Source organism: Nelusetta ayraudi, unplaced genomic scaffold, assembly GCF_046127955.1.
Source record: "Nelusetta ayraudi isolate G7.1 ecotype Tasmania unplaced genomic scaffold, CSIRO-AGI_Nayr_v1 ptg000017l, whole genome shotgun sequence".
Lineage (NCBI taxonomy): Eukaryota > Metazoa > Chordata > Actinopteri > Tetraodontiformes > Monacanthidae > Nelusetta > Nelusetta ayraudi.
The window spans coordinates 752,840-1,230,461 of record NW_027466067.1 but is presented as its reverse complement, the minus strand read 5'-3'; the positions used below and the strand labels follow the sequence as shown (position 1 = coordinate 1,230,461).

Genomic DNA, 477,622 nt, shown 5'->3' with positions numbered 1-477,622 from the left:
TGATTTAGCTTGAAAGGCTTATTTGGACACAGAGGGCATGTTCAGTTTTGAAGGGGGTCACGCCCGTCTTGCTCCATCTTAAATTATTTCTTCCAGGCGATTGACATTTCAGAGTTAAATGGGAGCACTGACGCATTTATAGGAACAAACTCCTGCTAAAAATTCTTCAGTACGAGACTGACTGACTGACTGACTGACTGACTGACTGACTGTTGACACCAGGTAAAATGTTAGGTGATCTCTTTTCTGGTCATGCAGTTGGTGAAATGAAATGTAATTGAATATATGATCACAGAAAATGTGACTTTGTAAAAAAACAAACAAAAAAAACAACAACATTTCAGTCCACTTTCAATATGATAAGATTTATTCATTTACACAGCCTGCCATCAGAACAATTAGCCAGCAAGAAACAAAAAACAGAAACAAAACGTGATTTCTGTGCAAGTTGATTTTTTTTATTAGGTGGTCTTATGGCGAACAAACATTTAGATGAAGCCACTCTTCAGCCCTCTGAAGACCCCCCCCACCCCCCAACCCCCCTTCTTCTTTCACTCTCTGACAGGCCAATCTCAGGCATTTCGATCGCACATAATTTCCTCGTGAGCTACATTAACATAATTTCTGTCGCGTGTTCGAGGCGTTTGTGTTCCTGGGATACAAAAAAAACAAAACAAAAACAAGTAAAAAAAAACAAGTGAAAAATAAAAATAAAAGCACTGACCATTGGCTGCTCTAACCCTGAGGTGTCACTCGGGTAACAAACGGACACCGTTTCTGCTTCTCCCTGTCAGAATAGAAATAACAACAGCAGGGTTCCAAAGGAGGAGACCGACAGCGTGAGTTCCTTCAGTCTTCCGCTGACCGGGCTGATGCAGGAAACTCAAAAACGCTGCTCCCTGTGCAGGGGAGTCGTGCTGCTTAGATTATGAACCGACGTGATGACGCTCCACTGATCCTTCAGGTCGCTCTTCTGCTTTTCAGAACGTCCCATTTTTTGGCCTTCCCTTCCCTTGTCTTGTCTTTTTTTTTTTTTTTTTTTTGAAGCGGGGTTAACGAGTCAATCCATGGAATGACACTGAAATCCTACATGGTCAAGCCAGGTCTAAACTTGAACAGTTACCTTGCTGCATGTTTCACCGCAATGTTTCAGCTTTTAGAGTTCTGAGTCAATATCTCTTCATCCTGGAAATAGGGATCTTCTAAGGCATTTAGGGCGGATATTCGCTTGGCGGGGTCAAAGGCTAACATTTTCTGTGGAGGGAGAGAAAAAAAAGACAAAGAGAGAGAGCAGAGCAACGTCATTCTCTTAAAATAGGCACAATCAAGGGAAAAAAAAAAAAACGTGTTACCATTCTTGGAGCGAGAGGAGGATTAAATTAAACAAGACGATGGACTATTTTTAGTTTTACGAGCACGGTGGCTATTAAAAAAAAATGTCACGCGATAAACTCTTCTGTGGTCGGACCTCCCGTCTGTGCAGCCTGCTAAGACAAACATCGGGTGATATGATTCACATACATTTATCTATAGGACGGAGACCCATCTGCCCCTTTATCTGGGACACCTGAGCACTCGGTCACTCTCTTCTTTTGCCTTCACAAAAGCCTTGACTTTTTTTTTTTTTCTTCTGTAGCATGGTTTCTACAAGGTGCTGGACATATTTCACAAAGGTGTGGGATTCGTACGACAACCAAACAGTAGGGGGAACTCGCTGAGGTGTTGCAGACACCAGTGATGAGGTGTTATAGCTTGGTCTTGGTGACAGGCTGCCATCAAAAGAAAAATATACACCGCAGTCCCAAAGGGATGGACGAGGTCAGTGACAATACGAAGGTAGTTCTGTGATGTCTAAATGATGCTCAGTTGGTTACTGAAAGGCCCGAAAGTGGGCCAAGAAAATATCACTGACAGCGCTGCAGCCTGAACAGTTGATATGAGGCAGGGACAGACTCACGTTTTCCATGCAAATCTGAGACGCAGTCACTCTGCTTCCCCGTGCTGATGCCGGCTATACGCTTAAAAACAGCAAGTTTACTGCAAAAAACTGTATTAATGTGCCATTAAACAGTTGTGCCAGATAAAGTGTCCCATGAGGGTATTGCACATGTCCATTTTGGGGGAAACAGCTGATGGACAATAGGCCAGGACCACAAGAAATGGAACGCGGCCGCAAACAGTATCCACAGAGGCTTTGGTCCTGATGACATGCTGGCACAAAAACACTCACAAGCTTTGGTACCAGAGTCACCGGTGCAAATTGTGATCAGAGGCTGATTGGTCTGGTCACACTTCAGGCAGGTGAAAGTGATTTAAAAGAGCCAAGATTTTACAGCAGAGCGACCAGGCCTTCTAATGCCTGCGGGCTCGGTCAGTTTTTCAGGTAGTTATTTCAATTCAGTTTATTCACATTTCAAACAAAGAGTCAATTCTGGTCGCAGCAGACGCAGTAGTTTGGTTTTCAACAACGCTAAAGTCAGAGCTCAGATCTTTGTGAGTGATAGTGAGAGTGATACGAGTCGCACATACTGGAACTGCCAGCCACTATTTGCTGCGTGCCGAGGTTCCAACAGAGGCACAGCATTGATAAAAAGCTTTGAACCTGAAAACCAAACAAAGACCTACCAGCAATAACTGAGCCCCCTTCTCATTTATTTCTGGAACAAAGTCAGTGATTGGACAAGGCGAGAGGGAGGGGAAGCTACTTCTCGAGAGCGTGACTTCGGTCGGCCATTCCTCTTCTGAAGGCAAGCCAGTAACTCTGAAATGAAAGATGGTTGATTTTTTTTATTTTTTTTTCAAGACAGGCACATGAATTAGAAGAACTATCAACAACTCCTATCTTCATAAAAGGGATTAAAAGGTACTGACTGGAGAATTTTTCCAAGTTGGTCCACTTCTGAGTCTCCACAGAACAAAGGTCTGACATACAAACAAGAGGTGGTCAAGTTCTTAGTGAATTGAAATACATTTATAAATGAGAGACAGTTTATACACGCTGCAGGAGTAACATGTTTGTCACAAATAGATTTTTTTTAAAGGGCAGTTTTACATTATGCTTTATTTAGCAATGTGTCACTTTTACAACTAGAGGGAGCTGCTGTGTAGGTGACGGAGCAGATTGTGGGGGAAACTTGACAAAATCATGACAGCAAGAAAGCATGTCGGTGGCTTTCAGAGTGCATTTTTTCCATGAAGCGTCACATGGAGAATGAGCCTTTCCCACAAGAACAGAAAGACTACGCAATGTTTCTGTCAATGTTTAACCAGAGCAATATTTCCCCATAACCTGATGCTTCAGTGTCCTTGTACCGAACGTGGCTGTGTGGTTTAAATGAGAAACTTGCCAACCAATGTGAGCTTCAAACAACAATTTAGAAAACAGCCGATTGCTCTGAAACAACATTTTGATGAATGAAGGCCCGGTCAGCATGTGAGTGCATGCAGGTGCACATCTGAATCCACTTCATCTGAAAATAGCCTGATGATGAGTAGCATTAAAAATAGAACTCACTTCACAATTATAAGGCTTCCACCTGTACTCAGTACGGTTACTGCGGCTGGATGATTAGCATTGAATTCATAGAGGCACATACTCCGCCTACTTAAATTAACAGACATATATATGTATATATACATATATATATACACATATATATGTATATATATATATACACATATATATATGTATATACATACATACATATACACGCATACATATATATATGTATATATACATAACACATACATACATAACATATATTACATACATACGTTACATTTACTCATTTCATTTTTTGTGACTCACTTGCGTCTGAACATTTCAGCAAAGATGCATCCAGTGCTCCATATGTCCACAGGTGTCGCATAACTGGAATGGAGCAGAACCTCAGGAGGTCTGTACCACAATGTCACCACCTGATTCAAAAGTGAAGAAGAAAAAGAAAGTCTGGTGAAGAGGCTAGCTTTTTTTTTCTTTAAAAAAAAAACCCAACAACATTATGGCAAAATGCATGACTGGATGTTTGATTTGATTGTTTGATCTATTTTTGTGTAAAGCTAATTGGCAAACATTGCACTGTAAAAACATGAAAGTTAAAAGGCAGCGGTGAAATCTGCAGCAGTGACACTGATTGGAATGGTGAGGACGCTGGAGTGGACACGCACAGAGCAGAGGATCAACTGCCGTCTGAATGAGCCCCTTGCTGGAAAATCTGACACATCAGCCCACTCACCACGGGCTCCCGGGGCAGATTTAATTAGGCAGCCTGCTGCTTTTTTAAAATGACTTTACCCATGTCATACCACGGCGAACGGCGGACGGACGCAGTGCAGCTACCTCCAGTTCGTTAGCCAGCTCAGCTTTACTGGAAGGATCCGAGTGCAATTTAATTGAAGCCTTGGGGTTATTAGGAAGGACGACATTAGGAAGGAAGATGGTGCGGGGACGCTTGACTTGCCTGCCTGGGCATCTGGAAATATATCAGGTACTTCAATTTGAATGCAAATACCTCCTAATTAAAAAAAAAAAAAAGAAGCTGATTAGAAATTCACTGAGATGCTATGCTAATGTCTCGTAAAAACACAGAGACGGAGTTGCTGGGAATCAGGACATTGATTCCAACCGAGCTTAAACACAGATGAGAATCTGGCCCAAAGACTTGACAGGGTATGTCTGTTTTTCTCCTGCACTCGGGGTCACAGAGGGCTGCTGGGAAAAAAATCTACAGTTGCAGATTGTACAAAAAAAAAATCTACAGTTGCCATTTCGCCTCATGTGCACGTCTTTGGACTGAGGAAGATGATGGAGAAGCTCATGCAGACGCAGGGACACCATGCAAACGCCACACCGGAAGGCCCTGCTGGGAATCTAACCTGCAGCCACTGTGCATCGTATCATCAGACATTCTCATGTAGTTTTCTAGGTGTAGGGGGAGTCCTATCAGGTTTAGGGGGCGGAGCTTACGACAGGAGTGAGGGTCATGTGACAGCTGAAGATGCGGGCCAGTCCGAAGTCGGCCAGCTTCACTTGGCCCTGACTGGTCACCAGAATGTTCTCGGGTTTCAGGTCGCGGTGCATCACACGATTGGAGTGAAGGAATGCAAGACCACACAGCAACTGCCTCATTAAGTCCTGCACAAAATATATATATATATTTATAAATACAAAAAAAAATGACAAGTCTATATTTTAGCAGAACATTTTCTTAATGAGCTCTGGCCACAACCGCAGATTACAGAGTCGGGATCAAAGCACTGCGAGTGAGTTCTTACTTTTACGCGTGCGGGGGATAATCCTGCAGCCGGGGCGTTCTCTAGGTAGGTCTTCAGGTCTTGGTCCACATGTTCAAACACCAGCGTGACTTTGGTCTCCTGCTCCGACCTCTGGGTGGCGCACACGTCCATCAGCCTGCCATGAAACAACAAAAGTTCGGCCTCGAAATCACAAGTCAAAGCATCTTTGTGCGTCTCCGCCGTGGTGGAAAATGTGTCTGGGACGGAGGGCATTTCACTCACAACCACACATTTCGCTACACAAAATGACACAATAAATAGAAATACTAAACGTGCATGAACAACTACATCATAAATAAGAATACTAAAACATTCAATGGTGCAGTTCAGCTGTGCAAATTCAGCATCATTTCCATCCATCTTGTACAATCTGCTCATTAGTGAGTCAGACCAAGAGTGCTTGTAGCTATTGTGCTTGCACAGGAGGGACCCTAGACCAGTGTTTCTCAACTGGTGGGTCGTGACCCTCGGCTTCGTGGGCAGTTTCCCTTTTTTTTTGAAGGGGATGTAAATGAAATAATTTCAATAATTTATTGTGTAGACATGATAGGAGGTAGGAGTGGGGGGGGGGGATGATTCTTAGATTAATCACGATTATGACATTGCCAATTAAGAATCGATTCACAAATTTAAAAAAAAATATATATATATATTTTTTTTTTAATGAGCGTGGAACTCATGTGCGACTGCACTGCAGCATCGTACCAAACCGTTTAAGGTGACGCACACTTGTCAAAGATGACTGAAGAACAAATTGGACCAGCTAGTTCGGGATTTAAAGCCACCCAGTGGCAGCATTTCGGGTTTTTTACGAGGTTGATGGGTAAAAGAAACTCGACAAGAGTCACATTGTTTGTAAATTGTGTCACGCTACAAACAAATATTGTGGCAAAACGACGAACATGAGGAACCATTTCGCCCGCTGGCACCCGCAGTTGGAAGAAAAGACAGAAACTCCTCCAGTTTCTCCAAACTAGACAACCATTCCCAACACCAGAACAAAGCTGCCAATACAGTCGCAAAGGGCGAGGCCAATTACGAAATCTATTGGGACTTTTCATTTCCGTGGTATGTTGCATGCTTTGGCGATTCTCGATTAATCGCGATTAATTGCATCGTAGCCCTCCGAATCGGAATCGAATCGTCAGGTACCTAGCGATTCCCACCCCTAACAGGAAGCGGGCTAGCATTTTTTTTATTTTGTGGGATAAATTTGCGTGCTGTGGAATAAACTTGGGTCGCAACTTCATGCGAAGGAAAAAAAAAAAAGAGGGTCCTGAGACTCCACCACCAGTTTAGAACCACTGATCTAGACCTCCTTCCTGGGTTCAGTGGGACTTGTTCGGAGAGTAGTAGGTGAGATATCACTGGGGAGTTTGGGGTGCTGCAGATTTTACCAGCAGGAAACCCCCCCTGACCCCAGAGATGAGTCGCGAACAACGCAGACAGTCTTACCGGACCACGTTGGGATGGTCAAATTGCTCCAGCCGCCTCAGCAGCGCCACCTCTCGGACCGTGGACACTGGGAGGCCGTTCTGGTCCGTCTGGACCCGCACACTCTTCAGGGCCACAAACCTCCCGCTCACTTTGTCCCGGGCCTTGTAGACGGTCCCATAGGCCCCGCCTCCAATTTCAGCCAGTTTCTCGTAGGGGATGCTGGTGCCCTGGGCCATGGCCACGACCAAACAGGCTGCAAGACAAGCAAGTGGTGGAAGGAGCGACTCGGTGAATGACTCAAATCACTTTAGGCCATGGCGAGAAAATCGGATCTTCCCGGGAAATAAAACGTACAAAGGAACACAACATGGGCCCAGAACAAATGCTGTAATGGACCTTATCATCACGTATAAGGTGTCAAACAACGAGTTGGTTGATACCAGCAGGAATATCAAAACCACACTTTAAGACAAATTACAATAGAAGGCACCGTTCCCAATAAACAGACGCCATGTCTTCCCCTCAACCTTTGTTCATAAGTTCATTCTAAGTTCAGCCAAAGTAACTGCGGAGAAGAATGGGCATCCAATACAAACGTGTGACAGCAAAACACTGCAGCAGGCAGCAACGGTCACGTATCACAATAGACTCATAAATTAACATCATTCCTATTGTTCCACATTAAATGGAGGACTTTACCCGTCTTTTCTTCTTCTACTACAACTACAACTACTAATAATGATAACAATAATAATAATAATATGTGTGTTGGTTTTGTACTTTATCTTTGTTTTCAAGATGAAGAAGCTTTTATCATATGCTTATCGTACTGCATTAACTACATATGATGTGTTCGCACATCAGCCTGGTTTTGGATGAGTCATAAGGGTTGTTGAAGCAGATAGCGAGAGAACTTTGAAGCTAGCGCTAGATAGCACAGACAAGACGTTGGCCAAGAAACGCAGCAAATCAGGACGTTGGAAGCTGTTTTATGTTGGATTTCACAACAATGGACTCTTGTGAATTTGTATAAACTGACGCCGCTGACGTCATTTCTCAGAACATTTCATATTTTAGGATGGCTACTTGTCCCCCATATGCTACATTCCTACTAAATAAGCTTCTTTTTTGATTCTCGCATTCTACATTGAATCAGAATGTAGCGCATTGTAACAAACACAACAGCTGGAGGACCACTTTGCGTTAAGGTCCCTAAATTTTCAACATGATTAATTGCTACTCGCATGATCGTATTATTACCGGCATTCATAGAAACGGTCGTTTGAAACGTTTTCCATCATAGGAAACCAAAATGGAAACGACATTCGCCTTATTCTACTTCACTTGCATTCAAATAATTACAAAAGACCAACGTCAGCACCAGAAAATGTGCAACCTGTGAATTTGTAGGGCGGAGCAGCTGAGAGACAAACAAGCCATAAGCGCTTGCAAACGGATATGCGAACGGAAACATATATATTCTTTTTTTTTTTTAAAAAAAGAGAGAGAAGGCCCAGCAAGTGAAGCGGCTGAGTCATCTGGCTCTCGGACAGCTTTCAGGCCTTGCAAGGCACCAAAACAACATCCTGTGTTTCAAATTAAACCATTTGTGAGCCAATCAGCGTGGCAGACCTGTTCAAAATGACTCGTCAGGCCTGGAGCGGGGAAAATGAACACACCCTACATCTAGTCAAGACAGGAAGCACTCAGGTTTTACATCCACTCTACATACATACATACATACATACATACATATATATATATTTATGTATATGCATATGCATATAGTATACAGATATATGCATATATATATATATAGATACATGTGTGTATGTATGTAAATACATACATATTATATACATACGTATTTCTCAGTGACATTACGATGGCAGGGTGCACAAGGGTGCGCAAACACACACACACACACACACACACACACACACACACACACACACACACACACACACACACACACACACACACTCCTGAAGCCATGTGGGCGGAGCGCAGACAGACAGACAGACAGACAGGCAGGCCGGCCAGCCCCGACAGAAAGCAGCTCTCAGTTCCGACACGTGGTGCTCCCTCCATTGCGACCCTTTGTTAATTCCGCTTCCTTCACAAGGGGGGTAAAAGGCTAAACTTCGCCAAACTTGTTCTCTGACGTGGCGTTGGGGTCGGGGTGAAGGGCGGATGGAGAGACAGCAAACACACACACACACACACACAAAAAAAGAATAGTAGCTGTGTAGCAGCGGAGGAGCAGAGAAAACACACCACCAACTTGCACGGACGTGTCACATTACGCAGATAAACAACAACAATAACAAACGAAGTGAATAGAATAAACCCAGGGCGAGGAGCGCACGGCAGCACATGAATCTCAGCCACCATTTCGCTCCCATTTACTTCTCGCACTCACCTCGTCCGCTCCGATGATAACTTGTGTAGCTCTATTGCGACGACATGCTCGTTCATGTGCCACGTAGAACCCGACAGAAACGGTTCACAGGTGGCAGCTCCGCTTCTGGGGCTCGTAGGAGGGGGGGTTTTCAACGGACGGACCGATCGAACTGTGTATTGTCCTCCTGCACTGTTATTCCTCTTCTTCGCCCTCTTCTTCTTCTTCTTCCTCTTCTTCTTCTTCTTCTTCTTCTTCTTCTTCCAGCGTGAACTCTTCTTTTTCGGGGCTGTCGCTTCCTGTTGCTCCTGGCTACTCTGACGGAGGCGGAGCTCGCGATGAAGGCCTATGAGATCTGAGGAAGGAGGCTTTGCCTGCAAGTAAAACCAAAATAAACCGAATAACAAGTCTTGTGTAAATTATTGGGGTGGCCAATCTATGAAAGGATGAAAACACACAGCATTTAAACAGTTTATTTCTGGCGTTTTAAAAGAACTACAAGCACAGCCATGCGTCTCAATTGACATACTTGAAGCGTTAAAGGTGTTCTATAAATTATTTTACATTGCTAAATGTGTTAGTGTACGTGTTAATAGTACGTGACTTGTTTTTTTGTTTGTTTTTTTGTTTGTTTTTCTTCTTTTAAGCTGTTCAAATTAATACAATTCATAAAAACAGTTTTGTTGTTAATCACGTCATCTTTTTCACTTACTATATATATTTTTTTTAAATGCAGTTGTGTTATTAACGACAGTCTGATGTCTTGGTATTGATGGAGCATGCAGCCTGTCTTGGCCAGTGGGGTATGCATCTTCGTCAAAATAAAAAGTAAACAATACTCCTTACAAGTGATATTGTGACCAAGTGCAAAAGCTAAATAAATGAGAAAAGAAAAGAAAAGAAAGCATTGGACAGGAGTTAGACCACTCACAGAGCATACAAAACTCACTGTCCAACCAGTTCCAGGTGTTGTTGGTCTCATTGGACAGGAATCCATGCGTCCAGGAGTCCAGGGGCCCCTGTGCTGCTGCCCTTCAGGGTGCTGGGACTTGTATTGGCTACGTGGTAGTCCAGTAGTATCACTATTGTCTCTGTCAGGAGTTGGATGTAAGGGAACCGAATGAAGCGGGTGGCAATGCTGTCACTGAAAACTAAGTGTAGTAAATAGTTTTATTGTTCACCTGGGGGCATACTTGGGCATTTTCACTAAAGCCTTATAGACCTTAATATTGAAACTGAGACTTGTCTTATTTGGCCTTTTTTTGTTGTTGTTGTTTTTAAGACTACAGGCTGTCTTGAAATGTGTCTGGAAAACCAGATATGCTGTTGTTGTTTGACCATTTTAGCAGATTGAGCACACACCCAGTACAGCGGTTTTATAAAGGCAGAGTTTGCTGCCTAAATGGACTGCAGACAGAACGGTGCTGAAAGGCTCCATTGTGCTGCACACTGCTGATTTACACCTCAGCTCACCTTCCCTGTTGGGAAAAGGAGTTATCTGACTTGATCAAACAAACAAAAGTGATTCACAGATGAATGTCTCTACCATCTCTTTCAGCAAGTGCACTTTTACTTTGGGGGATAGAATGTCAGTCAATTAATTTATAACAATGAAACCCGAGAGATCAGTGCCACTGCCAACACTCATTTCAAACTGTGTGATGCATTTCCTTTCCTTGATTCTCATCTGAAAAATAATAGACTGGATGCAATGTGGATGTGTTATTATCTATTTATTTATTGATTGATTTGTTTTCAGTTTAAAACACAGTCAAGGCAATTGGGTAACAAATGCAAAAAACAGTCACCAAACAACCAGAAATGCCTGTCTTGTGGTAAACTTTTGCTCGTCTATAAATAAATCCCTGGTTTTTCAGTTTGACTTTATGTGTGCTGCTCTCTTACACAACCAGCCCATTTGGGAACCAGCGCTCGTGCAATCTACTTCTCTCTGTGTGCTTGAGGCCCGAGTATTCTCAGACTTTGTGGGTAGTGACTTGTGGGAAGAAATGAGGATGTGGTGCAGCGACGCTGGCTTGCACAGGCCAAGGAATTCCTTTTCTAAAATTGCAAACATGGAAACTTTTGCTTTGAGATATTTACCTTGACAGACTAAATATCTCAAAGGCCAACAGAATTTATCATCGAATAGCCAACAAAGTCACATCAAAACAAGACAGGAGAAAAGGAGCAGAATGAACAATGAGAAGACCTGTTGTCCATCTGTTTGGCAGAGGACCAGCTAAACCAAAAGGATGTGGTGATGAAATTCTTGGTTACCATCCCCGACAACTAGTTGAGCTTCCCGAGGAGGTGCCACCAGGGGACAAACCTACTCAGGAAACTGAACTCTCTTCCTTCAGTCGAAACATTTGACAGACATTCGACTATACAGGTATAGAATGGTACACCTTCAGTATTGTGAAGGTCTGTTCCAAGGTTAACAGACTCACCAGGTCGCCCCTTGAGCACTGTGCCCTACCAACAGCTATTCAGCCTGCTCGGTTGTGTCCTCAACGACTTAGCTCACATCTTTGATGTTGGCATTTGTATTTCACATATGTAAACACAACTGCACCCTTACTACCTTTTCCCCCGCCTTGCTACTTTATTGTATCTGCTGACCCTTTGTATTTAGCACTTATGTACCTGCTCTTACCCCTCCTAAATACCCTCAGGAATCAATAAAGTTTTTCTGAATATGAGCTAAATAGTTGTGTTGTTAACCATTTCGTTAGAAGAATGAGGACAAACTGAGTGTAAAGGGGAAGAAAAACGTTCAAGCCTCAGATAAAAGCCCAATTAGACAATGTGTGCAGAATAGAAATCATTCTAGAAATCACAGAAATCATTCTGGACACATTTTTTGTTGTGTAAAAGTTTGAGGAGTTTGTTTTCATTCTCAGGACAATCCACTGATCTCAGCCTTTCTTCATTGCTGAAACTGATGCAAAGATATGCTTTCCAGACAAGGTGTTTTTCATTAAGAATTCACACTTCTTTCTAAAACATACAGATTTTTCAGCAACTAATGCACATTTATTCACCCTCATCTACATCATGGATGAGCATCGAAATGCCTGGACCTCCTCTTGTAACATTAGCCTCTTTTCAGTCAAACAGCTGTGCGCCTATGAAAGCATTGTGCGCGTGTGTGCGCGCGCATGGAATTGACGGCAATGTTTGTTTTTCTTTTGTCTTATATGAGCCGATGAATATCAGCACGTGGTTTCTACGTCACATGGATATCAGCACCTTGGACAGCAGCGTCTATCTGCGTTCAGCGGACGGATGGATGGATGGATGGGTGGCTGGCTGGATGGATGGAGTTCAGCTGTGTCCCACTCAGATGGATGGATTTTTCTATTCACTTGCCGCCGGTAAATAAACGGATGGAAGGACGTTTCGGGATTTCGGCGTGCTTGTGTCTCCACCAGCGGAGTCTTCGGGCGGCGCAGATCGCTAGTCTGCGTCCATCCGCTGCATCTGCCATGTGAAGGAGCGTCTCTTTGTCCCGGCTACACGCAGGCGGCCTTGATTGAATTCACCCGAGGTGTGATGGTGATGGTGATGGTGATGGTTTGCGGTTGTTTTTGACAAGCCGGAAGGACCGATTGTAGGAATTGCAACTGCAGTTTGTTGCAGGAATCCTGGTCTCCTCGTCCCGACGCTGCCAAATGTTTCGCAGAGATGGGTGGAAGAGGAAACACGGAACTCTCGTAAAATTGTGGACGTTTTTTTTTTTTCCCCCTTCATAATTATTGTTATCATTATTAATCAATCGTATGTTATTATTTGTCGCATGCACATTGCTTCACATAGCGTCGGTGCCGGGTCGGCACTGGGGAAATGGGTCGTTAAAGGGAGAGAAAAGTGCGCTCGATCGGCACAAACTGTGGCTGTATTTTTAATGTCACCGCCACAAAACAACGAAAAAGAGGCGCCCGATCCCTTCAGTTGTTTTTGCCAACCCGGTTTGGAAAATTAAATGCTGATCTGCCTTAAGTAAATTATTAAATTGATTAAATATCCCTCCCAACCCTGCGTGCAGGCGAACAGACGGTAGCGTTTTTATTGTCCTTATCATTACTATTTTATTTTATTATTTATTATTATTATTATTATTATTATTTTTGCAACGTCCCTGTTGGTTTTAAGGCGGCAGCATCCTTTAAGGACGTCGAGCTCTAACAACACAAAGGCAGACTGATAGAATCGTGGGCTGCAGCCGGAGAAGAACAGCCGCTCTTAGAGGTGCAGATTCTCCATCCGTGGCTCCCAGCCTCCATACAACCCCGAAAGAAGCCGCTTCCCTCCGTGGGAATGATCCCTCCCCATTGGCTGGATCGCAGTGCACATGCTATAACAACAGGATACACAAAGAACTATGGGCTGATCTAATAGCCTATCATGTTCCCTGTGTGCTTCTTTTGAGCAACGTCCCCATTCTATTGATTATTATGTGAACCGAATAATAATAATAATAATAACAATAATAATAATAATAATAATAATAATAATAATAATAATAATAATAATAATAATGGCATTCTAGTTGGTTCCACAAAGAAAGCAGTCTGGGGTGAAGCTGCTGAAGAATGTTCAAGTATCGGATCCGGACGTTTTTCAATGAACTCAAAGTGTTGCTTCTAATGCGCTCCGGATCAAACAGGAGGTCTGACTCAGGAACAGACCCTGACACCCAGACCAGGATGCGGGGGCTGGCCATAGGCGGCTGCGGTTGGCCAGCGTTCAACTGCTCCCAGAGGGATGACGAGGAGGAGTATTACGGCGCTGACCCCCGGCCTCGCAGCCTGGCTTTCGAGAGCAACGAGGACAGATCCAAAGACAAGGCGGGAGGCCTGGAGGCGGTTTCTCTCCCGAGTCTCTCGGAAAGCGGGATGCGTTCGCCGCAATGCCGAATCTGCTTCCAGGGGCCAGAGAAGGTACAGTCCATCGTATGTCGATGACCCTATTACTGCACTGGTCATTTGGACCCTGGTGGTCCCTTACACCAGACATGCATTTCACAAATTTAGTCACAGCACAAAAAAAACACATGCTTGCTGTTCTTCTGATTGTTACAAAATGAATGACCACAATATTATAGTGTTTTCTGAGGAGGGTCTTGGAGAAGTCTGGTTTTAGGATTTAAAAAATGGAACCATGGATGCTGTATTGAAACCTAATTGAGTCACTTTTAAATGCTACCCCACAATGGAAATACATTTGATTTTAAAATGAAATCCAACTATTGGGGTGATACACACAGCATCAGAAATATTCGATATTCTCTTAAATCTCTTCTGAAACTTGTAGCCAAAACAAAAATGCCAAGGAAACACCATTATGTGTTGTTACTATTGTTACTCCAGCTGGTTTTGTGTTTCAAACTTAACCCAAACCCTAAAAACACATTACAATATCAATATAATAATCCACTAAAGGTGGATTGCTTTAACCAAGTAGAAAATTAGAGTAGATAATTCATTCATGGTGATATATTCAGTTATTGAGGAAGCTACAGATCGACATCAAAGCAGTTTAACATATTTTTAAGGTGTCATCCCTTCTGGTGCCAAATTCTCAAGAAAGTCGCAGACGATGAAAAGGAATCAGTCGCTCAAAATCTTAAAATAGCTACGAGCCACTGAAGGGCACATATGAAGAAGTCAAAGAAAAATGCAATAATTTAATTTAATTTAAGTCAAATCCTTGTAATCGCATGTAGCACCTCATGAACAAAGGAGCATTTTTAAAAAGTCTTGCAGTCGATTTTGACCTGTTTTTTGTGTTGCACTAAGGTCACAAAAACACAACAGAACTCCAGATATCCAGCTAAATAAACACACAGCACATCACCAGGAATTAGACCAGAAACACTTCCCGGGGTATTGTCAATCCAACGCCATAGCAGCTCATCCAAATAGCCCCTGTGATTTATTTTTAGGCAACGGCAGAGTGAGATGAGTGAGCCACTATTGCATAAAAAAGGGAGCAAAACAAGGATACCGTCTGTGGTCATTAGATTTTGTCTTCTCTTATTTTGTTAAAGCTAATTTGGCATCCGCTTGTCTAGATCAATTTAATATCTTTCTGATAAAAAATATTACGTTTATTATCTAGATACCAATCTGTAACAAGATAACAAAGACATAACATGATGCCTGATGCTCCCAAGTGTTATTATTGCCTTCCATTCTTGATTGTCTCTCCAAAAATCCAATTCCCACTGCTCCCTTGAACTGAAGGGGCCAAGTGCAATCAGATGAAACTTCATGAAATGAGAGTGAAAACAGCCCCACCCACCCCCACCCCCGCACCCTACGCCCCAACCCCTCACCCCTAGGGCACAGCTGAAAGAGGGAGGAGATGCCGTGTGGGGGCACTTCAACACGGTGCTGTTTCTTGGAAGCGTTAGCAACAAAAACATTTTACTGCCCAAATATGTCTTTCAATTTGTGGAACACAGCAGGGCACAAGAAATGAGAGGACCGTTAAAGCGAGACAGACTCTTTTGAACATACTCTTCAAGAAATCTACCGCTCACATTCACAGATGGACAAACCGTTTGTATCAACTGAAATGGAATGAGTGTAAGTGTAGTGTTTAATATAGCACTGTTATATTAAAATGTTCCGGCAGATATAGAAATAGGTATCATATTGTGCTAAATTAATTTTTCTTTTCACTTTTTTTTTTTTCAAACAATAGCATGTCTGTCTAGCCTGTCCATCAATATTCATAAAATCTAAAAAGCCTCCATCCTATATTTGCTTGGCTTGCTCAAGTGGTACCGATACATCCTTCCCCTGCACCCTGACTGTGAATCCCTCCTTAGGCAGACATGTTTCTTCTTCATTCTGAGATCATAGGTAAAACTTTCATTGTTATTTACAGTTTATTATCACCTCAACATTAATCCTTATTATTACTGTTGTATTTACGTTTCGTTTCTCAGGACCGTTTGACAGCTATAGTGCGCAGGTTTGTTTATAGCCATGCACACAAATTCACACACTGGTGGCAGCTATTGCCTTGCTGGAAGTGAGCTTCAAACATGCACTCACACACTAAAGATCCAGAAAGTGGAGCGATTTGAGCTCTCAGCCTTGCTCAGCAGTTCAACACATGCAGCAGACAACTTAGATAGGTGTTTAAATGGCGGCATCAATAAAATGCAAATTCAATTATTACAGAGTTCTTTCAATGGTATCTGACTGAAACCTTTGTTGGGTCTTTGCTGTAACGTCTGTCTATGTTCTGCAGGGGGAGATGCTGAGCCCTTGTCGCTGTGCTGGCTCTGTGCGCTGTACACACCAGTCCTGCCTTATCCGCTGGATCAGTGAAAGAGGCTCATGGAGCTGTGAGATTTGCTACTTCAAGTACCAGGTCCTGGCCATCAGTACTAAAAACCCACTACAGGTACATCAGCGTAGGGGGTAAAGTGCTGTTTAAGCTAAATCTACTAGCATTAGACGAAAAAAGACAAGCAAAGGGTAGGAATGGATCAGTTATGATGCACAAATGACAAACTGTCAGAATTGAAATAAGTTCCCATGAGAGGAAAGTCAACACTTTCCTGTTAGTGTAAACAAATTAAAATCAAGTTGCCAGTCTCAGTTTCCACCAGAGCTATTTATATTGTCATCTACTAAAGAGGAAGAAAGCAAGGAGGCCTCACAGGAGGTTGCCAACAACTCATTTAAGAGATAGTGCACATTTGAAAGAGCTGCCATGTGAATAACTCAAAGTGTGGCATGGAAACAGTCATGGGAAAAAAGAATGGATCGCCAAACAGACGGAGCTGAACAGATGAAATGTTTCCCCCAGTTGTCCATTTCAAATTATCATCAATGGAATGTTTATAGCAAATTACTGAATTGATCTGTGAAACATGACGTGCGCTTGTCCGTAATTCCAGACGTGCTAAATTTGCTTGGAGAAAGTACTGTGATGCTTAGCAGAATGTGTCACTCATTAAGGAAAATCTAAAGACTGAAACAAGCATGTTTACAAGACTGAGTCTGTTCTGGATGAGCAAGAGATAACTTAATATTCGTAATTCTCTTTAAAAGGAACTGATTTAAATCACTAATTCCCTGTTAACACCGTTTGCGACACCAGAAATGAAAAGTGCTACTTAATTAACAACAAAAAAAACAAGTTGCTGACACAAGCCCTTCTTCCTTGCAGCATCTCAAGTAATCAAGGATCTCTGTGCAATTTGGTTTTGGTCTCTCAGTCCATTTCTGTCTCCATCTGTCTTCCCTGTAGTGGCAGGCCATCTCTCTCACTGTAATTGAGAGAGTGCAGATTGCAGCCATCATCCTGGGCTCTTTGTTTCTTGTCGCCAGTATCTCCTGGCTGGTGTGGTCGTCTCTCAGTCCCTCGGCAAAATGGCAGCGGCAGGACTTGCTCTTCCAGATATGCTACGGCATGTATGGCTTCATGGACATAGTTTGTATAGGTAAAATCTCACAGCCTTGCTGTGTTCTGTTTCCTCAAGAATCACACTGTTTGTCAGATTCACTCAGGAACACTTTGTTTTTCACCCCAATGTTATCTCCTGAAATAAAACTATTAGTTAATCAAGTATGACATTGGATATAGTATATGAATATGTACTTGTAGTATCCTGAGATTTCTGTTCCTCAAGAGGTCTCAGAATACTCTATTCTTATATCATATATGAATATATTTGATTTGATTTGATTTGATTTATTTCGAACATGTAAGAAAGGAAAGAGAATTAAAAAAGGATACAAAACCAAATACACACAAGAAAATTAAAAAGAATAATATATATATGTATATATATACATATATATGTATACATACATATATCATTTTAAAGATTGTTACATTTATTCAAACACATCATTATAAAACTAAAACAGATTATTAGAAAATAAATGGATTTTCAATTTAGACCAACTTAATTTGGCTACCACATTGTCCTGTTTATTAACTGGATTTAATTCTGCAACACTCTGTGAGAGTGGATATTACAGGCATAACAAAAACCAAATGCTAACCTCAGCATGGCTAGACCACAATAGCAAAATGCTGGTAAAAGGCAGCATTTTGTATATTGAAGACTATGTTCTGGCAGGACAGTTTTAGTAAACATGTGAAACATGCTGATAGAAATGTCACTAGTTTTGCACTAGTTTTGTCACTTGTTCTTGACCCCACAAGATTTTAATCAGCATGTTCATGTAAACACAGCGCAAACTGTCCAAAATCTCTCTTCAATTAAAGCACTTAAGAGCCTAAAGTTCTTATTAGCTCTGCACTTTTGTATACTTCCTGATTGAAAACACCTCGTTGTTTGTCCATATGTAATCACGCTTCTCTTTGCCCCTTATGCCCAGGCCTCATAATCCACGAAGGATCATCTGTTTACCGGATTTTTAAACGTTGGCAAGCTGTAAATCAGCAGTGGAAAGTGCTGAATTATGAGAAATTGAAGGACTTGGACGACCCTGTCAGCAGTAAATGTCGTGTCGAGAGGACCTCCACACACAATGGCACAGACAGTGGCCAGAGAGCGAGCCAGCATGTCAGGACTATCCTCAACCACCACTGTGGCTATACTATTTTGCACATCCTCAGCCAGTTAAGGCCCAACAACCTGCACCGAGTCAACCAAGAAGTGGTCATGAGAGTGACGACAGTATGAGGCTGGGAAACGCAGACAGGAACGTTATTCTGTGGAATCAGTGTGTGATTAGAATGAATAAAGGAAATCTTACTCTGCCACAGTTACACTGCCATTAACGTCTGGTTTATTAATTTTACAGATTTTCCAAGTAAATTTGAAAAGTGTATGCCAGGCGAAGAGCAAATACAACAGTCTGCAATCTTTAATTCTTATACAATTGAAAAAAAAAGGATTCTGTAAATGTACATTTTGCAAGCACAATGTTTGGATTCTAACACTTTTTTTATCGCTGTGACACATTATGCAAAAAGTCACTGGGCTGTTTTTGCTCTCTGAAAAAAAAAGTTCAATTATTGATAAGTAATAAAGTTTGATTTGAATTTGATGATTCTGTAATGAAAGATGTGTGGTGATAACAGTTGTACTTTCTATAATGAAGTGTTAGGATCTTGCAGGTTTTTACTCAAGAGACTGGACATGACAGACCTCTTGAAAACATACAATTGAAATACTACTCACATTTGTAATAAAGACTTGGATCATCTCAACATAAAGCTTTGTGTTTTGCTTAGTCATTACTGAAACCTTGATTGATTATTGGTTATGCCAACATATATAACATCCACATAGTAACACAATGTTTGTATATCTGGTAGATTCAAGAACATTTATTTTTCAAAGAATTATTTTTTCCCGTCAGCAATTTTAAGCCTAAATAATTTTTAATTTTACAGTTAGTGTTTCTTTTGTCCTTGAGTTAGTGATTTGCCATGAAGAGAGGAAGAAAGGAAGAATTATTTCAAATGGTTTAATAATGAACGCCACTATAAATATATGTTATACTGTTTCTGAAGATAAAACAAGCAAAAAAAAAAAAAAAACAACTTAGATGTAACACAGCAACGTGATCCTACAAATAATTCAATGCGCGCAGATGGAGACGAGGATGAGAGAGCGCAGCATTCCCAGTCCTAGCCAACTACTTTCCCAGAGGGCAGCCGCGCGGTCGCATGATGATGACGTCGCACCATCGCGACGCTCAAGCGTCTGTAAACTACGAACAAGCGTGACACACTGGGGAAGTCAGTAGTGGTGCTTTACTTACAAATAAGCGTGACTGTCGACTTACCTGTCCTTAAGAGCGTCATCATTCCGAAGCCAACATGAGTGTGTCGATGCCGCAGAAGCGTTACTACCGACAGCGAGCCCATTCTAACCCGATGGCTCACCACACGTTCGATTAGTGAGTCCATGTGACCTGTTTTGTTTTTTTTCCTTTACCGTGTTTGTTACTGTTTGTCACAACCTCTTTGTGTTAAAAAGGTTAAGTGCGTCTTTACTTGTTCGAGTGAACTTCCGTGTTTACATATTTTGTTTAAATAGGTTTTGTGAGCTCTGTCAGTGTCTCTACCAGGGGTGGGCAAACTTTTTGTGGTGGGCCACAATGGGTTCTAAAAATTTGTTAGACGGCCCTGAGCAGGACCAGATGGATGGAGTGTTCTCACTCATAGGAAAAAAAAATAAAGATTTATATGTATATATATAGATAGATAGATAGATATGAGGGATATGTAGGAAATGTTCTTTAGTGTCAGTTGAACAAAAGCTTTACAACAAATATCAGCCTCACAGTCTTTAGCTCTTTATTGAAATGACTCTTAAAACACTGAACAACTGGATGAAATGCAGCTATTTTATGACATACTTACTATTAATAGAAGTTGTTCAAATTCGGCGGGCCAGTTTCAAAAGCTTAATCGGCCACATATGGCCCCCGGGCCATAGTTTGCCAATGCCTGGTCTATACAGACTCAACTCTGAAAATGTTCCCTTCTGCCTTTAGCCCAGTTTGTCCCGAGGAGATGGACTGGTCAGAACTGTACCCGCACTTCTTTGCTGGTGACGCTGCCGAGAAAAACGGCTCCAGAGTTGAGTTTGCAGACATTGGATGTGGATACGGGGGGCTTCTAGGTACTTCACTGATTTCTCCGCACAGTCCTGCTCCTGAGCTCACACCACCTTCATTCATCTCCCCTGTCTGTTTATTTTGTCTTCACCCAGTGGAGTTGTCTCCACTTTTCCCAGATAAACTCGTGCTGGGCTTGGAGATCCGAGTCAAAGTGTCCGATTACGTCCGAGATCGCATCCAGTCACTGCGGGCCTCGGAACCAGGCAACTATCAGAACATTGCTTGCCTTCGCAGCAATGCCATGAAATACCTCCCCAACTTCTTTTCAAAAGGACAGGTGAACAATTGTATTTATTTCTTTGTATTTTCAGATCTTTATTTTCATTTTCCCAGGAGGGCGGGACATTACATTATTACATTATTTCCAGAACTGTGTTTTTGTGTCATACATTAATATCTGCAGGGGAAATAATCTTTCAGTTGAAGGACAATTTAACGAATGCACAAACCTCGTTGACTTCTTGTTTATGTTCTAAGTCTATTGTCTATTACGCTTTAAACAACCCGTATACCGCACGTTTGTTGAAAATGACGCGAGGCGCTTGTTAGCTAAGAGCAGTTAAACTCTATCAAAGGTTAAAAAATTGAGATAAGATAAAGTTTATAGCAAATATTGAATATAAACGCTAAAATAAATGTTTATCAGGAGAGCTCATGTGTATAATTCATGGTTACAAATTTAAAAAGCATGGCCGATCTTTTGTTGTGGTCCTTAACTAGAGCCAGAAATTGGTTAGCTTATGTTAGCATTAGCAGCAGTAGATATTTAGAGCGAGGGAAACAAGCAGCTTGTTTGTAGCCTGGTTTTTTGCTTCTGCTGTGTCTTCAGTGTGTGTAGGAGTATAAGAAAGTAAGAGGGAGGAACTGTGTTAAATGTCTTGACAAACACGAGTAATTACTGTTGTCATGAAAATAGACAATCTGATACCAGTCGATACCGAAGTTGGTATCAGCTTAGATTCATTTTATATCTATTCTGTTAAAGGTCCAATTGAAAGTATTTGTAAACGAGATTCCTCCTTCAAAACTACTGTTAACAAATGCATATTTTGAGATTCTAGTATTGTGGCGTATGTGTAAAAAATTCTACTAAATCCCAGTTAACTGAGAACATTCTTGTAGACCTTCTCATGGCTGGCACAAATGGAAGCTTGTTTTCCCTAAGTATGTAGACCAACCAAGCCGTAATTTATAACTCGTTTATTTGTGGCATTTATAGCTTCGTAATTGGGGCTCATAGTTGATACTGCAGCTGCAAGCTTCAAGAGACATGCAGCTGCAATATCTCATCTGAGTGGACCTGCCATGACATTAAACCAGGACTGACTGCTGGCTCCAGGCCAAAACTGTGCTGACTCGGATTAATTACATTCCCCACGTTCAACATATGGACTGTATTAATTTATATGGATCGCTCAATAAATCCAGGATTTGCCCACAATGGGGTGATTGACCGACACGCAAGGCATTTCACATCAGCTGATCAGGGACCAGCGCAACACACCATTTATCCGTTCCAATTAAGTGCACTAATCTGTGACTTGTTGAAACTGGCATTCATTTTTACAGTAGGTTTAGCGTACCAGGGTTAATTTAGGTAGCCGGGATTAAAAACTTCACCTCAAATGCCCAGAGCGAGTATAAACTGCTGAATGAACTCAGGAGAGCTGTTGCTGTAACACTGAGACATTCAGCCAAGTGAATTCTTTCCTTTGTGAAAAACCCACCCCATTGATATGTGTGTATGTATATACATATATATATTATGTGTATATGTACATATATATATATATATGATTGTTAATTTTCTATTTTAGGCTTCTTGGAATAGTAGGACTATTAGTAATAGTAGGACTAACCATGGACTAACGGCCTTGATTATACCTGCAGGCTTTTTGCAGCCTGTGGCCCTTTTTTGTGAGGCCATTTATTAGCCGCATCTATTGATTCACATCATTAAAATATGTTTTATGACCAAAAAAATAATTGACCGTGCAACAGTTTTCCGTCAGCGATGGACGTCACATCTCTTCACCCATTCGTGTTTTCTTTTTTCGCTTTCTCAGCAAGAAACGAAGCCTGCAGCCGTCTGACAGGCGCGGAAAGAAAAAGAAACTAAGGGAAATTCCACTTTTGCGTTCAGCGGCTCTTAAAAAAACAAAAAAAACACGACATGTCATGGGGAACACATTTTAGCCGGCCCACAAACCACGGCTCTGAAGCACGTAAAGTTCTTTAGTTTGAAGGTTATGATGGCAGTTTTAACTGTATAATGTCCCCCCCCCCCCCCCCCTTTCAGCTCAGTAAGATGTTCTTCCTATTCCCTGACCCTCATTTCAAGAAGACCAAGCACAAATGGAGGATTATCAGTCCCACGCTGCTGGCGGAGTACGCCTATACGTTGAGGCTGGAGGTATGTGTAAATCAATGAATTTCCTCAAAAAGCAGCGCACCTATTACAAGATGTCATTGTAAGCCTCTAATCAAATGAACGTTTCAGTGAGTTGATCTAATATAGTCGACATATTTATTATTTGCCTGTTTGTTTGCAACTTTTCTTCTCGTATCAGCAGATTAACACCACACTAGTTTGAGGACTTATCTGCTGCAGAAATGACAAGGATGTCGTGATTCAAAAAAAAAATTAAAAAAAATTGAACACATCGTTGCACCACAAACTGCCTTTGCCATTATATCACCACAAACTGCCTTTGCCATTATATCAACTGATTGCAGTGTGCAAAAAAAAAAAAAAAAATCAATGAATTCACTGAAATCCAATTGAGCAACCGCTGTGGCCTGCAGCTGTTTGACGTGTGCACGCACACACACTGCAGCGTGTCGTGTCGGGCCTGTTGCAGCTGCCAGAGGGAGAGAGACGAAACCCAGACGGAGCACGAAAGGCTGCCTCGGCGTTCGACACCTTTCGGTCCTTTCAATGCATTTTCCACTTTACAAAAAAAAAGAAGAAAAAAAACTTAAGCGATAACCGTCTCACTAGTTTTCTATTTACGTTTAAGGAATATACCAACATTTCTGATCCATTGAGCCAGTGGGGTCACTCTTATATTCCGTTACGCATTTTGAAACGATTACATGCGGACATTCGGGCTTATCAATTTAAATAAAGAGCAGAAAAAAAAGAATCCGTGTTTGCCCGCCAAATTTGCCAATTGCCCTTTTTCTAAGAAATCTTTGTTCTAGAAATGTTATCAGTCCATCCTCCCAAAGCAAACAGCAGGTGGTTAACCTCTATGCTGTCTGTCAGTTATTTTTGGTAATTTTAGGAACGAGCGTTGCTCTCCAGAGGTGGCGCCGCTTGACACTGGCTCTGGGCCGTCGGCTCCAACAGATACAGAAATGCTGTCGTTTCGTGATAACTTCTCGCCTCTCCCAGAACTGTTTTTTTGACCCCCTCCACTCCACCCTGTGTTTATCTGCTCACCTCAGGGGTTAGTGTATACCATGACAGACGTGGAGGAAGTGCACACTTGGATGGTCAAACACTTCACTGAACATCCACTGTTTGCACGTGTCACTGAGGAGGAACTGGTACGTTGACTTGCAGCATCTTGCCCCCGCACGGCAACATTTTTGCTCATGGGCACGTCGGAGGGGAACAGAGGTCAAACTCATGATCGACAAAATTCTTTCAAGGATTAGTTTTGAAAATTTGGAACACATCGTGAAAGTGTCTATTTTTTCTTCCTCTTCTTTCAGGTTATTCTCGCTCTCACCTACGTGAGGGGAAAATGTGATTTCGACGCAGCAGCAGCTCGTTAGCCGAGTTTATGCTACATTTACCCTAAATCCCTTACGAGGGAATAATAGGGAATTAATCCAAGTACCCTGACATGCATTGGAATTTTAACAAATCGTAACACATTTAACAACCTGTTACTTCTCTGAGAATATGAGTTTAATAGTAGTATGAAATGAAATACAAATACATAGCATCTACATTCCAAGTCTATTTCCCATGAACATATTAAAGGGTGAATCCAAACCAGCTGTGGTTGACAGACAGCAATGTAAAATATACACTTTAAAAGTATGAGAGGGAAAAAATTCCTGCCTGTTTAATTAATAAATTCACTCAAAGTAATAAAGGGAAAGTATTTTGCTAGTTAAAGATTTTGTCTGCATGCATGTTAAATTTTCTCTGTTTTTTTAAATCCTTATCGACATATGTATATATTGCATTTCCCTCCTCTGTATGTAGTGTAATGAATCATTGTTTATGATTGTTGTAGGATTTATTTGTACGTGCACTGAGTCATTGCCTTATGATTGGTGCATATATGCCTTTAGAGCAGAGTGTTGAGTGTAATGACTCAGCAATAAGAAGACTGAAGTGTTTTATTTTGTGCGTTATTTGGGTAGGTATGCTCCACTTCAGTCCACTGCTGCATGTAACCAGGCAGCGTTTTGATAATCTTTTAGCTTGCTTTACCTTTCACTGTTTGTCTGCAAACAAAACAGATGCCATGCTGATGCCAAGCGGATGTGACTGGGTGGCCTGCAAGGAAAATGTGTCACAAGGAAAAGCTTATGTAAGGTGGTTAATGTGTGTATGATCTTCTTTTGACAGGTGGATGATGTCATCGTAAGTCGTCTGGGCAGTTGCACAGAGGAAGGGAAGAAGGTGCAGAGAAATGGCGGCAAGAATTTCCTCGCAGTTTTCCGACGAATCGAGGATCCAAACAAGGACTGAGCTTTTTGGACGCGCGACGCCGCCGTGTTGCTTCCTTGCCAGGTTTTCTCCCAGAATAAGAGCTGACAAACAGGAATTTACATCCTGAACTGATGGATGGATTGGAATATTTTTTTTCTTCTTTCATTCCTCCACCTCTGCTCAGACTTAACCTGCAAGGTGTTTTTTGTATTTTTCGTTGTATTTTTATTTTTTATTTGATAGTTTTTACTATTTGCCAACAGTTGGTTTCTTTTAAAGACGTTAAATCAAAAGATGTTGGTCTCCAGTCTGTTTCATTATTGTTGTCCTGCTGTTTTGGGGGGGTGTTGTTATTATTTCAAATAATTCACTGTTTTGACTTTCTCCATTGATGGTCTCTTAGTTTCATTTGGTCTGGCTGTGGATTTCCCTCAGATGATATAACTGTTCTGGTTGCATAGGCATGAATTGAATAATCTGTGTCAGAATCTGGCAAAAGGATTAGCCTGAGATGTTTGGCAACAATCTGCATCCGGTGTGCAGGAAGTAATCGACCTAAAAATAAAACCCCTTGCAGTGGCACATCATAGAGTGATGACAGTCTTTGCTTCTTTGGTGAATTGTTCTCAGGAAGTTGGGGGGAGGGGGGGGGGATGAGTGTACTCTGGTAAGGATGTGCCAAACACATTATGGGATGCCTTGGCTCTCCAAATGTTTCATTTAATGGGATTTTAGAGAATGAATATCAAGTGTGAAATATTTGACCATCATTGCAGTAGTTGAACGCTTTAACATTGCTGGGGAAAAAATGACAATGAAAGAAAAGCAAACATTTCTAAAACAAAGGTTTGTATTAACGCATTATCTCAAACTCCTTTTAGCGGCACAAATTCTTTTTTAACGCGCGATTAACGCCCGGTTCACAGCGGAAGCGCCGCAGCACTCCTGTTCAGGCGGGGTTCACACCGGCCGCTCGAAACGGCACGCACTTCCGCGGCCGGCTCAAAGAAACACGAGAGAATCCGGTTAATACTCAAAATAAAATACCACGATTGACAAATGATCATGGCTTGAGAATACCTCGAGGTTTGAAGGTTTTTTTGTTTGGTTGGTTGTTTGTTTTTTGTTGTTTTTTTGTTGTTTTTTTGGAGAGTATCTGTACATTGTAAGTATACAGTATACAGCACAGTATACTGTAAGTATGTAATCGTTTTGGAATGTTCCAATGAAAATAGAACTGGGATATTTCCACAAAGGAATTATTATTATTCTCTCCAATTTTTCCTAGAGTATAAGAAACACAATAAACATCTTGTTAAGTTCACATATAGAGCAGGGTAAAAAGAAAACAAATCGCAAGTTAACTCACAACACTATGCGATTAATCGCGATTAAAAATGTTAATCGACTGACAGCCCTAGTATTGAATATTATGTATTTGTAGTGTATATATTATGTTTAGACACACTTAGTTGTGTTGTGAATAAACAAAGCAACATGGTTTATATTTCAGGCTCTTTAAAACAGCTGACTGTTGGTGTGTTCACACAGAATTTTGCACAGTTGGAATTATCTCAGTCACTTTTAATGAGACGTTGGAAATGGGTTTTCATTCAACACTAAAATGTTCCCAAACTTGTTGGGCCCATCTTCACTGATTTACGTACTCTTGTAATGATCACAGAGCATTCGAGATCATTATTTCATAAAACTGGTTATAATGGAGTTCAGTGTAGAAATGAGTCAGCAAGCCCAAAACATTTGAACAGGTGTGTGTGTGTGTGTGTGTGTGTGTGTGTGTGTGTGTGCGCGTGTGCGCGTGCGTGCGTGCGTGTGTAACCTAATGAAGTAGGATCAGTGAAAATCCATCCAGTTCAAGTTAGCTTGTGCACATCAGTCTTGCATGCCACCGAAGTCTTGAAAGTCACACTTAACCCTTGAGCAGCCAATCAGTGTCTTCAAAGTTGCGGCAAAGGTGAAGACCAGTGGTCAAAGGGTGGCCTTCCCATCAGAGCCGCACTGGATTTTCATGGTAAAAGAAAACATCAAAAATGGTACTGAAAGTGAAAATTCCCACAGCGGAAAAGAAGTTTTCTTTGTGTGAGACTTTGCCTGGAGTTTAGTATAAATTCTGTATTACGCAAGCACTGACCACTGGTCAGTGTTATCAGAAGCAGACATGGGGCTGATTCCAACTCACTCAGAGTGAAACATCTGATTGATCCCCATTGACTGATAAATGGATTGTCTTTCACTTCCTAAGATTTTTTTTTGTTTTATTTTTTTTCCGAAATGCCTCCCCTTTTTATGGGCTATTTCCAGATGGATGCATAAAATACCAAACTCGCACCTCATACCTAACAGCTTCTCACTAAATTATGACCACATGAAGAGTTAAGAAAGAGTGATCAGTATACTAATATTTTATACTATTACATAATGATCAGAGTCAGAATTTAAGGCATATCCCAAGGTACACCATATATATATATATATATATATATATATATATATATATATAAATACATGTACAATTTATATATAATATATACATACATATACACAACATTCAGGCCTCTTTTGTTCCATCAATCTAATTCTGCATTCGCTGCATTCAACTTGTGTGTATTGCATTCGTTATTAGGAGGGAGAAAAAAAGCTTCCCACACATCCAACACTCCCACTTTCTATTTAGCATGTTGCACTCAATGTCCATATTTACTATGTGCCTACAAGCTAAAGTCCATCTGTGAGCAAATGTGAGCAGGTAAAATACATGCCTGGTCTCTTGCGGCAGTATTTGCAGAGGCCTCTTACATTTTCTGTCCGAGCGCGACTGATTCCAGATTGCATGCAACGGTAGCATGCGGTAAAGAGTGTATTCACCATTTACTGAAAGCTGAAGATCACCACTCTCCCAGTCCCTGTCTCAAGGTCATCGCAAGGTCTACGAGCCGATCAGCCACATCTGCTGCGGGAGGCCATGTGACCGGGCTGAGGCGACCGCCCCGCGTTGAGCAACACTGCCTCAAATCTCAACATCCAGCGTCCACGCCAAAGCCACTTTGAAAGTCGCACTTTTTCACAGAACAGACAAAGTGGGAAAATAAATGTTTGAAACGAAGCAGTGTTTGGTCTGGTTTGTCTGGTGCCTTTGGATGTCAGCCAGCCGGGTCAAATGTTACCAGAGCCACTAAAGCCGTTTACTGAGGCAGCTGCCTGTAAATTGCAAGTCAGCCTTGAGCGGCTCAGTTGGAATATTCCCTCTGTTATTTGCACCCATGCACACTGTAGCAATGGTTGCAATATATTTTTTTTATATACCTCCATCAGCTCCAGCCATATTAAAACATGAGCTCATTGAATGTCATAGTGCAGAGGAACTTATTCTGACTTTAAACGGTGAGAGTGGATCATGGAATGTCAAAAGGAAAGATTTCATTTGAACTGAAACGGGTGATTGATAAATGAATTGATATTGAATTGTAGGGAATTGTACGTTTTTAAAAGTCAACTACAATGTCCTTCATACAATTCTATTAGGAAAGAAACAAACAGAAATGTTCTATATTTACTTCTATCTCTTATATCTTATATCTTATATCTCTTATATCTTCTCCAACAAGCGGTATAGATGGAAGGAGGCAGTAGATAAGCTGGCCCTGCCCTCGGGGCCCCTGGGCAGCTGCACTACTGCTCTTGTCTGTATTGTACGGCCCCTGATGCCAGACACAGAAACACTGCAGCTATTTTTATTGCGTCTTTGTCCCGGCCACCGCATAAATATTCAAAATTTGCTAAGCTTTGCACCACTGATGGCCGCCCAGTAATTATTCTAAAGAGGAAGAGCAGCTGCGGCTGTGTCAGACTCGGATTGTTCCCACCTGCTGCTCATAACATCACGACTGCTTCATTATTTACTGCGTCGGCCCGCGCAAGATGACCAAATGTGGCGTCAAGTGGTGGCCAGCCATGTCTAGACTGCTACAGATGGACCATAGGTTAGATTTACCCCTTTTGTTCTTGTGATAATGGGCAGAAATGAACCTGAAACAAGTCAGCCCATCTGTTGTTTTCTTTTTTTTTGTTCCTTTCAGCGCTAAACGCTACATGCTAAACGTGTTTTCACATTTAGCTGTGAGTTGCAGATTTTTTGCAGGTTCTCCGTTGAGGGTTTTGTGATATTTCCATAAGAATACGTCAGAATAATCAATAGCATATTCCCCCGCTCCTCGCTCCGCTGTTGCGCTCACGTATTACGTCATATATTTATATTCCATATTCTCCCGCCGGGTTGAAGCACAGCTAAGTGAAAAGGCTTTCGAATAACTGCGTTTGTGGTCAACCATCACTGATGCCAACCAGCTCTCAGAGACCATGTGATGATTGCATTTATAACAAGCAGAGGGAGGTACTCCTGTGGACTATTACACACACACAAACACACACACACACACACACACACACACACACACACATATGTACATATATATGTATATATATATATATATATATATATACATACATACATACACTCACACACATATATATATATATATATATATATATGTACAAACACATATATATACACACACACACACACACATTTGGGTTATTAAAGGTCATAACAGTCAGAGGGAGGTACTCCTATACATATATATATATATAATATATATATATATATTTACTACCAGTCAGAAGTTTGGACTTAACCTATAAATTTAATGTCTTTTCTTTCATTCTCATTACTATTGACATTGCAGTTTCTCACTGAAGGCATCAAAACTACGTATGAACACACATGGAATTATGTAGGAAACAATAAAAGTGTATATATACATATATATATATATATATATATATATACATACGTTTAGACAAAGCCTTCCTCGGTCTTCAGTAGTTATTTTATTTACCTTTATTTACTTTATTTCTAAAAGTTGAAATAGTTTCTATATCATTTTTAAAATAGTAACATATACGATTGAATAAATGAATGTCTATGTATAATCAGTGCATCAGTAAAATGTACACACAGGCGTACAGTCATTGTATCGTATAAATATCATAAATGGCACTGTGTTCTTACAAAACCTCACTGGTATCCAACTCGGGCAGTGGTATGTTCCCCAACACACATGTGCCTGTTCAGAACATTACACACACTACATGCGTATGAATTAAAGAGTCTTTCTCATGCAACAGAGAACATCTGGTGTCCATATGTGCCTTTAACTCATTAAGAGATGCACTTTACCACAATTTAAACAGCTTGGTTGTATTCACGGTACAGACTCGTTTTAAGTCGCTCTTTCTTAATGACAGTTTAAATCTGTTCTGCTTTATTTTATTTATTTATCTCTTACTTTTACTATTGCTGTAAAACAAATCATTTTGAAACTGACGTCTTCGACAAGGCAGGGGATGTTTGAATGACTGCTTATATGGTTTGTCGTAAAAAAAAACATTGTGTTTCTGAAGAACATGAAAGATGGAGATAAATACACAGTCGTCTGGAGCTTGTGGAGAAAAACAATGGGATACTCAACACATTCTAAAGCAGCCATGGGCAAACTACGGCCCAGGGGTCATATGCGGCCCGTTAAACTTTCTAATCCGGCCTGCTGAACTGGAAGAAATCATATTAATAGTAATTAACCTATGAATTAGCTGTATTTCAACCATTTTTCAGTGTTTTAAGAGTTATTTCAATAAAGAGCCAAATACCGTGGGGCTTCATTTCATTTTCAATTGACATTAAAGCACGTTTTGTACATATCCCATGTTGTATTTTTTCTCCTATGAGGTGGGTCACTAAAACAATCCATCTGCTCCCGCTCCGGCCCCTCTGTCACATTTCAGAACCCATTGTGGCCCACCAGTCAAAAAGTTTGCCCACCCCTGGTCTTGAGCACCACCCGGACCGGCAGCAGACAGTAGTGAACTTCCATCACACTGCACTGCGCTGCGCTGGACTGCGCTGGGCTGCGCTGGACTGGGCGTGCTGGGCCAGTGCAGTAAAAGGGAAATAACTGCGAGCTCTCATGCTATTCCCGCTGCGCTTCACGGAATGATCTGTGCCACATCAAGTTCACGCTCACATGACGGCACAAAGAAACCATTCTTTCACTGGGATTTCTTACATTTTTCATAGTCAATATTAATCCCCTGTTGCTGGGGCAAGGAGAGGAGAGATTAATTACAAATTTTTTCAGCTGGTTCAATTTACCGCCTTCTTGTGTGTTCTTGAGTTACTCGTTCGCTCAATGCGGGGGAAAGAGAGGGGATCACCATCTGAGTAACTCACTCACTGAGCTGGAATGAAAAAACAACAACTTTTTTTTTCTTTTTTTTTCTTATTATTTTTAAATGCAGCGACTTGAGGGGGAGTAAGAAAAGAGACATGAGACTTTGCTTAAAAGTGGTTTGTGTGACATGTGTGTATGATGTGTCGCCACGTTTGTCTTTAACCTCTGAAGAAACTTTCCACTGACGTTGTCTTGTGTTTGGGCCTTGTGTATAGATGTTTTCCGACGGACCCAGATCAATTTTTGCTCGCTCTTGCGTTCTTGTTCCTCACCCCATGGTGTATTTGATTTCTTCCTAAGCAGATGTGGGTCGAGCTTCGTCAATATTGAGGTCAGAATGTGTAACAAACAACAAAAAAAACATCTTTCAATATTGCCCTTTCAACAGCGTCTGACAGAGCAGCGCACTGTTGTCAAGTGGCCACATCAGTATTTTTTTCTTCAACTTGACTGTCAATAGTCGTTCAATATACTGTGCATGTGCAACACATATAAACATATTGTGGTGGGAAAAAAAGTTTTTGGACAAGTTTTTGTGCGTTTCAGATGTATTATACTGCGTTAAGTATCAGTCTTCAGTCTCCAAGTACAGTTTATTTCAGTGCAGTCAATAACATTTACCCACATGCTGCACGTGCAGCACTGATCCGTCCAGCTCACCACAGCAAGATGACGATGTCCCTTTGCAACACATCCAGAGTGCAAGAGTATGATAAAAAAAATAATAATCTTATTTTGTCTTATCAATGATGAATGATAAAAAAAAAAAATGTTTGTGTGCCTCTAATACAGTCAAACCTTTTGAAACACACACACAATCATCTGACAAATACTTAATGAGAATAATTGTGATTGATTAAAATTTTGAGGGTGTCGAAAAACATTTTTCAACTACAATATATATTTATTTGAAGCTAGACATCTTTATATTTTCTCTCCTTGTGTTCCTTTTACGCCTTTTTATTTTTACTTGTCCTTTAACTTGTTACTTTCAGTGTTACTACCACTGTCTTAGGTATGAAGTGCAAAACCTCTTCATATTTATCAGCAGGTCACATTACTCTAAGTACCTTTGTTTGTGTTTTAATTGTGTCTCTTGCTTTCTGACTTTCTTGCTGTCTCTTTATCTTTGCCTTCACATTGACACCATGTAAACCTTTGTCTTGTGCTTACAAATGTGACTTTGCTTCAGCGGCTCGTCCTGCTGCTTCAGCTTTTTTGGATCTGAGGTAGCTGTTATTGGGTGTGTCCAGGAAACAAATGCAATCATCTGGAGCACGGAAAAACGTGCAACCACGGTGTCCATAAAGCGGATCAAGTTCTCTCACAACCCGCAGAAATCGTCCCGCTACGTTGCACAATGGAGGGAGCAGGTCTGAGGAAGGGCAAGGGTGTGGCTCTACGTCACGGCAGGCGGTGGCCACGTGGGCTCAGTCCCGCAAACGCTGCTTGCAGCTTTAAGATGCCAGTTCCAGTGTGGAGGCCGTCTGAGATGTTGTGGGCCAGCGGATGAAGCGCTGGAGAGGCGTGGCCGCGTGAAGACGCTGCGAAGTTTTCCGAACACCAGGAGAAACACCAAAATGAGGATGGAACTGTGAGAAGTGTCCTTCAACCCAAACTGCAATTAAAGTTAAACCTTAGGATGCAGTGTAATGATGCATCCGAATAAATAAAAATAAATGACCCTTTTATAGCCATTTATGACATTAATCAAGTTGATGGTCATTAAAACTTGCTCATTAGTTCATATTCAGGGGGGAAAGTACTGTTACTGGTAACCATCCAGTTTATTGACTGAAGGTGTTCCGGCCTGTTGATATATGAATCACATAAAACGACATGCAATAAAACTCTCCTTTAATTACACTTAGTTTAACACTATACATTTTATACGTACTGGATATTTTTCACTTATGTCTTGACATAAATTCAAATCATTTTCACATTACTTATAGACACAACCGCTTGTGTCCATGTGGCTGTTCATTCTGGACCCGTGGACTACATTCGCCACACGCTTAAGGGGAAAACAACAAACACTTGTTCTGTAATCCATGTGAGTGAAGCTCTGATTCTTCAAGTGAACGACTGCCGAGAGGCTGCGTGGCAGTGGTGTGTCTCTCTCCAAGTTTGGCTGATCATTTCTAGGTATAAAGGAAATGTCAGAGCCGGTTCTGGGTATAGCCTCAGGGAGAGGGAGGTGTGTGAGTGTGTGTGTGTGAGTGTGTGTGTGTGTGTGTGTGTGTGTGTGTGTGTGTGTGTGTGTGTGTGTGTGTGTGCACGCACAGCAGGGCTTTGGACAAATTCCAGTTCAAATTCAGGTCACTCTCTCTCACCAGGAAAAAACCTACCGAGTCAGCAAAAGTGTTGATCATATCTGAGTAAATAAAGCACTGCTGAAATAGATACTGCTGCTACCTCCTCCTCCCCCCCCCCCCCCACACACACACACACAACACTGACTTCTATCTATCTGTCTGAGCTCCCGCAAAGATAATAGACGTACATTAAAGAAGCGTTTGATCATTAAAACTCAAAAAGCTTCTTTTTTATATATTTAAAGTTTCTGTGAGCGTTTTGTTTGTTTGTTTGTTTGTTTGTTTGTTTGTTTTGTTAATTGTAATTTCCGTGTAACGCTGCTCTGTGGGGAGAATTGATGAACCGGGGGGGGGGGGGGGGGGGGGGGTTGCGTCAGACCCGCACGTGTGCGGCATCTGGGATGGTTCTGAGCGCTGTCCTCCGATTGGACACACCTCTTCTCGCCTCGCTCTCCCCCGGGGATGGGATGCCGGGCCGGGGTAGGGGAGGGATAGGATGTGAGGGGGGTTGTTGGAGAGGGGTGAGTGGGGGGGGGCGGGGCCTGATTGGAATTTTTTTTCACCGGTGATTGGCCCGGGATGAGACATTTTTACAGCTTTAACGCCGCAGCTTTCCAAAGAGAGGGACCGGCGTTATAAATAGAGCCTCGAGGCGGGGACATGGAAATGAGCAGCAGGCAGCTGCCAGAGAGCCGCGTCCGGCCACCGCTTCATGCTCACGGTGAGGAGGATGCTGCAGCAGGCTCTCAGAGTGTCCGGCCGGAGCGCCTTCCCGCAAGCGCTCAAGTGGATGGAGAGGTGGACCGAGGGCGCGTCGGCGCGCGCCGAGGCGCCCCAGGGTGTCCGCGGCCTGGATGACATGCCCGGGCCGTCCGTCGCCAGCTTCGCCTGGGACCTGTTCGCCAAGCGCGGGCTGTCACGACTGCACGAGTTACAGGTGAGCATGCCTGCAGAGCGGATGCAAGAGAGACAGTTTAAACAGCACTGAGAACTACCAGGCCAGGCATAGGCAAACTACGACGAGGGGGCGCCATATGCGGCCAGTTAAACTTGCAATCCGGCCCGCAGAACTTGAAGAAATGATATCAATAGTAAGTTAGTCATGAAATAGCTGTATTTCCTCCATTTTTAGAGAGTCTGTCATGTTTTCTGTTCTGTTCATCTGTCAAATTCTAGAACCCATTGTGGTCCACCGGTCGAAAAGTTTGCCCACCCCTGGTCTAGACAGTGTTCAGCCTGCAGGCTTAAAACAGGACATTCCGACGCTTTGTTAGGTTTGAAACGGGTTTCTGGACATTTCTTAGTAATAATGCACCGTGCAGTATGTGTGCAGTGTGTGTGTGTGTGTGTGTGTGTGTGTGTGTGTGTGTGTGTGTGTGTGTGTGTGTGTGTGTGTAATGAAGTGGGTTATGGAATGAGTATGGAGGTAGGTAAGGAATGATGAAGGTGGTCTTGCTTATATGTTTCAATTCAAGCCAACTCTTCAAAATACGAAGTCATTTCTGAGGAACACAATCCAGCACCTCATTTAGTTTAGTCTATTCTCATTGGACACAGAGTGCAGACTGAAACGCTTTGCATTCTGGACTGTGATTGGTTTTCAAAAATAATTCAAGATTTGAAAAATAAAAAGAGGATTTTTTTTTTTCACTTCATATGGACAATATGCCTTTTTATCTGCCCATGCAGAGCATGTATGTCTAATACAGTGTTTGCTGTGTCTGCAATGAAAACAATGTCATTATTTATGAATTGAATTCTTGAAAATTTTCTTGAAAAAGTTGAAAATGCCAAATTTGGCCCACATCGTAGTTATATTTGGCCCACGAGGTATTATACAGCACATGTACTGCTAATACTACAAATCCCATAACGCTCTGCTGGTGTTTTGGCACTGCGATCAGGACAGGATGTTCATTGAAGGATATTATTAGTTCTTCATTGGTGTATTTTAGATTTTAGATTTTGGCCCATAGAAAAAAGGTTACTGTTGAAATTGAAATCAGAAGGCTGCAAATAAAAAAGAGGCATACGATTTTTATTTATATTTAATTTATTTTTGATGACTTGTTTAATTTGAAATTGGATTTTGCATGTGTACAATATTAAATTATCTATTGTATAGTAGTAAGCTTTTCTTGCTCCATATTCAGGTTGAAGCAAAACGTGTTTGGGTCCATATAAAAAGGTTCACTTTTCTATCTGAAAGAAGATTTTTCCAATAAACGTCAATGTTTTTTGGAAAAATAAACAGTGATATTGTTTATAGTGTAAAACTTTGTCCAAGTTTTATATTTTGGCCCCCGTATCTGAGTTTGACACGCCTGTTTTGTTGCCACTGTCAACATTGTCAGCAGCATTAACTGCAAAAATCTGTTTTACGGAGCGAGCGGCAACGCCAGCAGGCAACTACTCTGTCCACTGCAGGGTGGAGATTGTTCTGAAGGGTCAGTCTCTGTTGTGTCTTTCCTCCCGGTCGCAGGTGGAAGGCGTGCAGCGGTACGGGCCCATGTGGAAGGCCAGCTTCGGTCCCATCCTGACGGTTCACGTGGCCGACCCGGCGCTCATCGAGCAGGTGTTGAGACAGGAGGGCCAGCACCCCATGCGCTCAGACCTGTCGTCCTGGAAGGACTACAGGAAGCTGCGAGGGCACCACTATGGTCTGCTGACCTCGTGAGTGTTGAACCCGACTGCCTGTCTTCCGATTTGCAACATGGTGCAGACGACTAACTACAGACTGCACATGATCTTGAATAATCCCCAATGCCACGCTTGTGGTGTAGTTATTATTATGCAGGGTTATTTAAAAAAAACAAAAAACGAATTAACCGATTTCTTGACGCACTTTTTTAATAAGGAAAAGCAATAGAAACCTCCATCTGAGTCTCAAGTATTTTGCTTACAATCATCGTTTACTTGAATGTGTCCACCAGCACCTGCAGCACGGACAGCATCAGCAAATCACCATCCACTCAGTTGATCGCTGTTATTCCAAGTGTAAAGGTCCAGTGTGTGAAATTTTTAAGGAAGCCTGGTGTTTAAGCCCGCCTGACATTTAGAACACTGTCAGGTGGGCTCCCTTAGAACTGGGAGCGAGACCCTTATTGTTCTATGCACATTCTTATATATATTTGAGAACCATTCTAAGGGTAAGAAAACCAAATGACTTTTAATGTACTGCGATTATAAACTTTTATACATGTATTCATGGGCAGTATGTGAAGCTTCTACCAACATAAAAATCATAAATCAAGCCAAATTTTACACACTGGGCCTTTAAGGTCATGCAGGTCAGCTGGTAGCAGCGGAACATAACTGAGAAAACTCCTCTTTCAAACGCTCACTGACTCATTCCATGACGATGCTCGATAAACTGAAACAACGCATCCATGAAATCAGTTCATAGTTTTCAAATAATCCCGCATTTTCTATAAGACAACAGTGTTAAATTGCTGCCGCTCCACATCCACCTCCGGCTTGCACGTTGTTTCACTGGCACGTTGCTGCGTGTCCCCCAGGGAAGGCGAGGAGTGGCAGTCGGTGAGGAGTCTCCTGGGGAAGCACATGCTGCGACCCAAGGCCGTGGAGGCTTACGACGAGACCCTCAACGGCGTCGTCAGCGACCTCATCGCCAAGCTCCGCATCAGCAGAGGCCCCCGAGGCCTCGTCACTGACATCGCCAGCGAGTTCTACCGCTTCGGCCTCGAAGGTACAGCAGGGAGGGCCTGATGCCCGACCCAAGTCACTCAATCTAACTCTGGTCACCATGGGAATTCTCGCTGGCCACACAAAGCCTGATGTGGTTCTATGCTTTGCTGTGTGGGTCAGTTAACTGAAGGTCAATCAGTCAGTGCTTAGGTTCCCCTGCTCTTTCTCTAGTGATATAATTCAAGAAATTAGATGTAAAGACGCACTCTCAAATACAAATATGAATATTGAAGAGGTGAAATGAAAATACAGCCGACAAAACTCAATTGTCCATCTCGAAAATCTTTAATAGCACCACTGACAGGCATCTAAGTCCAATCCAAGTCTTCCTCAGTGATTCCTCACTCTTAATACTAACATGTAATATAATAAAAGCACAGGTCGTTCCTGTGTGATTCACACCCCCGGTCACAAGCTCTACCTGTGAGAATAATCACAACATTCAGAACCATTTCTGTTAGTCATGATGGGCCACACAGGACAAAGAAAAAAAATTTAATTACAAAAAAACTTTCAGCCAGTCAAGAGCAGCAGTGGTAAAACAGTGTGGACACATTTCGCTTTTACGTGCAGCTGTATGCACGTAAAGGCTCAGTCCCATTGGAGTGGGACACGAGATTCTCATCTGTTCTTTTACCTGGAAGAAGAAAGAGATGACGTTGCAACAGTGCTGTAGCAGTTTGCATTGCATTGCAAAGAAAAAAAACAAGACCTATGGAGACCAAGTAGCTTAAGACACACTTTTGGACGTACCAGGAATTGAATTGAATTGAATTGAATACATTTATTGTCATTGTTCATGAACAACGAAATTAAAAACAGTGCAATCCAAGCGGTACCTCCTCATTCACAATAAATAAATAAAATGCAATAAAAAGATGTTCGTAAAAGTATAACTACAAACATTTAATCATCGAGCAGCGTTAGGTGCTGTTCCTCAGCCTACTTGTTCGAGCCTTGATGCACCTGAACCTGACGGCAGCAGCTCGAACAGGCTGAAGTGTGAAACAACACTTCTGCTTCAACAGCCAAAGGAGCTTAACATTTTCCTTCATCTCTGCACTCTAGTTCAAAAAGAACACGGAGGCGGAGCCAAATGTACTTGGCCAGAAACTCTGCGTGTTTACACAGTCAAAAAAAAAACAAAGCCGCTTTCACCAAGATCTTACATTGTTTGCTTTCTTTCATTTCCTGCTAGGTATTTCCTCTGTGCTGTTCGAGTCCAGAATCGGTTGCCTGGATGAGGTCGTGCCCGAAGAAACCGAGTGTTTCATTCGCTGCATCAACACCATGTTTGTGATGACATTGCTCACCATGGCTATGCCCAAGTGGCTTCACCAGCTGTTTCCCAAACCCTGGAACATCTTCTGTCGGTGCTGGGACTCCATGTTTGACTTTGGTAAATTCAAACACGAGACTTTTGCCAAAACACAGTGCACTACACTGAACACGACCTATTTAACATAAATACACAGAAACAGGTCCAAAATATGACCACCGCAAGCTTCAAAGCAAAACCTTTTTGAGACTTTTTCGTTACTGTTATTTTTTCTACTCCTTTTACACACATTGACACCTCAGCGGTGGGTTAGCAGTTCATCACACTGCCACATTAGAAAGACAAACAAATAATACGTCTATTCTCTCTCACACACACACATACACACACACCTACGGACAATTGCTAACTACGGACAACGCACAAACTTCCACACAGAACTAACTCAGGGCCCGGTATCAAACCCACCACCTTCTTGCTGTGACCGTGCCGCCCCATTATCCCGATCTGAGATGTCAAAGAAATCTAACTTTAACTAAAGAACTTGAACCTCACGCACGACACGATCAACCGAGAGAAACATTTAGATTTGGGCACTGGTGGAAAATAATATGTTTGCTGCTTATAGTCAATCACTGCTTGCTTTAGGTCTGTTTTAAGGAAGCCTGCTGCTATTTTAACAAAAACATTTGTTATAATATGACATCATCATTCTGACGTTAAGCTGATAGCAGCCCTGCAACCTCTGTGCCTCCAGCAAAGGGTCACATTGACCAGCGAATGACAGCCGAGGCGGAGAAGATCTCTCGCGGAGAGAAGGTGCAGGGTCGCTACCTGACCTACTTCCTGTCCCAAACTGGCCTCCCCATGAAGACCGTCTACAGCAACGTCACCGAGCTGCTTCTTGCTGGAGTCGATACGGTAGGAACGGCTCCTTCGTCCCCCATCGCTCTTCACTGGGCACCGGCAAGTCAGTCAGATTTATTTGACCCCGAGCGCCTTTGTGTTTTCCCAGATCTCCAGCACCATGTCCTGGTCGCTGTACGAGCTGTCCCGTCACCCAGAGGTGCAAGCGTCGCTCCGAGCAGAGGTGCTGGGCGTGCTGGGTGGTGATAGGAGGGTACCGACGGCGGCGGATGTGTCCCGCATGCCTCTGCTGAAGGCCACGGTCAAGGAAGTGCTGAGGTATGAACTCAAAGCACCTGCTGAGAACCAACAAATCCCCAAAACTCTTCTTTCAAATGAATATACTGAATGATTTGGTTGACAAACTCAAAAGCATTCAAATTCATCCATTAAGTAAGATATCATCAGTTGCTGCATGGCATCCAGATAAGCAAAAATAAACACAATCTCAGGGGGATATGCATGTTCAACAAAATCAGCATGTAGGTACAAACACAGAATCACACTGCATATCAGTGAAAGGAGTCAATCTCAGGAGCAGCTGTAGGGAAAACATAAGAACATGAACTTCACTAGGAAGGTTCTAACAAATGTACACTGAAGAAGATTTTGGATGGATACAAGATGGATATTAACGGTAATTTGTCAAACCTGCCTTTTTCGGTGGTTGTGCTGTCTTTTCTTCTGTTTTTTTCCTTTTGCATGTTTTGATATATTGTTGGGCTTTTTTTTTTTTTTTTTTTTAAAAAAGGAAAAAAGGGTTGGGGCTTAGATAAGTTTTCATGAACTTCACCCTGCACCCTATGGAACATGGAGTGGTTACTTGCATTGTTATAGAGTTGTCCTTTCCCATTTGTTTTACTTTTTCACCTCAGCATGTTTACATATTGTATTTCTGTTAACCTGTTTGAATAAATAAAATAAATGAAAATGAACGAAAACATTTTTCCATTTACCCCCCCCCCCTCCCCCCTCCAGGTTGTACCCCGTTATTCCTGCCAACGCTCGGGTCATTACGGAGCAAGACATCCAGGTGGGAGGATACCTCATCCCCAAGAAGGTGAGTTTGTTGTTGTTTGTTTGCTGCGTTACGCTGCACATGCATGGACTTTGCAAAGCTTCATTGCAAATTGCTTGAACATGAGTCTCACATGTGATGGCAAAACTATTTCCATGCAGACACTGATTACCCTGTGCCACTACGCTACGTCACGGGATCCGGCAGTGTTTCCAAACCCAGATGAGTTTCAGCCCAGTCGGTGGTTTAACAAAGACCAGACCCACCATCCATACGCCTCGGTGCCCTTCGGGGTAGGGAAACGCAGCTGCATTGGACGGCGAATCGCTGAGCTGGAGCTCTACCTCGCTCTTTCCAGGGTAATTTTTTGTGCTTGATGTCATTGTTGTTTTATGATGTTTCTGGGATGATCTATGCTGCTCCATAAACATTGCAACATAAATCTGGCCTCAATCAATGTCTGACATAGATTGCAGTTAAAAAAAAAAAAAATGTACCGCAGCATGTCAAATTCAAGTGAACATATATTGTTAGAACTAGCATCAGTTCAAAGAAATACTTGTATGTAGGACTTCACATTGGCTTGTAATTGGGTCTCTAAATGAATTTAATTTCCTTTAGTTTACTGGACACTTTAACTCACATGATGATGATTTGTGACTTCCTGCCTTTCCTGCCATTCATCTAACTCTACATTGTTCGGTGTCACCAGATCCTCATGGAGTTTGACATTAAACCAGACCCTGAAGGGATTTCTGTGAAGCCCATGACGCGGACGCTCCTGGTCCCCGAGAGTGTCATTAACCTGCAGTTTGTTGAACGATGACCCACTCGCATCTTCTGTTTCATTGACTAGAACATGAGTCTCTTTGAAAGCTGAGTGTGCTGGTGGGCGGAGCCATCACAGAAGTCTGTACACGAGCACGCAGCGTATGGCGTTAGCGCCGGCCTTCAACCTTTAACATCCGACCAGCAGTCACTGTGTGGAAGGTGACGTGCGGAGAGGAACCCGTGATGAAGACCAGACAGTTTATCAATGCAATCGAGGCTCTCCAGTGTGGGCAGTGTAACTGTTTTCCTTTTCTTTTTTTTTCTTTTTTTTAAAAAAAAAAAAAGAAAGAAAAAAAAAGTAAAAACAAAGAACTCATTCTCACAGACGGTAGTAAAAGTCAGTGACCTTCACTTCTTCTGACAAAGAATCTTCCGACTGTTTGTAAAATACGTCAGACTGCGATTCTTATCATTTTTTTTGTGGTCCATTTTTCAACAATCCCCTGCATTTCAAGACGTCAGCAGTTCAGAGCACGTGTCTTTGGAGGGAATTATTGGCTTGAGGGTCGCTGTACGGTGCACCAATAAAATGAGTGGAAAATTACAGCCCTTGCCAAGACACACAGGCCTTAAATTTCAGAGTATCAGTGTGACCAATATGCTCAGCTCTTAATGAGAATTTCTTTTGGAAGATTCTCAAGGTGGAACTCTTTGAAACTGATACGTTTAATGAGAGAAGTGTTTTTTTCTGATTTTATCAGTGTATACAGTGCAGCACAGTGGAACAACCCCTCCCCCTCCCCACCGCCCCCAGTTTTGTACATTTAAAAGGTTTCAGTGTATGACTTTGTATTTATTCTAATTTAATACATTTTTAACATTTGTGACTGTAAATTGTATTAAAATGTCTCAAGTCTGACCTCTGTGTGGTCTTTATTTGGCAAAGCTCTGAGGGCTAATAGTATCAACCAGCTATTCATAAGGTGATACTTTTGACAAAATGTCCACAGTTCTTTAGAGTAGGGAGAAGCCTGCAGATTACCTCATTTAGTAATAGTTACTAATTGCTGCATTTTAAATGTTGTTGTTTTTTTTAAATGACAAGACATTTGTCACTTAAAATTGAATTGAGTGTAATTTGGAGAAACAGCAGTACTTGTATCTCTGCCTCTACCACAGTTTTCTACCAACTTTTTTTTTTCCTCCAATAGACTCTTGTGTACAGGGGATGAGTCCGATATGACAGCAAAACGTGTAAAAAACTAAGTAACGGAAGGCCTACTACATAGAAGGTCGGGAGGACACGTTCTAGCCAGAGGGGGGCAGTGTAATGTTTTAGCGTTATTACAACAGCAGGCGCATGCGCAGCCCACAAGAGAGTCTCGGGGCTTTAAGGAGAGAAACACGCCTTGTTGCGAATTTACCGCCTTTCTTGCTGCGTGTGTGTGTGTGTGTGTGTGTGTGTGTGTGTGTGTGTGTGTGTGTGTGTGTGTGTGTGTGTGTGTGTGTGTGTGTGTGTGATACATAGCCTCATCACATTGGAGCCTATTATATCTTTTTCTTTTCTTTTGTTATTTATTTTAATTTTAATTTTCTTTTCTAATAGTGAAATTCACGTGAAATTCATGTTTTGCTTGCCCACTGTTTTACCTGAATATATTGTTAATGTACAAGACCAGATATTTTTTGTAAATTTACAGTTTATTTATTTCAATAATGAATCTTTTTTTTAAACTTATTATTATTATTATTATTATTATTATTATTATTATTATTATTATTATTATTTCTAAAAATAAATAAATAAATAAAAATTAAGAAAGAAAAAAAAAGAAAGAAAGAAAGAAGAAAAAGAAGCTATAAATGCAATCATTTACCACCCAAACAGGGTGCAGTTGAAACTGACACCGTAATACAAAATCTCTTTTGGGTCACTTTTCTCGGTCCAAACCCAGAGAGGGCCAAATAGAAAGGTTGTAAATTAATTGCGACATTTAAAAAAGGAAAGGAAAGGAAAGGAAAAAACTGATACGATAACGATCATTAATTTGTTGTTATAAATATATATTGGTTGTTTTACCGCTTCGGCTTTTTTCACTTCTGTCTCTGGCGTCATTCGCGAATTTTACGACAGCCAATAGGTTCTTTTCTTACTCAGGCGTTGGCATCACGCACTGACGCGAGAGCGGCTAATGCTAACATGCGTAAACAATATCGTAAACTTGTAGCTAGTTAGCTATGCTGCTGACTAGCACCGACTCAACATAAAGTTAATAAAGGCCCTAAATATTCGAATTATTGAATCGTATCCCAGAAAGAAGCGCAAAGTGAGCTAAGGTGAGTAGAACGATTGCATAACTTTAGGTAAGTGTTAGCTAATGTTACTACCGACTAAGCTAATGCTAGTTTGCCGACGCACTACAAACGATGCTATTTAGTTAGAATTACGTGTAATAACCAAACATCAGTGTTTATGCAAGCTTGAATGACTTCATTACCCGTCACGAGAATCACCTTTCACGCCAAATGTTAACTATATTGAAATGTAAACTGTCACACAACCCTACACGCACAAGGGTTCATGTAAACAAAGGCCGAGCTAAATTAACTAGCCTGCTTATTAACACAAACACAACTAAATCCACTGTAGATAAACACATAAATAAACATAGGCTTGACGGTGGGTGTTAATACTTGCCATATTCTCCCATTGAGTAGATTATAACTGTCGGTTTTGCAGCACAAAATGCTGAAAACCGACGTTGCTAACTAGTGTTGGTCATCTCAAAGTTGTATTCCGTCACTGGTTTAATGGGATCCTCTATCAAAACAACAATCGAAATGCTTTAGAATGTTTGTCAACAATGAATGCAGTATCTCTGAAAGCGTCAGTAACCTTAAACTAAATACCTAGCTATTTATTCTTCATGCACTGGGGCAATATCACAACTGATGACTGTTTAGCATACGACATTTGACATTTTCTATGCCTTTCTTTATCCTTAAGAGAATATAACAGGCCCTGCTACCAAGTATGTTTCTGCATATTGTCAATACGGTGGAGTGCTTTGTTTAGAAAACTAAATCAGAAAAGTCATTTTCCATTTAGACGCTCTTAAATGAATATCTGGAGACACTGATCCACGTAAAATGTCTAATTGTGCCATATCTCGACTTCTTGTCCTTTTATCTGTGGTATTCTTAATTATTTCCTGTTCTGTTCTGTTCTTTTTTTTTTTTTTTTTTTTAATCATGTTGCTGCTGCATAGATGCAGGCTGGCGACTCTGTGGTTGGTGCACCGATGGGAGTAGCTGGTACCCAGAGTCGATCAGAGGACGAGGACACTCTTGTCATCAAAGATGTGAAAAGAACGGTTACGCAAGCTTTTGGCAGTGGGGTTCCCAAGCGCAGGAGTTCCAACAGGTCTGAGCTCAACTTTGGTTTTATGCTGTTCTTTCTTGTTCATACCAAAGTGATATGTTGACTGGAATAAAACTACAACATAGATTTCTTTTTTAAAAGGAACCCTCACTCCACATTGAAATTGCACCACATTTCTACTCAGCCTGATGTTGATGGAGCCTCTTGTGATATTTCTAATCCAAATGTTCTGGGGTGTAACAAAGGGAAAGATTCCACACAGTCTCAGTCTGCTGTGGCCAAGAACTGCACTGAAAAAACAAAACACTAGTTATCTCAGTACTGCTTGTGTGTCATCATTCAAGTGTCCTCGAGACTGGCAAGACCAGGCAGTCTAGAAATGTTAATACCTTGTTTTTAGTTGATAATGTCCACTGTATGCGTGTGGGTGATCTGTTGTGTACAGCTGATATTTTAACTAAGAACCTAGTGCTAACATGCAATAAGTGCTACGTTTTCTATTTTAACTGCAAGTACTGCATTGCTGTATTCACTACCTAGGTCAATTAAGAGGAAGAAATTTGACGATGAACTGGTGGAGAGTAGTCTCGTCAAGTCGTCCAGTAGAATGAAAGGCCCACCTGTCGTAGAGCCAGTCCGCTGTTCAGGGAGTGAACCCTCATCGAGTGAGAAAAAGAAGGTACTTGAAGACCACTGAAATCACACATCGTTGGATGGGTTCTTGGCAAATAACCAGAACTAACGGACTGTGTGCCTTTTAACGGCTTTGTGTGATTTATTGTTAGATGACGAAATCAGGGGCAGCTCTCACGCCGCCTCTCACCATGGTGATGAATCCTGCACCCATCGCAAAGAGAGTAAAGAAAAACAAACAGCCTCTGCATATGACAAAAGACCTGGGACGATGGAAACCCACTGATGACTTGCTGCTTATAAATGCTGTGCTACAGGTGAGCAAAGCGTCCTCAATTACTTTGTATGTCTTTGTCAGTGGCAACCTAACTGCTGTGTTTGTCTGCAGACCACAGACCTGACCTCCGTTCATTTGGGGGTCAAGTTCAGCTGTCGCTTCACCTTGCGAGAAATCAAGGAGCGGTGGTACGCTCTTCTGTACGACCCTGTCATTTCCAAGTAAGAGACATGGCCTGCAGCGACCTTTCTATTATTATTCATTATTCTAATTTAGTTTGATAGTTCACCAATTCGACAATAACTCAATCTGTTTTAATCTTTGTCCAGGCTTGCTTGGCAGGCCATGCGCCAGCTTCATCCAGAAGCCATCGCGGCAATCCAAAGCAAGGCCCTCTTCAGTCAGGCCGAGGAAGCGTTGCTCGCAAAGATCAGCTCAGTCAGTCAAACTCTCCTTTTGTCTAACACGGTTTTCTTATGATTCCGAGTGACTGCCGTCAAAGGAAAAATACTTTGCGTGTCTTCCTTGTGCTCGAGCAGACGAGTCAGCCCAAGCTGGACGTGTTCCAGGAGCTTCTGGGTAAATACCCTGGAGTCTTTCACCCAGCTCGCACACCCAAGAGCCTGCTGGTGCACTGGCAGCTGCTGAAGCAGTACTACCTGCTGGATGACCAGAGTGGTGGGTTCTGTTGACTTTTGGTTCGTTCTAACATCTTCAAAGTACGATTGCAGCACATGGTAAAATGGTTTGCACTAAATTTATATTACACCATGAAAGAAGAGCATGTAAGTAGAAGCACGCAGCGGTCATTTCCTCATCTCACCCGCAGGATGAAGAGGACTAAGTATTTATATACAAACACATTTCTTTTACATTTTGTCTAAGGGTATATTGACATATATTAATACACAGTCTTTCTATTTATTCATTTTACAGTTAATCACCTTGTGAGCGAGCGGTTTGTTTTCTAGTATGCACTGAAACATTGAACAACTGGACAAGTGTGTTTAAAAGCCTTGAGAAACTGAAGGAGGAAATGCTTGAATGTTGTCGAGGATGTTCAGCTGTCTCGATCACAGTATGTTGAAGGTTTTTCCAGATGGTTAATTTGTCTCTATTGTTGGTATCAATTGTTTTGCAGTCCAGCCTCTTCCCAAAGGTGACCAGGTCCTAAACTTCTCTGACGCTGAACAGATGGTTGACGACGTGAAGTTAAAGTAAGACTGCCTTCTGTTACAACCTTCTAGTGATGTGCAGAGCAGTACTACAACATTGATACTTCCGATACAAGATCTTTATGCTCTCCTTTTGATGCTTTTGTAGTTTGTGGTAATGTATAACCTTAATCGGAACATCATTAAAAGTATCTAAACTATCGAGATCTTGTCGAAATGACACACGGATGGGAACTACTTTCTCTTCCACCTGGGTAAATGTGTTAAGCGTAATAAGTGCTGCGGCATGCTGAGCACAGCTTGAGATGCTGCTGCTAGAGCAGTACAGATGTCTCTGGTGGAGTCCTTTGGTACTGCAGGCAGGAAAGAAAGAAAACGTGCCAACAACTCTTGCTGTTGGAGTGATTCAATTAAAAAAAATATATATTTTTTAAATAAAATGTATCCATTATTATTGACAATCTGTGTAATTATTATGGAATGTATTTATTTGATTAAATATTTTCTGGGTAATTTCAATTTGAGTCACCTCGTACTCTAAAAAAGCAAGTTATTGTGTCCCTTCATTGTAGGCTACAGTAAATAGAGAGACTATACATGGCTGAATCTAAATAAGATTAAGCATTCAGTGCCGAGTAGCCCCATCATATGTCTGTCCCTGTAATTTTATACACACACATACATAGGTATTTGCACAAAGTATTGGATAGACGTCGCCCATTACCAGCCCGAATTTTATCCAATATTCCAATGTTAGTTAAAAAAAAAAAAGTTGACTCATTTTAAAAATTCAAACCATTTTCTTGTCCATGTTTTTCCACACAGGGATGGTAAAGATGAGGTGTTGGAACACGGTAAGAGACTGCGTTCGTCACCATGTTGTAAAAATCCGGTTATTATCTTCATATCTGAACAAACACCCTCACCTCTGGTGCACCACCGTGTCGCCCTCTCAGAACTGATGATCTCCGATCGTCACCAGAAGAGGGAGATCAGACAGCTGGAGCAGGAGCTCCCCCGCTGGCAGGTCCTTGTTGACAACATCACAGGCACGTAAACACGCAGGTATACGTTGTATCTGACCATCCCGCCAGGAGATGATCTGTTTTGATGGAATTCTCTTCTGTGCGTGGGGTTCACCAGGAATGAGCATGCCCGACTTTGACAACCAGACTCTCGCAGCCTTAAGAGGACGGATGGTTCGATACCTCATGAGATCGCGAGAGGTAAATCTGTTTTTTCTTCAGCGTTGGATGGTTGAGTTACTTGTCATTGCGAATACATTCCCACCATGAGTTCTCCGTGCCCTGCAGATTACATTGGGAAGGGCAACGAAAGACAAACCCATAGACGTGGATCTCTCCCTGGAGGGACCTGCCTGGAAAATATCTAGAAAACAAGGTGAGTTCATGGTGTTTGGTTGGAGGATGATTAAGACGTCATCGTTGGTGCTTGACTGTTGCGCGAGCTGGTGCATAAAATGAAAAGCTTATTTTCGATCATCCAAGTAGGTTATGGAGTTTTACATGATTCCTTCAAACTGATTGGATGCACAAAAAACTGCATTCAAAAAAAGGATGATGGAAACCCGTCTTATATACACCTTCAGTTATGAATAACCAATCTGGTAGTTTGAGCAGAGACTGTACATAAAGCCTTTGTCTGAAACAGTGTTAGTGGCATTGCCGCATGGGCCCGCTCAGAAAAATGTTGACTGCCACATTTTCAAGAACCTTGTCAAATTTTTAAATTTTTGTATTTCTGTCAACAGGAATCATCAAATTGAAGAATAATGGAGACTTTTTCATTGCCAATGAGGGGAGACGACCCATCTACATCGATGGAAGACCAGTGCTGTCGGGAAACAAGTGGAAACTTAACAACAATTCCGTAGTGGAGGTCATCTCACGAGACCCAATTTCCTTTCATTCAAACTGAGCCGTTTCATTGCACTCTTGTACTGACGGACGGTATCTCTTTACAGATTGCTGGCCTCCGCTTCGTCTTTTTAATTAACCTGGAACTCATCTCACTAATAAAAGCTGAAGCAGCGAAGATGACGCAGCAGTGAATACAAACTGCCCAGACGAGCTTGAACTCACAGGACTTTACTGGAGCCGGGACAGATACAAGCCCTGCCACTGATCAGACTGCCATATTCTTATCAGAAATGTGAATCTACAACCGGTTGCAGCTACATGCTGACACAAGATAGAGACGGGACTAAGTTCTTGGATATTTGTCGTATTGTAGACACTCTGATGGTAGACATAATTTTTTTTCATATTTATATACTCTGTACTAATTTTGTTTTTTAAAAAAAACATTAAACGTGCATTGTGATCTGTAGGTCTGAGTCCAATCGTTCAACTTGTTACTCAGAGCTGCCATGAGAGACTCGCAGAAATTCTGGAATCTCTATCACTATAAGGAAGATTCTGAGTTGCTCTGTGGTCGTCTCTTCTCTTTATTCACTCAGAGCTTTTAGTAAACTGCCCAATCAAGCTCTCTTGTCTTTTGGTTTTGGTTCTGGAAGTTAATTGGAACAAGGCTCAGATGACATTGAAGTGAGGATATAGTTCTTGTCGATGACTGTCATATATTCAGGTTATGCTATATCCAAAAATGGGCATGGGTGGATCCTGTACGCCATGGAAACGGATGAAGCTCCTTGACACTAAATGGCAAATGTAATTAATGTTGATGACTGAAATACTGTTACTAAGTGGGTCTCAAACAGAAATGAAATAAGAGTTTAAAGGAAAAGTCCTTGTTGCTCGTTGACGCTACCTTAACTGCACAGCAGGTGGTGGAAGAGGCACCACCTGCAGTGGCACAAAAGTGCAGTCAAAGTTAAATGTCACTCCTGACTGCACACATGAAGTGTGATTTACCTGCAGTGGGGTTCCATCAGGGGTGGGCAAACTTTTTGACTGGTGGGGTCACTATGGTTTCTAAAATTTGACAGAGGGCCTGTAGCAGGAGCAGATGGAGGGTTTTGGTGACTCACCTCATAGGAGGAAAAAATACATTATGGGAAAAATTACTGTTACAGATTGCCAGGGTGCGGTTCCTTGTCTATTGTTTATACAGCAAACAGCAGGTCTTGGTCTGGTGACTCTTGCTGACTACGTCAGCGCAGGGAGGACATTACACAACCTTGTCACAAGAAAGACCACAATGAGCTGACATGGCCAGGCACTTCACATTCACATTCACTAAGGAATGTGTAAAACACACCAGTGGAGCCTGTGTGTGAAAACCCAGACACTGCTCAGTGCTAAATGTTGCCACAGTAACCAAGTGAGACAGAATCCTTGGCTTCCATTTGACTTGAATCATCAATGTAGCGTTGCTTTAAGCCTGGCCGACACCAAACAACACACCTTCATGTTTGACTTCTGGTGTGTGTGTGTGTGTGTGTGTGTGTTGTTTCAGGCCGCACATTTTTAAGTGCAGGTGCAGGTGCAGTAATCTTTTATCAATTTAGTTTATACTGGTGATCTCTGATATTTCATCTCTGAATTCACTCATTTTGAGGAAACTATGTTTTCAGGGGGGGAAATAAATAGAATTTGTTTTTATTGTAACAAAAAATCAATAAGAACAGTATGAATTAAGTCATTTGATCAATATCTAAATCTGACAAAAATCTATAGTAAGACAACAGTACATTTTGTCTGTAGAGGGTGCAATAGATTAACAAAGTAGGAACTGCAAGCTTTCTTATTCTTGTCTTTAGTCACTACGGGAGCAACTGCATTTATCTGTTCTGCTTTCTTACCCAGCAGATCGTGAAAAATATGTGGTTTCTCTTTTGGTTCGTTCAGCCAGTGTAACATAATTATTCAACATTTCTGACGACAACTTCAGGGACACTGTTTTACCTTTGCAGCTCTAACAAATGAAACATGCATAACAGTCCCACACGAAAACTCATTTTTGCTTCACTTCACTTTTACTCTGAACTCAGGTAGAACAAAGCCTGTCATAATTTGATCTATCCACAACATTGAAAGGCTACCAGGAGGGAATCCATTTAGCCCTCTGTTTCCAGCCTTCTGCAAAAGTGTTATTTGATTTGATGTTGGATTTCTGTTTGTCCGTTTTTCCAAGTTTTAACTTCTTTCAGATTTGGCTTTGTTAGTCGGACCTTTCACATTTAGTCCTGTTCAGACCCATATTGACCGTATACGGGAACATTATTTTCATCAAAACGATAATCAACATGCTAACAGCTCCTTTAAAAATAAATAAATAAATGAATAAACACATAGAAAGTGATTCTCAGATTACACTGCCCCTCTCCCTAGTCATTACGCTGCCTTTCGGTGCAGCATGCATGACCAACCTGCGTTTATCTCACCCGGCTGCGGCTCTGCCACATCACGGTGCCGGCCCCGCCGAGGTGACCCTGAACGCAACCCGCTTCGGCGTGTCGGTGTTCAGGAGCTCGAGTTTGCCACTGTCGGAAACCTGACGCCGTCAACCGGGACTGAGATTTGCAGTAAGTAGTTTGGTGATTGCATACAGACAAACAAGTAGCATGAGTGGTTTTTTGTTATATAGATTTTTATTTTTTTTAAACCCAGCCTAATCATGAGTGAAAAGCCCTCAATGAGGGGCTGTAGTCAGTGAACCGGCGGCTCGCTCGCTTGCTAACTTGCTAGCTCTGGAGGTGATGATGAGGAGGAGGATGATGTTGACTACTTCGATGCGACGTTGGCTAATTTAACTGTCTGGTCTCACCACGCGTTGAAACCATCGATTACAGTTTTAAGTTTGCCATCATTTGCCCTCGCGCTGATTCGCGTGATTCCGCGAGATCAATTTTGAAAATCATTTTACGTATGCATGGATGTGTTTGTGTATATGTCATCATCGTGCTTAAACGTCCCGTATTCCCAGGAAGTGTTCCTGTTTCTTCGTCCTCAGGTTTTTGATAAAGTGATTAAAAAAAACTAATAATAATGAGATTTCCCCCCTCCATACAGAGGAGATATACTTTAAACACTTTAAATAATACATTTTTTGAGTAAACTTCGAGTTCCGTTTGTGTATTTCAAGTGTCCAGGTTTTTGGTAATCGAAGTATTGGTCAATATACCTTTTTTTTTCCGTCGCATGCCTGTAATTGTCACATAACCGACGTCATCGCAAACATGCCATGAGACCGATAGTCTGTCGTTTGTTGTTAGTATAAATATTTTTGTCTGACTTTTTTTTTCTCTCTCCTCAAATGAAACTATTTTAGTTGAGCTTTATTCAAGGCAAAACAAACAAACAAACAAACAAACAAACAAAAAAAAACAGGATCCTGGTGTGTCTTCTGCTTTATTGGCTTCATAAAAAAACAACAACAACCAAAAAAAAAAAAAAAAAAAAAACAGCTGTAAAAAACAGCTGTCCTGATACACGGTGAGTTTCACTTATTTCTGTAGGTAAACTCTTGATAGCAGGGCTGCTGTGAGTAAAGGTCAGTATTGACATGTTGACACCGGGTCTGATGCGGCAGCTCAGTGCTAGCGGCTTTGCAGACTTTTTTTTTTTTCGAGCGAGGCTGGCAGTCATATGGACAATAGATAATCATTTCACCCTGTGACCCCTGAGGTTTTGCTGCCACTGACTTGGCTACTGGCGGCCGCTGTGATATCCAGCAGCCGATAACCCCTGGCTAATCTTAATGACGCCGGCTTCCAGTGATAAGGCTTCTCCCAAGTGTCTGTCGTTGTGTGAGATGAGCTCCTCCGGAACCCGCTGTCAGACGTTGCATGCCAGCTGCCTGGAAATGACAATGTTGAGGTGTACTTTGAACGAGCCCAGCTGTAAAATGATTTTATTTCACATAAAAATGTTGCTCTTGAGGTTGAGATGTGTGTGACCTTTACTCTTCCTCCCCCTGCTCCTCCTGTGGCAGTAAAAGGCTCAGTCCCACAGCCTCGCCTAAATGGTTGTCAAAGTGGATTTAATGTCTTCCTCCTGGAGAATCAGTCCTCATTTTTAAAATGCCAGACCCCCATTTGTGACTTCCCTTCCTTGTTTTCCCCTCTGTACACTCCCCCTGAGCTGGTTGGCTGCGTCCGCAGCCTTCTGTGGCTCCTGGTTGGTCAGTGCAGTGGAGTCGGAGAGTTTTGCCTGGTCACCTTTAAAACGGTGCTGGCTTGAAGAGGTACAGTCGTGGCTAGTGACTGGGACTCATTGACAGCTCGGAGATCCTTTTTTAGAAAAGCAGCGTTTGCACCGCCTGTTAGACGCTGTTTATTTAATACAAGCAAGGGCCGAACTTCAGCTTTAATGGTGTCTTGCGTCCTCGGTCAGATTTGTCCTGAAGTGTAACACATGGTTTGTTCTGTTTTGTTAAGGCTGATTTTGATTTACTAATCAGAAAAAGAGGATGAAGAATACTTTATTAATTCTGCACTGGGGAAATTTGCCTAATTCCAGCAGTATTTACAGTGCAGGAGAGGAAACAAGGATAATGGCAATAAAAGGGCATCACACAAAAAACAAATTTAACATTTCTGTAAATATGCGAGTCGAATAGAATATATTTGCAGAAGAGTAGAAAAAATATTGCACAAGAGGTATTGCCCAGTAGTGAACTGGTGGTTAAGTATTCACAGAGTGCAGTTGTACAGCCTTATGGCTGTAGGCAGAAATGACCTGCGGTCGTGCCTCTTCTTACACGGCTGTTTTATGTCCACCGCTGTTGTGAACTTGTTTGACGTGAAGAAATTGTGTTATACTTGTGTGTACTTGGATGCCCTGCTTTCATTATATTATATCACCGTTGCGTGAACATTTTCCAGATTGTGCTTTAATTTCACACAAAAGTTGAATATTCCCAACTCTTCTTTTTGTTTGTAACTCCAGCAGGCACAGCTAACCTTCATAGCACAATCTGGGTATACTGAGTAGTGCATACACAAGAGAGGATTGTTTGTGGTGTTTTTTCAGAAATGCATCCTTGTTTCCTATCATATCTCATTTAACTTTTACATCCCAGTCTGAAAGGACCGTCACACTTTGATAGGCGTGTCATCCCATTTACAAGTGTGTGATTCCACTTGCAAGCCTGCCATCACTCAAAGCCGTGCAAATGTACGTGCACAGTCTTTGTCTGTGATCAGATTTGAAAACATTAATGATGTGCAAGTGTTTTTTAGATTACTCAACATGCAGCATTATGAGCGATCCAACTAAAAGATTATATGAATGTCTTTCAGGAAGAATGTATTGTGTCGTCATGATCATATATATATATATATATATTTAGCCCTTTGTTTGCCACGTTTGGGGTTTCTAGGTTTTTAGATGTCGTTTAAAAAAACTTGTTGTTGCGACCGCTGATGTTTTCCCAGTACTTTTTTATCGTAAAATCCTACGGGATTTTGTTTCCTGTGATGTTTTCCTCAGTCTCTGCAAGTCGGTTAATTGCTAACGTACATTTGCAGTTTGTCATTCATCGATGTGTTAAAATCAGGGAGTGCTGTTCTAATGATGCCTGGTGGTAAGACGGCTGCACGGCCACACAACTGCAAGTAGTAAATCAGCAATTCACACTTGTGAATCAGGCCTGTCTGAGCTTAACAATGGTGCAGTCGGTCCACTTTAACCTGCATCTCTCTTTCTGTGCATCTGCCCTCCAGGACGCCAGTGAAATGCTGCTTGTCAGATGCTGCCTCGGCCTGACTCGACTCGGCCCTGTCCAAGCTCAGAGGTATGGCACGGGGGACAGAGCTGCGCCCCCAGTTGACTACATTGCTTTGCATTGCTGTGAATGCTACCAATGTGCTGACATTTAAGATGGAATAAAATAGAACAGAGTTTAATGCATACAGTACATCATGGTTTTTGTTGTCATGTATGTAACTGTTGACTGTTATTGTCTGCCGTTTTCACTGTCACTTTATTTCTCCTGTGTCTCTATTTTTATATAATATGACCCTTTTATTTTATTTTATTTTATTTTTTATATGGTGTTTAACATCAGGCCAGAGGACTGTGGTTGAAAATTAGCCTAATTGCCCTTTGTACAAGTTAAAAACAGGTTAAAACGGGTCCACTGGAATGTTTGTGCATGTCCCTGAGTCAGTAGTAACACAACTGACCAACAAACAGATAGACAGTGCATTCGAGACATAAGGAGCAAGGCGCATAAGAAAGACAAACTCACTTTATTGGTTAGCAATATACAGGCACTAATGAAACACACATAGGTAGTTAAGAGGTACTGCGGCCTATCGCACATAAATGAAAATGCCCAGCCGTCTATCTTCTGTGTACTGAAACCCATCAAGCTCACTAACATGTCTTAAGTCAATAGAGCTGAAACTAATACTGTATATTTCATAAACTAGAATGAGAAAAACATGTTTGTCTCCCCCCCCCCCCCCCCCCCCCCCCCCTCCAGGCATCGGGTGGCCCCGGCCCTGGCGTCGTGTGCAGTCCGACTGTGCAGCACCAGGGAGGAGCAGCGCTGGTCCCGGCGTGCCAGCTGGAAACATGCCCTGGCAGGGCTGCTGGCCGGGACGGGGGCTGTGCTGGTCTATGGCCTCCATCAGCACAAGGTGACAGGAGGCCACATTCGTTCATTGTCGCCTGTTGTGACAAAGACAGATTCAGTTAATTTATTTGATGTCGAAACAAACAAACAAACAAACAAACAACATATAGTGAGAAGATCCGAGTTAAAGATGAGAATCAACGTGCAACGGCGCTCTTTGGGGGCGGGACAAAAATATAACATCATAGATAAATCGCCACCGCAAAAACCTCCATCGGGTAATGCAGTGCATTTTCAGGACTCTAAAAATACGATGATGAAAACGATGATGTGGTGTTCTATTCTTCCGCTCTCTTTTATGTGGTGTTGTTTTACATTTCAGTAAAGGAAGTGACTGGTTGGCAGTCTTGGCACATTCTGCAATTTGAAATCCAGCTATTTCTGTATCTTCCTCACTCCAGAGAAAAAAAAGGAGGAAGTTGTCTGTTTTATTTTAGGTACCAGATTTTGTAATATCAACAATGACTGGAGTTTGGTGATGGACATATTCATTTGTGGAAAAACTATCTGAGCACCCCCCCACCCCCACCCCAAAACTCCCAACCCCGCCGGCCATGAAAACGTTTGAGTTTTTATAAAATGGTGAAGCTGAAAATGAAACAAAAAATCTCTGGCTTTGGCATTTATTAGAAATTAAAAGAGCAGTTCTCAGTCTAAATAGGAATTTGCTTGATCTGATGCCAGACAAAAACATGTTGGGGACTCAAAACGGTGATAATGGGTATAAATGGGTTTCCTTACTGACGTTAAGTGTTTTAGTGGATGTATGACATATTTAGTCTTGGCTGCAACCCAGTGCTGCAGCTTTAGTAGTTGGAGAGAAAAAAAAGTACAAATGTACACAATCTCAAATATTTAAAAAAAGAAATCTTTTTTTGTGTTTCGAAAGGTGTCGCTGCTTCAGAGAGACAAACAAATTATTTTTTTCGGTTTAGTGTTCACAAAAAAAAAATATCTATATTTAATTAAAAAAAAAAAAAGTGACAACTTGACAAGAGGGTTTTTTTTTTTTTATCATGTTGAAACATCCAGTTGGGACGAGGAAAGAACAGTGTGGGTTCGGAAGGCAGCGTGTGGCTGTGGGTGACTGGACTAAAATGTCTTGGAAACGAAGAAGAGTATCCATCTTCATCAGCACCTTCAACAGTCTTTAGATCAGTCTGTCCTGGAGTCCAGCTCTTTCTTCCTAAGAGCTCACTGGTCTGTTTTGTGTCTTTGTGTCCTGGTGCAGGCTGAGCAGGCCGAGCCCATCGCAGTACAGACCATCGGGAAGCCCCCAGCATTCCCAGTCTACACCCAGGACGAGGTCACCAGTCACCGCACGCTGGAGGACGGCGTCTGGGTCACCTACAAAGGTGGCGTCTATGACATCACAGAGTTTGTGGCCATGCATCCCGGTGGGGATAAGATCTTACTGGCTGCAGGCGGGGCCCTCGAACCCTTTTGGGCGCTCTACGCCGTGCACAACAGTGAGCACGTGCTGGAAATCCTCTCTGAGTACAAGGTGAGCTGAAGTCATGATTTGTACACGAATATCTGCGCTTTCTGCTGCTTACATTGGATAAAACACATTTTTAAAAACCTTTAAAGATAAAAAAAATAATGTCAAAATAGAAATTTGTTGTTGTTTGAAGTTGAGCCAATTGAACTCTGCTGTTGTGTAGTTCAATGTAAAAGTGGGTCATATTTTAGAGGGAGATGCAAAATTATCAATGAATGTATTGTTTCATTCAAAAAAATAGTTTTTACCTTTTGCTGAAGTCCATTTAGGAACTTGTACTTTCCAACTTTTACTTGAGTAAAGGAGTTGAATGAGTACTATTACTTTTACCAGAGTAGTTTTTAACACAAGTAATCATACTTTTACTGAAAGGTCAAGTGTGTAATATTTGGCATGATTTATGATTTTTATGTATCGGTAAAGGCTTAACATACTGCCCATATATACATGAAAAAAAGTGTATACTCACAGTACAATAAAAGCAATTTGGTTTTCCAACCCTTAGAACGGTTTTCATATACAAAAATATATATATAAAAAGATTGTTAAATCGTTAAATTCTTTCCCCTCCAGCTAGTGACACTTTGTCGCTTGCGATTCTTCTTTTGCTGCTACTGTAGTTCACTGGCAAGTTCGGGGGGGGGGATACGGAGTCCCTCTGAGGACAAAAGTGAAAGAGCGCTGCAATCTGAAATGCAACCACTTGATTTCACCGTTTCTTCTTCGAAATCTCCAACTATTTCACACTGGACCTTTAAGCACAGAATGTGAATACTTTTGCCTCCTCTGGTGTCACTGCGACTGACCGAGCCGCCTCTGCCTTGTGTGACTCCGTGTCAGGTGGGTGAGCTGAGCGCCGAGGACCTGAAGAAGCAGCAGCAGCAGTCGTCGCAGTCGTCGGACCCCTACGCCTCGGACCCCGAGCGTCACCCGGCGCTGCGCGTCAACAGCCTGAAGCCCTTCAACGCCGAGCCGCCGCCGGAGCTGCTGGCCGACAGCTACATCACGCCGTCCGCCATCTTCTTCAAGCGGAACCACCTGCCGGTGCCGCAGGTGGACGCCGCCTCCTACCGGCTGCAGGTGGACGGTCTCCCCGGCGGGACCCTCACGCTGTCGCTGGACGAGCTCAAGAGCCGCTTCCCCAAGCACACGGTGACGGCCACGCTGCAGTGCGCCGGCAACCGCCGCTCCGAGATGAACCGCGTCAAGCCGGTCAAGGGGCTCAACTGGAACGCTACCGCCATCAGCAACGCCACCTGGAGCGGCGCCCGCCTGCGGGACGTGCTGCTGGCCGCCGGCTACAGCCCCGACGCCGCCCGCTGGGCTCGCCACATCCAGTTCGAGGGCCTGGACCGGGACGCCAGCGGCACCACCTACGGCGCCTCCATCCCGCTGAGCAAGGCGGTGGCCGAGGACGGCGACGTGCTGCTGGCCTACGAGATGAACGGCGAGCCGCTGCCCGCCGACCACGGCTTCCCGCTGCGCGCCGTGGTGCCGGGGACGGTCGGCGCCCGCAACGTCAAGTGGCTGGGCCGCGTGGTGGTGAGCGGCCAGGAGAGCAGCAGCCACTGGCAGCAGAACGACTACAAGGGCTTCTCGCCCGCCACCGACTGGGACACGGTGGACTTCCGGTCGGCGCCGGCCATCCAGGAGCTGCCGGTGCAGTCGGCCGTCACCTGGCCACCGGAGGGCGCCGCGGTGGGCGACGACGGCCAGGTGACGGCCAGAGGCTACGCCTGGAGCGGCGGCGGCCGCGAGGTGGTGCGGGTGGACGTGTCGCTGGACGGCGGGCGCACGTGGCAGTTGGCCAGGCTGCGGGGGGGCGAGGAGGAGGTGGGAGAGGGGCGAGAGGCAGCGCCCCCGCCGGGCCGGGCCTGGGCCTGGAAGCTGTGGGAGGTGACGGCGCCGCTGCCGGCCGACGCCGGGGACGAACTGGAGATCGTGTGCAAGGCCGTGGACAGCAGCTACAACACGCAGCCCGACACGGTGGCGCCCATCTGGAACCTCAGGGGCGTCCTGAGCAACGCCTGGCACCGGGTTCGGGTGAAGGTCCAGCGGGACGAGGAGGAGGAGGAGGACCAGGACCGGGACGGTCAAGAGCAGTAGGCTTCAAGACGCGTTCGCCAGGCAGTAGGGCTGCACCATCCTGGGAAAAAAACATAAGAATCATTAAATTCATCAAATTATTTTTTTTGTTTGTTTAGAATTGAGATCAAATTAAAAAAAATAATAATAATTTATTACCCTTATTGCCCAAAACAAAAGAATAGCATAAAAATATATAATAGCGCTTCATGATTGGTACATCCACTCTGGTCATCAAAGGGAAGAGTCATAGCACAATAAACATCAGTGTCTTTGAACAAGATGATGAGACAATATATAACGTATAATGTATACAGTCAGCCAAAATAATGTGCACACACGTCAGGAAAATAAAAAAAAACTTGCATAAATGTTTCAATACCAAATGTATTCAGGCATCACGAGATTAATACAAGTGACCTTTGACCTCTGAAATGACCAGAGTTGTTCAAAACGGAGGCCATTGGCTTCCAGACATTGATGTGCATGGCAAACTACTGCTGAGGCAACGTTTGCTACCTCCACACATGTTGATGCTACATTCAGGATGGTAATAAGGCAACATGTTGGTGAAACATTGTACAACATTACATTGTGTTATTGTCATTTGATTAAAAAAAATCCATAGTTATCTTTATGTAGAGAAGTACTCACTGTTTGTGCAAAATGTTTTTTCCTGTACTGTAATCAGTGCAAGTGTGAATCAAGATCGCAATTTTTTTTTATTTTTCAATTTTTTCGTGCAGCCCTACCAGACAGACAACCAAGTTGTCTGAGGCCCGAGGGGGGTGGAGAGGTTTGCAAGTGGGAGTGTCGTTAATGCAGACACACAGCACAAGAGTTTAGAAGATAGCAAGAAACAGAGCTACGTTTCTATATATAGCCTTGAAGTTTTTCCTTTTTTCCTTTTTTTTTTTTGTGATGCCGGTGAGATTTGAGTGAGAATGATGCTCAAGGTTGAACGATGACCAAAATGTAGGAGGGTTAAGTTGAGGCAATTGGACTGGTTTTAGTTGTCTGGAAGACTTTTCACCTTCTGAAGAAGCCTTTTCGGATGAGAGGCTAAACATCTCTCCAGTGCAGTTGTCTCGACCCGGACGAATGAGAACCTTCGCAGACAAAATGACCAAAAACCAAAAGGCTCCAGTTCCACACTGTAAATAAATAAATGAATGAATAGTCACCGCCTACTTCAGGCTCGTGAAGATGAAGAAACCTATTTTTGTCATTGCGTAATCGCTGATGAGCTTAATGAAGAATATTTTTCTTAAAAAAAACAAAACATACTTAATATTACAAAAAGCTCATTTTATATTTTACCTGACAAAGTTATTACTATTCATCCAAAAAGATGACCCTGATTTTATTGGGATGTTTTTGCAGCTTTGTGTGTGTGTGTGTGTGTGCGTGCGTGCGTGTGGTCAGAGTCAGGGATGTTTATGCTCCAGCATATTTCTCAGTCTGGAGGTTTTTTGACTGGCTTTAAACATTTGGCCTCGCGCTGACGCCTCTGCACACGAGGATTGAAGAAAACATGTTTTTCCGTACAAGGAGAGAGACTGATACTGTGTGTCTTGGATCGTGTCATACTGGAGGGCTCGTGCAGCTTCCCCCAGCGGAGCCCCTCGTCAGTGTGAATTCTGCTCTGTGAGAAGAAGGGCAACGTCTTCTTATCAACGCTGTACTGTGATCACCAGTTTGCACACTGTGTTGTGTTGTTGTCTAATCATTGTTGTTAATGATGATAAAGAAAACATAAATAAAAATGTATTTTTAGTTGACACACCTGAGCTGATTTTATTACTGGGATTAAATATTAATAATGAATTTTGAAAGCCGTGGCAAGTGTATTTTTTTTATACTCAAGGTGGCGCCCACGAGCAAGGTGTCTGCACTTTAGAAGCACAAAGTGAGTCCGAGACCATAACTAGACATCTTCTCTTTTTTGTAACCTTTCGTTTTCCGATGATATCTTTATTTATTTTCAGTCATAGTAATACACAATATAAAACAAGAACTCGAAACTCTTGCCCCAAACCAAACCGAACTCACAACCAAGACATGGCTGCAAAAAGGACAAAATACCTCGTCTACCTTTTTCCTCGTTGGTTTATTTGAGGAGGCCAGCGTTCATCTTAAATACAAAACACTCTGTCAGGCGACCTGGATTGTCCACACCAGGCTTCCTTAGAAATATGGAGGTACAAGATGGCAGCTAACTGGGAGCAAGACCCTTGATCAATTGATTTTCTTATATATACGAGAACCATTCTAAGGGTAGGAAAACCAAATGAATTTTAGTTTACTGTGTGTGTACATGTTTATTCATATCTATACAGGCAGTATGTTAAGCTTTTACTAACATAAAAATCATTAATCAGGCCAACTATTACACACTGAACCATTAAAATGTTAGAAATAGAAAGTACGCTATGAAATGACTCAGACAAAATCCCGACATGCTGCAGCTGGCGAGGAAGTGGGGAGGTTTGTGAAGCATCATCCAGGTCGGGGTTAAGACAAACCTCAGTGCATCATCAAATAAGCATAGCGATAGATTGAACAAACAGTATTGAATGGCTTCCTCGGCTTTGGTACTCAGACGGCCTGCTTGTTGGGCAATCGTGTTTGTCAACTTTCTCAGAGTTCAAAGTGACTAAAACGCCTGTAAAACCGAATTGCGTCAAAGACGAAAAGTTGTTTGTGGTCCCTGAGTTTCTCCAGACCCTTGATGCTATGAGTCAGTGCACTACGGAGCCTCATAGCTCACGGGTAAGATGAGGAAAGACGACATTTCCCATCAAAACGTTTTATGTCCTTACAAAAAACATTTGTAAAAAAAACCAAAATGGAATTGCCAAATGACACACTGAGTAGAAAGGAAGTGGAAAGAGCTGAATTGTACTTTCTTTTTTTTACATTTATCATACAAACACTCATCACACAGTGGCAGGAAAAAGGCGATGCAGTCATCTCCTTGTTGAAGTCCCAGTATATAAACTTCAGTAGCATGTAATAGTTAATAAAAGAATGCAAAATTCATAATTTTTTTTATTGGTTGATTTTTTTGGGGGGATTTAAAAGACAAAAGAAACCCAAGATTTGGAACAAGTCATCCAGGATGACATAGACTAATGGTAAGCACTTGATTCCAACAAGGTCCTGGGTGTTTAAAACAAACGATAGATAATTAGTGATAATAAAAGAAAAACAAACCCTTTTCTCTATTGTTCCACTTGACTGCACACATTGTGGGCCTGGTGATCAAGTGCGCGAGCTGAAACATGCTCAGTTGAGTACAATTCACAGCAAATATGCAAGCAGGGACCTGACCTACATTATTAGGATGTCTAATTTGAAGATTAATAACGAAGTCTTGCTAAATATATAATAGAAACCTATTGGAACTAACATGCAGCCCATCGCGCTGTTGCCATCCAAAGACAAGGCTTCATTGCCAAAGCATTGTCGCAGCAGCTACATAGCAACGATGCCAATAATCCACCAGCACTCACATCTTGCTATGAGCTGTCTGGTCAGCTTCTTAAACATTCCCACTAGCGTGGATGAAGCCTGCAAGAGCGATTTCTTTAGTCTCAACAGTGAGGGCATTGCATGGTGCAGTATCATGTCTGTTTCCTCAATGCGGTCACTGGACGTAATCACACAGGAATTAGATTTAGCTGACATGACAAAGACAGGAATGACACAAAAAGTTTCTGGTAAAAATAAGATCATGCCGATTTCCATTTCTCCAGAAGCTCAAAGTCAAATATGTTTGAGTTGTATGAGACACACAAGTTTGGCCTCGCCAGCAATTTTTTAAAGTTCCTATTCTGCCCTGGACATCTTAATATCTTTTATTGTGATGTCATCACTCATTACAGTGTGTAAAATTTGGCCTGATTTATGGTTTTGAAAATGGCAAAAGCTTAACACACTGCCCATTAATACGTTAAGAGAAGTGTATAGACCCAGTGCAATGAAAGTCATTTGGTTCTCCTACCCTTAGAACGGTTCCCATATTTATAAGTAAGAATACTCATAGATCAAGAGTCTTGCTCCTAGTTAGCTGCCATCTTGCACTGCCATATTTCTAATGAAGCCTGGTGCAGACAGTACGGGTCGTCTGACAGCGTGTTTCATATTTAGCATGAACGCTGGCATCCACAAATAAACCAACAAAGAAGAAGGCGGATGAGGTATCCCAATTTGTGTGCACAGGCCAACGTAGTTCACTGGCAAGCTTGGGAGGGGGGGGGGGGTTAGCAAATGAGTGCTGCAATCTAAAATCTGGCCACTTGATGGCAGACTTTTACACACTTTACCCTCAAGAAAAAGTTCCAATGTAGTGCCTATATTCAGCCCTCTGTTCACGGGATCCTGTGAAAAACCAGGCAGAGTCAGAATGTGGGATGTTGCCACTATTTTGGGAGAGGTGCTACTGCTACAGGCTGAACACACTAGAAAGTGGAGCAAGCAAAAGACGTAAACAATGAATAGTTCATGTGAGGGTAAGATATGATCTTCAGAACAAGAATGCAAACAAAGAGTTTTTCTGGCTGTCCTCACACAAACGGTTACGTCACCGACAGTTTTACACAATTGTTCAAAAGTTTGGGGTCACTGACACATTTCTGCATTGAACATTGAACATCATTGCTGCAGCTTCATGAAATAATCTAGCAGAATGCTCTAAGAACATTACCAGCGCAGGAAAATCAGTCAGGATGTGCTGAGCACATAGTAGGTTGGCTTTGACAGCTGTTGCCTTGACTGTCTAATTACAGAATTAATATCAGTGTGCAATGTGTGGCCATCATTACAGAAGTTGGAAGCTTTAAAATTGCTAAAAGAAATTGTAAGCGTTTCTAAGACAAAGCTTTGTATTATAATCACACTTAGTTGTGTTGTGCTAAAACCATGAAAGAGTAAACAAAGTGTCTTGGTTCATATTTTCGGCTGTTTGAGTTGTGTACACTTGGAACTCTCTCAATTTACTTTTAATTAGACATTGGAAATGCTTTTCATTCAACACTGAAATGTTCCCAAACTTTTTAAGGATTCAAGATCATTATTTCAAAACAACTGGTTATAAATGAGTTCAATGCAGAAATGAGTCCGTGACCCCAAACCTTTGAGCATACCTACACTGTCTGGAAGGTCAGAGCGCCAAATGGCCAGTAGGTTTAATAGGCAGCTAATGCATTGTATGCCTTAATTGTAGGAAAAGCAAATGACCATTAAATCAAGTTGGGTATATTAGATTTGCACTTCTGTTCCGGATCACCTACAGCATTTCAAAGAGTTAAACAGTAGTTTGACCCTGAAACTCTAGTAATCGTTCTCTAGTAAGAAAAGACACCTCAGACTGTCCAGTTCATCTGTGAGCAGCTGTAACAGTTTAACAGCAGACGGGCTGGCCTGGTCTCAGCTGGCAACTCTTGCGTTGCTCATTCTTCGGGGATGGATCATCGCAGCCACAGGGCTGACTCATGCTCTGGGGCTGAGTTTAAAAGCGCGCGGAACCTGCACAGAGAACAAAAAGTCTGCTGTGGGATTCTGCTGAGGGCTCTGCCGCTCTTTGAGGACCAAATATATCCAGCGGCTGAAAGTGCTAAAGTGATTTGAATATGGATACCACTGGTCTGCTTCTGCGGCTGCTGCTGGCCCTCAGCGGAGCTCTTTGTGCGGTGGTGCCATGGCCAGAGTTGGATGAGGCTAAGGTGAGCTGAAGGCTACTTTTATTTTTTTGTTAGATTTTTTTTTTTTTTTGCTTTCATGAACCTTGTTTGTTTTACTTTTGTAAGGCTTTTAAAGTGTGTCTGAGGTCTTCATTGTACCTGTGTTTTCCAGGCATATTTGACCAGGTACGGCTACCTGACGGACCTCACTGACCCGCTGGACCCTCGCAACCTGGACGAGCTCATCCAGGCTCTCAAGTACGTACGCTCACTGCCCTTTCAAAGTAAAACCATGCATATGGCCAACAGGAGCATGTTTATACACCAGCCCATGGTGTATATAAGGGTCTGTTGACTGTTGGTGGGTAGGGAGCGGCCTGTGAACGTCACCGGATGAGTTTTGCAGGAGTCTGTTTTGTCTCCAGGTCTTTCCAGCAAGTGAACGATCTGCTGCCCAGCGGAGAACTGGACGAAGCCACTCTGGAGGCCATGAGAAGGCCTCGCTGTGGCCTGAAAGACCCCTTCAACAGCAAGCATCACAGATACAGAGTGATAGGTGAGTTCACAGAATGCCACCACGTGCACCATGTTCCTCACATGTCCACGCATCCAGGATGGTTCCTCTCAGCTCATCCAAATATTTGTGGACACGGAGGAGTAGCTATCACTGTTTTATACTGTATTGCATGTTAAGAAAACCAAAGCAAAATCAGCTTGGATGTTTCCAAGTAAAAACGACTCAAACACTTTCTATGGATTTCTCATAGAAAGGAGTTTCATCGGTCATTTTGGTAAATCCTTTCCCATCAGCTAGTGACACGTTGTCGCTTGCAATTGTTCTTTTGAAGGCTTGTGGAGGAAACGAAGTCTGACTTACCGCATCTACAACTACACCCCTGACATGAGGAAGGGGGACGTCACCAAGGCCATCCGCTCCGCCTTCCAGTACTGGAGCGATGTGGCCAATTTGTCTTTCCGAGAGATCTTCTACGGAAGGGCAGACATCAGAATGTCCTTTCACAGTCGCGGTGATGGCCAGTGCGCTTCACCTTTCGACGGCCGTGGTGAGTCTCACACACCTCACCACCGACAGCTGGAGAGTTAACCAGTGGGTTTTGGAAGACTGACTTCAATCAATCAATCAACTCCACTGTGGGAAGAAACCTAGAGCAGATCCAGACTCCTGAGGGCCGTCATCTGCTTATGACCAGTTGTATATAAATAGATGTTGTTGTGGTGTATATATACGCCAAATTATTAGATCCATGTTGAATGCGTTTGTCCGTGTTTGGGAGGGCAAGAGTACATGATGGCACATGATCCGCCGTTAAATCAAGTCCTTGGTCCTCTTGGTATTGAAGATGAAGTGATGGCTCGAGGCTCCCTGGACTGCGTTCTCCGGGTCCTGATGTCGCGGTCATTTCATTTCATTTCTTTTAGTTTTAATCACATACCTGATAAAAAAAAAAAAAAGCTTTTGAGCGGGGCCCATACCTGCCAAGGACACATAGAGACTGAGGCAGCATCGTGCATATAATGGGTAGTTCAGGTGGAGAGGAAAAATTGATAGAAGCTCCACCTGCACAGAGCGACAATCCCTTTAATGGGAGAAAAAGATCTTCCTCAGCGGTCTAGGCCTATAGCAGCTGAACTGACAGTAACTTGATTCTAATTGTAAGCTTGATGGAAGAGGAAGGTCTTAAGTCTACTCTCAAATAAACTGATGTCATGCTTTCTAATGATGTCACCAAGAGGAAACGTGAATGTTAAAGAGAAGTCGTCCAAGAACAGACCCTTGAGGGACTCTATGACTAACCCTCTTACGTTCTGATGAGTGATTATGAACATACACAAAGTGAAAGTGGTCAGAGAAACAAGATTGCAACAAATACAAGGGTTGTGCCACTAACATCCTGTAGTCTTCTCAGAAGAACGACGTGGTGGTGTATCAAATACAGCACTGAGATCTAGAAGAACTGAAAGAAGACCGCTGTCAGATGCCAGCAGGAGGTCATTACTCACCTCGAGCAGTGCAGTCTCAGTGCTGCGATTATTCCTAAAAACCTGACTGAAACACATCAAATAGATTGTTGTCATGGAAAAAGTCCTTGAGCTGCCTGGCAACTATTTTCTCTGAAATCGTGGACAGAAACGGAAGGTTTGAGATTGGCCTATAATTGGATAGGACACTTGTGTCCAGATTAGGTTTTTTTTTGATAAGGGGTTTAATTACAGCTACCTGAAGGATTGAGGGACAAATGCTGTGGTTAATGCCTGATGAATTATTGTAAGTATAAAACTATTATGTAATGGTGATACCTCCTTTATTTTGAGGAATATACTTGAGCTGTATATTCATCATGTACATTGTACTTCTATATGGATGGACACACACACATACATACAAATACGTCCGTGTGTGTGTGTATATATATATATATATATATATATATATATATATATATATATATATGTACATATACATATATAGTAAGTATATATGAAAATAATATATATACACATATTTACATGTAGATATATAGACAGATAGATAGATAGATAGATATATAGATACTTTATTGATCTCCAGGGCAGACGGTGTAATAAAAAAAACTAGCGTAATAAAAAATGTAATGCAATGTTCTAATCTATAGTATACATAGAGATAAAAGTACGGCATAAAATAAAAAATATAAATGAAAGAATAACATAAAATAATATGAAATGAAATCTGATGCTAGCTGGAAAAAAAAACATTCATTGCAGTTGTGTATAATGACTGTGTGTCATACTGTTGTGCAATGGGTTAGTTTGTACACACTTAAATCGAGAGGGAGAGATTGTTGTTGTTATATACATACATATATATATACTCCTGTATGTTCCTCCTACAGGTCACGTCCTTGCTCATGCCGAGGCACCAGATTCTGGCCTCGTCCATTTCGACGAGGATGAGTTCTGGACCGAGGGCTCCTATTATGGCACCAACCTGCGGATCGTGGCTGCACATGAGATCGGCCACGCCCTCGGCCTGGGCCACTCTCAGTACAGCAGCGCCCTGATGGCTCCAATCTACGGTGGCTACCGCGTCAACTTCAGGCTGCACTGGGACGACGTCCGAGGCGTTCAGGCGATGTACGGTGAGTCCACATTCGGGGAGTAGCGAGTTGCACGTAACGTTGTTACCTCATCTAATCACAAAACAGAGGGAATTCTAATGAGTTACATTTATGGACAAACATTTCTAATTAAAATATAGTAACTGTAATTTAATTACATCTGAGCAATTTTTTATTTTATTTTTTACAAATTTAGGCTGGGCTTTGTATTTAGTCATTTTATGTTTTTGTTGCTTTGCTTGGTTTTCTCCTGCACTGGCCTGGCACAAGCACAGTCAATTTCTGTTCCCTTCCACAGTCCAAAGTTTGACACGACACTGATGCTTCTGATTGGCTCTCCTGCCAAGTTCAGAATTGCAGCGCCCCCTGCCTCTCGTCTGTCAGTTGAATTGCCTCTCTCTGTTTTGAGTACTGCTGGAAGCTTAACACTGTCAGCTCTACACAGTTGAGAACATTTACTCAACATTTAGAAAAGTAACGGAAATGTAATCAAGTGGAAATAGTTGCGTTACTTTGATGAAGAGATTGGAATAGTTACGCTACGATTACATTTTCAATAGTAGGGTAACTTGTAATTGTAACCAATTATATTTGCAAAGTCATCTTCCCAACACAATAACAACAACAGCAACAGTCGTGTAAATCCTGTCTATTAGCAGCAACAGATGAAGTTGTTGGTTCACTTAATTATTAATTTGTCCCTGCCAGCACAACCTGCTTCTCAAAGGCATAACCACTGGCCGCGGCCATGTTGCAAAGCAGTTCGTAACAATGACTTACAGTCCATGTGGATATTGTGATCTCTGTATGGGTGTGTGTCTGTTTTGTTAAATTTGGTAGCATGTTTATCAACACAATGGGTATTTTACGGTGACATTATTTCATACTGAGAATCATTATCGGTTTTAAGTGGTATGAAACGCTTAAAACAGATTCTGTGTGACTATACGAGGGATGGCTTTTGAAACTTCTGATACTCGTGGCTGCAATTCATTGTTTTCATTACTGCACAGGTAAACGTGTCACCAGCACTTTAGCCAGTCCGACAGCCAACGACAACCCGGTTCCCACAGAGAGCGGCCACAGCACTGAGAGCATGCCTGACCCTTGCAACGCCACGCTGGACGCCATCATGTTGGGTGAGCCAGAGGTCAACTGTTTGGCAGCTGTGGTGGAGGTGGACACTGGAGGAAGACCTAACAACTACGGCCCATATGCGGCCCATTAAGTTTTTAATGATAATAGTAACACAAAATGAAGAATAAATTACTGTAAAACTTATTGAAATGAAATGTCAACAATGAGGTTTAAAACAGTCATACTTTAAAACCTGAAATTTGCATCACTGTGCATTGCAAATGATCATTGTGTGTTTGTTCAGGTCCCTGGAGGAAAACCTATGCTTTCAGCGGTGACTACGTGTGGACCATCTCTAATATGGGCTACAACACACCGATAAAGATCAGCCGGCTGTGGAGGGGACTCCCTGGAAACCTGAGCGCTGCCGTGCACTCTCCAAGAACCAATAAAACCTACTTCTTTAAAGGTAATTGCTCCAAAAACGCGTGTGTGTGTGTGTGTGTGTGTGTGTGTGTGTGTGTGTTTTGTTCCTCGTTCAAGGCTGGAAAAAAAATTTTTTTTTCCTGCTTCCTCTCATTTTGCCAGGCGGTAAAGTGTGGAGGTATTCCATGTTCTCGCTGAACTTTGGATACCCCAAGGAGGTCAAACGAATCCCCCACAACATCGACGCAGCGTTGTACCTGGAAAAGAACAAGAAGCTGATCTTCATCAAGGTATTGCAACTAAACACCTGAGCCAATGCGACAGGCAGCAGGCAGTGGTAGTGATTCCACTCTGTTGCTCTCTCTCTCTCTCTCTCTCTCTCTCTCTCTCTCTCTCTCTCCCTGTGCAGGGCTCAGACCACTGGCAGTGGGATGAACTGGCCTACACGGACCTCAGCCGCTACCCCAAACCGCTGTCTGAGCTCTTCACCGGGGTGCCGTCCAGCCCGGATGCCGCCCTCACGTGGACCAATGGCAAGATCTTCTTCTTCAACGGGGACGAATACTGGCGCGTGAACCAGCAGCTGACGACCGACGCTGGCTACCCCCTGAGCAAGAGGGAGCGCTGGATGCAGTGCTAGACAATGGCCAAAAGGGGGTGGCAGGCAAAAAAAAACAAAAAAACAAAGGTCTATAAAAGGCTCCGCCCAATGGAAGCGCACTGCTTCCTTACTAGGGAAAAAAAAACACGTCACGTTATAACGTGAAACTTTCACATTACCTTGGGATAGTTTCATGTCATAACATGAAAATGATCATGTTATTTCGTGATAAGTTTCATACTATAACGTCAAACTGTCACATTTCGTAAAACTTTCACGTTATAACCTGAAACTATCACGTTATTTCTTGAAACTATCACATTATTTTTGTAAAACTTTCATGTTATAACGTGACACCGTTGCGTCTTAACGTGAAACATTCACGTTTTAGTCATGAATTTGCCAGCGGGCTAAAGATATTAAAAGAGCCACTTTTTTAAATTCGCCATTACCCGTGGACACTGTGCATCAAAAGCCTGACAGTTACCATGAAATAACACGACAGTTTCATGTAAAACGTGAAACTTTCACAAAACGACATGATAGTTTTGCATTATAACGAGAAGGTTATCGCGTACAAACCTGATATTTCAACATTGTAACGTGATAGTTTATTGTTGTAACATGAAAGTTTTACGAAATAACGCGATAGTTTCACGTTTTAACATGAAAATGATCACGTAAAGTTTTACTTTATAACGTGATACTGACCTTTTATTTTCTAGTGTGGCAGCAATGTGCTTCTGTTCCACCCAAATGGGCATTAAGTCATAAGACAACCTCCACTGCAGGAACACGTTGGTTTTATTTCACTGGATTTTGAAAGCATGGCGCCAATCAATACATGCAGCGACTGTGAGCTTTTTGTTCGATCTCAGGGTTCCATGCGTCTAACATACTGTACGTGCTGGATTATGTGTCTTAAAATCTTCGAGATGATTATTGCATTTTTTTTTCTTTTTCTGCAAAAATGTTTATTTTCACCAGTCTTTTTTTTTTTTTTTTTTAACAATATGACCTGTGCTCAAATATCTTGTAAATCACTGCACTGGCCAATAAGGAATCAGACGACTCGGGGCTGCATTTGTATTATTTTTTTTAGTGGGGATGAGACACTTTGAGTAAATATCAGGGTCAGCAGTAAAAATCATTCTGCGCAAAGCTCAGAAACACTTTGATATTGTGTTTTATTTGAAATGCAAAAAAAAATATTTTTTTTTAAATGATGGGAAGTGATTTTCAGAGTCATTGTGCTGTCAACAAGAAAAATATGGGGCCTGATCATGGCAACTCCATGATTAAAGGTCTAAAACAAGCTTTCTGCCCAGTTTTTCAATGTTAGTCCTGAAGGAAAAGTTCAAAAGGAGCAATCACACAAAGTCCTTTACCTCTTTTCAATCCATGACTAATACAGCATTCCAACAGCCAAAAGCAGACAAATAGTGCAGTTTATTGACTCATTTGGGGGCAAAATAAACCTCTATATAAACCCTGCTTTTATACCCTAAATCTGCACGGCAACAAAGAAACTTTGTCTTGTAATCTTTAGTCATCCCATAAATTCAAGCCCACAACAGGGTCTGCTACTCGTCGTTTGTCGCTCACTGATCAACACAGAATACTGAAACTCTCCTCAGATAAAGATGAAGTGTGAAATCTTCGAGTCAACTGTGATTTCTTCCTCCTCACCATTTTGTGTGTAGCGGTTCCACGCCAAAAATCTCAGGCTACTATTCAGTGCATAGCTCCACACCAGGAATCACACACACTAAGCTGGTCTGTAGGTGTATAGAGCCCTCACTTCACTTCTCAAATACATTTTTATAGTAAATTTGATTTACTATAATGTGTTATGTTTACATATTCCATATAGTCAAAAACAAACGATTATTCCCTCATTGTCTTTGTTGTTTGGCGTTGTTTCTGAGGAGATTACTTAATATTAATGAAATCTGGCAATTCCCGCCACGTACAGTAGTCCTTATATTGCGGTTCTAGACGTTGGCCGCCAGGGGGAAGCAGACATCCTCTGTAGCAAGTGGAGGGCTCCACTATGTAAAACCATCTCTAAACTCCGAGGGACGGGGGAGTCCAGGGAGACTGCCTGTTTTCGTCTTAAAACATATGCGTTGGATTACGACGATGGGAGTGTGCACTTTCCCCTTCTGACATTCAAAGTCGCTTGTCCTGAAAAGTACGTTCTGTGCGCAGACATTCCCGCCATGTCATTAATGTATGTTATGAATCACACCAGCCCGTGTGAGAGTTGCATGTGAACAAATCATTTTCTTACACTGAAAGACAAAAAAAAAAGGCAGCAGTGAGCTGAACCGCAGGACGGATGGAAATATATAATTCCCTTGGTTTGTGTAATTCGTGGTCAAAAGCCATCCTGTTCTGGATTGTATTGCACAACAACAGACTGGGGGGAGAAAAATAAAAATAAAACTGCAAGCAGCATTCAAGGGAGTGCTGAGCCTTATGTGGCCCGCAGACACCCACCGACCCCTGCCGACGCCCACCGTCGATGCCATTGCTGTGTCACGAAACCCCTCAACATAAGCTTCCTGCGTCGTGACTCTACGTCGGAGACCCCGATAGCACAAACGAATGATTTATCTTTGCGTCGCTGGAAAACGGTCACACGTGATGTGTGTGACTGCTTTTGTTTTTTGTGGGCGGCGCTGCGGAGCCTCGCGTGTTTCGTTCCTCGTGTTTGTGAAATGTTTCTCCGATTTGTTTTGAAGCACATTCAGTGGGTGAAACATGTTCTGAAAGAGGTGTCGTTAATCACACGCGTAAGCAAATCATGGAAATTGTGCTCTTCCTGTTTGTTTTCAGTGAAGATTGTGTGTGAATTGAAGGTTCATGATGAGACAAAAGACATTTTGTGTTTTTTTTTTTGTTTTGTTTTTTTTTATGACTCAAGGACCTTTCAAATGGCAATGGGAGCCATTTATGTGAGTGTTTCAGGTAGGACCTGCAGCTGCTGGGCCATGTTTCCTCCCTGGATCAATAGCAGTTAGCTTAATTTTGAAACCTGGAAAACCAAAGCTTTAAACGGGACCTGGAATTTTGAAACATGGAAAACCAAAGCTTTAAAACGGGACCATTTCTAGGCCAAAATGAAACATGTTGTTGATAATGCTGTTTTTTTTGTTTTGTTTGTTTGTTTGTTTTTCAGGAAAGAAAAAATACTTCAACCAGCCCGAAACTCTCCAAAATGACCGTCCAATCATAGTTAAGCTTGAGACGGAGAGTGGTAGAATGCAAAATCTCAACATGTTTACTTTGAAAATTGAAAAAAAAACAACAACAACATACATATATATAGGATGTTGTTATTTTCATTTTGCCAACTCTTAATACACAGCGTTTGCCTATTCCCAACCTGTTTTTTGATGATGGTGGGAGGAAACCAGAGCACCAGGAGGAAAGCAATGCAAACACAGGGGCAAGAGTGGCCAAGTAGGTCAGTGCATAACACAAAAGAGCTTGGAATCTCAAGATTGGTGGTTCAAGACCTGTAACATCTGGAAGCATATTTTGATTTCAAAAGGTGCAACTCTGCTCATCCTAAGAGTTGAACCGTCTTCTTCAGTATTCGGAAACATTTTTCTTACATGTCAAGCTATGTGAAAACTCTTCTGCTTGATCTTTTTGGGCCATTGGGCTTTAAAGTGTAACTGCAACTGTTGTCGGACTCAAACCTCCATCCTCAGGATTCAAAGTCAGTACTGTTACATCCTGAGCTATCTGCCAACTCTTAGAGTACGCCTAATGGTACATTCATCTTTCATTTTTGGGCTGTTGAATTTCAAAATAAATAGCTACCGATCGTAAGAGTTGATCCACCAACCTTGGGGGTCAGTCAGCACTCACATGTTTTTTGTTTTTTTATCCATTTTTTTTTAGTAGGACAAAAAAAAAGGAAATCGTGAGGAAAATCATCATAATAAACATTACAAAATTTCAATTGGGTCTTTGGCCCTGGCGGGAGACCAGCTTTGTTCCAGAGCTGCTCTTACCGATTGGGATCAATCTTTTAAAAAAAAAAAGAAAAAAAAAAAAAGAAAAAACCCTCGGCAGCACCATGGCGACCATGACTGGTTCTCATATTAGGACTGTTCCTCATTACCTTTTATCCAAAGATCCAGCAAGAAATGTGATCTGTCCATGAAGGTCCTGGAAAGAACCCAGTATATTCATGCGGAAGTGAGCAAAACAGATGTTTTTTTATCAAACACATTTATTTATCCTTTTTTTCTATCAACAGTTATTTACAGATTCAAATTACAAGTGCATTTCCGCTCATACAAAATGGATAACTGCTTCAAAATCTACAAGCTAACAAAAACATGCAGGGTTTTTTTTTTGTCCATGTTGTCAGCACTATAGCGTGTACTCTTTGTATAAATTAAATTATAAAAGTTTACTCCCACAAAGGAGAGCCTAAAATTCCTTACTTATGGCTATGTTACACACGCACACACACACACACACATAACAAAAAAAAAAAAAAAAAAACAATTGTCACACGCCGAGAGCGACGTCACACTTGGCACATTCTACTCCAGGAAATCGACACGGTAATATAGATTCACAAAATCTAGCACCGCTCTCAGCAACGAGGATGAGCGGCTGTGACACAACACACAGCACTTCATGGCATCTATGGCCTTTTTAAGTACAGTACACGTCATGTCGGACAAAATGTTTTGCCGTGTTCATTACACAAAAACGGACAACACTTTACGTTACTTGAGGCTCAAACTTGCGTATGTATTTAATACATGGTTAGAGGAAATGAAGGACCTTAAGTTTGTTAGTGTTGCGTTCAAGCGTTTTCCGCTGAGAAGCTCAGTGAGCGCAGTGGTTATAGTTTGACTCCCATTGTTCTGCCAGAGGATTTGTGGGTTGAGAAGAAACCCTGAGCAGAGTTTAGCGACGGTGCTCTACATTAGGAAGGCACAGCTGAACAAAAAACAAAAAACAAACAGGAAGCCCAAATCAGTCCCTTGTATCTCATGCTTCCAATACATTTTGGGATTCCACACGTTCCAGACTTTTTTTTTTTTTTTTTCAGATCATATGACATCCGAGTCGACAAGATTTTGATTACTGTGACATTGCGGTAAACGCTGGTGGAGAAAAACACAAGAGCTTGACTTGCAGCATGTGACTCTGAGCTACCAGTGTGTCACATAAAGCAGGAGTGAAGCACCAGAGGCCTGGATGGTCCACTTGTCAGTCTCCCCAAACATGTTTTCTGCGTCCGACTCATTGAAAAAGAGATTTATTAAACAAAAAAACAACTTTTTTTATTATTATTATTTTTTTTAAATAAAATCTTTTCTATTTTAGAAAGCAGGACAGTTTTAACGGTTTGCAAACAAATATTTTCACATATTCCATTTGACAGTACTGGCTGACACGGTGGTGCAGTGGTCTCACGGTGAGGTTGTGGGTTCCATTCCGGGGGTCTCCTGGGGCCTTTGTGTGGATCTTGCATGTTCTCCCTGTGTGTGCGTGGGTTCCCTGTGGGTTGTTCAGCTTCGTCCCACACTCCAAAAACATGCATGTGAGCTGAATTGGAACTTGAATGAATGGTTTGTCTCTATGGGGCCCTGCAATGAAGTGGCGTCCAGGGTGTCACCCTGCCTTCACCCTATGACAGCTGGGAGAGGCTCCAGCAGACTCCCACAAGCCTGAGTGCAGGGCAAAGCGGGTATTAAAGATGGATGGATGGATGGATGGATTTCAATGCTTTTTCCCAGACGTCGCGACTTCTTTAAAAAAAAAAATCTAATTCAGCGCAACATTTCCGCTCTTTCTTCTGGGAATCCCTGCTCCTCTGACCGCGGTCAGACCCGGACGATGGGGGTCGTGGCTGTGAGGGGAGCGGTGGAGCCGGTGTCGAAGTCCAGGTCGATCATGGTGTGGTTGGCCGTGCCCAGGCTGCTAAGGGACGTGCCGGTGCCCATCTGTCTGTCCCGCAGACTTTGCAGGTAGCTCTGCGAACAACGACAAGAAAACACGGCGGGTGTGGAGTCAGTTGGGCTAAAACACAGGAGGTTTGCAACGGCACACTCCGGTGCGGGGGCGACACTGACCGGTGCCAGCAGATCCCCAGCGTAACGTTTGACTGGGGTGGCTTTACGGCGGTACGTGCCTTCCTGCCCACCTGCCTGCTGCCGCTTCTTGGCATCCTTCTCTCGAATTCTCATCAACTGGACTCGCTTCTGCCTCCGGCTGAGGACGACTGCAAGGGAGGAACAGATTGGAGATGTTTTTAATCGAAGGAACAGCAACATCAAGTGGTTACACTGTAGATTGCAGCCTTCTCTCACCCTCCCTCTCCCGAGTTTGCCAGCGAACTACGGCAGCCTGCGCACACAAACCTGGATACCTCGTACCAAAATGACTTTTATTGTACTACAATTACACACTGCTATTTAATATATTTATGGGCAGTATGTTAAGCCCAAAAATCAAGCCAAATTTTACACACTGGACCTTTATATGGAGTTATTTGTTCCCCAAATCCGTGTGCAGCAACTTCAATGAGATTTCAACATGGAGGCACTTGGGACAATGACTAGGTCGCAAAAATATGAATACAGCTTTTAAACTTAAAAAAAAACCAACCCAATCTGATAGTGATAAAAGGCAGCAGTTGGAAAAACTCAACATCTCTGCATGACTCAACTGTTCACTGGCACTGTGCCCTTTAAAATGGAACCATTGTCTTTCCAGTGGGGAGGGGAAAAAAAACTTTCCACTGACATCACCAAAAAAGAAGGATGTCATGTCAGAGGGGAGAGGTTCTAAAGTTATGAGTTAGGGTTTGTATTATTTTTGAACATGCATGTTGCTTGGTGACGTTTCCAACTTCCAACTTCACCTTTACAATTTCACAACCTACACATTCAAAAAGAAAAAACCAGGAAGAAGCAGAAGCTGAATCGGTTTCCCCTCCTCCCTTCCACAGCAGTTACTAATACATTTGTTCACTTCCTGTGTTTTTATTGTTCCACTGACTGATCACAGAAGCAACACACTCGAATGGGCTCATTCACTGTTTGTAGCTAAATCTCCGTGTAAGGTGTTTGCTCAAGTATATAAAAACCATGTTAAACTTATTAATAAAATAATATGCATAATAACATTAATAACATGATATGCAGCAAGACACAATGAACAGCTTATATGTAGGACATGTTCCATCACGCCTTGAGTAGAAGGCGTCATGCCTTGTTGTTATCAGTCACTATGCTTCAGAGTTGTTCTTCCTTACACTTTGCAAACTCTTAAAGCTTGTAGTGTTTCTTTAACTGACTCGCACTAGTACGGTGTCAAAGGTGTTTGTTCAATCCGTTCCGTAGTTTAGCTCCACACAGTGACACACTGAAGGCTGCAAGTGTTGTACGCAACATGCAAATGTTGGCAACACTTTACTTGAACGGGTGTGCATAGGGCTGTCATGACCTGTCACATCTCATGAATGCTTACGGCGGTTGGCATTAAGTGTCATCCGGTAAATCACCTCACTTCAAATGCATAGTTGACATTGTTTGGGATCATTTAGTGAATGACACTGTGACGGATGAACGCCTATGACAGTGTCATAGACGTTCACAAAGTGTCAAGACAGGTCAGTCTTGTTCACACCCATTCAAGTAATCTAAGTCACCCAAATGTTTTAAATTGAATGTATCCTCTTTTCTGAGAAGGAATGTTTGACATTCGGGTAGCAAGTTAGTATTAAAGTTAAAGGTTGCTGCTGCAGACGCGTGGAGCGGGACGCAAATCATCGTGTATGTCTGAGCTGGATGAATGGAACCAGGACAGTGAGGCAGTGAGGAACTAACACGTTATGTTCTGAGCTGCTGCAGAACTAATACATCAGCCACTTATTACTTTTTGTGCCTTTGTAACTTCACACATGCATTCATGGCATGGTTCTGATAAAACCCTGCATGAACCAATCTGTTCTTGTTGTTTTTTTATTTTTAATCTGCCTCCTTGTTTGATTATTGTAAAAGCCTTCATCCTGGTATTATTTAAAGAACAAATAATTGCTATGTGTGTGGAAGTTTGCATGTTCTCCCTGTGTCTGCGTGGCTTCTCTCTGGGTTCTCCAGCTTCCTCCCGAAACACATGCATGTGAGGTGAATTGGAACCTCTAAATTGACCGTAGGTGTGTATGTGAGTTTGAATGGTTGTTTGTCGCTATGTAGCCCTGCGCTGTCATAAACTGGCGACTTGTCCTGGGTGTCACCCTGCCTTCACCCTATGACAGCTGGGAGAGGCTCCAGCAAACCCCCATGACTCTGAGTGCAGCAGGAAGTATTGACCACTTATTCTAATATAAAAAACATGTTTCTTTGGCTTCTACAGCTGCAAAGGTGAAATAAAGGTGGAAAACGGTGGTTACCCTCGGTGTGCGAGAAGCTGCCGTCCGTCAGTTTCCACTGCACCAGCACCCCCACCAGGCTGAGCGAGGGCCAGATGCCCAGGATGACCCAGCTGTACCAGCAGAGCGGCGCCGGGGCCGGGGCCAGGCGCAGGCACTCGTAGACGTGCGTGGCCAGCGCCAGCATCTCCACAAAGTAGTCGGCGCACACCGTCATGATGGCGGCGCCGAACACGGCCGTGGACAGCACGGTGAAGAGGCGCTGCCACTGCAGCGTCAGCACGGCGAACAGCATGCCCGAGCCCAGCAGGGTGCCCAGCGGCACCCAGACGGTGGTGGGCGTGTAGAAGTGGTGGGCCAGCAGCAGGGCGGCCAGGGCCAGCAGCAGGCCCAGCAGCAAGCCCGTCATGAACAGGCCCACGCTGCGCACCAGCATGGTGACCAGGCCGCACAGCAGCCCGATGGCCAGGCCGATGCCGGCGCTGGCCTCCACGCTCAGCTGCGTGTCCATCACGTGCTCCTTGTGGCACAGCAGGAAGATGATGACGGAGCCGAACATCAGGCCCGACAGGAACATGACGGCCTTGAAGCAGCGGTAGCCTGGGAGAGACGGAACCAAGCAGCCACGCTTTAGGAATAATATGATCTACATATATACACTGTACACACACTATACACACACACACACACACACATATGAATACATAAAACATATATAATGTAATATACATATATGTGTATGTGTGTGTGTGTGTGTGTGTGTGTGTGTGTGTGTGTGTGTGTCTGTTTATATATATATACACATATATATATATATATATATATATATATACATATATATATATATATATATATATATATATATATATATATATATATATATATACATATATATATATATATATATATATATATACATATATATGTACATATAGGTAGTAGGTAGTGGGTAGTAGGGAATGGGTTAGGGTTAACAAAGCCATAGCTTTATTTTTCACTCTATTTTACAGTTCTCACTTATTGTTATTTTTTTTTTTATTATTCTGAGTGTTTTAATCCTGCATTTTACCTTATAAATCTTTTTTTAAACCTTTATACCGCTGTCTCTTCTGATATTGATCTGTCACCATTTCAACTAAACCCTTTCCTGATGATATATACAATGCACATTTTTCTTTGTACACTTTTTCTATGTATATGCGTCAATCAAAATGTGCCACTTTGAATGGCATTCATTCGTTTTGAAAGGTGCTACATAAAAACAATTTGACTGACTGATACAAATGGGCTATTTCACCTCATCACACTATAGACGTCTTAAGAACATCTCGCCTGATTTTCCAATGTGTGTGTGCCTTCACTGTGCTGTGCTGTGTGTGTGCCTTGTGTGCGTCGCTGTGCGGGCCTCCTCACCAAAGAAGCAGTAGATGATTCCAAACAGGCAACACATGGAGCAGATGACGGCAGGGATGACATCATATTTCCTCTCTATCTCCAGAGTGCAGGCATCGACCTCGGCCACGCCTGCCCCGGCAGCCCCGGCGCTCGGCCCCGTGGGATCTGCCATCCTGGATCAATGCTGGAGGCCCAACTTGAGGGTGTTCAGTGGCTTGCGGTGGCGGCGGCGGCGGAGTTACATTGAGTCCAACTCATCCGGCTCGTCCGGCTGCTTGGAGGAGATGAGCACACCGACACGTTCAGTTTAACATGTGGTATTAAGCATGTAGAGGGAGGAAGAAGGGTGGACGTCGAGCACGAGGGGTTTACACAGATTTTCCATTTATTGGCATTGGCAAATATGCTGGTTAATTGTATGTGAGTATGTGGGGGGGCGGGGGGGGAGAGACAGGTTATAGAGGAAATAAACAGATGATAAGAAGATCATTATGAGAAAAATTAAATAAGAAAATGCTTCTTCTCACTGCTTTTCAAACATATTAATCATTTTTCCATTGTTCCTGACTGATTTAAGTGTTTCCCTTTGTTGTTCTGTTTTTGTCATTTATTTATTTATATTTGTATTACTCACACGTTTGAAATAAAGTCTTCATTTCATTTCAAGCAAAAAACCTATCGTTATACACACACTGTCACAGATGAACACATTCCAATGAAACACATTTTTTTTCTTCAAAAACATATCAAGAAAAATCAATCATTTACGTTTTTGCCCCGCCTAAATGTTCCGTAACAGACGAGAAGCAGTGGCCCAGTTTGAGTTCCAGAGGCCCTGCTTTGACCTCCACCTACTGTGTGATATCTAGGAAGGCCGCTGGTAGCCCGGGAGCTTTACACAGTTAAGCTGGCAGACCTGTAGAGAGCCACAGAGGGCCTCCTGTATGATCTCACCACCGCCGAGATCCCATTACAGCTAACTCACGTTTTCTACTTCAGACAAACAGTCGGGACCAGAGGCCCCGGCCTGCTTCTCTCCCTCTGCTCTGTTTATCCTCCCTCCGCCTCTCCTTTCGCCCGGAGCGTTCCTCTAGTCAGGGCGGAGAGGAGCCGCTTCCATCTTTTATAAACACACGGGCGCAAAATTTTGTATGTGCAGAATGACCTGGCATGGACAAAAATCATTTGCTGTAAAGTTTTCTCTTTTTTGACACACTTGCATTTAGTGCCCTTGTCTCTCTTGTCACTCTAAATCACAGCTGCAACATGCCATGCAATACATTTAGCTTTTGTTTAATATAAAGGGGTAAGGCAGCATTTGGTGTACTGTGGCTTGTTGTTGTTTACTGTTTTCATACTGTTGTTTCGAAAGACGTCTTACGAAGGAAGGTAGGAGCAAAAGAAAGAGTGAAATGCCAGTAGGATCACATGTACAGTAAAGTGTACTCAACCGAATCTAACATTGTTACCAGAATTGACTGACAGATCACAAACACACTGTGAAAACATTAAACTGGAATCTCTCAACTTCAATCAACGTCTGGCGATGCAAAAAGTCCCTCTTGGCTCTGAGCAGTACAACGGCTCCTTGAGGGAATAAAGGCGTCACAGCCAGTTTCACTTCTAGGAACTGGCTGTGTGTGTTGGCGTGTTTGCCTTTGACTGGGTTGTTTCTGACGACCCAACTGGACCCCAGAACAGAGCAGGATCAGAGTTTAAAACATCAGTTGACAGAAACAGGAAGCTCATTGTTCCAGGGGCTGGGTTTTGTACTTTGATCTGCCTCTTCACTCACCGAGGGGTTTATGTTACTGGGTCTCGCAATACTGAGCTTCTCCAAGGTTAAAATCGATATTGCTTGAGGTCGGAGATAGGTAGTTAAAGTCGGCCTTTGTGATGGTACTCACTCAGGGTGAAGCTGTCTTTTCCATGTGGATAAAGCCCTGAGCGGTTATTCCAACATCTGAGCATGACTACCTTCACTTAAAAGAGTTCTTCTTCTTCCCAGAACTGACCAAAGCTCGGCTCCTCTCCTTCCCCCCCTCCCCCATCCCCCTTTAATGTGATGACAGTATTTTTTTCCATTATTCCTCCAGAAAATTACCCTAGAAATATTTAAGAGTTTTCCTACTTAGTTGAGGGCAGACCAGGACACACATATTGACAACACTGTCTCCAAACACAGGTGCATTTGTTGAGTTTTTGTTTCATTCAGTGCCATAGAGCCTTTTTGGGGAGCCACTAGTTGCCTGAATGGAGCAGAGACTTGGCTTGTACCATGAAAAACAGCCCGAGCGTAGCAGCCAAAATGGCTGATGTGGAAAATGTGTATTGTATCTAATCTTTTTACAGTTTTATCTTTGGAGGGGGGGGGAAACAAGGAGATTCTGTGTCTCTTGCGGAAACAAATCAAAGTCTGTGGCTGCCTGGGGAAAAAAATGAATAATCACACTACGCTAAACTGATTTTAGCACAGTCTATTCAGTCTTTCTACAACTTCTACATTGCCAGATGTTTATCGCCATTGCCCTTCCCACCACTCAACATGTCCGGATCCAGATCCTTTTTTCCATTCCGATTTCAAAAAAGCATTTTGCACTTTTTTGTCTGCGCCGACTTGCCTACACCAACAACAACTTAGAAGTAGGAATATGCAAACTCTCCGTATCCGTTCACGAGACTCATGTTACAACTTCTGTGAGTCACAATGGTGTCCAGTGTTTGTCAGGTTTGGAAGTCCTCGCTGCAGCGGGAGAATAGAGCCATTATGGGGCAAAACAAAGACTTGGGAGGCCCATGCTGTGACATCTAGTGGCACTTTGGAGGAAATCATGCGGACAAAAGAGCAGAGCGCATAAAGATGGCTGAAAGGCACCAAGGAAACTAGTGAAGCCTGTGTGCTCGCTCAGAGGTGGCTGCCAAGTATTCGACTTCATAGAACCAAGTGAGAGACGGGAGTGGCTCCAAGCTGAAATCAGCATAATTAATCTTAATGATCTTAATAAAGCAATGGACAATTACATCTTTGTATGTTACTGAGAGCTCGAACAAATCCATTAAAAATGCCATTCTAAGTTCTTGGAGACAACAACAACAACTGAACAGAACCGCGGCTCCTAAACAGAACCATGAACTATAAAGATTATGCTGGGTTCTTAAAGGTCCAGTATGTAAAATTTGGTTTGATTATGTTTTTTTTTATGTCGGTAAAAGCTCAACATACTGCCCATAAACACATTAACAAAAGTGTGTACTCGCAGTTCAATAAAAGTCATTTGGTCTTCCTTCCCTCAGAGCAGTTCTCATATCAATAAGATGTAAATAGCTCCTCCTGGTTAGCTGCCGTCTTGTGCCACCATTTTTTTAAGGAAGCCCACAAATACCAGGCTTCCTTAAAAATTGTACACACTGGACCATTAAAAAGTGTATTCTAGTTTGAGTTTGGAACGTTTTTAATCATTATCCTTCGTATTATTTTAGTGGTCACTTGGTGTGCGAGACGATGGTGCACACGAGTCTGTTTGCTGGAGGCAGATGATTGGCTGTGGTCAACCCACAAGGGAACACAGCCCAACAGAAAAGAACATGACGGTGGTGGCTGCAATTCTTTTTTTTTTGTAGGAGAGCGGCATTCAAGTTCTCACGATACAAAACAAGTAAAACAAACAAATAAATAAATAAACAGATAAACATCTGGTGTTGGATTTCACTCGTAAGCCAGTTTTGCTCCTGACGACCCCGGACTACAGAAGTTGCTTTGTGGTGTTTGCTTCATGAGCGGCCGTAATGGATTAGATTAAGCAGCATCTACATACTGCAGATAATTTGCTGAACGGGAGAGACGGTGTGAGGGCTGTTACGCCGCGGCACGCTCCGACATCCGACTACTCCCTCGGGAGCCGAGGATAACTCTTGAGTGTCGCTGTGTAATTTGTGCTCTAATCACAAGGCAAGAGAAGCCCAGAGTATCACTGCAGTTGGGCCGGGTGACATACGACACAGGCGATTAGCTTTGCTGGAATTAACACTAGCGGCAACATATTTCTCAGTTTTCACGTCTCCAATTTCCAGCTCCTGAAATATAAACGAGTGAAAGCAGTGTTATGTGCGCGGCGAGAGTGACGCAGAAAGTGAAAACAACAATTGGAACCTAGTGGCAACGTCATATTTCTAAAACTAATAGTCACCATCAACCTTTAGCTGCCTTTCACTGACATATTTCGGTAAAAAAAAATATCGGCCATACGTTAAAAACGACAAACCAAAACGCAGACAGGCTCAAGAAATACTAGCCTCCCATGCAAAGGAGCATACACCCTCAAAGTAAATACTGCTGGAGGGGGGTTGAGTTGTGCAAATTTGAATGTTCAGCTGCTGAGGAGCAGGCAGGGAGGGCTGCAAAGGGCCTACAAGTTCCCCACATAGCTAATTTGGGTGTGTTTAATGAAAGGATGGGTGGGTGGGTGGGGGTGTGGGTGGGGGTGAGCCCCGCCAAGGATACTACGGCGAGTGCTCCTCCGAACCTGATGGCCGGGGCCAGCTGAGAACATCGAGCTGAGACTGTCTGGCAACGTCACTGCGACTCCACTCCGGGAAGAATTTGAGGATTCACCAAGGTCTGCTTGTTCTGCAGCTGCCGCCATCAGACGCCGACACACTGAGCTCGACATCCAAACTATGTTGGAAGGTCACATCTGGTCAACAGAGACACGCGCGTGACAATAAACACTGGACGTTAGTAGAATCGTTAGCGTGGAAAAGAACGCAATATGGCGGAATTAACACTGATTTAGGAATAGTTTTCGTCGCAGCACCACGTGTTGCCAGCGTGGATCACATAGGGAGAGACAACCACAGTGCACGACGCTATTAAGCTTCCTGTCCTTCCCATGCAGGAAGCTCAGAGCCAGAGGAGGAAACAGAGCTTTTTTCTTTTGTCTTTTTTTTTTTTTTTTTTTTTTGCAGGAACTGACCCTTGTGTTTGTGACGGGGAGAAAAGACAGGAACTGAGCTCAATCGTAGAGCGAGAACATCGAGAACACCACAGCCGAGCCTTGATTTGAAAAGAGTCTGTGGCTAAATGGTACATGGAACGGCAGCGGCAGAATGACGCGACGTCACACTCTGATCGAAACAAGCTCGCTAGGTGTCGGACCTACAGCCACGTCTTTCACACTTTTGTCACCGTGTGGCAGCAACATGAAACAACAACACAATCCTCACTCAACTTTTCTTTGCTGTTGTTAACTTGCGTCGCTCCAGTTTTAAGTTTGTGTGGTAGTAAAAAAAGAAAAGAAAAAGAAGCAATATGCTAATCATTAAAAAGGTGCATCATTTATCTCAAGATTTACCTCAGCGTCTCTCTTGGCATTTAGACTGGTCGTTTGTGTGCTCTGACTGACAGGAATCCCAGAGGGCGTGAGCGATACTCTCATTAACTGTAAAGAGACTTAAAAGAAAAGGTTGTGCAACAAAACATTGCACAATGATCCCGCTACACAAACAAAAGCCAAGAGTGACAATTCCCAGCTACAACTGAAACATCAAAACGTTGTTACTTTTTCTTTTCGCCGTAATATCTAACTACTTTAATCCCCCCCCCCCCCCACCCCACCCATAATCCCTCAATCGCATGCCTGCCTGACTTTAATCTAAACAATAGAGTCCTTTCAACTCCAGACCATGGAAGGCCATTTACACAGGCCAGGAGGAGTGCTGAGGAAAAACAGTGAGGAGCATTTTGACACCAGTCACATGTCGACAGAACAAGCATGCATGCAATGTAGGTACATAGATAGATAGATAGATAGATAGATAGATAGATAGATAGATAGATAATAGATAATAGATCATAAAAAGCGCATAGAAAGTACGAGAAAAATTAACAGAATTAACTAAAAGTAAAAAAATAATCAAAAGAGTTTGAGGTAATAACTAGAAGAAGAAGAAGAAGAAGCAGAAGAAGAAGAAGAAGAAGAAGAAGATGATGACAGTGTGGTCTTTGAGATGGTGAATTGCACGGCAGTTACAAATAATCCAGCAAAGTGGCCGTGCTGCAGCGACAGTTGCTGTGCGCGGCCAGGAGGGGCCGGCCCACTGCTCCATAATAGCCGGGGTCTGTGGTGCGGAGCAGCATTTAGTGCGTGGCGCACCACAGAGTCTGATGCCCATATGTCGGCGAGGGCACGGCTAGTATGACATTACACAACATACAGTACGCCGCTGACTAAGAGCAGCTAAACAATGCAGCCTCCCGTCATGCAGATTGTGTGTCTCCCTGCAGTGTGAGACAGCGGCACCGACACTCCCTGTCCCCCCACTCCCAGGCTCTCATCCATTAAAACCGCGTTAGGGTTTGTCCAATTGGTATCCAAGAGACGGCTGGCAGAGGCTGACAGTGACTAACAACCAGCCGCGTGACACAATAGGGCAAATGACGACAACTGCGTTCATTTCGGGACTCGAAATTCGGGGTTCGTGGTTGTTGAACCAATAGCAGCGGGGGGGGGGCAGCTGGAGAAACAGCGGTTCAGACCACCATGGAGTTGGTTCCTATATATATGTCTGCGATGCCTCAGCTCATGCTCTATCATTTAGAGAGACGTTTCAGGGCCTCTTAGCCAAATTCCACTCGACAATAATTGCACCTCCTACAGCGATCGCCGCGCCGAAAATATCACGTGTCCTCCAGTTTCCAAGGCAAATCAAGCCCCAACTTTAACCAAAGACTAAACCTCTACATGTGGCCTACATGCCTGGATGTTTTTTTTTTTTATGGTCATTATTATTTTTAGAAAAGCCTAGTTCCTGCCACCGATGTCACGTTTTGTGGCGTCTGTGTGACAGCAAAAGTTCTTCTTGTGTCCAAGTGTTGCTCAATCTCTCCCTCTCTGAGTCTCCGTCCTGGAAAAGTGCCCATCCGTGTCAGTGTTTGTTTCATCTGAGCCTCTCTCGTATCGTCGTCCTAAGTGGTGATCAACTGATTGCAAAAGTGTAACACCCACACACGCGGGCGGGGGATTTAAAAATGAAATCATTGTGTTACATTTATCGCGTTGAAAAAACGAAAAAACAAAAAACAAAAACAAACAAGTGATGTGATTCACATCTGGAACAGTTTACATGTTCCTTTTTATTTCCAGAGAAACGACACTGTTCTACAATCAATAACATAAGAAAACGTCATCAAGGACTTTGTGGGTACAATCCCGTCTTCAGCCCGAGTGAATAGTTTACTGTCCATGTGCAGCACATATGGATGGACGGATGGACGGATGGATGAGGGCGCCTGGAACATTTGGGCTGACGTAGGTGGAACTCCGACCCAACAAACTAATAACTGCTATAGTAAAACTCATCTTGTGTACGTAGTTATTACTCAACGGTGCCATGACCAAACGCTGAGTTTGTCCAATACTCCAAAAGGATCCCGAGACATGTCATGACTAAGAAAAGAATGAGACCTGTTGGTTTGATGGTCATACATTTCACACTGTGACTGAAACAGTTCAAAACTACGCCACGTCGATCGTTTTACGGGCAAAGGCAAAGTTTACAGCCCTAAATTGCCTCCAGCTGATCAGTTTTAAGTTAGTGTGAGATTTACTCAGTGCTAAAGTTGCATAAATAATTGACTGATGACACAAAGACTTTAGAACTGCGGATAAATTGCAAATGTTAAGTCCACGTAACTCCTAATTAGAATCAATTACTTGGAACTGTGGCGCTGTTGTTTTAGGAGGAAAAAGAAGTGCCTGTGCTTGGAGAAGAAAGAGGATTGTTACGCAGTAATTACCCCAGCCTCAAATAATGCTTGTTCTGACAAAATGGAAATACTTTGCAGTGCTTTGCAGGTCAGCTGCTCTTACTGGAACATATTCTCTTCCCTAAATCTCCTTCTGGAAATCCCTTTAGTGGCAAAAAAAAAAAAAAAAAAAAAAAAACACAAACCAAAAACTACAGGCAGCCCCTCATCTTGTCTTTTCCCAAAGAGCAGGGACGGGACTTCCTCTCTGCTGTTCGAAACCACGGGCAAAACCATCTAGTGCAGGCTGAAAGAGTAGGTCAAGTCCATGAGGGGGGGGCTCACTGAGGGGGTACGACTTGCACACTGCTCTCCCCAATATGAAAAAGACCTGAGGGGCCAAGCCTGGATCAGTGAGGGGAGCAGCAGAGTGATGCTGTTTTACAAGCAACAACAGAGAGTCTTGTCACAGAGTGAGCAAAAAGTGGAAAAATACAAATAAAAACGCTGATATATATATATATACACACACACACACACACACAAAAAAAACAACAACAACCCCAAAACAATCTATTTCCCTGCAGTGCAACACAAAGTTGGGGTGGGAGTGTGTGCAGGGTGGGTTGGGGGGTCTGGATGCTCCGCTCAGCGCAATTAGAATTAAGGTCTGTTCGCAAACTCTTTCTGGGGGAACAAGTTGCTTATTGTTGGCTTATTAAGGGCTTTAGAAGAGGGGCGAGGGGGTGGCAGACAGAAATGGAAGCGGCCTGGTGTGCTACGTGTTCTTCCAAAGATTTCCAGCTGGAGACTTTGGCACAACCGAGTCCAGAGCTGGAACATTGGACTGGAACTCAACAGCCTGAGCCGCCGCCAGTGAGTGAGTTGAGTTGAGTTGAGTTGAGTTGAGTGAGTGAGCTCTCCGGTGACAGCGCCCCTGGCGGTGGAAAACTCCACGTTTGACACGAAGCGCAGAGAGCGAGAGAGGAGCTGGAGCTGCTTGTGGTTCATCTCCAAACACACCGACACACTCACACAACTTAGTCAGGTTGAAAGCAGGTTGTTAACTTACCAGGAAGTTTGCGCAGCGCCGTTGTAAGTCGTCGCAACTCGGTGGCTGTGGACCCTGTCAGACCGGAAAAACACGGCGGCGTTCAGTGGCACAAGGCGGGGGTAGGGTACCAGGGAGAAGCGATTTAGCTCCCAGCTCAGCTCTCCTCGGCCTCCTTAAAAAAAAAAAAAAAAAAAAACTCCTCGGTTCCGACTGAATAGATGACACAAACAGCGTCGTTTATTTCTCAAATTGTATCTCACGCACACGCTAAAGTTTAAAAAAAAAAAAAGAAAAGAAAAGAAAGAAAGAAGAAGAAGCTAAATAATAAAGCAGAGGCGACGCAGAGGAGGTTCAGCTCCCATTCTCCGCGAGCGCCTCGACTCCGTCACATTGAACTTCGAAAAATTCACCGTTCCGAGTTCCGTCGGCGAACTTTCAGCGAACTTCACCGCGGTCCATCTTCGGTCGTGGGGGAGATGAATCTTCAGGAACCCTGTAGCCTGTAGCTCCCGCCTCCCTTCTTGCCCTCCTCCGCCTCCGAAGTTGGGGCCGAAACAAAAGACGAGAGACGAGAGAAGTCCCCCCCTCCTCTCTCTCTCTCTCTCTCTCCCTCTCTCTCTCTCTCTCTCCCTCTCTCTCTCTCTCTCTCTCCGCCTCAGAGACGGTTCCTCCTCTGTGTCTCCATCCAGGGAACTCCGGTCCGTTGGCCCGCCGGCGGGCAAGGCGGGGGGGGGAGGGGGGGGGGGGGGGGGCAACAGATGAGTTTGGAGGAACTGCAGCTTGTTGCTTGTCAGTTCTACAAAGAGGTGGCAAAAGTATTCACATTGTAAAATAAATAAATAATAATACTCTGGTAAAAGTACCAATACTGATTCAATTCCTTTACTCAAGTAAAAGTAAGAGAGTACAAGTTCTAAAATGTAAAAAAAAAAAAAAAGTAAACAATTTTTTATTTATTTTTTTTTTTTTTTTACTATTTATGAGACAATCCATTCGTTGTTAAAAAAGTAAAAAGTTGTGAGAGAAAAATCTGGACTGAAGTGACCAGAGGTCTTTGCATAAGTATCTGGATCATTTTTTAACAGCTTTGGTACTCTATACTATATAATTTTTTTCTCTTTCAACTGCATCACAGCCAAACTGTGTTATATTTTTAAACACTTTCAAACGCAAAAGTAACAAGCATTTTATTCAAACGGAAGATGTAGAAAGTGCAGATATTTGTGTTCAAATGTAGGGCGTAAAAGTTGTCAGAAAAACAAATACTCAAGTAAAGTACAGATACCTGAAAATTATACTTCAAGTACAGTAACAAAGTATTTGCATTTTGTTACTTGCCATTAACGAGGATACAAATATCTACATCCACATCTAGCTTGTTCTCCACTTGTGTTGTGTCTGTTACAGTCACACCAAAGTTGTTTCGTGATCATCATTAGGCCTTTATTCTTTGTCTTAACCCTGTTTATGACCAAACTTGGTGTCCAGTTATGTTACTTTCCCATCTCGCCAGCAAGCCTTATGTGCAAAGTAGAATTTTCCAAAGGAAAAAAGAAAATCTCTACCGTGGCAAAAGCTCCTCAAAGCCAAGGCCAGGTGACGCCGTTGTCTTGCGCACATTGCTATTGTTTAGTGACAAGAGCATCAGCAAAAAGCAAGTTGCAAAATAGCAGGAGCATCGACCTGCTGGAATCAGTGCTGTTATAACATGTTTCAGTTGAAGATTGCAGATTTTGTAACGAGGCTAAAAAAAAAAATTAAAAAAAAGTGAGGTTGAATTTACTCTATTAGTCCCAGGTTCCTTTGAAATGTAAGATATTTCTAGTTATGTTGCAGCTATATATCTGCATGCCAAATCAAAGTTAGGCTTCTGTTTCTGGGAGCAGCCTCTTTGCAGATAGTGATTGTTTTGCGTCTTGTGCGCAGTACATTTTGATCATTCCTCCCATTTTTCCTATTTATAATTTATGCACACTACAGACAGAGAACCAGGAACGTGTGGTGTCACAAGAGTACCAACTGGTGACACAAGAGCCCGTGGACTGTGTTGGTACATGTAGAGGGAGTGAGCTACAGCTGTGAGTGCTCAGGCTGTGGGGAGCACTCCACTCTCACCAGAGGGTGTCCCAGAGGGTGGGGGTGGCTCTGTGAGAAGTGCCTTACATGCCCCTACCCTCCACCCAAATGCCTTTCATCATTGCCTAAACATCATCTAGCAAGCTAGAACTTCAGCACTGTTTGCCATTTTGAATCTCATCTTTGCATATGGAAATGACCCGCTCAGTCAGAGTGAAAGGGACCTACATGTCATAACTCTGCGGCAGCCTTTTATGTCCAGAGTTGTATTGTTTGAAGTAGCTCGGTATATAAAGTTGCATGAATCATTGTTGAAAAGACCATTAAAAGACAATCAAATTGTAAGATACAGCTCACTAAACATGCTCTCATAAAACATCCCCAGTGTTCAGTCAATGAGGCTTAGTTTGGATTGATGCAAGATCTCCTAAATCTCATCAGAGACAAATTAAGATTTTTTTTTTCCTTCAACCTCACAAAAACAAAACAAACAACTTTGACTAAAGATATTTTCCTGAAAGCAAACGACCAACAGACATCAGGTTTATGCTCAGCTGCAGTGGGACCATCGGCAGCCCGTGCAAGAAAAATTGAAGAGTTGGTATTCAATTAATCATATGTAGGTTTTTTTTTCTTTTTTTTACACAAACAAAACTTTCATGTTAAGATTTCCTTCATGACTTTAAAATGGATTTCTCAGTCATGTTTTCGTGCGACGACTACCAAGAATTTCACTATGGCCAACGCCAAACGTTGCATAAACCTGGCACGTGCAAGTTGTACTGGATATTTCTCTGCGCTGATGAAGCCTGTATCAGCTTCTCTTCACCGTTATGCTCACACACACAGACACAGAGTCTATAGACTGTCAGCGCTGCCTCTGGTGGGGCTGGAGCAGATGATGTGACAGGAAGTCACTAACATGGTCCAGATGTAAAGACACGAGACCACCCCCCGACACAGCTGCAAACGCACTACAGGCCCTGACTGGATCCCTGCATGCAGAGGCAAAAACCACCTCTGTGGTTCGAGGTGATTATGTTCAAGATGGACATGGACATACGCAAAGTTTGACGTCCATAACGCTCACTTACAACACAATCAGATCTCATAAGATCAAATGAAACGTCTCTGATCCGATGCGCCATCTGGTGTTTGAAATGATGTATTGCAACTAATAAAAAATTGTCCTTAAAGTTCTTTTTTTTTATTTTTATTTATTAACAGTTTTTTTTTATTTTTTATTAACTATTAATAATGACGAAGACTGATTTTCGGTTTTGAAAACTAAACAGTGAGCACGAGAAAATTGGACACCACATTTGTTCCGACCAGGTAGACAAAGCACAGAAACAAATGAAAACAAAGTGAAGTGAAGAACAGTTGTGCTGCAAACATTTCTCATAACAATACGTTTATAAAGTTCACGTCAGATTATGACAACAGCCACACAAAACTATTTTGCCTGAACGACAAAGGAAAAAAGTTGATCAAAGAATGGGCAACGTTCAAATAATATATTTTTTTCGACATGAGAGCAGATTTCCAACATCCAAGAAATTTGGGGTTGCTGTTTTCTGTTTCCAGGAGACTGCAGTCTTTTTTAGGCAGCTCTGTGTTATGTCTGAGCAAAGCGCTTCCGTCTCTGATGTTCTTTCAAGCCATTACAGGAAGGTCCTAGTCCTAGTCCTCATCCTCGTCTTCATCAATTAGGACCATTTTCCTTCTGCGCTTCACCGGAGCGGAGACATCTTCCCCGTCTGAATCAGCATCATTGTTGCCGTCCAAATGTCCTGCAGTGGTGTCTTGGCCTGCAGGGACGATGTTATGGGCATAAAAACATTACAGTTAACGCACCAGCAAATCTATTGACGTCCATGTATACTGATACTAAATGCTTGAGTACATAAACCATTTTATTACCATTTTTCTCCTCCTCCGCCTCCTCCTCCTCATCATCATCATCATCCAGAACTCTGCTTCTTTTAGCTGACGTCTTCTTGTGGGATCTACCACAAACAGGGCATCAATAAGTATGTTAAAATATGCTAATAACCACAATAACCATGGATTTGGGCTGGAATGAATAAATAAATGAATAAATAAATAAAAGGAACCAAAAATGGCAATACTTGGCTCATTGGTCCTTTTTTTGGAGTTATACAAGGCAGACCAGAATGCCTTGTATTCTGGTCTGCCTTGGAGATGAATCTGAATGCCAGAATGTCTATCACGTTGTGGACCAGATTTCTTATTATTTGGACTCTTATGTTCCATTTTTCATTGTATAATCTTATTTTTATGATATGTCATGGACGTACACACAAAAAACAAAACATCTCACGTATTATGAACCTGCACTTTTACTGTTTCTTTTCTACGTTCCTTAAAAATCAATAAAACATTTAAATAATAAGAATAAAATGCCAATACTTCCCATACCTCTCAGTTGTATCATCTCCATCTTCTGTCGTCATAGGAGATGAATCTGAAAGAGGATTAAAAAAAAAAAAAAAAAAAAAAAAAAACGTTCATGAAAATTTAAACAGTTCTGTGAATATATATAATAGATCTAACTCTGCCCTTTCTGACCAACTGATCCGAGAACACTGTATGTGAACATGTGTTACCAACAATGGAAAAAAAAAAAGAAAAAGCTTGCGTGGGACCGGGCTGCCGTCAGACGATATCTGTAATTAGAAGCTATTCTATTACCCGTCGCTCAGAACATGAGAACCCGACGCACCTGTGTGCTTTGCCGCGCGTTGCTTCTTCTTGCGCGTGAGTGCCAGATCTCTCAGGGCTTGGGCCCTCTGCTCCCCAGGATCCTCCTCTTCCTCCTCCTCCTGTTCCACCTCCTGGGACTCTTTGTTTGGTCCCCTGGATAAGACCTGCTCCTCATCCAATCTAGGTTGCTCCTGACTTGAACCGAGAGCTGCAGCTATGTTTAGCAGTTGGGATGGACGAATCTTAGCTGGGATCCTCCAAAACATCTCCTGAAAACAAACACAAACATATGGCCCCAAATTAATGCACACAATACAGATGAATTGTTAAAGGTCCAGAGTGTAAAATTTGACTTGAGTTATGATTTTTATATTGGTAAAACCAAATAAAAAACAAATACATTAATAATAGTGTATACTCGCAGTACAATAAAAGTCATTTGGTTTTCCTACTCTTAGAACAGTTTTCATACATATCAGAATATACATAGAGCAGAGCGTCTTGCTCCTAGTTAGCTGCTGTTTTCCACCGCCATTTTTTTTTTTTTAAGGAGGCCCAGCTGACAGTGAACTAAATACCAAACACTCTGACAGGCGGGCTCCCTAAAGAAATTTACACACTGGACCTTTTAGGTGAGGTGAAACAGTTTTGATAGTTAAATGTTCCAAAAACAACCCACCTGCTCATCGGCAGGCGCTCGCAGTCCGAGCTTGCGCAACAGCTTGAGGAAGCGCCTGTTCTCCATGGCGTCCTCGTTGGCCTCAGCCAGAGGAACCAGAGGCACAGCCTGGGAGAAATCTTGGAGAAGAGACCACAACCTTCTCAACAAGAGATCCAGACAGCGGCGATAATATTGTTTTATTGTATTTTTTTTCCTACATCCTAGAAGAGCTGGAGTGATGAACGGGACGAGGGAGGAAATGTAACTTTTGGTTCTCACCGTCTTCTTCTCGATCTTTCGCCGTCTTGAGTAGAGAATTTTGAAGCCACGATATGGGGCCAGACAAACCTGTGATGGAATTAAAAAAAAGATTAAAAGGAAGAAAAGATTAAAAAAAAAAAAGGAAAATAAACCTTTATAGAGTTGTTTAAAACATACTTTACTTTATCCGTATGTATAGATACACATATATGTACATATATATGTGTATGTATATATACACACACACATAAATGTTTTAATTTCTTTATTCTCGTCTTACCCTCCTGCTGCAGCGCAAACACCATGGGAGCAATATCAGCTCTGCTCCCCAATGGGGAGGACAGACTTTGACTGCTCCCATTTAGGGAATTTTCCTTTTCTTGCTCTTCATATTCCTCGTCTTCGTCCTCATCGTCTTCCTCCGCCTCATCATCTTCATCCTCTCCGTCAACTGGATCCTCTGCGAAACCCTGTGTTAGATTCTCTAGGAACTCCTCTTCAGTCTGTGGTAGAAAAACATGTAGATTTTTAGGAAAACAGCACTTCTTGAAAAATAAAAAATATATATAAAATATATATATATATATACACACACCATCACGATCCTACAAAGCACTTACTTACATTCTCCCACTCACACCTCAAAGTGCAAACAGTTGAACCGCACAGATTTGAACCACCTTCCCTTCGCTCCTTAAATTATTTTATTTTTTTTACTGAAGTTCTTATTTTGTCTTATGAACAATAAACAACAAAACAATTTCCATTTACTTGGGTACCTCTGATGCAACCAAACCTTTTTAACACAAAAAATCTGGCTAATATTTAATGACAATAATTGAGATCAAGTACAATTTAAAAAAAGTTTTTCTCCACTACTGTATATAATAATAGATGCCCTGGAGACTGAAGACAGAAGCTGTTGTTTGCTAGCTAGCTAGCTCTATAATTTAAGACAAGAAATACTATTACCGATTATGATGATGCCCTTCTCAAATACTCATTGAAAATCATTATTTATTTGATTATGATTTATGTCATTATAGGCTTTATCTTGGGCCTCATCATTATACTTTGTTCAGCCACAATGAAGGGACTCATACAGGAACAGGAAGCCTTTGATTACACTTCAACCTCCCAAAATAATGTCGTATTTCAAACGTACGCATATGCATTTTAGTAAAGAATTATCATTTACTTTTACTGTTCCAACCACACACACACTAATCTAGTCGTGACCCAGTTCAACTGCACCTCCACAATAACAAAGGAACATCTGGAGCCTCACCATTCCTTTCCCAGAGCTCTTCCTGTGAGCGCCGCTGCTCCTCTTTTTGTAAAGCTGCCGTCTGTCAGACACCAGGCCGATGCTGAGCAGCTTGTCCACCACGCGGGCGCGCGAGCGCTTGGCTGTGAGCTTCTTCAGGATGTTTCCGAGCACATCTGAAGAACGAGCAGTTTGTTTTGTCACCGACAGAAGAGTTGCAGATCGGGAAGCATCGTGCACTCTCAACAGGAGGATCGTGTCATCCATTACCGTCAGAGTCCTTGTACTCTTCAAAGAGCATCTCCAGCTCCTGCTCCTGCTCCTCAGTCCACAGGACGATTCTGGTGCCCTTCCTATGGCAAGACGGAACAAGAACAGTTTAAGGTCCAGTGTGTGTAAAACTGGCTTGATTTCTGATTTTTATATTTGGTAAAAGCTTAAAATACTGCCCATAAATAGATTAATAAAAGTGTATACTCGCAGTACAATAAAAGTCATTTGGTTTTCCGACCCTACAAAGAGCAATCAGGGTCTCACTCCCACTATACTGCCATCTGATGTACAAATAGTTAAAGGTACAGTGTGTAATATTTGGAGATTTTGAAGAAGAAACAGCAACATCAAGTGCATCATTTTAGACTGCAGCGTCTTTCACTCTCTCTCCCTCTCCTGAGTTTGCCAGTGAACTACGGTGGCCTGCGCACACAAACCTGGATACCTCGTCCACCTTCTTCTTCCTTGGTTTATTTGAAAAAGTGAGTGTTCACCCTATACACGAAACGCACTGTCAGGCGACCTGGATTGTCCACACCAGGCTTCCTTAGAAATATGGCCGTGCAAGATAGCAGCTAACTGGGAGCAAGACCCTTGATCTATGGATATTCCTATATGTTTCATGAGAACCGTTCTAAGAGTAGAAAACAAATGACTTTTATTGTACTGCGATTATACACTTTTATTAATGTATTTATGAACAGCATGAACAGCATGAACAGCTGAAACACTGTCAGGCGGGTTTCCTTTAAAATTTTACACACTGGACCTTTAAACCATTTTAACAAACATTTTTCAGCACTGCTTTTCAAACACTGTCTCATTGGCAGCATCATCATTATCTCTACTGCTATTATCAATACATCACGGGACACCTACTTTGGCTTCTTGAGTTCCTTGGCGCTGTCCACCAGACCCAAGTGCACCAGCTGTGTCACAACCTGGCGCCGGGTGCGGTTGCTGTTGCTCAGTAATGGCAACAGAGTCTCCACAATATCAGGTACTGACAGCAAAACAAAAGAAAAAGACAAAACGATCATGACAGGATGGCTGCGTGTGTGTGTGTGTGTGTGTGTGTGTGTGTGTGTGTGTGTGTGTGTGTGTGTGTGTGTGTCAACTGTGCAACAAAACAAGATGGAAACCTTCAGAGTGACGGTGCTCCTCGTAGAGGCGCCGCAGCTCCTCTTCCTCCTCTTCGGTCCACGCCGGGCTCTTTGTCACTCTGACACATTTTAACACAACTCAGTTAAAACATTATTTATGTAGCACGTTTCCATATATTTTACATTGAACATCCAGGTGAGGAAACAGCCTCCGAGGAGGGGCCGTCCACATCAGGGGTTCACTGCAGCAGGTGACCACATGGGGGCGTGCCGCCACAATCAGACCCAGACAGAAGGGAGCCGTGATGTGGGACAAGACTTGGCGTTATTATTTATTTCCCACAAGAGTACTGTGGAGTGGGGAAGGTTGTTTTTATTGGCAGGCTAGCAGAATCAATTGACTTACACTAGCCTAGCACCAGTGAACTCTGCTTAACTAGAGGACTAGAAACCGTCCGTCTCCACTGATAAATAGCACACTGGCTAACTTAGAAATCAGGTCCTATGTACAAAATTCTAAACCAGCTCTTTAAGATCATTGAGACACTTAAAAAATACCAAAAAAAAAACAACACTTAAAATCAATCCTAAATCACATAGGGAGCCAAAACAGGGACTGTGAGACAGCGTTTAGCTTGTTCTTGCCTCCTGGTCCTCATTAGCACTTGACAATAAGCAATAACACGCCACCCTATCATGAAACAGCAAAGGCACCGACCCTTCACTGACGTAGCCTTCAGTCATCTCGTGCGCCGCCGTCACATTTTTCCAGAACAGCAGCTCAACATAAGCCTTGTTGTTTTTGGCTGCGACTGCAAAGAAGCGGTTTATCACAAACTTGGCAAAGGTCACCAGCTCCTGTGAAGATGAGAAAATGAGGTTGGGCTTCTCTGTCACATCTGTTGCGGAACTTTCCATCGAAGCAGGCTGCACGAGTGACCACAAAGGATTTTACCCCATAAGCAGCGGCGGCCGGGTCGTTCAGGATCTTGTTGAAAAGTTGGAAGACGGACAGCTGGAACAGCAAGGCGTCCATCTTCAGGCCGAAAGCCAAACGGTGGAGCATCCGGGCGATGCAGTGGTTGGTGTGGGCCGTGTTCTTGGAGTAGGATTTCAATAGGAGGAGGTAGGGAAGCACAATGGCAGGGTTGGCAAACCTGCGAGGAGGGAAGACAAAGAACCAGCAACATTAGCTTGGCTCCTGTGTAAGGCTCAGGGACAAACATCCATACATTTGCAGCTCCGGACAAAATGATCCGATCCCGTCAAATATCCCAGAGAATTATCATCTTTTGGTCCCAAATATTGATATCAATGAAAGTAAATCTTAGCAAATAATGGCGCATGATTGATCTAAAATCACTGGCGACTGGCTTTCAACTTAACAGCCGCGTGCCGATTCCAAAGCAGCTAAACTTTATTAAGGTGGATCAAAATTAATCAGAATGCAGCATTTGTGCCAAGGACGTAGTGGCAGAGGACAGGAATCCAGCAAACTTGATTTGAAGGGAATCCTGAGCTGGATCACCAGAGAAATGCAAAAGAAAAGTTTTGTGCTGTAATCGCAAAGTGTATTTCTTGATGTTCAAATCAGTTTTGAAACATCCGGTATCGTTCCCAACCCGGTATCGAAACCAAAGTATTGAAAAATGAGCCTCACCTTTTGATGAAGTCAAGATAGTTGAACTCTCTCTCAGACACTTGGACGGACGCCAACTCCTCCTCTTCCAGCTCCGCTATTTCGTCCTCATCGTCTGCCGGCAGCTCAGGAGGAGAAGAGCCTGAAAGACCAAAAAGGCACAATTTAAAACGCTGCACCGGTGTTAAAACAACAGAGACGAGAGCGAGTCGACTGACGTGGCAGGTTGGCGTGGAGGATCTGCTTCAAGAGCTCCAGTTCTTCATCAGGCTCCACATCAGCTGAACCAAACGCATCTCCTTCTGGCCACACCTCCCTGAGTGCCGCAGGAAGTGTTGAAGTATTTCAGTAGCTGAACATGAAACAGAGGCCCAGCCCTACATCGCCTCCTACTGTCACTCGGAGCTACGTAAATTAGCCGTGGTGTCCGAATCTTGGGTGAACATCGGTATTCACTATGTTGTCTACTCAGTGTTTCCCACAAAAAGTAAAAGTGTCCAACCGATGGTGACTAACCAAGCGATATATCCCATCATGCATTGCGCTCGCGCTGACCCATCAAGTAGAAAAGCGAAGTGTTATTATTTTTTTTTAATGTGGGAAGAAACTTAGTATAATATGTAATTGTCACAAAAATGCATATACATGTGTAAATTAATTTAGATGTTTAATCATTAATACATTTATCACCACCTGCTGGACAGGACGTTTTAACAATGTGACCACAATGACATCATTAACGGTGCGAAGAGTGGAGTCTGAAATATATTTTTCAATTTGGCTAATGAGTAGCTCTGTACAGTTGGCTACATAGAACTCCATATATAGTGAGTAGAGGGAAGGAGTGGGTGGTCTGGGACACAGTCGGAGAGTGGTGGTGCGTCTTGCTGACCTGGCGGCCCGCAGAAGGCCCAGCGCCATTGGTCCCTGGCGAGCCAGCAGGGCGTCCTGCACCCTGACCATGGCTTCGGTTCGCTGCTCCTCCAGAGGGGTTTCAGACGCCGCGTCGAACGGCACCAGGCCTTCGGTCAACGACTCCGACAGCTGAAGTCGTCGCAAAAGTCGACGTTAGAGCAAACGCAGCCTCCGTGACGATTGAAACAGCTTTTTAGTGGTGAAGTAATATTGAATAACTGACCTGGAAGCCGCTACCCCTCACTTCCTCCTCCACGACCTTCCAGATTTCCTCCAGGGCCTCTGGACTGGTCTCCACAGCCGCGGGCTTTTTAGGACCTCGAGACTTTTTCTGCCTCACTCTCTTCCTCTGTGCAGGGTAATGTTGATATATATATAGTTAAAGGTCCAGTGTATAATATTTTGAGACTTTGAAGAAGAAGAAAGAGCAACAAGTGCCAACGGTTTATATTGCAGGTTCTTTCACTCTCCCTCCCTCTCCCGAGTTTGCCTGTGAGCTACGGTGGCCTGTGCACACAACACAAACCTCGATAACTCGTCAACCTTCCTCTTCATTTGTTTATTTCAGGACGCAAGCGTTCACCATAATAGCAAGACGTCCTTTAGGTGACCTGGATTGTCCACACCAGGCTTCTTTAGAAATACGGTGGTGCATCTATGGATATTCTTATATATTAATGGGAATCATTTTAAGGGCAGGAAAACCAAATGAGGTTTAAAAGTAAGGGCCCCATTTGAAGATGATCTGCTTCAAACTCTGCCAGAAGTGTGACAGTGAGTGAGTTTAAGGGGCTGCTTGGCATCATTTACCTGAACCATGAGATTTCTGCGGCCTTTGGAAAAGCGCTCCAGCATGCGCAGGAAGAGATGCGTCGACTCCACCAGGTCTTTGAGGTAGGACTGAGGCTGTTTGGTTTCATCATACTTCCTCAGCAAGGTCAGGAAAATCTCCCTGTATTCCATCAGGTAAAATATGTTGCCTGGGAAACGAGGCGAAAGGGAGAACAAACGCAGCTTAGCACATGACTCGGCAGGCAGGGGGGTTCGAACGGTGCGACTGAGGCACAACCGTCAGCGTCTCACTTTTGATGACGTTGGAACTCTGACGGATGTTTTCGTCCGGTGAGCAGTCCATCTCATTCACGGTCAGCAGCAGTTCCTGGTACGCCTTCAGAGCCAGGTGCATCCTGCAAGAGACCAGACCCTCAGTCCAAGATCCCAGCGTTCTGACTCAATCCAAGCCTCTCCCCTCCTGCCCCAACCTGCGTGACCAGGAGGTGGCCTCTTTGCGGTCCGTAAGGATCATCTCGTAGTAGTTGGTGATGTTGCGCTCGATGAAGTGGAACGCACGGATCGTCATCGTCTCGGAAACCAAGTCGGCACGGAAACCGTTGCCGCGGTTAAAGGCCATGAAGAAGCTGAGCGCCCAAAGGTAGTACGTCTCGTCGTGTTGCTCCGTCTGCTCTCTCACTAGACGTTCCTGCAGAGGGTGATAAAGTGCTGAGACTCTAAGCTTGAGTTGAGTTGTTCACTTAAAAGGTCCAGTGTGTAAAATTTGGCCTGATTTATGATTTTTGTATTGGTAAAAGCTTAATATACTTCCCATAAATACTTTAATAAAAGTGTTTACTTGCAGTACAATAAAAGTAATTTGGTTTTCCTACCTAGTATACAGAGAGAAAAGAGTCTTGCTCCTAGTTAGCTGCCATCTTGCGCCATCATTTTTTTAGGAAGCCAACCTGACAGTGGCCTAAATATGAGATGCCCTGTCAGGCGGCCTTCCTTAAGAAATGTACACACTGGAGCTTTAAATAGAGTCCTATCATGAAAAGCACCCAAGCATGCAATCTCCCACTTTTTTGCTTGCAAGAAATATGAAGATTGTTTACGTAAAATTGTCCATTTGCATAAATACTCTTTGGAAACGTGTTATTGTCACTGCAGCTCACCTTGACGAGATACATGAGGTGATTGTAGCAGTTCTCCAGGAAATCGACACAAAAGTCTCGCAGGAAGAGTCGGACGTTCAGGGCTGAGCGTCGCTGATCTTTGCACTCCTGGGCCTGACGATGCCTTTTGGGGACACGTCTCACTGCTTTCCCAGTGTCGTGAGTATAATTTTTGAACTAAAACAAGAGAGGAGGGAAAGAAAAGAGTTTGTTTTTTTACTTCTGCAAAACCACCAACAACGTAATGAGTCTCACAAGGGTTACTATGACTTACACTGTGCACATGCTTGTGATAAATCACATTGTTGTCTCCAATTGACTTGAGGCCTTGAACAACAAAAGACCCTCCAAATCGAGAGTGCCTAGGGAGAGGAGATCAAACACAACAACATCTGTTATTTCAAACCAGCCTTGTTTTGGATAAGTTGCACTTCTATATAAAGTTGATATTAAGAAATACAAAAAAATGTTAACTAGAATTAATTGGGTAGAGTAAGTAGGTTACAATATTAAAACTGTAGTTACAGTATTAGGATAGTGATTTAAGTTCAAAAATAATTTTTAATTCTGATTATATAAGACCGCTGAACTTTAATAATGTCCAGGTCAATATATTTTCAACAGTTGCAATTGTAATTTAATTGATTAAATTTGAAACAAAATTTTGTATTGGACAATTTTGTTAACATTCCTAACATGCTTGTGTTTTGTCAGTGTGCATGTGTTTCCTTCAGCTGCACTGCGCAGACCGTTCATGTGACTGCACCTTGTCCCTCTCTGGAATGTGCGAGAGCGTTTCTCCGCCTGCTCCTTCTGCCTCAGTGACTCCAGTTCCCGAGAGTCCCTCAGCTTCTCCTCTGCTGAGCGGGACTGGCCCGCACTCACCAAGGTGTCCGGAGTCTGCAAGGAAGGAAACAAAGGGTTCAAAACGCAGACGAGCTGAGAATCTACCTCCTTCTAATAAGCTCAGTCTCACCTGGTCTCTGAACATAAGGGTGATTATTTCCAAGATGTGCAAACTCCACTGCTGCTCACTCTGGGCCGACGCCAGGAATTGGACCAGGTCATCAAAGCCGCTCATGTGAATTGCCCACAACAGTCTATCGTGGATGCTGGCATCATCATCCACTTTCTTAAGAGGAAGATTATAAACAAAGCAAAAAAAAAAAGTAAATTACATGCTTTCCCTGATAAAACTGTCTCTGCCTTTTTACGTCGACATAATTGACTTTAAAACACACCTTCTCTTCACAGGGGTCAGTGGGTACATGGAGCACATTTCTAACCAGCACTAGGATCCTCTCAATCAGGAGGTTATCCTCTTCCTGTCTCTGCTCCCAGTCCTGAAAGACATAATGGTGGGAAATAAAATACCCAAATTGTTGTGATAGAACTTTTGAAAAACTAGACAGATGAGATCTAGGACCACCAACCAGTTGTAGAAGGTTGTATAATGTCTCACTCAAGACGCCAAATACTCTCTCGCTGGCAAAAGCCTGGGGGGAAAAAAACAACACAGTGCCTTTGAGTGACTGCAAATGTTATTATGTTAAAATGCCACATGGCAGTCTCACTGCATGATAAAAACAAAGAAAATATCTTCAAAAGAGATATTAAGGGCACTCGATACCTCTTTGTAGGCCTGCAGATGAGATGTCACTTCCAAAAAGTGATGTCTAAACACCGGATCATCAGGGACTTTACCAAAGCAAATCATGGCAGGCTGAGTAAGGTTGACCATGAGTCTAAATGAGAGGGAAAACATTCATCATTAAATACAGAGAAGCTATTCGGGGGGAAGGATAGGAGCATATTTTGATCCCACCATGACATGCAATATTTGTGATATGAAACTTTGAAATCCAGATTGAACTTTCATACCTGATACAGGCATCAAACAAGGTCTTATCGTGGCCATGTTGAGTGATAATAGGCAGAAGATCATTCTGTATGATCTGGCCTGCACCCAGCTGCTGCCGCACATCCCGGGTGTCGTCTTCATGGCGTAAATACCTAATCAAGTCCTTTATACTCTCTGCAGTACAGGTGGAGAGGTGTCCCGAGGGATGGGTAAGAGACTGTTTTCAGTACATACACAGTTAAAAGCCATTGTCATGTCTTGCATTCACCGGAAATCCAAGCGTGCACTGACCTAAACAGTCTGACTCCTTGTGGTAGGTGTCTCCTTCCAAATAGCCAAGAGCGCTGCACGTTGCCAGAAGTTCACAATTCATTGTCGATCACAACATGCACCACCAGCCAGCCTAAAAACAATAAGTTCAAGTTACTCACGAAGCATGACGTCAAAAGTTCGACGCGTTGACGTCACAGGGAAATAGAAACAAATCTTTTAACTGTGGACTTAACAGGTTACTTTAATAGCATAAACGTTGGGGCAGAAGTGCTCTCAAACTTATGTTAATATGACATCATGTTACTGAGTATGGCTGACTGATGCCAACAGCCTGAACACTAGGTCCGATATTCAGATACAACGAAACACTGTGGGAATAAATTAGACTAATACAGTGATAATAGTTTTTAATCCCTATTACTAACAACTTATTCACAAACGATGCTACGACTGGCTCCTGCTAACGTTAAGGTGCCAGAGATGTTAGCTTGTGTTTAAATCGGCGGGGCTCGTTACGACTTAACCGCATCTTCGGCAAAGTAAAAGCAACACAGAGCTTTCGACCCTTTCAACAAAAATGATGGCACTCATCATGCGAGTTTGTTTTTACCCTCGTTGAAATAAGACGGGAGGATTTGTGTCAAAGTCGAGCGGCTCTTGCTGCGGTCTTCAAACTTCCCTCGCGCCAAGATTGCGAGCGAAAAACTCACGAAACCGGAAATGGTGAGCGGGGAATTCTGCCCTCCCCCAAGTACTGCAGGCAGAACAACGACCTTTCCCGAAAACCTGTCACGAAATCACAAATATTTTTGATTGATATATTGATATAAATATTAACGGCCACCCTCTGGTTAATATTGTCGGTTCACTGCCGATGTGCCTGACAAGTTTTTAGAAGCTTGAGCTGAAGTGTTGCTGCCTGGCAGTCAGTAATGAGGACGACATTCACGACTTTCAGCTGCAACACACTTTGACTGTCAGAGGGTTGGGGTTGACGCTATGTAAATAAATAAATAAATAAATAAATAAATAAAAGAAAAGAAAAACACGTTGGAACTGTTAAAACGCAATTTATCTAAACGAAAACAGCAAAAATCATCAAGAACAGCCCAATCAATAACTGAGAAAAGCAAACTATGCTCAGTTTACTAAATCAACTGGCATACATTTGTCACAGAAAGGTTGGCTTCATTTCAAGAAATACGCAAAAACAACAATAACTTAAAGTGCTCTTCTGAGACTTACAGGTGCATTGTGTAGATTGTGTCATCTAGTGGTCAGATTGTAGATTGCAGCGCTCTTCCCACGTCAAAAAGGATGTCGTTGACAGCGAGGTTCCCAACCAACCATTTGTTTGACTAGTTAGCAAAACTTTATGTCAGTGTCACACAAGTCAGCCAGTCTAAAATGTCTGTTTTTCTTACAACGACAAATGTTGCTGCCAAGAGCACCACGGCCATCTTCTAGTAGCACTGCGGCCAGCCAGCCACCTGTACACGCACTGTGCCCGACCGGGTGGCAGGCGGACGTCTTTGTTCACTTTACTCTCACTTATTTGGTCTAAAAAATCATAACAATCCATTGTGGGGAGACTGTTCTTTGAAAGGAATGTAAGCCTATTTTCCTATCTCAATTCCTCCCCGGACATGAGATTTGTGTGCATTTAAGCAGGCCCAGGTTTCACACTGAGTGAGTATAAATCAATCAAGAGAATATTTAGTTATTATTAGGTTTAAAAGGTAATTTATAGTATTTTTCGTTGGTGGTGTGCCATGTCTTTTTTTTTTTTTTAAATATAAATAATGTGCCATGAAAAGGTTGAAAAACACAGCTGTATTCAACCACTTAAATGCATATTGCAGTCCTTTCTGTCTTGTTTTCAATGCTTTTTCAAACCAAAATGGATATGACTTCCTTTGGAAATCCAGGTCGATGCGCCAGTGTGAATGAAGTCGATTTGAAAGCTTGCACAGCAACAGTAACCACAGGGGACAGAACTTGTAAATATAGGTTATACAATTTGGCTCAGTACAGTTTTTTGGCTGACACTCACAGAAAATTCCTTTGCATTTCAGTGATTGTAGAGAACCATTTGCTCTCAGCATATGGTTTATTAGATTTCAAGCATCCAATTGTTTAAACAATACAATCACAAATTTTACAATGCCACTTACCTTTAAACCTCAACATCCAACACAAGAAAAGCACACATTGCACGTTTGCTCCAATTAATTTTTATTTGTTCCTAATATTCATTGATCTGTAGCATTGCAAAGCACATTGAACATTTTTTTTTAGATTTTGTCATCTGTCAGTCGTTTCTGTGGGTTTATGAACAGTGGTTATTGTTATTTGCAGGTTTTAACAGTAAGAGGACAGCAAAGCGTTAAGAGTGTAGGCAATTAGGTACATTATTTCTATGTATTTCACCCAAAGGTGATGTGGGTGAAACATCAGATGTTACTAACTGATGTTCGCAAAACAAACAATTTAAATCTCACAACAATATGATGTTTAGCATTCTACCAATGTGTAGATCACCAATTGCACTGTAAATAAAGGCCTCAGTGGTATGTTAATAAAGTGACTTTTGCTGATAAGTTAGGTTGCATTCAGACCAAATCCAGTGAACCAGAGACAGGTTGTGGCGGGGTGGAAGTGTCATTAAGAAGAGGTCGAGTTCAATGTGTCTATGTATTTGTAAGATGTCTGGCAAATGCTGCTTTCACACAACTGGCTGCTGCTGCTGCTGCTGCTGCTGCTGCTGCTGCTGCACGATGTTGACACATCTCTTCACCACAGGTGGCTGCTTTTCTGTTTGTGGAGTTGGTTTGGTTTGAATGCAGCCTTACAGCAGACACAAGTGTCTAGCAAAAGTGGGTTGCTTAAATAGCACCAGAGCTACACTGCCTAAAGGGATTTGTTTAACATTGCACCTACTAGAGACTTTCCCAAACATGGAGAACTGTATGGATCAGAGGGTTTCTTTGTCTTTTCTAGCTTTAGTTTCCCCTCAGTTCTGACCTCACTTTTCTCTCATATTTTTATTTTCTTATTTGTCCTTGGTGTCCTTGTCATCCTTGTCGGTCCTATCGTCTCTCTCCGCCTCCCTCTTGGATTCCTTCACAACCTGATGACAAAAATATATTTTAGCAAACTGAAAAAGCAATCACAACACAGCTGTTATGTTCCTCAATATGATGCCAACACATGCATGCAGTTCAGCTTTAAGACGGGATTGTACCTCTCCATCTCGAGTCTCCACGGTCTTTATCACTACAGTCCTCTTGCTGTGGCTGCTTGGAGTTTGATCGTAGTCTGGAAAAATCATGTTAAAAGTCTGAATGAGAATAATCATCCAGTCAATAAAAATTTAAAGAAATAAGAAAACTATTTTTAACCAGAGACTAAACTACACTAAGATGAGACAAAGTAAGATTATAAGTGCTGCTAAATAGAAAGCAAGATTGAACAGAAACAAAGGGACATTAACATTAATTTTTTTTTTTTTTTTGACAGATTAATGTATAAGGTGAAATGTTATTGAAGGACTAAGCAGGAGTTATCCACCCCACTTAATATACCTCTTCACATACAAAGAGGCAATACAATACAGCTCCAAAGCACCTATATGTAGCTTTGGACCAGAAAATCTTACCTCGTTCCCCAAAGTGGTTGCTCATTCCAAGATTGATGATGGGAACAGAAATTCTAAAAAAAAAAAAAGAAAACACCAAGTCAGGTTCCAACGAACAACGCTGCCACTTAAATCATTTGCTTGATTCTGTATTAACAGAAGAACCGTCCGCAATGTCGATATTAACCAGATAATACACATTCACTGTATTTGTCAGAACCTGTTGAGAGTTATTTACAGACACTTGACTCACGTGTATTTGTCAGAGGGGGCCTTTTTATTTGGTACGGCCATTTGGCCTCTGAACACTTGAATCAAAAAGTAAACGTGTTCTATCTGATAAAAATTTCTCATTGCTCACCTGCTCTCCTCTCCCTCAAGGAGTTTACGGTAAGTAGCGATCTCAATATCCAGGGCCATCTTGACATTCAGGAGGTCTTGGTACTCCCGAAGGTGGCGAGCCATCTCCTCCTTCAGATGACGGATCTGCTCCTCCAGTTGTCCTACGTTGTCCTGGTAGTTGGCAACCTCACTTCCAAACTGGTCTTCCATGTCACGCATCTGCCTCAGCAGTGCGTCATTCTGAAAAGGCAGAATGGGCAGAATTAAAACGTGCAGCCCAGTGGTGCAGCTTGCTGTCGGAAGACAAAAACAAAGGAGTTTGGACTCGCCGTATTCTTCAGCGCCTCGATTTCACAGTTGAGAGACTGAATCTGCCTCCTGGACTCGTTGGCCTCCTGCTTGGCCTGCCTCAGGGAGTCGGTGTTGCGCTTTGCAGACTCGGTAAGATCAGCAAACTGCCAGAACAAACAGGAAGAAGGGCACATGCATTATATTGTCTTTGTATGCTTTTATTTATATCGTTATTCTTTTCTTTTTACAGTGAATTAAGTGTGTTTTTGCCTGCCCACCTTGGACTTGTACCAATCCTCAGACTCCTGCATGTTCTTAAGGGCAATTGTTTCATACTGGGCCCTGATGTCCCTCAGAGCTCCGGTGAGGTCTGGTCTGACAGTGTGGTCCACTTCCATCTTCAGCTGCTGGGTCTGGACACTGACTTGGACTTCAGTAATTTCCTGGAAGTGAGATGGCCAAATGGTAAAAGAAAAAACTGCACTCATGGTGAAACACCACTACGTCCAACACCAGTTTAAACCTTTGCACAGATGATACTTGAGTTATGATTTAATGAACATGTTCTAGAATTCTACATGCTCTTGTAGGCGACATAAGACAATGCAAAATGTGGGTTGATTTTCAGATTTTCACTTAAATCTTGCTTAGAATGAAAAACAAAAATGCTTTATATAGCATTCAATACATGTTTGGTTATTCAATTCATTCTTCTAGAGGAAAGACGTTTGGGTCAGAATGCAAATTTGACCACATCCCCATGAGAGTATATTTTTATACACGGTTCAACAGTCCAAAGAGAAGATAGCTTCCCTTACTTCATCGTGGAGCTTTTTGAGGAACTCAATCTCATCCATCAGAGACTCAATCTTCCGCTCCAGTTCCAAGCGAGCCAGCGTGGCGTCATCCACATCCTGATTTGAATGTGAGATGAAAATTGATCACCATAATTATGTAGCTTGGTAACAAAATCTCATCAACAAATCTCATCAACAGCTGATGCATTGACAAAAGCAAGTCATCGTCAAATTTATTTTTAGAAATTATACATTATTGTTATACATATTATATACATAATACATAATATATTTTATTCTGATTCAATTAGCTGTATAATGAGTTATCACATGCAACAAAATGCTGCGAGGACACATTAAAAACTGTAAAGTGATGTAAATAAATTAAATAAATCAGAGATTGATTTCACTTGAAAACTTTAAACCGGCGCAATATTCCAGTGGGTGTTTACCTTGCGAAAGGAAACCAGGTTATTCTCAGCATCAGCCCTCTTCTGGCCTTCTTCCTCCAACCTTGTGGAAAAAAGGGCACAACCTTTAAAACCATCAACTCATTTCATCCACACACACAATTCATTTTCCTAAAAAGGACCTATCTAGAACTTTCTTTGAGAAAACTCATCGTTTTTGAAGGTTGGTGGCATCAGCTGCCAAATTGCTTTCTTGATCGATTTTCTTTAAAGCACCATCATATTGAAGGGAATGTCTCTTATTGGCTGCGCATCTGCTGATTCAACAAATGGACGCTGTCCACAGTTCAGTGAGGACACTTGATTTGGGTCTTTAAAAGTTGTTCGGCAGTCGTTGGAGCCAATGCGATGATGGGTCATGTCAAAAATACAATGTTTGTATAGATTTAACATGTTCTGCTCCCATTTTCAGCAAACCTTTTCACTGGTTATTTATTCGTACATTTGTGCATATTTGACGTCACCTCCAGACATCCTGCAGGAGAAAGGACTTCTGCCCAGACTGGACATTAAGTAGATTAGTAGGGGGAAGAATCACATAGTGGCCCTGCCTCCTCATCTTTAATTCATGCTGCGTTACCGGGGTCTTTTGTCCTAATGGGGTCTCTGGCACCGTCCCATCAGCACGGGGGGACAGTGAAAACACAGACCTAATGGAGTCATCGAGTCACATTGATTTTTCCTGGCGCTATTCTTACCCTGGCAGATATCTAACCTCTTCATTTCCTCTCATGCTGCCTCTTTTTCTCGTCCTGCCAGTCCAGAGGCCGCACCCTGAGTCTCTGCACCATCCACCCTCTGCTTCTTCTGTCCTCAACTTAATGTGAATGCATGGCTGTCGGCGTTTCTGAGTCAGTGATTACAGTGTTGGTTATTACTGTGTTAATTAAGGGAATCGCTCATCACCAAACAGGGATGGGAAAGAGAGAGGTTTTTTTTTTTTTTTGCAGTCAGTCACTGATTCTAAAATACATTGCAGTGGTCATAATAAGATAAATTACACTGAGATGTCAGTGTATAAGATATATAAGATACGTGCGAACTCCAAACCCTGCTGAATGATGTTTTCATAATTTTAAAATGTGGTATTCTGTCAACACGAGAAGAACATTTTAAAGCTTTTAAACTGCAAAATTGCAAAGTTGAAGACTAATGGAAAGATGCTCAATATAATTATCATATTTCATCATTTTGCATATATATCACAAGTTTTGAATTATTTCTGTATTTTTTTCTTTTCTTTCTTTTAAAGTCAGCTTAAACCACCTGTGCCCCTCTTTTCTGTCTTGGATTCTGAGGATTTGTCACTCTTCTGCCGATCCCTTTTGCTCTTATCGATGTCATTTTGCTGCTGATCTAGTGGTCGGTATCACGCCATCGCTCTATGATGTCATGTCAGTGCGTGCCACGCCCTACACCCGCACCACCACTTGATGCAAACATCGTGCCTTCTCTGTGCACGCATTTTAAAAAGAGTGTGACTGCGAGTTAGTGAGTGGAGGCCATCCTTGCGGCCCAGTGTGTATTGCAAAAAGGGGGGATGCTGCTGGAGTGATATTGGAAGGCATGTTGTCTGTTAGTTAGATAGATAGATAGATAGATAGATAGATAGATAGATGAGTACTTCATTTATCCCAAAAGAAATTCAGTCATTCAGTCAAATTCAATCATTAAAAATAAATATCTCAAGGTGATAAATGGAACAACACCACTGGCCGTGACTAAGGCTGCACATCTGGATCAAGGTACAAGACTGTGGCTGTGGCCAGAGTTGTGACAGACCTCTGCTTGAGCAGGCCCAGGTCCTCGGCCAGGTTGTCCCTCTCCAGCAGGTACTGGTCGCGCTCCTTCCCGATGGCGTCCATCTGGTGGCGCAGCTCCCGCAGTTCCTCCTGGAAGAGGTCGGAGGCCCGGCTGGGCTGGCCCTGCTGCTGCTGGCCCTTGTACTGGTTGAGCTCCTGCTGCAGGGCGCCGTTCTGCTGCTCCAGGTAGCGCACCTTTTCGATGAAGCTGGCGAAGCGGTCGTTGAGCTCCTGCAGCTCGGCCTTCTCGTTGCTGCGGGTGGCCAGGAACTCCTGGTTGACGGCCTCGGCCAGGGTGAAGTCCACCTTGTCGTAGGAGAGGCGGGGGGGCTGCGGGCCGGCGCGGGAGCGGGAGCGAGACGGCTGCTGCTGCTGCTGCTGGTAGGTCAGGCCGCGGGACACCACCGCCGGGGACACCGAGCGCATGTAGCGTCCTCCCCCGGCCGAGGAGGACATGCGGGAGGACACGGGGGAGTAGGAGCTCATGGAGATGGCGTGGGGGCTCCCGAAGGTGCGCCTGTAGGAGGTGGAGGTGAACATTGGGTGGCTCATTGCTGTCGTCGGCGGGTGGCGGGTGGCGGCGGCGGCGGTGGTCGGGGTTCTTTGTCGCTAAGTCCAAAGGTGAGAAGCACTGCAGGCTCAGAGATGATCGGGAGGCAACAGGACATCAGGCTGAGGGATGCTGGGGATTTTTATAGGCACGGGCTGGCCGGCCTCACTCACTCCTCCCCCGCCTACCCCGGCATCGACTTACCACACCCACATGAACTCTCAATCAATCACACACACACACACGCACACGGGCTCAGGCCACTCCCTGAGCCTGGAGAGATGGACGCTGCCTCCCTCTGCGCTGCTGCTCAGTCATACTGGGGCTGCTGCAACAGGAGCAGTTGGCACCTGGCCAGACTGGCTTCCACATTAGTGCTTCAATTATTAAAGATGCCCCCCCCCCCCCCCACCCCTCACCCACCGACTACCCTACTGCCCCGCCCTCTTTGGCCGCGTTGACCCAGAGTCTTGGCGCCTTTTGGTCAGTTTCCTTTCGGTGTAATGATGTTAAGAGACGATTTGTCTCTGACAGGGATTTGGTGTGTTTACAATCTGCTCTTGACTGTGTGTGTGTGTGTGTGTGTGTGTGTGTGTGTGTGTGTGGGTGGGTGGGTGGGGATTCTGCTCCTCAACTCCAAACTATAAAAGTGTGAAAAATGAATCTTTTGTAATTTGTAATTTGATTATTTTCTTCTCCATCTGTCCTCTTTTCCTCTCACCCCTTTGTCCGCAACTGCCCCCCCCCCCCGCCCCCCGCCCCCCACACACACACACACCCTCATCTCTCCCCTTTTAGCGTAATGGAATACTTTATTGATATTCTGGGTGTCTGGAGCTGAGACATGACTCTGCAGTTGTGCTGTTAACCGTGCACCAAATTGAGTAATCCCTCCTCTGCTACAGGATGAGTTGTGGAACTGGTGTCGGTGCTTCCTGAAGGAAATGTCCGAAAGGTGAATGACTCACTTCACATTCATTGTGATGTATCAATCGTGCCGCTCTAACTCAATTTAAAGTCATTTCCTGTTTGCACATTGTTTTTGTGCTTTCCTTATAACCCAGGAGACAACACTTTTTTGTAAGAAGACGCCCAATGTTTATTAATAACTCTCTTCTAGGCAAAGACAGTTTATTGCACTGTTGTACAAGGAAAAGCAATAGATTTTAAGAACTTGCATACATGTGTCTGTGTTGCGCTGTGTGTGCGTGTGTGATGTGTGTGTGTGATGTGTGTGTGTGTGTGTGTGTGCAGCCATTTTAATTGAGGTTTGCAGTCAGGCTGCAAATCTCTCAATAGCCTTGACATCATTCTGAGCATGCTCAGTGGGGACTAGGTGTGGCGCGTTGCTTCCTTTTGTCCCCAGTGATGCTGCTCACCTCCAACTCCTCCATGCAGGATGTTCACAATGATTCAGATGCAATGTCAAACCGCAGTGTGATCATGGTAGCGTGTTAAATTTCGGTCGCCAGGTCATTCCTGTTCTTTTGCACTCTGTTTGGTTAAACAGTCTGCAGAGTTTGCTGGAGCCCACTGCTGTAACTGGGACGTCTGCTCACCGACTTTCACTCAAAAAGAAACAACTGCGCGTTCAGTTTTCTTTCCTTTCTGCACTGGTCAGAGCGGCTGCACTGTGGTTCTCTGTGAAGAAACCACGCTGGTCCTCGCTCTGTAATGTAATCAACCTGCTTTATGATCAGTTACCATCTCCTTCCCCACCCTTCCCCCGTCTCCCTTCCTGCTCCCCTCTGCTCATCCCACGCTCCACTGTCTCACTACTTCCTCCCTCTTCCTGCCCGCTCCCCTACACGCTTTAAGACCATTTCATTCTGCTACATGTGTGACAGGCAAACGCATGCAAAAAAACAAAACACAAACAAAAATAAAAGCCACCTACAACAAAAAACAGACATTGCACTTATTACGAACTGGACAGTGTCAGTAATTCTAGCCATCAGTCAGATGTTACCGCTGGTTATTGATCTTCTCTGGTTCCCGGAGAATTCCCGAGGGGTTCACAAATTCAATAATGCCTCCTCATCAGTATCAGGCCTGAAGATCTGGTCCTGCGGGCACACATGAACTCACATGTGCACTATGTTTCAGACCTCTACAGGCTTTTAAGTATCTGCCAGTCTTTTGGGAGATAAACGCGGTTGGTCCAGCATTTAAAATGAGCCACGTCAGACCCAAAGAAATACATTTTCCAGATATATGTGAGCTTTGAAGATTATAATGTCATTGACTGCCAAATGCAAAGGATCCTCAAAAATAATAGGCGCATACAAACACTGCTTATCTCCTAATACTGAACACATAAATATTATTATTAACTGACCTTTATTATATTTTTGCATGGCTTTTTAAAAATACATCTGCCTCAAAATAGATGATGTGTTGCATATAGTTTTACAAGATATATGCGTTACACGTATAGTTTTATGAAAAATAAATCAATTGAGCAGTACTCAAGGCTGCGTTAGTGAATGATTTCTGCTGAAAGTAAACTTGTATTTCAGCTGCTGCGTTAGGTGGAGACAGTGGAGAGGACAAATGAAGGAGAGTGCATCCGTCTTTTGATTCGTCAGTGAGGCGCGGTGGGCAATAAAGAATCGTTCACATTTAACGACAGTCCACTCATCTCGCAGACCGACTGTCGGGAGTTGAGCATAAAAGTCGCTCGGCAGGCACATTCGGAAAAGACAGAGACGCCATTTCCCAGAAGCCCGGTGAGTGCCAGTCATCCCGGAGGAGGTGCAGAGATGAGGAGGTGAGGGCTGAAGTGAGGAGGTGCTCAGCTCTTCAAACGCAGCAGATCTCATTGGGATAAGCGCCGGGGTGCGAGATACAGATCATGTGTGAGAAACCAGTGGATGGGAGGGTGGGAGCGGCGCAGTAGCAACACAGCACAGCACAGCCGACCCACTGGATGGCACATATGGCAGAGAGACATGTCCACAGTGGTGAAGATTTATGACCCTGTTTAGGTAATTACTGTAATGGAGCTCTGCAGTGTTATACAAGCAAGCACACATGTTTGGAATATTTATGAATGTAGATGCGCCGTGTACATAGAGGGATAGTAAAAGGACATCAGGGAGTGGTGCAGACTTAAGTAAAACCCCGGCTGTACATTACAACTTACTCACCGCTGCATTTAACTGATATTTTATTTATTTAGAGAGCTCCGTTGAAACAAAGACTTGATTTTCAGATTTTGCTGCAGTGACATAGGCCGTTTATTCCCAGCATTGTATTCCATCATGCGGTTTACATGTTGTATCGGCCGCAGCATGTCAGCCCAGTGCATTAAGGCAAGCCTTCAACATCGTGATAAATCAATTTAACTGCAAAGAGAGCAGAGTGTTCAATGCTTATTCTTGCAGGGATTTCGTGGCTGGAGCACTGTCGTCATGGCGCCTGTGTGCCTGCTAAGAAAATGTACATTTTACGCCAGCTGGGAACAGCCACACATTTATAATTTTTCTAAATACTTTCTCATAATGATGACTTAATTTATTATCATGATGTAGGAAAGATTGTTTTGTCACGACAACAGTTTAATCTAATACAGTGGTTCTGTTCTGGAAGTCGCGACCAGAATTCAGTCCATAGCACTCAAATTTATTTATGTCTATTATGTGAATAAATTATTGAAATCATACAATTTATTTGGGTGTCCTGCAAAGTAAATGGCCAGTAATGTAAGTAAGTAATGCATTTCATTGTCTCAATATACCAGAAGACTTTTGCTTTGCCTATGTGGGACAATTTTGCAGAACCATGTGCAGAACTGATGATATTTGTTATATGGAGATACAAGCATAAGTGGTTCATATGAGAAAACATCAGAAATATAAGAGAACAAAAACATCACTGTTCTCGGCTTCAGGAGAAACGTCAACGGTTCTCCCTTCATGTTTGTGCAATGCCTTATTTTCTGGCCACATGAGAGCAATGTAAAAACACTGGCCAAATATATAAAACGCGTTATGACACTGAGAGGACAATATTGACTTGAAGCACCCGAGAAGAGAAAAACCAGAGAATGTGTCGGTGTTCCATTTAATTCATTTGAGAACAGCACACATAATAAGTGTGACATAAGAGATTAAGATTACATTCTACAAGCCATAAACAGAGAGGTCATTTCCAAATAGTTTAAACACGGCCGCCAATACGAGGATAAGTAATGTCCATTAACTATCGGCTGCAACTGTTAAAGGCACAGTTCACCCAGAGCTGATATCCCAAGGCCTTGTGAGTCAAGACCATGCAGCCATTTTGGGAGTTTCACAAACGTAAAGAACTAAAACTACATCTCCAAGTGCATCAGCAAGTTTTGAGCCAAAATCCCTGCTGTAGTGTCTTAGCCAGGAATGTGGATGCTCACAAGAATGGGATTCAGCTGCCTTTACTTCAGTATTTCTGTTATATTAATACACAGGCCACTTCAGACAGAAGTTTTATTTCTAATTAAAGGGTTAAAAACATGCTGTTCATTTTTGTTAATCTAGTCACACGTCTTCTGGGCACTTAGATGACACCATATGAGCAGTATGGAGGCACATTTTCTGATCATTTTTAACTTTATTTATTATGATTACCATAAAAGTAAGTGGTAAGTAGCAAAACGGTGAAATATCAATTTCAATGCAAGTCATAATAAATATTACTTTATTCTACAAATGTTTCAACATTTATATCACTTTTTTTCAATTAGGCACTTGACTCCTTTCTATCTGAACTGATCCCAGCACACATATACCAAGTGGGATTTGCAGTGACGCTAACGTTCAACTGGTATGGGTATAAAACTGATATTTCTTAGCAGCTGTCTCCTTGATGAGTGAGCTAATGATATCTACACAATCCTCCCCTGAAGCAGCGGCCGGCTCTCTCCTGGCGACTGCCGACTCAACAGATTCCACAGCAGCAGAGGCACCGACGTGATGGTCGACCTGCCGCCGTTGTCCATGCTGTCCTCTCTCAGCGGCCGGTACTGTTTCAACCGCCTGTTGGGAAGCACGAGAGGAAACGTGACAGAGTGTATTGACAAAACTGTTTGCTATAACTGTACTCATTTGTCAAAAAACGTAAAAGTTCAATTTATAGTAGTTTTTGAAATGTTTTTTTTTTTTTTTTAGCTCATTGAAAATTGTATTGCAGAATGACATGTTAATCATGTGACGAGCCTGAGCAGCTCCTTCAGCTCAAGGCTGCTGCACCCTCAGTGCAAGAAGGAGCTGCTCCCGCAGGTTATTTCTGTTTGCAGCCATCAGGCTGTACAGCTGCACCCAATGCAATCATCTTCTGAACCACTTTACATTTCACAAGGTGCACTGAAACACTTATTTATATGTCAGCATGATGCAGATAACTTGTTAATAGTCCAACTGTTCATAACGTGTATAGTAAATATCATGTTTTCCCTTTCTTACTCTATAAGTATTTCATTTTTATTTCTTTATTGCTTTCTAATTATTCGAATTTTCCTTCTCTTTTGCACTACATTTTGTTGCTGTAATTATGCAAATTTCCCCCAATGTGGGATTAATAAAGGCGCTCTATTCTAAACAGATCAAAATGAGGTCTATAAACTGTGAATGGGAAGTCAAAATCTATCTTAAGTTTTAAGTACTAGTATTGTAGTTATAATGTCCATTGACCAGAAAAACGTACATGAATTGCAAGCAAGGAAAACAAACAAACTCAAATGGTTTGCAAAAGAAAAGAAAAAAAATGGACCAGAGCAGATCTTTGTTGTGTGAAGTCAACTGAGGTCATAGGTCAAGACTTCAAGACATGATTGAACTGGGTGCTCACCTGTACATCAGCCCGATGCAACAGGCAACACAGGCCAGAAACATGACACCCAGGACTGTGGCTGCAGTTCCAGCTGGGCTGCCACCAGAGGCTGCAAGAAAAGCACAGGAGAGCAGTGAGAGACCACTCTCAAGACCAGGCCTGTCAAACTCTGATACACAGTGGGGTCAAAATGTAAAACTTGGACAAAATCCTCCCCCAGATAGTGAACTTTTTTATGTGGACCCAAACAAGTTTTGCTTCAACATGAATAGGGATCAAGAAAAGCTCAATACTATACAATAAATAATGTTATATTGCACACATGCAAAATTAAATTTCAAATTTTAAAAACTCATTAAAATAAATAAATAAATAATAATAATATCCTTCAATAAACGTTCTGTCCTGATTGACGTACCAAAATACCAGCAGAGCAATCTGGGCTTTGTAGTTGCAGTAGTTAGGTAGTAGTTAGGTGCTGTATAATAGTGGTGGGCTAGTTCTGTGAGTGATTTTGTTTGGCCAAATATAATTACACTACGAGCCAAATTAGTCCCCAACGGGCCAGAGATTGACACCTATGCCTCGAGACGAAGGTAATTTTTTTTGTGTGCGTGTTATCTGATAGTCCTCCACTGGTCCACCTACCGACAGTCACGCTGACTCTGGCGCTGGCCACAGCCAGGCTGACGTCGTTGGTCAGGGAGACATTGATGCAGAAGACTCCCGAGTCGTTGAAGAACTGACGGAGGATCATCTGGCAGTCGGGAGAGGGCGTAGCCTCGTTACAGACCGTTTCCAGCGGCGTGATGCAGTCGGCGTCCGAGATGACGGTGCACACCTCTCTTGGCAAACTGCAGGAGGAGTGAGAAGTTATTCTTTCCTTGAGAAACATTGTTTCTAAAAAGAAAAGGACCGACAAAAAAGTTGAAGACAAATCTGTCTGTCTTTTTTTTTACAATGAGTTCTGTGGTCACCTGAATGAAGGTGGTTTTGCCCTTTTCGTTTTGGAAATAGAATGGGACAAAAATCATTTCACTCACATTTTTTTTTTTTTTTTTTTTTGCTCACCTGCCCTGACAGGAGACGGTGACGTCCACGGCGTTCTGATCCAACTCAGTCTCCAGCGATATAACGTTGGACATCTGCACAATCTCTACACTTTCAATACCCTCTGCAGAATGGAAAAAAGGGAACCAAGATATTTAAAACATTGGGGGGGGGGGGGGGGACAACCCACTGGTATTGAAAACACTGTGGCGTGACCCTGAGCCTAAAGATCGAGTGTGTAATATTTGGAGAATTTGAGAAGAAACGCAACATCTAGTGGTCAGATTTATATTGCGGCACTCATTCGCTCGACCTCCCTCTCCGGAGCTTGCCAGTGACCTACGGTGGCTTACGCACACAAACCTCGATACCTCGTCCACTTTTTTCTTGGTTTACTTGAGGATGCAAATGTTCACCCTGAATACAGAACGTGCTGTCAGGCGACCTGCACTGTCTACACTAGGCTTGCTTAAAAATATGGTGGGCGCAAGATGGCAGCTGACTGGGAGCAAGACCCTTGATCTATGTATAATCTTATGTATAAATAAGAACCGTTTTATGGGCAGGAAAACCAAATTACTTTTATTGTCGAATATGAATTTTTATTGAGGTATTTATGGACAGTAAGTTAAGCTTTTGCCAATATAAAAAATAATAAATCAGGCCAAATTTTACACACTGGTCTTCTAAACTTCTATAAGAAACAAAAACTGCATCCTTCCACTTACGAACGACCTGGACGGTGGTGGCCAGCGAGCCGTAGCGGTAGATGGTGCAGTCGGCGGTCAGCTGCGGCGCCTGCCTCTTGGCCACGATGAGGACTTGCTCTGCGTCGCCCTCTGCTGGAGCCTCCTCCTCCTCACCCGCTGGTTGCTCTTCACAATAATATTACGATGAGAATTTTGTGGGAAAAGCATTTTTTTGTTTTTTATGTAATCAACTGTTGACGTAAACTTTAGTTCACCTTCGACAGCTGCAACTTCGTTCTCAGTGGCCTGAACTTCAGCCTCATCAACCACGGTGGCATCTGCGACTGTTGCTGCTGCGTCCTCCACAGCTGTGGTTTCTGAGGCGGCGGGGACGACGACGTCATCAAGAGGAGCCACTGTGACTGTTTGGACGACTTCTGCAGCGGCATCGATGGCAGTGTCAGCAGCAGCGGCGGCGTCATCCTCCACAGCAACAGCAGCAGCAGCAGCATCAGCAGCATCTTCAGCAACTGCAGCATCTTCAGCAGCAACTCCAGCATCTTCAGCCACAGCAGCAGCATCGTCAGCAGCAACTCCAGCATCTTCAGCAACTGCAGCATCTTCAGCCACAGCAGCAGCATCTTCAGCAGTTGCAGCATCCTCAGCCACAGCAGCAGCATCTTCAGTAGCTGCAGCATCTTCAGCAGCTGCAGCATCTTCAGCCACAGCAGCCGCATCTTCAGCAGCTGCAGCATCTTCAGCCACAGCAGCAGCATCTTCAGCAGCTGCAGCATCTTCAGCCACAGCAGCAGCATCTTCAGCAGCTGCAGCATCTTCAGCCACAGCAGCAGCATCTTCAACCACAACAGCAGCATCTTCAGTAGCTGCAGCATCTTCAGTAGCTGCAGCATCTTCAGCCACAGCAGCAGCATCTTCAGTAGCTGCAGCATCTTCAGTAGCTGCAGCTGCAGCATCTTCAGCCACAGCAGCATCTTCAGCAGCAACTCCAGCATCTTCAGCCACAGCAGCAGTAGCATCTTCAGTAGCTGCAGCAGCAGCATCTTCAGCCACAGCAGTATCAGCAGCATCTCCAGCATCTTCAGCCGCAGCAGCAGCAGCAGCGGCGTCGATTGCAGGCACATTTTCTTCGGCTGCATCTACGACAACGGCAGCGTCACCTTCTGCTGCTGCTTCTGCTCCTGCAGCTGCTGCGTCGTCGGCCAACTGGGGGACCTCAGAGGCCGGGACGTCCAGAGCGACGGTGTCTCCTCCTGCAGCGGTTGGGTCTATGACCACCACGGCGGGGGCCACCGAGGGGTCGACAGGAACAACTGAAAGGAAAGGTTCGACCAGACGTTTGATTTGTTACATCACATTTAAAAGACAATTCTTTCATGATAGAGACACAGCAGCGGGGGACGACGTCTCATCCTGGTTCTGCCCCCTCGGCCAAATTCTACCTCTTCTAATCACAGACTAAAGTTTTCTATATGGACAGTAGCAGCAGCAGTAGCAGCAGCATTATTTATACTTTATACATTTAAGTCTACTTAATTACATACCTTTTTTTAAAATAATAATTTGTGATGTAATTATACAACATTTATTTATATTCATAAACATGTTTATTGTTAAATTTGTCATATACTTATGTGTGTCTTTCTGTATTTCTACATTTAAGTATTTATTTAAATATATCTATGGTTATATCTGTATAAGCTATGTATGTATTTGGTTGTTCACCCTGCAACTCTGCCACTCTGACTACTTTCTCTATCTCACTCTCTTCATTTTTTTGCATTTCCTTTTCACCACAACCTAAAGGTCAAAGCAGATGAGCGCCCTCTGGAGTCCAGATCCGATCCAGGTTACTTCCTACAGGGGACTTTTTCCTTGCAATTGTCACCCCCTGCTGATCTGGAGGGTTCAGTTGGTTTTCTCGCTTTGATCGTACAAAGCACTTTGGATGTGATTTACATCAGTGTACAGTTGATTGTTGATTGATTGACAGTAAAAGATTCGCACCAGCTGTCGGGGCTCCGCAGCCGTTAGGGATGCTGGCCATGAGGACCACCTGAGGCTTGAAGGTTCCAGCCGTCAGGTAGGTGTGAGTGACCATCAGCTCCCTGGAAATCAGAGTGCCACTGCTGTCACCGAAGTCCCAGCTGAAGGTCATGTCGGCGCTGCCCAAATACTGGCTGGGGTCGTGGAGCCCGACGGTGAAGGCAATGGCCTGGTTCTGGATGAAGTTCTGGTCCTCGCGGTTGACGTCGTTGACTTGGGCGAGGGAAATGGTGAAGGGAATCTGGTCTGGAGACGGAGGAGAGAAGAGGAGGAGAGAGGGGCATTTATTGTTTTTAAGAAACGTTTTTTTTTTGCTCCCAGGAATCAATTTATGCAACATTATGAGCAAAGAAACCAAAAAGAACAATAAAAGCCAGTACGAAGAAGAAATATGCATATTTGTCATGATTGTCATGGAAAATCAATCATCATGTCTGGTTTTCTATTTTGTTTGAAGTATTAAAGGGAACTGAATCTAAAACAGAATGTGACTTTCAGCTTTGGAGGACATTTTATTTTATCATTATTGTTCTGATTATTGTTCTTATTATGAATATTTTGATATTTATTGTGTTGTTGTGGATGTTTATTAATTGAAGTAGCTTGAAGTTGTCAAGTAGTTTCATTTTGTAAATGTATTTCTTTGGGTAGAGCGGCAGCTGATATAAGATATAAAATATATAAAAATATAAAAATATATATAAAATTATCATTCTTTCTGCTCCCTTGTATGCAGGAGTTGTGAATGTTTGTGTTAATGTTTAATCGTATTGTTTTAACTCAATGACTGATCATTTAAAAATCTAAATAACATAAAAGTAAAATTCCACGGGACGTGGACCCTACGACATTTGGACGTTTTCCCCGAGTGCGGGTGCCAAACCTGTGACGGTGAAGACGGAGGAGGCGTAGCCCAGGGGGATGAACTTGTCTTTGCCACGGCAGTGGTAGATGACCAGCTCCATGTTGTAGGAACCCAGAGCCACATCATCCGTCCCGATGGAGAGGGAGGAGGACGGACCGTCCGCCACCTGCCAGTAGCGGCCTTCCACAAACACACAAACACAACTTAGTGAAGGGCAATAGAGCAACGCCAGATTCACACAGTTTTCAGAAACTGTAACCCGCTGACGTTTCTTTCCAATAGTGACAACTGATACTAACACCAGGCAGGAGAGGAAGAAAGAAAGAAAGAAAGAAAGAAAGAAAGAAAGAAAGAAAGAAAGAAAGAAAATCCAGCTATGATGTGAACAGAAGAAAAGTAAATGACATCTATTTTTTTATTTTCCAATAAGACAATGTTTGATGGATGAACAAAAACCAAAAAGGCTTAAATGTTTCCACTCCCATTTTGCTCACACTGCTATCATGACAATATGTGTTTAAAGGGGGAAAACTAATGTAGGTTTTTAATATTTGATGTCATTGAATGGCCCCGGCCCTTAGGGACTCGTGTGTCAATACAGTGTCTCAAAAAAGAAGAAGAGAAAAAGAAAAAGAAATAAAAAAGAAGAAAAAAACAGTGTCTCATCATGTCACTTTGTTGACCTTCTGTGCCGCTTTGTTTTCTTTTCTTATGAAATTTGAAAAATGCAATAAAGAAACTGCACGCACTCTTCTCTGATCAGTGCTTTTCTGTTATATTACAATGAGGTTTATTTTTTGGTGTTAAAGACTGAGAGGTTAGCCTGACAACCAAAGGAAATGATGGCAAGGAAATAATACACCGTACGGCACAACAACTCAGAATTGGTTTATCCATCGCTCAATATTAAGACGCTAAACATGAACTGAAAACTCTTTACCCATTGCCTTCCACACAAACACGTAGCGGTTTCTCCTGCCCTGACCCCTGGACATTGGCGTGCCGTCGGGGAAAACTCCAGTCTGTTGGCTGCCCTGGTCAGGATACACCGCCTGACCCTCCTGGTACTGTCGACCTGGAGGGAGCAGCATTGAGTCGCCGTCAGCCACAATATGACAACCCGTCACCAAACAAAGCAGCATCTCAGAAAGGAAGATTATTGCTAAAAATCAATGTTGTAAATTGCTTATCAACTGTCCAAAATTCAATGTTTAGAACAAAAAAAAATCACTTTAAAATTTACATTTTGAAAGTAAAATAAGTATATATTAAAATCACATTGATTCACCATTTACAATTAAGTGTTATGAAAAGAACCCGAGTACTTTGCCCATAAACTTATTCTTAAGCAGACAACGTTCATGAATAATTTTAATGAGACTTTTATGTGAAATGCATAAATCCCATTTAGTTTAAATATTCTTGAGGTTTAGGATAAAAAAAACAAAAATAACAATGCACCTTGTAGCTTGTAAATTGAAGAACGTACCGTTGACGGTGCAGTTTTGTGCCCAGACCACCTGGCCGTCTGGCAGCACAGTCTGGTTGGGCGGGAAATTCAGATTAATGGAGAAGGACGCTCTTGCTCCAGTCAGGGTGGGGCCGTCATTCTTCAAATCAAACGTCACTTGACCACCTTCAAATAGAGACAACACACAATTTCACTCTTTTCAAACTGACAAAGTTTCAATGTTTGTTTGTTTTTTATTTTATTGCCATTGGAAGAGGAGTGATGAGGAAGCAGGCTGACGGAAAAAAAAAAAAAAAAGAACCTCACCGGACCAACAGTTTCGGAATCTTGGGTCTCCATCTTTCCACACTGGATACAGCCGTGTATTCCATGAGCGGTACCTTGTGAACTGACTTTTGGAATCTGTAAAAATGAATCATCATAATTATAAAACTCCTGTAGCGTAAACTCTCATTTTTTTACGTCTGTCTGTCAAATATCAAAACTTTTCTCTCAGGCAAAGTAAATGAGTTTCAGTTCAGTTTGCTTACAGTTGGAGCTGATAAACCTCCAGTACAATAAGGCAGGTTTTGCAACAAAAAAAAATTAAAACAAAATAAAAAAAATCCTATGGAGTGATGTTTTAGATGACAAAGGGGAGTGGGGTATTACTTTAAAAGTGGAGGAGTGTTGGGGGCTCTTGGCACTGAGAGTCACGCGACCCACAATCCCCCTCAATCTCTTTCATGTGACCATCAGCTGAGCAGCTCAGTAATCTGAGAGGAACCCAGACAACTGGCTCTCTGGGGTTTCTACCAATCTCTCCCCGTGAGTGTGTGTGCGTGTGCGTGTGCGTGTGCGTGCACGCGTGCATGCATGTGCGCATATTTGTACCTGCCTGTGTAAATGTGAAGTATTTCACTCCACACACAATAAAATTCCAGTTTTGAAAGAGCATAAAATTGCCGTTTTATGGTTTGTCGGGTCTCTCTTGCAAGGAGTGTTTTTTTTTTTCACTTTCATTGCAAGTTAAAACCATTACTAATCAAATGGTTGTCAGTGTTATTTCACAGATTTAATGGTTGGCTGGAAGGCAAAGCATTGTTTGTATACATTAATCACAGAGATTACAGATAATCACTGGCATGCAGCGCTTGTGGTAAAGATTTCACATCTTGGATTTATACTTTTTCACTGACTTAACTAGCAATTCCCGCACTTGTATATAGTGTGAATGCCTCATCAGTTAGGAGATTGTTTTGCTTTGTGTTTTCTTCTTTTTGCAGTGAATGGGATCGCCCACAGTTTTGTTACTCGTTTGTGTAATGACAATAAAGATTCTGATTCTGATTCAATATAATTGAAGGACCCAGTCTACACATGGAGGACAATCTTGTGCCTTAACAAATATATTATATAGTTTTGCTCTTTTAGATCTTTTGCTTAAATGTGTAAATTAAAGTGTAAATTAAAATAGATTTTTTTTTTTTTTTTTTGCTTATCCTGAGGTTTTTTTGTTTTGATGAATTATGATTGCCATTAATTGCAAATATGCTACAATTAAAAAAAATAGAAAGACAAATTAATACATTTATCAACTGTTGAATAAAATTGTTGAGAAATCTTTTTTGTTTCAGGTACTCACCCTTTGCATTGGTGGTGGTAAAGGCCAAAAGCAGCAGGACCAGAGCCAGACTCGTCATCCTGTGTCAGTTCTCGTCTCTTCTCTCTGAGCCCTCAACCCTCAACCTGGCGGTCCTGAACCCCGACAAAACTCCCAGAGAGACTTGGCCCAGGCCTCCTCAGTCTCTTTAAGAGGGACGGAATTACCATAAGTTTCTTCTCACCTCTGACATCACAGTGAGTCTTAAAGCTGGCTCCACCTCTCAGAGCATGTTGTTCACTTTTTCACTTTTGTTGTTGTATTAATTATCACCCTTCATATATATATGTACATATATATATATATATATATGTATATATATATACATATATATATATGTATATATATATACATATATATATATGTATATATATATATATGTATATACACGAAGGATCAAAATGAATTTGACTTTGAAAACATAAAGTCAAATCTCAAACACGGTTATGAGATTATTATGCTGGATGTCTAATGTAAAATAAAATAAAAATTCAAACACATTTGCAGGAAACACATAACTTCATGAAGGAATAAAGCCTCTAAAAGACATACAATGATTTTGGAACATAAAATGGATATGTATAAAACCATACAAGGAATGCAAAACCTTTTGTGGGAAAATAAATTGTTTCCTTTATCCGATGTCAAAGGATTTTTTTTTATGGCTTTTGCCTGCATCATGAGCAAAGCACAAGTCTTGCTAGACTTGTCGTTTGACCTCAGAACTATGCGGGCATGGATATCACAAGACCAATGTGTGGATGATAAGTCAATAGCATCTTTTTACTTTCTCAACCTTCCCTCTGTGTCTTGCTCTTCACCTCAGGCTGCTGCAGCTTCTCCCAGATCCCGGGGGAGGTTGGAGACATTGAGTCTGAATGGACCATGTTCTCCACCCCTGTTGTCAACGCAGCTTCTCGTAGCTGTGGTAGTATAGGTCTCTGGTGCCACGTTCGGGCAACCCCCGAACGTGGTGGTGGGCACCGGAAGTAAGGGATGCCATCAAGCTGAAGAAGAAGGAGGCCTCTCGAGCCATGTTGGCTCGTGGAACCCCTGAAATAGCTGATGTGTACCGGCAGGCCAACTGCACTGCAGCGGGTGGTAGTGGAGGCAAAAACTGGGGCCTGGGAGGAGTTGAGGGAGGCCATGGAGGAGGACTATTGGTCGGCCTCGAATAAGTTCTGGCAAACTGTCCAGCGCCTCAGGAGGGGAAAGCAGCGCTCCGCCAACACTGTTCATAGTACGGGTGGGTAGCTGTTGACTTCGACTGGGGATGTTGTCCGAGGATCGAGGATCTCCTTAATCCCGCCATCATGTCTTCCGCTGAGGGAGCAGAAGGCAGGGAATTGGGGGAGGACTAGGCCATTACCCAAGCTGAAGTCACCAAGGTGGTCAGAAAGCTCCTCTGTGATAAAGTGCCGGGGGTGGATGAGATCAGCCCCGAGTACCTTAAGTCTCTCATGTGCAGGGACTGTCATGGCTGACACGTCTCTGTAGCATCGCTTGGCTGTCGGGGACAGTGCCCCTGGACTGGCAGACTGGGGTGGTGGTTCCCCTTTTCAAGAAGGCGGACCGGGGGGTGTGCTCTAATTATAGGGGATCACACTCCTCAGCCTCCCCAGTAAAGTCTACTTCAGGGTGGAGGTTCTGAGACAGTTTGTGTTGACATTTATGCAAACGGAGTCAGAGACTTCCTCAGTGCAGATGCTTATCCACCACCATACAGTACAATCAGGTCAAGCGCCTTGTTTGAGCTATTATTTATTCTGTGGTTGAGCAAAGCAAAACATACAACCATTAATAACTGTATCTCAGAACATGAGGCCCTGATTTTGTGATCCCTCACCTCTCATCTCAACATCATTGAGTCTGTCTGGGACGAGATCAGGAGTAGAAGAGCTCATGTTTTGAGGAAGCCATATGTCCATAGCAGATCTGTGGTCACTTCTGCAACATGTTTGGAAGAAGCCGGCAGTTCTTTCTAAAACTGCGCAGGTGAACCTAAGAAGTGATGCAGTTTTGAAGGCCCAACAAATACTGATAATTAGATTTCTCTTCTTTGGCACAGTGAGTGGTTTGGCAAGTGGTAATGACAAAGTCAGCTGAGTAAATAGTATTTTATCTGTTGCAGTTTGTTATTGTTAATCAAAAATAAATGTGTACACACCACAAATCTCAGCAGTCAAAGTGCATCAGTAATTATTTATTCAAACATTACAGTGAGGCAATGAGCCGTGTTACCACAGTGATTAGGGATTTGTCTCAGCAGTGTTGTCTCATGCCTGTTCAGGCTGCACTGCATGTGACCCCTCATGTGCTAACAGCACAGTTCAGGAAGAAATTAATCCTCCCCACAGAACACCTGACTGAACATACCACAAACAGGCCCCTATTAGCTTATCTCCTCGTTAGCCTCCACTGGTATCTCCATAACCAGTTCTTTCATTACGGTGAATTAACTCAGCCAAACTACTACAACACTACTACAGCAACAATTTGTAGAGTGTGGGAAAGTTTTGGGGGGGTGAAAAAAAATTCAGCTTTCTAGGAAAATTCTGAGGAATAACATCTTGTGTCACAACTTTTGTGTGTCACAAATTCACTTTTACAACATAAAAATATCCAAATGAAGTGGCATTCCTCACATTTCCTGACAGTAATACATCTGTCCAGCCCTCGATCACACGTGAGACTTCATTTCTAAGGAACTAAGACGTGTGGCGTCATGTAACTGGCCAGATGAAGCCTGTGGGTGTGATCATGTGAACCGCTGTTACGAACACACACACACACACACACACACACACACACACACACACACACACATACACAATGCCTTATGACCAACATTTCCGACATTTCCGATAAGTACAGGCGGCTTTAAAGAAATTAAAGAAATTAAGTTTATTATTTCAAGCTTGCCATACATACATACATACATACATACATACATACATACATACATACATACATTTACTCTTACTTTTGTTGTTCTTGTCATTCATTTTATTCCTAATATTTCAAATAACACAAAGATCCACTAGAAATGCGGCACTCATTAAAGTAGCACAGACCACTCAAATCTACCATTCAAATTGAGTTTCATTGACTGTCAAGCCAAACAAGTTTCAGCATGTGGTTTTAGATAAGAAATATCAGAAGAAGCGTTACTTATTGGTTGGTTTAATTGGTCTCCATATATGGTGTGGCAAGTGCTGCGTTGTGACTTGCAGCTGATGCAGTGCGCATTTTTATTTGTTTATTTATTTTTTATTATTAATAGATGGTTTGCTAAAATATAGAACATCACAACATAAAATATCTTTTTAGGATTTTACTGGGACACAAACATACACAAAAAAAGGCTCGCGTAAAGGTTTAAAAATAAACATGCGTATAGTGAACTACATTTTACTTTATTGGCATAATTGCAGTTACAATTATAACCACTAGATGGGGGCATTGTTCAAGTTCATGGCTCTGATTTCAACTTTGGAATGGAAACTTTTAAAAAAGAAAGAAAAAAAATGTCGTCCTAGTTATCGTATCAACACTGGATCCTTGCAAACAAGAATCTTTGTTCGTTTTTATCGTTTTTGTTTGCTCGAATGGCGACTTTTTTTTTTTTTTTTTTTTTAATCCAGTGAATTCCGTAATACCTTAATCAAAATCACCAAAATCTAATGCGCACACATACACGCATGTTTTCCCATGCCCTTCGTCATCTTCAGTCAAATATTACGTCACTGCGTTTATTGTGCGTTTATTTGTGCAAATCCCAACTGGACTGTACACGTTGAATCCACTCAAAACAATCAACGTAGTCTTCTCTGAAAAACGAATCGCCTCCCACTTCCGCCAGCAACGTCATCGACGGAAAAACGTCACTAGCGACGTATGGCGGTGTCTGTGAGATGCGCTCGTTCTGCTCACGCCGACGTCCCGGTCATACGCGAACCCATCCGTCAGGCATTTACTGGCGGGGAAAGGTTAAGCAGTTAAATGTACTTTAATTGGATGGTTTGTATTGTGTATGTGTACATTTTTAACAAAGCGTCAGCAAGAATCGCTGCTCTTTTGAGATGTATCACACAGCCCCCGGTGGAACCTGGAGCCGTCGGTGCATCGGGAGTAAATATCGAACGCGACCCGGCTAGCGCGGGAAACGCTGTTGTATTGGGTCAGAAGAAGCACCGGGAATCAACGGCCACGCTAAGTTTCCCCACAGATATCAAACTTATCGAGGAAAAAAAGCAACAAGTGCCTGCTGTTGCCATCTGAGAAGGGTTGTGAACCGCTTCATCCTTGGGGGAGCCGAACCACTGCCCTCTGGCTTTGATGTATCCGCAACAGCTGAAGTGGCCCGGAGTTGTTGTAGGCTAACGGCGGTTGTTGTCGTTAGTCGCCTTAGCCGCCGAGCACTAATTGACTCACACAAAGAGTGGAGCCCTGCTAGCTTAACCCTGCTAGCCAAACAAACTCTTACAAACCCTCCACTTACTCTAGAACATGGATTCTTTTCAAAAAGTGGAAAAGATAGGAGAGGGGACTTACGGAGTTGTGTACAAAGCCAAGAACAAAGTCACCGGCGAAACGGTCGCCCTCAAGAAAATCAGGCTCGAGACGTGAGTTCATAATAGTGCCTCCTTTTTTTCTTTTTCTTTTTCTTTTTGTACGCGTGCCCGTGTGTTTGGTTGTTTACGTCTCGGGATTCCAAGGAAAGGCCAAGCAAACGTTTGCTTTAATTAGCGTTATAACGCAGAGCCCCACTCGAGTGTTGTAATTTGTTAATGTTAAGCAAACTAAGCAATGCAACATTTTTTATTTATTTTTTTACGACCATCAGTCTCAAAAGTTTTTGTTGTTATAATACTGTGTTATATATTGTTTGGAACATATTTTTGAGGGGATAACTGCACTTATTTGGTGGTAGCATGAGATGTTGATATTTAAAATAACGTTTTTTTTTTTGTGGGTGGGGGGGTAAAACTTTCACTGACAGCGTTGATAAATGCGAACAAATTATTTTTGGTAGATTTTGTGTTTGTTGATGATGATGATGTATTATTAACATAACTTTATATGTATAATGTAAAAAAATAAGTGCCATAATTACAGCCCCAATGAAACCAGAATGTGTTTGTTTACCACAGGGAAACGGAGGGTGTGCCGAGCACTGCTATCCGTGAGATTTCACTTCTAAAAGAGCTCAGTCATCCAAATATTGTCAAGTGAGTACTCCATGCTACAGTTTTGTTTTTGTTTTTTTGTTTGACCATCGAATTGTAAATACCTCAACTTTGACTGCCTTTTCAGGTTGCGGGACGTCATCCACACCGAGAACAAGCTCTATCTCGTTTTTGAATTCCTCCACCAGGATCTAAAGAAATTCATGGACTCGTCATCAGTGACCGGGATCCCGCTGCCACTGGTTAAGGTGAGCGCGCGAGTCAGGAGGACAATTCTCCCTCCTCTGAAACCAAAGTTGAATGGACTCCATGGATGGATTTTTTCCGAGAACACTCGCCTTCAAATGATTTATTAATGCCTGCGTTCCCAGAGTTACCTCTTCCAGCTGCTGCAGGGCCTGGCCTTCTGCCACTCGCACAGGGTTCTTCACCGGGACCTGAAGCCCCAGAACCTCCTCATCAATGCCCAGGGCGATATCAAGCTCGCGGACTTTGGCCTGGCAAGAGCCTTTGGGGTTCCCGTTCGCACCTACACGCATGAAGTAAGCTGCACGGCAGTCGCCTGAATCCGTGTTGGGAGTCAGACACTCGTGCTTCAGAGGGTTTTCGTCATCATGCTTCTGCGCTCAGTAGACAGCACTTGTTGCTCAGACATACATTTTTTTTTCGTGGCGGTGGCCTCCAAAGCCATCAGGGCTGATCAAACACTTAGCGTTTCAAGTCCTTGCGATGGCCCTGTGATTATTGTCAGTTTTCCGCGTTGTCCCGCTTCCCACGTGGGAAGGAAACTGAAAGAAAACGCTGCAGGAGAGCAAAGATCTCATTGCCCTCCCACCGCACTCGCTTGCAGTGCTAGAGTGCTGTAGTGCATCGGACAGCGTTGATCATTTACCTTCATACCGAGGCCTAAAAGGCCGGTCAAGTCGCAATTTGTCAATCCGTTTCCACCAGGGGTGGAAGGAAAAGTTAATTCACATAAGTAGCGCGATTTTTTTTTTGTTTTACGATTTTTAAATAGATTTTTTTTTGTACAATTTCAAATGCTTCATTTTAGTCTGTTGAGTCGAGTTGGAAAAAGTTATCACTTTTCTCCAGCAGAGGGCAAAATGTTTTTATTCAGCTCTGCTTCGCAAACATTCCTTTCATAATCATGATCATTCAACTGCTTCACTGGTGTTAAAAAAAAAAAAAGCAGACTAAAAATCTGCAGTATCGTAGAATTGCAATATTTATTTTATTGAATCGGGAGAAGCCCTGGTTTCCACGCTATTGGCTCCTGTGTCTTGTGGTCTCCGTCGTGTTCTGATTGGAGACGTGTGTCTGTGATGGTTTCCAGGTGGTCACTCTTTGGTACAGGGCGCCTGAAATCCTTCTGGGTTGTAAGTACTACTCGACAGCTGTCGACATCTGGAGTCTGGGATGCATCTTTGCCGAAATGGTAACGCACTGAAACTTCATCACCTACGTGTACTATGATTATACCAGGGGCGGGCAAACTTCTGGACTTGTGGGCCGCAATGGGTTCTAAAATTTCGGGCCGGAGCAGCAACAGATGAATGAAGTGTTTTGGTGGAGGAAAAAATATATAATGGGATATGTAGAAAACACATGCTTTAATGTCTATTGAAAATGAACCAAAGCAAAGTTACAACAAGAATCTGTGTCTTTGCAGCCCAACGATATTTCAGCTCTTTATTGAAATGACTTTTAGAACACTGAAAAAATAGATGCAGCTATTTTATAACTTACTATTAGTATAATTTCTTCAAGTTCAGCGGGCCAGATTAAAAAGTTTAACGAGCCACTTGTGGCCCCCGGGCCGCAGTTTGCCCACGCCTGGAATACACAGTGTTGAGCGCACATGAGTTGTCTGAGCAGCAGATCTGTGCCTGTTTTTGCAAAGATCACGAGGAGGGCCTTATTCCCCGGCGACTCTGAGATCGACCAGCTGTTCCGAATCTTCCGGACCCTGGGGACGCCCGATGAGAACGTGTGGCCGGGAGTCACCTCCATGCCCGACTACAAGCCGTCCTTCCCAAAGTGGGCCCGGCAGGATTTAGCCAAAGTGGTTCCTCTTCTTGATGACGACGGGAGAGAACTGCTCGGGGTAAGACCTTCAACTTTTTTGTTGTGATTGTGATTCTACTCCCATAATCATTGTATGAAATGTGTGGACCATCCAACAAGTGTTTCAGGATTTGTTTTTAACAAACAAGGGACATTTCCACTATTTTCTTCGTCCAGTTGCTTTCCGTTTTTGTCCTTTGTTATATTTGTCTGAGTCAGTCTGCATCTTGTATGTTGACTAAGATTATATTAGGTTAGATTAGATTCAACTTTAACTTTTTATTTTCATTGTAAATGTCACAAGTACAGAGCAATGAAATGCAGTTAGCATCAAACCAGAAGTGCTTAGCAGTGAATTTTGCCGAACCTTTCGTAGCGTCCTGTCCGCCCTGGTACACAACGGCAAATGAGGGTATTATTTCGGTACATTTCGGCCAGGCACGTGTCGTGCAAATAGATGCACTCAGGAGCCGAGACTAGTGGCGCGTCACTTTTGACGACCCGAGGGGCCCTGCAGTTATCAGTAGTTTGACTCGTTCCAGCCGACCCCGCACAGCCGCATCAATTATCACAACCCTCCTCAGCCCGCAAGCCACCGTCATTGAATAGACCAGTATGTCTTTGAACACAGCTTTTTATTCCGTCAAAAAGGTGGTTGCAAACAGTCTTAGTAGGCTAATGTCACTTACCTGCCAAGTGCAACAAACAGAATGCAATAACACAATACATTGACTACATTAACCCGAGCGTCTCTGTTGGAAAACCTATGTAGAATATAGCAGCCGAAGATCCTAACTATCGTCCTAAAACTGGCTAGTCTCGTCAGCCTGCACATGTGTGAATGCTGTTGTGAAATGTCTTTCAGTCAACCGCTTGTTTGCCCTCTCTTGCAGGAAATGCTAAATTACGATCCGGACAAACGACTGTCTGCCAAAAACGCCCTGGTGCATCGATTCTTTCGTGATGTCACCTTGGCTGTTCCCAATTTGAGGCTCTGAGTCAAAACATCCCATGTCGTTTCAGTGCCAGCAGTTGGAAAAAAAAAAAAAAAGACATTGTTCTCATGTCCAAAGCTGCGTTCAACTGCTCGGACAACAACATGCGGACACTACCTTTTTCAATGGATGTTTTTTTTTTTTTTTTTTTCAAGTTTGAATCCAACTGTCAGTTGGTCCCAACAGTTTGAGGCCCGAGTGTTGCGTGTCAAGTGGTGATGTTAAATAATAACAAATGTTTAACTGTCAGTTTCAGCATTGTTGTCTTTGTATATTTATGTTCCATTTGCCACGTTTGTGACTGAGGGAATCGCCTGATTGGTGGAGAAATAGGACAAACAAATTTCTGCCGTGGAGTTTCTGATGGGAGCAGTGCGCTGGGTTCGGTGGTATCCTGATTGAAGTAGTTCAGCAGCTAGGTTTATAATTATTGTTGTTGTTGTTGTTTTTGGGACAGTGCAAATCACAGTTGCGCTTTTTGGGGCTGCGCAGCAGCTGAACGACAGAAGTGGTCACAGCTCCGGGCACAAAGTGTAGCACAAGGAAAATGGTAAGCTGCTGTGGAAAAAAACAGGAAGCGAGAATTGATTTTATTTCTGTTGATTGCATTCTCTCAAATTTCCAAATTGCTTTGAAATGTTGATGAAAAATTTCGCATTTTGGCTCAAAAGTGAATTTTGTAATTGATGTTTGTTGGCAGGGGTACGCACCAAAATATTTTCTGCTCTGTACATCCAGATGTGCAAATACTCGTTATTGCAGTTGAGGTTTTTAAGAATTCACTGTGCATATGTGTCTTTCTTACTCTTGTTTTTATTCCAAACCCACTGGTTTTATGGAAATTGTTCATTTACAGTTAGAGAAAAAATAAATTCATTTGAATAACCGGCATCTTCTTTGTCTGTGGACCCTAAATCACAATAATGCAGTTCACCACTGGCAACTGTGAATTAAGTTACAGTTAGACGAGTACCTCCTATTACTCTCTCAACACCGGACACTGTTGTAGACCTTTATGTTGGCTACTGCCTAACTGTAAGCATTTGTTGTTCCATGTAGTTATTGACAGCAATACAATACAGTGGTGGAGAAAACGTTTTGAGACACCCTCAATTTTTACTCAATCCTAATTATTCTCATTCAATACTTGCCAAAGGTTTTTTTTTGTGTGTCTTTCATAAGGTTTGACTGCATCAGAAGCACGCAAACACATGGAGTTTATTTAGAAATCCAGTAGTGAGCTGGAATCCAGTGCGGCACAGTGCAGCATGTGGGAAAATGTTGGTGACTACACAAAAATGATCTGCAACTCGAAGACCTAAGGCTGATTCTTAGTCCAATCACTAATGCATGAGGTGTCCAAAAACTTTTTTCTACCACAGTATGCACATCATGTACATTTGTTGAAAGGCCACCCGCACAGAGAAAGACAATGATGTGTTTAGTACACATTCATTTTAAAATCTGCAGCATTTCTCCTGAAGTTAAACTGCACTTCCTATGACTGATGACACCAGGATTTCAGAAGGTATTTATGGTCAATAAACTAAGTTTCAAACAAACTGTCATTGGATAAGATCAGTTGCTTCGCCTCCAAGCAATGGGTACACTAGAAAGAATGTTAGAACTATAGACTAAAAGCATTGCTCAATTCTGCCAGTGGAGACGGCAAAGTCTGTTATGACGTCGGAAAAACAAACGGACAAACTCTCAGTGTTCACGTGTTTACTTTATTTTGATGGTGAATAAAGAGAGGCAGAGATGGAAGGAAAAGCCGTCCATTAAGTGGAATAAGGGTTCTTAGATACTGCATGGAAAGAAAAAAAACAAAACACATTAGCAGGAAGTTATGTCATCAGTACAGTACAGTAAATTGATGCAGCAGGAGGCACCATAATGTGAAAAGGAAGTGCAGTGCGATGCGAGTGGAAGTCTCATTCGGAAATTGCTTTTGTGATGTACTGTATTGCGGTAGAAATCTGTCCTAAGTCTTTATTTGCAGTTTATTTCAGTGCAGTCACCAACATTTACCCACGTACTGCATTGTGCACCGTTCCGTCCGGCTCAGAACTACAGTAGATGTTTCAGGAAGATGACGCCACTTGCAATACATCCAGACTACAAGAACTACAAAAAAAAAAAATTCTTTTTTTTTTTCTCATGATCAATGAAAAACAATATCATTTCTGTTTGTTTGTTTGCCTCTGATGCAGCCAAACATTTTTAAAGTACACAAAAAGAAGAAATTAGTAAAATTTTAAGGGTGTCCGAAAACATTATTCTACTACTGTACATATGGGAACAACAAGATCTTGAAAGGTTCATAACTACAAACATTAACATTAGCTGTGTGAAACAGATGCAGCACTACAACCCTACATGTGGAACCCACACTAATGAAGGTTCGTCAATTTATCAGTGTTGGGAGGGACTTGAATGCTTTTTCTCTGTCCTCCGTTGTCATTTGAAAAAAAAGAAATGTCGACAAGATGTTGTTTTATTTACTTTATGTTATCACGCCGTTGGTTGAACGTTGTTACGACTGTCTCAGTGGGTCTAGAATGGCCGTGGGCAAACTGCGGCCCGTTAAGCTATGGAAACCCGGATCGGCGAACTTGAAGAAATCATAATAATAGTCAGTAAGTCAGAAAACAGCTGTATTTCATCCATTTGTTCAGTGTGTTAAGTCATTTCAATAGAGCTAAAAACCGGGGGGGGCTTCAAAGACTCAGATTTTGTTGTAATGCTTTTGTTAAATTTCAATAGACATTAAAGCACGTTTCCTCCTCATCCCATGATATGTATTTTTTTCTCCAATGAGGTGGCTCACCAAAACACTCCAAACAGTTTAGCCGCCCTTGGTCTAGACTCATCCGACGAACACGTCGGTGCGAAACCTTTTGGTTAAGGGTAAAGTGTATAATATTTTGAGATTTTAAGAAGAAGCAGTGACATCGAGTGGTTACATTTTAGATTGCAGTGCTCTTTCGCTCAACCCCTTCTCCCTCTCCTGAGCTTGCTAGTGAACTACGGTGGGCTGCGCTCACAAACCTAGATAACTTGTCCACCTTCTTCTTCGCTGGTTTGTTTGAAGACGCGAGTGCTCACCATAAATACGAAAGGCAGCTGGATTGTCCACATCAGGCTTCCTTAGAAATATAGTGCTGCAAGATGGCAGCTAAGACCGATGATTAATGTATATTCTAAAAATGAAAAAAAAGTTCTAAGGTTAGGAAAACCAGATGACTTTAATTGTAGTATACACTTTTATTAGTGTATTTATGGGTAGTATGTCAAGCTTTTACCAATATAAAAATCATAAATCAAGCCAAATTTTACACACTGCACCTTTAAGAATGCCAGCAGTTCAAACTGCTATAGTTTTGAATTAGGTTTAGGTGTGTGTGTGTGTGTGTGTGTGTGTGTGTGTGTGTGTGTGTGTGTGTGTGTGTGTGTGTTAAGAAATGGACGCCTGGTCAACCCTCACACCTCCAGTTTCTTCTTCATGGCCAGCCTGTAGAGGATCTGGTAGCCGTCGTCCCAGGCGTACAGCAGCTGCTCCTTGGGGTTGTACTTCAAACTGGCGTGGGCGCCGTAGCGCTTGGGGAAGTAGACGAGCGGCGCCTCCTCGTCGGCCACCACGCCGTTGGCATCGAACACGCACTGGATGCGGGAGCGGCCGGGCTGCTGCGTGTTGTACACCACGTACAGCGTGCCGCAGATGACGAAGGCGGCCTCGGCGTTTTCCCTCGCGCACGGCGTGTCCCACGTGTGCTCCACGTCCAGCGTGTCGGCGTCCATCTTGGCGAGCGAGACGTGGCGCTGGTCGTGGCGCGAGGCGTAGACGGCCCACAGGCCCTCCTCGTCCACTGCCAGGTCCACCACTGTGTCGGGGCTGAGGCCGTACACGGGCACGTGGTCTCGCGCTGGGAACACGGCGCTGTCGACCACCGTGCCGTTCCTCATGTCGTACTTGATCACCCTCGGCTCCCCCTCCTCGGCGGACCGGCTGACGTAGTAGACGTGGCCGCGGTGGACGACGTGGCCCGTCCCCCTCCAGCGGGACGGCAGCCGCAGCTCCGTGGACGGGGACAAGCCGCCCTGCGAGCGGGCAAAGTCTTGGACGGAGGGGAACTCGTTGACGGTGTCGCCGTCCGTCCCGTTGAAGACGTAGACCTTCCCGGAGCCCAGGCCGCTGTCTTTGGCCCACGTGCCCTTCGGCCCTCCGACGTGCTTCAGTATCTTCATGGCCTTGATGCTGGAGATCATGTCACTGCAGTCTGGGGGGCGGGGGGGGGGCGAACGGAAGAAACCAGGAGCAGTTTTCACTTGGCAGTTTGGCAGTCAGATAGTGACTGGAATCAAACACATTTTGGCCTCCGTGAAGTGGGAGCCAAAATTTGAACGCAGGCCACGCCATGTCTGACCCTTTGCTGAGCCGAAATGCAAAGTACACGACTCAGCATATCAAGGTTGGCTAGTTATGTCATGTTTAACAATAGCCACGTCTTGAACACAGAATATGAACTGTCAACATCAAGATGCTGATTCAGAGTTTAATAAGATTAAAACTTAAAAACGATTTTGTGCATCAATCAACCCACATGCTGAACGCCAAAGCAACTTCTAGATCAAAGTTAGGAGGTGAAGGGATGTTTATGTTGTGTGGTGTGTGATGTAATGCACTACATTGTACACTATGGACAATTAATGTTGGATTTACGTGTTAAGTCTCAATGGAGCAACTGAATGGGCGCAAAACAAATTTCAACCAGTCTGGCAAATAAAGTATTATCAATCTATCAATCTATCCATCTATCCATCCATCTATCTATCTATCTATCTATCTATCTATCTATCCATCTATCCATCTATCTATCTTTCTATCAATCTATCCATCTATCTATCTATCTATCTATCTATCTATCTATCTATCTATCTATCTATCTATCTATCTATCTATCCATCCATCCATCCATCTGACAACAATTCAACAATTGCAGTTCTTATGATGGCGCTTGTATCTTCAAAAATGTCCTTCGCTCACCGTTTAATGCCATGAACAAGAGAAGCGGACCTGTTTATGACGACTATCTGCAACACCACTCTGAATCCCACCAGCGTAAGATGACAGCGGTCAAACCTGGAGTCATTTCTATCGTCATTACTCTTTGAGGGGACAAAGAGACCCTCATCCATCGTTATTTATGACACCTTGTCAACACGCCAAGCCCTTCTCATCATTGGCTGGTTTCAGATCTTCAGGAAGCTGAACTGTCGACGTTCCAGCAGGCGTGCATGACCAGATCAGGACGGTGCTCCGGCCTTGTTCTGTGGGTTTGTTTTTAGTGACACATCCTACACGCCAAGTAGAAACTCAGTTGTGAGTTAAAAACTCGCAACTACCTAGTTTCACCTAGCAATGTCATTTATGACTGTCTGATCATTTTGTCATCGCTTTGTCGGGAGGAGACAACTGAACAACATTTATCAAAAATAATGTTCAAAATGTTCCCATTTTCTCTCAGCAATATGGTTCCAAATAAAACAACCCATTTTCTTTGCCAGTGACTGTTTCACATATTTATTTTTGCCTTGTTACGGTTGTGATTCATGTGTTTGGATGTTCCGGGATTAATTCTGAAGTTTCCACAATAAAACCACACATTTATTTCTGTGAGTATTTTTCTTTTTCGAGAGAAACTATGAAAAGCACACCAACTTGAAGTCGTTTTTTTGTCTCTTTTGTATGATTTATCATCACTGTGAATGTAAGTTGTGCATTAGTTTGTGGTCAATTCAAACTAACCGTAAGTGTTTTCATGTCAATCATGAATTATGACTGTGTTTTTGTGTTGTTGTTGGGTTGTTGTTTATTTTTTAACCAATTGACTATGAAGGAATGTGACCTCACCCGATTGTTTCAAGTACTTGGCCTTCTGCTTCTCCTTCACCAGGGTCACCTGCTGCTCAATCAGCTTGTCGTCCACGTCCACACACGGCTGCGCTCCGTTCTGCGTCTCCAGGTAGTCCAGCTCACGCTCCACCCGGTCCACCCGCGTCCCCACGCTGTCCAGGCTGCCTCTCAGCACCTCCTTCTCCTTGTCCAGGTTCTCCAGCTGCGCCACCATCTGCTGCTTCAGCTCCCGCAGCTCCGAGGCGTAGCGGGCCGTCTGCTCGTGCCACAAGGAGATCCGATCCTGTTTAATAACGGGGAGAGATAAGATTTTTTTTTTTTTACGCGTGTGTGCGTTGAAGTTAGGCAAAGCTGAAGTTTGCAGGTTCTCACCTGCATCGCTTGGATTTGACTCGCAGGAACCGCGAGTAACAGTCACAGAGCAAAGCCCATAATTTGAGGTTCTTCCTTATTCAGTAAATAGGCCGAGGCGGAAAGGAATAATAAGCAGGTAGCGCGGCGAGTAGTCACTTTGCTAAAAATGTCATTCAGCAAAAGAATTAATCCTCCCGCCTGTGTTCCGTGTGTTAATATGACCTCTGACCCCTCTGTAGAGGGAAGGCTACAGGGGGGATTTTGCCTCTTAATGATCTATAAAGTCTTAAATGGCAACAAAAAAAAAATGCACATCTAAGGATTTGAAGCGAAATAACATGAATTATAGATTAATTGTGCAGCATCTATGAATCTCTCAGAGATCTAAAAAGCTATTTTTTTTTCACCGTGACAGATTCCACATTCTTCCTGTGGGGTATGCCATTTATTTTCTTTTAAATACAGCGGCTTCTCCGAGCATTTCGGTCACATCTGCATTCCATTGCCTTTGCCCTTTTCATGGAAGTTTCCTCTCCGAGGGATTTTGGAGCCCAGGGCTCGGCAGGGAGCAAGAGTGAGTCTTACCTCAATAGCAAGCAGCCGCCGCTCCAAGTAGTCAATCAGCGCTTGATGCTGCGCAGTCGCAAGGCAGGCCAACATAACCAGAACAACAAGTCCTTTCATTTTAGTGTCAACTAAGTCTCTTAAGCTCCTGTTAAAAAGTTTGACTGGACCTCAGTGAGAAAGTGTGGAGGAGCCAGCAGAGTCCCAGAGGTGGGCTGGAATGTTTCACTGAGCTCTGAGGGAGGAGCCAAACACATCTGGTGCAGAAATAAGCAGTCAAGGGAAGACAGGAGATTATATTTAGGCCTGACCTCTCAGCGGACTGACAAATTGGATACGTACATATTTGAAAATTGGAAAATTGCTATTGTTGAATTTTTAAGTCATTCAATGTTTTGTTTTTATTTTTTTTCAAATGGCTGCCAATGACAGTCCGATGTCAATAAACTCTAAATTTCATCATTAAGTTTTTATATGCTTAAAAATGCGGGGGGGATACACAATCTACTTTGCCGATACCTCAAAAGAATGAAATGAATTAGCATCACATTGCCAAAGTCTTAAATTGTTAATAGAAGTAAACACAAATCAGAAAAGCAGGCATGTGAGAGGAGGATTTGTCAGGGAAGTTTTACAACTCTGGGTAAAAAACAAATCCCATACAGATCATTGTTATGTGCCATTGTTATGAGCGGCCTAAGGGATCAATAGAAATGAAAATGTAACGAATAACTAAACTAAAACAAACTAAGAAAGTCTGGCCTTGTTGTTTTTTAGAAGTAGGTTTCTGCTGCAGGTAAATTAGTGACCAAACAGGAAATGGTTGAGACAGTTTCCTGTCTTGCCTGTAGTCATAAGCGCCACTCTGTACAAAAAAAAGTGATGACATCACCTCTCACCTCTTTTAGAACAGAGCCTGTTAAGCTGTGCTTTTATGCCTTCCGTGTGTCCTTCGGACTTTTACAGGCCTGTGAGTCACTTGATTTAGCTGTTTGAGACGCTCAGTACGTCTGCGTCTGTCCCAGCCGCATTTCTGCAGGGTGGAAATGTACCTGCTGCTTTTGCATGAATGTGCCAGATAGGAAGATTTCTTGATGTAAAGTGTTGCTTCCTGCAGTGCAGTTCTGCCTGCCTACTGGCCTGCACATCTCACACACATCATGACTTGAATGGTTCCCTACTGGCCAACATGTGTGCTGCTGCTGCTGCTGACGGTTGTCGGTTGTTCTCTTGTGAGTTTTGTTACTCTAGAAAATCAACAACATTGTAACTGATTTGCATTTAACAAAATTTTGACACCAGAAAAAAACCTGTCAGCATGGTGGAAATAACTCTCACTGTCTTGACTGCACGCGCTGTATTTTTCCTCATGCAAAAAAATAATGGAACATAAAATTCAGTATTTAAAATATAAAATTAAATACATAAAAAAAAGAATATATATATATATATACATATACATACAGTTTGCTGTATATGTATATATTATATTAGTCAACTCTCTAACTGCTTCTGACTGCAGACTGGGGCATTAAAAAAAAGCGTGCATGTGGTTGCACATCTGTGGAAAATGTCATAACGTCTTCCAAACCTTTGCTGCATGTTGGGCTGCGTTTATTTAACTCTTCTTCCACTGGAAAAGTGGTCAGAAAAGTGGTTATATCATCATCACAGCGTCTTTATTTCAAAAAGGACTTTCTTTCAAAAAACGGCATTTACAGTATGTGGTCCTGGACAGATTTTGTTTTTATTTTTCAAAGAAAGAGGTCATAGCATGGTAGCTTTGAGGTTTTTCAAATGACACGGCGGTCTGTGGCCACCAGGATGTCCAACACTTGTCGAAGTTTAGCAAACATAATGGCTTGTTTGTGTTCGGAGTACACAAACATACGCCATTTGTTTTGCAGCGCACAAACCTGTGGGTACGTTTGGCAGAGTGACAACTGGGCTCAAAATTCAAACTGCTGATCAGGTATCACAACGTTTAATATGGGTTGCCATAACTTCTTCCTGTGTGAGCAGAAGAGAACTGTGCTGCTGTGCACGCAGCTCCGGTCCAGCCACCACAGGACTGGACGTTTTATTTTTTATTTTCAATCTTAATCGGTCATTTGAACTGACAGATGGTCGACATTTCAGGCTGTTACTTCAGAACTGCGAAGTTTCTTTTGGTGGGAGCCATCGGTGGGGCATTTATGATATTTGATTCGGTCCAACAGGTTTTGTCATATTGTGGATTCTGTGTTTCCTGTATTTGTTGTTTCAAGCATCTAGATGGGAAAAAGCCAATTATTTTGTTAAAGGGGAAGCCCATCCAGAAAACTCCATCTCCATGTGGTTGTCTTCAAAGCCAACCAATCACAGTTTTCTTCTGCCAGTTGGACTTGTACGAAACTAATTGAAGCTGTTGAGTCCAAATCTAGTTGCATGTCAAGACTCTGTGGCCATCGGCGGTCTGTCACAACGAGCATGTCGTTTCTGGTGTAAAAATACCACCCAGTTCAGTTAAAGCTGCTGCTTTTACCGCATCCACTCTTGTCTCTTCAGAAGTACAAAGAGGTGCTTCTTCTTGTCTTCTTCTGTGTTTTTTAAGGGCACCTTATAGCTGCTTCCTGGGTATTTTCCCCCATCCAAAGGTCTTCAAGAGCTGAGCTGTAAATGGCAGGACTTCTCTCTTTCTTGGTCCAGTCCGGTTGCCCCATAAACTCAAACTCAAGCAGCATGGCCACCTTGGACAGCTGAGAGCCTGAACAGACATGAACATGGACTGGTTCTTTAACACTAAGACCAGCTGAAAGCTATTGTGACTGGAGCTTCTAGACTTGTAATTTGAAGTCAGGTCACCATATTATTTCGTTTTAGGTGTAAACTATTGGTGTTTGCGCAAGGCTTTCATCCGCTGCTCTAATGATGCCTTATGACATCAGCTGCTATTGCCTTTCTTTTATGACTATGATAGATGGATGTTTACATTCTGTAGCCCCCTTGTGTGTCAAGCAGTGGATCCTGCACATGCAGGTGTGGTGGGTAAGTGACGGAGCGTTGCCTGTACCCTTCAAAATGGACCAATGTCCACATTTGAATATGAGTCAATCCTTTTTTTTCTTGCAGTATAATTTGCATGAAGGACCGAGTGTCTCTCTGAGCCAATTGGCTGAAAGCTTTGAAAGACCCTGAAACATGCAAACGCAGGCAAATGTTTTCGGGAACCATACAAGGAAAAGGAGTGAGGTCCTGATGATCAGGTGCTGGCTAATCTTTGCATTGTGTGCAATTCTCAAAAAGCAACCAAAAAACAAGCAGCGACTTTTTCCAGATTCATTGTTGGAAACTGAGAGCAACATGGAATACACGTTCAGAGCAGTCACTCACCGCACTGGGATCATCATCTGGAGAGTTGAGGTAATTTTATTTCACAGCGGCTTATACAAAATCACAAATGTAAAACTGTGTGTGTGGACTGACATTTTTCAGAAAGGCAACACTCAGCTGTGCACTCAGTGGGGGAGGGGGGGGACTCTATAGCTCCAAGTGGAAATTAATAGGCATGATTTTTGTGATCATTTCATGAGGCTCTTGTTCCCACTGTGCAACAGAAAATGGAGCTGGTCCAAATCCCAGAGAAGTCTTATGGGAGCTTTTATGAGGGTGACTGCTACGTTCTTCTGTCTGTAAGTGTGAGAGGAATACTGAATCATCATGAGTGAACAGTCTCCACTGCTGTGCGAAAATAAAGATAGATATTTCAGCTTGTCTTATGTTATATAAGGAAAATGAGCAAAGTCTCCATATGGTGGCTCCACTCTGTTGTTGGCATCACAATGTCTTTGTCGATATATCCTTTGTTCTGTCAGTATTTAATGGCCAGTCTAAGACCTATATGAAGGTTGTTTTAATAATGTCTTTGGCAACCACTGTCAATAGAAAGATAGATAGGCAGACAGACAGACACGGACACAGCAAAAGAGAGTTAATGAAGACAACGTGCTGTTTCCACTAATGTGTCATGCATTCCTCCAGACTCAGAAGGTGAGCAGCGCTCTGTCTTACGATATCCACTACTGGATCGGCTCTCAGTCCTCCCAGGATGAACAGGGCGCAGCTGCTGTGTACACCATTCAGCTGGATGAGTTTCTAGGCTGCACCCCTGTCCAGCACCGCGAGGTTCAGAACCATGAATCTGACACATTTAGGGGTTACTTCAAACAAGGGATAATGTGAGTGGAAAGCAAACATTCTGACGGCAGGTCGAGCGTTTTACAGGAAGCATTAAGATCCTGTCCACCATCCTGTCTCCCTCAGCTTTAAGAAAGGAGGGGTCGCGTCCGGCATGAAGCACACTGAAACCAACAGCTACGATGTGAAGAGACTGCTTCATGTCAAGGGAAAGAAAAGAGTGGCCGCTAAAGAGGTGAGCACAGTGACTGCCGGCCGTGTTCCAGGTCAGGGCAGGGGGCGTGGTGTGGGTTGGACCCTTCATTTTGAAACATCTTTCAGGTGGAGATGAGTTGGAAGAGCTTCAACCTTGGAGATGTGTTTCTGCTGGACATTGGGAAGACCATTGTTCAATGGAACGGACCCAAAAGTAACAGACAGGAAAAGCTTAAGGTAAGATTTGTGTGTCGGCATCAAGGCTTGAGTGTATGAACCATTGACTGCATAGAAAGATTGACAGAACTTCATAAACAGACAGAACACCAAAAACCTGCATTCTATCGGCTGGCCTGCAGAAACCGGCAAAGTTGGTTGCAAAAAGGCAGAAAAATCACTGGCTATCAATACAGACATGAGCTCTATATTCAATTGTTATAAACTAGTTCGAAAAGGGTTTCCTGAGTCATTAGTGGAAAAACAACAACAAATAGACTTAAAAGTCAATTTTTTCCAACTTGGTGTAATTTTGAGTAAAAATCACCATGAAGTTGCGACTGACGCTAAAGTTTTGTAGCCAGCTGTAGTCCTGGGATACTCATTCAATCCAGTTTTATAGCATGTGTAAAATTGGTGGTTTTATAGAATTGCTTGTATCTGCAATGATACGAGCTTTTTCTGACTCATTTGAAACTGAACACTTTTTTTTTTTAAATCTTCCCTTTAGTTCTTTTTTTTTTTTTCAATGTTTACATTGTACCTTTGATTCCCAGGGCATGTTGCTGGCCAAAGACATCCGAGATAGAGAGAGGGGAGGTCGGGCGGAGATCAGAATCATCGAGGGTGAAGCAGAGAGCGACTCCCCTCAGAACATGGAGATCCTGACGGAAGTTCTTGGACAAAGATCTTCTGAGCTGACAGAGGGAGCTCCTGATGCAACCGCAGACCAGGAACAGAAGTCCAAACTCACACTTTACCAGTGAGGTCCTCGCTCAACATTGTCGATGACGACTCCTCCTCGTCCATGCTGAGTGCTGCATGTTGCCCTCATGATTTGTCCTCTCTTATGTGTCAGTGTGTCCGATGCTGAAGGTCAAATGAGGGTCACGGAAGTTGCTACCAGACCGCTGAGTCAGGACCTCCTCAAACATGATGTGAGTTGTTTTTTTTTTCCTGCTCTGGCCTTTGTTTGACTCGTTTAGTTCCAAGATTTTAACTCCATATCAATCTTAAGTGACGCTTCAAGCTGTCGAAAATCTTAATCATCAGATCATAAGAGATAGAGCCGGAATGTCTTGTGTCTAGTTTTTCTTTTGCCTTGTTGTCTTCTGCAGTACTCTAAACAGATGTATGAGCTGATTTGATTCTAAGCTAATGCACCTATGGGCTCGTAAATCATGTAACACCTCTTGTACAAGGTTAAGTAGCTCTTTTGTTTTTTGCTCTGAATACTACAAGTAGATGGAAAAAGGGGACAGGACGAGAAAAGTTACTCACAACTTCTTCCTATCCATTTTAAACATGAGGTTTAAGTGAAATTTGTTTTTTTGTTTTTTGTTTTTTGTTCTTTTTTTGCTGAAGTTGTTGTTTTGTTTGTGTGTGTAGGGTGGTGATTCCTAATTGTACCTCGATTATATTTTATTTTCTCAAAATGTCCATTAAAAAAAAACAAAAAAAACATCTAATTCCAATTTCAATAATCCAACAGGACTGCTACATCTTGGATCAGGGAGGCGCAAAGGTATTTGTGTGGAAAGGAAAGAAAGCGAACAGGGCTGAGAGACAGGCCGTCATGGCCCGAGCTTTGGTGAGTGCATCAGTTCCTTTGGGAATGACATATTTACATTCGATGGAATGGAATTTGGGTGAAAGTGGTCAAAAATTAAGTTTTCTAATGTTATAATTTAACTTGCTGGACTTTGCAGGAGTTTATCAAAGCCAAAAACTACCCAATCACAACGAACGTGGAGACGGTGAATGACGGAGCCGAGTCGACGCTTTTCAAACAGCTGTTTCAGAGGTGGACAGTGAAGGAGCAAACACAAGGGCTGGGCAAAGTGCACACAAGAGGGAAAGTGGGTATGTGTGATTTTGAGGTTCACAAAATAAGGACAAAGACCAACAACAGTCGCAGTTTATTTATTTTCACTATTTATCTTAATCAACATTTTTCTTTTTCTTTTCTTTACGACTCAGCCCATATCGTACAGGAGAAGTTTGACGCCTCTCTGATGCACGTGATGCCGGAAGTCGCTGCCCAAGAGCGACTGGTGGACAACGGCACTGGCCAAGTGGAGGTAACCGACAATTAGGGTTTCTTTTACTGTGAAGAGCATTTATGGATATTTTTTTAAGGTTCAAAGATGGAACCAGTGTGCTTCGGTTTGCTGACGTCATGTTAACACACGGAGATTGAAAAGTAACCCTGACAAAAAAAATATCATCAGTCACTGATATTAATGCCACTAGAAATCAATGAATTGAAAATAATACAGTTCCAGATAGATTTAAAAGCATGACATCTTTGCCATTTCCCAATTTGGGATTAACAAAGTACATCTATCTATCTATCTATCTATCTATCTATCTATCTATCTATCTATCTATCCATCTATCTATCTATCCCTCCATCTATCTATCTATCTATCTATCTATCTATCTATCTATCTATCTATAATCCATCCCTCCATCTATCTATCTATACATCTATCTATCTATCTATCTATCCCTCCATCTATCTATCTATCTATCTATAATCCATCCCTCCATCTATCTATCTATACATCTATCTATCTATCTATCTATCCCTCCATCTATCTATCTATCTATCTATAATCCATACCTCCATCTATCTATCTATCTATCTATAATCCATACCTCCATCTATCTATCTATACATCTATCTATCTATCTATCTATCTATCTATCTATCTATCCCTCCATCTATCTATCTATCTATCTATCTATCTATCTATAATACATCCCTCCATCTATCTATCTATCTATCTATCTATCTATCTATCTATCTATCTATCTATAATCCATCCCTCCATCTATCTATTTATCTATCTGTCTATCTATCTATCTATCCATCCATCCATAATCCATCCCTCCATCTATCTATTTATCTATCTGTCTATCTATTTATCTATCTGTCTATCTATCTATCTATCCATCCATAATCCATCCCTCCATCTATCTGTCTATCTATCTGTCTATCTGTCGCCACCAAACTGGAACTCTAAGCATCCCATGTTTTTTTCAGGAACCACATTGGAATGAAGCTGAAAAGAGAATTGCTTATTTTAGAAGAGTGCTATTGCTGACATACTAGAAAATTGCATTTTAAACTGATGCAATGGACATGTTAAGATGCCTGCAAGGTCAGACTCTGTATGTGTGTGTTCAGGTGTGGAGGGTCGAAGATCTGGAGCTCGTCCCTGTGGATCCTGAATGGTTTGGATATTTCTACGGAGGAGACTGTTACCTAATCTTGTACACCTACTTGGTTCACAGCAGGAAGTGTTACTTACTCTACATATGGCAGGTGAGTCACTACCTTGAGTGGCCATCGTCTTTTCCGCCCCCTGGTTTAGCCCCTCCCATTGTTCCTCCGAGTCATTGCACCTGCGTGAATTTGAGCACTTGACTGTTTTAAGGGACGCCACGCGACTCAAGATGAAGTGGCAGCCTCAGCGTTCCAGGCTGTGCATTTGGACCAGCAGCACGGTGGTGAGCCAGTGCAAGTCAGACTAACGATGGGTAAAGAGCCAAGACACTTCATGTCGATTTTCAAGGGGAAAATGGTCATTTTTGAGGTACTACACAACAAATATATTCTTGAACAATCTCCTCAGAAACATTTGACTTTATCCACAATGTTGTCAATACATGTAGATTTCATACAAGTCTTTTAATCTTGTAATTAGGGCGGCACATCTAGAAAAGGGTCGACTGATCCAGAACCACCAATCAGGTTGTTCCAGATCCACGGTTCTGACCCGTCCAATACCAAAGCTATTGAAGTTCCAGCCCTGGCTACCTCGCTCAACTCCAATGATGTCTTCTTACTGAAGAACCAGTCTGGAATATATCTGTGGTGTGGAAAGGTAGAAACAATGATCTTACTATCAGAACCTGCAAAAAGTGATAAATGAATGCACCATGTAAAAACTAGATCCAGATCTTCATCGCCATTTTTAAAAAAATATATTGAGAACAATTTTAAGAAAAAAACAAACATATTCAAATCTTTTAGAAACGTCCAGAATGAGAGTCTTTTTTTTTCTTGTTAAACAATAAGAATGGTAAAACAGTTATGTAACAACATGTATTGGGTCCAAACATTAATAATACTGTATTTACATTTGAGGAAGTTGGCTGACAGACTGTTTAAGCTCTCTGAGCCAACAACATAACTACGCTGATATCAGGCCTCAGAAATTTGGGTGTTGCCAGGATTTGGGTGAATTGGAGAATTTGTCAGGTACATTGGACTATCGAAGTATCGAAATACCGTTAAACCTACTAAGGAGCAAGACAAGGGTTTATACCAATTCATCATTTCCACAGCAGTCCTAAAGGTTAAGTGTGTAATATTTGGAGAATTTGAAGAAGAAAGAGCGACATCAGGTGCTTACATTTTGGGCTTGCCAGTGAACTACAGTGGCCTGCACACCCAAATCTGCATACCTTGTCCACCTTCCTCTTCGTTGGTTTATTCGAATACGCGAGCATTCACCCTGAATATGAATATATGAAGATGGCAGCTAACTGGGAGCAAGACCCTTGAAATATATATATATACATATATATATATACATATATATATGTGTGTGTGTGTGTGTGTACAGCCAGCCTAATTGCTGAAAATAGGTAAGTTAATAGTTAATGTTTCCTAACTGAAGGCACAAGTTGGCACAAGTGCAATGGCACAAGTTGCAAATGTTTGCCTCTTACTAGTTCATGTGGTTATTGTTAGTGTTTGGTAGTCATAAAACAGATCACAGCAAGATAGACCACATTTATTGAGTGACGCAAGAGTGAGTGCGACACCTGCTGACCAGGAGGCAGAAATTCTTCCCCTGTACAATAACTTTTAATTATGTTATAAAGTCTCATCAAAACCATATATTTATATCCAAAAGTATGATCCACTTAAAGGTCCAGTGTGTAACATTTGGCCTAAATTGTAACCAGTTGATGTTGCAGGTTCAAAATTTCAAAATATTACACACTGGACCTTTGAAGTGGGTGTCACTGTTTCCAGGGTTCAAGTGGGGATGAGAGAGCCATGGCAAAGGAGCTCAGCTCCGTCATTGCTAAGAGAGGCTCGGAGGAGATCGTAGCAGAGGGTCAGGAGCCCATTGAATTCTGGGAGCTGCTCGGAGGGAAAGCTCCCTATGCCAATTCCAAAAGGTGACGTTAAAAAAGTGTTACACAACGACCTTTGAAGCGAGGTAATCGTGCTACGCTGACGCTGGTTCGACTCCCTGGCGGCAGACTACAGCTGGCAGTTTTGGATCATCAGCCACGACTGTTTGAATGCTCCAATAAGACGGGCCATTTCATCGTCACCGAGGTGACACACTTCACTCAGGATGACCTCAGCGAGGATGACATAATGCTGCTGGATACATGGGACCAGGTAGTGTGAACGTCCTCCAGTGCTAAGAAGCAGTTTGCTCAGACGGATTTTATCTGACAGGTGACTGACCTGATTCTCTCAGAGCCAGGCATCATTTGGAAACTGCACTCCTCCTTCCAGGTGTTCCTCTGGATCGGCAAAGAGGCCAATGAGGTTGAGCACAGGGAAGCAGTGGTCACAAGCAGAGAGTATCTACACACCCACCCCGGTGACCGAGACCCAGACACCCCCATCATCCTGATAAAACAGGGGTTTGAGCCGCCGACCTTCACTGGATGGTTCACAGCCTGGGACAGCACCAAATGGAGTGTAAGTCCTTCCACTCTCAAGAAAACGCACCAGCAACATTGGAAAATGTGCTGACAAAAGTGGGTGTGGTGTTCTTAAAGGAAGGGAAGAGCTACGAGGAGCTGAAAAGGCAGCTGGGAGATGTTGCCTCACCTGTCAGTGTTACTGCTCTAGTAAGTTTACACACTATAGATTTCAGAAATATAACAATTGTTATATTTATAATATATTTGTTATAATATAACAAACCAAGGAAAAAGTGCTATTTCAAAGAAAACAACAATTAATGACTTTAAACCCCAATGTTGTGAATGTACAGCAGCTGGACTGTGCTCAAGGAGAGAAAAAAACATTTCCTCCAGATGAACTGCTCAACAAGCTCGCGGGGGAGCTGCCTGAAGGTGTTGACCCAGCTGAGAAAGAGGTGAGTGTGCCTCGCACCAAGAATAGCTGCTGTTTCTTTTGTTATGGCCTGTACGAAGCCCAAGTGTTTCAAATTAAATTAACTTTAGATATATATATATTTTTTAATGTATTTATTACATGTTTAAAGATGTCTTCTAAATACATTTGTTTTGTTTTTTTTATGTCTCCTTTTATGACTATATAATATCGCAAAAAAAAGAAGAAAAAAAAATAATTCTTGGTAATAATGGATCTATAAACAAAACATCTTTATTTTCAGAAACATCTTTCTGACCAGGACTTCACCGGCATCTTTGGAATGACCAAAGACGACTTTGCAAATCTGCCGCACTGGAAAAAACTGAGCATGAAAAAAGAAAAGGGAATGTTTTAATGAGTTTTTTTTTTTTTTTATTAATGCCATATTTGCTACTACAATCAATGTCTAATCACTTTCCCTGACATATCTGTTAACTAGTTAGACGCGTTGAATTGTCACTGTTAAACTTATCTTTATTATTTAAACTTGATTGTCTTGATTATTTATGAAAAATAAACAGTTTATTCTGCTGTGTTTGTCTCTGATTTTGACAAACAACTAACATTTCACCTCTTCAGGTCCAGCCAAAGAAAAGGAAATTGAACATAATTAAAAATTAAAATTGACAGGTGTTTAACATTCATTTGAAAATGAATAATAATTCAAATAAAACAAACAAACAAAAAAAAAACATCAGAACCAATTTATGGTGTGAACAGAAAACAATGCCAATACTGCCGTCTGTTGGAGAAACAACGTAACACTCAAAACCACACCCCTCACCTTTTACAGCCAGGAATAGTAGATGCGTAGTGAGTCACGATAGCAACAGAGATGAGTAGTGCATTCAATGTAAGTACATGGTGTAGGCAATGCAAGTATAACGTGTATGTCCAAAGCCATGTACAGCATGCATGAGTCTAAAGGGGCATAAATTCAGCTGTTCATTCTATCTTAAAAATAACCTTTCATCGTATGAAAATGATTATTAATATGACATTAACATAGGTAATATAAGGAGAAATGTGACAATGTGAAGAAATGCTGCCTTTAAACAGATGACAGTCATTGTCTTCCTCATCCTGCACTGGTTAAAGGTTTTTAAAGGTGCATAGAAGTGTCTTGCAGGAAAGTCAATATTCCAAAACAACACATAATAACACAGAGACATCAAGGATTATTCCCTCCATTTATTTTGATATGTCTATAATGTCATTTCAGAGAATATAAATGTATTTCTTTAGCTGCTGAACATTTCTTTTTACAAAGTTCAGTAAAAGCATCGTAAAATAAGTAAAATATCACACACACCAACTGACACTGAGAAGACCAGGTTTAGATTAGAAAAAACATCTGATTGCCTGATTAGTTGTCATTTTCACTGCCGACTGAACAGAAGGTAACAGAACTTGACAGCTTTAATCATCACAAACGTAAGACTTGAGTGAAGTTAAAGCAACAAAAACAACCAATGATTGTGTCGCTAAGATGTGGCTAACAGCGGTGCTGCCAGTCATACAGTAACATGGTGGCAGGAACATACCAGCAACTTGTGGAACCAGCAGGCACAACAGAGAGTCAAGTTTTGACATGTCTAACAGTACCATGTAAAAATGAAAGACTAGATGACCATGTGCCAAAGACTGACTGGGCACCATGTTCGCTTTCAACTTATAAAACGTACATCAACGTAAAAAAAAGTTGAAAAAATCCTCTTCTTCTTAACGGCATCTCTAGAGTAAATACGTTTAAACAAAGCACTGAATAACATCAGTGTGAACATACTTATAAATAGCAGATACGGGCAGTCTGGATATAGATTTACATTCTTAGGTGCTCATGCAAAATGTTGCTCAACGTGAAAGGGGCTGTTACAAGCATAAAAAAAGCTGGAACATTGTAAAAGATAAACATTTCTTTAAAATAAAAAAAGATCAAATACAAAGTGTCTACAGCAATACAAGACTTTTAAAGAGACTCACGTTTCAGCAACTTTCACAGCAGATGCGAAAACGTACAGTACCAGCATGCACAGCGGTGCCTGCAAGTCTGCCCATGACTTATCTGTAATGTGTTGTAAAGGGAATGTTGTCTTTATTATGTAGTCTGGCACATCAATATAACGCCATATAAAACCGTTTCAAAGTGCAAATGCAGCTAAAGGAATTTCACCCAAATGTATAGAAAAACGGAAAGAGTTCTAGAAAAAAATAGGGACGGTCGTACAAAAATGTAAAAGGTCAGCAAAGGCAGTAAACAGGTGGTGTTTCCCCAACAGTATCAGTACCTTCAAATCTTAACGTGTCCTAAAAATACCTGCATGCATTCTACTAGAGACCTACGTGAGACGCAGAGCAAAGAGCAATCTCATAGTAAAAATAAATACATAATTAAAAAAAAAAAAAGACAAAAATCTGAAACCTTCAGATTGTCTCCCGTTTCCCACGTGCAATGATGTCAATGTCAAAACAACAGGGAAGAAAATACCCTTTGAGCCAACTGTGTTTTGTCCACACGTTAATCTGCTGTCCTGGCAGCTAAAATTCTAAACGGTGTCTAAAAGAGGTAACTGGTCAAAGCAGCGTGGAGCATATTTTTTTTTTTAAAGTCAAAATGTTCAAAAGGAATAATTGGACGTTAATATAAAGTGGTTGGAACGGTTGGACCTCCAGCCAGTGACCCGCCTGGTTTCCTGAGTTCATTTGTCTCCCATTTACAAGTGAAACGCTTCTACGTTGCTTAAGAACTGCACTCAACTCAACTGCTGTTGTCAAATATCGTACCAGTGGGAAAAAAACAAAGAATTTCTATTCTTTACTGCTGTAATTTCTTTCTTATCAAAATGATTAGAGCCTCAAAGTGACGCCTTGTTTTGCTATCTGTACCTGGAAGGTACGAAAGATAAAATGACTAAATCCACTCAAAAGCTGCAACATGCACGTTTTGGTTTGTTTTTTTGTTGGTGTTTTCTCAACAAATAAATCCAACACTACTAGTCTGCTAACTCCTCTTACCTTTCACTGCAACCACTTTTACCGTTTGCTGGAAAAAAAAAAAACATACATCGCAATAATGTGTAAAACCTCAACTTAGATAGCTTTTCACCCCTGATGCTCAATAAATATCTTGTATCTGTTTTTACCCTCTAGTGGAAGATTTAGAAAGTAGTTACAGCCACAAGCAGGCCAACAACGGTGGTGCTAATTAGGACACGACACAGTTTTCAGGGGATTTCGGCTGCTGGGCATCGTCGTGGTGGTCCGAGTCATGTGGCAGCTCCAGGCTCTCTGATTGGCCCGGGTACAGCCTCTCGTGCTCGGGGGTCTCGGCAGACGCGTCTTCGTAGGCGCTGAGGCTGTCCGTGTCATTCTGCTCGGCTGAAGAGAGGTCTCGCTCGCCCGCCGCCGTGCTGCCGCTGTCGTAGGGCCTCTGCAGGACCCCGTCGGCAGCGGCCGGGACGTCCAGGGCCAGAGAGGGGACGTGGCTCAGCGACTGGCTCACCACCTGCTTCAGCTTCGCCAACACGCTGCCTTCGTCCGCTGCTTCGTCGCTCTGCCCCGGCCCGGTCTTGCAAAGCGGCGGCTCTTCGGTTTCTGCACCTCTTCCTCGTCTTGTGGCTTCGGCGTCTCCTGGTGCGTCGACAGGCGCAGGTGGACTGTTGTTGCTTTCCTATGGACAGACATGACGTTAAGGAAAGAAAAAAGAAAAATAATCAAAATAAAATATCAGAATATCACAAAAGGTTAACATTCAAATGTGGGATTTCACAGTTTTCTCTCATGTTAAGTTCCAGTGTGTAATATTTGGCCTGATATATGATTTATATTGGTAAAAGCTTAATATACAGTCCATAAATACATGAAAAAAAGTGTACACTCTTACTTACTTACTCCTATCTATAGAACGGTTTTCTTATATATATATATATATATATATATATATATATATATATATATATATATATATATACATATATATATATACATATATACATATATATATACACACATATATATACATACATATATATATACATATATATATACACATCAATCTCAAAATATTACACACCTTTAAGATAGAGACTATACAGTATTAAGTTAACAAGAAAGATTAATTAATCATTATCACTGAATTCCACTGAAACTCTTAATTTGCCAAACATGAGGAGAGGAAGTGAAGGCACCACTGCTAAGATGCTGATTAACACAACGTGGCAAGAAAAACCATTCCCAATAACTCATGATCTCAGTGACGTGACAATGCTACCGTTGCATAACCTCTTTCATAAGATTTCACATCTTCATACATAAATTCAAAAAAAAAAAAAAAATTCTGTGTGGTGCTCTGTGGTTATGTAAGGTTCTCTGAATTGTCACATTACCTCTTTTAATCTCTCCACCTCCTGCATTAGAGAACAGACCTTGCGCTCCAGTTTCCTCTTGGCCTGCCTCTCCTGCTCCAGCGCCTAAAACCAGCGAACACACAGTCAGAATGGGTGGGAAGCAGCAGCAGCAGCAGCAGCAGCAGCAGCGTGTCAGTGTCTTAATTTACATCAGAAAACAATATGCTGAACATACAGTTGGTAGTTGGTTGTTTTGATATGAGTTAATAATTTCTTTCTCTATCATTCTGCTCATTGTGATTTTTACAGTGAAAGCAGCATTTTATTCATAGACTTTCCTTTCACCAAACACTGTTTAAGAGGCCAAACGTCGACTTAATATGGAGAAATCCATTCTTTGAGAGGGAGTAAACTACATACGGCCTGCATCTCATGAGAAGACGCATGCTTTTATCTGTGCCATAAGACGATACAAAACAAAACAAAAAAAATCATAAATAAAATTTAAAAAAAAGAAACTAACAGCAAGGTCTTGCGTAATCAAATTTGAATTGAAATGTAAGCCTGTGCAATTATAGAAATAGAAAGATTATAGAAATAGTGTATTACAAATAATTTAACTGAGTGAAGCACCAAATCCATCAATACATCACTCCAGCCCTAATAACTGCATACTGATTTCTAGAAATACATTGACGAGTATCATTTTGTATTTAGTTGATCCAAACAATTCAACTGCAAACAGATCCAGTTCCGACAAAACTGAAAAGCTTAGACTGAAGCGAAAATCTGCCAAGCTAATAATTATTTTGTACAGATAACTAAGTATTAATTAGTAACTGTTAACCAAACAGGGCTCAGTGAGGAAGGGAAGCATTGTATTTTACGACTTGACGTGGACCACGTCGGTTTAGCGTGACCGTCAGGGCCTAGCGTACATGTCCAAAAGTATCTTTGACATACCGAACCAGCCTGGCCAGCTTCTCTTTGCGCCTCAGCCAGCAGCTCCTCCACCCCCTCCAGAGTGTCCTGCAGGACATCCACCTGGAACAACAGAGCCTCTCGCTCGACCTCCAGCCCACGCAGCTCCTGCACCACCTCGTCATAGCTGGCCTGCAGCTCCAGCTACAGTCATGCCATAAGGAAAAACAAAAGCTTCAGTGTGGGCAGGGTAACAATGCGTGGCAGTAAGTGGGTGGGCACGTGTCACGTCAGGCTTCACTGCAATTACACCATTGGTGAGAGAAAATGAGCTCTAGCGATTGTGACAATGGATGGATGGATAATGTTAATCGCTAATCATAATTACTGACGTGACAACAATTACAAAAACTCACCATTTCTGGTACTCCCATGAAAAGATCCTGCTCAGAGTGCTGAAAAGGAACAAACATCCATTTACTGTGAATAACACTAGAAGTGATGTAATTAGGTCAAAGCGGGGCCAACTTGAGATTCTGAACATTTTGTTTAGAACCAAGGCAGTGCCCTGTGTTAACACGTAGTCACAGAAAACACATTTTAAAGTCAAAATTTCAAAGCTTTCTCGTCATCCTCTCTCTCTTTCTCCCAAAAGAAGCTGATCTGCCAACTTCACACAATCTGGTGAGTCACACACTGAGGTCACAGCTATCAGCATGTGACATTGTCGACAACAATAACAGAGGATCGTGTTTGATAATGTCACTCAAAGGACAGTATGTCTGATAAGAACAGCAGACCGTGTGCTTAGTCTTTGATAATGCCACCGAAAACATTGCTAAATATAAAAACATTGCTAAATATCAATCAATCTCCAACTCTCTGCAACACTGCTTCACTGCAGTCCTTATAACATTCACTGTTCTTTTTTATTCTAAGACAAAAAATGTGCTCTTTATTAATTCAAATATTTCGACTTCAGTACTGCTTTGCTAACGTGTATTTAAAACACAGTACTCACATTACATGATACTAGTACTAGAGACTATTTTAAAAACACATGCGGTCCAGCAGTAACCAATGACACTGCTTCAATAACTGTCGACTTTTCGTACTTTTTGAGTGGTTCATGAATGATGCATTATGAAGATTTATTTTTATGACTTCTGCAGACGAGCAGAATCTGAGTGCATCCCACGTCCTGCTGACTCACACACGCCTGATCCTGCATGACTGCGGTTGACAAGTCACGGTTGCCAAATACCAACAGACAATACAAATATGCTCACACCTCTGCAATTAAGAGTGGCCGTTCCCATGTTGTCTTTTTCCATCTTATCACACTGAGTCTGATCAAGACCCCTCATTCAAAACGAGTCATAGTGAGCAAAGTCCAGTAAAATTCTTGTCTTTCTTTTGTTATTTAAGGAAAACGACAAAAAAGCTCCTTACGGTGGCTCCAATCTGTTGCTAGCATCATGATTTTGTTTTGTCTGTATTTAATGGCCAGTCTAACAAAAACAAATGAAACCTATGTGCCAGATGTTAATAATGTTTTTCGGCCACCACGATGGATCAATCAATCGACTGATAGATAGATTGATCGGGTGGAGCTGCTGTTTACACCAATCGGCTAGAGGACAGAGGAGTTTCTCGGCTACACTCCCGTCCAGCACCGTGACTTTCAGAAACAATGAGGTAAATTTAAAACAAGGAATAATGTGAGTGCAAACATTCTAAGAGCAGGCCAAGCAGATACTGCTGAAGATTCACAGAAGGTTGGAGCCGAGTGACAAAACAGGAGTAATTGGAGGCAAATCAATGCAAAAACAAGCATGCAAATTATTTTGCGCAGATCACTTATTCTTTAGTTTTATCTATCAGCATACTAGTTTTATCCAGGTTCAGGATAATATTGAGAAGTCATCTTTAATCTCTAAAATCAGGTTTATTTTTTGGGGAATTCAATCACGCATTTGAGAAAGAAAAATCCCTATTTGCTGTTACTGTCAGTCAACGACAGACATTTTGTAAACACTCGATCGGAAATTGAGAAATTGTACAGAAATCTTTTCCCACAGAAAAAAGAGGAAGGAAAAACTAAACTAATCAGTGTTTAGTTTAAAACGTCAAGCACACTTACCGTATAAGCAGTCCTTCAGCACTATTTGTTTTGAAATTAATGTAATAAGTCTGACTGAATTGACATCACAAAATATCACTGCGATCACAACACTGTATCTGCGCATCTGCCTGGGACTCAAGTCTAATGTTGATAGGAGAAATCTCAGTGTGATCAGCTGACTTGCCCCTACCTGACTGCCACTCCTCCTCTTCAGGGTGCCTGCTCGGCTCTCACTCCGTGTTGGACGCCTGCTGGAGGAACTCTCAGTCTGGTGAAAAACCAAAGTGGACGTCAGGTGGAGGAGCCCCGGCATCACAACAAGCCAAGAGCAGCTAGCCAGCTTAGCTACAATTCAGGAAGTTACCGATGCTGTGAGCATTGTGAGCCAAAGTCGACAACTGTTGTTCTATCCCAGTTTCAGAAGGTTACACATGTCCACTGCTCATGCTCGTAGCATTCAATGTATTTATATTCTCATTGTAACATGTAAAATGTGGTTGCTAAAGAAGACGAGACATTAAAAAAAAAAAAAAAAAAAAGACGGTGTGATTTCTTCGCTCACCTCTTTTATAATGCTGCGAAGAGACTCGTCCTCGCTTAATCCCCGAGAAAATGTCCGTTTCTTGGGCGAGCCGTTGCTCTCCAGAGCCACTGAAAGCATGTTTGTTGTGTTTGTGTTTGTGAAGTTGTTATTTAGAGAAAGAAACACCCCCGTGTATCCGAGGTGAGTGTCGCTGTTGTGCGATTTGTTTCCTACGCAGCTGTGTTAGACGCCGACGCCCAGGCCTGACACTACGGCAAGCCAGGGCAGCCAAAAAGTGCTTAAAGCCCGCCCTCGCTCCGCCCACTCGCAGGGTGAGGGCGATGGTATGGCATTTGTTTTTTAGTGTTTGGCTTTTCAAAAGTCAGGCAAACACAAGGCGCGCCACAGGTTGCAAGATTATTTATGCCTCATGATTATATTAAGTAATATATTGAAATGGTTTTTATTGCATAAAACACCCGTAGGAGCCAAAGTAGCCCTTTATTTTTGTTCCCCAACACCTGTATTCCATAAATTGCTTAATTAGCCTCAGCAGCGTTTACGAGGCTTGACATTTTCCGTTGACTGTTTCTTTTCCATTAGGCGTTTCTTTATGTTCTGGACCTTTTTGGAACACGTCAGACAGCCAAGGAAAAGCTCTACAGCGCTAATTTTAAAACAGAATGGACTTAAAGACGATATAGTCGCGACAGTATAGTCTTCTTTTCCTTGTGTATTGTCTGATACATCCTGAGACGAACGCTAGGAGAGATTGTATAAGGAAACAGAGAAAACATGTAGTCAATTTAGATGAAGCAGTTTGTACTGGAGGGTCACCCCCCTGTTAGAAAGCGAACGGTTACTCTGAAGAAAGGTTTGTGTGCAGCCCCATACAACACACAATATATTTTAACATATTCTTTGTGATCATCCCCATACAAACATTTCCCATGTGACCATTAACCCTATTTATTCTGACACAGTCGTGTACATTCTCTCAAAACAACGACCATCTATTAATTAAATCTGTACATATACCTGTGGTGTTGGAGCTGTATCTTTGGAGCTGTCCACAATGGCTGTGAGACCTCCCTAAGGTGGACCGGGGCCTGGTTATTCCAATGGAATAAACTTACTTCTGTAATCAAGTCGGTATCAACGAGGACTCCTTCATTATCTACACATAACTGCTGCGTGACAAACCACTCATGAGACTCCGGACGTGCTGTAGCCTGCTTCATCGCTGACGGCTTCATCGCACCTACTCCCGCACCAAGCTGGGTGAAAAGGTGAGCATTTTCTCACATTAAGGGGCGCTGGTTCGTTTGTTTAAGCTATTGTGTGCTTGTGGAGTGGCCACACCGTAAAGATAATTTGTGTGGGTGTGCATGGTTGTGTTGGTGTTTGGGGTGACGCCTCGTCTAAATTTGGGTTTATTGCATTGTAGGCAATGCAATGGGGCGAGGTACAATAGAGAAACACAATGAAATTCAGAGAAATAACTTCTGGGAAAGAAGAGGGGGTAAAAATGAGTATAGCTGAGTTAGTAATGTTTAAGTAAGCTAAATAACGGTGCAAGATAAACGAAAAGGGGGCCCATATCTTCTTAACGGCAAGACGTGTGAATTAGACACTGCATGAAAATTTGCTTTAAGAAGTAGTGATGGGCTTTTAAAGACATGACATGTGAAATGAAGGAATGAGGAAATGAAGATATGAAGACATGAAGAAATGAAAACATATGTTACAGGAAGCTGCAAATTCAGTTTAAAGCCCTCTGGGAGGCGGTATTAGACGGGCCTAAGATCCTAAACATTCACGAGGAGAGTTCAGGTCGGTTATCAATCAATGAACAACAGGAAGTGTAGGGAAAGTATCTGACGCTGGCTGATGAGCTACGTCTGATGCTGTTTTGTCAAATATTCTACATTTCAAGCATACATTTAGTTTTAATAAAGAAAGGGAGGCTTCAAAAGCATGCTTAATTAGGACAGTATGAATGTGTTGATTTTAGACTAGTTGTTGATTGTGTTTTGATTGTGTTGTTGGTTTGACTGTGCATGTGTGAGTTAATTAGTGGGATGAAGCGCTTTTCTTTTTTGGTTTTCTTGGGATTATTGCGTAGTGCCTTTGTCTGTTGACTGCTCATATTGTTCATGCGTGTGGATTTTGTTGAAGTGTATTGGTTGAGGAAAGATCTTACATCACACATGATTGAAGTGATAATAACATATTAGTGATGTATAAGTGGAGACATGCTGTTTTGTTTCTTCAGTGCTAAAAATACATCAGCCTAATGGGGACTTAATATGTAGACATAAATTTGCTTAAACCTCTGAAAGGACGAAGGAGAGTGATCCAGTGGCATGGGGACTCAAGACGACCAACACTCACCAACAGTTGCAGGAGGCTGCCGGAGCTCCAGTTTGCCAGAGTACCGCCTACCGTGTACTGCTGACACACTGCTTTTCTGTCAGGGTGTGCTTCCTTAGCCTTTTGTCCTCCCAGACTCACCCACAAGCCAGCGCAGCAGTGGATGACAGGTGCCAGGGCATGTCCACCAGGGTGGGCCTGCACACCATGTCCCTGGGGCCCACTGCTGCCGCAAGGCCCCAGTATCCATGTGTGCCACAAGGAGGCCTGGCAGGAGTCTCTGTGGTGGAGAGACAGTGTACTGGCAGGAAAAGACTTATGGAATATGGAATATGATGCAGTTCTGAAAGCGAGAGGTAACAGGCTGACGGGAAGCTGGCATGCACCTTCCCTCTAACTACTGCACTGACGCATCACAACACCCTGTGGACTAGACCACGACACACCACACACACACATACGCACACAGGGGAGAGAGTGAGGGAGACCTCTTTCTCCCAGCATACTTGCATGTGTGTGTGGTCTTTGAGGAGAACTTCTGAACTTGACTCGTGCAGAATAGTTTTGTGTTTTGGAGGCTAGGGAGATTTTTTTTTTTTTTTTTGCTTTTTTTGGAGAGTTGAGTAAGATGTTCAATGTGTGATGATTACAGTAGACTGGAAGCCCTTATCAATTTTAATAGGCAGAGCAAGTTTGCTTCTCCTAGTAGGAGGAGTGACAAAAGCCCCTCTTCTCCCAACCATTCTTGTGATACGGAGAGGAAAACGCGGAGTGGTGAAAGTAGAGTGAAAATATCCTTTTCTTTTTGAACTGCCGTTCTCCTGCAAGAAGGATAATTATTTTTGGCCTAAATGAAACTTTCTAAGACACTTGAGTTAATTTCAGTTCATAGTTTAATAATAATAACAATAAATTAAAAAATTAAAAAAAAAACTTTGCATTTGCCTTTAAGGACCTCAAGAGTCCATAAGTCATTGAACTCTTTGTTTCTTTCATTTTCTTCTTTTTACATTTTTGTTGCGTTTGAACTTGGGTCCTCGAATTTGACTCACAAGCTGTTTTGAATAATTTTCATAGTTCATTTTTAGCAGATTCAGGATCAAATAAAATTCATCTGGTGTATTTGTGGAGGATAGAAACTTTTTTTGAACATACTTTGCATATCTTAATCAGCGCATGTAACTTTTAATTTGTTTTTATATTGGCTGGATGAAGATTCTCATATTGATATTGACCAACCTTGGCCATTAGAAGGGACTCTTAAACCTGGATGTGATTAATACGGTGTGAGTACTTGTGGTTAAGCTGAGCAGAAGAAAGGTAAGAACAGACAGAAACATAGGGTAAAAAGACAGACCGAGCTTGCCATGCTGCAATTGTTTTAACATGAGGGACAGAAGATGCTAGCGGCGGCGAAAGAGAAGAAGAAGAGATCTGAAGAAGTGATTGCGGAGAATATTAGGAAAACAAAAGAATTGATGGCAAAGGCTAACATTCCTAATTCACACACTACTTCTCTGAAGAGTTCCCCACCCTATGAGAAGGAGGTGGAGTACAATGGGGATGCATGTCTTTTGAGGGTTATTAGAAGACTTGGATGGGTTTAAGTGATAGTGCCAGGTGATCGGGTCCAGATGATACTATTGACCAGGACGGATGCATATTTAAAAGTATCCATTCGGAGGCTCATTGCAATGTCAACGTACAATACAATACACAGTGTGCATTCAGTATATCAAGCATGATAGTATCTCAGGTAATGTTTTGACATGACAGCTGATGTGTTTAGTTGTGAACGTCACTGCTGAGTCACCAGGTTTACAACTTCCGTCTTGTTCTGAATAACCGCGGATGAGGATTATGAAGTATAGAACCAAAACCATGGGGTGCTGAATGACTCACAGTGCCTTGGATTTGTTTCCAGATGCTGTACTAATGAAATCTAACTTCTTTTTTTTATTATTTTTCTTATAACATTATCATGTTCAGAATGAGATTGACGCTCCTTACTATGTTTTTATGACTGGGCTGTGAGCCAGCTCTGCGCTTCAAAGAAACAAACAAATAATTTGGGAGTGACATGGACGCATGGTTTTGTAATGTAGACCGGTTGCGCAGCGCTGTTTGGCCCATTAGTGCGCCAAAACGCAGCCTCGAGTAAATACAGCTGCGCCATTATTTTCCTCCAGGAGGTGACGCTAGTAGGTCACTGATGAGCTTGAGCGAGTGCACGAGTGCAGCCAAGTCATTTTTAAAGTGGAATAAATACAAGTCCACAGCAGTAATATAAATTGTTGACCGCCATCCATTGAGTTAAAAGACATTTAGCTTTAAGATGAGTGTGACTGACCATGATTTAGAGCAAATGTCGAAAAAATATATATTTACCAAACAAATGTGCATATAAATGAAATAAGCTACTATGCACAAAGTTTTACAAAAAAAAAAGAGGGGTAAAGCAGGACGGTGTTTTTTGTATTTTTTATTTTTGTAAATCACTTTTGATTCGATATGGATGAAGGATGCAACATCCCTGAAAACCTCATTCAAAGTTTTGTCTTTCTGTCTGTAGAACTCGACACGCCAAAATGAGATGGGCGTGTACTTAAGTGTTAAAGTGTTAAAATAAAAAGTAGGGCTATAAAGGTTCACTGTTGTTTTAATTTATCATCTGCTTTGGCCAGAGGCAGCACATCTTTTTTCAGTCAATCGGTGTGGATTTGAGTTAGACAAACTTGTGCAACTTTTTTTTTTTTTTTTTTTTAAAAAGAGCATCATCATCAAACCAAGATCCCTCATGCTTGACTGTGTCGCCTCTTTTGGTGAAGATCTAAGAGGGATTTATGATGTTATCATTCTGTGTAATAAATCATTCACTGAGCAAAGTGAGACTTATTATTATTATTATTATTATTATTATTATTATTATTATTATTATTATTATTATTATTATTATTATTATTCACAATAACGCAACTGATCCATATGCGATGTAGTAAGACGTTGTGAACTGTAAAAACATTTATATACTCATGACAGTGCGCGCACCCTCCCTCTGCTCTGTCTCTCTTGACTTGGTGACAGACCTAAAAGCCTTTTGTTGCAATCTTAGCCAATGGAGACGGATTACGACACCGGGCAGCTGAGATATATAAAGAGCCCCGTTTTTGACCGCTCTTGCACATTTTTCAGTGACACTTCTGAACATTTATACATCTCCATGGACTAAATTGTACAGAAGACCCCCCAACCTCCCCCCCCAAAAAAACAGCCATTAAACTACATGTGGACGCGCTATGCATTCATCAGACCAGATCATTTAACTTCCAATGAAAACAGCCTGCAAGGAGACCTTCCGGAACTTTCTTTCCTTCTTTCTTTCTTTAATTTTTTTTTTGTTTCATTTTATTTGCAACAACATCCTTCTGCCGCAACAAAAAAAAAAAAAAAACAACTTCGGGGTGATCGCACTGGATTAAAACGCTTGTCCTCGAGTCTCTCTGCCCTTTTTGTAGGATAAGACAAGGATCGACGCACATCCTGAAGAAGGGATTTACCGCAGTGAAGCAAGTTTTTTTTTTTTGTGGGGGGAAAACAGATAAAAGGCAAGAGAAGGGGGGGGGAAAGTTACATCTCCTGGTGCCCACGTATCGTCATGCCGAGGTACAACTTCTTACTGTGCTTGATGGTGCTCGTCTCACTGGGACTGTCGGGCAGCGATGAGCCCAATCTGCTGCTGCCCTCCGCCAGTGAGACACCCGCGGACGCCGGCTTGTCCCTGCTGGACGAGGACGCCGGCTCCCACGAGTGCTCCGCCTGCGTGTGGAGGGAGCAGAGCAAAGTGTTGCGACTGGAGACCATCAAGTCGCAGATTCTGAGCAAGCTGCGCCTGAAGCAGGCGCCCAACATCAGCCGGGAGGTGGTGAACCAGCTGCTGCCCAAGGCGCCTCCGCTCCAGCAGCTCCTGGACCACCACGACTTCCAGGGGGACGCGTCGTCCCAGGACGAGTTCATGGAGGAGGACGAGTACCACGCCACCACCGAGTCCGTCATCACCATGGCCTCTGAGCGTGAGTAATGCACTTTTACAACCCCTCGCAACAATATTGTCTTCCCAAATGCGTCATGCGCGTAATCGCGTGGCAGGAGACACGTACAGGCCCGCTGCCGCCGCCGCCGCCGCTGCCGCTGCTGCTGCTGCAGGGATCATTAAAGTCGCTCACCTCAACTACTTTCTCGAGGGCTCACTCTGTCTCTGCGCGATCAGCTGTTGTCAAAAGTGATTACACAACGATCGGATAAATCAATAATGAGCGGCAGTGAGGGAGGACAGCTCCAATATCGCCAGATGAACTTTTGTTTGGATGGTGATGATGGTGATGATGATGATGATGATGATCGTGATGATGGTGGTGATGATGGTGATGGTGATGGTGGTAATTATGATGACGGTGCGCTCGCTGCTGTTCGCACAACGTCTTAACGTTGTGCTGACTCAGTGCCCCCTTCTTCTTTGAAATTACCCCGCGTTTCACACACACACACACACACACACACACACACACACACACACGGCAGGTCTGTGTGAATGTCAAGTGCATCGTTCGTGATAGCCGGCTATCGCATCACTCTCGCTCGTGGGCTTCGCTCGCGTCCCTAAACCCATCCGGGCTGTGAGATCTGTGAGAGTCATGATCACATCGCGAGGCCCACTGATCATTTGCACCCCAACCCCCAAACAATTTGCTCGCCCCTCTTCGTGCTTTCCCATAAATCCAAATAAACTGCAGCCGGGGCCCTCTGAGACGTTTTATAAAATTACTGTTGAACCCTGGCAGCTGTGCTCTATCGCTCTTTTATAGGCGGCGCTACCGGTTCCCCCGCTGTTCATCGCAGTGAGAAAAAGTGTGTCCAAAAAGCTGCTATTGTTCCCCTCGTGCGGCGCCCCCCCCCCCCTCCGCTCTCCCCTCCCTCCCCCCCTCCTCCACCCTCGGACGCACTTGCCTTTTAAATGCGAAGTTTATGGGCGCAGCTCGTTTTTTTTTTTTTTTCCTTCTTTTTTTTTCCACCACGAGTACACAAAGACAGAGAATCACTTAGGGTCGAGGGGAGTGTGTGACCTTTTCCCTGGCGAATCGACGGGTTCAACTGCATTTACACACGTAATATATTCTGCACACACGAGGCAGATGAAACAAAGTGCAAATGAGCGGTTTTTTTTTAATTTATCTATTTATTTATTTTGCAACCGCACTGAACCATTCACCTACATATTTTCATCATGTTTTAATGTTCACACGAACCCATTGTGATTATTTCTCGCTATGACCTGCAGCTACAGCGCTACAGCTGTTTGCATAAATCAAGGGTGTTTTCTTTTTTTCCCCCCAGCTCGTGGCACGTGATGATGCATTTCTCATACATGCAGTCCACTGCCTGTTTGGATAATTTCCTGTTCGGTAACATCCAAATGTTGATGACAATAAGCAGCATCAACTAAAGCGAATTTCTTTTTATTATTATTTTTTTTTTTTGAATGCCTGCTTGTTGTTTTCAGCATTGTAGAACACACACACACACACACACACACACACACACACACACACCCACACACACACACACACACACACACACACAAGGTATAACGAGTTATGATGCCTTATAATCCTCTATGCAGAGGAGTCTACAACTGGCAACAGCACCGTCTTTGTCACGTTTGTTAGAGCACTTTTTCTTTCTCCGTGTTTGCTTCTCCTCTGTTGACGTCAGCTGCTCTTTTTTTTATTTGCTTCTCTCTCTTTTTTTCCCTCTCCGCCCCCCCCCCCCACTCCCCTTCTCCACCCCCGCCTCCTCCCTGTTAGCCTCCCCTCTTCTTCTCATCTTTTCTTTTCCTCTGCACTCCTGGAAGAGTTGCGAGAGTGCGTGCATCTCTTTTGCCTGTGGCACCTTCGCGATCCCACGGGATTAAAAGTGCCTTTCCCCCGTTTCTCTGATCGACTTCAAACGCCCCTCCCCGATCACCTCGAACCCAGTCACCCTTTCGCACTCGTGCACAGCGCCTTTGATGGGCCATGTGGGTTCACACGGTACATAGTGAACTGGACCCATGCCAGAGTTGCTTCTTAGTATTCACTTAAGGTACGTGGGTGCCACAGTGGGTGTTGATAGGACATGCTTCCGGGTCTGTAATTACTATGTAATTTCATGGAAAAGTACATCTATTTATATCGTAGCGCAGCACGGGAACATCTCCCTGCGTGCCGTTTGCTACATAGGTGCGCGCTCCTCTGGCTGCTCCCACATGGAAAACAACACGGTTATCAAGGTCACTTTCTTGTGCGGCATTTGTGTGCCTGCAGCGTGTTCAGTTGAGCCATTTATTTGCGTTCGCCTACGAGTCAAGTTGGTTGTGTGCTAATTGATTAATGTTGTTTCTAATGGTGCGTCACTGCCCACACCGAGTTGCACCCAGTTTGTTTTGCCTGAGGCGTGCGGGAGAAGAAGTGACCCCTCCAACTCTCCCATTTATCACCTGTGCAAAAAAAAAAAAAAAAAAAATTAGAACAGGCCATATCTTATTTGTGACCTTCTCCCCAGTCTGCCTCTCTTGTCTTTTTGGAGCTGTTTTAATTGCAGACTATTCATCATTGTTTTTTGCACACACACATACACACACACACACACAAACACACACACACAATAAATATTCAGCTGCGGCACATCAGGACAGAGTTTTCATGAAAACTGGAAACTAAATATTGAAAACTCTCGAAACAAATTCTGTTCATAGCTTTGTCTTCTTTCCACAATGTTTTTTTTCTTTTGTGAAAATCTATGTTTCTTGTCAAATGTCTCAACATTTGAACCAAGAAACAATGCTGAGGTCATCAGGAAGGAAGAGATATTATGAACAAGCAAAAAAAAAAAAAAGTTGGGTGTAGAGTAACTACTGCAGTGCCACACTGGTGTCATTGCGTAATCCCAGTGAGATAAAGCACATAAAGCTTACACAACTCTCAAGTATGCAAAAAAAAAAAAAAAGGCCATCTACCTGGAATCATTTGCAACCATGCACATTTTCCCACTTGTGAAGGCCGACACACTGGGGGTGATGGAACACACACACCCTCACACAGTCACACACACACTCCAGAGAAAAGTTCTCCTATTGACAAAAAGGGTCACAGAGTTCACAGCTATGTGATATATTGGAAGAGGAGACTATTAACCTCATCGGCTCTCTTTCTTTGGCAGAAAAGACGAACCGGTAGTAACTTGAACAGTTATCCCCCACAACACACACACACACACACACACACACACACATACACCACACTCCCACAAAAAAACAAGTCTTTTATAGTGTTGACCCTATAAAAGGGTCATTTCCTGAAGGTGCAGGAACCATAAAAATTAAGAGGGAGAGCGCTAAAAGGACAGAGCTGCAGAAGTCGGACCGTCTTCCACTGACTGGCCTGTGTTTGCTAGAAGTTGATGACTATGTGAGGTTTTTATAGATTTATTTATTCCACTGAGGTCTCAGTTTGACGATGACACCTGTTCTCCTTGTAGTCGCTTGCATCAGTCAGAGAGAAAGATAAACTTTAGTGATGAATTGTTTGGACACTGGCTGGGTGGGTGGTTGCTGAGGGGGTGGCGGGAGGAGAGGGGGGGGGCTCGGCCACTCAGTTTTAAAAAAAAAAGGCAAAACTCAAAGGAAAGAAAGGTCTGCGCGACTGTAGAAATTGCACAACGTACTGTCAACTTTATGGCTAATAAAATTTCAAAGGGGCCAAAGTCTATTAATACGGAGGCAAAATTTCCCCAGGACCTCCGGAATCTCACTCCTTCCACCCTCCTTCCCCTATTCCCACGCTCCCGCCCACCAGTTCTTGCAGCCACTCTTTCTCTCTTTGCATTTGGGGAAATGTTGCTTTGAGAATTGAGGGTTACCAAAAAAAACACAGCGCGGCGAGGGGCGGGTGTGTCGCTGTCACTGACGGCATATGGCAGTGCGAGAATAAACCTGTCCTCTCAGAGAAGGAAAGGAACAAAAATCCTCCACTTTATGGACTAGCAGGCAGCAGCAGCGCTGCTCCTGCCTCTTTACAGGATGTGATCGAGTTCGTTGCATCTCGGCTCACGCTGGGCGTATGAAGGAGGGCGGTGGGGGGAGGGAGGGGGAGAGGCGGGGGGGGAGACGGAGGGAAGAAAGGAGTGAGTCCGCAGGGAGCAACAAGCAGCCCCGTCCTATCCTAAAGGGACAGAAATCATGGAAGGGTTTTATAGGTACAATTAAAAAAGACCTGGAACAGATGTTACGTTTCACTAATAAAGGAAATAATTACTTCACACCAGTAATTAAGCCCTGTGTGGGGGACACGAGTGAGGAGGAGGAGGAGGAGGAGGAGGAGGAGGTGAAAGGGAGTGAGAAGATAAAATGGAGATCATTGAGGGGATTATTGTCGGCGGACGTGTTCAACCTCTGTGTGGTCATGTGCGAGGAGCTGCAGTTTTTATGGTGGAGTCCATTAAATCTAAGAGGCATTTAAGCTACAGAAGTGCTGCGCGGGCATAATGCTGAGATCCCAAGAGGGAGCCACTGTGTCGAAAGGAAGCACAATTAACAATGGATTAGCTCACAATTATCTACATTAAAATTTAATTAGCCTCCTTGCAGGCTGGCGAGGGGCAGAGAGCCGCTCTCAATGTGTTTATCACCTGTGGTTGAGCTGCTGCCTGCCTGCCTGCCTGCCTGCCTGCCTGCCTGCCTGCCGCATCACCCCCAGGAAGTTCATTATGAAAGGTATGGAAATGCTCCGCTGGAGCCGTTTCTTCAGGGACGAGAGAGAGAGAGAGGGAGAGGAAGAGGGAGAGAGGGAGAGAGGGCGAGCCACATTTATATAACGCGCGGCGCGTCTCATTGGACCAATGTCGACGTGGCATTCGATTTTTCCAGGAAAAGTATATGCAGAGCAATGCAGCCTCGAGGGAGGGTTGGCACAATCTGGTCACACTTTGTCTTTAAAGAAAGCTCTTGGCTGAGACTCTGACAGATTTGGGAGGCTTCGGGGAGACTGAGTGTGCTCAAAGTGAAAGACTCGCAGGAAGAAATATGCTGCATCTTTCATGAGTTTTAAGATAATGAAACTAATTGTTTCCCCGCTCGCGCTCCGTGTGTGTGTGTGTGTGTGTGTGTGTGTGTGTGTGTGTGTGTGTGTGTGCGCGCATGCGTGCGTGCACATGTGTTTGCAGTGACTTGAAAGGGAGAAGGCAAAAAAGAAATTGCAACGTTTCAACATGAATCAAACTATAGAATTTTATGTCAATGGTAGACATAAAAAGAGCCTTAATGATATATATATGTATATATATATATACATACATACATACATACATATATATGTCTTCAACTATGGCAACGACCAAAGCCTCGTCTGCAGTTATTGATGTGTTGAATCCGAAAGTTGGACCAATCCTTCAGTCAGAAGACAAATGTGGATGGTGCATGCGGTAATCATCACAGCCATCATTGCACTGAGAACCAAGCAGCAAAATTATAAAATAAAAAAATGCATTTTAAGGATTGTTAATCTCTGAACATGACGAGGGGAGAATGTCTGATGACGCCCTCACAGACAGCAGTAGAATCAGATGCTTGTGTTCCAATCAACTGGATGGTCTGTTGCGAAGGGATTGTGGTTCGATTGCCATTGTCGTTATATATTTTGTTGTAGTTGTTGTTTTCCAGTGACAAGAGACCACAAACTCATTTGAAAACGTTTAAGAATTATTACTTATAAAGTAATTTTAGTTTTTTTTTTTTTTTATCAATCAATATCCCTCAATTAACATCCTATTGCTTTCCTCAAGCAGGGAGGCCGAGCTCATGATTGCTAAAGTCAGAGCACGCTTCTGAATTTACTGTTTTTGTCATATTTGATTTGTTTTGTTGTTGTTGTTGTTGTGTAGCTGGTGCGAAGCATGTAAAATGCACAACATGCACAGTCAACCTCCTCTCTTTTCTCATGTTGCTGTTGTCATAAAGTCTTGATGCAGACTGACTTGTAGCTGTTACTGGTCCTCACAAGCCAGTGGCGACTCTCTGGCCTGGAGGACGTTGCTTCACCGCTCAGTCATTCTTTCTGTTATGGCCACAAACAAACATACGTGTCCAAAATTTGGGCATCTCATCCACACGGGCACAATAACAATGTAGCTGCTGATGTGAGAAATCCTCTGACTGCCAAAATCACCACAATGATGAACAGAGAGGTTTTTTGTTTTTTGTTGTTGTTTTTTTTTTGGTGCTGTGTTATTTCAGTTTATCTGACAGATTTTCCTTCACAGCTAAACAGTTTATATGTACACATGGCAACTAAGTCTATATGAAATTCTTCTTCTTTCTTTTTTTTTTTAGGATTTAAGGATTGATACTAAAATAAAATCTTGTCAAGATGATCATTAGAGATAATTAAAAAAAAAATAATCTATTAACCTTTTGTGTCCTCACTTTATCTCACAGTGACCAAGGCTGCATTTGTACTTAAAGCATTTTAAGTTGAACGCCAACGTTCACTTTAGGATGGCGAAGGCTCCGTATGAACATTCTTCGAATAATACGAAAACGCTAGTGAGTTGATTTCTTTCACGGCCAATCCAGGAGCATTAGAGTCAAGGGCGAGAGAGACTCAGCTGCCCCTCAAGTGTTTACGCTCTGCCTTCTGTTTTTCATCAGTCACCACAGTGCTACATCTCTGTTGAAAGTGTTGCCTCAGGGCTTCGTCCACTTCTGAACCCAGCAGAGTGTCACTGCCAAACTGAGTGCTGGAGACGCACCAGCATGTCGCAGCACATCACAGGGCACCAGCAAAAAAAACAAAAAAAAAAACTACTATCAAGCTTGTGGGTTGCACTTTTGTTTACTCCACAGTTGTTGTCATAGCAGAAAAAAAGGAAGTTTCTGCTCGTGGTTGTTGCCCTTTTTCTTTCCTTTTTCCTCTTTCAAGAGTGCAATTTCTGTTTCTCTTTTTTTTCTCTTTCTTTTTCCATCTGTCATATTTAATAGCAAATGATAATGAGAGGACGATCATTTGCAATTAATGATGACGTATATAATTTGCAAGGCAGTTTTCAAAGTGCTCCGTTGTTCAGACCGAGTGTGAAGAAACAGCTGAAGATTGAATCAGGAAGGAAAATATCAACACTTCAGTCTCGCGTCTCTTTGTTTGACACTCTGTATTTTTAACTTTGGCAGAACAGGAGATTGTCGTCTGACATTAACATATGCATGTGTGGATGCGCACACACGTGCACGCATGCGCGCACGAACACACACACACACACACACACACACACACACACACAGGCGGTGAGATCCCAGCATGCTTCCTGCTGTCCAGCTGTCCATCTTATTGCACTTCACTGCACGCTCTCTCTGTATTCCTGCTGCCCTATACTGCGAAATGTCCCGCTGTCTCATCGCACACACACACACACACACACACACGCACGCACGGGTTCACACACACACACATACACACACACACACACACACACACACAAGCGTACATCCCTCAGCGCATGCCAAACAATGAGCTGTTTAGAGGAGACGGTCAGTATGGACCTCGTATATGTTGTGTGTTTAAGACTGATTGTATGTTTCCTCATGTGTGTGTGTCTATATGCGTGCGTGCGTGTGTGTGTGTGTGTGTATGTTAAGGCAGAACAGGCAGCTTTAGGGGGGTGTCTTTTGTTGCTCCTGGGGGGCTACTGTGCTCAGTCCTAATAGGAGTCTTGTGCCTGCCGTTGTCCCAAGGGAGGAGTTCTGAATGAGGGGGTCTAACTTCACACACACACACACACACACACGCGCGCGCGCGCACTCGCACTCGCACATACACACACACACACACACACACACACACACACCGCAGCAGCAGACCCCTCCCTCTCCATTCCCAGTGCAGGCCGGCCTCCCCCACCACCCTCTCCGGTCCCTTGGGACCGGCCAAGAGACAAAGAGGGTGGGATGGGATGTTTGAGGGGGTGCACTGTGGCCCCTGTCTTATTAGAAGGGTCGTGAACGTGTCACGATGATTAATATGCTGAGGTGCGTGGGGATACCCCGGAGTCACATTTATTCAACGCCAAGGCTCCTAAACACACACTGACCACAAAATGGTACATTTGCATTTCCCATTAAGAAAAGAAAATATAGATATATATGCAAATGAAACTTCTATCTGGATTTAAAACCATGATGCATAATACATTTTGTACATTAATTAACAATAAGTGATTGTTTCTCTCCTGGCGCTGTTTGGACCACTGGCAGGCAAGTTTTTTTTGGTACTTGCGCGCAACATGGACACGACTGCTTTTACAGAGTTGGACGAAAATCTTTAAACTTTTTTCTTTTTTATTACTTTTTCTAAATTTCAAATCTTTCAAAATATTTGAATTGAGTGTGAAGGCATGTTTGAATCCGGGCCAAAGTTTGATTGGCTTTCCTGTTGTGCTTCTGGACGGAAAACCTAAAATGATTTTAACACTTTGTTGGTTTTGCCCATTGGTTCCACAATCATGTGACCCTTGAACAGGGTCATTGTGGGTTTGTTTGGGGTTTTTTTTTAAGCACAAAAGAGTTACTCTGCAGTGCGGTAACAGCATCAGTCGATCTTCATGGAAAAAATGCAGAATGGAAAAATAAATTCTACAAATACATCAAGACAATAAGAATTCTCAGCTGTGTTTTCATTACACTCCCAGCACTGAAGCCCCCTTAGCGGGGACATGTGCTAACTATTCATCTGCACCTTAACCCAACACCCCCCATCTGTTTTCATCGGTTAACTGGCTTCTGCACCCCTCAGTAACATTACAGGTATTTGGTTATTAAAACCATTTAACTTCCAAAGTGGGCTGCAGTTTTATCAAAGCAGACAGATGGTGCGGGGAATAAACCCTTATATTCTATATGTCTCCCCATAGGGAGCTGCGGACTAACTATGAGGAACAGGTATCCAGGGAGTCCACCAGATGTTTGATTGGCCCACCTGCGGGCCTGCTTGCGTGCTGCTGGCTGTAAAATTCATGCACTGCATATGTTGCAATTATACCACAGGGAAATAAGCTGCTGTAATAATGAAGTAGGCTGGAAAGGCGAGGATGAAAAGCAAACAGGCCGGTTTCCTTTGGAAAAACACAGCCTCTGTTTCAGGCCCCCAAAAAACTCCCGTCCATCTCCAGCTTCGACGGCGAGGAAGAAATCCAGTAGGTGGCGCTGGCTGGGCACTAAAACCTGCAAGAGCATTAAAATACTAAACTCCCAACGGAGGCCGAGCGTTTGGTAAACCGAGCCCTGAAAACATCTGCACGCTCGCTGTAAAATCCAGGGCCCTTTCATCAAAAAATTAGCCGAAGCAGCAGAAGCGGGAAGAAAGAAAAAAGTAAGCGCAGGTTGGAATATTAAAACGTCCTGCAGTCCCTTTCTGATCTTTACAGGCTGAGCGCCGAGGCATGAGCACAATGTTGTGCCAAGATGTTGTGTAGGTTGTAATTAAGCTGCAGCCGCTCGTCCTTTGTACCTCGGCCCGTTTTACTCCTGCTCTTATAGCGTCCAATAAAGGCACCAATTGATTTAATCCATCAATGCAGTCATTGTGTAAGGTGACACCGCTCAGATGTTGTCCATGTGTGCTTAATAAACCAGGTCCCTAACTGGATCAAGGTGTACAGCAGGCTGGGCTTCTCACGTTTCTCCAGGCTCAAGAAATCCTCTGTATTGTTTCAGGGCTGCAACTCTTTGCTGCTCTGTTATTTATTTTTTTTTTTTACTGTTTTCCCCCCAGTCACTGCTTTTCTTTAGAAAATAACATTGTTTTTGGTCCTAAGCAAAAAGGAGGATTTGCTTGACTGTGTCAACCACCATCTGCGGAAACAAGCAAATGTAGTAATCACAATACACACGGAACAAAGTGCAGAATCATTCATTCCCAGTTTTGTGCTGATGAGCAAACACAACACCAGCCACGTTAATTGCTGTGACCTCAGCAACCCACCAGAAGGAACATTGACATATTGTTTGTCCAGCGTGAGACACTGTATAATTTACACTCACTAATGACTTCCATGGAAATACAGGCTGAAGGACCACGTCTGTCCCTGACTTGGCCCTAATTCAATTTTTCGCTCCGGACTGGTCTAATGGACAGTCCATCTGTACGTCACCGAATTCATATCTCTCAATGCATGACCGTAATTCAATTATAACACGTTTTTTAGTGAAGGGAAAAAAAGAAAACAAAAACAAATGGAGCGCGCCGGTGCAGTGTTCTGTCCTGGTCATTTGGGCTCTGGTAAACAAATCACTATTGGCTGCTTCGTCTCCACCCTGATCAAAACAAAAACAAACTGTGGCTGTTTTGTGTCTCGGAGATTTTGTTTAATAAAAACAACTTTCTGGTTTACCAAAAAAGAAAAACTCATGTTGCAAAGAAAGACATATTACCAATGCCACAGGCTCGACCTTGACCTTCAAACTCAATCTGGCTATTAGGACAGCAACACCCCCCACCCAGCATCCCCGAGATGTAAAGAGGCTGACGGTTTTGACCCCTGATCCCATTTCTTAACTAGAGTGAGGTGCCAAATAACCTTTTGACCCAGGAAGCATTTTCAGGTCGCCTGAGCAACCTCAGATTTAGCAGTGATTGACAGGTCCATACAGTTTTTAATCTGTTTTTTTTCTCCTTTTTTTGACCGAGAAACAACAATTGTCCTCGGCTAAAACAAACAAGGGAAAATGATGGTTTGTTTGCTAAAATATATATATATATATATTTAAAGAAGCATGAAGTTAGCAGGAAAAAGGCCCTGGCGGATTAGATATTCTATTGTACTCACTTGGCACATTGATATGCTAGATAGATGCAGAATAAATTTCCCTTTATAAATGAATGCTTTACATGGAAATGAATGTATGAATGCAATGGATGGATGTCATTATCAGATGGAACTCTATGTAAATGAACCGTGTGCAGATTCGGCATGTGGCGCAAATCACAGAAACAGCCGAGCTGAAGGATCATGACAGGAATAAATCTGCCTATTTTAGGAGGTGCCTGGTCCTTTCTGACATAACCCTGCATTAATCCACTCCCCAAATATATATTTGGGGTGAACCACGATATAAAAGAGAGAGTGAGAGAGAGAGAGAGAGAGAGAGAGAGAGAGAAACTTGGGACGCTTTAATTTTGCTGGTTGTTATGAAGGGGTAGACCATTTCATTATGATTGACCCTGGGGAATCTGAGGTTACCATCTGGCCACTGGCCACCATTACTGATCCTTGTTTTAATATGCAAATGTCTCTGTTTGTCCAACCTTGATGTAATCACAAATGTAACCTGAGTGAATGGTCCAAAAGCACGGCACCCGGAGCACATGTGCTTATTACACAGCCCAGAAGAGCAGATTTGAAAGACTGATTGTGATTCTTTAAGAAAAAGATGGAGAGAAGTCATTTCAGGTGTTGCTGTTTTATATTGTTGTTGTTGTTGTTGTTGTTTTAGGACGTTTATTTAATAAAGAACACAATATAATTTCCCCCATTGTCATACTTACACATAAATTGCTGTTTATAATCACAATGCAAGGAATATCACAAGTCCTTACACCAGTGTGACTTGAGCACCAAACCCTTTGATAATTTTTGGCCTTGCCAGGATGTCTCAGAATGTGTGACTGACTCGAAGTGAAGCGAAGTCAGCATTGTATGAAGCATTAAACTGCTTTCTACTGCAAACTACTTCCAGTAAAGAAAAAACAATGTTGACAGACATAGAAGGCTGCCTTGCCTGCCTTGACTTTACAGTTAAAACGGAAGAAACTAACAAGAAGACAGTTTTTATTTTTTGTAGGAAACAGTTATGTGCCATGTGAATTTTTGAGAGTGACTTAATCTAATGTTTTGGCTTCATCCAGGGACGATCCTACTGAAGTTCAAATGTGACGGTCACATAAACTTGCTCTTCACATCACAAGTGAAGTTTTTTGAAGCTGATAAACTGTCTCAATGTTTTAAGGAAGGAGTCAGCTTGAATATAATATACTTTATATAGTGTATGCTAATATAATACACTCATATAATATATACACTTCATAATTGAATTGTACTAATATAATTTACTTTCACATCTTTCTAAAGGTCCCATCATAATAATGATATTCAGATCCTTATTTTTTTCTCATCCGCACTTGAGTGGACGCCTCATATGTTTATTTTTTTCATAGATTCTGGAGAACAGCCTTTTTAGCCCTCTGTTTACTGTCTCCCTCAAGACACTCATTCTGTTGCAACCGATGCTTTGTTGCACCTTTCACACGTGTGGGAACAAAAACATGGCTGCCTCGAGGGAAGTGAACACCTGCCTGTCAGTATCACCACTAATCTGACTCACTAACCTGACTGATTTCCACAACCCTGTGTGTGTGTGTGTGTGTGTGTGTGTGTGTGTGTGTGTGTGTGTGTGTGTGTGTGTGAGTGTGTGTGAGTGTGTGTGAGTGTGTGTGTGTGTGTGTGTTTTGCCTGCACTTCCCAAAAAGTGGCGCACACAGCAGAAGGGAAGGGTGAACTTTTCTCACATCTGGGACATTCAGCAACATTCCGGAGGCGCCGCAGCGTCGTCACTGCCCGGCACTCAGTCAGTTTCTGTTTAATCACAGCTAAATACCAAAACAAAACACCAAAAAAGGGAAGACAAGGAATCCTTCCAGAGCATGAAAACATTGGCCAAGTTAATTCTGTATAATACGGAATGTACGGATTTAAAATGCAAACTAATGAATAGGTTATTTACCGCCTGGTCTTAACTTTAGCTTAAGTTACATTTGCAGAATCTGTCATCCATCACAATATCAGCAATATGGATTCTTTTTTTTAAACTCGTACTCTCCTCTGATGCAGTGCATGTTTGAAATGCAGTATTAATTTAGAATTGGAGATGTGAAGCAGTATGATCTTCTGCTGACTCACATTTGCGGGTTACTACTACTACTACTACTAATAATAATAATAATAATAATAATAATAATAATGATAATGTATAATAATGTATAACTACTACTACTACTACTACTATTATTATACATTATCATTATTATTATTAGTAGTAGTAGTAGTAGTAGTAGTAGTAGTATCATCATTATTACTATTATTATACATTATTATTATTCATATTTTGCATTTATTTATTACAATTGATTATATAATGATTACTTGTAATATAATTACATTATATTATATTATATTATATTGTCTTAACACTTCAAACACCCTTATCTGTACTTGCCACTTTTTAAATCTTTTTTAACTTTTTCCTTTAGTAGAACTTATATTAAACTTGCCACTTTTTAAAGTCTCTTAGTGACACTTTCTTTCGTCCGCATGATGCACGATCGCTTTCTGCCACAAACCACCATTTCACTACCATGCAACATGACCTGTGACAATAAAAAATCTTTGACTCTTTGGCAACTGTTGTGCACAATAACATGTTCTTGTCCTCCTTCCCACAGCGGAGCCCCTGGTGCAGGTGAACGGCAAGCCAAGCTGCTGCTTCTTCAAGTTCAGCCCGAAGCTCATGTTCACCAAGGTGCTGAAGGCCCAGCTGTGGGTGTACCTGCGGCCGCTGCAGCAGACCTCTACCGTCTACCTGCAGATCCTCCGACTCAAGCCCGTCACCGAGCAGGGCAGCCGCCACATCCGCATCCGCTCGCTGAAGATAGAGCTCAACTCTCGGGTCGGCCACTGGCAGAGCATTGACTTTAAGCACGTGCTGCAGAACTGGTTCAAGCAGCCGCACACCAACTGGGGCATCAACATCAACGCCTTCGACGAGAGCGGCAACGACCTGGCGGTGACTTCACTGAGACCCGGGGAGGAGGGACTGGTAAGGACCCTCTGACCTGTCCACTGTGGCTGGCTGGCTGGCTGGCTGGCTGGGATCCGATGATGTTTGATTTTATGCCAAAACAAGTTTCTAGTGTTCTCAGTTATTGTCCACCTATGTCATTTGTTACCGAAACACCATACCCTACTTGTTAAGGCGCTAAACTCGTATTAAAATAGATTCTACACCAGAGGTGAGCAAACTCACAATGAACTAAAATAAAATAAAATTTGACAATGAGGCCGGAGCAGATGGATGGAGTGTTTTGGTGACCCAACTCATAGGAGGAAAAATATGTGTGAGTGATATGTACAAAGCATGGGCTTTGTTGTCAATTCAAAAAATTAACAAAAGCAAAGTTAGAACAAAGCCCCGTGGTATTTAGCTCTTTATTGAAATGACTCTAAAAACACTGAAAGAATGGATGAAATCCAGCTATTTTATGTCTTACTTAATATTAATATAATTTCTTCAGCTGGCAACATTAAAAAACTTAACGGGCCGCATATGGCCCCCTGGCCGTAGTTTGCCCATGCCTGTTCTTCACAGTTCTACATTTCAGAGTACATTTTTGCACTGTTAACATCTTTTAATGTCTAATAATATGAATGGCTTCATCATTATCCATATGGGCTTTTTTATACCATTTTACTGACTTTATTTAACTTTATTGTAATGCAGTTCAATACAAGTTTGGCAATCCCAGTGAAATATTATTTCAAAGTACAAAAGTAACTGAAGAACAAATAGAATGAAAAAATAAATCGAATTTGTCACAAAATAGATTTGCTGCACTTGATGGAAGATGTCCATACATGTTCCTACAGATGGAAAGAACGAAAATAAGTCACCATCACAAAACCCACATGCATCATTCAACAAATGTTTAAGTAAAAAAAAAGAAATTCAGTTAAGGTTGGAGATATTTTTGGGGTCATTTACAAACACAGTCCGTGAAAGTGGAAATACTGAGTTTTGTTCAATCCTGTTTTACACATCTGATAAAACAGTGGTCAGTTTTGAATGGAGACTTTAATGTGCATCTTCTCCACTGTGGACAACATTTGAACCAATTTAACCTTACTAGACTTTTAAGACATGCAGCACTGGTAGTCAAACTGCCTTACAAGACTAAATTTTCATTAATTCTGTCATTAAAAAAAAAAAAAGAAAGGAAACTCACACAAAAAAGAAGAAATTTGAATTGAGTTGATCCCACACTTTTCTGAGCAGTCTCTGTGTTTTCTTAATTCTTGTTTGGATGTGGACCATTGAGCCTAACGTTGAAAAGACTCAACTGACCATCACCCATATGCAGGGACATGTTTTAAATGTACTTGGATTTATTCTAAAGTAAAGAAGGGTGTTTGCACGGTCGACTTCCCCCTTCATTGTCGAAGCAAAACCACCCGTGAAACATTAATCTGGTGAGAAATCCCAGAGTTACTGCGACTGTCAGCTATGTACAACAATCTATGTTGAATAATGTGGTCTCACTCATCCCAGTTAAGCAACACCAAATATTTACCAAGTGGTCATTTGGGTCAGATCCACACCACACATATCAGAGGTCAGCTCTGGTGTCTTGGCCAATAAATCGCTGCCCCCTGAGCACACAGCAGTGTGCAGTATTATTCTTTGACGGAAAAGGGAAAAGTTCAAAAACACAGGCAAGTGGAGCACAACAAAACATAACACAACAAGCAAAAAAAAAAAAGTATCTGTCACTAGGCTTTTTTTTAATAACAACAAAAGCCTATGTTTACTCCTCAAACAGTATTTCAGTTGAATTCCCTCTTTGAGAACCTGTGACCCAGCTGGAACCACTGTGGCGAGAAGAGGGCTTTCATAAAACAAACACGATGGGGTGAAATATTAGATACGCTTGCCTCTCCAAAGGTCAAGGTTATTGGAGCCTGCAGATGACCTTTTGGGTCAGAGGTCAAAAGAAGCATACAGAAGTTGGCCATTAATGTTTGAGAAGTGTAGACTCAGTCGGGGCACACATGGGCCATTGCAGTGAATGCAAACATCATGTTTTTATTTCTGTTTTCGTTACCCTGCAGATGATTAGGTTGGAAATGTTTAAATTCGGTTAAAAGGTTCATTTTGGTGTAAAGGTAAAAACAAACAGAGATTTATCTATTTACGATTTTACTATTACTAATACTCAATACTTCAGTACTTATTGCTAATTGTGATATTTCTGTCATGGAATAAATATTACCCTAAGCTCAAAATTACTTCAAAATTACTCTAATAGGCGCATAGTTGCTTTATGAATCGCTCAGTGAGGAAACTAGCTGGAATTCAACACCTAAAATAGACATTGAAAGTCAATAGGTTACACATTAGTTTTGTGTCAATAGAATATGATTAGCTATCTAGGGTTAGGGTTAGGGTTAGTTCATTTTGGAGATTGTTTGAAATTTGAATTGTGTAATTTCAAAATGCGGAAATATCATAGATGATAGACTTGTAATAAAAATCATAACCATTGTATATAGTAACACATGCTTTTGTGAGCCATGGCACACTTTAAATTGCAGTCAACCTCCAATGTTTACCTAAAAATTCAGGTCAGTTATATTGTATTTACTTTAAACACGCTGAAAAACAGGGCGACACGGTGGCGCAGTGGTGGCGCTGCTGCCTCACAGCAAGAAGGTCGTGGGTTTGATTCCGGGCATGGGACCTTTCTGTGTGGAGTTTGCATGTTCTCCCTGTGTCTGGGTGGGTTCCCTCCAGGTTCTCCGGCTTCCTCCCACAGTCCAGAAACATGCATGTGAGGTGAATTGGAAAATCTAAATTGTCCGTAGGTGTGAGTGTGAATGGTTGTTTGCCTCTATGTGGCACTTTGATGAACTGGCCACTTGTCCAGCGTGTCACCCTGCCTTCACCCTATGACAGCTGGGAAATGCTCCAGCAAACCCCTAAGACCCTGAGCTCAGCATGGAGCTATGGAAAATGGATGGATGGAGGCTCCAAAACTGTTTATGGCAAAAGTTGAAAAATTCAGTTCATCTAAAAAAATCAAAAACCTTTTAAGACGTTTGGCCAAGAACTTTTTGTTTCTTTTCGATGCATTGCTTCTAAGGAAGAGATACATTTTGTTTGTGACACTGTTTGAGATTATTATCTGTAGCCCATCTGAAAGCAACAATGGATGATAGCCCAAGTTGGCCAAAGTTAGAAATGCTCACCAGTGTGCATTACTTAAAACATGAGCAGCAGTAGATTTTTCTGTTTGCAGCAGTTTACAGTGGGAGGTTTTTAACTTGGAGTGCTGTGTTGAAGGACCGGACTGCTGGTTGTGCAGGAGGATTTTGTAGGTCAGATTGTGTTCTTTTATATATTTGAGAAGTAACATCCAGATCTGCTTTGCATGATAATTCCCTATTGTGTAGTTTGAGTCGTTTGTCCTGACTGAATTTGTACCACCTCCCACTGATCCCCACTGATTGTCACATCCCGAAGGATGTGGAATTTGTCCTCCATGTTGGACCCATCAGGCCCTTTGGGAGCAGTGAGCAGCAGCGGCACAGCTGTGCTCTCCAATGTTTGGGTGATCCAACCCCCCCAAAATCCAACCCCAAATACTGAGCGCCAAGCAGGGAGGCAATGGGTACCGTTACTATAGTCTTTGGAATGACCCGGCCGCTCTTTGTGACTTGCAATTGTAGTGTTTCAAAGGGACAAAAGCAGCGTCTACGCCATCATAGTTACAAGCAACAGCAACAACTCTAATGTTCTGCTCAATTTTTATTGTCGTTTGGAGTCCTGTGACTTTGCAACAGAGGTATCGGCTAGTATTGGCTTTCTTGAGCTAGGCTGAGGCTTTAAACTGAGGGGGGGGGGGGTTGTACTGTATACACCTAATCCCATTTTTCATAACCTCCGCCCTTATCGGCTATTTGTCACTAAGGTTGCTCCCGTTGTTCTCTTATAACCACCTCTTTCTCTCCTCCCTGACCTCCCCTCCTCCCCCCTGATTCCAGCAGCCGTTCCTGGAGGTGAAAGTTCTGGAGACGACCAAGCGCTCACGGAGGAACCTGGGCCTGGACTGCGACGAACACTCGACGGAGTCCCGCTGCTGCCGCTACCCTCTGACCGTCGACTTCGAGGCCTTCGGCTGGGACTGGATCATCGCGCCCAAGCGCTACAAAGCCAACTACTGCTCCGGCCAGTGCGAGTACATGTTCATGCAGAAGTACCCGCACACACACCTGGTCCAGCACGCCAACCCCAGAGGCTCCGCAGGGCCTTGCTGCACCCCGACCAAGATGTCCCCCATCAACATGCTCTACTTCAACGACAAGCAGCAGATCATCCACGGGAAAATCCCAGGGATGGTGGTGGACAGATGCGGCTGTTCTTAGGCTACACGGAATGCACGTTTTATGTACAGCCACCACTGCATCAAACCATGACCACACCCTCTACGGAGCTTTCCCACCGGCACCAGAACCCATCCCTAGGCACCAGATTTCACTCTCCTTCCTCTGCCACAAACCATTCCACTGGGGTTTCCACCTTCCATTCAGTAAATAGATTCTTCTAACTGTGCGAGAGAAAGAAAAAAAAAAGATACAAATGAACATGAGTCAGAAAAGACAGATGGGGAGACAGTAAATTATGAATGATCTAAAAAGGTCGACCATGTGGAGCAGCTAAAGAAAATGAAAATAAGATGGCTAAACTATGATGTAGAGTATGTTGTTAGCTTTTGTGGAATTTTAAAAGATTTTCTATGGCATCTTTGTTAAGTGTCAGGATTCGATGGCAAAAGATGTAAGCGTTTAAAAAAAACAAAATATCTTAAAAGCAAGTTGTTTAATGTTAACGTCTGAAACAACGACCTTCACGTGCTGAAAGAGGTCTCGTCGTGATTCCTCGTCCCGGGGTGAGTTCTAAGCCACAAAAAAAAAGACAAAACAATTGCAAGGGGGCCTGATGAGATTTATTTTGCAATCCATAGGAAAGGGAGAGAATGCATGCCACCGCGTGGAGGGTTTATCACAAGCGTACACTTAGTATAAATCCAAAATCTTGTTTACAGACTTTTCGAGATGTGCTCTAGAGATGTGCCGAGGAGATCCAAAACCAAACCTTTACCTTCTATTAATGTATGACACCTTGGTGCGACATTCTTGAGCATCTACAAAACCTTTCACACTTTCTTTGATCTTTTTTTATTTCTACTCTTGTAAAACTCGACGAGGAAAAAGTGAAAGAAGCGGATATACTATTTGGACTCTTCACGACCCGCTGAAGTCGCTTCAACGGTTCCGCCAAAATACAGATTTCTAGTTTTCATTTGCACACAAAAGTCATCCAGTGTCACTGTGGGGGTGGGTGGGGGGGGGGTGAGAAGACAAAGACCCAGCAGGTTTCCTTTCTTTTATAACTAAGGGAATAAAAAAAAAATGCATTAAGTGTTTAAAGAGAGAAGTTAATTCAGTGTGTCTAATTAAAATATAAGATGAAAAAGAATTCTTACCCTGATACAATGTTCTTGAGGGTGTCAAAGTTTATTGCGCTACAACCTAAGTTAGTCAAAGAGATAAAGATAGCACAACACAGAGCTAGAACTTTTCAATCAAGGTTTACACACTTATACTTAACAAAATCCAGAAATACTGAGGAGCAGTAGCATTAAATGTCACAGCAGACTAGTTCTTTTCATTTGTCTTAACGCCGGTCTCAGTTAGTTCAAGTACCTACAGAGCAAAACAACAGACAGAACAAAAAGAAAATTCTAAAGATTGTAACTCAGCCACTGACTGTAGTTTAGAAAACATATTTATTTTTCCTTTTAATTTGCTTCATCCACGTGTATCACATCATTACCTTTGCAATAGAGAATATATTGTTAGTGCTTAACAACAGAGTAAATTTGTCTGCTTGAAGTCTGTCTTTGTTTCCTGGATGTCAAAGCAAAGACATCCTTTTGTTGTAAACGAAAGCACTATGCTGTTGGATAAAGGGTGAGCCTTCTGACGTTATATATAAATGAAATATATGTATATATTAAAAAAAAAAAGGGGGGTACAAAAAACCTTTTTGGGGGCACTATACCTTACCAACAATAAATTTTGCACTATGAGATGTTCATGGCGTGAGGAGGTTAACTGTTGTCTGTGTGTTATCAAGCACAAGAGAGCTTGTATAGTATAGGATTTAAAATGAAAAAAAAAAAGAAAAAAAAATATTCAAGCTTCTGGTGATCAACCATAAACTAGAGAGGTTATCACTTCTTTTTGATACCATCACGCTTTCCCGTCATCTTTCTTCGAAGCGGGGGCCTGTCCACACACACACACACACACACACACACACACACACACACACTTCTAATCCAAATTGAGAACCTGGACATGCTGTTCCAGGGGCCTGAAAGGCCTCTTTGCCCACTGTGACTGATGAGTCACGTGTATAAAAGTGAATTTATGATGCTTTAACTGGAAATGGCCCAACCCACCAACTCTAACCTGTAAACCATGTTAGAGAGAGAGAGAGAGAGACGACGACGACGACGACGACGACGTCCTTTTCACTTAAAACAATGTGTTGCTGTCTTGCTTGCGTGAACCTGTTTATGCCTAATGTGTGTATTTTAAGTGAAAGCACCCATGTGAGAATGGGAAGAGTACCCAGGGATTGTTAGCCAAAGTAGAGGACGACGTGTGTTGTGATCGCAGGACTATGCTAGAACATTTCAAAGGCAGGAGAAAAAAAAGTTTGTTTTTGTTGGGGGAGGGGGGGCAGTGGTTGGAAGTAATTCAACTGGTCAATTATCTATTTATTGATATTAGTAACAATGCATTTCAAAGTTTGTCTACCTCAGTTTAGTCCAAAACCTATGCTTGTTTTGTTTTGTTTTTCAATTCAATTTGTCATTTAAAAAAACAATAATCTGTGCAAACATTTACAAAACCCCCCCTGCTCACGCAGCCGGCGTTACCCCTCTGAAAAAAAAAGAGAAAAAAAAGGGAATAGCTAAAACCACAGGGTCCCCTCGCTCTCAGGTCCAGATTGAATGACTGATGGTAGCAGCTATGGCGAAGTGTGGTCAAAATAAATGATTAGTAGTGCCCCAGATCTGCGGCTTGGTGAGATGTTGCATTTTGAATTCTAGTGTTTGTATCTTGGTACGTGTGAGAACGTTTTCATATGATTATATGAGGTAAGACATTTCTATGTAAATACCTACCCAAACGCTGACATTATCATGTTTTGGACAGGTTCACCGCTTCTAATGTTTTTCCTCACCCGCCCCATCCCCTCCCCCACCCCTCCCCATCCAAAATTTTTTGAGTAGTTTAAAAGAAAAGAATACCCCAATTTTGTAGTTTAATGGATGTGCATATGGATAACTGTTCTATTGTTATTTTTGCTTTTTGTTGTTTATTTGCTGTCATTTTCTTTTGTACAATAAATCATTTATTTAGCTTATGACCTGTTGTCCCTTTTCTCTCTAAGGCAGATTTTTTTCTCTCTCTTAATGTCAGTTAACTTTTTAAGCAACGTCTTAATGAAGGGAACAATAGGGTAACGTTTGCACTGATTCGCTGTTGCAACAAGTAAAGCTGACTTCATCCGGGGACTCTCTTTCTGTGGTTTATCAGTGAAACAGAAAAATTACTCAAAATAGATCAGGAGTAACAGTTGTAGTCATAGGAATGTCTGGCTGCAACACTTCAATGAAATATACATTTCACTTTGCTGAGGAAGGTGATGATGATGAAGCTTTTTAATTAAGCCACAGTTGTCTCAATTTTAAGAATTAGATGTCCAAGACACAAGACTTTGGATTTCTTGTCTTTGTGGGTTTATATATGCAGTTCTCTGTCTATGATGCACAATTCACTTTTGGTTTTAATGCCTGGCATTAAAAGTTTGTATTTCAGTAGATCAACTGGTTTTCAACTGTGGGCCTTCGCCCTTTTCAAATAAGTAACGCTCCACTTACACAGCACAGACACCGTGGTGTGGAGTTGTGTGATGCTGCCTCCCTGCAATAAGGTCCTGGGTTTGATTCCATGCTGGGTCCTTTTGTCAGCTTGCAGGCTCTGTGCATGTCTTCGCTCAACTCACCTCACACCTCAGCTTCGTTTGATTCAAATACATGCAGTATCGTGACTTGGTGACTTCACTTTATTCACACGGGTGTGTGTGTGTGTGTGTGTGCGTGCGTGCGTGCGTGTGCGTGCGTGTGTGTCTCAGTGATCAGCTCCAGACTCCCGCTGCAATCATTGAAGATCGTTATTTCATTGGTACAACTAACCTCAGAAGGCTTAGCTAGGATTTCGGGAATGCTAACTCCCCAAAACGAGCCCCGATAGTGCAAACGTCATTCGCCAGTCAGTGACGATATGGATCATGTGTAAAAACTGAGGTCTTTGGTAAAACCTTATGTTTATGTCCTACTGTTAGTTTGACATTTAACAATTGTTCTTGTTGTTGTTTTTTGAGGAAAGTGTACTGCTTTGAGGGCAAGAGGCTACATTAGCAGGCTAACGTGTCCAAACTTGTTGCCCCCAGAACTCTGTTGACAGTTCTCATGCGATTGCTCTCTCAGCCAGAAGAGGGAGACAGTAACGCAAGTTCAGCGCGTACAAGTGGCAACTTTGTGTCAAAACACATCCATCCTGAAAAGTAGACGTATATTCAAATATGGAATCTCTGTTGGTTAAAATATGAACTTCGTTTTCGGCGGCGTTTAAACTCAATACATGAACGCATGCCGTCCATAACTTTTCTGTTGAGAATGGGAACGGACAGCGGAGGTGGTAGGAGGCAAACTCACCACGAGGCTAATTGGTGAAAGAGAGCGTTCAGGGGACAATGGTTTAGTGTTGCCGTTCAGGGCTGCTATTATTTGGATGTCATATAAGATCCAGCCTGACCCAATTAATATGCCACCAGATAGAGAGCCTCTCATCAACCTAATTTAGGGAATCAATAGGGGACAAATGAGAGTGAGAACGAAGCTCTTTACGGATGCAAACAGACAAAGACCACCCAGTGCAAGCTTGAGGAGAGTGATGCCAGCAATGACATAAACCTTTTGACAAATCCTCACTTGACATAAACAAACATTCACACAGTCCTCCTGCCCCCGGAGTGCATCAACGTGCCGCACACAACATCCGTCATACCCACCCCACATAGGCGAGGGAGGACGTTGATGGATGTTTTTATTGTTTTGCCACATAAAGGAGGTTTTTTTTTTTTTACAAGTTGGACGTAAAGCATTAGAAGCCGAGCGCTGCTACTCAAATCCTTAAGACTGGTGATGACATAATGAACTCTGACCCAGCTTCATTTTGGGTCCAACCTACTGAGACTGCCGCTAAGCCAGGCTAAGCTACGCAAAAAGTACAGTACAATGGGAATGTTGCCCCAAAGGAGAGGCCAGAGGGGGCGCTGGGAGGATTTGGGAGGGTCTTTATGGCAATTATGGCCATAAAGTTGAGAAAGAAGGTGAATTGGAGGCAGCACTCAATGGCTTCAATTGCCGGACAGTCATCAGTGACACCTTTTTGTCTGGCTCGCTGACTGGCCGGTGCTTAGAGAGGGGAACCGTTCAAGGAAGATCACACAAGCTGTGTGGGATGAAAGAATCTCGCATGACAGTGAAAATAAACTGCAGGCACAAAAGATGAGAGATCCAGTGAGCGGAAAGAGTCGGAGGAGGATTATGAAATGTTTAAACTGCCAAGGAGGAATAATGCTCGGCAGATCTTATTCACTTATTTCTTATCTGAAATATCACAACAGTTATTTCTTCCTGTTTAAAACGTGTAAGAGCAAAATTAATGATTGTTTTTACCATGACTTTTTTTTTTTTTTTTTTTAATGTAAAGTTAAAAAAAAAAATCAGCTGTCTGGTTTAGCTTCTGTGGCCTTGGTCTTCTTGTCCTTCTCACATGTGAATGACAGCTGTCAATCTTTTATGGTCCTGATGTGCCACCTGGTTTCGACGCTCATGATTTCTGGTTCTGCAACGCGGCGCTGCTGAGCTGCAAGTCAGTCTGAGTGTGACTGAATGTCCGGACTGCCTCAGCCCAGGACAGGACCACCTCCTCCTCCCTGAGGGACTTCCTGCCTAAAATCAGGCCCAGAAAGGAAGAGCAAAGGTATTCATTATCGTCATTATTGACATTATTGTCATTATTGTCATTTTCAGTGTTTGACAGCCTCCCTGGATGATGTAGATTGTTGTAAAAAAAAGAAGAAAAAAAAAGATAGAAAAAAAGTTTTTCTCCGTTTTTCTCAAAGAGGTTCAGAGATTCAATATTGGCAAACATCTGTTTTTTATTTTTATTTATAGTGTCTTCTGAGCCTCCAGGCTGGACACATTTATTTATGACACTAGAGCCGGATTTAATTAAGGGTGCAACACAAAATCAAATCCAAATCTGGAGGGTATATTTCTTTTTCTGACATAAATGACTAACATTGACCCAACATTGATTGTTTTACCTCTCTGAGGATCACACTCAGATTTAAATTTTTTGAAAATAAAAATAATGATAATTAAAATATTACAGGTTAAATGAGGACACAGCTGCAGCCCTTATCCAAAGCGGCAGGGCTGGAAACACGAAGCAGCTCCAGGTCAGCGATCAAACCTCCAAAAACACAACCACGTCAGTTAACCTTCTCCTTCCTTCACAAACACAGCAATGACCGACAAAATAATGTGAATGTGATAATAACCATTTAATATCCCCAAAATAAAGGCACAGTAAAAGCCTGTAAATGATGCCCCCCACCCACATAGGTTGCTATCATTATTTTTGCAATATTATGGAGAAATTTTGAAAACTCTTGTTTGTTTGACCTTTGCTGAACTACAAACTGGCATCAACAATAAGCAGGGTAATTCTCCGGTGTCTTCTCTCTTCTTTAACTCTTCTTTCATTCTCTTGCTGTGGTGGATGTTAAGTATTTCCATTAGATATTGTGATTCGCTCCATCTGCCCTTGGAGGGAATCATGAGGGAAATAAGCACAGAGGGTCGTGTGTGTGTTTCAGGACATGTAAAAAAAACAAAACAAAAAAAAAACAGAAAAAGGGAGGCAAAAACAGAAAAACAGTGCTAACAAGTTGCGCTGAAATACAGAAAGGTGGAAGAGGCGATAATCGCGGGTTACAGTGTTTGGCCAAAAAAACAAAAAAAAAAAACAGGGGGGTCGGGAGGTGGGGGGGTGCTTTTGCGGGTTTGTTTGAGGCCAGAGCAGTCAAAGGCACCGTGGGGTCTCTATAGTTCACATGGCAAACTCTCAAACAGGGGTGGGGGGGGAGTAGGCGGGGGGGTGTCCCCCCCCCCCTCCCCCACTCTCTTCCATCCCAACCCCCCTCCTCCCCCACCACCACTACCCCTCCCCTGTCATGCCTTAACTAAGGCCGGTGTTGACACAGTGCTGGCCAATCTAATTTTGATTGTCAGGGGCAAGAAATGGTGACACCCCCACCACCCCCCACCCCCCCGACCGGACCCTCCCTCCCCCTCGCCCTCCCCCGCCCCTACCCCCAGAGATCATCAAGTTCATTTCTCTGGCTGCATAGGGATTTTTTTTTTTTTCTTTTCCTTTCGCCCCCCCGCCCGCCCGCCCGCCCCCCTCCACCCCGATCTCCCCATCTCTCTCCCCACCGCTAGAACAATATTCAGCCGCTCCTGGGCCTCTCAGAGTGAGCTCACTGGAGTTAATCTCTCAGGCCTCCTCTCTCTATGGCCTGCCTCGCTCTCTCTCGCACTCTCTCCCTCTCTTTCTATTCAAAAAGCCATTGGAGAACAGCTTGAATTAGTGACAGTTATTATTCAGACTAATGAGTAAAATCTCAAAGGCAACAAAAGTGGACTGTGGCATCAGCAGCTAAAACAACATTCATAAATCATTCATCCTCAAGGAAAAAAAGGGGAGGTTTATCTCTCGCGCGTGACTGAATCCAGTACGAGTAGAATTTACAGAATTGTAGTGAATTGAATCAGAACCACATGGTCCATAAATAGAAATCTGGCACGTCAGTCAACAGAATTTTAAGTGAAATCTTTGATTTATTGTGAAACCTTTATTGTTTCCCATGATCTGTACCATTAGAAAAGACAGATGGCCCACTGCACCTTTGTGTGTGTGTGTGTGTGTGTGTGTGTGTGTGTGTGTGTGTGTGTGTGTGAGAGAGAGTGAGAGAGAGAGAGAGAGGGAGAGTGAGTGTGAGATCAAGCACATGCATGCGTCTAATAAATTATTCTTTTCTGACTCTTCATGCATTTTTTTTTTTGTTGCGTAGTGCTACTTAATACTTCACATCATTCCGGATTAAGCATGTGCTACAAGTACCACGGTGACTTCACGTCTTTTGTGCAGGAACTATGACAGTTGGTGGACACTTCTGCGAGTCTGTGCGGTAATCAATTCAAACAGTCGCAGACATTAAGTCAGACATTAATTTTCTCTGTCTCTTCCCAGCCAATGAGGTGCAACGGGTCTGGCAGCAGTAGCAGCATTGTGTTGTAATTAAAAATGAGACATGTTTAAAAGAAAAAGGGAATTTGGGGGAGTGGATCAGTCAATCACCTGAATAAAGGCCATCAAGAATAATATAGATGATCTGCCATGATGTGACAATGAAACACAGCAGTAATTAATTATGAATGATTACTTGTCAAAAACGCTTGTAGTTAATGACTCGTTTTAACATTTTAATTAATAGATTTTTTTTTTTATAGCATTACACAATTGTGCCTTCACATTTCAAAATGTAATTCGAATTTGTTGTAAAATTCATTTTGCAACAATGTCCAGTACTTACATCAAATTCACATTTTCAAAAAAGTCACCATCAAAAACATGTTTTACATCAATCAAGCACACACAATTTGAGTTGAGTAAACATCCATCCATTGAATTTCTGTCATTGTTTCTCCGCCACAGAGGGACGTTGCACTCTGGACAAGTTAGCGATTCACTGCAGGGGCCACATATAGAGACAGACAGCAGTCCACACTGAAATTAGCATTGCCAATTAGCCTCATGAGCATGTCTGAGGATCCGTTTTCACTACCTGGAGTCAGAGCTGCGACAACGCTAACCACTGTGCCAACCATTGTGTCTTCCTCAGAAAACACTTTTGCACTTTCATTTGCATTTTCTAGACAAACCAAGAAATTACGGTAAACAATATCAAAGATTGAGAGATGAAAGGTCAGTGTTCTCTAAAAGGTACAGTGTGTAAAATTCTGCCATCTAGTGGTCAGATTTTAGATTACAACACTCATTCGCTCGCTCACTCACTCACTCACTCACTCACTCACTTCCTCTCTCAAGCTTGCCTGTGAACTACCTAAAAAACTGTGATAGCTCATCCACCTTCTTCTTTGTTTTCAGGTAACCTGGATTGTCCACACCAGGCTTCCTTTGAAATATGGCTGGATGGCAGCTAACAGGGATCAAGACCCTTGTTCTATGTGTATTCTCTTCTATCAATAAATATAATATAAATAATATACTGTAACAGATAAAGAACCATTCTGTGGGTACGAAAACCAAATGACTTTTATTATTTGTATTTATGTATTTATGGGCTGTATGTTAAGCTTTCACCACTGGTCCTATATGAGTTCACCGCTGGGAAAAACTGACTCAGGATCTGCGATCCCAACAAACAACTACTCTTTGCGGCTAAAACAGACGCCGTGCTTAAAGACAGATTTGCGGTGAAAATTGGTGGCGGGGGGTGGCTTTGTGTCAGCCGTAGGTACACGATTTGCAAGCTGTCAGATGACGGCCGTGTGGCTGGTAGAGCACTCTGACCGGTGCGTGGCGCCCCCTCCTAAAACCCCTACCCCCTTCGCAAATCCTACGCCCCCGCTCCCTCTCCCCACCCGCCCTTCGATACCCATGGGAGGAGGTCTGTTGCGCCGCGGCCACACTAAATCAACATCGTCCTAATGAGGTGTCACACTTGACCCCCAGCAGCCTCGGACCCTCACAAGGGTGTCAGAGCCACAATGCAGCGACCCTCCATCTCCTCCAGCGCCTGGCTGACACATTTTGATTCATGGGAGATCCTGGCTCCTGTCAGGACAAAAATTACCCCCCATCAAAATGCCACCATCAAAGACATTCATCAGGGCTACCTTTTGCATCTGCCATAATCCCAACGCCCCCCCCAAACCCCCCTCCGAAAAAAAAAAACCCCGGTGCTAGTAATGCTAGCACTCGACACGCACCGGTTGAGTCCTACAAGTTGCCTTTTGTTTCCCATTGGTTTCAGCGTTCAAACGCCTCCTCTGCTGAGATCTGTCTCTCCTCTGGAGCGGTGGAAGCCTGTCTGTCTGTCTGCCTGCCTGTCTGCTTGCTTGTCTGTCAGTGGCCGAGCTCCAGCCTCCTGTTCAATAATGACCCCGCTGAGCTATGAACTCAACGTCCCCCCCCCCAGGTGTTGGCAGTGCATGTCCGATGACCTATTGACCCGAGCTGCCTTAATGTGAACGGGTCATCATAGATAATGACAAACCTGAGAGGTAGAAATCGGTGTTTGCAGCCCCGCTGAGTCAAAACAGGGCAGCGGAGGTGCGGCGCTGACTCAGAGCAGGAGGTGAGACATGTTGAGTGCACGCTGATTGCCAGGGTGTGCAAAGTTCAACCCCACCTCGTCTTTCCCAGCGTTTTGCTGTGTTTTGTGTAAGCGGGTACACTGGCGTGTAAGGTCGATTTGATTTTATTATTATTTTTATTTCACTCATTAAATCAAAACAAAACTATTAAACACAAACATCACCGCTCCCAACTCCTGAATGAAAGGCAGCAGAAAGAAGAATTATCTTGTATTATCTGCCTCATTTTCCCAAAGAAATACATTTACAAAGAACTTAATCTTTTCCTAAAAATGAGAAAAGGGTGATTTCTGTCTTCGTAGAACTTCAGCTGCCATGTCCAAATCCCCTTAGTGCACTGAGCAACATAGAGGCTCCCCTGTTCAAGTGGAACCTGCCCGTCCTCCTTTCCACTGAGACCAGCTCCTTGTAATAATGACCACAGCTAAGACTCACTAGGGTCCATCTTGGGTTGAGATGCTCTCCTTTACCTCCCCATCAGTTCAGCCCCAGCTGACGCGGCCGCTCCTCCTTCATTGAAATGATAAGTATCATTGTTAGCGAAGCTCAACTGGCATAGAAATGATCAGTAAGTGGTGCAGTGGCACAGTTTTTACTCTTTGGCTCTACCAGGACATCATGGCAGTCATTTGCTGAGAGGGTCATTTCAGTCAGTCAGCTGGCACTTCACTCTGGCCAGCGAGGGAACCATTTGCTCCAAGAAAAGAACACCTTCCCCTGGGAGACGAGAGCCGCGCACAAAGAAAAGCCCACGTCAGATGTCTCATCCAGTGTTCGGCCGCAACAAATATCCTTCATGTTATAATGACTGACATCCAAAGTGATAATGTGCAATAAACAAATGTCACCACACTGAGGCCGTTGTCTTTCAGATGCACTTTTAACAAAGTAGAGGCTTTAATTATCCACAGTTAATTGCCCATTCATTAAGCTTGGTTCGAGCTTAAACTTGAAGAATGACAAGATTGATTTCAGTTTGACAAACGCACAGAAGCTCAGAAAAAATACCCAGGAGATATATGTTTTCTGGCTCTTAATGTGCCTGAAAAGACAATGTGATGATTGTATCCATTGTTCAACAACATTATGTCTTTTATGAAGCTCATTATAAACGGGCCATAAACTCACTTAATGTTAAGTGCTCATGAAAAGTAATAAAACTGTCTTGATCTTACAAGCAAATACAAGCCTTTCAGATGTAGCTGAGTGTTGTAGCTGTTCCTTCTTTAACTCCAGTAGTTACTACCTAATGTTTTGATATGCAAACATTTGGGTGTAATGCAAATCAAGCATTTGGATAGGAGTAATTCATTTCCTCAGATAAATCTGTTGAGCACAGTTTACATGAAGGTAGCAACAACATCTATTTAAAAGTGGCACAAACATTTCCTATTGATGTTGGGCAGGAAATTAACATAAAGTACACAAAAAATAAGCTATTTATCTCATCCAGCAACTCTTTGCATCTTTGCATATTATGTTTCCAGTTTTTCTTGGAGTATTAAAATATTTATTTTTAGACAAAGATGATGCATCTGCAATGTAAATGGTAACAGGCCTGTCTTGCTTTCACATGCTAATACTCACTCACAAGGTGTTTGATGCAGATAAAATATAAAATAAAGAACCAATTGTATTACTGAAAGTCCTAAAAAAAAAAAAAAAAGCACTTACCCTCAGCGATAAGTTTGCGAAACGCTCCATGATTGTAAAGCCCTTTCACACAAAAGGGAACATTACGACCAATTGCTTAATGTTAAGTTAGAATGAAAAAAGCAATCATTATAATACATTTTAATAATTATGAGTAAATATATACATGAAAAGTACAAATCCTATCTGGCATTCTAACTACAATTGTTGCCACCAGTGGGTGTTTTTCCCTCCTTCAGCTTTGACTGAACTTCCTCCTGCCTCAGGGAACCCATTCTAGTAGTTGACAATCCCACACAACCCGGCCCCAATTAATATCCACGTTATGTGGATATCAATTTCTTGATATTCTTGTATACGACAAACCACCATATTGAGAATTGTAAGTACACAACAGTGCATCACCACTTTAAAGCCGATGCTCAAAGCAGTTACTGCTTCTTTTTCTGATCCTTAATCAATCATTTTAGTAGATGGTCATTGAATGACTGCAGGCCCTGTCCTTGGTGCTGAATGAGCAGGGTATTGTTTTGACAACAAATCCATACCAAAGCCTAACAAGGGCAGAAGTTCAAAAAGGTTTTTTTAATAAGTGGAATGCAAGAAACATGCAAAAAAGATTTGTTATGCTAACAGGCTGAATTGGTGTTTAAGTGTTTTAAAGTTTGACTTTCTACTAATGATTCTGCTGAATAAAATAATTAGTTAGAATAAAGATTTGTAAAGAAAGAAAGAGTCAGTAACATCAACACCACCTGTTCTAGACCACCTGATATCCGGGGCACAAACAGGCTGACACTATTTTCAACATTGCCGGAAATTGTAATTTCTTGTCATACTTAATATAAGTTAAACTCTATGCAAGGTGAGCCACGACAAAATACTCAGTGTCAACTGCTGTGTGGCCTCCAAACTGCTGTCTATGGGAATCTCTTCAGAGTTGACCATGATAGTCATCCTGAAATAAAATCACCTTTTGGATATGCAAAAATAAATAGATATGCTTCTCATTGTGACAGTGAAATTGGTTACTATCATTAAGACTCCAAAGATTATTTTAGATTTATTTTTGTTTTTCCTAATAATGATACTTTCTCTACTTTTTTCATTTTATACCACTTTAAATAGTACGTAAAGGCAATACACCAGATACAATAACTAATGACGAATTTGAAAACCAAAACAACCTAAAACTGCAACTTGACACAATCTAAAACAAGCTTTAAAAAGAGCCAAATATCTAAAAGGTGCAGAAGGATTTTCAAATTGACCGAAGTCATGAATTGCACAGCGCTAACTGAGACCTCACAGTAAAATATAACTCAATTTAAAGAGATTGAGTTCTGGTAAAACTGGTGAAAGCGAGCCAGAATGGAACGGCAGATGTCCGGTGACTTTGTGTTGGTGAACTCGTGAGTTACTTAAACAGCCAAAAAAAAACAAGCAGCAAACAAGAATATTTCCCACCACTAACGATCCCCTTTTCTAAAAATTCGCATTTGACAGGGGGAGGGAAGTGCAAACTAGCCTTGCATTTGTGTGTGTGTGTGTGTGTGTGTGTGTGTGTGTGTGTGTGTGTGTGTATGTGTGTGTGTGTGTGTGTGTGTGTGTGTGTGCGTGTGTGTATGTGTGTATGTGTGCGTGTCGTGCACACTTGTGCACATGCACACATCTGTGCGTGTGGCCAATGTCGAACATCAGCATGACGCAGACCACCCTTTTTTTCCCCTCCTCAAATAAAAACGGGCTTAAAGACAAATCATCCACTGTTGAACTACTTTACGAGATCCTCCTTTAAGGAGAAAAAGTACTAAGTATCCATGGGAATCTTAACACATTAGGGAGGCCTTTCTGCCTTCCTCTCGTCCGCTCTCCCCCGCTGCACCCATGGACCAATGCAATTGTTTATTTTCTCCCATTGAGGCTGCTCCATTCACTGGCTCTCACATTTACTCTGCTCAATTGGAGTGAGACAGCACTTATTCGGGGAGAGGAATGTAGCGTTCCACTGACAGAGCAGCAAGAATGCAGAAGAAATAATTAAAACTTTTTAAAAGGAAAAAAAAAAAAAAGAAGGTACAGCTGAGGGTGATGGAGGGCCACGTCGAGGCCCGACAATGGCGATGGCAACAAGTGACGGGGCTTTCTGCCGCGATGAGCACATCCACACGTCACCTTGACACCACTAAGTAGAAGGGCAGTCTGGAGGCACAATGCTAGAAAGTGGAGCAGGGAGCCTATAAGGTGGCCATTTATTCTTCACCGAATCTCGCTGCACAACAATGACCTGTTCTCGTTGTTCTCGGGGCCTGTAAGACGCGGCCCGTCCTCCAACCTCACATATCCCAGCTTCAGCACAATAGCGGCAGGCAGGACCACAGAGTTCAGTTCTCCGCAGTTCTAATTCTGTCCCCCCCCCCCCGGCAGCGGCGACTGCTCTCCTCTCTGTCCAATGGCCGCTGAGTGCAGTGGGTTTCTTATCTATTGCCGGGGGAACAGATAAGGAAATCTGTTAAATCGTGAACGTGGACCCGGAGAGTGAACACAGAACAGGGTTTGGTAAAGCAAAGTCGCTGATGCACAACGTTGCTGTATGGGAAAGTTTCAGGTTGAGTGCATGCCTGGCAGTTGACACACACACACACACACACACACACACACACACAAGCTTGATCTGTGGCCCACATCAAATGATTTCAAACGTTGCAGTTTAGTCTGTACAAGGGTGACTTCATTTCGCTTTTTTCCTTTTCTGCACTTTTACGGTTTTAAGATTTGTGCCACAATGGTGTCAGCAAAGGTTGTTGCAGATTTAACAATATTTGAATCAGCAATTCAGACAACAGATAAAATCTTTTTATTGACTTTTATTAACCCTTTTCTAGCGGCAGCACCCAAAAAGTGCTGTGTACTGAAGGGACCCAGAAAGACATCAATTTAACTAAACAAACAACGAGTCCTGGTACAGAACAGAAAGCAAGATGGTGATGTTGAGTCTCCGGCTCCACTCAGCTGATTTGTAACAATAGGGACCATGTTGTTTTGATTTTTTAGTTTTTTGTTTTTTTTATGATAAAGTGTTGATAATGAAGTGATGTGTGAAGTGATGTTACATGTGATCAAAGGTCAGAGTTCAGATCAAAGTCTGTGTTTCAGAAGAGCAGCTCTGAGGTTGACGATAAGATGAGCTGTTTATCTTTATAGTTTTGCATTAAAACATCTATATTCTTATAGCAGTACACAGTCATCGACCCATAGTGTGTTTTTTTTTCCCCTCATCCATCCATTTTCCATAGCTCCATGCTGAGCTCAGGGTTTCGAGGTTTGCTGAAGCCTCTCCCAGCTGTCATAGGGTGAAGGCAGGGTGGCACCCTGGACAAGTGGCCAGTTCATGGCAGGGCCACATCGAGACAACAACAATTCACACTCACACACACACACCTACGGACAATTTAGAGTTTCCAATTCACCTCACATGCATGTTTCTGGACTGTGGGAGGAAGCCGGAGAACCCGGAGAGAACACACGCAGACACAGGGAGAACATGCAAACTCCACACAGAAAGGTCCAAGGCCCAGAATCAAACCCACGACCTTCTTGCTGTGGGGCAGCAGCGCCACCACTGCGCCACCCGCATCTCCCTTTTTTTTTGCCCACATTATTTTAATAATGTTTTATTTAAAAAAAAAAAAAGAATTCGCATTCTGGTTCTCTTCACTCCCTTCAAGTCAAACAAGTCACTGGATCTGGACATGAGGTGGTGACATGTGGAGCAGAAGTTGTTCACACCTGCCCTCTACTGGTCAGATTATGCTATTCTAGTTGGAAAATACTTTTTTGTTTGTATTTTCACATAGAATTTACGTTTACTTGCCAACTTACTTTGCAGAGTTAAGGTGTAATATAATGTCCCAATCACTGAAAGCATCCAGCTTTGTTTGCTTTCTGTATCAATACAATTAATTATTTTTGAATTATTATTACACTGTAGTATTTAATCATCTTTATTGTATGTATGTTCTCTCCGTGCTTTAATTGTAGGATCAAATGTAGGCATGTGGACAGGCATCCTTACAGTTTTTGAAATGAAAACAATGTGTTTACACAAGCATTGATCAAATGTGCTTTAAACCACATTTAATATGTAAATGGGACACTCAGCTGTGGTTCAATGAAGTTCATAAGTTGACTATAGCAAACCTTGTACAACATACATACACAACGGCTATTCGTGACATTTGACTTTCAAAACAGCAGCATTGATGTATTTACATTATCCGCTCGACTCGTCAGTGAATTAGTTTAATGTTTTTTAGAAAGACAGTTTCATTTTGACTTACCCCTCTTCTAAATGCCATGATTTCAAGTGTATAATGTTATAAGAGTGTTTTCACATGAGAGTACTTGTTATGTTAAAGACCACCTCGCAGAAAGATGATTTTAGGATTCTTTCAAAAATCTATTTTAAACTAAAACCATTATTTATTTGCCAAATGACAAAATGAAAACTTCACCTTTTTATATGTAAATTTGAACTAGTTCACTGGGCTTTTGTCAAGCATAACATTTCAACAGGTTAACTTTTCAGTTAACACACAATTAATCAGTTAGTCACAATTAAAATCTAATTAACCATCATTTGGTATATCAATCAAGAAATAATGTGTTTTTTTGTTTGTTTGTTCTGGGGCTTGTGTTACTCATAAAAAATAAAAATTGATGGATTATATTTTAATTAAAAAAAAAGGTTTAAGAGCTTTTAAATGGAGGTGTATTAACCATGAAAGGAACATCAAAAATTATTGTTGGCAACATTAACACTTGTTTATGTGGCAGTGGTCAAATACATATTGCCAGCACTGCATGTGAGAGACACTTTGTGTCACTTTGTGACATTTTGTGATTTAAATGAGAGGCAAAAGAGGAACTTCAAAAGTGTCAGACAACAGACTGGTTGCAAGGGGTGGAGGAAGCCAGATAAAATAGAACATCTATTTTTCTTTGTGGTTTCACCTTGCTTGCTCTGCCACTGCCACAGAGCTGCAACTGTGCAGCTCAGCAGCCTCTCAAAGATCTCTCAAGATGGACACCTACGCAGAGGAGGATTTCTCAAGTTACTACGGTATCTTTGAGAACGACACAGATGGACTCCTGAACGTCACGCTGGACTGTCCCGACTCTAACCTCCGCAGCAGCATCAACGTCTCGCTGTCCGTCCTCTACTGCCTCATCTTCCTCACTGGCTTTTCGGGCAACCTCTTTGTGATCTTCGTGGTGGGCCCGAAGGGTGATAGAGGTGGCCGCCTGGTGGACACATTTGTGCTCAACCTGGCTCTGGCCGACCTGGTGTTCGTGCTGACGCTGCCACTGTGGGCCGTCTCCGCCGGCCAGGACGGCCGCTGGGACTTGGGAGGTGGCGGGGACCTGCTTTGCAAGCTGAGTAGCTACGTGATCGCCGTCAACCGCTACTCCAACATCTTCTTCCTGACGTGCATGAGCGTGGACCGTTACCTGGCCGTGGTGAAGCCCGTGGACTCCCGCAGCATCCGGAGCAGCGGGTGCATTCGGGTCACCTGTGCCGCCGTCTGGCTGAGCTCCCTGGTGCTTGGCGTCCCCTTCCTGGTGTACCGGAGGGTGGAGCAGCACCATGACCACGGACCGTCCTGCGTGGAGGACAGCAACTCCTACTTTTTCCTTTGGCTGAGCCTGGTCACGGTACTGTTTGCCTTTGTGTTCCCAGTGCTAATCATAGTGTTCTGCTACGGCACCATAATCATCCATCTCAACAAGCAGTGTGCGGATTTTGCTGCTGCAAATCCTCGGAGCAGAGCCCGCCACAGACACTCCTTCAGGATGGTCCTCTGCATCATTGTGGCCTTTGTCGTCTCCTGGCTCCCCTTCAACGTATTTAAAGTGGTCCTAATTGTGTCGCGGCTGTCCGAGGCCGATCTCGAGTGTGGTCCTCCGCTGTGGCAGAGGCACGGTCTCGTCATCTCGTGCTGCTTGGCTTTTTTCAACAGCTGTGTGAACCCAGCCATTTACTTGTTCCTGGACCGTCACTTCAGACAACGGGCTGCGGTCCTGGTGCAGACCTGCAGGGCCGAGCCAAAGTTAGCGCAGAGCTGCGACTCCACAGTGTCAGAGAGCGTCGGAACTACCGGTGGAAGAAAACATGTAGAGACCAGATGTTAGATGTTCCTTCAAGATCTGACAAAGTGATACTTCCATAATGACAGGACTTTGCGTACAGCTTCCACAATGGAAAAATTAACTTGAATGAGCAGAATCAGAGCAAAGTTCCACATGTGTTGCTTGTTAGTTATTGCAACAATTTACTGATTGAAATGTGTATTATGACTGACACATGTTGGATTTTCCTTTGTTTCATATAGTTAAGGCCAAATATTATGTGTGAAGGTTTTTTGTTTTTTTTGTATAGGAGTCACTGTGTTGTGCTTGAATTATATTTCAATAATAAATACTTATGTGCATTTGCAACCAATTGCTGTGTCTTTGGAAATATTTTTAATATTTTGGTAAATAAAAGGTGTTTGGATTAACAGTCAAATAAGTGTTGCAGAAGGTGGGAGTAGAAAAAGAAATAAACACGTCCTTCTGCAGCTCTAACATTCTCTAAAAGCCAACAGTGATTACTATAATGTTTTATATGTAAAGCACTTTGAAATTTTCATTTTTAATAAGTGCTATATAAATTAAGTTATTATTATTATTATTATTATTATTATTATTATTATTATTATTATTATTATTATTATTGCCTTTTAAAAGTTTTTATATCTATGTTGAGCTGGTTCCTTTTCAGAAAGTTGAAACAAGTTTAAAACTATTCCACTAAATTAATATTTAATATATTTAATATAATTTGTATTTTTTTGGTATTTCTGTGACATTTCATCAAGATCAATAAATGAACCCATATCGTGCGGAATCTTAACCAAATCTATTGGTCGGTGTGAAATTAGAGACCTTACACACAGACAATGTGAGAAATAGTAGGTGACTGGAACGATGTGAGAAGTGCTGACTCATTATTTTATTTTTGTGCACACTTTATGAATATCCACCACTACAAGTGTTAAGATACTTAAAAGATGAGAAGCCATTACATTTTCAACCAAAACTGTATCCCCTTTTCATGAAGAACTTCTGAGACACAAACACACACACCGGGACAACAACAGGAAATATGAGACAGAGTACAAAGTTCATTCTGCTGTTGATGTGGGTTATTTCATGATGTGGGTTATTTCACATAACCCAAACAAACAACAAACACAAATGATTATGAATTTGTTATTTTTAAGGATTAAAAAATACAACAATGTTGGAATTTGGACAAATTCCAAAAAATTTACAGCAAGAAGGTTACGTGTTATTCGGCCAGTCTAGTACACACAGAACGAAAGGTGTGACCTTGAGAATGTTGGTTCTGCTGCTGGGTAGGTTATTATTACTTATCATAGCTGAAACTGAAACACTACATGTTTCAATGTGTCTTTTCACAGCTTCGTCTTTTGCTTACAAGATTTAGGATTTTGAAAACTAATCATGGAGGTTTTCATAACTGCCATAATAATTACAGGGTGAGTTTTATATTTGAAAAAATATAAATGTATATATATTTATATACTTACAGTACATACATACATACATACATACATATGTATGTATGTACAGTATGTGTGTATATATATATATATAGACACACACACACACATATATATACATACATATATATATATATATATATATATATATATATATATATATATATATATATATATATATATATATGTATATACACACACACACACACACACACACACATGCAATTAGCAAAAAGTTAGATCACTTTTTATGACGTAACTGTAAACCAAGCTGTCCTTATCCAAAATAAATACAAGTACACACAACAAACTATTGATGCATATCCTGTGAGAAAATGTGACTGCCACCTTTAATCAAACTCACAGTTGACTTGCTTTCAGTGTTTGAAACCCACAGGTTTCATTGTCAATCAGTGTCTTACCACAACAGCACTGTTTTAATCACAGAGGTTGTGACCTGGGCATGAAGTTCCATGAAATGCTTTTTTTTTTTTAAATGCACCAATGATACAGTCATTTATTTATACAACAGAGGATCAGTTAGAAAATATATTTTCTGTTATTTTGTTTCTGAACATTTATATATACATTGATTATCATATTACTATATATTAGTGTGTTATTCATCACATTTTTAAGTAACTTACCCCAACTTATAAATGGAGGCTTTGATGCAAGTAACTTTTCTTCATTCTTACCTTCAATCACTCAGTGTTAGCCCTAGTTTGTGTGGAGGATGCACACAAGCTCTCTGGAGTCACATGCATTGCGCTACTTTCACCTAGTAGTTTTTCTTGATTTGAAAAAGAAGGAAGTCTACTTTACGAATAAAACACAGAACTACCCCTTACAGAATTAGGTTGGGGTGGAGGTGGTTGTGACATGGTTTGACGTCATTAAATCCCAGTACTAGCTGCCGGTAAGCCACCCACCATGGATGGGATGTACTTCCACCCACACAACAGTAGCAAAGAAGTGGATAATTTGTGCGGCGTTCGGTTGCTAACTGTGAGCTCGTAATTTTAATAAATATCCGCGTTAAAGTTCTTCAGGAGGGAAAAAATAGGCAAATAAAGTAAACTGTCTTATTGTATCATTTGTGTCCTACCATTGACTAAGTGCTGTTCCTTATTTCATTTTATATATTTTTTTAAATAATTTTAGTTGCAAGACATGTGAACGCTTTTAATCTGCTGAAACCGTATTTCACATTAATTCCAATGATCTTTTATTATGTTAAACTGCACTCAGAGGTCTTATGAAATGTTGCATTTGGTCGCGTCACATTAATGCCTTTTAAATTCTTTACATCAGTTACTCCGTTGGCATGTTAAACGCTTCGGATTTCTGCTCATCGACGTTTCCAACTGTACCTGAAGGCAGCACTGCATTGCTTTAATGACTGAAATAGCCTCTTCTACCGAAGTTGCCAGCGTGAAGTAAATCACAGTTTTTGAAGTTTTCGCTGTTGCACATCCACTTTTCTTGGCAACCAATACGTGTTTACTTGACTTGTTTGGTGTTGTTGTTTTTTTTCGGACGCTTCATCATTTCCAGTTCAGGGTGAAATAAACTTTGAGCCTACATCTGGGAGTCGCGGGCCGATGGAGCGCAGATTGAAGAGATACGGATGAAGCGCGATGCTAGCTTGCTAACCAAACACCAAGGTAAGGGTGGTAAAAGGTATCGATTTTAACATGAGCTCGTTAGCGTTTCTCAAATGTGTTATGTTGTTTGTTGATGGGATTGTAATAGTTTCTGTACGTACGCGTAAACCAGCCCACTCAGGACTGCGGTTGGTTGAAAACGTCATAAATAAAGCGAAAAGAGTTGGTAACTCTTTCAAGTCCAGGCCCAGCACTCGCTAAAACAGAGATCCTGGGGGGGGGACAAGAAGCCCGACGCCGTGGTTTCTTCTCCACAGAGAACTTTTCAAAACAGTATACAACAATTTGGTCGAGGATTGTGTTGCACCGTTGTTTTACGCCTTGTTGCTCGTGTGGAGTCATTGACATGGCAACAGTGCCATAAACACTGACGAGAAGTTGCTCCTGACGTCGTCAACACCTGCGACGATGTCTTGATGTCTCTTTATTGTGGGTTTACCTTTTTTCACTGTTCGTAAGACTCGATGTTACAGTGTATGGAAAGGTTTGGTTCCTGTTTAGAGGTAAATGTAAAACTGTAATCTCAGTTAAAAAAAAAACAAACAAAAAAAAAACATACAGTATACTGCAGAGAAGCATCAGACGCAACCTTCCTATCAATATTAATCTAGTCCTTAGGGACGCACTGTATCTGGCTTCAGCAGTGACACGCATGTGAAGTTCCAAGGCTGAAGATGCCATCATGTGAGAGAGAGAGGGGGGGAGGGGGGGTTGCTTTAACGTGACGCAATGTTTTTGTGATGGGTGATGGGATATTATCTTTTACAATTAAATCTTATAAATCCCTTATATGCTCTCATAGACATATATACTTGTATTAGCCATTATTCCAACCACTTTGAAGACATTGAAATGCTGTGGATTTAGGTCAGGGGTGGACTGCTTGCCCTCAATGGGTTCTAAAATTTGACACACGTGCCGGAGCAGAGATATGTTGGAAATATGTTCTTCACATGTTGTGCTTTAAGGTCAATCAAAAATTGACAAAAGCATTACGACAAAGTAACTGTCTTTTAAGCCCCATGGTATTTAGCTCTTTATTGAAATGACTCTTAAAACACTGAAAAAATACAAACTACAGCTATTTTATTACTTGCTTACTATAAATATAATCTCTTCCGGTTCAGAGGGACAGATTAAAAAGCTTAACGGGCCACATACGGCCCCCGGGCCGTAGTTTGCCCATGCCTGATCTAGGCTGAGATTCATTTAAACATTCCTGCCGTCTATGCATTCCTGAACACGGCCCGGGGGGGGGGGAGGCAAAAGGACAGGAGTGGCTTGACCTCTGAGACCCCTCTGGCCCTGTGGTGGGATGGTCTTCACAGAGCTCATGCTGTGCAAACCAAGCTTGAGCTTCCCAACCAACAGAATTTTACCGCAGAATTTGCATTCAGGGCAGGGAGACCTGAGAATTACAAAAAAAACAAAAAAAACAGCCAAAACATTAAGTTTGAAAAACCTATCAGACGCAAATTTTTAATGTGTGTGTTTAATGTAAATATATCAACACATAGCGTTAGTTTTCATCTCATGTGGATTTCGGTCATGTTATTTTCCACGTCAGCCATTCAGAGGAGGTTAATTCAGTGTAAAAGTGTCTCGATGTGACGGTGTCGATGCGTTTAAGTGCGTTGGCTCGCAGTCACGGTCGAGGGCACAGCCCCCCCCAGTTCAGAATAGCTCTTGATTTGCACAGTGGTCACAAACGTCTAATTCAGTAATCCACATCAAACGCACCACATCTTGCATGCCGGCTCATTTGAGATACATGTCGTATTTTTTTTTCCACTTTTTTTTTATTTTTTATTACAGTTTAATTAGAGCCTTCAGGCCATACGCGGCGGCGCAGCTGAGAGGCAGTGAGAAGGTGGGAGGGAGCGGCGAGCTTCCTAGCACATTAGCGTATCTTTAAAAGCCTTTTTTTTTATGACGCCACTTAAAATGAGGTGCCAGCGCAGGGGAAATGATACAGCAGGGCCTGGTGAAAATACCCAGCTGTGACTTACTGGAGTGTAATTTGCGATTTGCCTGGCAGCTGACGGGATCCGCACGCTGTGGGCACCATCAGTTCAGGCAAACGCGTAGAAAAAGGTCTCAGGAATATGTAAAGAATTCGCTTGGCCAGCTGCTGCTGCTGCGAGAGAGAGGGAGAGAGAGAGAGCTTCCACAAAGCTCACTCTTTCTCTCTCTCTCTGTCTCGTGGGGAACTCCAGTTTATATAAAACGACCCATGACATCCACCAACTGGTCGCCCTGCATGCCGGGTGCCGTACTCTAGTTGGAAATTGTCCATGTAGCAACGCTGAGAGAGAAACACCATGACAGCCCTGCTTCCCTGCTGAGTGCCACTGATGCACCGCTCTGCCACAGCGGAGGGTGAAGTGCTCCTCTCAAGAAGGACATGAACGTCTTGTCTTGTCGGACTCTTTCTCAGAAGGAGGTTTCTCTGTCACGCATTTATCATTTTATCTTATAAAATGAATCGAATTCCACAAAAAAACTTACTGCTTAGCAGCTCTGCGCGTTTTTAGCATACTGTACACTTGGAGTGATTGATTAGTGGCTGGTTTTCACATCTTTGAATAAGGAACTGCAGTCCCATTTTGTTTAAGTTAGTATAATGTTCATTTCCCCCTTTAATGTAAATATATCAACACACATAAATGTTATGTGGATTGTACTTCTGTTTATCTTGATGAAACAGTTTTTTTCCCACGTCAGCCATTCTGAGGAGGTTAAATTAGTAATTTGTCAATTTACCCTTTTTTCTTTCAACTGCTTTGGCTAACTACTACTAACTACTACTTTAACTACTACCTATATTTGTATTACTCAATTTCGTTTGCGCCAACAACCAAAAAAAAAGAACTGCCGGTCGTCAGCCTGAAAAAGTCACTTGTGAGTTCTTCCTGCTCTTGCCACTGTCGGCATTAGTTTGTTTGGCTCCCGGCCGTCCCTGCGCCGTGACGTCTGCCGTTTGAGTGGCTGTCAATTGCCAGACGACTTACCAGCGCGTCTGGCCACCGACATTCTTGGAAAGCCAAAATGAATATTGAGTTTGACAATGAATGCGAGCCATGCGCTCCCAGAGCAGGTGCTGCCACGCCGAGGCCGTAAATGCCGCCATGTGTTTCCTTTTGATTGGTGTGGTAAAGAATCACAGGCCACAAGATGATCTTGGCACGGGTGACTTGGCGAGGCGGTGAACCAGAGACAAGCTGGCATAAATAGAGGGTTAACGTATTAACGTTAGATGTGTAATTTGTTCATTCCCTTGAGCAACTACTGAAGCCTTCTTGTTTTCACAGTTCGTAGCTCCAACTTTTCAAACAAGGACAAAAAGAAATGTTAAATGCTTTGTTTTGTAATTAACAGAATGTAAATGATTAGCCATTAATGTTTTATGTTGAAATTACCACACTTGAGGTTGAGCTATCATGTTGTGCAGTAATAGCTTTGTAATTGGACCTACATCACTCTTGGCTCGCTAAGGCTCCTGTGTTGCAACACTGATAAGGAGATAAGGCCCTCAGTGCGATTTCACAGCTAGTGTGCCATTGTTGTTGACACAGTTTCAGCCTTACACAGGAGCACAGTTATATGATACTGACTCAAGCGCTTGGCCACTCCTCTTCAGCAGGCAGGCAGCAGCTTTCTTCACTGGGTGAGTCTCTCATTCCCGGATTGCCAGATTCCTCTCGACTCCGCTCGGTGCCCTGACTTCCACTCGAGCTCTCAGTCCCAGCAGAGGGGTTTCCACACACTGGGATTTAAGGAGGCTTTTGGGGTTTTATTTTAAGAAGTAAGTGCATTTTATCATGTGTCTTATGTCAAGTGTTGGTTAAGTGCTTATATCTGTATTGACTCTGTGTCTGCGTCTGTGTGGTGCACTTGTTTTGGATGTGGTATTAACTGAATAAGCGGGTAGCAGTTTTTGTTTTACTTCACCAGACTAGAAAAAACACTTTTTTGAGTGGATAATTGGAAAGTATTGTAAAGTATTGTTAAACAGAACATGACCACATTTATTTCAGCGCTAAGTGAAAACTCAATGGATGCATGTCCAGAATGATTCACCCGACCGCTGATCAAGCGTTCCAAAAGAAAACTGTGGCAGAATATTTCCTATCGACCAGGACAGATATTGAGTGAAGTTTTCTTTGTATCAGCCAGTTGCTGAAGTACTTCTCCTCCGTCACTGGCTTCTTGGTGTCGTGGTGGAGAGGCTGGAAAACTCCCAGGAAAACCCAGTTTTCCTGGGGGTTTTCTTTTCCCCTTACTCTGGTGAGTGGGGAACTTTCCTGCACCTCAACTTTCCTGCACCTCTTGGAGCACCGCACAAGTTTCAGTGTGACGTTGACTGTCATTATTGGCTTAATGCATTAAAAACTGTAGGATTTTGCGGATTCGTTCCTCTGTGATCATCTCAACCATTCACTCCCTCACCGCCACTGTGAATGTGCCGCTTGTACCTTGTATAGAAATAGAGTTAAGAGTTGTTGCAAGGATGGAGTGAACACTCCTAATGAAGTGACGCTGGAGCTGGCGGTCTGATAGATATTAAGGCCTGTCACATGCTGTCTCAATGGAAGGCACATGAAATTTAAGTCACTGTTCTTGTTGGCTTCATAAATGGTTCATTGCACGAGTGTTTGTTTACAAAAGTCCCAAAATGTTTTTTGGGCATTTTTTGACACTCTCAGCTCTGACCATGAGTTCAGTGGAATTGTTTTGATTTTACTTTCATCCAAATTAAGGAGTTGTTGCTTCATTTATTGCATCTACAAAAGTTCTTGGAAACAACCTCACTGGCGTGAGGCCTGTGAAGTCGCAACTGACACGCTATGCCTCTGTGCTAGTTCCTCATTTAAAATCTTTTATTTGTTTTCAATTTTTTTTTGTTTTTTGTTTTTTTTTTACATCAAAGCCTTAAGAAGTCACAGCTGCTTATTCTTTACAGCACTTTTTTATACAATGTTTTCCAAACTCTGCATAAAACGTTCTCCAAAACAGCATTCTTGATATCGTTTATAGTTTTATGTTCTGGAATCATGTCCTGTACATCGTCAACTCTTCCTGACATCTAATAGACGACATTAGTTTCATAATTCTTTTAAACCATTATCAAATTGATCACAGATGTGAACGGGAACTGGCAACAAGCACACCAGCGACTGGCCTTGCACTTTAATCTATTTTCCTTCTTTTTATAGCTGTAATTGTTGTTTGCTAAAAGTACGGGTTGATGTGCTGACATGCCAGCCGGGGCCTGACATTTGCTGTGGAGAGTTGTTGTTTAGGTGTGCGCGAAATAAGCAGCTTAGCCTTAATTTTAGAGACACCGCAGCCAGTTAGCCACCGGCTGAAAGTGTGAAGGCTGAAAGCTGCAGTCAGAGTCATATGAGCAGCGTGTGTCACGTCCCGCCTCTGCTGGGCCTGAAGTCGCCTGATTCGTCAAGGTTCGGTCGGGCCAAAACGAGGGATGCACCCAAACCACTTTACTACAGAACGAGTACAGTACTTTCCGATACTGAGTATCTTATAAGGTACTCAGTACTTTCTAATACTGAGTACCGGAAAGTACTGAGTACTGACTACAATACTCAGTACCCTGCGATACTGAGTACCTCAGTATCGGAAGGTACTTGGTACTTTCCGATACTGAGTACCTTATAAGATACTCAGTATCGGAAAATCAAAATTACTTTGATTTTGCACAGATGTTGCACAGATGTTTTGTCATTTGAACAGCATTCCTCAGCATGCTTTTCTAGAACATGTTTCACTGCAGTACAAACACACATTTAACACAATTGTCACTTACATTCATATACAACCGGTATCAGTGTCACGGTATCGGCAGGTATCTTACAGGTTCGAGTGGAGTGCTCGACACTGGTATCGGTACCGATACTGGTATCGGCACCTGTGCAGCCAAAACGATACTGGTACTGCCGCTCCTCTTTGTCGCCCCTCTTCACTTTCATTTCATCTGCGGCGTTTTTCACGGCAGCTGGGAAGAAGCTCCCTGCCGCCGGCCGGGATACACCTCCCCTAGCGTGCTACCACCACCACCACCACCACCACCGCCGCTGCATTCCAGCGCTCTTAAAAGTTAATCATCTAACCAGCGGCTCTCAGAGTTTCACAGACACCGGCTGAATTTATGCCTCATACGTCCCAGGCCGCTTATCTGGTGCAGCGAGTGAGATAATGCTGATCATATGACATCAGAGACCGAACAAACAAGCAGTCACAGGAAACCAGCCAGACGCAGCAACGTGTCTGCTCACTCACGCCGTTAAGAGACTTATGACTGCTGCGCAGGAGTGATGGGTCAAGAAGGCAAGTCACACCTGAGTCACCCCGGAGGATGTCACCCGCTGACTAACGGCCTGTCATTTCAGACAGTTGCGCTGTTGGGCGTGAAAATTACTTTGTCGTCATTGTGACAGCTCGTCTTGTTGTTTTTAATTTCTTTGTTTTGTTTTGGTTCTTTTGTAGGATTTTCGTTCTAAAATTGTCGGCATAATTCACAGGAAATGGCGACTTTTCGCACAACCCAGTGAAGAACAGCAACAGGAAGTGAAGCCACTGACATGGAAGGCAACGGAGAGATCAGCGACTCGGACAGCGGTATCATCCTTCATTCAGGTGCGTTTGGCTCGCGAGAGAGAGAGTGAGAGAGAGAGAGAGAGAGAGACAGAGCGAGAGAGCAGGCTGTGTTTGTCCACCGGGAATATTTAACATGAATTATCTTATTTCTATAAGAGTTTCACGTGGCTTTTTTTCCTTATTTCAACATGAAACATATCAGACGGCCTCTTTCCTTCCCATCATTATATAATAACTATGATGACTTCTATTCTCTTCCTGACACACACACACACCTTACTTGAAGCAGGGAGGAGACCGACCTATTCTAATGTTGCCTCTGAAACCATTTAATCCAGTGTGGCACGAATGACGCTGCAACAGCAGGCGCAACATACGTGACAAAATGTTTCAGTTTAAACATGATGTGTTAACATCAGCGGAGATCTTGGTATTTCAGTGAGCTAGACATTTAAACACAAGTGTGACTTCAGTATGTAACTTAACTGGAATTAATTCTATCAAATTTCATTATGGCAAAATATTCTGTGGAACAATGGGGCCATTTTTTTTAAATCGCTTTGACAAGCAAAGTAGTTTTGAATGAGCACTATTAAACTACAATTTAGCAGGGCATTTGTTTTTTGTTTTTTTGTTGCAGAGCAGACCGACTTTTCAGTCCACAGGGTCAGAATCACCATTAAAACTCTGAACCTCTGAGTCCAACAGCTGAATATGAATTCACTGCAATCACTAGAATCCGGTTTGATTTGAGACTTTCAAAGACTCAAGATGCTTTACGCTGTATAAAAGAATACCAGACGCAAAGCTTTGCGTCTTGCTACGTTGTTTCATTCTTGTATTGGCTGACATTCCTCGAGCCTAAACTCAGCCTTGTGATGTCTCTTCTTTACAATGAAAAAGTGTCGCGCCGCAAATAAAGAAGGGATTGTCACTGGAGGAAAAGGAATTCTTTGCGCCATTGTAGTGCTGTCACACTTCTTTCCTGTTGCACCGCCGACATTTGTAAATACCTGCAGGGACTCTGTTAATAATCTCTGAAGGAATGCAACACTTAATGCATTGTGTTAGCGAAGCCACTCCCACACCGCAGTCCTCACTCACCCTGGGCTCCATGTCATCTATCAGCCAGGCCACAGGCATCGCCAGCCAGAGTGTAAATAATCACAGAGATCTTGAGACTAATGCTGTGGTGCCACTAGCTATCATTCAAAACATTTCTGGTAGAATGCCAGTTTTGATGCTGGTTCCAGAACAATGCTTTTTATTGATGCCAGATGGCAATTACATGCACAGCACAAAACTTTGATTTTCCGTTTTACTGGTGATTCAAATCAGGATTTCCTCCAAATCAAGCTTGTTGTAATCCCGTCCTTTGCTGCTACATCCTGGGCACAAACGCTGCATTTTGCTTATGCATTTTGAGCCACCTTCATAAAGTGGAGCCTCTTTAGAATCTTTGGCATGGTGCTGATTGTCACTTGACGTAAACTAATGTCTTTAGTTCTCGTTTCTATCATGTCAAAGGCAATTGCCAGCGATTTCAGATCTTGACACATGTACGCCATTATTTTCTCACAGACACAAGATTTACTTTCTTGGATATCGTAATTTTGCACCGAAACATGATTATTTTTCAAGATTCGATGGGATCAGAACATTCTGGACGAGGCTACAAATGTATCCAAGTTGTCTTAGATGCAAGAGTTATTTGGGGAGTTTTTTTGGAGCAGGCTGATAAAAGTAACTTTCCGGTTGAAATACTGTCAAGATTGAAATACTGTCAAGGTGCCTCTGTAATTAACAAGCTAGTATACTTCTAGAATAAAGACAAAACTGAGCAGGCAGAAGCAAACATGAACATGTGTTTTATATACAGTACTACCCAGAAAATTAGAATATCCTGAAAAGGTGGTAGTATTTCTGCAATTCAACTTAAAAGGTGAATGTGACATATTATATAAACAAATAATATGCAAATCAATATATTTGAAGTTTTTATTTCTTTGGATTTTGCTGTTCAGGTCTTGCATCTTAAAAAAAAAACTCAAATTCAAAAACTCAGAAAATTTGAATATTACATAAAGTCAAATCTTTATCAAAATCTTAATCAGCAAAGAACAACAACAAGGAACTGCTTGAGATGTCAATTTGCGTGTAATGGCTAAAATTTGTTGGTTTCAACTTTTATGTTAAATTGCCTAAATAAAACTTTTACTTGATATTCTAATTTTCCGCATAGTACCTGCCAAAGATGTTATCTAAGATGATCACAGGGTGACAATTATATACAACAGCTGAACACAACTTCCATGAATGGTAGCATTTATTGCAGGGCTTCCATATCAGACGCTCCATAAAAAACATTTCTTTGTGGGCAGATCATAAAGTTCAATGCTGAGGAGAGCAGAGTTACTTTTAAATATTCTTTTGTCAACTTCCCATATTTTTTTTTCCTTGTCTTTATAGTAGTAAAAACACTACACAATCATTCAATAGATTTGCTTCTGTGTAATTTTTACATTTTTCTGTTGTAATTCTAGTGTTTCTCTCCTTATCTCTTTTTCTTTATCTGATAGTGTCACTAATAGTTTGTTTTTGTTTTTATTAAAGTGGTGTCCTGATTCAGTTATACTCATATGTGTTGCTTTCTAATGAAGTCATGGGATCTCTTCTCTTCCGTGGGCCCAGGCTCTGACAGCCCGACGACGCACACAAAGGATGTGACCACACACACACGGGCCATGAAGCTCAAACACCAAGATCTCCGAGAGAAACTGGAGCGCTGCATCCTGGAGCTGAAGACGCTGTGCATCCGAGAAGCTGTGAGTGACAAGTGTCGAAAAAGAAAAAAAAAAATCCACACAGCCTGTAGTTAAAAATTCAAATCTCTCTGCACAAGTAGAAGTCGGCGAATGTGTGTCCCTCCTCCCACACGGCCGAGCAATTATGATGGTTGAAAGATGATCTGAGTAACAGCCGGAGACAGTCACACACAAATAGAGACACGTTACATAACTCAGCAGGCTGTAACAACATTTCTTTTGTACATGTCCTGTGAATCAATTCTGTTCTAAAAGGTTGATTAGGTGGGGTCATTATGGTGCAGGCGGGGTGTTTGGCAGTGCATTGTAGCTTAAGCTACCAACGTTGTGCTGCAAATGTCTCTAGGTTGGGTTCAGTCATGACCACACAACAGACCTTTAATATTCTTTGGCCTCCTTCAAGCTCTCATTAGGCTAAAGGCAATAATCATCCCTTTGCTTTAAAACATGTGGAATCAGGGAATTCATCCTGAAAATACATCACAACCTGGGACATTATTGGCAGGCAGCGCCCTGCCAACCTTTCGTTTTCAGTCTCATCTTCCTTGTTTTCCTGAGAGAGAAAAAAAAAACCAAAAGGACAGATACAAATCAAAGATTGCAACAGTATTTCCCAGACTGCATGCGTACGTTCTTTGTCACGCACTGTTGCTGCTGGGTAAAATCCCAAGCTCTGATCGCCCTTACCTGTTGACACTAGGGATAGGCCCTCCTGTTGGGGCATGTTTTTGTGAGCTAATGGCACGTACGAGGCCGCTCCCTTCTCGCTGTGACAAAAGAAACTAATCTCACCGGCAGCAGTCAGATGATCGACTGTTTGAGGAAATGGCCGGGGAAGGATTCTGGTCAAAGTGTCTGTTTTCCTGCCGCCTGTTCTCAGAATGGAGAAGTGATGACACTTCTTGATTTCCCCTTCTTTTGATTTTCACTTGGACACTTGATACGGTTCAGCACGTTGGACCCAAGAATGTAATGCAGTTGTGCAACGGATTCCGAGAGCCAGTTTGCCTCAACATGTAGGGATGGATGAATAAGAGTATTCACTCCATCACTCCTACACATATAAGTCAATGAACCTCTCTCAGCGTTTCTCAACCTTTTTTTGAACCATGGCACAATTTTGTATGTTGAAAGAATTCCATTTCACACCACCAACAAAAAAAATATTAGAAAATGACACTTTTTAGCCAACGGATGACAATATAGTCTCTTAATTCACTGATACTCTGGGCCTGTTTAGATGCACACAAAGCTGATATCATGGGAGGAAGATAGGCTTACATTCCTTGTAAAACACAGTCACTCCACAATGGATTGCTGTTGTTTTTTAGATCCATCCGTCCATCCATCAATCCATCTATCCATCCACGTTCAATGCCCAATCAAGTGAAATTGGATCATTTTTCACAGCAAACCTGACATTATCTTGCAGTACCGCGGCGCAGTGGTTGAAACACACTGTGCTATTTCTTGCTCAAGTCACATTTATTCAAATATATTTGAATTGACGACCTTGATCGCTGATATTTATGTGATGTTTAGGAGTTGACGGGACGGCTGTCTGATGACTACCCTCTCCTGCCGGGGGAGAAGCCTCCACAGATTCACAGACGCATCGGGGCTGCGTTTAAACTGGACGCCCAAAGTATCCCTCAAGGAGCAGAGGTACAGCAAATCATTCACGTGCCCACGAACCGAAATCGAGTTGATGTTTGAACAACACGGAAAGTTCAACGACGCTTCCTTCGACAGGACTCCAAGCTGAGCTTGGTGGACGCCGAGCTGGCGCTGCAGATGAAGATATTCGAGGCGGCGCGCAAGCTCTACGAAGAGCAGCATCCCAGTAAGGCCGTGAGGAAGAGTCGGTTGCTGCAGTGCAAGAGGGAGGAGAAAAAACTCAGGCGGCTGCAAGAGACGGCGTTTCAGCTGCAGCTGGAGCACGGCCGGTCGTCACCGCTGCCAGCCTTGAGTCTTGCACAAGGTGAGAGACGACTGGACACAATATCCCGCATCAAATCTCTTCTGTGTTCGTCTGTGTAAAAAAAAACAAAAACAAAAAACACTTCAACAAACATTCATGTGATGACGGGATAAATATTTTGTCTGAATTTTAGATCTGGGGACCTCAGACGACAGCTCTCTCTCAGACTCTGTTGTGCAAGATGAGGGTAAGCCCTGGTGTTTTCACACCTTCAGTTTGTATTTAGTTTTTTCTTTTTGTCTTTTTTCCAAGCTAACAGCAGTGACGTTAACTCATAGCGAATTAGTTTTGGTCCCTCCCATTTAAGGTTAAGTGTGTAATATTTGGAGATTATGAGAAGAAACGGCAACATGTGGTAGTTCACTGGCAATGTCTCCTGAGCTTGCCAGTGAACTACAGTGGCCTGCGCACACAGACTTGGATACCTCATCCACCTTCTTCTTCGTTGGTTTAATTAAGGACGCAAGATTTCACCCTAAATACGAAACGCGCTGTCAGGCGACCTGGATTGTCCTCACCAGGCTTCCTTTGAAATATGGTGGTGCAAGATGGCAGCTAACTGGGAGCAAGACCCTTGATCTTTGGATATTCTTATATGAGAACCAGTCATTGGGTGGTAAAACTAAATTTTTTCAGACTTTTATTGGACTGCAAATATCCACTTTTACTAATGTATTTATGGGCAGTATTTTGAGCTTTTACCAATATAAAAATCATAAATCAAGCCAAATTTGACTCACTGGACCTTTAAACCTAGTTTGTTGCTTTATTAAACCCATGCGGATTCAGTTAGATTGCCTGTTCTTCATCTCTCTCTACTGCAATCACACAGCATATTTTCCTGCTTTTTCAGAGGTGATGAGTCAGTCCTCACAGCTGTTCTCGGTAATCGCTGGTGGAACTCAGGCTGACCCGTCGACCCCGCAGTCGGTCACAGACGGCCCCTGCGTGTCTCCAGCCAGAGACCTGCGGCCTCAGCCCCTCGCAGCCCCCGTCCATTCTCCCAGTCTGAGCATCAGCTCCGCCCTGAGCTCCACCTCGAGCCCTGTGTGCGACCGTCCTCCCATCGAACCCTCCCCGTGGTCAGAGTCCAGCCTTGACCAACCGTATCAGAAGTGCAAGAAGTCCCGCTCCTCCAGCAAGACCAGGTAACATCCGCAGCTCCTCCTCCTCCTCCTCCCCTCGTTGAGTTTTTATCAGTTCTGCCAAGGTCTGTTCGGCTCTTCTGGCCTCTGCCCTCCAGCTTTACAAGATTGTGAGTGAAGTTCACCGAAAGAAAAAAAACATTATGACCAAAGTTAATAATTGCATTTTCAAGTTTTTCCATTGACGACGTGTTTTGTGCTGTTCTGTCAATCCCTGTTATTGTTACTCATCCGTTACTAGAGACTAATAGATGGGAGCAAATTCTTCCCCCTTTAATCCAAATCACTGGAGTGGTAATATTTGTGACACTGCCATCTGCTGTTTAGTCCTGTAACACTGCTTCATCTTCATGTCCGGCAGTCCAGTCAAAGAAGTGCTGCCGCCGCTTGAGGCCTGCCTTGAAAAATCTGGTTTGCCAGCGCAGCTCTCCCACCTGAAGCTGAGCCGCAGCCAGTCCAGCAGCACTCCCTCCACGCCAGAGATGCGTGTACACAGGCAACTTTCTCTCAGGTACTGAAAACTCAAGTCCTACCTGTTTGTAGTATGACTCTGAGGCTTGTGAATGATAAACTGATGCGCTGATAACGAGAGAGATACGATTCTAGAAGTATACACTGACATGTTGTATATGCTGTTCTTTTTATTATCGCGCTTTATTTTTGCCGGTGCCGCACAGCAACAGTGTGTATGTGGTGTTTTACATATTTGAAAATATTCTACTGCATTGTAAGATGGTCACTTTTATAGAATTGCATTCCTTATTTCCAAACATATCAACGTCAACAAATTTTAACCATCAAATCCTATCAAATCGTTCCATATTAGAGGTTCAGCATTTTTGAATTACCTTAACCTCTGCGTCGAGATGCATATGGAATCATCTATCACAGAGTGATGTGCAACCCTAGTGACTATAAGTTAGCTCTGCAAATAATAGGAATTTACAAATAAGTCTACCTCACAAATAACCTGTCTTTGTTCCTTTTCCGTGATTGTTTTCTTCCACAGATTATCCAACACGGACTCTCCGTTCGAGAAGGACAGAGGTCGCGCCAGGGGTGCGAGGAGGCGACTCACAGAATACACTATCACTCTCCCGGAGACGCCCCCCGCCGGTCCCCCCCCTGTGCTGCATTACGCCAGCCGAGCCGGCTCCGAGGACAGCAACTCTGAGCACTCCTTCGCCTCCTACAACAGCTCGCCCTGCCGGGAGCTGCTGTGCGACTCGCCGGTGCAGCACCAGTCGTCTCCGCGAGGCAGCTACGCGCCGCAGCCGTCCCCGCGGCAGCCAAACAACTTCTACCACAACTCCAGACATCAGTCCAGCCCCTGCTTCCACAAGGCCTACAGTCCCGAGGAGGTGGTGGTGTACCCTCCGGACGTGGACCTGGCCCGGGGCTACTACGCCCAGCGCTCGCCGTGCCCCCCCAGCAGGTACGGGTACTGGCACCAGGACGCCGCCGTGTCCCACCACCAGAGGGCTCAGAGGCCCTTCCCCCCGAACCCGCTCAGACTGTCCCCCTCGCCTCGCCCCGAGTGGGAGCGCCCGCGCTACCAGAGCGGCGGCGGCGGCCTCTCACCACAGCTGGTGAGCGAGCAGCTCAAGTCGTGGCATCGGCGCAGTCAGCTCACAACGCCGAGGTCCCGCTCGCTGGACAGGCAGGGAGCCGTGCGGCTCAAACACCTCCCCAGCCAGCAGCCCAGCGGCTACCAGAGCCACAAGTACGCCGAGCAAGTGAGTGAGAAAAACGTTGACGCTGAACGGGAAATCTGTTATCACCTGCTCACATGTTAATAATGATCACCTCGATGATTTTAATCAGACGTTTTATATCCCAAAGTGATTTTCAGTAATAAGCATTTCAGCTTTGAAATTTTCCTGTAGGTCATTTAAATTGGATGCCTTTTTTTTGTACCATGGGACGAAAAAAAAACAACAATATAGCACTGAATGCTTAAAGGTGTTTTCCCTTTATTCCTAAATGTCATCCCTTGCTCCACCGATAAACTGTGTGCCGCAGCGGCTAGCTGACCTAGCGGTAACATAACACATCTGATGCGTTTGCTTAGCAGTGACCGAGAGAAGGTGTTTTTATCCCATCGCCTTTAAGATTTCCACTCCCATTCATTCAGGAAACATTGCCAGGGTGCCAGGGTAGAGTTCCTGTTTAAAGCTGTGAAGAATAATCTACATATAAAATCAGTGTATCAATTCAGCTGCCATTTTCACAATTTTTTTATCTGGCTCTTGCATTAATGTTTCTGTCTGGATAGATGGAATCCTAAATAATGTGAGCTTGACAACATGCTCTTTATGCTGCTCATGTTGTAATGTTGGAAATGTGTTTTAACCGAACAAGATGCAGGCCATTGTATAATAAAATGTTACTTTTCTGTCGCTCTCGTCAAGGTCACCCAGAGAAGAACACCTCAGAGTGCTGCGGATGATGCTCAAGGACACTGGGTTGTGGACGATGGCACTCACTTTGCAAGTCAACTGTAAACCCTCACTAAGAAATCCTCTGATAACTCAACAGACTCGCAGTTCGACTGCTCTCTGCCCAAAAAGATCAGTTTCATCCACGAGTCAAGTGCAACGATCTCTCAGTGTCCAGTGAAGGAGTGTGAGGCTGTTACAAAGTCGTGCTGTCCATACCAACCACTGCATCCAAAGGGTCACAGTTAAAGTGATTGCAAAGTCGGTGATTAGACTTTTACTTAAGAAGAGTATTCTTAAAATGTTTGAACTGAAAGAGCCTTAACGCTATTTATTATTACTAAGGTGTGTTTGTTTGAAAAGAAGCTGCGTTGTGACAAAGCTAACGTGCTGCCACCTCAGAACTACTACTAATTCTGTCATCAGAGTGTTTCAGATAAACCTACATCAACTTGTACTTTATACGTTTACGGTACGTAGTCATATGCACTAAAATTACGAGATGCTGTTATCACAAAACTGAAAATGTATATCAGTCACTATGCCTAAATATTTGTAAGAGTTCTAATGATGTGAAATCAAGTAATAGTTGAGTACTAAAAATGTAACTTTGTTTATAATTTCATTTTGTGTTGACTGGTTTGAATTAACATGTTAAACGTCAGTCACTTAGTATGTGTGTGTGAGCGGGTGTTTGGGTGGGCAGCCTCTCTCTCTCTCTCTCTCTCTCTCTCTCTCTCTCTCTCGCTCTCTCTCTCTCTCTCTGTGTGGCTATGCCAGTTAACTTGAATTACTTTTAGACTTGATGAACTGGTGGAAACTAGAGGACAACTTGACTTACAAAGTACAACAGGAGAAGAGTCTCGATGCTTGGCAGCTATTGTCAGATTAAAATGTAAATGTCTTGAGTTTAAATATAAACTCCCCTTCATCTGTGTTCGACAAACGATTTACTTTTGTTAAAAAATATCTTTGAAGATGTGATAAACAATCTTAGCGTTCAGAAATCTTTTAAAGTTAGAATTACAGCTCCCACAAAGGAATGTGTTAAAGATGTGTTTCACTTAACTAGAAGTATGAAGGGAGCAGTAATGTTATGAGTACATGACCTGTTCATGGTTTTTTTTGAACATGTCACTAAAGTCTGCGTTTAATCCATTTTTTCACAGAGACTTTGCCTTTGGCAAAATCTGTCAAAGGTTACATTCTTCATCAAAAGATCTAGAGAAATTTAAATATATCTTTATTGTAAACAGCAACAACAACACACATTTATTTTGGTTGTCTGCCTGTTTTTGGATTCTCTCCACCAATGTCAGTGCATTATTTTTGAATAGAAGTATACACGTTTAGGTCCATCCATCCATGCATCTGTCAATTTTCCATGGATGTCTTTTCCTACAGTCGCGGTCACTGGCCTGTACTGGAGCCCGTCCCAGCTGTGTTTAGGCGAATGCTGGGTTCACCCAGGACAAGTCACCAGTTTATTGTGGGAGGGGTTGGAGTCCCTGTAGAAGAACCCTCAGACAGGGAGAACATGTTAACAGTTTTCTTCAATTCTTATTCTACTCATGTTAAGTTTGATCCTTTTCAATGACAGGAAAACGGTGCAGATTCCACCACAGATTCACCAAAACAATTCTCTGATCTTATCTTATTTTGGGGGGGAAGTCAGACCTGATACCAAAGGTGACAAACATGAATTTTCAATATCAACTGCAGCTAGAGACTGTGCTGGTTGTATATCTGTTTTTCTTAACATAAATTTGTTTTTACCCCTTTTCTACTGCCTTTTTTATTTGTTTGTGTACATTCAATGGTAATAATGTGTTCCTGGTTCAATTCTGTGAACATGTTTTTCCTGTGGAAGAAAATAAAGTATAAACATTTACTTTTAATTCTCTTCGGCATATACTTGTATGTCTACGTATGATGCGTATTTTACCAACAAAAGTGTATTTATATTTTTAAAATGTATATATGTACGCTTTTGTTTTGAAAATCGAGGAGCAGTGGGTTTACGGAAAAGAGCTTCCGGAAAGGATTGTATATCGCGTATCGATAAACAATCACCTACCTGGTCTAAAGGCTCTCATAGCAGGTGAGGAGTATTCATTCAGTTGGTCCAATATGAAAGATGTTCAGACTACCGTTATTACAAGTATATGTCGTTGATGTAGCGCAGTCTTTGTCAGTCTGCTCTTTGGTAAAATCACGAAGCTGTTTCTTTGCTGGTTAGCTACAGCTTAGCGCTAGCTAAAACGTAACATTAGCTTGATGCCAGCCATACGATACGGTACTCGATAGGTTCAGGTGAGCCAGTCTTCATTACATTTTAATACGGCTCGTCTCGACGACAGGCATTCATCGATCAAGATAATACATTTTTATATGTCAAAATCTCCGATTTTTGTGCTTGTTTACATTTTGTACTCGCACCTTTCTTTATGTGCTAACCAGTCTTCGTTGGGCAGAATTCGCCTAGATTTGTCCAATGTAATCGTAGGGGTTTTTTTGTTGTCACACTCGGTTGTGTCTCAACTATTCGTGTTTTCTGTTTTACCGGAGGTGTTGTGTCAGTGAAGCTGTTCGAAGAAAAGTCATGTCTGGTGACGTTAGACCAGCGCAAGTGTGGTAGCGCCTTTATTCTCCTGGCGTTGTCTCTGCTCGACGAAACAAAGCTTTATATAGTTGAACAGACATTCAGAAACCGGTTGTTTTGCGGAGGAAAATGGTCTTCTAGTGGAGAACCTGGATAAACAACATGTAGGAGTGCGGGAACAAAAGCGGCCGATTGTTCTGCATTAACCTCAGTCTAATAATTACGTAAAGTACGATGTGCTTTTATTGTCCTGCACGGGACGATTTAATACATTAGAAGTCCTGCTGGCACGCATACCTGATATAATGCAGCAGTTGGTAAATAAGCTAGCCATACTTTTTCCGTTGTAAACACACAAGTATTAACGTGTTTTACAAGAACCACATTTTTTTTTTTTTTTTTCAAAGTTACTAGAAATGCAGGAAGTGATTGTCAACTCTTTTTCTCAAGACACCCTGAAATGTCAGTTGAATTAGGCTAGACTCTGCCAAATCTTGCATTCAGCTTTCATGTCAGCATTTTGGCCATAACGTCATACTTGCACTTATTTTCTATTGATCTGTTTTAGTGTAACTGGGGATTAATGCAATCATACATCCGACTGAGTTTTATGTCTACTATCAATTTATTGTCTGATTTTAAAAAATTAATAAATTTAAAAAAAAAAAAAAAAAAAAATTGGGCCTGACTCTATCGGATACATTTGTAGTCCCACATAGTCCTGGCAATTGTTTTAATTATTTCTATGTATATTTCTCAATCACGTTATTTTACAGTAATCAATTATGTACAGGTTGATCATCAAGGTTAACGCAGAATTTTTTTTTTTCAAGTCTTAACTTGAGTTGTTATTCGTGCTCACTGTTGATTTCAATTCTGGTTCCTCAGGAGAAGATTGAATTATCAGTACCAGCTGAGGCAGAACACAGGGACTGTGAGTGGGTCATCAGGCAGTCTCCTTATGTCAGGCCGCAACGGGTCTGCAAGTGATGCAGACTGCCGGATCTCTGAGGACTGCCGCGTCCCAGATGTTGAGCTGATGGAGCTGGGGCCGCTGCTGGAGGAGGGAGGAGGGCGACAGGCGGCAGCTAAAAGCGTCCACCCGGAGGTAGGACAGCCTCGGGAAATTCCCCAAAAGCAGAAGAAAAAGCTCGGAGCTCTCACCAATTTTTGTCCTTTTTTCAGGGAGCTCCGATGCTCGATGATGAGGAAGAGGACGATGACGAGGTGGGCGAGGTTCTGACCCTTCCACTCCAGGCCCACCACGCCATGGAGAAGATGGAGGAGTTTGTACACAAGGTAAACGCTTATCTTCACAGGTTCCTGAAGCTGTTAGGTCGCGGAGTTGAGTTGCAAACCGGGACTCGTGCACATGACTTTTAACTCCATAGCCAATTATGTAATTGACCAACAAATAAGGGGTGGAGGGGCGGCGAGCAAGAGAGAGAGAGGAGATCCAGAGCCGTTAAAGGCACTGCGGCGTTTCCTGCTGCGCCGCTTTCCACTGCATTAATCATTGCCACCAACGTTAAGACGGTTACACCTCCCCTCTGGTCACCGGGCCGCTCCACTCTTCCACAATCTGACCCCGGCACCAACGCCACCCGTCCAACCAAAACGCAGCGGTGAGCCGGAACCGCTTTTGCCGTACGGCCCTGCTGCGTTCAGGACGCTATGTACCAGAACGACTGAAAAATCAGTGGGGGGGGGGGGGCAACGGCGGCTGCAGAGCAGTAATAATAATTCACCATGTCCTCTTTCATGTCCTCCTCCTGCTTTTCAGGTTTGGGAGGGGCGCTGGAGAGTCATCCCTTTCCACGTCCTGCCCGAGTGGCTGAAGGATAATGATTACCTCCTGCACGGACACCGGCCCCCGATGCCCTCCTTCCGGGCCTGCTTCGGAAGCATCTTCAGAATTCACACTGAGACCGGAAACATCTGGACACACCTGCTGGGTGAGAGGGGGAGAAAGGCCTTGCACGCACCTGCCTTTAGAATAGAATAGATTCTTAACAAAGTGTTTATTAATCCCACAGTGGTGAAATTTGTATAATTACAGCAACGGCATAGTGCAAAAAAGATGGAAAATTATATTCATTGAAAATAGATAAGGCAATAAAAACTAAAATCTAAACTGTTTTATTGTAAAAAAAAACAAACAAACAAGATATTTACATCTTATGAACATTTGGAATATTTACAGCTATCTACATACTGACATATAGATAAGGGAGTAATTGAAAGCATTTTGTCGACAGTCTTGTGTTGATTGCTGCATGTATTGTATTGCATAGCTGCAGTATCTTCAGTCATTTGTTTTCGGGGAAAAAAATGTTTTGTTTTTTTTCTCCTTCCTTTAGGGCTCATCTTGTTCATCTGTCTGGGCACGTTAACCATGCTGCGGCCCAACATGTATTTTATGGCCCCACTGCAAGAGAAGGTGGTGTTCGGGATGTTCTTCCTGGGAGCTGTGCTCTGCCTCAGCTTCTCCTGGCTCTTTCACACCGTCTACTGCCACTCTGAGAAGGTGTCTCGCACCTTCTCCAAGTAAGTCCTCACGGACGTGCATGTGCATGCTGATTGGCCAGGTCGGTCACGTGACCACGTCGTGCAGCTTTGAAGCTTCGCTGCTGTTAAACGTTGCTCTTTTTAACAAAACTAATGCTAAGAAAAATAAAAAAGCCTGAGAATTGATTCCACGGCTCAGTAATGAGCTTTTATTCAACAGCAAATTCGCAGTGACATTGCAGCTATACCAGCGTTGGTATATCGTCCCAGTGTTATTCTAATATTGCAATAAACATAGCGTTTTGTTTACTTTATTAAATTCTGCAAAGGCGTCACATCATTTACATATCTTTATGTGGATCATTTCAGAAATGTATTTTTCAAGCTCTCAAAAGTGATATTTACTTATTTTGTCTCCGAGTTTTTCTAATCCCAATCTTAGGTTGATGTGCAGTTTGAAATGATAACGAAAGTTCATTTGAAATTTTTAAGAGGCCGTCATCAGACTATCTACCAGATGTGAAGATTTGGGCTTCCATTTGTGGCCACCTTTTCTCAACGGTTTCAATTTGAATCACATTGAAAGGATGCAACACGTGTGCTTTTGTGTTGAGGTTTTACTTGAACGTAGGATTGAAAACTCAAAATTCTAAACCTAAAAATGTTTTTGTGTGTGTGTTTAAATGCAAGGAATCAATAGTGCTCTTGCATGCTTTTAAAAAAAAAAAAAAAAGAACTGCAGCTTTTCTGGGCAGATTTTAACTCCTCTTGTTTGTCTGTGTGGTTTCCTGTCATCAGGCTTGACTACTCAGGCATTGCACTTCTCATCATGGGCTCCTTTGTGCCATGGCTGTACTACTCCTTCTACTGTTCCCCTCAGCCTCGACTTATCTACCTCACTATTGTGTGCGTCCTTGGCATTGCTGCAATCGTAGTTGCCCAATGGGACCGTTTCTCAACACCTCGTCACAGACCTACAAGAGCAGGTATCCAACGTTTTTGTCGTCTGTCAGTAGTGTGTGAACACTAATTACGCTGATTAACTGCTGAGCTTGTTTTTGATTTGTGAGATAAGTCAACTAAGAAGAGGAACATTTTGGAGAAGAACCAGTCGTATCAGTGTAATAAATGCAGAAATTGTTTCACATGGGCTACAAGTCCTAAAACAACAGCAAAAGAAAAGAGGTTTTATCTGAGGCGTGAAAAATTTGGAGGCAGACTAACAAATCCAACAGCAAAATTAGAGACAAAACATTTAATTTATACAACTTCACCGTTGATCCGGGTTCAATTATTAAAAATTGATATTTCAGAAGAGAAGGGAAGTAGTAGTAAGTATGAATTCAGCCTTTCAGCAACAATAACCTACGACCCTGTTTTCACTTTGCAGAAAAGCAGGTCATTTACAGGCATTTGAAATTCCCATTCATGTGGAAGCTGTCACAGATGGAAAAAAGGCGGCATAGCATTTTCTCTCCCCCATGCAAAGAAATCTGTGATGACGTTGCGTACATACGATATGTAGGAAACACTGTCACGCTGCTGTGCATTCCAAATTTTCCAAATTTTTGCTGCGCTATTTGACTGAAGCGTTTGTGTAGCTTTCGATGTAGAGATAATCTGCAGCATTAACAAGCGACCTGGCAGAACCAGAAGTCATTGCACTCAGTGACCTAAATGTTGTGAGCGTACATCACTTCCTGTTTTGTCTCGACTCTCGTGGTTACCGTCGCGTCTAGCACAAGCTGGTTAATTACTAGCCCGCAAAGGCGGACCCGAGTCAAAACACGGGCATTCGGGAAAACGTGCCGGCTTTGTGAATGTGTGAAAATGGCACTGAAAATCCCAACATTTTGTTTTGTTTTTATGTTTTTTTAAGGTGACAGTTCACAGGCATTTTAAGTGAAAACCACTGTGCCTGCTGTGCAGCCATCTTCATGATTTCAAACCACGGTGTCTCCCTCAGGTGTGTTCATGGGTCTTGGATTAAGCGGCATTGTACCAACCATGCACTTCACCATCGAGGAGGGCTTTGTCAAGGCCACCACAGTCGGACAGATGGGCTGGTTCTACTTGATGGGGGCCATGTATATCACTGGTGCTGGTCTTTATGCAGCCAGGATCCCTGAGCGCTATTTCCCTGGCAAGTGTGACATCTGGGTAAGTGCTTTTTGTGTTCAGGATCTGCATTTTACATTTACACAGTCTTAAAAAAACAACAACAATGGATTTAGTTTAGTGTAAAAAAATATGCCATTTTGTTCATAAATACTTGTACGTGCTGCCTGTATTTTAGAATTCTTTCCTGCTTGCTTATTTTCTGAGCATCAGGTACTGAAAATTATACTATTGATTGATTGATTGATTGATAAAGTACAGGCACAGAAAAGTCATAGAATGAAATAGAACAGAATAGATGCACTTTAGTGATCTCAAATTGGGAAACTACGCTGTTGCAGCACTATCCAGTAATTACAAGAAACATTTAAGTGAATCCATATGCAACAAACAAACAATATATTTAGCAATGCGTTAACAGTAAGACTCTCAAGTTGTACCCGGCTGCCTTCACTAATGCTTTCACTTCACTCTGCACAGTTCCACTCTCACCAGATCTTTCACGTGCTGGTGGTGGCGGCAGCTTTCATCCACTTCTACGGGGTCTCCAACCTGCAGGAATTCCGCTACGGCCTCGAGGGAGGATGCACAGATGACTCGCTACTCTGAGGGGCGCAACTGTGATCTCACTCGTGCTTTTTAAAATTGCCCCACAAACACACTTGAAAAGCTGCTGGAATTCAATATATAGTCAATTATTGCTCCTACTGTGCTTCTGATTTGCCGAGGGTGGGGGGGGTGGGGGTGGGGGGGGGGACTTGTTTGTTGTTTCAATGGACTTTCTGTTTGGCCTCCTTATGCTCCAGTAACGTAGCAGTAACCAGCCATTAAACTACAGAAACTTTCATCAGGCACCGCATCTTAGAAATCTATCAAGCCTGAAGTCGGCGTTTTCAAGTCAGTTCAACGTGGGGATTTTTTTTTTTTTTTTTTTTTTAAACCTTGTAACTGATGGTTTCTTCTCAAAAAGTTGTCAAGTACCCCAGACCTCTCCCTAGTTTAGTACCGTTGCACAAAGTGTACAGATAGTACGGTTTGTGCTGTAGCAGAGTGCACCAACTGTAATCCATTCTTTTTTTTTTTTCCTTCCCGCCAGTCCTTCATGCAGGTCAAAGGATGAATGTACTGTCTCACCAGAAGTTAATTCTTGGTGGCCTGCGCAGGTATTCATATGTTGTGTTAAGTGTGTAGTTAGCGCCACAAGGTTGTTGGGTTTTTTGTTCCGTTTGTTTTTATGAAAGCGCTCTGACACACAACTCTGTGTTGTAAGCATAAGGAGCGTCTGGAAGCACCTCGCAAATTGACGTGGCTCCTCTTTGTGTGCAGTGAACGCTCCAAAATTTGATTTCATAGAAAAAAATAATTACACAACAGTGTAGGCGAACATAAAGCTTGAGGCTTTCGAATTACGTTCGACAACTCTGAGTATTATAAACTGTTACGCTCAGCGGAGCTAAGAAGTAATACAATGAAACTAAATGTTATGCTTTACTTTGGACACCTTCCCTTGTATGGTTTAGATTGTAATATAAATCCAAACAAACTGCTGATGTGCAAGACACATCTGATCAGTTATGCTGAGAAATTTACAATATACGTTGAACTTTCAGAAAACATTTTTATTTCCGTTTCTTTCTCCCAAAACAACGTAATGATTATTTTCTACAGTTCCTGGGCTACGCACAATGTACAGATCTGGATATGTCAAATTGTGTTGTTTTTTTTGTTTTTGTTTTTTCGTGGAGAGACCTTTCTTTCATGCTAGATTTTCTGGTGCAATGAAGTGCAACATGCACACAAGTTGTACACTATTAAAGTCAGAACTTTAACTCCCTGGATGGGTTTTACAATGGGTTATGTATGATTAATATAATCTTTTAGTAATCCTGTGCCTTAGGCCAATGGAAACATTTTTAAAAATAAACGGCCTGTCTTAACAGTCAAGGGAGCTTCAATGACACATCTTGTTTTCCTTGCCATGTATACAATCAAATCACTATTGAACATACAACTCCATTGATAGGTTGTATCAACTGCTGTTTAAAGAATCCTTTTCTAGATCAGCTTATTCAAGCTTTATTACAAAGACTAAAACAATGTGTGTTCTTGAGTTTAATGTCTTGTGTAGAAAGTGATAAAACCTACATTTCACAGAAATGTAGACGGAAATATTTATTAATGGTGAACTTGGGAAAATTGTTGGAATAAATCTTTTTTTTCCACATGTAAAAACCCTGTGTCCGATTTGTGTTAAATGCCGTCATGTAACTAGCACCATATAGGTTTGTTAACATCTTCGAAGCTACAGATTTTGTTACAATAAACTTGTGTTAAATTTTTATTAGACCTCCACCTTTAATTCTTAGAATTCAGATTTTATTAAACATTTGTGCTTTTTGTGTCAACACTATATTAAGTTGATTGGCCTACAGATCAGGCAACAAGAGTCCTGGGGCCTTTCGGTGTGAAGTTTACGTGTTCTCCCTGAGTTTGCGTGGGTTCTCTCCAGGTTCTCCAGCTTCCTCCCACAGTCCATAAACATGCATGTGAGGTGCAGTGGGAGCTCTCAGTTGGCTGTAACTGTTTGTATGTGTGTGTGTGTGTGAGTGGGAGTATTGTCAGTCACGGCGTTGGTAACTGCAACGACAACAGGCGCTTGCTTCCAACAAAAGGACAGTCTCAAAACCACCTGGATGCATCCTCGGTCCAAACATTGGCACCTCATAGACTATGTTCTAGTGCGCCAGCGAGACCTCAGAGACGTCCTACACACCAGAGTGATGCCCAGCGCAGACTGTCACACTGACCATCGCCTAGTGAGCTGTAAACTCAGGCTGCACTTCAAACCCAAACCAAGTAAGGGAGGGCCCCCCAAGAAAAAGTTCAAGCTTGACAAGCTTCAGTCAGCTGAAGTGAAAGCTGGCTTTCAGGCAGGCATACAGTCCAGGCTTGAAAACGTCTGCCCAGAGGAGCTCTCCCCTAAAACACTCTTGAGTCAACTGAAGATCGCCATTCTGCAGACATCTGGAGAAGTTCTGGGGTTTACCACAAACAAGAACAAAGACTGGTTTGACGAAAACAACCAGGAGAGCCAGGAACTGCTGGCAAAGAAGAGATCAGCCCACCAGGCCCACTTAGCTCAGCTGTCTTGTCCTGTGAAGAAAGATGCCTTTCGCAGCAGCAGTAGCAACCTCAAGCGAAAGCTTCGAGCGATCCAGAATGAGTGGTGGACCAACCTTGCAGTCAGAACCCAGCTATGTGCCGACGCTGGTGATTACAGAGGCTTGTACGAAGCCCTTAAGACAGTGTATGGCCCTACTCACCAGGTCCAGAGTCCTTTGCCCAGTGCGGACGGCCAGGCGTAGTACTCACCACCCTACTGTACGGCTCTGAGTCGTGGGTAACCTACCGTCACCACCTACGCTCGAGCGCTTCCAACACCGTTCTCTCTGCGCTCCATCCTCAACATTCATTGGAGTGACAATGTCACCAATGCTGAGGTCTACGAGCAAGCGAAGATCACCAGCATCGAGGCCATGCTGCTCAAGTCGCAGCTACGCTGGGTAGGACACGTTTCCAGAATGGAGGACCATCGAATGCCCAAGATAGCCCTGTACGGAGAACTCTCCACTGGCTACCGTGACAGAGGTGCTGCAAAGGAACAGTACAAAGACTCTCTCAAGAAATCCCTGGGTGCCTGCAACATTGACCTTTGCCAGTGGTTGATGCTTGCTGCGGACCGCCAGGCCTGGCGTCACACCACGGACCAGGCCGTCTCCTCCTTTGAAGACTCCCGCAGGGCCAACCTGAAGGAGAAACGCCGCAGGAGGAAGGATCGGGACGCTTCAGCAGCTGTACCAGACCAGACTTTTGACTGCACCCGCTGCGGCAGGATCTGCTTGTCCCGCATCGGACTAGTCAGCCACCAACGTGCCTGCAGCCGACGTGGACAGCCGCCTTTATAAATCTTTGTTGACGAAGCCACGCCAAGATATATATATATATAGAGAGAGAGAGATTTATATGAGTCCAGAACTTTTGAGGTCAGCCACTGAAAAGCTAACCGAATATTCCGCTCTTTCAGGGCGGAACTAAGTCACTGTTGATGTGTTTCCAGACGGGAGTTTTTGGGGAAGGGATATCAGGACGGCTACACGGAAATCATGCTAGTTTAAACCTGGCTAATTAGTCACTTTATTACAGTTGTATCGGCAGTGTTTTAACTTCAGCATTAAGGTACGTTTAGTAGCTCTTATCCACAAGTCTACAGTTGGTCAAGTGGAACTTAAAATGGACGATTGATAATGTATTAAATTTACGTTTAGCTTTAGCATAAGGTTCAGGCTCCGATATTGTTATTAAAACATTCTTGTTCCGTTAAGGTTTTAAAATGACGTAAAATATTTCTGACTGTGTGTCGCTTACACTTTGAAATATGCTTCAAAACGATATATTTTATTGTGCGACTTCCGCATTTTTCATTAAACGAGTGGTAACGTGAACCAATAGATGTAGTCATCAGGACTAAGATGACAAAGATGTTCAATTATTTTTTCCTTTTTTTCTAAAGTCGTGGTTAAAATCTTTAAGCATGCGCTTGTTTCTATTAGTAGGAACTGTCTGTGTGCATGAATACAGCCAAATGACGCATTGACATAACATTATGGCTTTTGATTTATTGTTGACTTAAATCTTCAAGGGCCAACAGAAATCAGACTTTTAGACCTGAACTTCAAAGGGGTCTGACACACATATCTTTAAAAAAAAAAGAAAAGATTATTATTAATAATAATAATAATAATAATAATAATAATAAAATAAAGTCTCCTTTTATTCTTCAGTGTGGTCAAATTTCTGTCACAAGAAATTCATTTGAAGTCATAATCCCTATTTTAATTTGTCACCTGCTAGGTTAAAACTGTTAAAAAGCCGGTTTGAACGGTTACATTTTCCAAATCAAATTTGATTCATATGCATGGGACACATGGAACTTAATTTCACGAGTACACTCACTAACGGCAAAGTATGTTGTGTTTCAAGGCGTTCAGTCTGATACTGCATTCGTGGATGGGGCCTTGTGTAATGGCATACAGTTGGGTTTATGCAACCACAGAAGACATGTATCCTTCAATAATAAGAATAAGTGTGTCCTATCACCCTCCTGACCAATCCTGACAGCATATGTTGCCTTTTAGTGCATTCACTGTGCACTTGGAAAGTTAAATAACCGATTTGTTTTTTTTTCTTTACAAGTGTCCCTCGTGTTGCCTTGTTCAATCTTGTTTAGTGGATATACAAGCCAGTGACCAAGACTTTTCATGTTCACTGTGATGCATTTGCTGTCTACAGGAATAAGAGATGGATGACAATCACCAGTCGAGTGAAACGTCTGATCGATCTGACCTAGTTTCTGAGAACGGCAAAAACAGCAAGTCCATCGTTTGCCAACGCTGTGGATCCAAGGTTCTGTGTGAGGGAACAGCCCTGTTTGCCGAAAAAGAGGTAAAATGTCATGACTAGACTGGAAACAAATTCCCTCTGTAAACTACCTCCAATTCCTCCAGTTATCCACATGCACTTTCAAATCGTGCATCCAAAACTACCCCGCCCTCTTAGCACCTTTCTTAAGACCATGCTGCTCTTAAATGTGGTTAAATTATTGTCTTTTAGTGTTTTTAAAGGATCTTGAAGTGTGTTTTACTGTGTCCCTTCAGGTCTGTTCGAGCATCATGATCTGGAGAACCATATTTACATATTGTCTTACTGACAGATATGCTTAGTACTCAAATTATCCTCAAACTTTTCGGTAGATACCTGGCTTACATTTAGGTTTTGTTTAACTAAAATGTGATCTGTAAATTTGTAAAAGTCTGACATATTATATACTTCATCTGAGAGATACACTGTTGCTTTAGGCAAAGCATTAGCATTTTAATTGTTTGAAAGTAACTGTGCACGTCATAAAGTAATGCTGACATAAGTTACCTTGTTGTTTTTTTGTAATGAATTCTATCAATGTGTGTGTGTGTGTGTGTGTGTGTGTGTGTGTGTGTGTGTGTGTGTGTGTGTGTGTGTGTGTGTGTGTGTTTTCTCACCAGCTGTTTCTACCATCCATGCGGAAAAAGAGCAACCTCAGCACCACAGAGGCCTCGGTGGATGGGGAGACTCTGACTGCCCACTGGTTTGTGGACGACATGTTCACTTTTGAGAATGTGGGCTTCACCAAAGACGTGGGCAGGATCAAATATCTGATCTGTGCAGACTGTGAGATTGGACCGATTGGCTGGCACTCCTTGGATGACAAGAAAAGTTTTTACATCGCAATGGAAAGGGTGGACCATGTATAGTACGATTCCACGCGACCGACCACCAAGAACTGAATGATAGTTGTACTGGCAAGCTGGTTTTTCTGTATTTACAGTGAACACTGACTGTTGACTGAATCCATAACACACGTGCATTCTTTCATGTTTGTTGTTGTTAAATGTGTGATGTTCATTATAATGAACCCATATCCGTCTGTTATGCTAACGTGACTACATCCTTCATGTTGTAATAAAGATGTTTTAGGGAAGGTTTGGTAGACTGCTACTTCAATCTTATAATATGAATGAATGCATAATGACTTTACGCTTGTAAAAGTGACCACTTTAGTTTAGAATTTGTAAAGTCAATTTATTTTATTTCTTATTTTAAAAGATTGTGCGAGACTGTTTTTTTTTTTGTTTGTTTTTTTAAATATAATTGTCATGATAACTTTAGACAGTGGCCTTTATCAATTTATAAGAGTTTTTGAAGGTTTTTTTTTTTTTTTTAAAGACAAGTTTGAAATGGCAAACAAATTTTGGCAGAAGAATGGATGAATAAGCCAAGGACAGAGACCCTAGCTCAGGGTTGGGCAAACTATTAAAAAAAAAAAAAAAAAAGTAAGTCATAATATAGCTGTATTTCATCATTATTTCCCCCCCCCCTGTGTTTTAAGAGTTATTTCAATATAGAGCTAAGTACTGTGGGGCTTCAAATACACAGATTTTGTTGTAACTTTGTTTTTGTTAATTTCCTATTGATATTAAAGCACGTTTTCTACATATCCCATGAAATATATCTTCCTCCAATGAGGTGGGTCACCCGAACACTCCATCCATTTGTTTCTGCTACGCCCACCAGTCAAGAAGTTCGCCCACCCCTGACCTAGCGGCGGTGTTGGATTGTGAGTTTGAATTGGTTCACCCGGTTTAGACGTGCACATTATTTTAAAGGTGCAGGTTTACTACATGCCACACGATGTCGCAACTGCGGCAGTTCGCTTCTTCTTCTTCTTCTTCTTCTTCTTTTTTTTTTTTTTTTAATTGCTGTTCCGAGACAGACGTCGACTGTTAGAAGAACAAGGCTTCGTTGTCTGTTAAAATGCACCAATCGCTGCTCCGAGTGTTTCAGCTGAGCCCGTCAAAATCAGGCAGTGCGGTTCAACTCTGCAAAATATCAGTGAAAATGTGTTTAAAAATGCATCTATGAGAGAATACAATATGTGGGCATTTTTGTTATTCATTTAGTTTTATTTGTTGTGTGCAACATATGCCCACGTCAACATTAGGCTTTCGGGAATCTATTACTTGCGACAAAAGACCACAAGTGTCGTCGTCACGTGGTCTGTGCGTGAGTTTCCGAGTGCGTGAACCCCGGCTATTCAAACCTCTCATGGTGAATGCGCTCGATGAACATATTACCGTATTTTTTATTTATTTTTAATTATTATTATTATTTTTATTTTATTTTAATTTTTTTACTAAACCGTGTTGTTTCTTTCATCAATTCATCTAAATATATCAACCTATTTTACCCTCTCGTTACTATAATAATTTACAGGACAGCTGGACTTTAATTGATTATTTTTATGGCTGTAGAATCGTTTTTGTGATTGGACGGACGTACTGCGGAAGTACTAGCCTACCGTAATGACAACTATAAGGGCGCAAATGTCTATTTTTATTTTATTTTTTCGCTTTCTAGAGTTTTGTGGTTTTTTTTTTTCGAGATATCTTAAACAGTTCAGAGGTTATGATTATGAAAAGTACGCGTGTAAAATCTTGTCAGCGGGTGATAGGTATATAAAATTAAGTTACAAGTTTGATATAAATTTGGTCCATAACCTAGTCAAGTCTCGCTTCATGGATTTGCATTCAGGTTCCTGAACTATCAACATATGTCCGTCTAGTCCCACCAATCAAAGAGCTCCTTTCGACCATTTAAAAACAAAGCGCCGGTCAACGCGCAACGATCTAAGCGGGTCTCTTTGAGAAGATAACCGAACGTAGCCCTCCGAGCTTCTATTCTTTCCACACGAGCAGGCGGCTTGCGGAAATCGGCTGTATCTGTCCAGTGCCCGCAGATAGCGCACGTACGCGCTGACAGGGTGAACGAATCAAACCCACACTAAAAAGGGGAACAGCGCTTATAAGGAAACCACGGAACCAACAAAGTAAATAATACCTTACCTAAGAATTTTCTTTGCTCAGAAAAAAAAAGTGCAAAACTCACATAATTTCGAGAGGAATAAAAAGTATTTCTAAGACATACGAGTTCGTTTAAAGCGGTGTTCCATGCAAATATTTTGCTATTTACCGAACGATAATGAATTTAAAAATACACCTATTTGAGCAGGGGAATTCACGCGTCTTACTGACATAGGAAAAAGGATAATTAAAAAAAATAGCAACAGCAAAAAAAATAAATGTTTCTTCATCGAATGTGTTCGGGATAAAGCGCTATAACCTAAATAAAGCGTGTCTACTTTTTCAAGCGGATGTACACAGTGCACAGACTGTCACTCTCTCGCACCCCCCACCCCCTCCAACTAGATAATTCCGTCTTTGAGTTCAATGAGGAAAGAGTGGACATGGACTGATGGACAGGATTTCACCACCAGCCCGATTGGAGTGAGGAGAAGAAGCCCCCTGCACGACATATTTCTGCTTACTGTCACTAAACAAAGATGCAAAGATGACTCAGCCCCCGCTGAATGAGTTCATCCCCCCGCCGGAGTGCCCTGTGTTTGAGCCCAGCTGGGAAGAATTCGCCGAGCCTTTCGCGTACATCAACAAAATACGACCCATTGCTGAGAAAACTGGTATCTGCAAGGTCCGGCCGCCGCCTGTGAGTTCAACCTCGTTTATTAACGTTATCGAGCGTGTTTCGTCGCTGCCATACACCCCCCACCAACCCCCCACGGTTGTTGTTGATAAGGTCGCAGGCAAAGTTGTGTTTTTAGACAGCCTTCAACATGGCGGATTGCGGCTCTGGAGTTGAATTGTCAGTTAGCCGGAGCTCGGACTCTGGGACGTTTGCTACGGGGGAAGCACTCCGGAGGGTCGACCGTGTTACAGTTGACGCCTAACACTCTTCCCCGTTCGGATTTTGTTTCAACATTACAGCTAGCGTTCGCTACATATAGGCGAGTGAAACGCTAATAAAGTTCGATAGTTTGTGAATACAGTGTTTACGTGAGTGCACAATGATAAGCTTCCTGGATTTGCGTGCACGGAAATGGCTCTCAGAGCCGTCGGCTCTTTCATGGTGAAGCCTTGTTAAACTAATTGTTTAACTTTCCACCGGGCTTTTTTGTTTTGTTTTGTTTTGTTTTTGCTTTTGCGGGTGTTTGATAAAGTCAGGCGTAACCCAGCTGGTCTCAGTCGGGCCTGTTTTGTTTTTTTGTTGTTTTTTTTGTTTTGTTTTTTACAAAGGAAGCAGTTGTCTTGACATCTTTACTAATATCGTTACGTACGTGCTCGGTGACCAACTGTTCATGGAGAGAAGCGTTGAGCTCCGGACTCTTGCAGTTTTAAGCAGTTTATCACGATCACACTCGATCGAACCTTAAATCGAGTGTAAACTGTTACGCAAACTGTCCACAGCATCAAACCGTTTTGGTAAATATTTGTTGTTGTTTTGGCACGACGTGCAAGTGGCTGGTTGGCGAAAGAATGAATTGGCTTGTGGTCGGAATGTCTTTTTTATTTGTTTATTTTATTGTTATTTATTTTAAATAATTGGATCGTCTGCCGTGATCCACACCTCCCTGGCGTGATGTGGAAACAAAAGTATTACGGTGCAAGACAGACAGACAGACAGGGGATCTCATTGTACTCTGAATATAATGGGACACAATGACAACAAGATTTTCTCCAATGTTTAAGCGTGGTAGTGTGGAGAGAGCAGATAGCCAAAGGCTGGTGTGACTTACTCATAACATCTCGTTCTGGGCCAAAAGAGGGCATAATCATAGATAGCATGTGATTTTGCACTTTGTTATTATGAAATGTATGACATTCTGAGCGTTGAAGCATCAGGCTTAACATTCTAGATGTTTTTACTTCTTTCATCTATCGCCTGAACAAAAACCAGATCTACAGCCTGCTGTTAGTGGACAGCAGGAAGCTGTAAACCACCACCCATTTTGTTTGGCTGAACGGGGCGGTGGGCCTGGAAGGGCTGTAATCTAACCAGAGCATGATGGATGGAGGGTGGAGGGGTGGTGGTACTTGGTGATTGCTCATCCAAAAAGAAAGCAGCATTAAAAAAAAAAAAAAAAAAAAAAAACAAGGCCTGGATATTAATGCACAAGCCTTGTAAACAAAAGAGGGCAGGGTCACACAGCATTGATACCAACACCCCTCCCCCGTGTGTGTCCTCGTGTGGGATGTGGTAACAAACTACTGTGCCATCCACTGTGCCTGGAAAGATCATGCTAATGCTACTCGTAGCCTGCCCATCTTCTGAAAGCTGCAAGTAGTTTACTGCAGTGTTGACATTAGCAGTGCAATTATAGACTCATGCTTGCCTATTTATGATTATTAGCATTTGTTTTTGACCAGAAGAATGCGATTTGGATTAGAAATATTGGTCTTTTTTTCCCGGTCAGAATTCAAAAGTCATCCTATGTTGAAGTTCTTTGTTACTGTTTCTATGCACAGGATGCTTATTTATCGCAAGTTATGACATTTTAGTGGTCTGTAGCATAAACAAGCCCGGTGCTAAAGTTGTGACCATGGTCCCGAAAATTTTAATACATTTTAGTATTAATTTCCCCATAGACACTGCCAACAGAAATGTTTGTTAATTTACTACATTTTAGACACTTCAACGTACAAGAAAAAGAGGGATTTGTTTATATAGTTACCTTTTAGTGTTGGGATGTGGACATGTTTCAACAACATACTAAGACTAATTTCAGTCTGGTGATGCGATCACATGAGGTGATACAAAAACGTTGTTATTAGCAATTTGTAAATTAGTTGTTGAGCCTTAGTTTTAATCGGACAGTTTGTGGTTATTAAAAAGGTAATAAATGGCCTTGGTCATTTGAAGGAAAACAGTTTTACATTTTCATATTTAGTCGACCCACTAGCTTGTGTGTGGTTTCTTTAATTGGGATGAGCTTACTAACTCCCGAGACACCATGAAGAAGAAGATCTTGTCTCACCAGAGGTGTTTTGTTGTGCTCTCAGTGTGTTTGTTTAAGTGATTGCAATTGCACACACATTAATCATGTGTTTGTCAGTCTGTCATTCAGGCATGTGTCTCAGTTGAAGTCCTTAAACAACTCGCCAATTGGTGTTTATGTTGTTGTGTGATATCGCACTGCTTGCATTTAAGCTATAGATCCATAAATCCTGAATTTAAAAAAACTTGGACCAAATCTTTTGTATGTAGCTTAACGTCAATCTCATGTGTACAACATTTTGTCTCGTTATGTTCATGCAAATGTGTTGTATTAAATTCATTTATTGAAAAAAAGTTATCATCTATAAGTCACCACTCTCAGTAGCCACATCCTTTCATCAATGTCTTTACACAGTTTGCACAAATCTTTTAGATTCATGCTCTTAAACGGTAAGAGTTCATTTTATTCATTTTCAAGAGAGTTCAGTCTTCCGTGTATGCAAAGTAGGTGTGGATGCACTTACAGTTGTGAATAGCACACATGATAAGATCAGGTCGAGTTGTTATTTTTTCTCACTTTTGTCAATGAGAAGACAGTGGTTGCGCACAAGATGTTCTAAATTGGGATTTATTTGTTACATAAATTACGACAATGACTATGCATGTTTCCCAACAACTACACCTGCCTGTAAAAACACCAAAAATGAGAGTTAAAAAATTTCTTCAACAAGTCAACAATCATTCTGACTTAGGTCATGGTTTATTTCTCTACATGTTTTCCATGTGTTGGCTGTTTTGTTTTGTTTTTGTTTTGTTTTTTGCAACAGTCACTCAGATTGACTGAAAGTTTCTGCACTCCCTTTGGGCCTTCTTGTTCTTCATGTCTCACTGTCCTTCAGAGTAAAGATTCTGAAAAAAACAAAAAAACAAACCAAAAAAACCCTGTCCTGTGACATCTGTTTCTGTGTGAGTGCCAAAGATGGTGTGTCAATTTGCTTTCTTTCCTTTTTTTGAATCCTCTCAGGACTGGCAGCCACCATTTGCCTGTGATGTTGACAGGCTGAAATTCACACCTCGAATTCAAAGACTTAACGAGTTGGAGGTACATACATTTTCTAATGTTCATACGCTTCCGGTGTTAGAACGTAGTTTCTTATGCCTTTTCCTTCCTTTTTTTTTTTTTTTTAACTTTTAAACAAAATGCACCTTCAAACAATATGCACCTGCTGTCGTATCTAAATTATTTTAACACATTGAACATTGTGATTTTTGTCTTGTTTGTGTTTTAACTGCGCATGTCATCCTAATTTCAGGCGCAGACCAGAGTGAAGCTCAACTTTCTGGATCAAATTGCAAAATTCTGGGAGCTTCAAGGATGCACTCTGAAAATTCCTCACGTTGAAAGAAAGATTTTGGATCTTTATCAGTTGAATAAGGTATTTGCATTTTTGTGTCGCTGACGATGACAAACGTTTCATGAACATAAGAAATACAAAACATATACTTAACGGCCACTTTATTAGGCACATGCTAGTGGCACATACTTAATAGAGTGGCTTTGTATATAGTACATGGCCATTGCCTCAGGATGTGTGTGTGCTCAGAGATTTCATTCTGCGGAGCTTGGCTGTGTGGCCTTTGGTTATTTGAGTTCCTTTAGCTTTTCTGAGGTCCTCTGACGTCATCAAGGCACTTTCTCCTCCACACACCTGCTGCTCACTTTATGTTATTCTTTTCCGTCCACTCTGTGTAAACTTTGGGGAAGGTTGCCCTGCAGATCAGCAGTTTGTGAGCTACTCACACCAGCAGCACCACAGTGAAAGTCACATAAATCCCCACGTGATGCTCAGTTCTGGGCTTCAGCGAGTCGTCTTCACCAACGTCTACAGTACATTTCTAAACGTATTCATTGAGTCGCTCCCATGTGATTTTTTTTTTTTTTTTTTATCCTCATGATGACGTAGCCTGCGAGTGTCTTGTCTACATCTGTGGCCCTGACTCTGTGAATTCTCTCTTTTCCAGCTCGTGAATGAAGAAGGCGGCTTCGATGCAGTCTGCAAGGAGCGGCGCTGGACCAAGATCTCCATCAAAATGGGCTTTGCTCCAGGCAAAGCTGTTGGCTCCCATCTGCGGGCGCACTACGAACGGATCCTCTACCCGTATAACCTGTTCCAGACCGGAGACAATCTGCCTGTAGGTTGTTTCTGCCACCTATGTGTTCTACCAGTGTGTGTTTTCATTTGAGTCGATGTTTGCTGAGACGTTTTGCAGTTGTTTGATGTGCTCCTCTAAAGCCACCACATGGTTATTTACCGCAAAGAAGAAGGAGCTGTTAGTGGCATTTGGATGGAAATTTGGAATGTTTATCATTTAATTTTTCGGCGTAATTAAAAGCACCTTTGGTGCTGTCGCTAACATGTAGCTACTAGCCAACCGAGCTAAACAAATGAAGCCATTTGTTAATTTAGTAAACCTAAAACTTAAGGACAAGTTGAGTCAACATTTTTGTTTGCAATTTTTAATTGTTAATTAATTGTTAGTTAATTGTTAACTTGAACAACAACGTGTCGAGCGCTGCTGCCTGCTATCATCCTGAGTCACAGACAACTAAAGTGAAAAGAAAGACAGCACTTTTTAAGCCAAGGAATAAACAGCATCACCGCTTGCCATCAACTGTTAGAGTGGATGTTTGGTACAGAGTGGGGCAGCATCATATTGGAACTCCACATCAGTCATTTCTTCTCAGTTAGGATCAGAATTGAAAGGAAAAAAGGCACAACAATGCGCTCATTCGTACAGGTCTCCCACAATTGAATAAAAATTTGAGGAGCGAAATATGTTTCCTCAGTGTCAGTAAGTCTGCTGCATGTGTTTGGCCTCTGCCTTAACACAGGAAGAAAGTGTTGTAGAAATATCTGTGCATGTGTTGGGATTTATTTCTATTCACTTGCGCACATGTACTCACATTGGTCCGCTGGTCTTCGCAGAAAGCCACCTTGACCAACGACACAAAGGACAAGGAGTACACCCCCCACGACCTGCCCCAGCGGCAGTCCGTGCAGCCTCAGGAGACCTGCAGCATCGCTCGCCGAGCCAAGAGGATGAGATCTGAAGTGAGTCGCTCTTGCTGTTGTTTTGCCATCATCTCTTTTTGTCAAGTCCAGCTGTCTGATCTTCAGTCTGTATCCTGACCGTGGCTCCCCAGATATCTAGAAGTGACTTTTTTTTTTTTCTTTTGCGTCCGTGTTTCTATGACTGCATGTCTCCAACAGAGAGGCTTTTTCAAAACGGAACCTGGTGACATTTGTAAGAATCGTCACAATCTCAGGAGAAGGATGGGAGTGTGTTCTACTAAACCAGAACCAGGTAAAAATAAATAAATAAATAAAATTAGATGCGGGACGGACTTGTGAGTTTTCTGACCCTCCGTTGATCTTTAATGTTTTCAGTGCGAATGGCCGTCACCGAGGTGAAAAGAGAACCCGTCGACTATGAGCTCACCACATTAAATGAAGTGATGCAAGCTCCCTCGAGCAAAGTGAGTTTTCTTCTGTTTATTATCATTAATTAAACATGCATTACCATTATATAAGCATAGTGTAACTGAAGAAGCAGCAAGTGATTGTTCTCCCTCTCCCTCTCGCTCTCTCTCTTTCTCCACCATCAGGTGGAGCATTACCTGTGCCAGGTGTGTGGTTGCGGAACCGCCGAGGACCGACTCCTGTTGTGCGACGGCTGTGACGACAGCTATCACATCTTCTGTCTGATTCCTCCCCTGCATGACGTCCCCAAAGGGGACTGGAGGTGCCCCAAGTGCCTCGCTCAGGTTAGCAACACACACACACACAGACAAACACACACGCACTCAGCAACGCACAGGGGAGCAGAAAACTTGGCATGCAGATCTTTATCGTTACGGAAATGCTCGTGTTTGCCCCCTCAGGTGTGCTCGTGTTCGCTCCAGTCGCCTCCTCAGCGTCTTATTTGGATGTTGTTTTTTTTTGCAGGAATACGGCAAACCTGCTGTCGCGTTCGGCTTTGAGCAAGCCGGCAGGAGCTACACCCTGCAAGCCTTTGGAGACATGGCTGACTCCTTCAAGTCTGACTATTTCAACATGCCAGTTCATGTGAGTTTGTGTTGGGTTGTTAGCACCAGAAAAAGTCCTCTTTTGTCTTAGCAGACTTCATCTGCACCCACATCCTGTTGGTCGCTTCTTTGCACAAAGAGGAAGAGAGGTCGTATAGGAAATAGTTACCATCCTACAATACAAGAAAGAAGGTTTTTGACATTTTTGTCTCAGGAGGCAAAGACAAGACAGAAAAACTCTGATGTGTGATAAAACATTGATTGCTGGAGGGGACACAAAACAGACAATCATCTCAGCTTTCATGTGTTTTAGATGGTTCCTACAGAGCTGGTGGAGAAGGAGTTCTGGCGTCTAGTCAGCACCATTGACGAGGACGTGACGGTGGAATATGGAGCAGACATTGCCTCCAAGGAGTTTGGGAGTGGTTTCCCTGTGAGGAACAGCCATTTCCAAGTGTCTCCTGAGGACGAGGTATCCACCGCCTGTTTGTCAAATGAGGCTTTGCCTTTGTTTGAGGAGCCGGTATTGCAAAATAACACCCAATTAAAACCCGATGAATATTTATATATTTTTTTTCACCCCCACCCCCCTAAAAAAACAACATCTGTTGCACAGTATCCTTGACAGAATAGACACTTAATGCTGAGTCTTAACATAAATCAGTGGAATCATTCCTAAATATCAAGATTTAGATTTAAAATTTAATTGTACCTGAAGCTGAACATTGCCAAGTCAAGTTTGTCATTCCAGCGAATGATTAGAAAATGTAATTGGTTCATGTCAACAATGACGGGTTTTAGAAGGTGCGCGTGTGTTTCCGGCCTGCAGCACTACGTAAACAGCGGCTGGAACCTGAACAACATGCCCGTCCTGGACGGCTCCGTGCTCACTCACGTGACGGCCGACATCTGCGGAATGAAGCTGCCCTGGCTGTACGTGGGCATGTGCTTCTCCTCCTTCTGCTGGCACATCGAAGACCACTGGAGCTACTCCATAAATTACCTTCACTGGTACGCTCAAAGTGTTCACTCTTTCCTTGCTTTGCACGCGGTGTGAAAATTTGACTTTGTTTTTCTCACATTTCAGAGCTCTATGAATTGAATGCATTTGTAAATGATACGTGTGTGTGTGTGTGTGTGTGTGTGTGTGTGTGTGTGTGTGTGTGTGTGTGTGTGTGTGTGTGTGTGTGTGTGTGTGTGTGTGTGTGTGTGTGTGTGTGTGTGTGTGTGTGTGTTATACATACATACATCATGTTTTCCTTTGTTATCCTATAAATATTTATTTTTAGTTGATATTTTTTCTTCTTTCCTTTGCGCTGTATATGCTGCTGTAACTATGCCAATGTATCCAATATAAGATAAATCCAGGCGTTCTCTTCCATTCTATTCTACTCTATAAAATACTATTTTTGTGCAGGGGGGAGCCCAAGACGTGGTACGGGGCCCCTGGTTACGCTGCCGAGCAACTGGAGAAAGTGATGAAGACACTGGCTCCCGAGCTGTTCGAGTCCCAGCCGGATCTCCTTCACCAGCTGGTCACCATAATGAACCCCAACACGCTGATGAACAACGGCGTCCCGGTGAGCGGCTCACTTTCCCATCTTATCTATTAAACATTTACATACTGGCTCGTCTGACAGCTGCAAGGTGTCTCCGCTCAGTGTGATGGTAAAGAGCAAATTCATAACCAGCTACAAAGTGAATTTAACTGTTGCCCTTTTGCAGGGGATAGATAGCACTTAGATGGATAGATAGATAGATAGATAGATAGATAGAAAGCACTTTATTGTCATTGTACGTTAGACTGTAAAATTTGACTTGTTACTCCTTAGTATGTTAGACGCACAACATTAAAAGGACAAATATAGACAATATGAAAATGTCAGCAAGGTATAAAAACAACACAACAGTGAAGTAAAATGTATCACCACAGTGTAAAAATAGCATCTGTATAAAAACACTGACAAATAGAAGTAGCAGACCGGGTAATAAAATAAAATGTTGACATTAAATTGAATAAAATGACAATAGTAGTGATTGAATGCTACCTGTCTTGCGGCGACCAGATCTATCGAACCAACCAGTGTGCCGGGGAGTTTGTTATCACTTTTCCTCGAGCGTACCACAGCGGTTTCAACCAAGGCTTCAACTTTGCTGAAGCTGTCAACTTCTGCACAATGGACTGGGTGAGGAACTCATACCATCATATGACTCTGCGTTATTAAACGCAATATAAACTGTGCTCTCCGGAGATTCATTCTTACAGGATTTTTTTTTTTCTTTCTCTTATTTCTCTCAGATGCCTATTGGCCGTAACTGTGTGACGCATTACCGAGAGCTGAGCCGGTACTGTGTCTTCTCCCACGATGAGATGGTTTGTAACATGGCCGCTAAGGCAGAATCAATGGACATGGACACGGCTGCAATCGTGCAGAAGGAGATAATTGCCATGGTGCAAGAAGAAGACAAACTCCGGGGGAAGATCGACAAACTGGTGAGTGGATCTAATCTGCAGCGCCTTTTCAACTCATCTCCACATCAGCTCAGCTGGGGAGTGATGCAGGAGTCACAGTTCTCAGTGTTTGACCCACGTGACCCTCGGCGCTCGCCGATGTCCGCCCGATTGCGGTCACACTTGTTACACACTTTCACTTTCTGGACAGTAAGCACATTTGGATTTGGATTAAACTAATCCAAATCCAAGATGGATGACAATGCATTTGGTCGGTCCTAAAATGTTCCATGATTCCATCACCAAGCAGCCTGCTGGAAAGATCAAGGGGCTGATTTACTAACGTCTGAAATAACGGGGGGGTGGGGCTAAACTTGGAGACACACACACACCATGATGAGATGCTGTTCATTTGTCGAGGTGTTTTGCATCTTTTCTGAAGTGCTCTCTGACAAAATATATATTTATACATGAAACAACTGCCTTTCAAGGTGGCAAAGAAAAACACAAAACTTAAAACCACAATCGGTTTCAGTTTTGGTAAGTCACAGTGTGACCGCTGGAGAATCCATTTGCATCCTCATCCAAAAGCGCTAAACAGACTCGTCACCTTCATCGGTTAGCTCGTCTAATGATGTTTTGGGCCGTTGCACGGCGCCAAAACCTTTTTAGTGAATCCGGCCCTGACATATCAGTGTTGGTGACGTGGGCGAAATGTCACTGCGAATTGTAAACAGTGGCTCCTCACGGATGCTGCAGCTGCTGCAGTTGCAGTGCAAAGGGGAAGTGGGTGGCTTTTTCACACAAAAGGAGCAACTTAAAAATACCACAGAGTGTTTTGCTGCACTCGGCACCAGGAACAGTTGACCGCATGGCAGCAAAGCTCAGCTTTTCTAGCACATTGGTGAATCTGATTGCGTTTCCTGAATAGAATACATGGAATATAATACCAACTACAGTTTATACTGTCACCCATTTTTGTTTTTTTTTGGTGATTGGATATTGACTGCAGTTACAGTTAGCAACAGCTTGAGACTCCCTGTTCATATAATGTTCATACAAAGGTGTTTGGGTTCCAGTCCAGTGTGGCCCAATATGACATTTTCAAACAACATTTGCTTAAAACTTTTCTGTTGCATTTTTTTTTTTTTGCCTCCAAAGTCAGCGACGACTTCATCTTCACGTTCACTTATTAGTCCCACATTTGCTCTGAAGCTCAATCGGGTGTGATCTCGCCTCCCCAGGGCATCGTGCACTCCCGGCAGGTGGATTACGAGGTTCTCCCAGACGAGGAGCAGCAGTGCTGCAAATGTCGAACCACCTGCTTCCTCTCCGGCGTGACCTGTGCCTGCAGCCCTGGCAAGATGGTTTGTCTCTACCACGCCCAGGACCTCTGCTCCTGTCCTCGGAGCAGCCTCACATTCAAGTGAGTCTTCAGTCAACTGAACACAACAATGTGGTGCACTACCTTTATCTGTCAACTAAAAAAAAAATGGGGTGTGATATGTTGAAGTACTTGTAGTAGTAGTAGTAGTAGTAGTACACCCTTAAAATTTTATTCAATACGAATTATTGTCTTTGTCAGATTAATTTATGTATTTCAAAAGGTTTGAGTGCATGGAGAGACACACACACACTCACACATGCACACAAATGGAAATTATCTTGTTGTTGACTCTTAATAAGACAAAAATGTCCTCTTGAATTCTTCCCAATAGCAAAGCATCAAATGAGTATGAAGTCAAGAAAAGTCTCTCTATTACTTTCAATTTGCCAAAATGATCCAAATGCTCTGCACTGTGTTTTCTCCTCCTCTGCACAGTTACAAGTTTACACTGGACGAGCTGTATTCCATGAGGGCGTTGGTGACGCTACGCGTGGAGTCCTACAAGAAGTGGCTCTGTGACATGCAGGACGTCCTGGAGAACAAAAGTAGCAAGAAAAGAGGTTTGTGAGAAAAGGAGCAGCGGCAGGACGCGCTCCCATCCCAGTGCATCGCCCTCCTTTGCCTTTGCCTTTGCCCACCTCCTCAACATGCCCTACTTTTTGTTGTTCTCGGTTAGGTTTGGAGGAGCTTCACGCTCTGGTGGAGCAGGCGGAGACCATGGCCTTCCCTGACACCAGCCTCGTGGATCAGCTGCGCGTCGTCACTGCTGAGGCTGATAAAGTCGCCGCAATGGCGCAACAGCTTCTCAATGGAAAGAGGCAAACCAGGTAAAGGAGTTTTTTTTTACATTGTTTCCTCCCAAGTGTAGCTCCTCTTTAAACATTTTAATATGCAAATTTGGCAGTGCTTCCTAACTGCTATCAAGCAATTCCCTTAATATAAAATAATCAAAATCATTAAAACGGAAAAGAAAAAAAGTGACTTATTTGAAAAGGAGTAAGAAAAAGCATAGATGTTGCTCTCACCCCTTTCTCCAAATATTATGTGTGTGTGTGTGTGTGTGTGTGTATACAAACGTAAATATACACATACAGTCACGTTCACAGATATTCTCCCATCAGTATGTCATTGATAATGCAAGATAATCAACAGTCAATAATAAGCTGCATTCTAATCAAATAATAATAAAAAACTTACTTTTATCCCTTGTATCTGGGAAAGAATATATTTTTGTTTTGTTTTTTTAAACCGATTGATATTTGGACTTTGCTTGATTTCTTCACTTGGATTATTCTCTAATTTGACACCAGTAATAGATATGCAGAAACATAGAGGAGATTAGTCATGGTTTGTGCCTACACAATACACAAAACAAACAAAGTTATTTACTGCTGTTAAAAATTGTGCTTTTTTTTGCTGTTTTGTTGTTGTGCTGTTTTTAATTTTTCTCATGTAATGGAGCCGTACCATCTCACTGCCTGCATGTGTGCACACAGGTATCGTTCTGGAGGAGGAAAATCCCAAAACCAGAATGAACTGATGGTGGAGGAGCTGCGCTCTTTTGTGCAGCAACTGGACAGTCTGCCTTGCAGCATCCGACAGGCTCCTCTACTGAAGGCGAGTTCAGCTGCATCAGCCTTTATTTTCTTTTCTTTAAAAGTACGCAACTTGTAATTCAGTGCGATTGAATTTGAGACGCACAAGAACAATGCAGAGAGTGCTGAGCCGTAGGGGCTTTTTACATGGAGGCAATTTTGCTGTGACAACCAACCTGAATGGAAAAAAACATTTAGAAAAAAAATCCAATATGTATTCACCACAAACAAAGTTAAAGTTGATTAAAAAAAACAAAAAAAAAACATGTTCAGTGTGTCTGAATTTTAGTTCAGTTTCAGTTTGGAAATTTTATTAAACATGTTAAAAACAATCAAATACACAAACAAAACAACATCAGCAAAAAAACAAACACAAATGCAAACAAATAACGATAGAAATCTATACCTCTGCCTGAAGTCACTTTATAATTAAACCTCGGAAGGTATAGGAAGAAGTTGTGGTAACTTTTGTTGAGTTATCTCAGGCATGGGCTAACTGTGGCCCGTTAAGCTTTTTATTCCGGCCCGCCAAACTTGAGGAAGTTCTATTTATAGTAAGTCGTGAAATAGCTGCATTTCATCCATTTTTCAGCGTTTTAAGAATCATTTCAACAAAGAGCTAAATACTGTGGGGCTTCAAGGACCCTGATTTTGTTGTAACTTTGCTTTGGTTCATTTTCAATTGGCATTACAGCACATGTTTTCTCCATATCCCATGGTAGATTTATTTCTCCTATGAGGTGGGCCACTAAAAACACTCCATCCATCTGCTGCTGCTCTGGCCCCTCTGTCACATTTTACACCAGTCCACCAGTCAAAAAGTTTGCCCAAACCCGAGTTAGCTTATGGCGCACACCAACTTGTCCCTGAATGCCACTTTTTCTTTCTTTCTGTCTTTCTTGCTTTTTAAACGTGCCCCTCACAGGACCTGCTGACCCGAGTGGACGACTTCCAGCAGCGCAGCGAGCGTCTCCTGTCCTCCGACGAGTCCCCAGGCCCGCTGGAGCTGCAGGAGCTGCTGGACATGAGCCTGGGCCTGGACGTGGAGCTGCCTCAGCTGCCCCTGCTCAGGGAGCGGCTGGAGCAGGCACGCTGGCTGGACGCTGTGCACAAGGCCAGCAGTCAGCCGGAGAGCCTGTGCCTGGACAGCATGAGGAGGCTGATCGACCAGGGCGTGGGTCTGGCCCCTCACGGCTCGGTGGAGAGAGCCATGGCCCGTCTGCAGGAGCTGCTGACGGTGTCGGAGCAGTGGGAGGAGCGAGCGCTGGGCCTCTTGGAAGCCAGGTGAGGGGGCTGAGACTCACTGGTCCCGAAGTGGCGTTAGCCCAACCCGCTGACTTTGGTGATGGATCGGGGGGAAAGCAGACGCAATAAACAGGGTTCAGTTCTAATTCAATTTATTTATTGATGTCATTATCACTTTTATCGATGAGAGAATCTTCTGTAGACGAGTTGCTGTTGTTTGTATTTTGAGGGACTAGTCTCCCAGCAGAGGTGGACTTTTGCTTTGCTCTGGTTAGAAGTGGTGCAAGAATTAGAATTAGAATGCATTTATTTAACCCACATTGGAGAAATTCACAAAGTTACGGCAACGTGTAGCACAATCGAGAAGGAAAAAAACATTGAATGGAAATAAAATAAGCTATTTATTGAGTAAGAAAGGAAGGAAAATCAACTTGCCAAAAAGCAAAATAAAACAGGAGGTGTAGGAAGTAGAACTACGTTGCTGCTGAGACACCATTGTCTCGGTGCAAGGGCAGTCTTATTTCCAACATTATTCCATCAACACAGACATTTACATCAATAGTCTGGGGTTATAATCTGTTTTGCCTCGGCTGTACTGTGGAGTAGGTACAGTAAGACTGTTTTTTTGTTTTTTTTTAGTTTAGTTTAGTTTTTTTTTATTGGCAGGCTAGCAGAAACCATTGACTTGCACTAGCCTTGCACTAGCCTAACACCAGCAAACTCTGAACCTGAGCCAAACTCTAAACTAGTAGGACTGGGTGAAATTTATTGAAATCAATCTCCATTGATAAACAGCACAATGAGGTCCTATGCCCAAATATCCAAAGCCACCGCTGTAACATTCACACTTTTTCTTTCTTTTTTTTTACCGTAACTGAATTAGAATTCTGTTCAATCTATACGTAAAATGCACCTTTAAAAATATAATTACACAAGAACACTAGTGTTAGTGTTTGATGTTGTAAATTGAGCTCCAACTTCAGATGGTGCGGAATGAAATGTGCCAAGTCTGCTGATCTGGATCACAGTGGATTAAGAGGATCACAGTGTTGTGACAGTGCTTAACGCGCTAATGGCTGCACCGTGGTCCCACACTGGGAAGGTGACAGCCGTTCCTGCATTTCCTTACATGATGTAAAAATATTTCATTTTTATACAGACTCACAAGCCACTTTTTTAAGTACCACTTGCTAGTATCGGTTGGGTTGTAGGCCCAGTGAGGTGCTGCCAGTAGTCGCTGTGGACTGAGACAAGCCGTGGTGTAGAAGGCGGTGGTTTGTTTTACACACTTCTCGGTCGCCACAATTTTAAAAAATCATATCTTTTATTCTTTTGTTTCAATCTGTTCTGAAAAGCTTTCTAAATGATAAGCACATCCAAATGAACACTAAAAAATATTTTATCGCAACAAGAACTTAAATAACGTCATCATAAAACTGTAACCGCCGCTTCTTAACCAAACATTTAGTGTCTTCCACCTGCGTCGCCGTGTTAATACCTGGCCTCTATATCCACCTGACGCACACAACACGCCCTCTCAAGACAGGAAAACAAAAAACAAAACATTTTTAGCAATACAATAAGCAGAATACACATGCCCACCCTAAACTAAGGTACTAGACATGCAACACCTCTCTCAAGAACAATATTGGGTTCAACCAAAGACTTCTATTTTTTTTTTCATTTTTCTCTGTTATTCAACCATCACCAGTACATCATCGCTTGAGGATGTAGTCGACTCCATTGTTTCTCCTTTAGCGCCAAAAAAAAAAGCCCCAAACTTTATTAGCTTCGTGAATTTTCATATTGCTACAAGTGTACCGCTATCGTTTAAGCTGAAAAAACACCAATGACCCTCAGTCGTCAGCTGTGTCAAACTGGAGAGAAAATGCCCAAATCTGAATGAATGAAGAGTTTATTTTTGGTTACAATGTACAATACTATAATTATGTGCTATGAACTGACAAAGAAAAGAAGAAAACTTGTATACAAATTATTCTCTCACAACAAAATTAACCCAACTCTGTAAAAATAATTTTCCATTGTAATCCTTTGCCCTTCAATATTTTTTTGAAATGCAACATAGCTCTACACAATTTCTAATCATCACTGAGCTCGAATTGGTTCTCACGTGGCTTAATATAAAGACCCTCAACCCTCTTCAGACATTTTTGCCTCCTGATTTAAGAAAACCATTTTGTATTTGCAATTTCAGGCCCTACCCCAGCATGGAAACGCTGGAGACGGCGCTCCAGGAAATCGAGAACATCCCTGCGTACCTGCCCAACTGCCTGCAGCTGCAGGATGTGGCCACCAGGGCCAAGGACTGGCTCAATGAAGCCGAGGCGCTCCAGGTGACAACATTTCTCCAGGATCCAACTCCCCAAGTCGAGATATTTCAAACAAGAAGTTCAAATGTGAAAGGTCCAGTGTGTAAATCTGTGTGGAAGCCTGCCTGACAGCGCACTTGGTACTCAGGCCAGTGTCAGAGGGGCTTCCTTAAAAAGATTGTGGTACAAGATGGCAGCTAACTGGGAGCAAGACCGCTGATCTTATATATGTAAGAGCTGTTCTAAGAGTAGGAAAACCAATTTGCTTTTATTTTCCTGCCAGTGTGCACTGTCATTCATGTATTTATGGGCAGTTATGTTGTTTTTCCCAATATAAAAATGACAAATCAAGCCACATTTTTGCACACTGGACCTTTAAAGCCCTTGTTTCATGTTGTCCCAGCAGCTAGGGGGACGCATCCCCGTGCTGGATAGTCTGTCTGAGCTGGTTCTCAGAGCCGAGGGCATCCCGGTGCGGCTGGACCCTCTCAGCCGACTGGAGGCGCTGGTCGGCGACGTCCAGGCCTGGAAGGAGAGCGCAGCCAAGACGTTCCTCCTGAAAAACTCGCCCTTCTCCCTCCTCGAGGTAAGAGACGCGGGGACGCACAACCATCTGCACCAGTGGTGGGCAAACGCTTTGACTGGTGGGGCCACGATGGGTTGTAGAATGTGACAGAGGGGCCGGAGCAGGAGCAGATGGATGGAGTGTTTAGATGACCCCCCCTCGTAGGAGGAAATGTAGTTAATGGCTCTCTTTAATGTCAATTGAAAATGAACAGAAGAAAAGTTCCAACAAAATCTGTCTTTGAAGCCCCACAGTATTTAGATATTTATTGAAATGACCCTTAAAACACTGGAGCAAATGATAAAGTACAGCTATGTTATGACTCACTTACTATTAATATCATTTCTTCAAGTTCAGCGGGCCAGATTAAAATTCTTAACAGGCTGCATATGGCCCCCGGGCTGTAGTTTATCCATGCCTCATCCACACACACACACACATAGGTCACACCGAGTGCCACATAATTAATAATGTTGCTGCGGTCAATGTCGTGGCTCCAGGTACTTTGTCCGAAATGTGACGTGGGGTCAGCGCAGCAGAAGTCGAGGTGTAAAAAGGCAAAGGATGCGGCGCCGCTGGGTAAAAGATCCCCGACCAGGCTGGAGTCGCTGTGCGACGTGGAGAAGGCTCTGAGCGAGAGCAGGGACTCTGCCTCGGCCGTGAGTGAAGCCGCGTGCTTTTATTTCCTTTCTTTGTTTGTGTTGATGACGATGCTACTAAGTCTTCTTCAGTGTGTATGATCATACGGGAAATTACATCATTATTGTTATTGTAGTCTTGGACACAGGTGAACTAATCCAGCCTGAACTCACAAATCATTCAGCAAAAGACTTAAAAAAGTAACACTGAGGTATGAAGAAAACAAGAACTTGTTTGAATGAACTTTCCTCCCCTGGGATGCACCGATACCACTTTTTTTTTTTTTTTAAAGAACCAGTAGAGTACGAGTGCTTGCATTTCAGAGCTTCAGTACTTAATAAGGCCATTACACACTATAGAATTACTTGGATTTTGTTTTTATTTTTCCACAGATGTTGTATTATTTGAACAAAATTCCTTTTTTTTTCAAAAGCATGTGACTGCCACAAGTTTCACTGCAGTGCAAACACTAATTGAACAAAATTGTCGTCATATACATACATAAACAACTGCTAATCGGTGTTGTCCTCTCGGCATGTGTTTTACAAGTACGAATAGAGTACCAGACCCAAGTATCGGTACCAATACACAATACCAGTAGCGATACAGACGCTGGTATCGCTTATTGGTACCGATACCTGGTATCGGTATCATTACATTCCTACTCCTGCCTATTATGCTTCTTTCTCATGTTATTTTCTCAATACCTTTATTCTGTCAAGTTTTTTTAGTCCATGTTTTTTCGACAGAATGACTTGTGGTATCAGGCTAGATTAGCACACCTGTGTCAGACACCATCACTGGCCATATTGCTCTGGGCCCTGCACCTCTCAAGTCTTTTTTGTTTTTTCCTCGCGGGCACAGATGGCCACACTCACGGAGGTCCACCAGCGGGAGATGGAGACCTTACTGGCTCTGCGGGCCTCCAACGAAGCCAAGCTCCTCCCCGACGGCCGCCACTTCTGCGGCCCCATCACCGCCTGCATCTGCCAGACGCCTCCTTCAGGCGCCATGGTGCAGTGCGAACTGTGTCGAGAACTCTTGCACTGCGACTGCGTGGCGGCGGAGGACGAGCTGCAGAGCGGCCAGGCCTGGCTCTGCCCGTACTGTCGCCGCTCCAAGAAGCCCCCCCTGGACAAGGTGCTGCCCCTGCTGGCAGCGCTGCAGCGGATACGCGTGCGGCTGCCAGAGGGCGACGCCCTGCGCTTCCTCATCGAGAGGACGGTGCAGTGGCAGCACCGCATCCAGCAGGCCTGTACCGACGGCGTGCTGCAGAAAGTGTCAAAGATGGTCAGTGAACGCACCGGGTTTTGTTTTGTTTTGTTTTGTTTTTTTAAATGGTTTGACTGATTGGTTAACATTTAGGTATATTTTATGCAGGGATGCACCGATACCAATTTTTTACAGAACGAGTAGAGTACAAGTACATGCTTTTCAGTACTCAGAGATACCGATACGGAGTAATTAATCAGATTATTTCATATTATAGAATTACTTTGATTCTTTTTTTTCAACGTTCTTCAGCATGTTTTTCTAGAACATGTTTCACTGCAGTACAAACAGAAATTTTGCAAAATTGTCATACACTGGCATATACAGTACAACTGGTATCGGTGTCGCGGTATCAGCACGTATTTTACGAGTACGAGTGCTCAATCACAGTATCGGCACCGATACCCGACGGTGTTATCAGTATCGCCGCATCCCTATTTTTCTTTTTTGATATGGATGTCACAAATGCTCTAACACTGTCAGAGGCAGTCCGATGGCAGCTTTTCTAAAAAATACAGATTAAACAACAATATAAATATAAAAATCCATATTTGTACATGTGAGCACTGTTTTCTTGCTATTAGTAACCATCTGGTGAAGGCATTAGTTACAGTTATTAGTTTCATGTGTGTGGGTACATTGTTCCATTGGTGAACTGCAGTTGTTGAGAAGGCAGTGGGCTGTTTTGTTTTTGTTTTTTGTTTTTTTGGCTGCACACGTAGATCAAAGAGATAGAAAATGAAGTGTGCTGTTGATTGTTACAGGGGAGAACTGGACACGGACACCTAAACCAGGAAATGAACGGTTTGCCCTTTCACACGAAGCACTGGACCGTCCCCATCCAGGGTTAGTGTCAGAGTTCCGACATTGCAACACAACTATTTCTGTCTTGTTTGTTTTTTGTATCTAATCTTATTCCTGATCATATTTGCTGCAGGTCTGGGCCCCGAGCTGGAGGAGCTGATGGTGGAGGGATTCCTGCTGCAGGTCACTCTGCCCGAAACGGAGCAGCTGTACCGATACCTGTTCTACAAACTGGCACCCCTTCCATCGCGAAGCTCCCCCAGTTCAAAGAAGACAGACCAGAACCAATCCTCTCCAAAAGGGAGTCCCCACAAAAAGGTATATTATATTATATGATATATGATATTATATTATATTATATTATATTATATTATATTATATTATATTATAAACATTTCTTTACCACAGAATAGAGATTCTAGTCTCCAAAAAGAAGTCATCAACGGTCAGAGCAAAAAGACAAAGCGACGGAAGGAAAGCTCAGACTCTGAGCACAGCGAGAAGGCCAAGAAATGTAAAAAGAAGGCCAAGAAAAGCAAGGAGAGGAGCGGAGAGTCCCGGAGGAGCGGAGAGTCCCGGAGGAGCGAAGAGTCCAGGAGGAGCGAAGAGTCCAGGAGGAGCGAAGAGTCCAGCAGAGCCTCTCCAGAGCCACAGACGCCGGCCGAGCCCTCTGCTTCCGACTCGGAGGAGGACTTCTCGCTGTGTGCTGCTCCTTGGTGCAGAGAGCCGGAGGGTGACGAGGTTTGTCCCGTTCCACTCGTCACAATGCATACCACCTATCGACAAATTAACTCCCTCCTGCTCTCATTGAGTTTGAGTTAATTAGGATCCCCATTAGCATTAGTTATTCTTCCTGGGGTACTCATAGAAGAGGGCTGTCGAACTCAACAAGAAATAAACCAATGATGTCATGATAATGATATCCTTAAATGAACGTCCTGTCCTGATTGACGGGCCAAAATACCAGCAGAGCATTCTGGGATTTGTAGTATTAGTGGTTACATGAATTTTAACACAAAAAATTCAAAAACACATTGAATCACTTTTGTGTGTGTGTGTTTGTGTGGGCTGTCCTGCAGGTGAACTGGGTCCAGTGTGACGGCAGCTGTAACCAGTGGTTCCACCAGGTCTGCGTGGGTCTCTCGGCCGAGCGGGCGGAGAAGGAGGACTATATCTGCATCAGCTGCACACAGCCAGACTATGAAAGAGAAGGAGAATGAAGACCAAAAACGTCCCGTGGAAGGATTTTAGCAGCTTCTCTCCAAGCCACAGCACTTCAGTGCACATCTGAACTTAAATGCCCCCTCCCTCCCGTGGCTTCCTCCATCCCCCCTCTCTACCTTTCCGCCTGACTTTAGTGATCATGGTGCTATCACTGGTTTTCCAGACTTACAAAAAAAAAAAAAAAAAAAAAAAAACCCCGTAATCGTTTTCTTGCGTGGCTGTGCTTTTCAGCCGGTCAACTAATTTCTCTGAGACTTTTTGCAAGACCTGATGCAGGCGTGCGAGCAGGAAAGTGTCGCAAGAACCAACAGCACAGGGATTTTTTTCAACCAAAAAGAAGAAAAAAAAGTCGATTTTACATTCAAGAGCTTCATTTTTTTACACGCATCTGAACAATGTGAAACTTTTGTTTCTCTTGTAGAGTAAATATTATTTATCGAAGCAATAACTGAACTGATGAACTACGGTTTGGTTTTGCACCTGAACTGTTTGCGCTTTCTTTGACAGAATGCCTTCTTGAAGCAAAAAAGAAAAGCAAAAACCCTGATGAAATACCTTTTATGAAATGTTATTATATGACCCAGTTCAGTTATGATTTGTAAACTGAAAAATTAGAAAGCAAATGTGTCCACCTGAAATATTTTCTGTTTTTCATACTAAATTGCAGGTTTGACAAAGTCCGGTTCCCTTTTGGCTCGTAAAGTCCTGGATGGTTTGTTACTGGTGGTTGGGAGACTTGATTATATTAAAGAAAATAAGAGTGAATAGTCCGACAATAAAGGAATGTACATTTTGTTCTAGGATGGAGTTTGCCTTCATGGTGTAGGATAGAGCTATTGGGTTGGACTTGGATTTAACAGACTGTTGTGATTCATTTGCCACGGGTATATGTTTTCTGCTCCTTTGGGTAAATAATATAATTCTTATGTTGCAGTTTTTTGCGTTTTAAAATTAAAAAAAAAAATATTTGTTGCTGTAAGTCTGGACCCAATCATTTTTTTTTTTTCAATGAAATAATACATTGAAATGTACACGTCGTGAAGGCATGAATGAATGTTTGCTATTTCACTTCCACTGACTGTGTGTGTGTGTGTGTGTGTGTGTGTGTGTGTGTGTGTGTGTGTGTGTGTGTGTGTGTGTGTGTGTGTGTGTGTGTGTGTGTGTGTGTGTGTGTGTGTGTGTGTGTGTGTGTGTGTGAAAAGGAGACAAGTAAATCTTAATCAATTTTATCTGAAAAGAAGAACAAGACATTTGTGGATCTGATGGAGTCGAGTCCTGGCCGTCAGACTGACTCCTTCCTCCCAAAGGCAAACAAGCTGACTCCTACTTTGCTCAGGTGTCGTCCTTTGATTGGCTGTCCAGTCTCCCCCCTTCAGTTCCTGTGTGTCACTGTCACCGTTTGTGAATGAGGAAGCAGGTCCTTATTTGGCCGCGAGCCAAACGGTCCATCCTTCCTTCTGGTGTGACCTGTTGAAAACATTTGCGGCAAGACAAGCTCGAGGTCACAAGTTCCCATCCCTGTGACTGGATGGGTCGCAAACTTTATGAGGGTCGCAAAGGCAATTCCTTCAGCTGACCACTCTGTGGTCAACCAGGTCACTGTTTACGAGACTTAATGAGTAACACAGTCTTTGGTCACAAGGTTTTGAACACCCCCAAGGCACTGGTCATGATCAGCAAATATACACCAAAGCACTACATATAGTAACATTCAATACATTTATACATTCAACTCAATAAAACAATTCCAGCATATAAATATCCCAAATGAGTTTTCAAGTTATACATTTACTGGCAACAACAACAACAACACTACACGCAACACAAATTCCCTTCGGCCACTTTCTTTACAATAAGGAAAGAAAACGAAATGAAATGTTGCATGGTATCAAAATAATAGTATTGTCCTGGTGAATTTCAATGGTTTGATTCTTTAAAAAAAAACAAAAAAAAAACACCTTATAAAGGTTAAAGATAAAGATGTACATGGCTTAGGTGCTTTAGTGGAAAAGGGTTTACTTTAGCAAATAACGTTCATATTTTATCATATCAAGCTACATGAATAAACTACGACAGCTATGTCTGCCGCACTATGAGAGAGGCACCCAAATGTGCACTATGATGAGAGGGTGTGTGTTTGGGGGCGTACTCGCCATTTTTCTAATTTTTTTTTTTTTTGTGCGGTGTCGTCATCAACCCGTAGCAGCAGCAGCAGCAGCGGTGGCGGCAGCCTGCATCCTGCAGCGTCTGCAGAGAACCAGGAGCTGTTGTTTCCCTGCGAGTAAAACTTTTGGCTCGGACTGTATTAGCGGCGAGAACTGTTCTCCGCAGTTTCCCGTCGTCATGGATGAGGAATATTACAGCGGAAGCGGGGAGTGGGAAGGAACCGACGGCAACACGGTGAGGATGAACTTGTTGCTGCTAAGTAGCATTAGCTTCGCCGCGGCTAACTACCTGAGCTGCTAGCCTGCTCCGTCAAGTGCCTCACTACTAACTAAGCTCCAAGTTATCGTAGCAGTTGTGTGTAGCGACCTGTCCGAATGGTACACACATAACGATTAAGGTTGTCTGTGGGCTTCGAAACTTGTGTAGCGTAGCGTGTAGTGTAACATTATGAACAACGTAGCCGGCTAACAACATAGCATGAGCAACGTTAAAACATGCATGTGCTACAATTTGGGAGGTTGGGGGGGGAGAAAGGGGGGGGGGGGGAAGATTGTTGTTGACCTGTGTACGTTATATTTTATTTTATGAAGTGTCTCTGTCAGCATGGTTCGTTTTGCTGTATCCAACCTGGTCAACAAAACTAACCCTGAAGCTCATCAGCAAAAGGCAAACGTCTTAATACAGTTTCAAACACGTTCGTCCAGGAGTAAATTTGGAGACAATTACAATACAAGCGTTCTCTTTGACACAAACAAACAAACAAAAAGGAATATATATATATATAACTGTAATACATCACATGAGTCATAATTACACAGGCTATAAAATATGGTTCGTTGTGTTTTATTTCCTTCTGTTCGTCATCAAAGTGGTGAGAATGATTTGCCCCCGATTTTACGGCATAAAAAGAAAACAATGGGTCACTACTGAACGCAGAAATTACGTCACTCATACATCAACAATAATGATGATGATGATGAAAGCAGTAATAATGATAATAACGCCACACATTTACTCCACAGGAAGATATTGGCGATGGGGAAAATGATGGGAAAGTTCAGGAAAACTGTCTGAAGAAGTTCTCCAGCAGGGATTACATAATGGAGCCCACCATCTTCAACACCCTGAAAATGTGAGCAACCATCTCCTCATTGCACACCTCACTGTCAAGCCATTGATAATCTTCATTGTTTATCGCTGTGCTCATCAATAAATCAAGACACGAGCTTCCGTGTAGTGGATGAAAGAACAGCTGTTTCTCTCCGTCAGGTATTTCCAGGCCGGTGGTTCACCAGAACACGTCATCCAGCTGCTCTCTGAGAACTACTCTGCCGTGGCCCAGACTGTCAACCTGCTGGCTGAGTGGCTCATCCAGATGGGTTCGTGTCTGAAAGCAAGACCGGTTTCTTGTTTTTCGTCATCTGACTTTTTGAATAAAACAAGCAGTCTAGGCCCCAGGGCTGTCAAACTCGAATACACAGATAGATTGAAAAAATCTTCCTCCACATATAACAGTGAACCTTTTTATATGGACCCAAACAAGGTTTGCTTCAACATGAATATGGAACAAGCAAAGCTTAATACTATCCAATAAATAACTTCACATTGCATACATGCAAAATCCAAAATCCAAATTTTTAAAAGTCATCGGAATAAATAAAACGTAAATAAAAATCTTATGCTTCTTTTTTATTTGCAGCCTTCTGATTTAAATTTCAACAGCAACATTTTTACCACCGGCTAATAATACATTTGAATATAAAATAACAACAATACACCAATTAAGTCATAATAATATCCTTCAATGAACGTCCTTTCCTAATTTTCCTAATTTCCAAATTTGGCCCACGGGCCAGAGTTTGACACCTGGGGTCTAGGCGCATTGAAGTTCTCGTACAGGGCTCTCTTGGAGTCAAAGTAGAAAGTTATTCAAGAAGAATAAAAGAAGACTGTCAAGAGTAATGTATTAAAATAGAGAAATGTTTTAAATAAACCATCTCAGCTGGGACAGTAAAAAGGATTTTACAGATTGTCATTATTATTAGTATTATCATTATCATTACTATTATTATCAGTATTATTATTGTTTAATTTATTTATGAATTTGATGACCATGGATGTGTTAATTGACTTGGTAGGTGTGGAGCCGGCGCAGGTCCAAGAGCGAGTAGAAAACCACCTGAAAAACCTGCTAATAAAGCACTTTGACCCCCAGAAAGCCGATTCTATTTTCACCGTGGAGGGAGAGGTGAGGTTTTCCGGCTGCCTCTGGACTAAAAGCATTCCTTATATTTATTATGCCATAATTTCCACCAAAAAAAAGAAAAGAAATAGCAAGTGTTATTTTCCTGATGTTCTCAGACTCCTGCGTGGCTGGAGCAGATGATCGCACACACGACCTGGAGGGACCTCTTCTACAAGCTGGCTGAGGCCCATCCGGACTGCCTCATGCTCAACTTCACTGTGAAGGTGAGCTTGTGCCGTCGCTGGTGCAGTCTGTGCACGAGTGACTTGGCAGCATGGTGGAAGTTCATTTCAATGACACCTGATTTTTCATGGAAGTAGAAGGGTTAAGTCAGGGCAACTGGACAGAACTGAAGAAGCCATTCGGATGAGAGGCGAAAGGTCTTCAAGAACGAAGAACTTAACCCCTCTTCTTTAAAATGACTTGAGGACTGAGAAGTGAGTGTAGCAGCCGCATGCTGTTTGTCATCCAGTGATCTGGCATGAACACCGTCGACTACACAACTTGATGTTGTGGCCATTTTACTTTGTCATTTGTTACTTTCTTGACTAAAACTTAATATAAAGTTGACAAATCTGATGTCACGATGATTGATGTGTGTACAGTTATTGTACAAAAAGTAAGAAAATCAAAAATCGGGTACTTGAAGAGCAAAACCTAAGCAGCAAGCAAAATATAAAATCATATATGGTAAATGGACTGCACTTTTCCAGCACCTTCACGGTACCCCAAAGCGCTTCACAAAGGCCTCTCATTCACCCATTCACACACATTCATACACCACTGGGTGGCTGCTGCCATGCAAGACGCTGCCTCGCCCCGGTGAGAGCAATTTCGGGTTAAGTGTCTTGGCCAAGGACACGACGGACAAGGATGGGGTGGGATTTGAACCGCCAACCTTTCAGACAACCCACTGTACCTCCTGAGCCACAGTCGCCTCATATATGTATACAAATATATAAAATGTAATAATTCTGATACCTTTTGGTGTGTGCGTGCGTGCGTGCTTGCGCAGCTGATTTCAGACGCAGGCTACCAAGGTGAGATCACCAGCGTGTCCACAGCGTGTCAGCAGCTGGAAGTTTTCTCGCGGGTGTTGAGGACGTCTTTGGCCACGCTGCTGGATGGAGGAGAAGATAACCTGGAGAAGAATCTGCCCGAGTTTGCCGTGAGTCCTTTTTTTTTTTCGAACAAACTCGCCGTTTCCCTCCAAGATGTCAAAAACATCACCAAAAAAAGGAAAAAAGGTGAGACTGGCGGTGACCCCTGTGTGCCTCGGTGCTTCTCAGTGACGGTGGTGGTGGTGGAGGAGGAGGAGGGATGGCGGGGGACAGAAGTGTTTGGACACCCCGTGCATTTGTGAAACACGGCAGTGCAAATGGCTCTCCGATGTCCAAGTGCAGCTGGTTTCAGTGTGGTCACACACAAACGCATACATGCTACACCATAGGTGTCAAACTCTGGCCTGCGGCCCAAATGTGGCCCGAGGGGCTGTACAAAATCACTGCTGGAGCTGGCCTGCCACTGTTCTACAGCACACGTACCACTAATACTACAAATCCCAGAATGCTCTGCTGGTGCTCTGGCAGACTATTTACTTTATCAGACCAGAAGTAACATTTTCTTTCTATCAATTATTAGTTTTATTGTATTGTCACTGCTCATGGAATCCCTTTGGCTCGCATTGTGTCGTCGCTGCTGTCTTGTGCTGTCTGTGCACGGTGCTCCTGGCTGAGTGAGTGACTGTCTCCTCCCTCCCTCCCTCCCTCTCTCCCTCCCTCCCTGCCTGCCTGCAGAAGATGGTGTGTCACGGAGAGCACACCTACCTGTTTGCCCAGGCCATGATGTCCATCCTGGCCCAGGAGGAGCAGGGGGGCTCCGCTGTGCGCAGGATTGGCCAGGAGGTGCAGAAGTCTGCACACCAAAGGTACCGTTTATACACACACACACACACACACACACACACACCCAGTCAATTTAGAGTTTACTTCATTTCTTTATTTCCTCTGTTAATACAATTTCTCTTCTCTTCACTATATTGATGCTGTAATTCTGTAAATGTGCCCAATGTGGGATTAATGGAGGCGTCCTCTTCTGTTCTATTCGGAAACGTCTGTTGTGAACAAACTTTGGTTTGGAAGTGAGCTGACGTGGCGGCTTGTTTCCCCTCCTGTCAGAGGTCACGACGCCAGCCAGATCACTCTCGCTCTGGGCACAGCAGCTGCTTACCCTCGTGCCTGCCAGGCGCTGGGCGCCATGTTGTCCAAGGGGGCCCTGAACCCAGCAGACATCACGGTTCTCTTCAAGATGTTCAGCAGCATGGACCCGCCGCCGGTGGAGCTGGTGAGGAACTGGGCCACCTTGGACCTGCGCCGCTCCCCCTAGTGGCGGTGGCCTGAACGATTTCACCCAGCGGTTTTCCTTCCTCTCCTGGCTCCAGATCAGAGTTCCCGCCTTCCTGGACCTGTTCATGCAGTCTCTGTTCAAGCCGGGGTCCAAGATCAACCAGGACCACAAGTACAAGTACATTCACATCTTGGCCTACGCCGCCAGTGTGGTCGAAACGTGGAAAAAGGTGCACGACGAAGAAAAAGAAGACAAACGGTGTTTGATTAAAATGACTAAATTGTGTGAGGAGGGATTGTCTCATTCCTTCCCATGTTTGCCATTTTCACTCCCAGAATAAGCGAGTCAACATCAATAAAGACGAGCTGAAGTCGACCTCCAAGGCCATCGAGACTGTACACAACCTGTGCTGCAATGAAAACAAAGGGGCCACTGAGCTGGTGGCCGAACTGGGAACTTTGTACCAGTGCATCAGGTGAGTAGGGGGCAGGGGTGGGGGGGTGGGGGGTGGAGCAGCACTTGTCGTTACAATTTTCCAGAGTTGGCAAAAGTACTCCCACTCTGTGCTGAAGTACCCTGCAGGTACTTGTGTAAAAGAAAAAAAATACTCTGGTAAAAGGAAAAGTACTGATTCAACTCCTTGACTCAAGTAAAAGTAAGAAAGTGCAGGTTCTGAAATGTACTTTTCAATGAATCAACAATGTTTTTGTTGTAACATACGTGTTGACAGTTTTAATAAGCACAACCAATGTTATTTTTCTCTGTACTGAAAAATAAGCTCTAAAATGTGATCCACTTTTATATTGAAATGCACAGCAGCCGAGTTCAAATAACTCCACTTCAAGCAACAACTATAATAAATAAATAGGTAATAATAATAATAATGATGATAATAATAATAATAATAATGATAATAGTTAAAGTTAATTACTTTGAACAGAATTTGCATCTTTTAAAGACTAATATGACTTAAATGCAAAATGAATGAGCATGTTTTTCCAATGTAAGGAGTAGAAAGTAAAGATCTTTGCGTCCACATGCAGGGAATGAATGCAAAAAGTCAAATACCTGAAGAAAATCTACAGTGCAGTAACAAAGAATTTGTCCTTCGATACTTCCCACCTCGGCAATTTTCATTTTCTTCTGCTCTCTGATGATAAAATCGCCTCCTTGATATTATGATGGGGCTACACCAGGGGCGACTGGTGAGCCACAGTCGGGTGTAAAATGTGACAGAGGGGCCGGAGCAGCAGCAGCAGATGGATGCAGTGTTTTTGGTGGCCCACCTCACAGGAGGAAGAAATAATTCCTGAAGGGAAATGAAGATTTTCTGTTTTTAACAGTCCCCTATCAGATGAAGGACATTTTCATTTGCACTTGAATCGACAGAAACAGTGAGGGTGGCTGCAGCTGCTGTTGTGAACTGGGTGCTGCTCCTGTGTGTCTCCAGGTTCCCAGTGGTCGCTATGGGAGTTCTGAAGTGGGTGGACTGGACGGTGTCTGAGCCGCGCTACTTCCAGCTGCAGACAGACCACACGCCCGTACACCTGGCCCTACTGGACGAGGTGCCGACACGCGCACACACACACACACACACACACATTCAACGAATTTGTTGAATCAGCGCAGTGTAACATTAACAGAGCTCGTTAGGAAAATGTAAATAGTTGATTTTCCTTCCTTTCTTAAGCTATAAATAGTTCATTTTATTTCTTTATTTCTTTTTAATTCATTGAATTGAATGGAACACCTTTATTAATCCCATGAAATCAAGGCTTCTCGTATCTAAATATGTGCCCCCCCCCCCTCCTCCCCAAACTCAGATCTGCACGTGTCACCAGCTGCTGCACCCGCAGGTGCTGCAGCTCCTCATCAAGCTCTTTGAGACGGAGCACTCGCAGCTGGACGTCATGGAGCAGGTGGGCTTCCTCTGCCTTTCCAACACAACCTACCCCAGGGGTGGGCCAGCTCCCTGACTGGTCGGCCACAGTGGGTTCTAAAATGTGAAGGGGGGCGGGTCCAGGAGCAGATAGATGGAGTGTGCTGGTGACCCACCTCATAGGAGGAAGAAACATATTGTGGGATATGTAGAAAACGTGCTGTAATGTCAATTGAAAATGAACCAAAGCAAAGTGACAACACAATGTGTGTCTTTGAAGCCCCATGGTATTCGGCTCTTTATTGAAATGACTCTGAAAACACTGAAAAATAGATGAAATACTATTGTATGACTTATTATTATCATTTCTTCTAGTGTAGTGGGCCGGATTAAAAAGCCTAATTAGCCGCATATGGCCCTCGGGCCATAGTTTGCCCATCCCTGACTTACCTTCACCTTTTTCTTTGTTTGTCCCACACCTCTATTGCACATTCATGCACTTTACAGCTTACAATTTTGCATCTTGCGTTTTAAACCTCAGTGCCTCTGGCATTGTCACTTTTTGTTCTTACCTCAAATCTTAATCATTATTTCACTGTATTTTAATCATTCTTTTACTTTCATGCACTTTTTTTTAAAAAAAATGAACTGATTGCTGATCACTGATTGCCCCCCCCCCCCACACACCCCCCTACAGCTGGAGTTGAAGAAGACTCTGCTGGACAGGATGGTCCACCTGCTGAGCCGTGGCTACGTCCTGCCCGTGGTCGGCTACATCCGCAAGTGTTTGGAAAAGCTCAACACCGACATCTCCCTCATCAGATACTTTGTAACAGAGGTAATATATATGTATACATTTTAAAAAGCTGCTTCCCATCTCCAAGACCAAAAGAACCACAGAGACGACTGAATGTTTGATGTAGAAGCATGTAGCGACCATCGCTAGTTGGCTAACGGGTCATGCTAGCGCAGCTTTGACTTGTGGAGTTTGTCTGTTGCAGCTGTTGAGATCATAAACTGAGAAGATCTGTTTCAGACTGGTGAAGGTGCACAAGTGAAGGGCTGAGTTGTGTTGTTGTGCAGGTGCTGGATGTGATCGCTCCTCCGTACACGTCCGACTTTGTTCAGCTCTTCCTGCCCATCCTGGAGAACGACAGCATCGCAGGAACGATCCGGACGGAGGGAGAACACGATGCCGTCGCCGAGTTCATCGGTACGTTTCAGGCATTGTTATCCAACAAACGTTGGTGCTTCAGTTTTAGTACTGAAAGTCTCAGAAACCAGACCCCAGACTCCACCATGGCCCCCATTCATTTCACTGTAGTTCTTCAGCCAGCGCAGACGCCAAAAAGGTTTTTGACTTCCACATTAGAGGGCGCATAAGAGCGTGTAAGATCGTCCTGTCAGGATTTATTTTTTTTGGCTGCAGTACCTTGAGTGGCCCATGGGGGAAAATCGGCACATTGCCGTATTGCCAGTCCGGCATCCAGTTCTAATACATCGAAGCAGTGACCAAGTTGCCCTAATAGCAGTTAAAACTGTGAAACGCAGGTTTAACACCTAATTTGAAAGTCTTATTGTCTAACTTTCTTTTGTAATCCTCTTGACATAACAAAGTTTCTCTGTCCCTCTTTTTGTTGTTTCAGCTCATTGCAAGTCAAACTTCATCATGATCAACTGAACCGGACCAGTCGCTTCCGTTGGCTGGTTTTTCACCAGCAACACCAGACGGGAAGTCTGTTACCTCTGCGAACTCAATGGTCCACCGGAGGTCGAGGCTCGAAACTCAAAGACACACTGTTAAAGTTAATCGTGTGAATGGTTTCTTTAATTTAAAATAAAAAAAATAAAAAAAATAATGTAGAGGCACATTGAGAAAACCATGAAAGCAAAATGCAGCTATTTTTTCATATGTATATTTGATTTTTTTTCCTTATGTGTTTCTACATCTGTTTTAGAATAAAAGTGTAAATATGTTGCCTCTGCGTCACTCGCTTGGAATGCATAAAAACCAAGGTGTCTCTTTTGTCTGACAAAGGTCTGGTAACGTGTCATGGAAAACGTAATGTTTTTTTTTTTCATGGAAGACGTCAGTTTTGAGTTTATTCATTGGAAAATTCAAAGTGATACAGGAAATAGAACAGTTGCACAAATCCTGGCCCATTTCTAAGCAGGTACGAGACCATTGTAGGTTATAACAGTTGGCAAATTCAAAATTTACTGCATAAAATTTTCAGTTAAAACTAGATCAAGTTTGCAACTGAGTCAGTTTGGCAAAATGGAACTCAATTGACTTTTCCATTATTTAAGGCACTGGTTTTGTTCTTTTTTTTTTTTTTACTTGATTTTCTATCTCACACAAGGCAGCAATCGTAATCTACAAGAAGTAAAAGTTCCACATGGCCCATCCATGAGTGGACCTCATTTAGCTGCGAGCACATTAATGCTGTGTGCTACACGCTCTGTGAACAAACAGTCTGAATCAAGTGCAAATCACTGAACCACCACCACCACCACAAAAGATTCTCTGCATTTTAAAAAAAATCAGTGGTACTGCAGCGTGATTCTTGATTACAAATTAAAAAAAATAAAAGTGCAAAAAAAAAAATTGATTTCAGAAAAAGCATTAAAACATTCCCTTTTCTACTTGAAGCACAGTGCTACCACACTAGAAAAAAAAATCAGGGTTAAATATCACGTTATAACGTGATAATTTTCACGAACTAGCGTGAAAAGTCAACTTTTCTTTTCTTTTATGAAACTTTCATAATTACAACGTGATACTGAGCCCTATTTTTTTTTTCTAGTGTGGCAGCAATGCGCTTCCGTACTTTTCGACCATCGGATCAGGAACCTTTCCCCTCCACCTGAGATGAGCGGCGCAGCGGGGCGGATGCTGCCCCCTACAGGTAGTCCTTGGGGACGATGGGGTCTCCATACATGCAGTCCTCCTCCAGCGCCAGGTTGTAGGTGCTGCCACTGCCTCCTTTGTAGGCGCTGGTGACGATCCGCAGCCAACCCTTCTCCCCCTGTCACACACACACACACACACACAGTTGACAAAGGCGAACCAGAGGGACAAAGACAAACGAGTCAACCCCACTCAGCCGAGGCTCCCCCAGCCAGTCTCTGTTACTCACCCAGGGCTCCCCCCAGGAGTTGCGGACCACCCAGTACTCCACCCCGCCTTCCACCCCCCAGCCGGCCACCGACACGATGTGGTTGATGTACGGCGTCGCCTTGTACTCGGTGTAAACTCCGCCGCTGTAGGCGTCCAGCTTGTCCGTGGCCATGATCCCACAGCTGCAGGACAGAGACACCACTGGTCACCCATTGCCACTTTGTCACAATGGATGCTGAAACTATGAGGGGAATGAGGTGTGTGTGTGTGTGTGTGTGTGTGTGTGTATATATATATATATATATATATATATGTATAAAATTGGTTTGATGAACTGAAACCTTTGTGTGCAATAACTATGCAAAGAACACAGAAATCAGGAAGGGGGCAAATACTTTTTCATGGCACTGTATGTATATATAAATATAAATCTCCTTTCACCAGAGCTATCATGCTTTGTAGTTTTACTACCTCCCATAAAAAGTAAAAAAAAAAAAGCTGTCCACCTGATGGGCCCTCTGGCGTAGATCTCGGCCATCATCTTCTCCCTCCCGCTGACCGAGCCGTACTCGCCCACCTTCCACATCGTGAAGTTCTTCACGATGTTGCACACGCCGAAGGTGGTGCAGGTGCCGCACTGGTTAAAGGGCTTGCAGTCTTCAGGGGGGGAGACGAGGAACAAGAGTTCAGAACCCACACAGCATGAAGGTGAAGGTAAAAGTGGAGGTGAAGGTGAGCACGCAGGTGGAGGTGAAGGTAAAGGTAAACGTGGAGGTGAGGTGAAGGTGAGCATGAAGGTGAGAAGGTAAAAGTGGAGGTGGAGGTGAAGGTAAAAGTGGAAGTGGAGGTGAGCATGAAGGTGAGAAGGTAAAGGTGGAGGTGAAGGTGAGCGTGGAGATGGGGGTAAAGGTGAATGCGAGGGTGGAGGTGAAGGTAAACGTGGAGGTGAGGTGAAGGTGAGAAGGTAAAAGTACAGGTGGAGGTGAAGGTAAAAGTGGAAGTGGAGGTGAGCATGAAGGTGAGAAGATAAAGGTGGAGGTGAAGGTGAGCGTGGAGATGGGGGTGAAGGTGAATGCGAGGGTGGAGGTGAAGGTCTCGGGCGGGCAGAGCCTCACTCTGGTCCTTGGCCTGGTAGTTGTTGCAGGTCTCGTCCGGGATGCCGTGCTCGTTGGCGTACTGCCAGACGCCGCTGTGGTCGCCGCCGTGGCAGGTGCCGGCCTCGCCGCAGTCAATCACGTGCTGCACGGACAGGTACGCCGAAGGCCACGCCCCCTTCCGCTTAATGTTGATGCGATCTGACGGAAAAGAAATGCGAGAGGGAGGAAGGAGGCTTCCAGCTGTCGGTTAACAGGTCGTTTTCAGGTGACGTCACACAGATCAGATGGAGGGTTGGAGCTTGGAGAGAAGGTCATGTAGAAAAAATACAAGCAAAAGGCTTGTTGACCTCTCTTATGGGCCCAGGTTTTCCCTGAAGTTGATTTTGTTTGGAACTTGTTTTGTTTTTGTTTTTGTTTTTTTAATCTTTTTGGATAAATAAATAAAACAAAACATCTAATAAACAAATTAGCCTGTAACAATACAGACTCTCCTCAACAGTTTCCTACAGAGACTTATTACTCTCCACCTCTACTTCCCCATCCGTCCACATGTTGAGATTTTCCATTGTGCCACTCCATCTCAGTTAATAGCCAGCTACTATCATTACTACTATTATTATTATTATTATCTTAAAGGACTCAAAGTGATGTGTCTAATAAGATGATAGCATCATAATTAGTTGCACAGATGTTAAAAATAGCATTGTGGGTTTTCTTTTCTTGCAAGACGACAGAAATGTGTGCTATAATAAACATTTCAGCAGTGCCAGTGACCAACACTCAACAGGCGCAACAGTAAAACACAGCTTATTGCAGGGTTTAGTTACAATACAGCCTCTTCGAAACGGCTAAACTTCCTCGTAGACTTAGCACTCTCTATTCCTACTCCACCTCACTGCGTCATCATAACCGCATGACTGAAACCCAGTCAGAGGGTCAAACAGCATCTGGTTAAAGAAGCAGTGAAACACGCGTGTGTGGGCGTACGCACCTGCCATGGCGCTGGTGCTGCCGTGGGCCCAGCAGGAGCCGCAGTACTGGGGGATGTGCTGGTTGCGGGTGGTGCTCACGTAGTTGATGCCGTTGACGTTCCTCCAGTCCCACGACTTGGGCAGGTCGCCCACGGACAGGAACTCGTGAGGCCGAGGAGCCGTCCTGTCAACCGCACACGCACGCACGCGGAGGTTCGGTGACTTGAGGACGTACACGCAGTAATCACGATGCGCCAAAGTGAAAAAGAGGAGGAGGCCTTTTTTTTTAATGCCACACTGGGGAAATTTGCATAATCACAGCAAAGAAGGAAAATGATATCAATACAAAAGACATAGACAAAGAAATCAAATTAAAATATTTATAGACAATGTTGGAGCCATTTATCATTTTTTTTTTTGATAAATATATCTTTAGTTTGATCATAATATTTAGCATTATTTGAGTTCATGTGAATGCTTATTAATTCTTTCATTTTTAGGTATTTTGTAGCCCCTGAACACTAGGTTTTCTATATATATGGGTTTGTAAGCATAGGGGGCGGTACTGGGAAAGGTCATGTTTTTTTTTGTTGTTTTGTTTTTTACCAGGGCAAGAAAGGCGGCAGCAGCTATTTCTTCTGTTGTGTTCACTTTGTTTCAAGTCAAGAATAAATCAACAAAGAAATGCAACTTTTGGCTTGGACAATGGACTCGCATGTCGCTTCCCTACGTGAAATTCACTTCCTCATGCTTTAGTATGGTGGAAGTTTGATTCGTTTGATTTTGTTAGATCAGTTTGGACATTAACGATACAACTGAGAAAAAGACAAATGGCCACTGCAGACTAAGAAAGGGAAAAAACGAGATATTTACATTCTATTGACAGTCGGATTCTTTTTACAAGTTAGCGCTGATGTTTGGTGCATCCTAATGGTCCTTTCTTACTAAAAAATATTATTATTGTTGTTGTTATTATTCAATTAAAATGTATTATTTGAGATGACCTTAACCCTAAAAAAAACCAACACATCAAAGCAAACTAAAATAGTCTTGCCGAACACCTCCAAACTGTCGCGGAAATAGGGGAGAGGGGGGGAGGGGAGGGGGAAATAACCCGGAAACAGAACATGTTTCGGGAATTTTCAATCAATTAAAACATGTTTCCTAAGATACGTAACGTCGCCTCTGCTGTGTTTCACCGCTAGTCCTCCCCCCCTCCGCCCCACCTCTTAACAGTCTGTTTATCTAAACGGTCTGCGGTTTGCAGAGTCTGGTCCTTTAGCGGTTATTAAAAGACCAGACTCGGCAACCACAGATCGTTTTAAATGGCTAAAAAAAAAAAATCAAAACAGAGGAGTCGTAACTGTTCATGTTAAACTTTCATCATGAACCTCGACGGAATGTGTTAGTTTCACTCACTTCAGTCCGAAGTTGCTTGGCCGCGACCGGCGGACATAGCAGGGCTCATTCGGGTTGAAATAAAGTCCAGCGAACACACCTGAGAGCAGGACCGAAAACAAGGCGATAGCTGCCGTGGTCCGGGCCATGTTGAAACCGGGCGAGACGGCCGGTGGTCGGTAAGACGGAGAAGGAGGCTCCGAGACGGTTAAAAAACAAGCGACACACGCCAGGCAGTCACACCGGGGGATCAGTGGTCGGACTCGGCGCGTTAGACCCGGTGTTACGCCACAATCTGTGACCTAACAGCTTTATGCTTTTTCTAACTCCGCCCGCCCACAACGAGCCTTGCCCGTACAGATCTGCGTACTGCAATGTGTCAACGCAAGGAATAAAGAACGTGTAAAGAAGAAGGAGAAGAAGAAGAAGAGATTATTATTATTATTATTATTATTATTATTATTATTATTATTATTATTATTATTATTATTATTATTATTATTTTATTTATTTATTTATTTTTTAAGTGGCAAATGTTAAATATGTTTTTAAAATATACGAAAATACAAATTTTCAAGTTAGGCAAAGAATAGTAAAGGACTTCTTTAAAAAGTGGCAAGTAAGGATAAGGTGTTTGAATTGTTATGCACTATATGATATAAATATAATATATTACATATATATAATATAATATAATATCCATCCATCCATCTTCTATACCCGCTTATTCCTATTCAAGGTCACGGGGGTCTGCTGGAGCCTATCCCAGCTGTCTTAGGGCGAAGGCAGGGTGCACCCTGAACAAGTCGCCAGTTCATCGCAGTATAATATAATATAATATAATATAATATAATATAATATAATATAATATAATATAATATAAAGTTGAAATGCAAAAAAAGTATCAACAATAATAGCATTAATGATAACATCAGTGAAATAACAATAATAATAGTAGTAGTGGTAATAATAATAGTGCCATTGTGCAGTATAATATTATAAACATGACAATGAATATAGTAAAAACAACAACAACAACAACAACAACAACAACAACAACATGATTTTGAAATATAATATATAATATAATATGCAAATGTAATCTAATCTACACACACGCACACATAGTATAACACCGCAGTTACAATGACTCGACACAACGGCAAACCTGTGATAATACGAGCTATGATTCTGACCCGATATGTTCAATTTATTGACTTGTTTCGTCACAGAAAAGTAGCCGATACAGATTGACAACATCGGCAATGCGACGTTGAAACGTCATTCTTGGCAAAGACGTTGACATTGAAGACGCAGTTTTTTGTGGGTCACAGTTTTTCGTATAACACCTACAAGTATAAAGCAGTTCAGTCATGTGATTGCTACACAAGTTGTCACATGTCAGACGTAAAACTTGGCATGTACAAAAATATCACCAGAAAAGACCAGTGAAACTGCACGGGGGGGGGGGCATGTGAATTGTGTTGTATAATTTAGTATTGATTATTAACAACCTTACGAGCATCTTGTTGGATACATGTTAGATATAATAATAATAATAATAATAATAATAATAATAATAATAATAATAATAATAATAATAATTGAAAAAACAAAAAACTTTAAATTGAACCTTTTACCGTCACATCATTCGCAGTGGTCAGCATTTCAGACGGAAAGTAATCATCGTCACCTGACCTGCTGTAAAACCTCGTGATACTGACCGAAATTTTTCCCCCGCGTCAGCACATTGAAAAAGAGTGACAAAACCATTTTTGTCCTTTCAGTTAATGCTTTGGACGCAAAGGCTGAGCTCATTTTAGGTTGTTGTGAGACTGGAGACCGGCTCAGAAGCTGTTTATTTGGTGAATTCCAGTTACTTAAAAGGAATCAGCAGAGAAAAACTCTAACCGTTACAGATTCTCACCCGTGGCTTCAACTTTCATAGATCTTGGGCACTGTTAGGATCCGTGGCAAGGAACATGACAAAAAAAAAAAGGTGGTCAAAACGTGGCTGAGATAATCAACACAAATGTATTTAATAAATCAGGATGTAAGTAGAAAGAAACTAGTCTGACCAGGCACAGTCGACAAAACAAAAACAAGAATAGGCCCCAAACAACAGTATGAGTCCGTGCAGGATGGAGTCCAGAGAGGGACTGCTGGTGTTGGGCAGTGCTTTTTAAGCAGGGCTGGTGACCACGCTCACACCAAGCCAGGTGTTCAGGTGTACATTCAGCCTGCTAATTCTGGGAAGCAGCACCAAGACGTACAGGAACCTCCTCCATAGGTCACGGGCACTACGGTACATACTGTAGTCTTACCAAACTCATTAACCATTACTGTCTTGCATCGCTGTCAATAACTCCCCTGGACTCATGTACATTCTAGAAACATCAAAATCACTGTAAATCACTAAATTCAGATAAATCCCATCTGTTATATTCTGTACATACTTATGCTGATATGTATTATTAATTTATCATTATTCCATAACTGCATTTTATAGCAACAGTTCAATTATAATTGAACTGTGAGGCCATATATGTGTATATATATGAAATGTGTATATACTGTACATTTGTATTTGATTATGGTTGCATGGTGACTACTTGTGACGTGCAATGATAATAAAGTTGAGTTGAATCTGATTGAATCTAATCTAAAGAGGGATGAGACAACGCTACATAATATCGGGTCTAACTGAACCGACCAATTACAAGGAAACCATCCTATGAAGTGGCCCTACAAAGCTCATGTAAAAGGCATGAGACACGGGGGGGTGGGGGGTTCCTCTTGTTCAAATGTTGTAATCAACAGATTTTCATTGTATTGCACATTCACAGATGTTGATCAGTTTCAACATGCCAAACACATTTGTACAGAACTGTAAAATCAGTCAGCCACAAATAAAAGAAGCCAATAGATATTTAGTTGCTTGTGATTTCGTAGAATTTATTTTCCTTTAATCTGAAATTCAGATGTTGTGTAAAAACTTTTCCGCAGTTTTCTATCAGACGACGCGGCTTTTTCGCTGAAGCAATTATCTCAGGGTTGGGAGAGCGCGATCGTTAACTTTACAGTTTACATCATCGTCACAAAAGCGTTGAGAGTTGGCAAGGCGGGCATGGTGCTGCTGCTTGTTAACTATCCACGAGAACATTGTTGCATTACAACTGCTGCACTGCTGCAAAGTACCTAACCATCATCACTTTGGTCCTATAAAATGCATTTGTCCGAATTGAAACACTCAGTGTGAGAAGAAAGTGAAGTGGATACAGATCAAGAGAGAAAGCGAGAGCGAGAGAGAGAGAGAGAGAGAAAGACACATTTACTGTTCACATCATCTAGTGAGACAAACTGTATGGCACAATCCTTGTTTTAACACGTGGATCAACACACAACAGCAGTGCAGGCTGAGAAGATGCAGAATCAAAAACAAGGTTGTTGCCCAGTAAAACAAAAAAAAAAAACAAAGGCAACAGAAATAAATGTCTGTGACAAAAAAACAAAAAAAAATCAAACTAAAAATTCCATTTTCATTTTTACTTTTTCCTACACTAAAACCATATTTCAACAGACAGAGGGAGCTGAATTCCAGCTGAAAGAGGTGGAAGTCTGAGTGGATGGTGAACACTTTGGGTGGTGAGTCGGCAGGTGAAAAGCGATAGGAGGGAGGCGGGAGGGGCTGGGGGGGGGGGGCTGTCTAGACGAGCCTCCGTCTCTTGCAGTCGCGCTGGTCCAGCGGGTCCCTGGACTTGGCGCCGGCGTTGCCCAGGGGAGACACCTTGTTGAGCAGAGAGTCGTCGGACGCCTGGCCGAACAGCGCCATCAGCAGGGCAACGCCGAAGCCGGTGGCACGCTCGCCCTGCACGCACACAAGCAAAAGGAAAGAAGAAAAGACGGGAGTGAACAAAAGAGAGAGAGTATCCGACTGTCACGCTGTGAAATTGATCTTCATTTTATCTTTTAAGACTTCCTTTCCAGAGAGTCATTTTTTTTCATTTTGGTATCGGTATCGGAGTCAGAGAGTTCACACCAACTGTAGCTTGTTAAAGAAGAGGCACAGTGAATGGTTTTGTTCCATAGTAGTTTTGCCATCTCAAGCTTCTCTTTTCGTTTTTACAGTTGTCAAAAAAGTTTGGCATTTGGTTAATCCCATCTCTTTAATTCATCACAACCATTAAAAGTTATTAAACTTTATTAAAAAGTTGTGTGAGTCATTGGAAGGCGCTGAGTATTTGTGATTTTTTTCCACATCGTCTACATCTACCGGGCACTGTGTGGCTGTTCAGACATTTAGTTTGGCCCCAACAAATGAAAACCCGTGTTTCAATTAGGACAAAAAAACAAGGAGATGAGAGTGATCCTGCAGCCACTCACAGCGTGGACAGGAGATGCGATGTCAACATGGACCCAGACACCCGGCCAATCAAAACCCAGATGGGAACTGATGAAGAGGCCGGCGCAGGAGCTCTGGGCGTTCTCACGATCCTGTTGGTAAAGTAGAGGAGACCAAAAACATCAGCAACACTGTGTGAAAACTCACACTTATCAAGAGAAGGAGAGCACACACACACACACACACATGCATGCGCGCACAAACACACACACCAAAGGTTTAAATAAAAGTTATATATATATATAAATATATAATTTGATATTTTGCTCTTTATGTACTTCATTTTTGATTCTTCTACTTACTTATGGCTTCTAAAAGTAGTTATTTCATACCATAACGGTACACACACACACACACACACACACACACACACACACACACACACACACACACACACACACACACACACACACACACACACACACACACACACACGGATGTGGGGACTCACTGCCACAGAGTTCTTCATGTCGGCCATGGCGGAGGTGAACTCGCTGAAGTGCAGCTCTGGGCAGTAGACCAGCGGGTGGGCCAGGTCCCCGCTGCTGCGGCCGGCACGCACACACGCCACCTCCCACTCCTCGCTGTTGGTCATCACGGCCGCGTGGTGCTTCCCTGTGGAGATTCCCTGCACGGCGGCAACACAACACGACACCGTGATGACGTCATTTTTTGTCCGTGTTGTAGTCAAGACCGTGACCAAGTGAGAGCGAGACATTATCAAGACTCGAGGAAGGAGACCGAGACAAGACCCAGACTGTATGTATCAAGTCAAATAACTACATCAATAAATTACAAATAAAAACAGAACAAATGACCATTTTCTGATTTAAATTCAACTTTGGTTCTACATAAATGGAACAGAAACATTTCATTTCAGCAGGGTACCTTTTAATAATTTTGCTGCTTTGCCAGCTATTCTGAATCATTAAAAAAAACTCTGGGTGTCACAAACAGAGCGCAACAAGGCAGCAGCTGTATTCTTTTCTCTTATTATCGTGTCATTACAGTGTTGGCCGAGTCTCCACCACGATTTAAAAAAATGCTGAGTCTGTCCAGCCCGAGACTGAGGAAAGAACCAGTAAAAAAGCCTCAGAGTCCGAGACAGGACCAAGACCAATCTCTAGTACCACAATACATTTTGTTATGAAAGGTGGCGCCGCAGCCGAGGACGCCGACACCCACCTGAGCCCCTGTCAGTGTAGCCATGTCCAGGATTATATCAGCGGACAGATCCTTGCTGGCGTACACCACTCCATCAGCCAGCACCAGGCGGCCCTCGGCATCCGTGTTGTTGATCTCCACGGTCCTTCAAAGGAACGACAGAGTCACATGTTCAGTTCAGACAACTTCATTTATCATATACACATTCATTCATTCACACATATGTATATATATATATATATATATATATATATGTGTACCCACACAATATATATGTATGTATATATACACGCATGTATTTTAAAATGCGTTTTCACCAGTTGAGAAACGCTGCGCTCGAGCTTGGGATCCCACTTTTTGTTAAATCCCACTTGCAGGTGCAGACTAATGAAATGGTTGATTTGTGGTGGAGTTGTCGGGCGGAATCTTACTTTCCAGAGTACATAGTGTGAATGTCATCGGGACGTGTGGCGATGGGGCCCACTGCATTTTCTGCCAGGCAGAACACTGCGTGGAGGTTGTCCTTGAAACCCTGAGGCAAAGAGAGGACAGTTTGGTTTAGTGGTTAAAACAAACAAAACATGTATGGGATAATTTGTACGTATATTTAAAAAAAAAAAAAACGTCACCCCACCTGCTTGATAGTAGCTTTGAAAGCTCCCAGAATGGCAGCGGCTCCACCACAGTCCCTTTTCATCCCAGGCATGGTGGTCTGGTGAGATTAAGGATGAATACATGCATCTGCAGTGCCAGCTACTCGGAATGACAGACAATCGCGGCAGCTGAGCTACTGGAACATGCTTTAGCTGTGCTGAAGTCCCTGGCTGAGGGTGAGGCATACCTTCCCCTTGATGCTGAGTCCTCCGGTGTCGTAGACGATGCCCTTGCCCACCCAGGCGATGGTTTGAGTTGCACCTTCAGGCGTGTGGCTCAACACTGCCAAGGCAGGGGGATGCTCTGCCGCTTTGCCCACTCCATAAATGCCTGGAGGGGTTCAAAGGTCAAAGTTGCACATGATCATAACAACAACAACAACAACAACAACAATAATATTTATTTATGAGCTCCTTTCTGAACACGCAAGGACACTGTACAGGATAAGCCAAATGCAATAAAGCGACAGTGAAAGGCGACACACAGAAAAGAGTAAGGAAAATATAATACAATAAAATAAAATAAAATAAAATAAAATAAAATAAAATAACAACAACACAGAGACACAGTTAGAGTAGCATATCTTAAGCAGATGGTTTTTGAGTCTGGATTTAAACATATCATATTATAGCTATGATGACCTCTATAGGTTTTGGAATATTGTGACTTCCTTCAACTTGAATAATCGAAAACAAACAATACTCTCAAAACTTTCCTTTCAGATGTTAATGCACTTGGCTGTTTTTTTTTTTTTTTTTAATTTATTTTTTTTTTATGCATTGAATCCAGCACTAGTTAGTTTATCTTCAGCAACCCTCAGTTATTTTCTTTGACATAATTATTCAGGAACATGGGCAAGTTGACCAACAACTTTCACACAAACACAGGACTTATCCTGGGATGTGGTTGCTTGCAAAAATAAGTAACTACATATACAGTATGTATATTCCGTCAAATAATGCTGCGGTTTACTTCTGGTCAGTTTTGCAGCATTCTTCTACACTGGCTGGGTCATTCCATTACATTTCTAAAGGCTGAAACTTATTATCCAAATTAGGGGATTGTAACTTGTTTCATTGTATTTTGGTTGCGCCTTTGCTTGGCTAAATGTTGACAATGACTCTTTGGCTGGCTGGGCAACATCGATGACGCATGTCCACAGACGCAGTACCTCCGAACCCTCTTTGTTTCAGTTCCTCCCCACGAATGATTACTGGAGTGATTCCAAGTTCTAATCCCACAGTTTTGATTTCCTGAAAGAGAAACAGATGGGTGTGTTGAGGGGGCTGCGCGCTTGACGGTAAAACATGAGGGGAGCGAAAAATATTCACTCACTTGGAGGAAGTGATCTGTGTTCATCTCGTTGCACGGTGTGTCCACAATGCGAGCGGCCAAGCGCACACCGTCAGCAGCGTTGGAAAGACACTGAATCAGAAGAGAGCGAGACACCCAAATGAATAAACAAAGTGTTCTTTATCTTCTTGTACAGCAAGTCTGCTATTAAAAGACACAATTGTATAACTACATTCTCATCAGTGGCTGATAACCTGCAACCTTGTGAGTACACACATATGTATGTGAGTGTATATTATACACACACACACACACATATATATGTATATATATGTATATATATATACATATATGCACATATACATATACACAGATACACCCATACATATGTATATAATATATATATATACATATATATAAATAAATATTTTTACACACACACACACACACACACACACACACACACACACACACACACACACACACACACACACACACACACACACACACACTTCCCCAGTGTTATACTTTAATAAAACAGTCAAATGGATGCCCAACCAGCATGGAAACACTGAGTATCCATTGCGCACTGTTTATTACAAGTTTATTACAACAGTACCTCAATTTCAACAGCACCCAGAGGACTACTGTCGGGCCCGACGATCAGCAGCTCCACGGTCACGTGCTTCTTCTCTGCCTTGCGTGAGGCCGAGGAGCGGCGGGTGAAGATGGGGAAGGCCCTGGCGATGGCACAGGCCGAGGCAAACACATCGGAGCGCTCGCACACCATCTGGAGGGGCAGGGCAGAGCACAGAGTCTCTCGCTAGATGCAACTGCTGCAAATTACGCAATTTAAACTCTAAACATGTCAATATATCAGATCTTGAGCTTGGTACTTATAAACAACGTATTCATATATACCCATGCCCTTTTTGCAACACCATCCCCAATTAAACCGCATGAACTTAGATTCAGCGGACTCACAGCTCTCGACTTGAGTCATCAGTTTCTCACCGACGAGAATCTTTCTTTGCAGAGAAAGAAAGCAAAATCGCGCGAGCCGCAAAAAGACCGACAGTTCACTCTTCGTGTAGCACAAACTGACCACGATGCAGCGGCTGTTCCCTCCAGGGAGGCATGAGCGGACCAGGCGGGACACAAAGTGAGCGGAGGATGGACTGTTGTGCCTGCTGACGCGGGGGGGAAGTGCGGCCACCACGGCGTGGTTGAGGTACAGAGGGCAGCTGTCTGTCGGGTTCGGGTTCAAGGAGCCGAAGGCCGTCTGCCAGAGCTGAGAAGACACCACACAGAAAGGACTTTTTTTTTTAAATAGCAACATTGGCAACATCTGAAGCAATTAAAAAAACATTTTGTCCATTGGCAAATTTCATATTTGAACTATTTTTTTTTCTTCCTTTCAGATTTGCCCTCCGAGCATCATTTAATCTGCTCCTCTACACGAGTGAAAACACTGGTTTCCTTTCCTTGCTTTGGCTGCTAATTCTCTCCGTCAGAATTGTTCAAATTACTTCATAATAATTTTTATTCCATCATTATCAAGGATTAAACACAAAGGTATCATATTTTGACAGTGACTTTTGATTCCCATCAACAAAGATTTGTTCCCATTCAGATAATTCAAAAATAACCTGCATATAGATGGTATACAGAGTCCCATTCTGATAAACTGTGTCGGTGAACACAGGGTTAAGCCGAGGTTTTAATGGATAAACAGTTGGTAAATTTTTTAAATCCTGGAAAGACAAAAACAAAACCAAATAAACTAAAACACCCTCCTCAAATTTGATGGAGTGGATGATCGTGTCATGTAAAACTCTTGGGAGAATTAGCATAGAAGCAAGAGGGGTCTTTGAACTAGGCTTTGACCTATAGAGTGGCTGTCAGTGTTGCATAACTACCTATTTAAGACTCGTCTGAACACTGCTAAAGTTAGATCACAGCAGACAGCACAAGGAGCGGGTTGATTTCCTATGCTGTGTCCTGTGGACACACAAGTGGCATTTGCACTCTCGAAGAACAAGATGTCCCCGAAGTCAAAAAATATGAAACCAATATATTTTTTATTTTGATTTAATTAAAATACGAAACGGGGAATAATAATAATAATAATAATAATAATAATAAAAAAAATACTTTCTAAAAATACTAAAAAATTATTTCCAAGGATAATCATTACCCAAATTAGGCAACAATCAACATTAATATCAATGTGCGAGTGCTTCGAGACATCTCACTTTGGAACAGGCGTAGGCAAACTACGGCCCAGGGGCCATATGTGGCCCGTAAAGTTTTCAATCCAGCCCGCCAAACTTGAAGAAATTATAATAATATGTAAAAATAAATAAATAAATAAATAAATAAATAACAGTTTCTACATATCCCATTATATATATTTTTCCTCCCATGAGGTGGGTAACCAAAATACTCCATCCATCTGCTCCTGCAACTCCGTCAAATTTTAGAACCCATTGTGACCCACCAGTGAAAAAGTTTGTCCACAACTGCGTTAGAACCAAACAAGGCCTCGATTTAAAAGCAACACTATTTTATTGAGGTGCAAGAGGGATAATGGCACAAGCGGGACAACCAAGAGACCCCACTGCACAGTAACACCCACACTTGCTGAAGGTCCATTAAAAAAAACAACAACAACAACAGCGTAATCCAAAGTCTCCTGACTTAGTTCAGTCATCATCATCATCTTTCGCAAGTGAGAAGTAAAAGAAGGAACGGAGAGCAGGGAAGCAAGGGGATCAACCTGCTGGGTTAATGTCCAATCCAGGCCTGCTAAACTTGTGATGTCAATGGTGCCATTATTCCTGTAATACGCAACAGTTAAGTAAAAACTGGGTTCGAAACTGAATCAAAATATATTGCTACTTTAGCTTTAATTTTTCAAAAATAAATAAATAAATAAATAAATAAATAAATAAATAAATAAAAATTACAAGGAGCGCAGCCACTGGAGACTTTACTTGCGATGCCAAAACGAATTCGCGGAGGACGGGAAATGTTGTTTATTTCTCTTAAAAAGCGAATTTTATTAATTTAACTTGGGAAATGTTATCCCCGGGCAAAACAAAAAAACAAAAAAAAAAACACCGGAAAATGCGTCAGGAAACAGCGTCCGGGTTCGCAAATCAGGAAGAGGCTTTAAATATAGGTCAATAATGAAACTTCCCTGAGATTTGTTTGTCTGTAAAAACGCACATTGTGCATGTCCAATTGAGGACTGCTAGTGGACAAAGGGTGAAAACCTCATTCATTCATTCATTCATTCATCGTCATCAATTGTTTACCGTTTCTTCGAGATAACAAAGACGTCATCGGTCTTCGTAGTTGTTTGATCGCTGGCGTAACCTCGTACCGATCAATTTGTGTTGTTTTTTTCGGCAACAAAAGGGTTTAATGCGTCCTTAAGTACAAAGTTATACATTTTCTTTTGCCGTCTGAACAGACGATGACTGAGGTTAGCACAGCGCTAACATTAGCCCCAAGCCGTTGTCGCTCCGTTACCTCTTTGCTTATGACCGGCTCCAGTTTCCCCTTAATCTGGCTCCAAGTGACTTGCTGCAGAGCAGCCTGCTGTCCAATGATCAGGACGGGACGGTTCTGTGGCTCAGAGTCACCGGCACCAGCCGAGAACTCCAACACCACGTTAGCCATTTTCTTTCCCAAGGCGAGGTGAAGAGGAACCCTGGCTGGCTGGCTGCCACTGAAGGCAGCTGTCGTTCCGCCGGTGAAGCTTGGACCGGCTACGGCGTCCGGGAGAGGACAAAATTAAAGTCACAACGAGCGGCTGAACTATACTGCCCGCGTCTACGCTTCTGAGTAAATGTAAAACATATAGTTAAATATATAAATATAATTCAAATTTTAAAAAACAGAAAGAAACGGAACCAATCATTGTCACTTTTTTTTTAAATTATTATTATTATTATTATTTTAATTAATGGCTCAAGTAAAAATGACTTCCGCTCTTAATTTAAGATGGCCACTAAATAGAATAATAATAATCTAAAACCCAGTACTTATAAATGCAATTTTTGCTAAATTAATAATTTACAGCGTATATAGAGTACATACATCAATAATAAATTTCTACAATGATATTACTTTATAAAAAACAAACAAACAATACAGAGTTGTTTAAAAGGTAGTTAAATGTTTATTTGCTCTCTTAACAACGTCATCCACAACTAAATCGCATAAACTTTGAGTTACACCCTCAAATCTGTGAAATCTGAGCAATCTCAATTGGAAGAAACAGTTCACGTCTGAAAATCAATAAATACATGCATGATTTCAACATTTCACTGCGACATGCATTTTGAAATGCCAAAATTATATATTTTATTTTAATAATTCACTAAAATGAAGAAGACATGTTCAAGCTAATTAGATTTCTTGAGTTGTTTCAAAGCTAATTCTAAACACTCAGATATTCTAAATTTGCATAAAATAAAAAAAGAAACCCTCCTATATAATGTAAACGTTTACAGCTGAGTGCAAATGTAATAAATGCCATTAAAAACAAACAAACAAAGAGGCATTACAACAGAAAATTAAGAAATTATATGTGCAGCAATTACGTGACAATAAACTAACAAAGATTAAATCATATAAACTTTAGCCTTCTATATGGCAAGAATATAGCTTGTTGATTACAAACGCATAATTATCTGTCAGAACAGGTCAGACTTTAGTAAATTCGTAGTTCAAAAAGCATCATATTTTTAAAAATATACTGTATATAGTTTTGATCCTGCAGTATCCAGATTCTTTTTGAAGGAGCAGCCTGGCCATCAAATCCTGAATGCTTCATCACGTAGCGAACAACGCTTTGAAGAAAATCAGTGACTTAATTCAAATTTCCTCCCAATTGAGAGAGAATGAAAAGCACCGCTTCCTTTAGGTTCAATATCAAAATTAACATAAATCTGATATGTAAAGAATTCTTTAAGTGTTCGAGAAGGAAGGTTTCTGTAGTGCTACGATCAGGACTTCCTGCACAGAGACACACAAGGACATTGAACTTGGGTGTAAGACCCATGGAGAAATGTAGCTGTGCGTTTTCTTTCATTGGACAGTTTCCTTTTGAGCCTCGTGTTCAACAGAGGATATAGTTGGCCATGTGAGTAGGAATTACAATCTCATACCACTGAGAAATAACAGTAACGGTATATGAAATGCTACGCCTGAAAACACTGGTAAAGTGTTTACGCAAGATAGTGAGTGAGGTAGCAACGTGGCCCATATATCAGTGATGGGCAGGATAGGAGCAGAGCAGCCAACTCATCAAAAATATTCACCCTGTCTCTGTTTAGATAGCGTGTCTGAGAGGGGATACACAAGTCCAAGGTCAAAGCACTGGAAGACCAACTCCTCACAGCTTGCTTGATGGTTCCTTTAAAATGTTTACAGGATGGACTGCAGAGTTTCTCAGGAAGTCAAAGACAGATGGCACCAACGAAGAAAAGAAGAGCACATGAAACCCCCGCCAACGGGATGTGCCATCTGGAGCCAGGAGAAGCAGCAGACGTTTAAATTCCAGCAGTGGCTTAAGGAAGCAGGCCTGAGGTGTGGCACCAACCGAGGCTCTCGTCACGGCGGAGGAAGAAGAGAAGCCAGCGGACACAGGCGGCCGAGCCAGAAGAGCCCCCGTTCGACCAGTGGACCAAGACAAGCCACAGAAACAAACACCGCTGAGCCTCGAGAAGAAGTGTAAGAGACTCGACAAACACTGTCAGCACCAAAAAAAATGAAGCAAAATTCTCGAGTCCGGACAAATAGCCGAGGACATCGATTGAACACAGCTGTTGATGTCAAGGAGGAGAAGATGTTCGTTACAACTGACGAGGAAATCAAGCGGTGCACATCTTGAAGGTTGAGTCCAAATGAGGTCCCACTTGTAAGATAATAAACCAGGGTTGGAGCTCCCAAATGCAAGGCCGGGTCTGACGCAAGCTCCTGATAGAAAAGCCAAGCTGGGCCCAACTAAAAACTCTCAGACTCACCGTCTCACTGCTGTGAGAGAAGTGATGGTGGAGGAAGACGCTGGCAGGGAAATACATAAAAGACGCAAGTATAAAATATGCCATTATTACCGTCCATGTGCGTGCGCGCGCCTATGATTAATTCATATGCAACTTCTGTAAAATCCAGATCATATCAAAATAATAAAGTTCCCTATAAAAAAAGTAGTATCCATTAGACTTTGGGCTCCATATGAAAAATAGAGTTTTCTTCATTGCATAAAAAGTTTGCAGCACCCGTTAGCGACATTTTTTTTTTTTTTAAAAAAGAAGGACATTAGGAAACGACGTCTGAAATGTAAAATGCCATGCATAGTAACAAACACATACACACACAGACACACACACACACACACCCACTTGTGTTAGTGGAGAGCGTGGGCCCACACTTCACGCTTTGGTGGTTAGTGCCACAAAATTAGGTCAACACTAACAGTTGAAGGCTCTAGTAGAGCGGCTTGTGTCTGATTTTTAACACTAATATTCATTTTAACTGGTCACAACTTTGATTAAAGAAAAAAAAAATACAGTACATATGTAAATATACAGTACATATGTAAATATATATTTTTATATATATATATATCTATATTTATGGGTGAGAGAGAAAAGAGAATGCCTGCTATTAATAGCACTGTGCAACGGAAGAAATCAAGGTTAGTGGAGCTCAGCTTGTGCATATTGACACGCATGAGAGGAGGTGTGTGTGTGCTTGTGTGTGTGACCGCACTCCTTCCAATGGATATGTAAAATGGGACTGGTTAAGCTACAGTAACACTGTTTTTTTTTTTTTTTTTTTTACAGCCGTGGCCGTGCGCGGCTCAGGAGACTCAGGCGTGACACAGGTTGCCGCCGGAGCCGCACACCATGCCGCAGTTTTTCACGCTGGGGCCAAGGTGCGAGGCTTCCCCGCTGCCGGCCTCCCTGGGGGGGAAAGGCTTCATGGTGGAGAGGATGAGCGCCAGGCAGTCGGCAACGTCCTTATTTGGGGCACAGGCCAGAGCTGGCGTGTGTCCTGCAGAGGTTTGATAGGGGAATAAAACAAAGCAAAACAGTTGTGATATTTCTCATTATTAGCACTCTACAAAAAGATATCGTTTGAAGGAGAAGTTATGAATGAAAGAGGGATGCATATGGAGCAAACCAGCTTAATAAGTTTATACTTGTAATTGTCAAATTTCATTTATTGCAGTATTAGTACCTTTTTAAAAAATATATATATTTTTTTTATATTTGATCCTTTTTTAAATATTTTTTTTAATACTTATTTCCTAAATATATCGGACATGAATTATATGACTATCATTACCTTTTTTTTATTGCACGGATTCTTAAGTTCCCCACCAACTTAGAAACTGTATTAGAACAGCGCGATGGGAAAGAGTGTGGGTTTGGTTGTAACGGGGTGTATTTTCTTTACTTTCTTTTAGGAATTAATTTCCTGCGTTGATATGATTTAATGATATGTACACACTTTGTAAAGCAACATGTATCACTCACTTTTTCCCCAATGAAAAAAGTTTAAGAACAATTAATAATTACAATCAATTATTTTTTTACATGACTTGACTGAACTTTTGGGATTGTTTTTCTCAACCAATCATTATCACTGCTTTACCGTCCTCGTCCACGGCCATGACTGCTGCTCCCCTGCTCAGCAACACCTGCACCACGGTGGCCAGACCTTTCCTTGCTGCTATGTGAAGGGGCCTGCGTGGGGAAAAGAGGACAGGTTGATTGCACACTAGCTGTGAAGGAATCACAACAAGGCAAATATTTTATTCCAAGACCAGCTGCATTTAAAGTGAAAGGGTGCAGCACACACGCAAGGTGGGCAGAGAATCTGGTGACATTTCTCCAAGAAAAACAGTGTTACCCACTTACTTATTTACTTTATTTATTTATTTTTAATTTTATTTTTTATTTGTTGTCAATTTTATTTCAACAGGGTTAAAGGACTTTTGTATCCTTTTTGTGTATTTATTTTTGTTTAATATGATATTGTAAGGAAGGGGCAGGACTAAATAAGCTGTTGCTTCCTCCTGTTGCCTCTTGAACTCACACTGCTCAGTTTTAATTTGTTGGTTTTTTGGGTGAATGCGACTGTCTCAGTTTGTGCTTTCATGTTACTTTCATTATTACTTGATTTGGTTGTTTGAGAAATACTAAACAATAAACAAAATAATAAAACAAATAAACCATGCTTTTATACAAAATATAGGCTCGAGCCCCCAAGCCAGGGGACACTTTCTGTAGGAGTAGAATTTGGATTTATTTTTATTTTGATGAGATTCTTTTTTTTAAATTTTTTTTAAGATGATTGTATTCAGTTTAAAACAACAGTTTTAAACGGATCATGTCTAATAACATTGGACTGCTGCATTGTCCCAACACTTGGATTCATGTTCTATTTTACTACTGTGTAAATTCCCTTACTCAGAAAGAATTTATGTAGATTAGAAACTTCAAATTATAGTCAGTGAGTGCAATGTCTACTTTGAGTGTCCTATCCCTTTACACTGAGCATTTCAGCTACACCGTGACAAAGATAAGATGACGGAAAACTTCATAATCTCCCTTGTTCTAATAATATAACCTATGGTTGATAATCAATAGCTGGAAAGAGTCGAAGTGACAGCCTCACGAGGACTCACATTTGGAGGGCGGCATTTGTGGCGTTAATAAGTGAGGAGTCGCTGATCTCACCCAGGATCAACAGTGCACACATCTCATGACCCTGCCGGGAAACACAGACGTACAAACATTTTTTTTTTGTAACTTAACACGGCAACACAAGCACTTTGTTCATTCTGAGAACTCTAGAGGAACTGAAACACTTCTAACTGCTTTGGCCCATAGCTCATAATAATTGCAACACCGCCTGAAAACTACTCATACTTCCCCTTTAGTCTGGATTGACGGTGGGTCAGACAAATGAGACAACGCTGTCATAGAAAAGGATAAAGGTCTGAGAGCAGCAGTCTTTCAGCCCAATTTAAAATCAGTGACACAAAGCATTAAACAAGCATGTTTGTAATATTAGCACATTTCTGCTGCTGATTTTAATGATTTAAAACAGTCAAAGCTAAAGCGTGCACATGAACATGTATGTGTGTATGAAACCTTGCCGCAGGCGAGGTGAAGGGCAGTGTTATTGTTGACATCCACCAGGCTCAGGTCTGGCTTGGCTTTGTGCAGCAAGAACTCTGAAATGCAAATAAAGGAACAAAAAGTTTAAATGGGAAATGGACTGCACTTATGTAGCGCTTTTTCTAGCACCATCACGGTACCCCAAAGCGCTTTACAAAGGCCTCTCATTCACCCATTCACCAACACATTCACACACCAATGGGTGGCTGCTGCCATGCGAGATGCTGCCTAGCCCCATTGGGAGCAATTTAGGGTTAAGTGTCTTGCCCAAGGACACAACGACGGACTAGGACGGAGCGGGATTTGAACCAACAACCTTTCGGTCGTTGGACAACCCGCTCTACCTCCTGAGCCACAAGTCGCCCGTTTGTTGTTGTTTTTTCCCCCCCTAGCGCATGAAACAACTTCATTCAGTGACAATCTGAAGCATCTGGTGTATTAACCTCTGTAAGGTAGTGATGGGAAGAAAAAAAAACACACACACACACACACACACACACACACACACACACACACACACACACACACACACACACACACACACGAAAAGACCAACGTTTTTGGTCCCATGCATACAGTTTGATTTCATTAAAATTTTGTAACAATACATGTATGATAATTATCGATAACTACACTAACCACACATTGCAGTCACTTACCCACGGCCATTGTCTGACCACAGTCAGCAGCCACCATCAGCGGCGAGCATCCGCAGCCATCCACAGAATTCACCTCTGCTCCCTGGTCCAGCAGCAGCTGGAGCCCAGCAACATTACCTGAATAAGCCACCGCATGCAGCGGAGCCCTGCAGCCACAGGTGTCAACACATTGGTTCTCCTCGGCGTGTACAAAAAGGCGTTTCTTCTATTATACTATTACTATATTGCTGGCTTGCAAGCAGTGCTGTAGTGGTGAAATCAAGAGTGGGTTATATAGATGTCTGCTGAAGGTTTCGTAGCTAATGATAAAGGTTGATAAACTATTAAATAATGACTAGAATAACAAAAATAGTGTAAATATTCACATGCTGGATACAATGAATTCTAGTGTAGAGCCTTGTATTCAGAGCGATATTGTGGAAACTACAATGATGGTGTCACAGTACTGGTTGACGTGTGTCAGTACTGCAGCTGATGTTGAGGCTTATACGCCTGCTTACTGCTGTCACACTGGCTCCTCCCCACCATCCTCTCACTGACTATACCCACACAGCACATTTTGAGGGTACAATGGCGGAAAAAAGTTTTCGGACACTCTCAGAATTTTACTCAATCACAGAGTTGAATGTTTCCCTCTCTTGCTTACTTGTGCTGACAAGCTCGTTAAAATCTATGCAGCATTTAAAAAGGTAAGTGCACAGTGTTCACTTGCTTTAGCCTCCAATATAGCACTGCTTGTAAGTGGTAACAAAACTCAATCGGATTTGGTAGCTTTCTCTAAATGCATTAAAACAAACAAAAACATCCAATGCAATGCCCATGGTTGAACTCACCTTCCTTTGGCATCACTGAGGTTAACAATCTGAGAGCCAACAGTCTTCAGAAGAAGAGCAGCAGCAGCACCGTGTCCTTTCACACTGTGCACAAACACACAGCGGTCACATTATTAAGAACCTTGGTGTTGGATCAGGAGTAACTGACATCCAGTGATGCTGCAGCAGGACTCACAGGGCACAGTGGAGAGGCGTGAAGAGGTTCCCTTCTTGGTTGCTGGAAGGTTTGTGTTCAAGTAAAATGCGCAAACATCCATCATGGCCTGAAGACAGGAAGGGGTGGGTGGGTGGGGGGTTGGGGGGGATGAATTATTGTTAACAGAATGTTTGGTACCCAGGAGTGCGGTGGCGGACAGTTCATATATGACTGTCCCAAGCACGTTTCAGACGACCCGGTTTCTCACCGTGGTAGGCAGCCCAGTGGGTGGGGGTGTAGCCGCTGTAGTCCAACATGGAGTCCAGAGGGTCTGCTTTCAAGGCAGCTTTGAGGAGAGATCGCAGCAACTCTGTGTGCCCCAGAGATGCTGAAAAGTGCATTGGAGTTCTTCCCTGAGAGTCTCTGTAAAGAGCAGAAGCCCCGTGTTCCAGCAGGGCGGATACACAACCCTCACTGGCCAACACCACCTGCAGAGAGTCCACCAGAAAACAGTTGCGGAACAAGGATACGTCCAAAACTCTTGTGTTTAAAACAATGACACACACACACACCACACACCACACACAACACACAACACACAACACACAACACACAACACACAAACACACACACACACACTTACAGCTCTGTGCAAAGCAGTAAAGCCCTTTTTGTCTGCTGCATCAGCCTTTGCTCCCTTTTCCAGCAGAATATGAACACAGTCAGTGTGGCGTCCCAGAGCTGCAAGCATGAGCGCCGTCCTGTACACGGAAATGGAAGCAATCAACAAGAACAGCAAGAAATCATCTCCTCCTTTCAAATCTTATTTGATTTCATTTTTCTAAAGTAATGCCATTTTGCAAAACGGTTACGGTAATTACAAAAAAAAGAAAAAAGCAGGAGAGGTGAAAAAAAAAAAAAAAAAAAGTCTGTCAATTAATACAAATAAATTGCAGAAATACAGATACTCACTGTCCCTGGGTATCTGGGCTGTCAATGATGTCAGCACTATGTTCCATGTTAACCAGTTGAAGCACACAGTCCATTTGGCCTTCAGCAGCTATACATGGCAAGAGCAAGACGAGACATATCAAATCATTTAAGGCAGAGACAAAAGAGTTTGACAATTTTAAAATGTGTGTTTCCACCCATGCCATTTTTTCCCCCGAAAAAGGCATCCACACACACACACACACAGACACACACACACACCTGCAGCGTGGAGAGCCGTCCACTTGCGCTTGTGCTCTTTGACTCTGTAGGACGCCTGATGTTTCAGCAGCATTTCCACACACAGGGCGAATCCCCTCTGCGCTGCCAGGTAGAGGGCAGTTCTTCCCTCCACGTCCCTCACGTCCAGACTCACCAACGTCTCCGACAGCAGTCGCAGAGCTTCACAGTGGCCATAATAAGCCTGGAACGGCAGTGGAGTCGGGTCAAAATATCAGGCTGTGCCGCACGGCATAATTACAGTTTAATGCATGTTCACTTACAGCTAAATGCAAAGGGCTGACTGGAATATTACTTTCAGCCTCCTCGAGGCAGTTGAATGAAATCTCCAAAAGCTGCAAAGGTCAGAGAAAAAAAAATTGTATAAATGAAATTAAGCAATAAATAAAAACAAAACAAAAACAAAAGTGTGACCTGTCTTCAATAAGCGCTTAGCAAGGATGTAAAAAGGAGCCAAGAATGAAGCACTGACCAGTTCCAGGTGCTGTTTGTTCCCTAAAGCTGCTGCATAATGGACAGCACTGTAACCTTTGCTGTTCTTCAGGGTTGGATTGGCCCCGCTGTCGAGCAAGCAGTCCAAACACCTAAATAAAAACAAAAACAAAACAAAAAATGTATAAATTTTTTAAAATCTAAAATTTGTAAAAATGTGAATCCAGCGTAGGGTATTACTTTTTAACTCATTAAGACTTAAGGGACCCTGAACAAAAATGCTCAAATACACCTAAACAGGAGATGCCACATAAAAGATGCTTAAGTTGCACCTTCTAAGCTGCATCAGGTGAGAACATATGAAAAAAAGGAATTAAATAGAAGGGCGTTGTATTGATAAAAAAAAATGTAATCTTAAAGTGAAACTTTTATTCAATGAGGGAAGAAATAATCAATGAAATAATAATGCAATCATCATTTTCTACATTTAAACAACCTATTCTGCATAGTGCACTCGCATGCACAAAAATCTCCACCTTATAAAACATGACTGAGACATGACTTACATTAAGGCCTGTTGTTCCTTTTCCTCGCCGTAATCACTGATTGTTTCCCTTCTGTGGGTAAATACAAAAATAATATATATATATATATATATAAACAAATACACAAAATGTTAATTACGTCATTTAAAAATACTGCTTTAGTACTAAGCGAGAATGTGGCCCCTGGAGTAAAAGACAGGAAAACAAGCTTGATTCTCTCACCCACTCAAACTGAATGAGGCAGCAGCGTAGTGCAAAGGGCTGCAGCCAATCAGGTCCAGCTCGTTGACCTCGGCCCCAGCCCTCACCAAGGAGACGATGCACTGGCTGTTCCTGTTGGCAGCAGCGTAGTGCAGCGGAGACCTGCAGGACGGAACGGGTGCCGGCTGTGACGCCATCTAATGACAAAGCTTTTGGTTGTCGGCTTCAGACAGACAGGACTGCGTTACCTTCCAAGATGATCTTTCACATCCACCTCAGCAGCACAACCCAACAGCAAGTTGAGGCAGTCTATGTTTCTGTCAACAGATGACGAGAAAGTCTCACAAGGTTTTATTTGCAAAATAAAAAAAATTAACTAAAGGATATAAACCATGCTATACTAAAATGATGATCATAATATCATAACTTTATTCTTGTAATAATGCAATTTTTCACTTGCAACTTTATAACCTTTTTCTAGTGATATTACGACTTTAATCTCATAAACATCATATTAATTATTATCAAAATAACGATTTTTCTTCCCACTCTGTGTGGCCCTTATACTCGGTTGTATAATCTACATATAGTCAGAGAATTAAAAAGAGATATAGTTATTCATCATCTAATAATGGTTCTATGTGTGCGTCTCACCCTCCATGGGCAGCTGCATGTAGGAAGGTCCTCCCGAAATCATCTGTGGTGTTAATATCAAAGTCGACAGAGTGCGCGGTGGAAGGAGTGAGGCAAAACTGGCCTGAGCGACACACAAAAATTACGGAGAAAAACAATTCAGTCAACAAACAAGAAAAAAGTCATAGAAGAAGAATAAAGGAAGAGCAGCATAAAGGAAGCAGGTCGCGGCTGTGATCCTACCTACCGTTACACAGTAACTTCCGGCAACAGTCTGGGAAGCTGTGGAGTGCCGCCAAATGTAGCGGAAGCATCCCATCGAGCCCTTGCCTTTTGGAAAAATGATTAAAAATTCATCTGCTTAGCATGTTAACACTAAATAATGATTACACATTTCAAGGAACACAACATAGTTCAGTGATGACAAGTCCCTTCTTACACTGGAAAGATCTACATTAGCATAAATTTGAGCACATAACACTTAACTGATTTTTAAACCAATTAAATAAATGGCTGATTTATAATTGGCATGTCATCAATAAAAAAAAAACAATTCGTTAATTGTTCAATTCATATGAAAGACCAGCTTGTGATTACAGTTCTGCGTTTTTTTTGGTCATTTTAACTCTCTCATTTATTCTTTCAAAACTGATTTATAACTGATTATTCAAATCAACAACACACACGTTATCAACAGATTGCAGGCAACTGGCAGTTGATTGTGCACTGACAGCGAATATATAATCAATCAGTCAATCAATCCATTAATCAATCAATAATGTGGGGTGTTAGAAGAGTTTGCCGCCACTTAATAAACTCTTTTAAAAGCAGCGAAAGATCTAAGGACTCACTTGGTCTTGTCGGCACCATTGGACAGCAGGGCGCTGATGAGCAGCTCTTGGCCACACCTGGCGGCAAGGTGAAGAGGAGTGTTCCCATGGATGTCAACACAGTCAATCTCTCCGCCTACATGCACAAGGAGAAGGAAACATGCAGTTTATAGGGCGTCAGTAGGAAGTTAAGGGCAATGCGCTGCTGTTCTGTGACAGCATGTCATAGTGCAGGTGGTTCCTCAGTCACCATTTTGAATCAGAATCTGGGATCCTGTGAATCGACCGTGCATGGCAGCCATATGCAAAGGGCTCCTTCCCTCTTTATTCTGCAAAAGAAAAAAAAAAAAAAAAAAAAAAAAGGTATTGAAATGAGCATTTTCATGTGAGCTTAGATCCTTGCGATCATCTTTAGTGTGACTGATGACAGCAACCTCGCAACACGTTCTGTTTGAGTTTGTGAATTTCATTAAACAACATGTGAAAAACAACGAAATAGAATCGAGGCAGAATTAGGAATTCCCCCCACACATACAAACTCAACAACATCAGCGAAAAAGAACTAAAAACAAATATTAGAAAATAACAATAAAAAAAACAATACCTCAGCCTGGAGTCAATTTACAATTAAACCTCACATTTGAAAGAAGTTGTGAGTAACTTTTCTAGTCCTAAAAATAAAAGAGCCAATTAACCTCAGCACGAGAAGCGTTACGTATATAACAAGTCAATGAGGTGCGTCAGACAAAATTAAATCAACCCGTCAATTCCTTTTACGCAGCCAAGCTGTCCACGTTCACCTGCACATTGACGTCAGCGCCGTTGTTGATGAGCAGCTCGAGGCACAGCACGCCGCTGGCGGACGCCGCGGCCAGGTGCAGCGGCGTGCTGCCGTGGTGGTTGGGCTGGCCGATGTCAGCGCCGCAGTTGACCAGCTCGGTGGCCACGGCGTCTTGGCCGTTCAGGCAGGCCATGTGGAGAGCCGTGTTGCCGAAAACGTTTGTGTCGTTAGTCTGAAAGCACGTCAAAGAGTAAAAAAATAAGCGTCGAAAATTTAAATAGGTTCATTTCATTTATTCTTTACTCTTGTTGCATTGTGATTATGTCGTGCATGGCTCTTTTATTGTGTCTTTTATATCTTTTGGATGTATTATCTTGATTTTTTTCTGGACCATTTGTGTCTGTAATAAAGTTTATTATTATTATTAATAATAATAATAATAATAATAATAATAATAATAATAATAATATTAATAAAATAGGACTTTTTGTTACATTTTCAAGGCAAAAGCTAAATGGTGAGTAATGGCAGTGAATAACAATAATTCAATTTCAAGAGTGAAATAAATCAAAGTAAAACAAAGTAGCACAGCAGTCTGTCAGTCCCTCTGTAAATTAATGTAAATTAGACACAGCTGCTACAGTACAGTGTGGTTAGTAGCTAAAGCTGCTGCCCATTTTAAGAGCGCCACCTGCAGTATGGGAGGAAAAAGTGAAGTAGTACACAGTGGAAAAACCACAAAGGTCAAAGGTGAATACAACTGACAGCGCAGTCATGAAGAAGACACAGAGAACATGGAGGAGAGGATAACAGCCACCGTACCTCCACCACCAGCCTCAACAGATATTTGATCATGTCCAAGTGTCCGTTGACCGCTGCGGCATGAAGTGGAGTGTAGCCCTGTTTATCCTTACACATCACATCAGCAGTTTGAGACACAAGCAGCTTCACGACCTCCAAAAAGCCTGAAAGAAGAGATCAGCAGGTATTCTTAGGCACAATCCCAAATCAGCCCTTCGGCCCGGCCCCGCCCTTTTCGCACGTTCCCCTGCGGGGGTTTAGGGTGTCCAGATCCTCACACACACTGAGGGGGAGAGTGCTGAGATTTATCCGGACTGCGCTACAAACAGCGGAGTTTGAGATATTTTGCGCTTTGGGAAGGGGTCAGGCTAAAATTGAACTGGAACTGGGCCTAAAGCGAAGCAAAAAAATAAACATAGTTTGCACATTGCAGATGAGTTTATCTGGATGAACTTTGGCTGTGCTGCTGAGCTATGTGCTGATAACATAGGTCATATACAATTGTATACACATATTTGACAGTCAAGAGTTTTTGTCCTCGCTTCAAAGCAGAAAAGTAGAATTTAAGCAGATCAAATTTACTGCGATAACTGGATTTACTCTATAATAGCCAAGAGTTCCTGAAAGGGAACTTGAGTTCCGTTCACTTGTTCAGTTGTATCAGGGAGCCCACAGCACACTCTATATTTCAGTAACAGAGTAAACGACAGTGGCCTCTCTCAGCACTTATTTGCCCTTTAGAAGCACTTTAAAAATGGTCCACCACATTGAGCTCAGCATGCAAAGTGCATTTTGTGCATTTCTTTGTTTTTCTCAATAAAGCAGATGAATGACAGTGTGTGGCCATGTTTACCCTGATATGCAGCCCAGTGGATTGCTTGTCTTTCCTTCTTGTCTTTGGCCTGCGCATTGGCACCTTTGCATAACAGCAAGCGTACCATCTGCAGAAACAAACAATTGATCCCTCAGCCAATTGGCAAAGCTGATGGAAGATGTTGGTTTGTCTGAAAAGTTTGTCTTGAAGATGCTCAATAAGGTAACTTGGTACAAGTCTTATACAAATTATAATGACATCATAATACACTGCCTGGCCCCCCAAAAAAGTTGCCACCAAAAATACAGGTCACACACTCTAATATTGTGTGGGGCCGCCTTTAGCTTTGGTTGCAGCACGCATTCGCTGTGGCATTGTTTCGTTAAGCTTCTGCAATGTCACAAGATTTATTTCCATCCAGTGTTGCATGAATTTTTCAGCAATATCTTGCATTGATGATGGTAGAGTCTGACCACTGCGTAAAGCCTTCTCTAGCATATCCCAAAGATTCTCAATGGAGTTCAGGTCTGGACTCTGAGGTGGCCAATGCTTTCGTGAAAATCATGTCTCATGCTCCTTGAACCACTCTTTCACAATTTGAGCCTGATGAATCCTGGCATTGCCGTCTTGGAATATGCCCATACCATCAGGGAAGAAAAAAAATCCATTGATGGAATAATCTGGTCATTCAGTATATTCAGGTAGTCAGCTGACCTCATTCTTTGAGCACATACTGTTGCTGAACCTAGACCTGGCCAACTGCAGTAATCCCAGATCATAGCACTGTCCCCACATGCTTGTACAGTAGGCAAAAGAAATGATGAGTGAATCACTTCATCTGCCTCTCTTCTCACCCTGATACGCACATCACTCTGGAACAGGGTAAGTCTGGAAAAAAGTCTTCAATTTGCTAGGGAGCATAAAGATTGGACTCTGGAGCAATGGAAGAAGGTCATGTGGTCCAATGAGTCCAGATTTATGTGCTAGAGAAGGCTTTGTGCAGCGGCCGTTAGACTCTACCATCATAAATACAAGATCTTGGTGAAGAATTAATGCAACACTGGATGGAAATCAATCTTGTGACATTGCAGAAGCTTGTCGAAACAATGCCACAGCGAATGCGTGCCGTAATCAAAGCTAAAGGCGGTCCAACAAAATATCAGAGTGTGGGACCTGTAGTTTTGGTGTCAACTTTTTTTTGGGCCAGGCAGTGTATTTACCACAAATCTCCACAGGCCAATCTAAGAAAACGCCACTGATTCATTACGCAACACTTTCATAAAACAAACAGATGAATATGTTTCAGAGCAATGTTAGGCACAGCTACAACAGCTCACCTCTCTGTTGCCACTGTACGCTGCATGATGCAGAGGCGTCCTTCCAGATCTGTCCGCAACATCCAGGCTGCACACGTGCGGTACCAAAGCTAAAGCACACCCAGTGGCCCATTTGGAAACAGCAAAGTGTAATGGCGTGTGCCAGAACTTGTCACGTGCATTGACCTCTGCCTTGTGCTTGAGCAGGAGAGCCACAGCTTTCTGTCAAAACAATTTAAAAAATAAAGAAAAAAAATAAGACGAAGAGTAAGACAAACAACATTAAAATCTGGCAGTCAAGCTCTTAAAAAAAGTAATTCTCCCCCTTTGAGTTGAAATAAAGTCTTACTTCGTTCTGTGAGGTAGCTGCTCGATGTAAGGGAGTGAGCAAACCCTGGTCCTTAGCGTTGACATTGGCGCCTGTAGAACGGTTATAAAGGTTCGTAACTATTAAACATGTTACACATATAGTGCAGGCACACAGTTCATAATATGTCTTTTTGTGCCACATGACCTGTTGGCGATAAATGTCCAGTTTACTCATAAACTCTGAGTGAAGTTTTTTTTACCAGAAGCAATGAGCAGCTCCATAGTGTTGACATCGCCCAAGTAAGCAGCAGCATGAAGTGGCGTGCCTTGCTCTTTATCCTGAGCAAAAAGAAAGTGGGGGGGGGGGAAATGACCTGAAGTGTTCTTTGTTGCAATAAAGCATTTCACATGATCAATTCATCATCTCAGAACAGCTGCATCTTGGCAAAGAACCATGACAGCCTAGTATTGTAACATCTTACGATCACACCCCTAATTCCAACTCAAGTAGTTTGCGTATGCAATATGAAACTTTGAGCTCGCCTAAACTTTACCGTTTATGAAGCAGCTGGTAATTATTGCAAAGAAAAACAGGACACTATTACATTGTTAGGATAAAGTTAAAGTTTGCAATGCAGGGCTGCATGAATATTTTCATCTAAATATAGAGCCAAATGATTGTATGAAAAACAAAAACAAAACAAATAGAATTACCAGCGAATTCACATCTTCACTGTGGTCCAAAGAAAATGCAACTTCCTCTGCATTTCGACTGAATATAGCTTGGACCAATGGCGACTGGAAGAGAGATAAAATGAAACATGTACAAAAATTAAAAGCAAATTATACTACTCACTAATGATGGTCTATGATCTCAAACATACCAACATCAACACAGAATAGTCTTTTAAATGTGTTGCCATCAGCAAAGTGCTGGTATGTTTTGCCTTTAGATCATCAGTATTAACATAATGCAAGAGCTATCAGCGGGTACCAATCAATCTGTGCATTGTTTTTTATTTTATTTTATTTTATTTTTTTAACGAAAAACGTCAATGCATAAATTGAATGGAGAACACGAACAGTAATAATGATGCAAACGGGGCTTAATATGCATTAACATACAACAATTAGTCAAGATTTGCATCAAATGTCAAAGTTAAAACAAACTAAACAATCTCATAAAGACGTTTGCCATCGTCACTAACAGGATTTCCGACTTAATAGAGGGTTTGCACTTCATGTTCTAAGAAGTCAAATTACTCGAAAACTAGGGTGAAAAACGTCTACTTAACTTAGTTAACATTACTTAGCCATTACACGGACCGTCGAGGAGACGACTCATTAATTTTGAGTGAAAACTGAGACAGTGGGTTTCCGTCACAAGCCTTATAGCAAACTTTGTCACAAGATATCGCTAACATGCCTGCTGTTAAACAGTGTTGCAGGCAAACAGCACAGTTTATACCACTAGTAAGATGACACATGGGTTGACCGTTAAAAAAAAAAAAAAAAAAACAACAACAACTCAGATTTACCTGGTCTTCGATATTTCTTAACTCCATGTTCCAGACACCCGGTTAACCCTTTCATTGAGACCTGAGAGTAGAACCTAGCAGCATTACGTGTTATGTTGTTCTGCAGGCTTGTTAGCCTAGCTTTTGGCTGGGGCGGAGCTCTGCAGTCTGCGAATATGGGACCACTGACACGGCAGATGTCATGGTATCGCGAGAGAATTAAAACGTGATTTGGAGACGTCTCGACGATGCTGTTTTCTTATGACGGAAGTTTGTCATTTTCTTATTACAAATCTTACTACAATGCCCGAAAGCCTCAACACCACCACCACCTGAATTAGATTCGACTTGAAGTATTTTTTCTGTATTTTATTATTATATTTAATCAAACTCATTCATTATCAACTTTGATGGAAGGTTAAATTGACTGACTTTTTGATTAATTTTATATTTTATTTATTTCGTTTTATATTGTGTCTGTAAACAACAAAACGAACAAGATATTAAATTTAAAAAAATAATTAAAATGTGTTATCTGAACAATTTAAACCTTTTCCTTTGTAATGATCAATCTCATCCGTAATGAAGGTTTTGATAAGATCGAAGAAAAAGGGGAAGAAGTCACCTGAGGGATGACCACCTAAAACCTACATTGCAACGTTTCAACCGACGGCGAATGAAAAGCCTTGTCATCGCGCATGCGCAGCGGTTCCCCCTCCTTCGGTTGGCTGAAATGGAGCGACTTGACTTTGTCAGACTTTAGCTTGGCAACGAACGTCCAATCTCACCGCTGTCCATGACACGCAGATGTTGCCTCTTTAAAAGAAAAACTGCTCAAATTTTGTCGAGACACGGTCAACCGTCCTGAGGTCCCAGCAGGCCACACGAGGTAAGAGTTCCCCCCTACTTTAGGAGTAACGTTACACAATCCAGAGAGGCCGCTAACACGATTGGAACTTGTTAGCTTGACACTGTGCGGAACTGACGCCGGTGTGCGCGCACCGTCGCTGTTTTATAAGTGATTAATAATCTGGAGTGTGTAAAATGAAAGTGAAAATATCTTCTTAATCGTATCCTCTTAATAATTTCTCAGCCAGGTAGGAGTAGTGGGAGTAATTGCCCCCCCCCCTAACAACATCCATCGGTTGTAAATTGAAGTTGAGTGATCAGATGTTTTAAATGCTCTCTGTACAGCAAGAACTTAATGATATTAATTAATAGCCGTCCTGTATCCATGAATATCAAGCGTGCTTTCATTTTGAACGCATTACTGTGCACGCAATATGACGTTTCTGTTGGGCCGAGGTGTCACCTTTGCGCTCTCAGCTGAGACCTTTTGACGAAATGTATGATGCAGTTGCTGCTGAATAAGGGTAATAAGCGTTTTGCTAATGCATGTGCGTGTGCATTTTCTTGTTGTGCACCTAAAGTTGGAGAGTCCTCTGTGGATGGGTGTACTATGGAGATTATTTGGCAGTTTGGGAGTTGTCATAGATGGTAACTCTGTCTCGCGCAGATTAGTTATCCGGCGGTCGGTGTGGTCAAAGCTTTGTGTGACATTTTGGGTTTTGTGGGTTAGACTCGTAATCCCATCGAATTATGTTATTTAGTGTCTTAAGTGGACATGTAGTTTTTTTTATTTTTAATTATTAAATACAAATGCAGACGTTGTAGGTGTGCTAAATTTGCTCAAGTAACAAGTTTAAACGTCATTACACTCAGCTGCCAACGGACGAGGATGATGATGATAAAAATGAAGAGCGTTCAATTTCACCGCTGTGATTAGTGCATGGAATCACACTCTCAACTTTATTTTTTTTTAGACGACAAAGGAAATTCAGGTCACTGTTTCACACCTCCATTAAAAAAAAAAAAAAAATCATTCAATCGTTTCTTGAAATGATTTCCATTTTACCCCATTTGTTCTTGAGCATTTGGCAACACAGAAACAGACCAAGTACTGCTGATCAAATGGTCTTTTATACATATTTATGCATTTATGGTACTTTTGTAATGGTTGGTATTATTACCAAGTTTTGTGGTTGTTGTTGTTGATTATTTGGGTAGTTGATAATAGGTTTCAGAATCATTCCGTTCTAGAGGAATAATCCTGTACCAGAGAAATGGTTTTTTTTTCTCAATTTTTTTTTTAAACATCCAACTCATTGGCTCCAATCATTTAAGAGCATGTTCAGGAGTATGTCCAGCATTTTAATGGAAAAGCACAGAACAGAAGAGACAACCTAAATATAAAATGTATCCCCCCCCCCTCCCCCTTCTCAATTGGTCTCAAACTTATTTGTTTTAACATCCTCCTCAAATGCTGAAAGCGTATTTCTGTTGTTTAGGAGCGGGAAAAGAAAAGGAATGGGTGTGATCACTCTGGTAACTTTGGCTATCCGAACATATGGTGGCTAAAATGCTACTAAAGTGCTAAAGTGCGGAGCACCTTATCAATGTGATAGCGCAGAATCACATGGTGGGAACGGCTCTCTGATGGGAACCTGGAGAGGTGGCACGGCTGCCGCCTGAGCTCACGTTCCAGCCGAGGGAAGTCGTGATCCGGCAGTCATGTGAGGGCGCAGTGTTACAAAAGGCAGCCGCTTGGCGGGATTGTGGTTTTCCTCCCAAATTCTTTCTGGGTGAGGCGAGAACCCGTGTGCGGAATATTTTGGTAGTGGAAGTGAAACTTCTTTTTTTTTTGTTGTTTGTTTTTTTAAGAAATATTTTCACCTTTTGCACAAGTAAGAGTCATTGCTTATTGCTCAACAGTGCACAAATCCTGTGTCTGACGTCATTTGTTGATGGTTTTTAATTCAGAGGTAGCCGGGAGTTTGCGGCTTTCTGGAATGTACGACAGAAGAAAATGAGCGCTTAGAGCTCAGAATTCATGTCTAGCATGATAATTACTGTTTAGCCTCCAATGTCTTGTCTTTCGCGATCCTCCAGATTATCTAACTGTTGTTTTCTTCTTCCAGGGAAGTGGATATTCATTCCTCCAGTTCCCAGGGATCCCTCAGCTGGCTCTGATGAAAGCTGAGCAAGACGGTGACCTCTTCGAAGGTAAGAGCGTAAGCTAACACAGACAGCTCCGGTACATTACAGACACACCCGCTGCTCTCCTCTGCATTTCTACACACATTTTGCATTTATTTAACCCAAGGCGCTCTAACCTGGTGTGTGTGTGTTGACTGAGCTTGTTAAACCAACATTACACTCATCCAGTACTCTTTACCGTTGGTGGATGTCATTGTAGTTAAAGGGCTGGTTCAGAGATTTGGACATAGGACCTCACTTCCAAGTGAACAGCCTGCTGTTTATCAGTGGAGACCGTTTCAACATCCAGTGCTCTAGTGTAGCACAGTTTGCTGGTGCTAGGCTAGCGCAAGTCAATGGTTTCTGCTAGCCTGCCATTAAAAACAGTCTCACCCGCTCTACAGTGCACCTGAGGGAAATAGATTCTAACACCAGACTATCAGTGTAAATGTCTGTCTTGATAGAATAATGTTAGAAATAAAACTTCCCTGGCATCACAACGATGGCTTCACAATCCGAGGGACTGGTTTCTCGGCACAGGCAGAGTTTAATTTTTTTTGCTCTGCTTGTCTTCTGCTTCTGTGTCAAAGACTACTGGAAGTGGTAGTCTGGGTAAGTGGGTAATCAGTTCACCGCTGCCATAGCCTACTGTTCACAACAGCAAGTACAACAACACGTCCCTCAAAGGGCCATGCAATACAATGGTAGTTTTATTTCTAACATTATTCTATCAACAGACACATTTACCTTGAAAGTCGGCCATTATAATTTATTTGCCTGGGTTCGCTCAGGTGCATCATGGCCTATAGACGAAGCTGTTGGACACAGCTTCTGTAACCAAGTCAGTTTGCTGGATGTGAAACTGTTTTCGGTTAATTTTATTTCCCTTTCAATAACGCCAGTGTCAACCACAATCCTGATTTCAGCTTTCAAGTCTGTGAAAAGACCGATCTGTGTCTGAAAAACAAGAACCATCTCATGCATTTATGGATCCTGCGGTCCCTTTGGGATGTGGGAATGCAAAAGAATGCAAATTAAACCGCTGATTGGTGGAATATTCTTTGGGGTTTTTTTAAACTCCAGTGGTTACTTACATCGCTAAGTTCCTTTTTACTGGCGCAATTTTGGTGAATGCACAATTTTGTGTGAGATTTTGTTTGACTGCTTCCAGGGTTTAATCCTTATTTGTGTTTGCAAATGGGAGTAATGGTGTCTAATGACAGGTTATGATGGAGCAAGTTTATTTTCCCAGAGTTCGATGCCGTTTTAAATCTAGCTTAGCGTGTTTTACTTAAAGTATCAGGCAAATTTTAAGGAAGCCTTTGGCATTTTTTATAATGAAGAATTAATAAAGTAAGTTTAGTGATCTGAATGTATGGTATGCTAATTCTAACTTTCCTTTCAGCTGTAAATATTTTACATTTTGTAACTTTTTGGTTTCAAACCGTCAAGTATTTTTGTGTGTGTGTTTTCTAAAGTAAAGGATTGTCACGCTGTGTTTTTACAAGCACCAAACGTAATAGTAACAAATGGAAATGTTTTTGCAAGTCTGAGGGCAGCTCACCCAGAACCAGGTTTTCCTAATTTCCTTTAGGAGTTTCTAAACTCCTAAACTGTCTATCTTCTTCTGTACTGAACAAAAAAAAACCGAACCAGTTGGCATCGTGTTTTTTTTTCATTTTTACCGTTACATATAAAATGATTGGGAGAAGGATTTTCCATAGAGTTTTAATTTAATAAGGCAAACAATAAAATAACGTGATGAAAACTATTACGCGATGACAAACGGCTTTAATGGAAAAAAAAAAATGAAAGCATTTCTTTATTTCTGTCTGTGGTTTTGATAGAGGACCCCCCTCAGGAGAATGGAGCCCAGCCAAACCAGTACAGTTCCATCTCCCCGCCTGCGTCGCCGGTGGACAGAGAGGAGCCTTTCTCCACGTACTTTGAGGAAAAGGTGGCCATCCCCTCTGATGTCAGCCAGGTAGCCTGCAGCTCTCACAGCCGCCCGCACACTCATGGAAAACCGACACTTAAGAATATCTGACCAGGAATCCTAATTCAACTTAGAATTTCTAGTGTTCCAGTTTTACATCTCAGTTGCACCAGTTCATCTCATTCATCAGATGATAATACACCTGTGTGTCCCCCCCCTCAGGTATTTAGTTTTCGTAAACTATGGGCCTTTACGGGACCTGGTTTCCTGATGAGCATCGCTTACCTGGATCCAGGAAACATCGAGTCTGACCTCCAGTCTGGAGCTAAAGCTGGCTTTAAGGTGACAACTCTGATGTTTCGAATGCGTTTTTGTTTTTTTAGTTTAACGACTAACTTTTGTCATGACGTGGTTGTTTTGTGGTAAAACATGAAAGCGACCGCTTCCTTATTTTGTGTGCGCCGTACGACGAGTAACGTTGGCTGGATTTTGACCGTCTCCCTCAGCTCCTATGGGTGCTGCTCGTATCCACCATCATTGGGCTGCTGCTGCAGAGGCTAGCTGCACGCCTGGGGGTCGTCACTGGGATGCACCTGGCTGAAGTCTGCAATCGGCAGTACCCCACCGTGAGTTTGCTCACAAGACTGCTCTATTTTCCTTTCATCCGTTTTCTCTAACGTAAAGCCCCAGGCCCTCTAGTGTCGGATTCATTAGTGCATTTGCTCCGCTGGTGCTCTCTGGTCAGATCATCTCATGTGCACCTTCAGGTTCCTCGGATCATCCTGTGGCTGATGGTGGAACTGGCCATCATCGGCTCGGACATGCAGGAGGTCATTGGCTGTGCCATCGCTTTGAACCTCCTCTCTGTGGGCAGGTACCGTATCTCCAAAAAAAAAAAATATATATTAAACCAAAATACTTTTTACGTTTCCATACTTTAAGATTCAAGTGATTGTATCACATTATTGCCGTGCCTCCACGCGCTTCGTGTCTCCTCTCCTCTGTCAGGATTCCACTCTGGGCAGGAGTTCTCATCACCATCACAGACACTTTTGTGTTCCTCTTTCTGGATAAATATGGTATGGACCTGCAATCCCTGTTCCCTTGTGTTGGATGTTGCTTTATCCCTCTGCTCACCCACTTTGTCATATGTTCCAACAGGCCTCAGGAAACTGGAAGCTTTCTTTGGCTTCCTCATCACCGTCATGGCCCTCAGCTTTGGTTATGAGGTAAAAGTCGGTTACAGAAGCAGAATTATTCAGTATGATCACTGCACTGTTTGACTTTGTATGGCTTGTTTTTTGATTTGTTTTGCTTTAGTATGTGCTGGCGAAGCCAGACCAGGGGGAGCTGCTGAAGGGGATGTTCTTGCCGTACTGTGCCGACTGTGGCCCAGCGGAGCTGGAACAGGCCGTAGGAATCGTGGGCGCCGTCATCATGCCCCACAACATCTATTTGCACTCGGCACTGGTCAAGGTCAGAAGCGTGCTTGTTTAGCATGGAGAGAGAGGAGGATATAGAAATCAGTCATACATCCTAACAGCTTCAAAGTCAGTAGCTTTGCGTACATACATGGGCAAACATAAAGGGCTGCTTCAGAATTTTGGACATAGGACCTGGACCATTGGACCAGTGGAGACCATTTCAACATGTTTCATCCAGACCTCTAGTTTAGCATATCTGGCTGTACTCTGCTTCTGTCGCAATGACTGCACTGGGTGAGTAGAAGAGCTGGCAGTCAACAGTAGTCCAGGTGTGGGCAAACTACAGCCCAGGGGCCATATGTGGCCTGTTCAGCTTTTTCCATTTTTTCAGTCTTTTAAGAGTCATTTCAGTAAAGAGCTTAATACTGTGGGGCTTCAAAGAGACATATTTTGTTGTAATTTTGCTTTTTGTTAATTTTCAATTGACACTAAATCACGTTTTCTATATATCCTATGATAAATTTTTTTCCAACTATGAGGTGGGTCACCAAAATGCTCCATCCATCTGCTCCTGCTCTGGCCCCTCTGTCAAAACGTTTGCCCACCCCTGCAGTAGTCTCTCAAAACGCAAGTCGATGCAAGGGTAGTTCTATTCCTTTACTCAACACAGACATTTACATCGATGGTCTGGTGTTATGATTTATTTGACTCGGGTGCACTGTGGATTGGGTGAGACTGTTTCATTGGCAGGCGAGCATAAACCATTGACTCGCGCTAGCAGAGCTCCGGCTAGGCTGGTGCACACGCTGGCACTCTGGCTAACTCGGAAACGAGGATCTGTGTCCAAAGTTCTGAAACAGCCCCTTCAGTCATTTATTTCCATAACAATATAGTCTCAATTTGCCTGTTGCATTTTACTTTTTCTAAAGTTTTCGTTCTCTTCCAGTCTCGCGAGGTCAACCGCAATAACAAGAAGGACGTAAAGGAAGCCAATAAGTATTTCTTCATCGAGTCAACCATCGCTCTCTTCATCTCTTTCCTCATCAACGTCTTTGTCGTAGCGGTTTTCGCTCAGGCCTTTTACAAGAAAACCAACATGGAAGTGGTGAGTCTACAGCGTTTCATTGCTCTCTCACCCCAATGGAAGGCTGTTCTCTCCCCTGCCTTTAATCGCTGTGACTGTGTGTGTGTGTGTGTGTGCTTTGGGTTGCAGAACCAGTTGTGTAACCAGACTGGCAGCCCTCACACTGACCTCTTCCCTCTCAACAACGAAACGCTGCAGGTGGACATCTACAAGGGGGTGCGTGATCTCGTCCGTCCACGCTGCGTGAGCGGCCAGCCAGGGTGCCGCCACCTGGTGGCCGAAAGTGTTGTAACGACGTGGTCCTGATGTCCTTTTTTTCAGGGAGTGGTCCTGGGTTGCTTCTTCGGGCCTGCGGCGCTCTACATCTGGGCAGTCGGCATCCTGGCTGCAGGACAGAGTTCCACCATGACGGGCACCTACTCCGGCCAGTTTGTGATGGAGGTACAAGCGCTCGCCTCGGTTCACCTCGGGTCTTTTTCAAGGTCCAGCGTGTAATATTTGGAGATTTTGAGAAGAAACAACAACATCAAGTGGTTACATCATATATTTCAGCACTCTTTCACCCTCCCTCTCCTGAGCTAGCCAGTGAACTACGGTGGCCTGCGTACAAAAACCTGGATACCTTGTCCACCTTCTTCTTTGCTGGTTTATTTGTGGCCATATATATATATATATTTATATACATATTTGTATTTTATTGTATTTTATTCTACTGCGAGTATACACTTTTATTCATTTATTTATGGGCAGTATATTAAGGTTTTACCATTATAAAAATCGTAAATCAGGCCAAATTTGTCACACTGGACCTTTACATGTCTGCACAGGGTTTCCTGAACCTTCGCTGGTCCCGCTTTGCTCGGGTGCTGCTGACTCGCTCCATCGCCATCACGCCCACCCTGCTGGTGGCAATTTTTCAGGATGTTCAGCATCTGACGGGCATGAATGACTTCCTCAATGTGCTTCAAAGCATGCAGGTCAGCGAAGTCCTCGCTTCCCTATTTAAATACTGTATGATATATGAAAAAAAGAAAATGATGATAATTCAGCACAACCTTTTGTTTTTCACAGCTTCCGTTTGCTTTGATTCCAATTCTGACCTTCACCAGCCTGCCCTCTATAATGAACGACTTTGCAAACCAGCTGTGAGTGGAATTGCTGCAATTTTTCAAAAGTCGACACTTGCAGAAGTGTCTTTGTTGTATGTTTTTTTTTAAATATGTTACAAATTAGACCTATTTCCAACTACTATAATTAATAATATTGTTATTCATCTGTGTAGCTTCAGCCTGGCCTGAAAGATGCTCCTGAAGATATGCAGATTTGTAACATGGCTCAGGTCCAGGTGTTAGTCTGCCATTCAGATAACAACTGTCTGTCGACATCCTACAATATCATGTGACTGTTTCTCTTCAGATGAGTTCAGTTGATAACGAGTCAATTCCTCTATTGAAGCCAGTCACTCACTTTGTGGCCAGACTGGCTGGTATATTGTGTTAAATAAATTTGCCCCTTCTTCAGAGCAAATTTGCAGCCATAGCTGTAATTCCAGTATTTCTTCCTCCTGCATTAACGCAGCTTTGCTTGCTTCCAGGGTGTGGAAGATTTCCGGCGGCGTTGTCATCCTGCTGGTTTGTGCCATCAACGCGTACTTTGTGGTGGTCTACGTGACGTCGCTGGACAGCGTGCTGCTCTACGTCCTCGTTTCTCTCTTCTCCGTGGCCTACGTGTGCTTTGTGGGCTACCTGGTAAGTCACATTTCCAAAAACTAAATTTGAACAAATTGATATTGATACACAAAAGGATTCAATGTTCGAACTGTTTGCACTGAAAATATTTCATATTTTACCTCGTATGTCTAAAGTTTTTTTAAAATGTCTTAAAAGCTATTAACTACTACTGCAGTTAAGAGGAAGCGAGCATGTATGTGTGGGTGCGTACGTGTATAGTGTGCACACACACATACACACACACACATTATACAGTGTAGACCGAATACAGTGGTGGAAAAAAGTTTTTGGACAACCTCAAAATATTAAATTCTGGTAGTTCTTGCACTCTGGATGTGTTGCAAAGGGATGTCGTCAGCTTGCGAAAACATGTAGTTGTGAGCTGGACAGAACAGTGCAGCTTGTGCAGCATGTGGGTCAATGTTGGTGACTGCACTGAAAATTAACTGCACTTGGAGTAGTGCAATACAGTAAATCATAAATGCACGAAAAGCTGTTTTCCCACCGCTGTATGTGCATCTTTTGCAAAGACAGTTTCTGAAAAGTAGTGAATGAAAATTTGGATTTTATGTACTTGTGGTACTGGTAGTAGTTGATATAATGACTGCACGTAAGAGATGTGTGTGTATTTTAACTGCTTATAAATACATAGATTAAAAGCAAAAGTATTTTTAGCAGAAGGAAGAACTTTGAATTTGCAATAATCACGCTGAAGGCACAACGTGTGAACTCACCCACCGCTCTGCTCTGCTGTGGCTGTCTGCAGGTTTGGCATTGTTTGGTTGCCCTGGGGGTGTCGTGCCTGGACTTTGGCGGCAGGGTAAGCAGCTCGCGACCCGCGGTGTTGATAGAGGAGCCGTCTGAATACGACTCCTAGCGCTCGACAGGAACAGTAACTGCCAGCATTCCTTCTCCTCCTCTTCCTCCTCCTGGAGACACTGAGCCCTTTCGCACAAACAGGAATTTTTCTAACACCTCCTCCTCCACCTCATGTGTTGTTCTACCATGTTTTGTCCCGTGATACGGTTGCTCTGGGTGTAGGGGTCAAGGGTCGAATCACGCCGTTAGATTAGATCTCAGCACACCAACACCCAACACCCGTCTCGTCTGCAGTAACCGAATGCGCTGATTGTTGGAAAAAAAATCACACATGGCACTAGCTTTTTGTAAAGTAATTACTTTATGTAGATATGTGATTTATCTGTGAATACATAAATGATTCGTCCATTATCAGTCTTTCATCTTCTATTATAGATTTTTAAAAAATACTTCTGCTTTGCTTTTTTTTTTTGTAGAGAGACGTTTTTTTAAGCCTACACCTGAACAGTAGTTGAGCCCTTTCCTCATTTTCCTTTTTTTTTTTTTTTTTTTTTTTTACTATAATGTAAAGTAAGGTCTGGCTTCACTGTCTACATAAACTATTCAGGTTTTCTTTCTCTTTCATACTTTAATTCTGATGACATTCAAAGACGTTCATAACGCCACATCATCTCTACGCTGAAGAGAGCTGCTTCATTATCTCCTCCTCCATCTGTTACCACCTAAGTAGTAGTCGTAGTATTTTACTGCACTTTTGTACCAGCGGTCTATGAAGTATCAGAAGTGAGAAAGATTAATTTAACGTTAAATCTGTCCCACCATCTGAAAATATCACCAGCCGTTTTCATGAGCATTGTTGAAATTTGCACATCTTGAGCTTCTTGCTTCAAGTTCAGTAGGTGCACGGAGCATTCGTTCACAAATGATACAGTATATATGTCTATTTTTTTCCGTTCCATCTCTCAAGTACACAGGTCAGCAATTTATATGTATATTTGTGAAAATCTAATTACACTGTGAACGAAATGGATGGAGGACACATGTTTTCCTGCTTGTCCCTTACAGAACTGATATTCTGCTGCTTGATCAAAGCACAACTGCTGTGTGAAATGTTTTTCAGGATGCACTTTTCTACCGGGAACAGTCGCTTCTCTTCTCAATTTTTTTGAAAGATGTTTGTACTAAATTGTAAAGAGAGGAAAAATAGGGGGGAAAAAGCAACCACGGGTTCAAACTAGGGACATGCCGCCAATTGTCAGAATTATTATGATGACGATTTTGCTGTTGATCCTGAAAGGCAATTTTTTTTTTTAATTCTGTGTGCCAAAGTCGGACAGGGTTGTTGAACCCTGTTGAACTGTTTTTGAAAGACTGTGTATTCTGAATCCAGGCAAATTTTTATTAGACAATGACTCAGAATCAGTGGCTAGTGAGGCACGTTTGAAATCAAATTCATGTTTTTTATGTGTTTTACCCAAAGCAAGTATTATACAAAGTTGTCCTTGTGAATTTCGTCTTAATTTTAAAGAAAATTACAAACGGATCCAAATAAAGTTAAAATATTTACATTTTGATATTTTTCGCGCACAATTTACACATTGCACTTCTCATTTCTGTCCTGTTGCCCATGGCTAAACCTACTCTGACTTTCGGCATTCTGATTTTTCAATAATCTTAAGGGTTTCTTCCTACAGAAGCAGCTTAGACCCACCAGACTTTGATTCTAAACTTTGAAACAGACAACAGTTGGCAAGGCGGCACGAAAAACTGTCAAAGCTGCTGCTGAGTTTGTAGAAACTGATCAAAGACAACACGGGAATACGAGTAACAAGTGTACTTGAGTCGTGTGTTTTTATTTGTTTTAGACGTAAATAAACCACACATGGTACGGGAGCAAAAAGAAGTAGCCACATTTTTGTTTTTTGTTTTTTATTGATGACACAGTGATTAAAACACTTTATGATTGGATATGATACTTTGTGGCAAGATGTAACTGCAGTTAATAAAGTGCTAAACTTACAGCCTGGCTGCTACTTGCTCTTTTTGTTCATGTCTTTGTCAATTTATTTTGTTTGACAATCGTTTAAAAAAAAAACAAAAAAAACAAAACAAAGTGTACATCTGTGTACTAGTTTTTGGGTCCGTTGCTATGAAATGGCCCTCGTGCTGACGAAGGGGTCAAAGGTTACGTAAAAAAAAAAAAAAAAAAAAAACACACTCACAAAACACTTGCAGGAAGTAGAAATATTCTTTTGCAGGACTTTCCAGGATTAAATGACAAAAAAAAAGTTGAGTTTGGAAAGTCAAGCCAAGGTGAGCACTCTGAATGGATGTGTAACCTGAAAGCAATCAACGACTTCGCACGATGAGGTTTTTCTTTTGCTTTTTCTGTCTTTTTTTTTTTTTAAGTAACATTTTTTCCGTGATGTCTGTGTTCTCAGAGCTTGCATAGGTATTTAAATGACACAAATCTGTCTCAAGTGAGCCAAAGCACATGAGGTGCTCCACATTTATTATTTTCACTCCTTTCATTTTATCAAAAAAGGGAACACAAACATACAAATTGCCTCCAAATAACTAATAATAATAAGTTGTTTTCTTGATTTTTAAACTAAGGCTGACAAATTTCTAACGTTGCGAGCTTGCTTTCACCTCCTAAATCTCCTGCTCCCCTCCTTTCTTTCAGACGCTGTTGGGGCTGTCGCAACACACGGATATTTATCTGCTGAACGACATGGACCCGGAGCCGCTGGCTGAGAGGTAGCTCGGCTGGCCGCGAGCTGCGGTGAAGCCGGTGAAGAGTGGGGACGGGGGGACCGCTGGACCTCGGTCTGTACGTCCGTGAAGGTGCTCGGTCTTTCAAGATTGCATGAACGAGTCCAGTTGCCCTAACGTAACCCCTCTACTCGGCCAGCGCGTGCTCGCCTTCGCCTCCTTAGTGCCTGACGCCTTTGAAAAAAAGTGTCCTTAAGAGTCAACGGTGGAGAGCGCGTCCACGTGTTGAACCTCATCTGAAGCAACGGTTGCTTCGCGCCTCTGAATATCTCAGCTAAATAACCTTTACACCTACAACTGCAAATTGAAGTTTGCCCCAGAGGTTTTCACTGCATGAAACTGCCATCCAGTTTTAATCAGAATTCACAAATTGCACAAAATTAAGTTCCATTTACATTCATGAATGTAGAACTTTGGGTGAAACCAGTGTTATACCAAAGACGCTCTTGGCAGTTTTACGACCGCATCGCATCAGTTCGCCAGATGTGCCAAATCAGAGGTTATCACATGTGATCTGAGCTGAAGATAAACACTCTTCTATATACGCTTCATTGTTAGCTGAGAGACTCATTTCTGCGAGCGAGCACTTAACCACAGGGAGACAGAAGCCAAGAGCAGATCAGACTCTCATTAATTTATTATTACTTATTTATTTTTGGTCTGTATGATAACACACAGCCCGTCATGACAAACACTGGCCTAGTTTCAAGGTATACTTTTAAGCGTTGATTTATGAATTTGCTAGCGGCACACAATGTTCATTGATGCAAAAAAACAAAACAAAAAAAAAACAGGCACTATCCTGTAGACTTTGGGGTGACGAAGACGAAGAAGAAGAGGAAACTGGTTTTGCTGTTGCCAGGACTGTGAAATGGCATCTGGTGGGGTCCGAGGTGTGAGCATTTCATACTGGAAGAAGCTGGTCAAGGCGTGATGCTGAAGGCATGGCGTGCCAGTCAGTGCCAATCACTCACACCTTCCTGCTGAGATGAGATGAGTGGCAGTTTTATGCCATTTTATAAACACTTATGCAATCCGTTCTCCAAAAAATATGGTGGTGTGTGTGTGTGAAAAAGGTTTCATCGAATTTTGTAAATGATAAAATTGTCATTGTGATTTTAATTGGTCTTTAGTTGTCCCACTTGTACACATTCCTGTTAAAAAATATGTCTATAATTTATTGGGCATTTTGCTGAAGTGTACGCATCATGTGAGTCATCACGAGCAAAAAGATGTACTTGATCCCTACTGGTCCTCAGTCTTTAAAAGTTGTCAAAGATACATTATTAATCAGGTTTTGTCACCAAAACATTCACTTAAAATTTCATGAATCCTATTCTGGCTAATTTTTTTTTTTTTTTTTTTCAGTCTTCATTAAACCCAGTACATGTTGATTAATGTTGTTTGGTAGACTTATTGTCCTGACATGAGACAGATTGTCTGAAATTACACAGAACTTTCATTTGAGTGAATGAACATGTGACTGTTTTGCTCTCATCCACTTGAAAATTGTATGTGTTCAGGAAACGGAGCACAAGACTTTCTGAAGTTTTTCATGAATTTTGAAATGTGCTTGTTGCAATAACGGTGCAGACAATGACGGTGCCTCCTCTTTTTACCACTGTGCCTCCACACTTTCAATTATCAATCACTGGACCCTCAATTACACAAAGAGATGTGATGACCTGATACTTTATTTGGAAAATACAGCAAGATTCCAGATTGTCAGTAACAGTTGGCTGATGTCCTGTCTTTTTTTTTTTGTTTGTTTGTTTATTGTAAAATAAATGTTTAAAATTGAAATCAGAAAGAAGTGATTAAAGAAATACATTTTCATTTCCTAGTGCCCTGGGGCAGTTAGCAGTGGTATTACATTCTTACGTTTCCTTCGGCCACTGTGTTTTGTATTTGCAAACATTGCTACATTTTCACACTGATAAATTTATGTTTGGAAAAATGTGTGAATCTTTTATTTAAATTGATGGTTTTCTTTTCAACATGATGTACCAGAAAACACAGAGCAACCAATTGTTGAAGACAACAGGTTTTTTTTTTTTTTTTTTTTTAATAAATTGATTGAAATGAAAAGCTATTTGATTAAAGTGTAATTTCAAGAATGAGTGTTCTTGGTTGCATTAACAGTGAGTTACTATGTCAGTGCTTGGAAAGTAACTTAGACCTTGACATCTTTTTCCTATTTGCATCTAATTTAATTGATCAAAGATAATTGATAAGATAAAGCTTCAGTTTTGTATTTTTTTGTCATTGCTTTATAAAAAAAAACAAAACACAAATCTTGTTTCATCATACATATCCATGATTATAGTTTTCAGCATGGCATAGAAGTAGTAGTAGAAAGCAAAGGACCAACACAAACTGTGCACAGCTCTGTTCTGTTGGCACTGCTGTGTAGGGGGGAGGGCTTAACTTGGAGTATAAAGAATAGAAAGTACATATACGGTAATAGGGTAGTAGTAAACGTAAGAAATTGTCACATAAGGAAGTACTCAAGTAAAGTACAGATACCTGAAAAATCTACTGAAGTACAGTAACAAAGTATTTACACTGTGTTTGCACCATGTTTGATTCCAAGGCCTTGGGTCCAGTTCTACTGGATTCTGGTTTACTGCCATGTTTCTGCTGGCCACATCACCGAGCCTGATAAGAGGATAAATGGGATTTTGACTTTGGTGTCTGAGGAGCAGCTTCTCACAAACCAGCTTCTTTAACACAAATTGCATATGTTGTAAAGTGTGTTGTACTAACCTGCTGAAGTGAGTTTGCCAAAGAATATAAGAATATGTAATTATTTATATTTGGTTGTTTTGTTAATTGTAACCTTCCTGTTGATATGTGTGGGAGAAGGGGTGGGGGTTCACATGAATTTCAAATGAATTTCTCTAAATATCGAATTTCTTTTGCTACAACAATAACTTGGTCATTCGTGTATTTTAGGGCGCCTCTTTTGACAAATTCTCATGAAAATACCCCCAAACCCACACGACGGCGGCGAGGCTGATCCTCCCGGACACTGTGGGGCGCTCTGTAAAAGCGTCTCTCCGTCTTATGTGTACGATGAAGGAGGTGCTACGTCACCACATTTCACCGAATGCGATGGACCAGCGTGTAAAAGTGTAGCGGCGGTACCTGGAATCAGTGCCAGAAACGAGTAAGTTGAATGAAAAGTTAGTCGGACGAACATTGTGTTGTTGTATCGCAGCACGTTAGCTTCTGGACATTGAACACACACACACAACAGTCGTTGGTGGGAGTAGCGCTAAAGCTAGTTAATGCTAGTTGACGTTACCGCTTGTTTGATGCGCTGGAAGCTGAGAGCCTGTGTGTGTGTGTGTGTGTGTGTGTGTGTGTGTGTGTGTGTGTGTGTGTGTGTGTGTGTGTGTGTGTGTCCTTCCCACCAGGGAACCCTCAAGATGAGAGCAGCAGCGGCTCCTCTGCTCGCGTCGTGCCTGACTCTGTGTCTCCTTCTTGGCGTCACCGTGGTGGCGAGGCCGGGACAGGACATGAGATGTGGAGGTTGTTGTCTCGTCTCGACCCCTTTTCCTGCTCCAACAGTGTTAAAAAAAAAAAAAAAAAAAAAAAAAGTGACCGCCGCTGACTGACTGCTTGTCGTCGTGTGGTTGCCACGCAGCGTGCAGGGCTGTGGTGGACGAGATGGAGTGGGCCATCTCCCAGGTTGACCCTAAGAAAACCATCCAGGCGGGATCGTTCAGGATCAACCCGGACGGCAGCCAGTCCATCCGGGAGGTGAGCAGCACACCGAACCAGTGTGAAGGAGACCACTGTGCATCCATGCGCGGTTTCCTGATGTCAGTTTTTTTTTTTTTTTTCCCTTGTCCCACTCATCTTTATTTTTTTCGTGCAGGGCTTTAGCCGAGCATCTCCATACTAATTGTAACGGGGAAAAAATTATACTTCTTGAGTAAACAGCATATTTAACCCTCTGTTTCCAGCCTCCAGCATAAATACTGGGTTTTGTATGTAGATAGATAGTTAGATAGATACTTTATTGATCTCCTGGAGAAATTCACATTCACAGTTCACATTCACAGCACCTTGATATTTTAAACTATAATATAAAAAATGATAAAAGTACGGAATTAAATTGAAATACATACATTTCAGTTGTATGTATTTCATACGTACAACTGAATACCATACACATGCCAATACACAGCATACACATGCTGTATGCCATACAGCTCCTGACCCTTTTAGCTCAAGTTAAATTTTGCTGGGAGCCAAAGCTTAATATTTGAGGTTGATCAGCTATTTGGACACAATTTGCAGCATACAGTGTCATAGCAGACTATTTAGGAGTAAAAGAAACTGCAATAGGCTCTGAGCTAAATCTTTTTTATCCAAACTGATTTACTAAATACAATTTAATTTCACCAGATTCCTCTGGCCCGTTCTGAAGGAAACCTCTTGGAGCTGATGGAGGAGGTGTGTGAAAGGATGGAGGACTATGGTGAGAAAACAGACCCCTCCACAAACAGGAAGTCCTATATCAGAGTCAAATCTCGAAATGGTGAGGCCATGGACCTGTCAGAAGCAGCGCTGGACTCGAGAGTTACAGCCAGTTTAAAATTTGCAGTAAGTACATTTTATTATGCTTCTTGCACTGACATGAGGGGAAAAAAAGACAAGTTTTTGCTTTGCATTTGTGGCTAAATGATTTATTTTTAATTGACATTTTTGTGAGTCTTGGCGTCTGTCAGCATTTCTTTGTACTTTTCGCCCGCCAGTGTGAAACGATTGTTGAGCATCATGAAGATGAAATCATTGAATTCTTTGCTCACGAGACAGAGAATGTCAAAGACAAACTCTGCAGCAAGAGGACAGGTAGGTTTTCAGCCCGCCGTTCGCTGCAGTTCAGTCTGATATTGTGCCTGCCAGTCTAATACAAGCAAAGCATCAAAGTGCTTATCATCAGTGTAACTGTTTGTTTTCTCTCGTTTGCTCTCCAGACCTCTGTGACCACGCTCTGAAAATGTCACATGATGAACTTTGATACCGTCTTACGATATGAATTGAAGCCGTGGGTGCTGTGATGTATTCAGCTGCCACCACATCATAGTTTTGATAAAGATGTATTCAAATCATTAAGTAAAATATTTTTTCTAAAAAGAAACGCAACGTGTTATTCCTGTGATCTGTGACGATTCCAACATCAGACCAACGTCTCTGTTCACTGTGTTTACTCCACGTTTATCATCAAAGCTTGAAGATTCTTGTTTTATCTTAAACATCTCTGGAAAAAAACTGAAAATTAAAACATGATTTGTGTTCTTTCATGTTTTTGTCAACAGTCATAATAGTATAATTGTTCATCATGTTCATTCACAATAAGATCAACTTGTTTCGTTCAAGAATGAGTCCAAATGGAAAGTTTTGAATTATAATTGATGTTTAATAAACTGTCCAGATCACAGGAATAAATAATGTGAGTACTCAAACATTTGATTAGACCACAGATGTAAAGACTATAATTTAAGGCTCATTATGTAATAACGGTTGATATTAATTTTGCATTACACTGACTGACTTTCCAGATGCATATCTGTTTTTGATTGGTTCCTCTTAATGTGAAAAAAAGAAATGTTGCTTGTTTGGTGCTGGATTGTCTTTAAAAATAAGTTTTTGGGGCCCTTGTACCAAGATATTTACCAAGATAAATTGAACATGTTCTAAACAGTCATTCAACAATGGTGGAGATACATTGAAACAATCAAGTTATCCTTTAGACTAAATGTCATGCCTTTATCTGATGTTCACGTCCATTTAGATTGTTGAAATTCCTTCTTGCCTGTTTACAACAGTCACAAACTTTCTCGGTTGTTTTTTTTTTTTTTTTCACAAGGTGTGGAACAGACTTTGTCCAATGTACACAATCTAATGCTGATTCCCTTTGATATAAATTTTTAAGTTTTCCCAGCATTTGTGTGCCAAATTATTCCACAGCACAGCCTCAATGATATCCCAGCTCAATCACAGATGCTAAAGCAATAGCATTTTATGAAGCATTTTATTTGTTTACAATACAGAACAGTGTCTTGAAAGTCATCCCAGATATCCAAATACGAGTTCCTCCTCCACTTTGGTAATGTCAGGGTTAAAAGCCAAACACTACTCAACACAAACTACAGATAATTCACTGATCTGCTTTGTGAGATTTGTTCCACAAACATCATTCGTCATCAATTCCTAATGTGACGTTCCTAAGCTGTCATAAGAACCTTTGAAGAATAATATTTTTGATAAAAAATATTCTCGCTTCAATTTAAGATTAAGCAATGCATCATGAGGAGAGTCACACTGTCAGCCCCGCTATCAATTAAAATTGTACACACTACAGCTGTTTAGATTTTAAAACTGATATAACCACCATTATTATTGTCATTCTAGTTCTAGTTATCTTTTTGTGTCTTGAATCTCACTTTCAGTCATCCCATTACTTGACAAAACAACAGCCACTTGCTTCATTGACGTATTTTTCAGCCTTGCTGAGATCTCAGCTGCTCTGCTTACTCCGATTCATGGCTCCGATCAGTGCACTCGCCCTCCGCGTCTGCTGTATTCTCATCTTTCACCTCACTGGGGCAGCACCGTTCTTCCTTTGTGTCCTCCTCATGCGTCGCAATTGCAGACGAACAATTAGAGGGCGTGTCCTCAACCACCTCCTCGTCTGCTTCTATGACCACCGTGTCCTCAGAGCCCCGGCTGCTGCTGCTGCTGCTGCTGCTGCAGGACACTGTATCTTCTGCCCCATATTCCAGTAGCCCTGCGTCACAGAGGAAGTGCTGCACGTCTCCCAACTCCTCACTGTCCGCACCCTCTTCTTGTGTCCGACCTTCCTGCTCTTCTACCACACCTCTCCACCTAAAGTGCATGTCCTGTGCTGATGCTGAACATGTCGCGTCCTCCCCTGCACTCTCTGGGTCCCATGGCTCACTCACTTCCTCCTCCTCATTCTCCGAGTCGGGTGCCGTGTGTTTCCTGATCCGACTGACTGCATCCCACAGAGATTTGGGGTACTGGGACTGTTCCCCTAGCAGACAGTTTATAGACTCAGAGTCGACATCTTCACATTCCACCGATGGCAGAGGAAGAACGCTGGGTGACGAATCTGAAGAGAGTGAGGATGGGAACTTGAGGGTTTCTTCAGTGTACGCCAAGTGCTGGCAAGGGACACTTTCTGTGATAACGGCAGGAGGACCAGCACCATCCGCAGTCTCCCTCGAAGTTGTCTTTGTGTCCGTGTCTAGTGAGAGAAATTCAGATAAGAGCACATCTGTGTCTGAGGGCAGGCTTGGGGTTGGGATGGAAATGGGTTCAAGTTCAATGTGCAAATCTTCCAGCTTTTCATGACTTTGGGAGTCAGCTGCATTTTCTTTGGGTATTGGCTCTTCGAGCTGAGTTGAAGAGTCTTTGCTTGCTCCATTCTTTGGGTGATCTTCAGTTATACATGTTTCTACTGCACAAGCTTCGTTTTCTTGGTTGTTAGTATGCTGTTCATGCAACATGTTGACCTCTGATTCAGTTTCTTCTTGAGAAGCAAACTGTTCCACGGTACCTGCAGCACTCTTGACTTTCTGAGTTTGTTGGCCTTTGCTCACATGACTGTCAGATGACTGCGGCAAGGTTTGTAGTTGAGGAAGAACTTGCTTCTCTGTGTGAGATGTCTCTGTTTGCTCTGCTGAATTCTCCTCGACCTCTTCATCATTCGAAGATCCTTCCTCCACACAAAAGCATTGTTGTTCGTTGACACACTTGTGTTGTGGATGCAAAATGTTGACCTCTGTGGAGTTTTCTTGAGACATTTCAAGCATCTCTTCAGTCATTTCATCTCTTTGACTTTCATCGTTTTCTTTGGCTCTCTCCTCAGTAGCAACATCAATCTCTTTCCTGCAACGACCATTGACAAATTTGTCAAAATGCTGCTGTGACGCTGCTTCCTCTGTCTCATCTTTGGCAAAACCATTGTGGGCATCACTTATCTCACTGTTACTCATATGTAAGCTCTGTTCTTTTTCAGCCTGGTCTTTGATTGTGGACGCCTCTGTATTTTCATTAAGTAAATCAAGATGGGATTGGATAAGGGAAGGGTCTTCTGGAGAATGATTGGTGTGTGCAGATGCGGACGAATCCTGGAGGTCTGCTTGAAGTGTTCCAGTGGTAAGAGGAGGAAGTGCCAGTTGCTGTGATGCAGCCTCTGAGGGTGGTAAATGATCAAGAGTGGGGTTCTGTGGTGTGTTAAGGGCCATTAGCCCAGGATCAAGTCCTTTTTCTGAGCCAAATTTTGAGGGAGAAATATCACCACCAGGAGATTCAGCATCAAGGGAGGGTAAAAGCAAAGAGGAAGACATGGTGGATGAACTGGGCCCTTGAGAGAGCTGCACAGCAGTAGCTTTGTTGTCAAGAGGAGGAATGTTTCTTTCTGTTTCAAAACTAGGATCCTCTGAAGTTTCAGGTAATAAGTCCATGCTGATATCACATTGCAGTTCATTGTTGTTCTGTTCATGCACTGCGGACAGTTGCTCTTGAAATCTTGCTAAAACCTCAGCACTTTCATCTTCAGCCTCTTTGAGGTCATGTTCACTTTCTACAAAATGCACAGCATCCTTAGTCTGTGCATCATCTAACTGTACTTGTGACTCTTCCTCCACCATAGCTTCTGTTAGGATTTCCTTCTCTGTGTCACCACTGGCAATATCATGCGCTTGAAGTGGTTCAACCGTCTCGTCTTTCACAGGTGGCAGAGTGTCGTCGTCAGGTTGTTGCTCCGTGAAACAGTCATCCACAGGAATTCCGAGGATTCTTTGGGCTCGCCCCTCTAAGCTTTCCTTTTCAGGAACAGAAAATGAGGATATGCAGGGTATAGAGATTCCATTTTCATCCTCCAGCGTCTGTTTCTGTTTCGGATCCAACTTTAGTTCCGATTCAGGCCATTCAGCACTGTGTACGCCTTCTGTTTCTGCACTTTGGTCTTTTGTGAGATCCTGATTCAATTGGCTGTTTGATTGGACATACTCAGCAGAGAGAGTCGTTGGATCGTGGATGTCTAGTGGACTGTGTTCAGACTGTGCTATGGAGTCGAAATAGTGTACATGCTCTTTCTTCGGGGATGAGATGAGCTCCATTTTCACAACAACGCAGCTCGTGTCAACAACTGGTGTACGCTTCCAATCTTCAAATTCAGAGATTTTTTCGATTTCAAGTGTCTCTCCTTTGGTGTCATTTGAAGCAACTTCTGTAGAAACCGCTTCACAGTGCAAAATATCTGTCTCTCCTTCCTCATTTTCCCCTGTCGGGTGTGTAGATGAGGCCTCTTTTTCAGACTTGATGAGGAAACTGGGCTCTTTCCATAAAGGATACTTGACTGATGAAGACTGCTCTGAATGGGTAACTTGTCTCTCCATTGTACAATCAGCATCGTTTTCTTGCTCTTTGGGGACAACATGGGTGTCTGCTTTGTTTGATGCATAATCTTCTAGCAGTTCACTTACAAAACACTCTCCTGCTGTCCCCTGTTGGGTCATGGTACTTATCCCAGTTGAGGCTCCAGACTGCTCTCTGAGTGCGGGTACTATGAAGTCTACTTCATCAGCAAGTTTGTGTGTCTGATCAAGGCCACTGCTCTGCACAGTAGCACTGTCTTTTTCAGTGCTCTTAGATGTTGTTTGCAAATTATAAGTGGGTGAGGAAAGGTTCTCTGAAGTATCTGCTATTCGGGACACCAAACAGAATATGGTCAATCCACCCTTCTTTTTGTTGAGTCGAAATTTTCTTCCCTCTATGACTTTTGGAGACAGCTCCTCAGATTGGTTCGAGGTTGAGTACAGCAGTTGGGGAAGCTGCAGAGACAACATACCCTCAAACTGTATGTTTGGCTCCTGCCCACTAACAGTAGTGCTCTCTTGTAAAGTTTCTGTTTCCTTTCTCAGGTACTTCAGTCCTTCAATCTTTGGGAAGCTATGTTGTTCGCCATCCGATTTTGTCAAGTTCTCTTTTTCTTCCTTTCCGTGGTTTTCTGATGCATCTTGCTTTTTGGCTGTATTACGTGGCCCGTAGCTCTGTTGTCTAACGTCCTTCTCCCCACTTATGTCACGCTGCAACATTGGCAAACTCTTTTGGGGGCTGCCGTAGGGCGGTGGAGCGACGTATCCAGGGGGTTGGGAGAACACCCTTCTTTGGGAACTGCTCTGATCTTTCAGATGTAACATGTGGCCAGTATCAGCGGCAAGGGTTTGGGATGGATGATGGATGGAACCTTGCTGTCTTCCAGCTTTAGTCCAAAGCCCAGTTTCTTTGACATTTGCATTTGAATGTATGACTTGTTGAAGCGCTGCTAACCGAGGATCCGTCCCACTGCGGTAGTCCCTCTCCATGGCCCTGTTGCTGTCTACAAAACCTTGAGAAGCACCCCTCATCTCTGCTTCGATACGTCTTCTTCTGGGAAGCGAATGGCTGTATCGTGTTGCCCAGGCTTCCAGTTCTCGGTAGCTGCTGTCATTCCTTTTAGAAGGCGCATCCCTGTTGTTGTAGCGGACGGGACTGCAGGACTCCCACCTCCTCTGCCACCCCTCCCTCAGAAATCCTCTGTCGTATTCCCTGGATGCTCGTTGGGCCGCTGTCCACTCTCTGTCTCTCGCTTCATGCAGCTGATACTGCCCCACGGGGTGCTGATGCTGAGATTGGGTGTCCAGAATAAAAGGGAAGTGAGATGAGGAATGGCCAGCCAGATTTTGATCAGTCCAGTTTGCGTAAGTCTGCAGTGACCCGACTGTTCTTGATCCTGGTAGAGTCCAGTAACTAGACTCCCTGCATTGATCCTGCTGCTCACTGTAGTACAATGGATATTGGGTTGCCTGATGTCTGTCACTGTAGCTGTCCGCAAAATGGTGGGAAACGTGAGAATAAAATTTTGACCAGTAAACTTCCATCAGTATCAAGTGACGATACCTATCTGACCTAAGCTGATATGCAGCAAATCTTAGTGTTGTGCTATACTGAAAAAAGGAATCACTTACGACTGTAACTGTTGTATGCTAACTGTTTTTTTCATCATTAGATTAACAATTACATAGCCTAAGGACACGTGTTAGATCATTGTCTGTTTTTTTGTCAAACAAGTAAGAAACATGCAAAAAAAACAGTCACCCACAGCACCTGCCTTTTGAAATTTCATGCTGAACTCACTTTTGTGAATAGTTTCTCCCTGGTAGCGTATCAAATGTGGAGTAAAGAGGAGATTGTCCTTGACTGCCAGACCAGTATTCCATTTTTTGATCTGATACACAGGTCAGAATCCTGGAAAGAAAAAAAGGAACATATTATAACTGAGTTTGTTTTTAAATGACAAAACTTTGAACTTTAAAAGTAACAAGTTAATATATACAGTACATGTATATATAGAGAGATCAAATACACCAAAAGCATAAGTGGTGGTAGTAGATAAATATGTGAAGAATAAATACCAGAACTAATTTACCAAATTGAAGAAAAAATGGAAATATAGCAAGGAGTTCTAATTTCTTTGCATCAATAGAGAAATTTATGTAAATATATGACATACCTTGTAACAGTGCTCGCAGATTCTGTTGCTTGCCACTCACGAGTAATACGAGCTCTAATGGTGTTCAAACGGGACAACTTGTTTTCACAATGCAGCAGTTTTCAGTTCCCCTCCCATTTTGCAGCCAGACAGACAGACACACTCATGCACACACCCAAGCCCATCCCCTACTGATTCAGTCAACCTATCCATAGCAAATATCAATGTGGATTATTTTAATCAGGTTTTCACAAGTTGTTGGGACAAAAATATACTATGTATATATATATCTATCTATATAGATATATATATACACACACACCGTGGGGCAAAAATGTTTTGTCAGACACAGATTCAGCAAGTTGTCCCACTTAAAAAGATGAGAGAGGTCTGTAATGTTCATCACAGTTACACTTTAACTGTGTGAGACAGAATGTAAAAAAAAATAATCAGGAAATCACATTGTATGATTTTCAAAGAATTTATTTGTATAATGGTGCAGAAGACAAGTATTTAGCACCTACAAACAAGCAAGAATTCTGGCCTTCACTGACCTGTTACTTCTTCGTTACTTCTTCTTTAAGAAGCTCTTCTATCCTCCACCTGTTACCTGTGTTAATGGCACCTGTTTGAACTCGTCATCTGTATAAAGACACCTGTCCACACCCTCAAAACAGTCAGACTGCAACCTCTCCACCATGGCCAAGACCAAAGAGCTGTCTTAAGGACACAAGGGACAAGATTGTACACCTGCACAAGACCGGGATGAGCCAATCTACAACAGGCAAGCGGCTTGGTGAGAAGAGATACACTGTTGGAGCAATTATTATAAATATAAGATCACTCTCAATCTCTCTCGACCTGGGGTTCCATGCAAGATCTCACCTCGTGGGGTACAAATGATCTTGAGAACGGTGAGGAAACAGCCCAGAACTACACGGGGGGGAACTGGTCAATGACCTGAAGAGAGCTGGGACCACAGCAACAAAAGTTACTATTCGTAACACACTGCGTTGTCATGGATTAAAATCCTGCAGTGCTTGAAAGGTCCCCCTGCTTAAGACAGCACATTTGCATGTCTAAAGTTTGCCAGAGACCATCTGGATGATTCAGGGGAGGATTGGGAGAATGTCATATGGTCAGATGAGACCAAAATGGAACTCTTTGGTATAAACGCCACTTGCTGTGTTTGGAGGGAGAAGAAAGCTGAGTTGCATCCCAAGAACACCATACCCACTGTGAAGCATGGGGGGTGGAAACATTATGCTTTTGTGCTGCTTCTGCAAAGGGGACAGGACGACTCATCCGTATTCAGGAAAGGATAAATGGGCCCATGTATCGTGAGATTTTGGGCAAACACCTCCTTCTAAACGTGGCTGGATCTTCCAGCGTGACAATGATCCCAAACACACCGACTGGGCAATGAAGGAGTGGCATTTCAAGGTTCTGGAGTGGCCTAGCCAGTCTTCGGACCTCAATCCAATAAAGAATCTATGGAGGGAGTTGAAAGTCTGTGTTGCCCAGCGACAGCCCCAAAACATCACGGCTCTTGAGAAGATCTGCAAGGAAGAATGGGCCAAGATACCAGCCACACTGTGTGCAAACCTGGTGAAGACCTACAGGAAACGTTTAACCTCTGTCATTGCCAACTAGGGTTAGATTACACATTATTCTGCACCATCATTCAAATAAATTCTTTACAAATTATACAATGTGATTTCCTGGAATTTTTTTTTGACGTTCTGTCTCTCACAGTTGAAGTGTACCTATGATGAACATTACAAACTCTCATCTTTTTAAGTGGGACACCTTGCCAGATCGGTGGCTGCCAAATACTTTTTTTGCCCCACCATATATATATATATATAAAATCATAGTTTCAATAATTGTTGTAATATAATATAGTTCAAATAATTGGCTGTACTTATTCCTAATTTTGAACGTGAAATTTGCTGTAATAATAATAAAATGACAAAAACCATGAATAACAACAAGATGAATGAGCAACACTGTACATGGCACACGTGTAGGCGGGGCTCTGCAGATTGGGAGCAGACGCTGCATGGAGATAGCGATCTGTTGTTTTGTTGGCTGAATTGTGACGGGGCAGAGTCAGGCAGTGGATGGGTTGCTTCCCTTTCTTTGAAACTCTCCAGCGTGACAAACAGGCTTTCCTTTGCTGAACGGAAAGTCAGTACATCAGCAAAGAGCAGGAGAGAGGGGATGAAGTTCATACAAACAGTTAGCTGTGTGAGGGCACTCTGCGGGTGTTGACCAAACAGACTGGCATCAGATGAACACTGTTACAATTAACTGTCCATTATTTTTTGCTCAGTTAGAAATTTGGTAAAGCTGCTTGCAATACAAGTCCAAGGCTGCAATTTAAGTGTGATGTGGCTGAACAGTGATTTGTTCTTGCTGAAATTGTGCATCTTCACAATCATTCCAGTTCATCCCAAATAGAATAGATGTGGACATCTTACAAATTAATGAAGGAAAAAAAGTGAATAATGGCTCACACCAAACTGTTCATTACGACAAGCACCATATAATGCTGACTGATGTATCAGGCCTCCAGGCTTTGATCATTCTTTTTCCTTAATGTAGAGACAATGTAGCTTAGATCTTTAAGTCAAGCCTTTATCCCCAAGCATGACGTTAAAAAGTATATTTTCTCATTTGTCTTGATAAAATGAATAGAGGAAGAAACTGAGAAGAAAAGAGGAAGAAACTCCAACATATTTTATTTTGTAAAAATCATTTTTTGTTGCACAAAAGTTACCAAAGAAAACTGAAGTTTTATCCTTCAGGAGAACTGCACTTCAAAAATTCTAGGCTGTTTCCTGAAAACAACTCCTGTGACGGTCCTAACAGAACCAAGGCTATAGTCAGTCTGTATTGTTTAGGGACAGTTTGGATGGCAGTTCGGTAAGGCAGTTTGGTAAGGCAGAATATAATGGTTAATACTACTTAAAATGGACAAACAATCAAACAAATAAACAATCAAACAAATAAAAAATGCTCCTCCTTGTAACAGATGTTTTCACCGGTTGAACAATTTCACAGCGTCATTTACAAAACCGGAGTTTGACACAATTTATTAACAAATGGCAATCAGTCATTGCAAATGTTCAATAAAATTGAAATGTGTAGCATAACAAGCACACCCACATTTGTAACAGGATGGGCGATACTCACAAGTCAACAAGAACTGCAATCACACAAACGTGTACAATATACAGTATGGACTGAAGTATTTAAGTATCAAAAAAATAATATCCATCTCATACCACAAAACAAAAAGAACCTCGATATAGGACAGATAACGACTCCATTTAACTGCTTTCAGTTAAATTATACAAACGAATAAATAAATATATTTCCATCACAGGTCTTTCCTCAGTGAGGCTTTGTAGATGTGAATGTTCTGACCGTGATCGCAGTTCACGAGCTCCACATGAAATCTGCTTTGTAGAAATTCCTCGAAGAAATCATGAGTCTTGTGCTCTTTCCTCATCTTGGACGAGAGATACACCAGAGCTCCGCTTTTGCACAAATGAGTGAGTGACTGCAGCAGCAGCGGGTAAGTCTCTGGCAGGTATATGATGTCTGCACAAAGCACCAGATCCCACTCAGAGGGGAAGTTCTGGTGGTCCTGGCCCCAGGCCAGAGGGAGGATGGTGGGATGAGCAGTTGGCCAGCCGACGGACGGTATGTTAGCAGACACATTGTCCGCAAGTTGTGGGAGAACTGAGGGCAGGTCCGTGAGGGTCACAACTGCTCCTAAACACGTGGAAAAATGAAACCTCAATTCACTGTTGTTTGTAAACACAACTTCGACCTAACAACCTGTTCAAATAATAATAAAAAAAAAAAAAATGAAATGCATATTGGGAAATTAATCAGTATTCATTAATAAGAAATTAACTTGGCACGGTAATTGTTTAGCTAACTGAAAGGGAGACAGCAACTAAAGAAACTAAACTTAGGGCGACTGTAGCTCAGGTAGAGCGGGTTGTCGAACGCAATCCAAATCCCGCTCCATCCCAGTATGTCATCGTGTCTTCGGGGAAGGCACTTGGGTGGTCGGAGGGGCCATTTGTCACAGACTGGTTGCCATGCTTACGTCACGTAAGTGAAAAACTGCGTGTAGAATAATAGGGTGACCAAACTCCTGTTTTTATAATTATCATACTGATGATGATGATCATCATCATTATTACTATTATTATAATTATAATAAAAAAGGACATATCGTGCTTTATAATAATAATAATAATAATAATAATAATAATAATAATAATAATAATAGTAATACAGTCCATTTAGAGAAGTCATACTTTATATATATTCAAATGTTTGTGTAAACTTTAGGTATCTTATTGTCGGCCAGGCCGAGTGGTCAATAAGCTGCTGACAACATTACTGACACTACTGTTCATTTTGTGGTCCCCAAGGTTCATGACATGGCACAGACAGATAAGTTACACAGTGCGGTTGGTTGACATAAATTTGACTGTGTGCAACACTACTTGTCAGGTAATGAAGCTGGAACCCACCAAGGCGCGCTGCCAGAATTCCCACCACCCCGGTGCCTGCTCCCAGCTCGATGACGCGTTTCCCCGACAGCTCCACCGACTGTTCCCCCAAGTAGTGGCACAAGAATAAGGCCTGGATGGAGACACACAGCACCACGAGTACACGGAATCCAAATTTCTATTTCTATACTTCCCAAGAACCGACTTCAGCAAAAGATACAGAGGTGGAACAACAGGCTTTCATGCATTTGTGGTGGTATTGCACGACTCCAAGTGCAGTTTATTTTCAGTGCAGTCACCAGCATTGGCCCACATGCTGCACTGTTCCGTTCAGCTCACAACGGGACGTTCCAGCAAGACGACGACGACGTCCCTTTGCAACGCATCCAGAGTGCAAGAACTACCAGAATTTAACATTTTAACGTTGTCCAAAAACTTTTCCCCACCTCTGTAGTCTACACCGTATAGTCGTGCACACACAGACATACTTTGCACATGTCCCCTTTCTGTTAAGAGCAGTAGTATTCATGTATTTTTAAGACATTTTTAAAAATTAAAAATATATCACACAACACATAGTTCAAAATGCAAACAGAACAGTGAACACCCCTTGCCTGTATTAATATTGACACACACGCACACACACACGCGCACACACACGCGCGCGCACACACACACACACACACACACACACACACACACACACACACACACACACACACACACGCACAGCATGCTTGTGGTTCGAGGAGAACACGAGTTGAGTCTTACAGCGTCCCACACCGGGGCCGCCACCCCCAGGTTGGCCCCGAACACCTGTCGGATCTTCAACTCCTGGCCGACCAGACGGTACACGGTCTCTTGACAAAACGTGTCGGTGAACAGAGAGACGTCGACGGGGAAGGGGTCGTCTTCTTCCTGCGTGACGCTCATGGCTGATTAGAGTTTCCAACACTAACTAGTGGAAGACTCTGGTCAATGTATGCCTGCCAGCTGGAGCCTCCGGTGTACATTTACAACACACCCACATGCCTCACGGCCGCTTGTAGACCGACTGCACATGCGCACAAGTGCACGAGGGGCATCTTCTTCTTTCTTTCCCAACTATCGGGGGCCGTCTAGCGCCTGGTGCATTACCGCCACCACGGCCAGCGTGGGACTGGAGGAATAACACAAACTCCTACCTTAACTTTCTCCCCCGCTAAACTATCAAAAAAAGATACACTTTCCGATAAATAGATAGATTTTTTTTTTTTTTTTAGTTTTTCTTTTTTTTTTTTTATCCCGAAGGTTATAAACTACCAGCTGCATAATCGGCAATCAGTTCATAAAAAGTGTATAGATAGTAAAATAATAATTAAAATTAAGAAGTAAGGTCAATTCGTTCATTCATTCAACTTTCGTTTTAAACGACAAAGATTTTAATCAAACTAATGTGATTACGCAAATGAAAACGAGTCATACTAGTCAAAAGTAATGCTTATTGTACTTATTGTACAATCGAAGGAATGCTGTATCAAAACACACAGATAAAGACCCAAGTGTTTTTCAGCTTTATTGGAAAACAATCTTCTTTCCTTGCTCATGATGTTGCTTCTGGGTGGGGGGGACAAAACAAATGCTGAGTACCACTAGGACATAATCATATTTCACACGCACACACGCACACACGCACACACACACACACCTTTACATAAATGACAGAAAGATGATGTCAACAAGATCAAAAAAAAAGTGTGCAGTCTGATAAAGATATGTTAAAGCTTTCTTTTGTTTTTTTGTTTTTTAATCTTCTCTGTCAGTCTTTTCCAGAGCACAAACAACATGTAAGGAATGTCCAACACATCCATCTAATACAATGCAATGTGTTTGTTAAAGAAAAATATAGATTGTAATGCTGCCATGTTTTCGCTTGTTTTCGCTAACATCACAGCTTTTTTTTGTTGTTGTTGTTTTGTTAGTTTTACAGAAGAGCACAGTAACTGGTGGTGTTTACACGACAAACTTCACACTCCGATTCTGACCGAAACACTTTCAGACGCCATGATCGTTAAAAAATAAATAATTCTTCTTTCCATCATACAGACGGCAGTAGTTTTACATCCCATATGCGACCAACCCTCTCCTTTAGAACTCAACTTGTGCAAACTGCAGAACTTTATAAAAAAGGTAGCACTTTATGAATGGACCGTGACGAACTGAACGACTGAGTGTTTGATTAGTGTGCACTAAATCTAAAAGTGCAGCGAGTGTCACTTGGATTTAAATTGGAGCAATAGAATTTAATTTTGAAAAAAAAAAAAAAAAAAAAAGGAATGTTTGATGATGAATTACTATGCTAATAATTATATCTGTCCTAATACAATATTTCACTAATTTTCATGACGTTTGAATAAATTAATATACTGAAGACGGGGACATAGATGGATGGAAATGAATGAACTGTAGTAAATGGGTTCTTCCCCTTTGCAAAACTCACAGCAACATCCTCCCTACAGACAAGATGTTTGATACGATGTGGAACAGAGACGATGCCGTGTTACAAAGCACACTAGGTTTCATGCTTCCCGTAAAAGCAGAGGACAGTCTGCTGCTTTACTATCGCCAGTATAGTAGGTTGTTTTTTTTTCTTTTCACAGCAACGTGTTTTTTTTTTTTCTTTCTCTCTCGCATTAAGACACATTTTTCTACATATCTTAGTTCAATATGTCACAAACACAGTCATGGTGACTTGGGTGCACATCACTTCTTCCACCGAGCAGTCCTGGCTCAACCAGACTGACCATGGTTTCATTCACTACGACAGCCAAAAGTGCACCTCTAAAGAGACCGTTTTGTCTTTGTTTCCTTGCGAGGGTTAAAGGCAGTCTTTGTGTTTTTCAGTAGAGCTCGGGCAGAGTCCAAAGTCCAAAAAACTGATGCACGTCAAACAACCAGACACAGAACAAAAAGCTAGACGGACGCAAAAATTAAAACTTTGTTCCAAATAGAATAATAATAAGGACTACGATTATGACAAAAAGGATCAAAATGACCAGCATCTTTCTGTTTTTCTTCTGGTACTGCTCCGCCTGCAAAAGAACAAAGGAAGAGAGTTGAATCCTGAATGCATTCACATTGCTTTCAATAGACGAATTGAGGTAAACATCGTAAGTCAAATCATTTATTGCACTTCAGAACACATTGACACTGCACTGTTTTCAATGTTAGCGTCCCTTAATGGGGTGGTTCAGATTTTTGGACATAGGACCTGATTTCCAAATTAGCCAGTATGCTATGTATCGGTGGACAACACGTTTAAACCGCACCTCTAGTTTAGCAGAGTTCGATGATGATACAATACTGCTAGAAATAAAAGCACCCTTGCATTGCATCGCATCTGTTTTTGAATGTATTATTGTTCAGACAGCTTGATGGACACAGACACATTCGGAAATCAATGTGTGACTGAGGAATGTGCAGCACATTGCACGCATGCACAAAAGCCCCCAACAAAAAAAAACGACCAGGTGAGCCCTTTGGCTCTACTTAGACACTAAATATGCCAAAATCTCTGATTCACTGAACAGTTTCCACTGACACTTCCTCCAGTCCTCCCCCAACGAGCCAGGCAGGAGTTAGAATCTAAGAAAAGCTAAAAACAGCAACTGAAACACGCGGTCTGTCTTTATTAATAGCAACGCGGCCGTGATCGCTTCTTCTTTTTACCTTTTGTAATTGCTGCAAACCGTCCTCCGTCTTGACGCAAGCTTGCTCCACATTGAAGTCGATTCTGTCGAGGACGGTGCCCTGGAGCGAGAGGAACACCACCGAGGCTTGACCTTCTACGAGTCAGTTGGAAATAAATCAGTTTATTTGCACGTGAGCGCACGAGGGCCCTCTTTGATACCTGCTCCACCACCATCCCGGCCAAATCTCGAAAAATCTCGTTTAGGTCGGAGATGGACTGCACTATCTGCCGGATCTCCCTTTCCCTCTCCTCCACCATGACGGTGTTCTGCTCCACCAGCATCATCTGGTCATCTGTGAATCCCTGAAACACATGGAAGGATGAAAGCTGAGCAAAGGATGGTGACTGATCACAGCAGGGTTGCTGCCCGCTCAACACTCCACAGGCACTAACAGCCACTAATAGTTTCATGTTTAAGTGTGAAAGTCTGAGGAAATAGTGCGAACATAACGTTAGAACATGAAAATTATCACAAAATGATACAAAACGTTCATGAAATAACATGATAGTAGTTTGGTAATTACCACGTTATAAGATGAAAGTTTCACATACTGTGATACTGAGCACTATTTTTTTTTTTTTCCAGTGTGGCAGCAATGCGCTTTCATACATTCCTTTACTTTGTGTGATGTTTTGCCGTTTCTGTATCTGAGCAAAAACTGAGCAAATTTCTTCAGAGATTTATATGGGAGACATAATAGGTTCTTTAAATGGACAGAACCTTGTCATATATGGCCAACTCTTCATCCTCTTCCATTAAGGGTCCAGAGTCGAAAAAATGCTTTGACCTCTCCTCGCGATTCTTCATACCTGGAATGAAAACAACAAGTCATTTCTTCAAGTTCGGCGGGCCGGATTAAAAAGCTTAATGGGCCGCATATGGCCCCCAGGCCGTAGTTTGTCCATGCCTGACATAAACGATGATCACCAAGTGGCCAAGGGGTTGGATTAAATACGCAAATGCTTCTTCCTGCTCCTCCTTTTCAGACATGTCATGTTCATATTATTTTCTATTTGCTCTTGCAGACTGATTGAAGTGTTTTCATTTGTTCTTTTCATTTTGTTACCAATTTAAATTTGTTCATTTGCTTTTCTACACGTTTGAAAATAAACTTCCATTCATTCATACAAAGAAAGAAATTTCTGCTACTTACGTTTCAGGTAGCTGGACTGCGCGTGTCTGAAGTTGATGGAGAGGTCCTGCAGGCTCTGCGCCAGCGACGACACCACGTTCCTCAGCAGCCTCTCCTCCTGCTCAGTGCAGTGGCCGCAGCGGCTCTGCAGACTGGTCACGGCCCGCTGGCACCGGTGGAACATCTGCAGGGTGCACAGTGGTACCGGTTAGAAGAGCAAGTGCAACGCTTGAACGTTTGAATGTGGACGTGTAGAATAGAATAGAATAGAATAGAATAGAATAGAATGCCTTTATTAATCCCACATTGGAGAAATTTGCACAATTACAGCAACGGCATCGTGTAAAAAAGATGGAAAACTATATTGGTTAAAAAGAAATAAGAAAATAAAAAAATACAAATAAAATATTTGTAGGCGTAAGAAAGGAAAAAATATTTACATCTTTATCAAAAATAGGATCATTTACAGCTATCTACATCCTGACATATAAGTATTTCATTGCAACTTTGTAAAAATGTAAAAATATTTGACATTATAAGATGCACAAGGCGGTGCGCGGGTTTGTTTTATCTTCCGATAATATTTGAGCATCTTTTCTTTTCTTCCTTTTTTGTACCTGCAACTACAAGAGATCAGCTGTGTCACTACGCCCACTGGGAAAGTGCACCTGTGTGATTTCCTGCGTGGTGATTTCTATTGCATGCTCTTCCTCGCTGCTGTCGTCGAGGGTGGGACGATTCATGTGCTTGTCGTGGAGCAAGGCCAGATCCTTGATCTTCTGCCGAACCCGCGTGATCTCATACTGGATCTGGAAAGGAGGGCGGAGGGGACGGGGGGGTGTAAAAAGTAAAAGTGTTAGGTGAGAATACAAAGGGTTCCAAGATAATAATAGATAGATGTACTTTATTTATCCCCAATTGGGAAACTACGCTGTTGCACTGCTATGCAATGTAGTGTATCCATTCTAGTTTTAGGCTTTTATATTACCTCATCAATCCCTTCTATCCATTTGGGGGGGAGCTTCTTTGTGACACCAATGGCAGCTTCAGGATCCAGGCTGATGCCTGACACCAGGGCCATTCGATCGTCAACCAACTTGGGGGTGGGGGGGGAAACAAAACACACAAACACAGTTTGCTGAACGAGCATTTTGATGGCTTGCACAGATGGTGGCGTCCATGAAATCCTAAAGTAATTCTACCACAAAAAACAGAAGGGTCAACGGTACCTCATCAAGCTCCTAATGTCATTGGCAGAGAGCCGAGCGGTCCCATCCGAAAGAGAGGAAGAACGAGGAGGAAGGAAAGATGCAGCAAATAGTCAGCCCAGAAAACCAGCAGGCAACAGTGAAGCCTTTCAGAATCCTTCTAGACTGACACACAGTGATTTGAATTCATGGCAAGGGAGGACGACGCGTGGCTTAAATTTAGGCAAATTTACACAATCCACACCGACACTGACTTTCTTTACTGTAGCACGGGTGTGTGGATGCTGAATCAAATGAAACATGTGCAAGGCAATGTGTATATTACCTGGCTACACAAAACAACAGTGAAATGATTCAGTTCATAAAGAGGAGCTGAGAGGAGGTAGAAAACACTCCCGACAAGCCTGCACAATAGTTACTGTGTGTTTCCAAAGCCAAACTTAAATCACGTCTCACTTTCTCATCTTGCCAATAAAATGAGAAAAACGTCCTTTAACCTCCTGCTGAGATATGATGCAGCAAAACTTGGAGGAGTGATTTAACTTTTCATCACGCTCATTTCATTTTGCAGTGCTTATGAGTTCATTTCCCCGAACCCTTAAAAATCTTGTGCATTACTTGTTTAGGGAAGTTATGTTTAAGACAGTAAAAAAAAAAAGAAGCTCATAATTCTTGTATCGATTTCGAATAAGTGGAAAAAAAAAAAAAAAAGTTAAAGTCTGATCAATGCTATAGAGAACAGAGAGATTTAAATCAACAGGATATGTGGACATCATCTAATACATGGACAAGAAAGAAAAGAGACGATGAAATCACACAACAACACATTAGACATTTTTCAGATGCAACTACTACTAAACACTTTAAATTCTACTTCAATAACTGTGGACACAATAAGGTGATGGAAGGCGAGGCGCCAGTGAAAATGCGAGTGAGTGACTGAGTCATGAAATGAAAGGCTGACAACGGTTTTTACAATGAACACCAGTCAGATCGCATGCAGTCTGGAGGCTGAAGATAGAAAGTCGACTCTGAGCATGAATCACTTTTTCCACAGGATGTTCCCAGCTCTGGAGTACCAGGTCACAGCATAACTAGCAGAATCTCTCAACCTGCTGATTCCCACTGGGATAAAGCTAAACATGCCAGGGCACGACGCAGCCAAAACAGAGGCGCACCAACCCGCTGACTGTATGAATAAAGAACAATCTGAAGCTTAAGAGTTTCGAACGTATGACGTTCAAAAAACAACAAGGTTAATTTATTTTGCTATTAACTGTTATTATATAATTATTATTATAATTGCCTGAAATTCTCAAGCACGGCCCCTCCGATGGACTCAATCCTGATCACATCCATCCTGCACACTCACAAATGAGTGTGTGTGAGAGTTTACACATCAGATGGAGCCTGAGTGCCAGTGTGCAAGATGGATGAGTGTGTGTGTGTGTGTGTGTGTGTGTGTGTGTGTGTGTGTGTGTGTGTGTGTGTGATGGAGCCTGAGCGCAGACATCAGGACTGCCTTTTAAACATGTTTTATATATTTGCAGCCACATTGCCATGTCAACATTGAACACTATCACTACTCGTCTTCCTACCAACTGACAGGCGACTTCAAGATGCGCCATGAACTCCAGATATGTATGTATGTATGTATGTATGTATGTATGTATGTATGTATGTATGTATGTACGCACACACACACATTTGGGCCCAAGCACACATCTTTTAACCTTGCACGCTGCAATCCAACTTGATTGTGCAAGTATATAATTGCAAGATTTTGAAATGTGGTGAAGCAGTCCGTAAAAAAAAAAAGAAGAAGAAGAAGAAAAAAAAAGATGACAAATGCTGAATGTTCTTAAAACTGCAACTCCAACGGCGACTGGAACGCCTGGATTTGACAGGTTTTACCAGTATAACATGCAGATTTACGTCACTGTGTCCCATCTACACATCACGCGTGTTAAAAGAACGACCCTGATATATTCTGACGCAAGTGACACGCATCCAAATCTTAGCAATGATGCAAATACAAAATGCTTATTTACAGAATCTCTATCAGAGAAGACGCCCCTTAAGTTCCACTCTCATCACCCCATCGAGAATCTATCAATCAACAGACTAGAACCACACACACATAGACACAGTCAAGAGTAAACGTTAACCACTACCAAAAGACAGAGTTATATCTAGCTACCACGACTGAGACTGGCTATATGCAAACACACACAGTAAAAAAAGTCAAAACGATGCAGACCACTCACCGCAGCATTGCTACGTGTACTCGGACGGGGGTCGAATGTACTCACTTGCTCAGCCAATATCTGCCGGTTTTGGATTGCATTGTTCCGCATTAACAAGAAGGCATCGGTCAGACGCCTAGTGGCCATGACTGCCTTGTTTTATTTATTACAATAGTTATTATTATTTTTTCCAAATAATCAGAGTTAACACTGGCAAAAATGAGAAACGGGCGACGTTTCACTCAAGTGTGCCCAGTGTCGCTGAGCCGCTGCTAATGCACCGCTAGCTCTTAGCTTGATGCAATGGACGATGAGGAAAAACTCGCGATACAGCGCCGTCAGTGGGCATCAAACCACCACGGTATTATTCATCTGTTAGCGTCTCTTGTAAGTATGATCTAAATAAGACATGATCGTCAGTTAAATAAACGTTGGTTTAAAAACGACTGACTTAAAACGTTATTCCATTAAGGCAGCTACGGAAGTACGAAAACGTAAACACCTGCGTGGCGGAAAACGTCTTGTTCTACGATCCTGTCGTTAAACTCGAGCTCATTGCGCCCTCTATGCCTCGGTACAGGAACTGTGGTGCTGCTGAGCCGTCAAAGGTTTACAAGAGGGGCGAAAAAGAAATGGAGAGGAATGAAGCGGAAAGAAAAATAACACGGAACAAGGCTCCAAGTTTTCCTTTATATTTCAACCCACGGTAATTTACCAATAATTTTACAGGAATATCAAAAAAAGAGTACATAAAGCCCTTTAAAATTCCGAGTATGGAGTTTTGGCCTATGGGCCGCAAAACATCAAACACTTGCATTTTATCTATGAATGTTGTTTTTTTTTTTTTCAAGAAACAAGTTTAGAATAATCCTTTATTATGTTGTAATTTTGACATGTTTAATATTCAGCACTGTCACCTCAGAGCAGAAAGGTTGTTGGTTCGATCCCTCGGCCTGGGGCCTTTCTGTGTGCAGTTTGCATATTTTCCCTGTGTTTACATGGGTTCTCTCCTGGTTCTCCGGCTTCCTTCCACAGTCCAAAAACATGCATGTGAGGTGAATTGGGAACTCTGAATTGTCTGTAAGTGTGTGTGAGAGAGAGAGTATGAATGGTTGGTTGTCTTTGTCTCTCTGTGGCCCTGCAGAACTGGCCACTTGTCCAGTGTCACGTGGGTTCCCTCCTGGTTCTCGGGCTTCCTTCCACAGTCCAAAAACATGCATGTGAGGCGAACACATAAAGTATAAATTGGCCATAGGAGTGAGTGCTAAAGGTTGTTTGTCTTGTTCTGTTGCCGTGCAATAAAGCAGGGTAATCCAGGGTGTCACCTAAAGACTGCTGGAGAGGCTCCAGCAAACTCGATGACCCTGAGTGCAGGAGAAGCTGGTGAAGACAAGGGATGAATGAAGGTATGTTTTATATTATTAATTCTATTATTAACACTATTTGTAATGGTAGACATCATGAAGCCCAGAGACCCTACCTATGCAGATTACAGTGGCACTGCAATTGTAGTTTCCCATTGGAGGAGATATTCTTCTCATAATACTTTTTTCAGCTTTTTCTTTTACCAAGACTGAGAATTCAAACATTAGATATAAAATAAATGTACACATGTAGCATGGGGCCATTGTCACGTTACACTTTCCTTCCATTGTATTTTACATCCCTTGCCCGCAGAGGTTGCAATTGACTGTGGTGATTTCTAGTTGATCAGAGACAGATCGATTTGCAGAACTCGATTTGCAGGACACTGTCAGGTTGCTGTCTGCCAAGACAGGAAAGTAGGAGGCTGTGCTGTGTTGCTGCCCCCCACCTCCAAAAAAACATAAATAAATAAATAAAATAAAATAAACCCATTCACCTGCCAACTAGTTACAGTATATTGGCACATGGCAGGTCAATGCACTTCAGTCTCTTTCCTTTACTATTAAAAATAGCTATGGTAGGTATAGTAAAAGTGAAAAGGGGTCTTATTCATATTACTTACTGATTATGTACTTTAATATTTTTTGATCTGATTGCCAAAGAGAGTTTGGTCATGAGGAATTGTGATTTAGCTATTGCTAAACTTTTTCTGACATTATGCTAATAGAGAAGTTAAGAGACATCACAGTTAGCGAGACACCACACTTTAACACTTTGACCTGTGCTGCAGATAATAAGACAGAGGCGGGGTAAACACAAACGGCACAGTCAGATGCATATACAAAAATAGTTGAGTAAAATTTAAAATTAGTGTCTTGGGTAAGTTTGTTTCCAAACGAAGCCATTGAGCACTGAGAGAGAAAGAGAGAGAAAAAGAACCTGCCACTATTATTTGAACGGGTTTATTTCACAGAGCTAATTCGGGAGCTAACCTGTATTACGTCAGTCATCCATTCACGCACTTTGACTGAAAGGCTTAATCCAGGTTTTTGGGGTGTGTCCACTTGTCGCCAGGGCACAGCACTGCACAGCCTACATCAGGGAAGCACGCGCGCGCAGAGGCGCGCGTGAATGCGCGCGGCTGTGTGCTCCAGCGCCACTATCTGTAATTATGTCGCTAAAAGCCCCTCCTCCGCCGAATCTTAATCCCTTATATCCGCTAATGCGGCGACAGACATTCACCCACAAGCGCTAGCTGCCATCCAAAGCCGGCACAAGTCTTCCTGTTGTGGAAGTGTGCGTACGTTTTGTGGACAACTATTTGTTTTTTTTTTTTTTTTTTTTGTTTCCCTCTCGAGCCATCTGAAGTCCCTCCTTCCTCGCAGACAGCACCAAGGTAAGGAGCCGCGCCGCTCGCACCACCTGTGCAGCACCATGATCAGGACCAAATTTATCATTTGGACTTTGACCTCAAACTAAAACGATAATTCTTTGTCATTCGATATACCATCGTCAAGCCTCAGTTTTACATATTTGCTCGCTTCACTCACTTGGCGGAATAGAGGGCATCTTTTTGTTTGTATTTACCAGCACAGTCAATATGTTTCGAGGCTTCCTATTAATTGTTGTTAGGCGTTTATATTCTTTTATAAGTACAACATGACTGCCATGAGACATCTGTGACACATGTACTAATAGAACTAGGGCATGATACTCATTGTCATTATTTAAAAGAGTGAAATTCTATCTGAATATTTAATAACGTTTGAACATTTGTGGAATGTGCACAAATGTACACACACACACACACACACACACACACACACACACACACGCACACACACACAGTAGGTGTTATGTTCCCCTGTAGCTACACTGTAGACTCCCAAACCTCGAGCAGACATCATGGTTTACTAACTATTGCTTTCTGACACGCTGCTATGGTGCAATCAAAGGAATGAAGGCCAACCAGTACAAGTGAATCACGGGCACAAGAGCAAAAAACCAGTTAGCGCAGACACCAGGAGCACTCTTTATCCTGAGTAATCAATTAGGTCGCACTCCTCCCTGTGACTGTTTTTCTCTGTTTGTTCATTCATGTGCCCAGCATGGCCTCCTCCTCTGATGACAGCGAAGGATCTCTGACTCCTGTGGATTTCATCCAGCTGCAGCACTACATGGAATGTATGTTTTTCCTCTCACTCCTTCCTAGTCTAACATCTGTTCACTGTGTGAGCTGAAAAAAGTCAGGTAGTCCTTATCACAGAGTGAGGTGCAAAAGGGCAATAAGGAGAATAGATCATAATTTGACCGTAGTTGGGGATCTGAAGGATGAAAATGTTGAAAAATAAGAAATGCCTGCTGTGATGAGATGACAGGAAATATTTTTTCAATGTTTAACAAAAAAAAATAAATAAATCAGGAATTCAGGAAATACTTCCTGCTTAAAGCCGTCACCCTCTATAACCCTTCTCTGCAATTAGACAGATAACATTCTAGACTTTTTCTCAATGGCAAACATTGTACTCATGGTTTCTAAAACCTTGCTTATCTCTGCCTTTGCACAATTGCCTGCATTTGCACATCTGATCTTGTTTGTTTCTATATAGATTCACTTGAATGATTCTTGTCATTACTGTAATTTACTGTATAGTTTATTTTTGCTTTTTATTTAGTGCTGCAACAGTGTCGTCTCCCAATTTGGGATAGTCATAAAGTAGATCTATTCTATTCCATCTAAATGTGCAGACAGGTTTAAATGGATGTGATCACCTGTAAGGTGGTCTTTTCAGAATGTGAAAGGGATTCTGATCTGATGGAGATCTGAAACTTTAGAATCCCAGAAAGCATCAATCATCATTACAATGGCTTGGGCGTTGTTTCTCCTGTGCATGCAGCATCAACATAAAGGAAAAACCTCCATTAAGTTTCTCTGGAGGGGCATCAATTCCAAAAACACAAACAGTGTATGGGCGCGAGTGAGTGTTTTTGGACTGGTTTGTGAAGAGAAGGCAGAGCAGGAGCTTTGAAAGAGCTGAAATGGGTGTTGATGACTTTCAGAGGTGATGGAGGTTCCCGGGGCTGTTTGTACAATCAGATAATGGATGAGTGGATAATTACACCTGCGTCTCTATGGTCAGGAAATTATCATGGCTGTTCGCCAGCTCGGCCTAGATTTATGGTGTTACACAAAAAAAGAACATCCGTGTCAACAACTCACAATGTTCTCACATTCGTTTCCCATTTTAGCGCTCAGCAGCCACGCTGTTGATGTGCAGGACTAATAGCAAGTGGACAAAAAACCCAGCGGCTCACTGAGCCCTGTGTTATCAGTTTACTCTGGAACTTTTGTAATCCCTCGTGTGAAAGCAGATTCGTGCCGGCGCATGACATTTTGTCATTTTGTTCTTGTTTTCCTTGTGTCTTTTTTATCCGTTAAGTCCTTAAAAAAAAAAAAAAATTAATAAATAAATAAATACAAAAAAAAAATCCTCTTTGCAGACAGCAGTTTGACTGTAAAAGATGTCATTAAAGAGTTTCAACCCGGTGGTCGTTTGGCGAAGCACAAACATGGAGAGGTAAGAAAACTTTTTTTAGGCAGTTTTTCCAATTTAATTTTTTAAGTTTTATAATGAATTGAAAGAAAAATAAATACACACAAACTTTTCTAAAAATCATGTGTTCTATGTTTATTCATTTTAAAGGAAATAAGAATATGCTATGTGTGTTCACTACGCTGTATTATCATTGTTTTGGAACTAATTAATTACAAAAAGGAAATAAGATAATGCATATATATATATATATATGTACTGTATTATATACAATTTTTTTTGTTTGAAATTTTGCCATTGTCATTAAGTCTCTCATTGTGCAAAGGGTCGAGATTTTGCCACATTTTCAAAGCAAACTTTAGACCCATGAGTCTCCGAACTTTCTTTTCTTGCTGCAGTGCATCGATGCGGTGGGCTTCTCTCTCTTCCTCAAGACCTACCTCGACGTGGACGACTTCCCGGCACATTTCTGCCAGCGTCTTTTCCGCTATTTTCAATGCGTAGAGAAGGACGGCTTCACAAAGACCCCAAAGCCAATAGAAGGTGATTGAATTGACCGTATCACCACCTGATAGCAGCGCTGATGCCAGAGTGAAGACGCTCTGAGCTGTGCTGACCCAAATTAAACAAAACAAGGAAGCAACTGCTAAAACTAATGATGGGTATTTTCCCTGGCACCCATTTGTCCGTTGCTCTTTGAAAACATGACTTAAAACAAACCAGGAAGAGTTTTCATTGTCATCAAGAGTTACTCTACCCCTCTTTGTCTTCAGGGGGCGTGTTTCTTCGAGATGTGACCTGTTACTTCTCCGTGCTGGAAGAAGGACAGCCTCGGGAGAAGCTCGAGTGTTGGTTTCCCTAAACTTTAGCACTTTTTTACTCTAGGGTATTATAGTGTGATCATATTTAAGCTTATTTTAGCTTCTGAGAAATCATAATTTTAGGGAGTATGTTTCTCTAATGTTTCTTTTTTTTCTGCTTGTAGTTACCTTTAAGCTCTACGATAAAGATGGAAATAGACTGCTGGACAGCTCTGTAAGTCATTCATAACCACTGCTCTTTGAAAAAAAACAAAAAAAACGTTTTGAATGAGCAGTTCTCATAAATATTTTGCACTGACAACATTTCTCGCACTGGTTCCAATGGTTGATGGCTGCTCCCGAACCCACTGTGCCAACCCTGATGTCTCTATCAGGAGGTGGATCGTATAATCGCCCAGATGATGCGCGCTGCTGATTACCTCGGGTGGGACGTGACTGAACTCAGACCCGTATGAGCATGTTATGATTTTATTATTTTATGATGTTGCTTTCTTATCAGTTGTAAGAGCCTTTAGAAAAATCTCTTTATTATCTCGTTTTTAAAAAGAAGGTGTTTCTTACTGAATAGATAGATAGTGAGATAATCAATAATAACGTGTGTGTTTTTTTGCTATTCGACAGGTTCTCAAAGACATGATGACGGCCATCGACGTGGACAGCAGTGGGACGGTCACTCTGGAGGAATGGCTGAAGGGGGGCATGAACAACATCCCTTTGCTGGTTCTGCTTGGACTTAAGGTCAATGGTGGCAAAGATGGCAGCTAACTAGGAGCAAGACCCTTATTGCTCTATGTATATTGGTATATACTGGATTAGATTAGATTAGATTAGATTAGATTCAACTTTATTTTCACTGCACATGTCACAAGTACAGAAAAACAAAACGCAGTATATATGAGAGCCGTTCTGAGGGTAGAAAAACCAAATTAATTTTGTTGTACTGGCAGTGTACACTTTTATTAATGTATTTATGGGAAGTATGTTAAGATTTTACCAATATGTAGGATGTTCAAATTGTGAGATCAGTTTTGTGCTTTGTACGTGTTTTTTCCCCCCTCCGCTTCTCTTTGAAATACTGTATCTCCGCTGTTGTGCACAGATGACCGAGAGAGATGGCCAGCACATCTGGAGGATGAAGCACTTCAACAAGCCGACTTACTGCAGTGTGTGCCAGGGCATGCTGCTTGGCATTGGGAAGCAGGGACTCTGCTGCACCTGTAAGCGTTGCTGACCGTCACCACTGGGGGGCAGTCACGCACCTCTCTCGTCTTGCTAAACAAAAAAACTAGGGCAGCCTTTTACCCAGCAGTGTATCAGTGTTGTGTCTGAGCGGGACACATACAGTGGTGGGAAAAAAAGTCACACTAAAAATTTTACTCAATCCCCAAAAATGTTATTCAATTCCAATTATTGCCATTAAATATGTACTAGGGATTTTTTGTGCGTGTGTTTGAAAAGGTTTGGCTCCATCAGAGTCACACAAACAAATGAAAATTATTCTGTTGTTCGGAATAGGAAACTAAATTCTTGTAGTTCTTGTACTCTTGTACTCTGGATGTGTTGCTGAAAACAGCCTGAACTAAAAAAAACCTGACTGCACTGAAAATAAACTGCATTTAAGATTGAATCTTAGGGAAAAACAGTACATCCAAATGCATGCAGTGTCCAAAAACCTTTTTCCACCACTGTAGGCCTTGGTGTCCTTGGCGTTTTAATCATTCATTCGTGTATTTTTTTCCCCTCAGGTTGCAGGTACACCGTCCACAATCAGTGTGCCAACAAGAATCCGGAACCCTGTGCTCGCACATTTGTCAAATCTAAATCAGAGATTGGTGTAAGAATTTTGTCCTCACACTTGGTAATGTTTCACAGATAAACATTTGCACACCTGTTTAAGTGTCCAAACGTTCCTCCACTCAGACCACTCATTCCTTTTTAAAGAGAGAATAAAACTTCCAAAAGTGTAGTTTAAAAATTAGTTCAAAAAGATAAAAGTTTAGTTTACATAAATAAATAGTAATCATTTTATTTTATATCCTAATTGTAATGAAGATTGTTAAAGTGAATACCTTAAAGCAAAGAGAGTAAATTGCTCTAAAAAAACAACAACAAAAAACAACAACTGTAGTTTATGTTTGGAATTACGTTGAACCATATTTGCTTTAAAAAAAAAAGAAAAAAGATGAGAAGCCATGTCATTTTTTATTCAGTAGTTAAACCTCGTTACTTTGGTTCAGAACCTCCAAAGGAAACAGGTTCTGACATGGCAGCGTGGCTCACGTCATCACCAAACTCAAAATGCCAGCAACAGTAAACACATTAGTGAGGGGAACAGAACGGCGCATTAGTCAGTAATGAGTGCATCTCATGGTTATTTTTTAAGTGCGGCTTACAGCCAGTACAGTCTGCCCTGTACATCTGTTAAATGTCCTAGATTTGGTGACGCGTGGACAAGAGGAGCACCTGATCGCTCTGTGATGCCACTAATTTTATACAGCAGCATGCAATAGATTTGCAACAGCAAACTCCTGCTGCAGCTGCTCTACCCAGTGGAATGAAATGTTTCAATTCTAGTCTTTGTAGTTTGGGAACACTGGGGAGTTTTTCCTGGCCACTGTCGTTTTTTCTCTGATTGTACAAAGCGCTTTGAGAGGCCTTTGGGATGGGATTTAGCGCTGTACAGATAATAGTTAGTTGATTGATTGATAGTGTACTCTTGTGTACTTTATGTACATTTTTGTTTTTTCAGGAAAAAAAAATAAATCTAAAATTACTCTGAATGAGCAGAAGGTTAGAGATTGTATGAGATGTGTGATATTCAAATGCAAAACACGAGATGACTCATAAATAAATAACTAAGGTGACTGTGGTCTTACACATTACGCCTTTGTTTGTTTGGTCAGGTGGCCGCTCACGACTGGATCATGTCCGACTGCAACTCCGCCAAGTGTCAGGTTTGCCACAAAAAGATCAAAGCTTTGGCAGGGAGATGCTGCATGTGGTGCCAAGAGATGGTGAGGATCGTACGCATGGTTGGACATCAACATGATTTAAATGGGAGAGTCAGTATCTCCCAGAGGACGTTGACCCCTTTCTTCTTCTTCTTCTCCTCCTTTTTTTTTTTTAAGCGCCACGGCGAGTGTCTTTATAGCGGCATCTCATCCTGCAGCTGCGGCCCGTTCAGAGATCACATCCTGCCTCCGTGGGCCATATACGCCGTCTCCAAGGTGAAAATCAGCCGCTTGCTCAAAGAAGGGAAAGCATTCAATTAGCGGTGCACCGATAACCCATCCTGGTATCTGTATCGGCACCAATACCGGGGTTGATCGTTCTACTCGTACTTGCAGAATATGTGTCGTTACCACGACAGCGATACCAGTTGTATATCACCACCCTATTAAAATAATAGCCTATGTCATTTTTTGACGAAAATGAGTTTTTGGCTGAAATCATTTCTTGATAATGCTGGCCATCTCTTTTTGTGTTTTCCCAAAAACTTGAAAACTTTGTTACTTGTTAGTGCATTGAAACTTGTTCTAGAAAAAAACATGCTGGGGGGAATGTTGTTCAAGTAAAACATTTGTGGAAAAATTAAAAATAAATCAAAGTAATTCTACAATTTGCAAGGGCCTTACTGAGTACTCGGAATCTGTATCGGTGAGTACGGAAATGCAAGTACTCATTACTCTACTCGTTCTGTAAAACAAGCGGTATCGGTGCATCCCAACATTCAATTAGCCAATGTAAGACTCTACTTTGATTGCAAGTTCAGTGGGCCTGTGTTACCTACTTATTGTGTGTTTTCCCTCCAGGAGGAGGACACCAGCCTGTTGAACGTCACTCCCGACGGCCATGTACTGCAGGTACTTTGTTAAAGGTTCAAGACAGCTGCAAACAGAAAGTTGAAAAGATTTTTTTCCTTCTTTCTCCTTTTTCCTTCAGTAGTGACTGTCAGAATTTTAAGTTTGGGCAGATTTCTGTGTGTAAACATGGAAAGATTATTAGTCACAAAGTGGAGCGATACTTGCAGTGAAACAGCAGCATGATGCTGTGGTGTGAGGCGTCAGCTTTGTTAATGGTTTTGATACCAGGAAATTGTGTTTCTACTTGGGTCTAAGTTGTGAAAGCGGTATTAACTTCACAGACTGATTTTAACAGAAGCTTTTGTCTCAGATTGTCCCAGTTCCAGACACCCACCCTCTACTGGTGTTTGTCAACCCAAAAAGTGGAGGGAAGCAGGGCGAAAGGTAAAGCGCTCAACGTGTTCTTGTGTCACTTTGTGTTGTTTCTCGCGTCTTCCGTTAAGCCTCTTACTCACTCTCTCGCCTGCTCCGGATTAAAAACTGACACTTTTTTCACAGGGTGCTCAGGAAGTTCCAGTACCTGTTGAATCCACGTCAGGTGTACAACCTGACTAACGGAGGTCCTGCACCCGGGTACGAGTCGATGACCTTCACTGTGAGAGGTCACCAGCTGGATGGAAGGCAGCAGGCATTTATTTATTTACTTTTTGTCTTTTGTGCTTCTTCAGGCTGCACTTCTTCCGAAATCTCCGTGAATACAGGATCCTGGTGTGTGGAGGCGATGGCACCGTTGGTTGGCTCCTGGATGCAATGGGTACTGTGGCTTTTTATGGGGGGGGGGTTACAAAGATTTATTTTTTTGATAATGGTTGACTGAATAAATCCTGTGAATTTCAGACAAAGAAGGCCTCCCAGTGCGCCCCCCAGTGGCTGTGCTGCCCCTCGGGACTGGAAACGACTTGGCACGATGCCTGCGCTGGGGAGGAGGTAAAACCATCAACAGGGGCCCGACTATCAGTTTTAATTCAGTTTTAAAGAAAAAAAAAAACCCTAGCAGGTTGTTGCCGCAGCTGCTAGTGGTTGCATGAGTGAAATTGAGGTGAAATTAGCTTCACTGAAATATATCCACATTTTAGCACTCTCTTTCATGCATGGATGATGGAAACCTCAGTTAGGAGATCAGTGTTTCAGTTCCTTATGTATGAAAAAAAAATACATACTTGGTGCTATTTCATATGGTGACAGTTATATTGCTTAATAGATGTTACTGAATGATTATTTTTTTTTTAGACAAAACAATATTTACATTCAAGTCTGTACACTTTTTACTTTGGTGGACAAAAGTTTTCGGACGCCTCATGCATTTATTATGTACTGTATTTGGCTAAGAATCTGTTATTTAAGTGCAGTCACTAACATTTACACACACGCTGCACGTGAACTTTTCCGTCCAGCTCACAACTTGATGTTTCAGCAAGAAGACGCGTCTTTGCAACACATCCAGAGTACAATAACTAAAAGAATTCGTTTTTTTTAAATTTTGCTTATTAACAACGAACAATAACCATTTGTTTGTGCGCCCCTGATGCAGCCGAACCTTTAGGAACAAACAAAAAGATTCTCTAGCCAATATTTAATGACTATAATTGGAATTGAGTAAAAATTTAAGGGTGTCCGAAAACCTTTTTCCCCCTCTACTATAGAAGTATTGACAAGGGATCTGTGGCAGTGAATGGGGTTGCTTCGGGGTGCACTGTGTCGCACATTATGTGCAACTCTGTCTTTGAATTACCCACTCATATAATGATGAAAATGAAATTCCAATAGGATTAGGGTCATGCAGGGATGGGATATTTTTTCTCAGGCTGGGTTAGTCGACCTGCGCAGCACCTGAAAACATTTAGAACAATGCAAAATTCTCAGCTCATCAGGCTGTCCGGCTGTCAGGCAAATATGTTCAATAAAGTTACTCTAGATGTGCAACTGTGCAGCCGACATACTGCATGTGGGAACGCAGAATATTACTGCTGCCAGTTAATTCCTCTGGCTCAGCCTGCGCAGAGGGGACGATTAAAGATGACGCACACCCTCTGTGGATTGTAACTGTACTGGTGTGACGATGCGTGGGACAGGGCTCTGCCAGGAAGTGAGGCGCTCAGGCCCCGCCCCCTCTTATACAACCACTGCCACAGTTGGAGTTGCTCAACATGTTATCTCATCAGCAAAGATACAAGCAGAAGAAAACCAACCAAATTATCATTACAATTACCAGCTCAACTAGTGTTTGCCCTGGGACTGGTGGGTTTGATCCCCGGCCGGGTCAAACCAAAGAAATGCAACTCATTGCCTCCCTGCTTGGCACTCAGTATTGGGGGTTGGAATTGGGAGATTAGGTCACCCAAGGATTCCCGGGCGTGGCACCGCTGCTGCATACTGCTCCCTCAGGGGAAAATTTCGCATTCTCTTTAACTTTCATAATTTATAATATTTTAATGATAATAATAATAATCCTTTTTTTCTTTCTCTCAGTGGTGGATCCCTTTTGAAGTGATTTTATGCAGAAGTTTTTTTTTAATTATTATTGTTTTTATTTGTATTTGTTTTGCTCTTTTTGGTGATAATGTTGTTGAACTCTTAACTCTAGAATTAAACGAAAACATTTTACGTATTTGTTTTTTTGTTTTTTCTTTTCTTCGAGTATCATACTAATTAATGTACTGTCGAGTTCATGTTTGTAAATGGATTCCTTGTTTTGTTCACATGTATGGACCCCATGAAAGCAAGATGATGCATCTCAGGGGGGAGTTGATCCAAATGAAGAATTTCCAACAGTAAACCTCAGCAAAGCTCACTCATGAGCCCCTTCACCATCGTTTCTCTCTCTTTCTACCACCGCAAACTCCCAAAGGTTACGAGGGTTCCGACCTGAGGGAGATTCTGAGGGAGATCGGCTCCAGCGAGGTGGTTCCTCTGGATCGCTGGAGCATCCAGGTGATACCCAATGACCCCAAGGAGGCCGGAGACCCCGTGCCCTACGAGATCATCAACAACTACTTTTCTATTGGAGTGGTGAGTCACTGCAACTCGTGGGGCTGTCGATCATGGAGCCGCGCTGATTGGTTTCAAACTGAGAGGAGTCGCTCTGCTGATAATAATTCAGCACTCGCTTGTGTGCAGGATGCCTCCATCGCCCACCGCTTCCACTCCATGAGAGAGAAACACCCCCAGAGGTTCAACAGCAGGTGAGGGCGCTGATGAGCTGGATAACCAAAAGTTTGCCCTTGCTGTTTTTTTCCTTTCATATATTTTTTTCTACCCCCCCCCTCCCCCTTTTTCAGAATGAAAAACAAGCTTTGGTATTTTGAGTTTGCCACCTCTGAGACCATCTCTGCCTCGTGCAAAAGGCTGAGGGACTGTCTCACCATAGAGGTTTAAATCTTTGACATTTCGGCCTACTGCTTCTTTAAAAAAAATAAATTTCTTTCTGCAGTTGTCGCAAACATTAAGCAACTTGTTGTTGTTTTGCTGTTGTTTTGTTTTCTTCTTCCGCCAGTGTTGCGGGAGACCTTTGTACCTGAGCAGCACGCAAATGGAGGGCATCGCCGTCCTCAACATACCCAGCATGCACGGGGGCTCCAACCTCTGGGGCGAGTCCAAGAAATTGGACTGTGTGCCAAAGGTGGAGAACAGTGAGGTCATCACTGACCCCGAGGTTCTGAAGACAATCTCACAAGGTAAGAGACGGCTCAGGTGCAGAGGTGTTTTTATTCCCCGAAGCCACGCGCCCTCTTGCACACTGAGACAGCCGACTTGTCTGGACTTGACCAGCGTGTCTTGCCAATTCCGCAGACGTTAGCGATAAGCGCTTGGAGGTGGTGGGACTGGAAGGAGCCATGGAGATGGGCCAGATCTACACCGGCCTCAAGAGTGCAGGCCACCGGCTGGCACAGACCTCTCAGATCACCATCAGGTTGAAGCGCTTACTGTACATGTCAATGTCCAAATATTAGGAACAGTTGAAGACGCTGTACACAACGTCTGCGTTCAGTGTTACAAATTGCAGGCAGCGATGACTGTTTGGTAAACACAAAGATGGCTAAACATGTTGAGAAACGAGGCCTCGCTGCATGTTTCTGCTGGATTTCCGCTTGACCTGGTTTGAGAGTCAGAGAGTTGCACTTGAGAACCAGGTGACTGGTTCATCCAGCCAACTTTAGGTGTGACTGAGGCGTCAGGTTTCACTTCCTCATCAGCCTGCGGCAGTAAAACTTTAAAGCTCCCCGGCCTGCGCACTTAAATGTGACGACAACGTACACGACTTCCCCGCACTGAAGACAATTAAACCCCCAACCGTCGTCGATTCATGAGCATTTAATTTAATAATCTAAGTCAAGTATTACTGTATCTCCCGGTTGTCGTCTGCTAAACTACAAAAGTTACTTTTTATCTTACAGGATGCAACAATAGACCACAAATCGGAAGATGTTAAAAGATACAATTTGCCAACATTGAGTCCATATTAATTTGCCAGCATTTCAAAATATAATAAAAACCGAAGATTAAGATAATGAAACTAAATACAAGTACAAGATTAACCTGACAGCCTCGTATCAAAAATTGTGCTCCAACTTATCTACATGCTGGTCACTACTGCAGTCAGGGTTTACTTTCAAAATCAGGTAAATTCTAAAATGTATCAGTAACAAATCAACAAGACATTTTGAGAATATCTTAAAACTCAGTCGGCAACTCCAAACCCGTACAATTGAATTTTGTGAATTTGCAGAATAGTGTCATGGTGCTGTTAAACTCAAACACCAATTGAATCAGAGTTTGTGTCGACTCCTGATGTCATTCTGATGAAGTTAATCTCACTCTGGTGTTTTATGAAGGCGGGGGTTCGACTTTGTGACAAGCGGACAAGTTGCAAGTTTGCTGCAGGGCCACAAAAAACACTTGCGCTTAAACATACATTATGTGTTGAATCACTGCACCACTGTAAAGGTAATATTTTGTCTAAAAAGTACAATATAATTAAATGCAACAACAATGATTTTTCTCTACACAGGACAACCAAAGCCTTGCCCATGCAAATAGATGGGGAGCCCTGGATGCAGCCGCCATGCACTGTAAGTATTATTGACTAAATATTTTCATTCATAAGTGATGTTTGAAGGAAATATACGCGCTGTATTGATTCAACGTGAATATTCCAGCACTGTGGCTTTTGTTTTTTTGTTTTTTTTAGTTCACATATATTTTATACATTTAAGCTGGCAAAACTCGTTTGACCCCCGAGGGTTTTGTATGAACGATTTACTGGAAAGCGTCTGTAGCCGTGCCCACCACGAACCCGCCGAACATGTGTCTGACGTGGTTCAAAGTTTAGTAACATTCAGCGTGAAAGAATTTGGGCGGGATACTGGAACGACGCCAGTCACTTCCTGCCTAATAGCGCAGGTTCTGTTCCTTCAAAGTAAAAGCATGCAGTTTATTGTAAGATGAAAAGGAGCCACAGGTTGCGTGTTTTTTTTTTGCAAGATTTCTGCTAAACATACATTTAACCACTGCTGATTAAAATGCAGCATTGTTTCTCAATGCTTGTTTCTTTGTTTTTGTTTTTTTAGATCCACATATTTCACAAGAACCAGGCCAACATGCTAATGGCTGCACCATCGAAACCGTCGGGTTTCTTTCACCTCAAGTGAACGATCACCCAGCGGCGGGTCGCAGCACGAGACGTTTCTTTCAAGTAATGCAGGAGCGTCGTGAAGAGAATGTCAGGTGTTTTCTGGGCAGCCCTGTGTTTCCATGAAGTATTATCATATCATAATGTTAATTGTGTCTTTTGCACTGAACCCCCCGCATAGGTAGAATCAATTTGACCTTGTAAGCAGAGACCACACGAATGCAGGATGTTAAGAGAGAACTATGCACGTCGTGGTTCAATTGCTGGTTTTCTGTGCCAAATTCAGCTGATGCATCTCTTTTCTTTTAGCAATTAATATGAACAGTACCGTGTGGTTAAAGAATATGCATTTTTCATGTTGCAATTGCTTTTTTTGCTACTTATTCTTAGCACTGAAGTGGAAATGGACTCTATAGCACTTTTATGAACCCTTCCTATGTGAAGAAAAGTTGCACAGTCTGCATGCAGTCTTTAGCAGCTCTTCCGTATCGGCATCGCTTTCAAACACGTCGTCGCTCGTTGTCTGCTTTTAAGAAATTGTTTGTTGATGCTAATTAAGTCTCCGACCTAGCACTTTCACACCTGGCAAGTGTATCGGTAAGTTTTTAAACTGTCAAAAATACACACTAACCTAGGAGCATCATTCCTGAAAAATATGATATTTTCCTCAAAAAAAGATGTTAAGTGGCTGACCGAGCTCATTTCTTATTTGATACTGATTGCCCCTACATATCTCTGCAGTCTGCATATTTCGCATCTATTTGTAGATTAATTTGTAGCTTCTTCCTTTTGTCTCTTTTCCTAATGCCAAAATGTGTGGTTGTGGTTTACATCTTTGTATTAATGTATTGTTATGTGGCTCAGTCACTGAGCACTGGATAGTCTATCGAGTTAAAGGTTTCATCCTCAGACCACCTTCACAATGTTTATTGTTCAATCAACTGACTTGCGAAAGGTTTCCGCCAAACTAGTGTAGAATGCACTAATGTGTTTTCTCCTCATTTCTCATAAAGAGTCTTTACCAGCACTGAGAAATACTTCATTCATTTCACGTGTGTGTTTTTGATCTATTTTGTGTTATTTCGCTCTGCACACTTTTTGAAATGCCAAATCTCCTTTCATACATTTTTTCTGTGCGTGTGCGTGTGTGAGGTGTTTTTGCGTAAGAAATGAAGCGGGAGCTCATGGGGGAAAATAAATGCATGTTCATATGCATTACAAATTAACACTGAAAAAAGGAAGTGGGTTAATCAGATGCATTATCTAGTTTGGCCTGTTTTGAACATAAATATGACATGAAGTGGTTCAGTAAGATGAGAGATACGTCGCTTTCGGGAGGAGGATCCCCCCCCCCCCCATCTCCCGCCACCCCTTATCGTCAAACACACTCAAAACTACTTTTCAGTTTAGTAGGTGAAAAACAAGCATTCAAGTGAAACAAACAATCAATCAAACAAAAACGTTTTAGAGGCAGGACACAATCATTCAGACTGCTGTACTGTGGGAGGAAAACATGCAGGGTTGCATAGATAGCAGCAAGGGAACTGCAAATAACATCACCTCAGAAATACCTCATCATTGTGAAGTAAAAGATACGGCAATAATACTAATTGATTCGCCGCCTGAGTAACTTTCAGGTTTTGCTCTTTGTAATTTTGGGGGCTGTTTCAAAAGTTACAAATAGATGCTTGCTGCTGAGGCTTTGACGTCACTAAATTAACTCTTTCATCAAAAGAATTGCTGAGGTGACATCCAGAGAATAAAATGACAGGTAGTTAGTTCAGCGTTCAGTGGACATGCTTTTATATTATTTTTATTTTTATTTATTTATTTATTTATTTTATTAAATTTTCTTCAGGCGTTTGGATTGCAGTCGAATCTTTAGGATCCGCTGAGGGAGAATGAAAAGAATGAGAGAAGGAGTGTTCTACGGCTTGTCACATGATGACATACCTTTCAGGTGTAAAGGTGTGTTACATCAACATTTCCCGGATCTCCGGATCTCCGCACCTCCAATCGCGCGCTATTTTTAGCGCGCTTCATCTAGCAATAGCCCCACGTGAACGCCGCCGCTTTATATTTAGATGGCACACTCCCCCGGCTCTTGCGTCAATGGAATCCCGAACGTGCGTCACGCGCAAAACGTCCTTCCGGAGGCCGCCGCTGATTGGTCGGCACCCGGACGCTCCCCGCCCGCTTTTACCATGGATGGGCATGGACCCGCCCCTTTTGTCGACGCAGCCAAAATAAAACAAGAGTGAGGTGAAGGGGGTTCCTGCGTTGGTCTCAGCCACCAGCGGAGTGTGCATGCGTGACAGTCAGAGTCTCAGTGTGTGAGTGAGTGACTGAGTGAGTGAGTGTGTGTGTGTGTGTGAGAGAGAGAGAGAGTGTGTGTGTGTGTGTGGGTCTGTTTGTGCGCGCTGACAGCAGCTGGCTGCAGTGACTCCCAACAGTTTGGAATAAGTCAGGAGCTCTTTGGTGTCTCTGGATATTTACATGTGGCAGGTAAGTGATTTATTTCATCCAGACATCACTTCTGGATCATCAGCCGCAAAACTGAGCTCTGTGTGGAAAATTGGGCATTTGCAAATGTTTTATGTTCAAAAAATATGATCAATGTGAGTCTTTTTTTTTTTTTTTGAAGTTAGCAATATGATCGATATGAGTCTTGTTTAGGGGGAAGGGGGCTCTACTCCCAGTTGCAAAAGCTGCACAGCTCTCTTTTGACTCCTCCACTGAATCATCAGTACAGCCAGTTGTTGAAGCCGTACTGTAAATTTTTTTGTAAAGGAATATCTGCAAGGACCACAATCGGCTGGACAGACAGAGACTCACTGGGACATGAGCGCTGACTTGTCACCTGCCCCCCTTAACAATTTTGCCCAAACTAAATGTAACTGATAAGAGCACAAATGTCAAAGTGTGTTTCCCACGTGTTTTAATGTTTCATGCACTGCTTGTATCAGTGTGTCAATACTGTTTGGTAGTGAGTGATTACAGTTGGACAAACACACACACACACACACACACATCCATCCATCCATCCATTCATTCATGCTGGTGAACAACGACCTCTCCCACTGACACACACACACACACACACACACACACACACACACACGCACACTTTGCCACCTCACTCACTCACTTCAGATGGCAAACAGCCCAACCTAAAATACAAGCTGTCACCGTCCCCCTGGTGTCTGTGAAGGAGGGTTGTCATCCTTCACTGGGAGGATTTCAGAGCGTTAGCCGTCAGTAACACAACACCAGGCAATATCTGATAGCTGCTGGACCACCATCTGATTCTTGGCCCCGAAGAAACAGAAATAGCAATGTGGAGTGGGAGTTGGGAGGGGGGGGGGGGGGTCGACTACTGAAGGATGTTTACGATGTCACAGCTGAACCCAAACATTGAGAGCCATCACGTAACGTTAGAAAGATATGCCATTGTCAGTGTTGCGCATCATCTTTACCTAATGAAAATCAATCGATCAGTCAATCAATTAACTTTATTTGTACAGTGTTAAATCACACCCAAAGGCATCTCAAAGCTAAAAGTTTTGTACAATAAGGGAAGAAAAATCAACTGAAAAACACTGTATTTCAATAATGGAGATTTCTACACATATGCATATACTGTATGTGTATATATATGTATACATATATATATTTATATATATTTATATGTATATATGTGTGTGTGTGTGCATGTGTGTGTTTGTGCGTGTGTGTTTGTGTGTATTCAAATGTACAACTGTAAACATCCTAGCACCACTGACCAACACTGGGCATTGTATTTCCATTTATAGCGACCTCTGCTGTCCTCTGTCCTAGAGATGCCCTGCGTACAGACCCAGTATGCGTCCCTGCCCCATGACCCCAACTTCATCTCTGACTTCCTGACCCCCGACCTCCACCCCAGGCTGATGACGATGGACCTCGGTCTTGGCGGCTTCAGCGGTGGCGGCGGCGCTGCTCAGAAGGAGCAGCAGCTGTCTGCCGCGTCCTCGCTGCCGAGCATCCACACACTGGTGGGCGGCAGCTACGCGGGCGAGTTCGACGCCTTCACCTGCAGGATCAGCGAGGCCGTGGAGGACCCCCCTGGCCCCCCCGGGCCCTCAGGACCCCCTGGACCCTCCACCCAGGCCTTTAGACTGGATGATTTCCAGGTGTACAGCTGCTACCCAGGATCCCTGGGACTCAGTTTCCTGGACGAGACCCTGTCGTCATGCGACTCTGAGTACTACTCCAGCCCCGTCTACGCACCTACTGCCCCTGCAGCTGCTGCTGCTGCTGCTGCTTCCCCGCCGACGTTAGGATTTCAAACTCAAATGTGGGATTCCCCCTTCGGCCCCTACCACTCGGCACCCCCCACCACCTCCTCCTCCTCCTCCTCCACTTCCCCATCCTCCTCGTCAGTGGCTGGTGATCATAAGGCAGCCATGGCCCAGCAGCTCTCCTTCTTCACCTTCAGCCCAACATCGGAGCAGCGCCCCCAGCTGGACGGCCCCCATCAGCTCCCCCAGGACGACCCCTTCCTGCTGTCCCCCCAGCAGCAGCAGCACGTCTCCCCTCTTCACTGCCCCGGACGCCTGGAGAGCCCCGGGATGGTGGAGGAGGCCACCGCGGGGTTTCCCAGGACCCCAAGCGGCGCCGTCGGGTCGAGCGAGGGCAGGTGCGCCGTGTGCGGCGACAACGCGTCCTGTCAGCACTACGGCGTCCGCACCTGCGAGGGCTGCAAAGGCTTCTTCAAGGTAAAGAGCTGCACCAGTGTCTGTCTGGTAGCGAGGGTGCCCTCGTTTAAATGGAGCCACTCCTGTCAATCTGCTCCACGTTGTTACAGTATGCTGAGCTTCTATCAATAACACAGGAGAGATGAATTATATATTATATATAATATATTTTATTTTCTAAGTAATGATGACAATATGCTATTTGAATGTTTTTTTGTATTTATACAAAACGTGTTTTATTTGTGAGACTAGTAGTAAAGCTGATTATATATATACATACATATATATGTATATATATATATATATGTATATAATATGACATATAGTTAGATAGATAGATAGATAAGCACTCTATTTATCACAAAGGAAATTCAGTTACTCAGCTGCACAATCATTCATCAGCACGTCAGAATTAGTATAACAGTACTAGTAGTAGTTATATATGTCTTTGTATGTTTGTATACACTATTTTGTATTTACTTGCAAATACATGAGTGCTTTTCCCCTCCTCTTTGACAGCGAACCGTGCAGAAAAATGCAAAGTACGTGTGCCTTACTAACAAAGACTGTCCAGTGGACAAGAGGAGGAGGAACCGCTGCCAGTACTGCCGTTTCCAGAAGTGTCTGGCGGTGGGAATGGTCAAAGAAGGTAATTCCACATCAGACTCTCTTCAAGTATAAAAGAGGATTAGGGTCACAAGAAGAGAAAAAAATATCACAGGAAGGAGATTTTTATGTAAGTTTTCATTTAGAGTTTTAAGTTGAAATTTTGTGAATAAAGTCAAAATTTCGTGAAAAAAGTTGACGTAAAAACACAATATTTCGTGTAGTAAGAAGCAGCTGCAGAGAAATTGAGAGTGACTGAAGTGCAGCAACTGTCCTGTGTGTGACAATTTTTTTCCTCTCTCACTAGTTGTCCGGACAGACAGCCTCAAAGGTCGCCGGGGTCGCCTGCCTTCAAAGCCCAAGATCCTGTCAGAGACTTTGTCCGCAGCTCCCAGCAGTACCAACATCATATCCTCTCTGGTGAGGTCCCACTTGGACTCCAATCCCACCATTGGAAAACTGGACTACTCACAGGTGAGCAAACCCAACTGAACCCCAATGACATGAGTGTCAGAATGGTTTGATGATAAATGAGGAAGGTTTTTGAGTCTTAACCATGTCAATGTCTTCCCTTCCTCAGTACCAGGAGACGGTAGAAAGTCTGAAAGAGAAAGAGGACGCCGACGACATCAAGCAGTTTTACGACCTGCTCAGCAGCTCTCTGGACGTCATACGAAGCTGGGCTGAAACCATCCCGGGCTTCACTGATTTCTGCACAGAGGACCAGGAGCTGCTCCTGGAATCAGCCTTTGTTGAGCTGTTTATTCTCCGACTGGCGTATAGGTGGGATTTTAGATTTTTAAAGGTCCAGTGTGTAAAATCTGGCTTGATTCACAATTTTTTTCATATTGGGAAAAGCTACTAAGGAAACAATGGTCCATAGCACAAAGGACAAGCATTATCAAGCAAATAGATTAATAAAAGTATATACTGGCAGTACAATTAAAGTCATTTTGTTGTCCTACTCTTAGAACGGTTCTTATTTGTCTATAAGAATATACATTGATCAACGGTCTTGCTTCTCATTAGCTGCCATCTTGCACCACCATAATTTAAGGAAGCCCAACTGACAGTGGCCTAAAAACCCAATGCGCGGTTTCATATTAAAGTTATGTTTGTAATATTTAGAGACATCAAGTGGATACATTTTAGATTGCAGCGCTCTTTCACTCCCCCTCCCCATCCCGATCTTGCCAGTGAACTACAGTGGAGGATGCCAGCGTTCAACCTGAGTACGAAATGCGCTGTCAGGTGACCTGGATTGTCCACACCAGGCTTCCTTAAATACATGGTGGTGCAAGATGGCTTCGCCCTATGACAGCTGGAATAGGCTCCAGCAGACCGCTGTGGCCTTGAGCTCAGGAATAAGCGGGTATCGAAAATGGATGGATGGACTGATGGACCTTTATTGTACTGCAAATATACACTTTTATTAATGTATTTAGGGGCAGTATGTTAAGCTTTTACTAATATAAACATTGTATCAAATCAAGCCAAATTTTACAAACTGGACCTTTTAATGGCTTTGACAATGCAATTTGAAAAATGCAGCACAAATAGTCACCCACCGATGGTACACTGACGCTTCTCTTGTTATTGAAACTCGTTAGGTCAAATCCTGAGAAGAACAAGCTGATATTCTGCAATGGCTTGGTCCTCCACCGGGGGCAGTGTGTTCACAGCTTCGGCGACTGGATTGACTCCATCATGGATTTCTCCCACAGTCTCCACCGTATGAACTTAGACATCTCCCTGTTTGCCTGCCTTGCAGCGCTAGTCATCATTACCGGTAAGAGCCACTCTCTTTGCTCTTATAGCTCAATACTGAATCTGATTAGATCCTGGTGTTCTGTGTGTATTTATTATTAGAACTGCTTGTTTTTTCTCTTGTAACCCAGACCGTCACGGCCTCAAGGAACCCAAACGGGTGGAGGACTTTCAGAGCCATTTGATCACATGCTTAAGGGAACACGCAAGCGGGAAAAAATTGGAAGCGAGCCAAAGCCAACCCAGCTACCTTTCCCGTCTTTTGGGCAAACTTCCCGAACTGAGGACTCTCTGCACGCAAGGCATGCAGCGCATCTTCTACCTAAAGCTGGAGGATCTGGTTCCTCCTCCTCCAATCGTGGAGAAAATCTTCATGGATACTCTGCCGTTCTGAAAAAAACAAAGACATGTCACGGACAGAAATTTATATGAAACAGAAACACATAGTGTGAAGTTCTGTTATTGCACTTGCATTAATCTCACCTGTGTGCCGTATGTGTCCGATATTTTTCATGAGATCTTTATTTTTCTAACAGGATTTTACATGGTGCCTGTGTGAGTAATAGAGGATTTTGCTTCATCGACAGACCCCCAGTGGTATCAACAGTTACATTAACCAATTTACGTATATGCTTGTGTTTGTAAAAGGACTTGCTGCAATGCTCGTTGTCCGAATGTTGTCTCCATAATCAGTTTGTAGGATGTGGATATTAGAATCAATTATCCAACACAATGTTAATGTACCTTAAACAAAAGAGAGGCGGCAATTATTGAAAAAAGTTTACTTTTAAAGTTTCTGGATGAATCTGTGACATTGGACAAATGTAGCATTGTACTTTGTCAAATATTTACTAATCATGTTGTTTCCCTGCAATTCTAGTGTAGTACTTCCAGAAGGACCAATGTTTACTCTCATTGTGATACCACAAGTTACAACTGATAATGCCTTAATCTGAACCAGGAAGTGGGAAGTTATCTGCCATACCACTTGTGTTGCCAGGCTGCGAGACCTCTTGACGTAGTCGTCTTGCATCCTATTGAACCACAGATCCTCAATGATTTCACAGTGGTGGAAAAAAAGTTTTTGGACACCTCATGCATTTGTGATGTACTATAGTCCATCTTAAGTCCAGAGTACAAGAATACTTAATAATAACAATTTAGTTTTCTCATTTTGTCTTTTTTTAAACAATAAACAGCAAAAACAATTTCCAGTTATTTATGTGCCTCTGACGCAGCCAGACCTTTTGAAACACACACAAACACAGACACAGACACAAAATTCTCTGTCAAATATTGACAGACATAATATATAAATATAATATATAAATGACAGTAATCTGGATTGAATAAAATTTTTAAGGGTGTCCGAAAACCTTTTTTCACTACTGCAAATACTACAAAAGATTCACTCAATGAAAGGGAAAGTGCCTTTTTTTTTTTAACCCAAGTTATAGAAACAAGTTGCCAAGTAGTATAAAGTATCACATGCAATCTGATGCCTTAATCAACCGAAAAGAACAGATCTGTTTTAATTTCAATCTCATTAAATACTATTTTATTTTCCCATTGGGATAAATGTGAATTTGCTTTCGTGTGCGCTTTGATTGAACTTGCCTGAGGGGCGAAGGCGACGGGACACTTTAACCTAACATGAGACTGACTTCTTAACAGCCAGCAGCTAAACTGGAAGAACATCAAGTGATGACAGGTGGTTTTTGGATCGACAGGCACTAAATCCTTTTCACATGATCCCGAGAAAGTGGAGTCTGTCATGACGGCAGTCACTTTTTTAACTTTCTAGTCAAACTAAAGCCCATGGCCAAGTCTTCTCTAATCATTTGAAAGACACATTGTGAGAATGATTTTGAATTCCCAGTCACACGCTTGATGTCAGCAAGCCTTGGACTTAAATCTGTTAACCTTCATGTGTGTGTTATAAAACCAGCTCGGCATTGAGTTTGAGTGTGTGTGTCTGAATGTGTGTGTGTGTGCGTGCGTGCGTGTGTAAAATGTACAGATTTGTTAAATGGAGCAGGATTATTATAATTTATTTTTTTCAAAAAATATAAAATATTAAACCTAACTGGAAAACACCTCTGCCTTTTGTTTGTCAGTGAATTTATACTGTGTATCCTTTATGTAACATTTAACTTCAAATCTCCTCACGTGTCGTTTTATCTCTCTAAAGCAGCAGAATGTCAACGTTTGTCAGGAGGACAGTGCCAAAGTCGCTTATGATCATTTGCTATGAATGACTGTGGACACAGTACTGGTTCCCAAAAGATGGCTTTGGTAATCCTTCAGGCATGAGACCAGGTTACTGAGGCGGAGAGAGGAGTAAAAAGGTTCACACTTTTGCTTACACTATAGAGCGAAACGTGTCAACAAACAACACTTTTTTCGTCTGGTGAAAGAAAAAAAATGTTACTCCACAAAAAAAAAATAAATAAATAAAAAAAAAAAATCAAATGTTTTGGTTGTAGCCTCTTGTGAAGAACGGATGCATTGGAAGTACCTTCCAATTTCTGGGGATGGAATAATAAGCAGGCAGCAAAGCGGACTCAACGGTGGGCAAAATATCAGTTCCTCCTGTGACATCATAAAGGGCTGGATTGAAAACTTTCATTCTGTCTTCGTTGGTACATATACTTGGTTTTCTTTTGTTCAGACCGATATAACTGTTTGTCTGAACAAAAGAAAACCAAGTATATTATAAAGGGCTGATTTCCAAAACTGTTGATTTCGCTAAATTATGATTTAACATTACGCAGTCCACTTTCAAAACAGGTACAGGGTAGAAATTTGGGAGTGAAAATGTTTGTTTCACCTTATTGAACATGTTGAACTTGGATGATGTGAAGTGACCAAATGATTTTTTCCTTCATTCTTTTTTTTTATTTTTTTATTTTATTTATTCTTTTTTTTTCAGGTGTTTTGTCCACCACTCTCCCACCACCCTTGACCTCCTCCCCCACCGCCCCACTCCCCTGCGGATGGTTGTTTTCAATGTTGGGGACCAGAGGGAAGATGACACAGAGCCTGTCGCACATGAGCGCAGCAGCAGAAGCAGCAGCAGACTGGAGCAGCAACTGTGCTTGGCAGCAGCAGGACACCTGATCCTACTGTACACCACGTTCCAGTTATCTGGATTTTGGTGCTGGCAGACAGAGTGGAAAAGGGTGGCCGCCAAGGAGAAGGCCGCCGTGTTTCATTACGCTGCGAGATGAAGGCCGAGTGAGTCTTTCCACTTAAACGTCGGGATTTCCCTTCGCAGCTAAATGCACCGTCGTCTGTATAGAGCCGTCGCCCCTAACCGTCGTCTGAGGATTTTTTGTTGCTAGCTAAGCGCTAAGCTCAAAAATACGCTACCATCGATACGTGTCGGCCCTTGTGTGAGTGTGTGCGTGTGTGCCTTAACACCATGGGTTCCAACAACATAGTAAACGCTTATTGTTCACATTATTGATAATGACCTAATCCATTTTTAAAAAAAAATAATGACGCTATCAATCGTTGAAAATAATTACTGAATCCACACGAAGGCAGATTAGTGCAACATTGACAGACACCTGTCAATAAAAGAGAGAGAAATAGAGAGTTGACTCTGTGTGTGTGTGTGTGTGTGTGTGTGTGTGTGTGTGCCTTAACACCATGGTTTCCAAAATTGGAAATGTACCATCTGGACCCGCAATTGGCCCCTCTTAACTTTTGATCTGTGGCTGGACACGCAACACTCTGTGTTCAGGAACACACTGTAGCCCGACACTCTCTCACACACACCGCACTCTCCTCTGACCATGTAGGAGCAAGCGGTGCACTTGTCACAGTGACTTCCTCCACAACCGTGCAATGCAAGTCGGCCTCAGGCTAACAATAAGGCGTTATTCGTGCTAACGTTGTGTCACGTTGCGTTTTGACAGCGATAACAATGTTTCTGGAAAGAACTTTATTCAGAAGTCTGACTTCTAAAAGCCCCGTTAAAACGAAATCCAAGTTTTTGGACACAACATGCATTTGTGAAATGCTGCATTAATTGAGTCTCCAATTTCTCAATTTTTTCCTTTTTCTCCTCTCCTCTCTATGCACTATTTCATGTACTGATTTGCTCATGAATGGTTGTGCAGCTGAGAAACTGAATTTTCTTCAGGATAAATAAAGTCTCTATCTGTCTATGTATCTATCTATGTATCTATCTATCTATCTATCTATCTATCTATCTATCTATCTATTTTGGGTGAACCTACTGGTATGTATGAGCCAACTCCCCCACTGAACTGTTTTGTCCTCTCGGCGTCACTTTCAAGGACATTTCAAGGACATTGGGTTTTGCTGTCAGATTGTCTGCGTAAGTCTGACTGGCAGCCGCTGCATCACGTGGACTGTGATGACCAACAGGTTTTTTTTTTTTTTTTTCAAGCCGGGCACCTTTGCAGATGTTGCACAGGGAGGCCATGTTAACACATGGGGCAGAGTTGCGATTTCATAACAGGTTCATGTAGCCCGATCTTCACCATCCAGCCAGGCTCCCAGCTCAAAGGCTGATATCAACTGTCCTCATGTGTGATGCATCTGTTATTAGAGGACATCACAGCTTATCACCAACGCTGCTCCTGACGATGGAAAGCCGGATCCGGAGAACACCTGCTGCGCAGTTGAAGCACAAGGATAAACCCCAGTCTGACTTCCACTTCATTATTTTTTTTAATTCTACAAATAAAGTGAGCTGCACACCTCGTCTCGGGCAACCCATGTTGTTCTCATGAGCAGGACAGAAAAATGTTGACTGTGTTGTTTCCCTTTAGTTGTCTCCGAGCAAAAAGAAAAAGACAGACTGCGCGTGCAGCTGATTGCAGAGAGGACGTTGCTCCAGCAGGGCCAAAGAAAGCTAACAGGGCTGCTTGTGAGGATTCTGCACCTGTTATTTGTGTACAGACAGGGCTGTTAATAACTAAGTCTGCTTCCAGGGAGGTGGGCCGGTTTTGTTTCAATGCCCACGGTCCTCTTTCCTCTGACACCCTTTTTATGGAAATGTATGTAAGTAAAAAGAAAGACTGCTGCCAAAAGTCCAAGTGTGATGCGTTGAAGATCCTGATGCAGAGTGTCGTCCTCTGCCGTAGAGAGACTTCATTCGCACATCCATTTGTGCACAGACAGACTGTTTATTTGTGCAACTGTGCTTTGTGTGTAGGTGTGTGGAAAACCCTCTGTGAGTGTATTTATAGCAGCCCATTGTTGAGCCCATAGAAACCTCCTGTAATTGGATCGGCTCTCTCTCGCTCTCTCAGGGAGAGAGTCAGCCCCCTGACAAATGTATTCGCCGACGTCACTCCGTCCATTAGGTAAGTGGAGGGCACACAGCAGCGTCTTAACATCTTAGTCTCTGTAGGATTACATTTATAAAGTGATGGTGAGCTGAATGAATCCCCTCAAGTGTACGAGTAGGAGGGATGGCGAGCACCTGGTCACTCTGTCATCTTTTAATGGACACGGCTGCAGTGTCCTTGGCTGTGCACACACATACAAGATCAGGTTCATGTTTCAGAGACTCCAATTTCAACTTGAAATATTACAAAGGGCAACGCTCATTGTCGACTGAATAGGATTCATATGTCTTCATTTAACACATACGATTGTTGGCTTTTAGGAGCTTCTGAGGAAGGTGGAAGTTAACGTCTGAGAGATATCGCATGTCTGAGATAAAAGAAAAACACCAACATTGTTACCAACACCATCGTAAATGCTTATTTGTTCTTGTCCTCGATAATGAGCTAATCAATGTAAAAAAAAAACCAATGATGATAGTCATCGTTGAATATAATCGCTGAATCCACATAAAAGCAGATTAGCGCAACACTGACAGACACCTGTCAACATCTGAAGAAATAAAGAAAGCGCTGACTGTGTATGCGTGTGTGTGTGTCTGTGTGTCTGTGTCCATGTCACTTGGCCGGGACCCTCTCTCCATTTGGCCAGAGAATATGAGAATGTTACAATTATAAAACAAGATTGACAGGACGGATCGTGTTGCCGCGCCAGATGACAGACTCTGGCTGCGGGCCCAGAAGTTATTCACAGCGCTGCTCGCATGCAGCCCCGGCACAAGGATCAAGTGTAAAGGGATGGTTTTCCAAGGAGGAAGGGGGGGTGTGGGGGTAAGGGGGCAGGGTGTGGTTTGTGCGTACGTGTTTGCAGGAGTGTGTGTGTGGTGCGCCGGGGCGGCGGCGGGGGGTTCAAGGTCGGAGCAAACACACCGAACCTCAGAGCTCCGCGGGGCCTCTGCTGCTGTATAGAGCTTGCTGTGCATCCCACACTGACTGCTGCTGATAGACACAGACACACACAGGTCCGGCTATATGTTTAGTGCGATTGGCCTTTGGCCACATTTGGACACTTTGCTTTACATTTTGCGCTGTCTGTCAATACATATGTCGATGGAAAGCCGAGGAGCTCTGCAGATACAGCCTCTAATGTTAACCCTTCAAAATGTATCCCTGAATGGAGGGATGCAATGATACCGGTAACGGTACCGGGTCTCGCTATCGATACCGGGGTTGAGTACTCTACTCGTACTCGTAAAAATCTGCAGCGATACCAGTTGTATGTATGTTTATTACAATTTTCCTCAATTTGTGTTTGTGCTGCAGTAAAACTTGTGACAGTGACATTATGTTCTAGAAAGACATGCTGAGTAATGCTGTTCAAGTACTCTACTCCTGTAAAAAAAAAGTGGTATCGGTGTTATTGTCCCAAACTAAAAAGACTAAATCACAGACTTTGAAAGTGGCACTTGAATAGGCCTTACATATTTCAATAGGAGACGCATGCTTTTTTTCTTTAACAAAGTAAAAAGAAAAAAAGTAAAAAAGTGAAAAAGTCAAAAAGAAAACAAAAACAAAATCCATTGTGCAAATCAGTGTATTACTGCATCTTTAAGGAAATAGAAAAAACGTGTCAAATTATTGCATAACATATGGTTGCTATGGTTGCTATTACATACTGTCGCACAGCATCCTTTCAGTGCCTGGCCTGTGATAAATGACCCTTGACCTCTGCGTGACTGCACTTCGACTGTCAACACATGCAAGCTTGTGGCAACTCTAAATTTCCTGCACTTCTGAATGGGAGAGTTTACGCTTTCTTCTGTGTCAACTCTGGGATGACCTGGCAGACCTCAGGGTCTCAGGGGTCTGCTGGAGCCTCTCCTAGCTGTCACAGGGTGAAGAGAGGGCGACACCCTGGACAAGTGGCCAGTTCATCACAGGGCCACATGGAGTCAAACAACCATTCACCTCTCACACCACAGTCAATTCCCAATACTACTACTACTACTACTACTACTACTACTACTACTACTACTAATAATAATAATGATGGGTTACATTTATATAGCTTTACATTGAACCCATTATTCACACCACATTCACACTGCTGGTTGTAAGCTACATGTACAGGGTAGCCACAGCTGCCCTGGGACACACTGCCGGAAATTGGCAGCCAGCCTGCACCAAACCATGCCTTAGACCACCACCCAACATTCACTCACATTCGCACGAGGAACAGACTGGGATGGAGCGGGAATTGAACTGACAACTTTTCAGTCATTGGACAACCACGCTTTACCTCCTGAGCTACCCAATTCACCTCAAATGCATGTTTCTGGACTGTGGGAGGAGCACTGCCACCTCACAGCAAGAGGCGGCAGTGCACCACCACAATCACTACCACCTTATCGCTCAGTGAATCATAATGACTGAAACCAAAGGAATCTAATACATATAAATGTTTTTCCTCATTCCACTTCCTCATTTACCACATTAACAACTACTTGAACCTGCTAAACTTGCATGCACACACTCATATACGCGCGTGCACAGACAGAGTGTAAATACACATGTATTAAAGGCAGCAATGCAAAAAAGGGTCACTTCAGGAGGTGATGAAGATGTGACGTGACAACGCATTGTGCATGTGTTAAGTAATAAAGAAATGTCGGCTGCCTCTCCCCGCATTACATAAGCAGTGGGGAGCCGAGGGAGCTGGAACACGTCGGCGGTCACAAGGTGCTGGGTGTGAATGCTGTGAACTCAAGCTGTCAGGGCTTTTACACCGAGTGCGAAAACTGCAGCTCCTCTTAAGTGGAAGGTTGTCTGCCACCCACAAGTGCCTGCTGCCTTAATGCTGGTCTATTTTTAAACCAGTCAACATATGACTGAATGTCCAAAATTGCACGCACTCACACGCTCGCACACACACGTACACACACACACACACACACACACATGCACCCAATCAGGGGTGACAACTCTGCCTGTGGCTCCTGATCCCTGGGTTTGTGCCATCTCGTGATCCGTCGCTGATGAGTTTATGCATTTCAGAGGTCACATCAGTGAAGTTCTAAGGCAGACGACAAGCAGATCTTCCACATCAGAAGCTACATTGAATAAATTAACCACCATTTAACCAGAATTTAGATAACTTTTATGATTGTATCTTATATATTTATTGTTTGTATAAATATTTATATAGATTTAAAAGTACATTAAACAAGAAGGAACAATGGTGCTGTAATTGTTCTCCTCATCATTTAGACGTTTGCCCACAGGGCAGTTTCCAATTAAATTTGAAGCTAAAGTACATTGTATGTGTAAAATCGTTGCGAGCAAAGACACTCACTCAATGATATGAGAGCTATAGAAAATGTATAAACTGGTGGCTGTCCTTAACAGGGGTTATAGACAAAAAGTCATGTCTCATATGTAAATAAAAGCACTAAAACTGTGATTGGCCTGATTGCTCTATCTTTCTAGCAGAGGCGATTGCTCTAAGACTGCAAGGCCCTAAAATGTCAGTGGTGTCAGTGTGGAGACCGTCACTGACAGACGTGCGCGCTCACGAACCATACAAAAATGAATGTATTTTTTACGGAACAACTGACAATGTTGTTTCAAAATTTTATAAATAATAATAATAATAGTAATAATAATGATCTGCGCTCCCGGGACATAGCTCGCACACATTTTGGACGTGCGCGTACAAAGCCGTGACGTCACTCTCAGAATGTAGACTTTTGTAGGGATTTTCTAGCCTTTAGAAACAATTCAGAGAGACAAAAAGTCTATGAATAGAAATATACAATAAAAAGGTTATATTATAAAGCATGAGTTTGGTAGGAGGTGTCCTGTCAGCCGTTTATTTTTGTATTGCGGTCAATGGGGAAAATGCCTCTTGGTCCCAAGGAATTCTTTTGTTGCAGTACCTTGAGTGGCCACTGGGAAAAATCGACCCGCCGCCATATTGCCTCTTATAATACATCCATGGTGTAGATGCTGAGCGTCTATTGAATTCAATGGGGAAGCATGGAGTGGGTTGTTCCACTGCAGCGAAACTTGACGGTCATTGGATAAATGCTGGGCTTTGTCCCGCCCATTGGACGCTCAGCGTCTCTTGGGGTTTATGGGGCAATGGGCTGGCCTCGGCTGGCCCGGACGCTCGGCCTCTGCATGATGATTGGATGATCTGTTTGAGGCGGAGCCCCTTTTTGATTGACTGTGAAATGAGCGAATCAGCAATCAACATCAGCCCAAGCAGTTTTCAAGTTTTTCATTCCGTTGTCTTGAGTTGATCCGAAGACTCTACGGATCCTCGGAGCGACTTTGTCTTTGTGAAAAACGTCTAACGACAATTCTAGCGTCTATTTCTGGTATTTTTGTTGACCGTAGCTGCTTGTGTTTGGAGGCTCTGACTTCTGACACAGTGGGAGCTGCTGAGCGTCTCCCCCGTCACAACGCACTCACAGGCGGTCACACTGCCAGCAAGCTGCACATAATGGCAGATAATATGAGTGTCCTAAAAAGCTATGGCTGTGATTCAGGGAGACTGAGGTCTAAACTTATCGCCCTACATTCAAACCAGGACTTGCAGGGCAACAGAGGAAAGCTGTGTGATTTCTTGCTGTTTCTGAAAGACATGCAGTTGGACAGTGCAATACCTCAGCTGTACAAACTTGTCATTAGTGGCAATGACTGGAGCTACATCTGCAGGTGTAGAGTGGAGCTTCTCCTGTTTAAAGCAGCTCAAGTCTTGAACCCGCAGCACAATGGGCTAAGGCAGTTCAAGCAGCCTAGCTCTGCTGGAAATTGAGAGGACACTGGTCAAGTCCCTGGAAAAGACGGCTAGTTGGTAAAACAGGGTCACAGGTCATTTTCTTGAAAGGAATTGAGGGTAGAATTTACATATAAGTAAACGAATGCATTTTATGATGTGGTCTCAAAATGAGCTTCCCCTCCTTAAAAGACCAGTAGCCGCCACTGCTTTCTAGATTAGATTAGATTAGAATAGATAGAACTTTATTGATATTTTCAGACAGTGTCCTGGGGGAAATTTAATACTCTGGTCTCAACAAATAATACAAAGTACAGAAAACAAAGGCAGGGGTGAAAGTTTAAGTAGAAAAAATAGTACAAATATACGTTCTTCTTCGATGACTTGTTTGTTTGTTTACCTTGTAAAGTGACCTTGGGTTCCTTGCACTTTATTATTATTATTATTATTATTATTATTATTATTATTATTATTATTATTATAAGTCATTCTAGGCAGAGCGATAATGATACACCCATTAGTATTGGTGTATCAAATGTATTAGTTTGGAAAACTTATGCCACCCCTTTAAAATAAACATTTTGAATGAGACATTTAATCTAATAAAGATTTAAAGATAAAACACAGAAAACACAGAACACTTGAATCACCGTTTCATGCACAACTTAGCAAGTGAATAAATCAGTTTGGTGCAACTCACTCCACAGTATGCAAGTGTTTCTTCTCTACAATCCTAACTTCTGCAGCTGCGTTCGAGCCTTTTATTTTGACTTGCCAAACGGGAAGTTACGTTCTGGCAGGTGCTCAGGGCGTGACGCAGGTGAACTTGCGTGTCTGCGACGTCATCATCAGCGAGACGCTGTTTTGGGAGGATTAAGTGCCATTATCATTAACAGCGTCTACGTCTGTACTTGCTCTCCGCGGATGAAAGAATCACTTCCAGTAAGCAAAGTTTCACTTTTCACCTTTTTCAGTGGACGCGACAGGTTCAAGTGTCGCGCAAGTTTTCACCTATATTTAACTTTTCCTCGTTGGAACGTGGAACATAGGTAGGTCAAGTGGAACACTTGGCGAACATTACAGAGGAAATTACTCAACCGTTCTCCTTGTGAGGTCGAGCAGCCGCTACACGGAGTTCGAGCTGCCAGTAGTTTGTGTCACAGTTTCAGGTTTTTCCCGTATTGAAAAGCAAGATTTATTTATTTATGTGTTTGTGTATTTTCTGCGATACAGCTAGTTCTTAAGTAACTGTAACAATTCACCATCTTCTCTTCTCATTGATTCAATTATATGTGCATAAATTGGCAAATGTAGTGGGATTATAAATGTCTACACACACACACACACACACACACACACACACACACACACACACACACACACACTGCAAATGGCAAATGGTGGCCTTGCTTCCTCTCATGAGGTTCCCACTTTCATTTCCTCTTTTTTTTTTTTTTTTTTTTTTGAGATTTAAGTTCCTCTTCCTTCTTGAATACTTTCCAGATGATTTTCTGCCCATTTGCATGTGAACGCTTTCCATAGACTGTCAGACCATCAGACTGACTTGCTGCTGCTGTGGTTTTTGTTGCTGTTGTTGTTTTGGTGGTGGTGTGTGGGTCTAACACACTGACACAGTTTGATTCCTGCTCTCAGTGGAGGAGGAATAGGCACTGAAACAGCGACAGCTTGGAATGAAAGGCGCCGCTCTGAGTTACTGCAGCAGGGACGCACTTTCCAAGAGGTAAGAAACTCTGCTTTCAGAGTTCCTGTGATGTAGTTTGGTGGTCGGAGTTCAAAACAGAAGAGGGTGAAAAAGGCAGAAAGACCAACCTCTTGGCGACCATATGCATCTATTGTACTGCTTTTTGTAATACCATTACCAATCAATAGTTTGGGTACACCTTTTCATGCAATGCTTTACCTTTATCTTCATACTATAGTATATACTTTCTACACTATGGATACACACTGAAGACATCAACTATATGAGCAATATATCTATGGAATTATGTAGAAAGGAAAAATGGGTTAAATGACTGTAAATGTGTTTTATGTGAAGAGTGGCTATTTTGAAGTTGAGTTATTTCAAACTTTTTTTTGTGTTCATTCATGTTTTTGTCACCGTCAGTGAGATTCTGGAATGCAAAATAGTCATGAAATTGAAAGAAAAACCAAGTAATTGAGAAGGTGGATCCAAACTCGTGACTGGTAGTGTCGTGTACTGAACATGTAACTTGATAATGACAACTAAGTATGCATACTTGTAATACTTATGAATTGAACAGTAACATTTCGTTGTTTTCTTACATACTGCCCATTAAAATAATCGTTAGAGCCTCAATGTTATGATATTTGTTGTTATTTTATTTTTGTTTCTATTTTTGTAGTAATGGCGACAATGTAGCAGTCTATACTGAGAGACATTACATTGGTCCTGGACATAACTGGACATAACATTGGTTTTAAATGCATAAATCAGGTGTTTTCCCAGTGGGAATTTTCCTTCACAAAGCACTCGTGCTTTTTATTTAGCCTCTCAAATGTCACGGAAACATGAGACTAATGGCAAAGATTTCGATACTTTAGATACTTTGAGTAGCATCTCTAGCTCAAATGTGACAAGATATGTTGCAATAATCTGTAATTCTGACTACATATTAAATCTGCTTACTGCCACTCCCCCACACCTCTCCTCTACCCCCGGGCTGCAGGGCCGTGAGCTGCTGAGATGGAGGAAGCTTACAACCAACTCTACCAGCAGTTTCTCTGCCTGAGGTCCCTTTGCCTGAGACAGGCGTCGCTGTTGAATCAGCTCACAGCAGCCCTGCAGAAGCAGCAAGGTGTTTGTTTATTTGTTCTATTTGATTGTGAATTCGGGCGACACGGTGGCGCAGTGGTGAGCGCTGCCGCCGCACAGCCACAGGGTCTCTTTCTGATCTCCCTGTGTGGAGTTTGCATGTTCTCCCTGTGTCTGCGTGGGTTCCCTCCAGGTTCTCTGGCTTCCTCCCACAGTCCAAAAACATGCATGTGAGGTCAATTGGAAACTCTAAATTGTCCAGAGGTGTTTGTTTGAGTGTTCGAATGGTCGTTTGTCTCTGTGTGGCCCTGTGATGTGGTGTCACGCTGCCTCCGCTCTATCACAGCTGGGAGAGACTCCAGCAAACCCCCGAGAAGTGGACATGGAAATAACAAATACATTAGCGCTATCGCAGCGGACAGATCAGATGCTTTGCTTCAGCGTTCTTAGAATATTAATTTTGACCAATCCATAGGTAGCGTTTCTCTAAAAACACAGATTAAAACCAACAAGTATGAGAGGAAATAGTTCAAATTTGTGAATGTAGCAGCAATGTTAATAACAATAAATAGATATCAACAGAAGCAAAAACACAACGGTATAACAGTGTAACGCACCCGTCACTGCTCTCTGCGTGCAGGAGCTGCCATTCCTCACGGGGACTCTCACGGCACCAGATCCACCACCGTGCAGGAAAACCTGCGGGGGGCGCCGGAGGAGCAGACGCCCCAGGGACACGTCCCCGCTGCCGGCGCCCCCCAGTGGGGCTTCGGTGGAGACGCCAGTAAGACGGGAGCTTCCTCCACTCTCCTCTCTCCGAAGGTGTCTGAGCTCCATGCGGACGGTGGATTTTGCCAGCCGTGTCCGAAACACGAGGCTCAAGATCTGGCGCTGGCCCGGAGCCTGGAGACCCTCGGCTGGCAGGGAGCCTCCTGCCCTGACCCCAAGACGGCGCAACCACTGGAGCGACCAGTCAGAGACACCGCTCTGTTCACAGTACGGGTACTGAGGTGCACGAGCACCTTTTAACATAAGAACAGTGTTTTCCCACCTCAGTAGTCAGTCATTTATGGAGCTATTACATTTTTTTGAAGAGTGAAAAGATAAAGATTAGGTTTTGCGAGATCTGCCAAAGTGGAGTAATGTGTATCTTGCAAAATGGGGTGTGAGGGGGTGAGGGGACAAACTTTTGCGAGCTCTCGCGAGCTCTTGCAATGCTGTTTACGTCAAGAGCATCATTGGTCTTTCAGGGTCACTGGTCATGGAGTGGGAGAAGTATATTGAGTTTTATGTTGACCTGGGACTAAAATACAAAGACATTATTAAAACAGTGGTGGTCAGTAGAGTAGCACTCCATCTCTCTGTTTTTTTGTTTACCAAGGCTGAAGACTCTGTTCCTCTCTATGCTACGGAGCCCTGTAGGGGACAATACCACTGTCGCTGTAGGTTTCCGCTCTGAAAACGGACAACCCAGGAGAACGATGCTCTTGAGGGGTGCAGTTTTGCAAGATCTCACAAAATTTGGTGTCCTTAGCTCCAGGCCACTTTGCCAGACTTCGCAAAATTCTTTTTGCAGAATTCGCAAAAAAAAAGTCACTTTAAAAAAAAAATAAATAAATAAAAAATAAATTTCCCCTCCATGTCCCCTAAGGGGCTCCATAGTAATTCATACTCCGTAGTAAGAGTTATTTCTTTAAAAAAAAACGAACAAACAAAACAATCATATAATAATAATAATAATCATAATGTAAGTATTAACCTTGTCTCGCCCTCAGCTGCCTGCCACTGACAGACCCTTCTTGGCCGATGACTTTCCGAGTCACTCCGACGGGCTGCTGATGTCGGACGTGGCGCTGCAGTCGCACATGTGTGACTTCTGCCAGGCCGTCTTCCCCGGGGACACCACCACCAGGGGGGAGTTCCTGCGACACCTCTACACTCACGTCACCTAGTGTGGAATGGACTTGCCTCCCCGTTCTAATGAGTGAATGTTGTGTGTGTCTAATTTGAAATGACGTGTCTGGAAACAGCGATGTGACGGCGCTATTCTACATTCTGACATGTTTTTAGGTAGATGTATATACGTTTTACATTTGTCAAACTAAAGTGAAGCTCTTTCTTCCATCAGTGGCTCAGACACCCTTAGAATTTTATTCAGTCCCAAATATTGTCATTAAATATTTGCCAAATAATTTATTTGGTTTGGCTGCACCAGAAGCAAACAATGAAAATTATTATTATTATTGTTGTATTTATTGTTAATAAGACAAAATAAAAAAGCTAAATATTCAGAGTTCTTGTACTCTTGCACTCTGGATGTGTTGCAAAGGGACGTCGTCATCTTGCTGAAACATCCAGTTGTGAGCTGGATGGAACAGTGTAGGTGCAGCATGTGGGTCAATATTGGTGACTACACTGAAATAACCTGAGCTTGGAGACTAAAGACTGATTCTGAGCGCAATGCTTTACATCATAAAATGCATGTGTCCAAAAACTTTTTTCCACCACTGTATGTGTCCATTGTGCTAATAAGAAGCCTTGACTTGTTGCTCGTTCCAAGCGGCAGTAAAATAATCTGATTGGTTCATTTTGAGTGAACAGAAGGTTCCAGCTGTTTACTTTACCAGATGATTTGACTCTTCACCAGATCTGGTGCACCAGGTTAGCTCAGATAATGTCAAACAGGAAACTGATTTTTCCACTTACAGTATGTCACCACAATGTTGTCGCTGCTGGCTGTTTTCTCTCCAGGTCTGTGTCTAGAAATAATTAATTAGCTGTTTGTTACTCTGAACATCCAAACCTTTATAAGCTCTGAGTGACCCTTTATTTATATGATTAACAAAGTCGTGCATTGTAGGATTGATAAAAAAAAAAAAAGCAGTTCTGTTTTTAGTTTTGACTTTAAGCAGTGACTCATTTTTAAATGTACGAGATCAGAAAACGAACAGAAAATTAAAAATACAGTCTCAAGTGGTTGTTTGTGTGTGTGTCTGGCACGCAGTTGTTTTTCCTCTGATTGTAAAAAGTGCTTTGAGATGCCTTTGGGTGCGATTCTGTGCTTTACAAATAAAAGTTGATTGATTGATTGTTTGATAGATTGATAGGGTCCAGAAATCCCAGGGCCTCCTTGTGAGGTGGCAGTGCTCCCCACTGCACCACTGCAATTCATTGGGAAAGTGGAGAAAACATACTCAGTATTTTCTATTTTTTTTTAAACTGAAATGATTGGCTTGCTTAATTTTGTGACTGAATGAAAATGCCACTTGCCACCAAACACTGGGCTGCTCAGTTTCTCAACTCTGAGGGAAACACATGGGCTAAAAATAGACTGGAATTGAATTCCCTCATTAGTGGTGTTGATGGCTGATTGATGATCGGCTCCCTTCATCTGTCGCTGTCATAATCCAAGTAATGAGAGCCGACCAGGCATGAGCTAATTGCCTGTGTATAATGACGTAGGTAAGTGAATCACACAGTGCAAGTCTAGAGTACAGAAACAACGTGCTCCAAAGATATGTGTTTATATTTTCTGAAAGTGTCATGTGACTAACACTGAGCAGCCCTGAAACTCGGCACAGAGCATCAACACTAGACATGTCCCTCATTGTGTGACACAACTTCTACAGTAAGAAAATGGTCCACGTGTCCGAAGTGTCTATAAATAGAAACAAACAAACAAAAGATTTCTTTGCACAAAAAAACAAAAAAAAACAACAATGCGAGACAGCTGGTTTTAAGCAATAAAATAACATTTATTGAGATGTAACAAAATAAATAATCTGTCTGGCAACGTAATGAACTAAGAAAGTGAACAATGCAAAGTGTTACTGATGCACAGCAAGCTGACCTCACTGACAGACTCTGTGGTTATGTATGCAAACGTCCTAGATGTGGAAACAAATATCAGCGTGTGCCTCTCTGATCATACGACCTTCCAAACATGGTTTGATTTTTTTTGTTTTTAACAGCAGGCCAATAGGCTGATCTAGTAAGGATTTTTTTTTTTTTTTTTTTTTTAAACTTGCTTACTGTTAACATTTTTTCCCTCCTAAATGTAGTTCCTCTCATACAGCATCATCTTGATGTATGTCTCGAGGGACAAAATAAGTGTTTTTGGTTGGGTTTTTTTTGTGAAAAACTGCAGAAATCTTGCCAAAAACTGTTTTAATGGATGTTTCTGCTACAGAGAAAAAAAAAAATACTATACTCAAATTTACTACAATTCTGGGATATTTGTGTATATTTCCCCAAAAAACAAACAAAAAAAATGTAGTTTTAAAAAGAGTTTTCTTTAAGAAAGTACAACAGCACCAACTTGGAACAACATACTGTGAAGATAAATAGAAAAACAGCAAGAGAGGCATTTCCCCTTCAGCAGGGCCCTTGAGCAAGACATGAGTTCACCTGAAACCTGATTTCAATGTGAAGGAAAAGGCAACTCAAATTTTGGACCAGACATGAATAAAACTTTTTTTTTTTTATCATGCCACTGAGCTAAAAATGTGTATTTTTTAACATTATGTTTTATTTTATTTTGTTTTATGTATTTTATTTTATTTTTTATTTTATTTTATTTTTATTTTATTTGGGGGGGGGCAAGTAAAAAAAAAATCCCTTACAATAGCAGAAGAGATGGATGTGATCAGTGCATGAGCAATACTCATACTAAAGCTTTACACATCTGTTCAGATCCCTGCTCAACGATGCACAGAAAGGCCTCTTAAACATTGAACACTAAAAATATCACAAATTTTCGCAGATGCTGCCTTATTTCTTTTCTTTCTTTTTTTTTCAAACCGACTTACACACCGTGACTTTGAAAAGACAAAACATCCACTTGTTTCCTGAGAGTGTGAAACTGCTGGAAACATTGTCGGACTGTATTTACTTGGTACGCAGCAGGAAACCGCATTTCCTCTGCGGCTGCAGCCTGTTGCTGATGACGGTTGAAAAGAGACCATTTTCAAACTTGCAGTGCCCCCTACTGCATGAAGCTTGTTTCTGCCGGAAACAGGCAACGCTGCAAACACACGTTTCATCAAGCATTGAATTTCTGAAAAATAAAAAAAAGTCTCTCTCTCTCTCTTTCGTACACATTCACCAAACATAATGTCAAAACTTCTTCACTTTAATACTAGTTCAGTCTTATGTATATCAGTCCCCAGCCACCACCGCCTGTCTCTGTGTGCGCTTGTAAAGAAGAAGAAGGAGAAGAAGAAGAAGGAGAATCTCATTTCCTTCATGAATGTCAAGAGCAAGAAAAAAAAAAAAAAAAAAAACCTTCTCAGCAACAGTTGCTTAGCCAACCGAGCAAACAACGAGATCCAGTATTCATTTCCCACTGTGGTTAGAATCATCTTTGGTGGTGATGCAAGGGCTGCTGCTCCTACACACTGTTAGCAAGCTGCGTCTCTCCACTTTGGAGTCAAACTCTGAAAGACAGAAAGGAGAAGATGACGACAATACAGACGAGTGGGAGACACCGCCGTCACGATACCGGAACACCTTCACTGCACTTCCTTCACTCCTCGACTTCCCCTCACCTTCACCACTCACTTCCACTGAGGCAGTGCAGTCCACTGGAGAGACAAACTACGGCCTGGGGGCCATATGCGGCCCATGTTTTTTCCTCCTATGAGGTGGGTCACAACAGTTTGTCCACTGCTGGTCTAATGCATTCAACGGCAGATTTGTAAATACCCAATTTTCAAAAAAAAATGGAAGATCCAGTTAACAACCAATGGCCAGATAATGCAACATTTTTTTTTTTTAGTAACTTTTTAAGAATGAATGTTCAGAATTAAGCAGGAACGGCTCCCACATGGAATGAAGTCATAGTTGATATGACAAATAAATCCAAGTCTGTTAAAAAAAAGTGTGAAAGTCTGAAAGCAACAAGTGAGCGAGGGTGAGACCCGAGCATCTGTTTACACTGCAACAGCTCCCTTTCATAGAACTTTGTGGAAAAAATGCTCACATTGATTCGTTGATTTCTCCCATGATGACTTTCTTCCTCTTTCCTTAAATATCTTAATAAGAATTCAGCTTGAAATCAAAACAGAAAACACAGCAGAGCGTGTGCTGTCGGAGGGAGGGATGGGAAGTCATGGAGGAGAACAATGGCGATGTTGCAGGACATGCGAGCGAGTGAGCGAGCGAGAGAGAGAGAGAGAGGGAGAGAGAGAGAGAGAGAGAGAGAGAGAGAGAGAGAGAGAGTTTGACGTCAGAGACCCAAAAACATATGTCGTCTTTCTTTTTTCCCTGCTGTTGTTTCCGCAGTCCTTTTTAGCTCAGGGGAAGAAGATGGAGAGAGGGAGAGAAAGAGAGAGAGAGAGAGAGGAGGGAAAAAAAAAGAAAGAAGCGTGCCATTTCCCTGCCCACTGCTTTTTTATTTTTGAACGCTGTCGCTGGGTGAGTCAACGCTAACGCCCCTCCAATCACCACCCACTCCCTCGCCCCCGCGGCCGTCCAGCCCGCCCTGCGGCCCACGCACTGAGCACACTCTGACGTCAGCAGAGGAGCGGAGCGGGGGGTGCGTGTGTGTGTGTGGGGGGGGTGGTCTGATCTGATTCCGCCACCCACGGAGCACTTCCTACCCCCCCAACCCAACCCCACCCACCTTCCTCCCTCATGTCTTCGCTGGCTCCACTTCTCCTCTCCTTCGCTTCGTCTTCTTGGTTGTTTTTAGATTTTTTTTTACCCTTTTCTTGCGAGAGGCAGCGATGCGTCAGAAGAACTGAGCTGCCGAGGAAGCACGAAAATGGATGGTTCAACGCCAGCACCCCCCCCCCTCCCCCTGAATCCCACCCAACTCCCCCCAAACCCCCCCCACCCACTTCACCTAAACCCTCAGTCTCGCTTCACTTCACCCAGTCTTCCACTTGTCATCACTCGCATCACTCTCCACCTCCCTCGGTTTGCCCCCCCTCCCAACCCTCCCCTCTCCCACTAACTTCTTCTCTCCTCTCTAATATTCAGAGTTCAGCTGTGCGCCGTGGGAGGCGTCGCCCACTGTGACTCTGCTGAAAGATCAAGCTGGAGAGAGCGAGATCTGTAGCATATTCATCGCTTTTTTTTAAAGAGATCGCTGGGCCTTTTGTCTGTCATTGTGATGCTCAAACGAGCACATCAGTGTCGACGCATGATAAGATTAGCTTAGCTTAGCTTAGCAAAAAAAAGGCTGGAACCAGGTACCTAACATGTTTTAAAGGTCCAGTGTGTAAAATTTGGGGATAACAATATAAAGCACACATTGATTTAACTTTTAAATTGTCAAAGTCAAAGTCACCTGAGCAGTGAGCTCCTTCTGAGCCCGGGTTTATCCTGCAAGCCCGATCATGTGACACCATCCGAGCCAATCGCAAGCCTTCGTCCATGAGCGTTTGCTGTATGAGATGGCGACTCCAGCTGGCAGCGCCGGAGGTGTCGGTGTGGTGACGAGGGGATGGGGACTGGTTGCACTGTGAGTGGATTTCTAACAGGATACACACACACACACACACACACACACACACACACACACACACACACACACACACACACACACACAGGACAAAACATCCATTTATTTTTATTGATAGGAAGGTGAGGACGATGGCGCTCCGAGGACACAGACTGACACAGGCTCTCCTCACCGTGCACGCTGTCCATGCTCTCTGCCGACAGGCTGTCGTCGTCCCCCCGCTGGGGGGGAGCCACCAGGGGGCCCTCGGAGGCCTCTGAGCCCAGAAGGGAGGACACACTCTCGGGCACCATCACCTGACGAGATGAAACACACCCGAGAGGCCAGATGAGTGTCAGAATACTGACTCGTGAGAGTCATAAGCTACAAATACACAAGTCCTTCCGTCAATGACAGGCAGTCTCACCTCATGTCTGACTCTCTTCAGGGGCAGTGGGCTGCTCTCCTCAGAACTCGTCCTGCAGGAAGGAAAAACAGTGTCCGACTGAACAAAACCTTTCCTGCTTGACTTTGGGGTATAAAAGTTCTGACAACTTCATGGACGTTGAATCAAGGTGCAAAGTTGCAGAACTTTTGGTTTTTAAGATAAAAGAGTGAAAACTATAATGATGATGATGATAGATGATGATAGATGATGATGTGCATAAGGAGTGTGATGGCTCTTTTTGATCGTTGTCACTAATCAGTTCTGAAGGTTACTGATCAAGTTCATTGTGTCTTCATAAGGCATATATGTATATGTATAAGTATATATAAATATATATATATATGTGTATATCTATATTTATATACTTAAACTATTAGCTTTTTTCTTTTGTAACAGACACATGGCTATTTAAGGTACGAACATCTTAAAATAGCCATGTGTCTGTTGTAAAAGAAAAATGCTAATAATATCATACTTCTTCTACTATACTATCTTCTACATCACATTAACTGTGCAGGAGCTAGTATTGGGAGGGCAGCTCTGAAGGGAAAAAAGAGGCTGGGCTGTCATTGACTTTAATAAGGATAAAATGAGAAGGTTTAGCGGGAGTTTAAACACACGGGGGATGTGTATATTCCTGTGTGGCTCCAGTTTTGAGGCCGGTGTACTCACACCTGGTTTTAATTCCCAGGTTCATTTTGAAAAAAGAAATGAATGAAGTCGTGGGAACACGACAGCCACAAGGGTTCTGCATGATGTGCAGTGAAACAAGAGGTGGTCGGTCCCAATGTGTTTTTTACATTTTCATTGACTTCCCATGTGGATTCCTAAATTGCTCTCTGCCCCTCCCCCCCTCGCTCCCAATGGACACTTCTCACTCCCGCTGTCTCTGCAGAGCAGGGAGAATCTCTTTCTGAGAATCTCTCTCAGAACCGGTTCATTTGTGAACGACCCATCACTAGTCGCTGGCAGCCTCCAGCAGCCCAGCCTGCCCGGAGCCCAGCCCCCCCGGTGCCCTGCCCAGAGAGACCCTCACCTGTTGTGCTTCAGTGTGGAGGTGTAGGCACATTTTCTGGCCACCTGCCGCGCCAGAGAAAAGAGCTCCACCCGTCTGAGCAGGAGTGCGTTGTCACGCATGCAGAACTGGGCCGCCGCTTCATTGATGATCAGCTGGAGGAGGGAGAAAAAAAAATCACAGCGGCAATAAAGGAATGAACACGTACGCTGTCTGCTGCCTCTATTTATTGTTGTTTTTATACAGTTGATTTATTTATACTGTGGTCATGAGACTGTTACATATAATAATAATAAAAATATATATATCAAAATATATACATGTACAGAATAATATATGTGTATATATATATATATATGTATATATATGTATATATATGTATATATATATATATACATATATATATGTACATATATATGTATAGTATAGTATATGTATAGTAATAAAAGTCTTTTATCTATTCCAGCTATGAAAGGACGTGCAGACAACTGAAGGCTTTATTTCTCACAGTGTACATCAAGATAAATAAAGATAAAACATGAATAAAGGAAACATGATAGAAAGATAGAAACATAAACATGAGACACTTTTTAAAAAAATTTTTTTGGGATGGTCAGAGTATGAGTAACTGCATTTCAGTACTCACCAATACCGCTACTGAGTACTTGATAAGGCTGTTACGCATGATAGAATTACTTTGATTATTTTCCCCCACTTTTCTACAGATGTTATGTTATTTGAACAACATTCCTCATAAAGTTAACACAATTGATATATACATGTATATACAGCAGGTATCGGTGTCGTGGTATTGGCACGTACTTCACGAACAAGCGTAGAGTACTCAACCCCGGTATTGGTACCGATACCTTAATCGGTGTCTTGGTATTGGCACGTACCCCCGGTATCGTTACTGATAACGGGGTTACTGGTATCGGTACCGATACCTGATACCGATATCGGTATCAGTACATCCCTAATGAATGTGTACTCTTTTTTTTTTGACCAAGCTGCTGTTTTTCATCTTGGAGACAGCGTGTTTATCCAGAACAAGCTTCACTGCAATACAAACAAATTTAACAAAACTTTCATATGCCTACATGTACAGCTGGTATTGGCGTTGTGGTATCGCCACTTATCTCACGAGTAGAGTAGTCAATCCCAGTATCTATACCGATACCTGATACAATACTGTATTGGGTATCTGTATCGCTGTCATGGTATCGGCACGTATCCCTGGTATCAGTACCGATACCGGGGATACTGGTATTGGTGCTTGACTGGTATCGACTTCTCAACCCAGGTATTGGTATGGGTGCATCCCTGCGTTTGGAGGTTTACCTCGTGGTGGCTGAGCTGCTTCCCCTCCCTCCTCTTTGAGTCGAAGCGTCCGTAGATGAGGCTGTATTTGCGGATCTCCTCCTCCTTGCCGGCGTCCTGGGGGGCCATCTTGAAGACGTGTCCCACCGTCTTGGCCAGCTTCTTGTTCATCCCCAGCAGGCTCTTCACCTCGGCCGGGTCCGACCTGGGCAGGGTCCTCAGGAGCCCGTCCACGTTCTCCGCCACTGCCCGGGACGTCTCGGCGTCCAGCTGCCCACCAGTCCAAGCGGACGGGTGGCCTGGGCTGGAGGCCGAGCCCCCTGAGGGCCCTGGGGGGCTGGGCGACTCCTCCTCTTCCATCGTCCCGGAGGCGGCCGAAAGACCACAGCTCCCTTCAGGCTCCGGGGTGAGCCAGTGCGAGTCCATGGGCGACAGCTTCTCCCTGTAGTGGGCGTCGGGGGGCTGCGGGGAGGCCTGGGAGGAGGGGCTCCTGGGGCTGCCGCTGTGCATGGGGGTCAGACATGCCCGCTCATCCCTCTCACAGGGGGAGCCCGGCTGGCCGTTACTCACGGACTTCCTGGGCCCGCTGGTGGCCCCCGCCCCGTCCACCTTGAAGAGCGGGAGGCCCCCCGTGGGGAGGGGCTGGGGCTGGTGTGGGGGGGCGGCGGCGGTGGCGAAGAGGGCCGGGTTAGCCGCCCAGTCCCGCAGCGCCTTCTGCAAGCGGCGCACGTGCAGTGGCTTGGTGGCCATGCCCACGAGTGCCATGATCTCCAGGAACTCGTCCTCGGCCGCCTCGCACAGCTGCTGCACGTCGTCGCCGCCCTGCTGGATGAAGGTGTCGTAGTAGGCCAGCAGGTTGGCCCGCTGCAGGACCCGGTACAGCTGCAGCTCACCCAGCGTGCGTGGCAGAGACATTGGCACCACGCTGCTGCTGCTGCTGCCGCTGCTTGGAAAGGAAGGGAAAGTTTGGGAGGGATGACAAGGAAATTAGAATGCAACATTTTTATAGAAAGTTATAGAAATTTTTGTTATTTTCTATGTGTCTTGGTAAACATTGATAAAAAATATTGACGAGAGGACGTTTCTGAATGTTTAGTGTCTTCCTTGAAAAATATTGGTGGAACTTTTTTATGTTTCATTTTTTATAATTTTCATTAAATTTTTTCTGTTATGTCTCGATGAAGCATTGATTTAAACATTGACGAGAGGACGTTTCTGAATGTTTAGTTTCTTCCATAAAAAATAAGGTGGAGCTTTTTTTTTTTTTTTTTTTTTTTTTTTAAAGTTTGATTTTTATAAATTTTCATTTCTTTTTTTTTTTTTTTTTACATTTTAAAAACAAACATCCATTCGTTTTCGGTCTCAGAAAAATTGCCCTTGCATCTTTAACGAAGCAGTCAAACAATGAACTTTTCTTACCTTCTTCGCGTCAATCGAACGGATGTGCAGAAGTCACCGGAGGAGGAGAAGCAAAAAGACTTGGAGGTGGTGGAGGAGTAGTGATGGTGGTGGTGGTGGGGTGTCCTCCGACGAGCCGACGTCACAAAGTCGTTAGTTTGAAATGAAAAACAAAACAAAAAACAAAAACAGGACAAACGATGGGAGAGAGACGCACCGACGGGCACGTTGTGTTCCAAACGAGGTCTGAACAGACGAACCGGAAAAAAAAAAGCAGCCGTCGACCCTTGGAGCCTTGAGCCGGGCGTCGCACCCGGTTTCCCCCCTCACCCTGCCGCGTATCGACCTGCTGCCGAGAGCCTCCTCGGATCGGCGTAGTAAAAAAAAAATGTATTACGTATCGTACGCGGTGTGAAATGACTGGCAGAAATCCTCCTCTTCCTCCTCCTCCTCCTCCTTCTCCTCCTCCTCCGGCGGCGCACCGTATTGGTTGCCGCTGACTGGCCCCGTCTGTGTGGGCTGGAGGATGACGGGGGCGGACTGCAGCAGCGCCATCTGACCGAAAAAGAGTCTTCCTCTCCCGGTAGAGAGGCGGCTTGCAAATTGGTACGTGTGGGTGGTGAATGTTGGGGGGGGGGGGCGAATGAAATTAACCCCTCTGCGTCTTTCAAGGTTACTCCTTCTTTTATGCAGAAGCAATAGAAGGTGGCTTTTTTTTTATTGTATTTTATTTTATTTTATTTGTAGTTTTGCGATGTTAAACGCGGCCCACACACACACACACACACACACACACACACACACACACACACACACACACACACAAGAGTGGCTGAAAAGAAGAAGAAGAAGAGGAAAGAAAGAAAGGAAGAAAGAAAGAAAGAAAGGATGCAGAGCGCTCCCAAGAGCGAAGAGGATGTCGGGTTTAATGATTGTAATCTGTATTTTTCTGAGAGTGGGCCTGCTGGAGGGGGGAAAGATGAAAATATTACAGCCTGATTATACTGACAAAGAGTTCAGAAACCAATGACGCCGGGAGACGGTACATTTTTTTCCTCCATTCTTTATCAATATATCAAGTCAACGCGTCATTCATTTATTCTAAGGCGACAAGGCGCCGATATAAACATTTTGGTTTAATAGCTTTCGAAGTGCAGAGTAAAAACAGTCTTGAAAGTTAGCATTGCGTTTGGATGTGAGCAAGAACTCCCAATTAAAATTGACTAAAGCACCCAGACCAGGCGTGGACAAATTTTTTGACTGGTGGGCCAGAATGGGTTCTGGGATAGGACGGAGGGGCAGAATGGATGGAGTGGTTTGGGGACCCACCTCATACCAGAAAAAATATATCATGGGATATGCAGAAAACACGTGCTTTCATGTCTATTGGAAATGAACAAAAACAAAATATCTGTATACTGAAATGACTCTTAATAATAGTATAGTATAACAATAGTAATATAATAGTAGTAATAGTGGCAGTAAGTAGTTAAGCTACTACTTACTATTATTGTTACTTACTATTAATATCATTTCTTCAAGTTTGGCGGGCCGGATTATAAATCTTAACAGGCCGCATATGGCCCCCGGGCCGTAGTTTGCCCATGCCTGACCCAGACTCACATTATTTTCAGTCGGTTTTGTTTGTTTGTTTGTTTCTTTACTTACTAACTCACTACATTAGACCTAACGTAATGACAGACATTGACAACAGGTAACACTAAGTTTTACGAAGACACGCACGCAAATACATTCATGTGTGTGTGTGTGTGTGTGTGTGTGTGTGTACACACACACACACACACGTATATATATGTATACATATACATACACATATGCGTATGTACAACGTGTACTATCACAACAAAATACTTTTGAATGCACGTAAAAATAAAAATAAATGAAGTACCAGTCAGTAGGTGGCAGTAGTGAGTCCTACCAGTGACGAGCGACAGAAAACAACGAAGAAGGAAAAGGGGGCGGAGAAGGAAAGAGAAGAAGCTGGAAGAAAGTGGGAAAATGGGTAAGAGAAGAAGAAGAAGGAGAAGTGGCTAAAAAACAACAACAACATGCGCATCTGGCTGTCTGTTAAGAAACAAAGTTAAGCAGCGGTGCGCGAGGTATATTTCACAACCGATTTGTCTTTTAATATAAATGCAAAATAACTTAACTCTTCCCGTATCCTGAGTAAATCTTAGCGAACACGTCAAACCCCACAGGAAGGGAGAAGGTAGTGCCAGCTAGTCTTGTTTGCTAATGTTGCTCGACATGATCCTGAGGTGGTGGTGGGGTCGTTGTGTTGTTACGAGCTAAAGGTTCGAGTTCGTGCCTGCTTTTGCCCTTGTTTGGTCTTTGTTTGAACCCTTATTTAGTCGAAACAATGTAAGGTAAGCCATATACCGAGTTGAGCTAATTTTAGCCCCTCTCGCGCTGTCTGTCATCCCGCTGACTGGCTGCTTCCCCATGCTAACACCCAGGCTGTCTACTCTCAGCGTTAGCTGCCTCTCAAGCGACTGCTTCTGTCAACACGAACCGGCTGTATAAAAGCTCATTTCGGTGTCTGAGAGTTTAAATTATGCACGATTCGTCGCCCCGTTTCGTTCCCGTCGGTCCTTTAAAGGTCAAATTGTTTGGTCGCCCACTTTAGAGCATCGTTTCTGAATGGCTAACACAGTTAGCAAACAACGTTAGACAACCCAACTCCGATGTGTTTTGCGTAATAATAATTTGGACGTGGACTACTGGGCAGTTCCAGACATTTGACAATACTTTTTTGTTTTGTGATCGTGTGTCATTTTGTGTTTTATTCGGCGCATCTGTTCACTCGTCTTTTAATGCTCTCGGTACTTTAGGTAATTATGTAGTCAGTATTTCTGCTTCTTATTTGACAACCGGTTAACGCTCAACACCACTTTACGGAGATATTAATTATATCAGAAATGTTTCATCTTTTTGCTTTGTATTTTAATGCCTTTTTTTCCTTCATCAGTTAATGTGATGAAGCGATGTACTCAGTAGTATAGTCTCTAACACAGTACCATTTTATTGGGAAGATGACTGCCTATAATTAGGCAGTCCCTAATAAATCTAATGAAAATGAAGTGGTTTCAATTTGCTACCTTTTTCATCAATAAGGAAATAACACTAAAGTATATATATATGTTTGTGTATATATATTCAAGCCATCTTTTCATATGATATTTCAAAGTCTGACATTTAAAATCACGTGTAGGAAGAAACTGCATAATTAGTTGTTGTTATTTTTCATGGTAAAGCTCAAACCTTTGTCTGTTACCAGTGATAAATGCAGCACTTTGTCTCTCATGTGTTTCTTTTCAGACAGCTGCCTCATGCCTAGTGTGGAACATGCAAATACCCCTATCACATCTGAAAGAGGCGGCTAAATAAATATGGTAGACCTGAGATGTGCACTCAGGAGCCCCGAGTCTCACTCAGCATTGAGAGCCTGGGGGAGCTGTTGGCACAGCATGTGGATCCAGGAGCTCATCATTTAGTCAAATTCCAATTCTAGAGGCGGTACCGTCCAACAGCTGGAAGGACCATGGAGAAAGACGCAGCTGACAAGGAGGTGGATGGTGTCACAGACACTGATGAGGAGACCCCTCATGGTGGCACCACGTCAGTCACCTGCTCCAGTCAGTGGGAGGACAGAGAGACTAACGACGGCTTCCAGCAAGAAGAAAAAACAGCCCATCAGAAATCTCAGGACAACCAGAATCCAGCCATGACACAAGACTCTGTAATCCAAGAAGCAGATGATTGTGGATCTGCAGAGGCCAAAGAGGACGTCGAGGATGAGGAGGGGTGTGACGGTGCCGCCGATCACGACAACTTTCACGTCATAAATCAAGAGGAGGACGAGGCGGCCAAAGAGCAGCACCTGAACGGGGGCTCCGGGTGGCGGAACGAGGGCGCCGGGAGGAGGTTCAAACTGAGGGGCGGGGGCTTGGTTCCTGAGCAGGCAAGTCACAACGCCTTCCCCTTTATGCAAAAAAGCAACGTCGCGGCGAGCGGTGGCCGACACAAGCAGAGCCGCAGACGCAACCACCACCACCACCATCAGCACGGTCGGGGCCGCAGGCGCTCGGGCAAGCAGCTGTTCCTGGCCTTCAGAGAGATGCTGTCCGAGTCCGTGAGCGTCTGGTGCGTCTCCTGTGTCCACATGATGATCGAGATCATCGTCACGCTAACTCACAACTGCGGAGTCGGCGTGGAAACGGGCGGAGTAAAAGCGTATAACTTTGTCCAGCATCTCCTGGTGAAGGTCACAGATGTCGCGGAAATGAAAGCCGACACTTTTCGGATTTTCCAAAGGACTAAATGCATAGGGATGGATCTGGTGGATAAACTCTTACGGTCGGCAAAGTGGACCAAAACCGCTGCCTTATCTGGATGGAACCTTTTGCGTACTTTGATTGTTTTTGGCTCCCACTGGGGCAAGGGGATGTTGGTCCGCCTGGTATCCGGGGAGAAGGCGAGGCGCTGTCGGTCGGCCTTCCTGGAGTCGAGGTTATGGAAGAGAGTGACGTCCCTGATGGAGAAGGTCCTGAGTGGGTTGAGGAGGGACGGACCGGTGCCTCCCTCCTTCCCCGGGTCCCCCAACAGGTCAGGCAGAGGTCAGCCAGGCCAGGAGCTGGAGAGACTCCTGGCCCTGTCTGAGGTTCCAGAGGACGAGCTGGACCCCTTCGCCGTCCTGGGCGTGGAGGTGCACGCCACCGACGCCGAGCTGAAGAAGGCCTACAGACAGCTGGCCGTCCAGGTGTGTGGAAAAGACTCTGTTTTTTTCCCCCCTTTCTCGCACCTCTCAATTAATGACCACTGAACAGTTTTTGTGTGCTAAGATGTTCTTCAGTAGTCATGCAAACCTTTTGCTCGCTCCTTTTCTTTCCTTTTAGGTCCATCCAGACAAGAATAAACACCCACGAGCTGGAGAGGCGTTCAAAGTGCTGAGGGCAGCCTGGGATATCGTCAGTAACCCAGAGACACGACGAGAGTATGAGTTGTGAGTACACAGCAAGAAGTTGTTTTTATGTAATGCAGTGGGAAAGAAAACAATAAGATGACAACTACGTTTAGATTTTTTTCTCCAGTTTCCCGTTCTTCCTGAGTGTGATATTTCACCCCTTGTAACATAATCAGACTGTCCTTTGTTTGCGGGGCCTTTGCCAGCAAACAGAACCAGAAATCAATCGAATCCGTCGGTTTGATCTCACAGTAACTGTACTTAATGGATTCTAAACTGCAGAGTGATTTTTGAGGCCGTGTTGTGTTCTTCAGGTCCATTATGTCTGAGCTCCACTTCAGAGTGTCTGTTTTGTTGCCCCCCACCCCTCGCAGGAAGCGCATGGCGGCGACTGAACTCTCCAAGTCCATGAATGAGTTTTTCACAAAGCTGCAGGACGACCTGAAGGAAGCCATGAACACCATGATGTGCACCAAGTGTGAAGGCAAACACAAGTAATGCCAGTCCAATACTGCTTTTTTTTTACGGAATGCGTACAGTACGAGTACTTGTACTCGCTGAGACCAATACCGGGTACTTAATAAGGTTATTACACACGATAGGATTGCTTTGATTTTTTTTTTTTTTTCACAGATGTTCTGATATTTTTTTTTAAGCATGTTTCACTGCAGTACAAACATAAATTTAACAAAACTGACAGATCCATACATATACAACCAGTGTCGTGGTATCAGCATGTATTTTACCAGTAAAGTACTCAACCCTGATATCGGTATCGATACTGGTATCGGTACATCCCGGTGTATATATCAGTGCATATGATACATTTGTAATATGTTTAAATACATATATATATGAAGGTGTCTTTAGTTCCACTGTTTTGATTGAACTGACTCGTCTCTGTTAACTTCATGTGACTCTCGAGGCCACAGGTTTGATCTTCTCTTGTGCGTCTGCGCAGGCGATTCGAGATGGACCGCGAACCTGCGGAGGCTCGGTTCTGTGCAGAGTGCAACCGTTGCCACAGCGCCGAGGAGGGGGACCTGTGGGCCGAGTCCAGCATGCTGGGCCTGCGCATCACGTACTTTGCCTGTATGGACGGCAAAGTCTACGACATCACAGGTGAACCGGTGATGTTTTTTTGGAGGCTTTGGGGAAAAAAAACAGAGGCGTTTGTTTGAAGAACTTCCCGGTGTCACTGTGACAGCAGCCACTTGATTTTGTTCCGATGCTGTTGTGTTTCTCAGAGTGGGCCGGTTGCCAGAGAATAGGGATCTCTCCAGACACGCACCGGGTGCCCTACCACATCTCCTTCGGTTCAAAGAACAACAACAACCCCTCACGACACAGGTGCGTTCCCTTCTGCCACGCATGGCGGATTTAGTTTTTTTGTTTTGTTTTAAATGGGAGGTTTGAGTGGTGTGTTTGCACAGAAGCGCATTGCTGCCACACTAGAAAAAAAAAAAAGGACTCGGTATCATGTAAAATGTGAAACTATCCCGTTATTTTGTGATCATTTTCACGCTGTGCCTTTTGTCTGTGCGCCTCTGATGCAGCTAAACATTCTGAAACGCACACAAAACTATTCTCCCGCACAAATGTAGTGATAATAATTGGAATTGTGTGAACATTACATGTTTAACATACATTACTATATGTTAAACATTAAAAAAAAACAAAAAACTTTGTAATAATAAATCAGAATAATAATTTAGAAAAAAAAACTTCTGCTTCCTGCTCTTCTTCTTTGATTGACTCAAACACGATTGCAGTTTCAATCAAGCCGTCCTCCAGATTCAACTTTATGATCGGTCCTTCTACATGGTAACATAACATAATGCGGCCACTCGCCTTAATGTGACCATTTCTTTTTTCCTTTGGTGGAAATTCTTTATCTGGATGAGCCCCTTGTGACGCATCGTCTCGTTTTCAAGCAGGTCCAATAATTTGTTCCCGCTGTTGAAGTCATTTCTGTCTGGAGTCCACAAACAAGTTCAGACCTTTTGTCCAAACTGGTGCTTCCTCAGGACGCCTCCGGAGCACCCGAGCGGTCCGAGCAACCCGGCTGACCTGCACGACTTCTTCAACCGCATCTTCAAGGGAGGAGGAGTTGGAGGAGGAGGAGGAGGCGGAGCAACAGCAGCAGCAGGAGGAGCAGCAGCAGCAGCAGGAGGAGGTGGAGGAGGAGGAGGACCGCCTCCCGCCGACATGGCAGCCAACGGGGGCTTCTTCACCTCGGCTCCGCCTCACCAGCAGCCTCCTGCAGGGGGGGCTGGCGGAGGAGGGGCGCCCTCCCCACCTCCCCCGCCGGGCCACACGGGCTTCTTCATGCCGGGGGCTCACCACCACCACCGGGGGGCCGAGCCCAGCGAGACCTGGGCCGACGGGGGCAAGCAACCTCCCCGCAGGAGGAAGAAGGTCCGCAAACCCTTCCAGAGGTGAAGCTGCTCCGGGGGGAGGGGGGTGCAGGGACACCATTGATGGACGCGTCTGACAATTGAAATAAATCGGAAAAAAAAACAACAACAAAAAAAAGTGTCTGAAGTAAAGGATGACTGGGTGTCATGAGCTTCACCTCCTGATTCCTGGTCTGGAGACGAGTGAAGACGAGTGAAGCCTCTGCGCTTAGATCTTCGCCGGGATGCCGGAATAAAAACATTTCCTTTTTATAATTTCCTGCCAAATTCTTTTTTTTTGCAAGGCACAGTTCACTCGCCCAGTTTTTTTTTTTTTTTTAAAAAAACACCTGCATTTTCTCACTTCTGGTCGCTTGTGTTGCGTGTTTGAGCGACTCTTGAAGTTCAACTGTCCAGGTGGCCTCGGAGGGTTTCCGTGGCGGAGAAGTGAATCCAAGCGCAGGAAAGGCGGCGGCGGCGGCGCTGGGACTGAACAGCAGGTTTGAAATGCTGGCGTGCGGTCGCAGCTCCACTTCTGAACGGGCTTAAACACAGACTCCTCTCTCTGCCTTCAGTCCTCGTCACCTTGTTTACCTTGCTTACCATTTGCTCCCTGGAACCTCCATCGCTGGAGCTCAAGCCGAACAGCTGGGGGCTTTTGCTCAGTTCCACGCTCAAATGGAATAAATTGCACTTAACAAAATAAACCTGTTCTATAAAAGTTTAAACAAATGTACTCCTTGGAGAATTGGATAAAATTGTTGATGTGTTTGGTTTCTACCAGAGACTCTCTAGACTCTTGTTTTAATTCCCCTAAAATCTCCATAATTATTCCAAGAAATATTGTGGAAGGACGTTTGTATTTGCGATTGAGACGTTTTGACGTGGGAACTAAATTTGACTCCCAACTGTGGCTCAAATCACAGGTCACTGGTGGAGTTGAGCTGCTTTGCTTTCTTACAGTTTGACATTTTCCAGGGAAATATTTAAAATTGCCCTTTACAGCAACATCAGGAAATAATAATAATAATAATAATCTAAATATTTAAAATACCATACAGCCATATTTCAAATACGGAGGAATGTGGGGGGGAAACTTTGGAGGTTGACTGCCGGTTTGTTTAAAACATAAAAGCGTTGGCTGCGTATGAAAAGTCTGAGAATCTGATCTCAATTATTAACAGCGACTTTAGTCTTATGCAGATTTATTTCACACTGACGTTGCTGCAGTTTTCATTTCTTTGGTTCCATTGACGTCCTTGAGATCCCACTTCCCTCTTATGTTGACATCAGATTTTGAAACAAGCCTCGAATGATCAGCAGTTGGTTAGAAAAGAATTAAAAAAAAAAAAGTGGCATCTGTTCAGCAGGAAATGTTCCACTCCCACGACGCCTGTTTCTTTACCCGATCATTGGAAAAAAAAAGTGATGAAAATGTCTGAGGTCCAACCTGCCGTGTCATCTGAGCGGTTTCAAATATAATATAATGATATAAATTACATTTGAATTGTGAGTCCGAAGGCTTTGTTTTGGCTTTTTTGTTTCTTATTTTTTTCCCCCTTGAATTTTCAAAACAGAATGGAGGGCAAATTTTCCATCCTTGCATTTAATGAATTATTTAACAGTTTACGCGGCACATCTGACGCTTGCTCTGTTATATTTGAGTTTTGCTTTAAAAAAAAAAAAAAAAGGAAAATGCATTTTTTACGGTCGTCATTTGAGTGGAGGAGCGGATTGTTTCACGGCCAACACGGGAAGATGTGTGAAGAGGACTGAGACAGAAAAGGCTTTGGATGAAAGATACTGCTTATCCCCTCCTCTCTTCACTTCAAGATGAAAACCTCGCTGTTCAGTGTGTGAGTGTGTGTGTGTGTGTGTGTTCACTCGCACAGCCGCCGTGTTGATTTCGAACAGTCGTCGGTGATGTTTCTCCTCCAGCTGCGGCTGAGTGGGAGGTGAAGCTCACTTTGCTAGCAGCTCATCTGCAAGTTAATTTTGTTTGTTAAGAAGAAGCTGAATGTTGAAACGTTTGACACTTTTTTGGGGTGGGCGACTGGGGGGGGCATTTAAGTTGCACAGCTATTAAAAAAAATCTGGACAAACTACCGCATCACTTCTTTTCATTGCATCACACAGGTGTGACTGGTTTTCTTTATTAGTCGATGATGATGCTTGTTTCCAAAAAACCCAAAACTGTCGGAGTAGGACGACAACTTGGCTGTGATTCCTCGCTGTAAATGTCAGTTTTCTATACATGACAGTGTTGTCGAGTAAAAAAGCTGCCATAAATAAAAGAAAAGAATCATAACAACAACATAATAAAACATGAATGACATTGAATGAGGCTGTAGAAAGTCAGTCAGTCTCTTTCCAAACTGACTGACTTTCACGCACAATGTTTCCATACACACAAAAAAACAAAAACAAACCACGACTTTTTACTCGGCACAGTTTAAGTGACTGGTGCAAACTGGTTTTAGCTTCATCATCTTCTCAACTGAACCATCATCATCATCATCATCATCATCATCATCACGTCATGGAACAAGCAGTTCAACGAGTGGGCTGCTGTCTGTTCCACATGTTCTGACCACCTGTATACAGTGTTCAGCTGTATGAAGTTTAAAAGTAAAAGGTGCGGAAAGACCTTTGCGGTTCATATTCCACATTTTCAGCAAAAAAATATATATTTGGATTTTTTTTGGGGGGAAAATGCAAAACAAGAAATCTGACAATCATCAGGGTCCTCTGTGGGGGATGAAGAGGAGGAAGAGGAGGAGATTGTGATGGTGGAGGAGGACCACCGCTCATCCCAGCACCACAACAGTTCAACTGTCAGGCAACTGCATGTGTCAATAGTCAGTGTGGGTCAAACACTGTTTGAAGTGGCCAGGAGTGAAACTGCTCAGTGGTTTATCGGTGACGCTTTCTATGAAGGTCTATATTGCATAATGTAATGTATTTTATAATGCCTTTACAAGGCTTTTTAAAACATGTCATAAATGTTCATAATCATGTATGACAATGTTTATAAATGATTGCAAGTGGTGGATATAATGTGTTATAAGCTCATCATTCATGTTTTATACCTCCGCAGCAAAGTGACACTGAAGTCCTGGATGGCATACCGGATTATAACTACCAGTTATAAAAAAATGTTGAAGATGACTTTTTCTTTTTTTTCTAGCTTAAAAAGGTGTAAGCAATATATTTTACAATGCCTTATAAATGCACTCATAATACATTATAAAATAGACCTTCATAGAAAGTGTTTTTTTCTCTTCTTATCGCCTTTACTTTCTTTGGCCCTGTTAACTAAGATGTGCTGCAGTGAAGGACAAACACAAGAGCAGCAGCAGCAGCAGCAGCAGCAGCAGCAGCAGAAGCAGCAACCCGGTTGCTCCTTGTAAGGAGTTGTTGCAGAATCCTGAGTGCTGCTGGATTTGGATCAGGTCTTCCCACTATAGAGCTTTATAGGACCACTGGGGAGGAGGGAGACACTCCTGTCCAGCAGCAGCAGCAGCAGCAGCAGTGCTGGCAGCAGCAGCAGCAGCAGCAGCAGCAGCAGCAGCAGCAGCAGCAGCAGCAGTGCTGGCAGCAGCAGCGTCTAACCCTCGTACTGACACACTTCCTTCAGCAGTGCAGTGTCCCTCAGCTGATAACATAACCACAAATGTTCTAAGAACGTAGTCAAACTGTGGCAAAGCTCGTACTTGTTAAAGCAAAATGTTTGCAGTGTCTGAGCGCAGAATCAGAAGCAGCAGCAGCAGCAGCAGCAGCAGCGCTAGTGGAGGTGAACAGCACCTGGACAACTCAGGACAGTGCTGGAGTGACAAAAGCTGCATAGACAAATGTACTTACTCAACTTGCATTATCACGGTTTCCTCATTGACAAGGCAAAAACATCAAAACTGTCTTTAGTTTGTTATGCACAAACTAAAGACAGTTTTTTTTTTGCACCCTTGTGGACAATAAAGATTTATTCTAGTCTATTCTATTGACTTGGTCATGTGCTCACTTGTGGGCAAAGCCACTGATTAAGAGAACAAAATGTTAAATGATAACGGGACCTGCATATATGTGTATGTATGTATGTATGTATGTATGTATGTATGTATGTATGTATGTATGTATGTATGTATATGTGTCTTTATGTATGTATATGTGTCTTTATGTATGTCTGTTTGTAAGCATGTATATATGTATGTATGCATAAATATATATGTATAAACCTATATACCTTCCCACAGTTAAATATTTAAAATTTATAATATCCATAATTCAAATGCATATAATCCACTGGCCCACTCCTCATTCAGAAGAAGCCAAAATAAACAAACACGATCCTTTATGAAATGTGTCAGCTCATCCGGGACCGGGACGGACCGGACTGGGCCGGACTAGAGCTTCCCCCTGAGGGCAGCGATGACGGTGTGGAGCTGGGCAGGGTCCCTGTAGGCCACCAGGCCGCCGTGATTGGCCCAGCGCTCCGCCCCCCGCTGCTCCCCGTCGCCAGGGGGGTGGTGGCGGTGGTAGGTCAGTTCCGTCGGCTGGGAGCGCAGGCCGGCCGCCAGGTCGGCCACGCCGCCGCCCAGCGCCCGCAGGAGGGCGTGGGGGGCGCACGAGTCCCACTTGAAGGTGCTGCCCTCGGACAGCACGTAGACGTCGGCCAGGCCCTGGATCACGCACAGGATCTTGTAGCCGGCCCCCGAGGCCAGGGCCAGCCGGCCGGGGCCGCACAGCGAGCGCAGGCTGTCCTTCACCACCTGCTTCTCGCTGGAGCTCAGCACGGCCGACAGCCCCGGGGCCCCGGCGCTGGGGGGGGCGCGGGCCACCGAGCAGGCCCGCACGCTGCCGCAGCACACGCCCCAGAAGTGGCGGCCGCTCCAGCTGAGAGGAGCAGAACCAGGGCAACAGTCAGCGGGTTGACTGGGGAGGGGGGGGAGCACCCAGACAAGCAGAAAACGAGCAGAGCACGAGAACTCGCTTCTTAGCTTCTTACTCAATAAGGTCATTAAATATTATAGAATCACTTTGATTTCTCTCATTTCTCCACAGATGTTCTGTAATTTGACCTCAGCATGTTTTTCTAGAACAAGTTTCACTGCAGCGCGAAGCCACATCTCAGTGAGTAGTGCATGTTGAGGGAGTCGGAGGCTCTGCGACATTCGTAGTTCGACTTCCTGGAACTGGCAGCAGGCTTCAGCGTCCACAGACAGACAACAACAATCACAACGCTGCTTTTACTAACCAGGGCAAGGTAAAAGAATCCAGTTGCTGCTGAGAAACTCGTCCCTCGTAATGTAATGCGATCATTGCGATGCAAAGGTAGTTTCATTACGATTATAATTATTATTTTATTCCGATAGAACGTTATTCTATCAAGACAAGCGTTTAGATTGGTAGTCTGTGGTAATTCATTTGCCTCAGCTGTGCTGTGCAGAGTGTAAAGAAGTCATTGACTTGTGCTCGCCTCGCACCAGAGAATTGCTAAACTACAAGATGAAATTTGTTAAACTGATAAACAGCACACTGGCTAACTAGTAAATGAGGTCCTATGTCCAAAAATTCTCCTTTAACGGGTCCAACAACAACAATGCCATAAAGTCAACCTTTCCAACGCCATAAAATGTTGAGCTCTGTGAGACTAACGCGTCCAATATTTATGCTTCAAGGACAGTTTTCTGCAATGCAGTGGCCAAGTTTTTCTCTCAAATAAAATAAAACAGCACGTGGAAATGACCAAATATTTGGATACACCTCTCAAAACACATCACACTGACTCTGTAAAGCTGGTGCAGCGTAGTGGAGGTCAAGAAAAAAAAAAAAGAGCAGTTAACACGACAGTTTACATTGACATGTGAAATAGACTGACAGCTTTACGTTGATCAGTTGTATTTGTACTTCCACTCACCGTCCACTCGACGGGTCTTTGTGGTGGAAGGGCTGGTTGATGACGCCCATCACAGGTTCACCCGTGCTGCGCAGATACACCCCGATGAGGACCAGGGCGCAGTGGAGCCCTGAGGGGAAGAGGTGGCCCTCCTCCAGCACCTCCTCCCGCCCTTCAATGTACTGGCTGGTAGCATCTGGTGGAGAAGGAGGAGGCAAAAAAAAAAAAGCTGTGGACTTTGTTTGGTGTGAAGAAACGACACTGGCTACGCGAGTGGCGGTCCGGCCTTCTCACCTATGGGGTCGATCCAGATGCCGAGTTGGGAGGGGTCAAGGGGCACGGCCAGCCCGTCCGTGTGAGCATCGATGCTGGCCGGGTCTTGGTGAATGGCCCCAGCCAGCAGGGACGCCGCCGTGCGGTCGCCATCCAGGACGGCGGCCAGCAGGGCGGCGGTCTCATCCTCTGTGCCGCACACCGTCACCGTCACACTCTCTCCTGACACACAGCAAAAACACTTCTTTTGGCTTTGTTTGTCTTTAAAAGGGGAAACCATCCTGTCACTAAGATCATTTCCTGAAAGATTTTTTTTTTCTATAAAATATTTTATATGCATTGAAGTAAGCGTGGGCAAAGTACGGCCCGGTGGGCCGTATGCGGCCGGTTAAGCTTTTTAATCCGGCCCGCTGAACTTGAAGAAATGATATGAATAGTCAGTGAGTCATAAAATAGCTGTATTTCATCTTTTTTTTTTTTTAAAGTCATTTCAGTAAAGAGCTAAATACCGTGGGGCTTCAAAGACACAGATTTTGTTGTCACTTTGCTTTTGGTTCACTTTCAGTTGACACTAAAGCATGTTTTACATATCCCATGATATATTTAGGTCACCAAAACACTGCATCCATCTGCTCCTGCTCCGACCCCTCTCTCAAATTTTAGAACCTATTGTCACCCACCAGTCAAGAAGTTTGCCCACCCTTCATCTAAAGGCAGAATTACTCCACCCAAAAAACAAACCTGAACTTGCTGCTTGTTATTGATTTTTTTGTATTTGTGTAACCTTTAATATTTTATGCAACACTTCTATTTATGAAATAATTGAATAGTGTTAAAAATATAGAATCAATCTGGAACAATTCAAGACTTTTGTCGCATCATTCAAAAATGTCACAACATTTTCTAATTTTGAGCTTATTCAAAATGAGAATGAGATGATTGTGAGCGAGACAGGAAACCTTTTTAGAACAACAGCTTTAAATCCATGTCAAGAAGTCAGCGCACACTTTTAAGAAATAGTTATTATCCTCTGCAATAGTTTACGTTTTGAGATAGACAAAGTGATTAGTGATACTATATATTCTCAAAGACATTCTCAAGGGCAGTATAATAATATCTGTCGGAGTAAATAATGAAAGACTGCAAATCAAACTTTTACAACTGCCTGAAAGCAATGATACCTGGAACTATTGAAACCTCCTGGTTTTATTGCTGCTGTACACCTTAAAGGATTCTTTTGTCCACTGTTGTCTGACAACCATATGTGTCATATGTCATGCAGTGTTAAGTATGAAGTACTTTTTCCTGCGCTCATTCCTTGCACTTAAACACAGTTGTGGAAGGGCCAGTGGCACCTCTTCCAGGTTAGGGACCACGACCCATCCTGAGAGTTGCTCTCCAAGACCGTCGACAGCCTACTTGTGTTAGTCCCCTTTCATTCATGTGGAAGGTACAACAATATTAGCAGGAGGCTAAAATGAGCTGCACAGGATGCAACTCTGAGTGAAGATGCTGTACTCTCGTGTGAGGCATGAAAACATGACAACAATTACCGAGGCCGTTCTCAAACTTGTTGGACTCCTCTCCGTGAATGAAGCTGGCCATCTCAGGGAACTGAGAGAGAGAAGGAGTGGTAGAGAGAGAGGAGAGAGAGAGGAGGAAAAAACACAGTTACGATCAAGCAAAAACAAAACAAAACAAAACAAAACAAAACGATAATTTCAGCCCCGGTTCCGACTTTCACCCCGGGGCCTCTCCTCACCTCGGCGCCAACATCGTGTCGGATCATCTCCTGAATCACCACGTCGGCGAGCGTCTTAAAGTCCTGGACGAACTTCTTGTTCTTGTCATCGCCAGTTTTCTCCTGCACGAGCAGCTGGAAGAGAGGAGCCTCCTGCCTGCAGACCCTCGCCACGTTGGCCGCCTTTTCGGCCACCCGGAGCAGCAGCCGTAGCAGATCAGCCATGCCTGAGCGGGAGAACAGGGAGGTTAGTGAGTGTGGGGATGGAAAGTGTGGCTGTGTGCGTGTGTAAGAGAGAGAGGGGGGGGGGAAGAGGTGAGGTGGGTCACACTTTCCCATTCGGCGCTAATTATAGCTCCTAAATGAAAACAGGGCATTTCTGGGAGAAAAAAAAAAAGAAAAAAAAAAAGGGAAGACAAGGGTGCTACAGAGGGAACATGGCTTCAGGGTCTCTTTGCACATAAACATGTGTCTCAGCCGAAGTGTAGCAGACACACATTCACTGAGCTCTCTGAAAACAACCATCAGAAGGATTATGATGAGAAGAAGAGGCAAAAAATTATATAACTGGAAACGTACGTGATTGTTGGCTCACTCTGAAAGAGAGAGACTCCACCCACCCACGCACACACACACACACACACACACACACACACACACACACACACACACACACACACACACACACACACAAACCAGCGTTGTCAGGAAGAGAATCCCAGGCTGAATATATTGAGTTGGTTAATAGATGACACAACTGCAGTATGTCATTTTAGTAACTTGACGTTCTTTTTTTTCTTTTTTTTTTTTGCCCGCCACAGTTGTCGTTTCGTTGCATCTACGCGGTTCAATATACTGGACCGGTCCACTGGAGCATTTCAGACGATACATTACAGGAACAGAAGCGAAAGCATGTACAGGAAACACACCACCACAATAAACACAGTGAAAACGACTGGGCGCTTACCAAACCACAGAAAACACGCTCCCTTTTAGCCTCTCTTGGTTCTTACTTCCGCGTTTTGTTTTGTTTTTTTCTGAAAGATTCGCAGTTGTAATAATAAAAAAAAAGGCGAGTCTGGTTGTATAGAGACACCGAGTTTCGGTCTTATAAGTGCGATTAATGCGACTTACTGGCACAGCCGCGGTCTATCTGCCCTCCCCGGTTTCTTTACGTCAGATGAGTTCGCTGCTACGGCAGGAAGGGCGGACAGACAGCGACCTCCTCCTCTCATCTCAACTCAACAGTCGGGAAAGGTAGGTACGGTCATGCGCGTCAGCAGCCGGTAGGGGACAGGAAACCGGAAGTGCCCCCGAAGACGATTTTCCACTTCGCCATTGAAAATAAATTAACGCGACACTGATTGACACCAGCACTAACCAGTATTGTTATTGTTATTACTGTTATTGGGAATTTACGGAAGCGTATTGCTGCCACACTGGGAACAAAAAACAAACAAACAAACAAAAAAAGCACGGCTCAGTATCACGTTAACGTGATAATTGTCGCGTTGTATCGTGAAACTACTACTCAAAATGCCTTATAATGTCATTGTATTTTTTAGAGTATGCTTATACCTTATATTCTTAAACCCGTCAGTGCTCTCAACAGATTTATATCATAATTTTTGGTATCCACTTCTACCCAACGCAAACATGCAACAAAACATCACTGCAATGTTACATCTTTTTGTTGTCCACATGTGTGGGTAATTTTCCCTGTTCTTAATTCTCCTCTATTTTATACCTTATAAAGCAAAATCCTCACAGTACTAAACTAGAAAAAATTCATCCTGTTGAAGGCGGTGTGAAATATACAATATGTTGACATTATGAAAGACTTTTATTTATGATAGGTATAAAATCACAGATAAATTAAATATTATGTTATATATCTAATATATATCTTTTAATAATTTATATGAGATGTTGTAACGTGTTTTTTATGCAATTTATGTGCGAATGACCTACAGCTGTTTTCCTTCTTGAACCAAGAACGGTGTATTTTTTTTGTGTTTGTGTATGTTTACGGTGTGACAACGTAGATACAGTTTAAGTTTCTCTATGTTTGACCTCTCATTACGGCACAATCTTTCTTAAAGAAAACAAATCACATTCCTGTGTCGTAGTGTGTGTAGTAGCTTAAACTTACCAACAGAATTCATTCATTTATTTATTGCTTCCAGACATGTTACAAAACAGGCAATTGACGGTAGTTCAATTTCCTCTATGAACAGGGAACAGCAAAGTGGCAGGCCAAAAGTGACGGAAGGTGGACCTGTGTATTGTGCATTTGCACTTGCGCTTGTGTTTGCTATATGGATTCTTACACAAATGCTCAACCAAAGAAAACCACTGATCACAGAAAGCCTAAAATGAGTGGTGGTCAGGGCCCCAACCACTGTTGCATCCATTAGTCCTCCATTACATAGAACAAGTCAGATGAGAAACGTTTCTGTGGTTCATCAGTCACGCTTAGTGTCCACTGTGAAATGGGCGAGGCAGTGAGCATACAGCTGGACTGGCCATCCTTTAGACCTCTATCATCCCAAGAAAGGACTCCTATGGCGGTAAGAAACATTTGACATTTTATGCAGATATATGCAGTGAATCGTGGAGAAGAAGAAGAAGAAAATTTTAACATTCTTTGAAATTTCACTTTGTTTAATGTTTGTCATCTTGTGAAGGCAGCGGAGGACAAAATGTCAGACCTGGAGAAGGGAATGGTCAATATTATTACTGTTTTTCACAAATACTCGGGTCACAGAGGCAAGCTGAAGAAAGCAGACCTCAGAGCACTGATCAACAACGAGATGGGCAATTTCATAAAGGTAAGATTTGGGATCTAAAATGTCAATGTGTTTACTTAATCAATTTTAAAGCATTACAATTAGCAACAATGGGCTCTTTGCCATTGCATTACTTTGCATTATTGCATTATTCATCTCAAGATTTCCAATAGCCACTCAACTAACTGTGGATTGTCATAAGTACACATGGAAACATTGCTGAATTCCATGGTATTTTCTTTTTTAATGCACTGTGTTTGAAGGTATGGTGAAAAAAATGTATCAGAAATTGTATCATCTTCTGGCTAAATTGCTTTATTTATCACGAGAGTATGAATGATCACCTCGCAGACACGATGATATCCTCGGCATCCCATTATCGCCGTAATCGATTGTTTGAGGAAGTACAGAGCCAATCGTCAGCATCCATTAGCATTTGCCAAAGATGTCGACACACTTGTTCAAGTTGTTGCTAGACAAGCCAATATCCTTTGTGAATACATACTGACTGTAAGTTGCCTTAAAGTGCAAATGTTACGGTGTAACCTTTTGCTGATTACACTAAATACGTGTTAGTGTAGACGTTAAACTAACACTTATTTTCCTTGAAACAAAAAATGTGTCCACAGTGTTTGAGTAGTTATTCGATCTGCCAGAAGAGGGAGACAAATGCTCGTTTTGAAGGTTTAAATCTAAGAGCTTTACTTAAGCTATATTGTAACTTATTTATTTATTTGGACAAAAAGCAAACACTATTATTAATTGTGATTTGATTTTAACAAGATTTTTGAAAACCTCAGTGGGTCATTGGAGATGCAAGATTTTATTTTTCTAAAACTTTATGTTTCTGTACATTTTACTTTTCCTTACTCCTTCCTCTGTTCAGAAAATCCAAGACAGTGAAACTCTGGACACGCTTTTTGCTGACCTCGACCAGAACAAGGACCTGGAGATTGACTTTCAAGAGTTCATCGCCCTCATTGCCATGGTGACCTCAGCATGCCATGAACTCTTTGTCCCTAATAAGCACAATTTCTAACCAGTCTTGCTTGGGTTTGGTCCCAAAAATAGTGTATAGTATATAGTATGCACTAGCCCATCTTATTCTGAAAGCAAGAGAAACAATCTAAATTTTGTAAAAATGATTGGATGATTATAGCCACTTAGTGCCACAGTGCATTTTAGAATATTATAACCAACCTTTATTGTGAAATAATTTGTGGAAATGTCATTAAACTGCAGTCACATTTTCTGTCTCGACACTTCCATTCATTGGCTCGTATTACATTGCATGAAATTCCAAGTCTCCCAAGAATGTTCAAAGGCTGCAGCAAGTACTCTCCAATTCCACTACAGAGTGATTAATTCTGGAAAAAAAAGATTATGTTGTGACTATTATGGCTTCTCATGTAGCATATATAGTACTGTCCATTGTTGTGCAGAGTAAGTCCAATAAACTGTCTTGGCCCATGGCCCATGAAATTTTGTGATGTGAACACAGTTGGAACCGTGACATTGTGCTGATTCTCCAAACTTGAATTTTAGAAACTTCTCTTAAAGGGAAGGTCTCAACTTTGCTTTGCTGTTGATCTGAAAATTTGGGCCAAAAAGTCTTCAGTTTAAAGTTCTCAAAAACTGAGTTTTTACTGCCTGGAGTCAGGCATCCACTCTTTCAAGGACTCCTGCTGCTTCATCGTGAACCTGATAGCAGTAGTTATATGTCCATTGTTGATGTAACAGTATGACTGAAATTTCAGTTGGGATGACAGTCCAGGCCCCGAGCAATCTAAATAGCAACATTTAGAGAATCTCAAATTGCCACCACCGAGGTTTGAAGAGTCGCAGACAGGAGAAGAAACGCGACACATTTTGGAGTTGTGGCTCTTACTGCTTTACACAGTTTTAATACACTGTACACAATGTGGGCTGGCAGTCCGGCAAAGCCTCACAATTTACCATGAGACAGGAAGTTATTGCTACTTAACCCAATGTCCTCTGATCTTCCACATTCTTGATGGTGTCTTGCTGTTAAGTCGTCTGGATGCCCTGCTGTCAACAGGAAATGACACATTCTGCATATTGATATGATTCTGCCACCTGTTTGACTGTACCCACAATAAATACAACCTGAAATTCTTGAGATCTCGATAATATGATATTACATTGTGAGAAGACAAGTATGGAGAACTCGATGTTTTGGAAGAACTTACGTTTGTGCTTAGGAAATGATTATATGCTTACAGTACTACAGTATGTTGCACCAGTTCTATTCTGCAGCACTATACAATGCAATGAGAGTCCTATCCTGTAGGCAAAAGGAAATAAAGGTAATATGAGAATGATCTGGTAGTATCTAATGATATTCTTCTGTGTTTTTGTACTGTTGTTAAAAAAGTTCTGTGGTATACACTGACTTTTAACATTATTCTGCCATTTGTGCAAAATTGAAAGGTTTGGTAAACCGGAGGTCAATGGTTACTGCAACTCGTTGACATTGACATTAGTATTATTATTATAATTTCAAATTATTTACGTTTTTTTTTCTAAGTGTGAATTTGTAAAGTGAAATTGTTCACAGCAATGGAATTTAAAAGCAGGCAGAGTTGTAAGATGTACTGATCCCACACCAGGAGTTTCCATAACAAAAGTTTACAGACTGCATCAAACAAAACAGTCCTGTGTGGAAAATTGTGTTAACAGCCAAAGTCAACAGGGGGAGTCAAAGGGTAGTACACAAGTGAACGGAACACAAAGGGGGTCAGAGACTCTTTCAACAAAGTAATGAGCGGTGCAGTAAGTCAATCACAATTGCTGGCAGTATTAATTTAGTTTGCAACTAAGAAGCTTGAAACTTTATTTTGTTTTGCATTTACAATAAATTCAGACAGAGAAAACCACTTGCAACGATGATTGCAAAAAGTGATTTTAGAATTTTGTATTTGTGTTTTTCTGTTTAGGTTTTTGAACAAAATATAAGACTTTTAGAAAATATAACTTTTAGAACAATTTGTGGTGTCTTTGGTTGTATAGAATAGTAGCAAGATCATTAAAAGAGCATTAAAAGATGTCCCATGTTGCTGTTAAAATGCTAGAGAAAAATGACACGAAATGGAGAAGTGTATTAAGAGAAATGAGAAAAACAAAATGCTTCTCGTTACACGAGTTTCAGTGATGATACACACACATATACAACAAAAGAGTCAAAAGAGGCACACACACCTAATTGTCTTCTCTGAATGAGGAGCCTATCTTGTCGAGAGAGTTTCACAGGGTCTCTTCCTCTTCCTCGTGCTGCTCTGCTTGTTCTCGGTCTAAACGTTGTGGTTCTTAGGGGAACAGGCGTGTAGGTTTCACAAGTCTAACGGTTGGGGTTCATTTACAAGTCACACTGTGTTGACAGTGCTGTTGATAGATAAACTTGTGCAGGGAGTTATGGGGTTTTCAACACAGCTTAGCTGTAACCATGCACACATCCATTCTCTCTCAGTTGAGCATCGTGGCAATATGGTCCAGTTCTAAAATTTGACAGTAGCCATAGATCATCTTGCATTTGCACAAATGTGGAAATTAGAGAATTTGCAGGGAGTGGCATGAATCACAGAGAAATGTCCATGGTGATGACAAGAAAGGGCCGGTCTTTAGTCTTTATTCCTTCCTGTAATGATATCCTCCTTCCTCTTCTCTGGCACCGAGCAGGGTGAAAGGTCAGGTGAAGGTCAGAGGTCATGCAATAACAACACAACAGACTCAAAAGTTGTGACGTGGGCAACACTTCCCAGTACCACGCCAAGTCACTGCAAGCGTGGCAGGACTGAATCCCGCTGTGGAAACAAATGCAGGGACGACTAAAGAAACTTTCTTTAGTGTGAGTGTTTCTTTTTTGCCAAGAAAGAAACTGTTGAAATGGAGTGGAAAAGAAATAGAACATAAGGATCAAGGACGACCTTTTGATCCACAGAGTTTCATTGAAAAGACTAATTGCATAAGAGACTTTGTGCCCATGGGTTTCTGTGTCTGACCACTGTGTGTTTGAAGCCATAAGAAAGCAACATAAACTCCCCAGTCAGAGGCCTCAGCAGGACCAAGCAGCAGGAGGGAGCTTGAGTGAACTTTCCTTATGGTCCTGACTATTACTGGAAGATGAATGCAACTGTAATTGGTTTCCAAAAAGGCTGACGACAAGGGGCCTCGAATCGGGTTGCTCCTGTCTGAAAACCCGGTCAGCATCGCTTGTCTCGTTAACACGAGACAAGCGATGCTGACCGGTTAATGCCTCAAGTTAACGCCTGCCTTTCAAAAGTGCATACATAAAAACGCTAAACTTGAAGCTGCAGTCAGTTTCAGTTTAGGTAAATCACCGTGCGACGGCTGAATAATTGATTTGCGTCCACTCCACCCAATATTTTGCACATTCTGTCAGAAACACCCATATCTACATATTTATTAGGCCAAAAGCGCTAAATCGATTCGGTGCGCAATTTTGCCCCGAGTGACGGTTGCAATCTGCATTGCCCCTTCTTAGCAGGTCAAATACATCACTAACTGGAGTGTGTAATGACATTTCTGGGTGTTTTTTCGTGAGTAAACTTTAGTAAATCAGGCCCTTAGTCTAATTTTCATTGAAATGCTCTGGGAGCTAAGTTTTGCTTGACACCCATATGAAGTTGATGAAATGTGTCAGTGTGATTCTCTTTGGATACTCGAACCTTAGTGTCATACTAAGGGTGTTATGAGGTGTCTCAATTTCGGGTGGACTAAATATGATGTCACTGATGACCTCGGCATGAAACGCACGGCCCACCTCTGCAAGTTACTATATTGAAAATGTAATAGTAGTAACTATCTCAATTACTTTATTAAAATAATGTAACTAATTACATTTGATTACATTTTAATTACTTTTCTAAATTTTGAACAAATAATCTCAACTGTAGACCTGAAAACTCTTAAGCTTCCAGGAACCATTAATATTCTACCTTACAGAATAGCCTTCTTAACAACTTAGCATTGCTTAGCATTGCTAAGTTGTTAAGAATAGCCTTCTATTAAGTATAGCTAAACCCCCTCTACATCCACCAAGCAAAGCATATAGGGCTAAATAACGTTGTTATTATACTTTAGCAGCACAGCGTGGCATGCGGGAGGTCGGCATGTCTTCCGCATATTCTTTTATGTGACTAGCACTAGCTGCTGCTTGATGACTGCTACAGTCTTTCAGATGTTGCATTTTGCTGTTGTCGTGACAGGAGTACCAATGAAAAGCATCTGAATAGTTTCAAACTTTCGTCTTTGATAGGAAACAGAAAGGGACGGTGCTTGGGTCAAGCCAGTGCATGAGAAAACCATTCAGAGCAACAAAAATAAAATGATTTAACATAAAGCCCATTATTTAATTATTTAATGTTGGTCAGATGCAATTCAAATTGTAAGCATAAATAATTCAACAAATTACTGTAATTTAATTACAATTTTTTTCACGTAATATAACTGATCACAATTGCCTTTATTTTGTAATTAAATTACAAAACAACGTTACATGATTTTCTGTATTGTTTTTCTGTCTTTACTTGAAATATTAATAAAAATTTGCCTCAACTCTCATGAATCTATCAACCTGTCTGCATCTGTGTTGTAGCAGCCCAACGCTGATGCCTTGCCAGCCAGTTTTTTCTGTAGTGTGCATGCCGCAGTCTCCGCAACAATCCACCGTGCACGTACAGACATGCAAATAGTTGCAGGGAACAAAACCGCAGCAAATAGGCAAGCAGACATACAAATATATCTGGATTTTAAATACATTAATGATATTAGGATGGAATCTACAAACCATGATATGCTGGTCAGTACGTCTGAAACAACCCTGTTTCATGGTAAAGTTCCATGACGTTGTTGGTGATAATGATGATGACAATGATGGTGAAATCCATTTTACTGGGCAACAATCTGCACCCGTGATGCCTGACACTCTACCAGCATGATGATAACAGTCAAAACTTGAAAATGAGCACTTAGTGGCAAACACCTACCATGACTTACACACAAGGCTAACCATGAAACACTGCTGGTTGATTTGAGATCAACCACAATAGCCCATTTTTCCGCAGATAGGTAGAGGTACATTTTTTTTCCCTGTACAACCGTCGATCTGTTGTAGTTGGGGACATTTGTGAGTGCCAACCACCGATGCGTAAAAACTCATGTTGCCTTTCTGACCGTCTGAAGGCGCTCATTAGTGGCCTTGCCGTGGTTTTAATTGTGATAATTATGTGGCTTCCTGTATGTGTGTGTAGGTGGCCTTGTGCAGGTATGTGGTAGGGGAAGGAGAGGGGCTGGGCAGTGCGCTCCCTCTCCCATCGCTCCGTGTTTGAGACAACATGCAGACTAGAGTAGGTGTGACTTATGTCTCTTATCACCTTTGCTCTGACAAAGTGTAGACAGCCATGCGTGGGTGAGTGTGTGTGTGTGTGTGTGTGTGTGTGTGTGTGTGTGTGTGTGTTGGTGGTTGGGAACTGAGGTCAGACAGGGCATAAATAAAAAACCCGTAGCCCCCAGCCCCCCCACTATCTCTCTCTCTCTCTCTCACACACACACACACACACACACACACACACACACACACACACACACACACACACACACACCAGTGCAGGATAAACGCAAACTAAACCACATAATGGTGACTGCTGTGGTCCAACTGGCCTTTTGTGCTGTTAGCATACAAACATACATGCATATATATGTATGTACCATTACCATTCGATTGTGATGCCATTTATGTTTCGAAGATTGTCACAAGCTAAAAGTTGCTTTAAAAAAAAAACAACAACAACCAGTGAAAAGATGAAGTGTGGCTTTGACTCTCTGTACCTTCTTCACCATGGCTGGGATTTTTTCATTTGTTGTCGCTTCTTTACTAATTTACATCCATTTCATCCATTTCATCCATCCATCCATCCATCCATCCATCCATCCATCCATCTCCTGCCACCACTTTCCTTGCACTCATGCCTATTGGGGTATTGGAGCCAAGCTGTAAGTTGCATTGCACCCTGGACAAGATTGTTAAGGAGAGACACACAATCATACAAACTCACAATCACACCTACGGACAATCTAGACTAGAGCTGCCAGTTACCCTGATGTGCACGTCTTTGTCTTGGCAAGAAGAGTACCAGAGAAGGATAAAAGTAGAAGAGAATGCTTGTAGCGGACACTGGGAGAACACGAAAACTCCACTTGTAAAGGTTCCAGACCTTGCTTGGAATCAAACCCACAACCTTGTTGGCTGTGAGGCAGCAGTTCCAACCGCAGCACCACCACCACGTCACCCTATTCATTTTCTCAAAGGTATTTGCAAATGTTCATTGGTGCTCAAGAGCTTTGAATGAAGTATACATCTCTACAACAAGGTTGGAGTGAGTATAATTATTGATGTTGACGCTACTTTGAGTCTTGCTACTGGCAGTCAAGTTAATGTTAAATTATTATTACTATTTGCCTTTACACGAGTACATTTTAACAGCAGGGATGTTTAGAAATGTGTATACTCTACACAGTGCTCTATACAGCAGAACATTAGCTGAATCATGAAGAGCTCAGTGTATTACCATTTCCAACACAACATTCCAAACAAAATGTGTTTGTTAACATGGAGAATCTTCGTCTCTTTGTCCACTCCACTTCCTCACCTTCTGCCTGTGTCAAGGAATTCTACTGGACTTGCTTGTTTCCCAAACGTGTGGCCCACTTCTCCTTGAGGGGACGTGAACAGATCAACACACCTGACCGTGAGGTGCACCTCCAAAAATAATTATACACAGCAGGCTTTACTGCAGGGATAGCGAGTGCACTCACGCAGATGCGATGAGGGACGGGGCTGATGGACGCCGGTGGGTTTCCCAGATTTAGTCACACCGACTTGTGCCTTGACACGCACCGCATTTTTGAACAATGCCGGAGTCCTTCAAACGGTAAAGATCCTATTTTCCCACTCCGTCTGAGTCATGACATCCGTCACTCCAGCATCAATCTCTGTTTAAACCGTCCCATTTTACACAAACAGCTGTGTGAGACATGGTCATAACTATTCTTCAACAGCTATGATTGGTCACAGAGATGGACGCCTAGTAATAGCCAACTTAAAAGCAGGAAGTCAAAATAAAGACGTGTCATTGGGGGAAAGTCCACAGATTTGTGGCAACACTCAGTTGTACTTGTTTAGTTTTTCACTTTTCCTTTTAAGTTGGGTGGACAGTGTATATTATCCCAGTGATCATGGATTGAACATGGAGACACACTATGAAATTCCACTCTCACTTCAAGAGTGAGTGGACTAAAGCTTCCCTTGACTTGGCAATAAAATAACTACTAAGTCATAGTGAAGGCCTTAAAAAGTCTACCCCTATGGCAAACTGTCTTAATCTAAGACTCTTGGCATCTTTCAGTTCACTCTTTGGCTGTCACACTGCAACCAAGTCCTTCCCAAAACAAGAGCATTTCTGAATATGAAAGCTTCCAGAACACAGTGTATGGAACCAGCCAGCCAGGTTCTCAACCTTCTCAAAGGTCAGTGTTGGAAATAAGTGGATGCACTTCTACATGTCATCCCTTGGATTTGTTTTACTTCTAAACATGAATGAATCAAAACAACGACCAAAAGGACCCGATGCAAGCTTTTGCAGCACACGGTTTGACTGACAGTAGGTGTTGCTACTTTCACAAATGTCCTCTTCCTCCAAAGAGGAAGTGCATCACTTCTGATGCATAAAGGGAGATTCTAGAGTAATTCTCTCTATAATTGAACGTATAAATTAAGGCGGTAAAGATGGTGGTTCATGTATCCATCAAAAGTTCGAAAAAAAACCCAAAACAAAACAGGAAAATACTGTGTTTTTCTTGGTCAGCTGGGTGTCTGGATCTGTAGCTGGTAAAAGTCTGTCTATCGAGAAACACAACTCAGATCTTTTCTTTTCTTTTTAAGACATTTGAGTTAACAATGTCTGGCTATGACAGCAAGAAAAATAAATTATGTCACGGTGGACAACTTCATTGGTGGCTTGAGCAACACGGCTACATTATTGGCAATCCTTGTTAAAGGTACAGTGTGCAAAATTCTGCCATGTAGTGGCTCCCTCTACTCAAGCTTGCCAGTGAACTACAGTGGCCTGCGCACACAAACCTGGATACCTTGCCCACCTTATTCTTCATTGGTTTATTTGAGGACGCGTTCACCCTAAATATGAAATGTGACGTCAGGTGAGCTGGATTGTCCACACCGGGCTTCCTTAGAAAGGCTAGGTAAACCATATTACTTTTATTATAATGTGACTATACACTTCTGTGTATATTTAAAGGCAGTATATTGAGCTTTTACTGATACAAAAATCAGAATCTGGTATAAATTTTATCGACTGGACCTTTAACCCGAGGAATTCTTGGCACATCCAATTACCCTTAATTTGAGTGCTGAGGTTGAAAAATACCACATTCAGACATTTACAGTTGTTTTTCCCACCATGGCTTTTTTTTCCCTCTTAAATCTGCTGCTGCAACTAACTCAGACAAACACAATGTTGAATGTTTGCACTGGCCCATAGGAACCCGGTGAATTTGTTTACATGGTGTAGCAACCCTGTATAGTATAACGTCCGTTTCTCCTTAAAGTCTGACAGGATTTGGGAGTTTTGAATGCGCCACCCCCACACCCCCTTCCCCATTCCCCTTTCCCCTTCCCTTGTCTTGGCACCTCTCCTGTCTACGTTTAGCGGAGCAGCAGTGCTGCCTGCCTGGTAATATTTAAAAACTCCACCCCAAATGAGCTTTCAATGACCTCCCCCCCTTCCATCTTCCCCTCCCCCTCTCTCTTTACTCCTCCTCTCGCAAACTCCCTCTGTCTGTCTGTCTCTCTCTCTCCCTTACTTTACACTTCTTTTCGCTCCGTCTGACTAGGAAATTATTCAGCATCTCGCGGGAGGAGTACTTTTTTTTCTTTTCCTTTTGCTTTATTTGTTATTATAATTTTTTTTTTTTTTTTACTTTTTTTTTTTTTTAATTTACTTTTTTTTTTTTTTTTAAATGAGCAGCCCTCACGCAAACTGTCCCCTCGCGGTAAGGATCGAGCGCGCCCGGGCGCGCGCGCGGACGATGCGCACTTTCGCCGAGGCCACACGATGAAAGCAACAGAGACGCGCGCGGGACATGAGATGGGCACCGTCCGTGGCCTCGCGCCGAGCGGCTCGCGGGGGGATCGCCGTCACCCGCACCACCCGCACCACCTCCACCACCGCCGCCGTGCGCGCTCCCTCTGCCTCGCGGCCGTGGTACTGGTAGCGACGGCGTCGCTGGCGCAGCTGTGCGCCGCCTTCAACCTGGACGTGGAGGAGCGCGTCGTGTTCGGCGGAGCGCCGGGCAGTTACTTCGGCTACGCGGTGGAGTTCTCCAGCGACTCGTCCAGGTAACCGGAGCCTCCGGGAAGGCTTCGACTTCCACTCAGTGTGTGTGGCGGTGGACAACTTTACCGTTGTGTGGTTGGTATGACAAGAATATTTTTGCGGTGGTGTTTAAATACTCATTTTATTAAACATAACTGCGAAAGAATATTATTGTGATACCAACTAAAACAATGGCCCGAGTTTGTCTACTCAAATATGTGAAGAGAAAAGAAAAGACATGAGTTGTGTTTCTCGATAGCGAGAGACTTTCCCCAGTTTAATGGACTTCACATAATAGTTAGAGTGACCAAGAAGTATCGTATTTCCCTGGTTCCCCTGTTTTGCTAGTTTATTCATTTTTTTGTACCCCTGCTTCTGCTCATAGAGTCTTTGTATCATAAAGAAAACACCCATGCGTGCTTGTATGTGTGGTCGACTGCATTGACAAAACTATTCTGTGACACTATATTCAATCATACAACGAAGTATTTAGAGGGTGTTGATGAACCTCTCTCTCTCTCTCTCTCTCTCACACACACACACACACACACACACACACACACACACACACACACAGTGGATTCCAGCCCAAGTATGATTGGAACCAGCCGTAAAGTTTTTCTGTGTGAATCGGGGGGGTTTCACCAAAAACGTTAGAAATATGCTAATCTTCCTCTCAATATAAATACTAAAGAGGGATGGACGGGCAGTCGGGGGATTTCCTGCAATCTGCTGTTGATAGAAAGAGCACGCTGGGTGACATCATGTCAAAGATCGGAAACCTACCTTCTTCTTCCCACTCAGATCTGGACTGTGTAGGGTGGGACACACATAGTCACGGTGTCAATAAACTGCGTGTGGTTCAGTTAAGGGACAACCCCTCAACACCCCCCAGAAAATAGCAAAATAAGAATCAGTCCAAGTTGTTGTCTGACCCAACAAGGTTTTGGACTCCAACCAGAAAAAACCCTAAGATCATTTTTCAGTGTCAGGGAAGTTGCTCCATTCACAAGGTCAAGGATGACCTCTGACCTCTGCGAGCCAATGTGTGAATCTATCCTTGTAAAAGACACTGCAACCTAAATTGCAGTGGAACTCCACAATATTATCTTTGCCACTGCCAGTGCACGGACATACGTTTGAATAACCAATGGTGACTTCTTGGGTTAAAACACCCAAAGAGGTGAAACCAGCTGGAAGCGCCTTATAAAACAGTGGTTATTTGCTTGTAAATGTCTCCCTGTAAAACACTGAAGAAAAGTTTTGTGATAACAGATAGTTGCGTCACAGCTTAAGCCTCCTGTCAACTTTGCCACGAGCTCCAAGAAATATTATTAGTAAAATATTTCTATGAAGGAAGGTTAAGCAAGCACTTAGTTCAGCCAACAGTGGGTCAGTAGGTCTCCCTTTGGTGCACCACGGAAATGTAAGATGAGTGCCGAGCAGAGAGTCAGTCAAGGTATCTAACAGTAGGAGAAACAACCTGAATAGCAAACCATCTAAATAGCAAATACTGCAATGAAAGACATCACCTCGTTGATAACATACCGCTGTTATCTATAGATGACCCTGTCTGCCCACTCCCATCAAATGATGTCACCATACAAAAGAAAAAAGGCTTTCAGGCAGACCACAAAATTTTCCACAATCTCAAATATTATCATGAAATATTTTCCCACCAAAAATATTTTTGTCTTTCCAAAGGTGTGGCTACATCAGGCAGACACAAACGGAAATGGATTTTATTTTTCAATTGTTTTTTTCCTTAACAAAGCTAAATAGTTGGTCTGGGTGGAACTGGGTCCGTGCAAAAGGTTAGAAAGTTGGTTGGTGGGTGACTGGATTTAATGGATTTGCATTTGGAGATTTGGTTCTGGATTGAGGTTTTGGTTCTAAATGTGTTTTTTTTTCTTCCATCACTGTATTTATATTGCTATACTCAGCAGCCCTGCAGTTATGCCAAAACAAGTTGATTGAAAGCACCAAAAATATATGTTTGCATTGAGTCGTTATTCAACAGTCCAAACCGCTTGTTTAGCTGAAACTCTGGCTCAGCCAGCTGATGGCAGCTGTTAGAACTTAGGGGACCTCTGTGGGTTGTGATGTCATCTGAAAACCCTGTTATAGACGCAGTAGTAAGAAAACATGCAGTTCATATCTGCTTCTTCTTTTTCTTCTTTATCGGATCTGTGATAACCTTCTTGGAACAGGGTTAGCAGCTTGCCTGTGTCAGGACTGACTGACCGCTAAGCCTGTTACACATTATCAACACTGTGTTTCTGCGTTCCACTGCTTAACATCCCCTCAGGGGGCTCAGAGTAAAAGTGATGTTATTGTAATGACTGTAGATAAACTCCTGTGAGGAAATTGGTCCAGGTTCTTCCTGTTGGCTTTGCTGCACTTGAAGCGGTTTTTAGACCTATTTGTAAAGGCTCAGGCATCTTTACACATTCATTCAGTAGCCTCACTTTAAGCTGACCAGCACCACAGTTAGACCTGCAGCTGCCGCGCAAATCTGGCTACACAAAACTGCTTGAGAAAACACTTTAGGTGAAACCAACGATGGCTGTTATGCAGTGGAAACAGCGTTTCTGGGAAATGTTCCTGAATGAGTTCTGTCTGCTGGTAGGATTTCTCCTGCATGCTGTCATGCATTAGAACAATTACTTGGCTGTTTATCTGTAGGGAGCCTTGTTGTTAGGAGTTGTTCTCGAAAGCTGTCTTTGTTTTTTACTGTTTCAGCACACATGTCTGGCTTAAAGGAACCACTCAAAAACTTGTTCACCAAGTTTTGTGGTTGTTTCCATGTCTTGGAACAATTTTAAGTTAGAAAACCTTCCAATGTTCAGCATAATGAGTTGGACATGTTGACCCTGGATTAGAAACCCTTTGTTTGCTAAAACATCTCATTGACTTAAAAGTCTGAAATTAATAATTGCAGGACAAGGGCTTTTAGGGCTGTTTAGGGAAATGTCAACAATCAACTTGTGTTTGCTATGCTTCATGAAAGCTTTATCTTTCAATTTAAATGTTGTTACTCCTCAATTTTCATGGTAAACCTTTGAAATGAACAATACATGCACTTTGTACTCTGCGTAAAGTGCACTAGCACTAACATCTGTCACAGCGAGCCAAAGACAAAGACGGTTTGTCACAAGAAAAAGGTGAAGTGGGAAGCGAAGTCAAGTGAGGAACAAGTTTCCACACATTTAAACAAACGGTCCAGTGTACTGGACGTTGTGAAATCCTTTGGCAGTATTACTGCAGTGCACTTAGACTAGAGTTGTTGTTTTTTTTGTTGATGAGAGGCGTTTTAACAACCATTGGAGTGACGTTTGGATCATTTTGTAAGTCCATAGTCATCTATGGACTGCTGGAAATCACAGGTTGGATGATAATACGACAGCCCCTGTAGTCTCAGCCTGGAGTGTAAAGTGGGTCGACAGTGAAAGTCACTTATTGCTAATTTTCAATCAGTTTATCAGTGTCAGTATTACTGGGCTAGCATAACAGAATGGAGACATTTAATCATGGACCTCCAGCAAACAAAAATTGTGCCAATTTAATGAACTCATATGTTGTTATATATATACACACACATGTGTGTATTGTCAAAACACTTACTGTATATATATTGCTTATTTGCTTTGGTTATATTTACATCAAATATATAGTCAAAGAGACAAGATATCTATCTGCTTATATAAGGATGTTTATCATCAGAGCAACACAAATAGAATCTCTTGAATCCCTGTTTAGTCAGGGCACAGTGTTAGGTTCAAACGAAACTGGACCCACAATGCAGATTTAACAAGCAAAGACTTATTAACTGAAAAGATAGAAAGGTTCAACTTTGGGAGTCAGTCCAAAAACACAGGGCTGGAAGAATAGCAGATAGGCAGGAAGTCACTGTCACTGACAAACTGGCAATGGCAAGATGATCAGACAAGGTTGAAATACAGGTGTAGAAGAGCTGAAGGCAATCAGGTGGACCAGTGGCAGGTGAGACAAGGGAGCAAGTGTAGCTGATCATGTCCACGATCCCTCCCAGGCCGGCTGTGAGACAGGGGAGACAGAAGACAACAGGAAGGAGGGAGGCAAAACAGGAAAAACAGCTGCAGATAGCAGATGCACACAGTAAGATGTTATTAAGTATTGTTATTAAAGATGATATCAGGAGACTTTTTGAAAAATTAAAAAGATTAATGACAGTAAAGACGACTCATGACATGCAGTATAGGCACATGTCAGAGTAACGCTCCTCATTAAAGTGTGACTTGTCTGCCTGCAATGTGGCAATGTGTAACTGCTTTCACTGCCTCGCAGATCCTTTAGTTGAAATGACACGCTGCCTCCTTGACCTCGCCGTGCCGCCGGCCGTCTCGCTGTTTTGCAGATGTTCCCGTTAAACGTGACTTCAAGGGAAGGAATTCTTCATCAGGTTTTAACAAAAGCGCTTTATCGCTCCCTAAAAAAACCCTCCAAAAAAACATCATGTTGTCTCATTGTTAGACAGTTTGTTCAGTTCCTGACAAGTGCTTTGAATTGAAGTAATACAAAAAATTGACGTGTGAAGAGATAAAAGCAAGCAAAGCAAAGTACTGCAATTTGAACAACGCAGTTTTGAAGAAGACCCCTGAAAGCCTCCTGTGATGTCAGTGGAGTGGCTGAGGAGTGAGTGCTGTATGGGGAACAAGCCTGTGCTTTTTCATCTTGTGTTTTCCAGACAATGTGGGGGATTGAAGGAGGCAACCAGAGTCTGTCTGGACCCTGCAAGTGTCAACAGTCACCCAAGTCTCAAGTTGTGCTCTTTGCTTTTTTGTTTAAGGCCATTTGAACAGGGCTGCCTTTCAGCCTTGAACATCATTCAACGTGCGCATGCACGTACGTACGTACGGATAATTTTTGCTGGTGTCAGTGAGCAACTGTACAGCAGGGAATAACTATGCAGAGACACCAGAATAGAATAGGATCAAATGCCTTTATTTATCCCAGGTTGGGAAATTTACATAAGAACTGCATACACAGTATGCTGTGGAGTATGTGGGTCGACACGGTGGTGTAGCAGGTTAGCGCTGACGCTTCACTGCAGGAAGGTTGCGGGTTTGATCCCAAGGCCCGGGGTGGAGTTCTGTCCCTGCGTGAGTTCCAGCTTCCTGCCACAGTCCAAAAACAACCACCTGAAGAAAATTAGGAACTCCAAATTAGCCGCAGGTGCGAGAGCGGATGTTTGTTTGCTTTCCTTTACGGCCCTGCAATGAAGTTGTGGAAACAACAACACAACACATGTATTGTCTGTGTGAGTTTTTGTGCTTTGAGATATAGTACTTCTTTTCATTATTTAGTCGTGCTACCATTGGCTGTTACTGTCAACTGAACCATAATCACAAGTTCTGATGCAACATCATCATTTATTACACTTAAATGAGCAACAATAATTGCAATCATGGGCATTTAACTTCATCGGTGATGTAATAATCCTAGCTGCTCTTCTCATGTTCCGCTTTAGTAGAAGTTTATTAAATTTGGCCCATTTGCAATGAGGAGATGGCAACATAAAAAATAAACATCACTTTGCTACTTTCCAAGGTTATCCTTTATTATTTTCAGAGTCTCCCGTTCAGTCAAAACAGTAAATAGAAAAGCACACTGCAAAAGTTATCTAACTAGAATAGAATATATGTACTTTATTGATCCCAAATTGGAACACTGTGCTGTTGCAGCAATAAAAACAATCCAAAACCCCCCCAAAAAACTCTACAGTAATTACAAGAAGAGTCAAGTGAATCTATATACAATAAACATGAACAAGATGTTCAATAGGCAGTCAATTGTGCAGAGGCAAGGTTTTATGAACCATTTGAGCAAAGAGTTTACGGTTGATGACGTTTGATTTGACATGTTTTAACTGACTTATGTTACCTTGCCTGGAAAAAACAAACAAGCCCACAACAAAACAAAGAAGCAAGAGCGAAGTTGTTGTGTGTCCAGTTTGCTCTAAATGAGTTGTATGCTCAATGAAGCAGTCCCACTGGAATTATGCTCCAGATTTTGCAGAAGCAGCCTGTGTAGGTCTTTGTCTACAGCTTTCAAACAAAACGCTCAGTTTTACCAACAAAAAGAGTTGTGCTTTTTCACCTTTTGAAAAAAAATCCAGAGAATAACACTGTGACTTGTTCCATAAGTCCAGAGGGCTTATATATATGTGTGTGTGTGTATGTGTGTGTATATATGTATATATATATATATATATATATATATATATATGTACACACACACACACACACACACACACACACATCCCTGAACTGTTGCACTGTCTGTACCTGCTCTGTGGAAAAAGGAATTACCGCTGTATCGCCATGGCTAACAACAGCAACTTCAGACCAATAGCTCCAACATCTGTTGTTATGCAATGTTTTTAAAAAAAAAAAAATCATCGTCATCATGCTTAAAGCTGCGGTCGCTGCTGTTTCCGGACCCTTTTGAGTTTGCTTATAAGCAGGAGTGTTGAGGGTCAGACTGACTTTTTAACCATTAAACTAACAGAAAGGTCAGGTTTATATCTGCTTCAACTGACGTAACACACTAGCACATACTTAGTACACATGTACATACTTTATATTAATCATGCATGACAAACTAACCTGGTGTGAACGTGTAGACTTTAACTGTGGCAGATCTGCTCAAAGAAGTAAAGAATATACATTTATATGTTTTCTTTCCACCCCACTTAGTACTTGAACACAACATTAGCTATGGCATGGCTGTCTGGTGTCGCACCTTAGTTGGTAAAAAAAAGCCAGCATCGATTATGATAACACAGTGGTCGGCCATCTCTTCAGTGCGTCTTCTGAGAAAGCGATCAAATCAAATTTGAACTCTCACCATTGGAGTGGACATAAGAACAAACTCATTTGTCTCTTCACCTCATTACACTCTTACTACAATCACTGCATCCCTCAGCTGGATGGAGCAGCAGGAATCTTATCTTGGTCTTAAATGACATTTTACTCAGTATTTATCACCCTCAGCCTTGTTTTCTGGGGTTGGGGTGGTTTTATGTTTTACTCTCAGTGTCCCTCTCTTACATTGTGCTGTGCTTGTCTAAGGTCACATGCTGAATGTATTTGTGCAATATGCTTTTTCTGGCAAGATTCAGTGTATTCTGTGTGTTTACACTGTGCTCCTGCTGGGAAAATGCAGCTGTTCCTGCCACTTTTACACCCGAGACAAATTCCCTTTCAGTAAAATAAAGTTTCATTTTATCACCCAAAAACAGTAGCACTACCCCTTAAAAGCAGCACTCACGCTTTAATGAAGTGAGGTCGGCCCTCCGTGCTGCAGCTTCATCACGGCTGTTAATTGTTGTGTGAAAACTGCTGCTCATTTTCTCTCTTGCTGAGGCTTAATGACCAATAAAAAAGAATGGGTCTAATGTCTGCTATATAATATAAAGTATATAATGAGGGAAAAGCCAAAGAAAAACTTAAGAATTGCAACAAACGCTTTTTTTATTTTTTATTTTTTTTTAAAGATCAGAATTATTATCTTGAGCAGCTGCCTGTTTGTTGGTGTCGCTTACAGTTGCATAGTCAGTTACATTTTTCTCTCTCTTTTTCTTTCTGCAGCATTTTAATTGGTGCACCTAAAGCCAATACCAGCCAACCCAACGTCACTGAGGGCGGAGCCGTGTATCTGTGTCCCTGGAGCCAAGCAAACTGCACCGTGATCGACTTTGACAAGCAAGGTGAGCTCGCGTGGTTCCACTGGAGTTTGCATCAAACTGTATCATGTGACAAGCTCGAAATTGTTCCAGGACGTTAAAATACCAGTTGTTCTTAACTGCAACGCTCAGACTGTTTAGAGTTCATGGCTGCATATAAACTTATATGTGTCACTAAGCAGCCATAAAAGTAGAAGGGGCAGCATCTTAAGTCAAGCACTGTCGCACTTGACCCCTGGGGTCAGAAGAGGCTGACCCCCCCTTCGCCCCCCCTCCCCGGCAGTGCCTCCACATCCGAGTGGCAACAACGCTGTCTGCAGGATATCCACCGCAGCCGAATCGAATTTCAACAGGGGGAACTTTCGCTGCGCGACTCACTTCTTCCCAGTCGCTGTCAGAAAATAGTTCACAACAACACCGCATTTCAGGGTCCAGTGTGTAGAATTTGGCTTCATTTATGATTTTGATATTGATAAAAGCTTAACATACAGCCCATAAATACATGAATAGAAGCGGATACTCGCAGTACAATAAACGCAATTTGGTTTTCATACCCATAGAACAGTTTTTATATGCATATTATTCTTATATGTATAAGAAAAACCTGCATAAATATTTCAATTCCAAATTTATTCAGACATCACCAGATAAGTCCAAGTGACCTTTGGCCTCTGCAATGACAAGAGTTGTTCAAAGTAGAGGCCATTGGCTTCCAGACATTGACGTGCACAGCAAACTATGGCTGGGGTTAACATTTGTTACCTCAACACTTGTTGATGTTACATTCATGAGCGTAACGCCACCTGTTGGAAAAATATGGTACAACAGTGGAGTGTTATCGTCATTTGATAAAACTTTCAAAGAGGTATTTATATGTATATAAGTGCTTATACAAATTGCATATTTATGCAAGTTTTCTTTTCCTGATGCGTGTTTACATTGCTTTGGCTGACTCTGTACATTGAACAAGGGTCTTGCTCCCAGTTAGCTGCCATCTCTCACCGCCATATTTCCAAGGAAGCCTAGTGTGGACAATCCAGGTCGCCTGACAGCGTGTCTGGTATTGAGGGTGAACGCTGGTGTCCTCAAATAAACAAACGAGGACTAAGGTGGACGAGGTATTCAGGTTTGGGTGCGCAGGCCACTGTAGTTTACCGGCCCGCTCGGGAGAGGGAGGGTGAGCAAATGAGCACTGCAATCTAAAATGTAACCGCTTGATGTTGCTGTGTCAACTCAAAATCTCCGCACTGGACTTTTAACATATTCTCGCTTTTTCTCGGCCTGTAATCCATCCATCAGCTGTTTTTAATTTAGAACCGGACCTTTGCGTCGCTCCTGTTCTCGACATGTTAAAAGTGTAGCAGGGTTTCCATTTTTTGGGTCATGGGGGTTTTGTGCGTGCAGTGTTTTCTCAGTCAGGCCTTTGATTTCCTTGTTGGACTGGAGCCCAGAGTCAAACTCTTTAATTAGGGACAGAGTCATTATAGAGCCAAGGACCCCAGTGGAGGCCATGGGGCTGCCCATCGTCCTGCCAGGGGAAAATAATCACCTCCATCAGAGGGAACGCAGGAAGTGATAAGGAGCCACCGTTTAAGGATCACAGTGCAGCGCTGCTTGTTTGCCTCCAACTCGCTGATACCGACCGGCAGTTTACGCAGACTGAGAACAGTGGCCATGAAAAGTCTGCGCACGTAGATACACAAAAACACACTGTTTACAGAGCGCCTCTTAAACGTGATGCATATTGAAGCGAACAGAGTGCAAAACCACACGTGCGCTCACACTCAGACACACCCACACCCACCCACCCACACACACACACACACACACACACACACACACACACACACACACACACACACACACTTATTCTTTCACATTCACCAGCTTTCCCCCCCCATTACAACCTCTCAAGATTCATGGTGTGTTTGAGGACGCGGACCAGACCATTAACCCAACAGGCGCACTGTGTGCTGCGCCAACAGAGTTTAATGTCACCACTCTGCTACAAACAGCAGGAGGATATATATATCAGAAAATAACACAGCCACAGAGCACGGAGCCTGTCGCTCAATAAAAACGTGAAGTGACTTCCCAAGGATGCAGAAATGCAAAAGAGAAGAAGACCTTTGTTGATGTCAGCTGCCGGAAATCCAGCAGGAATTTCAGAGATGACGGGAAAAGGCTATCGCAGTTATTTACTCGTTAGAGATGGTTTGCCAAATTTGAAACAGTATTTTTTTTTTTCTTTTTTTTTCTTTTTTTTACTGTGTGCGATAGAAACCCAAAGATAACGCGGCACATTTTGTCTGGCCCTAAGTTCTGCCAGAACTTGCCCAGAACTGCAGTCACATTCAAAATACTTCTGTCAGATTTTTTTTCCAGATTAAATGTCATTACAACATGTTTCTTACCGTCGGAATACACACACACACACACACACACACATACATACTCCAGGGTCCCCTCCTCCACTTGCCAGGGCCTCTTGTTGAAAGAGAGCCTGACAACGAGCTACAGCCGTTACAGGGTTACAGTAAAAACAAGGCCCACGTCCCTTTGAGCTGCTTGATGTCTGCCATAGCACAGAGGAGGAATTAAGTCGTCAGACTTTTAGGAACGAGACCATAAAATATCCATGTAATGGGGGGCGGGAACATGTGGGACGCTCTTAACTAAAGCCTTGACAGCTCCAACATTAGGGGCCAATGACAGGACAGGGGGTTGGTGAGGAGGGTTAACATTTTACTCAATATTTATCTCCCTCAGCCTTGTTTTACATTGTGCTGTGCTTGGCTAAGGCCACATCATGCTAAATGCATTTGTGCAATATGGGGACATGTGGGACGCTCTTAACTAAAGCCTTGACAGCTCCAACATTAAGGGCCAATTAAAGGACGCGGTCGGGGGAGGGGGGAGGATTACTGAATATCTCAGTATAACTGCATAGGTTGGCTCTGAAGTTTGTTTCCTTTCCTCCTTTTTTTCTTCTGCAGGCGATCAGTATTTCCATATAAATGACATAAACACTCAGGTGGAGTTCAAGTCCAACCAGTGGTTCGGAGCTACTGTGCGTTCCCATGGTAACAGCATTCTGGTAAGCACCAGCTGAGATTGTTCTGCCAACCAGGTGAAAACTTTTTTTTTTTTTTTCCTCCGTGATGATGTCATCATGACATAATAATAATTGTTCCACAATTTGCTGTTGCCCTTTTCAGACCTTAAATAATAAAATAATTTCTATTGTTGTGGTGGCAGTTCTGACTCCATGTGTTAGTCAAAAATGAAACTTTTTGGGGTTTTTTTTTTTTTTTTGTTTGTCATTAAGTTTGTTCTGCTGAAAATGGAAAGATTATTTGGAACTATGTTTTTGACACAAAATAGTGTTTGTGCCCAGTTCATACTTGATAATAATAATAATATTGATAATAATAATAATAATGATAATAATGATAATAGTAATGATAAAAGCTTGTGTTATGTCTTTGTGTGCTCTCCAGGCATGTGCTCCTAGGTATTGCTGGAGGACAGAGCATGACACCCCCTTCGCCGACGTCACGGGCACCTGCTACCTCTCTGTAGACGGCCTCAAAACATTTGTGGAATACGCCCCCTGCAGGACAGGTGAATTATACCGTCGATGAGCCCCAAATGTGGCATTAGTGTACATGCCTCACTGCTAAGGTGAGAATAGAGTAGAGTAGAATGCCTTTATTTATTCCACTTGGGGAAATTTGCATAATTACAGCAGCATATACAGTGTGAAAAAAATGAGATGAATTAAAAAGCAATTATCTATAGTTCAACTTACTGCTCAGCGGTTTCCATATAAATTGGACTGTTTTCATTGTAAAGTACTACAGTCAAATAGCTACTGATGTTTTACCTTGTATATATGCTCTCTAATCAAGTAAACTGTGTCCTTATCAGAGTGGAGTGATTCACGTTGTCATGAACATTTATTAGTGTTTTGCCATGTTTTGTGCAGAAAGACATGGGCCTGCTGGCCAGGGTTACTGTCAGGGGGGGTTCAGTGCAGACTTCACCAAGGTAAGATCAACATTTCTTTCCTGTTATATAACTTCCCTTTTTTTGTTGCTGCAGAGATTCTACAGTGTATATCATGTCAGTGGAGTTTGTTTAAAGTGCAGGTGACGCTCAAACTCCTAATTTCTTCATTTCTTCATTCGGATCCCCATTCGCTTCCACTGCTGTGGTGGCTAATCTTCCTCATAAAATAAAAACAAGCATTACACAGACATATAAACATACAAACATACATACACACACAGTTACTGAACCTAGAAACATACATTACTTCAGTACTTCAGTACAGTACAAGGCATCCTCAACCTCTCAGTATTAAAAGTAAAGAGTAAAAGACCGAGTCAACTGCAGGAGAAAAGATTCAAGAGTTGTAAGACTGTATATCTACACTTATGACTACTCTACCCCTCATGCTGTGCTACTGTTGTGTGTTACAGGAAGGGAAGGTTGTGCTTGGAGGACCCGGCAGTTTTTACTGGCAAGGTGAGCGCACCAAGACAGCGCGTCGTCCTCCAATCAATTCCTCGTCTGGGCAAAACCTGAAAGAATGTGTGAAGGATCTTCCATTAATGACGGAAACTGACGTCCAAGTCACACGGGTGGATATTCACCCCTGACCTTTGTCCTGTTTTCTCGTCTTCCATCCCGTCCCTCAGGTCAGCTGATCTCAGCCACCACTGAGGAGATCGTCAAGGCCTACTACCCATCGTACTTTCTGCTCTCAGTCGCCGGGCAGATTCAGACCAGACAGGCACAGGGAAACTATGACGACAGCTACCTGGGTGAGAGTGCACCTGAGTTTCAATGGACGGGCCATTTCCAGATGTAATAAATTCATTTTGCTAGTCTACTTCCAACATTAAACAAAGGCTGAACAGCACCACTGCCTTGTGATTGGTGCTGTTCCCCCACTAGCTAGCGCTAGCGCTCAAACGGCTTGTTTCGGTGCAATAACACGGAAGAAGTTACTTGTTGTCATGCCAGTAATGCAAGAAGACATGTTAAAGAGCTGAAAATACACCTTTTAGAATTATTACAGCGAGTAGATTGATGTGTGTGTCACCCCAAAAACTACCCGTTATGTGTTAGAACCCGCCTTGGCACTGGTGAACAGTTCTAAACACTTCAACTCATTATTTACGTCTGTTTGTCATCAGCACACTATTTCATCAGCAGAGCGGAATGAAATAGTTTGAAACCCCTTCTTTTCTCTATATTTTAAATGCTATTTGTGATGCGGTGTGAAGTAAAAAGGAGCCCGTTAAAAAAACGACTGATTGAAAATTCAAATCAATTTGGAAGATACTTGTATGGGTGTGAATGCAGGAAATATTTCAGGATTTTCCCAAAGTCTCCTCGTGAAATTCACTCCCCCCGGAGGGAGCATTCTTTCCCTTTTGGACTTGCTTTTCCACGAACACCTGTCCAGTCAAAATGATTTTACAGTGAAGATGCCAGCTTGTGACCTTCACTTAAAAGGCAGAATTCCTTTTCATATAAAAAAAACAACAACAAAAAACAGTAGATAATATTAAGTTGGTTCACAGTAACTACAGGTAACTTCACTGATTATTCACCTTTATCTTCTAACTCCAGGTTACTCTGTGGCTGGTGGAGAGTTCAGTGGGGACGATGAGGAAGGTAAGGGACAAAGTGACAGTGCAGAGAATACAAAATGCGCAGTCGACTGGGTTTGGTGACCCCAAAACACTCTGTCAAATATTTACCTGTTGTGCATGACGGTGGGAAAAGCACCAATGAATGTTTCTAAGCGCCTATCCCGTGGTGGAACAAATAATTGCACAAATGATTAAACAGTGTTGCTGGTGATTGATCACAGCTCCTATTGAGCCTGTTCATCAGTCTTGATAGTGGCTGGTGACCTCTCCTGACCTTTCAGCCCTTCTGTGTCCTCCGACAGATTACATCACCGGAGTCCCGAAAGGACTCATGCTGTACGGTCTGGTAAGGAGTTTCGTCATGCCTTTGATTATAATGGTCAAAAAACAAGCTGAGCTGAGCTCATCATAAATAGGCACCAACACTCTTAAACAAGCCATTGTAGAATGAATCATCTTTTCATTATTATCCAGGGGTGTGCAATCTTTTTGACTGGTGGGCCACAATGGCTTCTAATATTTGACAGAGGTTCTGGAGCAGGAGCAGATGGATTTTAGAAATATAGCCACACTGGCATTTCAGCCTGACTGAGCCTCAGTGATGAAGAACTGCTTGTGATGCTTCTTCTACTAGTTTAACTACCTACAGGTTGTTCCACTACCCTGGCTGTTAACGACTGTGGTTGCTGTAAGCAGTCGAGTGACTAATGTCCAAGATTAAAAAAAAAAGAAAAAAGAACAAAGTGTGAGCTTTGCTGCTGTGTTTTCTTTTTTGAATGAAGTGAATGTGGCAAAGCCTTGTTCTGGCAGAGCTGCAGAATTGTTGTTTCAAAGCTCTTATTAACTGGAAGACTGATTTTGTATTTAGTTAGGTGCCACTAAGGCAGAGGTAGGACAACTTTTTGACTGGTGGGCCACACTGTTTTTTGTAAAATGTGACTAAGGTGCTGGAGCAGGAGCGGATGGATGGAGTGTTTTGGTGACCCACCTCACAGGAGAAAAAAAATCTATCATGAGTCACGTAGAAAACATGTGCTTTAATGTCAATTGAAAATGAACAAAAGCAAAGTGTCAACAAAATCATTGTATTTGAAGCCCCACGGTATTTAGTTCTTTACTGAAATGACTCTTAAAATACAGAAAAAAACATATTTTATGATTTACTATTAATATAATTTCTAGTAATTTTCTAGTAATAATCTAGTAATAACTAAATTTGGAGGACCAGATTATAAAGTTTAATGGTCTGCATGTGGCCCCCAGGCTGTACTTTTGCCCACGCCTGCTCTAAATAATCAGTACTGTTTGTTCCCACACAGGTATCCATACTAAATGGGAGCAACCTTCAGTCATTGGTCAACCTGACCGGGGAGCAGGTACGTCCTCCTCACAACATCTGGCTGGAGATTTTCCATGCTACACTGGTACCCATTTTCATTTGTGTGTGTGTGCGAGTGTGCCTGTGTGTGTGTGTACATATTAAAAAGCAGCATGTGTAACGGGGGATGGGGGGGGCTTAAAGATGAAGGAATGCGCTCCCCATGGAAACGATCTTCTACGTTTAGGGGTCAGAGGTCGAGCTTACAGTACGCACTGCCCAAAGAGTTGTAGATCAAACCTGGGAACCGCAGAGTTCATGTTGTATTGGTTCAACATGTGCTTTCATGTCGTACCCACAGCTATTAGCCGCTAACTAGCATAGCTCTTCAAGCTAAAGGACACATCCAACCACAAATAAAAACACCCATTCTTGCTGGCCAAGTGCTTTTCATTAGTAAACTGTTTTTTTTTTTTTAATGTGAATTCATCCACATGCGGCTCATAAGAACTTCTGCCTTTTCTCTCATCTAATGGAAAGAAAGGATAAAAAATAATTGCACTTTAACAATGCAATTGAAACCATGATTTTTTTTGCCGAGTTGGTTCTTAAGTTTTCTTAAGATTAAGATTCTTTCCTTTCACGGTAATTAGCTTGGCCACATAAAGTTGCCCAGCTTTGAACAGCCACAAGCTGCAAGTGTTTTTGCTTTTTTGTTGTCTCACCTAGATCAGGACAATATGATACTTGATTCTATCCCTTTGGCAGCCGGCCTGCACTTCAGTAGCACCACAAGGACCCACGAGACTTACATAGCTATGATTGTCTTCTTGTTTAATAATGCAACACTATGTGTACGAAGCAAAAACCCACAAGCGCGTACTGTATGCGCTGGGTGTGAGCTGTCTTCACTGTGGGCGGCCGTCGGGGACGTCTTGGGGGTGTCAGTCTTGGGGTAAAGGGGTGTTGGGTAAACTGTAGCTTCCGGGTGAGAGTGACCTGAGGTTCACGCCGCTCCAGTGTCTCTTCGTGGGTGACGTTTGTCTGGAGGCGGGGGTGGAGGTTCATGGGTGTTTAGGTGAAATCAGCTGCAAAAACAGTGTCTGTGTAACTGGCACCTCATGATGTTTGTTGTGGCCTTCAGCAGCTCTGCATCCAGCCACGCCGAACACGGCAAACACGGCCGTCACATCCAGACACGCAGTCAGCTGGGCGTTTTTGGGTGACATCGTTCCAATGACAGTAACATTCCTGATGTTGAATTTAAATGGGGTTGATTTGTATGTGGTTGCAGTTCAATTCCTCAGTATTTGAATTGTCTGGATCCTTGCGGGGTCTAAATGAAATTCCACTGCACGCTAATAAGCTAGCCGTGCCAGCTGCTACTTATGCTATGCACTTTATGTGCTATTTTAATGAGGCAGAAACATGCTGAATCAGATTTTCAGATTTTCTTTTGTGGTTAATTATTAAAAAAAAAAAAGAAAACATGTTTAGACAAAATGAACAAAAGCAACTATGATTTATTAACAATACTCACACAATATATTGTTGAAATAATATCTGTTTGGAAATGAGATGATTCAGCCAATCAGTCAGTATTGCGGAGCGCTGTCGTGACTCCCTGCTGTCACGGTGTCTGCCATGTGACTCCCAGCTGGAGCTGTTTCTGTTTATCCACTCCACCCTTGTAACGTCACTTTTGGCTCCCGCCGTCATCCCGAGTTGCACTAAAAGCATCGCTTTCAAAACAGTCGATAGCCACAGTCCCAGACTGGCCAGTTGTACCATGTCGGAGCAGATGAAGAGCGAAGAGGTATTTCTCCTGATCGGTGATTTCCATTGTGAAAGCAGAGCTGTGCTCAGCATTTCTCCACTCACTTTTCCCCAGAACCAGAACATTCCTGCTGGCTCTGCTCTGCGGGAGGTGTTGCTCAAATTTTGAGTGCGTGAAAATGTTTTTTTTTAATCCAGGCAAGCAATTAAGAATAGATTCTTATTTACAAATGCAGGCTGAAATCCACTTGGGCTAACGAGATTTCTTGCCTTTTCTGTATACAAATGGAGCATTAATATCTGGCGAAGTGTTGTAAGATATGATGGGACATGTGACCCCTTTTCCTGGGCCAGTGTGGATTATTTTCATATGAGCTGTAAGCGTGTGTGAAACAGCCAAAAACTATATATACGTTTTTTTCTCCCCCCCGCAGGGGTGGGGGGGGGGGTTCTTCAAAGTAATTGAACTCCGCGTAGTTGTGATACAAATCATTTTGAAAGTCACCAAAGAATGGAAAGATACTCTAATTTATCATAGATGATATGCAGCTAAACCAGAAAATCCTAAACCCCCATGGGAATAGTTTGAGCCCCCCCACCTCCCGTACCCAGATCCTCGGTTTCTTTACGAGCTCACAGAAGCTCAAACACATGAAAGTGGAGAAGAGACGACACCAGGCTGAGAATATGAAAGCTTCTCGGTGGGGTGGTTATGAGGAGATATGAAGGGGGGACGAAAGAGATGGAGAAAGAAAATGAGCCAAAAGAAAGAGATCTATGTAGTGTGGCGTGCTTACAGCCTGTTTTTTTTTTTTGTCCTGATGTCTTCCAGATGGGCTCCTACTTTGGCTATGCAGTGGCAGCCACGGACATCAATAATGACGGGTGAGTGACTCCTGCTGCAACGGTGGGGACGGATGATCGTAAAAATGCTCGGTAGAGGGAGGTGGAGAAGACCGAGTGACTGAAATGGAAAATAAACGTCAGGAAAAAGGGAACTGAAATTGAAATATCAGCTTCTTGGAAGCTCCTCACGTCCCCGACCTTGTCATTGCTGCCTCGCGTGTCAAAAAGATTCAAATTTTTTCAAGGAATGCTCACATCCGGGGGTCACTTAAGAATGAAGTGCTTCCTTCGTTGAGGAAAAAACGCCTTAAACGTGAAGTCCTGCCCAGATTGTCAGTCTGAGCAACCTGAATTACACAAATATTTCTCAATTAGCAAAAGTATTTGGTGTGTTTCACTGTGGTGTTTTTGTAGCACATTAATGTTCAAAATTTCTCAGAAGCACAGAAAATTTTGGAAATGTTGTTGGACTGAGAAACATGCATTAAAAATATCTATTTTCACTTAGCAGTGGATATATGTATATATACACATATTTATATATATATATATATATATGATACAAAACACCAGGCCAACCCAGCCTTTCAAACTCAAATTTACTGTAAAATATTGTGACACTCGCTGGATTCGCATGGATGCACGTATTTTTGTTTTGTGAACCCCAGAACAAAAGCCGCAATAAGGTTGGAGACTTGTGGTCGAGAAAAATGCTTTATTTCTATTGTTCAGAACGAAATGGTCACACAAACAACAACAACAACAACAACAACAACAACAACAACAACAACAACAACAACAGCAACAACAAGTAAATGGTTTTGCAAAACTGCTTGGAGGTCCGAAGTCACGGCCACAAAACTGTTTAACCATCTTAATTCAAAACATTTACAAAAACATTAGTGGGAGAAAAAATAAAACCCCAGCAAACCATACTCGAGGGGATGAAAGAAAAAAAAAAGAAGTACCGTCTGGTTTGGCTTTTTGTTTAGTCAAGTTTGCTTCTACAATTCTGAAGAATAAAATTAATTTCTTTTGTGGATAGTTAAAAGATGGAAATTGAAATTCTTTATTTCAATTTCCTTGTTCACGTCGTTTAATAGTTCCTCTAACATAATAAACTTGAAAAAAATATTTTTTTGTGCTTCTTCCCTTTTTAAGTATTTTTTTACAGGTCATAAACACATAAACAATGAAGTTCAAAAAGTACCTGGTACTGAATGTTGAGGTTATCCTGAAAAAGTGGACTGAAACACTCACTCATTGCACATTTTTTGACATTTCTACGGCCATAAAATGAAAATATACATCCAGGCGGGCTATGTGTTATTAGGGTTTTAATAAGATTGTGGCTTTAAAACTGTTGCTGTTTGGTCTTTGGTTGACACAGAGTGTCTCTCCCTCCCCTCCCCAGTCTGGACGACCTGGTGGTGGGAGCCCCTATGTTCATGCTTCGAGGATCCAATGGGCGTCTGGAGGAACTGGGCAAAGTCTACGTGTACCTCCAGCGAGGCCCCCTGCAGCTGGAGCCCAGTCAGTGCAACCTGCTCGGGGAGGAACCGTTTGGCCGCTTTGGCACTTCGGTGGCGCCACTGGGTGACCTCGACCAGGACGGCTTCAACGGTAGCGTCTTTGATTCAAAAGTTGAATGTTAGAATCAGTGTCACAACACATATAGATTTTTAGGGCATCGTGGTGATGTAGTGGTGAGGGTTAAGCAGCAAACCCCCACAACCCTGAGTGCAGGGGGAAGCGGGTATACTAGATGGATGGACGGATGTTTATGTTTAACAATGCTAATAAAAATAGTAGGACTAAATTGAGACGTTATGAAATGAAATCATCTTTTATGAGCCCAGGAGGTTGGTGTCTGCAGACCATGGTGGGAAATGGTAAATGGACTGTACTTCTATAGCGCTTTCCAGCACCTTCCAAAGCGCTTTACAATGGCCTCTCATTCACCCATTCACCCACGCACTCATACACCAATGGGTGGCTGCTGCCAGCCCCATTGGGAACAATTTAGGGTTCAGTGTCTTGCCCAGGGACACAACGACAGACTGGGATGGAGCAGGATTTGAACCGCCAGCCAGACTACCTGCTCTACCTCCTGAGCCACAGTCGCGACCTTGGTGGTCTCATCATGTTGGCTACCTCTTCACATACATACATATATTACAGTAAAGTGCCATAAACAGTGCGGAGTGGATGCAAAACACAAAAAGAAAACAATTATTATTATTTTTTTTTTTAAAAGAACCTTGGGTGTTTTTTCCTCTTAGACGTGGCGGTTGGCGCCCCCTATGGAGGACACGACCAGCAAGGAGTGGTCCTCATTTACAACGGCCACGCTGGGGGGCTGATGGACACGCCCACTCAGACTCTTTCTGGCCAATGGACTTCGAGTGCTTTCCCGGCGGGTTTCGGCTTCGCTCTGCGGGGCAACAGAGACCTGGATCACAATGGATATCCAGGTGACCAAGTCAGACCTGCTCCTGCGGACGGACACTTCTGTCTTTATTTTACTCTTCAGCGATATTGTGACGCTTCGCCCTCACTGTTCTTATATATGTCTGTGTGTGTGTGTATACGTACACACACACATATATGTGTGTGTGTACGTATACATACACACGCACACATATATGTGTGTTTATGTATATATATTAAAAAATACATATACTGTATATGTATACATATACATATATATATGTGTGTGTGTGTGTGTGTGTGTACATATATATATATATATATATATGTATATATATATATATATATATATATATATAAAAAAAGCATACACACACACATACACATATATATTCATACTACATACATACATATATATTTATATATATAAATGTATGTATATATATATATATATGTATATATAATTTGTTTTGAATATGCAAATGCTGTTGCAGATCTGATCGTGGGTGCGTTTGGGGCGGACAAGGCGGTGCTCTACAGGTACGGAGTGCGTCAAACAGTCAATAATGGAACTTTTGTTTTCTTTGTGTGTCTTTATTCTCTCAGCTTGTTTTTTTGTGTTTTATTTTGAAACAAGGGCCAAACCCATAGTGAACGCCAGCGGGTCTCTGACGGTGCAGCCGACCATGTTGAACCCGGAGGAGAAGACCTGTCAGCTGCATACAGGGGAGGAGAGCGTCGCCGTGTCCTGGTAGGTCGAGGTTTCTGTTTCTGTTTATTGGATATTAACACTGTCGCAGTGGACCAATCACATGCCCTGCTTTAGTATTTTTTTTTTTTTAGCATCTATGCAGCTTTTCTAAATAAAAAACTGATTTAAAAACAACAATATGAGAGGAAATAGATTCTGCATTGGTTCTCTCTGGGTTCCTCCTTCAACATTCCAAAAACATGCATGTGAGGTGAAGTCGGAAACTCTAAATTGTTTGTAGGTGTGTGTGGGAGTGCGAATGGTCATTTGTCTCTATGTGGCCCTGTGATGAACTGGCCACTTGTCCAGGGTGTCACCCTGCCTTCACCCTATGCCAGTTGGATGAGTCTCCAGGTAGAAGCGGGTATAGAAAATGGATGGAAGGATGGATGGATATTAACACTGTCACAGTGGATCAGATGCTTTGCTTTAGCTTTTCTAAAAAAACAGGTTGAAAACATCAATATTGGGGGAAATGGATTCAAATTTGTAAATGTAGCAGCAATACCAAAACAATAAATAAACATAAAAAAAAAACATTAAAAAACAGCAATTAATTGTCCTCCCTCGTGCTCCACACCTGTGACTGTAGGAATTTCTGAGCAGGCTCAGTCCGCCAGTGGCAGGGTCACCTCAGTGGTTGGTTTGGGAAGGGGGCGGGACCAGGGAGAGAGAGAGAAGGTGGAAAACGCTGCAGGCGTTATGTAACAACACAAGTGGGCTCAGCTTTCCAAATGTTTCCCTCACGAGATGCCGGGCGGCCTGGTGTTTGCCAGTTTTCCTTCTCTCAGCGATGCTTCCAGGAAGTAGATGCAATGGAGAAAAAAAGGGGCTGAAACTTTGACTTCCACCATCGCTGAAAAGCGGTTTCCCCTGCGACTGTCAGCCTCTCTGTCAGTCAATTTATTTGGATGTTGATGAAAGCGCCAAACCGGCTGTTTTGGTCAAACCGGCTGGCGGTTTTTTTCTTTGCCCTGCTGCAGTGTGAGAGAAGTGAGTCTCACTCCTCTGTGTTTATTGGTGTTTTTTTTTTTTTTTTTTGTCAGTGTGTCGCCGCCACTGCTGCAACATGCTGAGTTAGCGACTAGCAACGCTGTGTGTATATGTGCGTGTGTGTGTGTGTGTGTGTGCGTGTGTGGGTGTGTGTGGGTGTGTGTTCCGGTTCCAGTTCCAGCTCGCACTGCATCACTGTGGCTCCTGGCATCAGTGTAACTTCCACTCTGTATAAATAATACAGTTATTATACTGTGGACAGCCAACGCTGTCTGTGTTCATGGCCAATAATGCAGTGAGTTGATCTTCTGCCATTTGTTTGTGTTTCACTCCTGAACAGTGTCAGCGTGGGGTTCTGCCTGCTCGCTCATGGGAAGCACCTCCCCCCTCTTCTAGGTGAGACATGAAGTTCTTCAAAAACACCTATAGACACACACGTGTGCACACACACACACACACACACACACACACACACACACACACACACACACACACACACACACACACACACACACACACACACAGATGGTCCCTATTACCTCGGTTTCTTTGTGCTGCCCGCAACTATGCCGGACTTCTCTGTGGCCAATTTGCCAGTTGAGATCAAGATAAATGAACAGTCACATAAATACTGGGGGGAACCCGGTGGGCTCCGGCACTTTGACAAAAGTGTACATGTATTTATTGTCTGTGTGTGGGCGTGTGTTAGCAGTTTTTGACATTTGGCTCAAAACGATGTTCCGTGCTTCACTCTGTTACCTTGATCTATCAATCTGAGAGACTGCATTGCAATTGTGTTAACCGCTCTGTGTGTGTGTGTTTGTCTGTCAGTCTGTGTGTGTGCATGTGGTAAGGCCATGCATGTCTCACACTATGTCTGCAAGTCTGTGTTTTTTTATGTGGCGCATAAACAGATAAATACTTTCAAATTTCCTGTGTTTTTACACAGCCGCATACGTGCAACTCTGGTTTCATTGTTGTACATGTTATATGCAGTAATTGCTCGTATATGCTCATATGTGCCATTTATGTGTGCATACCTTGAAGCTTTTGTGGTGGAGCTCCAGTTGGACAGTGGGAAGCGGAACCAGAGGGAGTCCGTGAGGAGGACGCTGTTTCTGGACAGCCAGCAGCCCACTTTGGTGACCACTCTAAACCTCACCAATGGAGAAAGTTCATGTCATGAGACCAGCATTTATCTGAGGGTCAGTCATCGCTCTCTCTCTCTCTCTCTCTCTCTCTCGCTCTCTCTCTCTCTCTCGCTCTCGCTCTTTTTTTTCACAGAAATGTAATTTGTGTACATGATAGTTTTATGTGTAACTTGATCGAAGCAATGCTGCTTCTCACTCCTTTTTCAAGTTTGCATATTCGAGGTAAATTATTATTATTATTATTATTATTATTATTATTATTATTGTTATGGTTGGTTATATTTGACTCATTCTGATTGGATTGAACGCTGCACCATGCTGGTAGCTCTGTGTGTGACTCTTAGAGTTGTATGCTCACAATCCCAAGGTGTCATCATGATGCTGTCCACAGACTTTTGTCACGTTAAGCCTTTAACTAACCAATACTGAGTACTTAATAAGACGTCATAAGAGCTTTACATTATAAAATTACTTTGATTTTTATTAGAACAAGCGTGTTCTTGAAGATTCTAGAACAAGTGTCACTGCAGCACAAACACAAATGTAACAAAATGTTATGAGTACGACTAGAGTACTTTGAAAATAGATGGTGTCTCAGTTAAAGGGGTTTGACTTGAGTGCGACAAATGTTTTGCCTGATAGCGTGTTAAGCACCACTAGAACTGGTGAACCCAGTCGTTGGCTCTTCCACTCTCGTCAGATCATTGTCAGAAACCGAAAGGATTGTTATTTCCTCGACCGACTCGCTGACTGAGCTTTCCGTTAGGATAAAAAAGACATTTCACAGTTGATTTGTTTGGTTCAGGTGGTTTGGCTCCTTTTTCAGTTTACATGAATGACATTTCCGTTGTTATTGTCACTTGACTGCGGTTGTTTCCGTCACAGCGTTACTTATGGGTACATGACAATGAGTCATAAAAAACAGTAACAGTGGCCAGAAATAACTTTTCTTGGGAAAATATAATGGGAGGGCGACACGGTGACGCAGTGGTTAGCGCTGCCGCCTCACAGCAAGAAGGTCGTGGGTTTGATTCCGGGGCCCGGGCCTGGGACCTTTCTGTGTGGAGTTTGCATGTTCTCCCTGTGTCTGCGTGGGTTCTCTCCGGGTTCTCCGGCTTCCTCCCACACTCCAAAAACATGCATGTGAGGTCAATTGAAGACTCTAAATTGTCCGTAGGTGTGCATGTGAGTGTGAATGGTTGTCTGTTTCTATGTGGCCCTGCGATGAACTGACGACTTGTCCAGGGTGACACCCTGCCTTCGCCCTAAGACAGCTGGGATAGGCTCCTGCAGACCCCCATGACCCTGAATAGGAATAAGCGGGTATAGAAGATGAATGAATGAATATAATGGGAGCAGAGAAAACACAATTATATCCAGTTTAACAACATTTGAAGTGTTTGGAGGAATATTTAAAACATTTAGATCCATCTTTTCTTTTGTAAATCAGTTTACATCCATCCATTTTCAATACTTGTTTCTTCCTGAACTCAGGATTGTGGGTTTAAATAAGTTTGTTCAACTATTTTTTCAAAGTCTCACTAAAACTAAAAATTACTAAAACCCTTTCCCCCAGAATTTGAGCACCAAATCATCCAAATCAATGATTGTTTCAAGACTGGGTAGCTGTGTCGACTCCCAACTACCTGGAATTAAGTGCATGACACCAGAAAAATAAACAGAGCCTTTAAAAAAAACAAAAAAACACCCGCTATTTTTATTCATTGCCAAGTGAAGATGAAAAGAAGAAACGTCCAACACAATCTCAAAACAAATCATCTGAAATCCAAATGTTTTTCTTTCTTGCACCTTCTTCTGCTGGTTTTCATTCCAGCCTGCTGATTGGACCCCAGTTAGCACGTGAGGCACAAAAATGAGATTTCAATTTGCTGCTTGATTGGACAGAGGGCAACATAACCCTTCCCTTAGACAGGAGCTTGAACTTTTTTTTACGGTTTCTGTTGATGTGATCATAGTCAGTGCCAATGACAAACAAAGGCTCAGTGAGTTAGCGTTCCCTGCAAGGACATAATGATGTGAGCTCTTTATAAGAAACAGTTTAAGTACAAATCCCAACCGACCGCTTTGATCTGTCAGCGCCCCTCATCCAGTCTCACAACATTTCTTTAATTTTTGAAAGAAAAAGAAACCAGAAACAGACTTAACTGCTTCTGATTTAGACTCTACCTGTTTTAAAATGACACAACTGAATCTCCATCTTCCTCAACAATTGAATTTGCCCGTGAGTCAGATGAAGGTTTATACATTCACAGAGACAATGGACAGTTTTGTTATACGACAAGAGTTTCTTGCTTCACAGTGTTTCTTTCTGTCTTGCAGGCTGAAGATGAGTTTCGGGACAAATTGTCTCCCATTGTCATCAGCCTGAACTTCAGTCTGGATCCTCGAGCTCCCGTGGACCAGTCGGGCCTGAGACCAGTCTTGAACTACCAGACAGAACAGCTCATCGAGCAGAAGGTTTGAGTATTATTTCTTCTTTGGAAAAAAAGAAGTGCATGAAACCAAAATGTTCAAAGGGTTTCAATGTTTTAAACACTAATTTTTCTCCCTTTTTCTTGTTGTGCCCTTTTCAATTCAATGCATGATTTAATTACCGACAGTGTTGTTGGAGTTGTTCACCAATTGCCTTCCTTCCAGTGACAAATATTGCCCTGGTATGGATGACTGATCCTGCTCAGACCTTGTAAACTGCCAGCTGTCACAGCCATCGTAGATTTTTTCTCTAAGGTTTCAATAACTGAACAAACTCAACTAACTAAATGTTCAAGACAAGCTGCATTCAAATCCACAAAATCTTAACCGTTACTTTTGCCACGCTGAAAATCTGAATCACACCACTGACGGGGCCACACGGGTCGCATGTGGTGAGTGGAGCAGATCAGTCGATTCTTTTTAAAAGACTGAAAAATGCTAAAAAGCCTTTATTTGAGTGATTTGTAGCAGTTTCGGCCGTGGTGGCCTTCTTCAAGATGGATAACAAACACAAAGGAATCTCCATCAAGCTGCTCTTTCAACACAGGTCAACAGTCACATGATCAGCACAGGTGGTGTTGATCAACCTGGTAGGAGTAAACCGGCCTATCAGTTCGGTGCAGCATAAAAAATTAGGAGAAGTAGTAAAGGAAGGCAAACCATATATATTGAGAATACTGATAGTATGAAAAAACATCCAAAAATCGCAGGTTCGTTCTCAAGTCTAAGAAGAAACTCGACAAAGATTTATTAAGTGATGTTTTTAAGGTGTTGTCAGAAAAAAACATTTTAAATGTTTTAAGGCAGAAAAATATATTTAAATTAGAAAAATGCTTTTATTTTCCTATACATTGAGCTGGAGTATTTTTTTAAAAAAAAATTTTTTTACAGAGGGCTCTGCAAAAACACAAAGGCTGGGTTGTGTGTGTGTGTGTGTGTGTGTGTGTGTGTGTGTGTGTGTGTGTGTGGGTGGGTGGGTGGGAGGGGAGTTGGTGGGCGGGGCTCAGCTCCCTCTCACATCTGGTGGTGGTTGTTTCTGTGTGTTGCTGGCGGCCTCCTCTCCTCCGCCAGGAACTGAGAATGTGCAGCACATGTGTCGCACAAAGACAAAGTGAGTTTGTTGTTGTTGTTGTTGTTGGTGTGTGTGTGTGTGTGCGTGCGTGCGTGCGTGCGTGCATGCGTGCGTGTGTGTGTGCTCGACTGATTGTGACGGCGCTCTAGTTGTCGAACGGTTTCAGTGGCCTCCTGGTGCCTTGTATGACCTCCCTACAACGCCTGGCCATGCTGCTCCTGATGAGACGGCCAATCGTCTCCTGAGGGATGCCCTCCCAGACCTGGATTAAAGCATCAGTCAGCTTCTGGGCAGTCTGTGGTGCAACGTGGCAACGTTGGTGTGCTGAATTGGATTCAGGTCTGGGCAACGTGCAGGCCAGTCCATAGCAATCAATGCCTTCATCATGCAGCAACTGCCGACACACTTCAGCCACATGCGGGCTGGCGTTGTCATGCATCAGAAGGAACCCAGGGCCACTGCACCAGCATAGGGTCTCACAGTGAGTCTGAGGATCTCATCCCGGTACCTATTGGCAGTCAAGGTACCTCCGGGCTTAGCACAAGGAGAGCTGTGCGGCCTTCCAGAGAAACACCTACCCAAACCATTACTGACCCACCGCCAAACCACTCATGCTGGATGATGTTGCAGACAGTGCAATGTTCTCCACGGCGTCTCCAGACTCTGTCACGCCGGTCAAATCTGCTCAGCGTGAAGCTGCTCTCGCCCGTGAAGAGCACAGAGTGCCAATGGCGAATTTGCCGATCTTGATCGACTTGGAGTTACATTGTGTTGTTTTTGTGGTCCCTTTATTTTTTTTGAGCAGTATATAAACATATGTATATACAGTATATTCAATATCCAATTTCATACAGTCCCATATTTACTGTAGAAAGCGTTTTACTATTCAGTGCCTGCCAGACAGTTGTGTGATTCCATCATGGTTTGCAGCCTGGGCCTCTTTCTCCCTAAGCTGCAGGGAGACGATGGTTCACACATGGGCAAGCTGGGGGGATGAAAGTGAAAGAAGATGAAAAGCTGGTGGAGTGGAGCGAGGGAGGATGAGGGAGGATGAGTCGGTGCTCATCTCCGCAGGTCTCACAGAGGGCGTGTCTGTTTTGCTGCTAACTGACCTCCAGTCAGGAGCTGCTGTGATACCACCGACTCCTCCTAAGCACTGCCAGCTTGATTCCCACTGTTGCCCTCTGCAGAATTCCTTTGGAATCTAATGCTTCCCACGTGTTGCAGAGAAGTGGGGGTGGGGGTGGGGGTGCAACACACCAGAGAGGAGAGACCTCTGAGGGAGAAACGAGTGGAGAGACAAAAAAACCAACATACTGGAAAAAAAGGTCAAACTGATGCTTTTTCCTTGTGCTGTGGTTGTGAATGAGTGTCCCCACTTCCTGCCAGTCCACAGACTTCAGCCTTTCACTCTGTTTCATCAGGACACCTCCACAAAAATTCAGGCATTTCATCACCACTCCATTCACCACCTTCTCTCCCCTCCTCCTCCTCGTGCTCCTCCTCTTCCTCAACAGCCACCTTCGCTCCCCTCCCCCCCTTCTCATTCTCCTCTTCCTCCTACTCCTGCTCCTCCTCCTCCTCTTCCTTCACCTCCTCCATCTCTCCCCTCCTCCTCCTCCTCCTCTTCCACCTCCCCGTCCTCCTCCTCCTCTTCCTCCACCTCCACCTTTTCTCCCCTTCTCCTCCTCTTACACCTCCCCCTCCTGCTCCTCCTCTTCTTCCACCTCCACCTTTTCACCCCCTCCTTCTCCTTCTCCTCCTCCTCCACTTCCCCTACTCATTTCCCTCTTACTCCTTCTCCTCCCCCTCCTGCTCCTCCACCTCCACCTCCTCCTCCACCTCCCCCACTTCCTCCTCTTATTTTTCTTCTTCTTCTTCCTCCCCCCCTTCTCCTGCTTTTTGCCACATGTGTCGCACATATTACTTTAATCCGGCCGTATGAACGGATGCTTTTTGCAAATATGTTTTTGCAGTTTGCACATATGGAGGATATGTGTTTTTCATATCCTCTTCATCCTTTCATTAAAGCACGACTCTGGGATGGCTTCTGTAAACATCCACTTCCTTTCCAAGCGAGTCTCTCTCTCCGTGCTTTTTACTTTCCGCCCCGTGAAGACGTCTCTTTCTCACACCGGTCATATCCGTCTCTTTGCTCCTTGTTCTCTTCCTTCATTAAATCTCGATCCCTCTGTCGTTCTCCAGGCCCAGATTCAACTCGATTGCGGGGAGGACAACATCTGTGTCCCTGACCTCAAGCTGGCTGTTTATGGGTGAGAGGAAATCACCTTTCTATTACTTTTCCGGATTCAGCCAAGTTCAGCCAGCCAAGTGATGCAAAGCTTCTCAGGCCTGTTTTCCCCATCTGTGACCAAAGACACTTGCTCTCATTCTACCAGTCTGTGTTTTCTTTCTGCTGGACATGTTTCATGTGGCTGGTCAAGAGTGGAGGAAGAATTCAGAAGGAAGCTCACATGTAGGAGCTGCTTGTTTGCACTTGACGTTGCTTCCACGTGATTCTGTGGTGTGAAGCCTAAGGGAATTGTGGGGTGGCGGAGCCAGGAAGTGATTCTCCACAGCAGAAGCAGCAGAACCAACTCTCATTAAAGCAACATTTTTGCATGGTGTGGCTGCTCTAATCGATCTGACAAAGATAGATAGATATGGATAATACAACAACATATTGATGCAGCTATGCCCAGTTGACATGAGAAAGACAATAAAACCAGCCAATGAGACCAGGTCAACAGGCGGCTCTGCTGCTTAAAAAGACAAGATTCATTACTTTCATTAGTCTTTATTAGTTGTTTTTTTTGTCTTTGGAACAAGAAAAAACAAGCAGGGCAAGCCTGTCAATTCACAACAGATGTCCCTAACCAGAAGTGGGTTATCATCATAAGCTTTAAATGAGTCTTTCATGATAAGAAGCACAATGAAAATGAAGCAACACAATGGAAACAAAGTTTTCCGTATGAAGGATCAAGGTGGATGAGTGAAAAATATACATGTTTGTGTATTGTTAATAATAAATAATGTTCAGGCTGCTCCACTGTTAAGAAAGTAAGGGATTAGTGGCTCTGTTTTAATGTGCTACTTGCATAAGCCCTGGATGTCCATCAGTGTCTGCTCTCCCCCGCTTCCCCCTTGTTATAGTTGTGAAATCTTCAGTGTTGTAGCAACGTTGTCAAGCCTCAACTATACACATGCAGCTGCCTTCAGATGAGAAGTAAACATTTAGAAAGAGTGTGAAGCTGTGGAGCACCTTCGCACCGTTTACACCCAGAGAGTTGCAAGTCCAGGGTGAAGACGCTGACTCTTGGCTGGAGGAGAGTTTACAGACTCAGAAAGTAACGCTGTGAGTCAGAGTTTTTTCCAAGACAAAAACATGGCGAGGCGCAGATCGCAACATGTCTGCTGCGGCTCTCACATGCAGACAGAGAATTCCTTTGTGCTCACTTATTGCGAGTTAACGACGTGCCCTTGTTTGTGAATAAATGTCAGGCAGATATTTGGCAGCGTCTCAGTCCATTCACAAAATGAAAACACTCCACTCCACTCCACTCCACTCCAGCCTGCCTGCCAGCCAGCCAGCCAGCCAGCCAGCTCTGCTTTCCTAAGCTGTTTTGCGTTTCGCATCCATGTGATTTCTCTTAGCTGCGGGAATACAATCAGTGCAGAACCTCATGCACATGCATGGGATTTACCTCTAATCATTCGTTCACATTTGGCTAAACACAAGTGTCCTTCACGCAGGAGACACTCTGCTTTTCATTGGCGAGCCCTGAGAAAACAGTTGGATGTTTAGCATTCCCGACTTTATGGATCGTCAACAGCGTTCTAGTGAGTTGTGCTTTGTATGAGCTCCAGGATCCACCACTGTGTGTGTTTCTTTTGCATAGCTTGACTAAGGCGCTGCATTGCGGAACCTCTCAACATCTGTTGAGTGTTGGTACCAAGGGTATCGCTGCCGCCGCCGCCGCCTTCCCTACATCTCCTAACTGGCCCCAACATAATCAAATTCGTCTGGCGGTTTTCTCCTACCTCATTGAGGGGGGTCACCAGGTCCAGACCCTCTGAGGACGTGGGGGGACGGGGGAATAGGGGGGGAACTGAGGGAAAGAAAAGAAAGGAAAACCGCTGATTTAGACTCGTAGCCAGACTTCCTCCTCTCGCTGCTCGATCCATACACACATTTTACTACCGCAAAATACAGCTCAGGTAGGGGGTGAGGGGAAGGGGGGGTGGGGCTGCCTGGGGTGGCTGCAGTCGGAGGGCGTCAGGAGGATTTATCGCCGCACCACCGAGGCCTGTTTGCAGGCTGGGGGGCGTCGCTGTCAGCGCGTGGAGCGAGGCGGCGAGGCCGGTTTCCTGCGACAAATCACCGCCGTTCGTCTGCAGATTTGCAGGAGAGACCGAGCCGGCAATGCAAACAGAGTTGCATTGTCTGGAGATGCCCTGAGCCTCTGCTTTTCATTAGTTTAGAGCGACGTCTGAGGCTCGCGGCCTGCACAGAGTCACTGCTAAACGGAGGCAGCAGCCCCGGGGGCCGAGCGTGGGAGCTGCTGTTTTTGTTCCCCGTGTCGTTTCCTTTCTCTTCACCGCTGTCCATAAATGTGATCTGTCTTAATGGGCTGACAAAACAAATGGCTGTCTTGTAGATAATCATGGGAAACAACAAATACGCTCAGCAGCAGGCTGACATGATCACATCAATGGTGACAACATTCATACGTTTAAGATTTTTTTTTTTTTCTCTTTTTGACTAATAATAACCAGGGTGTCGTCATACTCGTGACAATTCAGATGAAGTGCAGCCTTGCTCACGTCAAACAAGCTCTTTGCTTCCAGTTTGATTTATTTATGTATTTATTAGATGTCCTGACGTTCGCCATGTTTTGCAAAAATAACACATTTTCAAAGTTAAACAGACATCCTCTGAGGGTGAACGAGACGGAAGGGTTGCTGTTGCTTTGAACTGTGCAGGACACACACACACGCACACACACACACACACACACACACACACACACCTTGAAAAAGCGACGATGCGATGATTCCCCTCTCACAGTGACAGAACCGAGGTTTACCTGGGTGATGACAACTCGCTGAGCCTGACCTTCAACGCCAGGAATGAAGGAGAGGGAGGAGCCTATGAAGCGGAGCTCTACGTGGTGCTGCCCCCGGAGGCCGATTACAGCGGCATAGCACGCAACAATGCAGTAAGGCGGACTGCATTTATAAATATTCGATTTTGAAAAGAATATTAATTTAGCTGATTTTTTTAAAAATGAGGTTGTGCATGGTTATTTTTATGCTAACCGAAACGTATACGTTATAACGTGAAACTGTCACGTTATCTTGTGAAAAGAGCAGTAGTGCCTTATTTACACCTCGTTTCCTTTAGCTTTGATTCATTCGATTCGAAACGTGGAAGATTATCACGGAAAAACCTGAAAATTATTATGAAAAAACGTGAAAGTTTCACGAAATTACGTGATCATATCATGTTATAATGTGAAAATGATCATGTAAAAATCAGAAATAATAATAATAAATTATAGTTTCACATTATAAAGGGAAAATGATCACGTAAAAACAGTAGTTTTTACTACTATGATAGTTTAGCGTCATACAAGATGTTACGCCCTGTTTTTATTTTAGACTTGCAAAATTAAAACCTGCACTTTATGTTTTCAAAAGAAGCAAACAACAAACAAAGAAGAGAAGAGAAAGTAAAAAAAACAACTATGGGAAGTTGTGAACAGTATATTTCAGGAAATGTGCACCGTCAAGTGACGCAGTGTGTGGCGTGACAGCACCTTCCTGTCTCCACTCCTCCTCTCTAGAGTTTGACTCAACTGACGTGCAGCTACGAGACGGAAAACCAGACCAGCTATCTTGTGTGTGATCTGGGAAACCCCATGAAGTCTGGCACCAGCGTAAGAGGCAGCCACACCCACACGTTGTCTTTGGCCTCGTTTAGGTCTCAGCTCAATTAAGTACAGCCAAACTCCTCTTGCATGCAATTCACAATGTTTTCACAGCCCAAGTGTGTGTGTGTGTGTGTGTGTGTGTGTGTGTGTGTGTGTGTGTTTTACCCCCCCCCCCCTTTTTTTTTTTTAAATCTCCTTTATTTTCATCACATTGACATAATCACTAGGCTTTTTAGTGTGCTTGAATAGAACTGAGGCTACTTTTACAAAAGTATAAATCTTTTTCTGGTTAGTCTCTCCGATTGACAGAGCAAACTTCTGTATTGTATTGTATTCAAGTTATGGGCTGGCCTTCGGTTCACTGTACCCAGAGTCCAGGACACTCACAACATTGTGCAGTTTGAGCTCCAGATAAGAAGGTAGGCTCACATGACACAGGAAAATGCGTTGTTTGTAATTTCCAGTGTTAAAAGCACCTCCAAAATTCCCATGATGATGATGATGATGGTGATGATGGTGATGATGATGATGATGATGATGATGAGATAAGTGGCGTTGTTATTTGTTAAGGTTAGACTCGGTTTTGCAAGTGTAAATTCATATCTTGTGGCTTTATCTCTTTTTCCTCTGTTGAAAAAACCCCCTCTCATCTGCCATTTTGTGCCGTAGCAAAAATGCGAACAACTCGGAGAGTGAGGTGGTGTTCCATGAGTTGGAGGTGGCTGCCATGGCTGATGTCATACTGCAGGGGTGAGGCTTCGTCAACAACATTGCATGACTGTGACATCATGTTTTAAGTGTACTGAAAAAGGTCACAACAAGCGCATGAAAAATCCATCCAATGAATGACATGCAGCAAATACATAACCTGACAAACAGCCAGCCAGGAAAAGGAAGGTTTGTAATTGTATAACTATTACTATCACTATTCCTGCGACTTAAATTACGTTTACAACACATTTTGGCCAGTTGTCATTTTTTTCTGGAACACAGTATGTTGCGACTCAACTCAGTACATTTTGTCTTGCCTGTGCTGTTTGGGTTTGCAGAGCTGTTGTCAAATAAAAAGGGATAGTTCACCCACAACTGATGTTTCACCCATTTGCTCCTCAGTCTGAAGAGATGCAGCTCTTGTAACATTTCATACTCCACGTCTAGTCCAGGAGTTTCACTGGTAGACAGCATTCAAGCTATGGATTTCCAATGTAAACAACAGAAAATTAAATGTCTCCCTATGTGTGGAATACGCGGCAGTCAAATTTGACCAGCGAGTACGATGTGATCATGACGTTTTTTTTTTTATTTCTGAACAGGCACGAATCTGATTTAGTCTAAACAGTACGAGGCCACTTTCGTAGAATCATACCCATATATCCACCACATATTTTTACACATACACACATATATGTATATATATATGTATGTATGTATGTATGTGTGTATATATGTATGTATATATATATATATATATATACCACACATACACACATATATATATACATATATATATACATATATATATATATGTATATATATATGTATATATGTATATATATATATATATATATATATATATATATATATATATATATATATATATATACATATATGTATATATATATGTATATATATATATATAAATATGTATATATATATGTATATATATATATATATATATATATATATATATATATATATACATATATACATATATATATACATATATATATATGTATATATATATATATATATATATATATATACATATATACATATATATATATGTATATATATATATATATATACATATATACATATATACATATATATATACATATATATATATATGTATATATATATATATATATATATATATATATATATGTGTGTGTATGTGTAAAAATATGTGGTGGATATATGGGTATGATTCTACGAAAGTGGCCTCGTACTGTTTAGACTAAATCAGATTCGTGCCTGTTCAGAAATAAAAAAAAAAACGTCACGGACACATCGTACTCGCTAGTCAAATTTGACTGCCGCGTATTCCACACATATATATAAATATATATGCAAACCCCTGGTATATAAATTATATGCTTTATTACTTTGAATTTGTGTGTTCTGACCTTTTCAGGCCATCACATATACCTGTAAACTCCCAAACACTGAGAGACAACTGATCTTTTGTCTGTGTTTGTAGTGTTTCCCGCCCAGACACGATCGTCTTTCCTCCTCCCAACTGGAGTCCCAGTCAGAGTCTGAGGGAGGAGCAGGACGTTGGGCCGGAGGTCCTCCAAGTCTACGAGGTGCAGCGAGACTCTGCAGCTTCCACCAGGCAAAAAAAACCCCAAACCTTTTTAATCTCACCACGATCTCTCTGCCCCGTACCGTAGTTGATCAACAACGGCCCCAGCTCGGTGAGCCCGTCCACCTTAGAGGTGAGCTGTCCCTTGAAGGCCCAGGGCCACCAGCTGCTCTACCCGCTGGAGGTGGTCACCCAGGGGCCACTCAGCTGCTCTTCCAAGCACACATTCAATGCACTGAAACTCAAGGTGAGGCCACGCCCACTGTAAACGTTGCCAAAAACTAGGGATGCACTGATACCAAATCGAGGGTAGCACAGGTACTTGCATTTTGGTACTCACCGATAATAATACTGAGTACTTAGTAAGGCCCATTACAGATTTCTCAGCACAGTTTTACTGCAGTACAAACACACATTTGACAAAATTGTCATCGACGTACATATTACAACTGGTATTGGTGTTTCGTATTTTACGAGGTTGAGTACTTGGCCCCCCGGTATCTGTACTGATACTCGATGCTGGTATCTGTATTGGTATCGGTGCATCCCTACCAAAAACATCTGGTCGGTTCTGGACCTTCAATACTGGTTCTCTGTCTGCAGCTCCAGTCTCCGAAGAGAGAAGGTCCCTCGTCTTTCAAATCCGGCACTGAGCATCTCATCCAGAGAAGAGAGCTGCATAAAGACCTTGGTGAACAAGGGAACCTGGTGAGCATGGTTACGAAACCCAAAGCAGTCGTATGGAAAGAACGTTATTTACACGATAAACAATTTATCTGAGTTAAGAAGAAGTTTTGACCATTGTGCCGATCTCATGTCTTGAATCAGAGTGAGGAAAAATATCTTACACCAATGATGAAGGTGATTATGTTTGATTCATCAGTTTACTGTTTATTCGACACTATTATCGTAAACAAGAATCATGTACAACTGTGAATACTTATATCCTAGTGTGTGAACGTTTCTGTCGTCCATACTTCAACATGCACAACAACTCGACAACTCAACATGACGTTTGCTTCTGTATACACACTCACTCGTTTCTTTTGTGTTCTTGCCTCTTGACTCTTTTTTTATATTTTAAATGTGGTGGCGTCTATCCCAAGCTGATGCTAATTTCGAGCTCTCCTGAGACATTTTTAGGCCCCTAAACATTTGTAGTAGTTCTAAACCGGGGACCAGGAAACACAACTTTGATGTGTTACGTCTGTAGAGTTTCCCTGTAATTCCACCAAGCATCAGTCTCGCCAACTCTCCGTGCCTGGGTGCCTAAACTTTGGTGGGACCAGAAATGAGAGAGGAGTGATAATCGGTTGCATATTTGTCTGCTCAGCTGTGTTTAGCCTAGCTTAGCGCAAAGACCAGGAGCAGAGAGAAAAAAACAAAACATGGACTTTTCTGAAACCCAAAAGCGCCAGCTGGAGTTAACAATGTTTACCTACCACCCCCCCCACTACCCACACCTTCCACCCCCCTCCTCTTTCTGTCATCACAGCTTCTCATCAGCAGGGAATTGTTGACACTTCTATTTTCTTCCTTGCCGTGTGATGTAACATGTTAGCGATGTGGATCTGCAGAGCTCTCCAACCACAGCAGTGGCTCTTTAATGGTTGACCACTGCTCTTGTGTCAGCTGTTTCGTCCCCATTCATTTCTACGTCTTAAAATTCAAAAGATTCTGTCTCATGAATGGACTTTGAACACTCATTTGAAGCAACCTGTAGCAAAAATAGTCCTAACTGTAGTTAGGCGTCTCGATTGAAAAAAACACTTTGGTCGTAATGAGATTACTTTGACTTTTTTTTTCCAACAGAGGAAATGGACTGGCAGTAATGAGCTCTGGTCAACATCTCCGGTTGCAAGCTGTAATTGTTTCTGAGATGACACTAATTAGGTTTCCAATCTGTTGGGTTGCATTCGTGCATTTCACATCGCATGCTGTAAAGTCCAACAAGCTGTCCTGTATTATATTCATCAGAACAACTTCTGTAAATTGAATGATGTCTTAAAAAAATATTTAAATCTGACAGTAAATGATAACCAGTTTCAAGTATCTGTAGAATTTAGCAATTAAAAGTTTCTTTGAAATTGATTAATGTAATGGAATAATATCTAAATATAGTTTAGTTCAGTCCATTACAGTTGAAAAGAAATAATAAAAAGGTGGTGTAACAATGACAAGCAGTAAAACAAGCTGCTCAGATGCTGTTAGCAGAGAGTCCTATTAATATATATCAAAGTGAGCAGCGGTTTTCAGAGGGGCATGGTGTCCAGATGACCGCAGTAGTTCGTACCTACTACCAAACTAAACATAGCAACAGCTCATGCAAGTATTTTCTCTTGATCTGCTGTAAAAGTGATGACTTTATCTTGGACTGAGGTCCCTCCCTATATGTAATAGCGGCGGCCCGGAAGTACAAACCGTGGCTCCAAGTGGATTACTAGCTGACAAAAGCCCTCATCTTCGACGATGCTAAAGGGCTGGTCGTCCACCTTAAGCCCTCGGCTCATCTCTGGCAAACCTTTTGCATTTATCAACCGCCGTGGCAGCTTCTTCGTAGGCTTTTAAAACACCGTGGTGGCGATGCTGGTTTTTGAGGTGGCTAATTTTCCCCCCTCCTGAAATATTTGCCCAACATTTGTTGCAAATAGCACGCAAAATGTCATCTTCAGACACGGCAAAGTAGTCCAACACAATTGACGCCATGTTTGTTGTCACACACACTGGCTGTGTCTCAATTCAGGGTCTGCGTCCTTTCGAAGGAAGCGTCCTCCGTCGGAAGGCGGGTCCTTTGAAGGACCTGGCCGAGAAAGACAAACCCAAACCCGCCTCCCTGGTAACCACATGGGACGGTCTAGCCTTTAGCGTATTTCCTGGTTGCGTCACTGCCGTTCCCTACTGCTGGCCAACCCCGGAAGTGACGTTTTTATAGAATCAAGCTAACCGCTGGCTCGCCATCCAACGGCATTGGATGTTCAACAAGTAAAAATCCTATGTTAAAAACGGAATATTTTACGTGAAATTTGAGGATCCGAGGATGCTTTGCAGCAGCACGCAAAGCATCCTGGGATACAGAAGGACGCAAAGAATAGTCTGAAGAATAGGCTGTCTAACCTTCGAATCGGCTAAATGTAGGGTGCATTTCGAGGGCGCATTTGGAGCGTCCTTTGGATATTTTAGAAATTGGAGAAATTGAAGTCTTTGCGCAATGCTATGACGCAACTGGCCTTCAAATGCCGGCTACGACGGATGCAGACCCTAAATTGAGACACAGCCACTGGGGAAGTTTATGTCTCGTGGCGTGCAAATTTGTTTTTTTCTAGGAGGTTTTTGGGAAAACCATGCCTCGATTATGGCACAGGTAGGATGTCCATGGAGAAAGGGAGCGCTTGATTTGCTCACCCTAACACAACTACAGCACAGCACTGGCAGTCTCAGCAATCTTGGCCAGAGCTTTTATATCGGAGCTATTTTTAATAATTTTTTAATAATATCGGATTTATCGATATGACGTCAAAATCTCTAATATCGGGCCGATAAATATCGGGCCAATATTACGATATTTACCATGCACCCTTAAAAAAAAAATCCTATGGCACACCACCAACCAACAACATTATAAAATGACACTTTTTAGACTAATGATAACAATTCAGTCTTTTCATTTATTTCTACTCAGTCAGTGTGAAACCTGGGAAACCTGATTAGATGCACACAAAGCTGACGTCCTGGGAGGAATTGAGGGATCAAAATGGGCTCACATTCCTTTGAAAGCACAGTCGCTAAACAATGAGATTATTTTTCTTGGATTAATGAAGTGAATTTGTGTACATTTTCATGGCACACCTGACATTTTCTCACGGAACACTAGTGTAGCCGCGGCACAGTTGTTGTAAAACACTGCTATAAATGACCGAAACAGGACGATGCTCAGCGTGACTAAAATCAGTTCTACTCCTGACGAGCAGGGCAGTTTACCGGTGACCTTGCTTGGTGGAGGGACAGCCTCATCTACTCAGATTCGAATTGTGCTTCCTCTTGGTCAACCAGGAGTTCGTCTTTGTCACAGTACTTTTCCATTCGGCATGCCAGCCACGCCCACCTCATCAGCCACTCCACTCACCTGTGCTCACAGCTGCTCTTCATCTGCAATCAGCTCAGTATATATGCTCCTGCTCCACACCCACTCTTTGCCAGATTGTTTCAGTCTTTGATGAAATAAACGATGGCTGCCATGTTGACTGGCACAACTTGGACCCTTGAAGCAGCAGAATTTTGTTGGCAAAAAGCAGCCAGCTAGAAATAGAAGCCACGTAATGGCAACATCAGCAGAGTGTAATTAAAGTGTATGAGTCATACAGCTGGTCGAGGCCACACTTAAGCCCCTCCCACACAGACGCCACCACGCCGCAGCCTCGGCAGACGGCCAGAGGTCATGTGACTTCCCAGTTACCTGAGTATTAATACACCACAGCCTCAACCACACAGTGGCTGGTGAAGCTGTTTGCTGCTGCGTCGAATGAGATTTTACTACGATAGATGATGTGTCAAGACTCCAGAAGGACGATGAGACAGACAGACAGAGAGACAGACACTTTATTTATCCCAAAGGAAATTCAGTTTCTCAGCTGCACAACCATTCATCAGTAAATCAGTTCATTAAATAGTGCATAGAGAGTAAGAGAATAATTAAAATAAAATATTTGAGGTAATACATTGTAAAACACTTAAGTATTAGCAGATAGTTGATCTTCTGCAATGTGCATTTCACGTCTACGCCATCAGTGACGTCATATTAAGTCAACTCTAAATGAATACACCTCAAATGACCCTCAATATGACACTACGGCTCAAGAATCCATTCAGAGTTCAGAGATATACCACTAACCAACAGCCTTCCTGTGCTCCCTCCAGACGTGCAGCTCGGTGGAGTGCTGGCGGCTGCGCTGCACCGTCGGGTTGCTCCAGCGAGGAGCCAGCGCCCTGCTGACTCTCAGGTCCAGAGTCTGGGCCGAAACCTTCATTGAGGTGAGCGCCGTCACTGTCTGTCTGTCTGTGTTCACCTACTGCCCTCTGCTGGGTGGGTTGTGAAACAACAACTTAACTGCTGCCCGCTCTTTACGCACTTGTAGTGCCATTGTACTTCTCTCAGAGCGTCACCTGGTGTTTTGAGCGTGTTTTGCGTTTGGGTAACGATGCGGTTACAAGAAACTGCAACGGTGGAAACATTCTGTGTTACAGTACAGCAGTGTTTTTAAGTAGCACTGAGCACTGTCCTGTTGCGGCCATTTATCGTATTCCACTACAAAGTATTTTATCTATGTCTGGTGTTTTCCTTTCCTGGTGTGTACAATAGTTGGTGTTCTTCTTCTATCTGATCCCTAATCCTGTGAGTGAGTAGCGCTCGCCGAAAAAGGTGAAATTAAATCAGTTTTTAAAGAATGGAGAGGAGCCTGTGCTGATGGTCGTAACGGCTCTATTTGAGTTTGAGTGTAAGGTGATGTAATGTCCTCAGTGTCATCATTTACCTGGTTAAATTAAGGATATGGCACTAATACCGGTGAGCCATACGAGTGTCCGTCCTGGTCAATTCAGCTCTGTGCTGACCTGAATACCAATGAGGTGAAATCAAGCACAGAGAATATGTGGATGGAGTGATGTACAGTATATTTGCGCTGCTATTTATTTCCAAGTGCTAAAAGTGTCTCCCCATTGCCCCTGCTGTCCACAGAGGGCGCACAAGCAATATTTCCTGGAGTGCGCCGTTCACTTCCAGGTGGATGGGATGCCGTACAACATCCCTCCCAAAGTCAAGCCATCGGGATCCAAGAGGGTAATAGTATAATAATTATCAGATATACCAGGTGTATTTCTGTGTGTGGAGTGAAACTGTGGAACAAACTGAAGGGGGCGCTGAGGCCACTGTCCAAGCATGAGCGTGTTCGAACAGCAGTACAAACATGTGGTTATCACCAGGTACGGGGAAGAAGAAGGTTGGCTAGAGCACAAGGGTTTACACCTTGTGACATGATTATTTATTTTTCCTATTATTGGCATCAGCAAATATGCTGGTTAACTGTATGTGAAATAACAGGTTATGCAGGAGATAACCAGGTGATAACATGAACATTATGTGGATAAGGGTGGCATTAAATAATCAAACGCTTCATCCTACTGCTTTTTGAACATGTTATGTTAGTATGAGATCTATTGTTCTTGGCTGATTTAAATGTCTTCATTTGTTCTTTTGTTTTTTTTATTTCAAAGTATTACTATTACCCAGTAAAGCCTTCATTCATTCATTCATTCATTCATTCATTCATTTATTCATCAACAGGATGAGCTTGTGAACATTGATGTGTGTGCGTGTGTGCGTATATGTGCACAGTGTGCAGTCCAGGCAGAGTTGCCCCCACTGAACAGTGCAATGGTTGTTTTGTTCCTCAGGTGGTGATGACGGTGACGTGGAACAAACAGGACAGCTTGTTCTTTGTTCCAGTGTGGATCATCATCCTGGCTGTGCTCGCTGGGCTGCTCCTACTTGCCCTGCTCATATATTTCCTATACAAGGTAACTAACTAAGCCACGGACAGTGCAAGGCCCCAGTGTAGTAGCGTATGAAAATGGTGGTAACGAGGGAAACTTGCCAGGTGAATGCTGGAGAACAGGAGTGTCACAGCAGGGAGACTTGCCTCAATCATTTTTCAGAACCATGGCCTCAGACTTGGAGGTGACTTGGAGGTGCTGACTCTCATCCCAGCCGCTTCACACTCGGCTGCAAACCGCACCAACGCGCATTGAAGGTCCTGGCTCAATGAAGCCAACACGAACACATCATCTGCAAAAGGCAGAGACGCAATCATGTGGTTCCCCAACCGGACCCCCTCCGGCCCCTGGCTGCGCCTAGAAATTGTGTCCATGAAAACAATGAACAGAACCGGTGACAAAGGGCAGCTCTGCTGGAGTCCAACATGCACTGGGAACAAGTCTGACTTACTGCCGGCAATGCGAACCAGACTTCTGGTTCATACAGGGACTGAACGGCCCTTAACAGAGGGCCCTGGACCCCATACTCCGGGAGCACCCCCAACAAGATGCGTCGAGGGACACGGTCGATCGCTTCTCCAGATCCACAAAGCACATGTGCACTGTTTGGAGGGAACTCCCATGAACCCTTGAGCAACCGGCCGAGAGTGTGGACCTGGTCCAGGACTCTGCGTCCCGGACAGAATCCACATTGTTCCTCCTGAATCCGAGGTTCGACTATCGGCCGTGTCCTCCTCTCCAGCACCCTGGAGTAGATGTGTCAACCATGGGGCCTCGGGGCGGATCTCATCCACCCCGGGGCCTTACCACTGAGGGTCTTTCTGACCACCTCGGTGACTTCAGCTTGGGTAATGGACGACTTCTCCCCCGATTCTCGCCTTCTGCTCTCTCAGCCGAAGACGTGACTGCAGGATTAAGGAGATCTGCGAAGTATTCCTTCCACCACCGGACAACACCCCCCGAGTCGAAGTCAACAGCTCCCCTGTCATTGCCCACATGTGCGTTGAAGTCCCCCAGTGCACACCATCTGGGTCAAGGTCAAAGGAAGGTCGCAGGAAGTTACAAGACGAGAGAGCCGTTCAGGGCGAACAACACGTTGTGTCAGTGGATACATAAAGAGCGCTTTAAAACTGGTAGATGTACCATAACACAACAAGATAAACAACAACAACAAGCACTGGTCTTAGTGAACAAGTGGTGGTCACTAAGTGAGCAATAGACATGAGAATAATTACGAATGAAAGACTTTATTTTGTTTAAATAATTTTCTAGATATTGACAAAATAGCAGAAGTTACCAGGCAACACAAAGAACTTAAAAGCAAAGTGCCTTTTAAATGTATTTATTTAAAATGATGTGCAAAAAAACCCCATGAGACAGAGAATTAAAAAAAAATGGAATACACTTTAAAGAAATTATGAACTTAAGAAGTAAAGTAAAAATTGACTCAAGTTTTAAAAAACAAAACGATTAAGGCCAATGACAAACTAAAAATAAACTTTGAAGCACTGTATTTACATTGTACAGCCATGATGTCACAGTCAAAACTACTGAGCGACAACTCAACCACAACAAGAAAAAAAACAAATACCTGTGGAAAAAAATGACAAGACAGTAAAATACAAGTGTAGAATCGAAGTGACAATATCACAGGAGAAGACAATGTTCCAGGAGAAGATCCACTTAGAAAAAAAAACAGATAGTTTCTACTGATGTCTATTTACATGTACATTTTTTTCCTTTCCCTCTTCAGATGGGCTTCTTTAAGAGGACGGACCCGTATGGCACCACCATGGAGAAGGCCCAGCTCCGACCGCAGGCCTCCTCTGAAGCTTAGAGCCCCCGACTGCAGCAGCTTCCGGAAGAACTGCAAAATACTGTCACATTTGTCAAAGAATATACATATAAAAACAAACTAAAAACATTGTGCTAATGGAAAGCAGGCGGGCCAAACGTGGGGACACTGACGGGGCCCCGCTGCATCACTGGAGCACACCAACGTCATGCAGCTCAACATGCACTGTTGCTTCATGAGCAAAAGGGTTTTTTTTGGAGCTTGGCAATTTATAAAGAAGAAGAAGAAGAAGAAGAAGAAGCAAATTCTTGCTGGAAGCTCAAATCTGTCCATTTGTTTTTGTAAGATATTTTCCCGCTGCCACGTGGATCAACCAGGAAGGAGGTGTTTCAACAATTTCCCCATCGTTTGAATACAGGGAGAGAAAAAAAAAATGCACGTTCAACAAAAGGCACTAAAAGCAACAATATTTTATGATTTGGAAAAAAAACAACATTTAATTTAGTTCTTACTTCCAGGTGTATTTTTTTTTTGATGACTGCTTTTGTACGATTTATTCACAGGTCTTTATTTATGGCACAGTGTTTTTTTGATTTTTTTTGCTTTGGTTATTGAATGTTGTACTGTACCGTCTGCAGGGACAATCCTGATAAAACTGCAATGTTGAACTTGAATCACTCCTCTCCCATATTGGGAGGTTAATGTGTGTATGCTGTGTGTGATGTGTGTAATGCATTCATTGTGTTATGACCCATTGGTGTTGTGGCTGAGATTAAACTCTGCTATGTGTACATACCCCTTTCAAACAAGAACTGATTTTGTTGTAGGAATTAGTACACCGATTATCTATCTATTGATCTATCTATCTATCGATCGATCTATCTATTGATCTATCTATCTATCTATCGATCCACCCTGTGATTACTATGCTGTCTTTCCCACTTGTTATTGATGTGCTGACTCCCACATGCATTTGTTGCTAAATGTGTGGTTGAAACTGAGCTCTGCACATCCAGCCTCCCCCCACCTCCTGTCTGTTTCACTGCGTATGTGTGTGTGTGTGTGTGTGTGTGTGTGTCCTCCCTGGTTATAAAAGCTGCAGAGTCACGGGAGTGTTGCTGTCCTGCAGAAGGAGCTCGGCTGTGAGGTGAGGCCAGACTGACGCACCCGGTGCTGTGAGTGAGTACCATGTTTCTTGCCTCTCATGCCACACACACACACACACACACACACACACACACACACACACACACACACACACACACACACACACACACACACACACAAACACTGGACAGTGTGTGGTGTTGGTGTAATGTGTGAGCCTCACCTACAGCTTAGCAAGGCCAGATGACTCAGTAGTTTGGGGCTGAAGGGGAAATGCAGCAGCTTAATGCAGCAAACTTGAATTTGATGTGCAGAAATGACCCATTGGCATCATCACTTACACTTTGTCTCTCATCTGAAGCAACTCTGAATATTACTGCGACTGTGACTGCAACTGTTATTGTGACTGTTACTGTGACTGCTGTTGTTACTGTGACTTTGCAACTTTTACTGTGACTGTGACTGTGACTGCAACTGTTATTGTGACTGTTACATTTACTGTTACTGTGACTGTTACATTTAATGTTACATTTAATGTTACTGTGACTGTGACTGTTTAACACATTCTGACATGATACAGAAAACATTCAGGAAATTCATTTTAATTCCGTGTCCGCACAAAATGGTGTCATGGTGGTTCCCAGTGTTTTGGGAGAAACACCAGCAGAGACGTGTCGCCCTGTGTGGAACCAACAGAACGTCATGACGCTGAGTGTCCACATCAGGACGCCGGCAGAGCCTTTTCCTGCTGACTGTTTGATTCCTGGCTGATACTCTGTGATTCCTCTATTCAGCATTGTCCGCAGTGGGTTGGGTGGCTATTATGTTCTGTCTGTTGTGCATCAGTCAGCAGAGAGTGTATTAAGGTTTGGGTCGGGATGGGACTTTGTGTAGGATTTTTTTTTTTTATTAAACAAAACAAAATGAAACCCAAAGACTTTCTCTTGACTGAACTATTGATGAGCCAGCGTTGATCACTGCAGTGTTTGTTTGTACATGTTTGCATGAGCAGTATGTGTCTGATTGATCAGTAAGATGTTTCCCTTTGTGTAGGCCCTACTTTCCACTGTGAGTTGATCATAATGGGCAAGAACCTGCTGAAGAATCCCAGTGGGGAAGGTCAGATCGCATCTCATCTTCATTTGACAAAACAAAGTTGGGCTACAAATTTAACTGTAATTGACCCCACAACTGCGAGATGCTAACACATTTACGCATTCTAATTCAGTTTCCCCTCATGTGTTCTTCACCTTGACATCTCGGAAACATCAACTGTAATGAACCTCAAACTGTTCGTTTATCAACCTTCTGTCTTACGGTACTTGATCCAAGTTCACATTCTTGCGTTCAGGCTATTCCTAAAACTGTTAACCACTGTATGGCAGGTTCGACTTGGTTAAATGTGATCGTGTGCCATTAGTTAATCTTCAATTATTTTTTTCTTTCTTTCCAGAGCAGCTACAGTACTGGGACCTGACAGAGAATGGGGGGAGTGAGTGGAAGGTCGAGGACATGCCGGGAGACTGCGGCTTCAACTTCTGCAATGACCAAGTGACCAAATACTTTGCAACCTCCTTTGAGTTGAGTCAGCTGCCAGTTTAGCTTTTTCTATCTATCTATCGATCTGTCTGTCTATCTGTCTATCATTCTCACTTGTACTTGTCCGCTTAAATCAACACGGTGCCATGTCTCTGCACTCTCATCTAATCCAATCAGGCGCTGTCTGAAGAGGCAGGTAGTGGACCTGCTGGAGGAGGACTTCACCGCGGAGCAGCTGGACGCCCAGCCCGCCGTGGTGGTTGGGGACTGGTAAGAGCCGACCATGGATGTATCATAAGAACTGGATACCGGACCGGCAATATGGCGGCGCACTAATTTTTTCCCCAGTGGCCACTTGCAATACAAAGGCCTGTAAAAAATGGCTGACAGGACGACCTTTGACCTGAAACGTAGTTCATAGCAAATCTTTCTATCGAAGAGTCTTCAGTCGTGATCTTTTAGCCTTTCAAAAAAATATTAAGGCCAGAAAATCAGCAGAAAAGAGTTTTAGATTCCCTGCGTGACATAATGGCGTTGTACCTGCTGCTGTGGCTCAGCTCCTTCTGATTGGCTGACGCGTCCTGATGCATCATGGGAGTTACAGAGGCATGATGGGAAGTGCTACATGCTGTAATGCCGAAGTCAAAAACTTTTCTGCCGTCTGGCGCTGAGTGAACAACTACATTGAAATAAATGGGGGCCATGTTGGAATCTGGAGGTCTGGAGTCGTCAGAGATAGGCTGTGGCTGTGGCTGTGTCTATGTCTCAATTCAGGTCCTCCGAAAGATACAGAAGGACGCTAAGGATAGTAGCGGTACATCCTTCGAATCGGCTAAAAGTAGGGTGCATTTCAAGGACGCATTTGGAGCGTCCTTCGAATTTTAGCGAATTGGGACAAGCCTTCGCGCAGTGCTATGACACAACTGGTCTTCAAATGCAGGCTTCGAAGAATGCAGACAACAAATTGAGACACAGCCATAGTGTGCGCTTGGGTGGGAGCGGGCGCCTCTGAGGGCCACCGGCTGGCAGGTGGTGATACTGTGTGTCCTGCAGGTACAGTGGGAGGAGCGACTGCGGTTGCACCTACGAGATGACGGCGAGTCTGCTGAGTGAGAACCAAGACGTCATCCAGGAGTTCAAGGCCGAGCCGGTGACGCTCGATCCCGAGAGTGACGACTGCTCGTGGAAACAGGTACGCCTGCAGTGACCAGTTGACTTCTGGGAGCTCGCCATCACTGCGATACAGAGCCCCAAAGGAAGGCATGGGCAAACTATGGCCGGGGGGGCCATATGCAGCCCGTTAAGCTTTTTAAATCCGGTCCACTGAACTTGAAGAAATGATATGAATAATCAGTAAGTCATAAAATAGTTGTATTTCATCCCTTTTTTCAGTGTTTTAAGAATTGTTTCAATAAAGAGCTAAATACCGCATAGCTTCAAAGACACAGATTTTGTTGAAACTTTGCTTTTGTTCATTTTCAATTGACATTTAAGGACGTGTTTTCTTACATATCCCATTATATAGTTTTTCCTCCTATAAGGTGGGTCACCAAAACACTCCATCCATCTGCTCCTGCTCCGGCCCCTCTGTCACATTTCAGAACCTGTTAGGGGCCCACCTGTCAAAAAGTTTGTCCACCCCTGTCCCCTCCAGACATACGGGGGAAAAGAATTTTGAGGTTAGTTAGTTGTCCCACTTAAAAAGATGAGGTCTGTAGTGTTCATCATAGGGTACACTTCAACTGTGAGAGACAGAATGTCAAAAAAAATTTCCAGGAAATCAGATTGTATGATTTTCAAAGAATTTATTTTGATAATTGTGCAGAAAATAAGTATTTGATCAAAAACAAAAGTTTACCTCACTACTTTGTAATGTAACCCTGGTTGGCAATGACAGAGGTTAAACGTTTCCTGTAGGTCTTCACCAGGTTTGCACGCAGTGTGGCTGGTATCTTGGCCCATTCTTCCTTGCAGATCTTCTCAAGAGCCGTGATGTTTTGGGGCTGTCGCTGGGCAACACGGACTTTCAACTCCCTCCACAGATTCTTTATTGGATTGAGGTCCGAAGACTGGCTAGGCCACTCCAGAACCTTGAAATGCCACTCCTTCATTGCCCAGTCGGTGTGTTTGGGATCATTGTCACGCTGGAAGATCCAGCCACGTTTAGAAGGAGGTGTTTGCCCAAAATCTCACAATACATGGGCCCATTTATCCTTTCCTGAATACGGATGAGTCGTCCTGTCCCCTTTGCAGAAGCAGCACAAAAGCATAATGTTTCCACCCCCCATGCTTCACAGTGGGTATGGTGTTCTTGGGATGCAACTCAGCTTTCTTCTCCCTCCAAACACAGCAAGTGGCGTTTATACCAAAGAGTTCCATTTTGGTCTCATCTGACCACATGACATTCTCCCAATCCTCCCCTGAATCATCCAGATGGTCTCTGGCAAACTTTAGACATGCAAATGTGCTGTCTTAAGCAGGGGGACCTTTCAAGCACTGCAGGATTTTAATCCATGACAACGCAGTGTGTTACGAATAGTAACTTTTGTTGCTGTGGTCCCAGCTCTCTTCAGGTCATTGACCAGTTCCAATCTTGTCCCTTGTGTCCTTAAGACAGCTCTTTGGTCTTGGCCATGGTGGAGAGGTTGCAGTGTGACTGTTTTGAGGGTGTGGACAGGTGTCTTTATACAGATGACGAATACAAACAGGTGCCATTAACACAGGTAACAGGTGGAGGATAGAAGAGCTTCTTAATGAAAAAGTAACAGGTCAGTGGGGGCCAGAATTCTTGCTTGTTTCTAAATACTTTATTTCTGCATTATTATCGAACAAATTCTTTGAAAATCATACAATGCATCTTTTTAAGTGGGACAACTTGCTGAATCGGTGGCTGCCAAATACTTTTTTTGTCCCATGTATATATATATGTATATATATGTATATTTTGTACAGTATACACACACTAGGAAAAGAAAAGCTTGCACAAATTTTCTGAATGTGTATGTAAAAGCAGAAATCTCAACCCTCCTCCTCCTCCCTAACTATATCTCCTCACTTTGATTTGATTTCCTACACGTCATTAGCAGTTACTGTAGCTTGCTCAGTTGTACCTAAATGTTTTTTTTCCTTCTTCTTCATTAGGACGGTCTCCTTCAGAACTGAGGTGACCTGATAACATTCTGCTCCTGTGTTTGAACTCAGGTGGCACACACATTTACCGACTACGGCCCAGGAATGCGTTTCATCCTGTTCGAACACGGAGGACAAGACACCAAGTTCTGGGACGGCTGGTTTGGAGTGCGAGTCACTGGGAGCTACGTCACTATTGAGGTGTAGAAAGATGGGATGTAAAGTGCTCTCTCTCTCTCACACACACACACACATACACACACACGCAGGAGCAATTGCAAGGAGCAGACAAAAGAAGGAGGGAGTCTACATTGATGTGCTCTAGAATGAAGGAATTGCAGTGATTTGCATACTTAAAGAGGAAATGTATCTAAGTCTGCCTATTATGAAAAGAAAAAATGCTGCTGCGATAGAGACTTCAGTTTAGATTACAGCCACACTGGCATTTCAGCCTGGCTGAGCTGAAATGACAAAGAACTGCTTGTGATGCTTCTTGTACTGTTAACGACTGTGGTTGCTGTAAGCAGTCGAGTTGCTAATGTCCAAGATTAAAAAAAAACTAAACTAAACAAAAAAACAAAGTGTGAGTTTTGCTGCTGTGTTTTCATTTTTGAATGAAGTGGATGTGGCGAAGCCTTGTTCTGGCAGAACTGCAGAATTGTTGTTTCGATGCTCTGTAAAATGTGACAGATCGGCCTGGAGTTGCTCAGCCCCCGGTTATAGCAGTTTCTTTGTCCTGGTAAATTGGCTAATTCTCTTGTTTATAACAGAGCAGTTGACAGCTGTTCTCTGTTCTCATATCTTGCTAGTTACGGAGACTGAAATATGTCCCACAGTACAATGATACAATGAAGCAAGCGTGAACTCACTCAGTAAGTCTTCTCACCAGGAGATGCAGGGATCCACAGGAGCTGCTTGAAACGTCACATCCTCCACTTACAGGGGTGTCAAACTCAAATACACAGTGGGCCAGAATTTAAGACTTGGACAAAGTCTCGGTCCAACATTGATATTTATTGGAAAAATCTTCCTGCACATAGAAAAGTGAAACTTTTAATATGGACCCAAACAAATTTGGCCTCAACCTGCACATGCAACAGGCAAAGCTTAATACTAGACAATAAACTTAAAACTTAATATTGCACACAGGCAAAATCAAATTTTAAAATAAAAATTAAATCACACTAAAATAAATAAAATGTGAATTAAAATCCTTTGCTTCTTTTTTATTTGCAGCCTTCTGATTTAAATGTCAACAGTGACCCTTTTCTACGGCCTAATAGGTTTAAAAATAAAATAACAACAATAAACCAATTCATTTATAATAATATCTTTCAATGAACGTCTTGTTCTGACTGGCGTGCCAAAATACCTGCAGAGCCAGTCATTGGTTCTTGCCTTGCGGGCCAAACATAATGATACTGTGCGCCAGAGCTTTACAAATATGCTCTAACAGATGGTGTAGTGCTACATCCCAACACTGGATCATTCACATCCCAGTTTGGCATCCTAGACGTCGTCACATGACTGAGGCAAAGACAGCAACGGTCAGCAGGCGTAAAAGATTTAATAAACAAAAGATCACACACACGCACGCGTGCGCGCACACACACACACGCACAAAAGAAAAAGGGCAATATTCAAAATAAAGATAAAAGTCAGTTACAAAAAAATTGATTGCAACAAACACCAGAAAGAGAAAACAAACGCAGGATGTGGGAAACAGTCAAGCTGCACTAGAGGTTCCACTAATGAGGAGGGAAAGATGAGCCAAAAAAGAGGTGAACTCAACAACTTAAATGTGCAGATAAATAAATATAAAAACAGCAAATTCAAACACATTGTCATGGTAAAATGTAACCAAGATTGTGGCGAGACTCAGAGACGACGGCCTGGATGAGGCAGCCGTGCTACTAACATCCTGCTTGAAGGTTTTTTGTTTTACTTTGTGATATGTTAGGAAGTGAAACACTTTTGTTCTTCGCTGTTGTGACAGAAGAACAAAGGTTGGACAATGATGAAATGTCCAACCAGTAAAAGGAGACAGAAAGTACAAAGGAAGCAAATTGATTAAAAAAGTCCTCTTTTAAAAACAGGCTTTGTTTCAATACAATGATTTGTCCTTAGAGCTACACATACTGTTCCTTCATAAGACAACATCAGCGGAAACATGTTTTGATCACTGGAAAAGAGCCCACAAGCCCTTTGACCCAATACTTCGTAACAAGGAAATGCTTTTGACCTGACTTGGCTCCTATAGGAACAACACTTTGTGGTATATTCAAGTTAAAGGAATAGTTCAACATTTTTGACAAATTGCCCGATTGCCATTATATTCGTTTAAAGCCACACGAGTTTGTACATCAGCACCTGATTGTTCAGACAATACTGTGACATTATTGGACGGAGGTGTTTTCCAGGAACTACATTCTAGAGGTACCTGCTGGGACGGAGTGATTTCAGAACAATACGTTCGCTGAGAAGAATCCAGTGTGTAGTTTTTGGATTTGATGAGTTTTGAGGGAGGCCTGTGCTGTTTATCTCCATTCTGATCACCACGCAGCTGTTGCTGTGCCACCTGGATCTCAAAACAACAGGCACTGTGATAAGTAAACCTGCTCATATGGCTGCTACACAGGGATTCTGGCACAAGACCAGTTTGCTAAAATGTTGAACTATCACAGGCTTCAAAAACAGAGTGAAAATTGTCAAACACAAGTGTGAGGTTGTGTTGGTGATAATGCGTATAAATTTGGTTCTTGGAGGAGGCCAGGTTCTGGTCCTGGTACCGGTCCTGGTCCACGACAGTATGGTGAGGAGCTTATGAGTCTCCTGCTGCCTGCATCTGTTTACAAAAGCCCTCAAACTGCTGCTGCTCCAACTCTGTCATCACCTTGTTTAATGCATAGATCTGAAAAGACAGAGAGAAAAAAAGAAAAGAAATAAAAAAAAAGCACTATTCAGAATGTTTATTGTGTATTTGTTGCATCACTGGCAAGTTGCTGTGTGGCAAAGTGGTTCACTTTCTGATTCACAGGCATGGAGCAGATACAGAAGAACAAAACACAACACAAAACTTCTTGGTTGGTCTCTGGTAGCTTGTGTGTGTTAGTAGCTTTGTTAGCTGTTAACTGAACTGCTAAATGCAACTTTATAGACTTATTGACTTGTGAGAATGAACTGAAACACTTTATTCACTCACGTTCCTCTCAGTCTGTTGATCTTTCAATCCGTTGTCATTTATTTTGTTCTATACCGTTTATGGTTGTGTATAGTATCGCACATTATAGTTCAGGATAGAATTTGGTCAGCTTAAGTTGTGTCTAAACCTTCTGTATGAGAAAAAGCTTTACTTTTGCTTCTTATGATCATGGTAATCATGTATATATTCATTTGAAATGAGGCTGGAATAAAACAAATATTTCACTATGTGAGCAAACAGTAGAGGTGGGGAAATTTGCAATTGGATGTGTAAAAACTTTTCAAATCATCTTTGAAAATCAGGTCAAGTAAGACGGTTGTTTCTGCACTGCAAATTAAAAAAAAAAAAAAAAAAATCTGTAGTAGAAGAAAGGAAGTGCTTTTGGTTTTTATCTGCTTCATTTATTAAGCAGAGAAAAAAAAACAGACTGATCAAACATAAAAGTAGTTGCCATCGATGACAGCGTGTTGGAGAACAGAGTGGAGTGTGACGTGGCCGCTACCTCTGCTCTCTGCCGCTGTTTGAGCTCCTGCTGGGCCGACTTGTGCTTGGCTCGCTCTCCTCTGGTCGGGGTGGAGTTCAGCTTGGGTTTGTCTTTACGGCAGGCAGGCTCCATGGCCACTGCAATCAGCCTGGATCACATGCTTACACTTTAGAACATACTGTAGGTGTCCAACTCTGGCCCGCAGTGTAATTATACTTGGTCAGCGAGGCAATACGAAATCACGACTAGGGCTGGCCCACCAGTATTATGCAGCACATGCACTGCTGATACTACAAATCCCAGGATGCTTTGCTCAATCAGGACAGGCTGCAAATAAAAAGAGAGCCATACAAGTTTCATTTACATTTTTATTTATTTTGACAATTTTTTTCTTATTTTCTTTTACATTTGAAATTCGATTTTGCATATGTGCAATATGAAGTTATTTATTGTACACTATTGAGCTTTGCTTTGTTCCATAGTTAAGTTGAAGCAAAACTTTACTGTTGGCCCGAGACTTTGTGCAAGTTTTACATCATGGCCCCACTGTTGTATTTGAGTTTGACACCCCTGCTTTAGAAGGTCCGTCACTTTTATCAATCTGTCATCAATAACCTGGGAGTTTCAGAGGAGCCACAGACTACAGATGCTGACAATCTATTACTATTAGAAAGAACACACGACCGAGTTATAGAAACTATTAACACTGTGCTGAGTCAAGTATTAGGTTGATGCAAAAAACGACCTTTGTTGTGTGTATATGAGGCTGAATGAAAACGCAAGTCCGCAAGGCCTGGCTGAGAGCTGTTGAGCTTTGGTTTATTTTTGACACGGCATCCCTCCGTGTCTGTTCAAGAAACTGTCCGGGTAAAAAAAAAAAAAAAAAAAAAGCTCTTTGGCACCTTAAAAACTAAACCCATGCTTACTCGTCGTTTACAACATGTACAAAAATGATCCTGCTTTATGTCTGCTTCGTTTGACTTTACATGTTATCGTCAACGTCACGTCATATCGCTTCGAAAGACAATTTAAACGTCACTACAAACGACGACGTCGTATAAAATGCAACAATAAATGTTATGTCTAAAGCAAACACAACTGCTGTGTAAAGAGATGAAGGTTGTGTTTACCAGTCAAAGTGCCCGTTGTCAGCAAGCGAGTCGCCCGAGGCTGCCTTCCAGTCGACTTTTGGCGGCTGTAACCTGTCACTGTTGTTCAGGACTAGAACGAAATTAGTAGAACTGTGAATTATATTATTTTCAAAGAGAAGAGAATAGGATCTCTGGTACAAAAATTAGCAAGGCAACTCCTCTTGTTGGTCTTCTGCCCTCTTTTCCTCGTTTGATTTGCAGTAGGCACCGCCACCACCAGCAGCAGCAGCATCGCCACCTACCGGACTGGAGTGGGTATCAGTATATTGGCAAGAACAGCGAGTACCCAGAGTAACCCTGGCTGCAGCCAAGGACTTCTCAAGAATAAAGGGACAAAAAAGAAAAAAAAGAAAAAAAAAAATCTAAATAAATACTAACTCTCAATTAGTTCTGTAGTTAAAAACTAACTAACTAACTAACTAACTATACCAGAACAAAGAGATTAGAGCATATAACTCCAGTTCTCAAGACTTTACACTCCCAGTCAGCTATACAATAGACTTTAAAGTCCTGTTATTGGTCTATAAGTCAGTGAATGGTTTAGATCCCGAATACATGAATTAAATGCTTATAGAATGTAGACCCAGTAGGACTTAGGTTAGATAGTGGAGCCCAGAGTTCAAACTCAACCTGGTGAAGCAGCATTCAGCTGTTATGCTGCACACAAATGGAATAAGTTGCCAACGGAAGTGAAGTCAGCCCCAAGTGTGAATGTTCAATGTTAAATCCAGGTTATGTTCTTATTTCTTATGCTTATGATTGAGTGCTTTTATTCATCTTATATTTTATTCTGATCCTTTTGTTTTCTTTTCCTTTATTACGTTCATTATACTGCACAGTATGTTTTAATTAAACTCTATGCATTTTAATCTATCTTTTTTTCCTGCACTTTGTATTTGAAAATCCTGTTATTTGTTTTTTAAATGCTTTTAAAACATTGAACTTTTAATCATGTAAAGCAAAAGCTAAACACTGACAACAGTATCTTTCACTAATTCTCTTAAACACACACTATGCAACCCGTAGTGTGGTGTGGACTATGCAGAGACAAGTAATGCCCCCCCCCCCCCCCCCCCCACACACACACACAATGTGTTTTTGAAAAGATTTATCTTTAAAGATTTCCTAACTTTGCTCTCTGATATTTGCGCGGCCGCCAGCATTACGCAGCAAAACCTCACTGTTAACCGATTCCAATTGAAGTGATTGCTTGGCCAGAACATCAGAATCTTCATTACACTCTACTACTTGGTGGGCAGGAACCCAAACAAAGCAACCAGCCACTCCTGTATTGTACCGATTCCATACTTATGAGCCTCAGCCAGCACTCAGATGCAGTAGGTTACTGTGCGGTCTTTGTTGTTGACTTCCATTAATTACATTATTAAATGAGCAAAGAGCTCGACTGTAAACACTGAGAGACGACTGGGAGTTCTTTTCTTTGTGGCCACTTTGTGAGGTTCTCAATGGCCACACTCTTTACTCATCTTGCAGAGTGGTCAAAACACAAAAGCATGCAAGGAAATTATAACAAAACAAAATTAAAGTAACTTATTTTATGATTTGCATTAAAAAAAAAAATAATAATTTTTTTTTTTTTGGGGGGGGGGGGATTCTCTGCATTTTTCAATACATCTTGTATTTACCGCTTTAAAACTAGGCGATAACCTGGTTTGGAGTCGGAATAATGAAGGGTGTAGCAGAGCAATCATGGCATTATATATATATCTATATATATATATATCTCTATATATATATATATATAGACAGGACAGAAGGAAGGACGGACCAGATTCAATGGGTGAAACCCTTCGACACTCAGCAGGGACTTAGCGAAACAAACATTTTTTTTTCTCTCTCTCTCATGGAGCCGCTATGTTTAACCGGTAATGTGATGTCAGCTTTACAGCTTCAGTGACATGCGATACCTTTGCAAGTCGTCGCAGTCAGCAACATTTTTGTAACATTTTTGCTGCTCTTTCACGATATGGCCACAAGATGTCACTCATGTTATTCGTCATTAGTCCATACAGACAGACACGAGACGCAGTCGGGGTTCCTTTACTTTTTCTTTTGGACGTCAGTCAGTCAACATTGACCTGTTTTGACTTAAAAAAACAAACAAAAAAACAAAACACATTTGCTTGACAGGAGAGCAATTCACTCGTTTCTATTCAGATGTCTCCAATGTCATCAATTCACCCGATTCCACTTAACTTCCACTTCCTGTCCTAATTCTAGGCAAAAACATGACATCTCAGACAATTAATGAGCTCTCTTCCTCTTCCTCCCCTCTCCTTATTTAGAGCAGCTAACAGGCCGTGCACAGACACGCTACACAGACTCCCCGAGGGAACCTCTTGAGTGTATAAATCAGCAAGGGTGAAGAGTGAGATGACACTAGCTGAGGGGTGGTCCAGAACACATCCATCACCTTTCAAGGGCGGGTGGGGTGGTGGTGGGGGTTATTACAGAAAGGATTTATTTAACACATATAACAGAGGGAAGTCTTCCCCTCTCAGTCCGCGCTACCTGACAACACTGCAAGAGCTCTCAGCGTTTCTGGGAACCTCAGTGTGGTTGTATGTGCCTGCGTGCCCTCTGGCAGTCCCAGGCCAGATTTATCGCTCAACATACCAACGGTTTACCTGGATTTATCCTCCAACTACGGGAGGGGCTCTCCCTTGAAATGATATCCTGCCTGGAGTAACTAACGCGGCAGACAACAACCAGACTTGCGTCTCCATATTTTCTACATACAGCAGCAAAATGATGGAAAAAAAAAAAAAAACACTTATACAAAGGCAATTGGCAACAAGTTTTTTTTGTGCGGGGGGGGGGGGGGGGGGGATTAGTCATAATGACTTTACAGGAAGTAGGAAATATGGTGCTATTATTATTTTCTTTATTGAAAAAGTGCAAGGATGCAATTAATTATGATTAGGATTAAAGGTATGATGACGTTCACTTTGTGCTGCTAAGATTTATTTAATAGGAAAAAAGAAAGAGAAACAATAGTTAACAGTGCAGGCAGGAAAACATTGCCGCTGGAAAAACATGCAAAGTGAAGGTGTTGCGACGCTATTTGACCGATGAGTCATTACTAGAAGATCGGTGGTGGGCCTTCAGGGTCAGCGAGGCCTTCTCTGCTGGTCCAAACATACCAAGAAAAGTCCTGTAAATATAATAGTCAAGCTATTTTGTGATGTTCTTTTCACGCTATATGATATCCACTTGTTTCTTCTAATTCCATTTGTTGTGTATTAAGGTAGAGTTTCTATCAAATCATATTTGAGCTAGCTTATATTGTCAGGTTGTATGAAATCTGACTGAGGCCTTCAGAATCGACATCGCAGGCTGTTGCCCGCTGTCAGTGAACGCAACACAGTCAGCTGTTGCGACAGCCTATCAGATCTGGAGCGACCAGCGAGTTGTCTTTACGCTGAACTTCACACCTCTTGTGATTTGATAAGAACCCCGGAGAACCTGCTCGACCGAACTCAACCCTGAGATCCGGTTGCCACCATGACGAACCCACGATGGTTGAAGGAGAAGATAAAGATTTTTGTTGCATCATCTGCTATTGATAATGTAAATAAAGTGGCGCACTGACGCAGCAGCTGCGCTGACATGTTCAATTGTTTAATAACTCAATCAGTTGTTCAATTGTTTGTTTGTTTAGTCATTGTTTTCAATGCTTGCTGTTGATTGGCCCCTAAATGGAAACACTCTGACCCTCGCAACTCACCATCAGCACCCCCCACTGCCCAGCACAGGTCACTGCCGACCAGAGGGATTCTCCAAGGGATGATGGGATGTTGTGAGAGACCGGGCCAAGCTGAGCTCACTGTTGCCGCACAGGAGTGTGTGTGTGTGTGTGTGTGTGTGTGTGTGTGTGTGTGTTAGGGGCCTTGTTCTTCTGAATGACACCTTCTTCCTCCAGGGGGGAAAAGAGAAGCAGCTCTGACTGCTCCTTCACACCAGCGGCCCTGAACACACAAACTCACCGCAACTCCCTAAACCCTGCCAACACACACACACACACACACACACACACACACAATGGCACGTGCCTGAGCAACTATGTATACCAATGCACACACACCAAGTCTTTTCAGAACTATAAATAAACTTCCATACCATTTGCACCTAAACTTAGCTGGACACACACAAACACACTCTTACTGTACGCGCTCCCACAAAAGCACCCCCGTGCGTCAACACACACTCACACTCAGATGCCAACATGCCTGCCCACGCTGCTGTTTCTTTTTTCTTTTTTTTTTTTGTTAATGGCACCTGAACCCCAAAAAGACCTGAGCTGCCAAAGCAAACAGCTGGCGGCAACCAACGTGAAAAACACAGCAATATGGACAGGAAGTGACCCGACACTTTGTAAGGTGCGCTGCGCGCGTGCACACACACACACACACACACACACACACACACACACACACACATACGGAAAAAGAAAGAGAGACAGTTAACTGTATCTGTGCACAAATAACGAGATGACAACAAACCCAATCAGAATAATATAATAAAAAATATTCCATGTGAACTCGCCAGCTGGAAGATTGTGACGTGAGAGAGATTGTTCAGTTTTCCGTCCGAGCGATGCTTCAAGTTGCTCCTCATTTTGAAGGGCATCCATGGGAACAGCGGCGCCTGAATCGCCCTTCACATCGTCGTCAATCTGACTGAAGACACTGCCGAAGAGCCGCTGCCCTCTGCTGCAGTACAGTTGGCAACCATGAACCTGCATTCCTGCCCAATCGGCAGCACCAAGATCTGGGGAGGAGAGCAGCTCCAGTGGCGTTCAAGCGAGGGGATCCTCCATCCGCTTTCAGCAATAACAAGCAGGTCTAGTCGACCAACAGCAGCGTTTGAAATGGAATTGAGTTTACAGTTTAAACTTGACTTGAATTTCTTGTCTCCTTGACACTGACTCTCTGAGTGACTGATAACTGATGACAGAAAGAATCAATGTCTCATTTGACAAACGGTGATTGACCATCGTCTCGTTCACTCGAATCGCCTCAATTCATTTGAAGAGCTGCTACGCCTGCAACCCAGACCTCCAGAATGCACATTCATTTCAACGTAGTTGTTCACTCAGCACCAGACGGCAAAAAAGCTTTTGACTACTGCAATAGAGGACGTGTGTAGCCCATCCCATCATGTCTCTGTAAGTCCTATGATGCACCAGGACGTATCGGCCAATCAGAAGGAGCCTAGACACAGCAGCAACAGCAACGTACAACGCCGGGACGTCACGCTGGGAAAATAAACTCCTCCTCTCTGCTTATCACCCCCCGTCCTCCCTAAATCACACCTCTGAGACAGGACGGAAAGCGGCACGGAGGGGTGAGAAGGGTGAGAGGGGTAGGAGAGGGGTGAGAGGGGTGAGGGGGTGGTTGGAGCTCAGAGGGGGAACAGTGAGTCCTCAGAGCTTCACGCAGCAGCAGCAGCAGCAGCAGCAGCAGCGGAGACAGCAAGGTCAGTGTGTTTGGCCTGGCCGAGCCTCCGCTGCTCCCCCTCACCCCCCCTCACTCACCCCCCCCGCCTCCTGCCCTCCTCCTCGCTCACTCTCTCACTCTCTGTCCCCAGGAGCTGCTTCTCATTAGGGCCCCTGTTTGCTTTGGCTGCCGCTCACCCGCCACTTAGCGGCGGACTCGCTCCGCTCACCCCGCAGGTTTGCACGCGCACACGCGAAAGCGCGCACAACCCGAGGCCTGCTTGTCTTGGCAGCGGCCAGGTGCCACTGACCAGATCCTCTAAACGCCGGGGGATCAGCCGAACACACCGGCGTGTTTGCGCACGTCCGGCCAACGCCCCCCTCTCACGCCTCCCCTCACCATGCCCACCCCCCACCACACCACGCCCTCCCAACCTCATCCTCGCCTCACACCCGGTGTACACCCCCATCTACATAAGCATGGTGAATGGGTGGCTCTTGATACCCCCAACTCTAAAATGTGAAATTTCATATAATAGTATACACCCCACCTTTTCAAATTCACACAAACCAGGCAGTTACAATATCTCTGTTTATTGTAGAGTTAATAACCACAATTAATTAGAGAGTTTTTCCATAAAATAGAAATGCTGGGATATGTAGTTTAAGGGATTGTCCAACTTTTGGGCCATAATCCCTGTCGTTTATAATCTATCTATATTTATCTATTTATAGTTGAGTATGTAGCACGTGTAAATTCAACTGTTCATAATATGGTAACATCTTGCTCTTTATTTTTCTGTTTATACCTACAGATATTTGATTTTTGTCAATTTCTTTAATTAATATAATTCTCGACCTTTTGCACTGTACAGGTCTTTTTGCTGCTGTAATTATGAAAACTTCCCCACTGTGGCATCTCAAGGTCTTCTTCTTCTTCTTCTTCTTCTTCTTCTTCTTTATGATATGAGTTCAAGGTACATTCATTCATTCTGATTATCAGTGGTTGTTGTTTTGAGTTCCAGTGGGGGCAGAGATGAGCTTCCTCCAAGCTCATCAATGGTGATGTTGTTTCCTGCACATTCACCACGATATGAAACAATTAAATGTTTCATTGCCCACATCCGGAACTACATTCTGGACATACCTGCTTGGCAGAGCGATTTCAAAGTGCGAGTTTCGCTGCAGCTTCTTCTGTCATTATGAAACAGAACGATAGGATTAGCGATGATGATTTCTTCTCTAGCCAAGACTTTGAACCCCCATAGGTAACTACGTTCAGTCTGAAGTGCGCACTATGTCATTTACTCAAGAGAGGTAGTTGGGGATTGTGGCAATAGGCAAAATTGCCAAAACTTGTTGAACCATCCCTTTAAGTAAAGGTTGAGGCAGAGGGAGAATCACATTATACATGGCTTTTAAATCAATATCAGGGCTCCAAGTTAAAACCAGCATGGCACTGAAGATTTTTCCCTGTGAACACAATAATTATGTTTGCATTGCTTCAATAACGTCTTTCTGCAACAAATAACATAAATAATAATACACACATTGCAAAGAAGGGGCCTTTAGATTAGATCTGAATTTCGACTGGACTTCTTTGTTCTGAAGGAGGAAAAAACAGAAAGAAAAAAAAGAAGCGACTTGAGATCCCACACCTCCTCAAGACTTGCACTCACACTCACTCACACTCAAACACACACACACACACACACGCTAGTGTTTCTCAAGTCGAGTTAACATCTCGCTTGAACACTGACACCTGTTTAGTTTAGATAGAATTGATAATTCTGTCCTTACAGAGCCAGTGAGTCCCAGTCGAGGCCTTCCAGCAGGAGGAAAACACGTGCCACACAGCCGTTAAGCTCGCCAACACACACACTCGTCACTGTAAACATGCTGCACGCACGCACGCACGCACGCACACACACACACACACACACACACACACACACACACTGCAGGAAACAAATGCAGCATTCTTTTCTCTCACCAAGTGTAATTTAGAGCCCAAACCCTCCCAATTTTCAGTCTGGGACGGCCAGGCGGCAGAGAGCGTAGCCTACAGTGCTGTTGGCTTTAGGTTTCCTTACACGCAGCAGGAATGTCATCAACAATACACACATTCTTCAGAATCGGGCGCACGCCTCCCGCACATGCAAACACATGCACACCAGTCAGACCTTCGCTGCGCTCTGCGGGGAAGTGGTAGCGGCTATTGTAGGGACCGGCTGCTTGTGGGAACCCCTCTGCTGTCTCCTTAGAGTGGAGCTGCGAACACATACCTGATTCAGTGGCAGTGTTTCCCAACAGGGTCCCCGAAACACTTGCAGCCCTGTGGTAAAGCTGTGAACTGCGAACGCGCAGAGTCGTGTGGAATCACGACTCAACAGCTGCACTTTTCCCTCCAGAGACTCAGGGGAGCCACTTATGCAACAAACAAGACTCACAGAGCCAAACAAAATGTATGAATGTCAACCGTGGAAAAGGAATGGAATCATTTTTTTTTTTTTTTTTTTTTTTTTTTTTACATCAGCATGACTAAGTCAGTAGTACAACAAGAACAACAATAATAATAACTCTCAAAATTCAATCATATTGCTCCAAGATGACTCTTGGATATTTACACATAATAACTGTCAGACTGAAACATTAAAGCCATTTATCTTTTTTGATCAATTATAAAACAATTATTCCATTTAACTTTTGCACTAAAGAAAATCTTGATTATATGATGATCCAGCCAAACCCTGTGACCCTCAGTGCAGGAGGAAGCAGGTTTAGAAGATGGGTGGATCTTGATCAGCTGCTCATGGAGCTCCGTATGCGAATTCCTGAAGACAGCTGTGAGAAAAGCATGAGGATATACATCCCCTGGAAGATTCTGTCTGATGCGCTCAAATTTAATTTCACACAACGTCGCAGCAAACTACACCAGCGTCACTCCAAAGCAAATGAATCGCAATCTGTGCTCCGCTTGGTTTGAGCCGCAACAGGTTGAGTTTCTACTCCGTCCAGCAGGATATAGCTGTGCCTGTTTGACCAAAGGTTTTGTCACTGTGTAATGTTGTGTTGGGTTCGGCTCGCAGCTCAGGGTGAATTCCTGCGGCTCGAGCTCCAACCAACACCCTGCTGCCACAGGTGATAATGTGTTAAAGCTTTAACACAGCCAGTGTGGCACCACTGTGGGTTGCTGGTTGCCAGGTTCACAAGCAGCTCAATGGAAATCTATTTGCAACGCACTTCGCAGAAGATTTGGCTCAAGAAAAAAACAAACACCAACCAACCAAACAAACAAACAAAAACAAAGCCTTGACTCATCAGGTCATACTGGCCAACTGGTTCAAACTCTCTTGAGGATGTTTGTCAATGACAATTTTAATAGACCATCTTGTGTACAGCCATGATGCTGCATTGCAACTACTGGGTCAAGAGGTGAAGGTTTCTGCTCAAGGACACTGCTTCTCTGCTATATCCAGCTGTCAAAACACACGCATGCACGGGCACACGCACACACAGACACACACACACAGAATGAGAGAGAGAGAGAAGGGGAGAGAGAGCAACATGGAGCCTGAGACAACCAGGTGTCTCTGTATGAATGAGTGTAGTGTAAGCCACCTGTACACACACACTAATTAATCAAGCGTGCAGTCACGGCCCTGTTGACCTGAACTGCGGATCAGCATTGTTTATGCACGCCACCCTGCTCCTGGAGGGGGCGCTGCCTGCAAATCTGCCAGCAAATTGTGCTCTCTGTTTCTTTCTCTCACTCTATGTGTGTGTGTGTGTGTGTGTGTGTGTGTGTGTGTGTGTGTGTGTGTGTGTGTGTGTGTGTGTGTGCGTGTGTGTGTGGCACACTGTATATGTTGACTCAGTGAGATTGGCAGCTTGGTCTCAAGGGGTCTGCGGCTAAACTGACGCCGGCACACTGTTAAAACTAAACAGTCTTAATTGAGGAAGACGCTTACAAGACCCTGTCTATGTGTGTGTGTGTGTGTGTGTGTGTGTGTGGTGGGAGGGCACCATTGGAGTGTAAGACGCAAAAAAATTGAAGGAATGAGACGTACACACCAGTTTTGCCTGGTCTGTCTTCAAAACAAAATGGAAAACAGTCGTCCTCGTTTGTCCTCAGTGAGTACAAGTAAGTAAGTAAGTGAGTAAGCAAAAAAAGGCCTCCCAGTTACTTCCACATGATGTGTAGTAGTGTCACGTTGCATCATGCCACCGTAACTCCCATAAGGCATCAGGATGCAACAGCCAATCAAACATGACATGCACACACTTTCTGCGTGCACGGACATAGCCATGACGCTACTAGTGGACTGAAGCCTCTTCTACAAACGCTTTGTGGGTGTTTTTGGACATACACATAGACATAGACACAGACAGACTTTATTGATTTAAAACTTCCAGCAGCAATGAATTCAGGATTCAGACCAATGATAAATTTGAAAAACATATTGGAAGTCCAGTATCCACTTCTTCTCTATAATAGACCCATGCAGCTTCTACACCAAACTGGAGAGTTTTAATACCTTGGGGTTAATGAAGATGGAGCAAGTGATGGAAAGATACTGAATCTAATCAGGAAAAGTAAGTGGTTTCTGTTTGTAGCCATAGAAAGAATGAATTTGAACTAGAGGTGACAAAGAGGAATGACCTCAGCAGCCAGTGACTGCTGTCTGTCTTTAATCAGCAAATACATTAAGAATTTGACTTTTTTGAGTTTCTGTCCCTGTGCACTGTGTCACCATGAACTAACCATGGGTAATGACACCTGGTGTGTCAACTCTGACACATGTCAACATGTTTTTTTTTCCTTCCCAATTTCAAAAACTATACAGTTTGATAACCTACATGTTGAGATTTCACCATGAGGTGGCTGGAAAAATGCGTAGCTGAACTTTTATAAAGGTCAGATTTCAAATGCAGTGAATTGGAACTGACCTGGTAGGTCGATCTGGTACCAGCAGTGACACCCACATGGATGTGATTTCAAGTGGGCAGGTGCTGCAGGTGTTGCAGATCTGCTTCGCGCTTGCTGGCTCTGCTCGCTCAGCCATCTTCAATGTGGGCGCTGCTAAGTGAGTGCGTGATTCCAGTGTTTTAGCAACTTGTCTGGCTGCCCCCTCACCCCTCCCTGGAAGATTGCGCCAGCAGGGTTTACTTAAGGATGGGAGCGTGACAGCTGCTGGAATGCCTCCGCTGTGCCCACAAAGAATGGAACACGGGTTACAGGAACACAGGTCTGGGCAGCACAGCTCAAATGGACTGTGCATTAGAGAGCTGGCGCTTTTCTAACTTTCACACAGACGGTTAATTATGAACGTGTAGCAGAGCAAGTACACATTCATTAACAGTTAAAGAGTTTTTTTTGTTAAAAAAAAAACCCAAATTAGAATCCGTTGGTGATTAAAAGCAAAGCAGTTCAACTGTTTTGCCCACCACTTAAAGGTTCAGTGTGTAAAATCTGGCTTGATTTATAAAAATCTGGCCTTATTTAATCAATATATTAAGCATTGATGGGCAAGTCTTAATATATATATATATATATATATAAGCAGAGACCAACGGGTCCATCATAAACAGGCAACAATTTTTATTTGTGATGGCGATAGTTTTGGGTGCTTTACAGATTTACATTGAATGATACCTACAAGTCACTGGCCACCCACAAAACACAAAAACAAACATAATGAAACGACAGAAATCTGATGCTGGTGTTGAAAGTAAGTTGGATTCCATTTTTATTCTTTGGGTTTCTACTTTTTTTTTTTTAAATGATGCGTACATTTCTGCGATAGGAGGGGCGAAATGAAGCTTTCCTCAATTCTAAACAGCTTTATGTTAGATCTCGAAAAGTCTTTGATGGTTTCAAAACATCGTAGGCAGAATGTGGATCTCGTCCATGCGGTTTGGCCAGATTTCAACAAATGGCATACGAACAACTTACAATGGTTTCAATAATTCCCCTCTCGCTCAAACCTTGTCCTTAGCAAGCAGTAGGAATTCGACTACAATATCAAATGCAACTTCTTAGTCATATACATATTTATGCTTGTATGAGGTCACTGTTGAGCTGCTTATTAGTTTTTTATTTAGATTTTGAATGAAATGTAAACAAATTTCCTTTCACCTTTCAATGCTGAAAGTATCTCTGGTTTTGCTACCAAACAGAAAAAGGCTCGCTAGCTTTCAAAATCACTCCACTGCTCATTAAATACATGTAATGCCAGGCATAAAGGCACACAAAAGTCTCAAGATAAACACACAAAATAATGGAACCCCCCACACAAACTGTAGAGTGACTGATCACATGCTTTTCCAAGTCTTTACAGGTCAACTCGGGTCGTTATTTTGCCTCCACGTTCCATCCACAGGTGTTTGAATAACTATGTTCAAATACAGCTGCTGACTGACCAAAATGTGTTTGAGGTCTCATAAGTTTGCGATGTTGATCCGCTACCTTCCCGTCCTCTGGAGGTTCACCTGGGACCAAACATTACTGGAAGGCGTGTGTGTGTGTTGGTGCCCAGCTACAGCTGTACTTATTTCCTGACTGGCAGCTCAGTGGCGGTGACGGTGGTTCGTGTTAGTCACGGCCCAGATTCAGAGCCGCCACAGAGAGTTACTCTTGGCCCAGCATGAGGTTGGACCAGAGACCTGAGTGGATCTGGAGGTCACAAGCCGGATATCAAACCTTTGGACATGCATTCACCAAACCTAGAATTTATTGGCCGCCCTCCCCTGCTGCTTGCTCATCTACGCATTTTATTTTTTTGTCGCTGCGAAAGGAATGGCAAAGTATAAAAGTATTGTGTAAGAAACTGTTTTATAGGCACCTGCTGACGTTCACCACCTGAAT

General features: G+C 42.7%; 39 protein-coding genes and 1 long non-coding RNA gene across 69 annotated transcripts; 25 read left to right on the top strand and 15 right to left on the bottom strand.

Moving 5' to 3' along the window:
- Window positions 1–344: 344 nt before the first annotated feature.
- cdk4 (cyclin dependent kinase 4) lies at window positions 345–9,502 on the bottom strand. The gene is made up of 9 exons (XM_076024578.1): window positions 9,408–9,502; window positions 9,155–9,375; window positions 6,751–6,985; window positions 5,275–5,410; window positions 4,967–5,134; window positions 3,809–3,918; window positions 2,872–2,922; window positions 2,626–2,761; window positions 345–1,254 (listed from the first exon to the last, which is right to left on the bottom strand). The coding sequence occupies exons 3-9, from the start codon at window positions 6,966–6,968 to the stop codon at window positions 1,150–1,152; spliced, it is 924 nt and encodes a 307-aa protein (XP_075880693.1). The 5' UTR covers window positions 6,969–6,985; window positions 9,155–9,375; window positions 9,408–9,502; the 3' UTR covers window positions 345–1,149.
- Window positions 9,503–12,397: 2,895 nt separating this feature from the next.
- LOC142887144 (E3 ubiquitin-protein ligase MARCHF9-like) lies at window positions 12,398–19,384 on the top strand. Its single transcript, XM_076024501.1, has 5 exons — window positions 12,398–12,513; window positions 13,806–14,079; window positions 16,403–16,558; window positions 17,411–17,603; window positions 18,511–19,384. Exons 1-5 carry the CDS (start codon window positions 12,425–12,427, stop codon window positions 18,816–18,818), a joined length of 1,020 nt encoding a protein of 339 aa, XP_075880616.1. The 5' UTR covers window positions 12,398–12,424; the 3' UTR covers window positions 18,819–19,384.
- Window positions 19,385–19,794: 410 nt separating this feature from the next.
- mettl1 (methyltransferase 1, tRNA methylguanosine) lies at window positions 19,795–25,737 on the top strand. Its single transcript, XM_076024499.1, has 6 exons — window positions 19,795–20,043; window positions 20,644–20,771; window positions 20,862–21,046; window positions 23,069–23,182; window positions 24,220–24,321; window positions 25,361–25,737. Exons 1-6 carry the CDS (start codon window positions 19,964–19,966, stop codon window positions 25,481–25,483), a joined length of 732 nt encoding a protein of 243 aa, XP_075880614.1. The 5' UTR covers window positions 19,795–19,963; the 3' UTR covers window positions 25,484–25,737.
- An 8,896-nt stretch (window positions 25,738–34,633) lies between these two features.
- On the top strand, window positions 34,634–42,025 carry cyp27b1 (cytochrome P450, family 27, subfamily B, polypeptide 1). The gene is made up of 9 exons (XM_076024498.1): window positions 34,634–35,007; window positions 36,553–36,743; window positions 37,589–37,779; window positions 38,977–39,177; window positions 39,815–39,978; window positions 40,073–40,242; window positions 40,942–41,023; window positions 41,143–41,340; window positions 41,694–42,025. Exons 1-9 carry the CDS (start codon window positions 34,783–34,785, stop codon window positions 41,805–41,807), a joined length of 1,536 nt encoding a protein of 511 aa, XP_075880613.1. The 5' UTR covers window positions 34,634–34,782; the 3' UTR covers window positions 41,808–42,025.
- A 1,756-nt stretch (window positions 42,026–43,781) lies between these two features.
- Window positions 43,782–49,568, top strand: mcrs1 (microspherule protein 1). Of its 2 annotated transcripts, none has more exons than XM_076024497.1 (14): window positions 43,782–44,116; window positions 45,022–45,176; window positions 45,675–45,813; window positions 45,920–46,084; window positions 46,156–46,265; window positions 46,374–46,482; window positions 46,584–46,722; window positions 47,186–47,261; window positions 48,045–48,073; window positions 48,176–48,268; window positions 48,363–48,445; window positions 48,533–48,620; window positions 48,991–49,118; window positions 49,204–49,568. In XM_076024497.1, the coding sequence occupies exons 2-14, from the start codon at window positions 45,022–45,024 to the stop codon at window positions 49,288–49,290; spliced, it is 1,401 nt and encodes a 466-aa protein (XP_075880612.1). In that variant the 5' UTR covers window positions 43,782–44,116; the 3' UTR covers window positions 49,291–49,568. The 2 variants fall into 2 exon arrangements, with proteins under 2 accessions (XP_075880612.1, XP_075880611.1); XM_076024496.1 differs by having other exon boundaries at window positions 43,795–44,089.
- Window positions 49,569–51,358: 1,790 nt separating this feature from the next.
- On the top strand, window positions 51,359–61,205 carry suox (sulfite oxidase). The gene is made up of 5 exons (XM_076024495.1): window positions 51,359–51,726; window positions 54,868–54,938; window positions 55,632–55,788; window positions 57,016–57,288; window positions 58,126–61,205. The coding sequence occupies exons 2-5, from the start codon at window positions 54,880–54,882 to the stop codon at window positions 59,389–59,391; spliced, it is 1,755 nt and encodes a 584-aa protein (XP_075880610.1). The 5' UTR covers window positions 51,359–51,726; window positions 54,868–54,879; the 3' UTR covers window positions 59,392–61,205.
- A 3,182-nt stretch (window positions 61,206–64,387) lies between these two features.
- Window positions 64,388–70,412, top strand: mmp19 (matrix metallopeptidase 19). The gene is made up of 9 exons (XM_076024494.1): window positions 64,388–65,096; window positions 65,227–65,312; window positions 65,480–65,610; window positions 65,903–66,118; window positions 67,949–68,194; window positions 69,187–69,312; window positions 69,555–69,719; window positions 69,839–69,966; window positions 70,086–70,412. The coding sequence occupies exons 1-9, from the start codon at window positions 65,004–65,006 to the stop codon at window positions 70,314–70,316; spliced, it is 1,422 nt and encodes a 473-aa protein (XP_075880609.1). The 5' UTR covers window positions 64,388–65,003; the 3' UTR covers window positions 70,317–70,412.
- A 4,360-nt stretch (window positions 70,413–74,772) lies between these two features.
- LOC142887138 (transmembrane protein 198-like) lies at window positions 74,773–89,458 on the bottom strand. 4 transcript variants are annotated; one of them, XM_076024489.1, is made up of 6 exons: window positions 89,297–89,458; window positions 88,905–89,096; window positions 80,107–80,359; window positions 78,715–79,293; window positions 76,391–76,539; window positions 74,773–76,291 (listed from the first exon to the last, which is right to left on the bottom strand). In XM_076024489.1, the coding sequence occupies exons 3-6, from the start codon at window positions 80,258–80,260 to the stop codon at window positions 76,142–76,144; spliced, it is 1,032 nt and encodes a 343-aa protein (XP_075880604.1). In that variant the 5' UTR covers window positions 80,261–80,359; window positions 88,905–89,096; window positions 89,297–89,458; the 3' UTR covers window positions 74,773–76,141. The 4 variants fall into 4 exon arrangements, with proteins under 4 accessions (XP_075880604.1, XP_075880608.1, XP_075880605.1 ...); XM_076024493.1 differs by having other exon boundaries at window positions 76,462–76,539; XM_076024490.1 differs by lacking the exons at window positions 88,905–89,096; window positions 89,297–89,458 and adding an exon at window positions 85,440–85,660.
- Window positions 89,459–92,187: 2,729 nt separating this feature from the next.
- Window positions 92,188–104,622, bottom strand: timeless (timeless circadian clock). The gene is made up of 30 exons (XM_076024487.1): window positions 104,502–104,622; window positions 103,910–104,021; window positions 103,639–103,792; window positions 103,388–103,502; window positions 103,191–103,253; window positions 102,999–103,100; window positions 102,734–102,889; window positions 102,524–102,657; window positions 102,032–102,119; window positions 101,758–101,934; window positions 101,071–101,288; window positions 100,892–100,995; window positions 100,619–100,788; window positions 100,032–100,157; window positions 99,786–99,937; window positions 99,112–99,209; window positions 98,915–99,035; window positions 98,210–98,411; window positions 97,973–98,112; window positions 97,294–97,373; window positions 97,031–97,154; window positions 96,149–96,231; window positions 95,900–96,054; window positions 94,892–95,114; window positions 94,630–94,698; window positions 94,369–94,487; window positions 93,709–93,958; window positions 93,405–93,450; window positions 92,886–92,971; window positions 92,188–92,773 (listed from the first exon to the last, which is right to left on the bottom strand). Exons 2-30 carry the CDS (start codon window positions 103,989–103,991, stop codon window positions 92,646–92,648), a joined length of 3,765 nt encoding a protein of 1,254 aa, XP_075880602.1. The 5' UTR covers window positions 103,992–104,021; window positions 104,502–104,622; the 3' UTR covers window positions 92,188–92,645.
- A 2,068-nt stretch (window positions 104,623–106,690) lies between these two features.
- prph (peripherin) lies at window positions 106,691–111,905 on the bottom strand. Its single transcript, XM_076024488.1, has 9 exons — window positions 111,211–111,905; window positions 109,411–109,471; window positions 108,980–109,075; window positions 108,440–108,604; window positions 108,200–108,325; window positions 107,890–108,110; window positions 107,550–107,602; window positions 107,136–107,209; window positions 106,691–107,021 (listed from the first exon to the last, which is right to left on the bottom strand). The coding sequence occupies exons 1-9, from the start codon at window positions 111,780–111,782 to the stop codon at window positions 106,944–106,946; spliced, it is 1,446 nt and encodes a 481-aa protein (XP_075880603.1). The 5' UTR covers window positions 111,783–111,905; the 3' UTR covers window positions 106,691–106,943.
- Window positions 111,906–116,436: 4,531 nt separating this feature from the next.
- Window positions 116,437–125,489, bottom strand: pmela (premelanosome protein a). Its single transcript, XM_076024482.1, has 12 exons — window positions 125,352–125,489; window positions 124,034–124,129; window positions 123,746–123,892; window positions 123,197–123,331; window positions 122,275–122,436; window positions 121,353–121,637; window positions 119,603–120,658; window positions 119,367–119,513; window positions 118,660–118,762; window positions 118,237–118,442; window positions 117,607–117,697; window positions 116,437–116,795 (listed from the first exon to the last, which is right to left on the bottom strand). Exons 1-12 carry the CDS (start codon window positions 125,407–125,409, stop codon window positions 116,645–116,647), a joined length of 2,637 nt encoding a protein of 878 aa, XP_075880597.1. The 5' UTR covers window positions 125,410–125,489; the 3' UTR covers window positions 116,437–116,644.
- Window positions 125,490–129,339: 3,850 nt separating this feature from the next.
- cdk2 (cyclin dependent kinase 2) lies at window positions 129,340–134,506 on the top strand. 2 transcript variants are annotated; one of them, XM_076024485.1, is made up of 7 exons: window positions 129,346–129,994; window positions 130,523–130,600; window positions 130,686–130,806; window positions 130,930–131,100; window positions 131,895–131,996; window positions 132,462–132,665; window positions 133,519–134,506. In XM_076024485.1, exons 1-7 carry the CDS (start codon window positions 129,879–129,881, stop codon window positions 133,621–133,623), a joined length of 897 nt encoding a protein of 298 aa, XP_075880600.1. In that variant the 5' UTR covers window positions 129,346–129,878; the 3' UTR covers window positions 133,624–134,506. The 2 variants fall into 2 exon arrangements, with proteins under 2 accessions (XP_075880601.1, XP_075880600.1); XM_076024486.1 differs by lacking the exon at window positions 130,930–131,100 and having other exon boundaries at window positions 129,340–129,994.
- An 824-nt stretch (window positions 134,507–135,330) lies between these two features.
- olfml3b (olfactomedin-like 3b) lies at window positions 135,331–140,664 on the bottom strand. The gene is made up of 4 exons (XM_076024484.1): window positions 140,477–140,664; window positions 139,535–139,820; window positions 137,110–137,900; window positions 135,331–136,234 (listed from the first exon to the last, which is right to left on the bottom strand). The coding sequence occupies exons 1-4, from the start codon at window positions 140,573–140,575 to the stop codon at window positions 136,157–136,159; spliced, it is 1,254 nt and encodes a 417-aa protein (XP_075880599.1). The 5' UTR covers window positions 140,576–140,664; the 3' UTR covers window positions 135,331–136,156.
- A 3,051-nt stretch (window positions 140,665–143,715) lies between these two features.
- avil (advillin) lies at window positions 143,716–152,230 on the top strand. Its single transcript, XM_076024478.1, has 19 exons — window positions 143,716–143,857; window positions 144,052–144,126; window positions 144,476–144,672; window positions 144,758–144,866; window positions 144,953–145,063; window positions 145,600–145,805; window positions 145,902–145,980; window positions 146,535–146,633; window positions 146,752–146,905; window positions 147,023–147,123; window positions 148,236–148,373; window positions 148,486–148,644; window positions 148,756–148,935; window positions 150,096–150,244; window positions 150,329–150,473; window positions 150,594–150,782; window positions 150,863–150,934; window positions 151,081–151,185; window positions 151,447–152,230. Exons 1-19 carry the CDS (start codon window positions 143,798–143,800, stop codon window positions 151,558–151,560), a joined length of 2,442 nt encoding a protein of 813 aa, XP_075880593.1. The 5' UTR covers window positions 143,716–143,797; the 3' UTR covers window positions 151,561–152,230.
- A 480-nt stretch (window positions 152,231–152,710) lies between these two features.
- On the bottom strand, window positions 152,711–159,395 carry LOC142887132 (uncharacterized). Its single transcript, XM_076024481.1, has 6 exons — window positions 159,160–159,395; window positions 158,788–158,865; window positions 156,889–156,927; window positions 156,515–156,676; window positions 155,591–155,674; window positions 152,711–154,875 (listed from the first exon to the last, which is right to left on the bottom strand). The coding sequence occupies exons 1-6, from the start codon at window positions 159,256–159,258 to the stop codon at window positions 154,411–154,413; spliced, it is 927 nt and encodes a 308-aa protein (XP_075880596.1). The 5' UTR covers window positions 159,259–159,395; the 3' UTR covers window positions 152,711–154,410.
- Window positions 159,396–164,500: 5,105 nt separating this feature from the next.
- On the top strand, window positions 164,501–186,904 carry LOC142887131 (growth/differentiation factor 11-like). 2 transcript variants are annotated; one of them, XM_076024479.1, is made up of 3 exons: window positions 164,501–165,563; window positions 179,073–179,446; window positions 183,445–186,904. In XM_076024479.1, the coding sequence occupies exons 1-3, from the start codon at window positions 165,149–165,151 to the stop codon at window positions 183,823–183,825; spliced, it is 1,170 nt and encodes a 389-aa protein (XP_075880594.1). In that variant the 5' UTR covers window positions 164,501–165,148; the 3' UTR covers window positions 183,826–186,904. The 2 variants fall into 2 exon arrangements, with proteins under 2 accessions (XP_075880594.1, XP_075880595.1); XM_076024480.1 differs by having other exon boundaries at window positions 164,504–165,563; window positions 183,448–186,904.
- A 13,834-nt stretch (window positions 186,905–200,738) lies between these two features.
- On the top strand, window positions 200,739–202,360 carry gpr25 (G protein-coupled receptor 25). Its single transcript, XM_076024368.1, has one exon. The coding sequence runs from the start codon at window positions 200,811–200,813 to the stop codon at window positions 201,918–201,920; it is 1,110 nt and encodes a 369-aa protein (XP_075880483.1). The 5' UTR covers window positions 200,739–200,810; the 3' UTR covers window positions 201,921–202,360.
- Window positions 202,361–204,753: 2,393 nt separating this feature from the next.
- inavab (innate immunity activator b) lies at window positions 204,754–221,921 on the top strand. Of its 4 annotated transcripts, XM_076024472.1 has the most exons (11): window positions 204,771–204,795; window positions 204,914–205,023; window positions 211,566–211,680; window positions 214,333–214,466; window positions 216,009–216,131; window positions 216,219–216,447; window positions 216,581–216,634; window positions 217,301–217,595; window positions 217,954–218,103; window positions 218,602–219,328; window positions 220,004–221,921. In XM_076024472.1, the coding sequence occupies exons 3-11, from the start codon at window positions 211,626–211,628 to the stop codon at window positions 220,094–220,096; spliced, it is 1,860 nt and encodes a 619-aa protein (XP_075880587.1). In that variant the 5' UTR covers window positions 204,771–204,795; window positions 204,914–205,023; window positions 211,566–211,625; the 3' UTR covers window positions 220,097–221,921. The 4 variants fall into 4 exon arrangements, with proteins under 4 accessions (XP_075880586.1, XP_075880587.1, XP_075880589.1 ...); XM_076024471.1 differs by having other exon boundaries at window positions 204,754–205,023; XM_076024474.1 differs by lacking the exons at window positions 204,771–204,795; window positions 204,914–205,023 and adding an exon at window positions 207,959–208,690.
- Window positions 221,922–222,023: 102 nt separating this feature from the next.
- Window positions 222,024–229,490, top strand: adipor1a (adiponectin receptor 1a). 2 transcript variants are annotated; one of them, XM_076024476.1, is made up of 8 exons: window positions 222,024–222,131; window positions 223,521–223,740; window positions 223,818–223,931; window positions 224,416–224,587; window positions 224,993–225,179; window positions 225,939–226,126; window positions 227,107–227,300; window positions 227,739–229,490. In XM_076024476.1, the coding sequence occupies exons 2-8, from the start codon at window positions 223,594–223,596 to the stop codon at window positions 227,865–227,867; spliced, it is 1,131 nt and encodes a 376-aa protein (XP_075880591.1). In that variant the 5' UTR covers window positions 222,024–222,131; window positions 223,521–223,593; the 3' UTR covers window positions 227,868–229,490. The 2 variants fall into 2 exon arrangements, with proteins under 2 accessions (XP_075880591.1, XP_075880592.1); XM_076024477.1 differs by lacking the exon at window positions 222,024–222,131 and adding an exon at window positions 222,224–222,337.
- Window positions 229,491–231,345: 1,855 nt separating this feature from the next.
- On the top strand, window positions 231,346–233,832 carry rabif (RAB interacting factor). The gene is made up of 3 exons (XM_076024470.1): window positions 231,346–231,494; window positions 232,608–232,760; window positions 233,357–233,832. Exons 2-3 carry the CDS (start codon window positions 232,617–232,619, stop codon window positions 233,603–233,605), a joined length of 393 nt encoding a protein of 130 aa, XP_075880585.1. The 5' UTR covers window positions 231,346–231,494; window positions 232,608–232,616; the 3' UTR covers window positions 233,606–233,832.
- A 2,275-nt stretch (window positions 233,833–236,107) lies between these two features.
- On the top strand, window positions 236,108–257,276 carry kdm5ba (lysine demethylase 5Ba). Its single transcript, XM_076024465.1, has 27 exons — window positions 236,108–236,411; window positions 239,722–239,799; window positions 240,011–240,133; window positions 240,720–240,890; window positions 241,685–241,810; window positions 241,970–242,063; window positions 242,147–242,235; window positions 242,365–242,523; window positions 242,705–242,824; window positions 243,098–243,256; window positions 243,614–243,795; window positions 244,202–244,364; window positions 244,851–244,970; window positions 245,084–245,278; window positions 246,481–246,662; window positions 247,059–247,183; window positions 247,300–247,450; window positions 248,120–248,240; window positions 249,144–249,502; window positions 251,679–251,817; window positions 252,200–252,379; window positions 252,859–253,017; window positions 253,862–254,287; window positions 255,034–255,115; window positions 255,207–255,391; window positions 255,482–255,814; window positions 256,153–257,276. Exons 1-27 carry the CDS (start codon window positions 236,259–236,261, stop codon window positions 256,291–256,293), a joined length of 4,515 nt encoding a protein of 1,504 aa, XP_075880580.1. The 5' UTR covers window positions 236,108–236,258; the 3' UTR covers window positions 256,294–257,276.
- A 1,213-nt stretch (window positions 257,277–258,489) lies between these two features.
- On the top strand, window positions 258,490–266,912 carry nelfcd (negative elongation factor complex member C/D). The gene is made up of 15 exons (XM_076024466.1): window positions 258,490–258,697; window positions 259,486–259,595; window positions 259,733–259,842; window positions 260,602–260,711; window positions 260,825–260,932; window positions 261,724–261,876; window positions 262,505–262,635; window positions 262,886–263,051; window positions 263,149–263,283; window positions 263,390–263,529; window positions 264,505–264,619; window positions 264,878–264,973; window positions 265,631–265,771; window positions 266,017–266,146; window positions 266,580–266,912. Exons 1-15 carry the CDS (start codon window positions 258,641–258,643, stop codon window positions 266,612–266,614), a joined length of 1,737 nt encoding a protein of 578 aa, XP_075880581.1. The 5' UTR covers window positions 258,490–258,640; the 3' UTR covers window positions 266,615–266,912.
- ctsz (cathepsin Z) lies at window positions 266,770–271,765 on the bottom strand. The gene is made up of 6 exons (XM_076024469.1): window positions 271,542–271,765; window positions 270,143–270,306; window positions 269,170–269,349; window positions 268,561–268,711; window positions 268,074–268,236; window positions 266,770–267,962 (listed from the first exon to the last, which is right to left on the bottom strand). The coding sequence occupies exons 1-6, from the start codon at window positions 271,667–271,669 to the stop codon at window positions 267,837–267,839; spliced, it is 912 nt and encodes a 303-aa protein (XP_075880584.1). The 5' UTR covers window positions 271,670–271,765; the 3' UTR covers window positions 266,770–267,836.
- On the top strand, window positions 268,647–269,188 carry LOC142887126 (uncharacterized). Its single transcript, XR_012926506.1, has 3 exons — window positions 268,647–268,780; window positions 268,872–268,913; window positions 269,037–269,188. It is a non-coding gene; the product is annotated as an uncharacterized LOC142887126 (long non-coding RNA).
- Window positions 271,766–274,449: 2,684 nt separating the features above from the next.
- On the bottom strand, window positions 274,450–282,793 carry npepl1 (aminopeptidase like 1). Its single transcript, XM_076024468.1, has 12 exons — window positions 282,571–282,793; window positions 280,139–280,324; window positions 279,653–279,823; window positions 279,076–279,165; window positions 278,912–278,993; window positions 277,928–278,070; window positions 277,721–277,798; window positions 277,518–277,618; window positions 277,108–277,231; window positions 276,374–276,550; window positions 275,904–276,014; window positions 274,450–275,388 (listed from the first exon to the last, which is right to left on the bottom strand). The coding sequence occupies exons 1-12, from the start codon at window positions 282,718–282,720 to the stop codon at window positions 275,227–275,229; spliced, it is 1,575 nt and encodes a 524-aa protein (XP_075880583.1). The 5' UTR covers window positions 282,721–282,793; the 3' UTR covers window positions 274,450–275,226.
- A 406-nt stretch (window positions 282,794–283,199) lies between these two features.
- Window positions 283,200–299,474, bottom strand: ankrd52b (ankyrin repeat domain 52b). Its single transcript, XM_076024461.1, has 28 exons — window positions 299,298–299,474; window positions 298,474–298,557; window positions 298,020–298,098; window positions 297,800–297,870; window positions 297,472–297,672; window positions 296,174–296,261; window positions 295,342–295,484; window positions 294,539–294,751; window positions 293,989–294,067; window positions 293,760–293,874; window positions 293,156–293,238; window positions 292,930–293,032; window positions 292,524–292,592; window positions 292,297–292,437; window positions 292,096–292,146; window positions 291,570–291,681; window positions 291,361–291,432; window positions 291,080–291,281; window positions 290,840–290,927; window positions 290,511–290,628; window positions 290,136–290,355; window positions 289,907–289,994; window positions 289,732–289,815; window positions 288,899–289,044; window positions 288,213–288,295; window positions 287,744–287,826; window positions 286,708–286,799; window positions 283,200–286,104 (listed from the first exon to the last, which is right to left on the bottom strand). Exons 1-28 carry the CDS (start codon window positions 299,322–299,324, stop codon window positions 285,920–285,922), a joined length of 3,120 nt encoding a protein of 1,039 aa, XP_075880576.1. The 5' UTR covers window positions 299,325–299,474; the 3' UTR covers window positions 283,200–285,919.
- A 516-nt stretch (window positions 299,475–299,990) lies between these two features.
- LOC142887121 (natural resistance-associated macrophage protein 2-like) lies at window positions 299,991–312,102 on the top strand. 2 transcript variants are annotated; one of them, XM_076024463.1, is made up of 17 exons: window positions 299,991–300,165; window positions 302,255–302,339; window positions 304,160–304,296; window positions 304,471–304,590; window positions 304,755–304,874; window positions 305,016–305,122; window positions 305,257–305,327; window positions 305,410–305,477; window positions 305,569–305,724; window positions 306,619–306,777; window positions 306,886–306,972; window positions 307,078–307,197; window positions 307,584–307,733; window positions 307,828–307,901; window positions 308,351–308,504; window positions 309,253–309,306; window positions 311,992–312,102. In XM_076024463.1, exons 2-17 carry the CDS (start codon window positions 302,306–302,308, stop codon window positions 312,067–312,069), a joined length of 1,689 nt encoding a protein of 562 aa, XP_075880578.1. In that variant the 5' UTR covers window positions 299,991–300,165; window positions 302,255–302,305; the 3' UTR covers window positions 312,070–312,102. The 2 variants fall into 2 exon arrangements, with proteins under 2 accessions (XP_075880578.1, XP_075880579.1); XM_076024464.1 differs by lacking the exon at window positions 299,991–300,165 and adding an exon at window positions 300,289–300,423.
- Window positions 312,103–315,108: 3,006 nt separating this feature from the next.
- cnpy2 (canopy FGF signaling regulator 2) lies at window positions 315,109–317,830 on the top strand. Its single transcript, XM_076024462.1, has 6 exons — window positions 315,109–315,249; window positions 315,500–315,614; window positions 315,730–315,845; window positions 316,497–316,694; window positions 316,847–316,943; window positions 317,069–317,830. The coding sequence occupies exons 2-6, from the start codon at window positions 315,512–315,514 to the stop codon at window positions 317,110–317,112; spliced, it is 558 nt and encodes a 185-aa protein (XP_075880577.1). The 5' UTR covers window positions 315,109–315,249; window positions 315,500–315,511; the 3' UTR covers window positions 317,113–317,830.
- An 8,553-nt stretch (window positions 317,831–326,383) lies between these two features.
- LOC142887117 (EEF1A lysine methyltransferase 3-like) lies at window positions 326,384–329,238 on the bottom strand. The gene is made up of 3 exons (XM_076024460.1): window positions 328,965–329,238; window positions 328,215–328,326; window positions 326,384–327,438 (listed from the first exon to the last, which is right to left on the bottom strand). The coding sequence occupies exons 1-3, from the start codon at window positions 329,124–329,126 to the stop codon at window positions 327,041–327,043; spliced, it is 672 nt and encodes a 223-aa protein (XP_075880575.1). The 5' UTR covers window positions 329,127–329,238; the 3' UTR covers window positions 326,384–327,040.
- Window positions 329,239–330,061: 823 nt separating this feature from the next.
- Window positions 330,062–337,017, bottom strand: stx16 (syntaxin 16). Of its 3 annotated transcripts, XM_076024458.1 has the most exons (9): window positions 336,577–337,016; window positions 334,286–334,297; window positions 334,045–334,152; window positions 333,725–333,865; window positions 333,078–333,240; window positions 332,645–332,733; window positions 332,083–332,226; window positions 331,902–331,982; window positions 330,062–331,264 (listed from the first exon to the last, which is right to left on the bottom strand). In XM_076024458.1, exons 1-9 carry the CDS (start codon window positions 336,655–336,657, stop codon window positions 331,163–331,165), a joined length of 921 nt encoding a protein of 306 aa, XP_075880573.1. In that variant the 5' UTR covers window positions 336,658–337,016; the 3' UTR covers window positions 330,062–331,162. The 3 variants fall into 3 exon arrangements, with proteins under 3 accessions (XP_075880573.1, XP_075880572.1, XP_075880574.1); XM_076024457.1 differs by lacking the exon at window positions 334,286–334,297 and having other exon boundaries at window positions 336,532–337,017; XM_076024459.1 differs by lacking the exon at window positions 334,286–334,297 and having other exon boundaries at window positions 336,577–337,015.
- Window positions 337,018–338,750: 1,733 nt separating this feature from the next.
- On the top strand, window positions 338,751–352,779 carry dgkab (diacylglycerol kinase, alpha b). The gene is made up of 24 exons (XM_076024456.1): window positions 338,751–339,271; window positions 339,983–340,059; window positions 341,377–341,453; window positions 341,828–341,972; window positions 342,203–342,277; window positions 342,415–342,464; window positions 342,625–342,699; window positions 342,872–342,988; window positions 343,350–343,467; window positions 343,996–344,084; window positions 345,154–345,264; window positions 345,379–345,477; window positions 346,063–346,113; window positions 346,424–346,497; window positions 346,612–346,686; window positions 346,782–346,867; window positions 346,951–347,040; window positions 348,962–349,122; window positions 349,231–349,295; window positions 349,392–349,482; window positions 349,607–349,787; window positions 349,903–350,023; window positions 351,122–351,182; window positions 351,681–352,779. Exons 2-24 carry the CDS (start codon window positions 339,984–339,986, stop codon window positions 351,759–351,761), a joined length of 2,169 nt encoding a protein of 722 aa, XP_075880571.1. The 5' UTR covers window positions 338,751–339,271; window position 339,983; the 3' UTR covers window positions 351,762–352,779.
- A 1,231-nt stretch (window positions 352,780–354,010) lies between these two features.
- Window positions 354,011–360,811, top strand: LOC142887114 (putative nuclear hormone receptor HR38). Of its 2 annotated transcripts, none has more exons than XM_076024453.1 (7): window positions 354,011–354,247; window positions 355,582–356,499; window positions 356,998–357,127; window positions 357,392–357,558; window positions 357,665–357,867; window positions 358,695–358,873; window positions 358,983–360,811. In XM_076024453.1, the coding sequence occupies exons 1-7, from the start codon at window positions 354,239–354,241 to the stop codon at window positions 359,243–359,245; spliced, it is 1,869 nt and encodes a 622-aa protein (XP_075880568.1). In that variant the 5' UTR covers window positions 354,011–354,238; the 3' UTR covers window positions 359,246–360,811. The 2 variants fall into 2 exon arrangements, with proteins under 2 accessions (XP_075880568.1, XP_075880567.1); XM_076024452.1 differs by having other exon boundaries at window positions 355,555–356,499.
- An 8,965-nt stretch (window positions 360,812–369,776) lies between these two features.
- Window positions 369,777–374,852, top strand: LOC142887113 (uncharacterized). Of its 4 annotated transcripts, none has more exons than XM_076024448.1 (5): window positions 369,777–369,906; window positions 370,617–370,696; window positions 371,667–371,795; window positions 372,393–372,754; window positions 373,528–374,852. In XM_076024448.1, the coding sequence occupies exons 3-5, from the start codon at window positions 371,684–371,686 to the stop codon at window positions 373,702–373,704; spliced, it is 651 nt and encodes a 216-aa protein (XP_075880563.1). In that variant the 5' UTR covers window positions 369,777–369,906; window positions 370,617–370,696; window positions 371,667–371,683; the 3' UTR covers window positions 373,705–374,852. The 4 variants fall into 4 exon arrangements, with proteins under 4 accessions (XP_075880563.1, XP_075880564.1, XP_075880566.1 ...); XM_076024449.1 differs by having other exon boundaries at window positions 369,795–369,897; window positions 370,609–370,696; XM_076024451.1 differs by lacking the exon at window positions 369,777–369,906 and having other exon boundaries at window positions 370,490–370,696; window positions 372,393–372,762.
- A 634-nt stretch (window positions 374,853–375,486) lies between these two features.
- nab2 (NGFI-A binding protein 2 (EGR1 binding protein 2)) lies at window positions 375,487–383,524 on the bottom strand. Of its 4 annotated transcripts, none has more exons than XM_076024438.1 (7): window positions 383,399–383,524; window positions 382,001–382,925; window positions 380,681–380,814; window positions 379,624–379,675; window positions 379,390–379,513; window positions 379,044–379,229; window positions 375,487–377,187 (listed from the first exon to the last, which is right to left on the bottom strand). In XM_076024438.1, the coding sequence occupies exons 2-7, from the start codon at window positions 382,892–382,894 to the stop codon at window positions 377,087–377,089; spliced, it is 1,491 nt and encodes a 496-aa protein (XP_075880553.1). In that variant the 5' UTR covers window positions 382,895–382,925; window positions 383,399–383,524; the 3' UTR covers window positions 375,487–377,086. The 4 variants fall into 4 exon arrangements, with proteins under 4 accessions (XP_075880553.1, XP_075880556.1, XP_075880555.1 ...); XM_076024441.1 differs by having other exon boundaries at window positions 382,001–382,922; XM_076024440.1 differs by having other exon boundaries at window positions 383,390–383,510.
- Window positions 383,525–385,329: 1,805 nt separating this feature from the next.
- On the top strand, window positions 385,330–393,185 carry dnajc14 (DnaJ (Hsp40) homolog, subfamily C, member 14). 4 transcript variants are annotated; one of them, XM_076024436.1, is made up of 7 exons: window positions 385,330–385,400; window positions 386,721–388,157; window positions 388,294–388,400; window positions 388,736–388,855; window positions 389,323–389,483; window positions 389,609–389,711; window positions 390,389–393,185. In XM_076024436.1, exons 2-7 carry the CDS (start codon window positions 386,940–386,942, stop codon window positions 390,801–390,803), a joined length of 2,124 nt encoding a protein of 707 aa, XP_075880551.1. In that variant the 5' UTR covers window positions 385,330–385,400; window positions 386,721–386,939; the 3' UTR covers window positions 390,804–393,185. The 4 variants fall into 4 exon arrangements, with proteins under 4 accessions (XP_075880551.1, XP_075880549.1, XP_075880550.1 ...); XM_076024434.1 differs by having other exon boundaries at window positions 385,358–385,497; XM_076024435.1 differs by lacking the exon at window positions 385,330–385,400 and adding an exon at window positions 385,616–385,764.
- A 741-nt stretch (window positions 393,186–393,926) lies between these two features.
- Window positions 393,927–399,942, bottom strand: inpp1 (inositol polyphosphate-1-phosphatase). 4 transcript variants are annotated; one of them, XM_076024443.1, is made up of 6 exons: window positions 399,799–399,942; window positions 398,686–398,891; window positions 398,477–398,537; window positions 396,945–397,145; window positions 396,672–396,846; window positions 393,927–395,647 (listed from the first exon to the last, which is right to left on the bottom strand). In XM_076024443.1, the coding sequence occupies exons 2-6, from the start codon at window positions 398,887–398,889 to the stop codon at window positions 395,158–395,160; spliced, it is 1,131 nt and encodes a 376-aa protein (XP_075880558.1). In that variant the 5' UTR covers window positions 398,890–398,891; window positions 399,799–399,942; the 3' UTR covers window positions 393,927–395,157. The 4 variants fall into 4 exon arrangements, with proteins under 4 accessions (XP_075880558.1, XP_075880559.1, XP_075880557.1 ...); XM_076024444.1 differs by having other exon boundaries at window positions 398,686–398,940; window positions 399,632–399,912; XM_076024442.1 differs by having other exon boundaries at window positions 399,632–399,912.
- A 285-nt stretch (window positions 399,943–400,227) lies between these two features.
- On the top strand, window positions 400,228–403,755 carry LOC142887112 (protein S100-B-like). Of its 2 annotated transcripts, XR_012926505.1 has the most exons (4): window positions 400,228–401,234; window positions 401,352–401,495; window positions 402,340–403,291; window positions 403,354–403,755. XR_012926505.1 is itself a non-coding variant. In XM_076024447.1 (3 exons), the coding sequence occupies exons 1-3, from the start codon at window positions 401,157–401,159 to the stop codon at window positions 402,490–402,492; spliced, it is 375 nt and encodes a 124-aa protein (XP_075880562.1). In that variant the 5' UTR covers window positions 400,228–401,156; the 3' UTR covers window positions 402,493–403,755. The 2 variants fall into 2 exon arrangements, 1 of the variants encoding a protein (XP_075880562.1); XM_076024447.1 differs by having other exon boundaries at window positions 402,340–403,755.
- Window positions 403,756–411,484: 7,729 nt separating this feature from the next.
- LOC142887094 (integrin alpha-5-like) lies at window positions 411,485–455,496 on the top strand. 2 transcript variants are annotated; one of them, XM_076024417.1, is made up of 30 exons: window positions 411,488–411,906; window positions 419,515–419,633; window positions 422,606–422,706; window positions 423,110–423,233; window positions 423,598–423,659; window positions 424,094–424,139; window positions 424,313–424,438; window positions 425,253–425,297; window positions 425,578–425,621; window positions 426,595–426,651; window positions 429,202–429,254; window positions 430,630–430,838; window positions 431,498–431,689; window positions 432,140–432,185; window positions 432,283–432,396; window positions 433,730–433,785; window positions 434,437–434,594; window positions 436,881–437,018; window positions 440,311–440,378; window positions 443,174–443,324; window positions 443,952–444,044; window positions 444,378–444,457; window positions 444,708–444,788; window positions 446,239–446,344; window positions 446,432–446,590; window positions 446,947–447,051; window positions 451,258–451,371; window positions 452,075–452,176; window positions 452,791–452,913; window positions 454,643–455,496. In XM_076024417.1, exons 1-30 carry the CDS (start codon window positions 411,623–411,625, stop codon window positions 454,724–454,726), a joined length of 3,240 nt encoding a protein of 1,079 aa, XP_075880532.1. In that variant the 5' UTR covers window positions 411,488–411,622; the 3' UTR covers window positions 454,727–455,496. The 2 variants fall into 2 exon arrangements, with proteins under 2 accessions (XP_075880530.1, XP_075880532.1); XM_076024415.1 differs by lacking the exon at window positions 443,952–444,044 and having other exon boundaries at window positions 411,485–411,906.
- A 142-nt stretch (window positions 455,497–455,638) lies between these two features.
- On the top strand, window positions 455,639–461,006 carry fbxo2 (F-box protein 2). 2 transcript variants are annotated; one of them, XM_076024429.1, is made up of 6 exons: window positions 455,639–455,859; window positions 456,845–456,910; window positions 457,245–457,371; window positions 457,508–457,600; window positions 458,384–458,522; window positions 460,532–461,006. In XM_076024429.1, the coding sequence occupies exons 2-6, from the start codon at window positions 456,874–456,876 to the stop codon at window positions 460,664–460,666; spliced, it is 531 nt and encodes a 176-aa protein (XP_075880544.1). In that variant the 5' UTR covers window positions 455,639–455,859; window positions 456,845–456,873; the 3' UTR covers window positions 460,667–461,006. The 2 variants fall into 2 exon arrangements, with proteins under 2 accessions (XP_075880544.1, XP_075880543.1); XM_076024428.1 differs by having other exon boundaries at window positions 455,639–455,863; window positions 460,532–461,005.
- Window positions 461,007–462,005: 999 nt separating this feature from the next.
- svbp (small vasohibin binding protein) lies at window positions 462,006–465,501 on the bottom strand. The gene is made up of 3 exons (XM_076024414.1): window positions 465,276–465,501; window positions 464,164–464,293; window positions 462,006–463,370 (listed from the first exon to the last, which is right to left on the bottom strand). Exons 2-3 carry the CDS (start codon window positions 464,275–464,277, stop codon window positions 463,281–463,283), a joined length of 204 nt encoding a protein of 67 aa, XP_075880529.1. The 5' UTR covers window positions 464,278–464,293; window positions 465,276–465,501; the 3' UTR covers window positions 462,006–463,280.
- Between the last annotated feature and the right edge of the window lie 12,121 nt (window positions 465,502–477,622).

Bases quoted from the DNA above. Each gene is read 5' to 3' on its own strand.
- LOC142887112 (XM_076024447.1), top strand. From the start codon at position 401,157: ATGGGCGAGGCAGTGAGCATACAGCTGGACTGGCCATCCTTTAGACCT. The intron at 401,235-401,351 runs GTAAGAAACATT...CATCTTGTGAAG, and splicing joins AAGAAAGGACTCCTATGGCG to GCAGCGGAGGACAAAATGTC. The intron at 401,496-402,339 runs GTAAGATTTGGG...TCCTCTGTTCAG, and splicing joins AGATGGGCAATTTCATAAAG to AAAATCCAAGACAGTGAAAC.
- avil (XM_076024478.1), top strand. From the start codon at position 143,798: ATGGAATACACGTTCAGAGCAGTCACTCACCGCACTGGGATCATCATC. The intron at 145,064-145,599 runs GTAAGATTTGTG...TTTGATTCCCAG, and splicing joins ACAGACAGGAAAAGCTTAAG to GGCATGTTGCTGGCCAAAGA. The intron at 145,981-146,534 runs GTGAGTTGTTTT...ATAATCCAACAG, and splicing joins AGGACCTCCTCAAACATGAT to GACTGCTACATCTTGGATCA.
- inavab (XM_076024471.1), top strand. From the start codon at position 211,626: ATGGAAGGCAACGGAGAGATCAGCGACTCGGACAGCGGTATCATCCTT. The intron at 216,448-216,580 runs GTGAGAGACGAC...TCTGAATTTTAG, and splicing joins AGCCTTGAGTCTTGCACAAG to ATCTGGGGACCTCAGACGAC. The intron at 217,596-217,953 runs GTAACATCCGCA...CATGTCCGGCAG, and splicing joins CGCTCCTCCAGCAAGACCAG to TCCAGTCAAAGAAGTGCTGC.
- LOC142887131 (XM_076024479.1), top strand. From the start codon at position 165,149: ATGCCGAGGTACAACTTCTTACTGTGCTTGATGGTGCTCGTCTCACTG. The intron at 165,564-179,072 runs GTGAGTAATGCA...TCCTTCCCACAG, and splicing joins CATCACCATGGCCTCTGAGC to CGGAGCCCCTGGTGCAGGTG. The intron at 179,447-183,444 runs GTAAGGACCCTC...CCCTGATTCCAG, and splicing joins GACCCGGGGAGGAGGGACTG to CAGCCGTTCCTGGAGGTGAA.
- mettl1 (XM_076024499.1), top strand. From the start codon at position 19,964: ATGAGTGTGTCGATGCCGCAGAAGCGTTACTACCGACAGCGAGCCCAT. The intron at 20,044-20,643 runs GTGAGTCCATGT...TTCTGCCTTTAG, and splicing joins GCTCACCACACGTTCGATTA to CCCAGTTTGTCCCGAGGAGA. The intron at 23,183-24,219 runs GTATGTGTAAAT...TGCTCACCTCAG, and splicing joins CCTATACGTTGAGGCTGGAG to GGGTTAGTGTATACCATGAC.
- inpp1 (XM_076024443.1), bottom strand. From the start codon at position 398,889: ATGGCTGATCTGCTACGGCTGCTGCTCCGGGTGGCCGAAAAGGCGGCC. The intron at 397,146-398,476 runs GTAATTGTTGTC...GCTGTGTGTCAG, and splicing joins CAAGTTTGAGAACGGCCTCG to GAGAGAGTGTGACGGTGACG. The intron at 396,847-396,944 runs GTGAGAAGGCCG...CTTCTCCACCAG, and splicing joins CATCTGGATCGACCCCATAG to ATGCTACCAGCCAGTACATT.
- LOC142887132 (XM_076024481.1), bottom strand. From the start codon at position 159,258: ATGCTTTCAGTGGCTCTGGAGAGCAACGGCTCGCCCAAGAAACGGACA. The intron at 155,675-156,514 runs GTATGTCAAAGA...CGCTGGTTTTAG, and splicing joins AAGCTGGCCAGGCTGGTTCG to GCGCTGGAGCAGGAGAGGCA. The intron at 154,876-155,590 runs GTAATGTGACAA...GTCTGTCCATAG, and splicing joins AGGTGGAGAGATTAAAAGAG to GAAAGCAACAACAGTCCACC.
- LOC142887113 (XM_076024448.1), top strand. From the start codon at position 371,684: ATGGAGGAAGCTTACAACCAACTCTACCAGCAGTTTCTCTGCCTGAGG. The intron at 371,796-372,392 runs GTGTTTGTTTAT...CTCTGCGTGCAG, and splicing joins AGCCCTGCAGAAGCAGCAAG to GAGCTGCCATTCCTCACGGG. The intron at 372,755-373,527 runs GTACTGAGGTGC...TCTCGCCCTCAG, and splicing joins CCGCTCTGTTCACAGTACGG to CTGCCTGCCACTGACAGACC.
- mcrs1 (XM_076024497.1), top strand. From the start codon at position 45,022: ATGCAGGCTGGCGACTCTGTGGTTGGTGCACCGATGGGAGTAGCTGGT. The intron at 46,085-46,155 runs GTGAGCAAAGCG...GTTTGTCTGCAG, and splicing joins TTATAAATGCTGTGCTACAG to ACCACAGACCTGACCTCCGT. The intron at 46,723-47,185 runs GTGGGTTCTGTT...ATTGTTTTGCAG, and splicing joins CCTGCTGGATGACCAGAGTG to TCCAGCCTCTTCCCAAAGGT.
- olfml3b (XM_076024484.1), bottom strand. From the start codon at position 140,575: ATGAAAGGACTTGTTGTTCTGGTTATGTTGGCCTGCCTTGCGACTGCG. The intron at 139,821-140,476 runs GTAAGACTCACT...GTTATTAAACAG, and splicing joins GGCGGCTGCTTGCTATTGAG to GATCGGATCTCCTTGTGGCA. The intron at 137,901-139,534 runs GTGAGGTCACAT...CCCGCCCCCCAG, and splicing joins CAAGTACTTGAAACAATCGG to ACTGCAGTGACATGATCTCC.
- cyp27b1 (XM_076024498.1), top strand. From the start codon at position 34,783: ATGCTCACGGTGAGGAGGATGCTGCAGCAGGCTCTCAGAGTGTCCGGC. The intron at 36,744-37,588 runs GTGAGTGTTGAA...CGTGTCCCCCAG, and splicing joins CACTATGGTCTGCTGACCTC to GGAAGGCGAGGAGTGGCAGT. The intron at 39,178-39,814 runs GTAAATTCAAAC...CTGTGCCTCCAG, and splicing joins GGACTCCATGTTTGACTTTG to CAAAGGGTCACATTGACCAG.
- dgkab (XM_076024456.1), top strand. From the start codon at position 339,984: ATGGCCTCCTCCTCTGATGACAGCGAAGGATCTCTGACTCCTGTGGAT. The intron at 342,278-342,414 runs GTTGGTTTCCCT...TTCTGCTTGTAG, and splicing joins GCCTCGGGAGAAGCTCGAGT to TTACCTTTAAGCTCTACGAT. The intron at 346,868-346,950 runs GTACTGTGGCTT...TGTGAATTTCAG, and splicing joins TTGGCTCCTGGATGCAATGG to ACAAAGAAGGCCTCCCAGTG.
- LOC142887117 (XM_076024460.1), bottom strand. From the start codon at position 329,126: ATGAGCGTCACGCAGGAAGAAGACGACCCCTTCCCCGTCGACGTCTCT. The intron at 328,327-328,964 runs GTAAGACTCAAC...GTCTCCATCCAG, and splicing joins CGGCCCCGGTGTGGGACGCT to GCCTTATTCTTGTGCCACTA. The intron at 327,439-328,214 runs GTGGGTTCCAGC...CCACGTGTTTAG, and splicing joins AATTCTGGCAGCGCGCCTTG to GAGCAGTTGTGACCCTCACG.
- LOC142887121 (XM_076024463.1), top strand. From the start codon at position 302,306: ATGAAAGCTGAGCAAGACGGTGACCTCTTCGAAG. The intron at 304,875-305,015 runs GTGAGTTTGCTC...GTGCACCTTCAG, and splicing joins GCAATCGGCAGTACCCCACC to GTTCCTCGGATCATCCTGTG. The intron at 307,198-307,583 runs GTACAAGCGCTC...ATGTCTGCACAG, and splicing joins CCGGCCAGTTTGTGATGGAG to GGTTTCCTGAACCTTCGCTG.
- fbxo2 (XM_076024429.1), top strand. From the start codon at position 456,874: ATGGGCAAGAACCTGCTGAAGAATCCCAGTGGGGAAG. The intron at 456,911-457,244 runs GTCAGATCGCAT...CTTTCTTTCCAG, and splicing joins GAAGAATCCCAGTGGGGAAG to AGCAGCTACAGTACTGGGAC. The intron at 457,601-458,383 runs GTAAGAGCCGAC...TGTGTCCTGCAG, and splicing joins GCCGTGGTGGTTGGGGACTG to GTACAGTGGGAGGAGCGACT.
- gpr25 (XM_076024368.1), top strand. From the start codon at position 200,811: ATGGACACCTACGCAGAGGAGGATTTCTCAAGTTACTACGGTATCTTT.
- dnajc14 (XM_076024436.1), top strand. From the start codon at position 386,940: ATGGAGAAAGACGCAGCTGACAAGGAGGTGGATGGTGTCACAGACACT. The intron at 388,401-388,735 runs GTGAGTACACAG...CACCCCTCGCAG, and splicing joins ACACGACGAGAGTATGAGTT to GAAGCGCATGGCGGCGACTG. The intron at 388,856-389,322 runs GTAATGCCAGTC...GCGTCTGCGCAG, and splicing joins AAGTGTGAAGGCAAACACAA to GCGATTCGAGATGGACCGCG.
- timeless (XM_076024487.1), bottom strand. From the start codon at position 103,991: ATGAATTGTGAACTTCTGGCAACGTGCAGCGCTCTTGGCTATTTGGAA. The intron at 103,254-103,387 runs GTATCGAGTGCC...TTTTCCCCCCAG, and splicing joins ATCTGCAGGCCTACAAAGAG to GCTTTTGCCAGCGAGAGAGT. The intron at 92,972-93,404 runs GTATGGGAAGTA...TGTTTGTGGTAG, and splicing joins GGAGATGATACAACTGAGAG to ATCCCACAAGAAGACGTCAG.
- ctsz (XM_076024469.1), bottom strand. From the start codon at position 271,669: ATGGCCCGGACCACGGCAGCTATCGCCTTGTTTTCGGTCCTGCTCTCA. The intron at 270,307-271,541 runs GTGAGTGAAACT...TGCGGTTGACAG, and splicing joins CCAAGCAACTTCGGACTGAA to GACGGCTCCTCGGCCTCACG. The intron at 268,712-269,169 runs GTGAGGCTCTGC...CCCCCCCTGAAG, and splicing joins CTACCAGGCCAAGGACCAGA to ACTGCAAGCCCTTTAACCAG.
- LOC142887138 (XM_076024489.1), bottom strand. From the start codon at position 80,260: ATGGCAGATCCCACGGGGCCGAGCGCCGGGGCTGCCGGGGCAGGCGTG. The intron at 79,294-80,106 runs GTGAGGAGGCCC...CGTCTCTCCCAG, and splicing joins AATCATCTACTGCTTCTTTG to GCTACCGCTGCTTCAAGGCC. The intron at 76,540-78,714 runs GTAACCACCGTT...CCTCCCTTGCAG, and splicing joins CAGCTTCTCGCACACCGAGG to TCGTCCTCAGCCGGAGGCAG.
- rabif (XM_076024470.1), top strand. From the start codon at position 232,617: ATGGATGACAATCACCAGTCGAGTGAAACGTCTGATCGATCTGACCTA. The intron at 232,761-233,356 runs GTAAAATGTCAT...TTTTCTCACCAG, and splicing joins CCCTGTTTGCCGAAAAAGAG to CTGTTTCTACCATCCATGCG.
- LOC142887094 (XM_076024417.1), top strand. From the start codon at position 411,623: ATGAAAGCAACAGAGACGCGCGCGGGACATGAGATGGGCACCGTCCGT. The intron at 437,019-440,310 runs GTTTGAGTATTA...GTCGTTCTCCAG, and splicing joins AACAGCTCATCGAGCAGAAG to GCCCAGATTCAACTCGATTG. The intron at 444,458-444,707 runs GTAGGCTCACAT...TTTGTGCCGTAG, and splicing joins TTTGAGCTCCAGATAAGAAG to CAAAAATGCGAACAACTCGG.
- adipor1a (XM_076024476.1), top strand. From the start codon at position 223,594: ATGTCAGGCCGCAACGGGTCTGCAAGTGATGCAGACTGCCGGATCTCT. The intron at 223,932-224,415 runs GTAAACGCTTAT...CCTGCTTTTCAG, and splicing joins TGGAGGAGTTTGTACACAAG to GTTTGGGAGGGGCGCTGGAG. The intron at 226,127-227,106 runs GTATCCAACGTT...TGTCTCCCTCAG, and splicing joins TCACAGACCTACAAGAGCAG to GTGTGTTCATGGGTCTTGGA.
- LOC142887144 (XM_076024501.1), top strand. From the start codon at position 12,425: ATGGATGGATGGATGGGTGGCTGGCTGGATGGATGGAGTTCAGCTGTG. The intron at 16,559-17,410 runs GTACATCAGCGT...TCTTCCCTGTAG, and splicing joins GTACTAAAAACCCACTACAG to TGGCAGGCCATCTCTCTCAC. The intron at 17,604-18,510 runs GTAAAATCTCAC...CCTTATGCCCAG, and splicing joins CATGGACATAGTTTGTATAG to GCCTCATAATCCACGAAGGA.
- suox (XM_076024495.1), top strand. From the start codon at position 54,880: ATGCTGCTTGTCAGATGCTGCCTCGGCCTGACTCGACTCGGCCCTGTC. The intron at 54,939-55,631 runs GTATGGCACGGG...CCCCCCCTCCAG, and splicing joins GGCCCTGTCCAAGCTCAGAG to GCATCGGGTGGCCCCGGCCC. The intron at 55,789-57,015 runs GTGACAGGAGGC...GTCCTGGTGCAG, and splicing joins ATGGCCTCCATCAGCACAAG to GCTGAGCAGGCCGAGCCCAT.
- nelfcd (XM_076024466.1), top strand. From the start codon at position 258,641: ATGGATGAGGAATATTACAGCGGAAGCGGGGAGTGGGAAGGAACCGAC. The intron at 258,698-259,485 runs GTGAGGATGAAC...TTTACTCCACAG, and splicing joins AAGGAACCGACGGCAACACG to GAAGATATTGGCGATGGGGA. The intron at 260,933-261,723 runs GTGAGCTTGTGC...GTGCTTGCGCAG, and splicing joins TGCTCAACTTCACTGTGAAG to CTGATTTCAGACGCAGGCTA.
- nab2 (XM_076024438.1), bottom strand. From the start codon at position 382,894: ATGTCTCTGCCACGCACGCTGGGTGAGCTGCAGCTGTACCGGGTCCTG. The intron at 379,676-380,680 runs GTGAGGGTCTCT...TCCTTCCTGCAG, and splicing joins TCCACACTGAAGCACAACAG to GACGAGTTCTGAGGAGAGCA. The intron at 377,188-379,043 runs GTGACTTTGACT...TCTGTCTTTCAG, and splicing joins AGAAGGAGCTCACTGCTCAG to AGTTTGACTCCAAAGTGGAG.
- kdm5ba (XM_076024465.1), top strand. From the start codon at position 236,259: ATGACTCAGCCCCCGCTGAATGAGTTCATCCCCCCGCCGGAGTGCCCT. The intron at 242,236-242,364 runs GTGAGTTTTCTT...CTCCACCATCAG, and splicing joins TGCAAGCTCCCTCGAGCAAA to GTGGAGCATTACCTGTGCCA. The intron at 253,018-253,861 runs GTGAGTGAAGCC...TCGCGGGCACAG, and splicing joins GCAGGGACTCTGCCTCGGCC to ATGGCCACACTCACGGAGGT.
- cdk4 (XM_076024578.1), bottom strand. From the start codon at position 6,968: ATGGCCCAGGGCACCAGCATCCCCTACGAGAAACTGGCTGAAATTGGA. The intron at 5,411-6,750 runs GTAAGACTGTCT...GTTTCATGGCAG, and splicing joins GACCATCCCAACGTGGTCCG to GCTGATGGACGTGTGCGCCA. The intron at 2,923-3,808 runs GTGAGTCACAAA...TTTGTATGTCAG, and splicing joins GCTGAAATGTTCAGACGCAA to ACCTTTGTTCTGTGGAGACT.
- mmp19 (XM_076024494.1), top strand. From the start codon at position 65,004: ATGGATACCACTGGTCTGCTTCTGCGGCTGCTGCTGGCCCTCAGCGGA. The intron at 65,097-65,226 runs GTGAGCTGAAGG...TGTGTTTTCCAG, and splicing joins CAGAGTTGGATGAGGCTAAG to GCATATTTGACCAGGTACGG. The intron at 68,195-69,186 runs GTGAGTCCACAT...ATTACTGCACAG, and splicing joins AGGCGTTCAGGCGATGTACG to GTAAACGTGTCACCAGCACT.
- LOC142887114 (XM_076024452.1), top strand. The intron at 357,128-357,391 runs GTAATTCCACAT...CTCTCTCACTAG, and splicing joins GGTGGGAATGGTCAAAGAAG to TTGTCCGGACAGACAGCCTC. The intron at 357,868-358,694 runs GTGGGATTTTAG...GAAACTCGTTAG, and splicing joins ATTCTCCGACTGGCGTATAG to GTCAAATCCTGAGAAGAACA.
- prph (XM_076024488.1), bottom strand. From the start codon at position 111,782: ATGAGCCACCCAATGTTCACCTCCACCTCCTACAGGCGCACCTTCGGG. The intron at 109,076-109,410 runs GTAAACACCCAC...CATTCAAATCAG, and splicing joins ACCTGGTTTCCTTTCGCAAG to GATGTGGATGACGCCACGCT. The intron at 107,603-107,889 runs GTGAGCAATGAG...TTTTTTTTTTAG, and splicing joins CTTGAGGGAGAGGAGAGCAG to AATTTCTGTTCCCATCATCA.
- stx16 (XM_076024457.1), bottom strand. From the start codon at position 336,657: ATGGCCACTAGGCGTCTGACCGATGCCTTCTTGTTAATGCGGAACAAT. The intron at 333,866-334,044 runs GTAATATAAAAG...CCTCCTTTCCAG, and splicing joins GGATAGAAGGGATTGATGAG to ATCCAGTATGAGATCACGCG. The intron at 331,983-332,082 runs GTATCAAAGAGG...CTCTCGCTCCAG, and splicing joins CCGGGATGGTGGTGGAGCAG to GGCACCGTCCTCGACAGAAT.
- pmela (XM_076024482.1), bottom strand. From the start codon at position 125,409: ATGACGAGTCTGGCTCTGGTCCTGCTGCTTTTGGCCTTTACCACCACC. The intron at 123,893-124,033 runs GTGAGGTTCTTT...CTCTATTTGAAG, and splicing joins ATTCCGAAACTGTTGGTCCG to GTGGTCAAGTGACGTTTGAT. The intron at 117,698-118,236 runs GTAGGTGGACCA...CTTTTCTTGCAG, and splicing joins CAGAGTCAGCGTGACTGTCG to CCTCTGGTGGCAGCCCAGCT.
- ankrd52b (XM_076024461.1), bottom strand. From the start codon at position 299,324: ATGGAGTTAAGAAATATCGAAGACCAG. The intron at 297,673-297,799 runs GTAAGACTTTAT...TTGTTTTGACAG, and splicing joins CAGCTACCTCACAGAACGAA to AAAGCTGTGGCTCTCCTGCT. The intron at 292,438-292,523 runs GTAACGCAGTCC...TCCGTCCTGCAG, and splicing joins GTGAAAGATCATCTTGGAAG to GTCTCCGCTGCACTACGCTG.
- cnpy2 (XM_076024462.1), top strand. From the start codon at position 315,512: ATGAGAGCAGCAGCGGCTCCTCTGCTCGCGTCGTGCCTGACTCTGTGT. The intron at 315,615-315,729 runs GTTGTTGTCTCG...GTTGCCACGCAG, and splicing joins ACAGGACATGAGATGTGGAG to CGTGCAGGGCTGTGGTGGAC. The intron at 316,944-317,068 runs GTAGGTTTTCAG...TTTGCTCTCCAG, and splicing joins ACTCTGCAGCAAGAGGACAG to ACCTCTGTGACCACGCTCTG.
- npepl1 (XM_076024468.1), bottom strand. From the start codon at position 282,720: ATGGCTAACGTGGTGTTGGAGTTCTCGGCTGGTGCCGGTGACTCTGAG. The intron at 280,325-282,570 runs GTAACGGAGCGA...GTGTCTTCTCAG, and splicing joins AGCCGGTCATAAGCAAAGAG to CTCTGGCAGACGGCCTTCGG. The intron at 279,824-280,138 runs GTCAGTTTGTGC...CTGCCCCTCCAG, and splicing joins GGAACAGCCGCTGCATCGTG to ATGGTGTGCGAGCGCTCCGA.
- svbp (XM_076024414.1), bottom strand. From the start codon at position 464,277: ATGGAGCCTGCCTGCCGTAAAGACAAACCCAAGCTGAACTCCACCCCG. The intron at 463,371-464,163 runs GTAGCGGCCACG...CTGTCTTTTCAG, and splicing joins AACAGCGGCAGAGAGCAGAG to ATCTATGCATTAAACAAGGT.
- cdk2 (XM_076024485.1), top strand. From the start codon at position 129,879: ATGGATTCTTTTCAAAAAGTGGAAAAGATAGGAGAGGGGACTTACGGA. The intron at 129,995-130,522 runs GTGAGTTCATAA...TGTTTACCACAG, and splicing joins AAGAAAATCAGGCTCGAGAC to GGAAACGGAGGGTGTGCCGA. The intron at 130,601-130,685 runs GTGAGTACTCCA...CTGCCTTTTCAG, and splicing joins AGTCATCCAAATATTGTCAA to GTTGCGGGACGTCATCCACA.